The sequence below is a fragment of the Sciurus vulgaris genome (assembly GCF_902686455.1).
Source record: "Sciurus vulgaris genome assembly, chromosome: 7".
Classification (NCBI taxonomy): domain Eukaryota; kingdom Metazoa; phylum Chordata; class Mammalia; order Rodentia; family Sciuridae; genus Sciurus; species Sciurus vulgaris.
The window spans coordinates 147,794,398-148,371,113 of NC_136467.1; the positions used below are offsets into that span (position 1 = coordinate 147,794,398).

The following is a 576,716-nucleotide window of genomic DNA, read 5'->3' on the forward strand; positions in this document are numbered from 1 at the left end:
CATTATATATCATCCTCTACTTATCAGGGGAAACATTCGGTCTTTGTTTTTTTGGGATTGGCTTATTTCGCTTAGCATGATATTCTCCAATTCCATCCATGTGGAGATATTTTTAGGAAATTGCAAAAGCCATGTTAAAGACACATAAATACATATAATCCCAGCTTTAAAATGGGTGGGTATGACTTTAGGAAGTAGCACAGGGAGATCTCTGTGGCAATGGAACAGTCCTGTATCTTGTTGGTGGTAGTGGCTACACACAGCCAAGTATGTGACAAAGTGACCCAGAATTATCACAGTGTTAAATTCCAGGTTTGATATTTTTCTATAGATATAACCATTGGGAGGAATTCAGTAAAAGGTACACTGGATCTCTCTGTGCTATTTTTGTAAGTTCACATGAATCTGTAATTATTATAAAATCAAAACTTAAACACACATACACACAATAAATGAGACGTTTAACATGACTACTAATGAGGAGATCCGGATGTGCCTCCTGACATGGTGTGACGTGGTAGAAGATGAAGCCTGTGCAGTACCGTTGGGAAAATGCTTAACCTAAACCTAGAGAAGAAGAAATAGATCTTGAACATGAGACATTCTGTAAGAACCAGTTTAGATGCTTCAAAAAAAATTAATGCCATGAAAGACATCAAGGAAAAAGAGAAACTTCTAGATGAATAGGGACTCAAGAGTCATGCTAAATAACTACAACTCATAAACCTAGATTAGGCTCTGAGACAAAAAGTTAAAAACAAAACAAAACAAAAGCTCTCAAAGACATGTTGAGATAATTGAGAAGATTTAAACCAGGTGGCAGGTTAGATGGCATTATTGAATTAATGTTAATTTTCTTAAGTGTGGTAAGGGTAATTTGGCTACATGGAAGAATGTTCTGGTTCTTGGGAGTTGTACATTGAAATACTTAGGAATGAGCTACCATGTCTGCAGTTCATTTTTAAATGGATGTAGTGCACACATGTGCTAGTGTGTGTGTGTGAGTGTGTGTGTTTGCTAGGGCCAGCTGCAATAACCCAGTACCACAGGCCTGGAGGCTAGAATTCTAGGACCATAGTGTTTATTTCTTCCGAGGCCTCCTGTTGGCTTATAGATGGCTGTCTTCTCCCTGTGTCCCCACGTGGTCCTCCCTGTCTATGTGCTGGTGTCTTAATGGTCTCTTCTTAGAAAAACACCACTCATATTGAATTAGACCATCTCCAAATATACATATTTTGAGGTACTGGGAGTTAGAATTTCAGCAAATAAATTTTCGGAAAGGTGATTCATCAATATATGTGTAATATAATTACATATCATAGTATATTATCAATATGTAATTATATATGAATATATGACATGTTATATTGTTAATAATGTATATTAATATTTTATTACCTAAATGAAATAAAATAGCGGACATTAACAGATGATGAAGTATAAAAGTTCTTCCCTGCACAATTCTTCAGCTTTTCTATAGATTTAAAACTTTTCTAAGTAAGGCTGGGCATGGTGGTGCGTGCCTGTGGTCCCAGTGGCTTGGGAGGCTGAGGCAACTTAGTGAGGCCCTAAGCAACTCAGTGAGACCCTGTCTCTAAGTAAAAAATGAAAAGGGTTGGGAATGTGGCTCAGTGGTTAAGCATCCCTGGGTTCAATCCCCAATACCACCAACACCACCCCCAAAATTATAAGAAGAAGATGCATTTTGAAGAAAGCTAAGCTTGTCAAAGGCACTATCATGCAAAAGTAGTCCTTGCTCTCAGCTGAGGGAGAATGGCCCTTTCCTGCCCCACTGGTGGCAAGCTGGGAGTCAGGGTCCTGTTGATGCAGGTAGCTTGACATAAGTCTTGTTGAATAAGCAAAAGGCAAGAAGCAAACTTTGGTTGGATGGTGCTATGTAGCATATGGTGCTTTCTGTCTGTGGATGTTTGTACACAACAAATACAAACCCCCAAACCGCAGCCAGCGGGGACCTCTGAGGAGGAAAAAGAGCAATGAGTAATTACACAATGAAGAGTTGAGTTCACCTTAAGTCCAATGATAGTGTTGCACTTTTTTTTTTAACTGCCACAAAGCCTTGGCATTAGGAAGACAGGGGAGCTGAGACAGAGTCCAGCCCTGGAGCAGAAGGGTGGAGAAAGTCCAAACACCGTGGAATGGTGTTTCCCGACTTCCTCTTGCAGATGGGAACTTCTCTAACCAAGGATTGGTGACTGGGGGAGAAAGAAAGTCCAACAGCTGGAACAATAATTGCCAGGCATCTGGCTGCAGGAGCTGGCTTGGAAAATTTCCTGGTGGGCCCAAGCAAACAGGTAGGGCCCCAAAGTCAAGTACACTATTGTGGCTTCTGTATTTGAAAATCTGGGTGTTTGTTAAAATTTATTTATGACCACAAATCAACATGCACTGTGCTCTCCCTGTCATTTGGAGACAGGCACCAAACAGTGGAAACTTTGAATTGCCTCAAAAATTTGCAGGCTGCTGGGAGAACACGCAGATGTTCTGCCTCCTCTTCTGGCTCTCCCGCCACACGCGAGTGTCCTCTCCTGGTCTGCTTAGTACCACGTGTCGCCACTGTTTTGTTTTGTTTTTGTGCTTTTTTGTTGCTTTTGCAGCTGGTTGAAATGGCCCCAAACAGCGCTGGCCTTCCTCACGGAGTTCCTAGTGGTGAGAAAGCTCCTTAGAGGAGGAAATCCACCTCTTAGACGATCTTGGTTCAGGCAGGAGTTACTATTGTGCTGTTGGCCATGAATTCGGTGTAAAGGAACCAACACTGGATCGCTGTGTTAATCTGTTTTTAAACATGAAAAAATGTGTGGATAGAACCGTGAACCTACCTGGGAACCTCACCAGGCTTCCCTGGGGTGGTGGTTCCCTATTTGCTAGTTCATGTTCACAGTCATTTTATAGAACAGAACTCCATCCCATAATATGAACAGCTGTGGTTGGAAAGAAGTGATTTGAGTGACAGACCAGATGCAACCCCAGGATTCTAAATGCCAAGACCTCCTAATTTGGGAGTGGTGATGGACGGTGTCCACGCGGTTCCTGTGCCAAGTCCCCACAGGCAGGAAGCAGGGCAGGGTGGCAATGTGCTTGGTTCCGACACAGGCAGGACCTACATCTGGGGCGGTAGAAGAGGGAGAAGGCTGTGCAGTTACCAGTGGGGCTTCAAGGACAGCAGGCCATTTGGAGCCGACGCTGAGGAGTAGAGGTAACCTGTGTAATAGCATCCTAACTGACCCTTTTGAAAAATCTTTTGCTTACAAGGAAAGGAAAGATGTAAAGAAATAGATGAGGGTTGGGGTGCAGCTCCGTGGTGAAGTGCCTGCTTAGCCTGTGCAGGGTCCTGGGTTTGATCCCCAGCAATGGGCGTGCGCGCACACACACACACACACACACACAAAGACTCTATGTTACTGTGTCATACAGAGCAAGCATCTCTCATCCACAGGGACCTGAGATTAGTGATGAGTCCAAACTGGAGACCCATGAAATGGATCTGCTATTTCTTAAAATTCTCGTGTAAATATTCCTGTAGGGAGCACAGGTGCTAGGCTGGGTGTGAGCTCAGGGCCAGAGTGTGTCTTAAGCATGTTAGAGGCCCTCAGCTCAGACCCCAGCAAAGACGATGAGGCGGCTGGCCCACTGTCAGTGCCTAGTAAATGCTGGTAACGTGAAAGTACCTCTGTCCAGACCTTTGTCCTTGACCTTGGTCTCATCTTAATAAAACACTCTGTAGCCAGGAGGGAGGATGGCACACAGGTCCCGGAAGCAGAGACATCTTTGCTATTCAACTTCAGCAAATTATATATAATTACATATTACATATTTATTTCTCATATTCTTTTTTTCGAGTGCAACAATAATATGTGACGTATAAGATGGCTGGAGGACTAAGCATTTAAGAGTGCCTAAAATATAATAATTGTTCAATACACAGTAGCTACCATTATCCAAGGTCTTTGTACCTCATTAACCTTCACATTTAAGAATCTGATATCACAGGTGCAGTGGCTCATGCCTGCAATGCTAGTGGCTTGGGAGGCTGAGACAGGATGATTGCAAGTTCAAAGCCAGCCTCAGCAACTTAGCAAGGTCTAAGCAACTCAGCAAGACCCTGTCTGTCAATAAAATACAAAAAAGAGCTGGGGATGTGGCTCAGTGGTTAAGTGCCCCTGGGTTCAATCCCCAGTACCAAAAAAATAATAATAAATAAAAATAAAATAGCCTGATATCTTCCTAATTAAAGTAATTAGGAAGTATGTATAATGTCAAAGTACACTCTACTCTCATGTATATGTAAAAAGACAAAAAAATCATGTGTTTAGCAGCCTTTCACATTTAAACAATAATGTTAAAAAATTATCATTATTAAAAAATTGTGTTATCTTAAAAAATTGTGTTCATTTGCTGTAATTTGTTCGAATAGACTGAATAAAGCAACCAGCAGCCCCAATATGGTAAGAGCTTCTTCAAGGAATAGAATAAGTGACTTTTATTTTTTTTTAATTTTTATGGGTGGTAATCTTTCGTGTGTTTTTAAATTTATTTATTTTTTTATTTTTTACAGACTGCATTTTGATTCATTGTACACAAATGGGGTATATTGTTTCATTCTATGGTTGTATTTGCCTACACATAATGAGATATCTTGGGGATGGGACCCAAGTCTAAAATCAAAATTCATGTGTGCTTCCTGTATACCTTTTACGTGTAGCCTGGAGATAATTTTACACAATATTTTTGGTGTGTCTGGAATTTGACTGTGACCTGTCACATGAGGTCAGGTGTGGAATTTTCCACTTGTGTAGCACTATGTCTGTGGCCACAGAATTTCAGGTGTTGGAGAATTTCAGATTTTCAAATTAGAGATCCTCAACATGCAACATTATTGACAAAATGGAATGTTCGAATGTGCTTTAGATGGTGTGTGTGAGTGTGTGTGAGTGTGTGTGTGTGAGCTTGTGTCAGGAGGGAGGTCATAGGGTGTGTAAGGGTGAGGAAAGAGACAATCAGACACCAATGATTCTGCTCTCATTATACCTTAAGCCTTTCAGGATCTATATTCACCCCTTCTCTATTTACTCTTGGCCATAAATCCAAGCCCGCTGAGAGACCACACACGTCAATTTTATTTGGAAAGGTAGGGTTGGATGGACCTGATGCCCGGACCCTGTAGATGTGGGTCAGCAACCTTCTCGTTCTGTCTGCTGTGTCCCCCCACACCATCCCCAGGGGGTTGTGATACCAGTTTCCAAAGTTCTTCAGAAAGGCCACGTCCTCACTCCCAGAGTCTTAGCTCAAGAAACTCGGTGAGGTTGCCACAGAGTAGAGTCTCCCTTTCGGTAGGATTCTCCTTCCTTGGATAAGGAGGAAAGGCTTTCCTGAGTGCTTGGTCACCTAAGCTGCATGGTGGAAAGCAAGCTGGCATCTGTGTGCTGAACTGAAGAAGATTCCAGTATTGTCATTCAGCCGGGAATAGGAACAGGTGCCTATTCCCAGTGCCACATAGGTGAGCTTCGAAAACATTACACCAAGTGAAAGAAGTCAGTCACAAAAGACCACAGACTGTGATCCCGCTCACCTGAAATGGCCAGAACAGGTGAGTCCACGAGATAGAAGGTGGAATGTAGAATGTAGACGTAAGGGGGGCTGAGGCTGGGGCTTAGGGGTAGAGTGCTTGCCTGGCATGTGTGAGGCCCTGGGTTTGATCCTCTGTACCACATAAAAATCAATCAATAAAATAAAGGTACTGTGTCCATCTACAACTAAAAAAATATTTTTAAAATAACAAGACTTAAGTGGGGGCTAAGAAAAGGCAGCACCTGGAGAATGTCTTTCTTTCTGATGAAAAAGTTCCAGAATTGTGATGGTAGTTGGGAACAGATTAAAAATCACCCAACTGTACCCTTAGATGGGTGAATCTTAATACATAGTGCAGATGTATACAGACCTCTCAACTGAGAGGAGCCATTCCGGAAACAGAAATAATATTAAGGAGGCCTTACTTTAGAGGGGTTCTGAATTTGCTTTATTCTGAAAACGAGGCCTCCTTACTGCCTGGTGTGCTCTGGCTTAGTCTGGGCAGTAAATAGTGACCTTGATCCTTGGTTCTGCTGGAATTGAACCAGTGGCCACCAGCCGCCCACCATTGCCCCTCCTGGTTTCCGTGTCCTTTCTCTTTATCCCACGCATCTGCCTTCGCTGACTCATTCCACAGGAGCATCCCCTGCATGCCAGAACTTGGTGACACTGACAGAAAGAAAACCCTTGACCTCAGGACACTTAACAGGCTGGTACAGGTGTGGGCAGGTCTTGGCCTCTTTTTGTGTCATGGACTTCTTTGAACCATTGTTCAGATTCCTTTTATCATCGTGCATAGAAAAATGCACTGAGAAAAAATACTTTTAAAAAACAGAAAATTTCCTAAAAATTTTGGCAAAAATGACAGATTTTTTTTTTTTTTTTTTTTTTCTTCTCACGGTGCTAGGGACTGAACCCATGGCCTTGTGCTTGTGAGGCAAGCATTCCACCAACTGAGCCATCTCCCCAGCCCTATGACTGATGTTTTTAAATGAAAATAGAAGCTAGGAGACTAATTATATTGAAATACAGGTATTAGAATATGAAAAAATTGCAATATAATAATTTATGGACCCCCTTCTGAATGTGCCAGGTAATAAGATCTAAGAGGACATTCAAGGACTAATATGCTTTTGAATTTGAAATGAGGGCTCTCAACAATGGCACTGAGGGTGAAGAGATCCATGATTTCCCCAATGACAAAGTCACAGGAGTTGTGGTCTGTTGTCCACTTTGGAGATAGGGATTTAGGATAAAGAGAGAGAAATCCTGACTCTTAAAGGAAATGCCCACAAGCCACTGAGATGCAGAAGGCACGGTGGTCCATCTCCAGCTAAATGCCCTTGGCCCAGGCCCTTGTAAAATGAGGGAAACACGCAGGGAAAACTGGTACAGAATTGTGCAGCTCCACTTGGCTCTGCCTCTAGTCCAGCCCCAACACAGCTGCTCTATAACTACTGGGTCCCAGCCCAGGGCGGGGCTGCTGGCTCTCCCTTGAATATGGGTCCTCTTTAGGCCTCTGTCTGGCTCATGCTGAAATCCTGCTGGTCCCCAGTTGAGTTCCCTCTCTGTCTCTGTGAACTCCTCGGACCCTTCTCTGGAGACATCGCTTCTCCGTGACACCTCCAATGTTCTATTTCAACAAGAAGTTAATGAAAACGTCTCACTCAGGAACCTGGGGCCCTCCAGAGGTCTGTGAAGTGCAGCGGCCTCTGGGATCGGGGGTACTGTGTGACAGGGTTGTGGGTCTGGAAGGTTGCCCAAAGTCTCTGTGTTGAAGGCTTGGTCCCCAGTGCAGCAGGGTGCAGAGATGGGGTTATTGGGAAGTGACAGGAATGGAGGTTTCTGACCTCAGCAGGGGGCGGATCCACAGAGGGATTCATATTTTATGGCAGGGTCAGGATGTGGTTGAAAACACAGGCCCGGCGGGCGCCGTTGGAGGAAGACAGTTGCTAAGGGACTGTCCTTGGGAACTGCACCTGGTCCCCTCTCTCTTTCTCTCTCTGCTTCCGTGGCTGTGAATGGAGTAGTCTTTTTCCACCACACCCTGCTGCCATGATGTTCTATGCCACCCCAGACCCAGAGCAATGGAGCCAGCCGACCAGGGACTGAGACCTCTGGAACCACGAGCCCAAACAAACCTTTCCTCCAGGAGTTGTTCATGACGGGTGTCACGGCCACGGAAACCTGGCCAACACTCGGGCTGTGGCAGTACCTGGTGGGAAGCGTGTCTGGGGGAGGTGAAGTCAGAGAGCTGTTCCACCCCAGTTAATCGTATGACCTGGGAAATTTTTATGAGCCCCAGTTTCCTCACCTGTACTGATGACGTAGTGATAGTCACCATGTCATCTCGTCTTTGTGAGGTTGAGGCAAGAAAACACACATAAAACACAGCACAGCCTGGCACAGAAGAGTCAGTGGTAAACAGGAGATTCCAGTGTCTCTGGGGGAAGTACGCATCTGGGCATCCCAAGTGCTTCTGCTTTTGTTTTTGAATTACTATTCAATTTTAGGCAATGTTCACTTTTTAAAAAGGTGTTTCTTCATGTAGATATCTTATTTACTTAAAAATCTGATTTAGCAAATTGTAGCATTTGCCTTGAAAAGGCTTTTGAGTAACACAAGGTCACATTTACAAACTTAAATGCTTTCAAGTATTTTAAGCTGCATTAAAAAAATACAAGGAACTAGATTCCCTTTGGCAATCCGTTAATGGTCTAACTCCCTGCTACTCAGTGCTGGTCCCCACTTGCCAGAAATGCAGACCTTGGCCCCTCCCAGACCTCCTGAAGCAGTGTGTGCCTTTCCCTCAGATTCCCAGCAATCATTGCCCCTGGTAAAACAGACTCACCAGCAAGTGGAACTTTCCAGCGTGATTTATTTGCTTTTATAAATACCATAAGTGAAATCTATGTTCTCTTAAATGTTCCTGAATATATTTCACCTTATCCTCATGTTCAAGTCACTTACTCAAATATTCTTTATTTTATTTTTTGTCACTGGGGATTGAACCCAGGGGCACTTTGCCACTGAGCCATATCCCCCGCCCTTTTTAAAAATTTTTTATTTTGAGACCGGTCCTTGCTAAATTGCTGAGGTTGACCTTGGCCTTGTGATCCTCCTGCCTCAGCCTCCAGAGCTGTGGGATTATAGGCATGTGCCCCTGCACTCAGTTCAGACATTCATTTTGAATTGGTGTTTTAATGATTGCTTTATTAATCTAATGGGATGAATTTTCTCAAGTACCCAAATACCACAAAACATCAAATATGAGCAAAATCTTTCTTTTTCCCATAATAGTAAATCCTGTAATTTTCAATTATTTTAAAGATTTTAATTATTATTTGATTATAATTATTTTGGGGTTTCGAGAGAGATTTATCTACTAAAAAATGATTTTCTCATCCCTCACTGATTAATTCTATCAAATATTTAAATAACTAACCCCAATCCTATACACATTCTTTCAGAAAATAAAGCAAGAAACATTTCCCAATTCTTTTATTTTTTTATCTTTGGTACCAGGGTTTGAAGCCAAGGGCTCTTAACCACTGAGCCACCTCCCCCGTCCTTTTTATTTTTTACTTTTTGAGACAGGATCTCACTAAGTCTTTGGGCCTTACCAAGTTGCTGAGGCTGTTCTCAAACTTGGGATCCTCCTGACTCAGCCTCCCAAGTCTCTGGCATTACAGGTGTGTGTGATCATGCCCCACTTGGAATTCATTTTATAAGGCCATTATAACCCTGATAAAGACATCAAAAGAAAACTACAGACTCATGTCCCCCATGTGTTTAGATGCAAAAATCCTTAACACAATATTTGCAAACCAAATCCATGAATATATAAAAGGACTATGTACTGTCACCATGTGAAATTTATCTCACGTAATTTTAGAGGTTATCGTCTCATGTAACTTTTTTGGAATCACTCTACCTTACTTAATATAATGTTATCAGGTTGGATTCTGACTTTTCCTTATGCCTGTCTAGTCAGTTAAAATTGCCATGTAGAATCATTGTATAGACAGAAAACAATAACTTATTATTAGTGAAATGAGAAGAAGAAATACGTACATGGCGTAAAGGCTATCTATATGATTCTGTTAATTGACCTCCCATTGCTGTAACAAAATACCTGAGATGACCAACTTATAAGGAGGAAAGGTTTGTTTCAGCTCACAGACTCAAAGGTTTTGGTCTACGGTTGTTTGGACCCTTTCCCTTGGGCTTCTGGTGAGGTTGTACACCACAGAGGGAAGCACCTGGAAGAAGAAGATGCCCACTTCATGGCAGTTAGGAAGCAAGGAGGAAGGAGGGGCAAGGTCCCAATATTTCCTCCAAGGCACGCCCCCAGTGATGTAACTTTTTCCCACTAGGCCCCTCCTCCTTCAGGTTCCACCTGCTCCCATCAGTGCCAAGCCTTCCCCACGTGGGCTTTGGGGGATATTTAAGATCCACACTACAGCAGATTCCATGTTGGTGTGGAGAATCAGGGGCACACACTGACTCTATAAGGAGCACGACTTTGTGACTGAAGAGGTATTTATGGTAGAATATTCCAGAAGGAGAGGGAATGGAATGTGTAAAGTGAGCTTCTTTCTCTTCCAAAAGAGAAGGGATGGGCAGTAAACCAAGAGCAGAGATACTACTCCAGAGTCTAAGGCACTGGCAGCCTAGGAGGCCATCCCTGTAAGAGTGTGTGACCGTGAGTATAAAGCCCTGGACCACCTCTGACCTTCACTCTGAGCAGATGCTTAACAAGGTTAGTTTCTTTTCCCTTTTTGGAGATAATAACCATATCGTATAGTAATTATATTTTACTTTTATTTTGTCTCTAATTAAGGAACTGAGATCACTTTTCATGTCACATCTGGCCAGCTTTCAACAATATGATGAGGGTCGTAAATAATTTGTTGACTGGACTAATTGTGGTTACCTTCTCACTCTCTGATAACTTTCACTTCCTTCCATGAAATTTTCCAGAATTCCTGTGAGGCAAAGATAATGCTGCCACCAATTGTAATGGCTTAAGACCTCTATCTTGGCAGACATTTGTGTTAAAATGAATATTGATCAGCCACCAGAGTTCATTGAGAACAGTTGGAGGCTTCTGAGAACTGAAAGAAAATGAAGGTGATTCCTGTCTTTGTGCGGTTAGCCATGTAGTCTGAGATTATAAAACACAATGCGCATAATGTAACATGTAACCCCAAATAACTACCATTTATTGACCAACTATTAGAACATACATTCTACACACACACACACACACACACACACACACACACACACACACACACAATTTAATTCTCACAAAAAAACCTGGGAGAGGTTAGCTTTAAGTTCTTCCTTTAACCTAGGAGACAATGAGTCAGAGAAATTAACTCCCACAAGGTCACCCAGGTAGAAAGTGGTGGAACCGGGTTTTCCATCCAGGCAGTAAAGAGGTCCCCAGGATAAAGACGCAGTGACAAAAGGTTGACCGTAAGTTTCCAGGACAGACAGGCTTACATTTAACTTTTCTGGGGCTTTTGGGCAAGTTATTTCATTTCTATGAACTTCATTTTCCTTATCTGCAAAATAGCTCCCTTCAGTGGGCTGTTTTTAAGTGGAGAGCCGGTGCAGGCAGGCCTGAAGCGCATTCCAAGCCACAGCAGGGGTTCAGCAAGCTCAACAAGTGCACAGACATGAACTCACATCACTGGTAACCCCCAGAGAGGACTCAGGTCCCTCAAGTCGCAGGATCTGCGCTGACTGTGGACCTCGCCATTGTTGTTTTAAATAAAAATGACCAAACAAAACACTGAAATGTAAAGGGTATCCAAAGATGCCCTAACCGGCCCAGTGCTGGTAAGCGGATATCTGTCCCCCCCGGCCCCCGCCACGCTGCACAGGGATGGAACCCAGGGCCTCAGGCATGCTGGGCAATCGCTCTATTGCTGCACAGCCCCAGCCCCGCTTCGTGTAATTCCGTCCAGCCTCCCAAGGGTCTCTCCCTCTTTGGCAAGTGAGAGTCCAGCACCTGGTGCACGCAGGACTTGAAATCAAGGAGTGGCTTTTTCCCTTGGATCAGCCAGGTCCCCTCCCCAAGGGGGATCATTGGTAATGACCTAGATGGGGCACGATTTGGTCATCGCAGCGAGCCGGAAGGTACGCTCGGGGCGCGGCCGCGGGGGCGTGGCCAGCGGGCGCGGGGCGGGGCGAGCCAGCGCGGCTGGGGCGCGGGGCGGGCGCGCGGGCTTAAGAGCCGGCTTGCGCGCGGGCCCGCGGAAGCCCTGGCCGCGGCACAGCAGCCCCGGCGACCGTGCCACGCACGCGCCCCGCGCCGCCCCTGCCCCTCGCAGGCCGCGGCACGGTCGCCACCTCCGCCGCAGGAAGGAGCCACCCGCCCGGCCGCGCCAGCACCATGCCCCGCATAGATGCGGACCTCAAGCTGGACTTCAAGGATGTCCTGCTCCGACCGAAGCGGAGCAGCCTCAAGAGCCGAGCCGAGGTGGGGTCCGTTCGAGAGCTGCCGGGGGCTGGGGATTGTTTTCCAGGTGCCGCGGGGGAGGTCTGGAAGGGGTGGCGCGGGGCACCCTGCTTTTCTGTGTCGGAGGCTGGGTGCCACCTTTCCCCCTCCTCTCCGCTGAGCAAGGGGAGGGCCAGGAGGCGCCCGGCCAGGACTTGGGCTGTCTGCGAGGACCGGGAGAAAGGGGCCCGGCGCCGGCCTAAAATTCCAAATCCGTCGGGGTGGATGGGCAAGGGGAAGTTTACACTGAAACGACCACGGAGGACCTAAGATCAAGTGGCCAATAGACTCAGAATGGGGGTAGGGAGGCGCACTCGGGAGAAAAGGAAACGGTGGAGCTGGGAGGAAAGCCAGAGAAAAACAACTGCAGATCTTGCGACTTGGAGTAGCGTCTCCCGGTGCTGGCAACTGCTGCTTGGTGGACTTCAACAGATCTGAAAACCCGGGAGTCCCCGGACGCAAGTTCCAGGTTTACTTTCCGAGTTTAGGTGGCCTTGCCTGGAGCGAAGCTTGGGGACCCGTTTCTGTTAGCGCCGCGCGGTCCTGGACAGCCGGTGATCCCAGCCCAGCCCTAGCGAGAAGCAGAGAGCGCTTGGGTGCGGTGGTAGGGCGAATCGGAAGCCTTGAGCGTTTTGCTTGTTTTGCCCTAATGAGATCAAAGCTTTACGGGAGCAGGTGGAGTCAGGCCTGGAAATAGCCTGAGGGTGGGAGAAGGGAGGTCAGACCCTGAAGGAGAAACAATTTCGAGGGGAAGGCAGAACCCGCAGGAGTAGTTATGTGCCAGGGACCTTGACTTTGCCTGGTCTTCTGGAAGCTGGAGAGAAACGGGAAAACGACGGGGTCTGGAAGGCTGGACCCGAAAGGGTCAACAGGAGGACGCTGAGCCAGCGTGCCCAGCTTCATTTCTCCAGCTCCGCAAACAAGACCATAAATAAATCCCCTCGGAGAAGAACTCCACTCCAGTGCCCAGGCCTGACTGCAGTGCCGGGTGCTGCCAGCTGAGGGCTTGTTGGGATCTGGACAGCCCCTTGCAGTTAATCGAGTCACTTTGCCAAGGCAGCATTGGCTGGCTGGAGCCAGGACAGGACAGGAAGAGGTGGGGGAGGACTGATGAACCCTTATCACCCCAGATTAGATGCCCCTGTGCCTGTCCTTCATCGTGTTCTTTCAGGCACTAAAGAACAGGGCAAACTCTTGGAACAAAAATAAAGTTTGGACGACAGCCCTGGGCCTCCGGAAGTATGAGCTGTAGGCGGTACCTGAGGCCAGACCAGGACAAATGTGGGGATCCTGGGCAGACGCATGGTTTAGGGACCTCCATATTCTTTAAATATTTATCCCAAATTAATTTAAAGAAGAAATTGTTTCTAAGAATATTAAGTTCAAAACAAGGATATATGTGTTCTCTGAACTAGAAAAACAACTTCAGAAGGTAAAACATTGCAGATTTACAGAATAGAATGAATTCTTCCTATCCAGGGGAAAGTGCTATATGGCATGCAACACTTGGTTTTGTGATTTGGGCTGATTGCCACTATTAATGTTGTCCCAGATTGCAGTGGCACCTACAGTGAGCAGTCGGAGTCCTTGGGGACTTGTTTATCATGTTTCCAACTTTGTGGGAGTTTGCCAGCTTCCGCCTGGAAGTTGCAGTTAACTCGTATTGCTTTTCTGATTGGTTCTTCTAGTGGTTTAGCTGCCTGGGGCAGAAGGCTGCTGCCTGGCTGGCCATTCCCCATCATCTGACTTTACTTGCCTGAGTGGTGTTGAGCGATTTAATTAGGCCTTTTTAATATCCTCTTAGAGGTTCTCAATTTGCTTGTGGATGCCTGAAGTTTCTTGTGGGCAGATACTAACTTTTTTTTTTTTTAATTTTTAAGCCAGTTTAATTTGGGATTTATTACTGTCAAAATTATCTCTATGCTTTTTAAAAAAAATTTAATGAAATAATTTATTTTTTATTTAGCTTTTAATTTTTTACAGTTTAATTTCACAATTAGAAGCTTACAATGTGTGCACCCTGGTGGAAGTAATACTGGATACAAATTCGAAACTAAATAGCAGATGACTGTTGTTGAGCAGAGAGCAGGTTTGAGGGGAACCTGGAGAGAGAACCTACCTGGGAGCAAAATCTGGCTGGGAAAAAGAGACTTTTGGCAGTTAACAAGTTTTACCACTGTGGCTTGCTCAGAACCAGGCCCTGGTGATGGATCATCTGGGAATGAGCAGGGAGCAGACAGGGAGCATGATCTGCCACTCAGAAGTTTAGTACTTTTGCACAAGACTCAAAAAGGGAAGAAAAAAAAAATTGAGGTCAGCTCTTAGAAACAAGAGGACAGGTAGAGGTGGCACAGGTGGCCTTAGTGCAGGTGCTACAGCCAGGCAGTTCATCTGTCAACTGTCCAGCTTCTGGTTGGAAGTGCCACAGGTTTATGTGGGGTCATTTTGGACAATCATTTTAGAGAGAAGACTTTGTTAAGTCAGGATCCACTGAGGGGTTCCTATCATCCCTTGACTACAGACTATTTTCTTCTGTGGGACCCATTCCTGGCTTTGACATCCGCCCTAGTCTTCCAATTCAGTAAGAAAAAGGTTTTAGTAATCAAATGCAACCCTAAGTTTGAAAGTTGGGCATTGAACAGAGTTTGCACAGAAAATCACCCCTTGGCCCTCGGGCAGGGAAGATGCGCTGACCTTGTCAGCTTACAACTCAGGGGTAAGTTTCACCAGCAGGCCGGTGAGAAGAGTTCTGGCTTAGCCGTTACCACCTGTCACGGCTGGTCCAGGGGAATGAGAGCGGGCAGAGTGGCAAGGCTCTGGGGTGGGGTAAAGGAACTCTGGGTTCTGGTCTAAGCTCCGTCACGGTAACTTTGGGCTGGTTTCCTGGACCTTTTGCACCAGAATACCACACACTGGGTGGTTGAATAAACAAAAATTTATTGTCTCCTGGTTCTGGAGGCCGGAGGTCCCAGATCAAGGTGATTCAGGTCTGACTTCCCACCTGGCTGGAAGGAAAGTGCGTTCCATCCTTTCCCTACCTTCTTGTGTTTGATTGACATCCTTGGGCATTCCTTGGCATGCAGATGCATCCTGCCAATCTTTGCCCGCATCTCTACAGTAAGTGTTGTGTGCCTGTATCCACATTTCCCTGTTAATAAGAACAACAGTCATACTGGACTAGAGTCCCCCTAAATCACCTCATCTTAATCACCTGCAAAGACCCTTTTTCAAGTCAGGTCACATTCACAGGTACTGGAGGTCAGGACATCAACATCTTTTTGGAAGAGACACAATTCAGCCATAACACCCTCCATACAATTAGAGGGCTAGGTAATTTGCTGTTAGTCACAAGTGCATCAAAGTCACCTAGGGAGACACTCCAAAATATACACACTGTCTCCAACACAAAGGTTTTGGTTTATGACATTTGGGGTGGTATGGGCATATTCTCGGAAAGCATTCTGAAAGGATTCTGCTGTGCACACAGTCGCCTCTGACCCCTTTCCATCCATGGACCCTGTGCTGGCTGGTGATGTGGCAGCTGTGTGAGGGTTCTGAAGCCTGAGGGTCCACATGCAGAGGGCTGGGCTGGGGCCACCAAGCCCTGTCTAGCCAAAGGCTGGGGCCAGACCCCAGGGTGACTCTTAGCTCCAAATTGTTCTCTAGCTTATTCCACGTCTGTCAAGCCACTAGGCCTGCAAAGGTGAAAGTCAAGGTCGCTGTACTCAGACAGTGAGACAGATAATGAACAGTCTAGATAGTGAAGGAACAGCTTAGCTCACTACCATCCTTGGGTGTAGGAAAAGCGTCACCTGTCCTAGAATCCACTTCTCCCTGATGACTCCTCACTGGGCAGGGCCTGTGGGCTCTGCTGCTCTTCCGGGGGTGGGCTCCAGCTTCTCGGACTCCTGGGTATCCCTCCCAGATGACTTTGAGCTGTTCCCACGCCTGCGTGTCCATCCCCCCATGTGCTTTCCCAAGGACCAACCATGCTGCAGGTGTGTGTCCCTCCCACACCAAGTGGCTGAGTGGGAATGGGGGGTGTGTACACAGAAGGACTTGAGAAGAGACTGTGGTTGTGGCTTGGGGTGAGGGCTGAACCCCACTCTGCCATGACCTTCCTGGTCCTTGGATGTCACTGTGTCAGGGTAAGAGGATAGAACATATTTTATTCAGCAGATTGTTAGCTTGACCTGCAACATTGAATTATTTGAAATGTGACTTGTGGGCCTCTATTTGTACTTTTTTTTGTTTTTGTTTTTTGTTTTTGGTACTGAGGAATGCACTCAGGGACACTTGGCCACTGAGGCACATCCCAGCCCTATTTTGTATTTTATTCAGAGACAGGGTCTCACAGTGCCTTGCTCTTGCTGAGGCTGGCTTTGAACTTGCAATCCTTCTGCCTCAACCTCCTGAGCCTCTGAGATTACAGACGTGCACCACCGTGCCTGGCTCTTTTTGTACTTTTGAGCCTCCAAAGCTGACTCAAAAAAGGTATGTTTAGAGAGCAGCAGAAACACATTTTTTAGGTGAAGGGGGAGTTTGTTACTTTCTGTTCCCTTTCAGTTGGGGTTTAGCAGAGAGGGAATTTAGAGGTGCTATATTTGGTACATTGACCAGCTGTGGCAGATTAAATGCCAAGTTTTGTTCCTGGGAGGCTGGAATATATAAGAGTATTTATCTCTTAGTGAACAACTGGTCTGTTTTGGGTGTGTGTTTGTCTGGGTGAATAAGGCTGGGGAAGATAATTTTATTTCTCATTTGTAGAATTAAGTATTGCAGAGTCTGCTGTGTCATTTCAAGGAGTCAGGGATTGAACCCAGGGCCTGTGCATGCTAAGCACTCCTGACCAGTGAGCTATACCCCCAGCTCCAAACATCTGTCTTACCAAGAAGACTAGAGATGAAGGAAGAGATTCATTGTCACGGCCAGTGAACCTTTTCTGTGAAGTGCTGTTGTTTGTTTTTTGTTTTTTTGTTTTTTTGTTTTTTTTTTTTTTTTGTACTGCTGATAGGTTTTGGAGTGCCAAGAAAAAGTCATTGTGGTCTCAGCCGGATGCAGAGTGTAGCTGCTCTCCCCATGCACCTTGGAGGAGTAGAAGAATAAGTTGAGGACAAGGAATTCTGGTTGTTTTAAGCCTATGAGCCAAAGTGTTCTAGGGCCATTAGCAGCGCAGAAGTTTGCAGCTAATAGACTCGCTCAGTTATTTTGCAGGATGTCAGTATAACTTGCTTCCCTGGTGTGGAGCCGAGGATCCCCATGGAGGAAGTGGATAAAGGACACCATGCCGCATATGTTCATGCAATGACAGCATCTCATTTCCTTTGTTGACTGCAGTGTAAAGTCAGCCTAGTCATATTTATGACATCATTCGCCCAGGAAGCCTTCTGGACACAGCCCCCCCGGGGTGGGGCGGGGGGAGCGAGAGGAATGAAAAGCTGAAGCGTCTGAGATGTCCCACGGTGTTTTGTGACTTGATTCTGCTTGTGTAAAGTGAAAGTTAAATCGGATCAAAAAGAATAAAAGACTCTAGATTAACATTGGTAGAAAATGATATTGCTGGTGTACCCAGGAAGCCAGGAGCCATGTGGGTCTGAATTATTTCAGAAGCTAAGATTCACAGCTGGGTTTCTCCTGCCAGTTTACTCAGACAAGCACCTGCCGCCAGTGTGATTTGGATCTGTCAGGGTCCAGCCACGAAACCAGAAATGTGGAATATTTCAAGCAGGTATCCTAATGTGGCTGCGATGCTGAATGGGATATACAGGCACCCAGAGATTGACCATAATAAGAAGCTGCTTCCACCCTAGGGTGAGGGTTGGCAGGGGAGACCAGGCTCATTCTGAGAAAGTTGGAACCTGGAATATATAAGCCCGAAGGATGCACAGCCATTCTGGAAAAGTTGCCTAAAAGGGATCTGGGAGAGCCACCCTGTCGTCCCCCATCTCCTCCACTGTCCTTTGGTTTTTCTTCAGCATCCCCCACTGGCCAAACTTGACAAGAAATAAACTCAAAATGGAGCCCTTCATGGGTGACCTTCCTGTGATAAGAGCCAGGACCTGCTTTGGGTCACAGAAGTCATTGAATCCAGTAGCTCTGTGTGAGTCCCTGGATTTGCATACTGCTGCTGCTACCCACCATCCTGGCTGGCTGTCCTGGATTCCTGACAGCTGATAGTCATAAAAGCCCTCCAGTTGGAGTTACAATGGATCTGGAGGGCCTCCCTCCAGCTGTTTGCAAGTCACAGGAACAAGTGTTTATATGCATGAACACATGGTGGCAGTGAACTTCCTCCAGCTGAAAGATGCTCATGATTACAAAACAGCTGCAGGGGGCAGAGGCTAAGGGATTAGTGGTTTGGAGTTCACCACAGAGTAGATTTTGAGCGTGGTTTCAGGTAGAAAGTCAGCGTTGCAGGGATTCTCATGGGAGGAAGGTTGCTGTTGGCAGGGGAGAGTGGAATGGATTTTCTCAGAAGGGGGTGGTCCCTCCAATGCCTGAAAGTAGAGAAAAGATCACGTATGTGGATGTGTAGGGCCAACATGAGGCAGGTGGGGAATAGAAGGCAGCAGTGGGAGAGAAGAGGCTCATGGAAGAGAGCGAGCTGATTTGGAGCTTGGGCCTTGCGGCAGGCAGAATACCCAGGGCCTTGTGCTGGCGCTTGAGGGTGGCCAGGCTCCATCTGAGCTTTTGCAGTTGGATACAACCTGTTACTTGGACTCCTCAGGGATTCTCCTTTCTCCAGAACGTCTGTCTGGTCAGATCCTGAGGAGAATCCAGGGACTGAGGGTCAGACGCTTCCTTAGTGTTCTTCTCACTTGCTCTGAACTCAGGAATTCTGCACCTGTCCTGTAAGAGCGAACACTCACTCATTCCCCTCTTGGCCAACAGGTGGATCTTGAGCGTACCTTTACGTTTCGAAACTCAAAGCAGACCTACTCAGGGATTCCCATCATTGTGGCCAACATGGACACCGTGGGGACGTTTGAGATGGCAGCTGTGATGTCACAGGTGAGATATGGGGTCCCCCTCCCTCTGTGGCTCACAGTATGGTCAGGCTGGCAGGAACCCACCCTGGACTTACGTTCTTTAGACTCTAATTGTTGCTGGAAAGTCTTCCTCCTGTTTCATCAGAAGATGGGCGGTGTCTAGACTCTGCAGCCAATAAGATGGTCTAGATTTGCATCCACTTCTGTGACAAGGCCTGGGATGAATTTGGAAAGTAGAGATTCAAAAAGAAGTTAGAGAACATGATGAGTGTCATAAAAAAGTGACATTGCCTTTAAAGTTAAGACTGCGATGTTGCCTGCAGTCTGTGCCACATAATGATTAAGCACTACTGGATATAATGTAGCTTAATTATTCTTCTCAACTCACAACTCCAAGGGCTAGGTTTACAAATGAGGAAGCTGAGGCAGAGAGAGAGAGAGGAAGCACACCTTGTTTTAGGGCCGTTAGCCAGATGGAAAGAGGCAGGACTTAAACCCAAACTGACTCTAGAATCTAAGGGGTTTACCTCTCTCTCAAATGACAGCTCTCAGTAGAATCTCAGGGTTCCTTTTAGCCAGCTACTCATCTAATTGCCTGTGAGGGGAATTGGTAGTTTCTTGTCCTTGGGAAAAATAAAGCAAATGCGGTTTGTAGGCAAGACTGTCTCCCACGGCTGGGTCTGAAGTGCACAGCGTCACACACAGCCTCCGTGAGAGAGGTTTGCTCGTGAGTCTGGGGCTGTGTATCTGTCTGTCGACCATGCCTGCCAAGTGCAAAGATAAATCCAATTAGTCGACAGAGCGTCTCACTGTGGGCAGCAGTCTGACAGCAGGAGGTGCTGGGACTCATGATTAGGCAGTGATTAGAGTGAAAGAATTCTCAAACAAATTAGGAGCTTGAAAAACAGAGCAGGGGGTAGTCCATCTGACTGTGTGGTCTGCTGTGTCCTGTCAGTTCAGTCCCCATGAAGCTTTGGGCCAGAGACTAATAAATTAATGGCTACAGGGATGTGGTATTTTTTCCCTCCATCTTTACCTTGCTCTGCTCTGTCATCAGCCACTGCTATTAGTGGATAACCTATTAGTGTATGCTATGGTTTGGCTAAGTGACCCCCAAAGACTTGGTCCGCTGATGGTTCTGGAGCCTTTAAGAGCGGGCATCTAGCTGGAGGTCTTTAGGTCCTTGGGAGCTTCCCTTTAAAGGGGACTGTAGGATCCAGTGTCTTCCTTGCTCCCTGGCTTGTGATAAGGTAAGTGGTTTTGCTCCTGCCATAATGTGCTGCCTTTCCACAGTCCCAAAACAATGGAGTCAATTGATCATGACCTGGAACCTCCAATACCGTGAGCCCAAATAAACCTTTTCTCCTTATAAGTTAATTGTCTCAAGTGTTTTGTTATAGTGACAGAAAGCTAACTAACATAGTATAAATATGAGGGGAATCAGAATAACAAATTGCTTGGTTAATTCACATGTCAAATTATTAGTCCATGAAAAACCTAGAACTTGCTACTATGCCCTTCCCATCTCACCATGAAAGTTTCCCTGTGGATGAGATCATGAAACTAATAATACTGTGCAAACTTATTTTGAGAATGAAATAATACCTGCAAAGCATTGGCATGATGATAGTAAAGGCTGGGCCAAGAGGCATAGATTTAGGAGTATAATTTGTGTGATTCCCTCCCTCGAGAATGTCAGCTGTCTGATGGGTTTAGCTTTTAAGAAGAGTATTTAGCAAGGAGTGAACATAAGAAAAAGCTTTCACATATTGTCACTGGAGACCCAGGTCAGAGGACCTACTCTGAGGACCCCCTAAAATCAGGTCTGGCCACTCACCCCCAAAAAACAAGCAGAAAAAGTAACGGTGAAAAGCAGGAAAGGAACTTTTAATCAGTATGTCCATACTGGGGAGCAAAGTGAGGCTACGTGTCCCCGCTTATCGAGGGTGTCGACAGGAACTTCAGATTTAAGTGAAAGAGGACTAGGACAAGAGGTCTGTGTAGTGAGGCAGTCTTGGTCGGCCTGTGGTCTGATGGTCTTTCTCAGTTCTGGTGTTGGGAGGCCCTTATTTCTTGAGGGGGCAATCTCCTTTGACTCCATGGGATGTTCATCCATCAGACCTGCTGTCCTGGAAGAAGGCACTTTGGTTCTCATGAGACCATTGCTCTTGCTTGGGGTGGGCAGGCAGACTCGCCTGGCTGATTTCCTGCAGAGACTCTGCTATTCCAGGAAGGTGTAGGGCGATGCCTGGAGACTTCTAGGCGCTGCTCCAGGGGGTCCAGGACACAAAACTATAAAAGCTGCAGGTGAACAAGCCTGCAAATCTTGAAAACACCCGAATTACTCTTGATGTCTTCCTTGAAGTGGGAGGATTTCCAACTGTGCATGAACATCTTAAACCATCAACATGCCTATGTGCAGAGTTCGGCAGGAATTTGACCCAAAGGTTAAGGTAATAAAGGAGATAGATGCAAAACGAAGGTGGAGATGCCAAGCTTTATCCTGCTTTAGTGTCCCATGCGCAGGCCCAAGTGAAGAGCTGGTGCTTTTTAGCAAGAGCAGCCCAGTCCCTGTCACAGTAGAAGGTAAAGTCCTCCAGGGTTGGTGATATGAGTTTGTCTCAGGATGGTCCTTCTCTTGGGTGGTGGGCCTGCTGTGGGATGTTCTCTTGGACTATCTGGGCTGCACTTGGCCTACCTTGGCCAGGTGTGGGCGTGTTCCAGGATGGATGGGGCTGGGCCTGAGAACTCCTTCATCCCTCTCCATGGGGAATGCAGTATTATCTGATCAGATTAGAGTGGGAAACAGCTTAGCGATTTCAGTGGTTAAACTTTGGTCTGCATGAGTGGCAGGAGAACCAGATGCCTTTGTCTTGTTGAATCCCCTCCTGCAGATGGGGGAGGGAAGAGGGCTCCCTGGGCTGCTCATGCTAACGTCATTGTCACTGTCTTGTTTCCCAGCACTCCATGTTTACAGCAGTTCATAAGCATTACACCCTGGAAGAGTGGAAGGTCTTTGCCTCAAAGCACCCGGAATGTCTGCAGGTATGCAAATCCCTCCTGGGTTTGGCTCAGAGTACCCGGGGGAAGAGAGGCTTCAGAGTTGTCACAAGTATGCGAGTCACAGAGGGAGTGGTTCCCTGGCCCTGTGTCACTCCAGGGGTTTCCTGAGGAAACCTGCTCTGCAGCATCTTATGTAAATACTAGGATTTACCTGTGGAGGCATCTGCTTTCCCTTGAAAGGTGAAGTGCTATCTCATCAGCGCTCAGGGAGACACATGCTTCCTGCCAGGTGTTTCAGGGTAGATCCAGCCTGTGTCTACTGACTGTAAAAAAAAAACCAAAAAACAAACAAACAAAAAAAAACCCCTCTATTATAGCAAGTTGTTTGGGGCTCGGTAAGCAATATGCCAGCTGGAATGGCTGTCAGCAGATGAGAAGAGCCGTTGAGGTCAGGGAAAAGTTGGAACCCCTGTACGGTGCTGGTGGGAATGTGAGATGCTTTGGAAAATAGTCCGGCAGATTCTCAAAGGGGGAAACCTAAGCGTTCCCGCAGTGCCAGGCAGTTCCGTTTCTAGGTGTGGACCCAGCATGGGTGATGGCACACCCACACAAAAACTTGTCATTGTGTTTTCATGGGGGCATCATTTCTAGTAGCCCCAAAGCAGAAACAGCCCAATGCCCATCAGTGGTTGGAGGGGTGAACAAACTAGGATGTAGCCGCGTGATGGCGGATGGTGATGCTCAGCCATAAGAAGGAAGAGCGTGTCGGTTCATGCGGCCGCTTGGATGGATCTTGATCATCTTGCAGAGTCAAAAAGCCAGATGCAAAGGGATTCTGTTGGCATGGATTGTCTAAAACGCGCAAATCTGTAAACGTAAAATGGATTAGAGGAAGGGGGAGGCAGAAGAGGGTGATGGTTAAGAAGTGTGGGAATCATGAAAATGTTTTAATATTGGTCGTGGTGAGGCTGTGGATGTGGCTCAGTGGTGGGCACTTGCCTAGCACGTGTGAGGCACTGGATTTGATTCTCAGCACCACATAAAAATAAATAAAATAAAGGTATTATGTCCATCTACAACTAAAAAAACAAAATTGGTTGCAGTGAGCACGTGCTCTGAGTGTGCCAAAAGTCACGGAGTTGAGCTCTCCGGGTGAGATGCCAGGTGTCACATCTCAGTAAGACTGCGCAAAGAGAAAAGAATCTCAAACAACAGAAAGCCCTAGGGTGGCGCTCCTGTTCTTCCAGGACCTTCTTGCGGTTTGACCCGGATGGGGCAGGGAGGTCTCCATGGGTTTCCTTTCCCTGGCCAGATCGTTTGCGATTTGAGGATTTGGGACCTTAACTGCCCAGGGGCGGTGGGGGGGGTCTCCCTTTCTGCTCCTGCTCCTGCCCCCCTTTAGTTAGGTGTGGGTTGCATTAGTGAGAAGGTCGTTTTTGGAGAGGAAATCATGTTGGTCAATAGCAAGTCCTTCATTTTTGCCAAATTTGTATTCAAATGAATTAGACAGCTGTTGCTGTCTGGCTGTGGGGAACTGGTTCTGGGACCACCCTGCAGACACCAGACTCCTCAAGTGTTCAGGTGCTTCTGTATATTTGCATATAAATTAGCACATCCTCCTGGACAATTGAGATGAGACCATCCGGTGCGTTTGGGGCGTGTGGCCGCAGACCAGCCTGCATGCTGCAAGCCGTGTGTAGAAGACGTGCCCATGCAGTGCGAATGCTCTGCAGACAGTAGTTACACTGTCGTTTTCAGAGACTCGCGGTAAAAATAATTTTTGCAGTACAGACATAATTTTTTAAAAATGTGTTTTAAGTTGTTGATGGACCTTTATTTTATTCATTTATTTGTATGTGGAGCTGAGAATCGAACCCGGTGCCTCACACATGCTGGGTAAGTGCTCTGCCACTGAGCCACAACCCCAGCCCCCGGACATAATGTTATTTCTGGGTATTTTCATTGTGTTGTTGGTATTACTGGAGTCCTAGGCCAGAGTCCCAAAAAACCAGACTTGGTCACTTGCCCCAAAAACTAGACAGAGAAGTGATAGGGAAAGCAGGGAAAGCACTTCAGTCAGTCAGCTTGCCACTTTGGGGAGACATGGCGAGACCAGCGTCTCAGCCTGGCTCTGGGTGCTTCCACAGCCTGGGTTTCAGTAGAGGAGGCGTGAGGTCTGCGTACGGAGGCAGCCTCCGTCTAGGTCTCTGCTTGATCATGCTGGTTCCGCAAGGTGGCTCCCAGGAGCTCCCTGCTGCTTGAGGGGCAATTTCCACTTGTCATTTGGAGTGATTAATCTGTCACACCTGTGGTTCGAAAGGGGGTAAGTTAGTTCCCGCGAGGCGACTATCCTTGCTTTCAGGGGAATGGTCTCATCAGGGGATGATTTCTTGGAAGTCGTAGGACAATGAGAAGTTCTAGGTGCCTCTCCAAGAGTCTGGTGCTGTAAAAGCTGACAGTCAAAGGTCATGAAAACCACTCTTGATGGGGGATGAGACAGGCAGTAAGTCCTGGTTTTTAGGTGAATACGCCCTCAGTGATTAACAGGCCTGTGTGCAGAGCTGACCAGGGAACCGACCCCAGGTTGAAGTTAATAAAGGAGACGGATAACAACATGGAGGCAGAGACGCCAAGCTTTATTCTACTTGGGGTTTCCCTGAGGACACCTGCAGGCCTGAGCAAAGTCACTGCTGTTAGCAGAGGCAGCTTCTCTAAGTCCCTCTCACAGATGGCCTGGCCCCTTCCTTCTCGCTGGAAGCTTCCCCACCCTTAGCTGTCCCTCCCTTGAGATTCTGTGCTGTGATATGTGTGCACTGGCGGCTCCCCTGTTTGCAGGTCCACACAGAAATCTTGAGAAAATGAAATGAAAGTCAAGGGCAATATCGCCTCAATATTTAAGGATCTGTTTGCTGAGAAGTTTTAGTGGCTGAGGCCCACGTTTGAGGATACAGGCAATGCCAAGGTAGAAAAGACGGTAATCAAAGTTTAGCTCTTTTAGGGACACGGCTCTCCTCTGTCTTCTGAGCAGATCGGCTGTGATTTGATCAGGGTGACCATCTTGTCCCCAGAGTGGCTGCCTGGGTGAGGCAGGGTCTGCCAGGAACGCTCCTGCTCACTTCTATCCTTCTTGCTGCATTTTGGTATAGCACGTGGCCGTGAGTTCGGGCAGTGGACAGAATGATCTGGAAAAGATGAGCAGCATCCTGGAAGCTGTGCCGCAGGTGAAGTTCATCTGCCTGGATGTGGCCAACGGCTATTCTGAACACTTTGTGGAGTTCGTGAAACTGGTCCGTGCTAGATTTCCCGAGCACACCATCATGGTAGGTATGAGGGAGTGTTTTCAGGATGAGGAGGCAGAGAGATTCAGTGTGGGGGGATCTGCATTCTTGTCATAGGGTCCTTATTAAAAGGCTAGTTAAGAATCAGTAGGAAAAGGAGAGGCAGCCAGGTGTGGTGGCATGCACCTATAATCCCAGTGACCTGGGAGGCTGGGGCAGGAGGATCACAAGTTCAAGGCTAGCCTCAGCAACTTAGCGAGGCCCTGTCTCAAAATAAATACAAAGGGCTGGGACTGTGACCCAGTAGTAATGCCGCCACCCCTCTGCCCCACCTCCCCAGAAAGGAAAGGCATCCACCTTGGAAGATCTGGAAATTCACTATAAAAATAAAGTCCCAAAACATCAGGAGGTTGGCTTCTTATTTTCGCTGTGTCCTCGGCACCGCACCCTACTTGCTGTGGAAAATTCTGCCGCGAGTGTCGGAATCCACCACGGGAACCTCGCGCACCCGCGGTTGATGGCAGGTGGTGTGGTGTTGCATCTAGGACCATTTCCCGACTTTTCCTTTTTCTGTATTTTCCCGATCACGAGCACCTCCACTAGTTAGAGTGTCTATTTGTGACTTCTGGGAAAGGTGGGTTTGCAGAAAAAGGCAGTCGACATCCCTCGAGCTGGGCTGTTGGAAAAACAGGTGTGGTCGTCACTCCCTATTGCTCTCAGTTTCCACGGTGATTACAGGCTGACCGTGGGGGGTCTCGCTGCCTCAGCTCTGTTGGGCTCCGAGCCCAGTATCACCACGCACTTCATCAGGGCCGGGCGTGGGGGCACAGGTGACTGTGGTGGAGTTCAGCCTCCCATGGAAGGACTCCTGAGGATGGTTTTACGCTCCCCAGCACACAGGACAAAGGAGTGAGCGCTGTGCTGAGGCCAACCAGCTGGGCCAGTGAGGAGCGGGCAGGAAGCAGCAAAATTCTTCTCACCCCGCGTGACAGCGCAGCTCACTTCTGAAACAGAGAGGTGTGTTCAATTCCACACCATAATAAGGCGCCTGCCCTGAGAGAACACCTAGAAAGTTCTCTCGGGAAGGCCTGGAGAATCTTTTGTTCTGAGGTTTGCTCTTTGACCCGAGTTCCCAGGACCTCCCTAGGGGTGTCTCCATCTGCCTCCTTGATGGTACCGTCACCGATATCCTAAATCAGCGAGTGGGAGCTTCCTTGTCCTAAGTTTTTCCTTTTTTTTTTTTTTTTTTTTTATTATTTTGCGGCACTGGGGATTGAACCCAACCCAGGGCCTTGGACATGGGAGGCAAGCGCTCTATCAACTGAGCTGTATCCCCAGCCCCACTGTCCTGAGATGTCATGAGTCTGAGCAGCTCCCCCAGATTACTTGCAAAGGGGTCACAGGAACTGCCGGTGTGAACAGGAGTTGTGGGTAACCCGCTTGTGACTGGCACCCGAGCTGGACAGGTCAGAACTGAGTTGAAGGTAGGTCCCTGGTGGGAGAATTGCTTGGTGTGGGGGGTTCCTCCTACACATTTTGGTCACAGAAGCATCCTCTGCTGTGTCAAATGTGAGGAGTAAGAAAAAGGTATGTGTGTATTGTGTTTTTTTCCCCCCTTGTGACTTCCTGCTGCATTTCAGGAGGTTTTATGTCAGTCCCCTGTCTTCTTTGTAAGATCTCTGCAAAGATAGAGATGTTCTGCAGATTGGAACTCTCAAACTCTGACTTGTTCTTGGGTTTTGGAATTTTCATAAAACCCATCAACAAAGTGGCAGAACTAGGGCGTGAAGCCAGGTCAGTCTGAAGCTCATGCCTGTCCCTTGAGACTTGTGGGACACGCCCCCCCCACCCTCAGCCTTCCACAGGGCTGGCACTGGAGGGCGCTGCAGTGTCCCCGTGCTGGGACCAGGGATGCTCTTGCTTTTTCTTGGGACATACTTCTGGAAGAGCAGGAGCCCCAGCCTCTCCTGGCCCTGGTGGCCCATAAACAGCGTTCCTAACTGAACGTAAGGCCTCTAACTGTCTGGCGGCAGACTCCGGGCATCTGTGGAGGAGGCCTCCTTCCTGAGAGGAGGAGAGGAGGACAGTCTGAGGTGCTGGGTCCATATGCTCCCTTTGCCCCCTGGCTTAGCTGCTCTGGAGACATGCGGGATTGATAAGCACATGGGAAGCTGCTCAATCCGTTTCCTGACATCATGGCAACAGGATTCATCAGAAATTACACAGGTCATCTAATAGCTCCACTTTATGTTTTCCGTAATATTGAAATGCGACCTTCAGAAAAGCACATGAACCATGGCAGTTTAATAAATAATCATGACATACGCTCCTTCTAGCTTACCTGTGCTAGCAGCCCTTGACTTCCCACCTCAAATGAAACATCCATCCCGACCATTCCCTCTTCTTCCTTTGCGGTTCTTTGGTTTGGCCACTTACTTATGCAGTCCTAAATGACACTTAGATTTGGCCCAGTTTTGAAATTTAATACGCGTTCATCTGCTTATCTCTCAAATCTGCTTTTGCTAGGTGGTGCAAGTTGAGATTCTCCAGGGTGTTTTCTCAGCTGTATAGTAGTCCATGTTCTGGGACTGAGCTTTAATCGTCTTCCCCAGGTGCCTCACTTACTCTTTCCCTTTGTGCCCTCCTGACCTGGTCACCTCCCAAAGAAAGGTGCCACTTCCCAATATGAGGACGAGGTGTCAAGATATGAAGTTGAGGAGGACACAGACATTCAGATGGCTGCACTTCTTAAGTTGGGGTGGGCCCAGGAGCTGAGCAACATCAGTGCGCTGTGTACTGTCTGAATCTCACCACCTCTCCTGTGAAAGGGAGGGTGAGGCACCCGTGGCTGGAGGATTCTTCGGGCCTCGCAGGGCTGCTGTCTGTAGGCAGAGCGGCGTGTTCCGGCAGGTGCTCATGGGGAGTGAGTCCATCCAGGGTGTGTGCTCCAGGATAGCCGGGGGGGTGGGCAGTTTCCAGAAGTGTGAGGAAGTGAGCATCGCTTCTTCAGATGGCTGCTCGGGAGCTCTCTTGCTGCGCCCAAGGGCTGGCTCTGCCGAGGAGGGAGGCAGGCTGCCTGTTGCGTAGACCAGAGGGCCCATGTGTCACCCTTCAGGGACAGGGACCAGGGGAGACGCGGCCTGCAGGAAGGAGTGAGGCCAGGCAGGGCAGGGAAAGGTGCCCTGGCCAGTGCAGGGTCTGGGGTTGCTAAGAGGACAGTGCAGGGTGGGCGCAGCGTTCCCACAGCCTCTGGGTGGCTCCTACCCTGGGGCCTCTCCTCCGGCACCTACTGGTGGCCCTGTGGTGCTTTCCTTGCCCCCTTGGCTTCCCCAACAGTGGACAGGAGACCTGGCCGCCGAGGGTGTCTGTTGCTAAGCCTTTCTCCACCCGCGCTGAGCCCTGAAAGCCCTGATTCTTCAGAGACCTCCCGCCCTCTTGCCCCTGGCCCCGGATCGGAGGCATCCTGAGGACTGTGGAGACGCGTCACCTCCCCCTGGGGGTTGGAGCCGAAAGGCACTCGGGGATGCTGTGCCGTGTCCTGAGCGTTTACAGAACGCCCGCAGAAGGCGACCCAGAAACGTCCCGGCCAGAGCGGGCAGCTCCTCTGCATCAGGAGCCAGGGCTGGTCTCCGTGGCCAGGCTTTCCCGGCCGTGCCCCTCAGGCCAGCCTTGCCACACGAGGAAAGGGGAGGGACGGGTTTTTCAGAGGCGTCTTTGGCAGGAAAGAGTCCTGTGGGCGGGGGGGGGGGGGGACTCGAGCCGGCCCTGAGGCACTGGCCAGCGGCTTTCAGCAAGGACGTCTGGGTCCTGTGGGAAAGGCCTAACGTGGACCAGCACTTCTTTTGTATTTTATGACTTGGGTTTGGGTTTGGGTTTTGGTGGTGCTGCTGGGGATTGAACCTAGGGCCTCCCTCATGCTAAGCTTGTGCCCTCCTGCCGAGCTGCACCCCAGTCCGGCCTTTCTGTTTTAATACCGAATTTTAGAGGAGGCAGGGTACCACCCACTTCCACTGAGGTGCAGCCTCGTCTTATGGAGGCCAGGGGACTCTGAGAGGCACACAACAGTCAGTGAGGGGCCAGGTGACCTGCCACGGGGCCTGGGATCTTGCCATCATGCCAGGCTGCAGCCAGCCGTGAAGGTCCTGCTGTGGGCCCTGGCGAGGCTGCAGTGCAGGTGGCTTCTCTGGCCTGGTGGTGAGGAGGTGGGCCTGGGAGGTAGACCAGAGGCTGGCCTAACCTCGCCATTCCTACGCAGGAGCCCGGTTCACTCCGCCGCATCCTCTCTCCACCTGGCATCATGAGGCGGGGCTCAAGCCACATGCTCCATACCTCTACCCAGAGAAGGGGACACTTCCTTGCAGGGAGCTGGGTGGCTTTGCCAGTCAGCATGCCCCCCTGAAATATGAGGATTGTGTTACAGCTGACGGCACCTCGCAGGCTGTGCTCCCTGGGTTCTGTTTTCATTCTCTTTCTGGAACTGACTGAAAGCTGCCAAGGGCCCAGGGGATGCCTATCTCTGGGAGCCACATAATCGCTGCAGCTCTGTTTCCTGAAGGGCGGTCCTCACCTGGACTGCACAGGCAGCAAGAGAGTGCTGTCCACGGACTTGGGAGAGGGCCTGAGGCCAGTCCTCCCTCCCTTCACCTTGGGGGAGCCGCGCTGCTGCCTGTGGCCCAGGCCCCTTCCTACCCCTGCTATTTGTCATTCAGTGGAAAGGTTTTCCCTTGGCACGGCACCCAGAAGAGACCGTCCAAAGGGGCGATCATAAATTTTGGTGGTGGAAACTTCTGGACATGAGCCATCATGACGGTCAAGCTACCATGTGTGAATGTATTTAATGCTGCTGACTGTATATTTAAGAATAGTGGAAATAGTAAATTCTATGCTATGCGAATTTGACCAGATGTCAATCAGTCAAAGCTCAAAAAAGTTCAGAAGAAGAACTTCCGGAACTCACCGTTACCCGGAGGGACTGACGTTCACGGGGTGCTGCTGGGCGCCGTGCTGAGAATTTGACAGGTTTCTTTGTACACCTTGAATAACTGCAGTGGGTAAGCCTGGCCCCATTTCACAGCAGGATGAACCGAGGCTCAGAGTTGAAGTGACTCACTCAGAACTACCCAGGGAAAGGAGATCCAGTGTTGGACTCGGGGTCTTCCTGGATTTTGTTTGCCATAGGTGGGATCTAAAGAAAGCTGGAAAAACGGGGCCAGTTTTGGGTTTTGTTTTTGCCCTGAGGACTTGGCCTCTTTGGATGACTAGAGCAAGACACCACAAAGCGTAGCCTGTGAATATCCTGAGTGCAGTCCTCACAGATTGGAGGCAGATTCTGTGCCTGGCATGAGCCTGGCTAATAGATGCGATCTCGTCACTGTCCTCAGGTAGTGGGAGGGGTGGGGACTCTTAGGCTTTCTTGTTTGTCTTGGTCTGACCGGCACTGGCCTCATTCATAACCTGACAGCCCCCCAAAGCCCTCGGCTCCTAGATCCTCGCCTTGGAGCATGGATTTCAACACACGAATCAAAATTCACTCTCAGACGCACACACTCAGACCCTGTACAACTCCTGTCACCTCAGTCTTTCCCCTGGTCCTCCCACATCATCCAGACTGTGAGGGCGCCTGGATGCTGCCTGGCCTCCCTGGGCAAGGGGGAGACCTGAGCAGGAGCCCCTGGCGTGGAGCTGCTGCGTAGCTCACAGGCCTGCCCCACAGCTGCGTGCGGGCACTGGGCACGTTCCGTCCCGCCGGTCCTGTATCCGCCGTGCCAGGAGATGCCTCCTGCCAAGATAAGGCCAGCTCCTCACTTAATCTCCCCCGGCCAGCACCTCCCTGCGACACCATGCCCAGACCGCTGTACGCCCCCAGAGCCCAGGACGTCACTAGAGCCCAACTGCTGTGTCACTGTTCTCATTTCTGCTTTGGTCTTGTCCCATGCCCTGGTTTTGCTCCTCTTGGTTTCAGGTTTGAATAGACAGCTTTGCCTCTGTCAGTAGAACCTCCTGGCCGCCTCCTCGTCCTCAGGGCTGGACTGTCCTGTTGTCACTCACGCTTGACTCACTTCATGATCACTCTGGGTTTTTCCACTTGGCATCAGTGACTGTATCCTGACCACAGAGCCACGTGGTGGCTGAGCGGAGGGGAGGACACCGTGGTAGCTCCTGGGTCACGGAAACGGGGCTGGCCTTCTTCATGTGCGTAAACTTACCTTTCCCCGCTAAATTACTGGGACCTGGTCCATCTACTGTGAGCCGAGTTATTTTGTCTAAAGAAGACCCTTGAAAATAAAATGGTCTGCAGGTGGTACCGGCGTGGGGGGAAAAGATCCACATTGGGAGTGAACTCGCGAAGGTTAGAGTTGCTTCTTTGAGGTGTTGTTTTAGGGAGTCATCCAGCAGCAAGAACCCCCATCTTCTCGGGTTCCTGATGAACTGTTCTCAGGTATAGACTTCATGCTTTTCCTGTGCTACAGAAAACAGTTCTTTCTACCAAAAGCCCCCCACCCCATTTAAGAAAGTATGCACTTCTATAAAATCCAGCAAAGTTTAAAAGAAAAGAATCCATAGAATTCAGGAGATCTTTTCACCAGGTAGTTTGTTAGCACCGTGGTGCATTTTTTTCATACACACACTCACATCTATAACAATATAAACAAAATTGAGATCTTGCTTTCCCCCAACACTATGCTGAACGCATTTAAGCATTTCTCATGTTTTTAAACCATGAAAAGCATCGCATGGGACTGAGGTGTGACTCGGTGATAGAGGGCCTGCCTAGCATGAACAAGAGGCCCCGGATTTGATTCCCAGCTCTGTGCCAAAAAATAAATAAATCTAAAACATCACGTAAATGGGCCACTGATTGTTGAACCGTTCCCATTTGGGGGACTGTATTTGCAGTTTTGCACTGTTACATGTTAGTCTTTGCAGTTAAATCTTTGTCCTCATTTATGATGATTTCCTTGGGAGAGGATCTTAAAAGTAGAATTACTGGATCAAAAGCTGTGCGTATTTTTGCATTTCATCTCTGTGGACAAATGGCTTTCCAAGGAAACTCAGACTGAAATCGACATTCCTCCAGCAGAGAGTCCACGACGTGTTCCTTCTCCTTAGGGTTCATGTTTACAACTCCTGAGGACCTAAGTGGGAAGCGGCCCACGCTGGCGTTTTAATTTTGATTATTAGTGAAGTTGGACATTTTCCCAGTTTTCGTTAGTCACTTAAAAATATATGTATTATTAGCTCATGTCCTTCTATAGTTTGTGAGGTGTTAGCCTTTTTCTTCTATGTTCTTGTTAGGTCGAGGTTGGTGGCCCTTGGTCGTGACCGTGTATTTGTCTCTGCCTGGTCCTTGTTGATCGGGGGCTGTGGGTATGTGTGCATTTCCTTTCTAGGTGGCCAGCTCTGTCTTTGCTTTTCCCTCTGATCTTATGACAGGTATTCAAGGGTTCTTCTCAGCTGTCCTTCTCCTCTCTACCCTTGCTCTAGGTCCATCTTCCATTGTCAGTGGCGGTTTGTAGTTCAGTAGCTTTGTGCCCGTCTCACCACCGTCTTCTAGCAACCTTTTCTATGAAGTCCAAGTCACTTTGTCTACGTTAAAAAAGAAAATTTCCCCTAGGGAATCAATTCAGTGCAAAGACCCTCGGGCTTCCGTGCAAGTTGATGGAGCAGGGAGGCACTTTGCAAGCTAGGACTTTGCACAGTCGTGAGAACTCAGCCAGGCACCTTGCCAGGTATCTTGTGTACCAGCTGAAGAATCCACAGGGCAAGGAGTTGTAATAAAAAGGGCTATTTTTGTGCTTCCAGACTCCTGCAGCGAAAGAACTTGTACTATTTCCAAACCAGATGCATCCTTCTGGTTGATAGATTCTGCTCCTTCCTGGCTTATGTGTTTATTCTTGGGGCCAAAGCTTCATGCTCTGTAAACAGAGCACATGCCAGTGGTATGTGATCCTTAAGGACTGATCTGTCCCTCCCTATCTAGAGGGGAACCCCAGCCCTAGGGCAAGGACACTCAGGGAATTTCTCAACTAGGAGAAGATGGGGGGTTTTCCAGTTCTGGCTTTCTGGAGTTCATGGAGATTCTTCAGAGATTTGGCAAACTGAATCATTGTTATCTTCCCCCTAAACTTCCCACCCCCACGACTGGGGCTGGAACCCATGACCTCATACAAGTCAAGCTACTGAGCTCCAGCCTCACTCTTTTTAAATTTTATTTTGAGACAGGGTCTCACTAAGCTCAGACAGGTCCCAAACTTGTGATACTCCTGCCTCAGCCTCCAGAATCACTGGGATCATGGCGTGTACCTGTACACATGGCTTCTCTGAAGTACTTTATGCCTGACAATAAGAATTTTAGTCAGTTGAGTGTGTTTTGTTGCTGATTTTATGCATTTGGAAGATTTTCCTTTGTCCATTGCTGATGTGTCCAGAAAACTCCTGACCCGACACTCTCCAGTCTCCTCTGGCTCTGACTGATCTGGTTCGGCCCTTCTCTCACATCAGCTCTCCCAGGCAGCTTCCAGGTGATGGTTTCCAGGTGATGAATACTGGCATCCCTTTCCGGAGGGAAGGAAGCCAAGGGAAGACCTGGGCCCGCTAATTTGAGACAGAGTCAGGGATTGGGTCCAGTGTTTTCTTTTCCCTTTTGTCTGTTCTGTGCTCGGGTGGAGGGTTTCTCCTTCACCTTCCCCCAGGAATCCTCAGCATCATGAGCTGTGTTCTTTCTGTCTCAGGCAGGGAACGTGGTGACGGGAGAGATGGTGGAGGAACTCATTCTCTCAGGAGCAGATATCATTAAAGTGGGAGTTGGGCCAGGTAAGACCTCAGAGCCACTGGAGGGTCTCTGTGGGGAGGAACAGGCCTGGAGGTTGGGGGTCCTGGGGAGGGCAGAGGGGAACACATGAACAACTCATCCATGAGTTCAAAGCACATTTCTTCTGGAAGCATCATTGGGCTTCCAGACAGAGCTCCTGAGAAGAGATGCCATTGAGCTCTTTCTGATGCCCCGGACATCTTTGAGACGAGCTTGGCTGTGGTTGGAATGTGAGGTCCTGGTTCAGAGCATCCGTGTGGGAGGAAAGAACGCAGACTTCACCAGTGGTCCCTGTGCCTTGAAGAGGAAGGTGCGGACCGCTCTCACGGATGTGAATGTTGGAGGAACCCAGACACTATGAGTGGGCCTGTGGCTGCGAGTCCACTTTTGAACTTGACCTGTGGCCAGGCCCTTACCACCGCTGGCTCCTCACCTGACACCTGGCAGTCAAGGTTTTGCCCATATCCTCCTCTCAGGCATTCTCTGCTACGACCACCCCTTGGCCTCCTGAACGGAGGAGTGAGGTGGAGCCCTGCTATCCTTATGTTGCCTGGCGCCATTTTCTCCTGGGGCCACTGGCGTTGGCTCCCTCCCCTGGTGCCATACTCGAGGAAGAATTCACTGCCGTGTTTATAACTTCTTCCTAGTATGTCCATTATTAACCAGACACTGACGTTAGTGAGAAGGAAAGAAGACATGCCTTCAATGGGGACTGAAAAATGGCCACGATATTTAAAAGCACCTCCCACCCGAAAGACACCATGATAAAAGGAAGTGGACCAAAAGCCAACAAGAGGAGTCTGGGGGCTGGTGATGGCTGGAGGCGAGGACCCTGTTGGGTTGTGACTTAGCACGGTTATCAGCCTTCAGGGAGCAGGATGCCTAGGAAGAGAGGAGGAGGAACAGGCCTGTGGGCCCATACACAGGCAGCCTTTACACGACAGGGGGTTCAGTCGGCTGTTCCAGGGTGTTTTCATGTTGACATCACAGAAGGCGGGGAGCACTGAGCAGGAGGAACGATAACTCTGGTCTGCCATTACACTGGCCCCAGAGCACCCCATGACGGACACCACAAGATATCCGGGAGCAGCTAAGGGGAAGGCTGAGCAGTGGAGACCGGAGTGGGTAACACTCATTCCTGGTTCATGCCTGCTTTCAGTGGCTATTTATAGTGCCCTTATTATGCACGAGGCTCTTTTCTCAGCATGGGATAGACAGCAGTGTGAATATCCACAGAGTTTACCACCCGGCAGAGAAGACAGATCCTTGCACAAATAATTATTTAAATGCTGCTGCTTGGAAGAAATCCTGTGGTGAACAACTTCCCTGGGGCACTGACATTTAAGATGAAGCCTGAAAGATGAGAAAGGGTTGCCTGGACTAGGGGGGTTGGTACAGAGGGGAGCGTTCAGTGAGAGAACAGCGTGTACAGAGAGTCCCTGAGGTGGGCAGAGACTTGCCCTGTCAGAGGAGCTGAAGTCAGTGGTAAGCAGCAGGCAGAGATCAGGTGAGAGAGGAGGGTTGCAGGTGGAGCTTGATCTAGCTGATTGGGGTAAATCACCAGGGGGTGCTCACTTGTGGGGAGGCACGTCGATAAGGACACCTGTTCCCCAGACCTGACTGGGAGAACACAGCCAGGGCTGGGCTTGATGGTAGGAAAGGTGGGAAGGGAAGGCTGAAGGTGTCCAAGAGCTGACGAAGGCACGGAACGAAAGCTGACCTCAGGGTCTAGGCTGGATGGGGACTTGGGGCACTGCAGCTCAGGTGGGAGGTGGAGGGTGAGATCGCAAAGGGCCGCATGGAGGACAGAGCTGAGGAGGAGTGAGGCGGGGTCCCACTGTGCCGGCCCCCTTCCCTCAAGGGCCCACTGCAGGCCAGGCCGGGGCTCAGCCATTTTTCTCCCCTGTGCCGTTTGATGGGGTCACAACACTGCAGGGTGTGTGTTTGTCTGCCACAGGCAAGGCAGGGACGTTCTGAGGCTTGGGGAGGTTAGTCTCTTGACGGAGGCTTAGGATCAGGGGTACACAGAGGCTGTGGGAGAATTCTGGGAGGCCCTTTGAGAGGGAGTGGGCAGTGAGGAGGTCAGTGCTCGACCACACAGAGGGGAGTGAAGGCAGGGCGACGTCCTGGATATGGGATGACAGTGACGAGGGCCACAGGGCACACGTGGCAGGTGGGGTGGAGCGTGGCGACCGCTATTGCACCGGTCAGTCGGCCCCTGCCTCCCTCCCAGCCCGTGTCCTGCAGAGGGCCGTCCAGGTCCCCAGGGCAGGGCCGTGGGAAGGCACGGGGCGTTTGCTCCTGTTCTCCTCACGTGTAACCTCTCTCCTGGGGTCTGCTCTGCCCGCAGGTTCCGTGTGCACCACCCGTACCAAGACGGGGGTGGGCTACCCGCAGCTGAGCGCAGTGATCGAGTGCGCGGACTCGGCCCACGGCCTCAAGGGGCACATCATCTCCGTGAGTCTCTGCCGGGCTGGGCGGGGTTGGGGCCGGAGATCTTGGGACTGCAGGGAGGCCCCCCGACCCGAGGGAGGCCTGTCTCCTGGCTGACCTTCGGCCACTGTGGTTATGGCAATGACATTCAGCAGAGATGGGCCCTGCTGCAGGGGCAGGGCAGCCCCGTGGTCAGTAGCAGGTGTGGGGTGTGATGGGGAGCTGCAGGCAGCCTCAGAACCCGGAGGGCATGTCCTAGGGATGTTTTGTCACAGAGTACCACAGACTCAGACAAAGCACATTCCGCGCCCCTCAGTTCTGGAGGCCACCGGTCCAGAATCAGGGTGTGGGCAGGGCCCTGCTCCATCCCAGGGCACCAGGGAAGGGGCCGTGCCAGGCCTCCTAGCTCCTGCCGGTGATACCAAAAGCTCGGGCCTCATCCCTGATGCCAATCCAGTAACAACACAGTTTGAGAAAAAGGAAAAAGAAGATTTACTGCTTTGCTAGCAAAGGAGAAGCACAGGGAACTCCTGTCCCAGAGGCTGCGATTCTGCCATCAGGGAGAACGGAGGGTTTTTGAGGATGCGATTTGTTCCAGGTGTCCCCTGGTTGTGGCTCACTTGTCCGTTTGGGAGGTAGCCTTTCCTTAGATCTTCGGTGGCCTCCCTGCAGTCTGCTCCTGGGCTCCTATGGTGGCCTGTGCTCCGAGGTAGATAACTCTGCCTAGGATGGGAATAATGTAACCCTGTTCCCCACCTCAAGTTAGGGAGGGGAGAGCAAGCACCTCCATTTTAAAATAGGCCTCTATGCCTGGGGGCAGAGCCGCAAGGGCTGCATTCAAAGCCCAAGGGAACCACTGTTAGAGTGTCCGTGGCTTCTGGCAGCTCAGTGTCCACGTGGCCTTTTCCCTGTGTGCCGCTGTCTACATTCCCCCTTTTTATCAGAATACCAATCCTATTGGACTAGGGACCACCCTCCTCCAAGATGACCTTGACTTCACTAAACACCTCTTCAGTGGCCCTGTTTCCAAATAAGGTCACCTTCTATGGTCGAGGGGTTAGGATGGCAATGTGAATTTTGAGAGGGACGCAGCTGGGCTCATACCAGGCTACAGAATGCACCGTGTGGGGTCGCGCTTCCTAGAGTAAGTGAAGGGAAGTCCCGAGGGCAGGTGTTAGATGAAGGGGAGGTGGAAAGTATTAGGGAGGCGAGAGAGAATGACTGAAAAATCACACTGTCAGAGGAATGGGCTGGAAGGAGGCAGGAGAGAGGTTGGCTGGAGATGGGCTTCAGGGCAGGTGTGGTGCGGTGGCCTGTGTTAAGGACTGGAACATCTCCCCAGAGCACTGGGGAGCCATTGAAGAGGTCTGAGCAGGACAGTGGCCACTGGATCGATTTGTCTTGTGGAAACATCAAACAGGTTGCCTGGAGAAGGACTGGAAAGGGACAAGTTGAGAAGAAGGGAGCCCAGCAGGGAAGGTGTAATTCAGGCAGGATTTGACATGCCTCCACTACAGCGGCAGTGGGGCTTCGGAGCCCTCTACGGAACCAACAAGGAGCGTTTGAGTGGAATTAAATAAGCCTTGGCAATGGAGCAGCCGCTTGGGCAGCTGGGAGAGGAGGAGCCAGCTGCTCCTCTAGGAGAAGTACTGGCTACAAGGGAAAAGATTTGGGGTTGGCATAGGGTTCACTTTGGGACTCTCAGTTTCCAAGCCCTTGAGGGGTATCAAAGAGGAGATCATTCAGGGTCAGGTTCATGGTTGGAGACCTGATCTGAGCTGATCAGAGCTAATCGCTGCTAGATCCTGGGAGCCCAGGGAGTAGAGAGATGAAGCCCAAGGTTGTGCTCAGGAGTCTGTGCAGGAACCGAGGGGCAGACACGGGAGGCTGAGACAGAGCGTGCCTCGGCAAGAGGGAGCGGCCCACTGTGACAGGGAGCAGACTCGTATTCTAACAGAAGCTTCTGGAAGGATGGTGCACTCACTCAGGCACCAGGTCCAGCTTTACCCCGTGACTACCATTCAGACGGTTGCAGGTAGTGTTTGTGAGATGAGCTGCCAGAATGTCAGTCTGGTGGGTGGTGCTGGAGAGAGCTGTGGCTGTCACTTCTGCGGGTGTTTGATGTGCAGAGAGGTGTGTGTAATTGTCCTTTGCTCTCATGGGGATTGGAAGTCACAGCCCGTGGATGCCTGAGTCCCTGTATGAAATGGCGTGGTATTTGCATACCACCTACACACACCCTCCCATATACTGCACCCCATCTCTGGATGACTAGAAATACAGTGTGAATAGTTGTATTGTTTAGGAACTGATGACAGAAAGGTCTGCACATTCAGTACAGATGCCATTTAAAAATTTTTTTCCTCTGTGGTTGGTTGAATCCACAGATATGGAAGGCAGGCTACATACTTTATATGCATGTGCATATACATACATATCTCATAGATGGGAAGCGTGGCACGTTTTTAGTGGTTCCATGACAGTGCCAACTTAGGTGGAACAAATTAAGCCTTCAGACCTTGTCGCCTCTGCAGTTGCTAGTCTAAGCTCCCACATTAAATCATTGATAGGTGATTTAAAAAAAAAACAAACTCAAAAATGAGGAATTATGTGATCATCCCTGCAGATTGCTACCTTGTTGGTTTTGGCTTACCCTCAGAGCTTGCAAGGTCTGAGATTTTTTCATCCTGGTCTTAGGGTGTTGTTATACCCTTTATGCCCAGGGTCTCAGGTGAGGCTTACCACAGCCCATGAGCCCTGCGGGCTCTGCCTCATACCGTGTGACTCTCAGCTAAGACCCCCACTAGGATCCAGACCCTGGACCCACAATGCATTGCGGATTGCCTGTGCTCCTTTCTACTTCCTCCTCCAGTGTTTCCATCTCCCCACCCTCTCATCCATTGAGTATTTATTGAGCATGTACTGGGTGCTAGAAGCTAGAATAAATGACCAGCATTTTATTGGCTGATAAAGAGCTCTCAGGTCTCCACTTGTCTTTTTGCCAAGTGAAGAGATTCACACTCCTTTACTGAACACCTGATGTGGGAAAGACTGACAGAATGTGTCTGCATTTGCTAAGTGAGGGCACTTGTCTCTTGGAAGCCACCGAGCACTCTCTGCCAGTGGTTTTCAGATGCTCGCCCCAGCCTCGTCTTGGGCTGGCTGCATGAGACCCACCAGAGACCCTGATGCAGATGTTGCCCGACTCCATCCTAGAGAAAAGCCTCCTGCGCTGTGAGTCAGAAGTCTCCGTTAGTGATCATGCTCACCTTCAAGAGTCTTCACCAAAATCTGGACCCCAGGTCACATGTTCCTTGAGTGACTGACCACCATTTCCAAAGGACTCGAAGACCTGTGGGTGAAGTCTTACTCTGAGCTGCTTCTGAGACACCACATTGACGTCCTTCTGGAAACTTCAGACTTGCTCGGTTCACAGGACGCTTGAGCAGATTGAGGTGGGGAGTTGCGGAGGTTCTGGAGGTGCCCCGGCCAACTCCGTGGAAATCACCAAAGGATCTGCGTAGCACAGCCCAGTGGGTCCTTTACCTCAGATCTCTCCCTGAGCATGGTGCTCGGATCAGCGGCGTCGGCATCGACTGACGATGTGTCGGATTTCTTGGGCTCCACTCCAGAACTGACCTACTGAGTCAGAAACTGGCGGTGAGGTCCAGGGATCAATTAGAACAAGCCATCTGGGCCATTCCGATGTGTCCTGAGGTTTGGCCTCACTGCTGGGCTCCAGGGCCAGCTCTCATGTGCTGCAAGAGTCAGTGAGGGGCGCTGATGCCAGGCCTGCCAGACCTCTGCGGTAGGAAGGTGGCCCTGACAAGTCCACCTGAGTGCTTCCAAGGTTCTTATTTTTCCATAATTGGTAGGAGAGCTGCCGGACGGGGTTAGGAGTTCAGTCTGTGGACAGAAGACCAGATGCATTTCACAGACTGCTACCTGAGTGGACCCTGCACTTCAGCCCCGCCTCGCCACCAGATGCACAGGCCCAGGTCCACAGCAGCCACACTCCTGCCTGCCTGGGTGCCTGTAGCCTTGGGGGCACCTTCTCCCACTTGCCAAGAGGCCAGAACCTGCAGGAGGCCCATCAGATGTTTTTGAGCCTGGGACTTTGCCCAGTTTCTTTCTAGCTTCTCTTGTACACATTCCTTACTGGATTAGCACACCCATGCTTGAGGTCCTACAGGAAGTCCCGGGGGCAGTGTGCAGCAGGTGTCCAGGGCAGCAGGAGGGGCTAGTGCTGGTTCCTATCTGTTATGACCCACGGAGGCTTCAGAGGGGCACAGTGTGGAAAATTCCAAGATGCCCCCACATATGCAAAGATTAAGGTGTGAGCAGCTCATTTCTTCTTGTCACACTGCTCTTTAGAAAGACCTAATCAAGCTCATTAAATCTTTTCAGTTCCCTAAGAAAACATGCTTAATCTAGGAAAAGCTAGAAATGTGAATAAACATTTAAAAATAAGTCTCAGACATGCTATGGTAAGGCAACCGTTGGTTCTAATCTTGTTCCATTTGTATAGCTGTGTGGCCTTAGGAAAGTCACTCAGTCTTTCTGAGTCTCATTTTCGCCCTCACTTAGAAAATGCCGCCTTCAGTTTCTTGTGGGACTTGAATGGAAAAGTGGCTATAAAGTTCATGATGGTTTCTGGTTTATAGTAGGCAGTAGACTGAAACTCCTTTTCCCTAGGCATACTGAAAATTCACAAATATTGCCCATGTCACATGATATCTTTTGTACTTGAATATAATGATAACTGTCTTGAAAAACAAAACAAATAACCCTTGTAAATCACTGCCTTGCATATTTGCGCAGGACAAGATACCAAACTGCTCCCCTGCTGTCCTTTTGGTACTGGGGATCGAACACAGGGGGCTTAACCACTGAGCCACATCCCCAGCCCTTGTTATGTTTTATTTTGAGAAAGGGTCTCACTAAGTTGCTGAGGACCTTGCTCAGTTGCTGAGGCTGATCTTGAACTTGAGATCCTCCTACCTCAGCTGCCCCAGTCCCTAGGACTACAGGTGTGCACCACCACACCCAGCTTGCTCCCCTCTTTTTAAAACCACCCAGGAGCTGCAACTCCTGGTGAAGGGAAATGTGTGTCTTAGGTTATCAAGGGCACCCTGTTGCCCCATCTCCTGAGAACACGCAAGGATGCTTTGGACCATGCTTGGAAGTTACCTGTGAATAGCAGACGGGCACAGACTGCTTTGTCTTAAGACTTCCTGTCAAGTTGGATTGCGCGTGGTTAACTGCAGACTGGCTCGTTTGGGGCATCGTCCATCTTACAGATGCACATGCAGGTCACACGGGCAGGCGAGGCCATAATCAGTTTCCCCTCTGCGGCACATCATGTAGCCATGTTGACACCGTGGCCTTCTTGGCTCATCCCAGGATGAGGGGCTGGTTTTCATGTGGTCCCAGTAACGCGGGGCATCTGCATCAGGCCTCTTCACTGACCACAGCTGGGGATTTTCAGGAGCCACCACGAGATACTCGGTTTCTGAGTCAGATTTTTTGAGACCTGTTCTAACAAGAGCATGAGTTTATTTACTCTGTTTGAGGTTGTGTTTGAAACCCTGTTGTGCAGAACTGGTTTTGACAAAGCACTAGAAAATGAACCGACAGGTAAGTAGCAGGCATGTCGAGGTTGTACCTGTGGGGTTGGAAGTGGTGACAGGTGTGTAGAGCCACAGCCCCCGCTTCACAGAGGTGGGGCCCGACACCTTGTGTGTAAAGATGACTCTGAACTAGCCATGCCTCCCTGCCCTGTGGCCCTCAGAGTTGGGGAAACCAAACAGGGAAGACACACTCGATTGAGGGAATAGTTGATGGAGACCTCACCCCCGCTCCCATCGGATCAGAACTGCAGGGAAGCCATGCTGTGGGACGTCACCTCCAGCTCCGCGAGCAGCAGACCTAACGTGCTGAGAGCAGAGCCCCGAGGCCCAGATCCAGAAGCAAAGTGGTCCATCTCAGCTCTTCATCGACCCTTCTGACTCCTGGTGTGGCATCTGCCTGCAGATTGTCACCCAGGGTAGCACCTAGTAGCCTGTGTTCCCCGTTCCTGGGGACAGGTGGCCTCTCAGGCCTCGGTGTTCCTCCTAGGCCCAGGCCGGCCTTTTGCAGTGTTCCGTTGGGGCTGTCTCTCCCCTCCTGCCTTAGCTTCCTGGCAGTCCTGCCTGTCCGGCCGCCACTCCTTGCTACTCCTCCCCAGACTCACCCAGGCCACGCTGGAAGGAGCAGGCAGCAGCTGGGCCTTTTGCTGGGTCTTCTGTGTTTAAAAGGAAACACGGTGAGCCCGGCATGCTGGGGACTTTGTACCGTGTGGCTGGGGTGGAGACAACTCCCAGAGCCCAAGATAATGGTGTCCTGCTCTGACTAAACCAGCCCTAAGCCTGTGCTCTGGGCGGGCAGAGTGGGTGTTGGGAATGGATGTTGAATTTTAAGGTAACTGGAATTAGTGTGTGAAGGAGAGCAGGGGCAGGGGCGGCTGCAAAGATAACAGAGTCAGCTCCCTGTCCTTCCAGAGCTTTTAAGTAATTCAGCTCTTACACGAAATAAATCTCCCCTCCCACCAGGCACAGAGGGGAAGGTGGCTCCTGACAGAGAGTGGTCCTGACTGGTGGGGTGACTGGGCCTGTTACCTAAGGGGCTCGACAGGGCACCCGAGTCTGGGGGGTGTGTGGGTATTTGGGGGTATGTGGTTGCTTGGGGAGGAGGAGATGTGATTTTCAGGGGAGTCAGACTAGAAAGCAGCAGTGGGATTCGCAGTGGGGCCAGCTGGGCCAGGGTGGCATGAACTCCGGATCATGGAGTCATGGGGGCAGGGCCGGCTCCCACTGGTACTCATGTCCTCTCCTTGCTGTTTCCTCTGAAGGACGGAGGCTGCACCTGTCCCGGAGATGTCGCCAAAGCCTTTGGTAAGGATGGCCTGGCGGGGGGAGGGAAGGCGCTTCCTGAAGCAGGGGGGACTGGAACGAGGAGAACCGAGGAGGGGGCTTCTCTCCCCGAGTTACATTCCCAGTGGGCCTGAATCCTGGCCCCAGGTTGGTACTGACCTGTGGCAGGTGGGCCAGGTGCTCAGGAGGTGGATCTGGAGGCAACATCCTGCAAGCTGGGAGTGTGTGAAGCCTTGGGCTCTTAATTAAGATCATTCAGGACACCTGGGCGTGTGTGTGTGTGTGTGTGTGTGTAGGTGTGTGTTGTTTGTGGGTGTGTGTTGCTGAGGATAAAACCCAAATCAGGCAAGCGCTCGACCACTGACCTTACACTCCAAGCCCCAGGGGCCTCTCTTCACTCCACCTGAATTCCCTGGGCGGGAAGAGTCCCAGCCGCAGCTTCTCCGTGGAGGCAGAAGTGCCTGCTCCCCGCTAGGGGGCAGCAGTGGCCATTGTAATTGACGGGCTGACGCTGCAGGGCCGCAGGGGTGTCCTGGGATTTTCCTGGGAAAGCTCTAGGAGGCTGAGCATCCCAACGGGCAGTGAAACAGGACTGCCGAGCCCTGTGCTGACTCTGACCACTTAATATTTGCAGAATGCATTCGGCAATCAGAGCCGACTGCATGAAGGGGGGGGCCCCAACCTCAAGTGCAGCTGCGGGTAGCAGCAGGAGGCAGAAGCAGGGCTCCCCCACTGCCACTCTTTCTGATGGCAGCCCCCCAAATATATACCTATGTGTGCATACGTGTGCATGTATGTGCGTGTGCATATATGTATAAAACAGGAAACGTCTTAGGAGTTTTTTTATGGGGGTACCTGGGATTGAACCCAGGGGCGCTTAACTGCTAAGCCACACCCCAACCCTTTTTTTATTTAGAGACAGGGTCTGCATCGTTTAGGGCCTCGCTAAGTTGCTGAGGCTGGTTTTGAACTTGCAGTCCTCCTCCCTCAGCCTCCTGAGCTGCTGGGATTACAGGTGTGTGCCATGGCACCAGGCTCTGTTTTGTTTTTAAAACAAAAACTCTGCTAGTGACAACAAAGCTTGGGTTTTGTGCATCACAGCAGAGTTTTGTAACAACCCAGAGAATGTCACGGAAGAACTTAATCCCATTCTCCTCACAGCTCTTGGCTGTGGAAGGCTACCTAGAGTCTCAACCTCTTCAGCCGGTGTACCTGATGGTTCCGAGGCCAAGGAGGTGACCGACGGGCAGCCTTGGGGCTTTGGCTAACTAGTGCCCCCACGCCTTGTTATAGGATCGCCGGCCAAGGACATCCTTACTATTTACTTTGGAGCAGAATCTCCTTAATCCAGATGGGTGTTGCATCTCAGGCTCCATTTGAATTCAGCAGGGGCTGGGCATACCTTGAAGTGACTGTTTGTCACAAAGGTCCCTTGTAGAGCCCAGCCCAGCCCTCGGCCTTGCCTTCTGCTCAGTTTCCTTCCAGGAAGTGTGTGATGCAGGGCAGACTCTGTGGACTGTGTCCTCAAGGGCCTCGCCAGGAACACTCTGAGGGGAAAAAGCTACGAGGGTGCAGGAAATAACCGAGACCTGCTTCCGCGTGGCTTGAAGTGGGTCTGCTTAGCTCCTGGGGTGTTGTCAGCAAGTCTGTCCTATTAGAATCCTGGCAGGATGGGGAGCTAGCCTTGGTGGTGGGACCCTGGGAAGGTCTGCAGAACCTCCTGCTGTGTGGAACGTGTGTGTGTGTGTGTGTGTCTCGCTTGCCGAGTGCCAGGCCTAGGGGCCCACCCTCAGAGCAGGCCCTTCTGTAATGTCACATGGAAGGCACTGAAATAGCACACGCCCCCGGGGCCTCTTGTTCGTATTTAAATGACTGGATGGAAGATGTCAGGGCCACTTTTCAGGCCTTCTGTGTTTTCTTCAGCTGAGGGTTTTGCTTCCTCAGCTTCTTGAATACACCTGTGCCCTGTTATTGTCTTGTCCTGTTCTCAATGTGAACCCTCAGTAGGACTTGATCCCAGGAGAAGTTGTAGCAGTTTCTTAATATCCTAGTCTGTTTTCTGTAACTATAACAAAATACCCAAGGCCAGGTAGTTTATAAGGATAGGAGTTTATTTGGCTTATGGTTCAGGAGGCCCGTATGTCCAAGAATGCCCTTCTTAGTTTATGATGAGGCCTTCTTGGTAATAGCACGGGGCATCACATGGTGGGACAGCAAGCTGCTAGCCTAGGCCTCTCTTCTTATAAAGTCATGATATCATGAAGGGTGCCCACCCTCATGACCTCATCTAGTCCTGATACCCTCCCTAAAGGCCCCACCTCCGAATACCATCCACAGATGGAATTGGAGATTGTTGCCAACACGTGAACTTTTGGGGGACGCGTTCAAGCTGTAGCACAACATTTAAAAAATTTTTTTTAGTTGTCAGTGGACCTTTATTTATTAATATGTGGTGCTGTGAATTGAACCCAGTTCTAGGCAAGTGCTGTACCCCTGAGCCACAACCCCAGCCCCTGTCACACTGAACATTTAACAAAGGGCCCTCTGCTCAGTTACCCAGGAACAGGATAAGAAATGGGACCCTTTTTATTTCTTCCATGTATTTTATTCTACTTCATATTTTCTGGATATTCATTCCCTACCTACCCTGTGCCACCCACTGGGGCAAACAGCCAACCGTGGGCCTGTCCCAACATAGCCTGCAGAGGCAATCTCTGTCTGCTGTGGCTGTCCTGGACATTTCATGTCATTTGGTGACTCCTATGGCATATTATCAACTCGAAGGTGACTTATGTGGGATTCTTTCCTCTGAGCCCAGTCTCCAGTGGGGATGTGTTGTCTGCTCTGGGGCCCCTTCCTCTCTAAGCACGGAGAGCACACCAGGTGCCTACTGGGGATATGGCAGAGGAGTTACCCTATGGGATTAGGCGACATGCTTCCCAAGGTTTTGCACACTTCTTAATGTTTACTTGAATCCAAGAGAGACCTGTTTGGAAGTGCCCGTCTTTAATGACCATTAGGCACGCTGATCTGTTTGGAAGTATCTGTCTTTAATGACCATTAGACACGGTCCAGTACATTGGCTACAAATCTCTGCAGGTTGGTTAGTTGTTCCATTTGCTTCTCCCAGTGTCTGTGCCCTTGTCTCCCTGCATGGCAACAGGGGCAAGAGAGGTGAAGAGAGGGAGGTTGCGTTGGGGAAGGACTTGGATCTTTCTGGAGTCCGGGGACTGGGTCTGTAGCTCAGGGGCAGAGCGCTCAGCGAGTGTGTGGTCCGTGCTGGGGGAGTGGGCCCTCTTGGAGCCCACCTGCCCAGGCCTCTTCCCCTGCTGCTTCCCTTCATCTCCACCTCTGTGTGCAGGAGCCGGAGCGGACTTTGTCATGCTGGGAGGGATGTTTTCTGGCCACACGGAGTGTGCAGGGGAGGTGATCGAGAGGAATGGGCAGAAGCTCAAGCTGTTCTATGGGATGAGCTCAGAAACGGCCATGAAGAAGCACGCGGGCGGCGTCGCCGAGTACAGGTGGGTGCAGCCCTGGCCTCCCCGGCGGGGCCTTCTGCCTCACCTGCAGCCACGGCCTGACCTACAGGACTGCGCGTTGAGGAACTCTGGGGCTGGGCTGGAGCCACCGGAGGCACTGGTGGGCAGGGAGCAGGCCTTGTCCTTCCTGCCCACCTTGCTGTGCTCCTCGCAGCCATTGCTGTCCCGAGACAGGTCAAGGCTGCAAGAACGGGCTGAGCAGGTCTCTCCTACACAGAGACAGAGGAGGCCAGGCCCCACCTGAAGAAGGCCACCTCCCACACGGCTCTCAGGCAGACGCAGGCTCTTGAGCGGGGTCACCAGGCGGCCATGTTGCCCTTGTCTGCTGATATTTTTAAACCCATGATCCCTGGGGCCCCTTTTTATTTGTGTGTGTGCTAACCTGACCACCCCACGGACCACCTCCCCTGCTCCTTCCTGTCAGCTGGCACCAGTGACAAGTGACAGGGAAATTGGACCCAAGTCCTCGGGAGGCGGTTGGCCGTGAACAGGATGATGGCCTTTCTCCAGGAAGCCCAAGCTTTGTTCCCCAAGCGCGTTTGGAGGACAGGAGATCCAGATGCACTCCATAAGGTGTGCGGCTCCACCCAGCAAGAGGTGAAATCTCGGAGCCCCATCAGGTGGCGGGATGTTCCCCCAGAGTCCTGTCCTTCTGTCGGGCTCTGGTGGCCTGACTCCAGTCTCGTCCTCCCAAGCATCTTCCTCCTTTGGGGTTGGGGACTCATTAAAGATGGTATTGTAGTAGGGAAAGGCAGGGTGGGCCAGGAGGGAGAATGGGGCCCCCTCCTGGGTGGCCTTCAGGCCCTGGGTTCTCACGGTAGCCGGTAGAGGAAGGCTGCAGTTGGGCCTCTGTGAACCTGGCCCTATGGCCAAGCAGCTTACTGCTCGGCCAGCAGCTATGGTCACCAGCTGCATGTCTGCCCTGTGCCTGAGTGAAGTGCAGCTGTGTGGCTGAGTGGTTGCAGCTGTTTTGGGGCCTCAGACATGGCGTGGATAGGGAAGGCCAGGGTCAGCTATGCACCAGCCCAGGAGCCAGAAGGAGAACCATTGCTTGGAATTTCAGCAGGGCACAAACTGCACAGAAATACCAAGATCACTTCTGGAAGTGGAGTCAAACCTCGTGCTGAGGGAATTAAACCTGACCCCACAGGTAGCCCGAGCCCTGTGGCTGACCAGCCCGGCCTCTGTCTGAGCCTGGTGAGCAGGAGCTCGTCAGGACAGTGACTCCTGACCTTGACATTGTGTTCGAGTGCTTTGCTGCTCCCTCCTAGTTAATCATTTCATCCCCACGTTGTCCCCAGGAGGCAGGGTTCGTCTTCCACAGATGAGCAGACTTCAGCATCAGTGGCGAATGACTTGCAGAATGTGATGTTACCAGTGAGCACAGAGGAGGGATGAGAATCTGGATAGTTTCCAACAAGCCCTGGAAGGCCAGGAAGTGTCTGAAGAAAGGGGCAGGCATTGCAGGGACCTGTGTGCACCTGTCTGTGGTCACAGAGTGCCAAGACCTGAACATCCTGGGGCCGTCAGTGACTCTGGCTTCCTGAGCTTGGTGACCTAACCGGGTCACGAGGCCAGCCCTTCATCCAACTGATGGTTTCAGTAGCTAGCTGTCACCCTAGGGGCGTCTGGCATGCCACTAAAGAAAACACCCTTTGGAAATTTCGCATCATGCATTTCTGATCAAGAGATGCTGTTTCCCCAGTGAGACTATTTCTCCCATGATTATTGCCATGGGAAGTTCTAGAATGCAGCTTAGAATTTGCCTGGCCTCAAAGGAAGGCCAGAGCAGATGTGAGACTTCCTTCTTCACGATGACCCTGCAAGTGTAGACTGTGTCACTGTTCTGCAGTGTGCAGACCTGACTTGTGAACTTAAGCTGAGTTAGGTGGTGGCCTTGTGAAGCAGGGACAAGGGTTCTGGGACAGTTAGGTGCTGCTCACTGTTGGCACCACATGCCAGATTGCTTCTGAACACTCCTCTGAAAACATCAGCTGTGGGGGCCAAAGCTCTGAAGCCACCCCACTGAGCTGGTTCTTGGCTGGGACCCCAGCAAGCCTGGTGGTTGGTGTGCTGACTTGTGAGCACAGGGAGCTGAGTGGGTGGGTGGGTGCCCTGGAGACTGTCAGACTAGGAGCTTTGATGTGGGCAGAGCTTTCCATGTGACCCTCCGAGGGCCTGCCATGTCCACTTCTGTCTCCTCTTCCTGGTTGTCCAGTGTAGAGCTGGTGTTTGGGAGGGCAAAGCCCTGGGCCTTTCCTGTTGTTGGTGCAGAAGGCAGTTCCAAGAGGTCCCGCCAGGTCTTCTCCCCAGGGCGCATTTGGGGGCTTGGTCATTTGGAGGTTGGTGCCTCTGGAAAGGTGGCCTTGGTTTCTGTTGGGCAGAGTGGCGGGTCGCTGAGAGCACCGCCCAGTGGAGCCGTGCCAGGCAGCAGTGCCGTCAGGGGCTGCCAACAAGGCTTCTTTCGGGTGCCCTTGGGGTGGGGGGGGTGCAGCCACCTGCAGTGCTGTCCCAGTCTGTGTGGCAGCAGTGGGGGAGGGGCGGGGGTGCTGCTGAGCCCCCTGAGAGGCTCACCTGGGGGCGCTGCTCAGAGTGCTACAGCTGGGAGTAGTTCTGGATGGGCTCTTGCGGAAAAAGACACCAGACACAGAGAAACCCTTCCTTTCTCTTCCAGAGCCTCTGAAGGCAAGACGGTGGAGGTGCCTTACAAAGGGGACGTGGAAAACACTATTCTGGACATTCTTGGGGGACTGAGGTCAACCTGCACCTACGTGGGGGCCGCCAAACTCAAGGAGCTCAGCAGGAGGGCGACGTTCATCCGGGTGACCCAGCAGCACAACACTGTGTTCAGTTAACGTGGGACTGAGTGACGTACGGCGGGGGTGGAAGCCCCATGCCCCCTGCTTCTCCCGCCTCCTGGCTTCTGGCTGCTCCGAGGGTGGCGTGCTGCTTCCTTCCTCCCGCTCCTGCTGGCTGGAGGCTCTGGGACTCTCCAGTGTGTCTGGGGGCCCAGAAGCAGCCGCGGCCTGCTGCCCAGAGCGCACAGCCTCCTTGTTCCATCCAACAACTGCACCTTTTTTAAAAAAGTTCACTTTAATACATGCTGTTGAGACCTGATTGAGTGCTGGAGTTTGCATTTGCAGGAGCCGCATGGCACAGGGTCCCTAAAGAGTTGGAGGCCACCTACCCGCCCAGTGAGTGGCACACTCAGCTGTGCCCACACCAGGCACCTTGGGAGGGGCGGGCGGAGTAGCCGGCACCCCAGTCTCCAGCTCTTGGCTGCTGGAGGACTGAAGGACCGTCTCTCTGCCGATGCTCACAGGCTGTGGCAGTGTCTTGACACCTTCCGCGTCCAGGCCTTCTGTGGGCCATCTCGGCCTCCTGTCGGGGATCCAGGCCTTCTGTGGGCCATCTCGGCCACCTGTCGGGGCTGCTTCCAGGCAGCTGGCTGAACAGAGGTTTCCGTTCCTTTCTTCTATCCTTTTTCCTTCCCTTCTCAGTCCCAACTGGTCAGGCAGGACCCTCTTAAAGAGCTTATAAGTGGCTTCGCCGTTACCCATGGAGAGATGAGCAGGTAAAGTCCTGTTGGGGGACAGCAGCTGGTTGGCTCAGTAGCGTCCTAAGGGGTGTTTTCAAATGTGGGTCTGAGCCCTTCCCTTGCTGTGCCAGTTGATGTCCGTCAAGGGAGGACCCTGTGGTTCTGCCATAGGTTTGACTGGCTGGTAACAGTGGTCTCGTCCAGACAAAAGGGCCCAGGGTCGTGGAGGCTATCCTAGGGCTCCGAGGACAGGTGAGTTTTTTACACTTCCCTTGTTACGGAGGCGGGAGCAGAGTTTCTTTGAAAAGGCAGCACCACCCAGGGGTGTAGAGGAAGCACACTGTGCTGCTGCGGAGGGATGAGTCAAGTGTCTGGTGACCGGCGCCATCACACGGGGAAATACGGGCCCCATCTCAGTTCTTAAAGGCAGTATCAGTTTTCAATACCAGTGTGATTCACCACCCTCTCCTCACCCGAAACCCACAGTTTCTCTGTACCTGTGGAAACACGAGGGGCTCGATTTTGGAGAATCTCAGAGGTCAAGAGGATGTTTCATGTAGAACAAAAGGTGGGGCTTGGCTGGAGGGCCCCCCTCTCTCTGTCTGGATGAAGCATCAGCCTCTTGCTGTCCCTCTGGGAAGGGTATTTTGCACTCAAGTGCTGAACTTGGTTTTAATGGGACTTGTAAGATCAGGGAGGGAAGCGAGGAAGAGGAAATCTCAAATCCACTAAAATGGACCCACCTTAGCACAGGATCTTCCTCTAGGACTGTGCCCCCTCCCCAGATTCCTGCTATCGTGCCCCAGTATCTCCTTTCCCAGGTTAGGCTCCTGGGATGTGCTGAGGTTCCCTGAGCGGGAGGGCCCTGACGCACGCGGCTTTACCCATCTCATGGAAGGTCCTGCAGACGCGTTCTTCGTTTCCACTGTCAAAGGCAGGGTCCTTGCAACCCAGCTTCTAGGGGAGTGAAAAGTTATTGCCCAGGATCATATTGAAAGAGAGGCACCATAAAGAGAGAACTGATATCCCATCCTCTTAGCAAATCCATCTCTGTCCCCGTAGGAAGAGTCCCCTCCCCCCACCAGAGTGGCCCAGAGACCAGGCATCAGTCAGGATGTGGATGGAAGCAGAGAGTGCGGCCCTGCTGCCACCCCTGGGGCACAGCCAGTGAACCTAGTGCCATTCACCTTGGGCTGGCACCATGATTTGAATAGTCTCAGGGCCTCCTCCAGACCTGTCAGGACCCTCAGCATCTAAGGAAAGCGAAGCAGGCAAAGCAGAGGTCAGCTGGCTTCACGGCATAGCTGCCCCGCTGAACGGCCGCCCAGTCTGGGCTGGGGTTCACCAGTTCTTCCACACACAGTGTCGGCCTGTGTCGGCCTCGACTCAAGGGACAGCCAGATGTCTCTAGCAAACCCAGCCGAGATGACAGTAGAAGGAGGGTCCTATTCCTCCCAGGCCGAGAGTGGACTCTTGGGTTTCTCTCCAGTTCTCTTCCACCAACGTGCAACCTTGAGGCTGGAGACCTGACAGAGCTGTGTACACGGATGGGGTGGGGTCCCCACTAGAAAATCTGAGGTCCTGGACCAAATCTTCAGGCCAAATCTTCCCCAGACTGCACTGAGCAAACCTGTGGTGCTGTACTCCAGACAGACGTGGGGGCAACTCCTTGTGCCAGGAGAGCCCTCCTCACTGGGCTCCTTGACAGGTGTTTTGGAGCTGCAGGGATCACGGTCTTTCCACCTTCAGTCCACTAACCAGGCTACAGCAAAACTGTCGAGAATGTACCGATTGTGCCATGTAAGCCCAGGAAGTTGGCAGATGTTTACCCACCAAACCTCTGAACAATAGAATCCAGACACAAGTACAATCTGAACAAACCAGGCCATTAGAAGTGGACACCAACCTTTTATATTTGAACCTCATCTCAAGACCACCCAAATGAATAGGGAAACCAAGTCTCAGGCCACTCAGCAACACCTCCCTGGCTCCCTGGGGGAAGTCATGGGACACTTGGAGGCAGAAAGGAGGACCATCAGTCGTTGAGGATCTGACAGAAGGCAAAGACTCTTTTGCAATTGGCACTGTTATTTTATTAGTACGAGTATACTGAAACAATAAACTTGTACTGGTATACAGACAATTTATTTAAAACAATTTTGTTCAAATTTTGAATCAAACATTGTTTTATTATAATAATGAAATAATTTCTACCTAGAAAACCTGCAAGCACCATCAAAGAAAGGGACCATAAAATTCAATAAACAGACTCGAGTGTATCCTACAAATAGACACACCACGATTAGAAAATAGAATATGAATTCTTCCATTTTTTTTAATATTTGTTTTAAAAAAGCTAGTGCAAGTACAATATTTTACACTGGAATTACAGAGAGTATGCACGCATATGGAAAAAGTTCTCCTGTCACAATAAAAGCTCTTAACTATGTATGCACTTAAAATTTTCTTTTCAATAAGGTGCAAAACATCATTCCTTCCCTAGTTCTCCTCCATACTGGCCGGCTCTTTCTGGTCATGCCCTTGACCCAAGTTTTGATGTCTATTTTCCCTTGGCCTGTGAGAGGCATGCGATTGAAGTTTGGTGGGTACTAATCCAATGTCTGAATATCCAATGGTACTAATCTCAGAGATGGCTCTGGGGCCAGCACCCCCCTGGCTAGAAATGAGGACTCTGTCTTATCCGAAGGCCACCGTAAACACAGGACTCTATGGAAACCTTTCTGTTGACACTAATTGGGTTTACAGTTGAGCAGTGCACGCTGAGGAGGAAGAATCCTGACCATGAGAGCAATATTCCCAGAACCAGATGCACAGGTATCAAGTTTAAGATTCACTGACTAAAGAATTTACCCCACTCCTGGACCAGAGAATAACTCAGAGTAGGGGGTTCATGGGAGAACCAGAGAAAACCTATGCACCCACCCTCTCAGTTCGTGATCTTTAAAGACAACAGCTCTAAGCCAGTGTCACTTGGTGTTCCGGAGGACACTGTTTGTCATCTTGCTAAAGATTACTGTAAACAATGCTTCCCATACAGGCCTTCAGATTGGCCATAGTAAAGGAGACAGGCTCACCGACCATCCAAACAGCACACAGACAGACAGACTACAGGGAAAGAAAACGTGGGTTGGTGAAGTCTCCAATGTATCTGCAGTGGAAGACTGGAGTCCTTTCAGATAAGAAAAGTCATGGAAATTCTTAGAGACTGTTATTGTGGAGATACCACCTATTGGCCAAATGCACTTGATTTTCATACAGCTGAACCGTTTGTATGCAAGTCATGGGGACTTGAGAAAGGGAAGCTGTGGGTCCCTCCCACCCTTGTCCAGGTGAATGTCAGCTACCAGGACCATTGCACTTAACAATCAGAGGTGCTGAGATTCTGATTTAAGAACTACAATTGGGTACATTTAATAGCCCCACAGCTGTCCAGCTTGATTTTTTTGGACAGGAGTATGACTTCTGAGAAATCGCTCCACATTGCTTTTGGCCTCTAATAAAGAAATATCAAAATGAAACTAAAGTAATATGAGGCATGTCAATTAAAATTCATATTTTACCCTCCATTTAAATGTGTGTGTGAGTGTGTGTGTGTGTGTGCAGGGGGCAAGAAGGCTAAACTTTTTTTAAAAAAGCATGTCTAATTTTTGTCCTCGGAATGAGTCCTGTTTTATCGGTAGCTAGGATCCCTTTTAGAAACACTTCATGTTCAGGAATATATTCTTTGGGTTCACAGGAACAGGAAGTGCTGAACATGTCAAAAACATCATCTCTGAAGAAAAAAGAAGTTGCAAGTGGCTTGAAAGAGTTTAGACTAAGAAGGGAGCTCAGAGAAGTTCTTTCAGCCAGGAATGAACAGTATTCTCAAACAGCAGTATGCAGTTCCTCTCCCTCGGCCGAGGGCCATGTGTAACAAAAACATCCCAGGATGTCTAAGAGCCTATGACATAGTCATTCTTTCAGGCCATAACCATACAAATCTGATCATTTAGACATGACAAATTTCTATATACAAAAAAAAAAAAAAAAAAAAAAAAAAACCCAAACATGTAACTTTCAATCTTTCTCCGCTTTTTCTTCTCTGTTTTTACAAACAAGTATGAAACTCACTGTTTCAACAGATCCACATCTTTCAAACACTGAATGAATCATTTCGACATTCATTTTTCTTTTGTGCAATTTTATTAAAAACATTACCTGTACTCCTCAAAGTGAGTGCTTAAATTTTTTATTTTTCTTCAGCTTCTCAAATTAGGTGTACATTAAAGGAAAAAAAAATTCCCACAAGGTAATAGTGCTACAAGAAAAGATCCTATCAGTAAGGTAACATATTTGAAGCGAGGTCATTTATGTAAAAGAAATCTCAGCTCCGGAGTAGAGGTGTGCAAGTTGTTTGGAGTTTCCTTATGAACAGAAACACAACACTGTCCGTGGAAAAGAGAGGAAACCAACCCATCACAATACGCCACACGCGTGTGCTTTGTAAAAAGTATGTTCTCTGTATTTTTATTACTTGATGTGTTCTTAAATTCTCTATTTCAGAAATTCTGGGTTAAAAACACAAAACGTAGAAGCAACGGCCTCCACTCCACTTTAAAAACAACCAAAAAGTATAATTCTCTTTCATTTCACCACCGAAGAAACTGGATCGGGCCAGGGAGACCACCGGCCCTGTTTTCACCTGGGTGACTAGGAAATCGGAAGTGCCAAGGGTTTCAGGAGAGACCGGGCCAGTTTGTTGAGCGGCTTGTGATTCAGGAAACAGTATCCATGACAACCAGCGCAGCTCAAGAAGCCCGGTTTTCTGTCCCAAGAGCTCTGCTTCCTCACCCATGTCTGAAATAGCATAGCATTAGTGTCTTCAAAAGCATCTCAGATTTATTTTTTTCTATGAAAGAAATAGGTTTCCTTAGTAGTCACAGATGTTAAAAGGGTATTGTCAATTGTTTCCTTATAAAACAAAACAGAATCCAAAGCTACAACAACAAAAATAAATTTTGGCAACGTATTTCAGTAAAGTTTCAAACTATGTGCAAAGAGTGGGTTTTATGATTACCAGGAGCTACTGTTCATCTCGAACATGCAGCATTATATTGCAGTCTATGCAGGATCTAAGGAGTGATCACACGATGCAGGAAACCCAAACGTTCCTGGAGGTTGCACATCCCTACCCCAGAGCAGCAAAGTGCCGCTGCTGGACCTCAGTGTTCCACACACACCAGCCCCGTCCCTGAGTAAGAGGTGTGAAAGTTCCGCAGAGTTCCTTTAGGGGAGAGGGAGGGGGGACCCGACACACTCACCTAACAGAAAACACACAGGGTCACAGTTCACTTCATGGGATCAGCCACCATCACTGCCACGAAATCAGATCATCCCAGACCAGACCGGGTGAACCGGGACAACAAAAACTTGACCGACGACGTCAGAAACCATCCCCAAAGTCCCAGTGAAATGCAATTTGTATTTCCACTTCTTAGAGGTTTGAGGTAAGTGGCGGCCGTCTCTGTTTCCCTCCCTCCCCCTCTGCCCCCAACGTGGCCCAGACAAACTGAAATAATTCCTAAGTTAAACATTCTAAGGAACAGTCATCTGATATATTGAGAAATCCCTAGAAAGAGAGGTTCTGGTTTGTTGGTTTCTTATTATTATTATTTTTTTTCTTTTCGCCCTGACTAATTTCTTGGTGATTGTGTTCAGTTGTAAACACAAAAGGCCTGCTGTTATTTAGTTTAAAAATGGAAAACTGGAAAGAAAGAGGAACGAAAGACGGCTGTGGGTAAATATTGCCAAGAGGACAGTCCAGAGGCACGTGGCTGATCCTCGTACGCTGACGGCACCGAAGATTTCTACCCCTGTCATTTACGTTTGCTACACGGAAGCGGCGACAGGCTGCTCCGGACTCGCCTGTCTGCAAACACGAGGCGGCTCCTGCCTTCTCTGTGGTCTTCCTAGTTGAAGAGAAAGCTGCCACAAGGGAGCAGTGGCCAGGTGGTCAGGCAGGTGGTCCCCTCCACAGCCACTGGCCGGCACGCTCTCAGAGGGTGCACGTGCGCCAAGGGCCGTGCTCACCGCCCACGCTCGGAGCCAGGGCTCCAGGTCTCAAGGACACAGACCCCAAGGAGGGGCCTGCCCCTTTGCAGAGATGGCTGTGGAAAGTGGGTCAAGGCCTGCCCGCGTGGCTCCAGGGTGCATCTTGGACATGATCTGCCTCCTTCCTTCTTCCATTCGCTATTTCACGGGGGTGATGGGGGACTGAAGCTCTTTCCCCAGATCTCCTTTGCTGGCTCTTTCTGCGACATGGCGACAGACATGCTGTGGGGCTCCCGCAGGCTCCCCACCCGGGCACTCAGCATCCATAGCAGGGGAAGGTGGGAGGGCTCCCCATCCTGCCTCCTTCCCTCCGGCCCTTCTCTGGCCAGAATGGGGAAGATCCACCAACCAAACAAGGAAAAAGCCAAAAAGGAATGTGCTTTAACTAGAAAGCACACTGGTCAGACTCTGTTGGCACAGGAAGTATTGCACATGCTCAGAAAGCAAGAGAACGCAATGGGAACCCAGGAGAGGACCACAGAATCGTGATGATGCTCCTATTGCTTCGAACCAAACGTGTTTTCCCATCAGTGTTGGCTGAGTGGATGCGGTCAGTTCGATAGGCAAAGCGAGCCGGAAGGTGGGGTGTGTTTTTCTGAGCCCACGTGAGCGGTTGTAAATAGTGGTACGAATGAGAACAGAGTCTGTGGGGCAGCCCCATATTCCTCTTACCATTCAAGGTTAAAAAAAAAAAAAAAAAAAAAAGAAAAAAGAAAACCAAAACCTAATAATTGCAAGTGCCCTGAGCAGAATATATGGAAGATTAAGCAAGTTCTCTGAACAGAAACGTTTAAGATATATAGCACTAACTAAGCAGGATGACAGCAGAGTGGGCCCACCCAGCCTTGCTAGTGTGCTGAGAGGGTAATGAAATTCAAGACAAGTCAAGGAAGGAGTCTAGCTATTCTAAACCTATTTCAATGTTTTTGGTACACCCCAGAAAATGGTTTACAAAAATCATTAGTCCTGCTGAGAGCTAAATGTAGATGAACACTAGATAGCTAACCTGTGGGTTGTTCTTAGAATTTTTTTTTTTTTTAAATTTGTGAAATGGAAGAAGTACTATTTTCAATGGTAAAAGAAAAACCTATTAAGTATTTCTTCAGGTTAGTTGCAGCCATCCAAGTAAGAATATTTAAAAACTTCTCCCTACTTATAAAACTTTTTTGTTGTTGTTTTGTAAAGCACGTTAGGATGCACTTGAAACCCACAAATGATGAATCAGATCTCTGGGAATGAAAGGTTTACCCTTTACGAAATACCCTTTCTGGGTTTGTACCAAACATTAAATCTTGATTTGATTTCAAATAGAAAAAAAAAAAGTCATTCTGAAAATAACATTAATAACAATAATAATTTTTTTTTCTTAAAAACTTGCTCACATATATAAATGTCTTTATGGAAAACTCTCTCAATGAATCTGAAGAAAATTCTTAGAGTTGTCCTGCTAAGACCTGGCTTTTTGTGACAGATGTGGTAGAAAGACCAAAATGAATTTTGAAAGGAACATAATCTTATAAAATGGCCTAGAGTTTAGGCAGGTTAGAAAGTAATTTTGCTACATTTATTTATGCTCGTTCTGTCCCCCAAACCTTTCCCACAATGTTATTGGATAAAAACTGCAGGAATATCACACAAATTATAAACTCAAGATGTGCAAATCGCAAGGTTCTTTAAAAGTTCATCTTAAAAACACTGGACAAAAATGAGTATTCTTTTCTCCATCCCTTTTCTCTCAGTTTCTCTGCCAACTCTGCATATGCCTTGAACTCCTTCTCCAACATCAAAGTGGCAAGTGCCTCCTGTCAGGTAGTACTTGGTGGTCATTTATTGTCACATACTAGTTCATAATTCACATTCATCCCTTTAAACCACATTGAAACTTTCATTATCTTGCTTGTGAGCAACTCTGCAGAGTTGAAATGCAGTTACAGTGTTGGAAAAAAAAAAAGAAAGCAACTTAGTTTTTTCCTTTTGTTTTTTTTTTTCTCTTCCCAAAGAGTTTCAAGTGAGATACAGTACTCATTAAATGACAGACCAAGATGCTTGGTAGTAGAGTGTGAACAGCGTTTTTTTAAGTGCTTAGAGATAGTAATATACGCTCATCTTCAAAATCTAATTCCTTGCATCACACTGGAATCTGAAAAAAGTGGCACCCAGGTTGTCCATAGTGATGAACTATAAACAGTACTAGAGTTAAAAGACAAAAGATTTTGCAAACTCAACTCAGAGAGTGTTTGAGGGCAGTTTGCATCTACCTCTTGGGAGCTAAGTCAATGCAATAACCTGATTGGTTGTCCTAACACTGCACAGAAACCAGCTCCCGCCCACCCCGATGGAGTGACATGAGCAGAGGTCTCCCTGCCCACTGTGACACCCTGGCGATATCACTGCACTTGTAAAGCAGAAATGAAATCCCACGTGTGGCAGTTGCTCTTTTAAAAACAAAATATATATATATGTATATATATATATCAGTGCAGTCAGGCCCCATAGGGGGAAATAGATACCTATATGATTAAAAGTTGCTTTTATTGTAAAATATGTTGGAGAGAAAAATGTTCTTTGAAACTGTTGGCTTTCCATCTGCCATCTGATGTCTCCCTCTGATACCCTGAAGCTGGGTTCCTGATGGTGAGTTTGCACATGGGAACCCCAGGAGGACACTGCTCTGCACCCCCAATCCCATGCTGAGAGCGAGAAGCAGAGGGAGGCAGAGAAAAAGAGATGCTCACTCGCCACCACTGCACCCGTGCACCCCACAGGCACACACCCTGCACCCGGCAGCTCCCTTCCCGTGGAACCTTCTCTTGAAAGGAGAGGGAGCCAGTGCCCACCGGATGCCTCGGTGCTGCTGGAGAAGGCAGGCACTGATGAAGCCACATTCATGTCCACCCAGGAGGCCTGGAGCCTGGATTGTCGCTGCTCTGATGCCCCTCCACCCGCCTGCTCCCCGGCAGACACAAAGCAAATGCACCAGTCTCCCGCGACACACCTGCTGTAACTCTAATGACAAGGTTAGAACAGAAACCTAAAGTAAGAGGATAACATGTAAATACTGTGTTCTTAGCCTACAGTACAGTAATCTGGATACGAATGGTTAGGGAGAGACACGTTTCCTTCCCCTGCTGGGCCTCTACTTGCCCAGGTTAGACCGGCCCTCGATGCAGATCTTAACCTCCTGAGGGATTAGCGAGGGCTTAGGAAGAGTCAAAGGTGGTTCCTCTTCTGGCCTCTCCAGTTTGCGGGTCTCCGGCGCTGACCACCTCCTCTTCCTCGTGGCCGTGGGCTTGCTGGGTTCGATTTTGGTGAGGAAGGGCGCTGCAGGCAATCCTATTTTTTCTGGAAACTTCAGTTCGCCGTTCTCAGAGAGCATCTGGACACTTCCCTGATTGATTCCATTTTCCTGCTCGGCATACCTGTGTCTGCTGCCCGCCAGGCTGTCCGTCTTTGAGTGCTTCAGCAGGACACTGGCGGGATCCACGGGCTGGCCCTTTTTAACAGAGCCGTTCTTCAGGTTCTTGAGCGTCAGTGAGATGCACACATCCCCAACAGAGAGTTTGGAACACGGCAAATCAAAGAGCTGGCTGGTTCTCTCTGGGCAGCAGGATGACCAGCCCTGTCCAAACACAAAAAAAGGGTACTCTACCAAAACTTCAACGCTGACCTGCAGAGACAGTGAGAGACAGAGAGGGGGAAAAGGAAGGAAACCGATGAAAACAATTTACTTGTTTTAATTAACACACGTGCACACGCAGGCTGAATGGGAAGTAAACAAGACAATTTATAAAACATCCCCTTCCCAGCAATACACTACAAATGAGCCTGACTTTCCTTTTAACTGTACTTACCATGTATAGATGCTGGGCAGAAGCCAGTGAGAAAACTGTCCAGTGTAAAAAGTCCATTCAGCATTTGAAATATTTTACTATTGGCTCTGTTCAAACAGGGCCCTGACCCCGAGCAACAGGACACATCCACTGTGTGCTCAGAGGTGAGTTGGGCTTGTGGGTAACTCAGGAGCCCAAGCTATAGGGCCTGGCACTTTATTAGCTCACTGGACAAAACATACCAACATGTGCAACGGGGCTGAATATGGCTCTGAGTGACTGCAAGCTCTGTGAAGAAGGCCCTCGTGTTCATCACCGTACCCCAGCCCATAGAAAGAAGGGCATTTTGCACGTGGCTGGGACCTAATATTTACTGGGTAAATAAGTATGCACTCTAGAAATTTCAGAATCACCAGTAAGGGCTTGAAATGACTAGGGAAGGGTTTCCCAGGACCTGAAGGTTGGACAGAGTTTGAAAAGGTTTGGGAGGACACTCAAGGGCATGGTCTATCCATAAGGTCAAGCCCTAGGCACCCAGACCAGTCTGTGTTGGTTTGAAAAGCAAATAGCAAAAGCATGTGAATCCCAGTATCCCGTCAACTGCCACTGCTTCTCCATGCCACAGTGTCAGGCGCCATGCGAAGGAGACCACGTGAAGACAGTTCCAGTCCCAAAGGAGATGGCAACCAAGTGGGCCAAAGAAACATGTGATCAATAACTGCCGATCAACGTGGTAGGCGGGGCGATGGAGCCTGTGGAGTATGGAGTCACTGGAAGGCAGAGGAGTAGCGAGAAAGGAAGTTTCACTGCATGAGAATACACTGGCAGTGAGGAAGAGAGATCCCCAAAGTAGGGGTATGTGAACAAAGCTCAGAGGGAGTTCAGGGGACAGTGAACTGGCCAGAGTCTCACTATTGTCACCACATTAGGCCGAGAGGCACTTGAGATTTTTAACAATTTAATTCTCCTGGATGTTTTATTTCTTTAACTTTACTTTAAAAGAAAAAGATAAAATGAAACCTCTTAAAAAGCAAAATTTTAATGGTCCTTATAGATGTAGAAGACTAGATGGTTCGGATCAACCTTCCTGCTAACGACAACTACAAGGTTTGAAAAAAAAATGCACACACACACACAACCAGGCAAAATGCCATTTTTTTTTTTTCTTCATACGGCACTGGGCAGAAAATGAGAGTAAATAATTACTGAGTCAGATCAAGAAATGGTGATGGCCCAAAACCTGTTTGTTTGGGGGCCTCTTTTGAACATTGCAAGGCATAGTGGTTGTGAAACCAGTGGGCTTCTGATAATCTCAAAAGTGGCAGGGAAAGGCATTCAGGGTACATCAAGGGAGAGGGCTCTTGAGTGAACCCCACTATTTTGGGCTGTGGCCATAGAGCATTGTACCTCACAAGTAAGGATGAGCCAGAAGCAGACAAGCCTTTCAAGTCCTGAAGCTCAGATCTGAACCATTTCAGTTCCTAAAATTAGATCAAGGTCTTGAATTATTTCTGAAAACCATTTTGCAAATTTTGTAAAGAGGGGAGGTGTGAAGAGATCAGATATGAAAACTAGTACAGACAGTCAATAATCGAAACGGAACCATAGGAGCTTCTGAAATAGAGTCATCAGATATAGACTTTAAAAATGATTATGCTTACAATATTTAAGAAGATTAAATATGAGCTTGAGGATGATGATGGAGAACTAGAATCTAATTTTAAAAGATCCATGAAAATTCTAGAATTCAAAAAATACATCCCCCTTAAGAATGCAATGCATTTTTCAACTGAATAGACACGGTTGAAGAGAAGATTAGTGAACTGGATTCCAGTAAGAGCTTTAGAAGAAATTAGAGACTAAAACACAGAGACACGAAGATGACCAATATGGAGAAGAGATATTCGAGAAGGTCTAATAATAATTTGAATCCTAAGAAAGCAGGTGAGAGAAAGAATGAGACAGATGTAATACCTGAGATAATGATTAAGAATTTCCACAAGAAAATGAGAGACAATAGGTCGTGGATTCAAGGATTGATCCCAAATCAAGAAGAATAAAAAGAAAGCCTCACCTAGGTAGGTTGTTGTTAAACCAAAGATGGGATCTCCCAAGCCTCCAGAACAAAATAAACATTACCTCCGAATAAGCAACAATTAAACTCAGAGTATATGTATCAACAAAAAAATGTTAGCCACAAGACAACACAAAATATCTTTAAAATACTAAATAAAAACTGCCAATCAGGAATTCTATAAGGAGCAAATAAATTCTTCAAGAATAAAAGCAAAAATACATACTTTTTTTTTTTTTGGACAAACTAAGAGAATTTACTACCAACAAGCCTATACTATAGAAAATACTAAAGAATAGTCTTTAGGTAGGAAAAAACCTTGAATCTGGACAAGTTTGTAGATTTGGGGAAGAATAAAGAATGATGAAAATGGTAGATGTGTGAATGAATACAAACTTTTTTTTTTTGGCTGCAGTGCTGGGGATTGAACCTTGTGCACATGAGGTAAACACTCTACCAACTGAGCTATATCCCCAGCCCTTGAATACAAACTTCCTATTGAATTTTACACACATGCATACACACAGAAACAAATAATTAAAATATAAAAATAAAACTCCTAAAAGTAGTAAATTTCCATGTAATGCATATGGACTGTACATTGTAAGAGTAGAACTTAATCTTCTTCATCTTCCTTGATAACTCTGATTAAGGTAGTTCTAGATACATACACTATCTTTTTTTTTTTTTTTTTTTTTGTGTATGTGTGGTTCTGGGATGGAACCCAGGGCCTTGTGCACTCTAAGCACATGCTCTACCACTGAGCTACATCCTCCTAGACACACTAGACACACTCTTTGAATGCCAGACTATTAGATCCATAGATGTATTTCTAGAAGAGACAACCTTGATGAATTTCCATGGAAGTCCTTCTACTGTGTGTTTGAGCAGGAGCCCATACACATATACTATTATTTGGGGGGAAATGCATTATTCTGGGCTATTTTAATCTTGTAGAGATAGTTAAATCATTTTTAATGCCTACTCTCTGCCAAACACTCAGGGATAAACTCTTTTTAAAAAGTATTTTGTTTAATGCTCATAATTTATTAGTGAGACAAGTACCATGATTCCAATTTTATAAATAGTCTCAGAGATTAAATCACTTGCCTAATGTCATAGCTATTAGTTGATGGAATGGGATTTATTCCCAGTCTTTGGCCCCCAAACCAATCTTCTTTTTCTTATGACTCCTGTCTTCTATACCTTGTGAATGAAGACATTTCAGCACACCAAAACATTCCCACTACCCCCAAGAGCAGTGCATCTGACTTGAAAGAAGTAGGATTCAATGGTGTAAGCTCACAGCCTTGTTTCATGGCATCTAAAATTGTGATGTAGTGTCTCGTAGCCACAATTCCAGTCACCCTATGCGTGTGTCTGACAAGGTTGATGTTCAGTTGCAAAACCATATTCATATTGCATATGTATACATACTGGTTGAGTAGCTCTCATCTAAAACGTCTGGAGTTTTAAAAATTTTGGAACATGTGCATAAACTTTACAAGTTGAGCAGCCCTAATTCACAAATTTGAAAACCTCCAAAATTGAAAACTTTTTTGAGCATCTGTTTCAGTCAGCTTTTTCGCTGCTATGACTAAAAGACCCAACCAGCACAACTGTAGAGGAGGAAAAGTTTATTTGAGGGCTCAGTTTCAGAGGTCTTAATCCATAGAAGAAGCCTGGCTCCATTCCTCAGGGTGAGGCAGAACATCATGGCGGAGGAGTGTGGCAGAGGGAAGACACTCAAATGGTGATTAGGAAGCAGAGAGAGAGAGAGAGACTTCACTGGCCATATTCAAATACATACCCCATAGCTAAGCCCCCAATGAACCACTTCCTCCAGCTACACCCCACCAGCCTCCAGGTAACACTCAGTTATTCCCATCAAGGATTAATTCACTGATTAGGTTAATGCTAGAACCCAATCATTTCTCCTCTAAACCTTCTTGTGTTGTCTTACATGTGAGCTTTTGGGGGACACTTCACATCCAAACCATAACAGCATCCTATCAGTGCTCAAAAACTTTCAAATTTCAGATGAGAGATGCTCATCCTGCATTTGCATATGCAAATGTGAAATGCAGTTACTAGTTATAGTATCAGATGGGGATATCCACTGAATTCTAAGTGGGAAGACCAAGCCGGAGAGGACCCTCTGAAGACCCTCTCCCAAACCTCTTAGAGCCACTAACACAGGATGTGCAGAAGGAACAAAATCCTATTTCAAGTAGGGATTATTTAGCTGCATTTCCAAAACAAAGTTCTCAGGTGTCAATATTTCATAAGAATCTACCAGACTCACAGTTTGCTCATTCCTATCTAACACCAGTTGGAGGCGATGTGATGTTTTAATACCAGATGGCCCATTTCGTGGGGCCTTGCACCTCTCACAATTGAGTCCTGGTCCTTGAGCACACTGCCTCTTTGCTGGCAGAGAGCCTGACACCTACTGATGGGCAGGTTCGTGTTGTGTACACACACCACAGATGCCTCTCAGAACAGCTGATCCTCTATTTCTAACAACAACCTCGACTGTAGACACACAGATAAATCTACGTGAGATGGTTCACTTGTTACGGAAGTATCTACAGACTAAGAAGAAATGTATCCAAGGCCTTTGGCTCTGTAATTGACCAGTTTAAAAGTTATGATATCAATGTGTACTTTTACCATGAAAGATATCCATATTTGGGGGTATTTGAGAAGTCTTTCATTATTCCCTTATCTTAAAATTCCAAGATAGGCCTTAAAATTAAACTCTGCAGTGTGTCCCACAGCTAGTGTGGTCTACTGAAAAATTCATAAAAGAAAAATAATGGGTGGGGAGAGGGAGCAACATTTTAAATGAATTCTAAAAGGAGTCAATATTAATGGAATTTATTTTAACCTTCATCACTTTGAGTTTGTCTCTGGTCCCTTCTGCCTAAATTCTGGCTTTGTCTCCTATGCCAACCTGGGAAAGATGTCAGAGGTTACCAGCAGATGAGCTCAGCTGGGTGTGTGCAAGCCAAGTTAGAGCAAGAGATGATTCCAATAACTCCATTACTGTAGGCAGTTGATTAGATGGTTCAGGAAAACACTGTTTTTTTCCTACCTAGTCTGAACTAGATAATGTGACTTTTTTGTTTGAATGTTTGTGAATTGTAAAAAGTTTTACCCCTATCTTTGGTGAAAGTTTTAAAAATCTGGTGGCATCTATCTCAAATAAGTACACCAAATCTGATTTTGTAATTAGGTGTGTCATATAGACATAAGCATTCTTAAAGCTTAACTGATCATTAACAATTAATTGAGAAATCCTATTACTATTTAGGACATAGTTTCTCACCTTCCACGAGGAGACAGAACTATACATGCAAAACAAGTAATTTCATAGGGCTGGGGGTGTAGCTCAGTGGTAGAGCATTTGCCTAGCACATGTGAGGGTCTGGGTTCAATTTCTACTACAAAAACACCAAGCAACTTCACAAGGGTGTACTTGGGTACAGTACTGGCTGTCATCTTGTGATGTCCGCTTGGATGTCTACTCAGCAATTCTACCTTGCCCTGATGGAAGCAGACCTCCCAGTTTGCCCCTGCAGGTTCTTCCCCATCTCTGCTGATGTCGCTTCTATTTTTCAAGTTGTTCAGTATCTTCTACTCTTTTTTACCCTATGTATCCAAATCATAAACCAAATCCTATCAGTTTTCTCTTCCAAATACACCATTTCTCACCACCTACCACCTCTGTCCTGGCTCAGACCTGCATCTTACTTGGCAAAAAGCTTCCAGAACAAGACTGTCCTCCCCTGTTGTAGTCACACTGGTCTTCTTGCTGGTCCTTTGACTCCCAAGACAGGTGCACCTCCAAGTCTGTGCTCCTGCCCTTCCATCCACCAGGGATCCTTTTTCCTCCTGCATTGTTGCCTCCCCTTTTCCCTAGAGAGAGCTTCTTCCCTGGCCGCCCACATCAGGGAACAACCTTGCATCTTCCCTAGTTTCCATATATATATATATATATATATATATATATATATATTTTTTTTTTTTTTTTTTTGCGGTGCTGGGGATTGAACCCAGGGCCTTGTGCTTGCAAGACAAGCACTCTACCAGCTGAGCCATATCCCCAGCCCCTCCTTATAATTTTTATGCTGCTTTAATGTCCTTATATTTTTTATGTTGCTTTATTTTTCCAACAGAACTTTTGATGCATTATTTTCGTACTTACATGTCTGTTTCTCTCTTCTCCTAGAATCACTGTTCTATCCCGAGTCCAAGATACTAGTAAGAATGAATGCTTTGCATATGGAAAAACACTGCAATGGCACAACTGGCCAGCAGAGGTCAATATTGAGACGAGAGACTTTGCCTTTTTTTTTTTTTAAAAAAAAAAAACAGCCAACACCCAGGCTTAAGGCCCTCCCTAGGGAAAGAGGCCGGACCCTCCTGCAGGCCCTGGCTCATCCCTGACTGGCAGCTGTCCAGGCTGAGCCACAGCTGCCTGGCTTAGTGCTCTTCTACTGGACGCTGCTTTCCTCGTGATTTCACAAAATCTAACTTTAGTTACTTCCTATCCACTCTAGCCCCTTCAGCTGATAATCATTAATTCATTCTATGATCTCATCAGGGTTGCAAACATTTTCCAGGATGGCCTCTGATTAAACGCCAAGGAGAACAAATTCATGGGCGCAGGACCACGGACAAGCAGAGCACTTTAGGGGACTCCGGCGGCCGCATAGACCATCTTTTCATTCCATAAATACAGACAAACTCTTCATCCATAGGGTGAAATGTGAATATGTATGGATTCTACCCTCCGTCAGCTTGAAACCCTCCGCCTTTCATCTCTGGGGCCTTGTAGCTATTACCTCTCCCATTTCCCAGGCCAGATCTCCTGCAGTCTAGCTCCACCGCTTCCCACCCTCCTGACCCTGCTGGGACCCCTTACCATGGTTCTGAGGAGAAACCTGTTGCCCCTCTCGCGCCTCATCTGCCCCACTAAAATGACCACCTCCAGACAGAGGCAACACAGCCTCACTTCTGGGCTGATAACGATGGAGTCGACACCTCCTTCCTCGCCTGGCTAATGACCGGCTTTTAAGATTGTTTTTACTTCTTCTATGTGAAAGCTCAATAAAATTCCTTTAACTACTTAGTCAATTACTGCATCTAAGCACGATATGTGTATGCACATATTTATGCTGTTTGGGTGTATATTTCGCTTAGATTGGTGCTCTGTCTATATACACATATGTACATTTCACCAAAAACAGGATAAAAGAAAACAAAACGTCTGTTGTTTAGATAAGTCTCTTCTTCCTTAGCAAGAATCTCTGTTTTCGCAACTGAGAAGGGCATCTGCTTTAAAACTTTTTTTTTTTTTTTTTTTTTTTGCATGACACCATCCCAAACATGCACACTCTGCCTGTAGCTGGGAACAATAAACTCTCTTAGATGCTGGGTTTTAATGAATATGTCTCGCTTTTTGTGAAATTACTAGATTAGAAATTCTTAACTTCGTCTACAAGTGACATTCTGGATCCTGTTCTACCTGTACAGAGAAGTCAAAGTGCTTCTTTTATTTTTATTTTTTTCTTGAACAGTTTGCATGACTCTGTTCTCAACATGAGGGAAAACAGAAAACCCTCTCAGTAATGACTAGGAAAGCAAGAGACCATTTATTTCAATGTTTAAAAATCGTTAATAAAATAGTCAAAACTCTTGAGTTCCATGTAAAAACATCTGTGAGTATCCTATTTAGAACATTCCATCATGTTAGCGCTAAGCCTGACTCAGCCTGCAGTAGAGCATTTCAGGGTTGCTCAGGAAACCTGCAACCCTAGCACAGTGATGCCTCTGAACGCAAGGTCCAGATTGCAAACTGGGTTCTTCTCACACACTGTTGCATGGCTCACAGAACTTTCCAGTGGGAAGATGCCATTAAGAAGCTCAGTTCAGGGCAGGCCAGGAAGGACAGTGTCTACCAGCAATCATGGTAGCTCTGGCACGGCAGCCCCAGGCACCACATGGATCGCACATTCCTCCCCACATGCATGACTCTCTTGGGGTCTTAAAATGTGTGCCTTAAAGAACAGCAGCAGGCCAGGCACGGTTGTGCACGTCTGTAAGCCCAGCAGCTCGGGAGGCTGAGCAGGAGGATCTCAAGTTCAAAGCCAACCTCAGCAAAATCGAGGTGCTAAGCAACTCAGTGAGACCCTGTCTCTAAATGAAATACAGAACAGGACTAGGGATGTGGCTCAGTGGGTGAGTGCACCTGAGTTCAATCCTACGCACTCAAAAAAAAAAAAAAAAAAAAAAAAATTACTGGCAGCAGGATATTCAGTGTTAAAAAGATACACACTATCAAAGCCACAAAAAGAAACCAAAGAACCAGAAACACATATTATTAATTGCAAAAAGCCAGTCTGAATGAAAAGGCTATATCTGTATGATTCCAGCCATGTGACATTCCGGAGAAAGGCAAAAAGATTGGTGGCCGCCAGGGGTTTGAGGCAAAGAGTTGGAAAGAGGCAAATAGTTAAAGCTTCTAGGGTTTTTAGGGTGGTGAAACTACTCTGAGTGATGCTATTAGGCTACAAAATCACAGAACGCGCCTCAGCTCGAACCCTAGTGGAAACCCTGGCATTCAGTTAATAATAATGTATAATGTATACAATAATAATAATGCATCAATTGTTACATCAATTGTAACAAATGTATTCTACCAATGCAGGATTTTAATAAGAGGAGAAACTGCATCTGAGGGAACTCCATTTTCTGTTCAAGGTTTCATATGCCTAAAACAGTTTAAAACAATAAAGTCTATCAATTTTTTTTTGAAAGCTATAAACAGCAATGGTCTGTGGACACCTGCTTCAATAATACATAAAAGATCACCCATGTGGGGGCACTTACGTCACACAAAGATTAAAGGAGAGTGTTTGTTTTCTTCTTCTTTTTGTTTATTTCTTTTTCCGAGATTGGATCCTGCTACACTGATTGCCCAGGCTGATCTCAAACCCCTGGGGCGCAAGGGATTCTCCTGCCTCAGCCTCTGGAGTAGCTGGGACTAGGTGCCTGCCTGGCCCTGTGAGTGTGTGTGTGTGTGTGTGTGTGTGTGTGTGTGTGTGTGTGTGTGTTTGATAGAGTTTCTTTTTACAGTATTAGAAGAGATAGGGCTTTTATGACCTTTTATGACCAAGAATTGGGGCATAGGCCAAGCAAAAGGCTTTGCATTCAGGGCAGTGACCAAATATCTATTTTTTGATACATTAGGATTTACTTCTGCCAAGCCCGGCATGGTAAATGTTGGCAAGTAAGTTGCCTTGGCTGCTAAGGACTGACTCTCTGGGCTTACTTGCTGCTTGCATGAGTGCCTTGGCTATTTTTAGGCTACATCTAATCCATTCAATGCATATCGCTGCCACCGATGACTCACAGTCCCCAGCAGTCAAACTAAAAAATAGTGGCATGAAAGCAAAGCCACCGGTAGACGTGCGGTAAGCACATCATTATAACACGCCACAGGAGCAGGCACACACGCCCACACCAGGACGGTCGGGGCAAGAGAATGGCACTGAATATTAAGCAGCCACCAAGGAGGCAAGGGAAGCAGTCACCTCGGCAGGATCCAGGAAGCGAGAGACAGCTCTAATGACATATGGAGCTAGGCGTTTTGGAAATCAGTGGCCAAAGAAAAGTGTCAGCCGGAGCTTTTTACAAATCAATTCTACTACGACTCTGCGGAGCAAATCCTGGGTACTCTTCAGAAAAGCTGAACCCAGCAAGCGTGAGGCAGAGCGGGCAGGGTCTTCATCAGATCACACTTTGCTCGCCAGCTGGGGCCGTCCTGGGCAGGGGCTACCCCTCTGGGCCCATAGCTAACGATCTCTGTGAAAGTGGAACTCTCAAGCTCTTATATCTGCACAGCTGCTCTTACCGATCCATCCCGTATGTCCAAATCATGCTCAGGAAAGCACACCCCATATGCTCGCGTAGGACAGCAGGCAGTCCTTTAGCAGGCTCGGCAGAAATGGGAATTACAGGGCACCTCGGCCATGCATGGGAAGCACCATGAGGATTCAGGCAGGGTAAACGTAGCTTACTGTGTTTGCTGGCAAAGTTCAGACCTCTTACTAGCTTTGAGAGACTCTCCTTCTGTGAACTCTTTCAGAGCATGAGATCTTTTATTTATTTCTCACCAGCAAAACTCTCTCTACTCAGGGCCAATAGCACCCCAGTCGAAGCAGGTAAGGGAAACTAATGCTGCCCTAGGTCCCAGTGGAGGACAGATTCAAGTTCAGCTCATTCTGGCTCCAAGTCCTCCATTTCCCCAGCAGCTAACCTGCTTCCTACCCAAGGACATGGTGTAGTGCCCCTCATTGATGCCATTGCCTGGGAGTCCCATCTTGGACTTGCCACAGACATGTCCTCACATTTGGAGAATACTGAGCAGGTTATATTTGGGTGTGATACCCAAGGGAAGCAATCTGTTGTCCCTTGGGGCTCTCCTGCAGAACCAAGGCATGGCAGGCATAGCAAATCTGTCCCACCTGTGGTGACATGTGCTGCCTGTCCTGGAGCTGATGAAGGTTGCTGGGTGCACACAGTGACAGCAAACAACACCTGCAGCTCCTTTACTTCTTCCACAGCACCAGGAGGGAGGGATAGGGGACAGAAAGATGCTTTGCCTGTGCATAGCAATGCTGTGCTAGGTACAGCAAAGCCACAGGGACCAGAGACAAGGATGTGAAAACATTGTTCTCTTACGCTGCCTTGTTAGAGCATCAGCCAGAGACAACACTAGAGATATCTTTCCACAACAGCAATTAGGAATTCAGTTCCTTAAAAGTAATAGCCAAGCTGGGTACGGTGGTGCACACCTGTAACCCAGCAGCTCAGGAGGCTGAGGCAGGAGGATTGTGAGTTCAAACCCAGCCTTAGCAACTTGGAGAGGTCCTAAGCAACTCAGCGACATCCTGTTTCTAAGTAAAATATAGAAAGGGCTGTGGATGTGGCTCAGTGGTTAAGCACCCTTGGGTTCAATCCCTAGTACCAAAAAAAAAAAAAAAAAAAAACAATAGCCAAAATACCCCCCACCCCAGCTTTACACAGGATGGCTTATAACTTCTACCGTGTCTGTGTACCAATGTGCCCGAGGTCAGTAAGCTTCCCTGAATGCCCTTTAAATTTTGGTTCACAGTTGCCAATAAATATTACCAAGTCTATTCTGGAAGGAAGAGAAGCAAAAGATTAGGAAACCAAAGAGGCCCAAGAGATGATGATTTTGTGCCACGGGGGGCTGAACCCGGGCTCTCTATCAATGAGCTCATCCATCCCCAGTCCTCTGCTGCTCTTTGAGGGAGGGTCTAAAGTGCTGAAGCTGGCCTCACACTTGTGACTCTCCTAAATCAGTTCCTGGCTTGCTGGGATTATAGGCGTGTGTCACCAGTCCTGGCCCCGAGAGATGATCTTGGTAAGGAATCACTTTCCTCTTGCAGAGATGAGAGTAGCTGCAGCTGGGAGAGGTGAAGCAGCAGGCCCACTCAAAGCCCAAGCCCTGCTCCCGGCTCTCCACCTGCTGGGCCACGCCCTAGTGCACTCTGGGAAGGAGCATGGTTTTCAGAGGCCAGGCACCCTTTGAGCTTTCTATTAATGCTTGTGGCTTGGCTCACAAAGTCATCTGTCCTGTAGAAAACAGTGTCTTCTTCCACAGCTTTCCCACGTTCATGATTCTGCTACTCATGTTCAGCCATGTGCACCCTATGCTTTCCTGTGGGCGAGATAGCCATGCCAAGATGACTTGGACATCCCTCAGGCTAGGCAGGAAACCCTTCAGGGAGACACTGATGAGTGAAAGCAGCCTGTAGCCCTGGGAACCTCCAGGAAGTGGCACATCAGCTCTGTCTCCCTCCCCTTCTCCCCTTCCCCGGTCTCTCCCTCTGATGCTGAACCTGCGCCTCATGGCAAACACAGCTGGTGGAGTATTTTAGCTGTGATGATGTCAGCCAATCTCTGATAGGCTGCTGGATAAGATCACACTGGCAGTGCCCGGGCCTTGTACTTTTTTTCTAAGGCATGAAATCAAGCCTCCTCTTTAGCAGACCAGAGTCCACTTGCCTAGCTTTCCAGAATCCCTGTGCAGCAGGTAGCACAGCACGCAGGGGCTGGCTGCCCAACAGACTGGGAATGTCCCTGACAAACCTATCGCTGATTTGTACCTAGGCTGTTAGCAGAGACTCAGTGATCAGGTTATGGGAAAGCAAACAGGCCTCTGACCTTACATGCAAAGTAGTTTTTTGTTTGTTTGTTTTAATCATATAAGCATTAATTTTGCAAAGTTTTGAGCAGCAACTACAGACAGGCAGTGAGTTCTGAATAATGATGACATTTTAAAACAATCTTGACATTTGGCTTTCTTTCTTTCTTTTTTTTTTTTAATCAGAACTTTTGAGAACTCTTTCTTGGGCTTTACCAAAGATTGTAAACCTACAGCGACATCTCTGCATAAAACAGTATTTGGGGCTAAAAGCTCTCGGTGATGCAGGGCCTCTGATGTTATGCAAGACACCACCCCTGGTCATTCATAGCAGTTCTCAAAAAACTTTGGGAAATGATCTTTACCTGATATTTTAAAAGTGCTCTAAGCAATTCAAACTGTTAGATTGATTTGTTTGCTTTTATTTTCTTTGAATATTCCAGCTATCAGTTATTCTATGTCTATTTTCATCTCACACTTGGAGTGGGCTCTGCTGCGTTTGAGTGTTTTTAAGTCTTTAGACAGCATATCCATAGAGAAAGTGAGCCCCTCAGCGAGGGAAGCACCTAGCTAGGGACAAACCTGTGAACTTGGGCTTAAGCCTGCTATTTGTATAAACAGGCTGAACAAATGCACCCTGGAAAGGGCACAGAGAAGGAGCTCTTGGAAGTTCAGAGTTAATTACACCCCAGTGTTTGACATGCCTCTGTTCAGCTGCACCCTACTTTTGCACAAGCCCAAATGGTCACTGAGGACAGTCCTGACTTCTCAGACTATATTAACCATCCCTTTCACTTTCTGATACTTTGACATCTTAGGCTCTTGCTGGCCTGGGAGGATTCATTTCTCCTAGGACTAGCTAATTCCTAGAGAATTAGCCCTCTAGAACTAGTCCCGTTCTAGAGGCGTGAAGGTTAATTTAGTACAAACAGGAGCCCTCGTGGGGACTTAGGGCCTAATTTTCTTAGCATCGGAGGGAGAGGCCAAGTCTAGGTACTAATGGGATCCCTTAATCCTGTGGTACAGAAGCAGTTTGGCTTGCAGGATGGCGGTGGCAGTGTGGCAGGGGTCCCTCTACCCGTGGAACCCTGGCGACCCCTACCTGTGCTCGGTGCTCCCCGACGGCGAACTGTATCACTGCGACGCCTGGGCTGTGGCTGTCCTCGATCCGCTCCACCGTGCTCGAGTCGATCTTGAGGTCGTTGCTTATCTCTGCGCTCTGGATGAAGTCTTCCGTTTTTAAGTCCTCCACCTTCTTGAGCTCTCCGTTGGCCAGCTGGATGATGGAGCCTTTCATGAAGTAGGGCGGCAGCGTGGGGGGCGCCGCAGCGGGGGACGCCACCGACTGCACCACGGGCAGGTGGATCTGGGCCTGCACCATGGCTGGGTAGGCGGCCTGAGTGGCCAGCGCCTCGGGGTTGAAGTTCTCATTCTTGGCCAGGGCGGTGGTGACGAACGTGTGAGGCACTGCAGCGAACTGGGGCGACGACGTGACTATGGCAGAGGCTGCCCCCGACGCCTCCATGTCAGTGCTGCCCACCGGGATAAGCAGGGGCTGGGTGCCGGGGATCACCAGGTGCTGGGGCAGGCTGCCGGCGTAGGTGATTGCTTGCTGCTGGCCGCTCAGGTAGCCGATGACAGGGGGCTGGGTCCCCGCGTAGAAGGCGGTGGCTGGCAGTCCAACGGGGAGAGGCTCTGAAGCACTGTGCGTGGTCTGGATGACCGTGTGGGGTGACAGCGCGTAGGACCGGTGGCCCGGCTTCCCTAAGTGCAGGCCGCTTTTGTCGTTGAGGGTGGACGGGGAGGCCTCCCGGTGCGTGGCCTGCTGCACCTCCAGGTCGGCGGCGGGCGTGCTGCTGTTGGGCAGGACCATCACAGAGGCCCGCACCCCCGAGGGATCCCGGCCGCCGTAGTCCCCGGCGCCGGGGTGGACCACCACGTGCCTGGACTCGTACGGGTGGGGCACCGCCTTGCCGCCCGCCTTGCCCAGGCCCAGGTCTGCTGAGGACGGAGCCCCGTAGCGCCGGCTCTTCTCCATCTCCCCGTTCAGGACCTCCTTGGCCTGCATGGCCTGCTGCAGCCGGCTGCCCTCGGCTTTCTTGGTGGGCTCCCGAGGAGCGAAGTGGCCCCCGGAGTCGGTGTACTGCACCACCACCTGCGAGGAGGGCCCCAGCGTGAGCGTGTGCGGGATCATCGTCTGGTGCGGGTGGAGGTGGACCGGGATGGCCGAGGGCGAGGCCGCGCGCCCGCTGCTCTGCGGAGAGCTGGAAATGTGGACGTACTGGTTCTGTTGGGTGGGTGGCGGGGACCCGGGGGTGACGAGCCCTGGAGCCCTGCCGAGGTGCTGCGGCTGCGGCGGCTCAACCTTGTGTCCTGGCGCCTGGCTCAGACTGCCCATGTTGGCCAGCAGCGTGGAATAGGCCTCCAGCTGGGAGCGCTGGGATGGAGTGGTGGCCCCCGCGGCGGAGGCCACCGCACTGGTGACAGGGTTGGCCGATGGGGAGATCAGCTGCGAAGGGATGAAGCCGGCGTAGGGCCCGCTGTACTGGGAGGACCCGATGAACTGGAAGGTGTGCGGCAGGTGGGCGTACTGCACGGGAGACACGGGGGTCCCTGACTGCGGGGGAGGGTAGGCCGTGGGCAGCGTGGTGGCGGCGGGGACCGACCTGGGAGCGCTGGGCGGGGAGTAGTCCAGCCCGGTGGACAATGCTTTGTGTAAACCTATTCCCTGTTGTAAACCAAGCTCCACAGACGTCCCCGTGGGCCCGTGCCTCCCGCCCCCATGGCCTCGGCCACCAGAGTTGCTGGGGAGCCATGCCACGCCCTCCGCCCGGTGGTTGTCGCTGGGCAGCGCGGTGGTGGCCTTGTCCTCGGAGGGCCGGCTGGTGGCGGGGATCTCGCGCTTCTTGGGAGGCAGGCATTCGTTGCTCCGCTCTTGGTTGGATTTCATTTTTCGCCGCGCCCCCTCCACGGTGACTGTTTCACTGTCTGGCTGGCTCTGATTTTAGTCTGATAAACGGAAAGTCACATTTGATTTCTGTAGGGGATCCACGCTCTTCATGAGGAATCATCTCCCCGTGGGTACACTCGGCCAACAGCAGCTCGGGATTCTGGGAAGAGGAAGAAAACAGCGAGGGTGGGAAGGAAAGAGAGAGAGGGAAGGAGGGAAGGAAACAAAAATATCAGCCTGGGGGGGAAACCGACCTCGGCAAGATTAAGACTAAGCCCCTGGATTCAACGTGAATTCCAAAACCCTGATCACAGCCCGAGGCTTGCAGCAGATAAGACACCAGCCACGTTGCTTAGCACGTTCTGGAGGAGGCCCGTGAACACACTGAGCTGGTAGGAACTTTAAAGCACATACTCTTCCTGTGGAGTTAACAACGCCCCTAAGACATTCTCAATACCCCCTTCTCCTTCCGTTCTTCCAGGGCAGACCATGCATTTCTATACCCCAACCCGTGCATTTCTATACCCCAACCCGTGCATTTCTTCTTTCCCTGGATGATACAGCAAACGAAGCCACAGGAAGGACCCACCAGAAGGTCAGCTGGCCCCAGGAGGAGCAGGTTAGGAGTGCTGAGTGGTCATTGCTGGTTATTTCTGAATCTTCACCTGCCAGAGCCAGTACTCCCAAGAGTTCACCTGGCTCCAGGTCCAGACTGGAGCTATGTCCCCGCAAGGCACACACCCACCGGCTCAGCAGAGACAGCCCAAAATAGTCTGTTCTCTATAACTTTCAAAAGAATTCCCTGTACGGCCACTCATATGGTAACAGAAAGCCAAAAAAATCTGTGAGCAGGCAAAAAATGCATTTGATTATAGTTTTAAAAAAACCAAATACGATAATAGGGCTGAGGCAGTGCAAGTTTTCTTAATGAGGATTACGTACTGGCCTCATCCTCTGCTTGCTCTCTCTTCCAGGCTATCTTTGAATTTTCTCCTCATCCCACCCCTCCCTTTCTCCTTGGAGAGGGCAACTCACTAGTGGCACTAGAGATGAGACCCCTTTCAGAAAAATCAGACTTGTGTGTTCAAACCTGGCCATACAAATAGTGACTCTGGAGTCTTATTGACACATGTCTCAGTTTCTTAGTAACCACTGGGCTCCAGTTGCCACTACTGTGTGTAAACCAGTGCCCACCTGGCCTGGGACATCTTTGGAACCAATATGAACACAATGAGAAGCAGAAGGGGTGAGAGACCCCATGGGGGCTGCAGAGGTGAGCAACAGCCTGTGCTGACATCCTGAGGGTTACGGGGCTGGGCCCCGAAAATCGCAGGCCCTTGGGTTCTCCAGACCCTCTCATTCTATGATCACATTTAAAACAAAGGCAATGAGATCCCAGCCTTCAGCTTTCAACTTTGGCCAGGCTGAAGCAACAGTGAGATCCCCGCTCCCATCACCTGAATCCCAAATCTCTCCAATCTGGCGTACACTCCTCCACCCTAACTTACAACTCTGGGGGGCAATGATTTAGTGACTCCTGCTGGTTTTGCTTCAACATCAATAGACACCTGGATGAAATGACAAATGACACAACAGAAAGCTCCTCTCCTTAATGACTTTGAGCAACTAGGAAGATGAGTTCTAGGAACTTGGTGTCACAACATCAAAGGACGTTTCACACGACAAGAGAGGCACTTAAAGACTACGAAACAAAAACTAAAAAGACTTGAAATATGAACGCTCAGGAAATGAAGAACCACGCTGGCATCCAAGGAGCTTGCCCTCCCCACCTGCAAGCCCTAAATAACTTCTCTCTGTACAGCCCTCTTACAAAGAGCGCAGCAGCATGTCATCCATACCCAGTGCTTACAAATCAATTACAAGGACAGAATAAAATTAAACTACGAAAGCATCAAGAAAGTTGGCCCTTGAAAAGTAATGATAATGGCCTTTTATCTTCAGACTCCAAGAGTCACTCTGAAGAAAGGGGACTGGATAAGCCCCGGCATTCTCATGTCAGTTAGCAAGGAACAGGCCTTTCTGAGATCCACTCAGAGAGGACTGTTCCAGGCGCCCCCTGCTGGTTCCACGTAGAATGGATTCAAAAAACCCCACAGGATTTCATTAGGGACGTTCATACAAGAGTGATATGTCAGAATCTGAAATGAGAACATTTGCATACAGTAGGCCCAGCCAGTAAGGGAATAGGTTAATTAGCTCAAGGCAGCTCTGGGGAAGAAAAAACAGCAGCATAAAAGTCCTTTCAGAGCCAAGTAAAATGTCAAACACATTCAGGAAGGGGCCCATTAGCAATGGAAATGTAAAATGCCTGTACAAGTGAATGCACAACACACCAAACTAGAAAACCCCTTGGAAGGTACATTTAGAGCCCAGCTTTCATAAATTCAGGAAAGAATGCTGACTTGCTTCTCAGAAGCACAGGATTTGATTTATTTTATTTGAGAGAGGCTAGTTTCATGGACCCTAGATGCTAACTGGGTTGGACTTCAGCAAATGGACCATGAAGACTTATCAGCTTTGACACACAAATTCAGATTTATTCTTCTTGAACATTATCCATTAATAAACAGCATCTTGTCTAGAGATTGCCAATGATAAATAAAGGATGCATTTAAAAAGAAGTCAGAGAGACTCAGGTCGAACTACATACATCTCAACTCATCCTCCTCCTAAATTTGTTAAACAAACCTTTTGTCTAAATTAAAAACATTTTTTTAAAAAAGATATAGGGTCTCACTATGTTGCCTGGGCTGGTCTGAGGATCACTGGACTTAAGTGATCCTCTTGCCTCAGCCTCCCAAGTAGCTAGGACTACAGAGTGTGTACCCAGCCTTTTTCCTAAATTTAGAACTGTTTTCCAGTGCAACATTGAGGAGCAAGGACTCTCTAATTCTAAGTTATGTGTCACTTCTCTGTGCACTCTGAGCTCTAGTGTATATGTACATGTTCCACTGAAGGGGAAACCTGAGGGTCAGAAGTGATCTTGCTGTATTTTCAGTCAACCACCAGAGGGCGCCATAGTACACCACCACCACCACCACCACCACCACCACCACCACATTACTGGTACATTGGGTGATTATTGAGATGAAAGAAGAGGTAATTTATGAATGTGGAAAAAATAGAGTAGGAAAATGGAGAGAGGGAGGTGATAGGAAGAGGGGGGAGAAGAAGGCAAGAAAGAAAGAAAAAAAAAGGAGAATGGGATGCCCACTTTTAGGGCCTCTTTCTAGTTGCAGACCAAAGGGCTCTGTGTCCTAACTCTCATCTCTGAGTACACCTGCCAACAACAGAAAGATTTCTCTGGAATATGGGCCATACACAACACTGTGAACGTTAAGTTACCAAACCACATATGAATCACACTGCCTTAAACGCCATCGGAAGAGGGAAAGCGGAAGGGAAGTTAATAGATGAACCAAGACCAGTTTATTCAGAGCTTACTACCTGTGGTTTGTCTGGCAATCACTGTTCTGAATACATTCGTCTGAAGCACTTGTGAATTTCTAAAATGTAGCTTCTACGCTTATATTTATTTCCTTATCAGTATCTTTAAATTTAGCTTGGTGGTAATTTGTCTCTCTCGTCACAGTCTGGTCCTCAGACCAGCAACACCAGCATCCCCAGGGCTCTTCAGAAAGGCAAACTCTGGGCCCCGCCAGAACCTGCACATTAACGAGCTCTCCAGGACATTCAGAGGCACAGTGAAAAGAAACTGAAGATCTCATTTTCTACTTCTAAACTCTTCAGCAAATTAAACACTGCTGTCCCCTTTCAAATAGAGCAGGTACAAGGAGCCACAATGGGGCTCCAGGAACACAGAGCCGTCGGAGCCTCACAGGCTGAAGCTCAGCTGTTGACCGTGGGGTCATTAAACCCAACACAAGTCTGCCTAATAACTGCCCCTTTTCTCCTGGCTCCTTTAAAAACTACAAAGGAACATGTTTTTAAAAGGCTATTATAAATGCGATGCAATCAATCAACTCCAGGAAAACAAAATTGTTTAAAGGAAGCCCACACTTATATCTTTGCTATCATTCCATTTCAAACATGTTTTCCCTACTATCACAGATCCAGACTGAGAAGGGAAAGGAAAATGAGAAAATTCTGTGTTAGAGAAGTGAGGATATAGGCCTGCTGACTCCCAGTCCTGCAAACAACAACCAACTGCTCAGAAGAGACGACACCCCTACAATTCAATGCATAAAGCCCTAACTTTGCCTTCCAAGGCAGTGGAATAGACCAAGTGGCCCTGCCTATGCACACGACCCTGGGTTTCTCAGCTGAAGTGAACTCATGGCTGCTTGGGGGTCTTTCCATGCACAAATAGCAGGAGAAGCAGATGCACTTATGCCTTCCTGAAAGGAAGGAACCTGAAATGCTACAAAGCCTGAGGTTTTTGGAGTGCTGACTGACACCACAAGCAGAAAATTCTACACCTGAGTTCATGTGACTTGCAGCCAAAATGCAGGTATGCTAAAAATATTATATAAAATGACCTTCAGGTGATGTGGGTAGGGGTGTGTGCAACAAATGAATTTGTGTTTCAACTTGGGTCCACCCCCAAGGTATTTCATTATGTGTGTTTGAACATTCCAAAAAAATTCAGAACCTGGAAATCTTTTGATCCCAAGCAGTTTGGGAAATGGATACTTAACCTGTACTGGAAAATGTGTATGACCCTTGAGGAGACACAACACCTGGATGCAATGCCAGAGGTCACCAGGACAGGGCAAGGATTCGAAGTCCTAACTCACCAGTCTCCTTCCAGTTTTATTATGTCACCAGAGGGGAAGGTGTGTGTAGTGCCCAGGCAGAAGGCACCTCAGAAGTCCAAACCTGGCGTTCATGGAGTATCCAGGGTGGAGAAGGTGGGCTGGATGACGGCCATAATTAGATACTTTACTAACTGACTGACAGAGCAGGTCCCAAAGGAAGTGGATCACACATTCGTTCATCAAACGCTGTGTTTCTTGGAGGTACAGTGGACCTTAATTGTTCAATGTCGGCGTGAAGCAAATGGCAGGCTACGACTCTATTTTTGTTCTATTCTATTCCACATTTTATTAGTGTTTTGGTTATCATATTTAGAGGTAACAGAAGGCTGGAAGGTACGCTTAATGTGTTGGTTAATATTCAAATTTATCCTCAGACGCTGGAAGCAATGGCACAGAACCAAGGAAATTAAGATTAATGAGAATAAATACAAGTGCCTACCCTTGGTGTCAAGAGTGCAATTAGCCTGGCAGTAACGAGTGGAGAGATCTGGCTTTGGGATGGTTCCCACGACAAAGCCCAGGAGTTTCCTATTTCATGAGACTCTCAGTATGCACCAGTAGTTTGGTAGGATTCTTAAATGGCCGAAGTAATTATAAGTTTCATTTAAAAAACACATTGTTCAGAAGTAAGGAATAAACACTGTGACCATAGATGGCACTGGTCACACCCCTACTAATGAGCAGCTGACCAGGTACACTGGACAACAGGGCGTGTCCAGGGCAGAGTGGCAGGTTGGCGAGGGATCTGGGGGCAAAGCAGCCGCCGGGATCTGTAACCTAGGTACAGAATGCTCGGCACCATGAGAAAGAGGCAGGCTGCCCGCTGAGGCAGGCCCCTGCCCCACGCACGCAGAGGACGACCTAGACTGTCAGGACGAACCAGGGAGCCCTGCCTTGGTTGGGTGTTTGAGCTATTTATCTATATTTCTTCCCCATTGCGAATATTTTGAGACTGATTCCATCCTATTCCAGATGGCTTGCTTGTGAGAATGGCCTACTTTCAAATTTCCTTCCGACTCTGTCCTCAATGGAGATGGTTATTGGTTTTGTCTTCTGCGTCTAACCTGGAGCTTCCCTGGGCAGGTAGAAAGGGATAAAGTCCCCATCCAGGCCCACCCAGGCCAGGAACCGGCCAGGAGTGGACAGGTGCCAGGGTGATTTGGAACAGCAGGCTGCCTGCAAGCCTCAACCCAACACGCTTGGGGTTTCCACCCTGACTGCACCCCCGTGGTCTTGCTCTTCCAAAAGCGTGGCGAGCAGAGAAAAATCAAGGGATGACATGCAACTTGTAATCCATGCTGGAGAGAGGCTACGCAAGCGCCCAGAACAGAAAGGAGAGAGAAATAGTGGATATATCTTCATTTCTATCATTAATAAAATAGTAGTGGATTGATTGAGACCCTCCTCCCCGCCCCAAGTCATGCCCACCTGGAACCCGTAAAGGTGACTTTAAAAGGGTCTTTGCAGACATAACTAAGGATCTTGAGATGACATCATTCTGGATTATCCAGATGGGTCCTACATTCAACCACAAGCATCCTTAGAAGGACAAAGATTTGAGTCACTCAGAGGAAAAGTCCTTGTGAAGGCAGAGGCAGAGATGGGGATGACATAGTCCTGTCCTAGGCCAAGGGACACCTGGAGCCATCAGGAACTGGAAGAGGCAAGGAAGGCCTCTCCCGTGAGGGAGCACAGCCTTGTCAACACCTTGATTCCGAACTTCTACTTCCATAAGGATAAGAGAAGAATAAACTTCTGTTGTTTTAACCCACTGCAGCAGCTCAAGGACACTAATACAAAGAGCTTCCATTCATTGATCAACTACTACACGGCAATAAAAGCATGCCACTTACTCCTCTAAGTAGGGACGCCAAGGCTTGTTCAGGACAGAAGCAGAGGTAGAACTAGCACTGGAAGCCGGTTCCGTGCCCTCTGCAATCCTGATGCAGGGTACACTAGTATGTGGGGGTGTGGTGCACTATGGTAAGGGCAGCTTAATGGAAAGCAGTTTTTTGTTTTTTGGAAGGTAGAAAAGAGACGGAATGCATGAGCAAGTGGGAGAAAAATGTCCAGAGAAACCGCGGTGTACACAGACTAACCGAGGACCACGGTTGGGTGGCATTCAGTCACAGGCTGGGTGACTCAGGAAGAGAGACCAGCTTCTTTCTATTTCCCATGTAAGCAGGTTGGGGATCCCAGGCCCAGTCCCCAGCTCCATGCCACCCACCGAATTTCAACCCAAGTCTCAGCTGTGCTGAGGCCTCCTGCACAGCGGGAGGCAGGGACCCGGGAGAGCCAATCCCCCTTCTGAACTGGCTCCCACCTCCACGTCACAGAAAGTTCCAGTCTGCAACCTCCCAGACTCCCCGCAGTGGCGGCTGTGGCACCTACCATCTGGCCTCGCGGTGCAGGGAGGGTCTTGCTGGGCCGGTGCTACTCACCAGAGCCGGGATTTCAGTGGGTCAGGGGAGGGCAGGGGAGACCTCAGGCCTGACATCGTCAGCACCATGAATAGACTTTTTGGCCCTGTGTATGTGTAGAATTTCTTATCAATGAAATCTAATGCAATGATCAAAAATGTTGATCCTTCCCAAATAACAAAGTCTTATTGGGGCGCACACTGGCTCAGGGTCTCTCTGCATCTGGGGCAGAGCTGTCCCTCTGATTAAGAGGCTGGAGGGGATTCCTCAGGACACGCTGCACTGGCTGCTTGTCCACTGGACCCCGCTGCTGGGGAGGCTAAACAGCTGCCTACCCCATCCCTACCTGGGGCTCTGTCATCTGCTGCTGCCTGGCGGTATCATGGAGAGACGGCCTTTATCAAGCCCGGGGCAAAGCTTTCCCGAGCTTCTGTGAATGCTGTCCCGAGTCCATGAGAGGACGGCACTGGGGGTGTTTCAGTGTGTTTCACCACCCCCAGAATGTGGGGACGGCTGTGCTGTGGGCAGGGCCCAATGCGTGGCTTCATGGCGCTCCTACGTGAGTGCAGGAGGCCCAGCCTGGACGAGTGGGGAGGAGGGCGAGGCCCAGGGGTTGTGCGATCCTAGAAGCGGCTCACATGGAGATGTCCTCTGGCGGCCTGCCCACACTGGAATTCCTGGAAAGGCTCAAGATGGAAAAATAACCATCTGGATCCAAACTGGCCCCAAGTGAACTGTCCCGCAGAGGTTGAGTTGGAGTTTGTAAGAAAAGCTGGAAATGCCTGTCTGTCAAGACCTTTCCTGGCTCAGCACATAAGCAAATGCCTTGCTGCTTTCAAGTCACCCTCCTGCCAGAACAGCTTCCTGCGGACACCCAAATTACTGCCTGCACACCACTCTGGCCGAAGACGGGGAATGGTTCCGGGCAGAGGGAGGGGCCCACAGCTCCTGCACTGCGGTTCTCAGCCTGGTCCAGAGTAAACTGTTAAGGACAGGGGAGGGGACCCCCTTCGTGGCCTGAGCCCCAGCCTACTGTGACGAGATGAGAACTGGCCAAGGGGGCATAGTTGGAATCAGGTTTGGGAGGATGAAGACCTGGCCCTTGTGATACCAAGTCCTTATCTCTATAGTGACAAATCTCACTGCAGAATTCATAAAGCCATTCCTTCGTAGCCAGTGGTACAGTTGGAATATCAATGTAAAATATAATATTGCTACCATCGACAATAAGGACCCAGATGTGGGTGTGGTGTCACACATCTGTAAATCCCTGTGGCTCTGGAGGCTGGGGCAGGAGGATTGCAAGTTCAAGGCCCTAAGCAACTTAGGGAGACCTGTCTCAAAATTAAAAAAATAATAAAAATAGAAAGGACTCAGTGGTGCAGCACCCCTGGGTTAGATCTCCAGTACCAACATTAAGTAAGAAATAAACAAACACAGTGTTCAGTGGGCAGGCTATGAACTTGACGGGGCTGGGGGGTAGCTTGGTGGGAGGTGCTTGCCTAGTACACACAATGTCCTGGCCTCACAAAAAGCACACAAAGGAGCAGAGGCTCTGGTGCTAGGCAGAGGGCAGGTTAAGGTTCAGCTTCACTGTGATCTGCATATGTTATTATTTTCTCTTTGAATGTATTTTTTATTTGACTCAACATGATACGTACCCCAGTTTCAGGGGGCAAGTATTTCAGCAATGCAGAATCTTGTCATTAATATCTCTGCTTATTAAGTGGGAAGAGTCAACACATGCAACGTCCAGAAATAACGTGCACACCCAATAAATGGCCACGGTCATTACATCCCACCAGCGCCTCCTCCTGGCTTTCTGGCCACCGCCCACACTCATTGGGTGCTCCTCTCTCCTAGTTCCATGACGACCTCGACAGGGCGCCTCCGAACCATCGATCTTCTCAAACATCTGCGACTTATGCAAAAGAGAAGAATGGATGTTCAGGAAATTTTTTCCTTTCTTGGCCTGACAGACGGGACTGTTTGTAATGGTTCCCAACACAGGTCCCCTTTCACACCAGAAAGCATGAAAACGACTCTAAGCTCCTTTCTTGGTAAGGGTTAAGAGCCGGCTCCATGTTCCCCTCTGCCTACTCTTCCATGATCCTGTTTAGCCGAGTCCTTCCCAGGTGAGGAGGTGTGGATCCCCCATATCCCCGTCCCACTGCTCACAGCCCCTCTAGGTACACACCACAAAGCCGAAGACCAGCAACAAACAGCTCAGGGATGTGGCTCTGGGTCCTACCTGCCACCAGGGGGCTGTGCTTCTGAGACCCTGGGTGGACCAAGTTTACCCACAGAGAACCTGAAAATCTCCACCTGGTCCAGAGATGACTTTCTGGACCGGAGGCACCTGGGGAGTGTTTTTTTTTTTTTTTTTTTTTTTTTTTTGCAGTGCTGGGGATCGAACCCAGGGCCTTGTGCATGCAAGGCAAGCACTCTACCAACTGAGCTATCTCCCCAGCCCCTGGGGAGTGTTTTAAAGTATTCGCTGCACTCGATGAGACTGTGGAAGGAAAGCTGAATCTCTGGGTGACTCATGAACCAATATGCCACTCTGCCAGGGCCCTTGTCCTTTGGCTTCCCATCCACAGTGGTTTCGCGGTCTCTGGCTGCTACCATCTGAATGTGTGTCCCAAAGTTCAAGGGCTGGAAACTTAATCCCAATGTGACAGAAGTGGCACCTTCAGGAGTGGCCAGGCCTGGGGGCACCCCCTTGTGAGTGGACTCCTGCTCTTTCCACAGGGGTGGACTGGCCAGAAAACACAAGCTGGCCCATTCCTCTGTCCTGCAGGAGCATGCTTTCTGGCCCTTCTGCCTCCGATCATGGGGTGGTGTGACAAGAAGGCCCTTTAGCTCCCACAGAACCTCGATCTTGAGCTTCCCGGCCTCCGGAACTGTGAACCGGATGAACTTCTACTGTTTATAATTTACCCAGTCTCTACTTTGTTATAGCAGCACAGAATGGATTAAGACACTGTGACACTAAATAGCTTAGCCATCTTCACCGCAAAGGCCCCGAGACCTGCTGTGACCAGCCTTCCCACAGCCCTGCAGGCAGGACAAGTCACCCAGGCTTACTTTAACTGTAGCAATGCGTGACTGTAGGCATCCTGTTCTAAAGGCAAGGCTGCTGAGGCTCAGAGTGTAAATCACTTGTCAAAGATTATATAGTTAATAAATGGCAGAAATAAAATGAAACTCTTGGCTTGTTTCAATCAAAACCCTGGGTTTCAATAGCTTGGCTTGTGCAGTAGGGTTGCAAGTGTATAGGGAGGGCTGGCCTTTGTCCTCTGCTACAGGGAAGTGACGGCTAGGTCTTTTGCCTCGCAGAAGCATTGTACCTTTGCCTGGGGGCTTTGGTCACTGGACCTCTAATGATGGGGGTTTGTGTCGCCATGTCACCATACTATCGATTCCAACTTCTGAGGAACTACGGATTAGTGGAATCTTCCTGACATCTGGGAGGCGCTGGGGGCTAAAGGGCAGCCATGAGGACAGGGGCCATTCGAGCTGCAATAGAAATGCTAGACATGAGGTGTGGGTGGCACCTGGTTGGCTGTGTTCTGTGCAAACTGCTACACACCATGGCGGGAGGGGCTGTGCTGTCTGAGACTCCAGCTGGACCCCTCCCAGCCTCTGCCCTATCTGCCTCTTTTCCTGGTTGGTTTTAAGGTGCACTGTGAATCCTTTCCCTGTAGTAAGCCATGCTGGGAGCACAGCAGGTGTTATTTGAGTTCCTTAGTGAAGTGTGGAGGTTGAGGGTGGTTTGGGGAACCCCCCGGACTTGTAATTTTGTCAGAAATGAAAGTGGTCTTGCTCTTACTTGGTCGTTTGCCCATACACTCCTCCTTCTGGCTGATCCTGGATCATATACTTACACCAGGCAATAAAATAAACAGAATAAACAAGGTCCATCAAGGTTCTGGGATAAGAATGCAGCATGAACCAAGGATTACACTACATCTGTGCACCTCAGAACAGTGAGCAGGTACAAGGAGCAGAAACAGGAGTTCACACCACCCAGGGCACCATGGCCGGGGCCAGGACCCAGAGAGAAGCCGCTGTGGCCAGTGCTTAGTGCATAAGAAGCTCTGGCAGCCGGGTTTTCTGGTTATAGTGCTCAAAGTGCTGGAGCAATGAGGGCAACCCAGCAGAGCACTTGCCGCTACCTGCTCAGTGGCAGCCCACCGAGCTTCAGCTCGGACCACACTAGAAATCTGCCATGGTTACTGGACACTGAACACCCCAGCAGGCCAAGTGGAGGACATGGCTCCAACACTTGGCTCGCGCGATCTTTGAGGACATTCTTCCCCCAGAACACAGAGGAAGATGAGCAGGTATGTGGGAAATTCCAGGTTTCACAGTGTGTGGTCCTGATAAGTACAGAGCACATCAGAGGCCACACTTCTGGGCTGAGACAAGAAGCCTTGGAGCCTTAGGATTAGGGCCTCACCTGCAGAATGAGGAATCTAGGATGGCGGCAGGCCAGACCCACTCAGACCAGGTGAATCGGAATCCCAGATGGTGCAGACCACTGCTAACTGTAAAAAAAATCATCAGGGGATTCTGATGTGCAGAGGCGAGCACCCCTGGTTGCTGGGATGACCTTGAACTGCCCTTTCGACTCCCTCACTCCTGAGCAGCATGCCTCAGTGATTTAAAGTCCAGCCTCCAATCCTTTCCCTCACCCCTGCCAACACAAAAATAGTGTTCTCATCACCTTTAACTGCACTTTAAAAATGAATTACATGTCTGCACCGAGACACCACTTCACACCCGTTGGGGTGGCCATTTCATTCCAAGAGCAGAAATGGAAAGTAACAAGTGTCAGTGAGGAGGGAAGAAATTGGAACCCTTGTGTATTGCTGAAGATTCTGGATGTCGCCACCGTGGAAAACAGTGTGGCATACAATTACCATGTGATCCAGCAGTTCCACTTCTAGGTAATACCCTGAAGAATTGGAAGTGGAGACTCAGACAGACACTGTATACCATTGTGCACAGCAGTACTGTTCCAGACACACAAAAGGTATAGCCACCCAACTGTCCATCAAGATAGGAGGAGATGAGCCAAGTGCAGTGCAGCAATATACTGGAATTTAGTCCTTTTCCTTAAAAAAAGAAGGATATTCTGATACAGGCTGCAACACAGATGAACATTGAAACATTATGCTAAGTCAAAGATGGCAGACATAAAATACATCACCATCTGACTACACTTGGGTGAGGCACCTGGACCTGTCAAATTCATAGAGCATAGAAGTAGCCAGGGACCAGGGGAGAAGGCAATGGAAGTTCATGGGTACACAGGATCACGTGGCATGCAGGATGAGTTCTGGAGAAGGATGGATAATGATGCTTGCACATCAATGACAAAATGTCATATGATATTACTGTCACTAAACTGTACACCTAAGAATGGTTAAAATGATAAATTTTAGCCAGGCATGGTGGCTGCAGTCCCAGCAGCTTTGGAGGCTGAGGCAGGAGGATTGTGAGTTTAAAGTCAGCCTCAGTAAAAGCAAGGCGCTAAGAAACTCAGTGAGACCCTATCTCTAGATAAAATACAAAAAAAGATAAATTTTAGGTATGTATATTTTATCAGGATTAAATTACATGTTGTAATTTAAAAAGTGTGAAAACAAATTGCATTTTAATTTTTTTTTAATTTCACAGAACCTTGTCCTACTCAGTTCCACTGGGAGTCCCCCAGATCCCTGGAAGACCTGCCAGAGTTAGTCTGCAGTCTGTGGCTGGACTTCAGGGCATCTTTAAACTCTTAAAACTGCATGATCTTCGTGAAATGCACAAAGGGGACCGGGAGACACCAGAAGTTAAGAAGTGAGCCAGGAGTGGTGGCACATTCCTGTCATTCCAGCGACTTGGGACATTGAGACTGGAGGATCAGCTGGGCAACTTAGCAGGGCTCTGAGCAACTTAGCAAGACCCTGTCTCAAGACAAAATAAAAAGGTCTGGGTAAAGTGCTTGCCTTACAAGCACAGGGCCCTGGGTTCATTCCCAGTACCAAGACAAAAAGGAAAAGAGCATGAATTTAACATAAGCGCCAAACCTGACGGGCCCGTCTCCCTCTTCTTCCTTGATTCTATCAACAGGTGATGTCATATTCACCCTCCAAGTCAGGACAGCAAATTGTGGCAAAGCCCACCTGGTGACACTTTTGCCTTTGGCTTGGGGACCAATCAGCCTTTGCCATACGACCCGACTCTGCCACCAGAGCAGATGGGTAGCCCCTGCCCAGCCCTCGGACTTGCTTCTACACGTTTGCATTCCCTCTGGCCTACGAGGGCTCTTTCCAATCTGCTGCACCTTGTCACCGGTTTTCTCAGGTGGCACTTAAACCTGTGCATACATCAGTCATCTGGAGATTCCAGAATCTGCTCCTGCTGCTGCTCTTGAGACCAAACTTTGAAGCCCTGTTCTTCTATCTATTCCACCGTCCAGGTCTCTGCTGGGATGTCACACCCCGTACTTTTCCTCTATGTGCCCCTGACATTCTTTATCTTTCTGTAACAGTGGCCTCCGTGACACTCAGTCCCCCTCTGCATGAGCACTGGCCACCTCTCCACGCCTGTGCCCAACCCAGGTCCCCCAACTGCACTTCCTCCTAAAATCACAGCAAAGCCACCTAAGCCACTCCGACCTTGTTTCCACATGTCCTCATTATACTATCAACTCCCCGACCGTGGGTCTCGACTGAATGTCAAGTTCCCTTGGCACTCCAGGGGTGCTGTCACTTCTCTGTGGGCATGCTTTCTTACTCTGCATGTATTGTATTTTGTCTTCCTCAGAAGCTGGACCCTAAAAGCAAAGCATTTCTGTATTCTTTTCTGGATCTTGAATGTAAGGATACAGTGCTGGATCAAAATCTGAACTCAACGACACAAAGACACAAAATACTATGCATTTGCAAAGAATCTGCACATGGAGATGCCATTTCTAACACACCTGCACAGGACATTATTAACCCCCAAGACTTCGCAGGGAGTTCAAGTGCACCATGTGAGGTGTCCCTAAAGACGTGTGCTACATGGGAAGGCCGCTGACAATTCACATCCAATTATCCAGCACTCTTACCATCCATCTCGAGGAAATGCTTTGCCAACCTTCAGATTTACTGGGAGGAGTATGTATTCACAAATACTAGAGTTTTATTGAAACCAGCCTAAGCCAAGTATAGACAGGACAGGGAGACCTGCTATAAAAGTCAACCAGGACAAGAATTCTCTCTGAAATAAATATTTGTTTTAAAATCAGGGGTATGACTCACGCTCCATGAATGGGTGGCTGAGTGCTGACCTTCAGAAGATGAATGGTTCATTTTGAAAAGCCCATGAACGCAGAACGCGCTTTCAACCTCCATTGATTTGAGAGCCAGACTGCACCGTGGAGCCTGCAAGACTCCCATCGTTTCCAATCATCCACAAGATGGACAGCCAGGTCCCACCCTACCTGCAGCTGTTTTCAATCGGAAAGCTGAATAAAGACAACAGCCTCTCCTGGGCTCACATGCTGCCCAGCACGCAGCTGGCAGGACAGGGACAGGAAGGGCATGGAATGAGCTGCCAGAAACCCTGTAGCACTCGCCTGCCAAACTGCTTCTCTTCACCCTGGCTCAGCCCCACAGCTTAATCAGGTATTCATTCAACAACAGCAACAACAAATCGACCCTCTCCCTGGAAGAACGGCAACAGTCTCTGAACCAGGCACACCACAGATCAACTGCATCCAGAAGGAGACGGCAGGGCAGATTTATCTTCTTTATTTTAAAATTTAGATTCTGGAGAGAAGGGAATCCCCCACTATGAAATACTTCGTGGACACACAATGAAAGGGCAGTTAGAATAAAGCTGGTTGAAGACCAGCTCTACTTCATCTTTGCATTTAAGACACACAGCACTTGATGCTCTAGATCCTGCTGCTGTGCATCAAGAACGTGATTGTCTTTGGGGTCATGTAGGATCTGGGGCAGGGCTTTGGCTTCCAGCATCTGGTGATTAATGACTTTAGGAAAAGACATTCAACTTTCAAAGCTTTGATTTCCTCTCTAAGAAAACAGAGATCACAGGAAGTCCTAGCTCCTGGGGATTGTTATGGGAATTGTGTGGGACACAGTGCCCAGCATTCAGGCAGTGGCATAGAAACAGGCTGCTTCCAGTGACAAACTGCTTCAAGCATCAAACTACTGGGCTCCCATTACTGTCCTGGTGTGGCAGAGGGCAGGGTCTAAATGGCATGAGTTGGAATCCTGGTGCCTTTACATTCCTGATGCAAGTTAATGTCTCTGTGCCTCAGTTTCCTGGTCTCTAAAGTGGGAATGATGCCAGCACTCACCCAATAGGCTGGTGGTAAGTTCACCGAAGAGAAGTTCTTACACCTGGGCTGGCACACAGCGACACTCACAAATATCAGCTGCTACTGTTGCAATTTTCTTTTGGTCCTTCTCCCTCTTCCCGGGCTTGGGTCCTATTTTTCTCTATATAACAAAGCCCACATTTCTCCCACCTGGAGCTCCTTCCTGGGTTACTTGCCACATCACACGCACAAGTCAGCTCCAGCCAAGATGCTGGATGCGACCATCTTTAATTAGAAGGTTCCCTGCCTCATCCCTTAATGAGGCATCTCAAGTCTGAGCAGTTCAGAAAGTTTACTCTCTTTCTAAAATTGTCGTCTAGAAGGGAACTTCACGTGTATTTTTTACCCTAAACTGGACCAAAGTTTTGTCTGCAGAACAAATGGTCAATGATACCTAGATTCGAAGATATAATTCAAATGTGCTTATGTTTTAAATTTGAGTTTGCATCATTTGTTGTTTATTCATGTGGTACAAATAGAAACTTTTGGACTTGTTTAACACAAGAGGACACAGTATACTGCTTAGAAACACTCATTACAAATTAAATCAATCCCTTTCCTCTTTAGAGGAAACCAAATACCCATGACCTAACTCGAATCTCTCCAACACCATAAAAATACTAAAAATGGCCAGCTATTTTATTTATGGCTCTAAGAGCAAAGGAAAGATATCAAATGTTGCTGCTGTAAACATCGAATGGCTACAACCTAAATATCAATAAAATGTTTAACAAATGGAAATGCAAACATGTAAGTTAGTGCCCTGTTCACAAGGAGGTTCATTTTATTTATTAGCACTATGGCCTTGGAAGATAGAGGCCTCAGTCTGTTTTGTGTTACTATAACAAAACACCCAATGCAGACGACTTCTGAAGAAAAGAGCTTTATTTAGCTATAGCTTTGGAGCTGAAAGTCCAAGATAATCAGTCAGCTCCTTTGGTCTGCTGCAAGCCTTATGGGAAACAGTGACACCTGGTGGGAATGCCTGTGGGAGGAAAAGATTCCATCCCAAACAGGAAGCTGGAGGGTTCAGAGGTCAGCCCAGGCTTTATAACACCTCACTCCAGGAGAGCAACAGTCCTGAGGGCAGGGCCCTCTGGAACCTGAGGCCCTCCCACTAGGCTCCACCTCTTAAAGGCCCACACCATCTCCCAATAGCACCACCCCAGCAACAAGCCTCCAATCAGGAACCCTGTGCTGTAGAACAGGGCATCCTTTCACCTCACTGGGCCTCAGGTTCCTCATGGTAGCATGTGAACGAGAACAATGTGTTTTCAAGAAATCGCTGAGATGGAACGAGGTCACGTCCACCAGAGAGGATGTCTATAACAAAAAAATCCCACACACTCTCTTTCCTGAACTTCAGTCATAAGGCCCAATTACCTGTTGGGAACTTCCAAATCGATGCTTCAATGTCCCCTAATTATCTCTCTCCGACCAGCATCCACTCTGGTTCCCTATTTATGCCAATGGTCTGCACCATTTCCCCAGGATGACAGCCAGAGCACCATTTTTAATTCCGTCCTATCACTTGATTCTTCTACCCAGTTATTCCACTAGTCTGTTGATCTTTCTTCAGAAAGTCTCAACTATTGGGAACAAGGTCTCCAATCAGTTCCTTTGCTTCATCCACAGTATAGCAAAGATTCTGGCTTTTCCATGGTAAGGTGTGGCCTTTGCTCTCACTTCTGGGAGCTGATCCATGAATATCTGATAGGAGTGCCTTTGTTTAGGAGAGTAAGGAACTCTGAGTCACAGCAGGTTACTTAGCCCAAGCCTCCTTGTCCTCATGTTAAAATGGGACAGCAGCAGGGTCCCTGCAAGGTCAGGATGCTGCTGCTCTGAGGTAATGTATATTAAGCATTTAGTATAGTATCTTAGCAGAGCTTGTATTCCATAAATGCTGTCTAAAAATGCTTCTCTCTGCCAGTAGGAATTATATGAATGTTTGTTTCCTTTTCTTTCGTAATTATGGGAAGGTGAAGGAAATGGTCAGAGTCCTTGGGCATCCTGTCAACATTTTCTGGCTTTAGGATTGGCTGCTTAGTATTTCCGTTTTGGTTTTGCTAGTATTCTTTTGCTAAGAAACCAATTACTCTTTCCCCTGATTGATTTTTTTTTAAAAGTTCTGCTTCATTCTTGAGTATGTAGGATCAATATTTTTTCCTTATAATGCAACCCAACAGCACGAACGGAAAGGGGCTCTGTGCCAGAGCTCACCTCTGCTAGCACCCCAAGTCCAGGAAGCAAGTCACAAAGCAGGGGCCCAGCACAGGCTCCTGTGTTCCTGGACTTTCACGGGGTTTCTTTTGGATTGGGAAATGGGAGGAAAGACCTTTGTTCCTATAGGGGATACTTTCTTAAAACAGGTTAGTTTGGCTTTTCCTAAAATTAAGAAAGAGGAGGTTTCTATTAGAAAAACATCTGGATATGAAGTAGATAAAAGCACCCTTTCAACATTGGGGTATTTTGTTTTGTCTGAGACCCTCTCATCTTTTCATGAAGACGTGTTTCATGTCTTTCTCCCTTTGATGCTCTGCACAGTCCATAGTTTGCCTCCATTTGGCTCTGGTTAGGTCCTGGATGGTGGGTGGGTGACAAAGAGCAGCCATAAGGTAGGAGCTGAATCAATTGATAACACTTCCAATGCAGATGACAAAACAAACCCATCCCAACCACATCCAGTAAAATATAGAGCTCCCGAGAACGTCCTGGAATGCTCTCAACTGGAGTTACTGCAGGAACTGGCCCGAGAGGCTTACACAAGTCAGGTAGGAGATGCTGAAGACAGGTGGATTTTTCTCTCTTTCTAGCTGAGCTGAAATTTTCCTCAAGGACAGCATGGAAGAAAATGTTTGAATTAAAAGCATGGGTTTACAAGTTCCCTTCCAGTGAAGACCAGAACCACGGTCATGCCACACCTCACAGGGCTATGCTTTGTGGCCAACAAATCTCAGGCTGGCTGGAGGTCTTTAAGGCATGTAAAGGAAGTGACTGCAGCCCGGCACACCCATGAGCTCACCCTGTGGCCCCACAGAAGCGTGAGAGCAGTTACAGCCAGATGTTTGTCACAGCCTAGGATGTAGGTAGGTCTAGTGTGGAAGTAATTCACACTAAAGGGGGGCATCTTCAGGCAGAGAGCAAGTTCTAGATGGAAAGTGGAAGGAAAAAATACCCTGAGGATAGGGACAGTGCTGGTTGGTTGGTGGCTTTAGAAAGCAGTGAAATTTTTATTAGAAATGACTATAAATTGAAGATCCCTTATCCAAATTGCTTGGAACCAGAAATGTTTCAGATTTTGGAATATTTGTACATACACAATGAGATATCATGAGGACTGGGGATGGGACCCAAGTCTAAATGTGATATTCGTGTATGTTTCATATGCATCTTATAAGAATTGCCTGGAGGTCATCTGATATTTTTAATGCACTTACATTTTGTCTGAGACCCATCACACGAGGGCAGATAGGGGATTTCCCACTTACGATGTCAAGTTAGCACTTGAAAGTTTTAAGAGTTTGTAGCATTTCAAATTTTGGATTTCCAGATTAAGGATGTTCAGTGTGTAATGAGCACACGTGTTCATTAAACTGAAACAGTAAAAATATCTTTGTCTAGACAAATAAAGACATTGAACCTGTGCTGATCATCATTCTTCAAGATCACCACTGTGCAACCAGAGATTAGAGTGAAGATCTCCTGGGTGGATCATTAGAAATGTATGCGACACTGAGCACACACCTTCTCTGTAGTTTTCCAAGACTGTGTAAGTGTGGGCTAGAACCCACTAATCTATATTTTTAAAAACTCCTTTGGTGATTCTGATTGGCAGCTACCTGGGAGCTGCTACACTAGACCTTGGCAGCATATTAGGGGAGATATTTTTTAAATCCTGATTTTTTAAATTGAATGAATTCACACAAATGAACTCAATCTCTGGGCAGGGAGTGGCAGTCCTGGCTCAGAATCACCATGGCAGACCTTAAGTTCCTACTTTACTTGAGGGAGGAGCCCATTTGTGTGTGCTGTCCTTCTCCCTGGAACTCAGGGCAGTGTCTGGTAGACCCCTCAGTAGGCCTTCCACAATAAAGCCAGGTGAACTTAGTTTTTAAAGCCTAAAAAAGTTCTAACTGTAGAAAACCCCAAAGAAATAGTTGTTTCCCCCTTATGCATAGGGAATACAGGAATGTTCTAAGACATTCCATGGATGTTTGAAATCATGGATAATTCCAAACCCTGTATGTACATACTATTTTGTCTTATACATACATACCTATGATAAACTATTTATAAATCAGGCACAGTAAAAGATTCACAGTTAATAACAGAACAATTATTACAAAAGTACTGCAAAAAGTTATATAAAACTTATGAATTGTTTACTTCTGGAATTTTCCATGTAATATTTTTGGACCACGGTTGACTGTGGGTAACTAAAACCACAGGAAGCAAAACCAAGGATGAAGCAGATCACTGCACTGAGTTCCAGGCCGTGCTACAAGAGCACTGTGCCCCAATTTCATTTGTCAGCCCACGTGGAATTTGTATTTATTAAACCATGCTTCCCCAGAAAAGACAAGTTCATCTTTTCTTTTTAAGTTGTTTAGAGGATATTTAATTTTCTATTTTTTTTTTTTTTTTTTTTTAAGGAGGCAGAGTTCTGTAAAGAACCCTAAGTGGCTCAGGGGCAGCATGTAAATCAAGAAAACCCAGTGGTATATGATGTCCCTTGGGCTGTTCCCTGAATTCATGACAGGAGCAAAAAAAATACTTCTCATAAATATCAGACCTTGAGTCCACTGAAAAATAGGAACCTGTACAGTGCCGAGCAGCAGCGTGCCACTCAGCAGACATAGCTGGGGACTTGGGCACAGGCTGTCAGCTACATGCCACTGGGTCCCGTAGCACATTTAAATTTAGGGGACCCAAGTCTCCAATTCTTATAGCACAGACTTCTTTCCTCTTTTGGTGGAAAGAGATTTTTATTTATGAAGATATCTAGTGGGTCTAGCAAAAATTTAACACAGGCCAGGCCCAGTGGCTCACGCCTGTAATCCCAGCAGCTCAGGAGGCTGAGGCAGGAGGGTTTTGAGATCAAAGCCAGCCTCAGCAACAGCGGGGCCGTAAGCAACTCAGGGAGACCCTGTCTCTAAATAAAATACAGAACAGGGTTGGGAATGTGGCTCAGTGTCAAGTGCCCTTGGGTTCAATCCCCAGTACCAGGGAAAAAAAAAAAAATTTAAAAAATTTCACTCAGGAGCACTTGAATGCCTTGAACTTAGAAGGAAGGTCCCCATTTCCCTTGAACCCACCCAATCTGGCCTCAGTTTGCAGAGGGCAGAATCCAGACCAGGATGCTCCTGGACTTTTCCACCATCTCCCACACAGGGTGCCTGAAATTAGGGGTGCTCAGCAATGGTGATTCAATTGTCTGGGAAACTGCAGCCATAATTGAGTGCTGCCTTTGTTTTCCTCAGTGCCGAGAACATCTACTCTTAGTGACAGGTGACTCATCTGCCACTTTTCCAGCAGGCTCTTCTATGTTAAGGCACAAAAAAGAACAGTGTTGCCCCTGATGGATAAGTTCCATCAGGGAGAAGGCTTGCTGATTCCTGTCTGCTGGAATATTCTCCCACACTGAGGGCCTGCGGCTTGAGCAGCCTCCTCTGGCTCTCTCCTGTGACCACCAAAACCCCACACTCCAACTGCCACCTCTTAAAAACAGCAGAGGAAGGGCCAACTGTGCGCATGCCGTTGATGGGGTCTCCTTGCTGGTGACCACTCTCCAGTCCTCCTCCACAGAGCTCTGAACTAGCAAATCAAGCAAAGGCCTGGAATTCCTATCTTGGGACACATAAGGCAACATTCATGAAGGGCTCTCTTCTCTGCCCAGCCCACAGTGTGCAAGACACATCCTGTGTTCCTCACACAAAAACCTCAGTGACTAAATAACTGCACACATCATAGATTTTCTACTTCTTTCCAGCTCATTCTATGACTTAAAGGCATAAAGTAAAAGTTTTCTGACCTAATTTGGCCTGAAGTGGGGGAAGATTCCATTGCTTTCTCACACTGAGTTTCAAAGCGAAGGAGAAAGGAAACAGGGCTGTACTTAATTCTGGGCATAATCTCTTTGCTGTTGGCAATGTTCTGGAAATAGTAATGTATTCTGCCCTTCCATGAATAAATTTTTCAGAATCCACAGTCAGGGCCCAAATAATTGTTCGTATTTTCCCCACAGAGTTTTTCAATTTTCCTTGGAAGAGAAGTCGATTAAATGGCAGTACCTCGGTTTCTCACGTTGCAAGTTGCCAAGGAAAATATAAACTGTCCAGAAACTAAAGAATTCTACGGACAAACGAGATGCAGGGAAAACTACTTGAATTCTTTAGGGAAAGCATATAACTTACACGGACCACCCGACATTTTCTGATTTTTTAAAATTCCAGCACACTGACCACTCACAGACTTCTTTGGGGACTATGTTATTCTCCTAATGGTAGCTCCAAGATGGCAGGCTAGGTTTCAAGTTAGGCATTTGTCCAACATTTTTGGCCAGACGAATCTTGAGCAAAGTTTGGATAATAAAAATGATTATGAAATAAAAAATTCTCAACGTCTAGATTTGAACAGGGAATGTGGAATAAACCCGTCTAGGCAAATGTGAGGGACGGTAACATGAATGCAATATGGGACATGATATCTGGTATCCCACCTTTTTTTATCCTTTCCACCGGCATTCTTTGATGCTGGCTTCATCCTAAGACCAAAAAATCCAAATCTGTATGGAATTTATGCAAATCCTACATAGATCCATCTCTATTTATAGTTATTCCATTTATAAATTGCAGCTTATTTTATAGGTGGTGAAATAGAGGCCCAGAAAAATGATGTGTATTACTCGGTATAGCTTGGAAGCATCTTAGTTGAATGCAGACTCGGGTCTAGAATTCCACCTGACTCTGAATTCACCAGGCTTCCCCCCATCCTCTGGTTCTCTGAGCAGAGGGAGATGGCAGCTGAACAACCTCAGACTCAGGCAGTCACAATGAGAATGGAGGAGGGTACAGAGGGGTAGCAATCCTTGGGGAGCAAGCTGGGTTGGGCTAGGCCATTGGGAGGAAGATGTCCACACCACCAAGAGGACTTCAGGTGGAAGAGGAGAAGGGGAAGAAAACAAAGGAGAGAAACTGAGGAAGAACTGAACTAAGAAAGGCCACCCCATTAGACCAGAGGTTCTCAATCTCCACGGGACATTATAAGCACTGCTGAGCCTGTAAAATACTCCAGCCCAGGATTGAGGTTGATGACCACTGGCTTAAACTCTCTGGTCACAGATGGTTTCAAAGAGAGCAATTCCACAGTCCTCATTTAAAGGGGAGAAACTGACACAGCACGTGACATCTTAAATGTTTTCCAGCCCATACGTCTGATGAACAGCCATTTGCACTACTGATTATCTTACATTTACATATGTCGACGGGAAATAACGTGCTTGCATTACATGTTCAGCATCTGAAAACCTCAAGCCTGGGATTATGCTGGCTGAGCTTCCTGCATCAGCAAGCATTTGAATAAACATATGAGCTTTGTGCGACATCCGTGAGAGCTAGGGTGCAAGACTGTGTCTCAATTTAAGAGAATTAAACCTCTTGGAAAACACTCTGCGTCCTGTTTGCTTGCTCTTCAACTGCTTTTTAAGCCCAGGGCTCCTTCGAGAAAGTCCTTTAGCCAATCTTGGCTTCTCTGATGGCAATGCACTTGGTGAGGAAGGAAACCCTGTAAGGTAACAGAAGCTATTATTAGCACAGGTGGCCCTCCCTATCCAGGGGTTGTGCATCCTCGGATTCAACCAACTATGGATCAGAAATATATGTATTTTAATTGCATCGCTACTGAACATGTACAGGACCTTTTCTCATTATTCCCTAAACTGTACAATATGACAACTGCTCACATAGCATTTACAAAGCCACCTAGAGATGACAGAAAGTATATGGGAAGATGCACACGGGTCATATGCAAAGACTACACCATTTTTATAAGGGACGTGAACAACTTCAGATTTTGATATCTTTATAGGGCTTTGGAATCAACTCCTCACAGATACCGTGGTGTGAATGCAATGTTACCCAGGAATTACCATTTGAAGCAATTCAGTGAAGGGCGCGCACGCGCGCGCGCGCACACACACACACACACACACACACACACACACACACACACACACACACACTTCTAGCCCTGTCTCCATCAACCCAGAGTTCTCTAAATTCAAAAATCGTATTCCGGCAGAGTCCCATCCATTTCTTAAGGAACAACAATAAGGGAAGAATTTTGAATGCAACAAGTGAGATCTTGACCTATTCTAGGTAAATTATTCCCAGGGATGAGGGAGCATGCGGCTAGCAGCTTTTCAATGATGTTGTGCTTTTAAACATGCATTTATTTTAGTTAATGAAAATGCTCAAGAGTTAACATTTCCAGGGCCCTGTGGGAAGCAAGTAGCATAAGAGTCAAGGACATGAAGCATAGGAAAGGTGTGAAGAATCTGAGTGAGGCGGATGATTTTATATAGGGATATTAAATTCATACCAAGAGGGTAATAGTGATTATCATGAAGTCAGGAGTTACAAGGGGTGAAAAAGGGAAGAACGCTAGAACTTAATGTCTCCTTCACATTCTGTTTTGAGGCAGGCTTCGGAAAGGACATTGTACCATTTGGCATTCATTATTTTGGTTCGTGCACATGGCTAATTATTTCTACAGCATTACAGATCTTTTAAAAACAAACATGCTCTGCACATATACACCCACCTTTTAAAATATGCCTTTTATCCCCTTTTCCAGGCCTTGAGGAACTATTTGATGGACTGTCTTTGGGGAAGCACTCTATGTGCTAAAAGTGTAACTTGCCCCTAAGACTTGTATACACGCAAATCAAAGCAAAGGATATTGCTGCATTTGGGCTATAAACAAAATGTCTCTCATCTTAATTTGCAGATTCTTTTAATGTCCAGTAATAAATCTTAGTTCCATAGATGAAACGGTCCTCTCGCTTCCCAAACTCCTCCTTCGACGTCCTCCCAGTTAACAAACTCATACCTCAGTGGTCTGGTTTGAATGTATTATTTGACTCATCCTATTTGATTTTTCTGCAAGGCCAGCCTGGAGTGAGGGTCTTCAGATTCTAAAGGGCCAATGTCTCTGAGTCTCAGGCAACACGGGCTCCGAGTTTTGCACCTTCTCGAGACTGTGTGCACGCAGCTGCAAGAAGATGTACTGCATCATGATTGGTTGAGTTTGGAAGACCCCCTACAGCAGCCTAGGAGAGGCCCTGGGTCCCTTTGCTGGAACTGCCTGTGGATGGCCTTAGAGTGCTTGACTAGCCAGCCATGACAGCCCGTGGTGTCTCCTCACACCGCAGATCTTCTGCACCTGGTGCCCTGTGTCACTCCTGAGGGCTACTCCACACCAGGCCTGACCACAACCACCATTTCTGCCTCCCTTAGAGCAATCAGCTCATGATGAGAAGCAGCGTAGCGGTCCTCCTCCTGAGCAGGTGGGATATGGAAGGCCCAGCTCTGAGGAGCCACTTGTAAAAATCTAGAGCTTTCCATCCCCAAACAAGAAGCTCATTTTAGGTTTGTGATTTCAAAAAAAGAGCCGTTATCCATTTCAGATTAGGGAGGGTGCAGGGAAGTCACCTGAGTGGCAGCCTGTTAGCATCTTCACAGAGTCACACAGCCCTCCTAGACCCCACACCCCCTTCTCATCCACCAGCATCCCTGCAAAGCCATCCAGTCCCTGTCCTGTATTGTCTGTCCCTCAGAAGGAAGCCAGGGAAACACAGTGTGTGGCCCATCCTGACAGGGGCAGCGTGGAGATGCTGTTTGACTTTTAAATGGAACCTTGAGTTAGGTGGGGAAGCAGTTTTGAAGTCTATAAGGTGAAGCTGAGCTTGAAGACAGTTCTCTTTTCAGAATACCATGTGGAGATCTTGCTCTTGTACTACAGAAGGTTCTCCATTCACACAGACATGAGACTTGGCACAGGCTTAAATTACAGCACTTAATGGAATTACATAAAATTTAAATTAATGTGGTTTTCTATCCACTCATTTCCAAACCTTTCTTGACTGCCTTTATTATGTATTAATTACAAATAGTAGAATAAGAGCTTATATCTCTAAAGCTCTTACTATGTGCTACTTCTTCATATGAACTGCTCATTTGTGTTAGCTTTGCATTACTGTAACAAAATACCTGAGATAATCAAAGGTTTCTTTTGGCTCATAGTTTTGGGGTTTCAGTCCATGGGTGGTTATCCTCATTGCTTTGGGGCCTGTAGGGAAGCATGTGACAGAAGCAGCCTGTTCGCCTCTTGGCTGGATGTCAAAGAGACAGGAAGGGCTGGGATCCTAATATTCAAGTTCTCAAGAACTTCCAAGAGGTTCCACCACTTTCTAACAACACCAGCAGAGGACCAAGCCCTCAGCACATGTGCATCACTTAAAGTAAGCACTCCTGTGGCTGCTACTGTATTATCTGATTAAATGAGATGATCCACAGAAACGGCTTTGTAAGAAGTGTGTAGGCAGTGCCTTTGTGACTCTCTCCCGTTCCCATCCCCTCCCCCGCCTGCTTTTTGGATCATCTCGCTCCATATTATTTCACCCTTAACAGTTTTTCTATGGACAGTTGTAGGTGTTGGCTGGCTGTTCACAAGTTCAGAAATGCAAGTGGAGAGACAGAGAAAGCAGGACCTCTGAATCTCTGGACTCTCTGCTCTCGGAGGGCAGGATAAGGTCCCTTTTCATCCCACCCTGAGGCCAGGGCACAGTGAGCACTAAGCATCTGTCACAGGAACTTCCTCCAGGACGTGCTAATAGCATCTTGTGACAGGAGCACCCTGCGCTTGGTGTTTCTGGTCACTGTTCTACTGAAGGACACCAAACAGAATCACAGATGGATCCAAGGTTCAGCGAAGAGTAAATAAAGTGTAAGGTGGGACTCGAGCCGTGGACTAAATGAACAAAGGCTGATGCTCTTTGCCGTGAATCGATCCCTTTGCTGAGGTCCAACCACAGGGGAGAGCAGGGCTTTCTTTCAAGCACTGATGAGTCCCTTGGGGAGTTGTGGAGTGGACCCGAACTGCAGGGCTGGCCCTCGCTGTCACCATTTACATCCAGCTGGCTTCTGGTGTTTTCTATCGTCATCCATTTCTCTCCTCTCATCCAGTCTCTCCCCCTCCTGGATTTGCGGTTGGAATGACTTGGGGTTAGAAGTGCATTGTAAGCATTTCACTTCACCAAGGGGTCAAGGGGACATGCCAGCCAGGTGCTGAGATGAGTACCTGACTCAGGATCTCCTCATGAACAGTGGGGCCAGGACCCTGGTGAACTCTTTTCCTCAAGTGACTCCAACATGCAGTCCTGATCAGAAACTGCCGGCCCCATGGGAATTTCCTCAGGAATCCACAGCCAGTGGCCCAAGACATGATTGTGAGGCCAACACAGTTCTTTCCAGCACCAGGGCCTGACTTTTACCTGCTGAGCTCAGAACTTACAAGTTTTGGGTTCTGTGAGTTCATGGGCGGGTGTCCTCGGAAGGATGCCTGAAGACCCACTGCACTTTAGTTACAGGAAGCACTGGCTCTTGGGCAGCTGGGCAGATGATAAAACCAGAGTCAGGACATCCCCAGGTTGAATTGCCTGAACTTGACTGAAGTGTGGGGTGTGCTACTTTTAAAATGATTTCATGCCGAAGTTCTAGGCATTTTGAAGTTGTAAAACGAAGACATGGTTTTGCCCTACCGCCAAGGATATCTATACCTCTCAAATGCCAGGGACCCAGGGCTTTGCTGTTTTTTAGCTCTATAGAAAGGTGTAGGTGTAAGCATAAGTCCACACTCGCTGTTCATTAATGTAACATAACTAATGTAAGTAGATTAAACCTTATCAAACTAAGAAATGACTCATTCATTCCTATTATTCAACAAATGTCTTACATGCCATGCACGGTAGGGTGGCTGGCATGCAGTAGGATGTGCCCAGTGCCTCAGCCCCTTCACCTGGGGACAGGCAGTCTGCAGGTCCAGCTGGACGTGGTTGTACCTGTCTTCCCAGCATGAAGGTGCAAAGCCAGAAGCCTATACTGACAGGGTGTAAAACAGGAGGGTCACTTGAATAGGTCCTGATTTTTTTAAAATATCATAGATCAAGGACCACCATGAACCTGGGGTTTTCGAAGGGCTTCTTCTTCCTTCTGCTTTAGACTACGGAACATCTCGATGACATCTGTGGATGGGATGTCTCTCTCTAGGCTTGGCCCCATTTCAGTGGAAGAAAATTAAAACATCACCATTTCTTTCTTTATCTTTCTTTTCTCTCTCTCCTCTCTCTCTCTTTCCCCCTCCCCCTCCCCCTCCCCCTCCTTCTTTCTTTCTTTCTTTCTTTCTTTCCTTCTTCTCCTTCTCCTTCTCCTTCGTCTTCTCTCTTTCTCTCTTTTTCTTTTTTCTAGCCAGGAGGAAACGGGGCATCTCTGTTGCTCAGGCCACTGGGAACTCCTGTGCTCAGGTGGACCTCCTGCCTCAGCTTCCCTAGTGGCTGGGATTCCAGGAAATTTCCGCCACTTGGGGCTGGGCTCTCATTTGCTTTACAACTGTAGTCACTTACAGCACAGACTACTAAGAAGGCAGTGGGCTGTGCCAAGTGTTTGCACACAGTGTGAGAAAACAATGGGGATCCATCTGGGCCTAGGGGACGGCGATGGCCTTGTGTTCAGCATGACCTTTTCCTTCTCTTCCCAGCTGCAGGAAGCCCCTGCTGCTCTCCGCACTTGCAGGGAACTGCTGGGTCTCCATCTGCATGCTAATCCTCTCTACTCCAGGCCTGCCTGGGCTGGGCCTACCCAGAGCCTGCCAGGTGCAGGATCCCCGCACTTACTAATGTGAAGAATTAGTCATTTTCTTTTCTGCTGCTTTGTTCTGTGTCTTCACTCAATCTGACCTATTCTCAGGGGTCATATTTATTTGGGGGCTAAATCTTGTTCAGACAATATTTAAATGAAGTCTCAGATGTCCACCTTTTCTTTCCCTGGAGCCTTGCTGATAAGTGGAGAAGAGATCTCGAAGGAACTTCTCGGGCATGCCTGCCTGTGCAAGGTGATGTCATCACCACCTTCCTGACCCTTGTCCTCCTGGAGGCTGGTCAGGTGCTGGGTGGCTTCCTAGAGATACCACCACAGCACAGAGAATGTCACGCTAATTCAGAATCCGCCTTCTGGCTAAGTCCCAGCTTTGCCAGTCCATCAGTTGACCCCTTAGCTACTACTATCCTCAGGAGCAGAAGCAAATTGAAAATGTAATAAAAGGGGCCCTTGGATTTTGTATTCTTGGATTAAGAATCTCAGAAACACTTAAAAATATATGTTCATGAAATAAACTACCCCAAAACCTTCAGTCAACCCACATGGAACGCATTCACACACATCCCTCAGAGATTCTGGCCCACAATAGAAAAGTCTGGTTTCAATTAGCTACTATAGTGGGGGATTAAGCTTTTTTCTCCCCCTCTGTCATTCAAAACAGAGCCCCATACCAAAGATTTGTGACTTTCTCCCTTAGGTATCCCAGGGAACTTGACTCCCTGCCCCACCCTGTGCTAACAGAGCCAGGAAGCACAATACAATCGCGCTGCAGCTTTCAGGAGTCTTAGTGACCTTAAGTAACCTTAACAGGTGTATAGCTGGTGCATCTATACTGGCAAGCAGCTGACCGTGGGAGGGATAGGCCAGCTGTAAATGACTGAGTTCTGTGTTTCTATTCGTTGCTCTCTGCAGCAAAAATTCTGTGTCTGACGTACACACAAAATCAATCTGAGGATTCTAACCGAGGCCTAAAAATCCAACCACAGGCCTGCACAAAAAGCAGAGCTGGTGACGGCTCTGCTTTGATTTATTCAACACTCAGCCTCCACCCAAGGTTGATCGCCCAGGCCCATTTTCCCAGAAATATGGAATCCTGGCTTTTTGACCTCAAAAATCTCTGCATAATCCCCACTTTGCTGGATACGAAGTCTCCTTTTTCTTAGGAGAAACTTTGATTCTGATCTAGTTACAATGGAAAGGCCTGATGTGTCCTCTCTTGCAGTTAGGTGGGCCCAGACTAAATTTAGGCTGACAGCAAGTAAACAAAATTGTGGTATGTTACATCTTCTAAGTATCCTTGAAAACACGGCTAGGTCCTTCTTCCCCTTTCTTCTCTGGAAAGCCGATGTAAAGGCTGGCACTTAAGCAGCCACATTAGAAAATGAGAAATAGAACAGAAAGATGGCAGACCAGGTCCGTGAGCTGCCATCTCCATCCTGATCTGCCTTTCGACCTCTGATGTTAGGGAAGAATAAATGTCTATTTTAGCATACATTCATTCAACATGGTGGTGAACCCACTCACAGACCTCAGAGGTCACCACAGACTTCTTTTTACAGAAAAGGATGCTGATGATTAAAGGTCAAATTTGATAAATGTCTCAATCGGGGGAGCAGCGTTGGCAAATTAATTACACTTCTGTTTAATCTTCTGCTTCTAAAGATAGATGGCGCAGCTTCTATTTTATACGCCTATCAGTATCTGCTAAATGAATATGGCTTTATATTTCACATGTCTGTGAATTTCTGAGCCTCGGAGGTCTTCAATTGGCACATCTAATCCCAAGTCACACATATTCAAGGAATCAGCTATTAGATAATAAAAATTGTAATGAATAGACTCAAGAAAATTTTCTTTCCTGCTCTGTTCATTAGCTTCCACATGTCTTCAACTGCATCTTAGTACATAAATCTATAAAACTATATTAATTTGCACTGATGCTTTAGAAAGTGCTAAGTGGAGATTTTCAAATTTAGGCAGTGAGTCAGTATCTGGAATGTTAAAAGATATCTTTCCTTCAGCATGTGTGCAAAATAATCAATATGCTGTCGCCATAAAACACCCCTAGGTGCTTTTACAGAATACTGAAGCACCCTCTGAGACTAATGGATATTATGAAACTGACAAAACTTACTATTAAATCTAATTAATGAGGACAAATAAATGAACTGTCTCTTTCTGGTGCCACATCTGTCCCCTCCCACGAATTCACTCTTGCCAATCACTCCTGGCTGTTGGACATGGAGGAAAAGCAGCTTCCTCTATGCACAGTACTATGGTTTGGATCTGGACTATCCACCAGAGGCCATGTGTGTCTTGGACCCCAGCCAGGGGGCTGTGCTGTTGTCAGGCAACTCATGGGCCGTGACAGGTGAGTGGGGAAGGGAGACCGAGAGCCACAGGGAGACTTGTCTGACAGTCAGGCTCCTGGAAGATGGAGAACTGGTATGTCAAGACTTCCCCCAAGGAGTGGGATAGCTGGGTCAAATGGTGGTTCCATTCCAAGCTTTCTGAGGAATCTCCATACTGCTTTCCAGAGTGGCTGCACTAATTTGCAACCCCAACATGGCCCTGTGTAAATTTATGAATACCTTTACTCCACGTACAGAGAATCAAAACGTATCCTATTTATTTACAAAAAAAAAAAAAAAAAAAAAAAAAAAAGACTTGCCCCAGCCACAGTGAATGAAGTTGCCTCAAGAAAAACTGTTGTTTCAAGATCAGGTCACACCCTACCGGGCGGTCTGGACCCTCCCTTATCAAACTATTCACACCCCCAGTCACTCTGGCAATCTAAACCTCAAGGCCCTCACAAGGCTTGCTGAAGCTGGGGCCCTGACTGCCTCCAGAACTCAACTCTGTGAGCACCGCTCATCTTCTCTCAGAGGGTCCACGCAGCTCTTGTGCTGTCAGTCAAAAGGCAAAAGGTGGACTTGGGTGGGACTCTCTGGAAACTTCTCTGGGACCCTCATTAAACAGGAGGACAGAAGGACAGGAGGGGGTACACCACCCTCCTCCCCTCTGAGAGGATCCGCTTTTTCCTTGGAGACTGTCCTCTCTTCCTGTTGCCTTCTAATACACTCACGTCTGAAACTCAGGGACATGCCTCAGAGTTTTCTGGTGTGCTCCCAAGAGTCAGGTGAGATATGACGGCCATGATCCCCTTAGTTTGGCAGTTGGCTTGAGCTTCATGACGCTGGGAGGGGGTGGAACCCTTAGAAGGGAGGGCACAGTTGGAGGAAGTTGAGTCATTGGGGGGTGTGCCCTTGAAGGGGCTATTGTGACCCCACTCCTCCCTCCCTCTCTGCTTCCTGGTCACCATGAGGTAAGAAGCTTTACTCCAACATGGGCTCCCCACCATGATGATCTGTCTCACTATAGGCCTAAAATAACATAGCCAAGCAACCATAGAAGGAAAACTTTGAAACTCTGAGACAAAATAAATCTTTCCTCCTTTAAAGTAGACTTTCTCAGGTAGTTTGTCATAGCAATGGAAAACTGACTTAACACACACAGTATCTTGAAGTCACCTACTTCATCTTCTAAAACGCTGGTTGCTTTCTAATGCTCAAAAGGAAAATGATAGAGGAGGGGTGGGCAGCATGTAGTTTCCCCTGTTCCTTTCCATTCAATAATACCTCTTTCCACCCATATGGATAAACACAGTATCCAACATACGACTCTTTCCCTCCCCTAGTTATGGCTCTGAAGTTTGGAAGGGCAATGCGCTCTCTTTCAAATACAAGAGATGAGGTACCGAGCAACAGAGCCACAGTCTTGCACTTTGTGGTCAGTTTTTAGCTATTTGGTGAATATCCACAAATAGCACTGACCTGTGGCTTTGCACACAGTTACTCCTTCACCCTTGGCTCCTGGTAAACACTTTCAGATGTTTATAGATACGCAAAATGGTCCACATCTTCAACACTCCCTGCCCCTCATAAACATCTCTGATAATATCCAACATCTGCTTAATCATCACTTACTTTAAAGAGAGACTCCCCTTCTCTGTTTTATTCCACCAGGACTGAAGCCCCAAATTGACATTTTCTGCCTTGAAAAATGAGCTTTATCAATCTCTGTAAAAGATGACTGCTGTCTGTGATGGCCTCTGAAACGCTGATGGAAGCCGAGCAGTCACCTGTCACAGGCTATGCAGATGCTCATTATGAAGAGCAGTCACGATGCTTCCCTTCTACCTCTTCATGCTAGAGGGAGATGCAGCCGGAACTGGAGGCGTCTGGTTCCTCAGACAAAGACCATCACATCTCACCTGTCCACCTTCACTGGAAGTGATGCTAGTGGGATGTAAGGTAGTGACCGTCATCGGAAACACAGTCACATATTAGGACTTGACTTGCTTCTCCCAGGAATCCTGCACAGGTGCAGTAAGAATATCAGAATGTCCAGAAGAGGGGACTGATGTGGAATGTTCGGGGTGTGCTCTGGGGACCCAGGAGGCCAGGCAGGGAAGTGCCATATTAACCACCAGACATATTTCCACTTGGGGCTACTCTTTTCTTCTCTAGTAACAACCAAGAAAGGCACAGGCTTGTTAAAGAGTAGAAACCAATGAAATTGTTTTCTAGTTGGTTTTATAAAATTTTAAGAGTAAACAGAGGAAAAACTGATTCATGTAATAAACAGAACTGGTAAATGTGATCTTGAGAAGAGTTGAGAAAACTACAAGAAATAATAACCCTCCCCCCAAGTGTCCCAAGTTATCTTTAAAATTAATATACCTAAAGTTCAATTAAAGTACTTGTTATTTTTTTCTGAAACAAAATTAAAATGTGTTTTTATTTGGAAATATGGGCAACAATATAAAACTTCTTATCATCCCAGAGAATATACCCCACAGATGTTACATTTATATTTAATTGGTTAATTTATATTAATTTTTGTTTTTATTTACACCACATCAGCCTGACGTGTCTATTTGTTTTATTTTCTGATTTTCATATATAAAATATCAATCAGATGTACATATAAATCTGATATAAAATATATGTATAAATATATTTAAAGCTCACATATTTAATTACAAAATTAGAACAATTTTGAATATGTATTTTTGAGTTCTAATTCCTTAATACTGAATTGTAATTAGATTTATAGGATAGAATCAACTATGCTTTTAGGCTGGTTAAAAGAAGGATAAAATAAAACATAAAGACGGTACACTCCAGTTTGTTACTAATTGTCAAATCCAAAAGCATTTGGCAAGTGGGAAATGATTTTGGCATAAAAATTGATGGAGCTCAATCAATCAGTTAGCAAAAGCTGATTGAATTCCAAACAGCTAAAATGGTAGCAGCCAGGGCCTGGGGTGTGACACAGGGCCGGTCAGAGTCCTTGCTGCTGGGACTACATCCTTCAGTCTCAGAAAGTTGGGATTGCAAAAGAATATCAGAGAAGCTGAGCTGAATTTGCTTTCACACCAACTAGAAAGAATGGTTTTTGTAAAGCAAATGCATGGTGTGTACCATATGCTAAGAATAGTGTTTAATTTACTTAAAGGAAGGAATATTCTAATTGCTCTAAAAATACCCAATTGCAGGCAAATATTTTGTTAATTAAAATGAGTATCTGTTCAAATACCTATATGCATTAAATATGAGCAAATCCATGAGATACAAATGATGAAGTCAACATTTCTTTTGTGTTTTCCTTAATCAAACTGAACTGCCTCCAATATGTGGAGTGAAGATTTATTATATCATACTTACAACCTTCACAGATGTTAATATTTCTAATTAATACTAGTCCCATTTCAGCTGGCCAGGTAAAAAGACACACAATAGCAAAAGATTTATAGGAGGCCGATTTGCTCTTAAAAAATAAAACCAATATTTGAACTGAATGAATATGTCTTAATTTAATCCCAAGTGTCTAAGGAAACACAGAAATTTGCATTTTTCTTTGACTTCTTTCCTTACTGGACCTTGTGATACTGTAAAATTTCTATAATATAATTACTATCTGATTAAATCCAGGGTGGACAAGAGTCAACAAGCCAGTTTTCTCTACGTAATATTGCTGATACATGTTTTTCAAATCTACTAGTTAAAATAAATAAATAAAACCGGAAGGAATACTGAAAAAACAACCAACCAACAAACCAGGAAGTTGAGCATTTCGATGAACTCCAAGGTGACCGTGGCTTGGCAGAAAGGTTGTGTGCATCTCCTCCCACACCCTGGCCTCACTGGACCCAGTGCCAGGCTGACGGGAAGGAAGGGAATGGTCTGATTAGAAGAAGCAGGAGGAGAAAAAAATTTAAAAAGTAGTAGAGAGCAGGAGAGGTGTTCACAGGTATCACAGATAACGTAGCTAAGAAGAAATCACAGACCGAGTTAAGCCCCAGACACAGAAATGCAATGTGACTCTACCTCACTCCACAATGGACTCCTGCAGAGGGCTGGCAGTTACTGTCACTCGTGAAACGCTGAGGGCCCTATATGCTATCAATCCATCTATTTATGGTAGCACTGGTAGCTCAGCTGCTTGAAAATGTGGCTATGCTAGAGAATGTAGGAACAGGAGCGTTAAGAGGCTGAAAGGGGACCCTGTGGTGGGATGGGGGAGGGTGGTCCAAGTGGAGGCACGCAGGACCACATGGTGCTCAGCAACCTCACGCTTCAGGGTTGTGTCCCAAGTCATGCTGCCGGAGCACCTCTCTGTCCAAGGCTCATTCTATTCTTGGAAGTCTGCAATTAACAAATTGTATGTTTACATCTTTCAGGGCTTGAAAAATAGTTAAAAATTTCTGGTCTGCCTTAGTTTCTCCATGTACCTAATTTTTATGTAACTTTCCATCGGCTTCCCAGAGATGATAACGTGTGTGGTCAACAGGCAATTATTAGCAGTTACCAAATGAGAGCTAAATGGCAAATAGACCTTTTGATCTGTCCCACCTCCAGTTCTTGGTAAGGGAATTGAGGCCACTCCAGGGGAAGTAAGGCTGCGTGTCTGTCAGAGGATGGCGTCACACAGGATTTGACCTGCTTATACTCTGCTGCCATGTGAACTCTGCTGGGCTTTTCCTATTGCCAATAAGGACCTGGTTACAGATCAACATGTTGTATCAATTTTTTGTTGAAAATACATATGCCAAGGTGTAAACCTTGTGATACATTGTAATGACCTTCTAAAAATGTAGCAGTCACTCAATAAACAAATTCTTAGTACCTGCAAAGTGCTTAGTTATACCAGAAGCTTACTGGAGAGGCAGCAATAATAAATAAATAAATAAATAAATAAATAAATAAATAAATAAATAAATAAATAAATAAATAAATAAAATAAAATAAAATAAAATAAAAACCATTGTCCCTGCTGAAAAACAGCTTACAGACCAGTTGGGGGAAAAAATAAGTCTCATACACAATAAAACAAGGGAACAAGACCATATTCAGTTAGTACAAAATTGCAGAGTACGCTCAATTAGCAGGCTAGATGGTTTATTAGAAATAAAAGTGGCTTAACAACTTTTCTTACCATAAAACCATAGTTCAAGCCTGCTTAAACATCAAATCTGGTTTCCCACAACCGATTAACCTGAAAATGGTTTAGCACAACACTAATCCTTTAATTTAACAATCTATAAATGCCTTACATAACAAGTTCCACAGAGTCTTTGCTTGGATTCATAATGATGAGCTGCATCTACCACACAATCCAATGTTCCTTTTAATGAGCACCTCTGGACCTTAATGAAATATCTCAGGTCCAAGTGAGCATCAATTAGAGAGCCAATGTCTCAGAAGGTATAAAGGGCAGTGTCTCATCAATGGCATGCACTCTGGGTCCACAGAGGCCACCTGCCGGGCTGGGGAGATTTACCTGGCAGGTAAACCCTCCAGATCAGTGGCTCCTACTTCTGTCCATCAGGGAGCTCAGCTGGGGCCTGGCATGAAAGGAGAAGATGCCAGCAGGTAAGTGTTATGGGAATGCTACGGAAGGAGCAGCACTCGAGGAAGAGAAATACATCTAAGACACATGATAACCGTGGTGTAACCTGTGCGCCTTGTGATGGGTCCCCAAGGACAAGAGGAGGGCATGGGCTTAATCTGAGCCCCTGCAGCAGTGCCAAAGAGAATCAGCTTGACCCGCTTTGCAGCAGCGGCTGAGCCCTGTTCACGTCCCTTCGGAAGAACTTGGCCTGCACTGGGGAAGAAAGGATGTGCACACACACACACACCCTGCCATCGTGGGCACCAGGAAAAGGAAGGCAAGGGCTGGAGAAGGCGACACAGCCGCCCTTCCCACCGTGAACAGAACCTTAGGGTACCCAGGCCCCTGCAGCACAGTAGAGGAAGAGCAGCCGGGAGGAGGAGAACCAAGGAAGCTCTGGGAGTATCAGGAAGGGGCTGGATTTGGAAGGAAGTGCAGTGCCACCCCTCTTGACTTTGCCGAGTCCCACTCTATGCCGACTTGTAAACGGAAAACTCTTCAAACGCAGAGTTGAACCGAGGGAACCACAGCATATTTGGAGTGCAAAGCAAATATCGTCAGGAAGAACATCTCTGAGAAAACAGTCGTGAACCCTGCAATGCCCCATCTCCCACGGAGGCCACCACACATCCAGAGGCCACCACATGACCCTTTATGCCAGGTTACAAAAATCAGGGAATTAAAAATACTCTCCATTCCTTGTTCTCTTCCCTGATGATCCTGGTAGTTTCTAGGGATTTGAAGAGAACATTCTGGAACCAGGAGAAGCCTGGGCAGTACCAACTCTTAGACATTTGCAAATGTGAGCTGGGCCAATCCCATCTCATGATAATGCCTATGCCTTCACTTTTCCTGTTGCCCTCCTATGAAACTGATTTAAGGGGTCTCTCTACCCCCAATTTAGCTATCTGTGCCCACCACAGTGGCTCTGAACTTGTACTGTAAGCTATTAAGTCTGGAAGAAATATCCCTCGTGGAAGAAAGGCCACTGCTCTGTATCACCATTTGCTACAACAAGAGCCAAGACTGAATGAGGAAAGGGTGGGGGAGGGGAGCATGATAGAAACTGTGTTCAATCGGCTATAGATTTTCCAACAGGGCCTTCCTGCAGAAACTCGTGTCCTTGCATGCTAGCTATAGCCCTGGCACCCGGGGTTTCCCGCCCCACAGAACAGCTGCCTGCAGGAGTCACACGGTGCACTAATAGCACACTTATTAGATTTTTTGCATGGTTACATAAGCCCACAAAAGAGAAAAATGTAAATGATTCAAGAAGATATTCTTCATGGGGTTCTCATGAAATCTTTAATATCTCAAGACCTAGGACGAACCCTCCTGGCAAGATACAATCAATTTTCATGCTTCATTAGGAAAAAAGTCCTTTCAGTAATGTTACAGAAATGGCTACAGGCCAAAGAGGAGAAAATTACACTCTGCACTGAGCCAAACCCCACAGCACTTTGGACTAAATCTTTCTTCAGGCCCAGGGCAAATCTGAAATGAGAAGAAACGCTTTTTTGGCATCTGTGGGGATGGTATCTGGACTAGTCTATGTACCTGCAGAATCACATCTAATCTGGCAGAACTTGTTATCAATCAGTTTAGTTTTTTATGAATTTCTATGGAAGGTACCTCAAAGCAACAGTCACCCCCCAAAACATAGCAATGGAATGGGGGAATCAGCTGACATAGTGTGTGGAGGTGGAAAGGTGCCAGAGGAGAGGAGGAACCTGGAGAGAGGCCACAGATGCACTCAGCTTCTTCAAAGGCAACCACATATCATGCCAGCTCTAGAGTTTCCTTTTAATTTAAGAACGATAGCTTTTTTAAGACAGTTTCCCTTCATAAGACCCAAGGACACACAAAGGAATGTCTAACACACACAATTCACACTTTTTATGACATTTGAATTGTTGACGAACAGAATTCCCTTTAAAAATAAACCGAATGTTGACTCCAAATAATACTTTTTGGTCTCAACCCGTCTTTAGAATTGTTCAATGTAAGCGCATTGTTCTACTGAGGTTATCGTTATTCAAGGAAGTTACTATATGCAGAGACCTGTTGACATTCTTGAAGGGTAAGGAGTGTCCAATACCTGTGGGGTCCCAGTAATCTAGTTTCAAAATTGTTTAATTAGTTAATCCCTTGACATGAGTGCTTCCATCAATTTCCAGGATCCTTAAGAATTATATCCCAAAACCCCCCTGCTGATTTAATGGAATTCACTCAAGATGGATGATGTTTACCATCATTACCAACAAGGGTAACACAGCATTATTTCTGCCTGCTCTGGTCTGAGGGCTTGTTATTCCCTTTTGATAATGGTCTGGATGTGACCCTTCTGTGTCTTCCCAAAGCTCCTGTGTTAATACAGGAATGTTCAGAGGTGAGATGGCTAGATCATGAGAACTATGACCTCATCAGTCCCTCCGAGTTTGCACGGACTGACTAGGTGGTGACTCTAGGAAGGTGGGGTATGGCTGGAGGAGGCGGGTCACTGGGGCCTGCCCTGGAAGGGTGCATCTATCCTGGCTGCCATGAGAGAAGCAACTCCCCTCTGCCACATCCTTTAGCCATGATGTCCTGCCTCACCTTGGGCCCTAAGCAATGGACTCAGTTGCCTTTGGACTGAGACCTCTGGACTATTGAGCTCCAAATAAAATTTACCCCTATAAGCTGTCCTTTCAGGTATTCTGGTCTCAGTGACAAAAAGGTAACTCTAAAGTTCTTGTGTTGGAATCCCGGTCCTCAAGGTGGCAGAAGTAGGAGGGGGGTCTTCTGCGAGGCGCCGTCATGAATGTGCTCAGCCCCCCCCCCTGGAGCTCCCCCACCTCTTCACCATGCAAGGTGCCCTTTATGAACCAGGAAATGAGCCCTCACCAGACACCAGATCTCCTGGCTCCTTCATCTTGACCTCCATGAGAAATAAAATTCCTGTTGTTTATGAACTACCTGGTCTGTAGTACTTTGTTTTAGCATCCTGAATGGGTTAAAACACTCTAAAGACAAAAGTATGAATAAATCAAAGGAGGGCAAGTTTAAAACCATTCCACTGGACTGACCAAGGCACATTCTCTTAACAGCTCTGGAGAATAAGTCTGCTGGGTTGGGGGCAATGTGGCCACTACAGTTCTCACCCCTCCAGTGCAGTTCTAGAAGGTACCCAGGGTGCTGCTGTTCCTACTGGCTAACAGACTTGCCTTCCTGTGTCAAGAACATAGGAAACTTGAGAAGAGGCTCCTCCTTTCTGGCTCTGTCCTGCTGATTACTGAGCAGCTACACAGGTCTGATCACATGAGGCTCTTGCAGAGGGTCAGAGCTGAGTAGGAGCTCATGATTTCCAGGGAAGGGACCCCAAAGTACTCTCACAGCACAATGGGAAACTGCTCTGGTGAGGCTGGAAGGCTTGAGGCCAGCCTGGGCAACTTAGTGAGACCAAAGATGAATGAACGAATGAATAAACAGCAGCAGCTCAGTGGAAGAGCCCTTGCCTAGCACACTTGAGTGTGGCCCTGGCTTCCATCCCAGTACAGTGAAAAAGCAACTCCAGAGGGGTGCAGAACAGAGATCCGAGGGTGCAGTGACTAAAACCCTGCCGGGTGTAGACTTGTGCACACGGGCGTGCAGAGGCGGGGCGGTCAGGAGCACTACAGCCGAGAGATCAGGTGTGAGCCGAGTCTTCAAAGAGGCGCAGCCAAGGAAGACAGGACAGCGTTCTGCTGAGCACGAGGGGTGTGCCAAACAGCAGCAGCCTAGGAGCGAGTCACAGTGCTCAGGGAACAGCGAGCGGCTACCTGTGACTCCATCAATTGCTGCCAGGTTTGAACAACAGCATCATCGGACATAACCGCCTGGACACAGGATTCCTGTGCACACCGTACATGCCCACTTCTACCTAAAACTCAGAACCCTGCTGGTGGCTCCAACCTGCTGGTCTGTGCAATTTAAGATACTGCTTTCTATCCTCACAACAACATAACTTAGGTTTGCATATCATCTTTTCATTCCCAAAGCATTGCATATCCATCATTCATTTTGACATCCCCCCTGATAATTCTTTAAGAGAACCCCCTTTTCAGATTAGTGATAGAGGCTCTTATCAGTTAAGAGAAGTTCCCAAGACCACAAAGCATGTAACTCGTGAAGACTGAACTGGGAGTCAATCTACTGAGTCAGTGAATTGGGCTCTTTCCATTATACCACAGGAGCATCTTCTTCGCTGATTATTGTGAGGCCACTTACTTTGAATAAGAAATACAAGCTATATGGGAGACTAACCTCCCATCAATTCTAGGTCTTTGTGCCCTTCATGACATTTCAGAACAATATCATGCAAGCACAGAGCAGGGACTCCTTCATTTATTCAGTCAATGACCATACACTGAATGCTGAGTAAGTGCTAGCTAGGCAGTGGACTAGGTACTGGGGAGATAGAGAGGAGTGAAGTTCAGTGGAGACTCCATGTCTTTTCGGGAAACAGGAGGTCATTACAATGCAGGGTATGAACATATGGACAAGATGCTGGAAGTAAAGAGAAGACAGCAGCAAGTCCTAGGAAGCCTCCTGATGGTTGTCTTTGAGTGTATCTTTGAGATGGGTCTTGAGAGGATAAATTCAATAAAGAGAAAGGAAGGAAAAAGAAGAAGGAAGGAACCAAGTGGGAAACAGGTGGGTCTGCATGGATAGCACCTTTCTGCGTCACGGGGCATGAAATATGTTACAGTTTGGATATGAGGCAGCCCCAACAGCTCCTGGGTCAACGTAGGAACATTTAGAGGTAAATGATTAGATTATGAGGACTGTAACCTCATCAGTCCATCCTAGCGTGAATGGATGGAGTAGCAACTGTACACAGGAGGGACGCAGCTGGAGGAGGCGGTGGGTCACTGGGTATGCACCCTGGAAGGGTTCATCTTCCTGAGGCCCTTTCCCCTTGTTCTGCTTCCTAGTTGCTATGTACAGAGGAGCACTTCTCTACCAAGCTCTTCACCATAATGATTTGCCTCACTTTGGGCCCAGAGCAATGGAGTCAGTCCACCAAGGACTGAACATCTGAAACTGTGAGCTCAAAATAAACTTTTCCTCCTCTAAGTTATTCTTGTCAGGGATTTTGGTCAAAGCAACAAAAGCTGACTTATAAGAAATGTCTCGGCCTCCCTCGGATGTGCATTGGTTTGATGGTTAGGTTTTCTTCAAAAGAGGTCCTCAAAATGCTAGGGTGGCCAGGCACATTGGTACACACCTCTAATCCCAGCAGCATGGGAGGCTGAGGCAGGAGGATTGCAAGTTCGAAGCTAGCTTCAGCAACTCAGTGAAGCCCTGAGCAACTTAGCAAGACCCTGTCTCAAAATAAAAAATAAAAAAGGGTTAGGGATGTGGCTCAGTGGTTGAGCACCCCTGCGTTCAATCCCTGCTAACAACAACAACAAAAAGGGATGGGCAAGTCTCTGTTGGTTCAGGAAGCCATGCAGGTGTCCATGGCTGCCTCAAGCACACCTGTGATCTGTCCAGATAGTACCCAGAGTGGATGATACGCCAGAAACAACATAATAGGTTCCCTCTTCTTAGAACAGAGGCCAGCAGAGGGAGTTGAACGCAGGAGCCTTTAAGATCCCTGCCCAGGGTGCAGCCGCTACTTGTCACCTGTTCACAAACACTCCAGTGTTGATTACATGCCACGTGGACTAACAATACAAATATTAAGCTTAATAGTCATTAAATATGATATCACAGACATCTGACCCACTGCAGGTCTCTCCAGAGGCTTGGTTATTTAGGATCTGATATCCCTAGGGGACCCTATGTCTGGATTTCTATTTGGGCTCATTTGGGGAGATAGTAAGGAGCTGGCATCCATGTGATGCTTTTTAAAGGCTTTTCTACCTGAAAATGCCAGACACACTTCAGATGTCAAATCTACCGTGGGGCTTGGGGTGACTGATCCATGTGAGAGCTTCTAAGTGGGTGGAGAAGCCTGTCTGGCTCATTGTCTTTCCCGCACACACACATTCGAATGTTCAGAGGCTCGTGGGCCATAAATAGCTCCTAGGGGAGTGTGAGATTACATCACATCCTCAGAGGACCCCGCCACCTAAAATCAGTACATGCTTGACACTCATCTCTCCAAAAGGGCACGCTGCTGAAAGCGCAGCTGTTAGACTCACTTTGACCCCCCAGTCCCAAATGATCCTTTCTGGGGTATCATTATTGGTTGACAGTGTTCCTCCAAATTTGTGTGTTGACATGCTAATCCCTAGGATTGGTGAATGTGACCTTATTTGGAAATAAGGTTGTTGTAGATATGATTAGTTAAGGTGAAGTCATCTTGGGCCCCTGATCCTATATGGTTGGTGTCCTTGTGCAATGGAGAAATTTGAACTCAGAAGTGTACATCATGTGAGTGGCAGTTGGGCTGCTACAAACCAAGGAACTGCCAGGAACTAGGAGAGGCGCCTGCAAGAGACACTTTCACAACACCCTCAGAGGGAGGCTGGCCCTGCAACACCTGGTCTCTCACTTCAGCCTCCAGAACTGTAAGGCACTAAGCTGCTGCTGTTTAAGTCGTTGAGTGTGTGGTATTTGATGTGGCCAACTGTGATAGGCATGGAATGCCACTTGTGTGCAAAGGAATGACTTCATCATTTAATGACTGAAATTCGGTTATGATACAACGATACTGTCATGGTTTCCATCTTAAAGACTCCCTCAGAGCTCATACATTGAAGGCTTGGTCCCCGGTGCAGACTGCAGTGTTCAGAGTTGGGTTCTCAGAAGGTGACTGAATCCTGAGGGGTCTGTCCTCATCAATGGGTCAATCCACTTATGACTTCACAGCTTAACCGGTGGGAGGCACAAGCTTTGTCATAAGAGCTGTCTCTGCTCCTGGTCACCAGGAGGTGAGCAGCTTTGCTCCCCCACACGCTCTCGGCCATGATGCTCTACCTCACCACAGGCCCAGAAACATGGCGCCAGGTGCCCATGGACCAAAGCCTCTAAAACCAGGAGCCAAAATCAATTTTTCCTCCTTGTAAGTTACAAGACACAGAGACAAAAAGCTGACTCACAGATCCCAACAACACTGTTTCTCTTGGCATATACTGTGCCCATTCAACCCAACTACAGAATTCCCATTGCAAGGTAGAGATGGGCCATCGTGTAGTGAGCCATATGGCTTTCCCTCCAGAATGGGCAGCTCGATAGTCAGGTTGCTCACGGTGAGCATGACTGCACAGTCCACTCGTGGGTATGTAACAAACCTCCTGCCCACCTGAGAGGTCCACAATGTCCATTCATGGAGTATTAAAACGTGACCTGAGGCCCGCAGCCATTTCTGTGCTGATACATGTCTGCACTTGGAGATTTAAAACATGGAGTTATTCAATGGAGGTTTATTCAAAGTAGATCAAACACATCCCAAATTCAGGTAATTAGTAATTTTATCCAGGAAGGAACCAAGAATCCCCTTGGAAGTTTTTGCATTTTTGGAAACAGGAGTAACTAAAAAAATAATAATAATGTGAAGAGGTCAGGGTCAGAGCAGGTTAGAAGACAGGGGTGTTTAAACAACGTTCACAAGTCAGGGCTGCTTGTAGGCAGGTTTCTCATCTCCACTGCTCCAGGACGGCGACCATGCTGATGGATCTCACGGTGACCTGTGCTCGAGTCGAGGCTGGTCTCCCAGGGTTCACGGGCCACGAGAAGAAACCTAACTGGGCAGAAGACGAGGAGTGTGCACTTCTTGGCAAAAGGTTTCTGGGTGGGAGCGTTGGAGGGTGGGGTGGGTGGCCCCCATGACAAGGCCACACACACCAAAAGTCACTTCACGAGGCGCCTGTGCCTCCCCCTGCTCTCTAGCACAGGCCTCCACCCCGGCTGCTCTTCTCCTATCCTCCCCCCTCGACCACTGCATTTTCTCTTGAAGGGCAATCGGGCCTCACTTCAGTTTAATAATTTACCTTTCTGACTTTCCAAAATAGCAGGCTAAACAAGCAAAGAACTACTCTCCCTGAGGGAGCGGCGAGTGTTTATTATTTGTTTTTCATGGCACATTCCATATTAATGCAAGCAGAACGGGGAGGACTTGTACTTGGGCACACTTCATCATTCCAGCCTTCTTCTACTTGAGCCCTTTATGCTATTAAATGTGTGAACAGTTATCTTTCCTTCTCTTTTTTTTTTCCCCCAACTACAATACTTAGTCTTTCACTTAATGGGAGAGGCAGTAGAACATGGTGCTCACAGCAAATGCTCCATATATTTCCTCCATTATTGATGCTAATTACTATTGGATTTATGTTCAAATAATTCACCACTTATTAAAATGTAATTCTTTTAATACAAGTTGCCCACTCGCCCTTCCCTGATTATCATCATTAGATCATTCTGCTAACAGTGTGGCCTATTTATTTACTTAATATCTAAACGCCAGGCACTGAGCTAGTAACCTGGAGGCAAAGATGAGTGCTATTCTTCCTGCCCCGGATGGATGATGGATGGAGACGGAGAGAATCCGTTTGACATGGGGCACTCCTTTGGCTGGCAAAGTGAAGGCCAGTATGCTATCATATAGAGCAAATTAACTTGCCATGGAAAAAGTTATGAATGCAGTATTAGGTGGGGCACTTCACTTCAAAATCATAAACTTTAGTCAATAAAGAAGTTATCCATTTAAAGAGAATATCTCCGACAACCTTTCTAGTCTGGGAATAGAAAAAGTAGCAATGTGAGTTCAGACCAGTAATGGCCAAACTGTCATGCTGAGGTTACACAGGGCACGTGGCTATGTTCTCTCGGTGCCCATTTTAGATCCTATTTGCACATCCGGGCAAGACAAAGGTCTCAGGCACCCACTGCAACGTACACAGTGACACTTTGATACTCTTTAAATGGCAAAGTTCAAACCCCCCTGCTTTCCGAAAGCTGCATCTGTGCTTCTTTCAATCCATCTGCCCCTTTTCTGACGGTCTCCAGTAGCCATGCTCGTCAAGGCCTTTCAAAAATATCCTCCCTTTGATTGTTCAGGACATGGACCGATGAAAAAAGAGAGATAATTGTGATTTAAAAAAGGAACATGGGATGAGTCCTCAGAATGTTCTCTAAAAATAATAACTGGCCTTCCTCGGAGGGTGTGACCATGGGATATGCCCCAGAACAAACGGCCCGGAACACGAGTGTGTGGGTCTCTTCAGAGCATACTCTTTTACTCTGTTTTTTTCATTGCTGCAACCAAAAGACCTGACCAGAACACTTTAAGAAGAGGAAAAGCTTATTTGGGGGCTCCCAGTTTCAGAGGTCTTAGTCCAAAGATAGCCAGTTCCAGTCCTTGGGGCTCAAGGTGATGCTAAATATCATGGCAGAAGAGTGTGGGGGAAGGAAGCGGCTCACATGATGATCAGGAAGCAGAGAGAGACTCCACTCACCAGATACAAAATATGTATCCCAAAGGCAGGTCCCCATGACCGCTTCCTCTAGCCACACCCCACCTGCCTAAGTGACCATCCAGTTAATCTCTATCAGTGGATTAACACGCTGATTGGGCTAAGGCTCTCACAAACCATCATGTCACCTCTTAACCCTTTTGCATTCTCTCACACGAGCTACTGGGGGACACCTCACATCCAAATCATAACACATTCTCACTTGTGGTCTGCCCAAGATTTCTCCCATTTACGGAGTAAGTTTCCACTGACGGCCTGCTCTGTACCAGAGGCACACAGTCAGATCCAAAAGACATCATTCTATCACTCCTGTCCCCAGAGAGGTCAGTTTCCAGTGAGCAGAGACAGTCAAGAGAACCGAGTAAAATCCTACATGCCACAGCTCATGAGGAGGACAGACCCTGTGGCTCAGAGGAGAAAGTCTAGGTTGGTTCCTTGGAGGTGACAGCAAAGTGGAGTCCAGAAGGACACATAGGAACTACCCTGTGAAACCAGGGAGAAAAGAGCCGTGGAGAGGGGTAGGCGCTTGTGCAAAGGCATGTGGAGTCACGTAAAGAACCCGCACGTGCCAGGAGGGGAGGGAGGCAGCGAGGAGCACCCCCTCCACCCCAGATGTTTCTTGAAGGCCATGGAGACCTCTGGAGGGTGAAGCAGGGACATCTGCATATTGAAAAGGCCAGTCTGGTCACAGCGGGGAGGAAGGACAGGAAGGGACCAAGTTCCACAAGCAGGGAGGACAGTGGTGGGGATGCCCATGGCTAACATGGGCAGAGTCAGCATGGTGGCCACAGAGTAGCCAATGGAGTCTCACGGAGGAACAGGACAGGGCTGCGTCATTTAATTGAGGAATGCAGGAGAAACATCACTAAACTTAATGCTGTCATTTCTCACTGTTCTTCTAGGACAAGGCTGAAAATCCGAGACATGGCACTGGGGGCTCTCTGCAGACTCTCTGCAGGCACCCTGCACCCAATGGTGCTGGACATGTGTCAGTTGACATGGCAACTTAGAGGCACAAAAATAACATTTTCCATCTGAGAATATACCAGCATTTTCTGGTTACAGGTTGGCTCACCACTCTGCCTCTGCGACGGAAGAGAAGTCACTTGTAACTTAGTCAAAGAATGAGTGCAAACATTTTTCTGATAATGTGCTAATCTCGCACACACATTTTCTGTCCCGATCCAGGGCTGCAGGGCATTCAAGTGATTATCTGTCCTTTTCTTCACCCTAAAAACTCTCTCCAAGAAGATAAAGAACTTCCAGGCAGAGGCCTGGACTGTAAAAGCAGAAGCCACCACCCTCTCACGCAGTGATACATTCTAGGCACCATGACGGATTTTGTGTTTTATTTGTTGCAAAGAAGCCACAACTTAAGACATTTATGCAGAAGTCATTAAGTAAAGGTTGCTCCGCCAGGTTTCCATCAACCACTCCTCCTTGCCATCATGCCCTTCCTGAGATGACACTCCACCTGTCAGGGACACCGTCTGCATCCGCTTCTCCGCACTACACTTGGGCTGCTCTAGGGTCGCTGGGAAGTTCGGGATCAGAGGGGACTGAGAACACTTTGCAATACTTGCGAAGGTGCAAGATTTTCAGCATAGTTCTAGGTTGAGATAAACTGAGTCCTCAACCGAACACTTTTAGACTAAAAGACATAAGGAGACATTTTTATGATAGAAGGACACACACTGGGGAGACCAGTTCCCTAGAGAGTGAAGAGTGAAGACTTCCTGGTCCGTTCTGACGGATGGGCCGGGATACTGGGGCTGGGCTGGCACAGAGGACAGGTCCTGGTGAGGGAGAAATGCCTTTTGGAAAAGTACAATGGAACGAAAATAAAAGAAGTAGTGCGTTTTAAGACTAAAAAAGGCACAGAAAGCAACGAGTACAACTCATTAGGTCGATGATCTAAAGGCCTCTGAATATGATTAGAAGAGTCCCCTTTACATCACTTGTGCAGATAATCTGTTGGGTTACTACTTATTGGAAGACAAGAACTATGCCTTAGTCGTCGTGTGTGATGTGTCTAATAGCAAGTGTTTAATAAATGTTTGTTAAATGCATCTGGAGCAGGGATCAGGCAGATTCCTGAATCACAGATTGATTAGGAAGATCAAGAAATCTACGGCAGCCAGGTGCTATGGCACACATCTGTAATCCCAGCGACCTGGGAGGCAGAGGTGGGAGAATTGCAAGTTCAAGGCCAGCCTTAGCAACTTAGCAAAATAAAAAATCAAAAGGGCAGGGGATGCAGCTCAGTGGAGAGTGGTTTAATCCCAAGTAAAAAAAAATAAAAATAAAAAGAGAGATCAATGGCCCCATGGTGGTCATGGGCCAGGGCTCTAAACTAACCTGGAGAATGCTGTTTGCAGCAGGCACATAAAGATGAAGTGGAAGCAAGGTTAAGCAGATCTTTGTCCTGGACTCATTAAGCTGCCACTGCTCTCTGCAGGGTCATCAGCAAGCTGGGCTGGAGAACACTCCGTCAGTACCACAGGAGTCTGAGTGCTGAGTGAAGCAGACAGGGTGGAGGGACAGGAACTTTTTCCCTGTAGGTCAGGTGTAAGACCTTCCAACTGGCCACTGAGGTGGGGACAGTGTCATGCTACTGGGGTTCAGAAGTCAAGCTCATGTTGTGCTTGCCAGTCACTCTCTAACAAGGTGGGCATTGCCCTTCCAGGGCCATCTTGAATGGAGTGGGGCCACTCTGGATTGTTATAGTAACTTGGAAATATTCCTGGAGTGAGTGGTGGGGGACAAACCAAGGGTGTCCATTGTGTCGTGCATGAAGCACAACAGAGCATGCACAGTCTGCTTCGTCAACAGAATACTGCAAGTGTCAGGTAACACCCTCTAGAACAGAAGGCACTGCCCTAGGTCCTTCTGTATTTAATCCTTTCCTGTACATAAAATAGCCAGACAGGTTATCAGACACCCTTTGTCAAGGGTCTTCTGAGGATGTCTGCAATAATTTAATAGCCAAAGTTTATCAAGCACTCACTGTACACCAGATCACATATATCCAATACACAATTAAATCCCAACCACCATCATGACAAATTTAGTAGGTACTATCTTTAAGTAATCAATGAATAAACTCAGTCACGAGAGGAGAAAGCAACTTATCCAAGCAACATGCCAGTAAGAGGAGGAGCTGAGATGTGCACCTGGGCTTCTCTGACCCCGAGTCCATAGATAGAATCTATTAATGATCTTGATTTTCATGATGGGCAATACCCAAAGCCATATATGCACAAGGGAACATGAAGATCCCAAGGAGTTGGGGCAGAGCCTGGACCACTGGTGGAACCCTCTAACCAAAGAGCCCTTGGGCAAGGAGAAGGTGTCTGCAGGTCCCCGTGCAATGCTGTCTGCTGCAGACCTGGGAAGAATTCCATGAGCAGCAACAGCGGAGGGCTCATGAAGTGTACTGACTGCTTCCTTGCCAGGATCTCTGCTACCAAAATAGAGAATGTTCCTGAGAACAACGCTTCACATAAAACACATGAAATCGTTGGAAACCACCGAGGTGTGTGCATGGTGGTTCCTTTGCGTAGCAACAACTGTCTCTCCTTCTCTAGATGTACAGATTTTCCCAACACCCAAGAGGACCAAAGGGTCCTGCTTTCAAAATATGGTTGCAGAAGAAATTCTGCTATTTCCAATTAGTTAGTTCAAGTTTTGTATACATGTTTAAAGAAAGTTGGTTGCCATCACCACTGGGAATTTCACAAGCAATTTTTTGTGAGCATATCATAGACCATACAATAAATGGCAGATTTCAGTGCGCTGAGATTCCTGGAGGTCATGAATTTAACTATGGCCTAGCTAGTGGGATGCTGCATGACCTTCGGTAATTTGCTTTAATATTCTATGCCTCTGTCTGTGGATCACTCAACTTTTCTATTTCAAGATTTGCTGTATCCCACGGGATCCATACCTACTTTAAGGGCTTAGTGCAAACCTGAGTGAAATAATTGCTGTATATTTGAGTTGGCTCTGGATACGCAATTGTAGAAAATGTATTTGCATCATGATTACTTTTTAAAAAAGTAGAACAAGTGAATATCTATCCTGCTTTGTTTGTCCTCCTGCCAGACTGATGCCACTCCATTGACTTATTTACCACCCATAATCCTTTTCTTTTCCTAAGCACTATCTGCACAGATTAAAAAGACAACTGCATCTTTTGGTAACAAATACATGCCAGCTCTCCACTGTCATGCAGTTCCAGAAGCAACTGATGGAGAACTCCAAACAGCAGGCGTCACATGCTGCATTTACTGTAGACCCATTTCCCAATTTCATTCGACTTCCTTCTGCCTCAAAAGCCCCTAATTTTCTTGTCTCCATTAGGCTGTAAAACTCCTGAAGGGATAAAGGGAGGCAGCAGTAGTCTCGGTTTCTGCACTTATTGGCAATCCTTTCACTACAAGAACAACACAGCAGATGATAAGTTAGCGTGTGACACACCTTCTGTTCGTTTTCCCTCTGGAGTGACAGAAAACAAAGAAGCCAAGAGAAGAGGGTCAATGGGAGGCATTAACCGAACATTCAGGAGTCTGATGACTCGAGTGGGCAGTGCATTCACCGTTTCAAATGAGTGCCACCAGCCCCCGGGACTCCCAAGTTGGTGTGTGTGCTGCGACTAACTGCTCAATCTGTTCCTTCCAAGAGCAGGTGTCACTTGCAATAACATAACTAACCCAGGCTCGGTGCTCAAGAGACCTGTGTGTGCTCACCTTTTGCAAACCCTCTCATCGACTCACAGTGCTAAGCCATGTTCTTGCTATTCAATTGCCAAAAATAGATTTCCTTCCTGCGAGGCGTGCATACAGATTATTAATGTGCCTGCTCCTCATTTCACAGATAAGGACAGCAAAGCTTGCTCCAGGCGATGGAGAGTATATGTGAGTCTGCTTAATGTGGGCTTCCCAGGCCTTCGATTAGCGGCTGGGCTCAGCCTGCAGGCAAGGCCACCCTTATCCAGGGCTCTCACAAGCTTTGATCCATAGCCCCAAACTCCTTTCACTTCCCAGAACTTCTGGGCAACCAGAGTACTTATCTCAGAACTATGGTATACTCATTTCTCTTTCTTCAACATCTGTCATATGGTTTGGATGTGAGGTGTCCCCCAAAAGCTCATGTGTGTGACAAAGCAAGAAGGTTTTAGAGGAAAATAATTGGGTTATAAGAACCTTAACTCAATCAGATGGTGAATTAATCCCTTGATACGATTAACTGGCTGATAAACTGCAGGCAGGTAGAGTGTGGCTGGAGGAGGTGGGACCCTGGGGGACTGACATTGATATATATTTTGTATCTTTAGAGTGGAGTCTCTGCTTTCTGATCATCAGGTGAGTTGCTTCTCTCTGCCACACTCATCCGCCATGATGTTCTGCCTCACCTCGAGCCCTGAGGAATGGAGCCGGCTGTCTATGTACTGAAACCGCTGACACTATGAGCCCTCAAATAAACCTTTCCTCCTCTACAATTGTTCTTTTCAGGTATTTTAGTCACAGCAACTAAACAGGTGACTAAAACACTGCAATCGCCATTCCCTTTCTCACCCTGGATCTTGAGACTCTGCTGGGACCTCAGCTCACAGTGCGCATCATTTTCTTCATGGACTGAGCTTTCCAGATGCCTTCGGATTTCACACCTTCTCTCTCACTGCCCATCCATGAACTAGATGCGCTCTGGCCTTTTCCGTAGGTTAGAACTTGGATTAGAGTCTTGGGATCCATCTGTTTTCATTTTGGTTTCTCTGCCTCCATTTCTACCCTCTTTATCGACAATAGCAGTGGTGGTCATCCATGCACAAAAACAAGAAGATGTCAATTCAAGGAATAAAACACACACACACACACACAAGCAAGTAAAAAAGATAAACTAGTGGGAGTTACAGTAGACAGGAAGCTGAGAGGTGCGAGTTTGGATCCTGAAAGTCCCCCAAGGTACATGTTGTGAACTTGGTCACCAGCCTGTGGTGCTATTGGGAGATGGCAAAACCTTTAGGAAGTAAGGTCACTGGGGCTTACTCTTGAAGGTCCACCTTGATGAACCCTGGTCCCATCCTCTCTCTCTCTGCCATGAGGCCATGAGGCCAACAAGCTTCCTTTGCTACATGTTCCTACCATGATGTACTCTGACACCACAGGCCCAAAGCAACAAGGCCAAGCAACCTCTTAAACCAAAGCCTGAACAAATCTTTCCTCTTTTTACATGGCCTTTTCTCAGGTATTTTTCTCACAGTAATGAAAAACTAACCAACTCAATAGTAGATTCTAATTTTGACCCTGCTCCACAGTTCTGTCCTGGATATAAAATGGTGCCAATAATACATGTCCTATCATTCACCTTCCAGGACAATTGAGAGGAAAAAAGGATAACTGTCTCTTAAAAATAAGAGAACACCATCAGAATAAAATTACAGAGTACTAACGTTAGTAAAGATGCTTCTATATGAATTACTGATAATCTATCAGTGACCACAGCACTATTGCAATTATGCAGAGTTCCTGGGAGTGACTGCCCATCAGATATATTACCATTGTGCCTTGGAGGAAACAGATTCTGACACATCCCCAATGTCCTATGGAACCTGCATTTTCTATGTCAGTGCATAGGAAATGGTATTTAAAAAAACACACACATACACACACACAAAACAAAATCCTCCCAAAGGATTCTGATCAATTAAGTTTGGGAACTGCTTTATAAAAATAATGTTTCTCTATGCCTGAAGAAATCTAAGGGTAAGTATGATTCATAAACTTGTTATTTGTTCCTTCCTGCAGAAGATATCAGTTTCACTGCCGGTTTTTAAACACTGACTCTGGAGTCTGACAACTTCACTGGCAAGAGAGGGTTTTCAGGAAGCAAGCTGGCTTTGGAAGGCACTGGAAGGTTCTGGCAAAAGAATGTGTCCTATGAAGTAGACGTAACCGTATGCATGGCAGCAGAGGGCACCTCCACACACAGCTTTCCTGTGGCCCCTCCAGAGCTTTGGCTTCTCTGCCCTTCAGGCCCAGCTGTCTAGAGAAGTCGGTGCCCTCTGAGCAGGTTGATGCTCCTCCCTCTGCCTCTGGTGGCAAGAATGTCCTCTGTCCAGCGTTCCAGGGAGAGGTTCCTCGGATGAAAGCCTAGTAGTCAGGTTACTGGGACCAGTACTACTATGCAGTGAACCCAGTGGGAGGGACTGGGAGGCCGAGAAGCAGAAAACTCAGATCCTGTAAAGGAAAAATGAAATTCTTCCCAGAGGTGATCAAGAACATACTGGAAGCTTTGTTTGCTAGGTTGGCAGCAGCAGCAGCAGCCAGAAGCTAGCAAATACCTTGCAGCATCTTTCCAGATGGCTCCTATGAGGTTGTTCAATTTGGGGGAAATTCCAGTGTCATCAGCAAAGCTGTGTCACGTGGGGAAGGATGAGAACCCCACTCTCCCCAGAGGAAGACTATGGATACAGAGCAGGGTGATCCTGAAAATCCTCTAGACCTGAATAGAGCAACAACTGCAAATCAGGTAACCCTTGGTCATAACTTGCTGCTAAATGGCCTCTTCTTCTCCCCTCTCCTCAGAATCACAAATGCCTTGTGCTGTTAGAGGTCATTTTGTGCTGATTGGTCAGGAATTTTTTCAACCCTTTCTTGATTTCTAAAATCACAAGTCAGCGGTTGTCAGAGTGTGGTCCTGGGGCCAGCAGCATTGCCCCCGCAGAAAGTGGGTTACCAAAGCAGATTCTCAGGCCCCCTTCCAGACCTACTGAGGCCCCCCATTTGGGTGTGAAGGGCAGCAGGCTGTGTAACAAGGCCTCTGGGGTGATGTCCATGTGCTTGGAATCTGAGTCCCTATGGTAAGATGTCACATGGCTCCCCTTCACATAAACATACCCAAAAGAAATAAGAACTTTTCTTCCGCCAAGAACCTTCAAAACTTTCAAAAACATTTTATCTGAGTGAATTCAGAAGCAAAACACAACATATTGACTTTTTTGCTTCATGACTATTTTCTTAGAACTAGTGATAAATCACCTACCTGTTTCCCAAAACAAAAGAGCATATTGTTTAAAAATGATCAGAGAGTAGACTCATGGGGGGTTGTTATGTTTTTAAATGGATGACTTCACTACCATATATTTACCTACAAACATGTCTGCTGAGATCACAGCCTGTGACTAGAATATAGGGCTTAAACGCCGATAGTCTACTCAGGAAAACAAAATGCACTGTTCGGCTTGCCTATGTGACAGAATTATAAAATGGGCTTTTTAAAAAACGATTAATTTACAATGAAGTGTCATGCATGTCAAGGTGGAGTTCTTACATGGAACCACCCCTTTTCCCATGCTTTGTTCCTGACCCCCTTTCAAACTGCACGTGGCCCATACATCATGGGTCTCTGCTCCTGGGCCTCCTCAGGCACTTGCAATAAGCTTGAGTCACATCTAAAAGGAAGTTGACTATTAGAACACTACCCAGTGCTTTTAGACCCTTTGATGGTTTTGATTAGAAAGGTTACTTTAAGAATTATTATTATTTTTTGTCTGTTTCTAAGTAGGCTTCTCAATTCTCTACGGTTACGATGTAGTTAACCGGACATCAGGCACCCAGATGCCTTGTGATTATGAGAAAGAGCCAGAGGTCATCTGTAAGTCTTTTTCCCAAGCACATGCATCATGAATGTGCTCAAATGTCAACCTTTGTTCCCCAACATCCATTCTCTCCTGTACCTTTCAGGACAGCAAAAAGAAAAAAAAAAAAAAAAAAGATAATCTTCTCTTCTTGGAAATATTTTCTAGAATCTTCTCTTAATGACCAACAAAGAGAATAAAAGAGTCAATGAAATTCAGGTCTGTTTAACTCCCCATTATCTTAAAAAGTTGAAATTATTTCAAATACTAACACCAATAACTAGGCCTATAAACTAGTCTTCAGTCATCACTTTGTCAGCCAGAGGGAAACACAGGGATGAAGGTGTAAACCAAGAGTATGTGGCACATCCAAAATCCACAGAAGGAAAAATTCATGGACGACCGCATTTCTCACACTGGGTCTCCGGAATGGCCATGACCTTGCTGATTCATGGAATGGGTTTTGTGCCTTTACGCAAAGAGAAACAGTGGCATTCCGGAGCCAGCTTGTACCACTCTGTGAGAACTGACTGCTAAATCTGCAAGCCAAATGGCAAGCATACCCATTATTAAACGTTAAGTTATACAAATTTAAAATTAAATAGATCATGTTTAAAAACTTGTCATTTCCTAATCGTTTTACTATTAGGCCTATGGCTGAGATGACCCAGGTCTATTTGGACAGTGGAAATAGAATACAATGTGCTACCTCCTTGTCTTTCCAGCCCCATGATTGGTGACATCACACGATTGTTTGGAACTGGTCACAGTGAGTGTATTTATATCACAGAAATCAGGAAATGCTATAAATCAGAACACCCACTGTCCCCGAGCCAGTAGCTAAACTTTCATCAGTACATTGCTGGCTCCATTCCAGCTTTTTCTCAAGAAGAACAGAACTAGGGGAGGACGCGAGGGCTCATCAAGCTCCTGTGACCACACGCGCGGGCACGTCCATACCACCAAGCCACAGGGCACCAAATCCTCACTGCCCAGGGTTCCCACTCAACCTGTTGCTGATTTGCCATTTACATTATCTGCTACTGAGATTAGTCTGACTCAGATGTAGTTGTGTGGTTGGCAAGAACTCAGGCAAAGATAACATCTTCAAGAAAAAAATACCACTTGGCATTTGAACAGTCCTTTTCCACATCCAGGGACCTGATGGGTGATGTGATTGAGCTTTTGAGGGATCACCATTATGTTACGCTTCCTTCTTCCCACCCAACAGACGCAGGCTGTAAAGGCAGGTGACCTGCCTGAGGCCACATACCCATAGACTGCATAGCCAGAACTCAAACCCAGAAATCCAAATCCAGAGTTCTTTAAGAACCCCCAGCACAGATTATTGCTTTTACTCAATCTGTTTTGAAAATGCAAATTTTTTCAAAAGACCAACACCTGGGTTCATACTCATCTTCTTCCTTCAGTTAGTACACAGGCAACTCTGACGCAGCCACATCTGCATTTAGAGAGACCAACCTGGTCAGCCCTGCCCCCTCCTGTCCAGTGCAGAAATCACCTCTACACCTGGTGCAATGTCTTAGACAAATCAGACCCTAATGTGCTTCCAGTGGCTATAGGCACGTGGGCGTATTTAGGAAGTTTTTTTTTAATACTGTGTACTTAAAAAATTTTTCAAACCTGAGAGAAAGACCTAGGTATCTAATTGAAATTGAGTTAGAAGTAACAGCGAATAAAGCAGCCAGGTTCTTGCACTTGGCAGTGAAAACACACGTACGGTAGGCCCTCCATATCTCAGGGTCCCCTGTCTGCAGATTCTGCATCTGCAGATTCCACCAACTACAGAATCAACTCCTTGGGATCAAAAATACTTGAAGAACAAAATCTGCATCTGCACTGAATATGTACAGACTTTTCTTCTTGTCTACGTTCCCTAAACAATACAGTGCAACAACAATTTATGTTGCATTTACATTATATTAGGTATTTTAAGTCATCTAGAGATGATTTAGAACACACAGGAGGGTGTGCATGGGATATATGCAAACACTATGCCACTTTATAGAAGGGACTGAGCATCCGAGGGTTTTGATATCCATGGGGGGGTAGGATCCTGGAACCAACACAACACACATGCAGAAGGATGATGGTAGGGTGTGCCTGAGTGTGTGTGTGTGTGTGTGTGTGTGTGTGTGTGTACATGCATACTTTTATACACACATAGTTCATAAGGGAGAAAACAAGCTATATACATATATACACACATGTGTGCAAACAAACATATACACATATATGTGTTGTGTGTCTGGTTTGTTTTCCCTCAAGAAGTTATTATACAGCAAGAAAAACAAAAACATTGCCCTTTATCAGATATGTACACATTTTACCCTTGCAATACGTCTCAAATGCTTTTATGACTAAATCCTGGGAAAAATGTGAAGAATGTTTGGCCAGATGCATGCTTTTCCAGTAAAAACACAACACTGCTTATGAACTGTGGCACTTGGAGACATCTTTTCAACATGAGGTACATTTTTGTTCTAGCTTGAGACTAAATCCTGTTTGGATATAAGTTTTCTTTGGCTGTAAGAGAAAGTTTAACCAATTGTAGGATGTGGGCCCCCAGGCCCTCTGGCGAGTGTCCATCAGGAGAGGACAAACGTCGGCCTATTCCGTAAAACAGGCCACAGTCTCAAGACGCCAGCCAGGCACAAACCTGGAGATGTTTTCTGAACACTTTAAGCAGAAATAACTAACAACTGGCAGAAAGTAAACTCTTCCGTCCCCTTGTCAGGAACTGCGAGACGGTCAGCTGGCTGACCTTGCAGTTGGAAAGCTTTCTGGAGGCTCTGTAACCAAAGCTAAATGTGGTACTGAAGGGATGTGAAGACATTCTTAGAGGTCACTAGTGAATTTCCAATACTGTTTCCTGAGATTAGAGTGCACAGTTTCCATTCTATCTCAGGATGGGGTGGGTGCATAGTGGCGACTTAAAACCATGCTAGATTCCTCCACCAACATGTTGTTGGAAAAGAACCCTCCCCATGATTACAACTGTACGTAACATAAATGGTGCTGGCTGTGGTCAAGGACACCTTAAGGTCATCAGGGTATCCTATCGAAAGCAAACACTCTCTCAGCATTTCTAAAGACGGAAATAGCGAAATGCATGATACATTTGAAAGGCAGTTTTGCCTCACAGTTCTAGAAGACTCGAGGTAGAGGTGGCACGGTGCAGGAGTGGGGTGGTCACTTAATCATCCTTCTAATCATTGGATTGTTCGACTGGGAGAAATGCTGTTCCCTAATGAACACTTGGCAATGTCTGGAGACATTCTGGGCTGTCACAACTGCAAGGTGTTACCAGCATCCAGCATCTAGTCAGTGGGTACAGACGAGGGTGCTGCTAAACATCCACAGTGCACAGAATGGTCCCCCTAGACTCAACCAAGAATTGTCTGCCTCCACACGTCGGGAGTACCATCGTTGACATTCCCTGATGTCAAGGGAGACGGCGATGGTCAGCGGCAGCAGAATTTCTAATTGGCTGCCAGGCTTCCTGGAGGGCATCCCCAATACCCTTCTCTTCCATGAGAATGGAAGTGGGCCAAATCCCCGCAGCGTCACATCACTGATGCAGAACCTCGGGTCCCACCTCAACCAGCAGAACCAGAAGGTGCTTTTCCCAGGAGCCCCAGGCACAGTTAGGCTTCAGAAGCACCGGTCAACTCCTTTCCTCCTGTCCTCCTCCTTGGGTCTGCCTTTCCCTGCTCATTCCGTATTAACTCTTTCCACGCTGCCCTCTCATTATGCAGATCTAGTTCAAAGACCTGTTCTCAAAACATTCTGTCTCATGAAGGTGTGGCCCTTGGCTCACAGACAGCTTGTCCCCACACCCCTGGCAGGCTCCATGGCTACTTCCTCTTTCCTCATTCATAACTCCCGCTCTTCTTACCTTATGGCCAAGCCCAGACCACATGGCCACGGGCTTCTACTGGTTGCCACAAGGTACCAGTTTTCAAGCCATTTTCCGTCTTTAGGACATCCTGGGAATCTGAACCATGGTGTTCCCACCTGCCCCCACCTCAACCGTGGGAGTCTTCAGTGGCCAGGCGGATGAATCTCTCTCACGGGGACTCCTGGTTCCTTAACCTGTTTTACATCAGCACCAAGCACCTCCCCCGCTGTAGAGCTTTCATTCACTTGTCCATCATCTATGGAGGGTCCCTTTCAACTCCTGACTCTGAGTTGAAGATATTAAGAAGAATACGGTATTATCCTTGTTCTCAAAGGGCTTAGTGTCTGGAAGAGGGAGGGGAGAGTCTTTATTTTGGCAGTAGAAAGAACCTCAGGAATTAGGAGCTAGAGAAAGGCTCAAAGAAGGTCACGGTCTATTTTTTGGCCATTTTCGTTGGCTAGCACTCTAACCCAGTAGTTCCCACATGCTGCTCTGAGAACAGGGGCCCATCCATGGAAACAAAAAATAAAGACAACATAGTACGTATACCATGACATTACACGTCTGTGATTTATTTTGAGATTCTGTCAATCTCACTTTGAGGATGGTAATTCAATGGACTTTCATTTTTCAAAGAATTGGAAAAGTTATTTTCAAGTGTCCTTACACTAAAGAGTGTACACATACATGTCAGTTCCCCAATAATTTTTTTTTTTTTTTTTTAAAGTTGTTCTGGAAATGTGGTATTGGCTCATCCCAGTATACCTAGAGGAATCTGCCTGGGCCAGATGATCTGACTGTAATGGAGGGGAGTGAGACTTTCTTTGAAGGCACTTTTGCATGGTTCTTCAAATAAGATGGGGACATCACCAATGGTTCTTAATAAATATGTGGCGCGCTGGTGAGCACTATGAGAGCCCTTAAATGCACCCAAGCCACCTCTCAGGTCCTGCTGCCAATGAAATAAAATGCGAGAAACTGTGCACACTCATACAGGGTTCACACAGAGGCCCTCAGCCTCTTTCCTGGAGAAAATAATGCTTAAGACCTTGGGGACAGTGGCTGAAGTTTCAGTGGGCCAAGTCAAGGGGGTATCAGCCCTAGGGGGAGGAAGAGTCCTTGAAATCCACGCTATTATTTTTCTCTAGCAATTTTTCTTTTGAGGTTTGTCTTCGCTTTAGATGCTTCTGCCTCTTGGTTGGTGCATATTTCAGTCTACCTTGGAAAGAGAGGGCTCCTTTTAAGCAAGGTCCCAGAGTGGTCAGTTTAGGCAAGTCCTCCTCTTGGTCTCAGGAAGAGAGCTGCCCTGGGTGAGCTCTGCCTTGGGTTTATCATTGTCCTCTTCTCCCGTTAGGGTGTCTCCATGTTAGGGAGGTGACAGGAGGGTGAGCATGGGCCAGGGTGGCAGAGGAGGCTGGGCATAGTGAAGGCTTTAGGGTGGAAGGACCAAGTAGCCCCTGTAGCTCAACTGGGGTGCCTGGTCTCCTTCTTCTTTGCAGAGACTCTGCTGGACCTTCAGCTCACTGACCACCATCTCAGCAGCTCCTGCGGTTCCCCCTGCTAACACGAAGAGCCTGGTCTACACGGCTGCTTTCTCAGCACCTTCTCAGGGTGTCTCCCTTGCAATCAGCACTTAGCTACTAATGTCTGCCCTGAAGGCTCCCACGTCACTGTCCTCCAAAGGCACATTATCCACCTCTTACATTTCACCTCTTCTGTTCCCAAAGCCCTGAAATGTCCAAACAGAATCCAGCCTCATCTCTCAGCCTGCATTGTCCCCTGTATATCTTAGATCTTTACTATGTTTCAGTACTCGAGTGGCATGCCACTCCTAGGAAAAGGAAACCAAAGAACCAGTTAAAATTTAAAGAGAAATTGCATCGACAAATAGATGATTTTAAGAAACGTCTTCCAAAGTCAAGGCGCCCAATAGCTACATTTGTCTGTCTACTTATATGCTGGGCCCACGAATGGGTTTTCCTTCTGAATGAACAATTTCATGCTAGACATCTGATTTTCTACCTAGAATTAAGATTGGAAAGATATTCCCCAAATTCTCTCATCCCAGATATCATTAGAGGCCAGGTATAGAAGAAAAAAGGTCGATTTTGTACAGAAAGAAAATTCTCAGCTGAAGCCCAAAGGTTGACCAGGATTTCTGAGGTCTTGCCATCTGCTCATAAAAGCAGTCAACCTGGGGTAAGGGGGACCTGGAAGTAATGGCTAAACCCTCAAGACAATAAATGTGTTGGTCAAACAGGAAGCTCGAGTCATTTACAGGGTGCTTCTGTGAATGGCGGTAACTTTTCTCTGTTACCAGGCATTTGAAACATGTCATCGTTCTTTGGACAATGACCTCAAGCAGCTGCTGAGGATGCTCAGGTACCCTGCCAAGAGTTTCAGACTTCTCACACTGGGACCAATGGCAAGTTTGCTTCTAGGGTGTAGCATCTATATTGTCACCAAGTCCTGAGAAGGGGAGGTGGGGAGAGCTGTGGCTGAGCTGTGTGTTACAGATGGAGCAAGTGGGATGGTCTAAAGTTTGAACCCAAAAGTCACCTGTGGATGTCGCCTGCACTGGGTTGATGCACCCCGGTGAGAATATTTTGAGTCTCCCCTTCAAGCGAAAAATATCTTAACTCAACAGTCGGGTTCCCAGCAGTCGTAGCGAATCCTCCTATTTAATGTCCTGAGTGAAACTGAGTATTTTTCCCTCTTTGGGGCCAAGAGCTGTGCCCCAGGGATCCCTCATTCTTCGCTCTCGGGCATTTCCTCAAACCTCAGCTGACCCATGTGGCTGAAGATGGTTACTCTTCCATGTTGCCAGGTTTTGCTCTCAGCTCTAACACCTGCTGGTCACTTGATCCCCTGGGCCTAGAACATAGCATGCTCGATGTCACTGGTTGCTCCTCTTCCTTCTCATCACCCTCTAGCAGAGTTTCACAAAGCAGAGACGGTGTACTCCAGCCAGCACAATTTTATGGTTTTTCTAACTTGTTTGAAAAAATTAAAGACAACTGGCTTATAGCAATTTTCCGGTTAACAAAATGCACACAGCCCACGAGCCAAGAACAACAGAGGAATGGCAAGTGCATGAGAGATTACTTATGAGCTCCTTCCCTGCTGTGGATCAGGTCCTCAGCACCCGCCCGCGAGGCTGAGCTGAGCACCCCACCCAGGCTGCTTCCTGTCAAGTGAGGATCACTTCCTTGGGGTGGACAGCCCCGGGTCTGGTTCCTTCAGCTTCCTGCTCTGAAGCAGGAGCATAGGTCATCTGATGGCAGTGCTGCTGAGCTCTGCACTGTGGTCTCAGAGGGCAAGGCTGTGTGGAAGATGTGCCCTGGAGGTGCCAACCTAGTATCAGAATCAGACATGAGCACCGATCATCTCTGTGCCCCCACACCAAATGTGCCTTACAGAAAAGTTTTGCAAACCCGCAAATGTTTCTCTGGCCACCCAAATGACGGAGGTGGTTTTAACCCAAATTCAAACCTGTATAATTAAAAAAAAAAAAAAAAAAAAAAAAAACCTGCTGAAACAACACTTTGGATTATATATAGGTATCCGGAAGGATGCTCTTAGAACCCCCCACAGAAACCAAAACTCGTAGATGCTCAAGTCCCTTATATAAAATGGTGTACTGTCTACATATAAACCATGCTTCGAATCCTCATGTGAAGGCTGTGTAAATATTTCCCAAAGTGTATTGTTCAGAGAATAACAAGGAAAAAAGTCTGCATGTGTTCAGTGCAGATGTGATGTAAAAAAAAAAATTTTTTTTCAATAGGAGGTTGGCTGAATTTATGGATGTGGGACCCATAGATACAGAACATACAGATATGAAGGGTCAACTGTACACAAGCATCTATAGGTGTGCATGTATGTAACAAATGCATATACATACAATGTACACATATGCACACACTTGTGTACACATACCCCTCAAGAAGACTGGACTCTGGCATGAACCAGAACTCTGTTAGTTCATAAAGGCAGCAGAACAAGCAGCTCTGGATGGCCATGCCCGTCACCCCAGAACCACAGACAGGCCTTCAGTGCTGCCCCAGGGCTGGCCTCCCAGCTGAAATACCAGGCTCCTTCCATTTTCCAAGCAGTGGGAGCTGTCAAGCACCTAGAGCTGAGCGACTTCCATGCCATATTTTACTATGCCATCCCCTCTCCCTCCTCTTCCACCCCCACAATGCTCTTTGTCCTGGAAGTAGCGCAGACTATGGGAATGACTGGTCTCTAGGATGGAGGGCCACACGTGACTTTTCTGGGCTTCACAGAGAGTTCTTGAAGCAAGAGTAAAGAACAAAATACTCTCCCTGCTATGGCTAAAGGCATTTATGTGATCATCTTTCAAAAAGCTTAAAATAACTATAGCAACCTAGAGACACTGGAGGGAGCTCTAAACATCCAGCACTGGGGAAAAAAAAAACGTGCTGAAATGATGTGCTCTAAAATGGAACAGAAGTTACTGTTTTGAGGGATAATGTGATGAGTTCTGGTTTTTCCTGGTCAGAGTCTCATCTTTAATACTGATGCAGAGCAGCAGATAATTAAAGATATCGATGCGAGCGTGTGCATGCGGGGTGGGGGTGGGAGCAGATAAACCATCCTTAAATCACGACTCTAACCCTCCATGGCTCCCATGTGACCTCATACAAGTACAGCCTGAGCTGGGTGCAGTGGCCCACGTTTGCAATGCCAGCAGCTCAGGAGGCTGGGGCAAGAGGATTGCAAGTTCAAAGCCAGCCTTATCAACTTAGCAAGGCCCTAAGCAATTCAGTGAGACCCTATCTGTAAATAAAATAGGGCTGGGAATGTGGCTCAGTAGGTAAGTGCCCCTGGGTTTAATCCCTAGTACAAAAAAAAAAAAAAAAAAAAAAAAAAAAAAAAAAAAAAAAAAAAAAAAAAAAAAGAAAGAAATCTCTTCTTGCAGAGTTGTTTTAAACAGAAGGATTTCAGAGGCAGGAACACATCCAAAGAAGGGCAGACCAAAGCCAGCCTTGCGCAACTGGGCACCTTTTATTTGCATTTTCCACAGAAAGGTGTTCTGCCCTTTGGGAGGAATCTGCCCTTGCATCCCACTTCTCCCCCAGTCCCCCTGTGCTGAGAGGCGACCCGGCTCAATGTGCCATTAGGTCCAGATTCTAACCAGGCACTAGCTCTGATCTGATGAACCTTGCAAGATGGACAAGGGGTCATTTTGACACTACTGGCAACTCTGCCACCCTCCACCTCCTGCTCCACTTTAAAGGACGAGGTCACTGGAGCAGCGTGGACCCCGTCAAGCACAGCCGTCCTTCAGGCTAGCATTCTTGTGTCATGTTCAGGCTGGGTCCCCAGTCCCCAACCTGCACACACAGAAGCACACTCCAAGCAGGCACTTCCTGTGGTCTGCCCGCGTTCCCTTTCCACAGACTGTCTTTCTGTCCTAGGGGTCTGCCCGAGAGTGAGGGGCTGCAGGTGCAGGCTGGGAAGAGTGTCCCTCCGGACACCTCAGCCTGAATTTGTAGTAATAATCACATCTCCGGTCACCCGCTTTTAACCTAGGAAACTTTTTTCCTTCATTCAGTCATATTTATTTAGCACCTAAAACACTAAAGCCACTGGGCAAGGCCTGGAAGATATCCTGGCACTTGGCAATGTCCCAGAAGCAAGCCTGCTTCACCTGGTGCTCTCAAAATGTCATGTGACCTGTCAACAAGTATCCATATTTCAGTTTCTCGCCTTGCCCTACAGAAGAGGCAGACACAAATGTTAAAAGTGTTTTTGCAACGACACTCCTCAGTGTACACGGAAGAATATAAATCTGCCTTGGATTAATAACTGCATCATGGGCATAAAAAAGTAGGCAACTTTTGATGAGAGATGTCTGCTCCTGTCATATTAATGAGTCCAAATTCCTAGCTGTGTGCTGGAATCCATTACAGGGTGAGGGTGAGGAAATATTCTGTATTTAAGAGTTTATCCTGGAACACCTTTACTTAAAATTTCCAGCCTGACTCCTTTCAATTCCATTCAATGGCTTCCCCAACACCTACTATGAGGTCACAGGCCTTGGTCATGGTCATGATCTCTGCTGTAATTCAAATGCTCTCAGGGAGCTGGGCACAGAAAGAAAACAGACTGGTAATGCAGGAAGTCATAAAACAATTGGCATAAAAGCATCGGTTTCCTAAAAATGCAGGCACTGAGAGGACGGAGATCTAGGAAATGAACTATTCAGGTGCTCGTGGCAGAGAAGCCACCCAAGGTGTCGGTGGCCATGGTCAATCTGGGATCTTCCGCCACATCACCTGGGCTCTATTCTTATCACAGATGACTGGCAGCACAGGGACCTCTGGTCTTGGTTGACATCTCTTGTGTGTCATGTGCAAAGACTCGCTGATGTCCTTAATGGGACACTCCTGCGATCAGTGTGCAGATGAAGAAGTTAAACTTAAAGGGAGGTGAAAAGAGCGGGGCACTGGGGAGAGAGGCTGGAAAGGGGGCGGGAGAGGGGGGCTGTGGCCGGTGCTCATGGGGTCTCACTCTCCCCCTCCCCCACTACTTCACAATGACCATAACTCTCACCTGGGAAGGAGCTTTGCCCAAGTTTGTTTTCAGAAAGAGAAAGAAACCCAATGAGTTTGGGATAGGTTTTCTTTTTTGGCTTTCCTGGCAGATTCAGTTGGTTGTTCAATGTGAGGGCATGAAACAACCTTTCTTCTCGCACTGGGTCTTCTTTCTGTTTCTTTGCTCTCCCAACAACTTTCCTTCATCAAACAAAAATGAGAGGCTGAAAAAGCATAAGATTTGAAGGAATGAGGAGGTCAACGGAATTTTCTAGATTCCTTTCTTCTTCAATCAGACCAAAGAGAACACAGATGTAAATGTTTTTTTTCCAAGAATCTGAAGGGAACTTTTAGTAACCCCTATTTTGATTGGCTCACAGTCAACCACTTTAATTTCAAGTCATCTTTAAATGACTTTAATTTTACGTCCTCTTTAATTTTAAGGTCACGCGGAGTCACTGAGCTCAGACCCCACGCACATGCCGCATTCACGGCCCGGCAAGGATTTCTCAGCTGCCTCCGCGGTGTCTGCGGCAGGGAATCAGATTTGTAGAAAGTCGCACGGAAGGAGGGGAGAGATCATCTCTGAGGAAGCCTGGCTCAGAGATGAAGATGTGCCGGTGTGCAGAGAGGCAGCAGTGGTGACTGTTGCCCAACTCCCTTTCAAGGGGGTACACGGTGGGCACCACCCTCATCCCAAAGCCTCAACTGCAGAGTAATGAAACAGGTGCATTATTAAGGTGCTTTTTAAAACCCTTCTCCCCCCAGGGCGGGCCTCCGCCACTCTGAGTAACATGGAGGAAATGCACGCAGCGGGATGCTGCCGGGGACCAGGAACGCTCCACAGCGAGGCTCTTCTCCCAGGGGCACACGGACCACTAACAGTGACCTTCTGACTGAGCCTCTGCCCTAGGGAACATCCTGGGATGCACTCCTCACCCTGGGCTATAAAGATGGTTTCACGTGCGCTGTCTCGTTTGCTCATCTCCCACTTCAATCATGCTATGGCTCGGATTAGAAGCCCCCCCAAAGGTCCACGTGCTAGAGGCTCAATTCCCAGCCTGGCACTATTGGGAGGTGGTGGAGGCTTCAAGAGGCAGGGCCTACTGGGAGGGATTCAGGTGATGGGAGTCAGGGACACTGGGCACTGGGACCTGGGCTCCTCTTATTGCTTCTCTTTTTTACCTCCTGGCAGCCAGGAGGTGAGAGTTTTGCTCCACCCATGTGCTCCATCCACATGCTCCACCATGATATTCTACTTTGCCACAGGCCCAAAGGCAATGGGGCAACCGACTATGGAATGAAACCAAGAGCCCAAAAAAAACAAAACAAAAAACCTTTCCTCTTTTTCTGTTGATTATCCCAGGTACCTTACTTACAGTAACAGAAACTGATTAACAATTAGATATTGAAAGGTGCTAGTTAAAAAGCACACTTTAGCTGAAGATACTAAAATACAAAGAGATGACTAAAAAGCCCCAGGGCACCAAGTTTTTAGTTGAGGAGTTCAGCTTGAAACTCACGGTCAGGCATCATTTCACAACAGGGACACTTCAGCAGAGCTGATCACTGTGTGAACTTCGTAGAGTGTATCCACACAAACTAAGCAGCTATGATGTCACCAGACAAGACACTCCTATGGGACTACCGTCTTAGAGGTGGCTCGTGATTAACTGAAACACTGTTACTGCTACAAGAGTGTACTCTGCGACCCCAGGCGGTGGCTTCCCATCAGCAGACTGCAGAGCTACAAGCCCAAATGGAAGGGCTGAGCTGCACACATAGGGTGAGTCCCTGCATATCGGGTCTCACCTGGGCAAGTCTGGGTGGCCTGTGAGGTACGCAGGTAGAGGTCTGGTTGGTATGGAGGCCTGTGTGATTGGCCTCACGGGAGAAAGAGAAATGGTCACTAACAGAAAACCTCCCAGGACGGCCACGCAGTATCTGAAGTTCTGGATTCTTCAGCCTTAGCAGCATGCTGACCCTGAGCAGAGGGGTCAAGAGGCAACTGCCAGGCTGCTAGATGGGGGGCAGAGTGGCATCAAGAGAAAGGAATACCACCCTGGGAATGCCTAGCAACCCAGCCCCTCGGGAAGGGAGGGCAGGGTTGCCAAGAACATGAGCCCGTGATCTGTGAGCTCTCAGAGAGCCTGTGCTGCTCAGCAGTGGAGGGAACACATTTCCCGCTTTTATCAAGAACAGGGTAAAGGAATGTCCAGTCAGAAACCCTCATGTCGTCACAGGGCGGAAATAGGGGCTGATATGACCTCCCCTTAAGTTACCGAGGGCCCTTTAAAAATCAACCAGCTTCTTTAAAACAGTGGCCTCACCGTCATAGGATGGCCACTGCTTTAGGGCATGAATTTTTGTCATTTAATTTAATTAAATCCTTATGGCTTTAATTCTTAAGGGAAATAAGAATAACCTGGTTGAATAGCTTGCTCAAATTCTCACAGCTACTAGGCAGCCAAAGCAGAACTTGAACCAAGCCGTGTCTAGTTCTGAAATCATCTACCCTGGCACCCAGCAGAGTGTTTGACACACAGTCGGTGCTTAATAAATGCGAGTGGACAAATGAATAAACTGGTTAAGAAAACACACAGGTTGTAAGTTGCAGTCAATCAAATGGTACATGCAGTTAGCTTCACCCTTCACCTAAACAGGTTAAATATAACCCAATCACTTCATGTCACAGAAACAGTCATAATCAAACAATGTCAGAGATGAATATTTGCTGCTAAGGAGAAAAATGCTCTGACTTGTTTGACATTTATTTTCCAAAACTAACTCAGCTTTGTGCCAATATTTACTAATCAGCACGTAATGGTTACCCAGAAAAGTCACCGTGCGTCACAGAATTACCTTTGCTTTTGTTCTCTTTACGCAAAGCACAGCAATACAAGAAAATTTTTAAAAAGCATGGGAATTCTACTTATGAGCACTTAGTGTTCAAATGTAAGACTCTGACTTGCAGTTCATGTGATCTGAAAAGCTGGCTTATACAGGCCTCAGGTCGTTTCAGGATGGTTTTAAAATATCTCAGAAAAAAAATTTTCACAGATGCAGAGTCCAGAATCCTCTCTGCTTCTCCACCTCGCATACGGTGGTCTCTGGTTTTCAAGCAACGATGTAGTAGTTTTTAGAGGTTTTGTGAAATTTTACGCCCCCTGCTGGCCTTCTGTGGGAGCTGTCTGGGCTGCTAACCAGGATGTTGAATGAGAAGGTAAAGACCAATTTAAGTTTGTCTAAAGCATGACTTTGGTACTCAGAATTAATCCTTCAAGACTGGGCTTGGGCTCAGTAATGCTCTCTGGAAGTGAGAGGTGGCTGTGGGCAGTGTAAGGAGACCTGGGTATTAGCATTGCCGGCCTCTTAATTTCTGTGACCCTGGGCAAGTTGTAGCTGCTAGCCACCTCTGTTTCCCTTATTATTACCTCCAATTTTAAACTACTGTGATGCTACTGTTCATTTCATTGATGTGTCTTCCCTGAAGGAATTTATAATTTGCCTGATGACATAAGGCCTGCTACCATAAGCCAATTAGAGAACAAAACAGTGCTGAAAAGTCCATTCTGGAGGAGGAGAACCGGCAGTTACCTTTGAAGATCTGACCTGATCCACAGAGTTGAGAAACGGGAAAATTCCTTTCCATTGCTTGCACTGGGATTTCTGACTAATGCCTACCTCATTCCCTACACCAGACTTTCTCTGATGATTCAACCAGTGATTTGTCCAAACATGTCCAAGGAGGTTTTCTGATCTATCATTTCTTGCTTCACATGTAGTTAATACACAAACATCCAAATAGATAAAACAGTTCAGGTAGTTGCTTTAGTAAATTACTATTTTCTAAAGTTTCCATCATGTTCTTCCTTCAAACTGCGAACCTCCAATAAACCAGACATATTACAATCATGTATATTCAGGTCATAAATAACAAGTGCATTTGAATGACGTTTATCCACACTGCTTCTTTTAAATGAGAATAGCCAATGCTAAAGATGTAAAATAATTGGAAAACAAAGGTTTAAAGGATGCTTGCTGAAGTTAGTTATTATTCTGTGCTCTTGAAGAAACTGATATATTATGCACAATCAACAATATATAACTAATTTCCATGTCTTTCTGACTCTTGGATATGACTATCACTATTACAATTACCATGTTATTTCAGTATTGATACAGAATTAAATATAGTGATAGATCTGTAATATATTAGTATGTACTATATGCAAAAATAGAAAACGTGGGCCCTATTTCCAGGTATGCCCGTGAACTGCTCTGATGCTGTGCTTGTTGCTGTAACCTAGACAGAGTTTATCTACTGACATTGTGATGTGGATGCTTCTGGTTCAGTGTACGGGGAGAGGACCTGAGTTTCCAGTTATTCAATGTCCTGTTGAGATATATCTCAGTTTTCCCAAGACTGCCTTAGGAGGAAGTAATTTTTCTACCCCCTGAAGTCCAAAATCACTTGATTCATAAGATATGACACCAGAATTCTTCCCTGTGTCTAAGCTGTCCACACCTATGTCTTATCTCCCTTAGTAAGAACACTGTTGCTTCTTGAGGTCAACATGAATGTTTTAATTCATTTTCTCATGCTATCTCTACCTTGCTATCTCTACCTGTATCTTGCTCAGGGGAGTCATTCAAGAAATATTCATTGAACACAAGACCAAATGTATGCAATATAGGTTTGCTAGGAGGTCAAGGCAGGAAAAATGCTGTTGGATCTTGTAGACAAATTCAGAGATGGTGTAAGATTAACCGGCAACGAGATGAATACAAACGCCGATTCCCTGAGTTGTGAACTGTTGTATACGAGCCCCGCCAACAGCAGAGAAACTTCTAAAAGCTTTCCCTCTGCTGTGCATGCTCCCAGGCATCCAGGCTCTAGCTTGCATCCCAAAGCTCAAATATAAGAAATTTAGTCTGAAATAAGTCGGGTCTTCACAGGGAGAGGCTGTTCAGAGGAATACACTGCTTTCGGCTGCCTCCGGTGCGTGTCCTTAGGGGTTACGACGATACTACAACCTTTCCTGCTTCATTGCAGAAGCTCAGGAAAGCATATAACTAGAAGGCTCCCTCCGCTGGGCCTTACACTAAAAATTTCCATTTCCTGAAAAATAAAACAACAAACAAAAATCCACCAAGGAGTGAAACTATGTGCAAATATCCAGACAATTCCACCCACGAGCGCAGTCTCAAGCTATCAGCAACTTGGCTTCCAGGACAATGCAAGGAAATGGGTCTCAATGTCGCAGACATCAGTGCCACCCAAGGAACCCATGAAGCCTCCGAGGACCCCCTCACCCACCTCCTAAGTAATCTGAAGGGTACACAAACTGCAAACTCAACTCAGTACCATCACAATAAAAGCCCTTTACAGACAAAGCTTGATCTGGAGTTCTTTGTCCCCCACCCCCGCCCCCTACAGAGTAGTAAATTTCCAAATTCCCCAAAGGTCATGAGTTTGGCAAGGGAACAAGGCATCCCCAGCGTGTGCCTGCGGACAGAGCGTGTCCCCTCTGGCGTATGTGCATGTGGGGTTGCGTCTCTCCAGGGAGCAGCAGGTGCCATCCAAGGGGATGGCAGCAGCAGCAGGAATCCCACCCTAGGGAGGCTGGCGGAGTGCCCTGCTGGGAAGCCCCGAGCCACACACTCTGGCATCCCAGTGCACCCCTGGGACTGCCAGGGAAGGATAGCCCCTGGTCTCTAGGACGGGTGATGAGGCTTTTGCCCACACCAAATGGGGAGTCGCCCCTGCCCCTGACCCAGCCACGGCCCAGGTGGCGGGGAGGGAAGTCGCCCTTGCTGAATACTTTTTTTTTTTTTAAAGTGCCCATCATTATGTTGCATGTTTTATAATACAATCCTCATACCACCCTACAACGCAGAAATGGTCACTTCACTTACAGGCAAACGGAAGCTCAAAGACGACTTCCTGAGATGACAGTAAGTACATTACAGGTACAGGAGTCGAAACCAGGCCTGTCTGGTTCTTACACGCAAGTTCTTACCACATGCCGTCATGCTTTCTGAAAGGGAAAACTTTGGGGGCGGGAGGTATAAATAGTTTGTCCATTCTGCAGAAGATGGGGTGTCAGAACCATCTTGTGTGTGTGTGTGGTCCTGGGCATTGAATCTACCCGGCCCTTCTAATCGTATTTTGAGACAAGGTCTTGCTAGCTTGCTCAGGGAACTTGGGCTCTTCCTGTTTCGACTTTCCCAGTAGTGGGTCAGTACCAGCACAGAACACCATGTTTGTCTCTGACCTGTCCCTTTTTTTAAAAAATAGACTTGGGCTATAACATGCATCTTCTTGTGTGAGACACTGGAGATTGAACCCAGGGCTTCATGCATGCCAGGCAGGTGCTCTACCACTGAGCTACATCCCCAGCCCTTTTTACTTTTATCGTATTTTCAGACAGAGTCTAAGTTGTTGAGGCTGGTCTCAAATTTGGTAATCCTCCAGTCTCAGCCTCCTGAGTAGCTGGAATTCTAGGCATGTGCCACCACGCCCAGTTATAACATACCTCTTACTCTTAGTTTGACCCTCTGGTATGGTGGGTTCATGTAACATGGGAGCACAATTTCCAGAAGCCTATCTGGCAGTGACACTGAAGGTAGTAAATGTTTAATGATGAGTGAATGTGAATCAATGCGTGAAAGAATAATAAATGAATGAATGAAAGTTAAAACTGATAAAACCCACACAGGCACTGAACCAGCAGGGTTGGCCTTTTTCTGTCACTGTAACAAAGTACCTGAGGCAATTAATTAACTTACCAGAGAAGGTTTACTTTGGCTTATAGTTCTCAAGGTTCTAGTCCAAGATCAAAGTGGCCTCGTTGTTTTGGGTAGCACATCATGTGGTGGAGCAAACCACTTATCATGAGCCAGGAAGCAGAGAGGAAGAGGAGACCAGGGTCTCCCAGTGCCCTTGAGGACACACCCACAATGAGCTATGGACCTTCCATGAGGTCTCACCTTCGAACAGGGCCATCCTGAGAACCAAGCCTTTAAAACGTTGTAAAGCACAGCACCCATTTTGGACTGGCAATGCCAGCCTTAAAAAAGGGAGCCTGGGGCTGGGGAGATAGCTCAGTTGGTAGAGTACCTGCCTCACAAGCACAAGGCCCTGGGTTCAATCCCCAGCACCGCAAAAAAAAAAAAGGGAGCCTGGTAATTACCCTATTTGAACTACGTGACGAGGCCGTTTGGAGTTTGGAGAAAAAGCGTTCAGGTGTGCGGGGGTCCTGCCTTCCCCCCACCAGCTGCCACCTACCAATGCCGATTTCCACCACCCAGGAGCAGCACTGGGAGACTCAATTCCCTTTGGAAGGACCCTGTTTAGGGGACCGAATGTAGAAGAGGTGCTTATTTGGGCAAATCAAAGTTACTTTACATTCCTACAACATATTTCTGAAAACGAAACACAGACACAGTCCATCGGAGAAATCATACATTGTTCCACTTGGAGTTTTGCAAATGAAACATTGATTGTTTGCAGAAGGGATGCCTAATTGGGGAGGATTTTTTTTCTCCAGCCTAAAGCAGCTAATTAAAAATCGAGGAGGCAGCGATTATATACTTGGAGGCCTCCGTCCTCTTGCGCAGAGCAGACCTCACACCCACCTCTCACTTGCATTACGTGTCAGATGCCTGGTGCTGAGATGGATTTCTGCCCTCTCCCGGGGCTGCTTCGCGCAGGGACCCTGGTCCAGTCCCCACACCCCATGCACCCACTGGGGTGACCAGACAGAATTCGTCAACTGAGTGATCCCAGAACGAGGTCGCTCTGCTCACTGTTCCCCACCAAAACCCACCCGATGCATCTTGGCACTGTCCCTGCAGCTACGACGGCCTGGCCTTCACTCTCTCCACTCAGGATTCATTTCCAGCCATTACAAGGAAGCTAAAGATAAAACAGTGTCTGCATAATGAAACTCTAATCCCCAGAGCGTGACGCCCACGACACAAATGAACGCTAGACGGAAGAAAACCAAACGTCTAGACTGACTCGAGGCCGATTCCCGTCGTGCAAACTAGCACGCCAAGCTCCATCAGCCCAGGAAGCGCCTGCCACCTGGCTCAGACACACACATGCATGACCGGAAGACAACAGCAGACCCAAGGGCACTGGAACTCTTGGCTTGGCCTGAGTTTATCTGTCCAAACATGGGAACCCCTCCACAAGCTGACACCCGTGTGCTGAAAATATACAAGGTTTGAAGTATCTGAAAGAAAAGACGGCCTTTGCCCTTCTTTCTATCAATGTATTAGTGGACTGGAGTATTTCAGTTGAGCTATCCAGCTCTTTAAAATGAATAAGGTTGTTCAATTTGAGAACCTCTGGATCTGGGTTCAGCACCATGGCCTGAAAATATTGCTGAGTGCTTCCAGAGCATGTCAGCCTTAACTAGCCAAATGTATACTGTTGGCACTCTGTACCCACAGGTTCTGCATCCATGGGTTCCACACTCATGGAGTCCACCTGTGATTTCAAAAACGCTCTGGGGAAAAAAATTCTAGATTGCTCAAAAGGAAAAGACCTGAATTTGCTGCATACCAAGTGCTTTGCTGAATCCTCACAAATAAAGTGATGTGTAGACACTGTTTCAGGTTTTGTAAATTAGAGATGATTTAAATACAAGGGAGATTGTGTGTAGGTTATGTGCAAACAGCATATCCCCGCCCCCACCTGAGTGCCCCAGAGGGTGGTCCTGAACCAATGTCCCAAGGATACTGAGGAAAGGCTGTGTGACATCACACCGGGGCCCAGAACATCACTTCCCTTCATTTCTATGACAATTCTCTGAGTATCCATTTTCCTAGCTATGATGTCATACCATTTGCCTTATACCTTGGATCCTCCAACAGATGGAATAATTTTAAAATAAAAGGGATTAAATAAAAAGATGGCTAGACCCTTAGATATTAAGCAGTGGTCTAAAGTCGGTGATTATTTGAATGTATTAGTTTACCCTGGGAAGGCGGGAAACAGTGCTTCATGGACAGTAGGAACAGAAGCAGCAGACAGGACACAAGGCCAGTCTTGCCCAGGTCTTGGATCCCACTAGGCCAGCCTTGGGAAAGAGCTGGGACTGCACCTGGGGCGTCTTTAACGTGCCCTCTGCCTGCCCCACAATAAGTGTCGGACCATTTTTATTACTGGGAAAACACCTTACATATATATATATATATATATATATATATATATATATATATATATATATTAAAAAAAGCAAATGCTCAAATCTCATCCGTTCTACTGTTCTGGGGACCCTTCCTGCTCCGAGGATGGAGCAGAATGTGGTTCTGGGAGACCCCTCCCCACACTTCTGCTGGCAGAAAAAATGATCTCAAGGCAGGAAAATGGAGGAAAAAATAATCCCTTTTTCCCTCTCTTCAAAGTGAGTGGGGAGAACTATCCAAGAGGAGCAGGAACTGGGCCAGCACCTAAGTCGACAACGTGAACAGGAGCACAACAAAACTCATTTATTTACAATAAAACCTCTCGGTTTCATTTTCCATCCATCTGGGCTCCGGGGTGCTGGTAATAAATGGTGGTTATCTAGTTTGTGTAAAGTGGTGCTTCCAAATTGAAAAAAAAAAAAAAAAAAAAAAACAGTCAATAATGTATGGCAGTCAGGACTTGAAGTTAACTTTATGTTCTTAGAAGGACCCCACAATTTCGAATTCATAAAAAGTGTCTTCATCCAAAAAAGTCCAAATGAGAGAGATTTTACTAGGTCAATAATACTGCAGTACCTTCTTCTTTTCCTTAGCCCTGCAACCTTTTATAGACAAAGCTTTTGCTATAACCATGAAGTGTACGATGGGGCAATCTATAAAATATAGGCCAATAATGTGCTTTATAGGGTTGTTGTGGAATCTAATGAGGAAATGCATGCAAAGCACTCAGTGTAGCACCTGGGGCATGTTAAGCATTCATAAATGTCAACTGGAATCACTGGTCCTCTTAGTACATCAATTCTTAAGAGGAAGATGTTTCCTGAAGAAACCTTCAACGCCTATGGCTCCTATATTCTAAATAATTTCAGTACGCAAGCTGACCCCTCTGAATCTCACCCCACCTCACGGTGTTCCCATTTCTTCTTCCTCATAATCTAGCTATGTGTGCACACATCTCAATTCCTCTGGTGGACCTTTAGTTTCGGGAAAGCAGAAACCTGTTTATTACTGTATACCCAGTACGCAACTTGCATAATGTGGGCTTTTAATAAGCATTTATTGAATGAATAAATTAATGCACAAGTGAATAAATAAACATAGGATGGGATAAATCCTGGGACCCCATAGGTGCCTATCTTCCCAAATGCATGAATCTCTCTCCGTTTTGCAGTCCTTGGGATCAAACCCAGGGCCTCCCACATGTTATGCAAATGCTCCACCACTGAGCTATACCCCCTGATCCATAAGGCTTTAATCTCTTGTCAACTTTCCCTGAAATGAACAATCAGTGTTCCTTTCACAAGTCCCAAATTAATTCTCTAAAATATGCTTCGAAGAAAAAAAAAAAAAGGTTAAATATTAAATGCTCATCTCCCCTTGATTGACTTGTTACGAATAGAAAGCCAGTGAACCATCCTGGGGTCCCAGCCACGTAACACAAAAATAGGTCACATAACGTATCAGTAGATAATCTAATAGATCCCAGAGAGAACATTTCTGGGACTTTTGGAAGATTTTTGATCACAGAGGCAAGGCAAACACCCAGAATAATTCTAAGCCACAGCTCTCAATGGAAGGCAGAAGAATTTTATTCTATGTTTACTTCAATAAGTAGAGAGAGGAAGTCACAATTTTTGTTTGTGAGTTAATGCTTGAGAGCATATGAATATTACATCTAGCTATTGAACAATTGATGCCAGTTAGGCTTAAAGAAGGAATTCAGGACTGTCCCAAAAAAGGCTGACATAAGCTACCAATGTCTCATAAAGGATATTGCTGCTTCGTATAGGGGTACTCTGTGCACCTACTAAATAGGTTAACCCTAACTAAATGAGTAAGCATGTGCTCGTTAGAACACCAGAGTTTAAGACTCTATGCCATCCTTTGGCAGAGTGTATTCTTCCAGCCCAAAGCACCCTGGCTCCAGGGACAGGAGCATGCTGGCCTGAAGTGGCAGACAAGGAACTGCTCCTGTTGCTCGCTGAGGTGCTTTGAAGGAGTAGGTCCTCGTTATTTAGCCTACTTGGCCATTATCCAAGGGAACTTTGCTCTGCTGCAGAGACGCCGGAACCAAGGACAGCTGTGGGGTGAGGAGACAGACAGTAACTTTATACCCATTTTGGTGCCTTGGAGGATTCAGCTTGCAAATATTCAGGTGCAATGTCAATGCATCCTTTAAATGCTAGAAAGTCACACCCTAATGCAAGTATGTCGATTCTCACTAAATGACCTGAGTGGAATGGGAATCGGCTCCAGCCTTGTCTGTAACATGAGACGTGACGCTCTCTGCTACCCGTTACTCCTACGGTACAAAGGCAGCTATGGTGGAATGGCTCTGTCTCTGTGGATCAAATGAACAGTCCTAGGATGACAACGTCCAAAATAAACGCTGAGATGCATTTACCACCAGTATCACTATAGAGAATACTAGGAAGGTAGTCGTAAAAGTTATGCTGGTGTTCTGAGTTTGTCTACACAGCCTACAGACACCAACATCCATAATGACTGTGTTTCCTGACCTAATGGGTAAAATTTAGACCCAAACAATCCACATTGCCTCGTATTCTAAAGCTGCCTCTCATTTACACTCACTGTGACAGGGCTTTACTCTCAGAACTGAAGTAATTATTAGAAAGTGAGAAAACAGGATTTGTGGGAAAGTGGGAGATGTGTCATAGCTCAAGTTGCCACTAGACAGAATGACTTATAAAATAACTTTGGAGAACTACTACCTTATGACCGAACATATAAAATCTGTTATCCACTCTCTATTTTGAAAATTCAAACTGCTAAGAGAAAAAACAGAATGTGCACACAATCCATCTAATTTTGTATGATTCCTGTGTTGTGCAGCTGATTTTCACCCCACATGAGTCTGATTTACATATGACACATGCACATTTACTGGTTAACGGCATACAACACACTGCGGCTGGCTATCAGTGTTCTTCTTTTTCGTATGTTCATGAATTCCCAGCTGGAATTGAGTAGAAGCACATTAGGACCAAGGGAGAGTTTTGGATTTATTAGGCTCATCTAACTCAAGTTGCCAGGGTAGCATTTAAAAGCAACTGGCCTTCCTGTTTGAGACTTTATCTAATACCGTGTGAGAAGACACAAGTTCACATGCTTCGGAGGCTGAGACCACTCAAACTGAAAGTAACCCCACATGTCAATCAGTGGCAAAGCCAGGTGCACACCTGTAATCCCAGTGACTCGGGAGGCTGGGGCAGAAGGATCACACGTTCAAAGCCAGTCTCAGCTACTTAGTGAGGCCCTACGCAACTAAGACCCTTTCTCAAAACAAAAAAATAAAGGACTGGGGATGTGACTCTGTGATAAAGCACCTCTGGGTTCAATCCCCAGGACAAAGAAACAAACCAACAAACAAACCTGAGAAAGGGCCCGGGAGAAAGCAAAGAAGCAGAATCACTGACTGCCCCAACCCTGTCATCTGTGCCCCACCTTGATAAACAATGACTGAAGTGTGACTTTTAGATAATGGATTGCCACAGCTCTGAGCTGAGAAGTGGAAAACAGTGCATCATCAGCGATCAGACTTCAGGGTTTGAGTCTTCCCTGCTGCTCTGGATGGGCATTTTTCAAAAATATCCTGAATGTAAAAGCTGCAGATCGGACCCTGGGCTGCCTCTGACTTCCCGAGGTCACACACAGGCTCAAGGGCGAGGGCAAAGATGAGCAGCCGCCACCTCACGCACGTGTGTGGGAAGGACGCAAATGTGCATGCAGACACGTGTGCAGAGGGGTGTGTGCATGCATACGCACACAGGCAGGGTGAGTGTGTACACACACACAGGGAGGAACGCACAACGTCGGGCACACGTGCACAGGTTTAGGGTGACGGTCTTACATGTGCAGGTGAGGGCTTCATGTACACTGCAGGAACACGTGTGTAAACGCATGTGCAGGCTGGGGACAGAGGCAGGCTGTGTCCTGCACACAGGCTGTGGCACTGCGTCCTCCCACGCACACGCACACAGGGTGGCTGAGCACGCACACGCACACGCCCCTGCATACCAAGAGGGGTGTAATCAAGACAGCCGCAGCTCTGACAAATGAAAATCAGCCACAGGCAAGCCCCAAACTGGTGATTTTCTGTGGAAATAAGCATGGGAAACAACGGTGTGGCCAAGCTTGTCTCTCCAGCTCCTTCACGGCCGCTGCACCCTTGCTCCCTCTCACGTGCTGTCCCAGGTGCAGCCAGCGGCCTCCCGTGAGTAGGATGTCACCCTCAGGAGTCTCTCAGGTGTGCCCTTTGCCTTTGGGAGCCTGAGAAAATGGCTAACCCACCTTCCTTCTCCTTCCAAGTGGGAGCAGAACCCCTTAGCCTGCTTTCTGCGGTACCTTCCAGGGAGGCTGCACATTTTGAGGTTCTGGAGACAGCTGGGGACGCTGCATGGGGAACTCTCAGACACCCAAGTACTTTAGCGACACTGCACAAACGTTTCTGCCAGCAGAGCATGTCACGGGCTCACGTGGGCAGGGGGAGCTGTGCGCGGGAAGCGTGGCCCGAGACACTGTTTACACCCGACGCAGGCCTGCTCTGTCTCCTCCACCTTCCGTGGTGCCACGATGGCACCCGTTTTTGCTCCTCTAATTCTAAAACTTTTGAATTTTACTTTTGAATCAGTGATCAGCCACTCCTGTGACAGCCAGCATCCCTGTGGTTACGCTCCTGCTCTTGCCCTTGGCCAGTTTGCCCTTTCTTGGAGAGAGACTTAGAGAGGGACTCTGGGTCTTCCAGCCCTGGTGACTCAGGGACAGAAATCCACTCCACGTCTGCAGTGAAATCTCGCTCATGGGCCTAGCAGCAGCGATGTGAAGAGGTCCCACCAGTCGCCAAGCAACTCGCCACAGAATGGAATCCGCCCCTAAGGCCGCTCTACCTCTCATTACACAGACTGGGTGAATCCCGCCCTCCAGGACTGCCTCCCCAGGTGGGGAGAACTTGCCAAGAGAGACACAGCACCAGGGGCTCCGCTGTTCACAGGCAGATGTGCCTTTGGGCTGCGTTCTCTCTGTCGCCTTCGTTTTCCTGACCCGGGCCAGTGTGGTCTGATTTTAGTTCTTTCCCATTTTCACAAGTCAGAAGGAAACCAGGGATGTGGAAAGGTTTACTACTGAAAAGCATTCTCAGTAAGGTGCTTTAATATACAGCATCCCCATGAGAAATCTGATCCGAGTCAGGTAAGGGATTCTGGAGAGGGAACTAAAATACTTTTTATTGTTGTTGGTCTGGGGTTTGAACCCAGGTACGTTTAACCACTCAGCCACGTCCCCAGCCCTTTTTATTTTCTGAGACAGACTCTCACTAAAGTTGCTGAGGCTTTGAACTTGTGATCCTTCTGCCTCAGCCTCCTGGGACACTGGGATTGGGCCACCACACTGGCCTAAAATTCATTTTGAACAAAGGGACAACCTGTGTGAGAGGTCTGGGTGGCAGGTGGTAGGGGATCTTTGCAATCACACGCCAATCTGAAAGCTGTATTTGACTTGTTAACAGACCAGTCTGAAAACCACAGCACTGCCTCTGTTATCGTCAAGTCTCACCTCATCAGTCCTGAAATTCTTGTCATTTTGCTTCAGGCTATTTTTCAAAGCTTTGGTTTGCTCCATCCTGTCTTTTACCAAGATCTTACTACCTGTCAGCTCATTATTCTGAGGATGCAAATGACAGGAAGGTGCATCCTCTTTCCCTTCAGTCACTTCTGTGTAGCAAAGTCTCCTTAATGACTAAGATGCTCGTCAATCAACCAACCAATCACCCTGAACTGGATCCTGTGACATACCAATGATTCAATTACAAGGAATGATAGTTTCCAACACTCTGGGTACCACAGGCTTGAAGATTCTAAAACGTGATATGTGACCAGCAACCATTTCCTCCGTCTGAGACTTGGGGTTTGCTGTGCTCCCTTAGCATGAGAGACTCTGCAGTCACCCACTGTGATGCTGGGGGTGGTGTTGCTCAGCAGTGAGGGGTGTGTGGGGGGATTTAGCATGAGCAGGGCCCAACCTAGTCCATAAGCTTGCAAGGGTTGACCTGGCAGGATGGGGCAGGAGAGGAGACAGGAAACATTTTGTGAGTGGACAGATGCTGAATAAGCAGGTTTCTGAGTAAGGAGAGTTTCTCACCTATGCAGGTCGCTGGGGTCACGCATCTCCAGGCAAGTCCATTCAAGGACCCTCAATGGCCATAACAAACAGTAGTGTTTCTAGGAGTCACTGCTGTTAGCACAGCACAAATGACATTCACCCACTGGACTTGCCTTCTGAGTGTGCCTGCTCCTGGGGTCAGGGGCTGTACCAAGAACTTTTTTTGTAAGAATCCATATAAAGTCCCTGTGACTCCTCAAGGCGCTTTTACATCCTGGGCCCCACACGATCCTGCAGGCGGCCCTATGCGGCAGGATGAGCAGAGAGAAATCGAGACCAACAGAGGTGAAGTGGTTTGTCTGAGGTCCTCTGAGGTCGAGGGAAAGCAGGGGGCAGAGTGCGGCCTGGGACTCAGGCTTTCCTTTTGCAGTTTTTTTCTGTTGTGGTTATTATACTACCACGTGTGACAAGTGGCATCACAGCCAAGGGTTCAGACGAAGGGAAGAAGCCCTCGCGCAGCGTGTGTGCTCCTGTGCAGAGAGGAGACCACACGCACAAGGGCACAGTGACTTGGAACCTGCTACACAGCTCACCTGGAGAACCGCAGGAAAGACAGGTTTTCCCAGGGAAACCTGTTGGGAGCCTAATGTGGCCTCTATTTGTCCTGGGTTGCATCGGCAAAATCTGGGCACTTTATAATAAGCATTTAATCAGTTTACTTCCAGGTTATGCCTAATATATGTACTGCCAGGCAGAAACAGACCAGCCCGGCCCACGACACAGTGACCACATTATCAGAAATAGACTAGAATCCTCCATCTTGTTCCCATCTCCCCTCCCATTCAGAATGGTGCTGACAGGAAGGCTGGAGGAGGCTTCTAGAAGATCTTGCTGGTCACAGCTTTGAAGAAGAGGATCAGCTAGGACTTCTGAATGGATGAGGAGTCAGGGTGAAGAGACGGCAGAAGGGTTTCAGGAAATGGGAGCGCTCCACGGGTCTCTGGAGTCCCTGGGGGGCTGCTCTGCGCCCTCAAGAGTCTCAGAACAGTGCTGGCCATACTGGAAGCAGCCCCCTGCTAGTCACATCTCCTGACGCCCTTCCAGCACCCTGTGCTGGCTGAGGGTCTGCGCTGGTGACTCTGCATCCTGGCATCTCATGGCTGGCTTTGGAAGCCCTAGAGACTTCCATAACACGCCCATTGCATGTAAACTCAATCAACTAAAGAGAGTGAAGTCCTGGCTATTGCCGTTTCTCCTCTAAAGTGCCACACCAAGTACTAGGTCTCCTAGTTCTTTCTTATTTTGAAGTACACTGATGCTTGATTTCAGAGTTCTGTAGAACAGAGTAAAAGCAAAACCAACAAATGCTTTCTCATTCAAGACCCCTCTGTACCCACCAAGTTCACATTCAGGGGAGAGGGTCCCGTCTCATCTCACGGCACCAGGCTGTTCACCAAACGTGGCCCACCCTGCACTTGCGCTCTTCAACCCAAATGCATCGGGTTAAAATGCCTGGTTGGGCTGCAGAATTTGAACCACATCTTGCACTGGAACAGAGGAGTAAGTTATGAGTCAAGGTTGCGAACCACAGAAAGCTGCCATCTATCCCAGCTCCTGCAGAGTCCCTGTACCTTCTTAATCCCCCTTCAGAGTTTTCTTTTTTCCTTCAAAACTGCCATTTCAGTTGTTTTCATGAAACATTTCAGTAATAATCTGGGTCCCTGAAGCTTCAGCATGGACATCTAGCTGGTAAATACCAGAGTTAGAAGTACTTTTTAGGATTAAAAACACTCTCTCGCTCCTGTTTGTGTTACTGTTCAGAATTTAGGAACAAGAGCTTATTTGGAAGGAAGGTAGTGGGACTGAGAACTCCTGCAGCACAGCTCAGTGCTTGGTCCTTACGTGCCCATCACACCGTCCCTCGATCACATGCATGGTGGTAGCACTGGTTACCATCCTACCTCCAGGAACAGATGACTTTCGATTCTGGCACAAACGAAGTGTGCACCACACAGGCACAAGGACATTAGAAACCAACTTCCAAGTGAGCCCGATATCAACCCCTGTCTGAGGCAAGCATATGGCCCAAGACAGAACAGAGCACATCACAAGGAGGGACTCCATGGCATATTTGCCCACAATACTGCTGCAGACAGAGCCTGGAGCAAGTGCCAGGCAAGGCATTCATCTGCAACTTCACTCTGGAAGGGGGATCATTTGGGGACGGGGGAAATCTGCAAATCTTTCGAGGACAGAAGGCAATGTTGCTTTCAAGTTACAAGTTGGGGAGAAGGAAGTTGATTCTGTCATTCATTTTGACAGGGCTCCTTAGCAGAAAGGAGGAGAGGGCTGAGGATAGGGGCTGGCGAGAAGGCTCAGAGAGAGGACAGAAGGTTGGAGCCAGCCAGGCACAGGAGAATGAGAAACTGCAATCAGAGACCTTATGGAAGGGCTGCTGGCGAGCTACCCTGGCCAAGGAAAATGGCGACTGGACCAGTTTTTGGAGGGAAACAGACAGTTCTTGTACAAGCAGATGGAGGACAAGCCTCTAGGAGGAGGTTGTGTTGTTCATGTGTGAAATGGTCTTAGCCAAAGAGTAAAAGCGCCAAGCCATGTATGTAAGCAGGAGCCACCTGGCCTGTGTGTGGTGGTGGGGCGTGTGCGTGGGGTGTGTGGTGTGTGTGTGCACGCGCAGGCTGAAGGCACTGGCAGCAAAACCAAGCCTGAGAACTCCAGAACTGTAGACCCAGTGGGTCTCTATTTCTCTTCCTCCTCCTGTTTTCCTTTCCTTCCCCTCAGCGCCCCTTCTTTCCCCACCTCCATATGTACCTTGTCTCCCAGACCCATAAAATTAAGAAACCAGAAAAAAATTAAGTATGAGGCAATACTGAGATGAAAGCAACTCCAAGTCACCACTGGCAGAGGACCAACCCAGAGGCAGCCATTGTACTTCGCTCCCCTAGGTCCTCTCCCTCGCACGTTCAATGTCATGCACTGGATTTTGTAGGGGAGGAATTCTTGCCTGTCCTGGAGAGGTGGCACTCCACGGGGTCACATCTCTCTCCAGCACAGGGTGGCAGTCATCCTTCCAGGAATTCTCAGGGCTCTTTACATGAGGGTGAACCACTGTTCTTGACCTTGGTGCTACTGAACACTTGTGTTGGGTAATTTTTTGATGGGGGCTAAACTAGGTAGCGTAGAATGTTGAACAGCTTCCCTGGCTCTCTGGAGGCTGGTGGAACCTCCCAGTCTAATAAGCACAATCTCCAGTAACCCCCAGACACCCACTGGGGTCAAAATCAGAAGCACTGATAAAGCCAGGTAGACTTCCCAAGGGGACAGTTGATTCCAGGTGGACAACCCTTCCAGCCTCTTGCATGAAGGTCAGTCACATGCACACGCACGCCCACGGTCTCCCTCCCACTCATGCACAGACGTTACAGAAACCCTAGGAAGGTGATTTGCATTTCTGAATTTTCACTCATGCATGAGATTTGTTGAACACACCTCTCGAGTTTTAGCAGAATGTCAAGGGCCCCTTTTCACAGTGATCTGTCCTGCCTCTGGTGTCCCAAAGGGCTGTGTGCTCTACAAGTCAGGATGGACGCATTCAGAAGGGATGTAACTCCCGTTCTTTTATTCAGTTTCTGCAAAACAATACTGTGTACAGATGCGTGCCTAGTAATTGGGCTCTGCTAACTGTCTGGACCCCAAAGAGGAAGCAGATGCAGAAAGATGATTGAAGTGTATTCCACAGGGCTCTGAGGTTGTTTCCAAATACTCTGGTTCTGAGGCACTTGGAAAATTCCTTGCAGATTTTCAATGACTAGGGGGACAAGGCTGTGGGAAGGATGCTTGCTGAATGCTACATTTTAACTCAAACAAATTTTCATATTGACAAATGCATGTGATCCTGTCTTTAATGTTTGCGGAGGGCCCTTTTCTACATGAATAATGAAGTTGCAAGGGATAAAAATATGAACAAGATATAGCTCCTCTCTGGCACACCAGGCTTATTAAATGGCTAATATTTCTTAAGTGCTTACATCATGGTAAGCGCTTTACATTAATTTAATCCTCACGACAACTTTGTGAGGTCACAATTATTCTTAAGCCAGGTGTGCAAATGAGAGAAGTAGGCACAGAGAGCTCAAGGACTTGACCCCATTTCCAGTGCTTGTCACGGCAGAGGGAGATCTGCACCCAAGCCAGCTCCTGCCAGCGAACACAGGACCATTCAGTGCCGCTTGTCCTTTCTGCTCACACATTTGCACAGTCGACTACAGCATCAGGCAAACTGTGCTGTAAGTAATGAATAAATACCAGCAATAAATTGGCTATTTGGGAGTTTAAAGGAGAAAGTGGTTAGGGGCTGTGTGATTGACGGCTCCAGAAAAGAAGAAGTATAAGCTGGCCTCTGAAAGATTTGCAGGGATGGGGACAGGGATTCTGATAGGATGGGCCAGGTGGAAAATAATGTGGGCATGAATCACAGGGACGACTAGAATTACAGCGGAATTGGGTTTGACTGGAATGAGGGCATTCAATGCAGAGAGTAGGGGGAGGAGAGGCTGGGGTGTTGGCAGAGGCCACCAGATGGGTACCCTGGTACTGTGGTTTGAATGTGTCCCCCACAGTCCATGTGTTGGAGAGTTAATCCCTGAGTTCATATGTAAATGGTATCTGGAGATGGAACCTTTAGGAAATAATTAGGATCATGTGAGGTCATGAGAGTAGGGTCCCCAAGATGGCACTAGTGGCTTTATAGGAAGAGAGACCTGAGCTAGTGTACTGCTCTGACCTCATATTGCCTCTACCAGGCTACCATACAGCATGAGGCTCTTACCAGATGCTGAGTAGATGCTAGTGTCAGGCTCCTGGACTTCAAAGCCTCTAGGACCATAAGTCAAATGAACTTCTGTTCTTTATCAATTACCTGGTCTCAGGTGTTTTACTATAGCAACAGAAGCTGGCTTAAGATACCTGGCTACCTATTGCTATACTTGTTTCTGGTGTTGAGGGCCAAAAAGACTCTGTGGAGGGACACAGGCTGAGCTATGGCTTGGTCTCTACCTGAGAACTTTGGATTTAAACTCTTTGCCCCACTCTTTCTTCCCCTGAAGGAGACATCCCTCAGTTCTTTCACATTCCCTTTTTCTTTAGTGATCGCGGTGACCCCATGCTTCTCACTGGCCCTGTAGTATATACAAAGAAAACTGACAGTACTTAACAGCAGCATGTTTAGAACTCTATCAGCAAAAGCAAATATAACATAACAAAAAATAAAAGCAAAGCTTGCACTGGAGTTTCTCTTACAACAGGACTTGGCGTTTCCACTGGTTTGAACCTTGATTGCTCCATATATGAACTGCACAGAGGCATCGGGCCAATGGGAAAATAGGCACATACAGGTGAGGTCCTTTTCTCAAGATCACCTGGGGGGAGTGTGGGACCTGGGACTACACTCAGGTCTGTGAATTCCTAGCTGGAGGCCAATTCTAGCATTTCAGTTTTGACTACTCATACCTCCCAAGTCTGCCATGCTGGCAAAATCACAACACGTCTCAGGTAAGTAAGACTAAACTCACCTGGAATGGCATTACTTTTTGTGATGGCTGTTGAGAACAGCAGTTAAACATTAGAAAGGAAAAACAAAACAGAACAAAAAAAACCACTCTTAAAGCTTCCAGGTCAGTCACATGACCCCACAGTCCATGTCCTCCTCATCAAGTGCTGGAGGGAAACAGATCAGGGGTGAGGAGGGGCACCTGGTCACTAAGACACTTCAAGACAAGTCACCAGATCTGCTATACTTCCAATTTGGTCTTTCAGATCTTGGCAACACTGGAATAAAGCTAGATGAATAAAGCTAGACGGTCTGTTCAACATCAACAAGAAAAGAATGTGAAAGATACAAAGAAAAGGAAAATCAGGAAAAAAACTGAGCTGATACTGGCTCTCCCAGCCCAGCTGGCAGTGCACAGGGCTGAGAGCGACTCTGTCATTAGCACAGAGCAAGGTTCTGTACATACACCATCTCCAGACGTGCTTTTGAAGCAAGGGCTTTGCCTTCTACCACCAATAAATTTTCTTGTTGTATGTTGTTACTTACACAGATGTTCCATAATTTCTTGCATATGGCTCAGCCAAAGAAAGCTTTTCACTTCCATTTTTGGGAAAGCTGAAGTGCCTGTGTAAGGGCCAGCACGCCTGGTCTTGACATCATTTCTATGGTGACGACCGGGCAGGATGGCCAGTGTGCAGGCGTGTGTGCAGGTGGACATGCACATGTGTAGTAACGGCATCCTCTGCCCAATCATGCTCACCACGTGTGATCTAGCTCTTTCCTGAGTCATTCCTACGCGACTGGGGAGTGGCGAGGACATCTGAGGTCACTGGTGTTTGCTGGGGTAACACATTATCAGGAGCCTCTCTAAAAAGGGTTTGAATATTTACAGAAGGAAAGAGGTGGGAGGATGTGGACTCAGTGGAGGCTTCTGGGTTTCTTACTTGCAGTCTTCATAGCTGAAAACGGCCTGACCCTCTCCTGCTTCCAGGACCTTCCCCAGGCCCGAGCAGCACGCGCAGGTATGTTGGGAGCTCAACAGGAGGGTCTGTGCGGATGGGGGAGTTTTGGGAAGAAGGGGTGGGAGGTATTGGGGGGCAGCGAGACGATCTCCTGCATGCTGGGTATTTAGAACGGACAAATCCAATTGGCTGACAGGCACGCGGAGGAAGGGCAAAGGAAAAAATATACATCTCTTTTATTGCGATTTTACCAATGGAGAGAACATTCTGCTGGGGGGGAGATGTCTGCCAAGGACTTCTAATTCAGTTTGTTCTACCCGTTTTATTTTTAAACCCAAGTGCAGATTTTATTCCTGGAATGTTATAGGATTGGTGTGGGCAGAAATGGGCAAATTTTTTTTCAGAAGTGCTTTATGTGACAACTTGTAAAAGACCCTCCAGACCTCTTCAAGGACAGGCCAGGGGTGAATCTCGTTTCTTTTTCTTTCTGAAGGCTACCTTGATTTTACAAAGGGAAGCTTGGTTGTGATTTTGAAAGCATTGTGAAATACTGATACCACCTATTAGTCCTTTACTGTAAGCCAGGCAGTATGGTAATTCCCACACCTACCTGAACATATGGTGAGAAACTAAGGTAGGGACATTATCGGAGTCGAGTTCAAATTCCCAATCTGATGATACCAAAATTCTTCTTAGCCACTATGCAACTGGGCTTTCACGTATCAACGTCTGGAACATCATACACTACCGACACAAACAATTGACCAAACAGACACATAACTTATCACAGGGCTACTATTTATGATTCTAACAGGATGGGGGCAGAGGTGAATTCCTTAGATTGCATTTCTGGTGTGAGACCTTGGGGCAGTCAAAGGTGGCTTGCAAAAGAGGCCAGCCTGTGGGCTTGAGTTTCAGTGGTGGGCATTAAGTTATTAAGAGTGGGAGGATTAGTACATATAATAATTACTATAATAGATATTATCTATGCATTATATTATAATAATCATTATGACATATAGTATACATAATATTCCTGTAATGCTAGCAGCTTGGGAGGCTGAGGCAGGAGGATCAAGAGTTCAAAGTCAGCCTTAGCAAAAGCGAGGCATTAAGCAACTCAGTGAGACCCTGTCTCTAAATAAAATACAAAATAGGGCTGAGGATGTTGCTCAGTGATGGAGTGCCACCGAGTTCAATCCCCAGTACCTATAACATTAATATGTTAAGATATATATATATATATATATATCTCATATCAGTATATATATTATAATTATTATTTTGATGCTGGGCACGCAACCCAGGACCTTGCACATGGTAGACAAGTACTCTGCCACTGAGTAACACACCTAGCCCTCTGTATTTATTTAGAAATGCCAAATGGCACTAACATCTAAACTTGCTTCACCTACTTTGGCAACATTAAACAGACCATCCCTCCCACCCTTCTCTTCCAAAAGTATTCCCTCAAAAATCGATTTCCTCTGTCACTATTTACTCGTTTTGCCCAGTGATTCTGCGAAACCACATGGAAAATCGCAATGTTACTCTTGTTAAATTGACCCCGCAGGGCTCTACCACCAGTACGTGCATCATCTCAAGAGGTAAAAAGGCGAGTCACCAGGCTCACGCTGAGAATGTCATCATGCAACCAACAAGGATATGCAAATCTGTCTGCTCCACAGCTCATTTGCATAGAGTTTCACTGGCTTTGTAGAACCTCTACACTAAATGTCAATTTCCTTCTCTTTCCTAAAGCTTATTAGCTTCATGTGATGTTTACAGCTTGGAGACCAAACAGATTTAATAGTTAAAACGTCTAAACTGTAGAATTAAAAAGCACAGGAGGAAGAGAAAGCAGCAGCTCTGGAGTGGATCAGACATGAAGATGCACTTGTACTGTTAAAATATGCTTTCCATGCTGGGAAGATGCAGAGGCATGTCTGGGCACACATAAGCAGCACCACAAGATTTGCTTAGCCTATTTCTTTTCTTTTTCTTTTTTGTGATAATCTAGGAAGAGCAGAGAGATAGTCCTATGAGCGACGAAGGGCTTGAACCTAGTTACTGGGTACACATTTTACTGACAATGAAATCGGAATGGAAGACTGCCAGCACTTGGGCTGATATTCAAACATTCTGTGATTCTTTGCACTTCACTCTCTCAAAACTCATGTTTTAAAACGCTTCTGGTATTTTCAGAGGCACTACACAGTTCCGTCCTCACCTCACAGTTCAGTGTGGAAATACAGCAATAATATTCTGCTCAAAAGAAATGCAAAGAAAGTCCTTCTTTGCATTTGTAGATAAGAAGCGCTTATCTACAGAATCTATACAATGAACATATGATGTGATTTGTACCAAATCATTTCCCTTTGGGCAGTAGATTTTGGAACTGGGTAAGGAGAGCAGGTTTAAAGAAATTAATATTTTAATTTATAAAATTTATATTTAAATAATATTTAAAATATTTAAATTATTTTAATATTTAAATACATTATTTTAACAAATTTAAAATATAAAACACTTCGGTAGTAGACAATATCTTATAGATAATGTCATGGAAGTACAGAAAGTTTTGCATTTCGTTTGGCTACTAGGTACAGTATTCATTGTTATTAAGCATTAATTAAACAGCTGTGGCAGAGGTGACGGTGATCCGCACCTATGTACTTCTCTGCTGGTAACTTCAGCACATTAGTACATACACCAAATTTCACCTGGACTGCAGGAGAAACAGCTGTTCAATTAATTAGAGTTGTTGGCTTTAGGGAAAAAAGGAAAGCTGAATGCTCTCGGGAAATTTTGGAGGTGGATAAAAAACTGCAACCTTCCCCACCAAGCAAGAACTCCCTCCAGGTGAGGCACCTCCTTGTCACATGTGCAAGGGGTGAAGCTGTGGTAAAGCATCATTGGAAGGTTTTTAATACTGCTGGGGCTGCAGGCATGGTTATGTTGTGATGGTATTTGGCTGTACGGCTCCTTCCTGTCAAACTTCATCCTTTCTGTTGAAAATTCCCCCCTCTGACTAACTGTGAGGGGATCAGGAGGGAAACAAGCTGCATTAAGTGACACAAGACAGAAGTGGGAGAAGAGTCCAAGGCAGAGATGGTGGTGCCAGAGCCAGCCTGGACTCTCCTGAGGAGCTATCACCAGAGCCCAGTGGAGTCGCTTACTGGCTCTGTGCCTCCCCAGCTGCCAATCAAGGGTCATCACATGACCTTGAACTTCGGAGAATTTTGAGGAAACCAATAAGCTTACAAAAAGCACCCAGAAAACATGGATGCCAAAATATTATCTCATAATTCAATGTGTCCACATCAGACTGAGACAAGTGAAACCCCAAATTAATTTGATACCATATGCTACGGGTTACATTTTCCAAAAGCCTTCAAAAAATTGGCATTTATAATATTTCTGGGGTTCATCCTTTTCCGTGTACAAAAACATGTGCACACATCAAAACAGACCAAGTCTTAATGATCCGAGAGTGGAAGATTATCCAAGATTCTTACTGTTTCTTTTCCTGTTGTCCATTTTTAGCTTCCCTGGCGATTCCTCCATGATCAAGGAGAGAGACCAGCATGGAAATCGATTCCTCCGCTTAGTGTCATTTCGGTCATCTGTGCTACCTCAGCCTGCACGGGCAGCGACGCGGAAGGACGCATCGTCTTTGTTCCCACAGGTGGGTACAAGTGTTTATCTGAGTTACTGAAAAATGACGTGCTTGCATAAACTAATTCCATCTCTCCCTTCTACCACTTTGCTTATTGAGTGGACATTTTTCTAAGCTCTGTTTATTTAGGGCTCCATTTATGTACCTTCCTTTTAAAATAGAGAATAGTAAATTTTAACCTTCTTTGGTGGCTCGGGGATTATTATCAATGGTCATTCATTACGGGCTGTTCCACACAACACCATTTTCTGTCTGCTTCCGAGTTGTTCTTTATTCTCCCTTGCTCTTAGCCCGTCATCTGATACATCTCACTTAGTTTTTCATTTGACACATAAAATGCTTGTGGAGTGTGTAATACATGCCAGGCCCCAAGCTGCTGGGAGCTAAGGGACTGAGTCAGGTAAACAGGCTGTCCCTGGCTCTCCCACAGCTCACACCAGACGTAGGTAAAACTTTTGGCAGGTGGTCCAGCTTTATCCACGAGGGGAGTTACAAGACCCTCCGAGGATGCCTGAAACCGTGGATAGGACCGAACCCTACACACACCTATGACAAAGTTCAAATTTATAAATTGGGCACAGTAAGAAATTACCAACATAGAATGATTGTTATATATTATAATAAAAGTTATGTGAATAACTCTTTTCAGAGTCAAGACAAATATTCATATTTTTGGACTGAGACAGCAGAAGGCAAACCATGGCTGGGAGGCCCACTGAATTCCGTTTGGTGCCAGTCCATAGGAGGGTATGATTTCTGTTCATTTTTGCCTAAATATATAAATTAGCTCTACACGGGAGAGGATTTTGCCATAACCAACAAAGCTAGGTGGCTGATGGTATAAGAGAAGCTTCCGTTTTGAAATTCGCTGTCCCTTGAGTACTGCCTGGGAAGGAGGACACCATGTAATTCTGGTCACGCTACTCAGGACACTAACTTCGTGCTAGACAAAGAGGACCAACTTCTGCCACCTGCAAAGCAAAGGAGGGAGGGAAGCAGGAGGGAGAATAAGGGGGGTGGGGGGAGAGAGAGAGAGGGAACAGAAACAAAAATTTTGTGTTCATTTGTTCCTCTTTTTATGATTACAGGTGTGACACATTAGGACACAGAGCCTGGGCATGACAGATAGTGCCTGCTGCTGAGTCAGGTTTCGTGGTCGCAGAGATGAAGTAAAGGTGATGTCCAGCTCGGTCCCTTGAAGGCAGTCCTCTGGAATTAGAAAGGAGAAGGCCTGTGGCTCCACTGAAGATAACGGGCCTACTGTCTCCCTGGGGGACACAGCCACAGGACCGGGCCACTCACTGCTGGCTTCATAGAGTTGATCCAAGAGTGGTTCACACCTAAACACCCAGCAAGGGGGATCTCAGAAAAGCACTTAGGAAACAGACTGAAATTTAATGACAGCTCTTTCTGGGTAGGTGGACCATCAAGGCACTTGTAAAATAAGAGGTTTAAAAATAAAAAAGACATGGGTGGTCTGGTACATGAGCCCCTTCCACCTGGTACATGGAGGGTGCTTGGTTAGCGTTGAATGAAGGGAGGGTCTGTAAGAGGAAGGACAAAGGAATTCAGCTGCTATTCTCTCTTGTAAGATGGCAATCAAGTCTAACATGGCCATTAATAGGATTTAATACAGAAATCATCCAGAAGAGGAGACTCCCAAGTTCTGCTTTGACAACTGAATTTCTCAGATTCTCAGGGGATCTACATTTAAACTCCACAGGAAACAGGTCCCTCTGCCTCAGGGCTCTGAAGGTAACACGGAGCTGTAAGAGGATGTCTGCTCATCCTCTCTCTGGTGGTATCAGAGTCCTGAATCCAAAAAGGATAAATAAAAAAAAAGCATAGGGTTCCTTTCGTGTGTCACTAGCCATTAAAAGCAAAGGAGAAAAATGTGATTGTCAATGAAAATCCGACAACTTATTTTAAAAGTTGCTAGAGAAGGATCTGGGGTTGGTGGGGTTAGGGACACCCATTTATCCAGACCATCAGAAAGCACGCCAGAAAGACCAAGGGACTTTTCAACCTCAGGGCTACCATTTTCTCAGAGTCCATAGTCCTAGCCCAGCCCGAGCTTGATTCACACTGTTTTGATGAATTCACAGCTGTTGGTTTCAAACTGCATTAATTTAGAAAAGATATATGTAGGGACTTCATTTCCTACATACTCACTTTTTAAACAAGCAATATAACTTTGTTGTTTACTTGCTTTTTTGAGATGGTGGCTGAGTTGCCCAGGCTGTTCTTAAAGTCCTGGGTTGAAATCGTCCTCTTGCTTTAGCTAAGCTCTGGGGCACCAGGAATGCCTGGCTCTTGCTAATGTTTAAATGAAGAAGCAATGGCTAGTGGTCCTAAGTATTTTGTTTTTAAAGGTACTACTTTTCCTGTTTCCTTTAATATAATAGTTACTAAAAATACGTGATCTGATCTATATACATATATGAATATACCACATGACACTCACCAGTGTTATATCCATAAGACTGAGGTCCTAATTAGAATATGATATAGTCCATGCTTGTATAATTATATCAACATGGATTCTACTGTCATCTATAACTAAAAAGAATTAATAAAATAAAAAATAGATATCTGTGATTGAAACCAAGTTTTTTTTTTTTTTTTTTTTTTTTTTTTTAACATCTGGGAGTATTTAGCTTGGGATTAGAGGATGTCATTACACAAAAACATTTTCCCCAACACTATGAAAAAATTGAAGTGGGGATTCAGGAACAATGATGGTGCCAGAGTCAATGGTGGCGTGGTCTGTCAATCTCACGGAATCCTTGCCCTCATCTTCCCTGTCCAGAAGAGTAACAGTGATAAGAATATGAAGAGTGAAACGAGAACCACACAACCAAAAGCCCATGGACAGCACCAGAACAAAGCTGGGACACCATGCGGTCCATGAACCTGATAATAGGAAAGGTGTGGCCAGTCCATCCACAGCTCCACGTTGGGTGGAAGCAACTTTGGTGCAGGAGAAAGTTGGAGGTACGGCAACAGGCATCTGAAGACAGGGGCCAAGGAGTCCTCAGATCTCTAGATGGGTCTCACTGGGCTGTGAGCAGGTGGACGAGCTATTTGGAGCACAGTAGCAGCAAACTGGAAAGGGGTCAGGCAGAATCCAGCTCACAGAGTGCGGACAAAGGACCACAGGGAGATGCCTAGGTGGTGTCTTAGTCTGTTTTTGTGTTGCTCTCACAGATTACCTGAGACTGGGTAATTTATTAAGAAAAGAGTTTTTTGGGGTGGGTACCAGGCATTGAACCCAGGGGTGCTTAACCACTGGGCCACATCCCCAGCCCTTGTTTTGTATTTTATTTAGATACAGGATCTCACTGAGTTGCTAAGGTTGGCTTTAAACTCACAATCCTCCTGCCTCAGCCTCCAGAGTTGCTGAGATTACAGGTGCACACCACCACACCCAGTAAGAAGAGAGATTTATTTCTTACAATTCTGGAGGCTGGGAAGACCAGGGTCAATGGCCTAATCACTTATGGTCTCTCCCTCTCAACCCTGCTGCTCTGGGGATTAGGTTTCTCACACAAGGACATTGGGGGACATGTTCAAACCACAGCAAGTGGTACTGAGCCAATAAGTGCTCAAAACCACTAAAACCATGTGGCCTTCACAGAGAGGCTGCTCCAGTGAGAGACTCCGTGGAGTCCAAGTGGAAACAGGAGTAATAATGAGACCAAGGGAAGGGAGGGTGGAGAGAGCCAGGGGAGGCGGAGAAGGCATCGCGACTTCACCACTTTGTGGAAGTGGAGGGAAGGGAGTTCCAGAGCTCGGAAGCTGGGAAGGATTTTCTGGCCCAGCCCTTGTCCCCGAAAATACAGGAAAACTCATTTCACTTCAGAATGAGTAACAAAATGGATTGTGGTCAAATTGAGGGCACAGTTATTATGAGACACAGAATCAGACCAGCATTCTCACCACAGAGACAGGCCCGCAGAGCAGAGGGGAGCTTTAGTACTTCAAAAGAGCCAAGAGAAAACAAGACAGAAAGAAAGGCCCCGAATGGGAGGCTCAGGGCTGCTGTGACTGGAGAAAAGCCACATTTCATAGGGAAAGGCAAAATGGATAGAGAGGAATTTGAAGAAAACAAAACACATTTTGGAAATGGAGGCTGAAGATGAACAAACAGGAGAGAATATGTGACCAACAGGGCCTGAGAAGCACCAGAAAATGGACAGGAGGGAAGTCTTAACCATCCAAAGAAAATGAAGAAAGAAAGAAACGTTCAAGAGAAGCGTCAGAGAAGACAGGCAGAAAATCAAACGTAACGCTACACAGGAGGCTTTGCCGGGTGTGGTGGTGCACACCTGGAATCCCAGCCACCCAAGAGGCTGAGGCAGGAGGATCGCAAGGGTGAGGCCCGCCTGGGCAAGCGAGTGAGACCCGGCTTCTAAATAAGTAAGGCAGGGGTGCAGCTCAGTAGAGAGGGCTTGCCTAGCACGCACGAGGTCCTGGGTTCCCCTAGTACCACCCCGCCCCGAACACACACCCCCTTGAGAAAGAATGCAACAAAACACAGCAACTCAAGCATGCTAGAAGTAAAAAATATCCTAGAAGCAAAAAAACATCTGAAACTACATATAGAACAGACACATCGTACACCTGAAAAAAGCCATCTAGAAAAAAGACCACAAAACAGGAAAAAATCCTTTGGGGGTCCAGTCCCTTATGAGGGACAATGACTAAGTCATTTATCAGGGACAGAAATTTGGAGCCATTAGACCTTTCGAGAGCCAGGTTTTCCATGAGAAGTCAACAGAGTGACACGACCAGGATTTTATATCCAGCCAAACTGACTTTCAAGTCAACAACAATTTGTTATGGATTTGCAAGACCCAGGGAAGGGGGTCTCCATTAGTCCAGGGAGATGGTCCCCATTAACCCAAGGAAGGTGGTCCCCATTAGCCCAGGGAAGGTGGTCCCCATTAGCCCAGAGGGGTGGTTCAGGCCACTAGCACATTAAGAAGGCCCTAAATGAAAGATGGGTGAGCAGTGAACTCATGACCCCATAGACCTATGACTCAGAGATGAGAGTTTCGGGGGACCCATACTATACATAACAGCTGCACTCTGACAACAGATGACTCAGCAATGAACGCCAAGAGGGGAGAATGTGAACAAAGAGAAGAAGCTCCTTGATATAAATATTGGGGTAAAAGGAAATTACCTTGATTCAAATGGTGGAGAGAGGAGGAAAGAGGAAGGAAAGTATTTCTAGAATTTCAATATTGCTCAGCCAATAAACAATAGCTGGACAGAAATGGGGGTACTCTGGGTATTATATTAAGGAAATAAAATACATGTATTTTGTAGAGCAAAAGATACAGCAGCCTACCTAAATAACATCATTGCTTATATTGAGAAAAGGACATGTATAAAAATGGTGATACAGGGAGAGAATGAAAGAGACAGGGGCAAACGAATTCAGTGACTTCCGCATCTTGTGGGGTTGATTTTAGGAAAATGGATCTTTACATAATTATTGAACAAGGATAATTTACCAAAGCCTCCTTTAGAAGTCTCAAACTAAAACAAACTGAAATGTAAACCCAGTGTTAGGGGGTGTAGCTCAGTGGTAAGGCCCTGGGTTTGATCACCAACACCAAAAAACAACAAAAAAAAATTATTGGAATAAACCTATAACGATATTGCACTGTATCTATCTCTAGATCAGTGAACTAAAAAACAATATAAACATTAATAATTTAAAAATTTTTTCGGTTAGTATGTGTTGGGATGTTACTGGCTTTTTCTTTTTTTTCTAATTTGGAAATTGTGAGTGTGGATAAGGTAAAAAGGTAAATTGTGTGGCGTGACCGAGAAGGGCTATTCTCAGTTTCAGAAACAGGAAATGCTGATAGACAACAAACAGAGCTGAGTAAACCAAGAGCATTAATTGATGCAAAGTCCAGAGGCATTTTATCTTAAAATCCACACACACGCGCGTGCTTGCACACGCACCCGTGCACACACACACATACGCTACACTTTCACCTGCATCTGGAGAGACTGACGCACACTCCTGAGCTTTCTGCATTCACTGTGAAAACGCTGAGAAATGACAGTGACCCAGTAGGAATGAGTCACCTCTGGCCAGCCTGTGGTCTCCAACGCCACTTCTCACTAAAAGCAACCTGGTCTCCTGGGTAAAGAGCCTGTCACAGTGCTGGGCCAGGAAATGCAAAAGACAAGGCCAGGAGCAAGCAAGGGGACTGTGGCACATGACCAGTCTCGCACTGGGGGACTTGGGAGCCTGGCTGCACGGGCTGCTGAGGGTCAGCATGGAGACCCTCTGAGCATCAGAACTGCGATCAGGGCTGGAGAGACAAGGAGATGTGCTTCCACCAGTTCACAAGCATAGTTTTAAAACCTTGACTCAAGGATTCCCTGAGCCAGAAAGCTGACAGGTTAAAGGGAAAGAGTAAAAAATGTTCTCTGCTCTTTGCACAAAACCTGATCCACTGACCAAACTGTAGAGTTCCTCCTCAAAAAAATGGTTCCGCCTAGTAAACAAAGCATAACAGACAGACTACCATTCGGCAACCTGTAATAAATTTATGAATTTAGACAGAAATCTCACTGCAAAAGGAAAGACCCCCGTTATCTCCTGAAATAAATACCCCACACAATACAACCAGGAGATGGTCAGATAAGACGGGCAAAGCCAGTGGTGATTCCAGAAGTCGCCCACCATTTCCTGGAATTGCAGGGGCCATCAGAGCAAGCTGAACAACTCTACCCGGTGCCACCACTGAAATCCAGACAGTGGGAAATTGTACCAAGGGAGTTGGTTTTGCAACAACAAAAAAAAATGGCAGTATATAAAAGACGGAGGTGATGTGAATACTGTAAGAGGTAAGAGCTGAAAATGGCCTTTACTTAGACCCCAGACCAAATAAACAATAGAAAAAAAAATCCAACATAGAAAAGCTTGTTATATCCAGCGGTGAGAGAGGTGTGTTAAAATCGCCTAGTATTGGGAATCAATCTCACAAAAGAGGTGAAAGACCTCTACAATGAGAACTACAGAACACTAAAGAAAGAAATTAAAGAAAACCTTAGATGGAAAGATCTCCCATGTTCTTGGATAGGCAGAATTAATATTGTCAAAATGGCCATACTACCAAAAGTGCTATACAGATTCAATGCAATTCCAATTAAAATCCCAATGGTGTACCTTACAGAAATAGAGCAAGCAATTATGAAATTCATCTGGAAGAATAAGAAACCCAGAATAGCTAAAGCAATCCTCAGTAGAAAGAGCGAAGCAGGGGGTATCGCAATACCAGATCTTCAACTCTATTACAAAGCAATAGTAACAAAAATGGCATGGTATTGGTACCAAAATAGACAGGTAGATCAATGGTACAGAATAGAGGACAAGGACACAAACCCAAATAAATACAATTTTCTCATACTAGACAAAGTTTCCAAAAATATGCAATGGAGAAAAGATAGCCTCTTCAACAAATGGTGCTGGGAAAACTGGAAATCCATATGCAACAGAATGAAACTGAATCCCTATCTCTCACCCTGCACAAAACTCAAATCAAAATGGATCAAGGACCTCGGAATCAGACCAGAGACCCTGCATCTTATAGAAGAAAAAGTAGGTCCAAACCTTCAACTTGTTGGCTTAGGAGCAGACTTCCTTAACAGGACTCCCATAGCACAAGAAATAAAAGCTAGAATCAACCACTGGGATAGATTCAAACTAAAAAGCTTTCTCTCAGCTAAGGAAACTATCAGTAATGTGAAGAGATAGCCTACAGAGTGGGAGAATATCTTTGCCACTCATACTTCAGATAGAGCGCTAATTTCCAGAATCTATAAAGAACTCAAAAAACTCTACACCAAGAATACAAATAATCCAATCAACAAATGGGCTAAGGATATGAACAGACACTTCACAGAAGAAGATGTACAAGCAATCAACAGATATATGAAAAAATGTTCAACATCTCTAGTAATAAGAGAAATGCAAATCAAAACTACCCCAAGATTTCATCTCACCCCAATTAGAATGGCGATTATCAAGAACACAAGCAACAATAGGTGTTGGCGAGGATGTGGGGAAAAAGGTACACTCATACATTGCTGATGGGGTTGCAAATTAGTCAGCCACTCTGGAAAGCAGTATGGAAATTCCTCAGAAAGCTTGGAATGGAACCACCATTTGACCCAGCTATCCCACTCCTTGGTCTATACCCAAAGGACTTAAAATCAGCATACTACAGAGATACAGCCACATCAATGTTCATAGCTGCTCAATTCACTATCTAGATTGTGGAACCAACCTAGATGCCCTTCAGTTGATGAATGGATAAAGAAACTGTGGCATATATATATATACAATGGAATATTCTCCACCATGAAGAATGATCAAATTATGGCATTTGCAGGCAAATGGATGAAATTGGAGGATATCATGCTAAGTGAGATAAGCCAATCTCAAAAAATTAAAGGACGAATGATCTCGCTGATAAGCGGATGAGGACATATAAGGGGGTGTAGGAGGGGTTAGTGTTAGGGTTAGGGTTAGGTTTAGGGTTAGGGATAAGGAGGGTGGTAAGAATGGAGGAAGGAAGGACTGTATAGAGGGAAAAGATGGGTGGGAGGGGTGGGGGGAAGGGGAAAAAATTAACAGAATGAATCAAACAACATTGCCCTATGTAAATTTATGATTTTTTAATTAAAATAAATAAAGAAAAAAAAAAGAGAAAAGCTTGTTATAAATCACCTAGGAAGATATGAACAGTGATGGAAGAGTTGACAATATTAAATACTTATTGTTATTTTTAGGTGCAACTATGAGATTGTGGTTTGGTACAGCACTCCCAATCACGTACATTCATTCTAAAACATTTATAGGTGGTATGCCGTTTGAAAGCTGCTTCAAAATAATCTGGCGGCAGGGGTGGGATAGAAGAACTGTGTTCATGGCTGCTGGAATTTTGGGGGCTCATTTTACCACCTACTTTCGGATGTGTTTGGTATTTTCTGTAACAAAAAGTCAAAGTTCCTTTGAGAATTCAGCAGTATTTCTCAAACCGTTTCCTACAGCTGTCATTTGAGGTACTTATTAAAATTCACATTCCCTACGTCAGTCTACTTAGGGTTCTTAAAATTAAATGTCTGCCCAACCCAGATTTCTGAATCAGAATTCCTAAAAAAACTGCACTGTAAATACACTCTGCAGGTGGGTCTGTTCTACATTCAACTTGGTTTTATTTGCATGAAATAAGTTATTCCCATTCTCATAAGGTTTGATACAATTAAAGCTAAACTTTGGTTTGCCTGCAAAAAGAACCCTACAATAACCTAAAACAGCCTGCATGTGCTGTTGCTTCATTTCGATAAAATATATCCTCCAAGCATCACATAAATAAGCGAGTAGTCTTAAACATTTATTTGGGAGTAGGGGATCAGACCCTGTGAAGTTTGCTGGACATCTGCAGTTTAAAAATGAGGGCAACCAGTTTCATGTTTCCTGGCTGAAGCTACAGAAATGTCCCTCTCAGGTGGAAATCAAGCTTGGTCACAGAGAAAATAAGCAAAATCTCAAACAAAACGTGATCCCAAGCCCTTCCATAAGAATTGCAAGCACTTTTCCAAAGGAGGTCACCTTATCCCTACCAGAAACAACACACTGTCATCTACGAGGGTTTGAAGCGCCACTGAGGAATGACTCAGTTTCTCTGGTATCAGCAAATATAATTTCCAGGATGATGAACAGCGAGCAGCAGACATCAACAGCAAAGGCGCTGATAAGGAACAGGGCAGCCGAGAAGAAGGAACCAGCGCTGAGTAATAAGCTTTACTAAGATTCTAGTTACAGTCTCAGAAGCTTTATATAGGATTTCTAATTTAATCTTTATTGAAGCATGTAGCTTTTATACTTGTTTAAAACCCCCAGAAGATTTGGAGCATCTGCATTTTATTTTTAAATTGGATTTCTCACTATTAACTGTATTTTTTAAAAAGCCCTTAATGTTCATATAGAATAGCACTTACTGTGGGAGTTAGGGTCTAAAGCTCCCATGTGATGCAGGCATAGGGTCAAAATTATCCTAGAGATTGTAAGGTATAAATCAGATCCTAGCCAGGCGTGGTGGCACACACTTAGAATCCCAGTGACTCGGGAGGCTGAGGCAGGAGGATAGCAAGTTGAGGCTGGCCTAAGCAATTTAGTAAGACCCTAAGCGACACAGTAAGATCCTGTGTCCAAATAAAAAAATAAAAAGGGCTAGGGATGTGGCTCAGTGTTAGAGTGGCCCTGGAATCAATCCCCAGTACCCCCCCCCAAAAAAAAAAAAAAAATCAGATCTTAATACTTTCCCACTCAAACCTTTCAGTAATTCCTACACTTACAGCAAGACTGCAGCCATGGTCCTTGTCAAGGTTTGGACCATAGATGTGATCTGACCCCAACCATTACTCCCACCCACCTCCTTCCTTTGCTGTCTAGCCTGCTGACCTTCACACTCTTTTCCCCTTCAAGGCATAGATGCTTCTCCTCCAGTAAATCACATAGAAACACATCCCCTTCATCCAGGTCTCTGCTCAGAGACGTCTCTCCTTGACTATCTCAAAAGGCGGTGCAGCCTCCCCCTGCACTGACTGGTCTTTAACTTAACACTGTCTTCAGAGCATCCACCAGCACCAACCACCAACACAATACCACCTGGTCCTCGTTCTTTAATGTCTGCCTTCTCCTCTAGAACGAAGCTGCCCGAAGGCAGGAACTGGGTCTGCTGCTCCAACTCCAGCACCTGCAAAGTCCTGGCATGTGGAAAATACTTGAGTATTTGTTGAAAGAATAATTGCTCCTTAAACTGCCCATCAAGGAGAACAGACAAGGTTTTAGTTTACACTAGCCCAGGCAATGACTACCACAGATGCTGAAATCTGAAAACCACTGAGCTAGACAATGCCATAAGAGGGGGGTCTGCACCAGATTTTCACCTGGCATCCAGTCGCAGTGCCTTTAATGGCTTCAGGGGACAGAAAGTAAAATGTTAGTATTTTTGCTTGCATGGAGGCTTGTGGCTTGGATAGGAGGTGTCCCCCAAAAGCTCCTGTGTCAATGCAGGAATATGTAGAGGGGCAGTGACTAGATTAGAAGTGCTTTAACCTCATCTGTCCATCCTAGTTTGAATGGACAGACTGGGCAGTGACTGAGGGCAGTGGGGCGTGGTTGGAGGAGGGGGGTCACTGGGGGTGTGCTCTGGAAGGTACATCTTCCCTGTGGCCTCATCCCCTTTCTTTCTCTCTGCTTCCTGGCCTCCATGAACGAAGCAGTTTTCTTTTACCACAAGGGGCTTCTGCTATGATGCTCTGTATCACCCTGGGCCCAAAGCCACGGAGTCCACTCACCATGGACTAAACCTCCAAAACCATGAGCCCAAATAAACTTTCCCTCCCCCAGGTTGTTCTCGTCGGGCATGTTGGTCACAGCAACAAAAAGCTAACACAAAGGGTTTCTTTAATTCCATTTCACAGTAAAATCTCATCTTGACTCTGTTCATTTTGGGTGAACAGCGAGATGCAGACATCAACAGCAACATCAACTCGACTTAAGTAGTCGAGTTCTTCAGAAATTAGATTCTTAGTAATCTGTTACCAGAATGCTACCTTCTGTGGTGACAATGCAGACTATAGGTAGGCCACATTGCTAGAGCTCCAAGTCTCCCCTGCCACCCAGTTGCACCTTCTTGATGACCTTTCGCCAGGTCATCACATAACTTTAGCTCACCACATGCCCGGCCATCCACATGTGGGTTCACAGGTAAGCAGCCTGGTGTCACATGGCTATATCAGGCCACATTCCATTACTGGCCAAGGCAAGACAGTTCCATCCTGTCATCTACATGGATTTGGATACATAATGGCACTGCCTATGATATAAAACGGTGTGACCACATTGAAGTACCTGCAAAGAACTGTCAAAGGTATGCTGCTTATGTAGACGCACATCAGGGAAGAAATTCAGAGTTCAGGATCGGAGTCTCCATGCAAAACCAAGTAAATTTGTTCCTTCTGAAATTGAATAGGTAGAGGCGGGCCCCGAGACTCGAGTTTCTATCTTTAAGGACGCTCGTGAGCATCTCATTAATGTTATAATTTGAGAAGTGTATTCCTCTAATGGAAGATTTAGACTAGAGAAAGCTATCATTGGTTCCCCAAATTATAGGCTTACCAATTTAAAAACCACAAATTCTTGCATGTTGTTAATGATTTACACTTTGAAGCAAGCCATTTCTACTCCTTTGTTTTAAGTGAGTAAGTTTTAAATGGATCAATTTAAGTGGGGGGGGGGGGCTTTGAAACTGCAAGGTAACTATTTAAAAAAATAAGATACCCTGTTATTATTTGCAACTTTTTATTTCTAGAAACCAGGATTTTCTCAACGCTGTGCAAAAGCATTACAAAAGGAAATCAATCGGAAACTGTAACTAGAAAAGATTGCAGCTGTCATTCATAACACTGATCTCAAATTTCTGTGCTCATCACAAAGCATGGTTGTTCTTGTAAGTTCTAAATATTATAAGTAAGAATTCTACACTGGCATCTAATATATTATGCTAACAAGTTTTCCTCTCTCAGTTTTGTGAGTTGGGATTTCATATGCAATTGTGTTGGAAAAAAGAGTTGATACTAAAAATATTTGTAAACCACCAAGTAGGGGCAACGAGTGACATCTATGTCCCCAGGTGGTCACTGTTGTAGCCATGTAATGCCCCAATGCAGGAAGCAATGAAAACAATCTCAGTGCCTGTGAGCTTTCCTCCACCTGACAGCAAATGTTTGGATACTACTGATGACTTCCTTAACCACCGTGCACCCAGCAGGCCAAGCCTGGACCCTTCCTTCAAGCCACACGTGCTCACACAGGCGGACGTGTTCTTGGGGCACGGAAGGATGAGGGTAGAAACAGCTTCATCCGCAGTGACAGCACGGCCCCTACCATTCCCTGCCCTTGTAGTGCTGATTCAAGGATGCGAAGGGACTGTGGCAGAGAGGCACAAGTTTATTATTCAGAGACTTAAGTCCACAGTCTTCATGTTTATTACTCTCAGGTAACTCTGAACTGACTCTTGTCCTTTCCTGAGAGCTTCTTTCTTCGGCAACATGGAGATGCCAAGTTTAATCAAGATTCCTTAGTATTTCATTAAGACCAACTAAACAAAACCCATAAAACTCACCTCGCACCATAGTAAGTGCTCAATAAATAGTTTCTTCCCTACTTAGGATTTTGCAAAAATGCTGACCAGGCTGCTGCAGCAACAGGAACCAAATTTCAATCTTAGGAATGGATTTTCCAGGTGAAGGACATAGCTAACTCCTTCCTGAGCATTCTCAGGAGGCCATTCCAGAAATCCGGTCATTTGTCCCCATCCTGACCACTTTAGGGTTCTTCTGTGAACTCATCTGACCCAGAATATAGAGGGTAAGAGAACAAGGGCCAAAAGAAAGGCAGATGCCTCCAAGGACCAGCCCAATGGATGGCAAAAACGGTCCTGGTAATTAAAAGTCACACATCCTTAGGCCTAAGAATTTTCCTTTTGTTTAAATTAAAGTCAATCTTTTCTAAGCAGTAGATGGGGGCACCTTCTCTCCACATTGAAAAGAAAGCATTTACCACTCAGCTGTACAAATTATATAGGATTGAAAATAGTATAGTTGAAAGAAACATGGAGTTTGTAATTAGAGTTCTCAAGGCAAACAGGAACAAGCTGAACTGAAACATGGTTGTTTAAAAGGTTAAAAGGTTGTCATCCCCACGTTCTATCTTTAGTTGCCTCTCTGTCTACCATGCCAGAGAGACATTTGCTCCGTGCCATCGTCCTGGGCACGGTGTCTTGCAGCTCCTCCGGACAGTGCACTTGGAGACCAGTGTCGCACCGCTCCTAGATTCCCGTGCCTTTTCTCTGTAACTCACCAGGTTATAATGCCGCTCGTGAGCTGGAGGGACACCCACTCCAGCAAGGAAAGAGAGCAGGTGCCGGTTGACCATGGCCATGGAGAGAGGTTCTGGAACTCCATGGAAGAGAAGCAAGGTGCTCGCTCGGTCGGTCAACTAAGCACCCGCGTCAACTAAGCTCTGGCTTCCTTCTCCTGGAGCAGGACATATTGTAGGCATTTAATAGACACCTGGAGATGATTTAGCAAGTGCAGGGTGAATAAATGCTGTTCAGGTTAGAAATACAGCTCAGAATCCATAACTGCCAACGACCTGCTCCTTATGAGAGTGTGAACCTTTCTGGATCTTACAGATAGCACATGATTAAATTTAGTTGGCACCCTGGGGAGATTCAGGAGTGCCCATTTCACGTCCCAAGACCATATATGTATCAGTCAGAGGAGAAATTAAACCTTAAAAAAAAAATAAACCAAAACACAAACCAGAGGTGGTGCTGGGGATGTAGCTCAGTGGCAGAGCGCTGAGCTCGCATGCATGCGGCCCTGGGTTCCATCCCCAGCACCAAGAAAAAACCAGGAGGATGTCAGTTCTTGAAAACTCATTTGGGAATCAAAACCAGAGCAGACCAAGCAATTACACATTCCAAAGGAAAGGGTTAAAAAAAAAAAAAAAAGGGATATTGCCAGTTTTCTTCTCATAAGTCTGAGATTTTGAAACTACTTCTCTCCCTCCAAAAGGATGGTGTCAAGTGTATTTAAAGGAGCTATAGAAACCTGCCTCTTCATGTCCCTCTCGTCCTCCTGCTAATCATCCGTCCTCACCGCAGCACACCAAGTGTTGCAATACTTCTGTGAATTTATCATTCAAAAATGTTACACATAATTAATTCACATCAAAACACCATTACTGATTCAGGAGTCCAAGGCTTAGAATTTAAAGATTCTGTTCAGGGTTGAGCTCAAACCTGCCTTTGGCTGGCTATATAAAAATAAAAGTTTAGGAATGGTGAGCTCACTTAAGCATCCTTAAATTTACTTATCACCATCCTTTGCAACCAAACAAGCTGCTAATTGAAGCGATCTGGTCTTTAAAGCAGATCTGACAGAACTCTATCACGTTCGGTGTGGTTGAAAGTCCTTGAGATGTCAAGCCAGAAAAATCGAAATACCTAGGTTCAAGTTCTGGTCATGGCACACAACACTTACGCAATCTTACAAGAGCTTTTGATTTTTCTCAGCATCGGTTTCATCATTCATAAAGAGAGGGAAGAAAGAAGTAATTGTCTATGAATTGCTCAGAGGATGACATCACCATAAGGCAGTGAATTGTGTAAGTGGTATGCAAACCTTTATCATCATCGTCATCTGTACTTAGAAAAGATTTGAATGAGCTGGGTGCTGTGATCCACGCCCATAACCCCAGAGGCTCAGGAGGCTGAGGCAGGAGGATCGTGAGTTCAAAGCCAGCCTCAGCAACTTAGACTGTAAGCAACCTAGTGAGACCCTGTCTCTAAATAAAAAATAAAAAGGGCTGGGGATGTGGCTCAGTGGTTAGGGACTCCTGGGTTCAATTCTTGGTACCAAAAAAAAATAGATTTGAATGAGAAAGAGTAAGAAGCGACCACATGGATCCCCACTCTGTACCTGGCACTGTCCACAGACTGCATGTTTGTCACAAGTCCATTCTCTACATATAAATTTATATCTGCTGTATAGCAATAAACTGTATTTCCAAGTCTGGAAACTGATAGGGGGGTTAAGTAACATGCTCAGTTTTATGTTTCATGAATTAAGTCAATAAATATTTATTGAACACTTATTATGTGCCAGGGACATGCACAGGGAGAGAACAGAAAGCTAAGCAGACATCTCGCTGTCAGAGAGTTGACAATGCATGGGATTCTTTTGAATTTCAGATCACTTTCCCTATTCCATATTATGCCAGTGTGTTCTCTGGGTTGCTGTGCAGTCTCTCTGAAGGCACATATGACAGAGAATAATACCTGGGCAGCACATGCCAGCCTAAGTGAATAAGTCCCCTGCAGGGGCTCCACAGCCTCAGGGGCCACTGCTGCTCCATATGGCCGAGGACATCGATACCTTGACATATCTGCAGTATAATGGTGTGGGTAACTCTGCATTACCTAGAGAGCAGCCAACGATTCAGAAATGTCTCCAGCAGAAATCGGTTTTCTTCCATGTTATCTACTATTGCGTACATAGTAACGTAAAGGTAATTTGTATAGACCTATCTCTTTTTGTCATAAACTTGGTGCTTTCCGCATGAGATGGTTAGCATGAGCAGGTTAAAAAAAACCTTGCAGTCAGCAAGCAAAACAGGCATCAAAAATAAGATGTTAAAAATATGTTATTTAATTACAACAAACAGCACAACTTAGAAGTCAATATAAAAGTACCAAGCAATTTCTTAAGTTTACAGATGTTTCTTCTTTTCCATTTCACTTTCCGAGACTGCAGTTACCAGGATTCAGTCATGGTCCAAAAATATTAAGTGGAAAATTCCAGATATAAAGAATGAGTTTTATGTAACTTAGAGTATCTTGTTATTGCGTTATTATGGTTGTGGGCCTCCTACTATACCTAATTCATGAATTAAACGTGATCATAGTATGTGTGTATAGGAAAGACACTGCTCATGGGACTGGGTACTCCCACAGCTGCTGGGGGTCATGAGACGCATCTCCCGTGGGGAAGGGGGTGCTGCTGGACCACCTGGGCAGATTCAGAGCTGTAATCACGTCATGCCAGCTGCCGCCTTCTCCAGTCTTGACACTTGCTCTCTCTGTGAGTATGGCTGGCATAACAGCTAAGCAGCGGGACACACAGAGGTGAGCTGCTGAGGACTCGGAGCAACCAGTACTTCTGTGAATGGAGAGGGGCGGGCAGAGGGAGTGGGAGAGGGTACCTGAACCCACGGCCACGGGGCACATGTGGGGCACTGGGTACGAAGACAGTGCTTACTGAGCATCTGGGGTATGGAGAGCGCTCTCAGAGGCAGGAAGTTGCCAGGAGTGGGCAAGGCCACCAGGGGCACACCATCAGACCAAGCCTAGGGACCCAAGGGTGGAGAGCAGTAGGGCAGAAGCAACAGAGCTTGGAGGAACTGCACCAGTAGAAAACAAGACCCAATTAGAAATAAAAATGAACACACGCCTCACCTCTGGGGGCACAGGATGGCCAATAAGCATCAGGAAGAGAGACCCCACTGTAAATTTAAAACAGGACAGCACTACACGCCTATTAAAATGGCCCACATCTAGAACACTGCCAACACCAAACACTGGTGAGAATGGGAACAAGCAGTAGGGACTCTCTCATCACCGGTGGGAATGCAAAAGGGACCAGTCACGCTACAGGACTTGGTCAGTTCTCAAAAAAACCAAGCATACTCTTAACACACAATCCCAAAACCATGCCCTTTGGGGAAAACTAATATCTGCATAGAACCCTGCACTTCATCCATAATTGCCAAAACCTGGTGAATGGGTATGTTCATACCCTGGACACTGCGGTACATCCATACAGTGGAATACTACTTAGCACTAAAAAGAACTGAGCCATCAAGCCATGAAAACACATGGAGGAAACTTCCATGTAGCAGGTATGCACCCTGCTACATGAAAGATGCCAGAAAATTATGTGCATTATAGATTCTAACTATGTGACATTCTGGAAAAGACAAATCTATGGAGTAGTGAAAACATCAGGGATTTAAGGATTGAGAAGGAAGGACAAATGGGCAGGGTGGTGAGACTATTCTGTGCAATACAGAAATGATAGGTCATTGCACATTTGTCAAAACCTGTAGAACACACAACAAAGTAGGAACTTCACTGTAAACTGTACTTCGGTCAACGATAACATGGCTATCGGTTCAGCAGTTGTAGTAAGTGCACTATGCATGATGTTAATGATAAGTGGGGGAGTATAGAGAATTGGGGAATTCTCTGTACTTCACAGTAAAATTTTTTGTAAATTTGAAACCACTGTTAAAAAAATAATAATAATAAAGTCCGTTAATTAAAAACAAAAACTGCAAAGTCAGCGGTTTGGGGTTCTCCCCCTCACCCAAGTGTCCTGCTGGATATTGGTTAGAGCCACGTGGACTTAATCACGGTACAGTCCATCAAGATGCCTCCCAGCCAGGGCTGAAGGACGGCAGGGGGAATCATTTATGGGCCAAACTCTGGGGGACACAGTGATTCCCACAGGGACAGGGTGCAGCTGGATTCCTGGGGAAGGTGCTCGGCTGAGTGCCGTGTTTTAAAGACCTAGGCCACAGGTGGTAAGGACTGCAGGTAAACACAGGTGTGTCGGAGAGGCCATGCTGGGGAGTTTAAGAGGGTAGCTTCAAAGTGAGTGAGGTCACTCCAGAGGACAGGGAAAGCCACAGAAGAGTCCAAATGAGCAGAAGGAAGCATCCAAACCATGCTAGGACACGGAGACAGGGAGTCCGAGGCCCCAAGACAAGTGAGGTCCCAGTCATCGGCTTTGAGGGATGGTCAACAGGAGGCTCAGAGCTCCCTAGGAAAGTCACATTCCCAGGAAAGGGCAGCGTAAACCAAGAAGGCCAGGGGGCAGAGTCACTTCTCAAAAGTCCCGAGTGGCAGGAGGGACAAAGAGGTCCCTGGATTTCCTCCCATTCAGGTTTCTTCTGTTCAGGACAGAGCAAGAGGTCAGTGCAATGGAGACCAGCAGAAGAGAGAGAAGGCGGGAGGCAATTGGATGGGTACAACCTGTAAAGCCGAAGAACTTCCACTCTCAATTCCAGCAGGGGAAAAGCCAGAAGCCAGGAACAATTTAAAGGTCTTTATTTACCAATGTGGAAGATGCTGACATATATTTTTATATGAGAACAGGGGGTTCAAAAGAGCATGTTTGTAGGTTATATGAATTTGTTTGTGCATGTGTGCACCGACATGGAGGCCGAGGCAGGAGGATCCCAAGTTCAAAGACAGCCTCAGCAATTTAGTGAGGCCCAAGCAACTCAGCGAGACTCTCTCTATATAAAATATTTTAAATAGGGTTGGGGGTGTGACTCAGTGGTTAACTGCCACTGGGTTCAATCCCTGGTATCCAAAAAAAAAAAAGAAAGAGAAAAAAAGAAATATTCTGCACTCATGTCAACGGTGGTGACACAGAGGCCTCAAGGACCTGTGAATCATTTAGACTTCTAGCTTGTATTTCCCTGTTTCCTCTCAAGCTATTACAGAAGCTTCATGGAAAAGACTAATTTTTTTTTCAATGAAAGAACTAATGCTTCTTCCATCTTGTGATTCAAGTTTCCACTTGTGTTGGGGGCGGCCTGGCCAGTGCTGCACGGAGCCCCAGCTTGCCCTGGGCAGTGTGGTGCAGGGTCTCACTGCAGAAATGGCTTCAGCAGTCACAGCCCGATTCATAACAGGGGGGAAAAAAGGCATAGAAACTCATAAAAGCTAAAGCCACAAAAGTAATGGCAAGAGCAGCACGAGACAGCAGCACAGTGCCCGGGGCAGGAGCAGCTGACCCGTCACATGGCTAGCGCGTCTCCTTCCCTGGAGGAGGTTCTTGATTAGTCTGTTCTAAAAATGGTTATTTTGTAAAATGCTAGCTAAAAATATCAGAACGACAGATATGCAGAAACACCCCATGATGCAAATTATTTATGAAGATAATGTAGCAGCGTGACCAGGAATTAGCATGAATCACAGTTACTCTACAACCGAGATGTATTTTCCCTCAACAAACCAGAGAGAGGCCCGATCCAACCCCCACTGTCAGCTTTTAGGGTTTGAATCACTATTTATCCACTGTTGCTCCCCATATAGATGAGGGTGAGGTCGTGGTCCTCAGGTGGGCAGGGGCAGTACAGTAGAGCAAATCCAGAGCAGCGTTTTTAATGACCATCTATCACCTTCCCTCAACTAACAATTTCACCTTGCAACCTGTTTCAGGAAGTACCTTTAATCAAAAGCCATCTGTTTCCGAGTCTTCCTTTCTGTTGGCATCAATTCGCTGTAGCTACTTACTGCGATTCATTGTCCAGGTGCACTGCTCAACAGCAGAGCCTACACTTTCAGTGCTACTGTACCGAGGTACAAGCACAAGACAGACACAGAGAATAACTTAGAACTGTTAGCTTTAAGTTTTATTACCAGTTAACAACCCTTTCCCAACATTTGGTAGGGAATGAAGCTGAACTTCACCCCCAAAGAATCTGTTTCTGTTCTGCTCATTCCATATGAAACACTGATACTCAGTGAAGACAGTCTGATTCCATCCAGTGACCAGCGAATGTTTTGTAATGTTTTTACCTACAGGAAATTATAGCAATAATCACAAAAATAACTGGTAACAATTAAAAAAAAAAATTGTCTCCTATGAGCTTTAGTAGTAACATCACTAAGGATTTAGGCTACAGCCTAAAGTAAAAATTCAGTTTAGGACTGGCTTTCACCTTAAAAAGAGTATTGTTGTCAAACTGTTATCAGAATAACTGCTGTTTCTAGGGGCGCTGCTGTGGGATTAGTGACTGGTCACCAAGCCCATTCAGCAAGTGACGCTGTCCTTGTGCTCCTAGTTGCTAGTACACACCAAGGTCCACAGTTCTAATCAACGCAGAGCACATTAACCTAAGGAGGCACAAGTCACTCTGTTAACAATGTGTTAAGTAAATGCATGCATCTATATAACATCTGTGCCTGATCATGGAAATGTGGAGATTTAGAGCAAGCAGAGTTTTCAATACTGGTTGAGAACGTTCACTGAATTGTCACCTATCTTTTGAAAAAGAACATAAACTGATGTAGCTTCTTCTTCTCAATGGAACTTGATGAGCCTCTCACAGATGAATGAACAGTTTGAGTTGTCTGTGTGTGAAAAACCAACATACATTACACGAGGTTCCTGCCCTTAAGGAGCTTCTGTTCTACCAGGAGAAACAGAATATAGATAAGTTCAAAACAGTGTGACATTTAGAACAATAGTTCAAGACTATATATGAGGGACGATTTTAACAGGGAGCAAGTGGTGAAGAACCGGAGGCAGAGAAAGCATCAAAGACAGGATCTGGTTCAACTAGTTCACGCCAGGTGCTAAGATCTTAGCTATCTCTATCTAGGGATCATTTGCATGTTAATAGAGAACAAGCTGGTTTTGCTTGCTATTGGAGAACTGAATGCGACCGGTAGCATTTCTCAGACCTCAGGAAGAGGGTGGTAGAAGTTACCTAGAGTTGCGACACTAGAAAGGGGTCAAGTAAGTCAGGCGTGTGTCTCCTTCCAGCACCTGCATCTAACAAAGACAAAAAAGGAAGTTGGTGAAAGAACCCAAAGAGAGATGTTCATGGTAGTATTAGTCACAATAACCAAAAGGTGGAAGCCACCCACATGTCCATTATGAACGAATGGATAAGCAAAATATGGTCTAGCCATACGATGGAATATTACTCAGCCTTAAAAAGGAAGGCTACTCGGACATGTGCTGCAACACAGATGAGCCTGGAGGTCACTGTGCTAAGTGAAAGAGGCCAGTTGCAAAAAGACAAATACTGTGTTATCCCACTCCTGAGATGGACGTGGAGTAGTCAAAATTACACAGGCGGGAAAAGTAGAACGAAGGTCTCTAGCAGTTGCCGAGGGGAGCCGGGGGAGCTGCATCATGAGTCTAGATTCAGTTTGGCAGAAAGAAAAAGGTCTGGAAACAGACGAATGAAGAGCCATCCAACAATACCAGTGCAATTAATGCTCCAAACCGTACGCTTCAAACAACGGACAGCAGAGCGCGGTGGCGCACGCCTGTAAATCCCAACAGCTCGGGAGGCTGAGGCAGGAGGATCTCGAGTTCAAAGCCAGCCTCAGCTACTTGGTGAGGCCCTAAGCATCTTAGTGAGAGCTTGTCTCAAAAAATATATATATAAAAAAGGGCTGGGGATGTGGCTCAGTGGTTAAGCACCCATGTTCAATCCCTAGAACCAAAAAACAGACAAAAGCAAAACAGTGGACAGAGGACATTCTATTACGTGTATTTTACAAGTTGGTAAAAATCTATTACGTGTATATAACAAGTTGGTAAAAATCAAGTTGGTGAACTGCGCCTGCCCTAACTTTGAACTCGTGTCAAAAGTTACTTGGTGCTATTTAGTTATTCGACATGGAAAGTGATTATACAGAAGCCAGGAATGGACAATGTGCATTGATGGGGGTACCTAGGACCCCGGTGCCCCATATGTTTGAAGGAATTTTGCCCAAAGATTTCCCCTAGGATGACTAAAATTCTGCCACTTAAAAAATACTTCAATTCTTCCATTTCCCCAGCTCTGGAGAAATGCAGCCGACCCTATTAACGTTAGGGTCTTTCTAAGAGTCCATTTTCCTCCCCGGGCCAAGCATGATGCACATCGTGGTGTGAAGCGGTTGGAAGAGAAAGATTCGACCAGACAGGGAGGAGAGGGCGACTGGCCACTGAAGGGACGGGCAGAATGGCTGACGTGGGACCGTGCTGCTGTGAAGTACTCGCCCACAGCACAGGTGACCTTGGATTCCAGCCTTGCCCTGCTCTCCTCTCTCAGCCTAAAAGGCTCCAGCCATTAAAACCAGGCACGACTCAAAGCTTGAAAGGGATTTTATCAGAAGATGAGCACATTTTCCACTAAATAATTTCCAACCATGGCGGCATCATTTCATCACAGAGACTAATTTTGAATTTTCAGTTTCATAAGCTGAAATACAGGAGTGATTTAAGACTGAGATGGAATAAACAAACACAGAGCGTGGCATGTCTGAGTTCGCTGTAGTGAGGCGTCAGGTCGGGAGAACTCTAGAGGCACCCACGACGTAACAGATATGAGGAGGGACAGGACCAGAGGGGCTTTCGTGTCCAGATAAATGAAGAGTACAGCCCACTACCATGACTTTCTGCCCCTAGCATAGAGGGGGACTGGAAAGCCAGCTGAATGCAATGGTCACTAGAGCACCTCTCTGTGGCTGGGCAGTCTTGTGGTGGAAGGCATGGGGTGTGTGCTGAATGCAGAGGTCATTCTGACATGCACCTAAAAGCCACACACGCGTGAGAAGAGACAGACCGTGGCTAGTGGGAGAGTCGGGTCATTTGCACACAAGGGAGCAATGAGTCTCGATGGGAATGGGGCAGGCTATCCTCCCTCGGAAGGTCCTCAGAGCACGTCACAGCTGTTACTCCCTCGGCCCCCATGTGGCTCCTTAGGTTACGGCTGTCCCCCTCAAGGAGGTGAGGAAATGCAGTTCCGAAAAAGTCTCACTCTTTCAGACTTAGAGGTATTACAATTTCTAAAAAGGCAAACACCAGGAGGTAGTTCTGATCAAGACACGCCCTTAATCCTGTAGCCTGTCCCTCGTGGCGTAGCGTGGGTGCAGGGCTTCAGCACCAGAGAGCACAGGTGAGTCAGAAAAGCAGCCCGCAAGACTCAGTGAAGTCATCTGCAGGTGGCAGAGACTGGGCACCTGCGTCTCTACCCTGCTTCCCCTAAAAGAAGAATCTTCTATTTTTCTCCTCTACGCTCCACATACTCTAGAACAGATTGGCTCCAAATTTATAAAGTATCATTTTTTGTTAATATTTTACATGCAACGTCACATAAGGTCATGTGTTCGTTCAGGGAAAAAAAACCAAGGAATTAGAGATTTCTCTAGTCACCAACCATGCTGAGCTCATTCCTTCTTCTGGCACTTGTTCCATACGGTTTGGAAGCCAGACCAGATTGAGCACAGCAAACTGTATCTTCCTTTCAGTATAGAATGCAATGACTCGGTGTTTATGCAAAGATCTGCTATTAAAGCAAATAAGCAGAATCAGGAATTCCAAAACGTGCCATGTTTTCATTTCCATCTCACATGCGTATGAAGCTCACCAAATTTGGGCACTTGAAATTATGAGGTCCCCTATCGCACATTTCCTTAGCAGTCCCCCACATAATTGTTTAACTAAAACTCTGATAAAAATGTCTAAAATGTTTTTCAGCATCGAACAAATGCCTGTGGGCTCTGGCCATGCCTTGGAAGTTTTCAAACCCTCTCCTGTTCTGGAGGGTGCATCCCATTCAATCAGCAGTTGCCTGGTGACAATACTATGCAGGGGGCTGAGCCACCAGCCCTGATCCTGTGGAACAGCTCCCCTGCCCGAGCTTAACAGCCCACAGACGCGCCCATCAGAGCCCACGAGATGAAGAGCTGATACGGCCAGACATCTGTCTCACAAGGAGTTTTTGAAAAGACTGTTCAAAGTCGAAGCAGAGAAGATGTGGGACTCTGAGCTACCGAAGTGGCTTGCCCACCCCCAGAAGGTTGCCTGGATTCTTAGCCTCCTTCTTTACCTTCTAGATTCTCTTTTATTCCCAACATTCAGTTAGGGAAGGTGTTTCTTCCAGGCAAAGAGCAGGAATCAGACGCCATCTCCAGCAGCCTGCTCTAGCCTATCTGCACTCTTTTTTTAAATGGGGGAAAAAATAATCAGAAAGAAAGCAAGGCAAGTTATCATGTGCTTAACGCACATTTTAATACCCTTCCTATTTTCCTCTATGAAGACAGCACTTGCCGCAGCTGGTCACAGCTTGGAGGGCTGAAAGTACCCTGCCAGTCCCACCCCGACATCATGCAGTTTCAGTGACAACAAACTGGTCCCCAACCGAACTGGTGAAAACCACAGATCTCACTCTCAGTCACACGAATTGTGTGAAATGAAACAGTCATTTCAATTTTAGTTTTTTTCTTTTAAAGAATCAGACTTAAAAGTAGAGTTGAAAGGTCAAAACTGGAAGTTAATGGGTGAGCACTGGTCAGGGCCCCAGGGCCCCAGGGCCCTTGGGGGACACTGTTTTGAGGTTGAGAGGAAAACCACACTGGGAAGAAGAGAGCCTCCAGCGGGGTGACATTGCGATATTCCCAGGGGGAGACGCATTCAGAAGGGGCCTTGAATCAGCTCTTGGCAGTGCTGGCTGGAATCCACGCGCACGGGAGTCCCGCAGGACTCACAGGAGGGTGGCGTGGGGAGCCCAGGCAGCCGTGGCCAAGCCCCCAACCTGCTCTGAGTCCTCCCTACAGACTCCAGTCAGACCGGGCTCATGGCCTCAGACTTCATCTCTTCTGCTGGCCTTGTGAGGCCTCTGACCTCCCTCTGGTCAAGCTGTTTGGAAAGCACTCAGCTCTCAGTCCACTCACCGCCCCCAGTCCTAGGATCCGTCTTCTCCTGGCTACCCCTGGGACATGGCTCTGGTAACTTCCGTGAACGGTTTAGACTCACAAGTGCTGTTCGGCTTTTGCCATCTCACCATGTTTGTGTGTATTTTATTGATCAGGACAACATCCTGCTTAAAGTCTTTCAGTGACTTTTCTCCTGTCGTCCAGATAAACTCCAAACTCCTGAGCAGAGCTTATTGAAAAGACACTTTGTGACCAGCCCCTTCTCTTGACATTTATCACAAGCTCTGTTCCAGCCATCCTGAACAACTTCCAGTTTTCCCACATGCCATGTCCTCTCTCCTCTGAGCTCTACATGTGATGTCCTCCATGTGAGGAGAGCGGGAGGTTCCCCCACCCCTGAATTAAGCCTACTAGGTTGTGGCCAAAGAGAAATCAACAACTACCTTGCAAGCAGAGGCTGAAAAAAAAAAAAAAAAAATCACTGTACACTGGGGTTTGCCCTCTCCTACTGCTCTCAGGAGCCCCGAGACAACAGGATGATGAAGCTCAGAATGGCCTACCCCACAGAAGCTCCCCTATTCCTTGGACAATCAGCCCTCCAACAGCTGTGAGGACATCCTCTACTAGCCAGGTCCAGCCAAGCTGGCCAGACCAGAGTAGCCCAGGTGACCCCAGGACTCACAAGAAATACGTTCATTGTTTTAAGTCACTAAATGTTGGAATCCCTTGTTACACAGCATATGCTAACTGATAGACCCACCTTGTTTTCTAGTTAATACCTAGACATTCTTTAGGTCTGAGGATGAAGCCTGCCCTGACCCCAGAAGATGCTTCAATGGCTTGTATCCATGGCATCCTGTGGGCACCACTGGCAAAGTACTGGCCATCATGTAAAGGGGCTGTCTATTTTCTCATCCCTCTGCCCAGGGATGGGAAGTTCCTTCAGCTATTGTGGATGCCTGGTCTGTCACACATGCTCTGTAAATATCTGCTAAAAGAAGAAGGATGCAGATTTCTATCTTCAGGCTTTCTTTTTTCAACTTCAAAGAATGAGACCAGATAATTTTTACCTATCTTACCTAGACATGGTAACGACATCAAAATATATTGTAATGCTTTGCTGAGAGTTCCTCTCATAGCAGTAGCCTCTGGGAATCTCCCTGCTCTTTTTATAGGTGAGACCATAGCTTCCAAATTCACTATGCCTTTCAGTTTGACTAATCCTGAAAAATTCACCCAAAATTCCAAGGTCCTCGTCATGCACCTGTGGATATTCTGAAAAGCATTATCGTCCTCACTGTCAGGATTATTGCACGTGCTGAAGAAGCAGAAGGTCTCCATACGTAACTGCACTCACTGCCAATGTAATGACAATGATAGTTCAGGATGACTCCTAGAGCACAGAAATGTCACCACGCTAGGCTCCCTCAAGCAGCAACTGTTCACCGAAGCGACATCTCACAGTATGTTTTGACTTGAGAAACTGATCATCACAACAGCATCCTAGCTGCCATGGCCACCAGGGAGCACTCTCGGGGATAAATCTCATTTCATTCTCTCAACAGCCTTTCAGGGCAGGTTGGTCACTGCAATTTTACAGATAAGGTAAATACGGTTCAGAGAAGTTGGATAATTTTTCCAATGACACACAGCTAATGAATAGGAGATCTAGGATTGGAATCCAGAAGTTATTCCAAAAGCTGTTTATCTGGACTAATATCTTCACATCTGATGTTGTAAAGTGGCGGGGATAATTATCTTCCTTTAGAAGACAAGGAAATAGAGCCCCAGAGGAAGAAAATAGCTTGCTGTTGGTCTCATAGGGTGGGGATGGGAAGAGAGCCTCGATTTCCATTATCAGTCCGATATCTGTGCTGCAGACAAAGCCAAAGGTGTCCCCATCTTCTGCTTAGATATTAACATTTTGATTCTCACCTTCCTTGGACATCTACAATAATTAACTCAGGAGGGAGAGGTAACAGGTTCCCTCTGTTGCAAGTGTGCTTCCAACTACTGGATATTGAGATAGGTTGTGAAAAGTCTCAAGTTCATGAGAACTAACTGGGTTATCACCCACTTTACCAAATCTCCTTTAAGAAAGGAACCATAAAGCCAGGCACAGTGGTGGAGGCCTTTAATCCCAGTGGCTTAGGAGGCTGAGACAGGAGGATCAAAAGCCTCAGCAATTTATCAAGGCCCTAAGCAACTTAGTGAGGCCATGTCTCAAAAACTAAAAAAGAGCTAGGGATGTAGCTCAGTGGTAAATTGCCCTAGTACAAAGAACTAAAAAACAAAAACAAAAAAAACCCATCACACCTAGAGAAGGATTTTCATGTGAGAAAATATGGCAACTCATGAGCTATACTTTCTATTCATGTCAACATGACAGAACGGTGTCTGTTACCTTCGTGCCACAAAGAATGATCACTATGCACCATAAAGTATTGAATTCAGAGTTACATAATGTTCTTTAAAAATTTCTGTTGAGAATATAGTTCAGTGCAAGGTCTTGGGTCTGATCCCCAGCACCACAAATTTAAAAAAAAAAAAAAAAGACTTCCCTACAACATTAAGATGCACCTCTTAGGTATTTACTACTCCAGGAACACACAGTGTCTTCTATAATTTACATCATTTCAAATAATGTAATGACCTCACTGGGCACAGCACACACACCAAACGAAACAGATTTTTCTTTATTATCTCTTAAGAGACATCCTGAAAACAAAGGGCACTCCGAAAGTGTCAACAACTATCCCTGGAATTTTCTTCTCCACCCCCAAAGGATTCCTCTCCATTCCAGGCTCAGGTCTCATGAACTGGCCCCAATCCTGCTGCCGGGTCAGGGTGAGCATTGACAGAGAATATTCAGTTGCTGCAGACACTCGGCGCATCCCACTGGTTTCCCTGGGGAGCCCTGTTGCATGCACTTAGCCAAGTGGAGTCATTCGGTGGAGAAATAATAAATACCGAGACCACAAAACTTATCAACAAAGGGAGAGGCAATGCATGCTGCACATCATTTGTGTGTCTCGGATGCTCTGGGGAGCATCCCTCTCAAAAGCTCCTTTCTCCTCACCTCCTTGCAAAGATCCACCTTTGGTCTATTTCTTTGTGAAAAATGCCTCCACATCTCCCAGCCAACACAGAAGCATCCCCATGAGGAAATGTCAGCCAGATCCATTGCCCAGGGACTTTCACAATGAAGTGGCTCTGGGATAAAACCCCAGAGACATTCAACGTCACCTGACTGCTCTGTCCCCTTTTAGACTTGATCTAGACAGGGCCACCTAGGCTGGGGACTTCAAGATGTATTCCTCAGTATTTCTATGCTCTTTTTTGGATCTACACCAAAAAGTGGCGGAATCAGTCACTCAGTGCCAATTCACTGTGGCACCAAGGCAGAAGGAGAGCTTTTAAAAAGCAGCACAAGGTGAGCAGTGTTCTCTTCCGCGCTGGGCGCAGGGATCGATTACCAGAGCTCTCGTTACACTGGATGCTTTCAGGTCAGACCCGGCAACAGGCAAGGGAGCCAAGATCGGCTGCCAGGGTGTTTCCCTTCGTCTGACTTCTCCTGACCTCCAGTCCTGCCCTGCATCTCCTCTCGTCACCAACTCTGAATGCCAGTGCCGATAAACCAGAACATTAACCCAACTCACAGGAAAAACTGATAGCATCGAATGCACTGAGATCACCCAACAGCCTGGCCTGTCCCTACATTCTGCCTGGACTGTCCCCTGGTTAGTCTGCTATTCTCTGTGGGATGTTATCTGGCCCAGACCATGTGGCCCGTGATCCTCAGTGACAGCCTCTTTCTGGAGGCCCGCCGAGATGAGGAAACTCCTCTTTGAGTAGGGAGACTGCCCACGCCCCCTGACCCTCTTGAGGCCACCCACTGCCACTCCCTTATTCACCTTTCACAAAGTGCCAGCCATCAGGTTGCCAGGACAACTGGCATCACGGCTGAGGCCCAGAAATAGATCATCAGCGGTGCAAACTCCAATGACAGCAACGGGATACCAACTGGCAGTGAATATGCCCCCGAAAGGCAGCGACAGAGTAACATTACCCAGTGGGCGGCTGACATACTAGCCTGGCACTTGATGTGCTGGTGGCGACAGAGAAGGGGCCACAAACTAGCTGGAGACAGGCTGAACGGCTCTACTCTGAATCACGTGAGCACTCAGATACGCAGCGACCCACGGACACAGTCGGTTCATCAGTCTGAGCGGGGAGGGGGAGGATGTCCATAAACAAAAGTGAGACCACCAGAACAGGTGGAGCAACGCAGGTTGCTAAAGAGAAGGACAGAAATGGTAGCTGTCCCCTTTCTCCTGTCCCCCCATTTCTTGGGGAACAAAGGAAAGGCAAAGGAGTCTGGGAAATGCGGGCTTGCCATGGTAGGAGAAGAACGATCCAGGCGCCCGGTTCCCTTTGTGCTGCGGGGTAAGTTCACCATACTTATAACCGGCAGCAACACATAGGAACCCCAGGCATTCAGACAACCCAACCAAGGGCTGGACCTGCGCCCTGGAGAAATTAGTTTTTCCGCTCTATGCAAGTTACAGAGGCTTAAAAAGAAAAGCAGCAAAATGAAATGAGATGCAACCTTGCGGAAATTTTAGAAACTCTTTCAGCAAGGACATCTTTATTTCTAGATGAGCAAAGTAAGGGCTCCCGAGGTTGGAGAGGATGGCGGAGGCCCGGATAGAAACGGGCAACGCCCACAGCCTTGTACTGGGGCTGTGGTTCCAGGAGCAAATCCTGCCAGCACCGCCAGCAAATCCCATCCCAGTGCCGGGAACTCGAGGCTAGAAAAAAGATGGTCGTGAGAACTTGTGGATAATTGAGAAAGAAGTGGAATTTAGAGGTAGGAAAGAGTTAAGGGTCCAAAGAACAGAAGCATAAAAATTTGCCCAAGTTTCTGAAATAAAAGATTCTGCAGTGGCATTGGTGTCCCATTTACATTTCTGTTCTGGGCAGAGCTATTGAAGAAAATTGTTTCAGGTAGAAAAAAAAAAATGGCTTAAAAAAACTAGCTTTCTCCAAAATAGGTTTCGAACAGCTGATTTTGCTACCTCACCATAAAGTGTTTTGTACTTGTTGAAAATTGCTTTTGCTGAATTATGTAACATACTCATTCAGGTGTCTGCAAAAGGTCAACAAAATCCTCAGGACTGATGGAAGACACATTATTTCTTTTAAGCCAAGACTCCACTGTGTAGTAATGTGTCACATGGCTACCACTGGAAATTTTAGAAACATAGGTTGGGGGGCTGGGTGAGTGGTATTTGGTATAAAAATTGATCATTTAAAAAAACAAAAAAAACCCAAAAATCTGGATAGTTTTTAAAAGATGAAATTTTCTGTCTCTCTATACTAGTCCTAAGAACTTACTTCCTCTGAGAACCAACAGGTTTTGCCTCCATGACTTAATGCTTAGTTCCCATTGTGCCACATCGTTCTTGTGAAGACAGCGAAGGAGGAACACCAACTTTTAGAGGAACAGTGAACCTAAGTGAAGTTCTCTGGTATGCCAGACGCAAACGTCTGCACTAGTGATCCGACGACCCCTGGCAGAGGCACCTGCGAGGTGTCCACGGTGCAGGAATTAGCTGCCTCTCCCTGGAAGAGCATTCGGTGGCTTGATGCTTCCATTCCAGGAAGAACCACCACCACGTGTGGGCTGCCCGATATCCTACTCAAGAAACGCGGATGTAGCTCTGGGCGCAGTTCCTGTCCAAAGTTCAGTCAGAAACGTGACCCTCACTACCTGGGAGGCATCCCTTTCATTAAAGGGTCCCAGATTGGGCTTCAACTTTTACACATGAAAAAATAAGACAACTGTAAATTAGGCACAGTGGCGCATCCCTGTGCTCCCAGCTACTCGGGAGGCCGAGGCAGGAGGGTCACACGTTCCAGGCCAGCCTGGGCAACTTCATGAGACTGTCTCAAAATAAAAAATAAAAAGGCCGGTGTAGCTCAGGGGTAGAGGACCCCTCTTGGTTCAATTCCTAGTGCTGCAAAAAAATTTTTTTTAAAAATCTTGGTTCAATTCCCAGTACTACAAAAATAAAAGGAAAAGGAAAGAAAATGAAAAATAAAGAGCTGAGGATATAATTCAATGGCAGAGAATCACTGGGTCCAATCCCCAGTACCACACACACAGGCAAAAAAGGATATAAAATAATCCTAAAGAAAACAGGGCCCATGTCCTACAAATCCCCATGTGTGTCTCTGTCACTGGTAAAACCACATCACTTCTGAAGGAAAGAAATTTCTGGATCTGAGGCCTCATGTACCCGGACACAGTGGCAGTTAAACCAAAGGCTGTTTTCCTCCTCTGGAAGCACCCTGGCCTTCTCAGATGCCCGTGTGGTGGGCTGAAATCCCGTCTCTCCGAGGCCCTATTCCGGGCTCGGCAGGCCTTGAAGTCATCCCTGAAAATCTGCCTCCGAGGAATCTCAGTGACCAGACCCCGCCACTGGGCACAGCCCCCTGGTGCTCTCCAAGGCTCCAACCTCAGGAAAGGACACGCAGATGACCCGACACTGTATCCCCAGTGGCCTGGAGCATGCCAGGCACACGGTCTTTTAAATGTTATTGTGTGGCGAGTTCTAAACTTCACACAGGGGACACAGGGACCACGAACCCAAGGGCTATCCAGTTAGAAGAGCCGAACCACAGAACACAGAAGGGGCAGAAGAGCCACGATGAGCTCTCCTTCCACAACTCTTGGCCATTCTGTGCATTATCCTTCCACTCCTGGGATGCGAGGTCGCCTGGGGAAGGGGAGGCAGAAGGGAAGGGCCGGCGGGCTGTTCAACAGGCCCCTCCCTGGGTCTCCCCAGGGGTCACCCAGCTCCTGCATCAGGAACATCACTCTAAAGTGTGGGTGGGGGATCCACAGACACGTGAGAGTCCAGACGCCCTAGTGCTCACTGTCCTGAAAGGGCCGTGGGTCGCTGCCTGGCTGAGAGGGCTTCGCAGACTTCCCCTGGCCTGCCGCAGAGACAGGGGCTTCCTCCGCACCGGAGGGGGCGCTGCCCGGTCCCCTTCTAGGGAGTCGGTTTCTGGGTACACACAGCACCTCGGGCCCGGCCCCACTTTGGGAATAAATGTGACTATAAACCGTGATGCACTGAGGTGACCCTCAGGGACAGACAAAAGTGCCACTGTCCGCAGAGTGCCGGGGCAGGCTGCTTGCAAACACAAGACCACAGCCACTCAGAAGGAAAACAGGCAGGAAACACACACAGCAGAGGGTTGGCGAGAGGATCAGAAAATCCCCAGACTCTATTGATAGGTTGATGGGACTTTTTTTTTCTTTTTAAACAAATGATTTCCACCCCCACATTTCCTTACAAATGACAGAAATCTAGCATCTACTTCTAGAAGGTAGACTGCCTCTCCCTGCCTGCCTTGACCCTCAAGCTGCCACCAGATTCAACCAGTCCTGCCTGGAGAGGGGTTTGTGATTCTTCTCCTCAGGCTGGGGCCACCCAGGAGCCTAGGGACACAATAACTCTATGCCTTGACAATCACTCAACCACCCTTTACTGAGGGTCCACTATGACCACTCAGGGTTCAATGGGGAATAATAATAAAAGTCACCTGCTTTCACAGAGCCTGCAGTCAGGTTGAGGGGACTGATGACTCACCTAGATAAAATATGCAAAGTGCTCAGGAGGAAGAAAGCTGGGGCCAGAGGACGGGCAGGACCGGGTGAAGGCCACTTTGCATAGGCCAGGGAAGGTGACCCGAGAAACCCTACTTTGGGAACTGGAGACTCTCAGGCAATAAACACAGACCACAGTCTCCTTGGTCCAATGCTAACCAATACTAGAGGTAGAGGCAGATTTAGAAAGGTCACGTTCCAAAGTACCTCCTGGGCTGGGGAAGACACGCAGCGGGAGAACACATGGTTAGCACACGCGAGGCCGCGATTCCACACACGTGAGACTACGACACACACACAAAGTGGCTCGATTTTCAAAACATCTAATGAGCTCAGACCCTGAATTTCAACAGTTAAATGTATATTCTTAAGAAGCTCTCCAGTGAATACTTTTTAATTGTCAGATGGTACTGAGGGTCTTATAAACAGAGTTTGGTGGAGACAAAAATTAGTTTTTTTGTTTTTTGTTTTTTGTTTTATTAACCATAAGGCTGGCTATACTCAATATATTTTTTAAATGTTTTTTAGTTGTAGATGAACACAATGCCTTTATTTAATTTTATGTGGTGCTGAGGCTCGAACCCAGTGCCTCACACATGCTAGGCGGGTGCATTACCACTGAGTCACAACCCTAGCCCCACAATATATTAACAGCAGTTATAAATGAGGTTATTTTTAGGAGTCAAAGATGTTACCGTGAGGGTCCAAGGTGCTTCAGAGGCCGGCATCGGCCTTCGGAACCCCCAGAAGTCACAGGCCTCAGTTTACCCATGTTGCCCAGCATAGAACAGGCGCCTGGGGGGCCCAGAGCTCTGCCATGGACTACAGCATCACCCGGGAATCCCAGGCCTCCTGACTCCAGTTCTCCCTGCCACTCTTACACGAGACACAGCCTCTTAGAGGTGGCGTGAGACCAGTCCGGGGCGAAGGTCATCATCTCTACAAAGATGGGGGCGGATGTGAGAGAGCAGGGAGACGTGCAGAGGAGCTAGGGTAACGCACAGGTTGGGACCGAGATTGCGAGAGGTGACGGAGGTCAAGGTTTACCAAGACTGGGAGCCTCCCTCCCATCCCGAGCAATGCAGTTCTGAAGAGAAAGTCATGTGCAGGGACTTAGAATGTGGAATTTCCTTCCTCTCAACACTCCATTTGCAGAAGGATTTTAAAATGACTTTAAGTCTGTCTTGTGGCATCCTAAAGTTTACACTGAGAGCTTTAGAAACCTCGGTGTCTGAGGTCTGACGTGAGGACTTCAACACAAGGGTTAAAACACACATGCGCACACGCCCAATATTTGAAACACACTATCTTGATTATAGTAACTGCACTGCTCATTTAAATACAGCCTGGGGTGGCTCATGCTTGTAATCCCACTATTCAGGAGGCTGAGGCAGGAGGATCACAAGTTTGAGGCTAGCATGGGCAATTTATCAAGAATCTGTCTCAAAATAAAAACTAAGAACAGGGGATATAGCTCAGTGATAGAGCACCCCTGGGTTCAATCCTCAGTATGTATGGATGAAATAAGTAGATCAATAAATGAAATAGAACCTGAAACCTAGCCCACTCTTCTACAAGATATTTGTTTCCCAGGATAAGGACACCTTTAAAAAAAAAAAAAAATCACCATTCTAACAACAACCTAATTGGAAAAAGAATTTCTGGTAAAACATCCTAACACCCCAATCCAACAGGCTCCAAATTACTTTTTGATAGTGATAGAGAGCAATTTCTAATAAGTGTAGACGTGCCTACTCAATGTTCTGCCGCTGACCAGGGTTGCAGGCCAAGATGGTGATTGCTAATGAACAGCAAGTACCCAGCAACCTATAAACCCACCAAACACCACTTTTGAGGGGTTACCAACTTCTTGCCCAAGGTAATGAATATGCTTAACCTTGATGGTAGGACCAGGCAAATTCAGGACAACTGGGCACTGCCCACCGGAACCAAGGTGGTCATCATGTGACACAGACACACGCTGAAATTTTCAAGTTTCTCACTGTTGACTATGAAGCACTGGAAAAATTTAAATTTAATAAGCTCATTTTAGTACTGCTATTTAACCCTGAGGAAACATGGATCCACATACATATCTTACTAATATTTAGAAACCCATGAAATAAAAAAAATCTAGTGGGAACTTATCAATGACCGTATTTTCACTTCCTGATACATGCTACATCTAGCTGTTTTAAAATTTTTAGGCAGCAGGACAAATAGGTGATATACTGAAAAAAGGTATTCTGGCTAAATTAAGAAATTAAAAACATACACATAATATATAAATACACATATTACAAAAATAGGCACACAAACACAAAAAGTGAGTTGAAATCAGCCCTTTATCTTCTAAAATTTGAAGGCCATGTCATTTCCTCTTTGTAGGGGGTGTTCACTGACCACCCTGGGTTTCCTATACTGGTATTCTTTCCTGTTAACACTCTTCTAAACATTTTTGGCAACACAGTCTCGAAATGAGGCAAAATCTCCAGAAAGTAGCATCAAGTTTCACAGCAGGTGAGCTCCTTGGAACTCCTCCTGGGTCATCTCAGTAATTGCTTGATACTAGAACTTGTCACAAGCCATCAGCTGACACACAGTACTATTTATTTACTAATCTCAAAATCCTAAACCCAGCAACCCGATGAAATCCAGTAAGTCAACTAAATATGCATAAACACCCAGTAGGACTGCTCCTCCTTCTACATTAAGATGTTCTAACCAGAAAACAACAACAAAAGAATCTCTCGTCCAAAACTTCACGTGAATGCTTAGAATTAGGGTTGGGTGGAAATCCTGGTTGCCGCTAATCCTCGGCCTATTCGTCAACCTAAAAGAACCGCGTTAACTCCATCCAACGAGGCGACGCTAACTTGGATGCAATCTGGCTATACCAGTAGGCAAGGCGTTCTCCTGTGAAAGAATCATTGTATTCCACTTATTCTAGAAGGAAATAATGAGCAGGGCTGCACAGAAACCAAGAGAAAGGCAAGTTCACAGCAAATACAAACAGAACCTCTTTAAAAAAAATAAATAAATAAGCAAGGGCATTAATTGGATGATCACCCAGCCTCCTGCTAATACCCTGTCATCAGCCTGGCTCAGTGACTCACAAGTCCTCCGCAGGCAGGCCGCTGCAGGTACAGCACTCCTTGTTAACTTACAACATTCACTGCGCACCGTTCCCAGAGAGCCTTGGCCTATTCTTCACCATGGAGCCTTCCCAGGGAAGCTGGAGGTCTTCCGGCTCCAACAGAGTCTTTCTTCCGGTCACAAAGGGGTGAGAGACACCTGGCATGAGAAACAGGTAAAGGCATCAGCAATCACTCTCTCAACAAATGAAGTCACTGATCAATTAGACTAAGTGACCATCACCAACCACCCCTTTACAGTATTTTTTTTTTATTTAAAAGAACAAAAAAAACCCAATAAGTCACTTGATTTTACTCTCTGCAAACAGGAGTGAGGACTACCACCTTTTAGCGCGTCCATACCCCGCTGGGTTTGGGGAAAGATCAATAAGATCACTTTGGCAAAGCACTCCCAGTTCCTGAGGAGACAGGCGCTGAGGGAGGGCCAAGTATTATTACTGGGCCCAAGCCTGCTGGGGACTCTGAGCCAGACTGTAACAGCCAGCTTTGGCCAGGCACCAACAGTGGGCTCTCCCTGGAGCACCCAACTGTGCTGGGTGCCGGGTGGAAGAGACAGGAACGGAGCAGGAAGCTCAGGGGATGAGAGCGTAAGCGGGCAGGGGCACGGGCACTGGTACAGACCACAGGCTCCTGCAGATATGCATGTTTTCGGGGCTGTGAGACTTTCCAGTTGGCAGTCTGCCTTTTCCACCCACCCAGGACCACAGTCACACACAGGAGCACACAAGGCCCCGCTGGAGGAGGGCTGTGCAGGTTTGTTGCTTTTAATGAAAAGACCTAGTCCTGGGCTAATCACGAGTATTTTCCACACCTGGATTCCTTTTTTTTTTTTTCCCCCTCTCTAAGGCAGACTCAGAACAGCTGCTCCCAGGCCAGAATGATCAAGCTATTTTGACTTATGTACCCTTGAGACGCATACTTGAGGGACAGGAATTTCCATTAGTGGCTTCAGGGAGTGATGAAAAACAGAATTTAAGTGTCGTACGAGGATCTCGTCTGCTTCCATATAAATCACCCATGAGCACCAGATTTTCCCTAAGTCCTGAGTGTGTACTGAACACAGGTGGGAGATGCTGGTGTGCACTGTGGGTGTAATAAGCAGTATTTCCAGGAGGGAAAAACAATAGATCCCTTTAATTAAAAAAAAAAAAAAGTGAATAATAATATTTGATCTTAGATTTGGAATTGATAAAACACTGACAAGTATATCTCAAAAAAAAAAATTAGGACAGAAGGGGGAAGGAGAGTTCTGCTGCCTGTATTAATTGTCACTTTTCTAGTGAATCTAGCTACCAAGTGCTTGCTTATGAATTAACTCATTTGCTGGGCAAACTTTTACTTAGTGCTACTACATCTACCAGATTCTCTGTCTAGGGGGGCAGTAATAATGAACAAAACAGATAAAGACCCTGGTCTCATGGGACTCCTCAAGACAAGAGGCACAGACATTCAAGAGTTCGAGCATACGGTTCTGAGTGTATGCACGGAATATGACGAGCAGGGCGGAGCACGGTGGTGCTCACCTGGGATCCCAGCAACCTGGGAGGCTGAGGCAGGATCTCAAGTTTGAAGCCAGCCTTAGCAACGGAGACCCTGTTCCACAGTGGTAGAGAGCCCCTGGGTTCAATTCCCAGTAACAGAAAAGCAGACGATGAAGGAAAAATGATCATGATTGACAATCTTAACAGGGCACTTCATTTCGGAAGAGGTGCTAAGGAAACCTCTTAGAAAAGAGAGTGAAGCCAGGTATTGATTGGGTCTCCAGGTTGAGGAAACAGCCTGTGCACACTGGGTCAGATCTGCAGATGGCGATTCGTTTGTTGTTCCACTTTTGGGGGAGTCATTTCAACTGGGTCTCTGTCAAGAAGCAAGGCTGTTTTCAGTACCCTGAAGCAAGAGACAATCCTTCCTTCTGACTATTGGGCCCTCAGAGCAACAAACACAAGCAGCCTCGTTGGGGGAAAACCCCATTCAAGACCTGTACTTGATATGATGGGAAAGAAAAAATCCCATTCCCTAATACACCCCAAGACACCCCATCAAAGTCAGAGGAAAGGGAGCGAGCGGTCTCGACACTGCACACCACAGCTTGCTGCAGAGGAGTCACTCAAACGATGACTGAAAACATCCCACGTGACCTTAGTACCTTGCTTGAGGTTCCAAAGTCCTGGCTTCTCCTTGGTTATTAGGATATTTTTATTAAATGGCATTTATGTCCATCGGTAACAGTGTCTCTTGATTTAATACCCTGATTTTGTACCCAAAGAAGCATCATGATGCAAAGAGAAAAAGCAATGGAAAACCCGTGTTCGTCTGCAGGGTTTTCTTGTTCCTGCTCATTCCCGATCTGGCCCAACCTCAGTTTTCCACAAAAGAAAAATCAGCAATTTGCATTCTTCATCCTGCAAAACCCAGGCATCCCCAGGCAGGCTCATTCATGTCCTCCCCAGGCATGGAGCAAATCCAAAACGAATACTCCAAACTTTGAGTCTTTTTCCATTTATGATGCCCAGGGTAAGATGTAATTTCTCCTCTGAGTTTTTCACACAAACAAAAATATTAATAATACTCCAAGCGCAAAGCCTTAGAATGCAAACCTTTAGTTTGACTAGCTAGTCTTGACAGACCTTAGCAAACTCAGGAGAGAGCAAGAAAAGCAGTTCTTGCAGCCAAGTTGTCTGATACCTTGCCATCAGACCTGGGAAATTATGTCAGGCTGACAGTTTCATCCCCCCGTGCAGAGGAGGAAATGACACAAAGCCAGCTTCTCCTTCCTTGACTGCCCACAGAACTTACAGTCTCCACCACATACTCTGACCCAAGGTCCTTTTAATTCAGCACTCTGTCCTACTGTCTCTTTATACTCCACTGGATTTATTTAAGTCTTGGAGGCTCAAAAAGTCTATAAGCTCCCTGATGACAGAAACCTTGGCATGCCCTTCTTTTGCAAGCTAAGTGTCTTGTGGAAGAGCCTGAATTTCAATAAAACGAACCACATGCAAAGCCTGTTCCAGGACTTAACCCTCCCTGCAAAGGATTCCCTCCTGGTTTGCCGTAACCAAGGAACTTCTCGCCTTCCTCCATCGCCAAGGACCCGGACCCCCCAAGACACCCCTGGTCCAAACGAAAGCTCTCCGCCAACTTGAAAACAACCAAATTACAAGCCGGCCTTCCCTTTTCGGTTCTTCCATCCCATTCCATTTTGTCGCCAGTGGTCTCTGAACGGCTGCCACCATCTTTCAAGGGTGACATGCTCCCTGCGCCTCCTGTCACCAAGCATCTGTACGCTTGATCGCATAGCTTTTTCAAAGCTCGCTGATAGGGCAACCCCACCCCACGTGGAGGAGGGATGGGGCCTCAGAGGCAACCTTCTCAAACCTCAAGCAGCATCAGAAACAGCTGGAAGTCCTGTTAAACCACAGGTTGTTGGGAACTTTCCCTAGAATTTCTGATTCAAAAAGCCTGGGGTGGGGCCAGAGACTCTGTGCTTCTTCCCAGGTGAGGCTGGGGCTACTGATCTGGGACCAGCCTTTGGGAAATGCCATTCTAAGGTTCTTTATGTCCACTGTCCAGCCAGATAGAGCCCGTGGCTATTTCATAGGTCGATGATGACTGTAAGAGGGTGGTATTGGCAGGAATGATATCTGTTTATTCCAAAGAGGTGACAAATGGCCAACCCCCCCTCCCCCACAACACACACACTATAAATAAATACATAAAACCTGGAAAACGTCCTGTGATCCTTCCTTCCAACTGAACTTCTTATTCACTCTGCCCCTGCTGGATCCAGGTCCTTTTGGGGGTCAATTCTGCCCTGTCTCCCCTCCTTTTTCCTTTGTACTAGTGACGTCTCAGCCCACGTACATACACACACTGAGTCACTGCTGTCCCTGAAAGACCTTCTCCATTTCCTGCTAGGTTCCCAAAGAGCTGTCACCGTCTGCCATTCACCAGCAGGTGAAAGTGCAGTATAAATCCAACGTTGGTTCTATCACTATTTTTTTATTTATTTTTTATTTTTTTAGCAAGCTACCTTCTCTTTCAAAGGTCAACATCACAGTTTCCTGCCTTCTAAATGCAGGGACTTTTCCCAGGTCCTCATCCTAGGCAACTTCTCGTAATGTTCAATACAGTTCACTCACAGATCCTTTCATTTTCTTGTTTTCTACGGTTTCATAAACTAGCATTTTCCCTTGAAAAGCATCTTCCTAAAATGACGGCTCCCCCATTTTCCTTGGTACTTGCGCTAGGATGACCTCACCCTTGGCTCCAAACAATGAGCCTGGAATGGGTCTGGCCAATCAACGTACGGCATCCTTCCACTCAGAGCATCTGGCTTTGGGGACAGGCATGTACCCAAGACAGGCCAATCAGAGGCTCCTCTCAGAGGCTGGCCTTCAGAGAATGGTTAGGCAGGCAAGCAGGACACCTCTAAGCTCCTTTTCCACCTTGTAAAGAAAACCAACTTGAGAATAAAGCTCCACAGAGAAAGTCAGAGTCCCAAAGACAGCGAGGTCGCTTGCATCCAGTCAGACCAAAAGTTAGATTTATTCCTGGAGATTTTAGTTATGGTGGAACAGACAAGTTCTCAGGCCATCCCCAAGACCATCCTGCCTCCTAATGTACGCTCTCAGTTATTCAACAGAACACTAATCTAGGTGCTGTTGCTGAGATGGGATCTTGAAGACAATAATTATGGTTCCTCATCGATTGATCTTAAAATAGAGGAATGAGGCTTGGTGGGCCTGGTCTAATCAGGTGAGCCTTTAAAAGGGACAGAGCACTTCCAGGGATGAGACTGAAGGTGAGAGGCCATGCTGGGAATGGGGTTAGTCACATGGCAAGGGACCAAGGTGGACTCCAGAAGCTGAGGACAACCCCTAGCTCACAGGCAGCAACAAAACCAGGCCTCGATTCAGCAACCACAGAGAATTAAAGTCTGCAAAGAACCACGTGAGCTCACCAGAGATCCATGAGTTCCAGACGAGTGCGCAACCTGGACAACACTAGTTTCCGGCCTATGAAACCCAGAAGACAGAAGCCAACTAAGCTGAAGCCATGAGATAATAAATGGGTGTCCTTTTAAGTCACTATATTTGTGGTAAATTGTGTAGCAACAGAAACTTAATATACACGTATTACATTACATTCCCATCTTTTTGCTTTGTTTGAATCACTTTAAGTTTTATCTGTCAATTGCAACCCAAATACACTAATGCTTTTGATCTGTCTTGGCTGGTAGCAATCTGGAGCTCTCTACATCTGACTGCTGCTCCTTTTCCTCAGGTTTTTGCCCTAAGGTTGTATTCCCTTGGCTACAGGCTCGGCTCCCTTTTCTTTCTATACTGATTTCCTTCTGCACATAGTTCTTAAATCTGTATCCTGCACTCTGACATCTCCCTCAAAAGGCTGCTGGATTTACACAGTGTAAATACATTATGCGTGTTTCAAAACTTCCCATCTTTTTCCCATCAAAAACCAGTTCCTTGCTAATTTCCAACTCGTGCTAATCGCATGGTTGTCTCCTCTTTCTCCCACAGTCCGTCAGCTGTCAAGTGCTATTAATTCTGCTCCCACTCTGTTCCCACGACCGCCATGCTAGTTCCGACTCCGTTCCCCTCACTACAAATGGGTCTTCTTGCCTTCAGTGTTCTCGCTCCAAGCCATGTGAGTCATCCCTGTTGGTTTCAAACTTCCTGAAGTAGAGATTACATAATACAACTGCTCTGTGTCCTCCTTCCTTGCTTCCTGGAAATCTTCCAAACGGTATCTGATGTTCAAGGCCTTTGGATCTGGCCCCGACAGGCTGGTCCAGCTTCATCTCCTCCTCCTCCTCCCCTCATGCAGACTGAGCCCACCACACTGCCCTTCTCACTTCGTCTGAGAGTCCACATTTCTAAAATGTCGCAATTCAAGCCATCCCTCCCGGAAAGCTCCACTCCCACTTTCCCACGACTCTTTCCTCATCCTCCTATGCCACCACTTCCTCGACCCCCATGAGATGCTTCCTTGCATGTGAATTCCCCTAGTTTTCATTCCTTTTCCAAAGGGAGTTCATCACTCTACGTCCTTCTCCTGGAGGTAGGGCATCTCCCCATGCAGACTCTAGTACATTCCATGAAGGCAGAGTATGTGGCTGTCTTGCGTAGGTGGGGATGTGTCTCCAATGCGTGTGCCACCGGGAACCCCCAGATCAATTCCTGTTGACTAGCTGGTTGTGGAATTTCACTTTTGCTTTGACATGTCCTTAGTCCTCCTTCCCCCGTGGTTTTCAAATGCATGAATTCCCTTTTTGGTGACTTGAAGGAAAGTCATTACATAAGCCAATAAGGAAATTGCTCAGTCAATCAAGGAAATGTTCTGGAGGAGCCTCTTTTTCTAACTCAGGATGAAAGCTGACTCTGGGTATTTTCTTTCTGGGGAAGAAAGGGAAGCAGCCTGGGCTGGTAGCAACTGCACAGTTCTGAAAGGCTTCCTGGGGTGAGCACTCAGCCCAGCAGGGTGCAGGCTAGGAGCCCCACCTGCTCACAGAGGAACAGCAGGGGCAGTCCCATAGGGCCAGAAGCACTGCTGTCCTCAGGAAAGGCATCTGCAGGGTAGTGTTCCCAGAAGCAAGTCAGATATCAGGAAGAAATGGAAGGAGGCAAAGGGCGGGATAAAGGCCAGCACCGAGTGTATTCTGAACAATCAGATTTATTCACCAAATCTGGTGCTCCCCATTCAATCAGCGTCCGAAGCTCCATGTGAATTATCCATGATCAAACTTCTTCCAAACTGGCAATCTTGGATATAGAGGATATAATTGGGACACATTAACTGGTTTGTGTTCAGGAAATAAAAAAATAAAATTAGCATCTGCCCAAAGAACACACAATTAGAGAAATAGATAGGCTGAGAAAATTCCTGTGATCAAACATTTTTTAAAAAATTTTAATCCATGTTGATCCATGCCACAGCTTCCTATTATTAGCCCTGCTTATCACATAAAGGTGAGGTTTTATCCACCCAGACAGACTCTGCAGGTGCGAGTATCTGTATGCAGATTATGTCTCCTTATTGGTATAGTGCAAGGTTGCTATGAAATTGATTATACACCCAGAGGGAAGCGTAGCTGCATATCAAGAACAAAACGCAAGGTGAGCAGACAGGGTGGAATAGGTAACCTGCACGGAATCCCTGAGGATGGACGTCTCTGGGGAATTATCTTAAAGACAAGATGGACGTGCTCCCCTACTGAGAATCTATTCTTGTCTTATTGGTTCAACTCTCTCTGGCCCCGCAGGGATTGCTGAAGCCCAACAGGAAATGAGAAATCCTGATCCAGAAGCCTGGGGACACACTGTAGCCTCTCATCCCCTTTCTGGCTGCCACAATCACACACTTCTGCCTGAAAAGATCAGTATCAAGTGTGGCAGAGCAGACATGCTTGGTAAACATGGGGAAGGTGGGACGGAGCCTATGTTTCAAGCTGTGGTGATTTCTCAAGTGTTTCGAAGGCATCAGTGGTTTCAGGTCTGTGAGGAGCTGTGGAGTCCTGACCAGTAAGTTTTTTTTTTTAATATTCTGCTTTATCTCCAAATTTTTTTTTTTTTTTTTTTACATAGCAAACTTAGTAAAAATCTAAGAAAAAATAGGGAAATATTTCCCTTCATTCTCTTTTGAAGCTAGTGTTAGGAGTTAGTATTTTATTTGGCCCTAATATTAGGAGTTACTATCCGGCCTGACTTCACAAAGTCCCAAAAAGGGAATTAAGATGCAATGACGAGAGAATCCACGCCTGCCCCTCTCTCTGTGCTTTTGAACAGACACAGTAACAATGTACCAATGGCATGAAAAACACCACATGGAAGTACCCTGTCAAAGCCACAACTTCCTTCTCTGTACATAATATTACTGTGCAAGAGCCTGGCGGCAGTAGGATCTCAAATCATGCTTCAGGGTTACAGCTCTGTCACTGACGAAAGTCATTCAAAGATTTGAAACTAACAAAAATTCTTCTCTAAACTAGAAATCACCGGCATCTTGTAACTACCCAACTTTGTGCATAATTGTTCGGGCCTTGTAGAACTTTCCAGAAGAATACTGTCAACCTTGTTTGTCTTCTTTTTCTGTCTCCTGTTTTCTTAAAAGCCAACCAACACACCATTCCACATGTCAACCTCTCCTTTAGATCCTGCCATTGCGGGTCGGGTAGCTGCCTCCTGGCTAAAATATTACAACTCTCTGATGCAATTCATAGAAGACAAAGGCGCTATCAAAACTTCTCTCCTTCTGGAGAAGGTTGATAGAAAATGATTCTAGCTGAAAACCAAGATTTCCATGGTCCTCTGCTGAGAACACCAAATAACAGGAATGCCATTTGGCATGAAATCTGGGGATTACCTGTTGCAAGACCAAAGGCAGGTATTCTTTGATGTGGGTTACCTGGTGCCAGGTAAACGTTAAGAAATGCAATATCCTTTCTTTCTATCTAATGAATGTGAAATGGGAAGATTTGATACCATATTTGGGAGCAAAGATCTACTGTGTGGAGGGCTGGGGGGACCGTAGAGGAGGGGACCTGGTCGTGCATGGGTTGGGTTGCAAGCCACTGGAGTGAAATACCTATATCTCACTCGCTACAATGTTTTAAGCTCAAATAAAGAGAGAGATCAACTAGAAGTTTCTGAGTAAAACAACCCTGGCAAGATGCAGCTGCAGTTTGTCATCAAAGTCCTGAAACTCAGTTAAAACACCTGATGATCATGTTTTGTTAAAAGCCCAAGGGTTTCTTTTCTTTTTTTTTTTTTTAATCCACTGAGCATTCTACAGGTTTTCTACATCTCTTTGAAAAAATGTGCATCAAACTTCTTAAAATCAGCAACATCGGTCTGCCACCCCGCTCTAGAGCACACATTCTCAAGTTACAGCACACCCCGTCTGTATTAGGAAAAGGAATGATGGGGGTCCCCTCCTCCACCTTCCGGATTTAGGGGCTTATCCTAAATCACGGCTCAGGGGATTCTCACATTTACAACTCCTAACGTATCAAAAAGGGAGAAAATCTTTTGCTACTTAATTGTTTTGTCGAATAAGCTCTCAAAAGTTCATTTTTGTTACCTTTTTCAGGCAAAATAAGAGGCCTTTTACAAAAATTCTATTGCTAAAACAATGGATTCTCCCGGGAATGACTTCGTTATGGAAATTAAGTGACAGCTTCTTTTATCCAGCCAGGCACGAAAGTGGTGCATTATTAAAAGGCATTCAGAGCACTCAAGTGTTGTGTGTGGGAGGACAGAAAATGCTATTTTTAATCAGATTGCAGCATTCCTCTCATGCAGGTCTTTCAAGTATAATCATAACATAATAAGACGGATCTAAAAAGAAAGGGGAAAAAAAAAAAAAAAAAGAGATTCCCATTCCTGCTGACCCCAGCAGAAAGAGAGAGAAGAGAAAAAAAAAAAAAAAAGAAAGAAAGAAAAGCAGAAGAAAGAAAAAGGGAAAGTGCAAATCAGGAGCATGAAGAATATCGCTGCCTGCTGCCCTTGAGCCACTCTGTTGGCTCAACGGGGTCCACCTTCACGGGGACCAGGGCTGCCTACCTGTACCCAGAGTGCAAGGTGCTCATAACAGCATCTCTCACACCCACTTACGTTTTCTGTACCTGTGACTTTTGCTCAGTGTGCCCGAGCTCCTGATGCCTGCCCGGACGTGGGTGTGCAAGTCCTCCATCTGTTTCAAAGGCTCGAAACTAATACCTCCGTGTGACTGTGCTGTGGGGGATCCCAGTGGGTGGAAGGGCCCCGCTGGAAACCCAACCTCTAGTTTCAACAACTGGAAAGCCCCCTGGTGAGCCCGAGGCTCCTGAGCTGGTGTTTGAGCAGATGCAGAGCTTTCCAGATTCAGGTGTGGAAACTGGGGGTGATAATGGAAGGGCTGGTAAGGAAGCAAGGGCAGCGCAGATGACTCTGTGCAAAGGTTTGACATGTGAAGGAAAACGGTTCAAGAGAGAGGGGGCACTGCCAAGGGCAACTATGCAGCAAGACTCTCGCGCTATGGCTACATGACTGGCCTAAGGCCACCACCTGTGTGGCATCAGAGAAGAGATGGAGGACAAGAGGTATTTTTCAAGTGGAGATAAAATTCATGTAACATGAAATTCATTGCTTCAGCCAGTTTTCAAGTGTACGATTCAGGGGAGTACTGTGCAGTCCCACCTCTGTCTCATTCCCAAAGTCTGCAGCGTGCCCACAGCAGCCCCAAACCCATTAAGTATCACTCTGTAGGCTGCCTCCTCTCAGACCCTGGTGACGCCGGGCCTGCTCTCTGTTGCAATAGGTTGGCTCTCCTGGATGCTTCACACACAGATCCGTGCATCTGGGTTTTGTCACTGCCTTATTTCTCTTGGCTTCATGGTTTCAAAGTTCATCCTGTTGTCACATGTAATGGTATTTCATTCCTCTTTTGGCTAAATAATACTCCATCGTATGTGTATGCTGCCTGCTGCTCCCCGTTCATTAGCTGACAGACAAATGGGTTGGTTCTACTTTTGGGTCATTATGAATAATGCTCTATGAAGATTCATATAGAGGTCTGTGTTTGGAACCTGTGTTCAGTTCTCTTGGATACATACCTAATGTAGATGGACTTAATACCTTTATTTATTTTTACATGGTGCTGAGGATCGATCCCACCTACCACACGTGCTAGGTGAGCCACAACCCCAGCCCCAGTAATTCTACATTTAACCATTTCCATGGTGGCTATATAAGGTTACATTCCCACCTTTGAGGTCTGAAGATTCCAATTTCTCCAAATCCTTGCCAACACTTGCTACTTTCCTTCGTTTCTCTTATTACGGTCATTCTAATGAGTACAAAGTCTCTCCCTGTGGTTCTTGATTGCCTTTCTCTGAAAACTAATCATGTTGAGCATCTTTTCGTGAACCTCTTGACCCTCTCTGTATCTTCTTTGTAGGAATGTCTATTCAAGGCCTTTGCCCCTTTTTCAATTGATTTATTTATGTTTTTGTTCTGAGTAGAAGTTCTTCATATTCTGGAAACTAGACCCTTTTCAGACACGTGATTTGTAAATATTTTCTCCCATTTGGGTGTTATCTTTTGACTTCCTTGATACTGTTCATTCATTCATGGTTTTTTTTTTTTCAAGTTCAATTTATCTATTTTTTTTCTTTTGCTGCTTGTACTTCTGGTGTCCATATGTAAGAATTCATTGTCAAATCCAAGGTCTTGAAGATTTGCTCCCAAGTTTTCTTCTAAGAGCTTTTATAATTTTAGCTCTTTCAGTTAGGTAATTGATATGTTTTAATTTTTTTGTATGTGGTATTAAGTAAGGGTCTTTCTTTTTGGGGGAGGGTATGGGGATTGAACTCAGGGCCTCATGAAAGCTAGGTACGCATTTTGCCACTGAGCTACACCCCCAGCCTGGGTCTAACTTTCTTTTTGCATGTATACCACATGTCTTTTCCAGTTGCCCCAACATCATTTGTTGAGATAATTTTTGAGTATGGAGTGATTTTAATCCTTTCTCTTTAATGAATTAATCCTTAATTCTTTAAAATATTAAAGAATACTTTAAATATAAATATATGTGTGTATATATATGTATGTGTGTATGTGTATATAACAAATTAACTTCATTTTATATAAATATTTGTTTATATATATATTTGTTATATATACAACAAAGTAACTTCAACTAGCTGGCTTCTAGCTGTGGTGTGACTGACTCTATTCAACAGAGAGTGACTATCTAAAGGCTTTTTCCTTATCCCATGTTTTGAAGATGTAGCAGGTTTTCAAACCCCAGGACCCATCAGCGTCATAAACCTGAGCTGTCAGAGAATCCAACCAGCAGCTGGATAGTGCTTCTGTAAGGACTAACTGCCATACACAAGTAGCTTGATATTGTTGGATTTTCTATTCTTTTTTTTTTAATTTTTAAATTTTATTTGTTCTGATTAGTTGCACATGACAGTAGAATGCATTTATACATTTTGACAGATCATACATGAATAGAGTGTAATCTCTCATTTTTCTGATTATACACATTGCAGGATCACTTCGCTCACACAGCATACATGTACATGAAAGGATTTTCTAGTCTTAAAGTTCCCTTTGCTTCTGTTTGTTCCCCTCTAATGAACTGCCCCATCCTCAGACAGCCTTCTGTTCTCTTGGCTAGTCACACACTCACCCACTAATATTTTCTCTACCAAGAGGACTTAATTATCTCATGTATGATCAATAGAAATAATATGCTTTTAGCATGATGGCCAAGTCTCTGTTTAAGCAAAAAAGAATAAAGTATTGGCTGTAGAACCCCAAGTTTTGTCTGTTTAGCCATTGCAAAAACTAGAGATGTTCAAATTCCCCTAAAGCATCAGTTCTCAAACTTGGCTGCACGCTGTGATTCCCTGTGGAGCTTTATAAAGTCCTGGTGCCTGGACTCCAACCACAGAGACCCTCACTTAATTGGTCTGGGGTGCAGCCCAGGCAATGACATTTTGGAAGCTCCCCGGAGGAGCCTAATGTACCTCCACAGCATGGAGTCACTGTCCTAATGTCAGTCATCAGAGGCTGTGGCTTCCCCTTTCAAGAAAGCAGCCAGGCCCCTTTCTTGTCACCTAACACCCCTAGCAAGCAGCTAGAGATGTACATTCTTTGGTTTTTAAAAGTCTTGTAATTTCAGATTAAAACCAACAAAACTTGAATTTCCTGTATCGGTTCTCATTTAACTTGCCCAACAGCCCTGTGAAAGTAGGTTTATTATTCCCCCATGACAGATGAGGTAACAAACTCTGAGAGACTGATTAAGCAAGAGCCCCAGATCACAAAACTGGAAACTGGCAGAAAATGGGTTGAATAAAACTCTTCCAACCCCAAAGTTGGTATCAGTTCTGCTGCCTCCCTCCACAATTTCACAAAGGCCAGCCCTTATCGGCAAGGTCACACAACTTGGTGCCAAGACCCACAAAGGGGGCTGCCACTTCCCATCTTCCATGGGGCATCTTGTGGAATGCGGCCTCAGGGCGAACAGATGCTCCTCGGCTTACAGCGGTGTTCCGCCCAACACCACCACCGTAAAAAATGCGTCCAAGAGCATCTAACGTCCCAGCCTGTCCCAGCTCAGCCACCAGGGACGCTGTGCAGTGGGGCTGACGGGCCTGTGCTCCCAGCAATGCCCCGCATGGAGACGGAGGACGAAGTGCCACTGCCAGCCTGGGGGAAGATCTCAATTCATAGGCTAGGTATGTTTTCTAGGGAATGTACCTCAGCTTGGCACCACCGAAACGTCGAGAAATCCTGAGTGGAACCATCAGGTTGGAGAATGACTGTAGAGTCCTTGAAAGAACAGTGGGCACCACCCTCTACATTTCCTTTTCTTTCTCTCTGGGGTGTGTGTGTGTGTGTGTGTGTGTGTGAGAGAGAGAGAGAGAGAGAGAGAGAGAGAGAGAGAGAGAGAGAGAGAGAGAGAGAGAGAGAGAAAGAAACACAAGGCAAGTGGACTTTTAAGCATTTATCTGAATTCTGGAAAACAGAACAAGACTTCCAGAATGTACCTGGGTAAAGTTTTCAGAGACGGGGAGGAAGCAGTAACTCTTTCCAGTATGTGGTAAGTCTGGCAGTAAGTCATAAGGTATCTTTATTGTGGTATAAAAACAACAAACACTGAGGACCCATCACTTCATTTATTTATGAATCACTCTGGTGATAGGATTACAAAGCTCAAACTGCAGAAAACGGTATAAGACCTAAGAAAAGGAAGCAAAAATCCCCAACACTTGACTATTCAGTTAGGTCTTGTAATAGAGAAGGCATAACTTCCACCAATACCATCCTGTCTGCCAAAACGGGGTACATTGAGCCTTTAACAACAGTAGAACAAAGTAAATTGACAAAATAAATCAGTAATGGTGGACACGTCGAGAAGTGGGGTCAAAGTTGTTTTCTTCTTTCAAATTGGTGAACTCAAATGTGTAATTTTGCACACATGTATGTGCATACATGAATAGTGTGTGTGCACGCGCGCACACACACACACACACACACACACACACACACACACACACCCCACCAGGCTCAGTCCTGCCATTTTTCCTGAGTCAAACTTCTTTTTCCTGAGACCAGGAGAGGAAGGTGGTGATGTCATCGCTCGGTACAGTACTACAGAGGGAAACTGGAGAACACACAGTAGACTCAGGAGCTGGGCTGGCAAGGGGTAAGGATTTGCTGGAGGCTTCCCTAGGCCAGTGTCAGAAGTTGGTTAGATAAGAAAAGTTTTTGCAAGTGGGAGTTGTACCTGCTTGTCTCCTGACTGTAGTGAATCTGTCAACCTTTTTTTCTAGTGTATCAAGACTTTACTCTTCAAAATCATTCTTGGTGTGCTCTCAATTGCTATACTTTTAAGTTAACTGCTTCTCAAAGAGCTGTTTAAAAACTGACATCTTCAACCACATTTCAGACTCAGAATATATCTAAATTTGCAAAGTCTCATTGGTTCTTACGAAAGTGCTACTTAAAAAAATACACTTGACAGCCAATCTCTTGAAAATGATTTGTACAGAAATTGTGTTCAAATTACTTCATATCAAGACATTTAAGAGAAAATGTGGTTTTCTTTGTAATAGGCTAAAAATAATGATACCCTTTATCTTCAACTGAACATGTACATATGTTGTCTAAGCTGTTGCATTTAAACAAATTGAAAAACAGTAGGGTTCTGGCTATAGTCCATACGGAAACAAAACTTGCCCAGAATATCATTTCAAACATTAAAAAAGTACAATTAACTATTATTTTCTACAAAGTTTTGATCTGACATATAGAATTGGAGTTGTCAACCAGGTCCAAGACATCAAATTATAAAACTTAGAGTCTCAAAAATAGGAAACTCAGGAAAAAAAGTAATAATTGTGATCCAGTTCTACATAAGGAAAAGAAAGAATAAGAGGAAAGTTATATGATTTATATTTATACAGATTTCTTTCGAGTTACTGGGCAATATGCTATTGAATTGACCCCTCTGACAACAATTTGCCTAAAATATCCCTAAGTCACATATGTACAATAATTCCAACTGAACCTGTCATTGAATGCGTATCATGTACAAAGCACCCCTAGGTAAGGTCCACGAGTGGACAGAATGTGCTTATCTCTTTGAAGGCAGATACTGATATTTAAAACATACACTGACACTAACTCTCATATTTTCCAATGGTTCCTCATCACCAATAGCAGTGATTTTCAAATGTAGTTTTTTTTAGAGCTAGAACCCAGACTTCAAATAAAACCTGATGCGGAAATCAAATACATAAGACAAGTAAACAGAAGCTATTCACACTAGCTAACCTGTGGGTTCCTCTGCCTCCCCTCCCCCCCAATCACATCTAGTACTTCTGAGGGCAGCCCCATGGTGCCGGGGTGGGAGGCACTGAGGAACCCTAAGGCCAGTACTAAAGGCTGCCTGACCCCCACGGATCCGAGGAGTCTGCATTCCACAACTTGGTGTATGGGACTCTTTGGCTCCGGTACTTCACAAGCCTACAAGCTCACCTCCCTGGTAGAATCGGGATGCAGCCGCAATAGAACAGTGCTGACAACCGCTGCGCTGGCTGCTGCTCCCCTGGGCTGGTCCACGCTGCCCCTCTGCAGCGATCCCGTTATGCCACCTTCTTGTAGAGTGCCAAGACACGGCCCCCTGCACAGATGGGCACTGTCTTTGTTCCACATTTGGCCCATCACATGGGGTGATCATCCTTGTTCCCAAGACTTTCACCTACACTACCCTGGAGCAACACCAGGACAGGGGTACATTGTATTTATGGCTGGATTCTAGGTTTCGTACTTACAACACTATCTGCAGCACAAAACAGGGCTTCATCAATGTTTTCTGAATGGATTGACAGGTGATGTGATTTACAAATTTTCATCTAACCAGTGGAAACTCTTTATATAAGTAGACATTACCTAATTCTTAAAAATTGTAGTAAAACACATGTAACAAAATTTACCATCTTATTTCTTTAAAATTTATTGTTGGGTCTAGGTTATTGAACCCAAGAGTGCTTTTCCACTGTTGATAATTTTTTATTTTGAGACAAGGCCTCATCAAGGTGCTGAGGCTGTCCTTGAACTTGCAATCTTCCAGCCTCTGCCTCCTGAGTTGCTGGGATGACAGTGGTGCGCACTGGGCCCACTCATCCAAATCACTTTTAGTATACGTTCAGGGGCACAAAATACATCCACCACTGTGTGCCACCACCACCACCACCAGCCATCTCCAGGATCTCCATTTTTCCAAGCAAAAGCTCTTGTGCATATGCACTTATGACATTAAAAAAAAAAAAAAAAAAAAAAAAAAAAAAAAAACAGATTCTTAATGATGTAGTTTAAGATCTGGGGTGTGGATTCCCAGGTTCCTCACTCCCCCTTCTCCCTACCTTCGGCACATCCCCTGCTTTTCATCCACACTTAAGGATGTTCTTCAGCCAGCAATGTGGTCAGTGTGGTCCGTGGAACGCCTGCCTACTGCTCAGCTTCTGGTTAGTAGTTCTGGCTCATAATGAATTTCCTGGATTATTTTCCTAAACCCTATTATTCCTATTCCCATGGATCATCAGGGGTCAGCTTTCATTCCTGGGACTGCTTGGACTTCCAGGAAAGCATGCCTTTCAAAGAGCAGAGGCTGTTTGGAAAACGGTTCATCTATAACACAGAGAGAGCCTGTATATAATAACCACAGTGTTTGATATTTTAACATTTCAGCCCCTGAAATTAGTTTTATATATGATGAGTCCACAAAAGAGTGGTGACGGTCCTTTTTTCTCCTGAGGAAATGGACTATAAAATCTATGACATCATCAGTGGCCCCAGAAACATCAAAAAAAGTTGGGACATAGTTCACATATGTACTGAAGAGTTTTTAACTTAAAATGTTTTCCTATAATATCACATTTTCAATCTTTGAAGAATACAAAGTGAAGGAGGAATGGGACTCGAAAAAGTGGCAAGTGACCCTGGTGAAGGGAAAGAGTCAGGCAGCAGGCAGGCTGAACCCTGGGCTCCCCCAAACCTCTCTCCACTGTTCTGGGTCTCAGGTTCCCACGTGTAAAACTGTATGTGACAAATGAAAGTAAAGCCAAGTTGGGCTACGCCCATCCTTCCTGCACCAACATTCAACAGATCTCTGATTTGCTTCTGAGGCCCAAAAATGCTCCCCTAGGAAGAGTCCGGACGCCTGCTATTCTGCTTCACTTGGCTGGTTCCGGCTCTCCGTAGCAAGAGCCACCTCACCCTGAGTTCAGGCCTCCTGCTTCCACTCTGCAGCTGTAGCTCTCGGTCCACTTTCTAACTGGATCTTCACTACTGCTTTCTGCTTCGCAGCAGCTAATTACACCCTCTGAGGAACCTGGGCCACTGAGCCAGGGACCAAAGGCAGAACTCAATCTAAAGTTCAGGCTCCTAGAACTTTATGGTGGCCACATCCCCAGGCATGCATGAAGAAGACCCTCGGGCCTTGCCTGCAAGAAAGTAATGTGTCAGAAGCCCAAATGCCAACCTTCTTGACGGATCAGGCCTCCTGTCACCTGTCAGATCTAACCACCCAGCACCATACCACCAGTCTCAAATTCCCCAAGAAATAAGTAAACAAACTGAAAGGTCCCTATTGAATCAGGGTGGAGTCCTGCTCTTGGTACTGTTTTTGCATATTCTATCTTTAGGTCAGGTTGACTGGCCAAACCTTAAAGAGTTAAGACAGGAAAGAAAGCACATAGGCTGTCTTTGGGAAGTTCAATGCACTGGCAGCCGACTGAGACAGAAAGTCACATACGGTATTCCCCTTGCAATTTGAAGAGGGGGGGGATATGATACCAACACAAGCCAGACTTGCCAAAAAAACAGACTCTGTCTTTTACAAAACTGTAATTTTGACTATTTACAGAGTACTTAAATTTCCTGAAATACTGTACTAGACCTGACCCGTGAACATTGTTAGGTGACTCCTATTCCAAAAGCATGCTTGCAAGAACCAAGTTTAAAGAAAGCAAATTAGCGTCTCAGTGATATGATGATTGAGAACATGAGCTGCGTTTATGAGGCTTCTAACTTTTAAACCTGTAAGTAATTATCGCGCTGCTGCACGTGCCAGACTCAATGAGTTAAAAAACCCTCTACTTTCTCCTAAAAACCCCTGTTAACTCAAGGAATGGCAAACCAGGGTATGATGAACAGCACATGGTCCCATGGCCCCCAGAAGGAATAATCCTTGTTTTGAAATAATTCCTTTCCCTTCACCTGCAGAACAGCACCTCTCGGACAGGTTGAAACCCACAGTAACCTGGCATCAGGGTTTACTCTCCACTGAGTTACACAGCACTGGAAGGTCACAGAAGTCCTGGAGAATGAGAACTAGTTCTAGGGTGGCACAGAAGTTGGGCCTGCTTGCTGGTACTTTGCTTCTATTTGTTCACATGCTGTGACGGATCATTTGGGGGACACACAGCAGGCACATCATTTTAAGTTCATCATTTCATTAAGCACTGAAACAAATGAAGAGAGGATTTTAAAGGAAAATGGTCATCTGGGGGTCCTAATGATTTCTCCCTAGCAGGATTTCATTACATACTTTTACATAAGCAAAGCTGATGACCCCTCTGACAGGCCCCTTCAAAAATTTCCTCCAAATAAGACATCCTTGTATAGATCAGGTCACCAAACAGTAGTTCAAAAATAGGTGACTGGACTTTAATTCTCCTTACTCTATATTTGATGGTAGCTAAGACATTTAAATTCTCTAGAAAACATTTAGATGATGAGTTAAAAAATATTAATGTCTTGTCCAGAAGTGTTAGGAACACTGATGAATTAATGTTGGTAAACCACTTTGCAATTCCCAGGTCCAAGATGTGAAATGAACATGATCACTATTTCAGCAGAGGCTCAGTGAAGAACCATGTCCAGTGGGCCTAATTAGAACTCAAAAGCTCATAACTTTGGACTAAGAGGAAACTTTTTTTTTGGCCGTAGCAGTATTCCTTTTCCCTAATGTTCTTCTATGCTAAGTAAAGAGCATGTCCGTGATTATGGATAACATCATTCACACATACAGTAAACTGATACAGGTAAAAATATACCAAAAGGTGGATGGACAGATGGATGGATACATGTATGGATGGATGGACAAATGGCCAGCCAGAAACCAAATATACACACTCCTCCATGCAGACCATACAAGGCTATCAAGTCTGCTTTTGAGAACCCTGTCCTTCTTACCCAAATGATCACAGCAGAAACAGATCGTCCTGCTTTGAGTCCTAGAATATAATGGATTTCAATTACTGAATCAAATCTGGTTAGGTACCTTCAACATGGACTTGTCTCATTTTTGAAGTAATAGTTTAGTATTTGTTGCTCTTCTTACTCTTGTTGCCCAAACGGATGAACATATCTTCTGTTATACAGTATTAAGAAATTCTCCACAATATAGAAAGTGCTTGAAACTAATTAATTAATTAGCAGATAAACAGATGGAGGCATCACTCAATCACAGCATTATAAGGTCAGAAGGAACCTTGAAAGGTTCCTCACACCCAGGACAGCCTGTCAGACAAGTATCTTTCTCACCAAAGATACATGAGCTAAGGGCTTGGCCACTGCTTTAGTGCTTAAGGATTTTCACTGCATAGCTTTTCCTTATACTTAAAGTCTCTTATGCCCAGTTCATAATTGGCACCAATGCATGCCTGAATAAAAGGCAAGGTAATAGCAAGTACTTTCCCCACCCCAATGCAAGTTTCAGAAAAGACCGAGTCTCCTCAATTCCTGAGTGTTTATAGAGTTTATCATATTATTTGTTGGTATCCTAAGTATTTTATTTTGATCACCAAAGTACTCCTTACAGAAGGTATACTATCTTGAGACTATCTTGATCAATACTTTTTTTTTTTTTTTATAAAAGTCACCTCATGACACTTTTTCTTAAAGGAAGAAAACAAATTTACGTAGTAATTATTCTTGAGAATATGACTTTCACAGTTGCAAGCACTGGGTGTCACTATAAATAAAAATGCACTTTAACGATGACTCTCAAAAGCAGCACAGTGTTTATGCTGTATTGTGCATTAAAATGCTTTCCCTGGAGGAAGGCAGAAAAAGGACTCCTGGTACTATGACTTAGGATACGGTGACAGTAATGGTCCCTCGCATAACGCGCCTGCTGTATCTGTGCTCACACCAACTGTGGGCTTGGCAATAACTTATTTTAGCCAATGAGGTTATTAACAAATGGAACTAACAAGTATAGAACTGGGTACTTGTGGCTTGGGATGAAAGTTCCGGTAATAGCATCAAAAGCAGATTCAAAATACATTATACCTCACACGACTCAGAGGGACAACAAGATGATATGCTCTGGAAAACAATTTGGATGGCTCCCAAGGTGGTTCAAAAGGTGAGGCAGATGAAGGCTGTAGATAAAATTCCTAATATAATATAAAGTGGAAATAAGGAATATTTCTAAATTGATAAAGGAATATTTCAAACATGTATGTGAGATTGTTTTAAGTAGCAAACTGTTTAAGTCTGTCAATATGTAAGTGCTTAGAAGTCAATTTGACACAAACACACAAACTCAAAAATCGAGCCCCCCAGTGGACTCATTGAAAGGATGGAAGATGGCTTAAACTTGAACCTGTGTGTCCCAGATCTAGTCTTCTTCCTGCACTGTAGACCTGAAGACTCAACTGTGTAAAATACCCACTAAAAAAAAGTTCTCACCATTTTGTACCCATCAGGCTGGCTACTACCCTAAAAACAGAAAATACCAAGCATTGAAGGGGATGTGGAGAGGCAGGAACCCTGTGTATTCTTAGTGGAAATGTTAAAGGTGCAGCCACCATGGAAAAACAACATGGTAGCCTCTCAAGAAATTAAAAATGAAATTACCATATTATCCAGCAATTCCACTGCTATGTGTACACTCCAAAGAACTGAAAGCAGGATCTGGAAGAGAGATCTCCACACCAGGTTCGTAAGAGTTTTATTCACAAAGTGCAGAAGGTGGAAGCATCCAAAGTAAACCGGGCAGATGATGGATTAAAAAGGTGGTGATAGAGATTTGTGATATAATAGTGGTCAGCCTTAATAGGTAGGTACTTTTGACCCATGCTACAGCATGGGTGAAATTGGAGGACATTCCTCTTGCATGAGGTGCCCAGAATTAGTCAAATTTATCCAGATAGAATGTAGAGTGGTGGTTGCCAGGGGCTGGGGGAAGAAAGAATGGTCAGTTACTGTTTAATGTGTGTGGAGTTTTAGTTTCGCAAACACTTGAGACAGGATGCACAACAATCTGAATGAACTTAATACCACTAAACTCTACACCTAAAAGGGGTTAAGATGGCAAAATTTTGGGTGCATATTTTACCACTATTCAAAAAATTTCTGGTGCACATCTTAAACGGAACAACCCCCAAACCTGTGACCGGCTGTCTTCCCCACCTCTGTATATGGAGCGATGGACTTGATTGCTCAAGCCAGGCGCATGGGAATTACCCTGGTTATCACTTCCTCTTCTTCCTCCACATCAAAGTCTGACAGTAGAATAAGCCCATCTTGAACCATCTACTTCTCTCCAATGTCATGCTGCCATTCAAGTCCAAACCACTGTTCAGACACGTCTCCCTGCTGGCCTCCCTGCTTCTCTTGCCATCCTCCAGTCATCCCTGGGTGTCATGTTTAGACACTTCTGTGATTGCCAAGGCACTTGGAAAAACATGGAACCTCTCTGTCAAATCCACAGTTCGCCACTCTCTGTTGGTTCTCTGACTTCCATCTCTTGCCTCCCGCCACACGGGTTCCAGGGCTTGGAGTGCACCAGGTGGTCCCTGGCCTCTGCACAGGCTGCTCCTCTGCCTGGCTGGTCTCCACCCCACCCTGCTGTGCCCCTCCTCACACTCAGGGCCATCTGCCAAGAGAGGCCCTCCCTTCCGGCCCCTTCCAAAGCTAAGCCATCTCAGCTCTTACCCTTCATTTCTCACCACATTATCTGTTGACACGTCTATTCACTGTCGCTTCCATTAGACTTGCTGAGCTCCATGAGGGCCATGGCTTCAATGTTTGGGGCAAATAAATGAGAAATCCTAATGTCAGACAGTATAAAGTATCATGAAAATGGTAAGGTGGCTGGGAGGCTATGGTCCATCCAACCTAGAGCAGAAAACGACCTGGATGAATATGCAAATATCATTCCTCTTCTGACTCAAAAATGTTCCACAGCTCATTCTAACTTCCCTAGGTGTGGCAATCGTGCCAGCATGCCATTAGGCATCGAGGAATGAAACCCTGATGGCCCCCTGGATGCCTTCTTACCCTTCTCTCTTCCTATCATTTTATTTGCTAATTTCCCCATGGCTAATATGAATCACGTCATCTGTCCTATTACTTCTCCACTTGGAATACGACGTTACCCCCACTCCAGTCTCTCATGTAAACACCTGCCAGATTAATCTTCTTGAACTGCAGTTTCAATCAACCTATTTTCTCTTCTCAAACACTTGTTGCTGGTGCCTCATTGCTTCCTGAATTAGCCCAGAGTTTCCATCCTGGACCATCTGAGGCCACAGTGTGCTCCCAAGGTTCGCTCCCAATTTTCTCCACCACGGGCAAAGGGGCAGCTCCTTGTTCCCTGAATGTAGTCCCTGCTTTCCAGCATCTGTGCTATTGATCTTTTTGGCCCTCAGTGCACCTCCCCATCCCAAAGAGATGCAAACAAAAGACCAATTTCAAAATCACCTTTTCCGTGGAAATAGTTCCCATTTTTGCATTCGGAAGTGACAACTCCTTTCTTTAAGCCCTAAAACATGTTTTTACTATTATGGTATATCTTAACGCCTTCTGTCTTATGCCATAATTATTTATATACCATTTCAGGCCCCTTTTTGGATCATCTTGAGGACACAGAATGTGGCTTCTCTCCTTGGCACCACCGAGCATCTAGTTACTCAAAGTGTGGTCCATGGACCAGCAACATCTCAGGCATTACTACATTCCTGCAGGGACAGAACCTGCATTTTAAAAAAGATCCCCAGGGGATCTTATGTACTTGACCAAATTCCTGGTAGCCTCTCATTTAACACTTGACTAGCTGAGTGATTGGAAAACAAGAGTATCAATGCTTTAACCATGTAAAACTATATTAATGCTGTCTAAATAGCAGAAGGTTAACTTCATCAACCTTTTAGATAAGGGAGACAAATGTTACCTTGACCAACCAAGGATCTGAGGAGGTATTAATCTCTTTCTAAGGTTTATTTATGGGTGGGAATCAGTAGAAGACCTGCTGGCTATTGCCAAGGTACAAGTCTATCACATTAATGAATCAGTTGGCTGTGCTAATACATTTAAGTCTCCTGTTGGGGTTGGGATCCAGCTTAGTGATAGAACACTTGCCTAGCATGCGTGAGGCCCTGGGTTCCAACCCAGCACCAATAGAAACATACTTAAAATAGAGGACTGATTCTCATCTGATGTGGCACTAGCACTTCTTTCTTTGTAATAGACTTCAGATTCTCTCCCACGTGGTAGATAACACTTGGTAAGTAAATGTGGACTTCAGACTGACACACTCTACTGTAAAGAAGGTGTTTAACCAAGTTAGGGAAAGGGAGTGGAAGTCATGAGAAGTGCTTCTCAAGGGCACCATGCTGGCCACTAGAGGGCACTGAACTTGTGAATAGCATGATCCAGACTTGACAATGCAAACAGGAGACACTGCGTGTGAATGAACACAGCAGCTAGCTCCGTCTCCCCGTGTCTTTACACATGGGCAGAGAGTGGTATGGAATTCCACCTGAACTCCTTTAGGACCTAACACAGTGGGCATTCTGGGGAACAGACCTGAGTTGCAGCATGTGGGGGATGGACACAGGACATCTCCTCGGGTGCTCCATGTCCACTATTTGGATGTGTACAGCTTTCCCCTGCCCTTCCTCCCTAAGCACCAATCCACCACCCACAGAAGTCTGAAACTTCTGAGACTTCCTCTCGGACGTATGCTAATGTTCATGGAAATTCAAATTGATAAGGCGTGTGCTGCAAAAAGCATATTTCCTTAGGAAGCAGGATAAACAGAAGTCAGCTCAGGGAGGACTAAGGATAATGGCATCTGGATTCTGAGCAGAGTCAGTGGAAAGTGACTGATGGTCAATCTCTGGACACCTCACCACCTCAGTAGTTGCCTTGGCAACCAGGTGACTTTCCAGGTAGCCTGGTTTCCTTCTGCACCTAAGTTGATAATGATGAGACTCTGACCTCACTCCTTACCTGGTCCCCAAATCTTTGCATATACTCCTGGGTTTAATTACAGGCAGGATGCCCTGAGGAAGCCAGGTGCAAGTTGGTGGCAGAATACACAGGGCCTCCCCTCCACTCAGCCTCCCTGCGAGGAGGATGTCATTAGCCTGGAAACAAGCTCCTCAGAAGTTCTGCCAGCAGGGCCGATGGGAAAGGCCTTACACATGGTTTTCATGCACAGTGCTCCTTCCTTAGAAAGTGTCATTGGTTTGAGTGTCTGTAAAGAATTCTGGAAGAAGACGCAATCTTCTCTCATGTTACGGAGCAATGGACTCTATGATGATCGCAGAAACAGGTAAATGTGAAAACAGGCCCGCTGAGATCGCCTCTCAACTTGGAAAAAAAATAATACATTCACATTACAAGCAAAGTCACTACATCCCTTACTGTTTTTCCAATTAGGAACCCAGACTTCAAGGACGATGTCAGCGTGCTACTTTTTCAAATACAAAATGAAAAAAACCTGGCAGTTGCAAGTTCCAAACATTTAAAAGGCACTCTCTTTTAAGATACAGACAATTTTAGAAGGGAAGCCTTTTATTTTATTTTTTTTCCTTCCAATATGTCAAAAAGCAAAAAGAAATAGAAAGGGCTGAGCAAAGTCGATAGCTGGCCCCATGGTCCGATGGTCCGCTTTCTCAAAGAGCTCTACCCACCGATGTCTTCAAACACCAACAGCAATAAACAGTCATTCCTTCCCTCCTGTGAGTCAGGGTAGGAGCCACAGCCAGAAGCAAGAACAGAGCAGAGTACACAGGAAAAGGAAGACAAGAACGGGTTGAGACCCTCTGTCGGTCACCCCCACTGACTCACCAGAAACGAACAAGTGGCGCTTTCTAGGAATCGGCAAGTGGCCGTGATCACATGTGTGTGTCTCGCAGTTGGGGTTTCTTTCCACCAAATACTATGTAGCAAGATGTGGTTGAGAGGCCCCTGGGACTCACCATTCAAGCAGATGGCTTTGTAAGCAAAATATCTGCATGTGTGTGCTTTTGTGATGCGACCACATCTCGATGGCTAGGGGGTGCCTGGGGCATGCAGAAGCCCCTCTACCACACCAGAACTAATCTCACCTATGAATTTTTCAGCTCCTGAGTTGAGAACACATATTAAATACCGGGGAACATATTTATCATCGTTAAACGGCAAACATCCTTTCAAACAAAATCTGACAGGACATAGAGACTGTTCACACTAATGGAAAATGATCAAAAGCCCCAAGATTCTTTGGTGAGCTCACTCTGAAGCCTGTTCCTGCTTTAGTTACTACACAAAGTACATCAAACGATACTGATGTACCTGGAGATTCGAAATGTTTAGCATCTCTAGTACTAGGGAGAAACTACACTTGAATATAGAAAAGGGGGTGCAGAGCATTAAAGTCGACTTCCCCCTGCCCCACCGCAACACAATTCATCATGATCTAAAAACAGCCTCGCCTGCCTGTTTAAACGCACACTTCCTCCGGGAAGGAGAGGGCCCCCCTCATGGCTGTTGGAAAAGCATCGTTGGCACAAATCAATCTCATGAATGATGGTGGCTTTATGGGTATGTGACAGGGACTGAAATGATCAAGAATGTCATGTCTTCCACTCCAAGAAGGGTGCTCACCTTGCTGGTTTTGAGGAAGGGACTGGGCCTTCATGGAGAGCTGTAGCTCAGAATATCAATGAGGGTAGGAATGTGGGTCTGGCCAACAAGGGCAGCCAGGCACAAAAGGGTGACAGCTGGGTCTTCGAGACCCTCCTGTTCTGCTTCCTGCACCTCTGCCCAGAGGTTTCCGCTTCACAAATCCACACAGAAAGCAAAGACAGGTGGCGTGTTAGCAGTTCACTTCTCCCCCTAGCATCTCCCAGCACCATCCTACATGCAGGGCACAGAGACTGGGGGCTGAGGCCTCTCTGAATTCCAGGGAAGCCAGAACTCAGCTGATCCCTTCCAGTTAAGGAGCCACCCTGTTGTGAGCAGCAGCCAGCTCCAGCTTCTCTCATTAGATTGTCTTCTGCCACTAGAGACAGGCAGCTATGAAGGGACGTGACCAGCCAGCCCCAGAAAGCAAACCAGGCAGCCAGCCTGAGCTTCTTCTCTCATCAGACCGCATCCTTTCTTCCTCTCAAATCAAAACTGGTTCCCTCTTGTGGAACCAAAAAGACTGTGTAGGGTGTGCAGTGGCCTTGTCGAACTTAAAAAAAAAAAATAAAAAAGTCAGCTTGCAAGAATGTTACCAACCAGCAAGACAAGGCCATGGGGTGCTGCCTCTGCTGGGCACCCGGGGACGGCGGTGAGCCCCCTTAGCAGCAGCTGAACCCAGCAACCACACCATGGCTCTACTTTCACACCTATATTTAAACCATTTTATCTCCACTAGAGGGCCAGGATGGAGAGGAAATTTCAGTCTGACAGTTTTGCTGCTATTTGAAGAATTGATCTTGAATGTTGGGGAGGGAGAGAGCTTGAAGGAAAGCTGGAGGAAGAGGTTGGGGTGAGGCACAGCTGTTCCTCAGAGGGGCTTTCCTCCATCCAAGGGTGTCCCTGGAATCTGCCAGAGAAGCCTCAGCTCAGAATGACAATGATAATAATCTCACAAAATGCCACACAGCACCCCTTCAACAGCCACACGGGCTCCAAGATCCAGTTATGTCCCACTCCTTCCCTTCCTGCGTCTCTTCTGTGTGAACACTCACTCCCTGTTGGGCGACTCCTGCTCTGAGGTGTCCGCCACACCTGTCCCTTCAGGTAGTTCCAGTGCCTTATGGATCTCCTGATTCACACAGCAACCTCCTGAGCAGGGACCCTGCCTTGACTTCTCCAGCACCAGTTGTAAAACATGTCCTGTGACAGCTGGTCACGTCACCACTGTGCTGAAGAAGCTCCAGGGACTGCCAACCTCCATCCAGGGCCCTCCTGACAGCACGGCCCCACCCTCTTCAGATGCTGATGGCCAAGCAGTTCATGGTGCTCTCTGTACCGCCAGGAATCAGCTCCGCTTCCTAATCTGAAGGTGTGGGGGACCTGCCCCAATTCCTCCTGCAAGCTTAGGAAGTTTCTGTAAGTGGGTGGGGAGGTCTCTCCACACAAGCAAGCTATCGATTCTGCAGCCACATGACTGGGCGCCCTCTAACGTAGCTCAGTTCCAACAGGGTCAGCCTGGAGAGAGTCTTGCCAGGTGGTGGTTAGCAGCGGAATGCGTAGCAAAGTCCAGGGTTACTTTAATTACTCTTAAAGCTGTCTTTAAGTTACTTTTAGAGTCTTCTTTAAACTACTTCCAAGACAGACGAGTAAAGAACTGGCAGCACATACCTGTGGGAAAACACTGGTATGGACTGAGGGTAAACAACGGAAACAAAGGAGCTAATTACAGGACTCATTGGTGAAATGCGTCAAGAAAGAAGGATTGATGGGACTAACGCTTGACAGGGCCTACGAGGGCCAAGATGAAATTAGGAATTGTGTTCCCAAGTGTCTCCTTCTATCTCAGAAGGGGAGATTCTTTAGGGGCACAGGTACAGTAAGGTCACCTCTGACCTAGTGCTGACCCCAGCACCCACATTAACATAGGACTGACTTGTAGATGAAGCTCCCTTAATAGCGTGGCCACCATGACAGTTCCAGAGAGGACCAACTAGGGTCAAAAACTCCACCACCTGTCCCGAAGGAGGAGTTGAACACCTGACTGGTAAAGAGTACAGAGCAGGTCCCAGTCCTCAAGGCAAACATCCAACAGTAATAAAAGTGCAGACATATTGTCTCCTCTGTTCTCTGCTGGGAAATGGCCCCTCTCTCCCTCAAGACTGCTGTCTGCTTTCACCCTACTCTCACTTGGCTGCTGCTGCTTCACCTTCACTTATAATAAAATTCTCGTGCATGACTTTCGGTGGCTGACTTTGAATTTTCTTTCATCCGAACACAAGAACAACGTTTGGAGTTTCAGCTCCCTACTCTCCTACGATAGCATCAGATCCGACAGGTTAAGTCCCCAAGACTGTCCCCAGCCCCAATTTACACACCAATCCCAAGTCCCAATTCTCCTACCTGTGTTTCTGGCCGAGAGTCCATAAATGGAGGTTCCCACAACCCCCTCCTTGAGTTTCATTAATTCGCTACAATGGCTCACAGACCTTTAGAAAGGATACTACCAAGGACAGAGATGAAGAGATGGCATAGGGTGAGGTCCCCAGAGGGGCAGGTCTTCTCCAGGAGCACCAGCATTGGGTACCTCCATGTGTTCACCTCTCTGGAAGCTGATCTGAAGTCTGTCCTTTCGGGTTCTGATAGATGCTAATCATGTAGGCATGAGCGATGCAGTAATTGACCACTGGTGGTCAACACAAGCTTCAGCCCTATCCCAACCCTGGAGGCTGGGGAGCGGGGTCAAAATTCCTTACCTACTCATCCTGCCTGGTGACCAGCCCTCATCCTACAACTACTAGGAGCTGCCAGTCACCGCTCAGGTCATTAGCATACAACAGACACGTCACTTTGGAGGTCCAAAGGTTGCACTCTGGGAACGGAAGACCCAATCTGTATTCACACTCATAAACGTGCTAGTGGGTGAGACCACGGGGCCTCCTTGCACTCATGTTTTCTTCACTAAGTAACACACAGCGAGAGGTGGTTGAGAGCTCCTCATAAACACATGTGGCAGGACCCCCACCTCCCTATCCAAAGCAGGGCCCCGCTTTCTCCCTCCCATGTTGATTCCCACATGGAGCTTCAACACCTTCAGCTGCGGTGCCTCGCTCAGCGTACCTGTGGTCCCCTCCAGAATGCCCTCTCTGCTGATCTGGTGGTGGATGCAGCCCACCCACCAGGTCCCCAGAGGGGGAGGCAGCAGGTGTACCTGTGAGATGGTCTGAGTGGGAGGAAGAGGCTGCAGTGTGGGGTGGATGGGAGCATCCTGGACAGGTCACCTCACCTTAGTTAGGTTTCTTTATTTTTAAACGAGGGCAATGATTTCTCCCTCATTCAGGAGGAACCAGGCTCGATAGACAGGCTGGCACCAGAAAAAACAAGGACCATGAAGCTGAGCCAACGACTGTTCAGAAGTAAGGTGGCTGAGACTGGGCAGAAGTCCGGAAGGCCAGGCCTTCAGTGAGGGCTCAGCACCCAACTCAGTTGCACTTAATGACCCCACATCCTCACGATTTTCCTTCTACCGTGGCTAACTCTGGCTAATACGCGGTTATTTTTATTAATGCTCTTTTCATTTTAGTGGCTATCTTTGAGCTGGGCCTCATTTTTCCAATCCAGGCCTTAGGAGCAGTCATGTGCAAAATGCCATGACACTCCTGGGGTGAGTGGCAGGCCAATGGTGGGCTCGCTCATTCTTTCACCCTACACCTATTCACTGTGCGCCTACTGTGTGCTAGGACACAGCACAAGATGAGCCCTACGGAAGGCTAGATGTGAGGCTTCGAACACAGTAGGTGGCAAGCGTCCCTTCCGGGTCAAAGCTTTGAAGCATTTGATTGCTGGTGCAATCTCCAGTTTTCTTTTCTTCCCCTGTGATCATGAAGGAGGCCTCCACACGGCTGGATAAAAAGATCAAAGCCGCCTGCATCATGGAGTTATGCACCGAGGACAAAAGTCCCGGAGAGATGGGGCCTTCGCAGGGACAATGTATGAGAGAGAAATACACTTCTATTTTGCTAAGCCACAGAGAGTTTAGGGTTTATTATTTCTGCCACAAAAAAAACCTTATCCTATCCTGACTAACACAATAGTTTTCATTTTCTCTATTATCACTATTTGACAATGAATTGGTATATAATAATGCCTTGATAGCTCTTATATTTCCTGCCCTTTATTTTTTTGATTTCTTTTTTTTTTATTTAAATTTTTTTTATTTTTGGTGCTGGGGATTGAACTCAGGGGTACTTAACCACTCAGCCACATCCCCAGCCCTTCTTATTTTTTATTTAGAGACAGGGTCTCACTAAGTTGCTGAGTCTGGACTTGAACTTGCGATCCTCCTGCTTCAGCCTCCCAAGTCACTGGGATTATAGGTATGCACCACTGCCCTTGGCCTATTTCTTTTAATTTCTTAATGTGACCTGCTACTCCAAGACAGTAAACTTGGTTTTGACTTCACTCCTCAATCCTCCATCTCATTTCCTCCTCTTCTGTAAATTCTTCCCAAATTTAGGAGTGAGCCTTGTATGTAGCCACTGCTTAACTCATAGACAATGAATTGATATTTTCCCCCTAGAGAATCATTTCCAACATAGAGTGATGATAGGCATGGGCTTAAGGAATTCAGTGCAACGGCTCCAATGCTTCACCTATGACCTCTGGGTTCCATGTCAGTCAGGACTTAATCACAGGCCAGCTTTGGGATCATGTCTTACTTATTTGTGTTGACCCCAACGTCTCTGGGCCTATTTAACGTTTCGGTCTGCACTTCCTGCAGTCATTCATCTGCTCATTCCTACAGTCTCTCCAGGAATAAAAGCTATGGCATCAAACCAGCTGTGAGGCCACGGGCCACTTCATGTCTTCATTCACCCGGTTTCTCTGCTTGTAAAAGGAGAACTCCAAATGCATCTTTCACAGTTGTCATGAGAAAGTCATACACAAGTTAATATATGTAAGACATTTGAAAGTTATTTTAGATACGGAGATACAGCAGGACCTGGCATACTGTAAGTGATTGGAAGGCCAGCATTATTTATTGAGCATCTACCATATGGCAGATATTAGCAAAAGAAGAATGAAGAACAGGTTGCTCAGGTCCCAAGGAGTTGACAGCTTAGGAAGGGCCATGTGTGTGTAAACCAATGAGTGAAATGAAATGTACAGAGCCACATAAGTAGAAAGACTATATAATTGCAGGCTGGAGCTGTAGTGCAGTGGCCCAGCACTTGCCTAGCATGTGTGAGCACTGAGTTCAATCCTTAGCATCACACTAAAATAAACAAATAAAATGAAGGCATTCTGTCCATCTGCAACTGCAAAAAAGAATATGTAATTGCATATATGCACAAATCCACATCCACATACACACACTCACAAGAGCACACTGGTGAGTATAAGCAACTACTAGCAACTTGTGAGTGATACCAAGAAGGTACTCCTTGTACCAGGAAGAAAGGAAGCCAGAAAGGCTCCTGAAGACTGTGAGGGCTGGACCCAGTCTCATAATAGGAAGAGGAGCTTGCCAGGTGAGTCAGGGCACAAGAGAGGTCCAGGCAGTTAAGGAGCAGAGGCATCAAACAGCACTTATCCCTTTATTCATTCAACAAATATGTATCCAGCGCCTCCTCTGTGCTTGGCATGGCTTTAAATACTTGGCTGCAGTGGTAAATGAGACTGACGTGGTTTCCACTCTCACTGAGCTATCCTTGCGATGAGGGAGATGAACACTTAGCCAATAAGTGGATACATAAACCCAAGAACTATGAAAAGCACATGGTGGGCAAGATGGCGGGAGGGAGCTGGGAGGTCTGACCAGGGTGCAGAGGGCAGAGGCGTGAACACAGCAGGAAACACCACCACTCTGCACCCTTGTCTTTTTTTTTTTTTTTTTAATTCATTAACAGCTTTATTAAGATATAATTCACATCTGGGGGCTAAAGCCCACATGGCCCACGCCTCCCCCTGGGCGGCGTTAATCTACCAAAGAAGTGGCCACTTCCTCCTCCCTTCTTCACACAGTCAGAGGCCCACAGACTCAGAGTTTCCCTGGTCAGCAGGATTAACTGGGGATCTGGGGTTGGGAGGTGTCTCTCAACTTCACTTTTACCAGTCACATAGGGGCACCTGGACTTCTATCTACCCAGTGACTTTTGTTCGCTCAGAACTTGGGAAGGGAAGAGAACTCTTTTAAAAGTTTTTATGAGATAAAAACCTTTCCTCCTCCAATAGACCTCAAAACTAAATTAGGAATCACTATCCTAATCTATCAAACCTGTCACCTTAATGAAAACTCCTTCAAATCTCTTACTTAATAGCTCCAAAGACATTGCGAGACTGAGAGTCTGGCTCACAAGGCAAATTCACTAACTGCGAATACTAGGGTGGGGTAGGAAGAAGGACTATCTTAGTCCAGCACAAAATACGAGTACATGGTTCCTAGTCAGCGGCCACAAAGAGGAAGATGAGGAAATGTGAAGCTGAGATAGTCTTACCTTGTGACTTTATATCTACACGAGCAAAACATGCTAGAGAAAGAATTTCTTGCAGCTATCTTTTGCACTTGCACCAGGTCCTCCTTGGGAGATGGAGCGAGAATATGACATTATCGTGGGCAGATGTTAACAACGTGGTTACTACCCAAGGAGCTCAGTTCTGAGCGTTAGAGAAATTACAACAAGATGAAAAAGTAGATAACAGGGTTCCTGATGCCGAAGGGCTTCCCCCCTCTACTTGGAAAGGCTTCTCAGAAAGCAATGCCCATCAGAAGAGGAAATACAGAACGGGTGTCAAATGGGTGGCAAAGATTTTTCCAGATGCTTCCGGAGTTCAGAGGAAAGCACACGCACTGAAATAAGACCTACAACGGTTTCACGGAGGATTGGGTGGATGGAAAGCACAGACGCAGGTTAAAGCTCCAAGCGCACATCAGTGGGCAAACTGCTGTTAGCAACTCTACCTCTCGTGGAAACTCCTGGAAGAAAAGAAACAGGCCCTGCATTTCTTTGTGAGCCCTTCTGTGCCTGGCAGAACGGCTTGGGCTGGTCTGGGTCCGGGGGTCCCTTCAGTCTGCAGCCTATGTGATGAGCACTCCGCTTCCTGGGTCTCACCCCGCTCCAGGTCGCGGCCCACCTTCCAGCCAGGAGCTGCGGACCCGACCGCAAAGCACAGGAAATGCTCTCCCCACACTGTGACAGAGCTGCCCTGCTACCAGGATGGGGACGGGCAAAGCAGAGCCTCCACCTACTCGGATTGCGAAGGCAGGGAGGTGCTCAGCTCCTCTGGCACATCCAGAGCCTGCGGCACGTCACACAGACACTGCCTTCTCCTCCTCAAGTTCCAAGCTGGCTGGAGACAGAGGCGAGTGTTAATGGCAGGGATAGATAGCAACAAGGACAAAGTGCACATTCCCTGAACTATCACAGGCCCTGGGAGGGGAAAGGCGGAGGAAGGATGAGCTGGAAAACGAAAGGTCTCAGGGCTGTGCTTGTCCTGCTCGGGATACACTGGTTGCCACTGGCATTATATTTCCTCTCGCTGCACAGACATGTTGCTATGGAACCAATACATGCCATTGCCACTTGGCCTCTAGCAAATAAAACCGCAGTGCTGGCAAGAGCCTTCCACTAGCTTTCCCTTAAAGGGATACCATTGATGGTGAGCGCTGCTGGAGCTTAGAAACAAGAGCAGCATTGTTCCCGGGACACGGCCCCACTGCACGCTAGGCAACGGAACCCAGTGACTCACGTTTTACAAGGTATAGATGCATGTGGGGACCAGCCTCTGAGCTCCTTTTGAGGGGAAAACAACTCAGGGCTTCAGTTCAGGGTTAGTTTCCCCTCGTTTGGTAAAAAGCAAATGCCCTGTAATATTTTCAGTTAGAATTTAATGCTGCTTGAGTATCAACAGCCAACTGCTCCTGACCCCAGTAAGAAATCACAGCAGTCCCAAGTGGCCCCTGGGAATGCCGGTGGCCCTTCTCTTATCCTCTCACCATTTCCTGCTTCATTCTTTACTAAGGCAATGGGGGATGTGGGCAAGGAGTTTGGCGTTCCTCCTCTGCCTTAGGCCTTCGCCCACCCCTCACTTTTAGTCTCATTGGTCTCTATTGATTCTAGAGGGCTCTCTAGGTCCTCCAGAGAGCAGCAGATCTCAGTGCCTCCCCGTGCTGTGCTGCACTCTAGGGATACATCTTCTGGGCTTCTCTGGACAAATGGAGAAATAGAAGCCCTCAAGTTTGCACTTCTAATAAATGCACAATCTTGTGGCCCCAGCAGCTGCGGACAGAAGAGATCACTATCAGGGTAATAAGCAGATGGGCTCTCAGTGAATCACCACGTTCTCAATTCCATTGGGCACATCGGTACATTGGTGGAAACCAGGCTATCTCTGTGTGTGGACAAGGAGACACAGGAAGGTCCATAGTTGTGACTTCAGTTAGTGCAGAAGAATGGCCCAAGATTGTAAAGAAAGTGATTAAGTCAGCAGATATGATAAAATCATGGACATGGGCTCCTAATACCACATTTGGACCCATCCTTCAGTGAGATGAAATGGTTTGCAAATGGGTGCACACCGCTCACCAACCTAACTAGCCAGATTCAGAGCTAGATCTAGCACAGGACACCTCGAAAACACCTTTCCCAGATCCAAATGGAGAATCACATTCTGACACTTCTCTCCATTTTACTGCATGATTGTGCTCTTCTGTAAAAACCAACATAACTTTCTTAAGGACGAAATGCTTCTCAGAAAGGCTCACTGGCTGCAGGCCAAGTTTGTGCCACACTACAGCAACGCCAGGACCCGTTCTTCTGCAGCTGCAGACAACCCCGAGTGGGGGGCGCTCAGGTCTGCAGCTGGCCGACACACACCTGGAGCTATACCCTGGATTCCGGCTGTGCAACAAATGTACCACCAAGTCTCAGTTTAAGACGACGTAGGGTCGCAAATGCAGTCCTGTGGAAAGGATGCAAAGGAACGTACTCCCGCTCAGATGAGGTCCATAGCAGACATGCCCTGGGTGCGCTGGCTTTGCCAGGCTCTCCTGGTAGTAGCAAGGCAGGATTACGAGGAAGTCAAACAGTTAAATAGCACCAACTCCTCTTATGGTTTAGCTATTAGGTGTCCCCCAGAAGCTCATGTGCCAGACAATGCAAGAAAGTATGGTGGTGAGATGATTGGATTATAGGAGCCTTAACCTAATCCATTTGTTAATCACTGATATGGACAAACTGGGTGGTAACTGTGGGCATGTAGGGTGTGGCTGGAGGAGGTGGGTCACTGGGAACATGACTGTGGGGTTTATATTTTCTTCTGGTGAGCGGGGCTCTCTTTGCTTCCTGACTGCCATGTCCTGAGCTACTTTCCTCAGCCCACCCTTCCTCCATGATGTGCTGCCTCCCTTGGGCCCAGAGCCATGGAATCAGCCCTCTATAGACTGAGACCTCTGAAACTCTGAGCCCAAAATAAACTTTTCCTCCTCTACATTGTTCTTCTCAGGTCTTTATGTTTTTTGGTCACAATGGGTAAAAAAGTTGGCTAAAACAAATTCTGACATTTGCCTTAGAGTAACATGGTGTCATTGTTAGTTTATTAGTACTACATTAAGTAGAACTACCTATGCAAATCTACGCCCTCAGAAAGAAGTCATGGATTCAACAACTGGCCAAAGACCAGGCAGGCTGGAGTCCAATGCCTCTCTCACAGTCTCTGCTACTGTCCATGAAGCCATGAACAGTGACTGGAGGCCCGTCGGGCCCATAGTGGCCTCTTCTGTGCACAGGGCCTCTATCAGACGACCCTGAGATCCCAACTACTGCTCACGTGCTATTTTTCTCTGTTACGGTATTTATGAGACAGTTCAGTCATGTGAACAAAATGGGCAGTTTCCCCTCGCTCATGGCCGTAACTCTATGCACCATCACTGAAGGAAAGAAACTTCCTCCCTGTGAGCCAGACAAGGTAACAGCAACCACAACTCATAAGGGGCAAAACAAAGTTGCAGAAAAATTTACAAGGGAAACCACCCTCTCCAAGGGCCCCAGTGCTAAGAAGAGGTGCATACAGAGTCCATCTTTGTTCCAAGCTGGAGAAAACTTCTGGAGAAGGAACACTATCAAATACCTCTCCTTGGGGCCTGATAGCATTGGATAAAAATTTGATGTGAATAAAAAAGACCATGGTAGATTTAAAGGATCACTCACCCTATGGAAACAGCAAGTTGGTTTCTTTTCACCAAGAATATTTTGGTCTAGTTTCTTTGGAAAACTGGAAGAGAAAAAAAGGATTTAAGAAAATCATATTTAGTCCATTTGCTAAATCGGTACATCTATAGACTGAGAGATTGCAAGAAGCTCTGGCACCCAGTGCTGTGGCACTTGCTAGGTGTGTAGTGAATATCTGATGTATGTTTGCTTGGCTAACTGTGTCAATCTTTAAAGAGAGCTTTCAATCAATGAATGTGCAGAAAATAATCATGTGCCTGATTCATTTATCACAGGGTGTGTGACCTTTATCACCAGAAGTGCATTTTGTGGTGCCCGGGAAATAATCTCTTAGGGGTCTCTTTTCAAATGTCCAGTCATGCATGCTCACCATGGGGTTGATTGAAGAGGTCTTAATAAAGAACCAGAGGACCCCATTTACTAGACTTTGTTCTTTATCCAAATGGCATGCCCACGAGTCCATTCCCCATGGGGATCCATAATTAGGATCCTCTGGGAACCTGGAGTTGGCAGACAGACACTGAGGTCACACGTCAAGCCCAAGGAGGAAGCCCCGAGAGGCAGCTACCGTGTCTGAGAGACTGACCAGCCAAACCAAGCGTGGGAAAGAACCAGGATGATGTATGTGTCCGACAGAGGAGGCTGAAAGACAGGGGGACAAGGAGCTGACCCCAGAAGGCTGTCCCAGCGACACCTCACGAGGGACTCAGCTCAAGATTTAAGGTCTAAAAGGTTTCCAAAGACTGTTGAAAGATGCCTTTGCAGGTCTGGAGGGGATCTGGGTGAGATAAAGCCACTGCGGCTCCTGCGTCCCCTGGCAGGACTCTCAGAATCCCACAGCCTCTGCGCCCGCTGCCCCCGCCTTCCTTTTTCCTAAGAGGAAGAAGATGGCGCAGCCATGACGGTAACGTGGGGCGGGTCTTCCTTAGCGTGTCCCAGCGGCCTGGAGGCAGAGTCTCAGGCTCAGATCCTCAGAACGCGAAAGGCACGCCTCAAAGTCCCAGGGAGAAGTCCCAGTGTTCAGGCAACCCCCACGGCCCTGTCCCCCACTGGCCTGGGACAGGCCAGGCCCACGAGGAAGATGTGGCTCTGGCTCCTGAGAAGATGGGGGCTTAATAGAAGAGACAACGCAGCCACGCAAGAGGGCGCTTCACTGTCCACAGAGCAAGGCCTCGCGATCCGCTCAGGCACGAGAGCCTTTTCATCCTAGTGACAGACACGGTGTCCACCGAAGAATGACCAAGGACCACAAAAGCTGAGTGCAGACAGCCCAAAGCGCTGGTTCCCTGGACACAGTGCTTTCCTGGGTTTGCACAGTGGCCATAATAACCCCAGCCTTGCAGGTCGTCTAGGTTCTTACGTCAGTGCCTGGCGAGTAGGCAGAGGCTTTCTCAGCACCCAGCACAAGACAGGCCCCTCTGCAAGGGAGGGGGAGACCCCGGAGGGAGCCTCAGCATCCTATGATCTATCCCGCTCTGGGCACCTGCTTTGCTCTCTCCTCCCTTCCCACCCCAACTCCTCAACTAAATGAGACAAAGGAGAGCAAAAGAAAACCACTCCCTGTGGAAGAGTCAGGAAACAGAGTTAGGAAAAAACCCCAATAACCAAAATCAGCCAAAGTACTACTAACAAACCATGAGAGACATTTCCGTTTATATGGTTCCAGGCTCTTCCCTCTGACCAAGGGCCCAGAAGGATACGGAAACAAATTCACACATATACAGAACATATATGGAAATAAATGCACACACCCGGACACAATTCATTTATAGCACACTATGAAGAGTATTTATATTATTTTGCTGGCTAATAACTTTGTTACCTGATGTGTTGAAACCATCTTTTAATGTAAGAAATCCATCCACCTCATAATTTTTAAGGACTCCAAGAGTATTACTATGAAAGAATGAACCAACAAATATTTATTGGTTGAGTTCACAGAATCCATAAAATACTCATATTTATGGGAAATGACTACAGACTCCAGTAGCATGTGGTTCTCTCTCTTTTTTTTCCCTACGTTTTCTTCAAGATTAAAAAAGGCAGATTGCCTATATATAATAAGTCTTAACAGCCAAAAAGTGTTTTGGTTTGAGTGGGAGTACCTTAAAAGAATACAAACCAACACATATAGCACAGGGAGTAAAATTAAAAACACGGCCTTCAGTGGGTATCCAAGATACTGAAAAGGGACAGAATTTAAAGATTAGAGATAACGGCAACTAGGGACGCCCTTGTCAAGTGTGAAATCCGAGGTCTGAAGTTAATCACACGTTCCTGCTTCCGTCCAGTCATGAAGGAGTTACTGGATGATACACAGAAGGGCAAATTGAACATTCTAGAGTTTTCAGTGGCCCTGGACATTAAATCACATTATTATTTAAAGTTCAAAACCTAAAAAAATAATAATAATACTGATGTGATCCTACTATATGTACAATCAGAAAAGTGAGAAACTATACTCCATTTAGGTATGACTTATCAAAATGCATAAATGCATTCAACTGTATGTATAATGAATCAGAACAAATAAAAAATTAAAAAAAAATACTAACACCACATGCAGAAGGTATCAAAAGTTGGAATGCTTCTGCACTAGCAATATTTGTAGGTGAATCTCCTTCTCCAAGAGAATAGGAGGTTTCATACAGACACAGGTGATGGGGTTTGAGTGAGTCACAAGGAAAATCCTTGCCCTCGGTTAAGAAAATGGGGCTGTGCCTCTAATGGAGATCAGCGCTGTTTCGGGAAAGCATGGCGTTTGAGGGAGGCTGTGGGAGGGTGTGGACACAATTCCTCCTCCATCTATGGAAGCAGCTAACCTTTCCTGGGGATCCCCACACTGTTCCTGCCACAGGCAGGGGGTGGAGGGCTGGCAGGGTACAGCAGCTGGACAAAGCCAGGACACACGGAGGCTGCAGGAAATGCCAAGTCAGATACCGATGGGAAATCCCAGAGGCTACAAGTGAGTAAGTCTGATTGGTAAAGACAGAATTCATAGGAAATGACAAGTGACATGCTCCCTTTCAACAAATGTTCCCTAGGTAATGGCACTCGGTGTTTCATCCCTGACCCAGCTTATGCAACTTTTAGGGGCAGCAGCAATTTGTGGGGGGCTCCTTCTCTTAGAAAGGACTTCTACTGTTTTGTTTTAACCATGTGAAAAAGAATCAACTTTAGGAGAAAGGACAAGAGAGCCTACATTCTAGCACTGTACAGAGTCAGAAAGAGCTTCTTTCTGACAACTCACACCAGGGACTGAGGGTATCAGGGAACGTGATCTAAGCTATCTTAAACAAACCTCTTTGGATCACACAGTCCAGGAGCCAGAGAGATGTCTCTAGATCTAACAACAAACATATAGGGAAGAAGTTTTTGCTTCACCAATTCTGTGGTCACTTTCTCAAGGAATAAGTAGCCAACAGGCTATGTTGCATGCTACATCATCCCTTTATGCAATCGCAGCTAAAGGGTGTGCATCCTTATATTTGCTGTCAAAGGTGCAGGTAGGCGCTCAGGGTTGGCAAGGGATGATGGCTCATGACACTCCTGCAGAGCAGGCCTAGCCACGAAGAGGTGGGGTTTAGATTCTAACAGCTCCATCCAATCATGTGTCTCTGGTAAATATAGCTTGTCCAGGAAAACGGTGCTGATACTACCTGTTTCATAGTTATACTACATTTTCAGATTACTGGCTTCTGACAATTTTCTCTTGACATCTGCCAAAGTATGGATCTGGAATGCCCCCAAAAGCCCAAGTGTTAGAGGCTCGGTCCTTAGAGGTGCTTTTGGGAAGTGGTGGAAACTTCAAGAGGTGGACCTTAGGTTTTTGGCATGTGCCCTCGGAGGGGCCTGTGGGACCCCAGCCCTTTCCTCTTTTGTTCCCTGGCCACAAGATGGGTTGTTCTGCTCCTCCATGCACTCCTGCTATGAAGGGCTGCCTCGCCACAGGCCCAAAACTCAAAGGGTAAACAGATCATGAACTGGAAACGCCAACACTGTGAGCCAGAATAAACCTTTTCTCTTTACAAGTCAGTCATTTCAGGTATTTCTTACAGTGACTGAAACCGGGCTGACACACGTTGTGTTAAATCCTCTTGAGTAGGCAACAGATTTCTTAATCACGACCTCTTACTGAGTGCTGATGTCTGCCGACAAAATTTTATCCACTATCTCTAATTCTAACAAAACCTCTGTCAAATAGGTTCTGTTGGCCCTATTGTACAGATGAAGAAGACGGTTCAAGGAAAGTACCCCATCCAAGTCACACGAGCAGTGAGTGATGGAAGCTGTCAGGGTTTCATGGCCAAAGAGATGAGCTCCCCAGCAACACACTCACGGGTTTTTGCTTCCGAGTGCCAAGGCAAAGGCATTCTGGAAAACACACAAAAAGATAAGCACCTGCTGTCACTCAGTGGGCAGGTATTCCTTTCTCAGGTAATGTGGGGGGCAGGGCGGAGCCAGTGAGGATTCTGGAACAAAAGTTGCCCACAGCACTTGGGGGAGAGTAGTGGTGAGCTACCCAGTGGGTGCCAGGCAAGCACTCTTCAGGCAGAACTGCAGCCCCAAAGTGCTGACGGTGGCAGCAACGGAGATGTAGCCTTGGCACGCGGGGCTAACAATTACTTTGCAACATTCTGATTATGAGCCACAAGCATGCAATCAGCAGCAGAGACGATGGCAAACCATCCCCATCAGCATTTTACTTCAGTTATCAAAGCGCGGCAGATTGAACACAATCTCATCTGACCTAAACGCAACGTTAATAACCCAACCACAGAGAACGGGCAGGAATAAAAAAGGCGCCCAGCCACCAGCCTCACTGGGGGCCATGGGTTGTGACAGATGAATTCTATGTCGCTGAACTTTTTCGTTTATTACCTCAGAGTAAATAAATATTATTTATGTGTTTCCCATCTGATAGATTTATCCACGGTCACCCATTTACATTCAGTTAAGATTTAAGTGAGAATACACGCTCTCCAGACTGCTGGACCCAGGTCTAAAGGGAACCCTTTCCACACTCCATGGCAAATCCTTGTCTCCTCCACTCACTGGAGCCCCAGCATTGATAGCATAGGTTTCTATGGTTTATCTCTACATTCAAAATATGCACCAGCAGGTGGATTTTCAGGGAATTGTGAGCCAAGCTCACTAAGGCTCCCTAAGTCCATGAGCAGCCTCAAGCTGGGGAAGTCACCTGCAAGTCACAGGGTAATCTCTGAATTCCCAGAGGTGTCTAAAATTGAAGAGATGACTATAATTATATACCATGAAACTGAGCAGAGAATCTGATCTGAGGGGATGCAAAAAACAAATATAAAAATATATGTTTTGTTTTGTTTTTTCAGGAAAGTAATTAAAACCACTCTAGGTTGTAAAACCAGCTCTGGAAGAGAAATGCCAATTACTATATTGCAGAAAAATGAAAAAAAAAATAAGTTCAACTTTCCTTCTCAAAAAGCAAGGGGGGAAAGGCTACAAAGTTAACATGCTCCATTGGGATAGGAAGTTGGAGTTCAGCAGATATTTAAAAACAGTGTATCTTATAAATATCTGGGCGTTTCAGCTTTCTAAGTGATCAAGTACAGCCAGTGGTCAAGGCCAATCTTCAGCATGGCTCTCAGGTGTCCAACAGCCGTGGCCTGGCAAACCTTTTCTGTGAAGAGCCAGACAGCAAATGTTTTAGGTTTTGTGAGCCAGAGTCTCTGCCTCAGCGACTCAATCTGCCAGTTAGAACAAAAGCAGCCACAGACAAAACCTGCTCAAATGGTCATGGCGGCGTTCCAATAAAACTTTATTTACAAAAACAGGCGGGGAGGGGCTGGGGTTGTGGCTCAGTGGTAGAGCACTTGCCTCACATTTTGAGGCATAGGGTTTGATCCTCAGCACCACATAAAAATAAAAGTTAAAAAAATAATACAGGCAGGGATGTGATGTGGTCTGCCATTTATTTTTTATTTTTTTAAATTTATTTTTATTGTAAACAAATGGGATACATGTTGTTTCTGTTTGTACATGGAGTAACAGCATACCATTTGCATAATCATACATTTACATAGGGTAATGATGTTTGATTCATTCCGTTATTTTTTCCTTCCCCCCACCCCTCCCACCTCTCTTTTCCCTCTATACAGTCCCTCCTTCCTCCATTCTTGCCCCCTTCTCACCCCCCATTATGGGTCATCATCCGCTTATCAGTGAGATCATTCGTCTTTTGGATTTTTGAGGTTGGCTTATCTCACTTAACATGATATTCTCTAATTTCATCCATTTGCCTGCAAATACCATAATTTTATTATTCTTTATAGCTGAGTAATATTCCATTGTATATATATACCACAGTTTCTTTAACCATTCATCAATTGAAGGGCATCTAGTCTGGCTATTGTGAATTGAGCAGCTATGAACATTGATGTGGCTGTATCTCTGTAGTATGCTGATTTTAAGTCCTTTGGGTATAGGCCAAGGAGTGGGATAGCTGGGTCAAATGGTAGGTCCATTTCAAGTTCTCTAAGGAATCTCCACACTGCTTTCCAGAGTGGCTGCACTAATTTGCAGCCCCACCAGCAATGTATGAGTGTACCTTTTTCCTCACATCCTCTCCAAAACACCTATTGTTCTTGTATTCTTGATAATCGCCATTCTAATTGGGGTGAGATGGAATCTTAGTGTAGTTTTGATTTGTATTTCTCTTATTACTAGAGATGTTGAACATTTGTCAGAGTTGGTCAACCCCTGATCTAGAAGATCATCATGCTGGGAGAATAAAAGATGGACTCTCAGCTTGCTCCCTTCCCCCAGGGGAGGTCACAGTTTTACTTAGTGAAAAGTTAGATGACAACATCCCACAGTGTCCAACAGCTGCCAGCGGCTCAGCCCTGTGGCATCCACCATGAATTTCTCCCACAACCAGCAGACAACAGCAAATCCCAGAATGCAGGTGGGGCTTCCTGAGCAGGGAGCCGCTGCGTGTCCATCTCTGCATTACACCACACACATGCAGAGGCAGAGGCAGGGCAGGCTGCCCCACAGAGCCCCAAGTAAGAGTCCAGTAGCATCCTGAAGGAGGGTGTCATCTAGGCGTCTATGACCATGTGCAACAGCAAAACACAGACAACCCAACTGACTAACCAGGCAGTGGGTCTGAATTGCAGTTTCTCCACAGAAGATGTATAAATGGCCAATGAGCACACAGAAAGGTGCTTGATGCACTAGCCATCAGGCAAATGTAAACTGATACTACCACAAGATACCCCCTCTGTGAGGTGGACTCATAAAAAACAGACAAAAAAACAAAACCAAGTATTGCTGGTGAGGATGTGGAGAAATTGGAACTTGTGTGCACTGCAGGCGGAAATGCAGAATGGTGCAGATGCTGTGGAAAACACCATGACAGTCCTTCAAAAAAACCATACAATTACCAAATGATTCAGTGATTCCACTTCTGGATATATCCTCAAAATCACTGAAAGTAGGGACTTGAGTTATTTTAATGGCACATTCACAGTAGCATTATTCACAGTAACCAAACCATGGAAGCAAGTGACCCTCAAGAGAGGGATAAAAGAAACATGATACATACATACAACGGACACAGGCTACAACACAGATGAACCCGGAGGACATTTCGCTAAGTGAAACAAGCCAGTCACAAAAAGACAAATAGTGGATGATCCCTCTGGCATGAGGTACTTAGAATAGTCAAATTCAAGGAAACAGAATGTGGAATGGGGTTGCCCAAGGCCAAGGAAAGCCGAGAATGGGAGCTATTGCTTCATGGGCATGGAATCTCAGTTTGGAAAGCTGCAGAGAATCCTGGAGATGTTGGTGCTGATGGTTCTGTTCTAATGTCAATGTATTTTGCTGAACTTTACTCTTAAAAGTGGTAAAAACAGTAACTTTCATATTATGGGCATTTGACCAAAAGGAGCAGAAGAAATAGGACCCGGTGATCACAGCCCTGGAGGGGAGGTTCCAGCTACCCGAGAACTTTCACGTCCATTGTTCCTGAGAGGATAGTTATGGGGGTGCAGCTGGGGAACTGCGAATTAGCTCCAATGCTCCAGAATCAGCTGAAATCTGAGCGATTCCACATGTAGGAATTATTTGGAAAAAAACAAAGATATGAAGGCTCCCGCGATTCAGGGTGAGGGCCGCCCACAGGGTTTGAGATCCGGCCGTAGCAGAACGCCCGGACTGTTCTTTTCTGAGCCTTACAATCTTAGAGTTTCAATTTGACAGTGGCTCAGGAGGAAAGTCAATGACAGGAACACAGGTTAGGAAAGGAACAGCACTGTCTCTATCGGAGGAACACAGGGAAAAGCAAGCCGGGGAGAAGAGACCACCATGTTAAAGTGATCAATTCTGTTTTTAGGAGCAAAGTGAAAACTCACCATTTCCAGTCAGGGGTGGGCAGGACTCTCCATAACTGTCCTCTTTGGTCACGTGTGTGTCAACACTTTTGGTCGGCTCCCTGGAAACCTAGGCTTCTCCCAGTCTAGTTCTGTATAACACTTAACTCCACACACCATCCCCAGAGGTGACCCCAGTGTCCCCCTCTGCAAAGCCCTAGTGCATGGATTACTCTGGATCACCTCGCTGATACGGGCTGCCTCACCTACTGGGAGCAGAAGGCTGCTGAAGCGTGGTTCCTCAGCTGGAGGAAACTGATACCACTTCCTCCCGTATTCTTGGTAAGGACAGGAAGTTCCTTCCAAGCCAGCCAACCTTAAGGAAGAGGGAAGTCCTGCAGCCACGTACATGTGACACGGACAGTTACCCCAGGTGACGATAGGTTTTCTCATGTTGACAAAACAAGGTGGAAGGTTGGGTTGTCATCTAGTGATCAGGGTGTTAAGTCTCTGACTCAGTTATCCAGTTTGACCACCAGGGAGTCCCAAATAGCCCAGTGGTCTAAAAATGCTGTAGCTATCAGTTTTAATGAATAGGCAGTAAAATGTACTTTTAATGGGGGGGGGGGCACACATCTTTATTGTAATTATTCTTTAACAGTTGGTGACACAGAATTCAAAGCACTGAAGAAAAATGTGTATTGAAAGGACTTCTGGAAGAAAAAAAATATTCAGGCATTAGTTCTATAGTTTGGATCTTAAATGTCCACCAAAGACCTTGTTAAAAGCCTGGTCACCAGGGGGCACTACTGGGAAGCAGCAGAACTTCTAAGAGGTGGGGTCTCTTGGATCTCTTTAGGTCGCTGGGGGCATGCCCTTGAAGAGGACCGTGGGATCCATGACCCTTCCCTGCTCTCTTTGCTTCCTGGTCATAAGATGAGTGGGTTTTGCTCTACCATGTATTCCCACCATGCCATAGGCCCAAAGCAACAGGGTCACTCAATCAGAACCAGAACCTCCAAAACTGTAGCCAAAATAAACCTTTTCTCTTTATAAGTTGATTATCTCTGGTGTTTTGTTACAGTAATGGATAGCTGACTCACCCCTGGTGTGTAGGGAAATGTTTTGTAACAGCTAGAGGTGAGAGAAGAGCGCTGATTTGTAGTGTTTGCAGATTTTCATAGCATAAACACTCCCACTATGGCCAATTTTTAGCTAGCAACATGATGCCAACCTGCTCCTAAAATCTCTGAAAATTTAATAAACGGCTCTGAGAGCAAGTGTAAGCCAGTCTCATCACAACACAGGTTATAGAGTCCATTTTCTGCTACCCATTCAAAATCATAAATCTCTATATTTCATATCTAAAATAAACTGGATAAGCTAAAGTTCTTCATTATTCTGGCCCCTTCCTGTCTACAGATAGCTAAAGCTACTTCCACATCTTTCCTTCTAGATTCCTCATCTGGCATGAACTCTGCTAAGGCCGATCTCATGATGAAGCCTTTCTCACCTGCCTGGAGGTTACACCAGCCTCTGTGCGCCCCAGGTATCCACAGCCCGTACATTACTGTCATCTCGTTTGATTGCAGAGGACCAGGCACGTCCCCACAGCACTGAGCACAGCAGTGAGTCTGAGCTGGACTGAGATGGATGAAATCCATCCTCTCGGCTGGTGGGGTTGAGTCCAGTCCAGGCTTCTGAGGGAGCTCACCCAGATCTTGGAAGAAAGCATTCCCAAATAAAGGAATGAGAGGTCCTTGGAGAAGTGGCCGATTCCAGGATGAGAGTTGAGAATATTCAAGATCAGCAAGGAGCACCTTGTAGTGCCAGAAGGTAAGGGTATGCTTAGTAAATAAATGCCCCACAGCCATGGGACCCTATAAAAGGGCACAGAAGACAATGTTCCTAATATTCCTGAGAGAGCTGCCAATGGCCAAGAGAAGATCTGGGGCAACTCAGTAAGTAACAGCGTTGAGTAAGGAATAAAGACTCATGAGTCAAGTCTGATGTAAATAAATGACTGAATACATTTTACAAAGGGAAAGAACCTTCCAACCTTTGTAGAAGAATTCTAGCACTCCATGCGGACACCCTGCTTTCCCCACTCCCAGTCCCTAAGGGTGGGCTGTGCCCAGTGACTGGCTTCCCAGCAACAATACAGTATGGGAAAAGTGTGTGTGTGCACAGGTGTGTGTGTGTGTGTGTGTGTGTGTGTGTGTGTGTGTGTGTGTGTGTGCATGTGTGTGAAAAGCCTCACTCTAAATCTGATGAATCTGACAGACACTCTTCAGTGGGTGGTCAGCTCATCATCAAGTCACGTGGGCAGCCTGGACCCTTGACACGTGTGACGTGATAAAACTGGCAACGTAACAAGTTCAGGAGAACAGATACATCGCTCTGTGGAATGGCTCTCGGTTTGTGTTTTTCTCAGCATCAGAAAAACAGCGGGGAAACCAAGTGGTAGGACATTCCCCCAAACAACTGATCTATCCTCAAAACTGTCAACATCACCGCAAACATGTGTGAGAGACTGTTACATTCTAGAGACGCCACAGAAGACGTGACAGCTTAGTGTAATGCGGTCCCCTGGAAGGGATCCCAGAATAAAAAAAGGGCATCAAGTAAAACCTAAGAAAATCTGAGCAAATGTGGACTTTAGTTAATAAGAGTAAAATTTTCTGCCTGATACTCAGGGAAGCAATTTGCATATATTATTTTTGCTTAATCCCCACAATACTTTTAAATGGTTTCATTCCTGTTTTACAGACGAGTACAATGAGGCAAGAAAATATATAACTACTTTGCCCGAGATAATGGAGTTTGTAATTGGTGAATCAAGTTGAAACTCATGTTGAATTGTTCTCAAGGCTTTAGAGCTTTATTTAACTCATTCATCCTCAAAAATCCCACCAAGTGAGCACTATCATTCCCCCCTTGCAGGGGAGGAAACTGAGGCACAGATAAGCTGAGTGATTTACCCAAGGGCTGCACAGCTAGGGGCGGAGCCACAATTTGAGTTTGGAGCACCCAGCTGTAGAGGTCACAGATGTCCCCTAAATTGTACTTTTCCTCCAACTCATCAGTAACAACTAGTATTTTTCTTTCCTCCTTAGCTAGTTAAGTCATTTTCATTTACTTTGAGGATTACAAAAAGCCCCTCATTTTAGTGGCTTCTGAGGATTGAGTTAGGGACAGGAAGTAGCTGGAAGGGGCAGGAGGGAATTTTGTGAGTGATCTATCATAATAGATTTAAACCTGTATAGTTTGTTGCACATAAATTTTACCTAAGAACATAAACTAAAAACAAACACACGTTGAGTATCCCCTATCCAAAAGTGCTTGGGATCACCAGTGTTTCAGATTTCAGATTTTTTCAGCATTGGGAATATTTGTGTATACTTCATGAGCTCTCTCAGGGATGAAATCCAACTCTAAACCCCAATTTCAGTTACGCTTCACATACACCTTGTGCACATAGGCTGGAGGTCATCTTATGCAATATTTTTTATGGACCTGCATTTTGACTGTGACCCATCCACACAGGAGCAGGTGTGGAATTTTCCACTCAGGGGGTGCTCAAAACGTTTCTGATTTGGGAGCATTTCAAATTTTGGATTAGAGACATTCAAGCTGTATGGATTAATGATGCACATTAACTTGCCTTGAAATGCATCAACTAAAATAAGATGGATGAGAGGCAGACAGAGGGCTAGACACAGGGTACTTATCCCCCAAATCAAGTAAAACATTAATTTTACAGTCTAGGTGGTGAGTCTGTGAGTGTTCACCATACAACTCTTTCAACTTCTTAGTATGTTTGAGATTTTTCATATTAAAAAGGTCAGGGAAAAGTTGTCTTGTGATTAAGTTTGTAAGGTCATCACTGAAGGGTTTCAAGATTTATTTATTTGACCTGAATATATATGTAATTTATGTTTTGTTTGTGTTTTTGCATTTCATTTAATAATTTTTTTAAAAAAAACCAGGTACCGGATTCCTTCTTTTATCCTCTCACAACCCCCACCCCCACCCCAGGCAATGGAAAGAAAAAGAAAACAGAAGCACTTTGCCAATGTGTTGGAATCCAGCTACAAAGTTCAGACAGGAGGACGGTGCTAATTAATTAGCAGAAAGCCGTGTCAGATGTGAGCTCTAGACTCTGCAGAGCTTTATATTCCACACGGACCCGCCAATCATTTCTGTGGCTTGGATAGATTTCAACACTTGTACTTACCAAGATCAAAAACACATCACCTATCGCTGCAGCCAATAAACATCTAGTTATTCAGAACCTTTATGATACATCTATTTCTTGTATACTTCCCATGATGGACTCTACCATCAGTTCTTACTTGGGCTGAGCTATTTTAGGATTTGTTTATTTCAAACATGCAGGTTTTTTGTTTTTTTTTTTTTTTTTTGAAATAGGAGTTAACTAAATGATTTAGGAAAAACATGCCTCTTCCGATTCAAATATCAGATTTTGTTATCCTCTTTTGTAAGAGTTAAAAATCTGTCCTAGAGCATTTTAAGTGTGCCCTGTCCCTGGATTTAGATGCTTGACAAATTCATTAGCACCAGCGAAATGTTCAACCTGTCTCTAGTGATTTCCTGCTCTTCTCCCGGGCAAATCAACAGCCACACCAAGTGCCACAGGATAGAAGTGTGTGTTATGCCAATGGGATGCCACCAAGGACGAGAGCCACCCAGGCTTACCCTCAGGGACAGGCCCTCATGCACGAGAAGCTGCACACTGGACATGATTTTCTAATCAGTACAACCATGACACAAGCCAAAAGCAGAATTCTGACTTTGGGGAAGAGCCCCACATCTCGGGAGTGAGGTATGGGTGTGTGGACCACTTACCAGACCTTGGCCCCACCATGGACAGCTTGACGGCAGCTTGTCGCGTGACTCCATTTGGTGAAACCCTTTGAAATAATTACACTCCTTCTACCTACCTACTGGGGACAGAATTCCCTTTGCCCTTAAGACCTTCAATCGCCACAACAGTGAGAGGCTATCATTGGAAAAGGCACCAACTGGAGCCAATGCCTGGGTTCCAATGACCCTGGGCACATGAATTGACCTCATTGTTAAAGTGTGCATAATGATGGTTAAAGGGTCAATATATCAGAAAGCACACATTTGCTATTGATTGATTTTATGGTACTGGGGATTGACCGAGGGGTGTGTTCCCCCCTCTTTTGTTTGTTTGTTGGTATTGGGGATTTAACCCAGTAGTGCTTAACTACTAAGCCACATTCCTAGTCCTTTTTATTTTATTTTAATTTTTCATTTTGAGACAGGGTCTTGCTAAGGTGCTTAGATCCTCACTGAATTGCTGAGGCTGGCCGCAAACTTTCAATGCTCCTGACCCAGCTTCGCAAGTCGCTGGGATTACAGGTGTGTGCCACCAATCCTGACTTTCTGTCTCTTCAAGACAGGGTCTTGCTAAATTGTATAGGTTAAGCCTCAAACTTGGTATCCTCCTGCCTCTGCCTCCTGAGTAGCTGAGATTATACACACGTGAGTATTCGTTGTTATTGACAAGTACCCAAACAGCTGATTGCTACCCAATGATTCCAATATAACCATCCTAACCCTTTCCCACACTGCCCTTCACCTGCCACCCACACAAGTTCCTTCACTGGACTCCTACCTCTACCACTGTGGATGAGGCCAGGCCGGACCAGCAATAGCTGGTATGCTGATAGCTGTGAACTCATATTCTCTAGGCTAAGGTGTCTGTCTGTGCAGATCAAATGCACAGCCAACTGTACATTGCACTTCTCCTTTCTTTGCTTTTAGTGGTGCTGGGGATTGAACGCAGGGCCTTGGGCATGCGAGGCAAGCACTCTACCAACTGAGCTATATCCCCAGCCCTCCTCTTCTCTTTTCTAACAAGGAATTTTGCGTGCGGATTTTATCACCATGCTTATTTCCTCTCTTTTCTTGCATTAAAAACCTTTTTCCTCTTCAATCTTTCCCACCTCACCATTAAATTAATTAAAAAAAAAAAAAAAAAAAAAAAAAAGGAGAAAAAGAAAGCAAAATAGAAAGACAGACCCCAAACCAGAAGGAAACCAGCTCAGCAGCTCTGAGGCCCAGGTATGTTGCTCAGGCTTCACCCCAACAATATTATACACAGTCATGGCAGTTTCACAGAGAATTGGAATTTAATGAGAAAAGATAACAGAGGAGCACAGGTGAAGGAACTCCTAAAAATCAGCCCCCAAGTCTCACCAAGACGTGGGGGAGCCTCCAAGCTTATTAACATAGCCCACCTGTCACCCAGAGGATGCAACTTGTCTGCAGACATTTCTTTAAAACCTTAGTCACCCTCACGTTGATTTACCTTTAACCAAGGACATCCCGAGCCAGGGATTCACCTATGTGGCTTTGTCATCTGATCGGCCTCAAGGTCACCAGCTCAGTAACCTTATGAGAATTATCTCATTCACCCGCTATAGCACAGTCTATCACCGATCAATACAGGCCTCTGCACGACATCAACAAAGCCTCCCCCAGGGAGCTCCCGACACACATCAGAAACAAATTACACCTTTAAAGGCAGATGACACGCGGAAGACAGAAGGATCCTTTCTGCAAAGCAAAGCCTTTGTTCAGTTCCAGAGGAGTGACAGGCCAACCTGGAAAAGGGGGTTAGGAAAGAGGGAGACGGAGAACCCAGGTGATGGAAACGCTGGGCTCTGCATCCCTGGCCTCTCTGCTGGAACATGCGATGCATGTTCTGGGGACTCACCTGGAGGTACATTTGCAAGGGACTGCCACCCTGAGGCCAAGAAGCAGAACCCCGGTTTGAGAACTTGCCTGTAGCACTGACGTCATCAGGCACTGGGGAAGGGATCAGTAACAGAGTGCTCTCTGCCAGTCACGGCACTGATGAGTCTTCCCAACACTCCTGTGGCATAGGTGCCGTTTTTATGCCCACTGTACAAATGGGGACACTGAGGTTAAGCAAGGTGCCTGGAGTCACATGGAGGAGTAGCTGGAATTTGGGATTCAAACCCAAGAGCTGGGCTCTAGGGTCATGATCTGACCCTGTCCAACTGCCAACAGCAACTACAACACCACCACGCTACATGCATGTCGTGCTGTGCAGTTGATCCAACATGTGCACAGGCTTTATCCATCCGTCTTCTTGGAATAACCATTCCACATATTTACACATGAATTCCTGTCCCCACAGAGCCTTCCACGGAGAGGTGTTCAACACATGTGCACAGAACGCCGGTATCAACAGCCAACTCCAGTTCACCCTGAAGTTACTCTGTGAGACAGGCTGGGAACCTAAGACTACCCTTATTTGCAAATAGGAAAGATGAGGATCCAGGAAGACACATGACTTGTTTGAGGCCATACTGCTTTGAATATGAGCTCTTCCACTTACCAGTGGTTTTCGAAATTATAAATTTTAAGGAAACAAAATCTTTTACCTAACTTTGAAATGTAATAGAGCTAAAGGAGGACCTGCTTTGACGAGAGAGCCCGAGGAGAGCACATGGCCCTGGGGTTTGTGGGGAGTCTCTGGGGCTCCTCAGAGGTCAACTGGGTACCTGCAACAGCATCCACAATACCTCCAGGAAACAGCCAAGGAGCAGGAGCAGAGTGAGGGGGCCTCACCCCAAGTCCCCTGGAAGTCCACGAAGAGTAAGCCGCCCTTGTGACTATGGGGGAGGTGGATCACAGCGTCCCTCCTTCCCCACTGGAAGCACCTCTTCCCAGCCTCCCTGTCCATTCCTCTCTGTCTGTCTTCTTTCTTCGGAGCTTTTCTGTGACCTCTCCTTTTTCAGCCCGAAGGATTTTCCCTACCGATCCCTGGAAACGAGTCAACCTCTTGTGACCTAGTTTTTCATCACCAGCTAGGGCAGAAGTCAGAGTGTGCTCAGGGGCTTTCCATAAAGTTCCCTAGATCTGGGCAGCTTTGGTTAACTGCGGTGCTCTTCCAAGGAACATGCGTCTGCAACAGTAGAGATGCAGACAAGAAAGCCCTGGTGTCACAGAACAGCAGAGCTGGGGGGTCTCCCAGAGCCCTGGGAGCAGCCTCCTTGTTGAAATCAGGAAACTGCAGTCCATTCACATGAAACGCCTGGGTGAAGCTACACAGCGGCATGGCTGAAACTAAGGGTTTCTGACATCTTGCCTCTGAGCATCTGACACTTTGAGGAGGGAAACGAGGATGTGAACTTCAAGAAAGAACCGAAGGACATTCTGGGGATGTCAGAGGATGCAAGACAGCAAAGTGCTCAGATTGTGACTGAATTCATATGTGCCTCTATGTAAAGCCACCTCTTAAGACCCTCTGGGGGGAAAATCCGTCACCTGGAATTACTTAAAGGCTGTCAAGGGCTGTAAGGCGAGGCGCAGGAGAGAGAGGTATTAAAAGAAGGGTGACCTTTTCCCCACTGCCAAGCAGCTCTCCAATCACCAGGGGGTGAACAGGGGAGACCCGAGAAGCGCCCCTACTTCCAGGGGGCCGTGCTGCTGCACACAGTCATTAGCATACACAGTCTGCATGCACTCAGGAGGAGATTCATCCCACAGCCTATTTATTCACTCCTTAATATAAATCTAAATTGCTCTCCTCAAATAGCAGAGAGCACCGCGCTTCAGCAAGAGGAAGGGAAATGATCACGTTCAGAGACGTGCCGCACTCCCATCTCGTCTCCGCCCTGTCACTCGGTCCTGACAGTCTTAACTGGCGTGCCTCACTGAGCTTCGCAGGCTGGTCCCAGGACTCAGAATTCGCATCGCACAGCTGTCTGCAGCTTCTCACGTCGGGCTCTCTCTAGAGGGACCCCAGGGGAACTGTTAACACTCGCCACATCTGCGGGAGCTCCTCCTAAGACCTGGTCCAGGTGAGCCCGAGTGCAATGGCAGCTGCTGAATATAACTCTCAGGTGGCAGAAAGCCACTAACATGCCACAGTGTGCATCTGACACGTTCGAACTGTGAACCTGGGAAAGCACGTTGGGAACCGGACACGTTCCTTACAGAAAGTGAGGCTGTAAATACAGGGTGTCCACCAGTAGTCTTGGGGCATGACGGGAGTGGGGACCAGTGTGCTCACCCTCCCGCCTCTCACCCACCATCCTGTTCTGTGGGGGAGGCAGCCAGGGGCCCAGGACCAATTTCCTGATGAAAAGTAACTCATGGTACCTCTTCCCACTGAAGGAAAACTGATTCCATCACCTAGAAGCTTATATACAGAGCACTCTTTTGAATTCTTTTCATTTTGGCATGACAAGGTTTTTTTTCCTCCTCTTGCTATGTATTTTTAAAATAGTAAAGATTTAACGAAAGTCCTGTATCAAGAAGTTAAAGGAAGTTCCCCTGAGACTTCAGAAGAAAACATATGAAGAGAAAAAGAATGAATTACCTGTATACTCATCTCCTAAAAGTGCCTCGCGTCAGGGTCCACCTAACAAGCTCTATCTAGTAGCTCTAACCAATACCGTTTCAGCTGTTTTCTTTCAAAATATTAAAAAGTTCAGACATGGTCAGGACTTGGAGGAATGCAGATGTCTTCAAGCGTGACTCTCTAATGCCTGTAGAGCTCTGAGCTCAGTTAAAGATTGGTCCTGAAACATTCACCTCCGAGTGAAGGGCTAGAAGTCAGTGACACTAAAGGACACTAAAGATGCTGTCTGCAGCGGGGCTTCTGGAAGTGCTGAAAGGCCTTGTCCCTTCTGTTGTCCCTAACCCTAAGGACCCAGTGGTGGAATGTGGAGTCATAATGACATGTAATGACTTTACCAAGGGTTCCTTTTCACTACCAGTCTGAGATATTCACGATGATTAGGGCTGCATTAGTCCTGTGTGTGCCATTCTGAGCGAGTCACAGAACTGATCTGGCCTCAGTTTCTAAGACAGCAAAAGGACGGAGTTAACCGGTGGCTCAGGCCCTGGCCCTCTCCCCGCTCCTTCCACGTTTGTCCTGCCTGCTGCCAGCAGGGCCTGAAGGAGCAAGCGTGTGAGGAAGCCTGTGCCTTTGACCCCTGAGGAATCTGACCACGGCTTTCCTTGCATTGTTCCCACAGTGACCAGGACCAGCTGTCCAGGCCAGCTGGCCAAGTCATGGCACAGGATCACACACAAGTGGCCTCTGCCCGGAAGACCCCACCTCCAGGCCTGCCCCTTCCTGAACCTTCATCTGCAGGTCGGGGCATGAGGATGAGCCCAGGATCCTTCCTAACTTACTTCTGGGGGCTTAGGAGCTGGAGGGACAGCCACAGGCATCCAAGATGCCCCTTCGTGAGCTAGAAGGTTCGGGTATGCTCCAGTTCTCTGACTCTGTGAACGGAGCCCTGGGGGTCCTAGGGGTCCGTGTGAGATCCTCCCAGGCACGCTGGCTGTGAGGACAGCATGGAGAGGGGAATGGGGTGCAGCGAGGCAGGGATCCCAGAGAGTTGGTGAGCCAGGCCTGAGTCCTGAGCAGCCAGCACAGTGGAGGGCTTCCTTTCTGCCTGCAGCGCCTCAGAGATCCTAATAAGGGAGGAGCACTGGAAAGCATTCCCATTATTTTTAGCTTTTCTAAGGGAGGGAGGAGTTTCTGAAAGGACAAAATGGAAAGGAATGTAGGGCAAGGGTGTGTGGTTGGGGGTGGGGGGCGTGGAAGGAGGAGAGAAGATTCGGAAAAATAAAGACTGTGGGACCCATGAGCAGCTTCCCGCTCGCTCCTTTCCCGAGAGCTGACCATAGCTGGACTTCCTCACTTATAAAACCATGCCCAGGTTTCAGGTCCAGATACCTGGGGACAAAGGCGTCCTCATCAGAAGGAAATGATTTTTCTACAAGCTTGGTCAATGCGCACTTCACACTGTGAGATTTTCCAACGTCCATCCTTGGAATGCAGCAGACAGGGCCACACGCAAAAGCCCTGTTGCAAAAGAGTGTGATAATTCCTGTTTGATTTGAACGCAGTTTTAATTTTCATAGTCCTTAAAGAAACACCCTCTCTGGACTCAGAGCTCATGAACATTCCAGATGAATGGGAAATGAATGAATTCCTCCTCAATGACCTTACTACATTAACACAGAGAGTAGAGATTTGCATCCAGCAGTTTCTGGGGAGAATGTCCTGTGGACTCAGAACATAATGTTTTGAGGGAGGATTTCTTTTTTGTTTTCCTTTTGGCAATAGATAGTAAAAAAAAAAAAAAAAAAAAAAAAAAAAGTTTCCTTAATGATCTGAAGAAGCCAAGCAAGGCATGTATCCTTCAACTCAGGGGCCTGGTAATTGCTGGAACCGTGAGTTCAAATGCCATCTAGTCCACAAAGACCCTTATAAAACACAAACCACTTCTCCACCAACCTATCTGCCTGCTGGTTTTTAAAGCAAGATTGCAAAATATTCAAGTCAACAGCCTTGTGGTGTGGTCGACACTGGCCCAGAGCTTACAGGAACGGTAGCATCACTTTCCCGATTCCAAAATAGGACTGCGAGGAGTTTGTGTGGCAGAAGAGTCGTCGTGTTTTGTTTAATGGAACTAAATTCGTGCCCATTTAAATTGTGAGCAGGTGGCACTGGGAAGCAAAGAAAGCCCTGAAAATATTCACATTTAGTGAATGCAGTTGTATGTATAATTAGCCGAGATTTATTTTAAAGTACTCTAATCTTTTGTACTCTTTTCTGCAACTCAAACTGGTAAGGAACAGAGAGCAGCTTTTGAATTTATTATGAAAGCACATCCATCATATTATCTGTGAAGAAATAAAAAATGAGAAGGCGTTGGAAAGTCTCTAATAGTACATGTATATATACTAGGATTAGGCTGAGGGAAAGGGCAGGCTCTCTTTCAGAGGAACAAGCTTGCTACTGCCGGTAAGAAGTGCATGAGCTGAACAATAGCGTCTGGGAAGGGAAGAGATGGGAGGAATCAAACTGCACATCTAGAAACATCCATGTTTTTTTTGTTTGTTTGTTTTTTTTCACGGAGAATTTCAAACATGGGCTAACGAGTCACCAGAGAACACCTTGTAGTCATTGCCCAGCATTAACCATTATCAACTCAACTCATGGCTAGTCACGGGTCTTCGAGCGACCCCAGGACTACTGCTCAATCCCTGCATATTTTCGTATAAGCCTAGGATTTTTAAAAGAAAACTTTAATTTGTTCTAATTGGTTATACATGACAGTAGAATGCATTCTGACACACTGTACACAAAGGGAGCACAACTTCTTATTCCTCCTGCTGTGCATGGTGCTGAGTGAAGCCTAGGATTTTTAAGCTGCCTCGCTGTTCTGAGGTCTAAGAAGGCAAACTGACAGTGCTGCCAGACAGTGACAGAAATGGGGCTTTGACCCCTGGTCCTCTTACTTGGGGGCCAGTGCGTTCTCTTCCCAGCCCCGTCGCTCTTGCCCTGACTGCCCACTTTGTGTTTTGAGCTGAACCCTGAGCTGCAATATTAGAACAGAAAAGAAACATTACATTGGTTGGAAATCAGGAAACTCTGACTTTCAATCTCTGTTTTGTCTTTTTTTGTGTGAACTTTTATTGTTCCAACTGCGAAGTAGGGATATGAAATCGCCACTACGAGATACAACTACTTACGTCACGGCTATAAAAATCTCTGACTCTCAACTTCTAACAGTCACTTTGGATGTGTTTTCATGGAGTTTTGGAAAAGTTGTTAAAAGCCATAAAGCTTAGAAAATTAGAGGCGTTCTGTGGGGTGAGGTCTCCTATGTTAGCTGGTGGGGGCCACATGCAATTATTACGTAACGATTCCCTGAGAACATTTTCCAGGACAAGTTTATTTTTCACATATAAATTAGGATCGACTATTTCAACAGGTTGAAATGGAAGTTTCTATGAAAAAAAAAATGTTTCATATAATATAATATGAAATAATTTCATATAATATAAACTAACATTTCTCAAAGAGGAGGGAGACAGACCCTTCCCCGGAGGGAAGCTCTGGCCTCTTCCAGAGACGTCCAAGAAAGCTGAGTAGAAAGAACGTTCCCGTCAGTATGGGGTGGGGGGGCGGGGAGTGAGGGCATCATCACATTTAGGAAATCTCGTCAAACCCAACCCTGATGCGAGTCTCTAGGTGCACTTGCTTTCAAAAGTCAAACCACAGGAAATCCTGTCATTTTTAGTACACGCTGCCAACAACTGCATACCATGTGTAACCTCACCATAAACCCAAACCGTAAGCCAAGTGGCAGCACTGTGCTGGGTCTGGGGACACGGCCTGCCTGCTGGGGTTGGTTTCCTGGGGCTGCCTAACAAAGCACCACAGACGGGGTGGCTTCACCAACAGCAGCTCATCATCCTGCTGTTCTGGAGACTGGAAGTCCACACGAGGTGTTGGCAGGGCCGCCTCCCTCTGAGGCCCGGGAGGCAGAATCTGTTGCAGGCCTCTCCCTGGCTTCCGCTGGCTCCCTCTGGCAGTCTTGGTCCTCCTTCACCCATGGCAGCTGATTCTGGTCCTCACATAGCATCCTGCCTGCACCTCTAACTGGGTCTACACTGCTTCTCTTATGAGGATGTCAGTCACACTGGCTTAGGCTCCACTCCAATGACCTCTTCTTAACTCAACCCTCTGCAAAAACTCTATTTCCCAAGAAGGTCACATGCACAGGTACTAGGGGTTGGGGCTCCACTCTAGTTTTAGGGGACACAATCTGACGCAGGACACCACCTCGTCCTCACTTAATTTCAGAAATGGTAACCGAGGAGAGCCACACTAGCTCCCACGGAGGTGTCTGCCGTCCCAGAAAACATGCCGCCACCGCCTTCGGTTGTCTACCACTGCTCAGAGGGAGACTCAAGAAGAGGCACGGCACACTTATGGACACGCCCTCGCCGACAGTCACTGGCTTCAGCATGGTACCCAGGCCCACTCACACCGACCCTCCTGTACCACGCTCCGCTCTGGCCACGGGGCCGCCACACACACGTCGGGGGCTCCTTCCCTCACGTGCTGCAGCCGATCTGACTCCCTCCTCCACTGATTCAGCACATCTTTGTTCTTCTTTCCTTCATCCCTCATAAATTTGGGGCAAGTGAAGAGATAGCTTAGAAAAGGGAATCGAAATGCATTTTGACCTATTTCTACGGCTGGCATAATTATTAGTACATGAGAGAAACCACGATGGTTATTGTGGAATAGGCTTGTTGGAAGTTTTGAAAGTGCTTTCCAAGCATTAAAGTTGTGGAATACTCATCAGCCCTAACAGACACTGCCATCAGTCCACATTCAGAGGAGAGGACTCCAGAGCTCAGGAAGATAAGCAAACCAGCCGTGGACAAACGGCTAGTCAGACCCAAGATATGGACCATCTCTCCAGATGTCAAGGTCTACATTTTTTGCAACACACGCTATGTCACAATCTATGTTAGATCATCAAGAATAATTGAGGCCAGGTGCAGTGGCACACGCCTGTCAAACCAGCGGCTCGGGAGGCTGAGGCAGGAGGATTGCAAGTTCAGAGCCAGGCTCAGCAAAAGCAAGGCATTAAGCAACTCAGTGAGACCCTATCTCTAAATAAAATATAAAAAAAAAGGGGGGCTGGGGATGTGGCTCAGTGGTTGAATGCCCCTGAGTTCAATCCCTGGTACCAAAAAAAAAAAAAAAGAAGAAGAATTGAAACTTTTTTCCTGATTATAACCTATATGATAGTAATAAAACCTTATATTTTGGTTCCACATTTAAAAATATTTAAATCTCAAGATTAGGTTTACTTATCCATATAAAAACCAGTTAAGTTACTCTTAGCCTCATTTTACAGATGATCAATCACGGTGAAGGTCATGCAACTCGTCTAAATAAAAGAGCAAGTTGACAGTGGATTAGTGTAAGAATCACGGCACCCTAATTCAAAAATCTGCACTTTTCAGGGACAATGATTCAACATCATGGAGAAATGTAAAACCAGAAAGAAAGTCATATAATAGGCATTTGCCTAGGCTGGTGCAGAATGGATTCCTCACTGAGGGATGCCGGTCCAGTGGCCTCGAGCCTTCTAGAACACAGAGGGCTATTCCAAGCAAGGCCCACAGACTTGTGACTGGCGGAGACAGAAAATCTGTTCATTCCAGATCGCAATCTTCCTTATGGGCTTTCACAACCCACGTTCATGAAAGAAGGCTTCCCAAAGGAAGTGGAAGCCAAGCTGATGCTAGACGAACACAGAGCTTGAGAACAGAGAGGTGACAAACATGTGCACCCCAAAGGGGTCAGGAGCCCACCATGACTAGAGGGGCACGTGAAGGGGGTGGCGGTGGGAGATGCAGTGGGAAAGCACTGGCCCAGTTATAGAGGGCGTTGAAGGCCTGGCTGAGTCACTTAACTTGATTCTCTAAAATCTGTGGTGCTCAAGGTTTGAGCAGGGAATGACCCCGTCACACACGTTCTTTGTCCACTGACTCTTAGATCCCCAAGTCCAGCCCTGGCCTCCCTCTCCAAGATCCTTCTGTGTTTTCCAGATCCTGCTGGGCATCTCCACATGGTGGTCCTGCTGCAGCTCTTCCAACAGGGCATGTTAGACCTCTCCAGTCCCTTCCAGGTCCAATGGTCTGTGACTCCAGCAATGGTTAGCAGTCTGAGAATCTGACATTTTTCTTGGGGAGACTAAAAATAAACAAGGAACAGAGAAGGCATATCAAAGAGGCAGAGCGAAAAGAGCCATGGCTTTGGGAAGAGACCAATCGATGCGAGTCATTTCTCTCTGGGTATGCCCAGGGTCGTGAGCCAACCAAGGCGTCTGTGCGTGTGTGAGAAACTGCACGTGCATGCGGTGGTGGTGGAGGCCCGAGGGCCCTGCTGAGGCCCGCTCAGGGACACACGGTCTCAATGACGAGCCAGAGTGGCTTTCTTGCCATCAGAGCCGCTACTCTACACCTGGAAAGACTGGCTCTGAAGCAATTCCAGTGCAGAATAAGAATCCTAAGTGGCTAAACCCTCTACCCTTCCACGCCACCAGGCCCAAAGAGCTCAAGATCATCCCATAACCCACTCCCTTGAAGTCTAACACGCACGACCTGCTTCATCTCACAGGCTACACAGTGGGGTTATATATCTCATCCCAAAGACAGGAGAAGTCCCTCCAAGATACCCCTGTGACAGCGGTACATGTGCTTTGCTACTAAACTGGTCCTCAGTTGCTTCAAAAGGAAGCATAGGGTGAAAATCCTTATGTTAGCAAAGGCAACGAAGCAGCACCCTGAGTGTGCCGAGTACCTAACAGGTAGGGAGACCGCTCTCGCCTGGACATAGCTGCTGCTACGGTTTGTTTGTGGTTTGTCCCTTCTGGGTTCATGTCCCCAGCCAAGGGGATGGACCCTTAAGAGGAAGGGCCTAGTGAGAGGTGGCAAGACGGGCCTCTTCCCACCCTCAGGCTTCCTGTCTTCCACGGAATCTGTCCCTCTTGCACTGGCTCCTGCCCTCGTGATGCCATCTGCAATTGGTGACATATTAAAGGAGCCCTCGCCAGAAACAGCTATTTGAACTTTCACCTCTGAAACTGTGGGCAAAATAAACTTCTTTTCTTTTTAAGTCCCTAGCTGCAGGTGTTTCCTTATAGTAACAACCACCAAAGGACCAATGTAGCTTCCACAGCAAAAGTCAAGTGCACAGGTGTCACCTTCCACTCCTGAATTTTAAATAAATACACTTCTCACAGAACTACCACACGCGCCCACTTCCAACATCCACCTTGGCTGTGACCACACGGATGCCTGGCTTCCCTGGAGGAGCTGGTCTTGATGTTCATGGGGGGTGATGTCACCTTTCATGAGCTCTGGCGACCTGTTGCTCCATGCCAACGTGGGTCAACTGGACTCTAAGCTTCCACACCCATCCAACTTCCACTCAGGCACATACTGAATTCTAATCAAGAGCATGGCCTGGCTCCTCTGTCTACAGATGTGGCCATTCTGTGTATTCCAGATGACAGGATATTAAATCATTAATGTGACAGAGAGCCAAACGGCCTGGCCGCCAGAGTACCGCCTGTAGATGATAACACGGATGTCATGACTTCCAGACCCCCTCGGAGACACTGTTCAAGTTCCACTTTCTTTCAGCCCATCGACCTCTAGGATGAGTAATTCTTGGCCATTCGTAGCACCAAGATACACAGTAAAGAAAAACGATGGTTTGGATCTTAAAAGAGCGTTGACAGCCAAGCATACGTGCGTAATGTTACGTGACTCAAAGGCTATTCTGACAACTTACTACAATTTTATAATACTTCGGTTTTTTCCTCTCATGGCATTATTTCACCCACAAGGTACATCTTGTTGCTGTTCTTGTTCAGGAAACTTTGGATCCTTACGGCAGCCCTGCCCTGTTTCCCAGGTGAGAGCATAATTGTCCCTTAGGATTCTCCCACCACAAACTTCATGTCCCTCCCTCCCTGTTGGTCCCAACGCATCAAACTGGCCAGTCAAGTCCTAACTATTGCACAACTGTAACTGTGATGGAGCCACTCTTGCGTAGGGACATTTCCGTCTCATCCACCCAGTATCTTCAGTACATAAGCACACTCCTTTGCACACAGCAGACTCTCAAAAGTATTAGTCCAAAATAGAATGTCTGGTTCTGAATAACTGCTGCCCATTCATCTGGCTCCCCAGAGGCACGACTGTCTCTTACCCCACTTGGCGCTCTCTCACACTGACCACCCCACCTGACCTTTGGTGGCGTGGCCTCAGTTGCTGCCGGTGGCCATCTTAACCAGGAATGAATTGCCATTCTTATGCAAGGCAGTAAGCTCTCTCTGCTCAATCAGAAGCCAAAAGCTCTTACAGTCTTTCTCCTTCCAGAGATCCAGGAGGCTTAAAGAACCTTTAGTAGGGAAAACTTTGAAGGGGAGTGTGGGCAAAGCCACAGCAGGGATTCAGGCCTGGGAAGAGTCGTCCCTCTGCTCACAGGCCACATTTGGGGGCAGGGCATTCTTGTGAGCCTGATGTGTGGGGTTAGCACATTTTAAGTGAGGAGATTATTTTATAACACAGATTTTTGAGGGAAATGATCAGCTCCACATAAGGAGATTCTACTAATGGTAAAAAGAGTGAATCATGAAGATGGTCCTGGAATGACAGCTTTTGTTCCAGTCCATCAGCATTCTCCCTGAAAAGCTACTATGTGCTCGGCACTGTGCTGGGATTTATGGGGAATGTGGAAGAAATCATCGCCCTGCTTCAGGGCTCATTTCCTCCACTGGTGTCTAAGCCCATCCTGTAGACAACACTGCCACATTTCCAAAGTGTGCATGCCATCAGGCTCCTGCGTTTGAGCCCTAAGGGCTGTCCACCACAGTGACCACAGTCTAAACACGGTGCCCCAGGCCCCCTCAATCCCATACTGGCCGAGGCTGACCTCTCCCGGCTCTGTGACTGAAGTTCCTCCTGGCCAGGGACACAGCCGCATGTTATCAGTCACAGTCCCCAGGTTTTGACAGGCTCTTCCAAGCCTGCCCCTTTGAAAATGCTGCCTGTCTGCTTAGAAGCATGTTCAAGAACATGCTCACCGTCCCTAACCCGTCTCGTGCACCATACTCTGAAGGCCCCGTCAGTACTGCTTGGTCCTTGGGGCTGAGGTGATGCTCTTTCCACAGCATTGTGGCACTTGTCCCTTGTCACTCTTCTTCCTTCCCTCTGCCCTGGTTTCCTCTGGTCCCTCTGATCACTTACTTGCTCTCCAAGAGGCCCATGCTTGCACTAGGTGCTTTATGCCTAACATCTTTCATAAATGTGCATGAACATCATGAATTACAGGTATTACTTCCAGAGGAGAAACTCAAGTTCAGAAAAGTCCATTCACTTGGTCAAGTTCACACATCCAGAGGCAGAGCCAGAAGCTGGCTTCAGGGCTCCTGCTGGTTCCTCCTCACACACCACCTAATGTGGCTGCCACACAGGGAACTCAACCGGAAGGAAAATGTGCCTGAGATACCACCCAGAGTCCAGGGGCTCCTGAAATCTGGAAGTAACATTCAAGAAGGTTTAGAGACCAGCTGCAGAGACCAGAGGTGTGAGCGTCCAAGATCAGCAGGGTGGCCATACCCATGCAGTCTCTTTGCTTCTAGAGCTTTCTTCTCATTCTTGCCTGCCATTCAGATGACTGTTAGTGTGTCCCAAACCCGATCCATTAGTTTCCGTGATTTATAGAGTCAGCCGAAACTCCTTTTGTTCTCAACTACAACACACCAACTCTGTATGGTAGATGTTTCCAACAAGCATCAAAGCCTCAATTGTTACTGTCTTTTGTTTTGTTTTCTAGTTCTGCTAATGCAAGGGACAGCCTGTCCTAGTAATTATTATTAGAGTAATGTCAGGTTGTGGGTTAGCACATAAAATACCTCTCCAGTTTAGCTTTCTTTGCAAGAGATCAAAACATTTTTTTTAATGGCAACATCAAAAAGAATCAACATGTAAACATGTTTCAATAGGCATTCTTTCTCCCTCCAGTGATTTCTCAATATTTGGAACTCTTTAATAGTCTCTTTTGCTTCCAACTGGTAAAATATTTTCACTATTTTTTTCTTAGCCTTTTCTGAGACTCTTTATCATATTTACTGACAATTAGTGTTTTGTGCTATTTTTGATAACAATATTCTAAAGGAAAAGAGCTACAAGCATTTGTTCTATCACATGGCTTGATGTGGGGGGACGATGGGGAAAGTGATGTATAGTTTTTATCTCTTTTTTTCAATCTCATTCTCCTTCTTCCTTTTTTCCCTTTACTTAATCTCTTGGTGCCCACATATTCCTACAGTTACTTAGTCTTTTCACTTGATTGGCAAAAGAAAAATAGCACGAGATTAAAATGCAGTTGCTGCCTGCTTCTTTTATAGCATGGACTTCCCACTCATAATGCGGGAAGAAAAATCAGACTACTATTTTATCACTACAGGAGAACAGCATAGCAAGTCTTACCTCTCTGCAAATGATGCTGTCATATCCAGCATTTCCCAAATGTTCTCCGTGCATCATAAAGCACTCTCAAAGCCACGTGGACATTCAGCATGCCCAACCCCAAGACAGCCTCAGTGTTAATGGGGGAACACGAGAAGATTCCTTTATAGTTGGGACCCACACGAGGATGTCTAGCATGAACATTCTTACTTAACACTGTTCTGGTGGAGTCAGCCAATTTAATTACATAAGAGAAAGAAATAGGGATATAAAAATTGGGAAAGAGGCAATAAAATCATTGTTCATTGGTACAATGTCAGTTAGCATCTTAAATGACAGCCACTAAGAAGACATCTTCCTTTTTTTTTTAATAGCAGCAACAACAACAACAACAAAAATGAAATAAAATGCCTAGTGATAAACTTAAGAAATACACAAGATCTATATTAAGAAAACTTTTAAAACACTATTGATAGAGAAGAAGACATAAACTATTATTCTATCAAAGGTCTCTCTTGTCCTTGAGAAGGAAGTCAAAATCAAAAAGAATAATTCTTCCTAAATTAATCTGTAAACTTGATCCAGGGTCAGAAAAAATACCATTAGGAAGCTAATTCTGAAGATCATATGAAAAAATAAAAAGGAAAGAACAGCCATAACAATGATATAAAAAGAAATAAGGAAAGAACAGCACAGTAGACATCTAAAAATATTATAAAGTTCCAGAAAGTAAAACAGAATACATGCACACAGGAGTAGCTGGCAAGATCCACAGAGCAGAAGTGGATTCAAATACATACTGCTCTGCAGTATATGAGTAAGTTGGCTGCTGGGGTCCAGCCCTAGCAGGGGTTGTGTCCGTGGGAGAAAGGGGACCCTCCAAACCAGGAGAGCCATCCAGGAGAAATACAGTCATAATGCAAGTTCATATCCTACGCTAAAATAAATTCCAGAGTGACCAAAGAAAAAACAAAAAGTAAGACGAGGAGGGGCTGGGGACATAGGTGAGTAGGAACGTGTGCTGCACATGCACAAGGCCCTGGGTTCAATCCCCAGCATCACAAAAAATAAACAAATAAACAAAAGCTAAAAACAGGAAGAGGAGCCTTAAAAACATGATGTCCAGTGGAACAGTCACATAAGGCCACATACTGCAGGGTTCCATTTATATGAAATGTCTGAAACAGGTGAGCCCTTAGAGATGAGAAGCAGAGAAACGGAGAGGAAGGGTCAAAGATGGAGGAAACGGGATTGCTGAGTGGGTGCTGGGTTCCCATTTGGAGTGATAAAGATGTTCTGCAGTTAGACTGTAGTAATGCTCACAAGACTTTGAATATACTTTAAAAACCACTACACTGTACACATTTCAAGGATGAATTCTATGGTGTGTGAATTATATCTCAGCAAAGCTATTACTTAAATAGTATTAATAAAATATAAGACAATTTAAAAATATAATTATGGAGCAGAGAAGGCCTTCAGACGTCAAAAATTAAAAAGATAAAGAAAAGTCTGACAATATAATTTTTTTAAAACCCTGCATGAAAGAAACAAAAATTCCAATGAAACAAAAGTTTAAAACCTAAGATAATTAGCTCAAGACTAATTTTCTTGAGCTACCAAGTGTTCCTAAAAGTCAATTGGCAGTAAAAACCAAAACCCACTAGAAAAATGGGTGACGAATATGAATATACATTTCTCAGAAAAGAAAATGGGAACAGCTCTCTGACATATGAAAATATATCCAACTATCACTACAATCAAAGAAACCCACATTAAAACTACCAGAAGACAGTAGTTTTCATCTTGCAAACTGGGGAAGATGGCAAGATTTGATAACGTCATCTGCAGAGCAGAGGCACAAGCTGCACTAGCTGTTAGGTAGTACCAGAGCCAAACTGGAGGGTAACTTGGCAAAGCTTATCAAAATTAAAACCGCACACTCCTTTGGATCCCACAATTCCCCTTAGTGACTTCGCCTCCAGAGGTCCTTGCTGACACACAAAGTGCTATTTATAGGAAGTTATTCACTGAAACCTTATTCACAGCAGCAAATGATCAGAAACAACCAAAAAAAAAAAATTAATGTGACAGTGAATACATATGGCAAGACCATACTTTGAAATACTATTCAGACACTAAAAAGAACAAAGGCGTTCTCTACTTTCTGACAAGAAAGATTTTTAAAGATACACTGTTAGGTAAAAGATACATCGTTAGTGCGTGGGGTATAAACATTAATGCTTCTAAAAGCCCATGATTATTTTTTGCTTATATAACTATAAGATATCCCTAAACATACCCGCAAGAAAATGATAAAGGTGCTTGCCTCTATGTGAGAATTCGGGTGACTTTGGAACAGAAATAAGAGAATTTATTTTTCCTTGTAAGTCTCTTGTACTTTTGTATTTCAAGTGATTAAAAACAATATTCATGTTTTAAAAAGATAGAAAGCAAAAAAACAAAATAAACAGCCAGGAACCTGAAATATGAATTAAGCATAGTACATGTTCTAATTCGGATAGCTTTGTTACTTTTAATACATTTTTTTAAAAAATTAAGTTTTTTTTTTTTTTTTTTTTTTTAAGCCCTCAAAATTGACCAGCCCAGAGACTGACTTCAACTTTTGCTAAGTGGATACACAAGCACCTTATGCTGGGGGCTTTGATAAGAGCATCCCACCACAATGCACATACCCCACCAATGTGGCCGGACTACTTTTCATGGCCAAGTGGATGATTCTAGCTCCAACACCCATTCACTATGGCTGGAGATGTGCCAAGCAGACAGTGTCATTTAGACTTCTCCTCAGGACACAAAGGAAAAGACTGATTTTTGCCTTCGACTTGCTGCTGGTTTTCAGACACAACAAAACAGTTGAGAAAAGGTCCTGGCAAACACTGCAGGTAGCTCATGGGACATTTCCTTAATATGCCTGCTCTAAAGAGAGCACGGGGGAACCGCGTCTGTGCGGCCCAGCTCCCCTGACTCCCCTTTTAGAGGCTGGTGAGACACGTCACTCGAGCTGCTGCATCAGGAAAGTTAACAGAGTCTAACAAACCAGCTCATTTGAACTTTTCCACAAAGGTTCTTCCAGAAATCTGCTTCTTACTCCATGGATTATCTTAAAGACATGTATCATCACAGAAGAGGTAGCGAGGCTTATGTCCCCCTCCTGTGACCGTCCTATTATAGCTAATTTCCCACTGTCCACCTGAGGGTTGCAGGGCTGATATTCACAGGTAGACCTCAAAGTCATCTTAGTCAAAACAAACAAAAAAAAAAGTCAACCTTCCTTCTTACAGCTAAGAAAACAGCTCCTTTCATGTTTGCTTCTCTGTTCACAAAGGAGAGACAGGTGGTGAGCAGTTAGTGGCTTCTGCAACACTTTAGAGAAGCTACTGACCAAAATTAAATCAAAGAACTTTAAGAAACATTCTGCCAAACTCAGGCTTCCTACCAGGCTGGCCTGCAGAAAAATCCTTCTGATGTCCTCCTGCTGTGGGCATCTGGCGTGCATTGCTTCTGACACAGAGATCGGAGGATCCAGCTTTGGTCTGGGCTGTGCACTGTGGCTGGCCTGCTTATCCCGACTGTCAGAGCAGGAGAACCATCTAATGTTTCTTCAAAATGAACTAACTTATGACAACAGGGTGCACTAAGCAACAACGACATTTTCACAATTATGGGAGCTACTTATTTGGGTTCAGACAATGCATCAAAAATCATTTCACTCGTTTTGATTCTCAGCATGCTAAATAAAAATAGGACATCACAACAAATTCACTTCTTTTGAATACAGCTCTACTTTTGACTTCTTCTTTCATTTAGCAAACACTACCCACAGACTCACTGTATTCAAAGGCATCGGTACAATGCTAAACACACGGGTACGTAGTTTAGAAGAAATAATGTGTTTTAACAAATAATTAGAAAATTGAGTGAACAGCAGAGAGGTCTTGTTACATCTTATGTGGCCAAAGCCTCCTTTAGGGGTGCTACAGTTTTGATCTCAAAGGTCCCCTAAAAGCCCATGTATTAAAGGATTACTCCCCACCCCGTGCTACTGAGGTAGTAAAAACTTTAAGAGTTGGGGCCTGGTGGAAGGTCTTCTGATCATGCCCATGAAAGGGTGAGTGGAACACCAGCCTTTTTTCTTTCTGCATCCTGGTCATGAGATGAGTGGTTTTGCTCTACCACTTGCTTCTGCCATGATGTGCTGCCTCATCACAAGCCCAAAAGAAACAGGGTCAACTGACTGGGGACTGAAACCTCTAAAACTGTAAGCCAGCATAACCTTTTTTCTTTATGAGTTGATCATCTCAGGTACTTGTTACAGTTATGGAAAGCTGACTAACATATGGAGTAATAAGAAAGGGTCTCAGATGGGGAACATGAAATTTGTTATGGTTCTAGAAAAGTATAGCTATATTTGAAGTGCAGACGTGGGAGATAAGAAGAAGCTCATCTGAGGCAAAAGAAACCAGAGAAACAATAGAAAAAGAGAGCCAGATGAGCAGAACTAGCATAGAGTTCCATCTTGCTGAAGCACGGGCAGTAATGAGCAAAATCAGGATGGTAGGTTATAACCAAATCACGACATTCCCTCAGCATCCAGAAACTTCAAGTGAATAAGAGAAGCAGGCATGAACACGTAGGCTGAACCTGTTGGCTGTTTTTCTGATTTTTTTGTTTGTTTCTCTACATAAACTATTCTTGTAATGTCATTTGAAAAAAAAAAAAAAGTTGCAAATAGACTATATAATATACATGAGCACAAATGCAATTAAGCGAATCTCTTGAAACACTAAGTGTATAATAAACAGCATATTATCAACATTTACACAACTCACATCAAAATGATGACATTTGCTGGGCCAGGTGGTATACAACTGTAATTCCAGCAGCTGGGGAGGCTGAGGCAGGAGGATCGTGAGTTTAAAGCCAGCCTCAGCAAAAGCAAGGCACTGAGCAACTCAGTAAGCCCTTCTCTGCAAATTAAATTCAGTGGTCAAGTGCCCCTGAGTTCAATACCTGACTCCTCCCCTCCAAAAAATGATGACATCCTAAAACATATTCCTTTTAGAGGACAAATTTATCAATGAAATACTCCATATCTTTCAATACTCTTGTACAAACTTCTTCATATCCTGCAGGAAAATTAAATGTGGGTCTAGTCATCAGCTTAATGAAGGATTCTTTTCCATTAGCTTTTATTAATAAAGAATCACAATTAGGTCACAAGTAAATAGACAAATGATTAATTACATGATTTGAGGTTTAGAACAAAAACTTGTAAAAATTAGTTGGCTATACAGCATAGTTATTTAACACACTACAACAAAGTACTGACTTTTGCCTTGTGCGAACTAGGCAGATCCTGTTTTTAAGGGTAAGTAGGAAAAGTGCAATAAAAGACATGGAGGAGTGATTAGAGAGAGGAGGAGGGAAAGAGGAGACAGTCAGGTGAAGAGATTGCAGAGATGGATGATCAGCCGCAGAGCAGGACGGGAAGCAGCTCAGAGTTCAGGAGGCTACTGGTCTGGCCCATTCAAAGGCCAATGGAGACATTAGCGGGGGAAAGTTTCCAGAGCTTGGTAACATTGAAGATTTAGCGATCAAGACTTCAGCGGTAGGAATTATCTGGAGGGAGAGAAGCTAGACTACATTTGTAAAACATTTTGAGGTTAAAGAAAGAATTGAGAAGTGGTAATTGTTTGAGGGTAACGAGATCAAAAGAAGGCATCCATTCTTTTTTAAAAGAGAGGAGATGAGCACATCTATAGACTGAAGAAAAAGTCGGGGTTGAGAGGAAGAAAATGAAGAGTCAAGAGGGAGAGGGAAAGGTAACCATGGCAACGGAGCTGCAGAGGAGGCAGGGCAGGGAAGGTCAAGAGCACCAGGCACTTGGCCCGGTGGAGGGGAGGCTTCCTGGCTCCTCGCAGATCAGCCATCATGGTGTGGGACAGCGTGGCATCCAAGACACTGAGACAAGGACAGTGGACCAAGTTCTGAGAAAAGAAGAGAGTGGAAGGATTCCTACCTGGCTCCTCCAGGTCTGCAGGAAGGGACGACGCCCCTTACAGACAGTCAGGTGAAGGTAAGTTTTCATTTTTATTATTCTTGCCTGCCTGCCTGCCTCGTTGCTCAGCTCTGGGGACTGAGCCCAGATCCTTGCAGAGGGCAGGCAGGTATTCCACCTCTGAGCTCCACTCCCAGTCTGGGAAGTCTTGGAGAGGTTGGAAAAGTCTGAAATAGATCCCACGGGAAATGTGATCATGAGTCTTCTTGAGAAGAAGTAGAGGAGCGTTGGGAAGCAGTGAGGACCTGTCTCTAACCGAATGGCAGGAATCCCGCAGCAGGACCTCTGAGTGCCTGTGCAGGGGGTCATGGCTGGAAGGACCGCAGTGTTGGGGTCTTAAGCCCCCTTGCTCTTCTCGACCAGCGGCAAGGGAAGGGGACACTCCCCAACAAGGTCAGACTGGGATAGGTAAGGCTGACTGACCGCCCGCTCTCAGCCCTCCAGGCGGAGGACAATCAGGCGTCAGGGAGACCCATCACAGCAGGAACTCATTTATTGAGGAAATCGCACAGCTTTTATGTAGGGTGGGGGCTAGGCGGGAACCAATCAGCTTAAAGGTCAGCAAGGCATGGGGTGTTCACGCAGGCGAGAGTCCCATAGGACTATATGGCAAGCACAAGCTGATCACGTTCATGGAACTATTGTTAACCAATCCCTGACGATGGTCCAATTCGTCATTAACTATTGAAACCGCCTTTGAGGCCTTGATCTTGCTCACTCGCCAGGGAGTAAGGAGTCAGCCTGAGTTAGTTAACGTGCCATTAGTCCCAACACCGCAGGACACTGAACTGTTGGGAGAGCACAGTGAGACCTAACAGCCATGAGGCAAGCTGGTCAGGAGACGATGTGCCTGCAGGAGGCCAACATCACGACCTAGGAGCAGGGCTCATGGAGAGGGTGACAAGCGGGTTCCGGAGAAGGTGGGGAGCCTACTTTATATTTTATGACTGACTAGAGGACAGCAGCTTGAAGGCTCCAAACACAAAGTCATGAGGAGATGGAAATATTAATCATCCATAGTTGACCAGCACGGCTTATATCCATGTGTTGAAATATCAGAGAGTACCCCGTAAATAGGTACAGTTACTATGTACTAATCAACTATTTCAGAAGTGTCTAAGGAGTCAGAAAAGTTCACTACATTGATCTGAACACTACACCCTGCGTATGTGTATTGAGTTATCACACTATACTCCAAAAAATTTATACGATTATTAATTAATAGAGGAAAAGAGAGTGGAAATCTAGAACCAAAGAGTCGAACTGCAGATTTTGAGATCTGGAAAAGTCCAAAGGATGTTGGCTCCAGTTGACACACAGGTCCAGGGTGTGGCTGTAATTTGGTGGCTGAGGTGAAGGAGAGGTGAAGCCCTCAGGTGAGGAGACTGAGCAATGGCAGGGCAGAGAGAGGCCAGGTTAAACGGAGTGCCAGTCGGCACGGGCTTCCGTGATACACCTCACTCAGAGCAAGACATTTCAGCATCGCTTTGTCCAGGGACACACAGATGCCTGCCCCAAGACCAAGGGCGTGGTGGAGATGGAGAGTGTCCACCAGGATGGAGTCTCCAGCTCTGAGGATGGAGCGACTCTGCGCTGTGTTCCTGAGTTTTCACGAGCAAATCAGGGGCTCTCATGAGCAGGAAGAGAATATTCTGAGAGGTCAACAGTGCGTGGCTTGAGCTAACGCAGGGGAGGCAAGGGAGGCAAGAGGGAGCCCCTGCCTGGCGGAGTGGAAGGAGTGTGGTCAGAGCCCAGCCGGTGACCTCAGGCTGCACCAGCCTCCTGAGTTTCAGCCCCAGCATCTGTGGAGAGCTTGCTGAGATGCTGCAGCGCACGCAAAGGCCTACGGGAGTATCTGGGGTTAGGAAACGTCAGGTGACAGTGTCACTCTTCCACAGTCACGTTTTCAAAGAAAATTATTTTAAGGAGCATGAGAAAGTCAAGAGAAAAAAAAAAAAAAAAAACAGTCTCAAAGCAAACAAACGTGTAAAACGGGGAGAAAGCACTTATGATCTTAATTTATAGCTGCTTAAAAGTAGGCTATGCAGAGAAATAAACGCATGTCTAAAATAACAGGATGTTTCCTAGCTGGATAGTCAAAAAGTGGAGACAAGTCAAATGTCCATCAACTGATGAAGGGGTAGAGAAAGACTGTGGTGTATCCGTGCAATGGAATCCAATTGATCATAAAAAGAATGGAATCCTGATCCGACATAATGTGGAAGGATCTGAAAACACTATGCTACCGAAATAGGATGTCAGTCACAAAAGCCCACCTAGTGCTTGGTTCCATTTATTGGCAACGTCTAGAATAAGCACATCTATAGAGAGAGAATGCAGATTCCTGGTTGCTGGGAGTTGAAAGCAGAGGATCTGGAGAAAATGAGAAGGGACTGCTAATGGATATAGGACTGCCTTAAGGGATGATGAAAATGTTCTAAAATTCACGGTGACAGTTCAGAACTCTGCAAAGCATTGCATTCAAAGCTTCTCAATGCTCCCTGCTTCCCATATCCTGAGCCAGAACATTCCTCTCCCTGGGTGAGAGGTCTTGATGGTAAGTCTAAGAACGTGGGATTCCAGCAGTTCCTTGGGTCCCGAATAGCAAGAGACGTAGTCCTTGTCCTTTTCAGACATTCCAGGCCATATCCCTTCTTTCCAGACGCTTCTTTGACACTTAGCTACTGCAATCTGTTTCTTCACGAGCCCAGCAGGTAAAATCCAATCTGTACTTGACCTGCACAGGCAAAAGCTCTAAAGTGGACGGGTCTCTCCTTCTTGGTTTAAAGTTTGGGAAAGCCACGGAGGGCAGCTCTCAGGGGCACGGGGAGGGCAGGATCCCTGGAAGCAATGCTCTTCTAAGCTGTCCCGCCTAATGGGCAATGTCATTGACTTTGGGGAACAAGCTGGAAGGAGAGAGTATTGAAAAGTTATTCCCCACGCTCCACCGGATGTTTGATTTATCTGATAAACATGCCAATAACTGCTTAAAAAACAACCTCTAACATCATTACTGGTTCCAGGAAGTTAACCTTCTTCATAAAAATCAGCAGTGTTTTTAAGGGAACATTGACATTAAAAATATCAAAATGCCAATCCAGTCAATGCAAAAATAATCATAAACACAAGGATAGTAATAATAATTGTGAGCCTCATCCTAATAATATGATTTCCACATGAACCAGAACATCTCTGTTAGCTGACCACAGAAAATGAAACAAAAACAAAAACCTGCCTTTGCTACTGAACATTCCAGGAATTAAGTATGAAAACATTTCCCCAAGAATTTCCAATAAAGCAAATGCTTTAATACCTAGGGTTAACAAAGTCTCTTAAATGTTAAGGTTTATGTTCAGCACTGAAGACACAGAACAAATGATAAAGCATCATCTTTTATGACTGGCAACTGTGGACCATGGAGTGTCGGTTATAAAACATAAACTGAGGCCAAGCACACTCCGGGGCTGTCAAGGAACCACGGTGTAGTTTTGAAGATGTGTCAACGTCAGCTGGGGTATAGAATCTGCAATCACATCCGGGCACTACTGGACCTGAGATGGGCGTGACCCTGGGCACTGGAGGAGGGGAGGGCCTCTAAAATGAGAGGGGGGTTTCCGTGACATTGGCAGTTAAGAGGCACACATCAGGAATAAAGCTTTTATGTATCTTCATGTGAAAAAACACAGCCTAGAAATTTATAAGCCCGAGTGGGCCATAAAACGTGAACCCATTAAGTTTAGTGATTTATATTCTACTCTTAACATTCATGATTTTGCATCCAGATACAGGGAATACAATGCTCTGTTCTGTGCTTTGGTGGGGTTAAAAAATTCAGACAGCAGCATGTTTTCTCGTAGGGTCTTCAAAGGGTGGCTAATTAACGATTTTTGCTGGCATTTACAATTCCAGATTTCCCCAAACACACCCTCGTGGCATCAGAGAAACTTCTAGCTACTCTCAAAACATGATAAGCAGGGTAGTTATGGGAAAACACAAGTTGTCTTTTATATTTTTGGCAGTTAGTGCTCAGTAATAACCTAAGAGAATTTCATTATTGTGCCTCACTTTTAAATAGTACTCTACAGTTCATAAAGTGCTTCCCCCCCACCCCAGTGGTAGAGGCTTGGTGGTTCAATTTCTGCAAACCCCTTCCAAAGGCTTTTGTTAACCAATGAACATTAAACATATAAGTGATTTGGAATCTATAACGGCAATCAGGAAAGATGATGGCTGACGAGAAAGATCATGACATTGAAATTATTCTTAATAGTTCTGACAGTAAAAAAAAAAAAACAAAAACATCAAAACATATACCAAAATACATAAACTTAGAAGGAAACACTTCTTGCATGGACCGCGGTACTGTTCGAAACAGAAGGGAAAGACCATTAAACCTGACTGTTCTTCACTAGATTTTAACTATGCTGGCATGGGAGTCTGAATCTGCAGCCACAATTCAGAATAGCAGCTGACATAAATTTTCTCACCATTGCAGGGAGATTTGTGTGAGGGGGGGACAAAGTATTCTTCTTAATATGGAGGCACATCGTTCTGACAATCTCGCGCTGACAAGCTTGCACGGTCCCTGGCATGCGATTTCTACCTCCCCACAGAACCAGCATCAGCAACATTTGTGATCAGATTCTGTCAGCTTCTCTGCCAACAAAAGGGAATTTTTACTTGTACGTGGAGAGTGAGTTCTAGGAGTGGGAACATCTCCACAATCAGGTTTCCCCCTTTACATGTTATGATCTCATGTGGGCAAGAGTATGTCTGCACACATATGACACACAGAGAGAGGTTGCAAATAAACAAGGTTTGCAATGCACAAGCTGGCTTCACAGACCAAACAACTGATTCATCAGATATGTATAAAAGCAAACGGAAAATCCATGAAGGATGTCTGTGTCGAAAAACCATAACTTTTATGTTAACAAGCTATTTTGCTTTGACGTGTTAGTTTTTTTTTTTCCCCTTCTATGTGTGGAAAACACACACACACACATACACACTCACATGCAATTAAAAACTTCAGACTTCTTTAACCTTTACAAACGAACAGTAATTATACTGCAAGATATCTGACAACAATACTAGAAAAGAAGTCCCTCCCCCACTTCCTTTAAATAGTTCTGTTTTCCTACATTTTTTTTTCTGTTGCCTGTGCAAAAGATGTTCTTAGCCATGCATCCTACTAAAGATAAATTGGGAGATAAAATAAAATCACTATTCCGATTCATGAGAGTATTTGAAGCAGCTCCAAGGAATGTTTCGCCAAACAGAAAGAGAGTATTAAATTTTAAGAGCAAGGCTATCGTCAAAAACGAAGGCAGAGAAAAGTACACATAAGTCAACTTGACAAGCCCATATTGATAAAGCACAGATAAATGTTATCTCTGGGTTACATGCCCAGGACAAGCCGTCCTCGAGTTATGAATGAGTTGTGCACAGAAAGTTCATTTGTAAATCAGTTATTTGGAACTCCAAACTCATTTTCCCAGAGGAACCACATTATACACGGTGTTTAGTTTTGCAGGAAAGCAAACAAGATCTATCGAGCCCATGATGTAGACAGACCCTACTACCAATAGCTCTCAAACATGTTGTCGCAATGCTGAGCAGGTAAGAATATGAGGAGCCTCAGGGTGAGAAGCTTTTTCCCTCTTACCTGGAACTTCCAGAGTTTTCTCTGACATCTGCCTGCTTCTCTTCCTATGCTTCTTCCACTGTCTACATGTTTCATCCCAGCCCATAAAAAGGGTACAAAAGTCACGGTACACAGTTAAGCCTCAATCCCTCTCCCAAACCCTGCCTCCGGTGTGCGGTCATCTGGCAATCAAATACCCATCAAGGGCTCGACAGAGTGAGGGCTTGTTTCAGAGTTTTCACAGCAGGTATGATCTTGGGAGAGTGGAGTGAGGATACAACCAAGCGCTGAGTGTAGAACGCAGGTGAAGAGATGTCACACATAATGAAGACTGGGACAAGGTTCCCTGGGAACCGAGCCATGGTCAATAGGATCAGGACCCAGTTCTTAGAAGTACAGTCAGAAGAAGTAGAAGCAGGTTCCTGATCACAGGGCACAGATGAAGGGCAAGGTTTCCATCCCAGCCCAGGATGATGGTGGGGTGTCTTCTGTCAGTGGCACTATTTGGAAGGTCCCTTGTCCTGGCATGTGAAGCCACTCATGACTGCTTGCTCTTCTTCCACTGCAGATAATCGCAGGGAAAGGGAGCTCAGATCCAGATGGTGTGACAGATGAAGGGTTTTGACACATCAACCCAGTGGGCTCGGGCTGTGCCTAGGACAGAGGTGTGATATCCAGCCCATAATGGGGTCCTCAAGGCCAACAGTGAAGGATGATATCAGGTCAGGAAGGAGCCAGTCCTGGCAGAGGCTGGCAAGTTTCTGACAAACCAGCTTCCCTGTGTGTCCTCCTTGACAGAGGGTGGACATGTCCCAGATCCAATGCAGTCAGCTAGGTCCACGAGATCCAGTTCTGTCAATTCCATTAACAAACCTCCACGGAGACCACTGGCTCTCTCTTCCCCTAACAGCTGGCCAGGGGCAGAGGATCTTTCAAATCTCCCAACATCCTAGGGAATGTTTGAGCTGAATTCACCATTATATAGATGCACCCACTGCCTGGTGGTAGAATACCCCTACTTAACTGTCAGAGGATCCAAAGGAAGCTTCTTTTCCCATTCGGCCCTGAGTGTTACTGTGTCCATCTTTACTGCAGCTCAGGAATTGGTCCTTCATGTTCACCTACTCTGAACAGCCCACTAGGCCTACTGTTTTCAAACTACACGGCCCCACACGGCTAGATTTTACAATGTCACTGCTTCTAGTTTTTATGGATTTTCTCCTTCCTTCACAGAGGCTGGTATATTTAAGGCTAGAAACCCTTCTTATTCTTTTTGATCTACGTGGCAACTAGAGAATTAAACTGAACTCATCAACCTTACTTTGAATGTTGTTCTAAATCACTGGGCTCTGGGGACCTCAGAGTCACACCGAAGGAATAAAACATAGAATTTCTTCATTGGTCATTTTTTCCCTTCCTGAGAAGGCTTTCTTCCCCCGCCCCCATTTCCAGGTGTCATAAGTAAATCAGAGTGACAGAAATATGTGTTCTGGAGAAGAAATAGGATCATATGATTTTGACGACCAAATCCACAGGTGTGAGAACACTTGCAATCTTGTTGAAATTGAAAGTAGCTTGCTTTTTCATTCGTTCACAGTTCATTCCTTCCACTTACTTTAAAAAAAAAAAAAATCTCAACATAGTTTATTCAAGAGTATCTCCTAGTTATCTAGCAAATAGGAACTATCAGTAAAATACAGATCAAAAAGAACTGAAATTTCCAAAAGACCTTTTTCAATCTAATGGGAAAGAGTTAAAATGAACACAAAACAATCAGTATGCACATTTATCATAAAATATATCTCAAATTACTAATATTTTGGCTAGCCAAATTTTTTCCCCTAGGGAGAATGTTGTATAAGAATAAACAATAAGTTCAAAGGAACCATAATTAATTTATGATCCCCTATTGTATAGTCCATACAAGATAGGTCAGGTTAAGCTATAATGTTTTTTAAGCTAGATCTGTTAAACGAATTTTGATTCGTGATATTTTCAATTTACTATGGGTTTATTAGGACAGAACCCCACTCTAAGTCAATTGGCCTGTATGTGAGGTGGAATGAGTTCTCAGTTTTATCCACTGATAGGAGACTAGTAAATAATTTGCCTCAGTATTTTGAAGCACTGTAATGCACATTGTGTGTGTGTGTGTGTGTGTGTGTGTGTGTGTGTGTGTGTGCATGTTCTGAACCAAGGATTGAACTCAGGGATATTTGACCGCTGAGCCACATCTCCAATCCTAACTTGTGTATTATTTAGAGACAGGTCTCACTGAGTCGCTTAGTGCCTTGCCATTGCTGAGGCTGGGTTTGAACCTGTGATCCTCCTGCCTCAGCCTCCGAGGCCTCTGGGATTACAGGTGTGTGCCACTGCACCTGGCTATTTTTTCTTAGGTCAAAAATATGTTCATACTTAACAGTTAAAATGTATAACTGTCTAATAGCTGGAGATGACAGAAATATGGTAGATGATGGGGAAAAGAAAACCTTCCACTTACTTTTCTTTTCACTTTGCATTTATTATTTTTAAATTGACTAATAAGTATTGTATATATTTACCCTGTACAACAGGAATTTAAGATACATATTCATTGTGGAATGGCTAAATTGAGCTAATTAAGATCTATGTTAACACAAATACTTATTTTTGTGATGAAAACACTTAAAATCTACTCAGGAGATTGACTAGATTTTCAAAAATACAATGGAGAGGGAAGGAGAGACTAAAGAAGGGAAGAAGAGAGTGACAAAGAGGAAGAAGTAACACCTGTCACAACCTTCATTGAGTTATTGACTTTGAGTGGGTTCGATGGAAACTCTGAGTTCAGACCTGAGTCTAATTTAAAGTTTAGGTGTGGTGGCTCTTCACCTGTGTCCTGCACCCGGAGCTCAGTTACAGCCTCACTGCGTTCTCCCAATGTCATGCCTGCCGTCAAAACTCTTCACTCTCCTCCCTGGTCGCATGCCTGCATCTCCAGAAAAGTCCACTAGGTAAAATGATGGGTATTTCCCATGTGGCATCCTATGAGAAAAAAGAACTGACCTCTCTGATCCCACGTGCCATCTCTTGGACGAAAGGAGGATGGCCGGAGAAGCTTCTCAGTTCTTCTGATGGGGCGAGATGGGTGGGTACCCTGTAAGGAATCTGCCTGTCTCTTCCTGCCAATGTCTGTGAGAGCAAGTTCAAAATGGTTCCCTGAGCTCAGGTGTGACTTCACTTCTGCCACCAAATTAACAGTAAGAATAATAACAACCACCCCAAAGCAAGACCAGACGCTGTGGTGAGTGCGCACACTCATCTGGTGCTCTGAATCAGGGGGGGAACGAATGGTTAAGGATGGGACTGTGGGAAGAACACCTGGACAGAGTATTTTTATAGAGAGCTTTTACACAGGACCACTGACTCCCATTACGATTTTGAAATATGTTCCCTATGAAAAAATACCAAAGTCAATACATTAGTTTTTAAAAAGTACATAAAAGAATCTTCACCCTGCCAGCGTCAATCGCGGTGCTTCCACGGGAGGCCCATAAAGGCAGCCTTGAGGCCGTTCCATAGGGTTTGCTGCCACTGCCAATGTCCACTCCACAAAAGGCGCGATTCCTTTTTACATTCCACACAAAACATCAATTCATGTCGTATTGCACAATGCCATTTAAGCCGCGTTTTAAATACACCACAGCCAATTCACTGCTCACGGAAACTTCTCATCATTAAAAAGGTATTTGAAGTTTCAGTTTACATGTAGCCAAGGTTATGGTCAATGCACAACTCCTGGGCAGAATCTGAACTTCTACAATTGCATATTTTTAAAATAATTATCAGGCAACTTCCACTTAAACTATCAAAGAGGTTAACTTTCTGTCCAGTTGTCTGTCAATAAAATGTTTATTTAAATTGATGACTGATAGGTAACAAAGAAGACATAAGAACTCCCTTGTCAAGAAACAACAGTTTTAATGTTGGCCAAGAGAGGAATGGAGATCTTCACAGACCTTCAAAACCTAACTCTGATTACTGTCACCTATCCAAATGTGTGCCTCTAAGACTTTTAAGACAAAGACACCCACAGTTCTGTCCCTGCCTAGATAGCCGGGCTACAAAACCATCTGTCCCAAGGCTAACTGCAACTGATGGCATAACAGGTTAGAACTGCTGAAGGGGACGCTTTCAACCTGTCTCAGAGATTGAAAAAAAGAAATTGCTGGCTTTGTACTCGAGGTAGAAATTTGTAAAATAACTAATGAAAACAAGGGAATAAAAGCTGGGGAAACCCTTTCCTAAATAGCGGAGAGTAATGGACAAGCCCAGGGGCACAGGAGAATAACACAGCCCAATCTACCCAGAAGAGCAGTATTGAAGAGTTTGCTCGATGGGAAATATTACACAAAACAAGCAGAAAAGACATGGCGCCTGTGGATCAGGAGCTTGGTGCTTAAGCACGTGTACTGTTTTCTGTATTTCTTCTTCTATGCAGTTCTGTTTGTGGCATTTTAACTTTCCTGTCTGGTACTTTTGGGACCCTGGGATGGCTATCTAGGCAAAGGTAAGGGAGGACGTGTGGGTTTTTCCAGTGTAGAATGGTGACTCCATAGGGTTTTTGTCTTTTTGCTTTATGTGTGTGAGGACCTTCATCAAGAGAAAGGAAGCTTAAACTTGTAAGACAATCTACCACTTCAAGACTACTGCTAGGAGAGAGCAGAGAAATGCCCTCCATGTTTTAATGTGGACGGCAGAGAGCTTCTGCAGGTGGGCTTCACCCGGCTACCCATCCATCCATTCAGTCCAGCACACGCCATGGGCTTCCTGATCTACGCTGTAATATGGTAGAAACTGCAGGTACCCACAATCCACCATTAATACTCCAGTAATACTCCAATAATATAGTATTCTTCCATGTAGGCACTCAAATACCTGCTGAAGAAATTATTTCAACTGCAACACCAATATCGCCTGTCTCATAAGCATGACTCAGAAATGATCTCCAACTCCTCCCTCTTCATCCTCCAAACCCATCCATCACTACATTCTATGAGTCTTCCACTTGGAACGCTTTGGAACATGTCCTCTCCGCCAGTGAACAAGCTCTAGTGATCACTAACTCCCAACTCAGCTGCCCCAACTCTCCCGACTTCAGCCACCAGTCGCAGCCCCGCCAGGACCCAGGGGAGCCTGTGACTGTGGCGTGCTGTGCTGCTGAGAGAGGATGTTCCACAGGCGAGCTGTAGCTTTCAGTATCTTCAACAGAATGACGGGTTTGTTGGGATGTGAGGCACCCTAAGTGCATCTGCATATACCACCTCACCAAGTCCTTTCCTGAACGAGAATTTGTAGCACTGGGTCGCCGGCTGTTAACTTCAGACTCCTTGGCCAGGTCCCAGTGATCCCCGGCACTGCCTTCCCTGGAGTTGAGGAATCTGTTTTCCTCCTGACCCCCAGCAAAACACTTGCCTCACCCCGCTGGCCCCTTGGGTATATCCCACACAGGCCGTCTGCCCCCTTCCTGTGCCTTGGTCCCTGCTGCCCCTGCATCTGGAAAGAGCCCTCAGTTTGCCTCACCTCCCCTCGGGGCCAGATCAAGGTTTGCTTCTCGGGGAACCTTGTCCTGACCGCCTCTCAATCTCCATGTCTCCTACTGCTCCTGGAGTGGTCACCCCACCACCAACTCTCAGTCATACGCCGTGACGATCGCCCCTTGGGCACTGGTGTTGTGCCCTCCCTGTTTTAAAGATAACTTAAATTGACTCAGTTTGGCTGAGCTGCCAAACTGATAGCTCTCCCTTCCCCCCTTTCCCCAGCCTCCCCTTTGGTAGCATCTGACTTCTCCCCAGAACAAAGAGCAGAACAAGAAAATCAGGCTGAGTTAACACTGCTGAGTGAACTACAGAATTCATTAGGATTTCCTCAGTGTTTCCACTCAGCAGGGTTTTCTGCCTGTTGCAGGGTCCAACCATGGAGGATTCATGTGGTATCACGTGTGTCTTTTGTCTCCCCCAAATAGGGGACCACTTTCCAGTCCTTTCCTGTCTTTAAAGACCTTGGCACTCTGGAAGAAGAATGGTCAGTTATTTTCTGAAATGTCCTCCCAGGAGGGATTGTCTAGAGGAATTTTCTCTTGGTTTGAATGAGGATCTGCATTATGAGATGCCCTTGGTGCCAAGGGGACAGACAATGTCAGTGTGTGTCCCTTAACCTGGCTCATCAGTGAAGCTGGAGTCCACCAGGATTCTTCCCTGCAGCATCACCGTTTTCTCTTTCTAGCTACTACATGATTTGGGGAGAGATGCTTTGAAAATCTGCAAATATCCCATATTCAGTCCTCACCCACTGAATCCACCTGTGCCCACGGAATTCCTCCCCGTGGCAATCCCTTTCCTCTGGCAATTATTACTGTGGAGTCTAGTGATGCGTTTCTAGTTCCATTAATGGGAAATTTTTCTGTAAAAAGAGTTGTCCCTTTGCCCCATTTAACTATTTACATGGTTTTAAAAAATTCACAGCCGTATGAATGTTATGGATATTTCCTTTATTCTTTGGGGTATCATCCAATATTTATATCATTCCTCCAGTTGTTCTAAGCCTTAGCGAGATTTTATACCACTTCCCAGGAGAGGAAACCGCGTCTCATTTTTCTTGTATGTTGCTCCTCACATCTAAGACAACAGCTGGCACACAATAGGTGCTAGAGCCAGTCCCCTATTTATTCAATAAAGAAATTACCTTTAGGGCCTTGGCTTACACACTAGAATTATTCCAACCAATAAAACAGTGCCTCCCCTTGGGGGTTGAGCCTAGGTAGTAGATGCTCACATGTCGTCTACACGTCTCTCTCTGCTCCAAGTATTCAGATAGTACAGTGGTAGCCCAAATGGGAATGTAAAGGTCACTCAGAGAAAAAGGGGTGGGGTGGTAAGGTAAGGAAGACTTTCTTGAGCCCAAACAGTATTCTGTGCCCTTCTTTACTGTATAAAATAAGTGGGCATATAAAATCTCCTAGGAACAAAAATTCATTAATAAAATCATTAAAATATTTAGAGACAAATAACTACCTAGGCACACTCAGTCTCTGCATCCTAAAAGCTAATTCCTACCATCAAACCAGAAGGGCACGCGTTTCAGGAAGATTTAAAGTCACACACACAGACCCTTTAGGTGACGGCTATGTGCTTTACTAAGAAAACAGGAAACAGCTAAGATTTAAAAAAGTCTGAGAAGTCACTTGTCTTAACCCAGTTTTCAAATCCAATTTCATGTTTTTTATTTCTTCACAGGGAATAATGAAGAGAAATAAGAAGCATCATCAATCAAAGATGGCTCTCTCCATTTCTTCACTTAATTCAATTTTCTGGTACTGTTCCTACTATATTTTCCAAACAAAGCTGTTCTTTTCTGTGTGATAGTTCAGCCCTGCTAAAGACCTCAGGAGAAAGAAACAGACAACAGGGGTCCACTTTCTGCCACAAATTACATTCTGCAACCTTCTTGGTCCAAAGCAAGCAAGGACAGCGAAAACACACTGTCTCATGGCAAGAACTTCGCACAATAGAGAATCTGTATTCAGGGACTTATTGACACTTCAACCTGTTAATATTTAACTCCTGCTATTGTTTCAAACGATGAATAAGCAAACCCTCCCCTGCACATGTTACATCACACACTTTAATTATCATAGCAAATGCCAAAAGGAATTTTCCTCTCGCTGTTTTATATCACCCTTTCTAATTAATGTCAATGTGTCTTTTCCATGTTCGAGAGTACACAACACATGCACATATGTGTTGTGTCTGTGGGCGCCCGCGCGCACACACACATACACACACTCACATGAATGCACTCACAAATACGCTCAGATGCATACAGATTCATCTGCATGCTTTTATAGATGCTGCTCCTCCCCACCACCCCCGGCATGTAGCGAGCACACACAAACAGCACATAATCCAGTTGATTTCCTTCCGTTAACTTTTCTAGGAGATTAAGAAGATAAAAAAAGATGAGGAGACACTTTATGGAGTCTGTGATTAAGAGACAGAAGCTAATGAGACAGATGGGCAAATGCATAAAGGGAACTTCGGGGCAGCAGCACACACTTGGTAGAGACTCACCGGCTTCCCCTCCTCCATTCCAAGTCTCCATCCTTCAGCATCCAGCTTGGGTTACTCTTGTTCCAGCCCCCAGAGCCTTCCTCTCTGCCCCAACCTCCCTACACGAGGGCTATGAGATGAAACAAGACAGCCTTCCGTTTCTTTAATCTGTTATTGAAGATTTACTCACAAACAATATTTACTATAAAATCACGTAGTTAGTGTACCACTGAGACTGAACAACTCACAGAGCTTGCCAGAAAATTTTCAGAAAAATTCTACAAACATAGAAGAACTTCTGGGCCAGAAAAATGAGGAGCAAAAAAAAAAAAAAAAAAGATAACTCCTTGTATTTTTAAATTTTTACACAATAGATTTTTCCAAGACATGAATCATCCCTGAAATTATTCCCATAGGTGATCACTGTCCCTAAAAGTTTACTCCATGCTATGAAAAATGTCAGCTACACATATAGAATAATACTGGAGTCTTCAATTCTCAAAACATATCCAATGCATTATCTCACTTGATCGTTGAAACATCCCTGTGAGATACATGTTGTAATTATTGCTATTTTATAGATCAGGGGGGAAAAAAGCACTCAGATTTGAAATGATTTCTCTAAGGTCACACTGCTAATAAACTGCAGATCTGAAACTCAAAACCAAAATCTCTGATACCAAATCTCTTTTTTTCTTACTCCATGAGTTTTATTTAATTTTTCTTCAATTCATTTTTGGTTCCATTTTATAATAGTTAGCCTATATGAACTCTGCTTGTTACCTAAAGATTTTATGTGCTTCTAAATGAAACCAACTCTTTAATTCCTAAATTTCTTTCTAAAGTTCTCTTTTCTGGTTAAACTAAAAATGCTCATGCTGTTTTATCATCTGCTGCCTTTATTCCCAGGAATCTCCCTTTCGAGAGATCTTTTGTCCTCTTCTGGGATGATCTGACCATTTCTAACCATGTTCACAAATCTTCCCTTTGCTTTTTTTTATTATTTTTTTTTATTGTTGTTACACCCCTGGCTTGGTTCTTTTCCATTATCCAACACGACCTCCACGTACTTATTCTAATGTGTATCACAATGGTTGCACCCATTACAGAATATCTAAAGAGCTCTCAGTTTTATTCCACTGTAGTTACCTGCAAGGTACATTTCTGTTGTTTTTTTTTTTTTTTTTCCTCTCTCCCTCTTTTCTTTTTTTCTTTTCTGTGCTGGAGATCAAGCCCACAAGTTAGGAAAGCAACAGAGTTACACCCCCCGCTCTGAGGTACATTCTTGACTCTTCCTTCCCTAGCACTATGATTACCCAGATCCCTGAACTCAACAGAAGGGTTTCCCTCTGGTCCGTCAGCTCCTCTTGCAAAGTCTGTCATAAGGTGCTTTGCTCTGACTCCTTTCAGTTTAGTGCAGTCTGATGTCAAAAATACCTAGCTAGGATATTGTTCTGTGCAGGGGCAAAAAAAAGGGGTGACAACGAATCCACTAGTGCACCAAACAGGTTGATAATCAGACCACTGGGAGAAGAGAGAGCTGAATGGGACATGGGGCAAGTCCCGTCCTCAGGATGTGTGCAGGAGATTCTGGACAAGGGTGACTCTGTGCAAGCAGCCACATGGCCTGGTGCTCGGGGGGCTGAAGTCCACTCTGTCTGAACAGTGGAGAGAGTCAGACGCCGGGGCAGATCGTCTTCCCTTCGTGTTGCCCAACTCTGCTTTCCTTGCTGTTTTAATTGGATTATTTTGAAATCTGCTATTTCTGTCTCACTCCTTTTCCCCAAACTGTCGTACAAGTACTGCAGCTTGACTATTTCACAGCTGCCAGATTTCACTCCAGAGATGGCTGCTTCTCAGTGCCAAGTGGAGAGATGATCCCTCTGCGCCACCCGGAGACTAGTTTAAGGGGTTAAGCATCTGGAAGGGGGTTGCCTCTGTGCCTGAAAGAAGTCTTTTGTTTTGTTTTATGATTTTTTTCAAAGATCATTATCATTGGGGGAGCAGGGCCCTAGCTCCACGTGAGCACAAAGGTGAACACAACCCAAACGCCACTTAATGCCTGTGCACCTAAAGGCACAGGGAGAAGAGAAACAGAGATTGTGGCTTTTCACGGATTCTTCTCTGCTGGGACTTCCAAGTCTTAAAACATCAAGGATGGAGGATATAATTTTTAGAGGTGGCAGAAGCCTGGGAGAGCAGCTTGCTCATGTTCCACATGGGGAATTTGGAGGCACAGCATCACTGAACCCCTCACTCAAAGCCCTCATGGATCTCAAGCCCAAGGACATTCCACTTGAACTTGGGCTTCTCTGCAGACACACTCAGAGGAACACGTCTCTGCCAGGGAGGGTGAACGCAGCCCGGCTTCTAAGGCACAGGATACCAGCACTGCGTTTCTCATTCGGTTGTATTTATTTGCTTTGGATACATAAAAGAATCACCACACACAAATACACACACACACACACACACACACACACACACACACCCCAGAGCCCTGAGCAGGAGAAAAGGACGTGGTAGAAGTAATAACAGTCAGTGTTTATGGAGTATTAACTACCTGCCAGGCCACACAACGATCTAAGGGTTCCTAAGTACACAATTCCCACAGTGGACTGACTGCCCCTATTTTAAAGGAAAGAAAAAATGAGGGAGGAAACAAAGAGGACAGAATATAACTACCAAGTCATAGAAATCATCTTCCCAAATTTGACAAATCATCTAGTGAACACCTAACTCAGTATCAGTGATGTGCTTCTCATTTAAACTAAGGAGATGAGCCTTCTCAACGTGGCTAGGCAGAGTCATTTCTTTTCTCTTTCTTTTTTATGGAACTGGGGATTGAACTCAGGAGCACTCAACCACTAAGCCACATCCCCAGCACTGTTTTGTATTTTATTTAGAGACAGGGTCTCTCTGAGTTGCTTAGCACTTCGCTTTTGCTGAGGCTGAGCTTTGAACTCAGGATCCTCCTGCCTCAGCCTCCCTAGCCACTGGGATTACAGGTGTGTGCCACAGTGCCCAGCCACTTCTTACTAAATCAAAAGAAAGAAAGAAAAGACTCCCAAGATGTTTGGTATATTATATCCAAATCTTACAACACGATGGTTGCTTCAATAATCCATGAATGGTTCCCTCTTTGAACAATGATTCAATGAAATCCATGTAATTGGGGTGGCGGGTCTTGAGTTAGGAGGAAAAGGGGTCATGGGATCTTCGTGTCCACCTTGCAATACTATAACAGCAAAAGCTTTTACGATCCCAGAACTTGGAAAATGTATTTAATGTTTCACTTCATTTTGTGAATGTTAAGGGGAAAAAAGACAGTAATTTGAAAAGAACGCTCTCATTTTGATGCAGTTGATTCAGAGTTATCTTTCGCCTTTCGTCACTGCCCACGCTTTGAACAGTACTGTCTCCCAAGGGTGAGAGCAGGAGATCTCCACAGCACTCTGCTTCAGAGTCCCAGATGGAAAGACAAAATGATAGGCTTCCATAGGACCATTTTCTAACATGCTTTCCTCGATCAGATAACAAAATATTCTACTTTATCTCAGGAAAGTTATTACAACTATGTGAATGTTTCCATACTGATACCATAAATCATATTATTTATCGAACTTTTAAAGAATAAAATACCTGATAAGGAATGCTGGTGTTTTATTTTAGAAACTAGGCTAATGTTCTCCAAGATAGTTTTGAAGAGGTGTGCCTACATTTAAAACACTATGTATGCTTTGGTCTTGGGCCCTACAAGTCTCCTTTCATGATGAAAAATATCATTAGGTGTCTTAAAATGCCTTCCCCCAAGCTAGCTATGAGGATGGATGCTACCTCCAGATTGAAGCAATTGCAGAGGGAAAGGAAAGAACATAGTTATGCTGAAAAACAGATTTATGGGAGATCTCTTTTAAATACTTAAAGGACCTCTAGATAGTTTACTTAACTGTCTTGAAAGAAAAGCGCATTCCAAATCCCTCACTGGGAAAAGGCCCTGTGTTCCAGAATGCATTGTGTGTGTGTGTTGTTGTTGGGTGGCAGGTGGGTACAGGACTGGTATGCACAATTAAAATGAGCTTGTCAAAGAAAGGAAGAAATGTGTTTTCCCTATGGTAGACGGTTTAGCCCCAGAAGAGAGCTGTTGACAGAGAGAATAATAAGAGCCCATCAGAGATAGCAAACCCAAACCAGAAATGTAGCATTCACCAAAGACACGTAGAACACAAAGCAGAGAAAAGAAATCTCTGAGCTGACACTATTATTAACTTATTAGGTCCCATTGTCCCATTTATAGGACAACTAAAACACACTGAGTGACAGATAGACCACTTACAGTTAACTTTGACATAAATATTTGTTTTTAGAGTTCTAGTCCTTTAAGAAAAGTAATAGGTAAATGGTTAGTGATCATACTCATTAGTGTCATTAGTGATAATAAATTATATAAAAAGCTCTAGATTATGATTTTCAACTGATTTTAATGCACCTGTACCAATTACATTGAGATATTTGCAGAATTAAAAACTTGGGACTTAATGGGTTCAAAGACCACTGCAAGCACCCAGGAATGGAGGGAAGAAGGGAAGAACCCCAATCCCACAAATGATGCTGAGATGAAGGTTACCAATTACTAAAGCACTGAGAGACCATCTCCATCTGGAACCCAGAATCTCTTTAAAGTTGACTGAAATTAATTATCTTTGGGTACAAATGGTAGAACTAATGATAGAATTAATCTCACTCTACCGTAAATTATAGTAGATAACGTAAGAAGAGATATCGTAAGAGAATAATGTAAATGCATTCTGGTGAAACAGAGTTCTTCCAATTTATTTGGGAGGTAGTTAAAGAAGGAAAGCACAGCAGTCCCCCCTTATCTCTGGTTTTGCTTCCTGTGGTTTCAGCTACACACAGTTAAGTGAAGTCTGAAACTATTAAATGGAAAATTCTAGAAATAATCCATAAGTTTTAAATTCATAACTTTAAATGCTTAAACAATTTATAAGCTTAAATATTCCAGAACTAAACAATTTGTAAGTTTGGAGGAATATGATGCAATCTCTTGCCATCTCACTCTTTCCCATCCAAGACATGAGTCATGCCTTCATCTAGTGTATCCGCACTGTATATGCTACCCGCCCATTAGTCACTTAGTTGCCATCTTGATTACCAGGCCCATCATCATAGTATCACAGTGTTTGTGTTCAAACCTTATTTTACTCATAATAATACCAACGCATATGTGTTATCATAATATATTGTTATAATTTTTAATTTTTATTATTGCTTTTAATATTTTATCATGCCTAATTGATAAATTAAATTTTACCATAGGCATACATGGATAGAAAGACCATAGTATACATAAGGTACAGAACAATCATGTTTTTAGGCATCCACCTTGTAACACAGACCCCACGGATTGGGGAGACTACTTTATTACCATTTGCCATGATAGAGGCAGAGTGACATCTGCTCCTCTGGCATGTTTATAGTCACAGAAAGTCAAACAGGTCCACGTCCCATGTTCTTAATGATACGACCTGTCAATTCAATGCATTGTTCAGGTTACCTAAACTGAGCGATCAATGGCTGCCCAGCATTACTGGCCCTGCAGTTGTGCACCTAAGGGAATTTTCCAGTGGTTCCTTTCCCTGTTTTCTTCACGTGCCAATATGGTGCTGCTGTCCACAGTTGCAACCTGGCTGTCAGGCCCTGACTCTCCTCTGCACCTTTTGCTTCCTGCCTTCCACATCCACGGGTCTTTCTCCACTGGTTTCCAGTTTCTCATTTTAGATTAACTCCATGTTTCCTTCCAGAATGTGAGAATGGGGAGCTCAGCTCCCCTGTTCACCCAAACCAGTTTTGATTAGGGCAGATGCGTGTCTACCTTATTCCCCTCTGTATCTCTGAAGTCTAGCTCTGTAGGAGAACATGGTAAACCCTAAAGAAGTATTTGCCAGGTGAATAAATGAGTGAAGAATGCCTGATTAAAATGCAAAGACACTGTCTCCATTTCTCACAACTCAAAAGTTATGCTTTAACTCTCTCTCAGCAATATCCCAGGACACCCCAAAGTCCCTAGGAATCCCTGGAAGTAGGTTCTCAGTAATGATGGTTCCTGGCCTTGGTCTTGCACAGGGCTCTTCTACATGGCTGCAATGATGGTTTACCCAACAGGATGACGGGATGGAGACAAGCAAAGACTTCGGGACCCCAGATCTGATGCCGCAGCATGGTGGGACAGGGTTAAATATTGCCCACCCACAGCCTCCTTAGAGAAATGGATTCTGGTAAGGCTTGGATAATCAACGCGTCTGCGTTTCTGCACAGCAGCCAGCAATCCACAGCTCCAGAATCGTTTCTTCCTCTCTGTTTGAGCCTCTATTGATTCTGCAGTTGAAGAGGAAGCTAAGTGCTATCCAAATACCAAATGCTCCATATGGCCGCGCGATTCTGTCTCACCAGGCAGCACGCTGCCTTCTACCTGCACTCGCGAGGTGCCTCATCCGAGTCTGGCAGAACATGAGGAACTCTTCTCCTGACCTATATTCGCCAGCAAATTTGTTGTCCTCCCGCCCCCTGTGCACTTACTAATTTTGTTGAATTAATACACATGTGTGGACAAATACAAGTCTTATTCTCTTATCATTTCCATAATCACTTAAAGGAGAACAATTTCTGCCCAACTAGAGAGGAATCTCTAAGCTAAAATGTCTCAATTCGTAATTCAGATGTTCCTCTTCTACTGAGAAATACAGAGCTTTTCAAGTTAGAAAAGAAATGAAGGCCCAGATCAATGCAGCGTCTACATCTAGCTGCAGTGAGACCAGCAAAAGGCAGTGCCTGAGGTCATCCAAGCCACCCTGTATTCATCCCCTTAATGTCACCTAAGTCTTTGGCCTTTTTTCCTTCAACCTTTTACCTGAAAATTCAAAGGGTGGAGGGACTCAGAAGCCCTCGGTTTCCCTTTTGTGTCTGTGTAAGACAAAGCACACATTGCCTGAGAGCTGGAGGCTCAGAATCTACCTTCTCTTTAATTTATTAGTGAAATGCAGCTTATTTAGTAGTGAGGGAAAGGATGAGCCGCGTAGGTCACATATGGTGCATGACAGCCAGACTCTTGCCAAGAGGCTCACAGGAGGCCAGGAACTCCTGGCCCCAGGCACTTGCTGAACCACCAGGGCTGAGGCAGCCCCCAGGGGAGGGAGGCGTTGCTCTCTCATGATCCTAGGGTGTCCCTGGCCAGGCGACAGAGGAACCAGTGATTTCAGAACCCTGTGGAAAATTATTCTCAAACGTGGAAGACTTTGGTCAGGCAGTCTCTCCAGGACTGGGATTATTCTATTGATGTAAATCAAAGTCATTCGGAAGTACATTAAACATTTTTCTAGACACCAGAAGAGAATGAAAAGAAGGAGGAAGAAAGGAAGGATTATTTTACAAGCCCAGAATCATACTTCAGCTAGTGTCATATTTTGCATTTGGTGCCAACCATCATGATCACTATCTCATCTCATTAAAAGTTCTTTTAAGATCTTTAATGATCTTAAACACATCACACGTATTTACTTGAAACAACACCCCATGAGATGGGGACTATTTTTATCTAAATTTTACAAATGTAGACTTGCCTAATGTCACACACTGAGAAAGAAACCTCGAGTCTGAGTCCAGGCAGTCTGGACCTGCAGCCCTGGGCCTACCGGGATCTCCAGCCTCTGTATCCAACAGGGTTGCCATAGTAACATGTGGTCCCATCCTCAACACTGGACGTGCACATACGTACATACAAAACATGCACCTACTTCTAAATAATAGCACTATAATTTTGGATACACACTTATGAAGGCTTTTCAGTAAATCTCTTTTGATTCCTTTTAAAAATCGAAAAAACTTTGTTTTCCACCAGAAAATTATCACTATCCAGCGATTTCACAATTGTCTAAAAATACTTGGCCAAAAAGAAAGAACTTAAAATTCCCTAGGGCTCTTCCACTCCTTCTTGATTTAGTATTATTTCTCGAATGTCAAAATCTGGTAAGTTTCAGGCATGCTACTGTCCACAAGAGAAAGGTTCTTCAAAACAGTACAATTTACAAATAAATGCCCTTCTGCACATGTGTGTGTGTCTACACACATGTACACACACATGCCCACACACAAGGACACATAAGCACACCACTCCTCGTGACTGGCAAAGACCATTTTCATTTTTGGAATTCACAGCATTTGGAAAATTCTGTGGATACAGATATTCTCATACATTTCCTCTGGAAATAGAAACTGGTGTGATTTTATTGGAAAGTAACTTGGCAACAAGTACCAAGAGTCTTAAAACCTGAAAACTCTTCAATTCAGCAGTTTACTGATCGGCAGTTATCCTAAGGAAGCCTTTAATAATAGAAACCAATACACAGCCATAAGAACATTTTCAGTAGTCGAAAAGCAAGCAAAAATATATCTGTATATGTATGTATATGCATATGTATGTTTCTTTATGTATACATACGTATTTCTTTTTTATAAAAAAAAGATGATATTCAACTAGAAGGAAACAATTGAATGAATTTCAGGATATTTGTTCAGTATATATATGACAAAATTATAGTACTCTAAAATGTTTGATATTTTATACTACTATAAAATATTTTATAATATTAAATATATTGCTATGAAAAGATGCTGGTTGTTAGCAGGAACAAAAGGTTGGTTGATGCTCTACATTGCATGTTCCTTTCCACCATCTGATGGTGCATCTCAGGCTGCATTTGTGAACACCACCTTCAGAATCATCCCTTTCTTACCAGTACCTTGCCATCTAGCCTAATCAGCCATCTAAAAAATACGTAGAAACTGTTTTCTTTCCCACTAAGAAAGCAACACTTCTATTTGACAAAAGAGGCAGGAAGAACACATGGAGGGAGAGGATGTGACTGTGCAGAGGTCCTTGCTACATGAGCCACGGCCATACCCACCACTGTCCGGGAGACTGCCGCCCAGCGCTGACAGCTCGGGCCACTTACCTGTACTAGGTGCGTTCATCACAATGCAGAACCATAGGCCCTCCGCTCCTTCCAGCAGATCTCTTCACACAGATTTTGCTTGAGTAGAAAGGGTGGCAGTGGAGACTCAGTGTAAGAGGCCTGGACCTGGAATTACACAAACAGCATTCGGGTTGAGTTGGAAGTTCCCAGCCTCAATCAGCATCTTAGCCGAAGTCACAAAAAGCGACATTGTGCTGTGGCATCTTCCCGTCACACACGCAAGCACAAGAGCACACGTGCATTCGTGCACACACGCACATAGTTCCAAGAATATCAAGAACTCAGCAAGCAGAGACAGACCCAGCAGCTCCCCTTCTTTGGGGTGAGCAGGTTCTGGCCCAGGGTGGCTTCCTACCCCATCCCCTGACTTTAGGGACATCATCAGCAAAACGATCCTTTCCTCTCCTCTTCCCCTATCTCACGATTCCAAGAGTTCAGAGAAATAAAGAGTGCTTAGTTCTTCACACGATGTCATTGTTATGGTTTGGATGTGGTGTCCCCCAAAAGCTCATGTGTGAGACAATGCAAGAAGGTTCAGAGGAGAAATGATTGGGTTGTGAGAGTCTTAACCCAATCAGTGAATTAATCCTCTGATAGGGATTAACTGAGTGGTAACTGAAGTGGTGGGTGTGGCTGGAGAAGGTGGGAATTGGGGCGTGGCTATGGGCTATATGTATCTGACCCTGGAGTTTCTCTTTGCTTTCTGATCACAATGTGAGCTGCTCCCCTCTGCCACACTCTTCTGCCATGATGTTCAGCTTCACCTGGAGCCCCAAGGAATGGTGCTGGACTTCTAAGGACTGTGAAACTGTGAGCCCCCAAATAAACTTTCTTCCTTTAAAATTGTTCTGGTCGGGTCTCTTAGTCCCAGCAGCAAAAAGCTGACTGACGTCAGGAACACGCTGAATGTGATGCTAAGTTTCTTTCTAGTCACAAAGCAAGGCCAGTTCGGAACAGGTGTTCCCCACACGGCCTCTCACTTTGGAAGCCCTGGTGCCCCTGCAGACGGCTCAGGTAAGGAGCACCATCAGTGACAGCCGGAGATGTCACCAACACCAACTGGACACTTCTAAGTTCCTGCACTGTGCTAAGGGCCTACACAGGTCACTCCACTGCACCCTGCAAGCGGCCAGTCATGTTCCTACCTCTGTGGTCAACGAGAAAGCTGAGCATGAACAGCTAAGAGGTCAAAGCCAGTGTGGAGGTCGATGTGGTTCACAGAGTCCACACTCACCATTCCAGCCCCATCCCAAACCTACAAAATTGATCTCACTGTCCACATTTCTGTCCTTATTATAACAAAGTTAAATATCATATTATATCACTGCATTTACCCCCCAAAATTGATAAGTCACCCAAGTCCTAATGTCACTTTTTGAATTTGACTGTCCTTTGGTTTTAATTATCAGGCTCAACTGAACTCAACGTATTTATATTGCAATTGAGAGTGAATTGATATATTGTAGTAAATTTTTTAAAAATGTCAAGCAATCCCAAATCTAGATGCCATAATACTAAGTAAAATCCTAAAATCCAAGTCTTACCTAAGTGGTTAAGTTTCATTAGAAAGAAGACAGGTGATAAAAAGCCATCTGTGAATCTCTAAATAAAGATAAAAACAAAGATAGGAATTTCTAAACATAATAGATCCCTGAGTTTAAAAATACTCCAACATGTTTACCTATTTACAAATTTTTCATACCACAGGTCTTAGATTCATCACAACTCAAAACACATGGGCCTGTCAAGGAATCAAGAGAATTATTTATGCGTCCTGCCATGGTTGGGATGCAGCTTGGCTCCCAGGGTGGCGGCATTAAGAGGTGGTGGGACCTTTAAGAGGTGGGGCCTACTAGCAAGCAATCATCTCACTGAAGTCACTTGACCTGAGAGGGGATTAAGATACTTCTGGGTCCAGAGTTGGTTCCTGAGAGAGGGCTGTCATTAAAAACAAGCAAGACGAGCCCCTCCCTCTCGCTGGCTTTCTGTCTGGCCATGTGATTCCTCCCTCTCATCTGAGCTCCCACCGTGGCACCATCCGCCATAATGTGACACGGTCAGGTGGGCCCTCACCAAGGCCAGGTCCCTGCTGTCTGTGCTCCCACATTTCAAAGATGTGAGCTACATAAGCCTTTTTCCTCATTAAGAACCCAGCCCATATATTTCATGGTAGTAGTTGAAAATGGACTGGTGTGGGTCCCGCAGTGAGGCCCCTGTTGCATGGTGTGCTCGGGCAGGACTTCCTGGCTCTGTTCTGGGGAGGCCTCTGGGCCTTGTATACGACCCTCCCTTCCAGCACCACTCCTTCCCCCTCCCTCCTTCTTACTCTTCAAGGTCAACTTCCAGCTTCCATTCCCAAGTGGCCTTGCCTCCTCTACCTTAACATTTTCTGAAAATCCGAACGGGGTGGATGCCTCCCTCCCCCGTGTTCCCCAGCCTGGCAATGGCTCCAACATGATCCTCTCCCAGATGAGGCTCCACGTTCAACTGCTGGCACACACCTCACCCCACGCCTCCCCTGGCTGGTCTCCCTTCTTCCAGCCCTGCCACCCACAGCCACCCTTGGCTCCTGCCTGACACCAGCACTTGGATTCCTACGGTGGCCCCCAAGGCCCATATGGTCCAGCCCCTTCTCTTCCCTCCTGATCGCCCTCCAGCTTTTCTGCCTTATTGCAATTCTTTAAAAGCGTCCTGCTCTTCTAGGCCGCTGGGTCTTCTCAGGTGACGTCCTCCTTCCATCAGCCACCCTGTGTTTCTTTCTCCAAGCACCCTGAGCTCGGTCCTCCCACCCTGACCTCCCTCCTCCCTCACATCTCTGGAGTCACTCTCCCGTGTTATACATGTCACCTTCATGATTTTATTTCTTATTCGATTCCTCGGTTGATGCCTGTCCCCCATGAATGAGGGGCTCCGGGAGGACAGCACCTGCCCGCCCCCGCTCACACTGTCTTCAACCCCCAACACGAGGCTTTGCACGGTACGACTCTGCTCAGAAGTCCACTGAATGAACAAGTAGGAGGAGGAAGGAGCGAAGGAAGAGGCCAGGGAGGAGGGAAGGGCGTTCCTGCTCAGGGTGATTTCATTAGAGTTCCCTGGATGAATGTGCACCACACTGTGACGGGTGCAGGACCTCCTCCTGTCTTTGAGCAGCAGGCGGGGCTCTCGGGATCCACCCCTGGCCGGCTGGGTCTCCAGCAGAGGCCTGGATGCATCCCTGCAGCTCCGACCAAGCCCTCCCTCTGCCCGGCTCCACTCCTGTCTCTTCCATGCCCTCCACACACCTTCTTTAGAAACGCTTTCACTCATTTGCCAAGTCTCAGAGCTGGGGCTGCTTTCCTGGAAAGAGCCTGGGACTCCTTCTGGGAAGCTGAGGCCCTCTTCGGGTTTCTGTAGGACTCTGTACCTGTCCCTGTTAAAGCAACTGCCAGATTTTCCCTGTGCTCGTCTTTTAAGCAACTCCATCCCTCACACTACCTGGGAAGTTCCTTAAAGGACAGGGAGGCACCCATATCATAGTATCCCCAGAGGTGACAACAGCGACCTAGCATGTAAATTGTCCCTAAGTCAGTGTTTGTTGAGTGAACAAAAACTAAATGGATCAATAGTGTCATATATCACTTAACCACAGGGAGAGGTTCAGGGAAATCATCACGAGATGATTTTACCGTGTGGACACCATTGAGTGTGCTTACCCAAACCTGGATGGTCCAGCCTGGTGTACGCCTGGGCTGCTCTGTGGTCTAGCCCATTGCTCCCTGCTACAAACCTGTACAGCACACTACTGTGCTGAATGCTGTAGGCAACTGTGACATAAGGGCCTTTGTGCATCTGAACATGTCTAAATATAGAAAAGGTACAGTAAGAACATTGGACAATGGGAATTTTCCAACTCCCTTATAATTTTACAGGACTCTGTGTATATGTGGCCCAGTGCTGATCTAAATGCCCCTGTGCTGTGCATACACACACACACACACACACACACAACGTACTCACATTTACCTCACATACATGCACGTTCACATATATTTCACATGTGCAAAGTTCCAGAGTTGAGCATTTAAAAATACATTGCTAATGTAGTATTTACTGTTGCAAAGCATAATGGTTATAAATTCATCTGGAAAACGGGCATATTAATACCTACCTCACAGGGTAGAAGGGAGACTCAAATAAGACACATTAAGTAAAGTCTGTAGCACAGAGCTCAGCATGCTAAAGCACTTTGTAAACATTATCTGTACAATCATTATCATTATAGCCAGGGCAATCATGCTGAAATTATAATTCATGCTTCAAATTTATCAGTTTTATTTGCCAACTTTTTCCTATTAAAACATTAATTAGCATTAACTCTCTGTAAGGCCATGAAAATGGTTAGAGAGGCACTCAGCAAACCAAGGATAAAAGATGGTCTAATTCATTACAGCCGAAGGACAAATTACTGTGCCCATAATTGGCAATGTGTGTACAGAGGGACAAAACCGTTGGCAGAAAAGAAGTATTTCTGCACAAAAGTCATGTATAAAATCAAAGCGACAGACATAATAAATATTCCCATTCAAGAGCTGTAAACATTTGACTGTAATAATTACAAATATTTACTGTCAATTATTTATTTTGCTAAAAAAAAACAAGAGAGGCATAGTCATACATTTCTTTCAATTATTAGACAGCATAATGTGACTTTCTAATAAATATTAAGGATATGTCTAATGAATATCCCATAAAATGTTTGAATTGATAGCAACCACATTCATTTGTGGTCTATTAGACACTATTCTGATTTAGAATTGCTGAAATTTAATGAAAGAGACCGTGCAAAGAAGAAAAAATTAAAAAACAGCCAAGAGCAGTTCACAATAGTATTTTGGGAAAAAGAATAATGTAAGAATGGATTGTTTACAAATGCTTCCAGTAGAACAAAGGGTCATCATTTATTCCATGAAGCAAAGTTATAATTCTGCCCTGAATTACTCTTTCTCTTGCAAACTGACCAAAATTCAAGGGTGTATATTAAAGGACTTTATGAACCACGTGCTATTTGACATATAAGGGACTGTCATTATTATACTTCGAGATGTCCGTGATACATGATGACACCCAAAGCAAATCAGGTGGTGTATTTTTTTTTTTTTTTTTTTTGTACCAGGGATTGAACCCAGGGGTGCTTAGCCACTGGGCCACATCCTCAGCTCTTTTTATATTTTATTTAGAGACAGGGTCTCACCAAGTTGCTTAGGGCCTCGCTAAGTTGCCAAGGCTGGCCTTGAACTTCCAATCCTCCTACCTCAGCCTCCCGAGTCACTGGGATTACAGGTGTGTGTGAGCCCAGTGCAAGTCAGGTTTCTGATTGGGCCCAATTCTTTCTTCAGAGGCACTGGAGCTATACCAGAAAATGCTGTAAAAATACTAAATGTCTAACTTATATGCTAAACTACTTTTAAACTACATTATTCTATTTACCGGTCGTAAGTGTGGAAGAGTTTAACGGAATGTAAACATATTGTCTCTGGGCAACATAATTATAATAAGGTAGGTAGAAGAGACAAAGTCTGCCCCTAACAGTCCTGCCTGAGGCAGTTTTATTTGAACTCACTGATTTCATTGTGTGATGCTTGTATGTGTGTCATGAAATCTGGTGGCGCTGGTAAGATAAGGTGCAATTCTTTACACTGGTCCCTCCATCCTTCCCGCTCATGGGAGGGACTCTTCCTTTGGGATTCCAGTCAGGAGTCTCTTCCTCTCTGACAGGTTCACACAATACTGTCCCCGCCTGGGACGATCTCTCACCCTCTCTGGAACGTGAGACCCACAGGGCCCTGGCCAGGCCTCTGATCTTGCCCCTGCCCACACACTGTTCCCAGTCACCATGTTCTAGCCTCCAGCGAACAACAAGCACCTTGATGCTCTCAGGACTGTGGCGTAAAGGCCACTGACAGCGATTTTAAAGCTAAAGGTTGAAGTAGAAAAAATATTTTTCCAGTTTGTTAGTGCAATGAGACTCTTAGCATTTTCAACTTCCAGATGCATCAGCATTACATAAAAGATGTTGAAACTATTTTAAAAAACAGACATGCAGCACATTTTCCTGTCTGAGAATTTGTCTGAAAATACCCAGTTAGGCAGGGGCCTCTGAGCACTCTCAAGACAAAGGTTCAGTTGGGTGTTGATTCCATACAGCATGGAATGGAACTCTGGAGTAAGGCTCCGCCTGCTTCCAGGCGACTGCTCCTGCACGAGGCCCGCCCTCCCCGCCAACACTGGCCCTTGAGCCACAGATGAGCGACTAACTGCAGCCGCAGAGAAGGACCCAGTGCGACCCCCGTCCCGGCTCCTGTTCTCCACTTGCACTGTAGCTCTCCCTCCCACGTGGACCCAGTTCCCACGTGGACCCAGTTCCCACATAGCTGCCTTGGATTCTTCAAGATGGGACTTTGCACCTGTGACAATCTGCCTGGCCGCATACATATGACATCACCACACACATGCCAACTCGACCTCTCGCCAAAGGCCACAGTTTACTCAGAAAACAACAGCAGGCAGCAGAAAGAACGAGGTGCTCATAATAGCCAACCCAGCTGATGGGCCACATGCGGACATGTTAGTCACTGTTGGGGCAATAAATACAGACTTTCCAGGTCACCAAGCCTCATTTGATGGATTTCTTTTCATCCAGGCTCCAAGATTTTCTAGGCTTCGGTAGGAAGAGCTGTACGTCCCATCCTGCCTATCTGAGGTCCCTTGGCGGCCTCAGTCTATAACCTCGGTCACCCAGCTATCTGAGGGATTTTACTGCGTGATGATAAGACATTACAGACCATGAAAGGGGAATATGATACATAATAGGTAGAGAATTGGAGGAAGAAGGGGGAATTCTGATCTACGCTATCATTTTAAAAATACATGCACAACACCAAATTGGATACCTCTGAAAGAATGCATGCAGCATACATATAATCCTTGAAGCACAAGACTGAAACGAATACCTTTAAACTTATTTAAGAACTATTTATTACTAAAGTATCTACCAGCTTCCTCTCCCAAAGTAACTGATCTCTTGAATTTTGTATTTATCATTTCCTAAAATAAATTAGTTAATTTTGCTTGATTTAAAACTTTATAAATAGTTCTATCATATCATATGTAGTCTCTTATAACTAGTCCCCCCCCAACACACACACTATAGTTCCTAAGATTGAACAATGTTATTTTAGTTTGTTCATTTTCTCTAGTACATAATATTTCATTGTGTTTGGGATATTTTATCCTAAATCTGTCTCTGTACTGCAATGGTAAATTTTGGCCCAAAGCAGCCTCTGTACATAGCGAACTGTACCCTAAATTGATGTGTAAATAAATTATAATCTAATCTAAGAGATACATATTCTTGTAACCAAGCAAGTGAGTCTCGGTCAATCACAGAAATTGAGCTTTGGCCAATCAAAGGGTGCGAACTGATCAGACCACTCCACAGGAGGCCAGTGTTGCCTGCGGCCAATCTGGTTGTTTCTCTAAGTCATTTCCTTTTCTCTGGCTAAAAATGTAATCTGTCTATGTGTTGGAGTTGAGCATTCTAAACCATCCTTGTTCTGGAATGCTGCCCAGTTCTAGAACCTTCTTTCTTCCTCAAGTACACTTTGTTAAATTTAACTCATCTCAGTTTTTCTTTTCACAGTTTCACAGTGTGAATACATATATTTCCCTCTATTGATGGACTTCAAAAATTCTTCAGCTTACAGGGGTTTTTCTTCTTTTTTGTTAGAAACATGCTGTGTCCATTAGAAATAATACACAGAAGCACAAGTTTCCCTGGGGTTCTGCTAGGAATGGGCATATGAATATTCACTGTTATACAATAGTGCTAAGCCATTTTCCAGAATGACTGCATCCATCCACGCTTCTACTGGCAGTGAACCCCATAATTTTTAAAACTGATCAATCATTTTAGAATGGAGAAGACCTATTTGAGCTAAATCTGGTGTTTTTATTTTACAGGCTCAAGTCATGATTTCCCATAAAGAACGAAACACTCTGTACCTCTCCCTCACAGTGAGTTTATACTTTGGTAATGTAACAAATGAATTCGTCCCAAAGACAGGGTTACTTTACCACCTTCAAATGGGACATTCCCTAATGACTTGGGTTGACCGAGGATAAATAATCTGAAGCCTCCATGTGGTTTTATTTGTCAATCATTCAACTCTTAAGGTGGCTACTATAGGTGACAAAGAATGCCTTAGGACACAGGAGGTCCCAAGAGCCCAAACTGCCCACTTAGAACAAGAAATCATGCATGATTTTAAAGTAACCCTGAACTATGGAAAATCGAGACATTTCTTTGTTTCCTTTAATAGTAGTGAGAAACAGAAGAACAGAGAGCCGAAACAGATGAGGGAAAGTCGCAGCTTTTATTTTAGAACAGCAAAATTGAGAACCTTTGTTAACCAGCCTGTCCCCTCTCCGCAAGACCAAGCTCAGAGCTTAAGGCTCTTGGACCTCTGGCCCTGGCTTCAAGGGTAAAGCTCCAGATCAGCCACTGTGCCTCCAGAGGGACCTGCAGACCTGGCTGGCCCTGAGTGCAGAGTTGGCGAATGAAGGGCGAGGGAGAAGCAGAAAGGAAAACCCAGAGCCACAAGTGCTCCTCGCTGGCACGCAGGCTACCCTGGGATGGGCTGTTCTACCCTCTTTAACCAGCTCGCTCAGAGACCAGGCCTGTGAAACACAGCGGGAGTCGGCCAGTCAGTGCCACAGAGTGTGCCATGCTCTGCGCTGGGTTTTCCGTTCCTTCTGCGTCCTGGTCTCTTCCTCACTCCTTGGCCTCCCTGGTGGCGGCATGGCTGGAGGGCGGAGAGGGGAGAAGGACCCTGCCAGGCGTTTGCATGCACAGTGGACTTCGCGGGCAAACTGAACGTTGACAGGAAGTAAAACAGGCAAGGGAAGCCTGCCATCAGTGCCCGTTAAGTTGCCCATTTGAGATCTTTGGTGACTTTCAGTGAAGTCACCTCTGATTACATTCTCACACTATTTTAATTAAGCAGGACCTTATTTTAATCACACTTCTTAGGCTAGTGAGCTGGAACCCAGCCAGGCAGCGTTAAGGGAGGGAGCCTTTCCTCTCGGTCAGGAAGGCTTTAAGACCCTCATTTATTTTCTATTAAAAGTGTGGCTTTACAGGGCCACCCTCTTTGGAGGCCTAGCGTCTGGTGCGGGGTGTCTGCAAATACGACGGCGAAGAAGGGGCCTCTAACCTCAGGTGAAACCGGATTACCAGGCAGCTTTCAAGACAGGCAGAATTATTAAAATCATCACATCTTAAAGGAGTCTTTGTAACGCTGATATGTAAAGATCCGATTAAAATACAGTCATTTTCCCACAACTCCAGAAATCTTTTATTTAAAAATGACTTTGTATTCTGATGTGATGTGATGTTAAAAATGTGTCTGGCTTTTTATGCAGCGACTAGACTCTCTTTTCAGGAGAATTATGGTATTTCATTCTAAGTGCTTAATGAGGGACTAATTAGCCTCCTCCCTCCCCCCTCAGACTCCTGTGGGAAATGAGGTCAGAACACACTTCCTCCCCGGAGCACCTCAGGGGAGGCCGCATCCAACACTGCAGCCCAGTTGGTCGAAGGGGAGCCCTTTGAAAAGGCAAGACGGGTCCTTGAACAAATCCTCAAGGGCCGTGCCGTCAACGGGCCAGCTCGGTACACAAACAAGCTGGACGTTTATTGCAAGATCTCGTAAAAGAGCCGCTGGCACAAGCTGGACCACCCACCACACACTCATCTCTGCGTCTTTCTTCCCTGACCGGCTGTCCCTGGGTAACTGCACTCACCTGCAGGGTGCAGAGCAGGAAGCTCCCTGCACCCACATGCATCCCACTGTGTCCTGGCACCCAGAGAACAGCACCACCCCTCAGGGACACCAGCCCGAAGCAGCTGGGTGGCAGCCTCTCCTGGTGGCCTGAGCTCCTGCTCTTTCCTACTGGATGCAAAGGTGCGCAAATGAGAGGCTATAAACACCTCCGGGGAGGGAGGGAAATTCCTCTGGGCTTTGTAACTCCAAGGCATGAGACCGACTTGCATGCTCGCCCTGGCCCCTCAGTCCTGCCAAGCGTGTGTAGACCGCGCCTTTCTCTGGTCACAATTATGGCAGTGATGCCCGTCCAGGAAAATGTTGCCTCACATGTTCAAAGAATGCCTCACATGTTTGAGAGCACCACGGGTCCCTGACGGGCTGCATGATGCTTTTCAACGTCAGGGGAAGCACATTCCTAAACGCTAAAGGCAGCGTGGAGAAAAGGTTGGGAGGCTCCCAGCACGGAGCACTCTCTCTCTGGCCAGGGATGCTGACCAGGAGTGGCTACTTTCTAAACTGTGCTGGGAGCAGAAGTCAGCAGTCCTAGATTAAATAAGAGAAGCTGAGTTAACCATTAAGAACGATGGCTTACCCGCAGCTCTGGAGGCTGAGGCAGGAGGATTGCAAGTTCAAAGCCGGCCTCAGTAACTTGGCCAGGTTGTAAGTAACTCAGCAAGAGTTACTCAAAATAAAAAATAAAAAGGGCTGGGGCTGTGGCTCAGTGGTTAAGTGCCCCTGGGTTCAATCCCTAGTGCCAAAAAATAAAAAATAAAATAAAATAAAAAGTACAAAGACAGTTTAATACATGACAGGGAGCTTGTCACAGGTTTTAGGTGCTGGTTATTAGCATAGCGTGGCTTTAACATCAGTCTCACAACTTGCTGCTACCTAACACTCCTAATTAGATGCTTTGATCTTGTTTAAAGATATTCTCTCTCTCTCTCTCAGAACAATATGCTACCTTGGAAATGGGACATCCAGGTATCCAACATCAGTATACGTTTTTTGAGAGGGGGTTTACTTATTGGCTTGCTCCTCAAGTTCACCAGCTATAAAGTGAGACACTGCCACCTGCCTCAGAAGGCTGGTACAAAGCTGAGTTCAATGACATATGAAGGCAGGTGGCCCAGGCCACACCTACAGCAGTCCTGTGGACAGTGGTCTACCCTCCCTCTCTGCAGAGCAGACTGATCTGGCAGCAGGTGTCTGACCTGGCAGAGGCAGCAGGAAGAAGAGCACCTGAGCCTGCCGCTGAGCTGGTCTCGCGCCTGTAGTGAAAGCAGCTCTGTCGCAGCACAGGCGGAGGCTGCGGGATGACATTTATGTGCAGTGTCGACCTGTAAGGCTGAAAATGTAGAACTGCCTCCACCAGAGAGCCACGCGGTACTCCTCCCAGGCTCTCCCTTGCGTGGTGTCCAGCTGGGGAGCTGAGGGGTCCAGGTGCATCCACACAGCTATACCACAAAGGCACCTGCGAGGCAGGGGAAGCAGGCAAAGGTCTCCCAGCCTGGTGACAGGTGGGCAGCCGGTAGAAGCCATCAGTACTTCTTGCAACTTGCTGGTGCCCCGTCAGATCTCAGTGATGGAAAGACCTTCATACCAAGTTACCGAGAACAGCTCCACAGGCAACAGTGTAGCTAAAGACACCAGTGCTTTCCTGATACACTAGCTCCACCCCACTCATCTCACTCTGAAAAACGGACCTTCACTGCCTCCTGAGGCTTGAACCAATCGATTTCACCCTTCAGGCAAATGAGCCACAGACAGGACCAAATATGGTGGGAGGGGAGGGGCCTACAGCAGAGTGATGCTGAAATACACTTTCACACGGAGAAGACTCTAGAAATCCAGCAGCCCCCTGCTGAAAAAATAAAACGCTGCACAAATTCCATCATTGCTGCCCATTAAAAACCAACCTGAATGAAAGTTTACAACTTCTAGAAGAAAATATAGACGCTGGCACCGACTTCCTTAACAAGACCCCCAACGTGCAAGAAATAAAACCGAGAATCAATAAGTGGGATGCCATCAAACTAAAAAGCTTCTTTCTGCACAGCAAAGGAAACGATTAAGAGCATGGGAGAGAGAGCCTGCAGAATGGAACATCTTGGTCAGCTACTCCCTCAATCCAGAATGTACAGAGAACTCAAAAAACTTAACACAAACACACACACACAACAAATAACCCAATCAATAAGTGGGCCAAAGAACTTAAGGAGAAACTTCTCAAAAGAAGAAACACAAAAGGCTAATAAATATATGAAAACATGTTCAACATCTCTAGCAATCAGGGAAATGCAAATCAGAACTACACTAAGGTCTCATTTCACCCCAGTCAGGATGGCAGTTTTCTAGAGTATGAACAACAATAAATGTTGGCGAGGTTTTGGGGAGAAAAGGAACACTTATCCATTGTTGGTGGGACTGCAGACTAGTTAACCACTCTGGGAAGAAGCATGGAGATTCCTCAAAAAACTAGGGGTGGAAACACCATATGACCTAGCTATCCCACTCATGGGTAGTTTCCTAAAAGATTTAAAATCTGCATACTATAGTGACACAGCCACATCAATGTTTATGGCAGTACAATTCATAATAGCTAATTTATGGCATCAATCCAGATGCCCATTAATAAATGAATGGATTAAGAAATTGTGATACACACACACACACACACACACACACACACACACGCACACACAATGGAGGTCTATTCAGCCATAAAGAAAAAAAAATAAAATTAGCTGATAAATGGATGGAACTGGAGACCATCATGCAAAGTGAAATTAGCCAAACTCAGAAATGCAAAGGTCGAATATTCTCTCTCATATGCGGAAGCTATAGTAAAATAAATGAAAGGGGGAGGGAAGGAGAGGAAAACATAAAGAACCAATTAAGTATAAATTAATAGATGAGCAAAAGGAAATTAAATAGAGTAGAGGAAGGAGAAGGGGGAGGGGAGGAGGACTGAAATCGATTTGCACGCATGTATGAGTTTGTCAGAATGAACCCAACTACTATGTAGACTGAAAAACCTCTAATAAAAAATAGATAAATAAAAGCTTTTACTGTTTAAAAAAAATAAAAACAAGCTGAATGCATGCAAAGAGGGCTATTTTATTTTATTTATACATTGTTTCAGTTGTAGATGGACACAGTACCTTTATTTTATTTATTTATGTGGTGTTAAGGATCCAACCCAGTGCCTCACACAAGGTAGGTAAGCAACTAACCAGAGTACATCCAGATATCAGATACCTAGAGCACCAGCAATGGGCGGTACACGTTTTGGGCATAACTATCCTGACAGCTTTCATTTCTGTCCTGTTAAGAAGCATGACTTAAAACAGATTCACTTTTAGGAAACTTCAAAATGCAGATCTGGAAAACAGAAATGTATATCCTGTGTGGAAATCTCAAATGTGATATTCTCCCTTTTTTTTTTTTTTCTTATACAGCTGTAGTGCATAATCTACTTAAATAATGAAGATTATTTTCTGTTTAAATAATCAAGACTAATAGTCTTGGGATCATTCGTATTGGTTATGTGTAATAAGTTTTAAAATTCCAGTTGACCTTCCCCAACCATCTCTCTAGTATATTTTTAGGGTATCCCTTCCTTTCTGGCTTATGATGAGCTGTGAACCCAAAGAACGCAGCACCATTTTAATACTATCTAAGTAAAACTACAAGTAAATAAGAGCATCATGCAATGCTCCCCGATGCCAAAGGAAATGATTTTGGAGTATACACATCACTGATTACACTCCATTAAGAGAGATAATTAAAAGTCGACTGTACAATAACATTAAACAGCAGGCCCAACTTTCTGGAAATTTCTCCCTGGTATTAGCTATGCAGAAACACTGGATGTTGAACGCTAATCAAATTCATCTCTTCTTAAGAGCAGTGTATAATAAATGGGTAGCCTAAAAGGGATGCTTTGAACAGATTGCTCTACTATTGTCTGATTATTCTAAATTTAAAACTCCAACAAAGAAAAGGATTATTCTTCCTGAGGTTCAAGATTCACGAGGATTTGGTAATGAAATTCCTTTAGGAGAGCAAATTTAAAAATGCTATCTACAAGCTGCCAGTGTTTTATGCCTGTATAGTGTTTTTAAATCAAAGTCACCATTCATTCAACAACAAATGTTTGTTTGGAATAAATGAATGAAAGCAACAGCCTCAAAATACTTTACAAGTTTAATCACCTATAAGTTATGAATCAGGCAGCGACTTCAATCATCCCCAAGTGCACAGGCCGCGGCGAGCTAAATGTCAGCCCTCACTGAGTGAGCCACAGCCTGTGGCTGCAGGCATGTCCTGTGGTTCTTAGAAAATGACCCAGCTGTTATAGCCTGTTGCCACTGGCAGTGGCCTCCCTGTGCACTCTCAAGACAATCTGAAATGCCTGCAATCCAGGCCAGGTGAGGTAAGATGCAGGAAGAATAACAAAGCCAGGCTTGTTCCTGAAATCACCCAGGTAGTCCAAAGGAGAAAAAAGAAAAACCCCTCCCATCAAAATGCAATTCTGGAAAATGAAATCCCCGATATATTTAAGGATATTAACAGCTTTACTCTAAGGAGGCACAGGAGCAAATTACTCATGCTGGAATTGCTACTGCACCAATAACAAGAAAAAGGTGGCTGCGGGACACTGGGGTGGGCGGGGCGGGGGCAAGATCCCCAGGGGGCTTTGAGTTTTATTCTTCCAATAACATGCTAACACCATCTGTTTTTCCATTCTGACCTTTGAACAGGATGCAAAATGAGAGCCAGGCAGACACTTAAAATCTACTTGTTTCAACCCAGAGGAGAAACACAAGTAGAAGATTTTTTACAAGTGGAATCTACTTGGCAAGTAGAAAATTCTCATGCATTTCAGGGTTCTCAAATCGTAAATCATACAGTCTTCAAAATCCACGCCAAGGTGCTCCAGGCATTTAGCATTCCCAAGTACTAAGCTACGCCTGTGGGCTAAGTATCAGCAAAGCCTCTGCCCCTCCCACGTCTATTTTCCTGGTCCCTGTGGAGAGTTCAGGGGGCTGTCATTAGCAGAGTTGGTGAAGTTTATCCATAGGACCCTTCTGCTGTCTTCCCTAAGGTGCCTCTCCCCTGGGCCCAGGGGTTTCTGTTCCTCTCTTCTTTCCCACCCCTCCCCTGCTGACATTAATACTAGTGAAACATCATGTCATTTCAATATGAATACACTTCACTCATTGTTTTGCACCCCCCCTTCCCCCCAGCCAAATCTGCATTTTAAACCTTTGAATTTTTAAAACAAAGAATCAAAAGCTTTACTTTCCTTTAATTCCAGCATCAGCCAGCAGCCAACATTCTGAATGGGGAAAGAGGATAAGGAACTAACTCTCCCTACTCTTAAAAGCTTATTTTGCTTCATGTCAAGGCCTGCCACGGAAGTGCTTTGAAATCACAGACTGGGTTCATATTCCACAATGACCACGGGCAGACTACGTAACTGAGCCTCAGCTATGCATTTAAAAAACAGAAATGAGCCTAATGTAGTATGCTGTAAGCATTATAAGATGATGATTACAGTGGCCGGCACGCTGCAGTCTCTCAGAATATGGTGGTTTACAAGTGGTGGTCGACAGGGTGGCCTCAGGGTTCACCAGGCCACCTCTGCTAAGGGCTGGTGACCTGGAAGAGCCTGATCCACAGAGGTTGCTGAGATCTTGCAGTCTTGGGTCCTGGAGCTAGGCGCCCCCTACAGGCAGATGGGAGGGTAGCCCTTTCCCAGGTACCATGCTTTCCCCAGGATCCACTCCTGCCAGACAGTATAGCCCGTCTCAATCCTCAACTCTCTTCTCCTGCCCAACTCCTGCTACAGGATGCCCCACTACTGGGGATACAGCACCCTGTCCCTGGACCATTTCCCCTTCCCATACCCTCCATGCTATCCAGAATCCTCATGCAGGAACATCCAACAGCCCCATGCTGAGTTTACACAGCCCTACGCTGAGTTTACACAGCCCTGACCCCCAGCAGCCAGAACCTCATGGAAGAGAAATTCCCCTAAGGCAAGACATGTTTTACAAGGAGCAGGTGACCACGCTGGGGGTGGGGAGACGCCACTCCCTCCAGTCCCATAAACGAAATCAGCTCCCCCAAAGTCAGTCTTGACTCAGGCTTCATCCGAAGGTCTGAGATGAATTTTAAAAATCAAACATATTGGCCAAGGTGTAGAGGCAGGAGAGGCTCACGGAGGTAAATACAGGAATCACCACAGAACAGAACCAGAAGGCTTCCCGGGAATAGGTGGAAGGAAGGGGACAAGGCCCCGCAGGTAGAGAAGGGAGCAGGCAGGACTACCAGGCAAAGGGAAAGAAGCAACCAGCTGGGGAAGGACAGGGGACACCCAGGGGCCAGCTCACTGAAGGTAGCATGAGGTCTCTAGGTGCCCAGGGGTGGCAAGGATCAGGGGTTGAGTCCCATCAGTCCCTGGGTCACGGGCAGGAATTTCCACATTGTCCTCAGGGGACATGATCTCCTCTGTAGGATTGTGGACCTGGTGGGATGAGCATGGAGCTGATTTTCTCATGGGCTATCACCTTGTAAGGGAACTTGAGAATGGTCCTTTCCCCGGGTGTGAACGTGGAGAGGAGACACCAGCAGTAGATGCCAGCACTTCTTAAGAACCCCAGATTAGGGCTGGGGTGGCCTGGCCTCTGAGCTTGTGCTTAGCATGTGGAAGGCCCTGAGTTCCATTTTCAGAACCACAAGTACAAAACAAAACAAAACCACTCTGGATAAAAAAGAGCTAACAGAGGAATAAAGAAAAGTATGTGCACCTGGTAATCGGAAAGGGGCCAACAGGGAAGCCCAGCTGTCAGAGGTGGAACCTGGGACATTTGCATGCTACAGGTGTGGATTACATTACCGATGTGTATGATACCTTGCATATAACATCAGGAGAAAGTGTTAAAAAACACACAAGCTACAAGCCTCAGGGGGGAAAAAAAATCAAGGAGCAAGAAACATAACATGTGTTATTTGTGTAAACAAAAGTCATACAAATTATAGTCAATTTACATGAAATGCTTCCACTAATGTTCAATTGCCAGACAGCATAATATCAATTAAGTGTATCATGACCTATGTGTCAAATTAAACTCACGTAAGTTACATTTTATAACAACACTAAATTCTGTTCTATATGTTCAGGATTCCCATTTTGTGATACATATCACTGAGGAACTTGGGAGCTAGACTGGACCTTGGGAGATTGCACACTATAACCATTTCATTTCACAGGTGCAGAATCCAAGAGGGATGGGTTTTCATAGCCACAGAAGAACTAGTTTATAGAAGGGCTGGGCATCTAACAGGGCTGCCCAGGATTCCTGCGCTGCTCCAGAGCTATTTTTAAGATACTGTGTGCTCACACAATCCCATCTCACTCATTTTCCAAGAACACTGGCTCACAATTCAGAATTATTCAAAGAGAATGGGGAATAGACAAGCTGCAGGGGGTAGGGGTAGACTCAGGGATAGAGATGCTAGGGCTCTAGGTTAGGCACCTTCTAGAAAGGAAGGAAAGAAAGAAGGAAGGATGGAAGAAATAAAATCAGTAGGAATTAATATAAGGCAGTTGAAAAAAAAAGTAGGTTAATCAAAGACCCCAAGATGAGTCCCAGGAATGACTAGCTACATGGCCTGTGACAAGTTGTAGAAGTTTTCCAATTCTATGTTCCTTTAACTATAAAATGGTCAGGATAATGATACTCATTCAAAGAGTCGTGGGATTAGACGATGTTATATATGAAGAACATCTAGCAGAGCACAGAGGTTGAATTGTTATCCAATATTCACACAAGACTGCCATTCCTTTACTAGTCCCAATCCCCAGTGCCTCTGAGGAAGCTGCCCCTTTGAGCACATACAATGGGTTCCCAGATAGTGAAAGGTGCTTCCGGTTGTTCCATGGGTAACCTTAGGAAACACATCCCAGAGTGGCACAGTCGTATTCATGTCCTATTTGGTTGAAAAATCTAAGTGAGACTTGTCGTAGCCAGTCCGGTTTCTACCTGACATGTCGAAACATGAAAACGTGCCCATCTGCCACAGGCAACCAGGCCCGTTGTCAGAAACTACCTCCTGCTTCACACTAAAGTAAGCTGGTAGGAGACAAAGACACCTTAGGTCCAGGGTATTCCCAAACCACTCCTTCTTGGCTCTTTGCTTATTTTTTGGCAAAGATGGCTCTTTGCTTATTTTTTACATCTAAAAGCTCTAAGAAGTTGATCACAGATGCTAATACAGTCATCGGCAAGACGGCAGCTCTCAGCATGTCCTTCCGGATACCCACGAGAGGATCTGACATGCCCAAGGCCTCAGAGGAGAAAGAAATGACCAGTGTGCAGACCACGGCCCCTTGACCCATGAGGAGCCAACAAGTTCTACATCTGTGTTCTTATCGCACTTCCTCCTTATGTATATTTCTGTCAGTAAAAGTCCTAAGAGGAAGAAAAGACAAGTTTCCATATTATGCCACAAACAGACCTACTGCTGAAACCACTCTGTGCAGAATGACCTTCCAGTAGGAGCCACTGACTTTACCTGAAAGCCCAATATTAGTCTGGTCCATCCCACACGGCCTTAGCAATAGTGCCTCTGTTCTACAACCATCTGTGCCCTGGATGTTCCAGCAAGAAGCAAATCAGCTCTACCTCTGTCTACACACCTCTCTCTCTCTCTCTCTCTCTCTCTCTCTCTCTCTCTCTCTCTCTCCTTAATTGCCTTTGTTGACAGTAACTGCAGCTGAACCGGTGAAAAAGGAGCAAATATAAGTCAATAAATAAAGCTCCTTTGGGTTCATTAAGCCCATGACCTACTCTCTGCCTGTGCACACTTGACTTCTATTTTGTTGTTTCTGACCACGCTGTGTTTGGATGTGCAGAGAACTGGTTTCTGTTGTTTTTTTTTTTTTTTTTTTTTTTTCACTTTTATTCAAAGACATGTGATACTATTGTTCTTTGTTTCCTTAAAATATGTTGGCATTCTTGCTCTCCCTAGTAAGAGAGGGCCTGCAAAGATCACTGAGGCTTCTAGGGTGAAGCAATTATCTGCTGAATAACCAGAAACCAGCTGCAAATGCCACCAGGAAAAGTGCAAAGGGTGAATCGGGCATCACTTTGAATCATAAACATTATTGCAGGCACAGTGACTGGCTGCTGGCCGGGTGTTCTGTACCTAATTGGACTCTGCAACACAACACTCCTGGGGACCATTACAGGGACACAGGTGTAGCTTACAGTATACAAAAGCTGTGTGTCTGACAATCTATGTGTAGGCCAAACTTTTATAAGCAACTTTATGTGCGCAGTGTCCTGGGGGAGTTCTTTATTTAAGAGAACTCCATCAAAGTTCCCGTAAAAGTCACAATCCTCTCCATTTGTGTGTGTGTGTTTTTAAATTTGTCTCTCTTCTTTAGGGAAAATCATCAAGGTGCACATCAGTATCAAAATAATAAAAGATAGGGGGATGTCCACCCCAATGCTAGAAAATAGAGGAAGGCATCAGGCACCTTTAACGTTAAGACATTTTCTAGAGGGGCCACAGGTGCATTCCATAAAGGGATGAGCCAGAAATGCAACCTGTGATTCTCCTGGGAAAAGCGCTACTGCAACATGAGGGGGAAATTCTGACAGCGCACTGGGTGGTCACAGCTTCAACCGGGAGCTGTGGGTGCTGCGGGTGAGGACAGGCCAGGGAGCAGGACAGTGCCTGGGCTCTAGATCACTGGTGTCCAGCAGGCACTGAGCAGGAGGACCAAGTACAACAACCGCCACGCTGCGGCTGCTGGTGGAATGTGGAAAGTCCTCTCTGTGTAGCAGGGCTTTGACAGCAGGAGTCATCGGTGGCTACACCAGGGCTTGCAGAGAAGCTAGGGTCAGGGAGAAATGCAGGATTAGAACATCTTCTCTTGAAAAATGGCTTCACCCATTGCTAAGCAGAAGCCAACCACAGACGAGCCCCCGCAGAGTGTGCCCAAGGCACCAGGTCCCACTGGTTTGTGCAACAGTGGGTACATATATCTGGCTTTTGATTTAAGAGCCAAGCCTACGACTTAAAACTGAGAGAAGGAGTGAAGGAATCCAGTCTTTGCCTGGGCACACAGAGAGTATCAGAAAACTAATTTCAGGCCAGGTGAACCCTCTTGTCACTCAATGATGAGTGAACCCCAAACAGCAAAGGATACAATCAATAATGTGAAAAGAGAGCCTGGAGTGGGAGAAAAATCTTTTCCACACGCACTTCAGAGCACTAATCTCCAAAATTTATAAAGAACTTACAAAACTTTATACCAAAAATACAAAAAACCCAATCAATAAATGGGTCAAGGAACTGGACACTTTACAGAAGAAGACATACAGGCAATTAATAAATGTATGAAAAAGTGTTCAAAATCTCTAGTAATTAAAAAAATGCAGATTAAAACAACTCTGAGATTTCATCTTACTCCAATTAGAATGGCTATTATCAAGAACACAAACAACAATAGGTGTTGGCGTGGATGAGGGGAAAAGGCACACTTTTACATTGCTGGTGGAGTTGTAATTTTGTAAACCCACTCTGGAAAGCAGTGTGGAGAATCCACAGAAAACTTGGAATGAACCCACCTTTTGACCCAGTTATCCTATCCCTCGGTTTATACCCAAAGAACTTAAAATTAGCATACTACAGTACAGCAGCCACATCAATGTTTACAGCAGCTCAATTCACAATAGCTAGATTGTGGAACCAACCTCGATGCCCTTCAACAGATGAATGGATAAAGAAACTGTGGTATATATACACAATGGAATATTATTCAGCCATTAAGAAGAAGAATATCATGGCATTTGCAGATACATGGGATGAAATTGAAGAATATCATGTTAAGTGAAATAAGCCAATCCCAAGAAACCAAAGGTCAAATGTTTTCCCTGATAAGTGGATGATGATATATAACAGGGGCAGTGGGGTGGGGTTGGTAAGAGAAGAATAGAGGAACTTTAGATTACGTAGAGGGAAATGAGAGGGAGCAGGGTATGAAAATGGTAGAATGAGACAGACATCATGACCTTATGTACATATATGATTACACAAATGGTATGAATATGGATTTACATTGTGCACAACCATAGAAACAAAATGATGTACCCCATTTGTGTACAATGAATCAAAATGCAGTCTGTCAAAAAAAAAAAAAAAAAAAAAAAACTAATTCCAGGCCAGGCAAACCCTCTCATTACTCAATGATGAATGAACCCCAAACAGGCAGTGCTGGGACAGTAAGGATCTGGTGACAGAACAACATGGAGCAGCTCAGAAATAAAGGAGGGAGATTGTCTCAAAAAGAGCTACTCCTGAAAACAGAAATGAGCTTCAGACAAGATGTGATCAGTGCTTTCCAAATGAAAAGGAGAAGAAAGTTGGTACTCAGAGAGGAATGACAAGGAGTGGAAATAAAAACAAACTCCAACAGAAAAATGTGGATGTTTTTCAATGATTAATTACCAAAAGTATAATTTGAAATTACATTAGGACCAATGAAAAAGAAAGGCAAACACTCTAGAAAATCAAATCAGCAATGTAAAGAACAGGAAGATGAGGAGGAAGCCCACAGACAGACATATGTGGTTCAAGAAGTAATCTGAACACACACAAAGAAGCAATTAGTAAAGATATAATGCAAGAAAACTTTCTGAGCTGAATAACTGGTTACCATACTCAAAAGAAAAACCAAGAAAGCTCAATCTATACAATATAAAAGTTAATAAAAACTCACATACACATATACATACATATAAAAGGTAATCAATTAACGAAGGTTGCCATCTACTCATCTCTTGGGGAAACTTTTGAATTTTGAGGTCAAAGAAAGAAAATTATAAGTATACACTGAGGAAGAGGAAGATGCAGGTAACCAATAAACTAAGATGCAGAAAAAGACTCCCATCTGAAAACAGAAGAAATCAAACTGTGTATTTTAGAAGGCAAAGGGTTTTGCTACAAGACTTCTAAACCAATCAAGTTTTCCACTGAGGTATGAAAGCTAAAAAATAAAAAACACATTCTTGGAGCTAAAAGAGCAATAAGAAAATAGTTTACAAATGTACAATCAAACCATATAAACAAGAAGTAATTAATATGGTTATAACTCAGGTTATCTAGATAATTCTTGTTAGAAAAGTTAAGTAATATTTAAAAAGAATCTTTAACTGGATCACAATACCTGTAGGTCTATATTTGCCCTTATAAAGAAAAGAATTCCAAGGCAGAATGAAAACCTGTGATTCTCATCTCACACAGGGAGGAGGTATGGACCATACACTTCCTGAGATTGCTTATTCAGAAACAGAGGTCATATTTCATCAAAGTGAAGATTAAATATACGTATCATGTGACTACTATAAAAGAACAAATCACGTGACATAAAATGGAAAATGATGGAAATATCAAGGAATCATAAAAGCAAAAAGAATAGAAAGATGACAAAACCTACAACAAGTACATCCACATTGAAGACAGGCATTAATTCTCTTTTAAGAAGTAAAATAATCTCAGATGGAACCATGAATTAAGAATGACCTCATGCTACCTGCATGAAACCCATAAAAGTAAAAAAAAAAAAAAAAAAAAAAAAAAAATTAGGGCAAAGGAATATCAGGAAACTCATTGCACATTTCAAAGTGACAAATACAAAGTTAATATAAAATCAAAATTAAATATCTAAAGCATTAAATGGTTGAATTTTTTAATGACAAGGGAAACATTCCAAAGAAAGTCAACAGTTCCAGGAAGGTGTAGCATGGAAATATATAAAGGAAAATAAGCAGATTTATAGATATGAAATAGTGTTGTTATAATCTACCCTACTGCTTTTAATCCTTGAAAAGTAATCAAATGAAAATTTAATAAGGACCCAGAGAAGTAAGATAAAATAATAACTGTCACCCTCTGATGTCTAGAAAAAGCAGATAACTAGAACATGCATTTTTTATACAGGGCTCATTGAACATTAACAATAACCAATCATGTATTGGAACATAAAGGAAATTTTACTCTCTCAGCATCCTGTGATCACAATGCAATAAAGCTTATTAATAAACAGATGCATAAACAATTCAAATCAACTTGTGCATTTTAAAAATGTTCTCCTAAATTGGCATAAGGTCTTAAGAGATAATAAATTACACAATTGCAGACTGACACGATCAAGATAATGAGAACATTATCAAATGTAGGTAACCCATATTCAGGGGCAAATATCTTAAATATTTTCATCAAGAAAATATTAAAATAAAAGAAAGTACCAATCAATTCAAGAAATCAGAAAAGGGGTAGCTGCTTGTGATCCCAGCTACTCAGCAGACTGAGGCAGGAGAACCACAAGTTCAGGGCCAGGCAGGGCAACTTGGGGAGACAGAGAGCCTGTCTCTAAATAACGTGGCTCAGTGGTAAAGCACCTGCCTCGCATAAACCAGGCCCCAGGTTCCACCCCAGCACTTCAGGAAACACGCACACAAGACAGGAAATCACAAAAGGCAAGTCAACACAGAAATAATTACAGAAATAAATAGAAATTTAAATTTAAGATTTCCCAATACATACAAAATCAAATATATTTACTGTTAGCTCTTCGAATGTTCCAAAAATGAAATAAACCAAATTAAAAATGAAAAATAGAATAAAACTAGAAATGCTAAAATTATTTTTAATTTCAAGGAATATAAGATCTGATGGTATATTAATAAAATTTAAAATGTAAAAATGGCAGATTTTCTAGCAAAAGACAAATGTTTTAATATTAATTTAAGAAGTAAAAACTCGGATCAGAAAAATAAATATAGAAAAACATTTCAGATGGAGGGGCTTCATAATGAAACAATCAAAGAAAAAAAGAACCAAAGTCCAATAATTTGGGGCCAAGTAATTTCAAAGCTTCCAGAAATGCATTGTTTTCATGACAATAAATTATATAATTCATAGCATTAGTGATTTAACAGAAAAAAATAATCATTAGTAAAGATGCTGAAAAGACATTTTCTAAAAGATTCTGTGGGAATGGGTACTGAAAATTAGGATAGAATGCTCCTATTTGCCACAATAAAGGACATTTACCATAAATCAATAGCCAATTTCTTACTAAAAGTTAAAAGAGTCGAAAGGAGTCGAAAATTAAATTGGGGGGTGGGTGAGGCTCAGCACTAGAGCACTTGCTTGGCATATGCAAGGCCCTGGCTTTGATCCCCAGCACTGCAAAAATAAATAAGTAAAAAATAAATTCAGAAATTAAGTCAAGTGCACCTGCTCTGCCATTATTGTTTGACACATCATTGGGGTATAGAAGAAATGAAAGTAGAAACTATTAAAATGTAGGAGAAAATACTACCAGTATTAAAAATGCTATTTGGGGGAATTGGGTTAAAGACTCTAGAATTTAGTGAGGTTAATAAAATGCTAGTTATTAGAAGATATGCGTGTAATACACACATACACAAAATATGCATATTAGTAGTTTCCCTAAAACTCAGCAATCATTGACTAAATATATAAGGGAAATAAAGATTAAGTTCACAATTATAACCAACAGTTTAAAATCTCTAAGGAAAAGTTAATAAGAACTGCTCAAATCCTGTAAGCACGAACCCTGCTTTCCTGAGGGACAATAAAAGTAAGACTGTGCATGAATCAAAAGTTGCAATTGTGTAATTAAAAGTTTCGATTCTCTCCAAATTAATATGTGATCAATTACAATTAAAAATTATTTTGGCTGGGTATGGCGGTGCACGCATGTAATCCCAGCAGCTCAGGTGGCTGAGGCAGGAGGATCGTGAGTTCAAAGCAAGTCTCAGCAAAAGCAACGCCCTAAGCAACTCAGTGAGACCCTGTCTCTAGCGAAAAAAACACAAAATAGGGCTAGGATGTGGCTCAGTGGTGTGTGCCTCTGAGTTTAAGCCCCAGTACCCAAAACAAACAAAAAAAAATATTTTGAAGAGACGCTTTAAAATCTGAGCAAATTAGTCTTCCATTTTGTGCACATGAAAGAATAAATAAATAGCTAAGAAATTTTGGACAAAGTAAATTACATGGGAAAAACCAACTGTGTTAAAAACTATTAACACTGTAGAATCAAAACTAAAGTAGAATATAAAGAATATACAACTTAGAAATATAAGCAACTTTATAAAAACATTTGGGACATGATAAGGGTAATATCTCCAATCATGGGGGGAAAGAGTATTTTAAAAATGTGAGAATAACTGATTAAACTTTTGGCAAAAGTGCACTGAATCCTCATGTCTGAGATCATACATCAAAATAAACTCCAAATATAAACTATGAAATAGTAAAAGAGATACAAAAAATTACAGTTGAATATTTATTTGTAGTAAACAGAAGGCTTTTCTAGGTATAAAAGCAAAAAAAATTACTAATGTGTTTGTCTACGCAAACATTTTGAATATTTGTATGTCAAAGTCATCATGAATAAAATTCAAAGGAAAATATCAAAGCGGGACAAACATTTGTAACACCATTGACAGAGTTAATGTCCTTAATACAAAATAAATACATATAATTATGCATAAAAATACACCTAGCAAAATAACCGAAGAACATGAATAGCCAATTTTTTTTAAAATGTAAAAAATAAACATAAGGGAAATTTCCAACCTCACTCAAAACCATACCAAAAAGATTAAATTAAAATAAGAGATAATTTGTAACTTATCAAATTGGTCAGGCTGGTGTGTGCTTGTGTTTTGTAAGTACAGTGCTTGGGGCTGTCCAGCGGGCAGACACGCGAACGTTCTTCTCAGGGCCGGTGAGTGCTCAAGTCGAGTAATTTAATAACGTGCATCAAGAACTCTATGGAGGCCCCTCACCGTTCGAGCCAGTGGTCCCCATTCTAGAAATTCATCCAAAGGAAACCACCAGAGATACTCCAAGGAGAGAGATGTTCCAGGAAGTCAGCGGGGCACTGCTGACATCACCCAAACATCCGGGGAATTCAACTGCTGGACGAATCGATGAACCGTGTAAATTATGTAAATTGTAAAATAAGATCTTTATGCACGAAAATGATAAGCATTAATATCCACAAGAGATGTAACACTTTAGGAGCCCCAAGATCACGCTGTGTGGGCCTGGAAACAGCAGGCAACACGTTGGAGCGTTTGGGCCACTGAGAGAGGCGCTCACAGACAATGCCTTCAGCCGCGTCCTGAAGATCCCCTGTCGCATGGGGAAATCAAGGCACACAGATGAGGGGACAGGAACAAGAAGCAGTTACCAAGAGGGTCAAAGGGTCTGCGGTGGGAGGATCAAGTCTCCATGTCCCAGAGGACTTAACTGATCAACTGGATTGATGCTGTGCACACGTGCACATGCGTAGTAGGATTATTTTGATTTAAAATAGTAACCCCTTCCACCAAACCTTTATAGTAGAAGACACTCAGCGCTTATTTGCCAGAGGAAACCTAGAAGCTCCAGAGGCTGCAGGTGGGAAGGAGTTAAGTGCCAGGTCAGTCTGGCCCCTGCCCTGCATCCATTCCCCAGCCCTCACGCACACCCCTGCAAGAGGGAGATCCTCAGGTCCTAGAGGCCTGGGAAATGTGGGTGACAGAGAGCGGGCAGACTTGACGAGATCGCTGAGCTCCGTCAGCGGTCGATCCAGGTCCAGAAGAGGTGGCTTTGATGGAGATGCCAACCACCTAAGAGAACAGGGGCTGCTGGTCATGGCCCAAGGAGAGGCTGCGTCCTCGGTGCTTTAGATGGCTGAACACGGGGGAAGACGCAGCCGGGCTGTAAAAGGAGCCCACAAAGAGGGCTGGGACAGCCAGGACCAGGACATGCACGCAGCCCACCGACCACCCCCAGTGTGCCCGACGAGGTCTCCCAGGGCCCTGCCCAGACTTGAGGTTTTATTTTGAAGGGGTGACGACCTCAGCCTCTGCCACGAGTCGTTTTATTTTTAACTTCCAAGCTGGCTCCCGTATTCCAAAACAAACGAAAGAGAATGACAAGAATAACTGCTTTATAAACGGACAAACGCTTCCCAGGCATCCAGGAGAGGTAGCTCTGCCTCCCCTTCGTGTTGTTTCAGCATACCTGGTAATGCACAAAGTGACAAATGAGCCAGGCGGCCAGGCGGCCCCTGTCAGGACCCAAGGTCATCAGACGCCATCAGAAGCGGCATGAGGCCACCGCACTGAGCAGACAGCATGCTCAGCAGGTCACCTGTGAATGCTTCCCACGACGGGCACTTCTACTGCCCTCCCAGACGCGCCTCGGCCTCCCAGCCCAGACAATGGCCCTCGAGGGGTATGGGCGTGAGCTGCGCAAAGGCTGGAATTAGCTGGATCTGAAACACGGGCAAGGCCTCGCCTTGCCAGGCAGAAACATAGTGACCTGGGAGGAAGGTGCATCCCAGGAATGCAACGAAGGGTGTATGACGGACGGGGAAGAAGGAAACATGCTCTGCGCAAAAAATCAAAACCAAACAAACCTGGCACGTCGGATCACCAGCAGACGGGAGGCAGCAAAGGGACAGTGAGGACACTGGGCTCCGGGCGGGCACGCGAGCGTAGATGCCAGCCCTACCCTACAACCTGGGTGAATGTGGGCAACTACGTAACTGCCGAACCTCCACTTTTAAAAATCCGTAGAGTTGGAATAGCAACATGTATCTCAAAGACTTATTGGGCTGATTTGGTCTTTCAATCACTCGATGGGTAACTGTTGAGTTCCTGGATGTAACAGCCCAGTTTCAAACACGGGATACCCCAGGGAGAGAAGCAGGCACGGCCGCCACTCATGTGGCATGCAAATGCCTCTCAAATTAGTGGCAGAAGACAGACCCTGCCACTAAGAGAACTAAGAGCAAGTGGAAAAACTAAAGAGGAAAAAGGAACAGAGATTGATGGGGGTGATATTTTAGAGTCATGCAAAGGCCCTGAGGTTCCCAAGGCAGGAACATGCCTGCATTAAATGGGCTACTCATAAAGACCTGATCTCAGAGCCCGGACAAGCATGTGCTCCAGGTGACGACTACGATGGCCGTGGTGGTGGCATCCAGATAACTCGACAAGCAGAGAGTGTAGCAGGTATGAGACAGGTACAGCCCACATCAGCCAAAGCAACGAAGTGACAAAATGAGTAGTGAACCCAGGAAGGACTGACTAGGATCTTGACTAATTTTCATTTATTAAAACTCGCAACCCTATTTTTAGTTATAGCTTTCAATCTACCATCATTCAAGAAAAGCTTCTCTCCAAAAAAAATTCTATTTCAGGCATGTAAACTTTTTAAGATCAAAATGTTCTGCATGCATGATTTCTTTTTTACCCAGCCACCTCTTGGTTGGCTTTTAGTCTACCAGGAGTGCACATGGTATTTCAAAGGCCTGGAAATCTCACATGAGCACTAAATGGCAGAAATAGCCAGTAGCTTTCATTGCCACGTAGACTCTTGGAACAGAGGGATAAGAGTTTTAATCAATATCTTTCTAGGCCGGCAGACTTTTCTTAATTATTTCAAGGTGGTATTCCACTTTACTTGTTTAGAATGTACACATTGATGTACAGAACCATTCCTAGTATATGAATTCTGCAACCTACCCATTTTTTTAGTTTAATATCAGGTTGTTGAGATTTATCTGTATTGCGCTACATAGTTTTATAGCATTCACTTTCATTTCTGTATAGTATTCTAGTATTTGGTTGTGTCATGACTTATCAATTCCACTTGCATGAACATTCGGGTGGTGTGGGTTTAATTGCTTAAACCATTATTAATATAAGTAAAGTGGTGGTGGACAGCCTACAAGATTTCTGGTATACACCAACACAATTTTTTCCATGGAAAATGCCAAGTTATAGTGTCTGCACATTCCTTGTTACTGGATAATGCCTGTTTTCCTAAATGGTTGTACCAATGAACACTCTTGCCAGCAGTATATAAACATAAAAGGCCATTTTTCTAACTGAGACCTAAATGTTCTCTTTGCCATTGGGAATTCCAGATCCCAAGTAAGTCAAGCAACCATTTCTAGCTACGATCCATTAAAAAATGGTCTTTGAACAAATCCCAGCTATAAAACATTTCAGTTCTGTTGAACTTCTGTCTCAAACATCTTATCACTAATTTGGAAGCAAACAAGGCCATTATGAGAGCAGCAACAAATAATGACATATTGCTGGCTCCAGGAAGCAAAATGAAGGTACTTCCATTTAAACAAACAATAATGAAAACATCTTGGCTATTTGAATTAATCTGAATCAAACCAAGAACTATCTAGACACCCCTCTCACTTCTTGTTCTCATTGATTTCATGGCATTTTTATAACTGGACGTGCCAGACACAGAGCATGTGTACATTTTTGAGAATGAAGCGAAAGGTATCAAATTTACTCTTTATTCAAAAATGCATCAGTTGGAAATATAATGAAAAACCATTGGATTTTAGAGTTTTTAAGTTATATCCCAATAAGGCAAGTACTAAAAATAGAGCAGCTAAGTGAACTAAGTCAGTCACAAAATGACAAATACCATTTGATTCACCTGATGTGAGGAGTTAATGGCACAGAGACAGGAAGTGGATGGGCGGGGGGAGGAAGGGGTGGATGGAATGGAGAGTTGTCATTTAATTTTATGTTTTTGGTACCAGGGATGAAACTCAGAGGCACTCCACCACTGAGCCCCATCCCCAGCACTATTTTTGTATTTTATTTAGAGACAGGGTCTCACTGGGTTGCTTAGTACCTCACTTATGCTAAAGCTGGCTTTGAACTCGTGATCCTCCTGCCTCAGCCTCCAGAGCAGCTGGGATTACAGGCATGCACCACCATGCCTGGCTGCCAGAGTTGCTATTTAATGGGTAGAGTTTCAATTTTGCAAAACAAAAAGATTTCTGGAGAAGGAGGTGGGGATGGTAGCACATCCATGTGAATGTACTTAATCCGCCTGAACTGTATATTTAATAATGGATAGGATGGTAACATGTACCCGAAAGTATAAGTAGCTGTATTTTGTTTCAGCATTAAATCATGTTCAAGCAAAAAGCCCTTTCTTCATAAGGTCACATAGATTTTTGCAGCAGAGACCAAGCAGGGTACCACTTATTTTATTTTTATAAGCAATACTGAATTCCAGGGCACACATGCTGTAATAGCAGACTGTGGGTGAGAAGATAAAAAGTCGTGAAAGTCTAAAGTTACTGCTCACACTGCAACCTTGACACAACGACTCTGCAAAAACAAGGGCTTAAATTTAACAGAATATGCCACGATTCAGAAAATGCTACTACCATCTGCCCGAGGGGACTGAGTCACATTTGCCATTTCACTTCAACGCCCCAATTTTTTTACTTCTGTAGGTTTAAATTCTCGTCACACTGGAGCTTCCACCTCTGAGTCTGCCAGGGATCACATAAGGCATCTCTTACTGTTCGACATCATCTCTACCATGAAGGGCTTGTTTCTGAACAAGCCTCGGGTTCAGACGACACTTTTAAAAATGGGAAACAATCAAAACTCTCGATGAGTACTGGAAACGGAGAACCAGCCTCGCCTCTCCGGTGCCATCTTTAAACCCAGAACGACAAGCCCGCTCCCAGGTCCATGGACGGCACAGCTCCCTCCTTTCGGAGCTCACCTTGATTCACTTCCCTGTGACCCTGTGACAAAGGCAGCTCAGACTGCGGCGGAAGCGAGACAGAGTACTCCCGGCCCTGCCGCGGGACGGTGTCCCCCGACATGCAGACATCGGGGAGGTCAGCGCTGACTGCATTTGCCACGGGGGTCTCTGTGCAAGCCTGGGCGTGCTCTTCCTTTCTGCACCTGAGGTCATCAGTGGTCATGACGTGGGGACATCAGGCCACTCTGCAGGGACAGGGGCCTTCCGGATGGCATGCCTCCCACTCACCAGGCACGGGGTCCATCAGACCACGTGTGGCCCACGATGTCCCTGTCCAGAGGCTTACGGTTCTTTGACAGGCAAGGCGTCTACCACACACAGAGAGCTAGTCACAGTGGGCGATTCTCCATCAGCACACATAATTCAGCAAATATTTACTGAAGACCTACTAAACGTCAGGCACGAAGCCAGACACTAGGGACAAAAATATGACTCAGATAAGGTCTCCCAGGAGGGAAACAGACGGGGCTCTGTGCAGTAACCACGCTATCAGAGAGTCATCAGAACACTACTAGATGGTAAAAATAGCAGCTTTCCCCACTCCAAGAAAAAAGAAAAAAGAACCCACATAAGTAATCCAGTTATGGAGCAAGCATTCTGGCAACGAAAGAGCGTATCTGGAGTGAGCATAGCGTTATCTTCTGATACTTTCCTCTTCAGAACTCCAGTGACCGAGCATCCCAGATATGTCAACACTGCAATACCCACCAAGAGGCAAAGACCAGCTGTCCGTAACTCAAAGGAGCCCTCGTGAACATCTGGATACAGGCTGAGCGACTTACCAAGATGGTGCTGCGGCTCCCCTTCCACAGGGTTCTCATGAACCCCTTTTACAACTCCTGCCCTCCCTAAGAGCCTGCAACCCACAACTGGTGGGAACTGAAAACTTCTTGTTTGCCGAGGCTTCCACAGTGCCTAGCACAGAGCCTGGCAGACAGTAAGCAATTCAAAATACTTATGGCATTAGAGGTGTGAATTTGCTGGCTGTATTTCTAGCAAAATGAACAGCTTAAAACCTTACTGAGAGAAATGGTCAGCCAGGCACAGTGGTGCACACCTGTAATCCCAGCGGTTCTGGAGGCTGAGGCAGGAAGATCGAGAGTTCAAGCCCCGCCTTAGCAAAAGCAAAGTGCTAATAAGCAACTCAGTAAGACCCTCTCTCTAAATAAAATACAAAATAAGGCTGGGGATGTGGCTCAGTGGCCAAGTGCCCCTGAGTTCCATCCCTGGTACCAAAAAATAAAAGAAAGGGTCACTTATAAAGGGTCACCAATATTATCCATAATCAATGAATGAATCAGATCAGTTTATGGATACTATTATCAGTTGAATTGTGCCCTACCCCCAAATTCCTATGTGGAAATTCTAATTCTCAGTCCCTCAGAATGTAACTGTACAGTGGTCCCCTTTGTGTCTGCGGGGGGACTAGTTCTAGCCCTGCCCCCATAGATACGAAAATCTACATATGTGCACGTTTGCTGTAAAAGGACAGAATTTGCATTTGACCTATGTGCACCCTCCCATATGCTTTGGATTGTCTCTAGACTGCTCAGAATACCTAACACAATGTAAATGCTATGTAAATTGTTGTGCATATTGTTTGGAGAATAATGACAAGAAAATAAGAGGCCTGTATATATTGAGTGCAGATGCATTCTTTCCAAATATTTTTGATCCTTAGATGGTTGAATGCACGTACACAGACCCTGAGATCCAGAGGGCTGACTGTAGCTGGCGACAGACCTCTCCAGAGGTAGCTAGGACTGAGGGAGGTCATTTGGGTAGCCCCGAATCCGACAGGACTAGCGTCCTTATACGAAGGGGAGATCAGAACAGACACCCAGGAAAGAACATGTGAGGACACAAGGAGAAGATGGCCTTCAAGTCAAGGAGAAGAAACCACTTCTGCGGAACCTCCATCTCCAGAATCCTAGCAAAACAATTTTCTCCCATGGAAGCCCCTAAGTCTGTGGTACCTTGTTAGGGCAGCCCTAGAAAACTAACGCTGATCCCAAGGCCTCACTAAGGACTGAGCCGCAGCCCCGTAAAGGATCCTTGTGGAGGGACAAGGCTGAGAGCAGAAGGGAGCCGAGTGGTAGTGAGGAGCCTTCTGCCCCCTGGTTCCAGCCTGACTCCAGGTCCAGCCATTTTGACTTCTCTGGTTCTCTTTCTTCCTTTAAATATAAAAACTTGGATCACAGCGGCTCCAAGTTTCAGGTGACCTGGAACTGTATAATTTTATGCAGTGACCTCAGTGTGGCCTTGTAGTACATGACAGAGGTGGCACGTGTCAGGGGAACAGTCTGCCTTTCCTTAACGACAGTCACTGCGGGAGGCTCCCGAGCACCTCCTCCGCCTCTATGACCATCTCCTGCCATCCTCTGCCACCACATCGAGGACGGGTCCTCCCTAACACGACCCACTGCCCCCCAGTCCCGCTGGGCCACCCGGCACCGGGAGAGGCCACCTCCAAGGCTGCACATGGAAACCAGAACAAACAAGAACTAGTTGAGGAACGAATGGCTCCACCCTCTGTGTGATTTTAGCATCTTCCAAGAGACGAGCAGCTCCTTCTGAGCAAAGACCTTAACGAGCCCTGCAAGTAGAAATCACCGCAGCACAGCAATAGACACCTTAATGGATTTTTTTCTTCCAGCAATATCAGTGCTAATGATTACAAGTTCTTCAGCAGCAGCACAAGCAACCATAAGGAAACAACGGCACGCCCTTGGTGCAGGCTCCACAAGCTATGCACCGGACGTCTGTTTAGCATGGTGTGTCTGGGAACTGGCTCTTCCCAAGGGGGGAAGCAACTTGCTATAGTTTGGATATGAAATGTCCCCCAAGGGCCCAAGTGTTAGAGGCTTGTTCCCCGATGGCACTTTTGAGAGGTTGTAAAATCTTTAAGAGGTATAGCCTTAGAGGGAGGTTTCCTGGTCACTGGGGATGTATCCTAGAAAGGACCTGGGGACCCCAGCCCCATCGTCTTCTCTCTTCCATTCCCTGGCTATGAGGTGAGCAGTTTTGTTCTGCCACAGTTCTGCCATGACATGCTGCTTTACCAGAGACCCAGAAGCAGTGGAGCCAAACAATCATGGACTGGAACCTCCAAAACCGTGTGCCAAAATAAATTTTCTCTCTTTATAACTTGATAATCTCAGGTTATTTGTTATAGTGATGGAAAGCTAACTAAAATATGACCCAAAGCCCTGAAGTACTGTGGGCTTTTGTCATTGATTTTGGGTTATTTGTTTCTTCTCATTTGTTTTCCATAACCTAAAGTCCAACTGTACCCTTCTCTAAAACCCATGGATATCTTTTTTGCCCTTATCAAAAACCCTATTTCTTAGAAGTTGCCTCTAGTAGGTTTCCCTTACAGGCAATAAAAAGAGTACTAATAAATAAAACCATATTTCAAAAACAGAAATGCAGTAAGATTTAAAAAAAATAAGAACCTACATTTAAAAGCTTTTCTTCACTTCTTGTTTTGTTCCATTGTTATTATTATTATTTTATATTTGTCAACATTGCCCACTTAGAGTCCATAGAGCCTTCTCAAGGAAGGGCAGTTCAAAGACACTCTGAGCACTTAATAGATATTACAAAGAAAAAGATGCATATGCTTTCCGAAATGTGTCTGTCAGGTCCTGCCTGTCACCTAAGCCATGTCTGTGTGGACAGAAGGGTTCTTAGAACCCTTCTCCCAGGGAGAGTCACCTCCACCTGTGGGCACCTCCTCAGGTGCCCTCTCATGCTCATTCATCAAGCATTTGGGCACCTCTGTGCTTGGTGGTGCTTCTGCTTGGGGTCCCAGGGAGGGACCCTGCTGTTATGCTGTTGTGAGCTCCACCACAGAACCAGCCCTGCCACGTGATACTGTATCTCACATCCCCACAGAGGCTCAAGGGCCCGAGCAAGGGGATGCCACATGGTCCAAATGTGTCTGCAGACAGGTGCTGAGGCACCTGGTGGGTTCATCGACAAGGGGGTCCTTTGTGGAGAAGCCACGAGAAGAAACCACCCCCATGCAAATGGAGAGAGTAGGGCACACCAGTCAGGGAGGCTGGTCCTCAAGCACCAGGCTGACCAGAGTCTCATCCGCTCAAGGGTGAATCTGCAACCCAGGAAACAAGCCACAGCCTCTCCCCCAGCGCTGTGCTGAAGTGATGCATTATTTAAAAAAGAGGTTCTTAGGTAGTAAACGCACATGTTAAGAACTCATAAAATCATAAACACTGGGATACGAAGTGAAGAGACGATGACACTTGTCAGGAGGTATTAAGAAGACATGACAATAAAAGGAATCTGCTCACAGAGAGAATGATTCTAAATACAAAATGGTCAGATTCATACTTAGACGGGTTGCTATTAATAGAAATAATCTTAGAGAGGTTTCATTATGTAAATGGCTCATATGTCTGCCAGAAATGTACCCAGTAATAATTTGCATTTCTGCTGCAGCAGAAATTTCGAGGATGTCTCTCGCTGGATCATGAGGGACTCTGTCATGGGTGTGTCACGGCTTTTACAGTCCTGACAACCAGGGCACCGAGGCTCCTGGTGGAATGATGGGAATAGCTAATCAGGCACTTGTGTGTGCCGGGCACTGTGGTGTCACTGTCCGTGCACCAGGGCTCGGAAGCGTGACACTGAGACAACAGAGGCTTAGATCTACATGCTCAGGTCTCACCAACCACAGGTGACGTGAGCTGGACTTGAACTCATGTCTCTCTGACTCCAGGCCCATGCTCCTTCCCACTACAGCAGAAACATGGGGGCCAAACCCTGTGGTGTCCTACGTACAATGCTTCAGAAGGCGGATCTCACAAATAGAAATGGTCTAGAAAAATGGACACTTCCGGTCACCCCGTTTATAAACCTCCCTAGCTGCTTGCATTCAATAACTCTCACATTTGCCCCCAAGTTCCCTGGACATGAGTGCCACAGTCTGGTCAGCACTTGATACGGCTCAAGGTACTAAAATCACACAGGCATCACAAGTTCAAATCCTATGACCTTCAAAAGTTAAACCATCCTGGTCCCAACTCCAACTGGAAGTCACAGTGAATGCTCCCCCTGGCTCTCAGTCAATTGGGGACCTACTTTGCCACCCGTCCTCCAGGTTCTTTGTATCATGACCCTCACTTCTAAAGGACTCCCCCTTCTTCAGTTCCTCATGATTAAAATCAGTGTTCTGGAATCTCCAGGTGATGGCAAGACTCTCCCCCTCGCCACAGAGCATCGCTAGAATGTCCTACCCATAATTATTTTGTCCCAGGTCCCTTTACTTTACTCCCCCGTGGGGAAGGCACTGAGTCAGCCTGGCCACCCTCAGGGTGACCTTGCACAGTCTGTTCACTGGTGGATCATCCCACTCAGAACCACCGGGGGGATCATGACGGCAACGTGTGAAGAGCCAGGTAAGACAGGAGGTGTGCACTGTAACTAGAACGTCCGCGGGGCTGGTTGGCAAAAGACGAATAGTGGCTCTTTGCTTTTGGGTGTTGTGAATTCAATGACCCAGAATCACTCATGCCCCTTGGAAGTCATGCACGCCAGCACAGTGGGACCGGAGAGTAAAGAACCTCGGTGGGGGTAAGGGGTTGCATACTGGAGCAGTCCCTGCCGCTGACAGGGCTCCAAAAGGCAGGAGGAGCTCTAAGAAGGCAAAGGCTGAAAAACAAGCCACCCGCCAGCAGCAGAGTTTCACAAACACCAACCTCTGCAGAAACCAGAAAACGAGAAATTGCTAGACAACGGGAAGTTTAAAGGAAAAGCCCATTTTTTAAATTTACCATTTAAATGTGTAAACACAATTTGGTACTTGCTTTTAGAATATGTTATTGATAGGCATGTTGTTATTAAAAATATTAAAAATTAATATGATTTATATATAATTTAATATAACAATTATTAAAAATAAATATTAAAAAATATTTCAAAAGGGACAGGCTCGCTTGTTTACTTCCTAAGGTTCTCCTGGTGGGTACGTTTACAGATTGAAGGCACTGCCATGAAATTTTTCCAAACAAAGAGGGTTAGAGACAAAGTGATTCATTAGTTAATTAATTAATTAGACAAACAATCCAGCCATTGACAGGCCTGGAGAAATCACTCCCAACGCTTTTTGTTGTTGTTTTGCTTTTCTTTTCCAGATGGGGAAGGAAAAGCCCTTGAAAGGAACGGATCCTGCTACCCGCTCGACTCCTCAACTGACTCTTTTCCACCACGCACCCACAAACTCTGGTCTCCCCAGTTTGCTTCTAGTTCTAGCCCAAGTTCAAGCCTCCAGCAAGGCCTGCCATCTGCAGCCCAGGGCTCCCACACTGTCTGCCAATAGACCCGCTGCCACTCTTCCCGGAGGCACCTGCCTCGCCAGAGCGCCTGGTGTGGAGGTGGACCAGGCGAGACCCCCGAGCTGTCTGAGGGGTTGGAGCAAAATACGTCCTGAGTAGCTGCAAGTGACGACAGACCCAATGCTCAGAGCTAATTAGCAGGAAGTAAAGCCAAGACGGTGGCAGCTGCAGCGAGGGTGTGACACTCATGTCACTTGGTGAGGCAGCCCAGGAGCAGGCTCCCCGGAGGGCGGGACACTGATGCCTGCACCTGATTTGCTTTGCAGACTAACACTTTTCTGTTAGAAATGTGACTTTACACTCGGGGGAGACTTTATGAGCTGCTGACCTGCTGCTAATTACAGCAAGGCCGCTCTGCAGCCAACAGAGCCCCCATCCCTCGTCCCCCGCTGTTACCTGGCTGCAGCAGAAGGGGAAGCACCGAGCTCGGCAGGACACACCCAGGAGCTGCAGGGCAGCAATTTGCTCCTGCCTGAAATGCCCTGTTGTCTTCTTCACACAGTTACGATTCCTTCTCATTACCAGTTTAAACCACTTTCTCCCTTAATCCCATCCAAACCTGGCATGGAACAGATTTAGCACTCACCTGGCGCTCATGTGAATTCCTCTAACACGGAAAAGTTAATCCTCGTGTGTAACCTTGGACAGATCGCATCCTTCCGGGTCTCAGTTTCCTCACTTGTACCAGGGGGTTAAGGATAAGCCCTGTCTCACGGAGTTGGGCATGAGAACTAAATTGTGTGTGTGTGTGTATGTGTGACATTCATAGCATAGGAAGGGCTCAGCATGGGACTTGGGTACACAGCAAGCACTCAGGAAATGCCTACTGCTTTCACTGCCATTGGTATTAACATTATTTTCTTGTCACTGGTGTTTACATTTGCACTAGTCTCCACCACTGGATTATTGAGCTCTTGAGACTCGGGGCTCTCCTGACGCACTGCCCAGAGACTAAGGGTTTGACGGAGGTTCAATGGCGCTGACTAAACAACTAAGTAGCAACTTGGCAAGGGCTCAGGTGATTCCCGCGGAAACTCTGCTGCTGACTGCTGATCACAAAAGCTCCCAAAAAAAAGCTAGACACAACTAGATCTGATTCTTCAGACAGAACTGCGACAAGATAAACAAATACATCTGAAGCTGCAGAGAAATCACTTCAACAGGGCTTGGGAAGAAGGAATATCTACTGTGCCGTAGGCCTCCAGAAACATCTTGAAGAGATGGGTGAGCAGGGTGAAGGAAGGGTGAGCAGGTAGGGTGGCAGGGCAGGAAAGCCAACAAAGCACAGAGCCCAGCAAGAGCCAAGCTCACCGTGCTGGGGAAAGACGAGGAGCGCGGTCCATGCAAAGGAAATAGGGCTCCTTGCCTGATGTTTTCAGTGGGTGGTGGGTCATCTCAGGGCTCTGTGCAACCCCTCCCGTAAGTCACTTGCCTGCCACCTGAATGTACCCTGGGGGCATCTCCACCTTGTGCTCCTGACCACCATCTGCTTTCCTGCCTGCGCATGCTCTGTATCCCTCTTCCTGTTTTCCTGTCCCATGTTAGTCTGGTGTCCCTTGCTCCTCAGACACACAGAACGTCGTCACTTGCAGAGAACCTCCGAGGATTATCTAGGGTCTGCCTTCCTCTTACAAGGAAGGAAACTGAGATTCCTGAGATCAGTAACCTTCCCAAGGTCACAAAATCAGTGGCCCAGCAGGAACTGAAACCTAGACCTCCTTCTTCCCAAAGCAATCAGGCCTCCAATTCTGCACCACCCTGCCTGCCCGCCTCCCTCCCTTCCCAGCTCTTCATGTGGCTGCTAAGTCAGTAAGTCAGTAAGCACAGGACCACCCGGTGGGACAGAACACACAGCCACTCTGTGCTCTGCAGTCACCTGCTCCACATCATGCATGGGGACCTGCTGCCCACATAAGCTCATGCTTCTGTCTGTGACATCGTGCACACCTCCTTAGATTACTGACCAACATGAAATTTAAATGCCTCATCAATGGTATCATGGATTAATTCAGAACCTTGTTTTATAGACAAATAACTTGATTCCTTTTTGAAATGGGTTATATTTTCCTGGGGTCTTTTCTTCCCAGGTTGTAACAGTGCTGTTTGTGTAGGAAACACCATGGCTTTAACACCAGGTGCGTTTTTAAAAAATAACCTCAACTAAATGAGCTTTTACACCAAACAACAGACAAGGAACAATCTCTAAACAAGAAAGAAACCCATTTGACACACTAGAAATCAAGAGCTGTTCTCAAACCAGTTACTGGTGATAAGTGGGTTCTTAGCAGGGAAATTACCTGAAAATAACCTTGTTGAGCTAGAAAAAAAGTCTCACAAAATAGCCATTAAGCTAATTTTTCTTGAGGTGGCATGAGACAAGACAAGCTAATGTAGTTCATTCATTTTTACGCAACTCCTAAGTGAGTCCAATATACTCCAGGCAAATGGCAAGTCAGGTGGCGGGTGGTGGGGGTTCCCAGGAACATGTGAATCATTACTGTGAGTCATCAGTTTGGAAGATTTAGGACACAGTCACTATCAGTTACACATGATATTATTATTTGCTAAACGTCCAAGATATACATTTCCTTGTAAGCAACTTGCAGAGGTAGACTCCACCCAACCCTTTCCCATTCTGTAAGCTGGCAGATTTGTTGAAGTTTCACGTACTAGTATGAGAGAAATTATGTATTTAGTGAACATGGGCACAGGCACAGCTTAGACATATACATCGCTAGTAGTGGGTTCAGCCGATGGGGGTCTCGAGCTTAAGCTGGGTAGGGGAATGATTTGGGGGAAGTTAAAAAAAAAAAAAAGAATTCACAAAATTAGCAATATAAAATTAGGCCCAGGGCCTGAAGCTCTTCAGGCATCACTAGCTTCAAGATGAAACTGCCTGGTCCATAATGTGTGCATAGTTCTGCTTTGATGCCTGTAAATGGCCAGGACCTGGACATATCATCACTGTTTTCTTCACCGACGACATATTGAAAGCACATCAGTGCACACGTTAGCCGAGCTCAAACAGCTAAATAGAAATGTTTACATGTTATGTTTCAGATGAGCTGTGACAGGAATTCCAGTACGTGGCTTTATTACCTTGCCAGCAAAACCTGTGGGCCACTGTCATCTACTCCACAGCCATGTGCAGTTTGTGGAAACCCACCTGCAGGTTCCTGAGTGAGGACCCCAGGTTAGCACCAAGTGCAACTGAAGTCACAGGATGCAACGAAATGCAGAAGCGGTGGGGAGGAGCACCGCGCCCTGAAACCTGTCAAGGTGGAGAAGCAGGCCCTTCCCAATAGGGTGTCCTGTGTCTGCACCCCACACAGCGAAACCAGTGCGGGGAGAATGCCCCAGAACACCTTGATTGTGACTCCGGAAAGGAGAAGAAAGGAAAAACTCTGTGCACCTCAAGTTCAAATCAATCCATACTATTCTTTTACCAAAAGAAAATGACATGTGTTCAAGAGGATTCGAGAGGCTTCTGGGATCTGAGGCCAGTCTCCACCTTAGTACGCACAAAGCCACGACTGTCCCATTAGCTCTCGGGAAGCAGCTTAGACTCTCTGGGCTTGCTTTCTTGGGGCTTCTGGAGCTTCAGGGTGCCCATGAAAGGCAGAACCAACCACAGCAACTGCTATCATAGAAATCTGAAAATAACACATTCACTCTGACACGCCAACTCACTACTTTTAATTGTGACTCATTAAAGATGTAAATAGAAGAGGAATTATGTTCACCTCTACTACAGTTCTTTTACTGTGGTAAAATTACAATGCTTCAGCTTCTGTGCAGAAAGGAAGATTCGCCTTTGAGTAATATCCCAGCGCAGGGCTACGATTCTCCAATTTTCCAACAATAGACATCGCATCTCACCTGCCTGTCGTTGGACAGAAGCAGGGAGACAGAAGGATCAATTTTAAAATGAACAGGAAGAAGAGTAAATTTACATCATTCCAAAGATGGTATCTACAAAATTCCAAAGTCTTCCTGGCAGGTGGTACACAAATGTGAGCCTGCCAGAGGAAATTCTGCAAGGAATTCAGACCACACGGGAACTAAAACCTAAACAAGGGGCCATCACTCCCAGAGGGGAACGTGAAGGGTGGCAGAAGGTGTTTGATCTTTACCTATATTCTAACAGAGTACAGTTTCTTAGAATGAGAATTAATACAATAAAGTATTGATGACAAATGATTACACATTTGAAATGCTGTATTAAACATTAAGAACCCAACACGAAAGGACAAATATTATATGATTCCAAGTGATATCTAAAATAGGCAAATTCAGAGAGAAAACAGAGGTCACTAGGGCTGGGAGGGAGGAGTGGGGAGTTAATATTCAATGGGTACTGAGCTTCTCTTTGGGATGATGAGAAAGTTCTAGAAGTAGACAGTAGATGCACAACCCTGGGAATGTACATAATGCCACTGAATTGCACATGTATCTATCATAAGATGTATACACACACATGCGTACAGTTGGCCCTCCTGATCCATAGGTTCTGCATCTACACAGTCAACCAACAGCACACAGAACATGTGCTAAAAAAATGTGCACCTGCACAGAGTTTTTTCTTTATCATCATTCCATAAACAATATGGGATACCAGTTATTTATGTAGGGTCGGCATTGTAGCAGGCTTCAGTACCGAGCTAGAGGTGACTTAAAGCATTTGAGATGCCGTGCATAGTTCCACACAGACAGCACATCATTTTATGTAAGGGACTTGAGCATGAAGGAATTATGGTTTCCTTGGAGGGGTCCTGGAACCAATCTCCCACAGATACCAAGGGACAACTATATATTTACCCCTTGGAAATATGAATATATACATGTGTATTTTAAAGATCTACATTAAGAACATTTTCCAAGTGGGGTGTTTGATTGACAGCTGGGTCCGTGAGACTGAGTGCTGTTGGCTCAATGACCCTCCCAAAAGGATAAAAGCAGTACCAGGCAAGGTCAGGGATAACCCTAATGTCATTCACCAGGGAAGCAGAGGTCCCCATGACCATTGCTGCAGGTGAGCTAAGCCTCTGAAAACTGGCACCAGCAAGGGGGCCAAATATTTACCACTCCTGACTTATATGCATTAAGTGGATTTGATATTTTAGAGAATTTTACAGTAGACCAATGTCACAGGGCACTTCAAAATTTGTCAAGTTAACAAATACCGATTTGGGAAGAATTTACATAACGCATCCAGTGAATTCACTGGCCATGACCCTTGGTAGCTGGAATTGAACTTCCCCTTTCATGAAATGTCATTCCAAATTCCAGGCAGCCCTTGGAAGCAAACACTGCTCCGCCTGTTGCTAGGTGTCTTGCAGTATTATAATAAACTTGGGCTCGATCAGAAGCAAGGTGCTTGCCTTAAATATCTAGGGTTCCTGCTATGGACTCACTCTCAAATTCTATTTACTGTGAAGGGCAAGTTCGCTTTGGAGGCCTCTCAAATTCTATTTACTGTGAAGGGCAAGTTCGCTTTGGAGGCCGCCTACCTCAGGATGCTGGGCTCCTATGAGTGGCTAATTTGATGGGTTTCTACAAAGGGCCACCTGCCAGCAGAGTCATTTAGAAGAATGCCGGTCCTGAGGACAGCTGCAAATGACTTCTTTCCCATCAGCCTCTGTAAAGTAGATTAGGTCCTTGTGGGGCTTTCGTTTCCTTGAAAGCAACAGGGTGCTTGCTAAGCAAAGTGGACTTGAGTCAGTGGAAGAAGTAGCCCGTGGAGACTGGGAAACAGCAGTGCTTCAGTAGAAGTATGGGGATGGCAGAATACAGACTGGGGGGCAGATTTTTTTTTTCAGTGTTGGGGATGGGACCAACAGCCTCGTGCATGCTAGACAAGCACTCTTCCACCAAGCCATGCCTCCAGCCCAGAGGTTGGGGATGGAATCCTTGTTTTACCCACTTTGAGCTGGGTCATATTCATCAATTCCAGTAAAAGCTCAGGAAACTGAGGCAAGAACATTGCAAGTTCAAAGACAGTCTCAGCAACTTAGCAAGGCCCTAAGCAACTTAAAGAGACCCTGTCTCAAAATAAAAAATAAAAAGGGCTGAGGATGTGGCTCAGTGGTTAAGTACCTCTGGTTCAATTCCTGGTACAAAGACAGATAGATAGATAGATAGATAGATAGATAGATAGATAGATAGATAGATAGATAGATAGATAGATAGATAGATAGATATAAATGATAGAGAAACCTGCATCTGTTCTGAACAAGTACACCATATTTTCTTGTCACTATTTCCTTAAAAAAATACAGTATACCAACTATTTGCATTGTGTTAGATATTATAAGTAATCTAGAGACAATGAAGGTATACACAAGGATGAGCGGATTAAATGCAAACAGGATGCACCTGCAGATTATGGGGTCCAGGGGGAACTCATGTTCAGGAACCAAGTCACCCAGGATACCAAGGGAGAACTGCAGTACTGAATTGACCTATCTTTCCTCCAAATTTCTCATTATTTCACCTCTGCATTTTGCACAGACCCCAAATTGGGCCGCAGCTTTCCTCAAACACGTCCTACCCTCTCCCTTCTCTGCATGTCACAGCCTGTATCCTCTTAGTTAGAAGGCCTTGCTCCTCTCTCCGGGTGGACCCCTGATCATTCTTCAGAGTCCAGCAGTGCTCCCTCGCCAGACCACAGAGCCCCCTCCTTTGTGTTTCCGCGGCAGGTTGGCCTTCCTAACTGACACCGACACGTCTCACCTTCCCTGACTGAGTAGAAATTCCTCAGCCAAGTTTGAAGAAAGGGCCTGGAATAAAACGCATGCTGGAAAATGGACTGATGATAACGACTCTCCTTGCTGGAAAGTCTTAGTGAACTAACTCAGGTAGTTTCTAAAACCCTGGCAGGTGCTATCTCACTTTTTCCTGTTTCCAGGGTAGATAAACTAAGACCCACAGAGGTCAAACAATTTGGTCAGCATTACACAGCTATTTGGTGGTGGTAGATTTGTATTCAAACTCAGCAAGCGTGCCTCAAGAACTTATGCTCTTCAACGTGACATTATATTGTTGCCCAACAGCCTGACGGCAATCTTTCATGTGCTACTTTTAAAAAAAGTCTGCAATGGTTGTAATTAGGGCTATTTTAAAACTTTGGGGACTAAACACATAGCACGGTAACTATAGTTAATAACAATGTATTATACACTTGACTTACTACCAGATGGATCTTAATTGTTCTCACCACCAACAACACAAAAAGCTAACTGTGAGGTGACGAATGTGTTAACTTGATGGCAGTAAACATTTCACAACACAGACATGCATGTGTGTCACATTGTACACTTTAAATATACACAATTTTATTTGTCAATTATACCTCAATAAGGCTGGAAAATTAAACTCTGGGATCCACTCAGGTACCTCGTTCTGAATACAGGTGATTTACAATTGGAAAAATCGCCTGCTTGTCTTCCCAACAGAAGCTCCTGTTGCTCGTGGATCCTTTTATTTTATTGTTGTTATTATTATTTGGGAGCTGGGATGGAACCCAGGGCCTTGCACAGGCTGGACATGTGCCACATCCCCGCTCACAGACACTTCTGCCTGTTCTGACAACACTATCCCCAGACAGGCTCCAGTCACAGCGTCACCACGCTGACTGTGCAGACAGTCTGCAGAGGGCACTTCAAGATAAGCACCCACTGTGCTGGGGAACACTGAGGCCCGGATGAAAACTGCAGTATCTATTTCCTTCCCGAGGTTTTGTCACTAGGCATTTAAGATGCTTGCAAGTATCATCTGTCACAGGGCGACAGTTAAGAGACTCCTGGCAATGATCAGCAGGGGTACCTGGACCAGCCTGCAGCCCATGCACCAGGCACCAGAGAACTGCAGGTAAACCCGAGTCTGCGCCCTTTCACCTCCACCACGGTGAGTCTCCTGACTCATCTAGCGGCTGGAGGGGCGGGCGTCTGATGGAACCCAAGGCTCCGGACAGGAAAGCAGGAAATCCTGTTATGGCTCTTCACTGTGCAAAACGGGCAAGGGTCAACGTATAGGAAACACTGTAGCGTGATGTGCTAATTTTTCTAAGTCACCATCAATAAATGTTGTTGACTAATTTCTTAATTATCCAATGACTGTTCAACTTTTGTCATGATCTTATATGCAAAAAACCTCAGGGTTGGGTAGGGTGTCATGCAAAAAAAAAAAAAAGTGGCAAATCTCAAACTAAAATTCTCTATTTCAAGATATTGATGCAAATTGAAGCATTAATAGGAAAAAGCATATTATATATGTATTCATATATAATATACATGTTTACACTACGTACTATAAAATAATATACAGCATTAAACAACCTTCCTCTAATATAAAAATATTATCCTTGCCTTGTTTGCAAGTGTGAGGATGATTTTTTAAAGGCATTTTTGACATGTGATATTAGAAAACTTGCTACTCTTCCTTCTGAAAAGGAACTTTTGAAGAACCAAAATTAATTTTGGAGAAGACTTTTCATTTATTTAAGCCAAGTTTTTTTTTTTTTTTTTCTTTTTTGGTATTTTAGCCAAATAGAATTCTTAGAAATGAAAAAAATAGTAACAAGCATATTCCTAGAGCAGAATAGCCTTTCAGAATTGAAAATGTTACATCAATCCTTTAATGTTATCCAGTCTTGACTTTTTAAATTTCCTTAGGGAAAAAAAAAAAAAAAACACATATTCACATAAAGTTGCCAGCACTGCATGTGCCATTAATTTGGATTTCTGATTTGACCTATGTGATTCTGCATGACACAAAACAGCTAAAAAAGCAATTTCTAGTGACTTCACAAATAGGGCTTCAGAGAAGCAGAAGGACCTCTGTTGATGTTAAAATTTTCTACTGCCCAAGATTTACCTGGACAGTTTAGTTTAAATGAGATGATGCTGCATGCAACGACTTTCATAAAAAATGTTTCTCTGAAACAGTAGTTAGTGCTGAAGTTTTCTGGAAAAACAAATTTACCTAATACCTAACCTTGAAAGGTATTAAGAAATGTGTAGGTTTCTTGTTACTTTCTATAAATATTTATTAAGCCAGAGTAGCAGGAATGGACTTGATCTTGAAATACAAGGTCTACAATCAACCCAATCTCTGTCCTGGTAAACAATCCACAGAGATAGCTACGTAAACAAAGCACGGCACTACCATGCTGGTAACACTGAAAGGGGGAGACTTCAGTGAGTCTCCACGGAGGAGCAGGATTCCTGGGGTATGGAAATAAAATTACTCACAGAAGGATCCACATGGAGAAATTCATGGTACTGAAATGACACAGGAGGTTTATAAAGGACAGAAATGCTTTATGGAGGCAGGGGGAGGGAAAGGAGTCCAGAGGAGGTGAGATTCAAAGGGGACACTCATGGTGGGTTCCTAGGGATCTTCAAGCCATCTCACGAAGCGCAGGTGTTCCCTTACACAGACGGGAAAGCTAACAGCATCCTGCTAACATTTCCCTTCACTCCACCATGTGCTTTCATCACTACGGAAAATACACAGAAGTATCTTTCTTAAAATCACAAGCCACCTTAAGACTAAAAATATCTTCTGTTTTTTTGTATTTACGTCCAGCCTTTGGTAGACGAACAGTTTCTCATGACTCTGTAAACAACGTATATACACCATTTCAAAGTACAAATTTCACATTTAACAATCTATTACAAACACTTTTCCTTGCTTCCACGTGCTACCCAGGGATTTTCATTTTCAAAGTATTCATTTATTCATTTATTATTCATTTATTTATTTATTTATTTTAATCCTGGGGATTTAACCCCCGGGGGCAATTTAACCACTGAAGCCACCAAGGTTTTTCGGTGTGAGAGTGACTGAATCAGACCCTTTCTTTCAGAAGATAATTCTCAAAATAGAATAAGTGGACTGCTGGGAGAGGAGACCGAGGTCAAGAACATCCTTTTAGAAGCTGTGGCTGTGGTCCAGGCTGGTGAGGCTGAGGCCCTGACCAGCACGTGAACAAGAGCGTGGAAGAGCAGTCGCCTAAAGTGCTCAAGGGATGAAGCATGGGAAGAGGAGTGTCCAGTATCAAGAAACCATGGAGGCTGGGAACCCTCACTCTGCAATCAAGGAGCCCAGGAAAGGAAACAAGATACTTTCAAGTTTAGGTCTGGATTTCCATTCCCCATCAGAGCCATCCGGGAGGAAGTTGGAAGTAACTGGGTTTGGACTCTGTGGAGGGAGGTTAGTTGGGAGGACAGGAACCATGGAGAGTCCGACCATGACCTCTCACGGTCAGAGGCCTGCAGGGGGAGCATGTGCGGTAACAGCTCGGGGACACCACCTTGCCTTTGAGCTTCCCTTGTGCAGCTGTGGCAGTTTAATTCTCCTTTCTTTTGATGCACAGCAAAGACCTCCCTTCAAAGCACTCAGATGGTCACCGAGGAAGGGGACCTACCAAGTAAATCACCCTCTGTTTCCACGATGCCTGCTGTAAGAAATCCAGTGCATTTCCTGAACGGGCGTGGTTTTACTCACAGCTAGACCAAACGGCACTGCTTCTCTGAAGGACTCCTGCAATTATTAGCCTGTGATAGCATCAGCTAGAAGAGCGAGTTCTAACACACTGAACAGAAGGCATTTGCGGTGCTGCTGTACAGAACATTGGCTTAGGTACAGGGAGAACCAAACTAAGCCGCAGCACGCAGGAGCTTTCTAGAGATGGTCTGCTGTGCAGCGAATGGTCGGGCTCCCTTCACCCTCGCATCAGCTCTCTCAAAGCAGTGTCTGGACTTGGGTGGCAATTTGGAAATCCTGCAGATCTCAAGGTTACCTCCTAGTAAACAATGCATAGTTTCTAACTATACTAATGTTCTTATAGGACCAATTTTTCTCTTTTCCCACTCACAAGAAAACATGGCTTCTTACAAAGAAATATTCCTAGCATGGTTAGAGACCCCCAAATCAGAAATGCTGATTTGGCTAAAATCTTGCACATTAAATATCTTTAATTTTGTCCTTGGTTATTCCTGCAACTGAGGTTTTAACAAAGTCTCAAAGGCACTTCTGCAAACAACTGTACCTTTGTCTTCTGTAGTTGACAATCAGTGTGCTTCTCTCCTGCATCACAAAAACAGGCCCTATCCTCACACTGGAAAAAGAAGCTACACAGAAGAACATCTCGTGAGGGCTCTGGGAAGCTGATATTAGAAGGCATTGTTTTGGGAACACACGTTCTTTTTTTCCCTTCACTTAACTAAAGAATATGAGAAGAATTCACCAGTTGTACTTTTCCTCTTCCCAAACTCCTCAAGTCAAAACTGAATGGGGACCTGGGAGCTGTAGCTCAGTGGCAGGACACTTTTGTAAAATGTGCTAGGCCCTGGGTTCCATCCCCACCACCAAAAGAAAAATCAAATTGCACAGCGACCTGGGACAAGAAACTTGTCTGACATTGTGCTTGAACGTGCCTTTTCACACAAACTAAATTCAGGATCAACACAATTTCTCCAAGTAAAACTGTGACTATGTAATACTCAAAGAAAAATAAATGTTGTAAAAAATTTTAATGCATTTGTCATTCGTGGTACTACGAAATGTGAATTTGGTCTCTATCACCATTTCCTGGCACACCACTCTTAAAACCCTGGGGATCTCCAAAGTGAGTCTTGAATGTTGGTTGACTGTTGGCTTCCTGCTTAGTGTTCCCTCCATAACTTCTAGATAGGGGATGGTCACTGGAGAGATAAAGGCAGCAGGATTAAAGGGTTGGGCTTTTCATTCCCTCCCCCAACCTCCTGGGAGGGGGAGGGGTTGAAGACTGAGCTGGTCAACAATGACAAAAGAGTCCACCATTTGTGTCTACCTACTGAAGCCTCCATAAATACCCATAAGAGCAATGTGGAGAACTTTTGGATAGCTGAACACAAGAAGGGTCCCATAGGGTGGCCCTCCTGGCAAAGGTGCAGAAGCTCCATGCTGTCCCCTTCCACCTCACCCTACACACCTCTTCATCTGATTGTTCATCTGTGTCCATAGTGACATACCAGCAAACATGTGCAGCATTCCCCTGAATCCAGTATGCCATTTTCCGAATTGATTCAAAGCCAGAGAGGAGGTTACAGGAACGCCAACGTACAGGTAGTCAGTCAGAATCAAAAGCAAACAAGCTTGGGCCTGCCACTGGCATCTAAGTGCTGGGGTGCCTGACATGACCCCCAGGTAGACAGTGTCAGAACTGGTGTCACAGCTGGTGTCCAGAGGAGAATGGTTTGCTCTGCCTGGTGTGTGTGTGTGTGTGTGTGCGCGTTTGTTGGTAGGGGAGACTCCCCAGAATGTGCTTCAGAAGGGTTCTATGTTGTGAGATAGTAAAAGCAACAGTTTGTTTTTTTCCTATGTCACTCAATATCGGTTATCTTAGAGGGTATCACGATGATGGCACTTGCTCCTCTGAAGGCTGGAGAGCCCGCTGCAAATCCTTGTTTCGTTTCCCACTTGAACTTATGGTCAGAAGCCCCTGGGATGCACCACCGGCAAGGGCCTCCAGGAGTTGCACCAGAAGCAGCCCATCCTGCAAATCTCTTCTGGGTCATCCAAGGCCAGACTTGCCCTCACAAAAGCAAAGGAGGAGGGCTGAGGGGCCTAGTCACCAGTGCAGTCTATTAACATCGAATGCAAATCCTGAATCTACCACGCCTCTGTGGGCGCTTTGATGTGCGTCCACTGCAGCTTGGTTTTATCCCTTTCAGCTACAGCGTTGCTCTCCTGACACCAAAACTAACAACCTGCGAGTCCTAACAGCTGAAAGAAATACCATTCAGAATAAGCTGCCAAGGGCGGCAGGTGTGGCTTTGGAGCCAAGCAAGAAGCTTCTCGTCTGCTGCAGGACTGTTCCCTTCCTCAGATCTTTCTGCCATCCTGTGGCTCCAGGCCAGCTCCCTTGAGCTGCTTTTCTGTCTGCACCAGACCTTGTCACGTGCTGCTGTGATGGCAAGGGATGGAGGCAGTGGTTGAGGAGAAAGAGACACAAATGCAAGGTTTCTCGAACAGCCTCTGCCCTAGTGGGGAATACGTTTCACATTTAGACAAAACCAGGTTTCTGAAAGTTCAAACACTATGCTGACCTCCCATCCCTAAAAGGTCAGGGAACCAAAGAGTCAATGCCACCCTCCTGGTTTACGCTACTTGGGTCAACAGGCAGTTATATCCTGTATGCATCTACCATGTGCTTAGCCCTGGACCCTTTGCTGTGGGTGAGGAGGCAAAGAAGAAGATGCAAAATGAGTCTCAGACAGTCACCTCAAACCTCAGCTTCCATGGGGTGAGTTTCTGGGTTCTCCATCCCCCAAAAGTGTGATTCACCAAACCTGGTGTAGCCGAGTCCGCAGTTTTCACAACCACATCCAGGTGCTTCAGCCACAGGAGGTGCTGACCCTAGACCACCCTTGAGAAACGCTGGTGTGACTGGGTTCCCGTCCTGAGGCAGTGTGCAACCCAGACAAGGAGATGGCAAACACCCACGAAGCCAACGAGTGGCAAAACTTTTTGTATGATTCGGCTTCTGAATGTTATAGATGTTCCCCAAGAGGAACCAGTCAGTGAAGTCCTGAGGACTCGGGGAAGACCTGGGAATGAGAGCAGGCTTTGTGGTAGCAGGATGTGGATACAGACAGTCTGAGCAATCAATCCTGCTAACCAAACTCTTACGCACCACGAGAAGGTGGCCATACCATGCAGTGTAAGTGGGGTTGAAGACCTGGCAAGAAGACCACCAGTAAACAGGTCCAACAGGGGCTTCCTGTGACGATGACAGGGAGGTGCTCTCGCCAGGAGAATCTTAAAACTGGCATTTCCAGAAAACAGCACGTTTGCATTTTCACCCTGCTGCATTCATGTGGTTTCTTGCACTTCATAATTTAACATTTGTAAGAGAGAAACACTGTTACGAAACCCAAATAATGCAGCACTCTGAGGCAGACAGCCAGCTGCCAACAAGAGTGACAGCTGAGCATCGCTGAAAGTGGTATTCACAGCTCTGCTTCAAGAAGGAGATGTTTGGTAAGAAAGAAAAATACTAAATTCTGTTCCATGTGAAAAATGTTTGGGGCTCCCCAGGGTGAAAGCACTGACAGATATCAGTGACCCATGAGAGCAAGCACAGAAGGAAGAAGTCAGGTCCTCTGGGGAAAAAGAAAAGACGTTAATTCAAAAGACACCTCTCTTGCATATTTGCATGTAGTATTCATGAAAGATGGTGTCACGTTTTCTTCAATGCTGCAAGGGAATCAATTATTAACCACAGACTCTGAAAAGTCCTGCTTCACCAAAAGAATGGCTCTCAAAATAGGTGCCAGTAGGGAGAAAGGACACCCCAGGGGTTGGCCCCTGGCCACCACACTGGCTGGTACAGTGTGCCCCTCTGCAAATGCTGACTTGCCACGGGCACTCAGGAAATTTGGTTGGGCAAGAATCAAAGGGTATAATTATTTAAGTGATTTCACTGCAGGGCACTGAATTATAAATTTGCAAGAGAATTTGGAGATCAATGAGACAGAAACTAGCACTTTTACAGGTGAGTCATTCCAAGGCCAAGACTGAGCTCTCCCAGGTCACCAGATTAGGTAGAGATGAACTGGACTTCCATTTGAGGACTCAGTTACCAAGAAACAAGGTGGATGAGGCTGATACAAGGTCCTTGGAAGTCCACATCATTTTGATGGATATTTAAGTGTAAATATAAATAAATCCATATTTTGGTAGATTTTTAAATCACTTACTTATAGTTTGGAGTATTTGAGCTTCAAACCCAGACCAATACTATCATTCAGGGGATCACATTTAGCTAAGAGTTCCTCAATAAACAGGCTCTGGTGTTCTACAGCACAGTAGCAAGTCTACAGATTGCAAGAATTTATTATATATTTTATAAAGAACTAGAAAAGAGGAGTTAGAAAATTCTCAACACAAAGAAATGATAAATGTTTAAGCAGATAGAAATGCTAATTACCTGATTTGATCATTACACACGTATACAGGTATTGGATTATCACACTGTAGACCATTAAAAAAACATTACTCAATAAGCACTTGTTGAACAAGACCAGGAAACTCCCAATGACGCCCACCTTGCCTATCCCAAAACTCAATTACAGGCTAACTTGTTTCCATCATAGGAGGGATGGAATCGATTTCCTCTTCTGTGATTGATCAGTCAATCCCTTATGCTTTTCAGTTACAAGCTGTAGTTCCTTTGTTGTTGTTTGGGTGGTTTTTGGTTTTTTTTTTTTTTTTTTTTTCTAATTTTTTATTTCTTTTTGCCTTTTTTTTTTTAAACCACAAGTGCATTTCTCCTCAGTTCAATATCATGCAAATTTCAGAAATAAGCACACCAAGTGAATTCAGTCTTACTCTCAGTCACTAGACCAACATCATCTTGAATGACTCGTTGCTGGGACCGTACAGAGACAGCTATGCACTTGAATAAGATGTCCTGGTAGACCAAAACTACATGGCCAGATGAAATTTAAGGCTAAGCAACTTCAAGCCCTTCTGACAACTTACCGAAAACCATCGGTGCTTCAGGCTTCCTGGTGCAGACTGAGGTCCCCTCTGACTGGCTCGTGGTGGTCTGCAGCAGCTCTACTTTGGAGGCGTGCAGATAGGTTCTTGTCTTATGCCCCAGTATGCTGCAGCCGAACAAAACAAAACATCAAGTCAGAACGAAAATGCCACTTCAAGCAGTTAGTGGAGAGCCAGGGGAAATCCCTGGCCTTTCTCAAATGTATATCTCCTGACCTCAAACAGCATGCTAATGACCAGAACGAAGCTTTCGCACATCTTATCTACATAGGGTGCCCTAAAATACTGGCGGGGTGGGGGTCAGGAAGGAAGAAGGAAAGAAAGCACAGAGCCAGGCTTGGGGAGATAGTGCATCTTCAAATGAGGATCCACACCAGCGAGAAAGCACTTGCAGACTGCAAGTTTACAAACTGAAGGAAGGAAATAAAGGATTCATTACGTTCAAATGATTCAAGACTCTGATGGGTAGGTTTCAAGAGCAGAGAGTGGAGAAAGTTTTGTTTGAAACGAAAATGCATCTGATTCTGCCCATCGAAGGCTGAGACTGAGTATTTTTAAAAGAAAAGGCTGCCAGAATTCAACCATAAAAGAGTGCCAGAGAGAGGAAATTTTCATTTGCACTACAAACAGGTCACTGGTGGGCTTCTCTTGTCTGCCTCTTGATAAACTTGGTGAAGACCTTCCCCAGGCAGGAAGCTGTTATTCCTTCATAGACTGAACGTGAAATGAAGGGTAAGATATGCATGCCTCCCGCCCCACTCATGCAGCTGAGAAAGCCTACACATCAGACCCGCATGCGACAGGGTCACTCTGAAAAGGTCCTTTCTGCTTTGGCAGCTTTCAAGGCTCACTGGTCACAGTCTGTGGTTCCAGTGTCTTCCGATGCCTGGTCAAATCCATCCTGTTTGTTTTTTGACAATGGCCATTTGAGAGGTTGAAACAGTCTTCCAAAGATGCCTGCAACCTTTTGAAGCCTTTTATAAGCTTTTCCCCATCTTACTTTAAATGCCCAGTGGAAGAGTGTCACCCAGCTCTCAGGATCCGGTGGCCACCTTATACTTGTAACCCTGAACTCTCTAAAATGCTCTGAAGGTCCTGGGGCGATTACCATGGATCACATCAAGTGACCCACTCTACGAGGGAGGATATGCTGGCCTGTCTCACCAGGCTGCTGTGTATATAACTGACTTTTCCAGAGTCTTCTGAAGTTCTTACTTTAGGGAATAGTCAACATTTCTTAAAAGGACTTTTGGGTAGTTGTGTACCTCTGGTTAAGCTGACATGAACACTTAAATCTTCAGAAAAGAATGGGTCTATCTCTTGGTTAATGTTTAAACAAGGGAATTAAGTTCAGTGTCACTTAATTTTCCATCAAGCTGGAAAAGCAACTGCCTGGAAATGGCAAAGCCTTTTTTAAATTTTCTCGATACTATCAATACTCACAGAAAGTGGGGTGGTGAGGATTTTATTAGTTTTCTGAGCAGTTTTCATAAAGTGTAGCTCAGCTCCCACTCAAATGTGTAACAGTAACACACTGATTCAGATCAACATAAGCCAGGAAGTTCAAAGTATGACAAACTGTCTTTAGCTTACGGCTTGGTAAAAACAGAAGTTGGAAAGAGGAGGAGGATTTTAGTAAAAAGCTCACGCCAAGTCATCGGCTGGTATCAATCTTTTTTCTTTTCTTTTGAACTAAAAATAGCTTGTTGCGTTTCTCTTATGTGTCACCAACTTTCTATCTTGGGAGGGGTCTTTGCCATCTAATTAAACCTCTACAAACGAACCGGCTGGCCCAGGGAGAGCTGGCTACCTCTTAAAGCCACAGAGCAAGGTAACAGGTACTTTGACTAAGCTCTGGGTTTGATCGCTCAGGTTCACTGACTTGATAGACACAAAAACCATCCAATGCGATATAATACAGCTTTAAATCAGAAGGTTCACCAGTAGCCAAATGCTTCTTTATGGTAGTCCCTTTTTCTGTTTTGTTTCTGCCCTAAAGAAAGAGATTCAATTTTGGATTATATTCCCATCATCTGTCTTGGAGCAAAATCTATCTAAGAGTGACAAAAGTGTTCCATTGTTACCTCCATGCCATTTGTTGACTGCTAAAACCAGGTGTCTGGAGAAGCAGGGTTTATACTGTCCAAGCAGAAGAAAAAGAAGGATTCTTCCAAGTGACAATAATTTAGATTTTTACTTGTCTCTCTAGATACAGAATTGGAAGTGATTCATTTTGTGACTTACAGCAGACCCTCAATTTCCCATAGTACAACAAGTAGGAGATGTCTTTTATCCAATGAAAACCACTGAAAATTCTGCACAGCTCCTTTTAGGCAAGAATTTCAACATGACAGCATGGGAGTATAGCCCAGGGGTAGAGCGAGTGTGAGTTTTAGCAACCCCCACCCCAAGAAAAAGATGCTTTCCTTCAGTGCTGGGAATTGAACCCAGGGCCTTGCACCTGCTAGGCAAGTGCTTCACTACTGACTGCACCCCAGCCCCACGAGAACAGAACTTCTGCAGGCACCTTTCCTGCAGCAAACTCCACCAGCGCTGCTGCTGACCAACCCAACTGGTTGAATGGAGGGCAGGCCCATCGCCTGCCCACTCCTACTTGCCAATCGATGACAGAGAGATAAGCAGAAATCCAGGAAAGAGAAAAAGCAAGCCCAGGGTCTGGAACACCCAAAGAGAGGCGAGCACATGCGAAAGTGTCTATACAAACAAGGATTTCTTCCACAGGGGATCCGAACAGTGCTTTCTAATTTGATAAGCATTGTGGTGCTAATTTTCTAGACACTTTTAAGTATCAAAGCATAATATGCCAAAATAAGCCAAGAACAATAGCCCAGGAGGTGAGAGATGTGTTTTTCACTTTTACTTTGGCTGATAACTGAATTTTTCAACTTAAGCCACAGCCTCCTAAGTAGAATTATTTGCTAATTAATCAAATAAATGGACTTAAAGAAAATTCTTTATAATTAATTCCCAACTATACTTTAAGTTGTTTTTACATATATTGAATATTTAAACCCAAATTAGATCTCTACAAACACAAACATTTTTTATATGATCTATTTGCTCTTTATGCTACATTCAACAGTTAGATACAGATTGCACAGGAAGAGACCAATCAGTTCATGGTAAAATATCCCTTCATTGGGAAAGGGCATTCTGTCCAATAAATGCTGCTGGAAAAGTCACCTCTTCATTTGGAAATAGATCCCTACCTTACACCATTTAGAAAATTAATTCTAGATCTATAACTAGACATAAAAATATATATTTATACAGCATAATACATTTATATATTTATTTATTATGCATACATATAATTCACATTTATTTATTGTACATATATATTTTATACCATAGAATACAGAGAAATAATTTTATAAGCATAAAATGCCTTGTAGGCAGGATTTTGTACAGATGTTGATGGTTACTTTAAAGCAGGAAGACACAGAATTACTTCAAATGGCGAGGTATCATGATCTGCTTTATATTTTAAGGATCATTTGGTCTGTGGTGTGAAGAATAGGCTGTTAGGGGACAAAGTGAAAAGCAGAGCCAGTTGGGCTACTGTAAAAATCCAAGCGAGAGACCTTGCCCCTGGGCAAAGAGGGTGACCCTGGGGGTCAAGTCAAAATGGTAGGAACGGGTGAGACTAAAGAATTCTGAAGATCAAGTTGACAAGCTGCACAGGAGGAAGAAAGGAGTCAAGGAGTCCTCCAGGTTCTGACCCCATGATGTCTAAGAAAGGAGCTGCCACTCAGAAAGTCTGAAAGGGCTCTGCAGAAGCAGGTGTCAGAGAGACAGATGGATGTATAAATTTGGAGCTCGTGGCCACAGGTAGGTAGAAGATATAATTACAGCCCAAGTTTCTGTGGCAGGGAGCTTCCTGAGGGTCCCCAACCATTTGCCTCTTGGTGTTATGTCTTTGTGAAGCCCTCTCCCACTGACAGTGGACTGGACTCAGACATGCTCCCAGGAAACAGAGCGTGGCCAAGACGGGGTGGCAGGAGGCCCGCAGCTTCCACCTGGTCCTTCTCTCCCAAATGGCTCCCCTGGAGAAGCCGACAGCTAGGACATGCGGCAGACTATGGAGGGGCCCGTGTGACCTGCAACTGGTGTGGCCTCCTGGTGTCTGTGTGGGTGAGCCCAGAAGCAGAGCCTGCCACCCCAGACTTCAGGTTCACAGCTGACTACAAGCTCAAGGAAGGCCAGGAGCCAGAGACAAAACCAGCTAAGGTATGTGGCCAAACCCACTCTCAGGCGCTGAGAGACAATAAACATGTGCTGTTTATAAGGCATTTAGTTTTGGAGTGCTTGGTTACATATCAGTAGATAAATAGTATCTATCTAGATGGGCAAGCCACTCTCACGCCACATTTTGTGGTTGAAGAAACTGAGACACAAGCGAGTTAAAACATCTGCCCAGCACCACACACATGCAGTGCAAGTGGGCATCAGACTCAGACCACCTGACTTCGGAGCCTTGGCTCTGAGCCACTATGGGACACCACTCCCCGGGAGAATCTTCTTGAACCTAGGGGTATTCAGCAGAGCCTGGCCCTCCTCTGCAAGTTGACGTCACACAGTTTACACAAGCAGTGGACCATCTGCACCTTCATCAGCCTCCCACCTACCAAGACAGTCCTTCTACCTCTGACATCCCAAACCCACTATATTCATACTTAATTGCCCAAGAAGACAGAAAGGCAGCCTCTTGCTTTTGGGAGGGTAACCTTACTCTGGTTCTTCAATCTATTAGAGAATTTCCAGCACCATATGAACACGATCTATAGGCAAAATGTCCTTCTTTGCATGTAAAAGTTCTCCATTGAACCACCTTATTAGAGCTGGGCATGGTGGTACACACCTACAATCCCAGTGATTCCTGAGGCAGGAGGATTGCTAGTTCAAGGTCAGCCTCAGCAACTTAGCAAGCCACTGTCTCAAAACAAACTTCACTTATCTGCAGGGGATACATTTCAAGAACTGTAGTGTTTGCCCCAAACTGTGCATGGTTTGGAGCTATATGTATACTGCACTTTTTCCTATACATACATATAAGTTTAATTTATATGTACATATATATATATACATATACATGTAACTTATTATGTATATATACATAATAATAAATTAGGACAATTATAATAATATTCTAGAATAAAAGTTATAAAATTTGTGAATTATTTATTTCTGGAACTTTTGGACCACTGTTGACAGAGTAGCTAAAACTGTGGAAGGCAGTCATGGAGAAGGGTGGAACTACTGTACTCAGCGGTGACAAAAAGAACAAGATCCATAAGATGATCACAATAATTTGCATGTGGATTTTTCAAAATAATGAGGAAAATAAACATAGGGTTAATACCAGAAAGTGGCTAAGAATTCACATACTATTTAGTGTCTCAGTAGGTACTGGTAAGACCAAAAAAACAAAAACACAAACAAACAAAAACCAAAGCCTTTGAATTATGTAAAACACAATAACCATTGTTCATTTAATTACTGTAACAAATTAAGATGTTTCCATTCTTTCTGACAGACATGAAATACAGAGAGTGAAAGACATTATCTCTGCACTTCTGCCTCAGTACAAATTTAGAATGGCATTTGTCACAAGGAAACCGCACCAGTTAATGAGAGTATTATTCTTCTTTCTTAGCAGGGTCATGTCCATGTGCAGCAGCCAGGAACTTGCTTTTGATCCACACTGGTGGAATTCAGTTGGGCATCCGTGAGTCCTACATCCGTGGATTCAACCAATCAAGGATCAAAACTATTCACAGGAAAAACTGCACCTGTACTGAACATGTACAGACTTTTCCTCTTGTCATTACTCCCCAAACAACACAGTGACAACTAAGTACGAAGCTTTTACACTGTCTCAGGTATCTGTGTAGCACCATTTTGTATGCATGGCTTAAGCACCTAGGATTTGGGGGTTTTAACTGTTAGCACTGTATCCACAATCAGTGGAAACTGGGAAAAAAAAAAAAAAAAAAAGAATCATGGAAAAAAAGACAACAAAACCTACAGCCATTTATAACCTTAGTTGCCAAAAGCAACTGCCTTGTATAAAAGCACGTGATGCATCACCAAATGTACTTTTTCTCATTTTAAAATACCAAACAGTAGTAGCAGCTCAACAGGCGAGACTGCTACCACTTAACCTACAATTTGGACAATTCGTGTAAGGATGAAATTACTTTGTCTTATGACATAAGGAGCAGATGCTACTAATTAACACACAAAAATGTCTAAAACAGAGTTTTAAAAACATATGAGTTTGAAAACATAAGTAGAAACAGCTTCAAAGAGTATAAGCAAAACAGTATAATACCATGGCGCCCGAGTGTCTTTTTTTTTAAAGAAAGGCAATCAAATAAACCAACTGGCAAACTTTCAATGGGTCATCCTCTAAAGAAAGTATGGATTTATAGGAAAGTACCTGACAAGTCTTGCTTTATTATTCTTTTAAAAATGGGAAAGAAAGCATATGTCTATAAACTAGCCGGAGCACTCAGTGGGATATTATATTTCACTGTGAAACATTATGCTACGCAGAAAATAAAAGGAGGATTTAAGGATGGGAATAAATTGAGGGAACATTCTTCAAGGGACTTTGATACATTCATTTGTACTATGAATCTCTAAAAGGAGAGAAAACAGGCATCTTGGCCCAAAATATATTTGACCACAGGTCACTTTCCAGAAGAAATAAGTAGGCCATGGACAGTTGTTGACCAGAAAACACCTTAGTAGGCAACACCCTAACCATGGGTCATCAAACTTTGTCCCAAGTCCTCCTTAAGCTCCTAAAACTTACTAGGCAACCCAAAGAGCGTTTTGTTTTGTTTTGTTTTGTTTTTTTAATAGAGCTGACACACACAGTTTGGCCAGCTCAATCTCTCTCTCTCTCTCTCTCTCTCTCATAGTTGTAGATGAACAACATGCCTTTATTTATTTGCTTATTTTTGCATGCAGTGCTAAGGATCGAACTCAGTGCCTCACGTGTGCTAGGCTACTGAGCCCCAGTCCCAGTCCCCAAAGAGCTTTTAATTGGGTAAATTACATGTAAGAATATTTATTGCCTTAGTCATTAAAACTGAGAATTTAAAAGCATTTGTAAATTTTTCATATGTGGGTATGTGGGTGTGTGGGGGTGTGTGCTGGGTCTCAAGTCCAAGTCTCATGCACGCTAAGCCTACACTCTGACACTCTCAGCCCCTGATTTAATACAAAAATTAACATGTCCATTGCATGTTACATGAAATGATGTCTTTATGAAAAAATAACTATTTTCAGAGCAAAGAAATCAGTGAGAACAGTGACACTGGTTTAAATTTTGGCAAATCTCTTTAACATCTGCCTTGATAGAAAATGGTTAAATTCTCATTGTGCCTCTGAATTCAATTTGCTGTGATGTGGTGTTTGGTTAAAGTATGTGACAAAAACCTGGCCTCCATCTTCACAGCCTGTGGACATTCTTTTTGTGTATCAGACTCAAGTTTGACAGGTGGAGGTGACAACCTAGAAACTGAAACACACCAACAAACTCTTTGAAGTGCTTTATATTAAAATGCCTTGGTCTATGTTGTACTTCGAATGGATCTATGATCATGCATGATTCCGCAGTAGAATTCTCTGGTCATTTGGAAAACATTAGTTCATTGAATTGTGTGGGTCTTTCAAAAGTTGAAACATTTCATTATACGATATCATAGCACCTCATAGAGCCTCTGAAAAACTCTGCTACCCTTGGGAGAAAATGGCAACGAAGCAGGTAAATAATGTCTTAATATTATTATAAAAATAGTCTGGGTCTTGCAGGATCCTCCCCCTCCAAAAGCCCTGAGGGGTTCTCAAGGTGAGTGCTGTGGACTAGTATGCCTTCTAATCTCTGCAAATCCCCTCCAGCAGTAAAAGCACAGAGCCCTGCCTTTGCTTCCGGCCAATGGCTCCTGTAATCTGCTAATCCTGCCAGAGACCACGATGTTTAACCTAACAAAGACCATTTTCTCATAAACCAAGAGGGGGCCGGAGGAGAAGTTCAGCCATGAAGAAAACATTGGTTGAGTAGGATCCCGCCAGGTGCTGATCTGTGAGATGTGCTCAGGGTACACTTTGCTCCAGCCAACACTTTATCCCAACCTAGGCTTTAACAGGCTAGCAAGGACCTGTTGTAATTGAAAAGTGTCAACTTTTTCAGTACTCTGCAAGAGACTCAAAAAGATCTTTTCCAAGAGATCAATTCGCGATGTAACCATGCAATTACAAGCCACTGTCTATTTAGTAACATGTCACCCAGAGAACTACTAAACAAAACTCAGTATCTTTGGGTGTCACGTACATGTGTGATAATTGTAAGGGAATTTCCACGAAACCACACCAGACACAGGAAATCACATAAGGGAATTTATTAAGCAAACAGTGTCTCCCTGCAGGGTAAGAGAGAAAATGAGAGGAAAAGAGAAAGGAAAAGAAAGGGCATGTGCTAGGGAGAGTGGAAAGCCAGGAGGATAGAGAAAAGTGTGTGGGACAGACAGAAGAATGGGAAAAGATGGCGGGGAAGCTATAGTAAAACAGTTGAATTCCGCAGGGCTAAGGGGACCAATACCAGAGAAGAATACTTGCAAGCTGACTGATGAACCAATAGCTAGCCAGGATGTTCACAGATTGACAAGTGGTTGGGAGGTGGGGAAAATGACTGCACCTGATGGGAGGGGGAGCAGCTTTATACATTACAATAATAGTCATAGCCAGGCCTTGATTGTGACATCCTCAAAGTCCATTACATCCTTTAAGACTTACAACCATCCTAGGTAGCAGGCATTTTATTGCCACTTTTTAATAAATTAAGAAACGGAGGCACTAAACAATGCAAACTCAACAAGCTAGATAAGAAAGTGACAGATCAAGGATGCCCATGAGCATCTATGTGGCACCAATTATTCTCTAAGACGTCACTGCTCCCTCCTTCTCAATGAATAGTTACTGCACTTGAGTCATCTGGAGCTTCTGCTGGCAGTTATTCCAAGATCCTGAACTATCCTCTTCATTTTCTTGTTTCAAAGCGAGGAGGCACTTCATGAACTGGCTCAGAGCCCACCCTCGTGTATGCAGATAACAGAAGATTCCCTTGACTCCCCTGAGCAGACTGGTTATTCCATGGAAAGAGCAGTCTCGCTCAAAAGCCACCCTTGCTGGATGCTGTGAAGTTCAACCTTTTGATTCTTAAAGGGTCTAGATGCTAGAACACTGATAATGATGCTCTGTAAACAGGACTCAAGCACCCTCAGCCCATTTCCCCTATCACTCCCTGGGAAAGCCATTTATGAAACAAGGCCAACGAAAATGCCAGTCACCTACAAGGCACCATGGGAAGGCAAGAGGCAACGTTACCCTTTCCAAGTGCTTTCTAAACCTTTTGCTCTGCTGTCCCTTGACCATTACTCCTCTCACCCCAGACAGCTTTCCTTCTGCTAGCCCAGAGCAAATAAGATATATCAAGTACTTTCTAGATTTTTTTTTTTTTTTTTTTTTTTTTTGTGGTGCTGGGGATTTGAACCCAGGGCCTTGTTCTTGCAAAGGCAAGCACCCTACCACCTGAGCTATATCCCGAACCCCTTAGATTATTCTTAATCATTCTTAGATGTCAGGCTTGAGACATTTGCCCTTCCAGGACTACTCCATCTCTCCCCTTCCTCCCTCACCCTATCCCCCTGGGCTGACTGTGCAACCTCTGTCTGGGTGTGGTGTTGCTTCCTTTGTGAGAGTCTTGTGTCTCACAACTGTTGGACAGCAACTGTTCTTAAGACATTCCAGAGAATCCCTCACAGCACCTCACACAGTGATGAGCACAAAATGTGCTGCCCTTTCCCTCCAATTGGTTGAGGACAAAGAACACAGGCGGGGGGGTGGGGAGTGCTTGGTGATAGAGCTTAGCCTGCCCAAGGCCCTGGGATCCACCCCAGGGAAGGAGGAGGAGGAGGAGAGGAACATATGCATGTTTTTATGTTGACTTTATTTTTATACATCTTTCCCTTCAGCCCTAATTAAGCACGATTAGCAGTGTAACTCATCCAGAAGCTTAGATATTACTAAAGAGAACTGCAGGCTATATAGTACAGCCAAAGCGTCCCCTGAGAAGTTCCACCATGGTCTGTTTCTGACATTCTCAAGGAGGGAACTTAGTTCTGTCCTAATATGCACAGATGTGAGAAGAAAGTGGGACAGTTTATGAACTCTGGGCAACAAAGGATGGATGGGGGTAGACCCATGAATCTGCTTTTATCACACTTCTGTCTGTTACTTAAGGAGACCACTCTAAAGTCTCATATCCAAGGACCTTGATAAATGCTAACTGGAATGGTGGATTCCATTTGGAATTTCCTTCACTGACTGGATTTATACAATCATGCAAAATATCTGCCTTCTTTTAAAACCTAACACCCTGACCTTACCTTTTTTTTTTTTTTTTTTTTGCATACATCATTCTTGGTGGAAATTTTCAACCACCACAAAGGTGGGGGAAAGGGCGGGGCATACTTCTGACTTCTTAGTCATATTTCCTGAGGTTGCCATTTTAGTGTATTTAAAATATTTACTTATGGCAACATTCGAGTAATTATAGTTTGTGAAACACTGTTCTCTTTTTCCATCTTGGTAGACCCCTCCATGTGCTGCACCACAGAGAGAGTTTTCTGAATCACCGTCACTGGTCAGCAGAGGACTGTTGTACTTATTTGGTGAGCATCACACTCTTCCCACTGCTCTGGAAATCCAAAGTGAGCCATCTTAGGTCAGCAAAATGTACTACAGTGCCTTCCACATTATACACTTGTGACAGCTCGAGACTAACACTGTTTCAGTCAGCCTTGTATCTCTGTGACCAAAATACCCAACAAGAACAACTTAGACGAAGAAAAGTTTAAATTTGAGGCTCATGGTTTCTGAGGTCTCAGTCCACAGAGGGCTGACTCCGTTGCTTTGGGCCCAGGGTGAGGCAGAATATCATGGGAAAGGACCAGAGGAGGAGAGTTGCTGTGTTCAAGGCAGTGTCAGGAAGCAGAGAGAGGGAGAGACAGAGAGAGAATGAAAGGGGCCATAGGGAAGATGTCCCCAGTAACCTACCTCCTCCAGCTACACCCGACCTGCCTATAGGTACCAACCAGTCCATTCAAACTAAGATGGCCTGGTTACCTTGTGACTCTCACAATCCAGTCATCTCACTTCTGAACATTTCTGCATTGACACAGGAACCTCGGGGGACACTTTGTGCCTGAACCATACACTGTTCTCTCGCCTCCCTCCACGTCCACATCTGTGGTATATGCACCTGCCCCACACTCACTTCTGAGCATCTGACACCCCAGACCAGATCAGCCAAACCGAGGGTGCCGATGGCTATGACCCTCAACCAAGTAGGAGTAGGCTGACAGACCAAGGAAATTAGTGAAGCCACGGCAGGTGGTGAGAGAGACTCCTGGGTCCCATGGCCTCTGAGTCACTCTGTCTGTTCCTGGTATCCCGACATCACTAGCTATTCAACTTGGCAACACCAGAATCAACCTTCCCCTTATTCTCCCAGGAGAGCTAGCACCTAAATCCATCAAATCTACTTCCCAGTTTACCACGTAGACCTTGCCTCCCTCTGCCTCCTTGGCTTGCCCTACCCCACGCCTCCCACCGAGAAGCCCAGCTGCTCACATGGTCTGCCAATCAACTCTCCAGAATGCCCCAGAGCGGGCTCCGGAAAACACTGATCCAATCACTCATGAATTGCTTCCCCTCATCTCTGGTGTCCTTCACATGCTTTCAGTTACTCACACTCATCCGGGATCCTAAAATATTATGTGGAAAATTCCAGAAACAAACAACTCCTAAGGTCTGAACGGTATGCTGCTCTGAGTAATGCAATGAGATCTTGTGCTGCCCACTTCGTGAAAAGAGCAAGACCAGAGATGCTGGTGACCTGGAAATGCCAAAGAGGAACCAGGAAGTGGCAAAAGCAAGCAAGTGCTCAACTCTAGCAAGGAAAGAGAAGAAATCCTGCGCCGAGCTTGCTACATTCTATGGTGCAGTATCTCCAGAGCCCATGCCTGCATAACTTTGATCACAGTATATTAGTATAACTCTTCTATCTCACTGGAAGTTATTGTTGGCAATACCGTATGGTGCCTGATTTATAAAATAAACTTTATCATAGGCATTGACGCAGACGGTAAAAAGCGTAGGCTAGATGGGATTTAGTATCACCCACAGCTTCAGGCATCCCCTGGAGATCCTGGACGGCCTCGCCTGCAGGTAAGAGGGCACGCTACATTCCCCAAAGTGGAAACCACAGATCACAATGGAAGGCTATTTAAACTGTCACTGACAAGGAAAGGGTAATGTGAAAAGCCTGTTCATCAACTAGTTTTTGATCCCACTATCCTCTCCCTTCCTGCAGCCAGTGGACAAGGAAGAAGAGCTCTGGATAAAACAGGTGAGAATACAGAAAGGACCAAGAACCAACATTCCCTTCAGATTTCTTTCTGAGTTTACTTGGCTCATCTGTATTTTGGGGCAGTTTTCTAAAATTATTTATTTATTTATTTGTTTAGGTACTGGGGATCGAACCACATCCCCAGACCTTTTTACTTTTCATTTTGAGACAGGGTCTCACTAAGTTGCTTGGGGTCTCGCTAAGTTGCTCAGGTTGGCTTTGAACTCGTGATCCTCCTGCCTCAGCCTCCCAAGTCACTGGGATTACAGGCGTGCACCACCATGCCCAGCTTGGGTCAGTTTAAAAAAAAAAAAAACTCAATTTGACTTTTAATCATTATAAATGATCCTAGAAGCATGTCCTGTTAGGTGCTGCCAAGTGGCACTGATGCTTTTCATTACTGCTTGAAAGGCCACATATTTAAAACACCACTAAAAGTCAAGCTAAAGAAAATAAAATGATTTGGGATATCTTTGAGGCAGTTACGAAAACAGAAACAAATGTTATTTTTAATCTCTGGCTCACTGTAAACTGACAAGATATGAATATGAATTTCATGGAGTAATGTGTAATAACTGCTTCTGCTCCTCACAACCACATGCCAACAACTTGATTTTGTATTCCATTTTGAAGTTACATGTGGAACATGGAATCTAGATTACAAACCATCCTCATTAAAGCAAATTTACTCTGGCTAATTTTTGGTAGTATGACATCATTAAGATGAAGAAAAGGAACTTAGCAAATAACTATTCTCAACTTGGCTTTGATAAAATTCACTGCTAAGTTATATCTTTCTGAACAAGAAACAAAATCTGAAAATCTGTTAAGGTGATGACACGGTTGTCTGTCTGGCCACCAACACACTTAGGAATACATGCTTTGTAAATTTAGGTACTTGCCAGCAAGAAGAAGTATCCAGCATGGATCGTGCCCTCAAAATATTTACACTGCATCCAGGAAGAGTATGGGCACAGATGGGCCAATTTCCTGGTAATGGAGTATAAGAGAAGTACTTCCAAAGCTGTGGAACTTCAAAAGAGGAAACCATGTTCTGCAGGAGGAAGTAACTGGAAAGTTCTATATAGAAAGTAGTCCCTAGGGACTAGGTAGATAGGAGTTCTGAACTCCCGAGTTTTTATTCCTAAAAATGAAACTAATCAATTTGTTTCTAGAATTAATATTTACTGAGCAACTACTCTGCTATGAAATTCATAAATGGTATCTCTAAGTTTCCAAACAAACCTATAATGATCGCTTGGTTATAACTGATTAAAAAGGAACCCAGAGCATCTATTAACATTCCCTGGAGTCTTTAGTTCCTGCTGAACATTAGTAAGCCCAAATCCTGTTTATATCAACATAAGAGTTAATCACACAGAGAAGACAACACTCTTAATAAGAATGATCGAGGGTCAACTTCATGATATATCTATGGAATATGAATATGGCTGAATATAATAGGGATGGAATATACCAAAACACAATGCAACTAAAACAAGAAGGTCAAGGACTTCAGTATGTGTTCACCTGACCTCTAACATCAGTATTGTACAATGATTCCATTTTGAAACCAAACTACTAAAATGTAGCTTTGTGGTAAAATAGTTATTTTCCTTTCTACAGCAACATTTCTCAAAATGTGCCCCAGGACCTTCGGTGTTAGGTGCACAGCAGGAGGATGCCCAGGAAGCACACAGCTCCCCGAGGCTGGGCTGGGACTCAGCGGTGGAGAGGCGCGTAGCATGGGCAGAGCCTGGATCAGTCCCCAGCCCCACCCCCACCTACTGACTCAGGCTCTTAGGACTCAGAAATCTGGATTTTCAACCAGCAGCCTCTGCACCTGCCAAGGAGAACTCAGCTGCACCTTCAAGTTCTAAGGTCCCTGGTCTAGTGTTCCCCTCTACTACTCCCCTCTGTATTCTCTCCTTCCGAAAAGTGTCTTTGCCAACTCAAACAATTACATTTCAACATCCTCCAACTGTCCTCTGCGTCACACTATGTTAACGAAGGGGGAAAAAATGCAGCTTCTCAAATGCTGAAATGATTCCACTGAAAGAAAGCTGCGTTTCAACCCATCTTTACAGCTCTCCCTTTCCTACCTCCAGCTCAAGGCAGCAAAATGTAGCTCCAATGACACCTTGGGGTCTGTGGTGGGTAGAAGGTGCCCCCCAAGATGTCCACGTCTGAATTTCCAGAACCTGTGAATGACTTCCCTGGCAGGAGGGATTTCACAGATGTGACGGCACTGAGGCTCTTGCAATAGAGAGATTATTCTGGAATATTCTGTAGTCACTAGGGTGCTGCAACGTGGAAGGAGGCAGAGGGAGACTGACAATGGAAGACAGGCACAGAGAAATGTGACCTTGCTGGCTTCAAAGCTAGAGGAAGGCACCAGGAGCTAAAAAGTACAAGTAACCTCCAGCAACTGACGAAGACAAGGACAGGGACTCTCTTCCAGGGCCCTAGAACCCTGCTGGCACCTGGACTTCAGGCGCTGAGATCTCTGCTGGCTTCCTGACTTGCAGAACTATGAGACAATACGTTGTACTATTTTAAGCCGCCAAGTTTGTGATAAGTTGATGCAGGTGCTTTGAAGAAAATAAGCACCCAGGTCACCTGTAACACAAAGGCCATGACCCAGCAACCCACACGCTACAAACAGGATATGGCCCAAACAGTTCATTTTCAAGCAACTCCGCCACGTCTTCTGCCTCTCTTCTTTATCCTGCTCTCCCCACTCGGTCCTACAGCTTATCTTCCCACCTTCCATAAGGCAACTTGTTTATCATCTTGGAAAAGAGGCACAGGAGCTGGCTGAAGGCAGGGTTTCTCAACTCCATCACTACCAACCTTTGGAGAAAGATCATTCTTGGTTTTGGAGGACTGTCCTGTGCATCGAGGGGGATTTAGCAGCATCTCTGGCCTCTACTCACTAGTGGCCTGTATCAATATCCCCATTTCCCAGCTATCTCCATCACAAATGCCTCTGGGTTTTGCAAAATGTCCTGGGGGTGGAGGGCCCAGGGAGCACGGCCTAAACTGACTGACTGACGGATATAAGGCATTCGCCAGTTCTCTGGATGGTCTCTCCACCAGTCCCCTCCCCCTGAAGGCCGAGTACCCCTTACCTGGTATGCTTAGGACCACAAGAGTTTCAGATTTTAGAGTTTTACAGATTTAGGAATATTCGTACATAAATAAGAAGATATTTGGGGGATGAACCGAAGTCTAAAGACAAAACTCAAGTATGTTTCATTCATACCTTATGCACATGGCCTGAAGGTCATTATAGTGTTAATATTTTTTTTTCATGAAACAGTTTCATGGTGTGAAGTGTTATGCTGGCACTCCAGACGTGTCGAATTTGGGAGCATTACAGATATTTGGATGAGGGACGCTCAAATATATATATCTAATACACACGCACACTTTGAAGTTGCAGCTGGCCTACAAATGAGTTTCCCAGGAATTCTGTCTGGCATTTCAAAACAGCTCTAAGTCAGATGCAGCCACAGTCTTTTTTTTTTTTTTTTTTTTTTTTTTAATGGCCCACTACAGTTATTCCCAGCCACAGGCAACCAGGACTGTTCCACAGTGGCCCTCGGGCCCACCCTGCCAAGGAGTCCAGAGGCCAATGCCTGCTATGTGACTCGGACACAAAACTCTCCACCACTCACTGCAACTCCATTACCTGGATGTCATTAATAAAACTCCTTTCAATCAGAAGGTCCAGCACGGGGTCGACCGAGCAGCCAGACAAATGACTGAAAGCCTGGCTCTGATGTCAGAACAGATGTTTTGGAATCAGATCCTGAGAAATGGCCACTGTCCTGGAAATCAGCACTGCTCAAGAAACAGATGATTTCCTCCATGAGTTCTCTCCAAGAAAATGACTTAAAGATGTTAAAAGATCCCGTTTTGTGTAGTTCTGAATTCTGCTCAGACTTTCAATTTCGAAATGACAAAGCAGGAAAGCAGTCGGATGGAAACATTATCTCTTGTTTTTACTGAAGTCTTCAACCAAACTGCAGTTTCCAAGGTTGGAGATCAAGCTCATAGGTGCACAGTTGGTCCTGCAGAAGGATCCAGCCCAATGGCGCTCTGCTCTGTCTAGATGGAGGTGCTGTGTGAGTTACAGAGACTGGCTGGCAACTTTGCGGAATGTTCTTCCAAGAATGTTAGCGTTGGCAACTCTTAGGAACCAATGGCTTTCTAACAGAACTTCACTGCTACCTTTGGCGATAAACCCTCAGGTAACCACAGCCATATTAATCAGAGCTGAGACTCTAAGTGAATTTTCTCTCAGAGGCCTTTCTTTAATTGCACCATAATCTGATCAAAATCTGAAAAGAAAACCACGTGACTCTGAGGCACTAAGGGCCAAGGTCCCCAACCAAACAGGCTCATCAGGACTTCTCCTCTTTCCTTCCTTCAGACATTCTACAATGAAAATGAAAGAAGACGGAGCTTTTGTGACAAGTCTGAGGTCAGTCTCAGCAATTTAGTGAGGCTCTAAGCGAAAGAAAGAAAGAAAGAAAGAAAGAAAGAAAGAAAGAAAGAAAGAAAGAAAGAAAGAAAGAAAGAAAGAAAGAAAGAAAAGAAAAGAAAAGAAAAAGAGAGAGAAGGAAAAAAACTTTTTCAGGAAGGATGGGGATGAATCTTGCATGTATTTAAAATTGGAACACAAGGCACTGTCAGGAGAAGATGGTAAGGGAGAGGGCCGAGAGAAACAGGAGCCATCATTACACATGTCTCCTACATGCAAAAACACAGGTTCCCAAGTGTTGCATTCTGAATGACAATGTCAAAGCAGGTGACACCTTGAAGCCTATGTCTCCAATCTGGCCTCCTTCCTCAGGCTACCAAAACTCCTCACCAGAGTGATGTACTGGCATACCACAGGTAAGTGTGGGTGAGTCTGCAATCTGGTGAAGATTTCTCAAAGATGTTTTGCTAACTTCCTTTGCCCCTTTTATACACCTGGTTGCAAAGAGTAATGGAATGTCCTTAAATGGACTGATAAAAGTTTAAGTCCCTGCCACTCCGAATATCTTCTATCTATAATTTTTATCAGACAGTTACTCTGGTATACAACATACCTATAAAATGCATATAAAAACATGTACAAAAATAATGTACAAAGTACCTTCTTATTTCAAAACCCACAATTGCCAGCATTTGAAAACCAACTCTTGCTGCTCTTCACACTAATTCTGTAAGCTCTTTTAGCTGATAGAGAAATGGAAACAATTTATTTCTTCATTTGCCATTTGCCAGGTGCCTATTTTGTGCTGGGCCCAGAGGATGCATGTGAATAAAATATGGTCCCTCCACTCTCCATCTAGTGGTAGGTTTAATAAATAGATAAGCATGTGCCAGGGCCATAAAAGAGGAAAACCATATGAGAAGCAGAAAGGATACTTTTTTTCTATAAAAAGAACATAAAATTGGGTTTCAAATCTCGTTTCCTAACTCAAAAAGTATATTTGTGGTTGTGGTGAGTCAATCTCAGTATGATTGTTTCTGGTTGGAAACGTCTCTCTACCAACTACAAAACTGATCTCTACTCTGGAATGTTCAGCTCAGAGAGGAAGTTCAACCCCAGCACCAATCACGGATTTCCTCCTATCCCACGGATTTGAAATACGGTGTTCATTTTCTGCACATTCTCTGCAATATTTTGTATCCTTTTAGATCTGAGTGTTGATCTCAATTTGCTATGTCATTTTCACTTCTAGTTAACATTAAAAAAAAAAAAAAAAAAAAAAAACAATGAATAATGTCCGAGTGGCCACAGTAAGCAAAGTACCCATGGGAGATATAAAAAAAAAGGAGCAAGTGGTTGTCCTTGCCCTTCAAGGAGCGTTCCGACCTTATCAGGGAGAGCAACGTGTAAACAGCACAGTGTGAATCCAGGGGAATGTGGGTGAGGGCTGAGGCTGACAGGCCAGGAGTCCCAGCAGGCGAAGCGCTCCACACTGAACACAGGCCTCAATTATGTGTGCTGCGGGAGGGGCACCTTCTATTTTTACATTCTCCCCAGAATGAGAGCTACTGAAAATCCCACCTCGATAAGCAGACTGGGAGGCACCTAAAGCTTAGCCACTTTATTCTTTAAAGTAAAAAATGCCACATGTTTGATTTTTTCAAATACCTAAGAAAGTTGATTTTTTCCACCCTGATTGTTTTCTGAGTTCATCCTTAAGTCTGCGTTGGTTTCTAGTAGTTTCTCCCCAAAGAATAGGGATGCAAAACCTGCGTACAAAGATTTGTTTGCAAATCCTGTATATTTTCCCCATTCCAGTGTGCCTTGCTTCTGTTTGATCCATTTGTTTGAAGGCCTGCTGAAGCTGCTCTTCTTGTGAATTTCATATGAATATTCGTCCTTTCAAGCAGCTAGCTCCTTCCAAGGTGACTAAACATTCACCTGCATTTGTTTTTCACTAGGTGACTAATTCTGAATGTAAGCAAAAGACAGTCGATCAGATTCAGATACAGTGGTTTACAACTTTCTGTGACTGCTCTTAATTCATTCTGCTTTCTTCAATCACCACACCCTATTTTCTGCACGGATGGTGCACTTTAAATTGCCTGTGCAATTTTTTAAAATGATGCAGTTGTCAAAAAAGTGCAAGGTGCACTTGAATGAGATCATTCCCTTGCAACTCTCTCAGATGCAACTGTCTTCTATCACTTAATCTTAACAGAAAAAAAAATTATACTGAAATGAATTATTATAATGTTGCCAATCAGAAGAGGTAGAAGTCAAGTTGATGGATACATGCCAAGGGGCAAAAAGCCTGTTGGTTTACAGTCCCGTGGCAGAGACACAAATGAAATGGGCCCAACGCCAGTATTTAAATTACTTTCAGGACTTTTGCTGACATTTCTCACTTGTTCATAATCTCTTGGGCATCTAGTATAATTTCTTTGGATTTCAAGAAAACGTACGTCTCTATCGATATTGAAGTCTTAACCAAATACTGAATATCTCCAGTTATTTAGGTGAATCTTATTCTGAATTCTTACTACAATGCCATACACTCTATGATGCCAATCATTTTCATTTTCATTTTAATTCTCTCTTTTATTGGCTTTTAAGCCAAAATGCTGCTTTCTTCTTTACAGATGGCTGGATGGATGTGCTGTGCTTACAGGGAACCTGTCTGTCTTGGCTGGTGTACTTTCCCAGCTAAAAATGGGAAACCAGAGACAGAAAGTTGAATGGAAGCCGGGGGTGGGAAATTCAGATAGCTCCTTAAGGAACACTTCGAACACTTTTTATTAATCACTTTTTCTAAGAGATCCGAATATTTAACACACTAGTAATTTTTTGATTTGAATGTAGGTAGGCGCCATGACTTTAATTTCACACACGCACCAAAAAAAAAATGAGAAAGTTATTCTACCAAAAGGAAGGGAGAGGAGAAAAGAAAAGAAAAGAAAAGAAAAGGAAGGAAGGAAGGAAGGGAGGGAGGGAGGGAGGGAGGGAGGGAAAGAAGGAGGGAGAGAGGAAGAGAGAAAAACACTGAAGAGTCAGTTATTATGTGGGAGTTCAAGTTCAAAAGCTTGACAGAAGTCAAACGCTGTCCAAGTTAACTTTAAAAAACTCTTTGGCTTGCTCATAAAATGCTGTGACATGAGGGTTGAGAGCAACCCTGAGGTACAGTGACTGGGAAGGCCCGGCCCGGGTGGGAGCCACATGTAATGCACCATTTCTCCACTAGGTGAAGCACTGGAACCCTGGAGAGAAAGGGGAGGGTTAAGTGAAGAATGGCCCAGCGTCTGCGCAGCTGGCAAGGTTTATTTTGTTCTGCGGTAACACTGGACTTCTCTTCCTTCCTTCCTTTTTTGTTGTCAGGTGCCAGGGCTTGAACCCAAGGCCTCACGCATGACACACAAGTGCTCTACCCCAAGCTGCACCCCAATCCAACATTCTCAGCTTCTTTAAAACATTCATTAATTTACCATCATTACAATTCAAGGAATCATAGCATCCATCCTGGATTATAAAGTCTTAGCAACTAAGAGTAACTTTTAAAATAATTTCTTTGAAAAAGTAACATTTAATCTAGCTGCCATATTATCTGCCTGTTTAAAAAGAATTATAGCAAATAAGCATCAAAAAATTTCCAAGGGCCGCGGATATAGCTCAGTTGGTAGAGTGCTTGCCTCGAAAGCACAAGGCCCTGGGATCAATCCCCAGCACCACAAAAAAAAAAAAAAAAATTCCAAGGCCCAATGTGTCCCCTGGCCTCTTCTTAGTTACCCATAGATCTGGAGTACTTTCCCCCTTGTGTCTCATGTACAATACAGACAATAAATCTCTATCCAAATCTGTAAAATTTAAGGAAATATCAGAGGTCACTGCCCTGCTCCTGGCTCTGGACCCTGGCTTTTCTAGTGAGCACAACCCAGAATCAGACCAGGTGAGGGTCCGTGGCAGACCTGCAGGCAGCTGTGGGACCAGCTAACTGATTATCTGGGCACCTACTGCTTCCAGGGGTCCCCTGAACGTGTCCTTCTGCTCCTTCCTTTTCTTTGGAATCCACAATGTTCTGGGTTCCCAAATAAATCATTCATTGTTCTTTTCAGCTTCTTCTGCTGAAACCCACAAGCCCCTTGGAGGACTAAGAAACAAGCTGCACACACATGACCATGAGCAGTTCATTCATCGGATCCTTCGAGGAAAGGACCCAGGGCAGCTCTGAGGTTGGGTAGGGGTGAGGTGTCACCAGAGAGAGGATGAGGGACTTGTTCCAGAGCAGTTGGAAAGCCGATGACTATCCTGCACTCCAGTGGTTTAAAACTTAAAGTGAACAAGCTGAAAAGGCTGGAGGTTATTCACCATTATTCCTAAGGCAGCCTGTTGGCCATGTAATTCTTAAACAGCCAGAGAGAAGCCTAAGTATCACCATGAATGTGGGACATGGAATGTGCCCAAGGACTTTTGCTCCCCCCTTTACAACTGAACCAGCGTGTGCCTAAAGAAACAATCCATGCCGTTATTTTAGAAAGCACAATAGTCCACCATTCATCTTATTTTTAGGAATAGTTGGCGTTATTACATGAACGAGAAGCTATCTTCTAGAGATTGAGCGGTTTCATCAAAATTTTTTTTAAATTAAATTATGGTCGAGCTGAGAGGACAATTGTGTCAACGCCAAGGCTGTGTGGGCAGGCTGGCGAATTCAGGGGCGAGCTAACAAATTCCAAAGGAAAGGAGATAGGACCACATCTCCTCACTGGATGGTGTGCAACAGACACACGGATCCTTTTCTGTTACGCTTCATCTCCTGTCGCACTCTGTCTCCGTGCCTCTCAGCTGGACACTGTGGAAGGACAGGGGCCACTGAGGACAAAACAAGAATCTGTGTCAATCAACAATACCTCTGAAGCCGGGCAGTCTGCCTCGGCCTCCACTGTCATTCTATGCCCAAGAAACCAGGACGCAGGACCCAGCCTTAATGAAGCCTGCAGTATAGGGTGACACCACAAGGTCACATGAGAGGCCACCTCTCCAAAACGGTCACAGTCAGTATTTAGAGGAAAGGAAAGAAGTGGTAGCAAGTGTAACACGCACATTCAGGAATCCTGGGAGGAGCCAATTAGGAGGATGACTTGGCACTCCTGCCTCATGCATATGAAAACGGGTTTGCCATCAATGAGCAGGAGCGCACGGGACTTGTGGGAACACTCCAGCATCCACACATCAAAGACGCTGCTGCACACCTCCGTCTTTTTGATTCCCATTAGCTCACCCTCGTCTGGATGAAAAGAGCTCAGTGAATCAATCGCTTCTGTTGAACTGTTTATGTATTTTTCAAGTCCTGATTAGGCCATTAGTCACCCAGCATAGTGCACAGTAAACTAGAGTAACTGCAATGACGCAACGTCCTGAGAACATACAGAGAGCGTTTACGGCGAGGCCATGATGCCAGCAAAATGTGCAATGGAGATTATTTGTCAGCAATTTTAAGGACCCGTGCATTTAAATGTCAAGGGAAATGTATGCATGGCAGACGCAGACACTGGTGGGGGAAGATGCACGAGGAAAGTACCAGCATCTACTCTTCCAAATAGAGGACAGCTCTGTAAATGAAAGTTACCCTGAGCAACAAGTAAGTCCCCATGCACCAGCTGTCCGTGTCACCTCTTCCCTTCACTGTAATTTCTGCAGGAGCCTCGACAGGAGGCAGCAATCAAAGGTAAAGAGCCAGAACTGAATCTCACACTCAGTCTTGGTCAGCAGCTGTTCTTTCAGAACGCCCCCGGTCCCATCTGCATCTGCATGCAAGCAGGGTCCCCATTGGGTCTGACATGAATAATTTCCCTTCTCCTTTCTGTTATTCTCATTTTTCATGCCCCAGGACCAGAAAAATCATACAATTATGTATTTGAGGATTTCCCATTCAAAGTAATAAAAAAAACATCAATAGAGAGCAGAAGGTGCGAGTGAACGCCGCATAATTTCCTTCTTTAGGACCCTGAGACATTCATGCACACTGCACGCAATAAACCAGTGCAAGGAATCAGCTTCTCAAAACCTCCCGGCAGGGAAATGAGAAATGATGGACCAAGAGGAGGGGATCAAAGTCCCACATTTACTGTTCAAGCAATAACATAAGCAAGAATCTCCTTACAAGCGTTTTATAGTATTTTTCATGGCAAGAGTGTTGCGTTTCGGTCTGTTAATCCTCACTTCCTTACTTCTATTCATATTCTTGATATGTATTTATTTGTGGAGTTATATATTTTAGCTGAACTTGAAATGACAGTTATTTCTAAGAGGCTGCCAACATGGGTCAGGAGGAACCTCAGAAACCTGGCTCGCAGTTGCTCTGGCACAAGAAACCTTGACAGCCAAAACCAACCAGAAAGTTGATGAGATCCAGGTTTCCAAACACTCAGGAAAACGGAGCCTTTGCTTTCTTCCATCTGGCCATTTCAAAAGAAGAAGAAAAAAAATGAGGATCCTTGCCGAAAAGGACTTCTTTTGTAACACAACCAGACACTTCTTTCGTGTATTAAGAGGGTACATGGAGTGGTCCCCAGGTCAGGCCAGCTTTGCTCCCTGGGGCTGAGACAAGGCGTGAAAGGGAGAGATGGTACCCTATGAGCTGGCACACGGAGCCATCCCACACATCTGCTTTCTAAATCAACAGTCCTGAGCTTCTCCACGGACAGTCTTCCAAAACCATTGTGGCTATGAGGATAAAGAGGGAGGCTTCTCAGATCTGGGGCCTGTCAGGTTATGTCAACTTTCCACCTCTGTTAACTACCCTGCAGGAGACTTTGGCTAGAGTCCTCCTTAATAATCCTAAGGTGGAGGTGTTCAGAAGAAAAGTTTCTTGTTTCTCATCACAGAGCTGGAGACCCCCATCCTTTTTCTTCCATATTGCGCAGATTATATTCAAGGGGTTTGAAGGTACCTGAGGGTGTTTTTGACAGACAGATGCTTGGATTTAAGCTGGGGACAAACAAACCTTTCACAAGAGTCCTTAAAAACAGACAGTGTTCTGTCTGAATTTTTGAAACCCATTCTAGTACAAACATGCTTGGCAATCAGAGCCAGAGGGCTAACCAGAGTTTTCTTCTTGGCAAACAGATCCCTTCAGGATCCCTGTGACTTTCCTTTCCTCTTCTGCTCCTGTCTCCTTTCCCCTGAGATATTATCTGTGCCCGAGCTTCAGGGGCCGAGGCTGTGCATGTGAGTGCCAAAGAGCTGTCAGCACCTCCACGGTGGCATGGCTCATGGCTCAGGGTTCTTCTCCTAGCCCCTCCTCTGGTCTGGCATGATGACAGAAAATGGTCACTTTTTCATCATTTGCCTGGTGTTCAGAGACAGGCCGAGGGACTGACGAGCCCAGCCAAGGATCAGACCTTGAAGGTGCAGGAAACTATCATCCCCCAAGCTTCAGCGACTGTCAGGCTCACCTCCTGGACTTGACGGGAATGACATTTGGTGACTCTCATCCCTGTTCCTTGGGAAAGATCTTAGACTGTCTGACCGAGAGCAAGCAGCAGCCCTAGGAGATGATCAAACCCATAAGTCCGCTCTCGTTTTAAAGTTTTCCTTTTTGGGTTTCTTATGGGATAACCCATTCCTCACTGGGTTGCTTCCCGCTGACCAAGGACTATCTTTTCTAGGGATTTATTGAAATTTAAGAGCCAGAAGTGATCTTCAAGACTGTCTGATTCAGTGGCCCCATGAAATGAAATTGCCCAACAGCTGTCATAATACAGGTTGAGCATCCTTTATCCAAAATGCTTGACACCAGAAATGGTTTTGATTTTAGACTTTTCTCAGACTTCGGAATATTTGCAGATACATAAGGAGATGCCTTGTGTGGAGGACCCAAGTCTAAACACATACTTCCTTTATGTTTCATAAACACCGTATGCACAGAGCGCAAAGGTCACTTTACACGATATTTTTAGTGCATCTGTGTCTGTGACCCTGTCACGGTCGTGTGCTGAATTTTCCACAGGTGGTATCATGTCAGTGCTTCTTAAGTCTCAGATTTTGGTGCCTTCTGATTTCTGATTTTTGCGGGACGCTTGAGCTGTGCAGATGCCCAGGTCTCCGCCCCACGTCAGCTAACACAGGAGAGGCCTCCAGAGGTTTCTGAAGCCACATTCAAAAGCCACCAAGAGAACCCGACTTCCTCATTCTTGCGGCTCAGAGAAGTTAGGCTATTTTATTGACCATTGCTTACTCAACAGTTAATGGCAAGCCTGGAACTTGGACAGTACTCAGTGTGTCAGACCAGGGACACTATACCAGTTAGCATTTGGTAAAACCCCAATCATTTAGCCTCTATGAATAGAGATACTATATTCTTAATGAATATATAATTTAATTTCCTTGAATTTATTACATAACCTGTAAATTTTTAGGATCTTATTAGCAAGTTAAGTGCCTCCTTTCTTAAATTAGGAGTGCTTTTTAAAAGAATGAATGATTCTTTATTAATTCACCTTCAGAGTCTAAAAGTGAAAGAGACATAATGGGACTCAAATTAGAAGCTCATTAAATAACATTTTCCTTCAAAAACCCAGGGAAATGGTCAATGAAATAACATATTTGTTAATTTCTACAATCAGTGGACTTGCACACACACACACACACACACACACACACACACACACACACACACAAATATCCTCAGACTTCTGGCTCCCGGAATTACTTATTATTCATTATGTTGAAAGAATTTAATTGCTTTCACTGTTAGGCCAGGCAAATCTGTACTCTGAAGCTTTTCCATGAATTGGACCCCATTTTTATCATTGGTGCCCCATATATACTAGCTTGTAACGCATACCGATAGTCAAGTAATGAAACTGCAGCTTGCTAAACATCTAACTTGATGGCTTTTGCCACATTACCCTGACATCTCCACCCACTCCCGCCCCCGCCCTCGCCCCCGCTGTTCAGAATGAGTGGGGCGTGGGACATTGGGTTTTCCCTTTCTGGCAAGGAACAAGGGAATGACTAACTAGTGAGGGCACCTTAGGGGGTTCCCCCGCCCACAGAACAGGAGGCACCTTGCACATTCTGAAAGAACACACGATATTGCTATAGCACCCCCCCACACACACACACACATACAGAGTGTACTTCTTATATAAAATCCAGCAAGACTCCCTGTTGGAAGCTGAACAGAATCCTATCTTCTGTTTGTTATAACCAACATGGCTTACCAGGTAGCTCTAGTAGATTAAATCTAATTTATACAGATAACATAAAATGTTTACAGGAAATAGAAGTAAGGTAAAAATCTAAACTGAAATAAATCAGGCAATAGAGGAACCAGTTCTTATACAATCTTTAAACTGTAAAAGCTGAAACATTCTCTGGAATATTTTCAAGATCTTAAAATATAATTTCACAAAGTAAAGGTATTTTATGTTTTGATAAATTGCTTTAAAAAGTAGGAAGTATTGCCAAGCACAGTGGGTACACGCCTATCATCTCAGCAGCTCAGGAAGCTGAGGCAGGAGGATTGAGTTCAAAGCCAGCCTCAGCAAAAGTGAAGTGCTAAGCAACTCAGTGAGACCCCGTCTCTAAATAAAATACAAAATAGGGCTGGGGATGGGGCTCAGTGATCAAATGCTCCTGAGTTCAATTGACTTTAGCTCTATCAGAATATTTATTTTTTATCTCTGTTGTACAGACCAACTCGTAAAACTAGAATATTTCCAGGGACAAAATATTCTAATATATGATTAATATGATTGTATACATTTTTTAAAACATATTTCTGACAATTAAAAGAATATCTTAATTTAGAATTTGCTCCATTGAAATTTCTGTACTTTTGAAAACACTCCTCCATACATGGATATAAATTCACAAATATGCAAATTCAAAAACAACTACTCAATTGACATTAATTTTTAGTTTTTGATACTGTATTTTACAGGGCATGATGGCATAGGCAATACCATTTTCAGCGATACTTTATCACACAGATTATATATAATCATCCTAAAGCACACAAGAGTCCAAAACAGAAACCATCAGATTCTGAAACATACACTGTATCCCTCTGAGCTTCCAACCCCACTAGAGAAAGATACTGAGGTCACACCGACAGGGTATGAAAAACCGGCCATTTCAAGTCTGGTCATGCACTGTGAATTAGTGAATTCTCCTAGCAATAGATCTCCTATTTAAGGCCAATAAGAAAGGCATCCAACTCACAACCAGAATTTCTGGTTGTGCAATTATTTACCTTGTGGGGTTCACCTCAAAGACAAGCAATATAGACTTCATGAGGATTATGTCGAAGAGATATTGATGGACTAATTGATACTAGGGATTGAAACCAGGAGTTCTCTACCACTGAGCTACATCCCCAGCTCAGTGGTAGAGAATAATAATATGATTATTATTAATTATAATTAAATAATAATAATTATTATTAATATATTATTATTATTATTTCTTTGGAGACATAGTCTGGCTAAGTTGCTGAAGCTGGTCTCGAACTTGTGATCCTCCTACCTCATCCTCCCGAGTTGCTGGGATTACAGGTGAAAAAGATATATATACAGAAAGAATTATTTAGAACATGTGGACTTTCCTGAAATAAAAATCTGTGGCTGCTATAGCCACTCAATATTACAGTCTAGGCTAAAAACAGAAAATACTAAATGATATATACATACGAGAAGCCAATTTTTCCACCATAGTAAACAGGAAATTCTGAGAGCATTTCATGACAAGATGTTTGTTGTTGTTTTCTTAAGTCCTCCAAAACTTAATTATAACCTCAACAAATCTTTTCTAAAAACATGATATTTAAAGATATAAATGAGGTCAATCTAGTAAACAAGAAACCTTCTATGTGATCAGGATTATGTTTCTAAGTCCCATGAACTTTCGGCATATTTACAAAACTATTTAATTTTATAAAGTATTTCAATAAATAATGTCATCTTTCAAAATGGACCTGGGGCTCTAATTCCATCCAGTTTCTACAATGACACCACACACCTTGGGTGAATCACAGTCTTAATATGAACAATCAGGGCTCACTACTCCCCATGCTGGGAGACTCCAAGATGAATTTAACCTCTAGAATAATAAGCACCAAGCCACTGGCATATAATTACAACCAGGAAGTCCAGCTGTCTGCCAGCTAGCAGATGAAAAATGTGCAGTCAAATGTCCTATCTCAAACTTATGGTGGCAAACTTATTTAATATACCTGAAAAATCTCCTGCTGTCCAAAATCTCTCTCCTTTTGTGATTGAGAAAATTTCCATAGGGATCTACCTCTCAGATATGATCTAGATCAGGTGATTATCTGTATGCTGACAGTAAAGCCTTGGAATCTTCCAATACCACCTACATGCATCTAAAACTTAACTCTGAGAAGTCCCATGTATTCAGAAACAGGAAAAAAAAAAAAAAAAAAATCACGCTCAAGAGCCCTGTGAAATTACTGGCATTTCTTCTAATTCTTTAGGGCTTATCTGACATTTATAGCATGAAACAAAGCAAACTGTCTTCTATGTATAAGAGGAAAAAAAATAAAGATTTATCTAGACAGATTAAATTCAAGGTTGTTATAGAAAAATGAACTCTGAAACAGACTCAGAATTTCCCTGGGAAAACAAAAGACAACGACACTATGAATCAGCATTTCCCTACAAGCAGCCTGAAATAAAAGAAGCAAAACACACACACACACACACACACACACACACACACACACACACACACACACCCACAAGCACCACAAGGATTCAAGGCAAAGATGCAATACAAATTGAATCGGTATCTTTGTCTGTAGACCACACTCGGCTTCCAAAATCTTTTCATGCCTGTATCATATCTAACTTCATTTGGTACTTACAGAGGTCCCCAGAGCTCTGTAAGAGCATAACTGTTACCCTAGCAACCAAGATCAAACACACACACACACACACACACACACACACAGTCCACCAGAAATCCTCACCAAATGAAATATCGGGCCTGTAGGAACTATGCTTCCACAGGGCCACTCAAAGCCATCAAGCAAAGGTCTGGGGCACTCCCAGGAAAACTGAGTTCTTCAAGGGACCTCGCGAGGACTACGGCACCAAGCTCCTCTGTAGCCCCAAGTTGAGAACTGACTGCTAACGTGAGCTCTTTAGTTGGTTTTCAAGCCACAGGGGTTGGGGTATGCTGTGTCACATGATCACCTAAAGTAAAAACTAGAGAGGGAGCAGGCAGAAACGGAAACACGTTGGTGACTCTCCACAATGACCAGCGCTGGCCTCTGGCGGCTTTCCTCGAAACCTTCCGGCTAATCACACAGAAAAGGATGAATGCGACGTCTGTCTCGGGGTCCACTCCTCCCTCTGATTTGAGAAAACACACAAACAAAGTAAAGAAAGAATTCTTGAAATAGCTCTGAGGCCATGGAAAGAAAAAACGGAGAGAGTCTAAAGCTCAACTCCAGAACGGAGCTGGTACCAGAACCCCAGCTGGATTAAAGAGTGCAAGGCTGCCTGGCTGAGGGTCTCCATCCCGATGGCACCTGACTCCTCACCTCGGTCCTCTCCACAGAGCAGCCACTACATTCAGAAATGGCTGAGCAAGCACTTCTGCAGGCTGGAGAATCTTGCCTGAGTTGTAACATCCTGTGGGCGGACCAGAGGCAGCCTGGCCCGGCGGAGCACCCAAATCCAGAGCACAAGGGTAACAGTGGGCAGAGGGGACTCTTCACGTGTCCACTCGCCACAAAACAGACTGGTGGGTCTGTTTTTTTAAAACAGTGGGTCTACCTAAAAAGCAATGCCATTCAAAAACCACCAATAAACTCTTTTGCAAAATCAAGTTTTAATATCTAGAGATTCCGACGTCTGATATCCCTGACAACCACTGAAAGCTGGCTAGACATCCCTATGCTTTGTCTAGGTGCTTCCAAGGAAAGGAAGAAGGAAGATGGATATGCTCAGAGAGAAGGTGTGTCTATATGTGTATGTGTGTGTACTGCATATTTTGTGTATGCATGTGCATTTTATGTATATGTATGTGCATTGTATGTGTCATGTGTGCGCTATGCCTGTGCTTATGTGTACACTGAATGTATCTGTGTGTGAACTGTGTGTGTGCTGTATGCAAGTGTGTACTGTGCATGCATGTATGTTGTGTGTGTGTGTGTGTGTATGTGTGTATACTTCAACACACCACCTTTCCTATGTGCAGCTGGAATTTCCTGTCTGGCATATCCCAGAGCAAGACAATACTTACTCTTTAGGACAGAGCTGGTGATTCAGCTGTGTGTATTTATGGGGTACCATGTGACATCTTGATATATGTATACACTATGAAATGATTATACCAGCTAATTAACTTATCCATCACCTACATACTTATTTTTTTATAGTGAGAACATTTAAAGGCTATTTTCTTAGCAATTTTGCAACGTACAGTGCATTATTATAATCCATGGTTAATAATAAATGATGCTAATCACACTATGCAATAGATCCTGAAAACTTACTCCTCCTGGGTGTAACCATGTTCCCTTTGAACAGGGCTGAAGATGGCTTTTGTGGGCCATGAATATTTTTTGATAAATTCCTCATTTGTTTCTTTATTGGGAGTTTTTATCCACCATAGGAGATGGAGATGAAATAAAGAAACAAACAAAAATGGAATTTTTCAGGATTCCTTAGGGAACGTTGAGGAACCGAGTGTTTCCATCTTCAGGGGCTGCCTGTGCTCTGACCAGGTGACCCCAGCAGGAAGGAGAGGTGACGGGAGCCGGCAGGGCCTCAGCACTAACTACCAGCAACCCGACTTTCTCTGTCTCCACGGCCCAATGTTACTCTTCCTCACCTGGAAGCTAAAGGCACGTGAGCTACGGATTCCCATTACCAAAGGGGTTAACGTCAAGGTTCTCCCGAAGGCTTTACTGCTCCCCTCCCGTGGGTCCTCCCTCCTTCCTAGCAGGTGACTGGCCTCTTGGGGGGCTTAGGGCCAGAGCAGACCCCGACCCATTAAGGTAAGTAACAAACCAAGGGAAAAGATAAGTGGAAAATCTATTCCCAGACTCCCTGGAAAACATATTTCCATTTATTGAGAAAAGTACACCCAAGTTTTCAGGAACATATGAATCACAGAGCTGTCGTGTTGGCAGGGACCTTAGAAAATCATACGATTTCAACTTCTACTAATAAAGAGAAAACACAGGTAGGAAGGCGAGCCGTGGCCAAGTCCTGGCTCCTCACCAACACAAACCTGGCCAGTGCTGCCGGAGCATGCCCTGACCACCCAGGCGGGGCAGCGCTCTCCTGTGGCCCCTTCAGAAAGATCCTGGTGCACTTCAGACCCAACTGCACCCCGTCCCTGACCACCTGAGCACATTTCAGGAAAGGACTGGGACATCATGGCTAAGTTCCGAAAACTGAGAATGAGTCAAGGGAAAGGGAGAGAAGAAGTGAGGCCAGAACAGCGTCCACGGCAACCTCTTGCAGTGCCTGTGATCACGCGTGTGACTTTCATCATACTGACTTGTGTGTGTATTCTGCAGGGCTGGGGCAGGAACACAGAGCCCCACGGCTCCAGGAAAGCGCTCCACCATTGAGCTCCGCCCCAGGCCTCTACACGACATTTAAATGTGAAAAGAAATAACACAATAGCACCTGCATGCAGTCTGTCCAGACAAGGTAGTTTTCTGTTCAGATTTCACGGTGGTGTCACGGAAATGTCCCTTTGGGACAAGATCCCAGGACACTGCCTCTTCCTGTATCCCTGTCACCCTCAGCAGCCAGTGGCAAAGCTGCCTGAGGGCAGGAACTCTGTTTCACTACTACATTTCCAAGTCTGAAAGAACACCATGGAACAAACTAAGTAGATTTTACTGAAAGAATAAATGAAAATCTCTACAAGGAATTAAGAAGAAGTATACAGAGTTTACAAATAAATTTTCAGTATTAGGAGTTTCTATAAGGCAAAAAGGGGGAAAAAAGACCTATTTAAAATTTAAAGGAATATTAAAACACAGTTTTTTATATTTATAAAAAGGCAAGGTATGTTGAAAATGCAAAGTGCTTATTAAGGAGTTCCTATCAACCTCATCTATTAAGCAGGTGCCATTTAGTTAAGCCAACAGAGTTCCTGAATTATGAAGAGTTTACAGCCTGAAGTACAAAGTCAAGATGTGTTAAAGGGTGGTAAATAAACAGTCTCTGAAAAGATACCCTGAAAAAATAAATTTTTCAAAATGTAGCTGGAAGCCAGGTTTGGTGGCACACACCTATAATCCCGGCAACTAGGGAGGCCGAGGTAGGAGAATCACGAAGTCAAGGCCAGCCTCAGCAATTTATCAAGGCCCTAACAAACAATCTAGTGAGACCCTGTCTCAAAATAAAAATAAAAAATACAAAGAGCTGGGGGTGGAACTCAGTGATAAAGTACCACTGGGTTAAATCCCCAGTATCCACCCCCCACATACAGACACACAGATACACACACACACACACACACACACACACACACACACACACACACAGCTGGAGTAGAGTATGAATGCAACCTCTAGGCATATGTGTGCAGACAGAATAAAAGAGGTCATTGTGTATGCTGTGGCCTGACTCTTGTGCCCTCCAAAATCCTAACTCAAAAGGTGGGGTTTGGGGAAGGTGATTAGATCACAAGGGTGGAACCCTCACAAATGGGATCAGTGCCCATTTAAGTGTCCCCAGAACATGGCTTTGCCACCTTCACCATGTAAGGCACAGTGAGAAGGTGCTATCGATGAAACCCAGAGTGAGTCCTTACCAGACACAAAATCAGCCAGTGCCTTGATCTTAGACTGCCAGCCTTCAGAACTGGGAGAAGTCACTTTCTGTTTAAAAACTACCCAGCAGCCTAACAGACTGAGCCTGTATATCCTCCAGTGAGCTCTATGTAGTTTATGACTGTGGTTTATGACTGGTCTGTTTGTCACCACTGGAATTAGCATTTCTCCTTGCACTTTTCCATTCAAACCTCTATTTTAACACCTATATAACAGTCACAAATTAATTTTATGGCTAATAATTTGGACGACTGCTTCAGGTTCTTAGATAATTTGCTAGCTGCCTAATGAAATCAACTCATAAGTCGAATAGAGGTAGGGATAATAATATTAACAAATGTAATTAGGAGATTTGCCTATTTTAAAGATTTAAGAAAGATAATTACATCTAATTATTACGGGTACATTCATACAACAGGTACAAATGCCTAACTGCTGAAAATTTATGATTATGGTTTAGGTTATTGTAAATGCACATAACAATAGCAATAATAATAATAATAGCAGGTACTTTAAAGGATAAAGGTTATGGAAAAGCAGTGTTAGGTACTTCACATGTGGTTCATCTTATGAGAACATTAGATGCTCTATCTTTTCTTTTTAGAGATGAGGAAACTGAAGCTCAGGGGATAAGAAACCACCCTGACAACTCCACATGGCAGACATGGGTCGGAAACTCAGTCAGCATGACTGCGGGCCTCTCAGACAGGCAGAGGGCCTCATAGGAAGCAGCTGTCTATCAGCACAGCTTCCACGGTGTGTACGCTGAGTGGCCCTGTAGCCCTGGGGCCACGTGGGGAAGAGCACAGCTCTGGATCCTGAGCCCCTGGGCTCAAAGTCACACCTCATCACTCACCTCTGCAATCTAGTGTCCTCGGGGCTAAAGATAAAATCGTGATAGTACCATAAGAATGGATGGCTGTCCACCCACAGGGCCACTGTGAGGAATAAACACGAGGCACAGAGCACACAGAATACCGTCACTGAATGCACATCGCAGCGGCCTTGTCATTTATTCACAGCATGACCTCAGGACATACGACCCAAACTGCCTGAGCTCTGTTTTCTTCATTTGCATAAACGGAGGCTCGCTGCTTCCTCCTCCCTAGGACCATCACAAGAAACAAGCAGAGACCAGGTGTGCGGGGGTACTTCCCAGACTCAAGGGTGCCAGGCACCACCACCACCATGTGAGTTATCGTTGTCCACCCTCAGCTTCTCCACACCAAAGGGCTGGCCGTGGCTCCCTCTCTCCCACCTGAGGTTTCAACATTGGGCATCAGTCCAGAGCCCTCGCACTGAACTCACCGCAATAACAGAACAAATGTCCGGTCACCCAGGACTCAACCAAATGGAACTCCATTAACCACCTCCTCCTGCACACCCACTGTGAGCAGGTAATTGATGCTCACCGTGACCCTACGGCACTCCAAGACTCTCCAGCACCTTCAGAGGAAAAGTAAATTATGTTCAGTCTAGTTTATGGTGGAGAGTATTTAATTATACTCAAAGTCTTTGAAAATGTGTGACCTCAGGAAACAGGGACTGAGTGACAGGCTTTCTGGTAGCCAGAAGTCTCTCCTTACTGTTCCATCCTTGGTGACCTTTGTTAGTTAATGGTAAAAAATACAGCCCACCCTAAGATAGGAGACCCAGGAATCCAACTCACTATTTATACAAGTCAAATATAATTAATTTATTTATGTAATCCTTACAGACCAGTAATACGCAGAAATATTAAAACTGAAAGTCAGCCACAATGAAAAATTTAAACTGTGTAAGATCCTACATGGTTCAAGGATACTTTTAATGATAAAGAATTTAAACATTTGAATAACATAAACATACTTTCTTCTTATCAACACTTTAAAGTATAAAAAGGAACATATTATGTTCCTCAGAGTGAGAAAGTAACCCTTTGTTTATTAGGTAAGTTCTGTTCCTTGTTTTAAAGAAAGTGTGTATATGCTAGAGAGGAACACAATATATAAAATAAAAGGCTACACTCTGTTAAGGTTGCAAAGTACGGCTATTTATCCTTGTTCGAATTATTTCAATGTTCTTGAATCATCTTATCTTTTCCAATTAAAAATTGGGAAACAAATCTGAGTCCTAGATTTAGGAGAAAAAGAATCCATCATCAAATTAGAATCTTCTCTTCAATTCCCAGTTCCCCTCTGGAGAATTCCCAGCAAGAGGTCCTCGGCCCCTGCTTGACCGTCTTGAGTGACAGAGGTTCCATCAGCAAATCAATCAGTTTTTCTGATTTTAGAGAGTCCTGATTGCTACAACATTCTTCCTCAAGTGAAGACTTCCTCTCCTTACAACGAACCTCCCATCTGCTCTTGGCTCCCAGTTGGGACCTCTAGAACCACATCAGTGAGGGATTTCATATCCCATTAAGCTCCGGAGGAGTCACACTCCTTTTATCAAATAACGACCTGTTTCTGCTCACATTTTTCACTGTTCTTCTAGAAACCATGACTGTCCTTCATAACCACCTACCACCTGCGGAAGGCACTGCAGGCTTGGTGGCTGTATGGAGACCACAGTAGACAGGGTCCCAGGGCCACGATAAAGACTAGACTTTCTTGGGACCTACTATAACATATATTCTTTCTGTGAGAAATATATTCTGAATTTCAAAAGTCAGATCTATCATCTTTCTGAACAGGATCCATTTATAAATCACTGTCTGTACTTTGGGGGAAAGTATTTTTCATAAAAATCAAGGTATAATTTGTCACTGTCTTTTTCTCAGTCTTACGAGCCAAGTAAGTGTTTGGGTGTGTGCATAAAAATTCCACAGCTCCTCCTCCCTCAGCGGAAGGAAGCAAAAGTGGCAGAGTGAGCAAACCCATGCTGTCCAGGTTACCACTTCTCTCTCCCATTACTCTAGGACCCACCGATCTCTGTAGGCGGCAGGACTCTGTCTCCCAGGCACCACCTCAGTACCACACAAGCCAGCACGTGGATCAACTGCAGAGTCCTGGGCCCATCCTGGGTCTGAGATGGCTTCTACCTGGCTGCTACCTAACCAACCAACCTTGCTCTGGTACACACCGAAGTCCCCCAAAACGTCTGATTCATTGTGCCCAGTTTAATCAGAAACTGACCACACTTACTTTTATTATGTTTACAATGCTCCATTTGGGCTACTACTAAATTTAAACACATCATGCACAGTGATGGCCCTCTCCTTCTTCAGTCACATCCTATTTAAGCTTGGACAGTCCTCCCGGACTCCCTCGGCCCCCATCACCCACAACGGGGCCGTGATGCCTCAGCCAAATGGGCAGGTGAGGAGAGCGAGGAATTGGAATTAATGCACTGAACTCAGCCTTCCATTGCATCCCCGTGATCACGGAGCATCCCTCAAGTTTGCAGATACGGGCAAATATAAAAAGGGCTTTAGGATGTGCAGCCAAGAACAGTGGGTACGAGGCCAAGAACCACGGGCTTCTGAAGGGTGGTGACTCTGCCATATCAGAGTCGTCACTTCCGGGTGATGACAGAGGTCTCCATGCAGCAGCGGTCACTCCACTGGCTCCATTTAGCAAGGGTGGAGCCGTTACATCTCCGTGTACAACGATTTCTACCCCGAAAATGTTCAGCTTGAGCCACGTCAGCACTCGCTGCACTTAAATGTGTGAAAATATGCTACCTGAAAGCACTTGATCCCAAGAGTGTTCAAAATGAAGGCCTGAAATCTTTACTAGAGGAATATGGACGCGAGAACGACACGAAGCGGCGATGAGGAGCTCTTAAGCGCCACGTGTTTGCATTCCCTTTTGTGGAGAGGAACAGATGAGAGAAACACGCACTGACTTTCTGACCCACTGGGCAGCGATCCTGCTGTCAGAGAGACCCAGACTCCAGGGGGCTGAGAGGAGGCCCTTCTGGGAACGGGGAACGAGGAGTCTCCTTGCTTTCTCAGGAGAAAGGCGCTTCCGAAGCTAGAAGCTGAGAGAAGAGAAGGCTGGGTGCATTTCATGAGGTGTCCTCACCCCTTCTCTCTCAATGTCCCTGCCACAGGCACACGAAGTTCCCACGGTAAGAAAGTTCGAGAAGTTCTGGGAAGACCTGCCGACCCTCTAAAACACCACTCTGTCCCTGAAGTGGAGGTGACCCAGGGAGCAGGCAGCGAGGTCTGAGTGGACCAGGACACTCCCGTGCGTGCCCAGTCTGTCCCTGGACTGAAGTGGAGGTGACCCAGGGAGCAGGCAGCGAGGTCTGAGTGGACCAGGACACCCCCGTGTGTGCTCAGTCTGTCCCTGAAGTGGAGGTGACCCAGGGAGCAGGCAGCGAGGTCTGAGTGGACCAGGACACCCCCGTGCGTGGGTCACCTCTGCTTTGGGCTGTGAATGGGTAACATTCCTGAGCACATTGTTAACATTCTTATACAGCATTCTATCCAGTATTAAGGACCCAAAATTCTAAGTACAAGGAAGTCCTTTCTCGCTCACCTGCACTCCTTTAAACATCTATTCACTTTTTCACCCTTGGACGTGTAAGAGCCCTGGGGCCTTCTCTCCCTCCAGACCCTGGTCGGGGCTGCCACTCAGAAAGCAGCTGTTGACATCTCTTCACAGCCCCTTCTCCCATTCCTTTTTTTTGGGGGGTGCGGGGGGTACTAAAAAGTTCTTCAATTTTTCTTAGCTTCTTTCTACTTTTTATTTCTAATGTTCTCTCAAGAGCTAAGGCTAACTTTTTCCTTCACTAAAATTCCTTTTTTCTGTTTATCTTCCCCCTGCTTTACTCCCCGCCCTAAATTCACATAGCAGAGAAAACACTCTCTGGGCTCCGTCTTTAAACATCTTTATTTTGTCACTTGACGCTGTCCTCTTTAGCCAAAGGGCCAACCTAGCTTCCCAAAAGGACCAAGCATTTTCTTCCTCCCCAAAGCATAAACACTTCTAAGAAAACCAAACACAAACTAAGCAACATTAAATAAGTCTCTTTGCAACAGCTAAATACAAATAAATAATCGGGTCTGGGTAATCAAAGTATATGGATATCGTTCTCACCAATGAACAGCCACACCACCCCTCTGCCCCATCCTAGGACCCCCACCCCAAGCACAGGAAGCCTTACCCCAAGGAGCAGAGTGAGGTCCCTTCCTGAGACTGCACTGAAATGCCTTCTGCTCAGTCGCTCACAACGCTTTCCTAGGGCTGGGAATACGGGAGCTAACACGTGCCCATTCCACTTGCCCTTTCCAGAGGCCCAGCAAGAGTTCATGCCACAGAGAAAACAGCACAGGGAAAAAAAAAGTCAAGAGTAGCCACCAGTTCCACTCCTGCGTGGCTGACTTTTCACCTGCATTGCAAATGAGCAATGCTGCTTATGGATTCGAGCAGTGCCTAAAGATCCTTCAAGTTTAAACACATCGCTGTCACTAGGGACTGCTGCTGCTGGACTCCACCGGCATGAGCTTGTCAGCAGGAGGGGAGGCTGGAGGGAATCTTCTCTGAGCTGCCCGTACCAGCCACCTCCAACCCTATGCTCTTACTTCCACTACCTACCAGGTGCTTCTTCATGGTTCCATGAGGACAGTGGGCTTTTCGCCAACAAATAACCCTTTTAGTAAAGTGGATTAAAACACCCAAATAGCTGGGTGTGGTCGTGCACACCTGAAATCCCAGTAGCTCAGGAGGCAGACACAGGAGGATTCCAAGTGCAAAGCCAGCCTCAGCAATTTAGCAAGGCTCTAAGCAACTTAGTGAGACCCTGTCTCAAAATTTAAAAAAATACAAAGGGCTGGGGATGTGGTTTGGTGGTAAAATGCCCCTGGGTTCAATCCCTGATACAAAAACCAAAAACAAACAAAACCAAAAAGCACCCAAATAGCTACGGAACCCCCACAATCATTAAACACTGGTCAGCACAGGTATGTATTTATGTATGTGTGTGGATACATCCATACAGCTAAAGAGACACTTTCCACATTCTGTGGTAATATTTAGTTTAGGAAGTGTTTTGTTCTTCTCGAGGCATGAGAATTAAGTTGAAATACTAAAATTGTCAAGGTAAACATTTTAAAAATAATCTCAATAGTGAAAAGGATCCTAAATGAAACTAAAAAATTGTGTCCAATAAGGAAAAAGCATTAAATGAGGACTCTTGAAAGCTGGCTCTTAGCCACAGCCGTCAAACAAGCTGTGTGTTGTAGGGTTGGTCACTAGGACTCCCTGTGCCCCAGATTTCTCATCTGTAAAATTAGAACATGAGGCTAGATTAAGATCCTCTAAGCTCTAAAATTCTGATTCTGTCCTTCCAAGTAAAAAAATAAATAAATAAACTGTGTGCAATACTGTCTACTTTTTGAGCAAAGCTAATGTTTTAAAGTCTTTGATGTGTCAAGAAAATATATTTTTTAATTTTATATTCAGAAAAGAATTTTTAAAATTTAACATGTGTATTGCAAACTTTGCCCCAAAGTTCACGGCTGCTCTTTCCTTCCAGAAAAAGTCCTACTTTTGTTTTTTGTTGTTCGATGTTCCATTTGCCACCAGACAAGAGACCTTCTGTGCTCCTAGAAGTTCATCTGTATTTGCTGATGTGTCCTGCTCAAGGCTTCAGCCGCTCACAGCAGAAATGAACTTCTCGGTTACTATTAAGCCACACTTTAAAAAACAACAGAAACAGCTCAGGAATGAGCCGGCAGAACCTTGCTGTCATCCATCTGAAACAGTCGCAAACTCCGGGCGCGTCTCAGCGTCGGTGACCGTATCCACTCCGCGTTTTACGCACTGAGTAACTCTTTCCCTGTCATTTACTATCGAAATGACCAAAATAAAAACAGAAGAGGAACAGGACGCAGAGGGAGCGCTGGTGCGGGGAAGGAGGAACTACACAGTCAGAGGCAGATCCCAAGCGGGTTTCAGGGACGGCTGAAGTCAGAGAAGGGAGCTGCTGTCCCCCGAGTGTGCTCGCTCCTGGTTTTACCTTTGACTCATCAGAGTGAGGCCTGAACACTGTTTGTGGGTCACAGCAGAAGAGCTCAGAAGCACAATGAGGCACCCAGAGAGAACTAAGCCAGACCACAGGGCAAGAGCCAGCAGAGCAGATACCAAAGGGTGATAAGAAGAAAAAGAGGTGCTTGTTTTTATTAAGACAAGACCTCCCGACTTCCTCAGACTTCCCCAAATGAAATGTCAGACTCGTGATCTGGAAGAAGAGTCACTTCGCCCCTTAAAAGAAAAACAGTCAAAATTCAGTGCAAGTGACGGGCCACTGTTCTGAATCAAAGAGATTTCACCCACCGACCTGCCCAAAAAAATATACATTTCCCTGTAGGAAACAACACAGTGCAGAGTTTAAAAAATAAAATTCTTAATCCGCTCAGGATGAAACATGCTACTTAAAATAAACGGAATGACACCTCAAATGATCTGCTGAATGAAAAGAAAAGCTATTCCGAGTCACAAAATAAACTATTATTAAGCCACGGAAACTTCCTCTGTATTCTCGCTCTCCTTTTCAATGACATTTTTATGAAACACATGTGGTAGGCAGTTCATGCTTTTCAAAAGCAGAAAGCAAAAAGAAAAAAAAAAAAAAAAAAAAACTCAAATAATGCTTCCCTCACACCAGACAAATTCTGGGGTCTTCCAGGATTTGCCCCTCCTCTGGCTCCTTGCTAGTCATGCTGGCACTTTGGGGGCTCTTTGGGCATGACGCTCAAACCCCTAAAGAAGCTGCTGGCAGGGACTGGGGTGATTTTCTGGTTCCAGGGTGCAGGCGAGACAAGAACACATCTCTTGTCCTGCATGGTTGTTCTGTTCCCTCCGAGGGCACCTCTTGCTGGGCTCTGACCCCTTCCCCTTGTTCATTCCAACTTGTGGGTGACAGCAGGACTGAGGGAGGTGGGAGAGGAGAATTGAGTTTAATAGCCTTACCAGGAGATCACAGAAGTCCTGAGATAACAGCTGAATTCTGGCCTTTTCCAGAGCAGCCCCAAACTAGTCCTGTTCCTCTGACTGCTGCGGTTGCCATGGCCGACACAAACAATATACCCCAGCCTCCAGCAGTCCCTGGCTCCCGAGCCACCCACAGACCTCGAATGGGCAGGAGGAGTGGAAACCGCTCTCTGATGGGAACTCAGGAGCTGGCAGGGGACGGGAGGGGAGCTAAGATGCAGATCAGCCCGAGGGGGCAGAGCAGCAAGCAGACAAGCTGTTTTTAGCTGCAAGGTTTGGGAGTCTTCACCTCATTTCTAAGTGGAAAACCATCTCAAGAAAGAAAAGAAACTGGCTAGAACCTCAACGTGGGAAAATGACTACCACCTTTCAACTCTGGTTTGACTGCCATCAGCAAAGCTAAGGTGGGGTGGGGGGCTGGCAAAATCAGCGACACCCTGGCTACAGGGATGGCTGGAGAGAGGCAAGGCTTGGAGGGAACACCAGCGATGCACTCCAGGAAGGGCACACAGGTTGTGATTTTTTGGTTGAAAACAAATTCCTGTTTCAAGAGGCCACCAAAAACTAAAAATTAAAATTAAAAAATTTAAAAAAATCCAGACACAGAAACCACAGGAAGAAAAAGAGAAAGAAAAAAGATTATCCTAAAATTAAACCACTGATGAATTTTTTTATAATGCATTTTGAAACTACTACAGAGGGGCCCAGGAAGTGGGATTCAGGGGATGGAGCAGCTGGACACAGGCCACTGTCCAGCTAAGCAGGTCCCGGTCCCTTTGGCCACTCTCTCCTTCATCTAAAAGGAGAGGAGGGTGAGGGTGAAATGATCCATCTATCAATTCCCGGCAACTCTAAAATTCTCCTTACAACTCTGTGAATAGTATTCACTATGAAAAAAAATCATACAAACAGGAGAAAAGATCTTAATTGTAACAGTGGCCATGCTGGGCTGTGGAGGTCAAAGGTAATACTTCCCTTCCTTATTCAATTTGGGAAATGGTACCTATAATGCCCATTCCACCTGGGGGGGGGGGGGGGGATGACAGCTGTTCAACATTGTAAATGTATTCAATGTCACTGAAATGCTCTCAAAAATGGTTACAAATGGCAACTTACCACCATAAAAATGAATCTATATTAAAGAGGGGGAACAAACCCGTCACAGGGAACACGCTGTACGAATGCTCTGGAGGTGGGCACTGAGTTAAAAATAAAAAACACAGAATTGACTTTTCGTTTCCGATCTACTTTAATTTGGTCTCTGGGGTCCGCTGAGTACAGTTTCCATGTCGCCCAGGCACAGGAGGAGTGGCTGATCTGCTGTTTCACAGCACAGTTCCTGAACCAGCCTTTCCTCTCTCTGCCCTTCCCCACAAAAACTGGCTGTCATTCTCCAGAATCAGAAAAGTGCTACAAATCTCTCCTAAGAGCTGCTATGCGGTGCTCCCTCTACGAATCTTTACAGATCAAAATCACAAATGCTTACCTACCTAGGGACTGCAGTAATTTGAGGTGTTGCTTCTTTTTAAAGAATAAAAAAGAGATGCTCTAAGCTGATGAAAGGAAATGTCCTTTCAACACATCTCCTCTCCAGCACTTGAAGCTCTTACCCACAAGAGGTACTTCCCACACTCTGTGCGGCAATTTCTGCACTTTTTACTTTTCCTTTGAAGTCGCAGTGTAATGCGATTCCACACCTGGGGTGAAATGATTCCTTACAGCAGGGCTTCAGAGGACGCCCCAGTCAAGGAGCTGCCTGAGTGCAAGGGAGCACCCAAGGGTACCGTTTCTCCGCACCACGGCCAAGGTAATCAAATTTTTCTTGACAACCTTTACAAGAAATCTCAAAGCTACACATACACAGGCTGAGTCATATCCAAACTGCTGCACAAATAAATACCTAAGAACTTCTCCACCCTGCAATCGAAGCACTCCAGTGAACTGGGTGAGGGGGAGGGAGACAGGGCAGAACATCAAGAGTTCATCTCAGCTCTACTGGGACTTTGCAAGCAAAGGGACCTCCCCGGCCTCGCCTCTGTCATCTGGAAATATAGAGACCGGGCAGAGCAGTCCTAAAATCCCTACTAGCTGGAGCATCCTGGGTTCTGTGATAGACCTCGGAACCTGTTTACAACAAGCCCTGGAGCAGCCCAGACAGAGGCGGGGAGCCAAGCTGGCACTAGGGAGTACAGGGGAGGCAGGTCCCAGAGGGGGAGTGTTGAAATCAGTGGTGCTGGGTTCAGATCTACCTGAGGCAATGAATAATAACCCTCCTGTTTTCCCAGCCCCTCGCTAGCCGCTGAAGAAAGATATTTAAGGAAGCTGGGTCCTCAGTGAGGGAACTCAATAGGCATAGACCAAAATTGAACCACAGAGCAAATTAAAATCAAGTCACCTAAACATCTGGCCTAATTATTCCACTGGACAAGAAAGCTGTGGAGGCCTCTCCTGAGATTCAGGCTATGTGGAGGTGCCCGCTGGCTCCCCAGAGCTCTCTGGGATCCCCATCATAGTGGATGGAGTCAGCTGGCCAGGTCGGAAACCCTACCCCCGACTTCACTTCTGATGTCTTCACTCCTGGAGCCCTCTAGATCCTTCCGCACTAACACCTCTCCAGTCTGCCCAGTCTTTAGATTTTGTCACTCCCAGTGCCCCTGCAAACTCTGAGGGCAAGGGTCCTGCCAGCACTGAACCACGAGACTGGCACGCAGCAGGTGTTCCCAAGCTGTTGAATAAACACTCCTCCATCACCTGGATTTCTAGAGATGTTTCCTCTCTGGTCTCCCTGCCCAACACCTGGTCCCTTGTCCCACCAAATGCAAAGCACTAGAAAAATGAGATTTCAGAAACACACACCTCACTTTTCACATGTCAGTTTAGAATCCTTCCATGGGTCCGCATTGAATGTTAGATAAAATTCAGTCCCTTCTTTGGCACGGGAGGCTCCCTGGGATCAGACTCACTGCAGGGGTACCTGACTAGCCTTTGTCCCTCAACCCATTCATGTGCCACCCTGCACTTTGTAATTTGTCATTTTTGCACACAGTCCAGATGACTTTGCACATGCTTGTCTGAACTACTCTTCTTTCTGCAGAGCTTAGTTTGAAGGCCATGTATTCTGAAAGCTTTTCTGGTGCCCCTTCCCCATGGTCAGTCTGGGGCGAGATGCCCTGTCGATGTGGCTTTGCAATGTGCCTGTGTCCTAAGAGAGAAACCAGCTGAACCAGCTGCTGTTCCTACTGCTAGACATGACCAGACCCCAATTAGCAGTTTACCCTCAGTATCGAGAGCAGAATTTGGTATACACTAGACATTCAAGAGATATCTGAGGGATTAATGAAGAATGAAGAAAGACAGCTAAAGAAAGCTAAAGAAAGAGGGGCCCCTGAAAGCATTATGAGTTTTAATCAAGATTAGATAAACCTGTTAGTGTCAGAACTGAGGTGGGACCTGAGACCTCCTAAGTTCCTCCCCTGACGGATCCTCTTCCTCCAGTCCAGGTTGTAAATGCCTCTCCTCCTTCTCACCTACTGCTTCTGCTGGAAGAGCCTACAGGCTCACTAACCTCCAGTCTCCCTCTCCTTCCAGCCCTAGACTCAGACATTCAATTATCTGTCATCCAGATGTTCTACTTGTGACTCAGATTCAAGATGACAAGAAGTAAAATAATTGCCTTTCTACTCCCCCCTCGCCCTCGCCAACAGTCCAGTCACACACATGGAAGTTCTTCCTCCCAGGTCACCTGCAGCAGCCCCAACAGCACTCAGTCACCTGAAACAGAAATGTGGAAGTTAGCATCCAACTTCTCAAAATTCCTGGTTCTATGCTACGTGTTTTATGCATTTTATTTAGTCCTGCCAACAAAACCCTACAGAGGATTTGGAAAGAAAGAGAATGGGTTTAAAAAGAAAAAGGAAATCTATATATTTTGTATTTGCTGTTGATGCTTAGTGCCATCACGTCTTTCTCTCAGGGTCCTCGAACACCAAAGCTGGCTTATCATCCCACCCGTCCTTCTGCTCCCACTGACACTGTTCTGACTTTAGGTTGACTCCTAAAGTCACCTGCACTCTTGCTTTAGATCCCAAGATGGTCTCTCTGTCTCCAGTGTAACCCCCACCCCACCAAGCCTTGCTGCCACTTTGCCTGAAGAATGAGCTTGCTAAAACTACAAGCTGCATCCGGTTCCCAAAAAAGGTGGAGAAAACACACTGGCTGGAGGAGGGTGCATCACAGGGATGCTCATGAACAAGCAAAAGGTCCTGGGAAAGTCCTGAGGTGAGAGCGGATAAGCTTCTGCAGGAGGAGAAGAGACTGCTGCAGGAGAGTCCTCTGGTGGGGGTAGGGCTGGAGAACCACAGACTTAAGGATGAGTCTGTCCTAGACACAGAAGAAGAAACCAGGTTCATATCTAAGTTTATGCTACAATGATGGCAAAACCACAGAGTAAAATTAAGAGTGTTTTTTTTTAAGGTCAGCAAAGGAAAATTTAGTCTACTGAAAGGAAAGAAGGAAAGGAACAAATAAAGGAAACAAAAAGAAGTGGCAAATAGAAAATATTAATAAGGCTGAAATGTTTTAATAAAAATAGTTTTAATAAGCATAATTGGGTATAAAGTCACTGATCAAATAAGAGATTGGTACTAAATTAAAACTATGTGCAATAGGTAGAAGGGAAAGCATACAATGAATTTGAAGAGATTAAAAAAGGAAGACATACATGAAAATAAAAACAAGAGACAGGATAGCACAGAGAAAATTAAGGAAAAAAAGAAAAATGTGAGATAAAAAGTAGTATAAATGACCATGCAGTACTTTCCACACTGGCAAAAGCAGCAATCAGTAAAGAAGATTTTATCATCATGAATATATGTATCATGAATACATGCATCTAACAAAATGGCCTAAAAACATTTAAAGCAACAATTGCAGAGAAAAATCAGATAAATCAAAAATGTAATTAGCAATCAAGAAAAAAAGGAAAGCTTAAAAAATTCTCCATATGTCTGGGAATTAAAACATTGACTACTAAACAACTACTCAAGGAAATGAAATGAGAATTATAAAATGCTGAGTTAAGAAACAATACAAGTGTTACATATCAAAATTCATGCCATGCTTCTAAAGCATGAGGGTTTGCTGCAAGACCGTGGCTAAAGTTTGAACCAGGTAGGGCTGGTGTGGCCATGTCAAAATCAGGGGATTTTAGACAGAGAGAGGTTAAGGATCATTTTACAAGCATTCATCAGAAGATACTTCAATCTTAAGTGTGCATATACCTAATAACAGAAAATACGAAAATTTTCAAATGAATAATCTAGAAAAAAAGAGAACAAACTAAGGTTCAAGTAAGGGCAAGAAAGGAAATAATAAAGATAAGAATAGAAATCAATGAAACAGAAACCAACAGTCAATCTACTGAAAATCTCAAGAAAATTGGTTCACACCTAGTGAGACCAATTACAGCAACATGGACATGGGATAAATTGCCAATATTAGAGATGCCAAAGGTATCACTACAGACCCTACAGACGCTTGACAGATACTAAGGAAATACTACACACCCTAATATCAACAAACTTGACAATGTGGATGAAATGAAAAAATTTCTTGAAAAATAGAAAATAATAACTTACCAACACACAACCAATAATGAACAGAAAGTATAAATAGTCTGCTGTTAACTAATTTAATTTAATTGGTCCAGGGGTGATACAAGGGTTTATATCTTGATTATAGTGGTAGTTAAGCAATTCTGCATATATTAAACCCAGACTTGTACACCAGCAGGATATTTTACCATGTGATGTTTTAAAAAATTAAACTTGAAATACTCTTAGAACTTTCACACAAAGAAAACTCTTGGCCCAAATGGTTTCACTGTTGGATTTCTTCCCTTTCCCTCCTTCCACCCCTCCCTCCCTCCCTTCCTTCCTTCCTTCCTTCCTTTCCTTCCTTCTTCCCTTCCTTCTTTCCTTCCTCCCTCCCTTTCTTTCTAGGTAGTGCTGGGAATCACACTCTTTTCCTGAGGCATGGTATGCATGCACTCTACCACTGAACTACATTTCCAGCCCTAATTATTTTTAAAAGAAATGGAGACCAATTTTATACAAATTGATTCAGGACATAGTTAAAACAGAAACACTCCATCCACACATTTTATAAAACCAGCATAACACCAACACCAAAACCTAGGAGATATAAGAAAACTTCATCAGATATTCTCAGTGGACACAGTTGTGAAAATATTTATCAAAATGTTAGCAAATCGGGGGCTGGGGTTGTGGCTCAGTGGTAGAGCACTTGCCTAGCACGTGTGAAGCACTGGGTTCGATTCTCAGCACCACATAAAGATAAATAAAGAAATAAAGATTAAAAAAGAAAAAGAATGCTTTAAATAAAAAAAGTTAGCAAATCGATTTCATCATCAATAGGTAAAACAAAAAAAAGATTGATAATCTGTTCCTCTTTTACTTCATGATTTCTACTATGGTAAAATACACATAACAAAATTTATCATCAAATCCATTTTCAATGTGCAGTTCAGTGGGATGAAATATGTTCATAATGTTCTGCAGCCTTCACCATGTCCATCTCCAGAGCTCTTTTCCTTTTGCAAAATTGAAACTCTGTACCCCCATTAAATCACAACTCCCCACTCCCCACTCAACCCAACCGAGGGCAAATGCCCATTCCACTTTCTGTATCTGGGATTTTCACTACCTTGTAGAAGTGAAATCACAAATCATTTGTCTTTTTGTGACTGACCTGTTTGACTTAGCATAACATCTCACGGTCCATCCAATGTTGCAGCTTATTAGAATATCATTCCATTTGAAAGCCCACTAATATTCCATTGTGTGTACATATCACATTTGCTTGTTTTTGCATCTGGTGATGGATACTTGTGTTATTGCACATTTTAGCTTTTATGAACAACACTGATGGAACACAAGCATAGAAATATTTCTTTAAGACCTGCTTTCACTTCTTTAGGAATATTCTCAGAAGCAGAATTGCTGCATCACATGGTCCTGTTGTTTTTAAGTTTTGGGGAACTACTGTACTGATTTCCACAGTGGCTGTACCACTTACATTCCTACCAAGAATGCTTGAGTGTTCCAGTTTCTCCACATCTTTCTGACACTCATTCTGTTCTGTTCTGTTCTGTTCTTTTCTGGTTTTTAATAGTGACCATCCTAATCAGTGTGAGGTTTCCCTAGGAACTCAAGGTTAGTTTAATATTTAAAATCAATCACAGCAACTCACCATATAAAGGAGAAAAACCATATGACATCTCAGTTAAAAGGACTGCACAAAATTCTACGCACACATCTGATGAAACCAAATCAAAAACCTCTCTTCAACATTTTGAAAACAAAACAGTAAGGAAAGAAAAGAAAATAGCCTAAAGTTTGAACTGGAATAGGTAAAAGTGTCGCAGACAACATGACTGTTTATTTAAAAACCTAAAAGGAATTAATCAAAAAATACCCATGCTGATAAGTGAAGGTATCAGCCCACAAGATACCAGGTCAATACATGATAAGCCATTGTATTTCTTTACACAAATATTAAATAAGCTAATATGAGGTTTTAAAAATATTTATTACAGTATAAAAGACATAAAGCACCACAAAATCTTACTAAAGACATGTAATGCCTCTGCATTAAAACAGGAAAACACTACCGAGAGAAACTAAAAAAGAGAGCATATTTTTGGATTGGAAATCTCAATATCATTAGTATACCAACTTTTCTTATAATGCACAAATCCCAACAAACTTCTAACAGGCTTTTTTAAAAAATTACAAACCAATTCTAAAGTTTATATGGAACTAGAACAGACAAACAATCTTCAAGAAAAAAAGAAGTTAGACAACTCAACCTATCTGACATCAAGATGTACCATAAAAATATTTAAAGCCAGGTATGGTGATGCGTGCCTGGAATCCCAGTGACTGGGGAGGCTGAGGCAGGAGGATCAAGTGTTCAAAGCCAGCCTCAACAACTTAGTGAGACTGTAAGCAACTTAATGAGCGCTACCTCAAAATATATATATAAATAAATATATAAATATAAAGGGCTGGGGATGTGGCTCAGTGATTAAGCACCCCTGAGTTCAATCCCTGGTACCAAAAAAAAAAAAAAAAAAAAAAAGACAACATCAAACCGTGGTGAGGACATGGAGTAGCTGAAACTTGCATACATGAATGGAGAGAGCAGAAAATGCTACACTTTAGAAATTGGCAATCCCTTCCCAAGATACACACTTACCCTGTGTCCTAAGAGTTCCATTCTGAAGAAAAATGAAAACAAATGTCCACCCAAAACACAAGAACATAAATCTTCTCTCTTCACAACAGTCAAAACATGGCAACCACTTAGGGGTCTGTGAACACCTGTGGTATACACACACCATGGAATGCTGGCTAGCATATTTTTTGAAAAGCAATGAACTATGGCTACGTGCAACAATGGGGATGAATCTCAAAAACATGTTAAACTAAGGAAGCAGGTACAAACAGGTACATAACATGCTGAGTGCAGTGGCCCACACTGTAATTCCAGGATCACAAAGCTTGAGGCCAGCCTCAGCAACTTATGGAGACCCTGTCTCAACCTAGAAAAATAAAATAGAAAGGGCTGGTGATGTAACTTAGTGATAAAGCACCCTGGTACCAAAAAAAAAGTACATAATGAATAATTCCATTTGCATGAAATTCAAGAATTCTTCTATGAAGACAAAGCTCATCTATGGTGGAAGAAATCAAGGCTGTGGTTGATTATGGGAAGGTAGGAACTAACAGGAATAGGGCACAAAGATTCGCTTTGGGGTGATGGACATGCCCTACATCTGGATTAGCTGCTGGCTGTACAGAAGGTTTGCACTTATCAAAACTCACTGAACTGAACCCTCGAGATGTGTACATTCACTGTATGTAATTTCTCCCTGAAGAGAAACGAATGTATCCACTGACAGAAAGATGTACTTTCCATCTATCTGTAGGTTCTGCCTGGAAATAAATTCTACTCTGTGCAAAGCAACAGTGAACATGCTTGAATGAATAAAAGCTGTGAGGGAGAAGGCGAGAGAGAAAAGCCCAAGGCAGAGGAAGAACAGTGGCCTGGAACAGCGAGAAGAGAAACACAGAAGACTGAGTCAGAAGAGGAAGGTACAAGCCACACAGGAAGACACGAGCGACCCGAACATTAAGAAGTAGAAAACAAGAGACCCAAATCGTGTCTGCAAATAATCTAGCTACCACGTTACACCCCCAAAAGAATCAAAGGCATTTTTATTTGGAAAACGACACTTTTCCTCAGCATTTCTGTTAATCAAACTGGAAACCAGGAGAGGAGAATTCAGGGAAGGTCTGATGCTGATCATATCCCTCAGATTTTGTGCTTTTAATCAACCACCTTCAATTCAGCACCCTCCTGGACCTAACGTCCTGCTGGTGTCACCAATAAACATCAGAAAGAAATTGCAATTTGCCATTTATATATTTATATGTCCATGCCAGGATAATGAGATGCACAGTTATTCATTCCCTCAGTAAGTGAAGGAAACTCTCTGATCACAAGTCACTGTAAGGGAGCATCCTAGTCACTGAAACCCAATCTGGCCTCAGGATCCAGAGAAAGCTTCTCCTCCCTCCAGCTGAATTACTGAGACAGGCAGGAGATGACTCACACGTACAGTGATAAAGCAATTAATGCCAACCCTCCCTCCCTTAATCATCCCCTCCAGTGAAAAAAAAATCACGCAGCAGCATTAACCCCAGCTAAAAGGAACACTTGATTCCATGTGAGCAAATTAAACTTGACCACACCATGGAGTGTCCAGGGACGGGGAGGGTTCCGGTCCAAAATGAGTCTGGAGAGGGACCGCTCAGTGAGTTTCAGAAGGATTGCGCCCATCAGTGCTGCTTCCTCTATTTTAATTTACAAACGCCGGGTTTACAGGAATAGCTCTCAGAGACATTCCTATAAAATTAGCTTACTCGCTGAATTTGTAACAAGGAGAACAGAGGCAAGGAGCACCACTGGTCTCTGGGGCAGGGACGCGTGTGCACACGCAGGCTGCTTCTGTGAGAGCTGCTCAATCTGAGAGTCACGGCGTGTTGCTCCTGGCCAAGGGACCCAGAGAGAACAAAACAGGCAGGAGAGGGCAAGGACATCGGGATGGTCCAGTTCAGTGGTTTCCGCGTGTGAATATAAAGTTCAACTGCATGCTTGTCCACCCTACAGAGTTCTTCCACCGGCCCTTCCAGGGTGGTCCCCCGCCAGCAGCATCAGTGTCCTGGAGGAATCTGCTAGAAATGCATATTCTCAGGCCCCACCCAGTCCTATTAAGTCAGAAATGCTGGGACAGTTCCTCCAGGTGACGCTGCCACATGCTCAAGCTTGGGAGCCAACGCCCAGGGCTACCTGCCTCTCGCCTACAGTTTCAGAACACCGGATGCCTCTGGTGTACGGGGTGAACAAAGAATGATGATGCATTTGCCTCAGTGTCCCAGTCCTGGGGTCCAGAGAGCTTGTGTCACTTGATCATAAGCACAGGAGTGGAGGCGGCATTAAAAACAACTGAGGCAGGGCAATGCTTTATAATTCTTCCAGAACAGATTTCCAAAGGAGCCCTGTCACACCAACTACAAACTAAGTAGCAGGCCTCAGAGCAGACCCCTGTGTTGTCCTGATTTCTGGAAGGATGTTCTTGGGCCTCCAGGTGAGAACCTGGCACCTCTGCAGCACCTGCCCAGGCACACACCACCGCGGGTGAGACCCTGCAGGTGGATATGTCACAGCCTTATCCCAGATTCTAATTTAACATTCAAAAATTCAGTAAAATGTAATGGCTCTAACAGGCCCCCGACAGTATGGGCCAGGGCTACTACCATTTGTCACTCCACCCACCGGGGTGAGCCAGCCCCCAAGTCACCAGATCCAGAAGGGCACCTGCTGACCTAAAGGAAACAGGGCTGGGAAGCAACACAGTCACCAAAGTTTGCTCGGCAGCTCCCCTAACAGGTGAGGAGGGTAAATCCCCTGAAGCTTTTCCAATTCACTCCCTGTGTTTTCCTTAATGTTAACACTTTAAAAAATTAGATAGGGGCTGGGGTGTAGCTCAGGGGTAGACTGCTTGCCTAGCTGGTTCAAGGTCCTGGGTTTGAACCTCAGCACTGCAAAATAAACAAAACACACACACACACACACACACACACACACACACATATCCATTTTGAAAAATACAAAAATAATAAAGAAGGAAATGAAAATGTCCCAGCTTATACTTAACATTCATTCTTATTCAAAGCACAGATACGTGACTAATAACATGCACATATTACATAATTTTTTAAAATTTGGGCTATGTCACATTGTCTCGTATATAATTCTCTGAAAGCTCTATTACGGGTGCAAGCTAGACTGTAGAGCTTTGCTATACTATAATGAAAGAATTATATCATATTTAGGTTGTAACTCATTTTCACACATTTCAGAGGGGTTATTAATTCATTAAATTAATTTTTTTAAAAATGTACCCTGAGTGCATTTTATCTAGATTAATTTGAGGAATTACAAACCATGGAATTTGCTAGATAATTCATGTATTCTGTGCCAGAAAGTCACAGAAGCAGGTTCCGCTAAAATCTCCACGCTGCCTCATCTGTTACTTTGAGAAGGAACAGAAGGTGGATTCTGTCATTTACCAGTTCATTACCTAAAATTCCCTCTCTTTCTCCTCACCCTCATCCGGACCCCATTACTCTTATCTAGGCAACAGGCTGTATGACTCTCCCTTTGGAATTCACGTTCCTCACTGGACCAGCTCAAAGATGCATCTGCATATGCCACTCCCACAAAATGTAGTCAAATTGGCTTGTGTTACTGAGTAGGACCCCAGGCACCCCTGCTACATGTGTGTCATAAATTGTCTTTTTACTACAATCTTAAAAGGAAAATACAATTATTTTCCTTTTAGAGATAAAGACTCTTAAGCTTAGAGACCTTAAATAACTTGCTCGAATTCACACAGCTAGTAGAATTTGGAAGCAGCTTGACTCTGGGACCTATACCATTTGTTAACTCAGGAAAAAAAAAAAAAAATGTCATGACTACTGCCATCAACAGCAACAGTTCCTAACATTTTTATCTGAAATGAAAAATGTTGCAGACTTCAGGCAATCAATGTTTTATCTTTCCTATCTGTTGATCAGGAAGATAGACAATGATATAAAAGATAGTTAATTTTGTAACTCTCTAAATGGATCTGGGGTTGATGGATGACATCATCATCCAGATACATTGTATGAAAAAGCTCCTGATACTGTTATTGGTATTGATTACTACATCCGCAGACAAAGCTCAGTGTGCACATGGACATGTGGGTCCTTTCTCCTAAGAACCACCTTCTGGAATCTACAGAATGTAAGCTAAGGTCTTCACAGGAAATAGCACGCACTTCACAATCTGGCTCCAAACCACTTCTCCAACTGTAGTTCCTGACATCCCCTCACCACATACCCTATGCCCTACTGCTAGTTGTGGTAGACAAATATTCCCAAATGACAGGGCACCATCCTGCTCACAGCTAGAGGGCCCCAGCCACTTCTGCTGCCTGCTCTGTCTGAAGAACTCTACTCCCAAGTCACAGGTCAACATCCCCAACTCTGTGGGGCCATTCTCGACCACACCCTCTTCCTCCAAGGGATCACAGCCCTTTGTGTGTGCCTGTGAGAACTTCTAACACACTGCCAGTAAGATACTGTGCAGATATGTGCAGACCTCTCTCATCCTCAATTCCTGAGGCAAGGGCAGAGCTTATTCATCCACGTCCCTGTCCTTCAACCCCATTCCCAATATATAGTACGTGCCATCTATAAGATTAATAATTGTGTATCAATGCCAAGCTGGTTAGTGATCTGACCTGGGGAAGTCAGTGTGGAAAACAGATCCTGCCACTAAAAAAAGCTTTATTTCAATATGGTATCATGGCTGCTCATCTGTAATCCAAAGAACTCACACATCCCTCAGCCCAAAGTAGGAGACAGATACTATAGGAAGGGGAAGATTTGAGCTTAGGTCCTGGCTTTGCCATTCACCAGCCTGTGACCTTGGGCAAGTCACATTCCTTTCTTGATTATCAATTTGTTTACTCCGTCGGGGGCTTCTGATTGCTCCTTGCTGCAATCCCATGGCTTGCAAAGGTTAAGACCAGGCTGACAAGGACCACACAGTAAATAACCTAGGTTTTGTTAGCCTACAGACTGTTTGGCAATACTCAAATCAACTCTGCCATTATGGTGTGAAAGCAGCTATAGACATTAGACTCACAAATGTGGCTGTGTTGCAATAAAACTTTATTTATAAAAACAGGCAGTAGCCTGGATTGGCCCACAGTTTGCCTACTTCTGGTGTGAATGAATGCCACCCTGCTGTTATGCAGTGCACAGAGGCTGATTTGAAGGTATAATCATGAGGTGTCTATCTGAAAGCCTCCAAGACACCGTTAAGGAGTGCAATGAGGATTATCGCTCCCCCACCAGGAAAATTGGAAATCGGACAAAGAGATCACCTATTCAGAGGTTTACAGTAAAAACAAAATTTAGTGGATGAGAATAGGGAAGATAATTACCACCAGCACTATCGCTCCTGCCCCAGCCAGCAGCAGGTGGAATATAGTCCTACAACCTCAAAAGGAGGCCTGGCCTGGCTCAGCCAGGGAGGTTCAGAAGAGAGTCACTAAAACCATCAAGGCTGCTGAGGGGAAGAAGGTGGCTTCCCTGGAAAGATCACTCCAGTGAGATGATTGCAGGGGGTTACAACCAATGACTGAAACAGGCGTTCCTGTTCCTGCTAGAAAAAACATCCCTCTCCTGGGATGAGCGGAGCTGCAGCCCACATCGCATGGTGCAACTGAGCAGGCGATTCTTCCCTCAACCTGGGTTTGAGTCCTCACTCACCAAGAACCACCTGACTCCACACAGGTATATCTCCCAGAACAAGTGCAGTGTGCCTATTATGAAAACCTGCAGCCAAAGAGCCACAATTTCTCAGAGCAAATCAATAAAGTTGCTTCCAATTATGATTGCCATTCCCATGGAGCTTAGCACAGAGGGGGAATGTGCTGACCACGTGGACCTGAGAAGAGGTTAGTGATGTTTTCCACTGTGAATGAACACACAGGCATGATGGGGTCAACTCAGTCTCACACAGCTCTGAGTCAGCACGGCCAGCCCTTGCTCAGACCTGAAGCCATCTCTGGGCTCCAGGGCAGGGGCCTAGGGTGCTGGACGTGCGTGAATCCCCCCAGCCCTCTCTGACATCATGACCTCCCTCTTCCAGCTGTATGCACTTTCAACTGATTTCCACATTGCATTAGGACAATGAAGCAGGAGCCCGAGGCTTCAGGACAATGTTTATGTTTGCCTCCCTGTGCCTGTATAGGAGGGAAACTGGCACCAGATTTAATTAAGTAATCCCCAAACCAGAGCAAAGTAAATAAGAGCCAATACCCATAGTACCAATTAGGGACTGGCAGAGTTGCCACCACAAAGTGCAATAAACGGTTTTGATATTTTAAAAAAACTGAATCATAGTGAGGGGTCAGTGGTGTTCCCCCCCCCACCTCCAAAAAAATGCTAGCTCTTTGCCCTATTGAACTGAAACACAAAGGCTCAGTATAGGAGTCAGAAAACTTTAGCCACAAAAACACAGTGATGAATGGTGCCTATTAATAATACACTTGGGGTAAAATGGGAGTGCATCTGAAGGTCAGTGCCTGCTTCTCTAAGTCATGCCAGGACGTGCAAGGCCAAATACCCCCAGACCAAGAAAGGAAAACAAAACTGACCACAAAGGAGCAGGAATCCGAATAACCTTTTTTCCCGTTAACAGTGACCTGATGTGTTTCTCTCCCTGGGTTCCAGAACTTCTAACCTACAGGTCATGCTCAGATCCACAGAAGAGCTGGGGCAGCAACGAGCACTGGTTCCCAGGGAGAAGGCCTGCTTTCGTGACAGCCACACATTTCACGGGAAAGGCTGTGTTCAGCTGCGCGATCCAGCTAGAACTTAAATATTATATGCTCTTGGGTAAACTATCAAAACGTAAACCAACAACTATGGCGGAGACCACCCAAACTGCCAAGAATGTGGACACTGTGATTTTAGTGAGAAAGAACATCTCTCCCTGCTGTGAAGTCTTCCACTAGATTCATCCTTGACAGTGAGACGCTCACAGGTGTGAGCAAAGAGGGCTGCATACTTTCCTACAGGTATTTCACTTAGAATTTCCACATTATCACTAAATACAAATATACAACAAGATAAAATTGTCATTTTCCAAGAGTTTTTCACCCATCATAATTTTGGGGTGGCTTTGTTTCTCTACTAGACTTTGGTGGGGACGCTCGTTTCTCGTAACATTAGCACAACACTGTGCACACAATGAAGATTCAATAACCATTTGTAAAATAACCAATTTGCACAATATCGATCCCAATTAAGAGAAATCAGGCCTTGCAAGTGAATTTATAACATAAGCAAATACTACATAACACAAAAAGTGTAATACTCTGTAGGCCTCTATCTTCTTATATAGAAAACTATATAAGTATTGCTACTTCAAAAATTCCCCAAAGCAGAGTATATGCACATTTGTTGTTGTTGTTGTTGTTGTTTGAATCCAGGGGTGCTCTGTCACTGAGCTATATCCCCAGCCTTTTTTTAATCTTATTTTGAAACAGGGTCTAACTTGCCCAGGTTAGCCTCAAATTTGCAATCCTCCTGCCTCAGTTTTCCAACTAGCTAGGATTACAGGCATATACTACCATGCCTGGAAACACACATGTTTTTTCTATATTCTCAAAGCACAGAAAAAAAAGAGCAACTTCAGTTGTACAAATTGATAGATCACCTTTGAAATTCATGCTAAACAGCTAAATGTAGCAGCAGACTGTCAAAAACTGTCAAGTGAAATAATTATTGATTGGTGCATTAAAATTAAAAATGAATGTAGGTTAATAAATGAAAATGGCTTGGAAAAAAAAAGCATATAATCTAAAACTAGAAAAATCAGACAGTGAATCTGCCAATCAGGCCTGTCGGGTTTAGAATGAAAGATTAAAAAGAAGCCAATGATAATAATGAAATAAAAATGAACCACACAATGGCCCTGATGACAGCCCATGACTGCTGGGATAGGTACTCCTGATGGCATCGTCCTCTCTTTTCTCAGCACCTGATGTCAATGTCACGACACAGGAGTGACATTCAAACTCGTGGACATCGGTTCCGCATGCTTCATCCTAATGGAGGTGGGATCACAGCCTTCACTCATGGAAGCCCCAGAACTGCCCTCTGGCTCACCCACTCTCCCTGGAAGAGGGTGTTCAGTCCTGTGACTTTGTAACCATCATAGGGTGACAAGGCTCAAGTTCATACATCCATTGATCCAAAGCTCCATACATGCAAATGGTGGTAACTTATCCAACAAAGTAGTTCTTCAGATAGAGACACAGAAAACACAGTGACAGAGTAGAACCAACAAGATGTCCTTATCAAACTCGTTCTGAAAACTGTCCAGTGTTGTGCAGAGGTATGAGGACAGCAGATTTGAGGAGGACCACCTCCTCACTTCTGCATGACCCCCGCTCTGCGTGACTTTGTTCAAAGGCAAACCAGAACCCATCTCTCTGAAGGAGGCCATCAACCTTCACTCAATCATTCACATGTTCCCAAATGTTCCTCACTAGTCTCATGCTCAGCAATTTCTAATACAGATCAAACTCAGGAGCCGCTACCAGCAAGGAAACAGCATCTACTCATCCCCAAACATGGAGGCTACAAGCCCTCGGACATTATTTTATCATTATTCCAAAATAAATGAAGTGTTTTGGGGGTTTTTTTGTTTTGTTTTGTTTTTGTACTGGGGATTGAAGCCAGGGGTGCTAACACTGAGCCACAGCCACAGCCCTTTTTTATATTTTATTTAGAGACAAGGTCTCTCTGAGTTGCTCGGGGCATCTCTAGGTTGCTGAAGCTGACTTGAAACTCTCCATCTTCCCGCCTCAGTCTCCAGAGTAGCTGGGATTACAGGCATGCGCCACGGCACCAAACACAAAATGTGTTTTCTTAAACATGGACCAGGTATGTCTATAATGTCCACTTAACGTCATTTATAACGTGGCCACACTTGTGGTCATTTTTAATTGATTAAAAGAGGGAGTCAAAGGCTCATTTTCTATAACTCAGCCTTCATTTATATCCTCTCTCATTGGTTTTTCTCAGATGCCCCTATCTCTCGAGTCTAAGTTAGTGGTTCTTAGACTGTTTGAGGGACAGAGAATTCTTTGTGGCTCTGATGGAAGTCAATAGCCTCCTTCCCAGAAGAAATGTCTACATGTGGAATATAATGCTGGGGAGACTTGGGACATTCTGGAAAAGTCCAGTGACCTGAAATGAATTCCCAACCACCTTCTAAGAGCATTCACCAAAGGGCACACTCCACACAGACTCCTCCCCGAGCCTACAGGGAGAGGAGGGACCCCGGCTTCCCTCACCAGCTCTGTGGCACCCCAAAGCAGTTCTCCCTCCCACGTTACTGCCGCAGGGGGTGACTGGGCATCAGCAACACGGGGAGCATTTATTAGCCCTGACTCTCGACTCTATGAGAGTTCAAATTTCAGCAAATGGGAATGATTCCAAATTGTACAAGAAAATGAAATGTTGAATTTATAGTTTTACTAAAATGTCCTATTGTCTGAAATTCAACATGTATTGGTATGCTTGGTGTGTGTGGAGTTACAAAGAAAAAATTAGATTTAAATAGATGAAAGCCAATGAAAGGGCTTACTGGTAATAATCTAATTACAAAGGAGGAATTTTTCTCTTTTTGTTCAAGAAAATGGATTCTGTACATGAAACCATCTAACTATTGCTTTTGTTGGCTACATGGACGTGAGTGCTGAACCCATAGTAAATAATGAGAAAACTCCAAAATTGTGGGGAAAATCTGAAAGCATTGAAGGAAAACACATCAATCCATAAAGCCTGAGTCACGGCAGTAACCAAACCTGAGTCCATATCAGCTTTACCGAACTATTCATATTTCCTGGAATAAAAATTAAGGTTTTATCACTCGGATTCTTTAGTAAGTTCAGGCATCTAACTTGGTAGAGGTGAAAAATGAGCGGCTGCCTTCTCCCTGGATGCGTAGCGTGTAAGTAACAACGCAAGTTCCTACCATGATCCAAAATATGTTATTTTAAGACATGCAGGCAGGCAGGTGCACACATGCACACAAACACACACACACACACACACACACACACACACACACACACATGAATTTTATCCCCAAAAAGGTACAGGGCATTTTAACCTAACAACTTTGTCTTTACTGTTGGTATGCTACACTGAAAATACTTAAGGCTATGTTCTTATAAACATTTATGCAGACTTCTTAGAAAGAAGAGACGATTCTGCTAAGGATTAAAAGCCACTGTCATGATTTACAAATTATTTCAACCAAATATTCTAAAGTTTGAATTCTTTCATTTTTCAATGGGAGAAGCCGTTCCTTCCGAGACAGAGGGGCATATTATGTTAACTTTAAAAGGTGGGGTATACCATTTCTGGAGACATTTATATCTTACTTAAAAAATAATTTTTGTGATCTTTAGAGAACAACCTATCCTGTGCAGTTGAAATAAATCCAATTGCCCATCATCAGTTTGCATGGAACTTACTATAAATCAACTAGAAAAAGTAAGCTATAATTAGAACTTAATCCTAAAAAGAGGACAAAGAGATAAAACTCAGACACAATCTTCCATAGATAAAATACAACCGTGTTAAGCATCGCCCCTTTAGTTAAACCTTTTATTTATAAAGCTAGCAAATCACCCTGCGTAGGCTAAATTTCTTTAAGCTTTTCTGGACAATTTCCCCACATTCAACAGAATAAGTTCCAATGTTTAGTCACAGAAGAGGCTCTGGAGCATTAAGATAATTACACAATTTGAACTTCTAAGTATATATATTTTTAAAATTAATAACACAGTGTACTTCCTTGCTTAGAAGGAAATTTACATTACAAAGAATTTGACTTTTGAAAATTCCTGAACCCAAAAGCCATTAAAAAATAGCCCATGAGCCAAGTAGTTTCACTAAATATTTATCACAGTATAACATTTCTGCCTTCTGAAAGTTTCTGGCTATCGTACAGTTTCAAGTTCAGGTCCATTTTTACCCCACTATGTTTTAGCAGAAAGCTTAAAGCATGTTGACTCTGGTACAAATCATAAAAGAGACTGGGAGGGAAGTTCAAAGTAACCTCAAGCATGATGACTTCATGTTCAAAAGATTTTTCTCATGTTAATAACATTAAAATCTTTGCCTCTGTCTGACTCACAAGCCTCAGACTGAAGTTTTGTGCCATCAGCTCTTCCAGCCAGGTGAGGAGAGGCCTGCATTGTCTTGGGCAGAGCGCCTGGGCCTTCCCCTTCAGCGGGGTGGCCTGTCTGAACATGGACCAATCTCACGAGAACCTAACACACGCGAGGAAGAGAAAGAAATTCCCAGGCCCAACTCCTCGATATGAACCAAGAGAAAATTAATGAAATCTCTGAGAGAGTACTTTGGATGTCTTTTTGATTAGCAGGAATTCCAAAGCCAAGGCTTTCAGATCCTGTGGACATAGGTTCTTTTCCAGCATGTTCACCAAGGAAGGAATTCTTCCCAGTGTCAGTCCCTGGGAGATGAACGACACCATTCACCCCAGGCAGCTAAACAAACGACCAGAGCCAAGCAACCCACGAAGAGGGTGCTGTCTGTATACAACCTTGCTCTCACCTAAAAATTCTGACTGGACAACCATTTCATGGCCTGGGCCCAGTCCTGTTCTCAGTTTCACCAGAGAAAGACAGGAAGCAGGAAAGTCCAGACCAATGTGAGTTTTCCAAAGAAATACTACAACTTATTTTCAAGTCAGACCTGTTAACTAGAGTAGGGTCCATTTAAGGGCAGGCAGGTCAGATGACTACCAAGAACTGTTAATTAGGTCTTGAAGAATGAAAGTGACTGAACAATTTTACAACGAGATCCCTTGGGAAATTACATTGGGAAAAAAAAAAAAAAAAAAACATTCATTTCTTTGTGCTTTAAATGGCACCTCTTGCTTGAATCTGCCGGACACTGGACTCCTCTAGAGCTTTCTGAAGTATGAGAGCTGAGTTTTCTGTTTATTCAGGCTGCCAGCCTGCTATTTACGACCCCACTACTGCATGTTTTCATTCCAGGGAGTGTGATTGTTAATTTGTTATTGCGAGTTTCTTAAGGAGTCAAAACATCCAGAGAAAAGCTTGAACTACACACAGCAATAAAGGCTAGAAAATGCCTCAACAACATGGAAATGACTCACTGTTAAAGAGATGGAGGCTTAAGGAACACTCTCCCATTCAAGTTAGGGTCAATGTGTTCAGAAGAAAGAAAAAAAAAACCAGTCAATTCAATTTTCACATCAGAAACTAAATTTTAAAAGTCATCTTCCTAGAAACAGCTTTTAACTCTCCCTTTCTGGAACCTGCAAGGTCAAGCATCACCGGCACCCATGTGCTTATTTGGCCAGTACCTACTTCTCCATTCTCTCCTCAGAGGATATTTATGTCCAGATAAGGGAATCATCCTCACACAGTTTCACTGCATTTATTCCAATGTTTCTTGCACCATTTTAAAAGGGGGGAGGCACTGAGTAAGCCTAACCATTTATAAAAGAAGATGCTAAGTACAGATCCTTTCAACTGGTTCAAATTCAAGGACACAAGAAGCACATGATGGGCAAGAATGATAGGTCAATGTTTGCTAAATAGAAGCAGCTGAAGTTCCCCTCCCTGTAGTACCCACATATATTTTCCTTCCCGTCATAATACAGAATTCAATCACCATAATAAGATGAAGCCCTGGGTTGGAGCTTCCTTCACTCGGGGAATGTTAAAAGGTTAGGGGGTCCCCAATTCTGTCCACTAATCTTAGGCGATTTTAATACATATCTTGGTGGCACTGCTAAACTGGAAATACTTAGGTCCAAGCCCTCCTTGACGATGATACCAATTATCATCTTTAAATGCAAATTACTGAGACCTCCTGAACCTGATTATGTATGACACAAAATAACTTCTTAACAGGGTCCTACCGCAGGTGGGTCTCCCATGAGTTCAAGCCACATACAGCGAAATTAGACACTGAACATGCTCCTCCTTGAACTAGACAAGTATTGTAAGAGCAATTTTTTTTTCTAGAAAGTAATAACTGTTTGAAAAAAAACTAGTAACTTATTACCCAAAATCCTTCTCAATTATGAAGTCTCTACTCTGAGGGTATTGTATGTACAAAGATAGTGTAAACATAAGTGTCCAGATATTTCCTGACTCCCCCAGGAAATTAAGGTAATTGAGTAAATTAAGATCAGTAAATTCAAAATCTTTCATAATTAAATTTTTTTTCAAATATCAGTAAATACAATACAAAGTGAGAGATGTATTAAATGTGATACAAGAGCAATTATTTGGGGGTTCAGATGTAGTTATTAGGGAAAAGGAACTAAAACACACAAAATAATTCCAAAGTGGCATTTTGAGCTGAAAATTCCATCCACCATCTCTTTCAATTCTCTTAATATTATACACACACACACACACACACACATACATACACAGACACACATACACAGTAAGCAGGGTTCAAACAAGAAATCTTATATGAATAAGAGGAAATTACAGATCATAAAGTTTTAAGAAATTGAGTTTTAAATCTCTTAATTACAGAACATTTTGAAAATGATCAATAAATTACTTAATGAACAGACTAGGAGCTTATATAATTATATATCAGATAATTCTATATCAATATGCTATACATAATATAATGCACGCAGGGTGTTGACCTAGGCACTGTACACGCTAAGCACACACACTCCTACTGAGCCACACCCAGTCCCACAAACAGAGACTTCTTCAATCCTAGATCTCCCTCTGATCCACCTGCAACCGCCAGCATCCATATGCCTGGAATCTTGTCCTAAATACGACACAAATACATTGGAAAATGCCAATGGAGATTAATACCACAACAATCGTAGATAGAGTATCAATAGCACCTACTGCACCCTTCTGAGAGTCTTACAGATGTGGACCTATATAGTCCGCACGATGATCACCATCCCCTCTTGGGATGCACAGGTAGAGTGGCTTGGCACAGCAGCAGGCAGTGGGGCTGGTCCTTGAACCACAGCAGGCTCACGGCCCGGGTACACTCAGCCACAGCAGACACAGCACCTTCAGAACAGTGTGGCACCCTCTTCCCCACCACCCAGTTTTGACAATTTTCAGTTCATCCTAAAGGCTGTTAAGGATTCTCTTTAATTTTTTTTTTTTTTAATTTCTAACTGACACCGTGATTTCATACATTTCTGGAATAAGAGCATCCTTGCTCATCATATAACTGCTAAGGATTCTTAAGGTGCTGTCACACCCCCAGGGTAGCTTCCAAGAGCCTACCAGAGCTGATCCACAGGGAGGGTTCTTTAAGAACCTGGGCAATCCCAACACGAGGGACCGCTGAGAAACCCTGGGACAAGCCTGGCCACAGAGCGATAACAGCCTCTCCAGCAGCTGAGAATGGATTTAAAATACATCCTCCTTTGCTGTACAAAGTGTCTGGTCACATAGTTTGTTATCAGCAGCACCAGGATTCAAAATTGTGACCTCTGTCTTTTCTCTCTCTCGCCCTATTCTCCCAAGGTGTATATTTATATGTCTTGCAAAGCAGCCAAATGGAAACTTCCAAAGGAGCGTCCTGTGGGGCTAGCAGTGAATGAATAACGGCTGGATTGAGAAAGCAAAGAGAAAGTGAGTCATAGATATTGCGTTAAATATATAAGCTTGCTCTGGCTTTCTTTGAAATGTTTTCTAATCTAAACTCGGAGCTGTTGGCTTTGTATTTACTGCAGCTGGGACTCTGGAGCCAAGCTCCAAATACCATTCAAAGCCTGTATTCTTTTGCTCAAATTTTAGGCACTGCAATCAATGTGCAGTCCCTGTGCAAGTCCTTTTCACAACAATGTAACTGAAATGAGGCAATAAGTGAAATGACTTAAACAGAGAGAAGTGGTTTAGCCCCATGTTGCAACCAAGCTAACCCTTGGGGAGATCTCAGAGTTGGGGGACCTACCAGCAACTGGTTTATCAAGACCTCACAGCCCCAAGGCGTGGAGCTTTGGGTACCACTAACCAAAAAGCTTCTCCTTTTAACTATCAGTAGCAATGGGCATATTTCATCTTCTCTATGGATCCTGGCCCTCGCAATTGAGCCCTGACATGCTAAAGGAAATAGACCCATAAATCACACAGGGTATGTATCTGGCACACAGTAGCAATGTATCTGGCATAAACAGGGGCTTCATAAATGTTGGTGACCTTCCTCCTTTTCTCTCCAGTGAATGAAAATCCACTCGGATCATTTCAAAGGCAGAAAAAGGCGAAAAAGAAACTTTTTCAATGAGTAACTTGGAATTCCTTTTGCAAAATAAAATTCAATGTCTGCATATAGAATGCAGTTTGTTACTGCTTGATTATAATTTAAATTGTGAAATTATAAGTAAAAATTCACAAAAAGGTAGAATTTACAAAAGGTAGAATTTGTAGAAGCTATATGAACACAAAATTCTCTAAAGAGCAAATCAATGACTACATAATATAGTTATATTGTAAATATAATATAAACACTCCATAGTATACTTATAAATATAATATTAAATATTTGTGTGCATATGCTTACATATATTTAAATTCTATGAACTATAGTAAGATTATGCCTGCCTTAGGAGCCACGGGTGCCAAGACCTGTCACACTCAGCTCCTCACATGAGCACGTGAGAAAGGCATTCACAGCCACAGCTCCTTCCTAATAAAATGTCCCTTCAAGTTCTCCCTTTGTTGTGAACTTCAGTTACTGCCTTCCCACTGGCTCTACACAACCAACATACCTTTCAAAAGCTAATTGAAGCATAGAGAAGTTGGACATGATTTATTCAAGGTCAAATCTCAAGTCATTGGAAAAGCCATAAATACAACCATTCCTCTGCTCAGTGTTCTGGATGCTGGGCCAACCTGCAGGGCCAAGTTTTGACTTTCGATTGTTTTCAAAATTTCCTGGGGTATTTAAACACAACTCATGTTGACAAGATAGAAGGAAGAAGTTTTTAGCGAATTTCATTAACATTGCACAATTTCACATTCCTGGACCTATCACAGGTGCCAATTTGTTTTTAACATGTGCTTTAAAATTCCCTCCAAGGCACGGAATGATTGACTCAGGCAACTACCAATGGAAGAGGGTTCGGTCGCCTTTACTAGACCCTACTTTTTCCCATTAAATGCAACTGAATCACATGCATTGTAAGCAGCTTGTGCCACAAGACAAGCTCTGCATTTCTGAGCTGTGCGGAACTGCCCTAGACCCCATTCTAAGATGAGACCCACATTAACCGTGTCAGGGGAGGGTGGAAAGAGGACCAGGGCCAGATGTATTCAGGGTACAGAATATCAGAAATACTGAGCTGCGCTGAGAAATGAGGGCGCCGGAGTTGTCATTAAAAAAAAAAAAAAAAAAAAAAAAAAAAAAAAAGTTCACAAGCATGTGCAGATTAAACTGATAACAAGAGGGATTTTTTTTCTTTCTTTCTTATAAAAAGGGAGGTCATTCCTCTTGCTTTTAGGACCTTGAAAAATAACCCAGAACAGCCCAGAGTTGCAGAGCCTCAAAAGTCTGGTAAAGACAGCAGGAGAAACCTAAGCCCAGCGCTGTCTGCACTTTGCTTTCGGACACACGCTCAAAGCTACCTGGTCAAACCAATGGACGCTTATTTTTCTGGTATCTCCTATCACGAAAACAGTCATCTGCCATTTAGTTTTTATATAATTGTGTTGGTTGTTTTTTTCTCTGCCTCTGTCTCCCATCTACCCTCCACCCCACCTACACTGGCATTCTCTGTGGTCAAAGAATCTGTTTCGGTATTAGTGTTCGATATACCAAATGTCAAGTAAACACTCTACACATTTCCTGGGCTATTTAAAGCATCCTAAGCAATTATTTGCTCTAAAGTATTAAACTGTAAATTTTCTTAGCTGGCGCCAATTCCTATAGCAATAGCTGTCACAGAACAGCACTCAGAATTCTCAAATGCAGGTTTTAAATCAGCAACACTCTTGAGGCTACATTTGCCAAGGTTTTTCTAGTTTCCATATTTTTATGGCATGTTTTTGAGACAACGGACAAACCGCAACAAAGTGTCATATGCAGCTCTTTTTATTCCCTTCTGGAAGCTGAACAGGCACATTGCTTCAACATCGATTCCTCTCCAAGCAGAAAGACAAGAGAAAGAAGATAAAAATAGCCACACACTCACACTTCAACCTCCCTGTGATGCTGCTTACTATTACAGGACCCTATCATGAAAACATCACTCAGTTTGATAAACTCCAGATCACACCACCAGCTCACCAAGGGTCCCCCACCATTGGTTCCATGAAGGACACAAGCTATATTTACACACAGGAATGCACGCAGCACTAGGAAATACTAGCAACCAAGGCACACGTGTGAACGTGGACATGAAAGTTACTCCACACATATTTACACAGAGAAGGCTTTAAGTACTTTTATGTTTCAGTAGATGTGGTTCTTCTCCATCTTTTAAAATTCATATATAGTTTCATAATTACGTGGAAGTAACATAAAATAGTTCTAACTTCCAAACAGCTAAGACTATTAAATTGTCTCCTCCTATTAAATTGCCTCCAACATGGTCCTTGGAAAAACTTTCATACAACAGAGTGCGATTTGCTACCAAAACACAAAAAGCTCTTTACTTAGAAAATGTTTAAAAGCAGTGAATTATCTGAATACATTTCCCAACCAATGAAAGAATTTTATTTTCCTGCCAGGCCAGAATGCACTTTGGTTTTTATACACACTGCCAGGTATTACTACTTGTTGAAAGACTGCATTAAAAGAGGAAGGGACAACAGGGTTCTAGCATCTTTAACACGTTCCATGCAACGGCCTTCGATTGTGTCACCAAATGCCCTCACATTGGTTATGAGAATACACTGCTTCTCAAGCCACACTATCGAAAACCACGTCTGTAGAACTAATTCTGGTGGATCATAACCTGACAAGCTAATAAGAGATCTGTCAGCACCATTACAGAAAATCACCCTTTCACAGGTGGTCCCAAGGGCACACCTCACTTGAAACAGGATGTGTGCCTTGAGTGAGGTAAAACCCCTGTGGCCTCACCAAGACCTCCCCACACCCCAGTCTCACAGCAAGGGGGTGCTTAACCACTGAGCCACATCCCCAGCCCTTTTATTTTTGATTTAGGGGCAGGGTCTCACTAAGTTGCTTAGGGCCTCACTAAGTTGCTGAAGCTGGCTTTGAACTTGTGATCCTTCTGCCTCAGCTCCAGAGTTGCTGGGATTACAAGCATGTGCCACCACGCCCTGCTTCTTCCCTTTTTAAAGCAGGTCTGACTCATTTCTTCTTTGTGCCCCCCAATGGTGAGAGAAACCAGGGAAGAGGTCAGAAAGATGACCGAGCAGGGAGAAGGGAGGAGAAAAAGTGGGAAAAAATTAAAAACTTAAAAAAATTAAAAAAAAATTAAAAAAAAATATATATATATATAAAATGATTCGGTTAGCAGGCACTTTTGTTAAAAATGTTTTGAAATATCATTTTTCTAGTGGTTATGTGAGCACACACATGCATGCATGGTGTTGGGGAATTGAACCTAGGGGTGCTCCACCATTGAGCTACACCCCAGCCCTTTTATTTAATTTTATTTTGGGACAGGGTCACTGAGCTTCCCAGGCTGGCCAAGAACTTGTGATCCTCCTGCCTCAGCCTCCTGAGTCGCTGGGATTCTAAGGTGAAAAGTAAAGTGACAAGATCAGAGAGGGCCACACAGGGACATTAAGTTGGTGATTATTCAAATCTCTGGGTAGAAAATGAAGGGAATGTTCACTGAATCTTTATTTTTCATAACTCACATTTATTTTGTGAGGATGCTTTTGTACATACTCAGTATATTTACTCAACATTTAGTAAAAACAGTTTTTGAAAACAATATGGTAAGTTCTACAATGACCCCAGGCAGTCAATTCATTAGGCACCTAGGGGCTGAGGTTAAAATGTCATGAGTTGAGTCAGAGGCCCACCCCTTACTGGGCTCTGTGACCTTGGGCAAACTGCTAACCCAGTTACCTTATCTGTGAAGTGGAGATAATGACCAGCGATCTCGGCTTACTGTGAGGATTAAGTGATTAGTACAGTGACCCACCATCTTAACTCCTCAGCAGGCCCGCCATCATCGTTACAAAAAGAATAGTTCTCTGCCCTGCGACCTTTCTTAAGCTTGTACACTGTTCCTTGTGTTTTCAATCACGAATCAGCTAAGTAAATATGTATTAGCAACGATCTATTTCACAAAAATATGTATAAATTCTGGGTCGTTGTGTTTTTTTTTTTTTGTTTTTTTTGTTTTTTTTTTAAGGGAAACTCCAGATGTCAATGTCTAGAAGATGCTCGAATTGAGAGGAGAAACAAATCTAACAGTTCCATAGGAAATGTGAAGACAAAGAGCACTCAAGTGCTCTTTCTGGGGAGACACGTTAATACTGGCAATGTTAGCTGTCTTGGATATGACAGAATTTGTATAAGACCAGAATTCTGTCTTGGGATGGACAGCAAGCACAATCCAGCAGTAACCTAAAGACATTTATCATTTGCCCTTATGTGTCCCACAGTTCAGAAAATATACTTAACTCCTAATATCTTACACTGACAGAGAGTAACTATGAGCACTTATCTCTTGTTAAAATGTGTCCTTCAAATAACACAGGAAAGGAAGTCACAGATAAATTTGTTTGAAGCCATGAGCCACAACTTACTCAACTTTCTGGTTCCCTCTAGCACACGGGCCTCCTCCCACGTGGCAGGCTTACAAGAAATGAATAGGGCTGCATGTAAGAGCAGGAAGTTGGACAGAGCGATGTTCGGGGGCCCTTCTGATTTCAAATTTCATGAATGACAAACCACCTAACTAATCAAGCTAATGTGATAGCTACACTTAGAAATCCACTGCTACATTAACAATGGAATTGATTGAAGCTATTCCTCCTTCCTTAATTTCAATGAATGTGAGCATGGTCAATCTACAGCTCTTGATTTCAGTGCTTAATTCTATTATTAGAGCATTAAGAATAGGTCTACCCTCTAAGTCTCTGGAAACATAAAGAAACTGACAACCCGGAGAAACAGATATATTTCAGGGTCAGAGGAATGAAAGTAAGACATTTCTTTTGATTTTTTCCCCCTGCTAATAATTCCTAATCTCCCTTCGGTGTATTTATTGGGCATTAGTTGTTACTTAATAGAACAGTTCTCCTGGGAGTGAGAAACCAACCTCACATAAGCATTTTCCAGGGATAAGAGATCACTGCAACAGAGAAAATACCAGAAGTACTGACCTTTCTATCACCTAACAATTTAAAACTTATAAACAAAAACATATTTTAAAGTCATATCCCAACTATAAAACTGGACAAAGTGGAATATATTTTATGAGATACTGATCAGTGCTAAGAAAGAAAACTCCAAGTTGCAGAATAGAATTCCTCTCCAAATCAGTCACTCACAATCTGAGTCTGATGTCTATTCCAGGCATAAATCCCCTCCCCAGGGAGCAGAAACTCCTCATATGCCACATTCCAAATTGGATAGATTCATCGACATCTCATGTCTACTAAGAACAGCTCCTGAAAGTCATTAGCAAAGGTAAGTTGTACATGAAGAATCAAAAGACATAAAGAGGGGACTAGGGAGATAGCTCAGTTGGTAGAGTGCTTGCCTCAAAAGCACAAGGCCCTGGGTTCAATCCCCAGCACCGCAAAAAAAAAAAAAAAAAAAGGGAAAAAAAGAAAATTCAGAGTCAAAACGTGTCTCTTTCATTTTCTAAGGCAGGCTAACAGGAAAACTTTCAGTGCGCGAGCAAGATTGTTGCTTCTTACAGAAACCGGCAAATAAAGAATATACAAAACACCTGGAGTTGCTTTCCTGCTTCCTGGCCAGTGACTATTTAAAAATAAGAGTAGCTAACAGTCAAATCTTCAGAGCAATGAATTACCCGCAGACACACAGACACCCTCACACAAGAGAGCAAGCCTGATGCTATTTAAACATCGTGAGATATTTTCCTAACCAGGCACAGATGGAAGTACGGACTTCTCTGCCAACCTCCTGGTTCAGAAACTTCCCTCTATTTTTAATTATTTGGTTCAGAGGACCCGTTTGTGATTAACTTCTGTGTTGGATGGCAAAGCAAGTAAGGTTCCTGACCCGTAGCGAAGAACATAGAGAGAAGCTTAATTATTTTTAAACAGCGAGTGTAATATTATAAAGCATGTGTAGGGACAACTCATTTGTCAAAGACCCGTTGATGATTGTTACAGTTGGAAGCTGTACAGTGGAGCAGGAGAACAGATCTTTAGGATGAAATGACGAAATGAAGTTAATGACAACTAGATTTTCCTCCTTGGGAAATAACAATGGGATGAGAGAGAGAGAGAGGAGGAAATCAATAGTGTGGTGGAGGCTGGTCCCAGCACAAGGAGGTTCGGTCTTGAGAAGGTGAACGGTGCCAGCAGCTTGAAGACCGGAAATGGACTCGGATGCAAGGAGAAGTTGGTCAGGAAACGCAAACCATCTCTTCAGGGTCACACACTGGAACTGCTGAGCGAGATGAAATCCCAGAAGAGGGACAGAGAAGCAAGGGTCCGGCAAGGAGAGGTAAGAGCAATGAGCAGGATGAAACTGTGCTATGTTTTCATGAGCTGCAAATTCTTTTTGAAGTAGCTTCCAAGTAAGAAAACAATAAACTCAAGTTGTGAATTAGTATAAACACAGAAAGGAAATAAAACACAGGCATACAGGGGAGAACCTTGAAGGAGAAACAGGGCTGAAACCTAACAGGTCTTTATTCCCAGAGAAGCTTTCTCTGGATTGGCAACCATAAAAGTTTAAGATATTCTGCACTGAAGTCCTTAATGGCATTTAGGGAAACTCAAGTCTACAGAACCATAGGCCACAGAAAGCCAGAATATTTCAGGAGTAATAGTTACTGCTAAAAATGACGCTCTGGGTCCAGGATCAGTGCCCGGATGATATGGGGATTTAAAACACAAAACAGAAAGCACCTACTTTTTCCTCCAGAGGTAAAGAATGGAGAACGGAATCAGAACACCCTTTCCAGGAAGCCCTTAATTTTAAAGTCCAGCTCCTTAAATCGCTAACAGGCTCTTGGCTGGTTGGTTGGTATGGCCAAGACCCTTAGAAGGACATTCATATTTGTGGATAATGAAGAAATTTCAGTAATTGGAAGCAATTCTGGAAGCCACTGTGAGAAGAAAAAAGATATTCTGTTCCAGAGAGACCAAAATAAAGTTGAATATATATATTATATATATGGGTATACATATATATATATATATAAAATTTTCCTCCTCTATTATGCAAATAGGTGAAGTATGTGTATGGGTGTGTGTTGGCAAAAGACTAGAATTTTTTTAAAAGAATTCATTTTTTAAAAAGCACATCTACAACTCAAGTATTTATAGCTGCAAATGGCTTCATATTCCCAACCTAGTATTACTTCAGGCTCTGGCCATGGCTTAGATGTTTATATTTCATTTAGAAATGTTTCTATTTGCTGTAACACTTGCCACTGTAATGGGATTTGACCTGTGTCTTTGTCCATAAAACAATCCTAGAAGATATGTAAACAGGAATTCAATTTTCTTTAAGTCAAAAAATTCAAAAATATGGTTGTCAGAACAAGGGCTGCTTTCTGTAGGCTACTCTAGTTAAATGAAAGCCATTCAACTTGAATCAATTGCTGTCTCCTTTCTCCAATACACAGCAGATTTATATTTCAGAAGGTTTTTGACAGAGAACAAAATGTTACTGAAATATCTCCTCCATTCCTTTTGGTCCTACATAACATTCCGCGGCTGCACTCCCAACAAGAGGCATAGATTTGTCAGCTTCTGTTTCCACTTGTTCTATTCTAGTTTGTCTCTGTTGCAAAATTTCTGTTTTGACCCTTTCCGGACAAAACATGAATATACACCTTTTGGTGGCCTTACAACTTGCAATAAAGAAAAACAAAACTTTGCATTTTTATTCTGTACCACCTTTAAGCACCCATAACTCTTTTATTTTTTGGTAGTTGGAGATGGACGGCATGTCTTGATTTTATTTGTTTCATTTTTATGGTGCCAAGGAGCGAATCCAGCGCCGCGCACAGGCTAGGCGAGCTACAGCCCCAGCTCTAAGCATCCATAACTTTTTAAAATAAGCCCTGCTATTTAAATCAGCAATAGAACATTTTTTTAAAAAATGTCTCCTTATGTAAACACGAGAAATCCAGGGAGAGAATTCTTCCAATCCAACAATCCACACATTCCTACACAAAACCAATCACTGGTGTATTTAAAAGCTCGATCTGTGGCGAGAGACAGGCTGGAACTAGCAGGAACAAGCCTGTGCAAGGTGAATTTATCCTCCACTCCCTCTACAGCAGGTCACCCCAGGATATGCCCGTGGGCAAATGCCAAGATGGAAAGGATGGACTGGTGCCTTGTTTCTAGCATACTGGTGCAAAGACTCCCCAAGAGCTCAAGAAGGAAGCGTGCTCTGCCAGTGACAAATGGAGGGTGGCTGTCAGCTGATCAAGCAGCACATTCAACAGCAGTGTCCTGGCCATCAATGACATTAAGCCTGCACCAGCTCAAAACCAGTCCAAAACAGGCCCCCAACCAGCAGACAGCTAGAGCGCTGGCTCTCAGGGACGATGTCCAAGAGGAGGTCTCTGGAACTGGGTGTCATCCTTTAGGGTGGCCCAGAATAAATGGTAACACCGTTTGCCTCCTGGAAAGTTCATTAAAACTTTGAACAGCAAAGACACCAAATCTGGAGCACTTCCAATGAAGATCTTGGGGCAACAAGAGATGTTCACCAGCACTTTCGGTCTGTGACCTTTTAGAGAGAAACATACTTAGCTACTCCATTGCCAAACAAACTCCCTGCTGGGCTGACTGTCCTGGATGGCTGCGGGGAAAGCTGGAGAAAAATTGAGCGGGGATGTCTAAGAGACAGAGAGAGACGGGGAGAAGGAGATTGCCTTGGTCTCGCTCGGAGCATCGCTAATGAGGGTCTCAGGTAAGCCTGGCTTCAGTCAAGACTAAAAGTGAAGCAGATGCCAAGAATTTCTGCAACTACGTGGTAACCGGCACCCAATGACTTCTGCAAAGAAGCAAGAGGCTTCTCAACAATCATGTCGGCTCTAGCACCAAGGGCTGGACAGTGTTTTACTAAAATTAACCACTCAGGGTCGTTGGGCTCTGGATACTTCATTACGGCAGCCACTGTGTTCTCTGCAGATGTGAAGTTTTTGCATTGCCTTGGTCCTGCCCAGCAGTTGGAAGGCTGGCTCCCAAGATGAGCTTCCCCCACCCACCTCTTCTACGGCATCCAGCAGGAAGGCAGTAAAGATGGACAGATGGGGAATTGACCAGACTCTATCTTCCCATCCTCACTGGAAAGGACTTCTCAGAGAAGATGGCATCCGATTTCAAGATTCCGTTTTCAAGATCAATTTGGTTTCCTGATGTCTCTGAACTTGCTGACATGGGTGCATTAAAGGAAATATAGCTCTAAGAAGCACAACTTCAAGGCACAGTGGCTTTAAAAGGAGACCCACTCTCCACCCACCCATCACATTTGGGTGTAAGCACTCCAAACACACCTAACATCTAAACCTAGAATGAACTGTGTTCAGGGGTAACTATGGAGTGCTTATGCCCAAGGGGCTGGACCCTTGTATTTCCTCATCTTTCCAGCTCCAGCTGAAAATTGCCCTCTTGAACCAAATTAAAAAAACAAAGCCAAGGTGTTTGTTGGGTCTTGTCCTTATGAATCCAGAGACACTGCTGCATGATTTCTGGAGTAGTGGACTGTCCCGAAGATGGAAAAGAGATAAATGACAAGTCAGAAAGCCAGGGTGACAGCCCCAAAGATCGAGTCATTGAAACCTAGTAACTCAGTCTCAGAACCCCTAGGTTCTATTTTCTCTCAGAAAACGAGGAGGCTACGCCCTACGCACGGAGTCTCCATGACTATCCACTGAAGCAATTTGGCAGGCACTTGGATTCTGAGAGGTGCTATTATCAGTCAAGGCGGACCCATGACACACTAGTCGTTGCACATGGTCTAGATGACTGTGGTTTTTAAGGCTGTAGTTACTAAATCAGAGGCTCAGACTGCAAAACACAATCCTGAGACAAGGGCAGTTTTGACTAGTCCCTTAAGAGAAACAGGAAACAGAGGACTTTCATCCCAGTGAAGTCTTTGAAGACCCTGGACACTTAAAATGGGAGAGTTAAAATTTTTTTTTTCCTTTTTTTTTTAAGGAAATCATTTCCTGAGATTTCAGGGCCAAGAGTTGACTTCAGTGCACCACTTGGAGAAAGAAACTTTGAGATTAGTCAGGTCACCAAATGTTCTCTGCACAGCAGGACAGCAAACAGCCAGTGTTTGTTCATTTCCATAGATTAATGGCCCTCCCTCCAGGGCTCAAAGACAACGTGAACTGTGAATTCCAGAGTCTTGTCTGGGGAAGGCTCTGAAACTACTGGCCAGACCCCTATTCAAGGTCAGGTGTAGAAACATATTTTTCTTCATTTCAGTGTTGTTTGTTGCTCATGTGTGCCTATGCTAATCTCTAGGATGATTGAAATAGATCTACAGTTTTCTGGGAGGGAAAAAAGAAATCCATGTCTTCCTCCTTTTATCTGTTTATTCAGACTGTTAAAATAGTTCGTGGATGATGCTGAGATGGAAAAAAAATACAACTTGTTTTTTCTGAAGAGTAGAGAAAGGTACAAAGGGTTGAGGCTTAAATAGAACAGGGAAGACAAAATAAAGCACCAAAATTTGAGCTTAGAGGCTATCACCATATGTCCTTTAAATGCAACAGAAAGCCAAGTTTTAGAGAAGGAGGGTTTTAAATAAACTAACACACCATCTTTGCTCATGGCAATATAATCATTGATAAACTTGTCTCGTGGACCTACGACCACTCAGAAAAGAAAAAAAGAAGCCAACCCAAACTGCTACCTTCAAGCAGCATTCAAGGGAACACCCTTTCCCATGTTCCAGGTAAAGGATGTCCCAGGGTAGAGTTGAGGGGCCCAGGAGGCTGCAGGGGTGAAGCACAGATGGAGCCTGGGAAAGGGGAAGCAAAATCAAAGCAAGATTCACGCGGTGTTCTTTCTTCCTGCCACTTGGAACCTTCCAGAGCACAAGGTAGAGAGGACATTTCCCCATGGGCTGCTACAGCCAGGGAGGAAAGAGGGCCTTGGTTTCTTCGTGTCCTCGTTTCCATACCTGCTGGAACCTAAAACAGGGTCTGACATATGGAGACTCACGCCAGCCACCTCAACTGGACAACTTCACCTGCCCCAGGTGTCCTCCAATGGAGCAACTCCTAGACAAACCAATGCCAGACAGAGAGGTGGTTGACCCCCTGGCCCACCAACTCAAAGGGAATCAGACGTCACCTTCCGATTACCCTCCCATCTCATCAGTCCCATTTGTTTTGGGCAATGTTATGCAGAGCAGGTTTTGGGGGCCTCCCACCCCTGTCATAGGGTTCCCTATTCCACATGGTACTTCACCGACCCCTCAGCAGCCTGGTTCAGAAATGTCCTTTCTTTCAGAGAAAATTACCTCCTGGTATAATGATGTCACAGGAACTTTCACCCAGTGGAAGGCTGGGGTCTCAGGAGCTCTTACAGGAGACAGCTCAAGGTCAGAGGTCAGTGTTAGAAACGAGAACCTCAGGTTCATTCAATCATCCAGCACAGTAAGCTGTGCTTCTAAGAATCATCACACAACCAAAATTCAACGGGATTTTTTCCAATACGAAGAGAGTTTTAGACAATCAAAAACAAAGCCATTTTTTTTTTTCCTGCATTGAACTTCAACAAGAATAGTGTCTCTGTGGTTATGCGTGTAGTATTATAAAGCTCTGAACCGAACAAATCCAGCGTTTATTGCATAGAGCTTTCATTCCAGAAAATTCATCACTGGGCCTCTCTTTCCCTGAGCACAGCTTCTTAACATTCTTACCGCTTTTTCCACACGTTGTCAGGGTGCACAAAGCCACGCCAACAGCATGTCATCTCTTGTTCCTCCATAGTGGCCCACTAGACCCCTAGTGGTCCCAGGCGACAATTATCACTAGAAGGGCTCCCATCAAACCCCTAACCCGAGACTTCAGATGGCACGGAAATGCCTGTGTTTACTGAAGGCTGACTGTAAGCCAGAGGCTGAGAAGGTGGCGGCAGGGGACAGACCCTCCCATCACTGAGCTGGGAAAAGACTTCATCAAGAGTTAGGAAGGGGTGGACGGACCCCCAGAGTCTGGAGCTGGCTGCAAATAACGGAGTCCAAGGGCTCCCCGAGGAGGAGACTCTAAGCTGAGATCTTAAAAACCAGGGAGAGGAAGTGGGCACAGCACATCTAAAACCTGGGACACGAGAGAATGTGACACTTTACAGAGGAAATAGCGACAGAGGTGGAGCGGACACAGGGCAACCCAAGTGACAGGGCTGGAGCCATAAGCAAAGGCCCCCAGACCAGGGAGCCAGGTTAAGGACTGGTCCATAAAAAACCTGGGGCGGGGTTAGGGAGGACAGAGATGGACACAGATTTCTGATATTCAGAAGTGTCCATTCTAGCTCTGGAGGGGAAGGGTCGGACCAGGACAGGAGTCCCTACAGAGAGGCCGTGGAAGAGGTACCTCACATGCCAAGCCACCCCAGCCTGGCTGAGCCACTAGCCCCAGTCAAGACCTTGGAACCAGACTGTCCCAAACTCGAGGACCAGGAAAGGGCTCCCAACCTCCTGCCCGACAGCCCTCTCCAGGGGGGAGCGGCCCTAGCAGGGCGCAGGGAAGTCTCACCCTCTTTGATCCAGCATGGAGAGAAATCAAAGCCAAGCAGCTCACCCTCGGCAGGGCAGCCCTGTGGGGAGCGGGACTGTGTGAGGAAGTGAAATCTCCCCACCGGGGTCCTTGGACATCTTTGAAATTCCTGCCCAATCATTGCAGACTTCCCCCAGGTACAGGAGGCAGCCAAACACTGTTCCCCAAGCCAGACTCTCTGGGAAACAGGGACCCACAAGGGAGGACAGAGAAGCTGGCACTGCAGGGGTGGGGGTGGGTAAGGGCCAGAGTGAAGACCTGGTGGAGGAGAGAGAAAAGGAGGCCCCTGGAAACTGAGGACCAGGCTTCCCAGGAGAACTATTCTCAGCAGAGCCAACTTGTGGGTTACCCGGTAAAGAACCTGGGTGGTGGTCCTCCTGCTCCTCCCAGAGTGGCCCAGAGTACAAGCACAAGAAAAGAGAGATCCGCCCAGTCAACACCCGAACTTTTATCCAACAAAAAGTGTTATCAGTGAGATGAAAAAAAAAAAAAAATGGACCACAAAAAATAGCTACTGCAAATATGACTTACAAAAAGATTAATATCTAGAACACATAAGAGCTCGATGTACACAGATTAGGAAACATCAAGACTCTCATTTGCTAATTGTGAAGAGGACAATTAGGAAATAAACAGAGATGCAAGCATTCCATCTCTGAGAGGGATCAAAGGAATGCAAATCTCAAAACCAAGGAGCCTATTAAATTAGCCACACAAAAAAATGGTAAATCCTGCAATTAATCAGGTTGAAGCCAGACACGTTTCTATATCATTAGTAACAATGTAAATGGAGAGGCCTTTTAGAAAGCAATTCAGAGTAAACTCCTCTAACTTAGGGAGAGGGCGTGCTGCAGTCAGCTGCCCTGGGTGACACACGCTTCAGGAGATACTCACGCAGCCTGATAACGCTGAGCAGCCGGAAGCAAGCAAATGCAACGCCAAAACAATGTGGGACTCAAAAGAGAACAACTTGACAGAATGTTACATCATCCTTGAATGTCATCGTTTTAGTCTAGATGGCCAATGAAAATGTTTATGCTACATGGAAAAAAGCAAAACAAACAAAAAAAAAAAAGATTTCAAATTGTCGAGAACTATAAGACAACCAGGTAAAGTGAACATGACGTAGGGACTGGGATGGAGAAATCAAAGGGAACTTTTGTTTTGGTTGGCTTCCCTTTGTAGTTATAAGATTTAGGGACTAAATGTTGGAAATATAGTATTTCTATCAATCCCAGGGTGAAAACACCCTCTTCTGTGGAGCCTGCAGAGATCATCATATCCTGATCATTTCCAAGGTTCAAAAGTGCATTTGGGATCCAAGCCCTGCCCGCCACAACCAGCTACTCTAAAAAGCTCCTGCTACCAACATTGCTCAGTTCTTTGTTCTTGTTGGATCTCCTCCCAGCTGTCAAATACTATGGTTTCTCCTTCCTTCCTGTAAATGCATCGGTTTTTATTGATACGGAGGTCCCACCCTAGGCAACCCCTAGAGTGAGCACATATACCTCCATTTCAACAATCCTGCGAGTCAGGTGTCGTCACCCTCACTGAACAGATGAGGAAACTGAGGACCGCAGATGTAAGACGTGGCCAAGGCCGCACAGCTAAGGAGTCAGAGCTGGATTCTAAGCCCCAGTCTCCCTGATTTCAAAGCCCTCACTTTTCCTCACCATTAGATACTGCCTCTGCCCTTTCCTCTCCTTAGGAAACAAAGTAAGACAACCAAACAACAGGAGACAAAAGAACTCGCCAACGTCACCTCTTCTATTTGCACTAGCTGCCTGAAGAGACTATTAATAATTACAATGAATCAAGAGGCTTCAGTAAAGCTGCTTATAAATTAACCAAAAAGACAGGTAACACTGCACACACTAATTGGAGAAGTTGATGCAGAAGAGAAAAGGTATTACCTGGAGACAGAACCTGCACCTGCAGGTAAAACCAAATGACATCAAAAGGATTTCTACTTGCAAATTAAAAGCAGAATAAGGCCCGTGATACCACTGCCTGGAAGAGCTGAGCTTCTGCACTCCTCTTGCAAAAAAAAAAAAAAAAACTCCACAATTAGCTGAAAGATTCTTTCCAGTTACAAGGCATTCCACCTCCAGAAATAGCTGTTGTTTGGGGTACAGCAGCAAGAAGAGTAAGAGGCCCAGGAAGTATTTAGGTATAGAACTAATAGAGATGCGCTGATAAATGATGTTAGGCACCACTTACGACTTACTCTCTAAATAATGACACAATAAGAGCTCAAATATAAATGCTAATTAACTCTAAAACCTCACAAAGTCAAACAAGAGCAAATGATGTTTGACAGAAGCCAAGGTCTTGCGGGGAGCAGAGAGGAAGAATCACAATAAAAATCTATTCAGGGAACCGTAAAATGCCACAGATAGAAGGAGCCGGAGAGGTCCTTTCTTACAACCTCCTTATTTTCTGCAGATGGGAAACTGAGGCCCAGCCAGGTCAGAGTAGGCAGCCCGAGTCACCTGGGCTCCAAACTGTCAGTCCAATTGCTTTCTTCCAAACCACACTCCCTCCGTAGTGTATGTGAAAGCTTCTCCGCTTTAAGTCATATTTTAAAATGAGCATTAAACATTCTGTAAAGATTAAATTCCCTCTTAATAATTTTCTAATGCACAGGGGTACATTTCTGAAGAGGCCTGCTTCTGATTTCTCTTGGAGAACTGCACGCTGCTCCGTGTGGAACCCAGTACTGAGTGAAATATTAACCGGCCATATAATGGTTTCAGTGTTTCTTTGGGAAAGCTCTACAGAATTCCAGAAGCACGCCCCCCAGGCCTACGGCGGCGCTTCTGGAGCCCACGGTAAACTCCACGCTCTGCTCAACAAGCCCATCACTGTTAAGTAACTCATCAGAAAATAAAGAGGGAATTACCAAAGGGGAATTGCCAAGCAATTAGTTCTCTGAAGCAGATGACACACAACTGTTGTAGGGAGGAGCTTCCCGGCTAGTCATATGTCAGAGTCAGAGTCTACTAATCTGTAAATAAAAATTCATCACATACGATTACAGCTGTGGTGTGATGGAGCTGCCAGGCACCCGCTCCGCACTGAATCTCAAGGCCGGCCTATTCCGAGTGTCTATGGAGGGAGAGGCGCTGCAGCTGAAGACCAAAAACACCCCCAAAACCAAAGAGCCAAAACGCAAAGCCAACAAGAGCAAAACCCACATCAGAAAGTCAATCTGGCTCTCCCCGAGCAGGCGGTGGGAAGCGATCGTTCTTCCTCCTGACTGGACCTGCGCTGGCTAAGGTCCAGGCACTGGGCCGGGGAAGGGGAGAAAACGAGGCACTCGGAGAGGCAGACCAGAGCGCAAGGGCGATCGGGGCTCCCAGGGCCACCCCGCACGTCTTGGTCTCAGAGCCCGCAGTGAGCGCCACACCACCACCCAGCACACTGGAGAGAGAAAGGCGCCTGTCTGCCAACTCTTGGGAGCTGAGCAGTGACCCAGTGAAGCTCCTTTAAAAGTCAAAAGTTCATCTTCTCCCTGGGACTCTGGATGCCAAGCAACATCTGGAGCCAACTTAAGCCAGTCCCCTGAAACAGATAAGCATATTGCCTCTGTCATCATTTTCTCCAATTAATAATTACTGAAAGTGCGTAGGAATCTCAGGGAGGAAGGAGGAAGAGGGAAAGAAATGGAGGAATCTCCGAAAGACAGCCTATATCACAAAGCCGGTGTGTGACTGAATGGACAGGCAGGCATGGGAGCAGGAGGCTCCCGGCCCGGGGTCCTGCCCTGATCCTGACCCCTGAGAGCACGCTGGGTTATGGTTCTTAAAATCTTACTCCTGGCATGCCCTGCCTTGGGTATTGCCTGTAAGCTTCTCAAAGACAGGTTCTCAAGGAGCTTGGGAGATAATCTACAGCCAAAGTGAAGAGGGAAGCTGGGATCGGAGCCTGCCCACAATCACTTAACTCCCGGGCCAACGTGGGCAGGTCACTTACCCTCTCTGTGCTAGTTTTCTCCTCTGTGAAATGAGGGTAACAAGAGTACCCATAAGAAAGGGCAACCGTGAAAATTCAGTGCGTAACTGTGGGCAACTGGTCATCTCTGTTCTCTGGAGTGGCTCACTGGCATATGCAGTCTCACACAGTAGATGCTCACTCAACAACCACAGACAGAATGCCTTGGAACTGATTCCCCATCCCTCCGGCTCCTGTCCTAATCCTCCCTCTCTGAAGAAAGTTAGGTAGATCACTGCCTTCACTCTAAGCCATCGGCAGGTAGTACAGAAACCCACCTAAATAACTCAGGCCAAAATAAATAAATAAATAAAAATCTTCAATAACCCTCAAGTGTGCCCTAATTACATGAACACAGATTGCTCACTAGCTCCCCACAGAACCAGATCATTCCAGTCTTCCCCTTCCCTATGAGCCCTGAAATCTTAGACTAACCTTCTCCCCAGAACTAAGTGTCACAGATTCTGTATTTTTTTTTTTTTTTTTTACCTTCTACAAAGTATAAATAAAAAGCCAAATTGTTCAAAGAGCCATGTCTAGAGGCTTGGCATCTCTATCTCCCCACCTCTTTACATACATCTGCATATATATATATATATATATATATATTTTTTTTTTTTTTTTTTAAAGTCTGCAGAAAGCCTCTGGTGAGTCCTCTAATGTTACAAAACACACCCATATTAATGTGATTTATCAAAGTACCGTAAACGAATTGCCACAAACGAACAATTGCTACAGAGTCAAGTAGGCAGCACAATGTCATTTACAAGTTATCACAGGAGATGAATGAATCCACGGTGGAGAAGATCAAAGGAAACCCTGGAATTGTCACTATGTACAGGGCACCACTGAAAATCGTCTTCTTCATAAGACTGTTTAGGGGGACATAGAAGAATCATTTGTTGAAATGGAAAATCCCGCGTGTGCTGAATTTCAAGAGTAGCACGCGTGTTCATACACTCTCATATTAGACGCAGCTAAAATTACCTCAAGTTCCTATTTTTCAAAGGTCTTACAGGAATAAAGGTTTCGCAGAGATTTCATTGAGTGGCAGCTGAGCTCTCGGTTTCCAAGGTGCCTCAGCTGTGGGGGGGGCCCCGTAATGTACCTGCACAGCATAATGCACCGATTCCTCCCCCCCACCTGTTCACCCCAGGTCTCAAAGAGGAGGCTCAGGAAGGAGGCTCAGGAAGGTGGTGCCACAACAATCCAGCCACCCTATCCTCCACACATTCTAGGCCACCGCCTGTCCGTCCTGAAATTTAGTCCCCTCCCGCCATGTGTCCAATGCTCTGTCAGACACAGGAACCCAAAGCCCAATTTTTGAGATCACTTTTAGTCCAATGGCTCCTCCAAAGTGACTGCAGCCATTTTATCCCACCCTCCCTCCTGTCTGCCTGACTCCAGAAACTTAGATGTTGGCCAGTACCTGTGCTTCTGCCATAGTGGCCTGGTCAGTTATATACTGAGCACTGGCTGGTTCCATCCCAGCCACTTAGATGGCCATCCTTGGTCTCTGTCACTACCCGCCCCAGTGCAATCCAGCTCCCCGAGATCAGCTCAGTGGTCCTCTGCCCCAGTCCTCCCAGGTCCCTCTCTGAACCTCTTGGCATCACTCTCCTGAACTCCTCCCCTGTGAAGTTCCCCCAGAAAGGACGACCCACCCGCTTCTGCCTTATGTTCACTATTTCAGGCTATTTCTTCTTTCCCTTGCCTGACCATGAAGATTATAACCTCCTTCCGGCAGCTCTTACTCATTTCCATTTCCACAGCACCATGAAATAGTTTAAACACACACACACACACACACACACACACACACACACACACACACACTATGAATAAATGCATGAATCATTTCTTCACATAGATAGAAACTGTGAACTAGTTAGGTCATAACTTGCTATAGCTATATCATATTTATAAAATGACTAGAACCAGAAATAATTGTAATCCAGGATTTCATTTTTAAAAAAAATACTTAATGAACATAACTGAGTACAACATGAATGATATCGTCTCCTGCCCACATTTAGTCATCCGTCATGAGGGCTGTAATGAGGCCATTATTTATGCAAAATGTTTAGATAAGGCGTATAAGCTTCCTTTAAATGCAATCACAGAAAATGTCAGCTGCTGAAAATTCAAGGTGACTTTGCACTATTTTGTCAGTAATACAATATGAGTATTCATAAGATAGACTTGCTTATTAGACTAGAAACACCTGAGTCTCTTCTCCATGAGCTGCATGTGACCAAAAGATAGGAATTCTTGCTGGTTTTTTTCCACAATAAAATTCTTGAGATATTTTTGTTATGACCAGTGACTCTTTTTATAAATACCACAGGTTAAAAAAATAATTGCATATGAATTCACCCTATATGCAACTGAGCCAGACTCTCCAAAACTGCAGTGTGAAGATTTTCTGCCTGGCATCTAACTGCTAAATTGGGACCCCACTGAGCAAGAAGAAATCAACAGGAAGCTGCCACACCCTTCCCATTAGGGGCACCTGTAGCCCTTAAGAGGCTTATCCCTGCAGTTACTCTGTTATTCTCTTTCCATTTAAAGAGCGCCTCTCTAATCCACAGCCCATAAAACGTAATGAACCCAGTTGGACCATTCACAAGAATACATACGGTTTGCGATAGCTCCCTCTCTCCTCCACCTTGTCAGGGGGAGGACTTTTCCAGCTCCCCTTTTTGAGGTTTACTGCTTAGGTCACTCAGGTCTTTGTTTTCACTCAAACCACAAATAACCATTTATGCACACGATTCATCGGAACAGTATTTTAAAACTCTGCATATACATCCTACCGTGATAAGAGAGCTGTGATAAATTCAGAATGTACAATTCAGAAAAATAAATAGAAGGCACACTGACTTTGCAGAGCTGCAAATGTCTACAGGGTTGGTCCAAAGACCAAGGTCTAGGTGTATTTACCTGTTCCTAGCCACTTATGGTCCAGGAACAGACACTGGAAAACAAGCCCAGTGCAAGCACCCTGGCCAGAGACAAGTTACCTGCTAGCAGTAGAAGCTGATGCTAACAGGTCTCCAGCCACTGGCCAAGCACGACCCCCACCACAGTGCACCCATCATTTCCTCCATCCTCTCCGCAGCCCTGTGTGCTGTTCTCCATCTTACTCATGAGGAAACTGAGGCACAGGAAGGATGCAGAATTGTTCGAAGTCAGAGTAGCACCTCCAGATTTGAGGTCCAAACAGGTTACTTCCAGAGCTCTGGACTCTGAGGTATCATGGAATTTATGTCACGTAACCAATTTTCAGTAGACCGAGGGAGAAATCAGGTGAGTGGTTTTCAAAATGAACATTCTGGAAAAGCAAATATCCACCTCTTGGCAAATGTGAGGTTTGGTAAAAGTAGACAGTGCTTCTCACCAAGTAAGGAAACAGAGCCATGCCCAAAAGCACGCAGCAGCAACACCTGAGCAGCCAGGGCTTCAGAGACCAGCAGCGAGCATTTTGATTCAAGAGGTCCAGGGTGGAGCCCCAACTTCTCCCAGGTGATTCTGCTGCCCACTCAGGCTTGGGAACCTCTGATATAGCCTGTTTCCACAGATTCCAGCAGGACTGCTCCCAAGGCAAACAGAAATCGATCTCCTATTTTCTATTTCACAATCTCTCGGGTTGCGTACACCTCTGTTGGCCACCTCTTGTTACCCTGTGTCCCAGCTAACTCCAGATTTCATTCATGGCCGAATCCTCTCATCTTCTCCTGAACAGAGAACCATGAGTCATCAGCCCTCACTGCGCCCTGTGCTGCATGACCCTCCAGGCCAAAAGAATTTACTGTATGTGAGGAAATCAGGAAGTTGTAAAATCCAAACAGACACAAAGAAATTCAAGATGCAACAAATACTAGTTGCCAATGATGGAGCAAACAGTTCTGGTTTCCCTACACGTGAATTCTAGTACAATCGAGACCTAAAATGTGAAAACTGATATGGAACATATCTGACAGCCTAACGTTCTTAATTGTCTCAAGGAAAAGTGACGATTAAAATGGTTAGGCTCAGGCCCCAAACAGCAGCTATCTATTGTCACAAAGTCAAATACAGACTTCCTCATGAACCAAATAATTTAAAGCAAACAGAAGCTTTTGTGCAAATTTATTTTTTAAAAATTTGGAGCAATTTCTCAATTTCCCACACAATACAGGTTGCAAAGAACATTACATTCAACAGTCACCAAAGTGCTGAAACATGGCTGGTAGGCAATTGTCTCAGGTCAACTTTACTCTTAGAAAGAAAACAAGGAGCACCCAAAAACGCTCACCTGACATGTGATGTTCTTCCCCTCAGTGGCAGTGGAGGACGAGTTTGCTGTGCAAGGAGGACAGACAGACCTGCAGTTTGGACGGACCACCCTGGGGACTTGTTGCACGATGCTTCTGTGATTGGTCCAGGAAGCGCAGGAGAGGAGATCCAAAATGAAAAATAGAATAAACTGCTTTTAAAAAGAAGTCATCTTAGGGGTCTACACACTGCAATATGAATTTTAGAACATCGGATTTTGCATCTTGTTTTATGACGATCACACAGACACCAGCCAGCTTAAAAAGCAGATCTGGTTTCACTGCCCAAGGCTCAGAGGGAAGCCAACACACAAAAGGTCATCCCTTCAGTCGAATTAACAGCATGGTCTCCCCAGATGAGCCAGCCACTATTACCGTTTTCTTCAACGATTCTAGCCAAACATCTGATAAATACATGCTGGTACTCACAAGGACTATCAGGTGGAAATGGACATGGACCTAACAGTAATCAAGCCAAAGCCTAATTTTAATGTGGCACATATTATCTGTCAATATGCAACCTGAGAGATGATCATGAAAGAACTTAGCTGCTAGCATATGAGTCCAGTGGGTTACAGAAAAGTAGAAGATGCAGAAGAGCATCTTAATACGAACATCCTCACCAGACTTCCCATCCCAAATCATTTAATGATTGAATGTATGTCTATGTCATTTTCATTTTGCTACAGTGCCTTGCGCATGGTCAGGTAAAAATTATCTACCGTAAGATACATGAGTGAAGGTGGGAACAGATGGAGGAGAGAAGGAATGGACGTTCCATATACCTTTCCAACAGGGAGCTTGGTGCCTGCAGTAGTTTTTGTGAGGTAAAGACCTATGCATAAAAACAGAAGAAACTGAGGACTTGATCTACTAACATATGATTTATCTCTACCCATTCAACTGATATTTTTAAATACTGGTGATACCCAATTATCCACCTTAAAAACAAAGAACCAGCAGCACGGTTTGATAAAATAATCCCCAAACTAGGAAAAGCTGAACTGATTTACAGTCTTTGATTGCTGAGCTGATCTGCACATTTGTTTAGGCTGATTTTAAATTTAGTTTGGGTTTCCTAAGCTCACGCCAGGTAACAGTAGGAAGGAGAAGGCCCAGAATTACACTGGGTGTCAGAAAGAAACTATTCTGGAGCTATGAATCTGATCTCTAATGTGAATAATCTGTAAACAGGTAAGTGAGCCAATTATCCTTGGGTACATGGTAACACATCTCAGTAGTCATGATTATTTTCATCCATACACACTCGCTATTTTTAAGAGCACAGCCCAGCTGGAAAGGAAAATAACTTCCATTTCTTTCCAGCACTTTTCAAAGTGATGAATAGTAGCCAAAGTATTCTTCCTTCTAACTAACCCATTCAGCAAGCATTTATTTTAGCATCTATTCCATGCCTGGGACTGCTATGCAGAAGAACTGTGTGGTAGTCCGTTGCTTCCCCTTATGCAAACTGAAAAATAAGTTGATGTCAGTTCTAGTGTCCTTTAAATGCTGAAAGCCACTGTCCCTCCACCAAGAAATCTGTGGAGTTACCAACGGTGGCCAAGTCAAGCAGAATTTCACAAAACTCACTTGAAAGGGGAGTCTTGATTTTACCTGGTAACATCTCACATGTGCTTCAAAAGACTTTGGTGATCATTTTGCAACAAGCTGCAGGTACCGTGGATTTGCAGGGAGTGCTGGGTGAGCTCACGGTTGGGAGTGTTTGCTCATCTATCGACGTGTGTGCACACAATTCTATTTACCTATCACCTGGCAGATAAGGTTTTATAGAGTCCAAATTACAGTCCCCCTCCCAATCGGCTGAAGTGCAGAGAACAGTCAAATGTGATGCAAATGCTGTAAAATATTAATTTACTCTCACATTGGTCTGCCTGCTTATTGCTATGGCTCAGGAGTTGGGGTAATAGAGCTGATGTAACTCGTTATATTCCATCAGAGGGAAGAGGCAGGAATAAGGGCAGTGGGAATTCGTTGCAAAATCACACAAACAGTGTACAAGGAAGTAACCTAGATGAGATTTTATATGATGATATGCAATCAAAGTGGAATATTTAATATTTCAAAAGCACAGTGGGACACAAAAAAACAACACTACTCATAGTGGAGATGACCAAGGAAGGTGGCCCAAATAATACAGACGTGGTGGGCTACACAGACCAGGAGATACTGTTGGAGACAGGGCCCAAGCTAAGGGCACAATAAAGGAAAAGCTGTTTTACACAGTCACAGAAGCACACATTCTCTTTGAGCCTTAGAAGCACAGGAGCTTAGGGGTTTAGCAGCTGTGGCAGTTATCACTATAAACTTCTGCTTCCTAACTCCGTCCATTAAGAGCACACTTGACAAATGAATTCATGCAGCCTTCACCAAAATAACATAATCAGGGCACCCCTGCCCTGTCCAGTCAATGCACTGATTACACTGCCATGAGTTTTCTGAACAGCAGTTTTCAGGTAGGGTACAATTTTCGCTTACATTATGGCAATTAGCATTGTCTTTATTACTCCACAAATGGGATGCATTAAAAGTGATAGAAAAATCAATGAAAGAGTTCTGCTAACATCAAATATATCCAACAAAATATAAAGCTTGTTGCTTCTTTGTCTGCAATAGTTTGAAACATGTTTTAGTACATGTGGGGTGGTGGTAATTTGCAGTACAAATATTTATGGAACATTAGTCTGAAAGATTCAGATTTATGAGGATTCTAAAATATATCACTACACTGATGAAGACAAAATAGAATTACATAATATAATTATGAAAGAAGGAAAAAATTAAGTTTCTACAAATACACATGATTTGCCTACACAATATTCTTCTTTTCTATAAATTTTGAGCATTTATATTTTTTAAAACCTCAATCCAATTACCAGTTTCAGCCAACATTTTAAAAAACTATAAAGCTAGCACCCTATATAACTAGCACCCTATATATTCACTATATAACTTCTTAAAGAACATTTAAGAGTAAATTTATTCTATTAAACTAAATTAAATGAAGCTAAAATGTGAATAGGGTCATCGATGACTCAAAAAGTCATATCTTAAAAGAAGCATTACATGTAAGTCCTGGAACAAAAATCACTACCTCTCTTGGCATTTCTACAATTTATTGTTTTCAAATGAATTTTTGAAAATAAGGAGGGCCTGCTTCTGACAACCTTGGAAGACCAGAATGAAATTGTACTCTGAAGTGTTTTAGCTACACTGATCTCAGTGTTTCACAGAAGCCAAACTATTGCATTATTACTCTGAAAATGTAAAGCAATGCTCGTCAAATAATCTCTCTCTCCCTAAAAAAGACAGTCTGTCTTGCTGCGCTGTGTCACTTTACCTAAGCAGAGTTAAGCTTTTCAGAGTCTAAGCGACGTTTTCTTTCAGATAACTATGGCTTAAAGAATTAACATTCACTCCCAAATTCACCTACTTACATGAGTTTCAGGGTTTTAGTAAAACATGGTTATTGACTAACTTCTAATGGGAAACAAAGTGAGCCGAGTGTTAACAATGTGTTAGTCATCAGAAACTGTCATTCAAGGTATGTGCAGAAGCAAAATCCACTTGACATTTCAGAATGGAAAAAAAAAAAAAATAAGAGAGGCACCACATTACTCAGAAAAAAATGTGAGTCCTTGAACTCTATAATGACAACAGAAACAGGAGCCATTGAAATGTTTACTAATATTTTAATAATCTCTTAAAGCTGGCCTTTCCCAGGACTCCCAGACAACTAAGTAAGATATGTTGAAACTTATGGCCATCTTCAGACATTTACATATAACCTACCGGCTAAAGAATTTTTTTTTGATCTTTCTCTAAAAGGCAATTTAGAGGCCTGAAGCCTGGTCATAACATTTCTAACAAGATGCCACCTTCTGTTTACCAAACCCTCTTAAAACGAAATCTAGAGAGAAAAATATGGTCTTTCACAGGTTCTCAATCAAAAACAAACATTTCTCATATTCTTTAGCATGAATTTATTTGTTTACTAAAAACTACAAGTACACGTTTTATGGCAAGTAAAGCAATTTTCCACATGCTGTGCAACATAATCTAGGACCTCTGAGGCATTGTGTAACACTTAAACTCCTGTGCCTTATTTTATATCCTTGCTTCTCCTGTATTTACCTCCCAGAAATAACAGCTCATTTCAACTACAGCAGAGCTTCAGCTGACCAGGCCACAGTGAATTTACCAACCACGTAAACTTACTAACCGGTAGAAACTCATAAACCCCCTATAAGGAGAGTTGAGTAGCTCTCAGTCCTGGGAGAAGGGAGGGGGAATGATTTACCATGCTAGCTAGGCAGCCGTAAAACTGTAAACGGACCAGCAGGGTCAACACTAAATCATCACACTATTATTCTCAATTATTCTTTCTTTCAAATATCAGTGTTATTAAAATACCCCCCCTTATTTGGGCTGCCTAAGCAACACAGCTTCAGTAACTCATGCCACTTTTCTTCCTTTTTTTCCCAAAAGATTATTTTTCTTGGTTTAGCAGTCTTCAAAAGGGGGTGTCGTAATGCAAAGACTAGAATGCTACTCATTCAATTACATCCTAAAATAGAGTGCAAGTTGTTGATTGTGTAAAAGCACCGCACATTATCAGTCAACCGGCTGTAGGCTTTTATCATCTTTCTCTCAAATGAGAAAATAAGTATTTTAAATTACTATTAAGGATCACAGCCAACAGATCCAAATGAAGAATGAATACATTCATCATGCCTGCTGACTGTCAGTACCAGCATTTTTAATCTTGGCTATAAAATTTTAAGATGTAACAAGAGGGATATACTTATTCCAATAAGTTACTTCCCCCAAATAAATCCTTTGGAAAGCCAGCCATCACTACAGGCAATTTGGGATCCAAAGGACGGTTGCTCTTCACACCTGAAAGGGTTAAGTGCATGGAAGGCCCAAGGCACCAGACTGCAAAAGAAATGTTGCTTTAGTAAGCTCTGAAAGGTTTCTAACAAGTACCAAATACTTGTTGATCTGTTCACAATAAACACCAGCAGGATTGTCAGGCGCCTTTCACTGTCTGGGGAGATGCATTTACATACTGTACCCAGTAAGAACAGCTTGTTGATCTCCTTTATAAAAGTTGAGTAGCTAGAAGCCTCATTCAGTGTCTGCCATCCAAATGACTGAAAGAAGATGCAATTGAAATAGTGAAGTCTCTCATCTGGCTTGGGCAGCACAAATTCTGTGCATAAAACACTTGGAGTAGTTCAGGCAAACCCACCTGAATGGACGAGGAACACTGTCTGTTGCCATGGCAGCCTGATCTAATTACATGAGTGATCAGAGCTGGAGTAAGTGCAGGGAAAACCTACACCACTGACACCTACCTGCATGATGAGAAAGGCAGGCAGGAGGTTCAGGGGAGCCCTTCAACCTCTGCTTTATGTGGAAGGTGGCATTCAAGCCCATTTATCTGCAGAGCTGCTAAAATATTGACGGATGCATGCACAGTTAGAGGACAATCAGAGGAGATTAAATGCCACTGCATTAGCAGTAATGGTGCAATCCCTTTCCAAGAGTTTATGTGCTGGATTTTCTCTTCCTCCTCTCCCTTGGCTTCCCCAGGCATAAGCTTCATTCCAAAAAAAAAGAACCGAGCTCGAGTTTGAAACTACCTTTACCCCAAATAAACCAGAGGGTGGGCTTAACAGGGGCTTTGAAGAACTGCAAGTCCTTCCAGAAATCCAAACAGAAGTGGCTCCGCTAACATCGTTGAAAAAGTAACCCTCTATGCCTAAAAATAACCATCAAGTAACTACCCACTGCTGTGTGCAATATATAACGATGATGCTTAAATATTAAGAACAGCCTGCATTATAAAACACAAATGTCATTGAGATGTGACTACTAGATTGCCAAGGGAGAACTTATTTGCATACACACATTCCCATGCATGCACGACAGGATGTGCACGGAGAATGCCACTCTAAGGCATTAGTTTTTATTCTGTGGGTGTAATAGGGTCTTCTAATTTTGCTAATTGTATCCTGTGGATCTCATAGGGAAGCTATGAATCTCTTCGGGGACAGAACCAGTTTGGAGGAGTCCCTACTGCACAACATACGGTAAACAAAATAAAAATAGCTTGCCGTTCTTGTTAGCCACATCGCGCATTATATAACCGGCTTCCGACTGGCTTTTTTTTTTTTTTTTTTCCTCCGCCCTTACTACTCTTCAGTAATTTCCCAATCTTCCCAAGTATTTATATTACCCTCTTATCTGTAGGATTATATACCAAGAAAGCAAAACAAAACAGAGCAGCCACGGGATCGAACCGAACCCCCCCCCCCCGGTCTTAGAAACTGATTTTTGGTTTTGTTTTGTTGTTTTCGGCCAGTCTTGATCCCCACCCTACTTCCACCCCCCACTAAGGTTCTTGCTCAACCACCCTAGAAAACCTGAATCGTCTCATCGCTTCCAGTCAGCCCCCTACGTGGTCTGCAATAAAATGAAAGCACAAGCCACGGAGTTTAAGAAGGCGGCCTGAAGGCGGGGGGCGAAAGAGGAGGTCGGGGCGCTGCACCGTCCTAGTGGCACCGAGGGACCCCTCCTCGTCGCGATGGCCCTCGCCCCCCGCCCCGGCGCGCGCGCGCACACACACACGCGCGCACACACGCGCACTCACTCGCACACACTCACGCCGCGCTCAGACACCGCCTCACCTCTCGCTCCGCCCGTCCGGCCCGGGTCCCTGCCCCCTGCGGGACCGGCCTGCGCGCTCGGCTGGAACCACGTAGGAGGAGGCGGCGGCGGCGGCCGCCGCGGGAGTGGCGGAGTCTCCGGCCGGCCCGGAGTGAAGGAGCAGCGGGGCTCCGGGGCGCATCCCAGTCCCTGCAGCGCCTCCTCCTCCGCCGCCGCCTCCTCCTTCCCCTCCTCCTGGCTTCATTCACCCTTCCAGTCGCCGCGCAGCCGTTCACTCCCGGTGAGGGCAGCGCCTGCCGCGGCTCCTCTGCTCCTGCCTCGGGCGCTGGCGGAGGCGCCGGCCCGGGCTGGGGCGCTCGCGGGCTCCCAGCTCCGGGCGGCGGCGGCGGCTGCACATGATCAGGAAGCGGCCGCACCAACAGGGCGGCGGTGGCGGCGGCAGCCAGGGCCGCCACTGCCCCTCCTGCCGCTCTCGGGCACCCGCACACCCCTTCCCCCGCGCGGCCGCCCCACTGTGCCCCAAGCCTGGCACCGCTGAGCGCGAAGTCCCGGTCGGGTTGCCGGCTCAGTCCCCTCCCGGCCCGCAGCCGAAATCCCGGGGAGGCCGGCCTCGGCGCAGAGACCCCCGGCCCCGGGCGCCGAGGCCAGGTGACCCCCCGCGGGGAAGTCCGGCCCTCCCGGAGTCCCAGTGGCTCTCACCGCCCCCACCGGGGAGGGAGAACGCGCAAGGGGCAGCGCGACCCCCAGCCGCCGCCGCCTCCCCCTGCGCCACCGGGAGGGAGGAGGACATGGCTCTCCGCGCTCGCGGCCGGACCAGCAGCCGCCGGAGCGGGGCGCCGCCGCCGCTCTCCTGTCCGCGCCCCCCGCCCGGGCGCGCCCCCTCGCCCGACGGGCGCCCACCCGGGCCCTGGCAGTCCCCCTGCCGGCCGTCCCTGCTCCAGAGTGGGGCATCGGCCCGGGAGGCTGGAGCCGGGGACTGTTGTATGTACGTACACACACACACACACACACACACACACACACACACCACGACGGCTGCCTTCGCTCCTCTTCCAGCTGTTTTCCGTGCAGCCGATTGGGATTTGGGGTTTGTTTGCTGGTTGTTGCTTTTGCCCCTCTCGGGAGAGCGGGGTGGGGGTGATTTTAATCTAAATAAGGGGAGAGGGGGAGGGGTAGAGAAAGAATCAGAGGAGGAAAAAAAATAGGCACTTACTGTAAAGTGTAAATAGATCTGGGGTTGCGTGGGGAAGGGGGGACAGAGGGAGAGAAACAATGTCTTGCGGCTGCTGTGGCGCTGGCGGCTGCTCCGCGGGGCTTGTTTTGGATCCCCCTGCAGTGAAACAGGTCCTGCACGGCTCCGCCACTGTAGTAGAAATGATGTCTGCGGTATACTCCGCTCTCTCCTCCCCTCCCCCTCCCCGCCCGCCCTCCTCCCTCCGCCCGCCCGCCTCCCTCGCGCTCTCTCGCGCTCGCTCGCTCGCTCGCTCCAGTATGTAAATGTGTAATAGAAGCCAAATATGGAGCAGTTGGCTGCCGCCGCCGCAGCTCAAGGATCCGACTTCATGGGGGGGTGGGGGCACCCTCTGGCAGGCGGCCCGGCGAGCCGCACAGAGCACGGCGAGCGCACGGCGCGGCGGCCGGCCCGCGCCCTTAACCCTTCGCTGCGCGCGGCCCCGGGAGGCGGCCCCCGGGGAGGCCGGCGCCTCTTCCAGAGCCGCTGGGGAGCGGGGAGCGGGAGGGGAGACTCGGCCGGAGGAGACGCTCCTTCCAGGTTTGAGAAAGGGGCGGGGAGCTGGGGAGATGAGGTAATTGGAGCGGTGACCGGTCGGTGCTCAAGCGCCTCCCGGGTCCTTGCACCTAGTTGGAGGGGACCGAGCGATAGCGGGTGCGACTCGGGCAAGCTGGGGGACTCCCCCAGTGGGTGTCAGACTTCAGCTCCGAGCCAGCGAAATACCCCAGGGGGAGGGGCAGCCGGCTAATTCTAATCCCAACGCGCCCTTACTCCCCGGGCTCCCAGAAGCGTCTAAGCGGGCTTACTCTGATCATCAGCTGCAAGTTAACCCTCAAACCCGCGTGGCTTCGGCTTTTGGGAACCCAGACCTCGGGGCCGCGGCGATTGCGTTTGCATGCATGCAACTCGGGAAAGTTTTAAGGGTCCCCCCGATTGCACAGGCACCCTCACCTTTCCTGCCTGTGGAAGCTGGTGACCTCCCGGCCCTCCCTCCTTTCTTTCTGCAGGTCCGAAAGTCTGCTTTGGGCATTCAACTACTGGGCTCCAGCCGTGACGACCCGCGCACTCCTCTCGCAGCTAATTCGGGATCATTAATTTAATCGGAAGTGAGGTAACCGGTGTAGGAGATAGAGAAAGTAAACCGAGCATTAAATGGCAGTTCTCGAGAATCCACGCAGAAGAACTTCCTCTGGTCTCAGTTGCTAAATGAGGTTCTCAACTCCCCCACACCCACCCCCTATGTCAGTCCACCCGCCAGGTGTGAGCGGCAATCTTCTTTGGAATGCACCTTGCCAACAGGTGTGGCACCTGGAGAAAAAGAGGACACATCCCTACTAGGGTCGCTCAGTGTGGCGTTCTCTTTGCTGCAGAGAGTTCTGGAAGACCAGTAGGTGTCGGGGCAGCATTTGACCTCCTTCAGGTGCTTAGAACTAAGTGTCTAGAAACCTGATCCCTCCATTTCTCTCTGGAAGCCGCCACTATTGACTGTAAGCTGTATTTGAGAGACCTTTTGGCTGAGTCTGCTTATGACCTAACTGTTAGTCACCAACTGAAGCAGGATACAGAATCACTAAGAGAAATGTGTCAGCTTTTAAACAACTCTGTAGTGTTAGAGCCAAGGCACTAACAGAAATAAAAATAAGCATTCTAGCGAGGAAGGTGTAGAACCCCGGAAATATTACTTCTCACATTTTGGAACGCCATGCATATATACATGGCTACTTAAATAGAACTACTACTGTTTGCCTTCCCTCGTTTCTACAACTTTTTTTGTTGTTGTTTAAAAAAAAAAAAAAAATCAGTGATTGTTAGGTTTAAACCTCGGGTTGTGCTAAAATGACATTGTTGGTCTCATTACAGCCTCTAGTGGACGGTTAACATCAGTTTCCTGTAAAGGCTCTGCCTGGTTTTGTTTTCGTTGACTCGCCTTATCGAGGTGAAGGTTAATAGTTCAGAACAAAACCGGGTACTATACCCCGCCCCGCGTTGGGCTTTGCCACTTCTGAAAGGAACAGAAGCTTGCTGACTCAGCATGGAAGAGGTATATGGGTTGTGCTGCAGGTATTATTGCTGGCCTGAGAATAAACAGAGAGCTTCTGCTATTCATTTCAGTTTCAGACAGCTTTCATAAAAAAACTAAATTCATCTAAAATATTTTTATAACAGAAAATATTGGTTGCCATGTTTTTGGCTTCCCTGAGATGTTTTTATTCCAACTCATAATCTGCAAACTGTCCAATCCACCTCCACTCTATTTTTAGACATCTTACATTTAGAGAATTTTCAGGGGAATAAAAGCTAATATTGTAATTATTACATTGGCACATGCAGTTAATTTATGTTATTTTAACAACCTTAAACATATTAAAATGCATAATTCAGATTAGAGTTAGTCAATTAATTTAAATGTTCCCTCAAGGAAGCTAAATATGTATATTACCCAAACAGTAAAAAACAATTAATAAGAAATATGACATTTGCTTTCTTAGCCATTAAGATTAAAGCCATAAACTGTCACTAAAATCTATAACTATTTATTGCTGTGAGAAGAAAGATTATCTTACTATGTAGTAAGATTGTCCTTCTCAGAAACCTGACCTTAAGTACATATTAGGATAAGTCAGTCTTTGAAAGGAAAGGAAATTGGGGATGAGGCCTTCCTCCTAACCTGTGTCTGGATGGCTTAAACAACATGGGAAATAATTTTAATCCCTTTTCTATTTTGCTAGTATCTACTTTTGAAGGTTTAAAAGGGGCTGACAGGTATGTATTAGATCATATTATTTCATGTTCCATACTTAATTTCTGACAGGCTGTGCTCAGATTAGCAGCACTAGCACCAATTATCCGGGATTTTTTTTAAGACTTTGAGAATTGAGAGTCCAGGCCTATGGATTCAGAATCTACCTTTCAGCCTCCTGAGTGACTCCTAAATACATGATCATGTAGAAGAACGTTGGTCTATACTATAGGGCTCTGCCTAGATTATTTGGCCATAGATGCAGAACTTCTATTTTTTTTTTCCTTTTTTATTAATTAATTTTTTTAAATTAAGTTTTCCAGTAAAAAAAAAAAAAAAAAAAAAAAAAATCACATTAGCCAGACTTTTGCAGGCTCAGACTCAACCAACTGGAGATGAAAGATATTTGGGAAAAATAAAATTGTACCAAACAGATTAGGACTTTTTTTTTCCCTTGTCATTAATCTGTGAACAAGACAGTATAACAATTATTACACTGCATTTACATTGTATCCAGTATTATAAATAATCCAGAGAAGATCTGGAGTCTGCAGAAGGCATGCAAAGGTTGCATAAAAATACTATGTGGCTTTATATAAGGACTTGAATGTCTCAGAAATTCAATATCCCAGAGGGTCCTGGAACCCATCCTCCCAGTCAAGGGATAACTGTGTATGCTTTGGAGAAGTAGTACAGTATCTCAAAAGAGTCCTGATTCACGCACACATCCGCATCGTCATTGCCAAAAGAAACTCTGCTGAGTAGCATGCTGGGGTCTTGAACAGGAACATTTTTTTACAGCAGCAGAGGGAGCACAAGAGTTCTCAATGAAACCAGGGCCTTCCACATTGCTACAGATTTTAAATTGAAGTGTATGTTTTCATGGAAGGTAACCTGTTATGTAGTTCAAAACAAAGCAAAATAAAACAAACAAGCAAATACAAATAGCTTACCAGTTTATAACAACTAAATAATTGAACAGATTGTAATTAAATAAAGATATTAAGAGTTTTAGACTTGAATTCTTAAAAGGATCTCAAAAGTCATGTTTAGAAAAGATGCCTTAACTTTTCCCTAGTAAAATTAAAAAATAAGGCAACTCTAAGAAGAGTTTGAAAATGGAGTCAATCCGCGCAAGACTGCCTTAGGTAAATTAAAGAGGCATAAACATGGGGGTGAAAATTCGTGCACTTTCACAAACTTTAAGGCATTTGTTCTTAATGCTTGCAGTGGTAAGAATGTACATTTCAGTTGTACTTATTTAGCATTTTACACTTTTTACAACTCGTCCTTATTGCATCCTTAAAACTTGGTGAAGGTGCAAAAGACAAATGTTAAAATTCAGGCCTCAAAAAAATTATGGGCCCAGCTTCTTATTTTCTAACATGGAGTCACTGAATTGTTCTATAATAATTCCAAGGTATTTGCAAGTGAAAGAAATCACAGAGGCTAAAGATCCCCTAGCATGCTTTGTCTTCTTACGGTGACGGTGACGGCTGACGGCTGACAAAGCATGTTAGAGGATCTTTAGCCTCTAACATGCTTTCAAAGTCCCCATGTAGTGGATGTTTAATAAGTATTTCAAAGAGATTAAGAGTAGAAGCCCAGGCATGGTGGCACATGCCTGATATCCCAGCGGCTCAGGAGACTGAGGCAGGAGGATCACCAGTTCAAAGCCAGCCTCAGCAAAAGCAAGGTGCTAAAGCAACTCAGTGAGACCCTGTCTCTAAATAAAATACAAAATGGGGCTGGGGCTGGGGCTCAGTGGTTGAGTGCCCTTGAGTTCAATTCCTGGTACCAAAAAAAAAAAAAAAAGACTAGAAATGATGTCTTGAATTGCTTTTATTGAATTTGTCATTCCTTTATTATCAGCTACATATTGTGAATCAACAGTAGACCTGAGAGCACAACATTGAATAAGATGTCTTAATTTGCAAGAGGTACAAAGAAGAGAAAAAAAAAATCTCACCTTTTAAAAAAAAGGTCAATTTTTACCATGATGAAACACAAAAAGTCACAGTGGATTAATCTATTGCCTCTCAGGATCATATCAATCAGAATTCCAAATATGAGAATCGAACACTGGAGTCATCAAAAATTTGGGAGGCAAGAGGGCAATGGTATAACTCTTGAGCAAGCTATGACTTACAAGCTAATGCTAACTTTTCAAATTTGTAAGACAAAATGTGAATGTGAAGAAAAAATGTGCATGTTATCTGAATGCCTCCTCTATAAAAAAAAAAAATGTCAATTGAAGTGGTAAACATTTATTTATTTTTATCTTTTTAAAATTGTTAAAAAGAATTTCCTCCCACACTTAGGGAAGCCTTTGCCAAGTTTCTGCCTGGAGCAGTTTTGTTATGGCTGTATAATAAATCCCGGAAAGTTTGAATTTTTAGTGGAAAGACTGGCAGACCTTTCATGGTCCTATTAGGTATGTGTTGTTTAAAAACCTGAGCAAACCATAGTGTGCTTGCAAACATATACACTTTCCTTAGATTGCACTTCCAAATAGGCCTGAGGAGACCAGAAAAGTAAAACAAACTGAAAACAAAAGTGAAAACCACTCACACAATAGACTGAGCTCAGCGGCCACACCCAAGCTCAAGTCCCTGGCTCCGCACAATCCAGGCCCAATACTGTCCCAGGCATGTTTCTGAATCATCTTTCTTGATCCTTGACCAAACTGTAGAAGAAGGGCTTCCTGGTCACAAAAATGACATCACCAATAGTCAAGAGGGGAAAGAAAATCATTGCATTCCCACATCTGCCAACAGCTTATGATTTAACAGTACACACATACGACTATTTCAAATAACATTGTCTGCAATGTAGAACAGAAAAAAGTATTTCAATCTAGGTCTGCACTGTCCAATACAGCCCTTGAACACCAAATTGAGATGCACTATTTATATGAAATACACCTCAAATTTTAAAGACTTGGGGATACACACAGACACATACATATACATACACATCTCAATTTTTCTATTAAAATGAAAATATTCAGCATGTTAGGATTAGTAAAACATATTGCTAAAATTCATCTTACCTGTTTCTTTGTACTTTTATGAATGTGGCTTCTATAAAATTTAACACCATGCATATGGAATAATTGTGTGTTTTTTTTCTTTTTGCAGTGCTGGGGATCAAACCCAGACCCTCTCAGATTCTAGGCAAATAGTGTACCACTGAGCTACACTATGAGTCCCGATATGTATTTCTTATGTTTTTGTTGGTGCATTTTAATTATACATAATCACGAGATTCATTGTGGCATATTCATACATATACATAATTTGATCAATCTCATTACATAAGTACCTCCCTCTTCCTTCTCCCTCTCCTGAATCCCATTCTTCTACTCTACAGATCTCCCTTCTGTTATTATTTTTAATTAGTGCCTTATAATTAGATATAAAAGTGGGATTCATTGTGGTATATTCTTATGTAATTCTAATGAACAGCACTGGTATAGATAATGGGTTTGGGGAGACACAGGAATTAGTTCTAAATACACACAGTTGAAGACCTTAGAATCCTAGCATGGCTCTCTGCAATAATGCATAGATAACTTAGTTATTTTTCTACTTTCCTCTGCACCACTGCCCTGTGTAACAAGGGGCTTATCTCCCCTTCTAACAATCACTGAAAGTTCACTGTGAGTAAATGCACAGTCCATTGGTAGATCGGTATGGGCCTATAGAACAAAAATTTGTCAGGCTCATCTGTGGTTCAGTCTTTATGAGAGGGCTCAGGTACCTTGAACCCCTGGGAGGCAGATGGAAAATCTGTTTTAGGAAGCCCAAGCATTCTAGCATTATAGCTGGTTTGCCTGCTTGTGGCTAAATGGTTTGGGGCTGATACCTCCTAGTGACAGATGGCTTTGGACATTGATAATGAAAATTATATAATTTGCTGCTTAACTAGAAAATGCATACAGGCCATTAAAAGGAAATCTGTGTTTTTTTAAAATGTGTAATTTATTTAGTACAGTGGAATGCTTTGAAAGGAAATGAGTTGATTTTTCACCATTATTTATTTTGCAAGCAAAATCTAGATAAATTTTCATCAATGCATCTCTAACCAAGATTGAATATCAGGCAGTGGCCTATAAAATATCATAATTTATTACCTTAATCATCTAAATAATACAGTTTTTCATACATGAAAACAGACCACACTATAAGCTTCATAATGGGTGAATTGAACTTTGGTATTGGCCAGGAACATTTGGAATTCTATATAAAACATTTCATTAACAACTTTGGCATTTTGTTTCCTCAAAAGAAATACATTTCTTAAATTAAAATCAAAGCCAAAGCCACCATTGTTATGAACTTAAGGTAGTGGTGGTTGATGGACTGAAGAACCTCCGAGGGAGTCATGGGCAACAACCTACTACAGAAATAAACACTGAATCTTCATGCGAGGCGCAAAGCAACGTTCTTTGTGTTCTAACTTCATGACATGGAAATACAATGCTGTAAGCTCTCTTTGCTACTTTATTTTTCTTAAGCAAATATTAGCCAGGAGAAGCTGATCCAAATGAAGGTCAGAGTTTAAGAACATCATTTTATGAGGAATTTACTAAGTTTGCCCCAAAGAGGAAGAGTTGGAGAAAAATGCATGGGTAAACTTTGCTTTTGGACATGAATAACTACAGTTCACAAGGAAAGGGCCCATGGCAGGATTTCAGGGAGGAGCGACAGTCAGTCTGGTATTTGCAGAACCTTCCCATCAGGCCTCTACAAAGTTTAACTGCAGGGAGGCCTGGGAAGCTCTCACGGCTGAGGACCAATGATACTGATTTTGCTTTGCGTTTGCAGCACAGACATGAAACAATAGCTACTGGCACAGACGCCTTCTGCCAGAGCAGAATAATAGCACTCACACTTGAACTGTAAGTGACAAACGACCCCTTTTTAAGTACAAAATGAATGCACAGAATGGAAGACCCTGTCAGCTAGAATACCAGTAAATCAAGTAGAAGAAGACAAATCACTCACTCACACCACTCCAGCCAAATTTTTATTCTCCTAACTGTACTGTCACGGGACAGCTTTCCTTCTTGGTCAGATATTAAGAGAAATCAGTACGTTGTAATTGTAGCAAATACGCATGGCATTGATGTGTCTACTCTGACAGGCAATCAGATCAAGGGATCTGTTTCCCACCCCCACCCCTACTCTGGCTTAAAAGCTGGAGCTTAAATACCAATAGTAGGAACATGTGACCCCTTCACTCCCAGGGCTAGCTTTTCCTGCAGTCAATTTCATAACTGCATGGCTCCGCCTCCTGCTCAACACTTCCTTTCTCCTCCGCTACCCCCTCTCCCACCCCAGCAATGAATCACCATGCCTTTAAAGAGACTGAGATGACCCAGCCTGAACTCTGCTGGCATCCTGTAGGTTCTTATGCCAAAAAAAGGGAGCTGCTCTGTGACAGAAGCCTAGCCAGACCCTGGTGCAGGCTCAGAGGCCCCAGGCTTGCGTGCTTCTCTGGGCAGATGAGCAAGGAGTTAATTTTCCTAGATCATGGTGATGATTCAGAATTGCATATCTCAGTTCATGATCAGGTTTTTAAGAACCCAGTTTGGCCCTTTGTGCAGAAAGGAATATATCAGAGAAAAAAATGTTGGCAGATCTCCTTATGCAATCAGGGCAGAGGAATTTATACCACATTCAGCCCTTTGATTTCTCCAGAAGTGGCCGAGGGTGGGGTTTCCATATTTGTGCTTTGGCAAATGTGTCCAATAATTAACTCCTCCAGATATCCAGTCCTAGTTTGATTGTGTGCTTATTTGTGTACTTATTAAACCCAGACATTTTTGCCGCTTCATTTTCTAATACAGCATCTGAGCAGTGCAGATTCAGTAGACAGTGTGGGCCTTAAAGACTTGATGCCCTCCTTAAAGAGGTAAAGGGTATCCCACCCGGTAGTTTGCACGACCTTCTTTCTCTATATATGGAAAGCCCTGTCTTTCTTCTCCCCCTCACCCGGTCTTCACATGGAGATTTTATCCTCAGACTTTAGATCCGGCTCAAGCACCAACACTTCTGTAAAGTCTTTCTTGATGATCACAAGAGTCTGCGGTTCTGCCCAACGTGTGAGTCAGAGAAGTGCTATTTTCTTATTCTTTTTATTTATACAATATTTTTTTAAAACCTCTAACAGAAAAAACTCAGGGCCATAAGCACAGATGGAGAGAGTATCCTGAGTGAGTGTCTCTTATCTGAATACTTCCCGTTACTCCCAAACCCCTTCGACCTTGGCTTACAATGCCAGCGTGCGAGTTGAATGGAGTCTGCCAAGTAGGTACATTGAAGTCCTATCCCCGGTATTTGAGAGCGCGACATTATGTGGGAGTGAGGTTTTCTTTTTATTAAGAGAGGTCTTCTGTTTCCAGGTAGACCCTAAATCCTAAGAAGAGAAGACACCAAAACACAGGAGGCACCAGGCAGGTGGCCATGTGAAGTTCCTGGAGTCACGCTGCCAGCAGACACCCGAAGCTGAAGAGGCCGGAAGCCTTCTTCAGAACCTGGGCCCTTCAGAGAGAGAGTCTAACCCTGATGACACCTCCCTTTCAGACTTCTGACCTCCAGAACAGCCAGAAAGTCATTTCTTTTGCTTTAAGTCACCCTTTTGGTGGTCATTTGTAATAGCAGCCCTAGAAATTGAAAATGTTCTCCTAATAAGATCCATGATTAGAGATTTGCTGCAATTTTTCTTTCTTCTCTAATTACGTTTGTAGCCCTATCTCTTTGCCCTTTGGGTCCACCTAGGTGATCTGTTCTGAGTGTGTATCTGACCTCGCACCCAAGGCAATATCAAGAAACAAAAGGCCCATTGGAATAGGAGGGCTATCTGGAGAGTTCCAGAAACACCGTCTGGTTCTGGCCCCAGACACAAAGGCTACTGGAAGAGGTCTGAGAGAGCTCCAGTGTGTTTCTGCGCAGGCCGCAGACCAGGCCTCAGTGCAAAGGTCTTCCACGGGGCCTCTGCAGCTCCCTCTGCTGGGCGACGGGACACACAGCAGCTCTGCCCCTCAGAAACCCTGTGGCAGTGTGTGAGGTCAAGGTGAAGGGGCTAAAAAAAAAATGTATTAGCTGTTTGGCATCCAGCAAGTGCAACCAAGAAACTGGCTGCCTCTTAAAAAAAAAAGAAAAGAAAAAATATTGCTTTGAGCAGATCTCATGCAATCAGGGCACAGGAATTTAAACCACATTCAGCCCTTTGATTTCCCCAGATCTGGCTAAGGGAGGGTTTCCATATTTGCCCTCAAGAAAACACTGGTTTTGTCTGATTCCCATATTTCAAAAAACATCTGCAAGCTTGCTCGTCTCAGGAGGTCTCCCCAACAGGCAGAAGGAGGTCTTCCACTCAAGCCCAGAATCCCGACGGATCCCTTCTATCGAAGTCTCCATGAGATGCTCCTAACGGCTTTCATTTACGCATCTCAGTCAATGGCAACTCTGTCCTTCCAGTTGTTCAGGCCAAAACCCCTTGGAGACAGCACGACTCCTGCCTCTCAGACCCCACATCCAATCTGCCCAGCAATCCAGTTGGCTCTGTCTTTAAAGGACATCTGGGATCTGGCCATTTCTTACCACTGTCCTCTGCAGGGACAGTGAACTGAACTCTTAAACTGAACTCTTAAACTGTCTGCCGCCATCACCAGCCTACACCACATTCTAGTGTATGCATCAGGTGATGGACAGCCCTGCTTAGAACCTTCCCACTGTCTCCACGCCCAGTGGAACCAAAGCCCTTCCGTGGTCCTCAGGACCTTATGCAGGCAGCACACCCTAGAGCCTTGGGATCTCAAGGTGCCCCCGTACCTCCAGCTCTCTGTCCCCTTTGCTGGTGTTTACATAAGCCAGTTGCTCTCTCGCTTCAGGACCTGTCTCCTGACTGCTTCCTCTTCTAGGAATGCTTTTCCTGTAGATATTCACATGGTTCACTCCTCCACCATTTCCAGTCTTTCTTCTAAGCAATAAACCCCCAGTGAGGCCTGCTGTGACCACCTTACTTAAAATTGTATCCTCTGACTTTGCTGATCCACCTTGCCCGGCTCATTTATTCCAGAAATGTATTTCCTTGTAAAATTCTATGCCATTTACTGTTTTGTTGTTGTTTGTTTGGAAGTCAGGGATTTTTGTCAGTGTTAATCATCTAGAACAGTTCTTGGCACATGATAGACACTCACTAAATAGCCATTGACTATTAAATGAATCAACAAATGAATCAGTAATACTTTTCCAGGGCCTACTACATGCAAAGCCTGATCAGCCCACGGCACAACAATCATCTCACTAGAAGCTGATTCAAAGCAAACCCACCTTGTCTAAGCCTTGACACATATTCGATTCACTTGTTCTTTGACCTAATCATGTCGGATGTGACTCTTAAAGCTAAGAATGAGCTCAGTCTCACGCCAAGGCTCAAATTTATAAAAAGACCTTTTAAAAAGCAAAATTCAAAACCAGAATCCAAGACAATATATGAAGTTTACAGTAAGTTTTGAGAAAAAACAAAGTAGCACAACCTTTGTTTCTAATAAATTATAGTCTTTAAAAGCCACTACTCACCAAGCCCCGATTCTTGCCCTACACTGTGATATGAGGTTTGCAGCTGTGATTTTGCCACACTGCAGTGATATAACCCGGTGGTACAGGGTGGAAGCGGTCATGGTTCACGTCTCTTAGTGGATGACACTGAGGCTTGTGGTTTCAGGGAACTGCTCAGGATTCAGTCACCCAGGAGTAGTTTCAAGGCGAACTTTTCTACCTACACAGCCTAGAGGTTTTAACAAGCCATTACCTGAATGAACTAGGACGCGAACACCAAGGAACCATTTTTAGATTCTATCTCTGTATTTTAGGTTCCATCTTCAAGTGAATAATACATATATCTCAGAAATTAAAGAAGTTCTCACTGAGGATTAAATATTCCTCCAGATCGACCTAAGTGGTTTCCCAAATAACCAAACTCTGTTTCAGGTTGTGATCTTTAGCTATGCTAACTACATCCCAGACCTTTTTGTTTTCATTTTGAGACAGGGTCTAGATAAATTACTGAGGGTCTCCTTAAGATGCCAAGGTTGACCTTGAACTTGTGAGCCTCCTATTCTAGCCTCCTGAGCCCTTGGGAGTACAGGTTTATCACCTTACCTGGCTTCCTAAGACTCTTCCCTAGCAGAAATGTTGCCTCTTGTCTGGAACATCCCACTGTAGTAAGGACTAGCAGGTTATAAAGGGCCAGTGTGAATTCCCAAGCCTAATTTAAGGACTTAATTTCTTTTCATTAGCCTTGCTTTTCTCTCTTCATTCTTCTTGTCTCACCCCCAAGCTTCCCAAGTCATCTGGGACCAGAACCCAAATGTAAGGTCTGAAAGTCATCTGGTCACATCAAAGTCCAAAATGCTAGAAGCTTTTCACAAACTCCTCCATATATTTAAGGGAAATGATCCCAGGGCTGAAATAGCTCCAGAGTTCAACAGTTTGGGAAATTTGTAGGTGGGGGAGAAAAAAAAAAAAAAAAAAAAAAAAAGCAAGCCCTACATTCCCAGAGATGTGAAGAGAACCCAGCTCTCTGAAGTTGGAAGGAAGTGAGAAGACCCTATTTGTGGCTGCAGGAGAGGAAAAGAAAAGAGCCCCGCAAGGAAACTACCAACAGATGGTAAATACATTTTTAATTCTTCTGTCATACTGTGTGGACTTGGGCACATTTGTCCTGCTGTGTGAGGCTCCCGAAATAGCTAGCAATGGAATTGCAGAACAGCTCTGCTGCAATTTGAGATTGAGGAAACCATGCTAGCTGACAAAACAGGAAGGGTTCATAGTAGGATGGAGTGGATCTGCTCCCGGGCTGCAGCAGCTCCGTGTGGCAGCTGCTGGCATGCTCCGTGCAGGAAAATTCTTGCGTGTCAGGTGTCACTGGTGATGTTTTGAAACATACTAGTTGAACTTGCCCTCCAAGCTCCAGTTACAATTATTAAATGTTGACACTATCTCTATGATAACTCTAAAGGTCAAAGGGACTGAGGGCCATTTATTTAGGAGTCCCCAGCCCTCTGGGGATCATCACAAACGCAGGTGGCAGCCCAGAACCCTTCCCCGAGTCTTCCTCAGACTTTAAGTTTTGGTAGAATGCTCCTAGAGAACATTGTAGCAATTCCAGTGGCAGAAAAAGAAGCAAATATCATCATAGATTGCTCAGCAAGGAACTTACAGAAGTAGGGTGCACACATAACTAGTTAACTCTCCGTCTGATGGGTAGGTGACCAGAGACAGTTACCAGGAATAAGTTAGTGTCCTTATACCAGTGCCATCTCTCAGTGCATCAGCAAAAGGGGGAAAGCATTGATGATTTTCATCGGATGCAGAATATCCAAGTGACCGAGGCTACTTCATCACAGTTTAGAAGTGTGACTTTTTACAATCCTTTATTGTTAGAGCCAGAAGCATCCTTAGAAAATCTAGTTCAATTTATCTTTTTAGACAGGAATCTGGGCCAAAGAGTTGCAAGAAATTGGCAAAGATCAGCCAATTAGTTAGTGGCAAATTCAGTCCTGGAACCCAAGATGTCTCTCTGTCCTGTCTTTGCTCTTCTCCAGCACTCAGGGACAGTGAGCACTCCCTGTGGCCCAGACTCATGTGGAAGGCCACCCTGGTCATGGCAGCCCTCGTACCTGGGCTCACTCAACACGAGACGATGGAGTCTCTGGCTGGCCTGGGGCTGTCTGGGAAACTGACTGGTGTTCTTTACAGGTAAGGTAGCAAGTTAAACTGTATTTGTTAATGTTGGTCCTAAACGCCTATGAATTGTGTCTGGAATTTGCATAGGTACTACACTATTTGGCACAGTTGGGTCCTCTTTTCATGAAACAGCTGAAGATTGGTAGTTTGGAATTGAAAGGCACTGGCAGGAGAGAACCAAGATCTTGACACCATTTCTTCCCATCCAGAGCCTCCTGGTCTAAAAACGTCTTCTGGCCTCTTTTGGAAACAGGGGTAAGTGGGAGGAAAAGGCATTGGTGACTTCTTAGTAAAAGAAAGGATAACAAAAAATACTTCAACTCTGCTCCTTTGGATGGAAACTTGATTTCACACAAAGTTTCTACAAGATGAAATGTATTCTTGTTCAAAATGACTTTTACACATTGATAGCCCATTTTCCCAGTGGGTCCCCATGTATCTCATTAATAAAACTATTACTATTTTAAAACCGTTCTTCTCTCCTATTTTCTAGAAAGTTCATCAATAAGCTCCTTGATAGCTAGCTTAGCAATATGGTCTGCTAAATTTTGCAATTCTAGTCAGCATTGTGTCTTGTCATTTTTGTAAATGATGTCAGCAATATTTTCTTCTGTTTCTATAGTGGAAAAGAAAAGTTTACCTTTGTATTTATGCATGACATTCTTGGTTTTGAGAGTTGATTTGATCATTTTGAATGCTCTTGGTTAATGTATTGGCTATTGTCATGGTCTCATTGCAGATTTGGGGGAGGGGAAAGGGAGAATGTTCTTAAGTGAGTTATTTTCAGTCAAGCAGTAATGAAGGCACACTTTAGGTTATTTCATTCCTGTGATCCAAATTTGATTATCTAGCTAATATCACTGGGGACAATTGAAGCTTTAATAATTACAGCTCAAGTCCTTGAAAAAAAGAAAAAAGGAAGGAATTACGTTTGCCTCATATTCACACACAGTCCTTCAGAGTTACCATCTGAGAGCCTGCTTGGCTGCTTTAAAAAATCTAGCTTGCTATCAAGATTCCATTTTAAGGGTTCAAGTTCAGTTGACAGTTTGTTTGAAATGGAAACAAACATGAGATATAAACAGTTGTTTTGTGTAGAAGGGCTGAACATTGCTTATCTGGAAGAGCAAAAAGCCTAAGACTGAGTTTATCTTTCTTTTCAGAGGACAGTTCTAGGATTTTCTCTCCCACGAGGACCTGCCATGATTCTTGCTCATGGTGCCCGGTTTCATTCTGGGTCAACACAGCTGAAGTTGTCCCGGCTTCTAGCCAGGGACTCTCTCTGTGGCCAGATGCCAGTTGTACCCTTGGATTCCCCTGAGCTCAGAAACAGAAAAGCTTCCCAGTGAAGTGCTGCGATGGCTCTGCTTTACACACACGTGTGCCACCTGAGGGTGGGATATTGATTGGCACTTTAGGCAGACAAGGGGAGAGAGAGAGTGAATGCATTATCCCTGAGAGACAGGTCCACATGAAGCCTCCATAAGGCACGTCTGGGGCGGCCTGCGGATGCTGAGCACATGCACTCTTCACAGCCGCGCCACCTCTGCGCGGTGTCCATAAACCAGGTGGGAAGAGCTACGAGTGGTTGCACAGTTGGCTTCGTGCGCAGCACTGAACCGGGCGTTCCAGGGCTAAAAGGAGTGTTGAGTGGATCTGTTCCCTAGCGTCAATGTTTCCTCCTTGTGACAAGAAGGGAAACGGATAAATTATTGAACCCACAGCAGTGTGGACGAATCCCTCCCTGTTGGATCGCACAAAGGAGGCGGTGACACCATGCCGCTTTGTTGCATTTGCACGAAGTTCAAAACCATACCAAATGATCACGCTGCAAATGAGCCTAACGGTTTTCCATTGATGAGGAGAGAGAGAATTGTGATTGGAAGGTTTCTAGGGTGCTAGAAAGTTCTATCTTGACCTGGGTGGTGGCCGCAGAGTTGTTCACTGTGTGATAACACGTGATGCCTTCTACCTGTGGCGGGCACACTTTTCTGCAGGAATGATTCACTTCAATTAAAAAGTTTAAAAGTAATGTCCCTAAGGCAAGATAATTTATAAATATATATACATATATTTTATGAAATATATTATAAAAATAGTATTTTGCCTAATTAAAACCAATAGACATTTATTGTACAGAAAAATGGAAAAGTCAGAGAAGCGCAAGGGAAAAAAAAAATGATCTGAAATCCCCTAGCAGGGCCACGGACACTCACGCATTACGACTTGAGAGTATACTCCCATTGCTGGTGGTGATCAACAGCTTTACCTACTCAAGTTAAACATACATATGCACATCCAGTGGCCCAGATTTCCACCCCTGGGGATATCATCAATAGAAATATGTGCTGTGAGCACCCAAAGAACAGCACTCTGTTCATAATAGCTCCGATCAGAAAATAACAAAACATCCATCTAAAGTAGAATAAAGTGTCACACGTCCAAACCTTGGAATATCATACAGCAGTGCGCACGAATGAGCCACGGTATTCACAGTCGCGTGGAGACTCTTAGAAGCCTTATGGTCACAGATGGAAGGCAGGACAAAAAATCATGTGCTCCCACTAAAGTTTAAAAAGCAGGAAAAATAAAGCACTGATCCATACCTCCTCGAGTGGAAAAACTCCACAGGAAAGGTTGGCATTAAAGGGCAGAGTGATCTCCTGAGAGTAGTGTAGCTGTGCGTGGGAAGTAGTGCCTGGGTGCTTCTGGGAAGGCTCTCTCTCCTCTCTTGGTTATGTGAATGTTCACTTTATAAGACTGTGTTAAGTTGTGCTCTCTATGTCGCGCACCTCCCCCAAAATATATTTCACAACAAAAAGAATGTAAAAAAATCACTTGAAACCCATTAATCAGTGATTTATTTATATATATAATATATATATTTATATATGTATATGTTTATACATATATATATGTTTAGATGTTGAAAGACCTTTGTTTTATTCATTTTTTTATATGTGGTGCTGAGAATTGAACTCAGTGCCTCATGCATGCTAGGCAAGCGCTCCACCACTGAGCCACAACCCCAGCCCAGAGACAGTGATTTTAACACATCTGTGTATATATAACTGCCAAACCTCTCATGCCATGGACTTATTCTATGCTTTGTAGTCCTCTTTAATTTTTTAATTTTTTTGTTAATGATAAGAAGACTTCCTCTGTGGTTTTTTTTCCCTCCATTTCCATTTAATTTTAACTAAGAATAAATATCAAGCAAGCTTTATGCCTCTCTGGAAGCCTAAGCCACAGAGTGACTTTCAGGAAATTAGGTTGCTTTAGCCTAAGCTACATTGATTCATAAACCAATCTACAGGATTTTGCCATAGCTCATGGGAGACTTTTTCTTCTCTGTTAATAATGCTGCTGCTTCAAAAGAAAAAAAGAGAGAAAGAAAGAAAGAAAACTCTTTTCATCTCTTCAGAGTGCCCTCTTTCCACAAGGAAAGGCCAGACAGAGGGGGGAAAAGGTCCACAGGGAGTGGCCAAGGGGCTTGAGGCCAGGGAGAAGATCAGCCTAAAACTGATTGCCACCGTACCATGCAAAGCTCATGCCACGCCTGTCCCCACCGACACCAGGTAGCTGATTTTCACAATGATCCAAGGATTATTTTTTAAACCCCAAAGTAGTTCCATTCCTTTTTCTTGCCCCTTTGTTAGCAGCAGGGTGCTTCCCTTCAATCCCATGAGCAACCGAGGCTGCCTGGTGACCCCACAAGAGCTCCACGGCTTCCCCCAGCGCAGGACTGTCACCCTGTTCTGAGCCCGCCTGGCGTCCTTTCCACAAACGGGTGAGCCGTAAGCTCTGTGCAGGGAGGCCGGGTCTGTTTCCCGGTTGTCTTTCCGGCCCTGGTGCATGGGGGCACTCGACAGGCTTGGTGCAGGGGCCTGGAACTATTTGCCCGGCCCCTTGACCTGGAGGGCACAGTGGCTGAAGGTAGTCCTGTTGTTCCCCTGTGGCTTGGCACAAAATTAAATAATGCACAATGGCACTGTTTCAAATACTGGCTCATAACAGCACGTTGAATTGATATACTATCTGACATTTCATTAAGCAGTTTCACATATCTCATGTAATTCCAACAATACATCATCCGATATAATGGGAAGATGTTACTGTCACCATGACATGGCTTGAATATATCCCCCAAAGTTCATGTGCTGGCAACTTAGTCCCTAAATTCTTCTGTTGATGATATCTGGAGGCAATGCTTAGGAATATTTGATCAATAATTAGGACCAGGTGAGGTCATTGTGATAGGGTCTCCATCATTGTATTGGTGGCTTTATAAGAAAAGGAAGAGAAACCTGAGCTGCCAGGATTCCCCTGTCTCCCCATGTGACCCCCTCCACCATGTTATGATGCAGGTTTGTGAAGGTTTCCACCAGATGCTGTGCCTTGACCTTGGACATCTCAACCTTCAGAACCGCAAGAGGTACATTTCCTTAAAAATCACCCCATTTCAGTATTCTGTTGTGGTATTACAAAATGGACCACGACAGGTCATTTTGTAGATTGGACAACTGTTCAAGAAGGATTAAGTAACTGTTCCTACATGAGTTTTCAGTTAACACTGAAACCAGGAGCTGGTGACCTCTTAGATTCTGGAAAGGGAAATGAATAGAGTAAGCACTATATATGGACCTAATTTCAGGTACAAGGGACATTAAATAAATATGTGTCACCACACACACCTGTAATCCCAGGAGGCGGAGGCAGGAGGACCACAAATTCAAGGCCAGCCTCAGCGACTTAGTCAGGGTCTAAGCAATTTAGCAAGACGCTGTCTCAAAAAATAAAAAATGAAATAAAAAGAGCTGGGTTTGTAGCTCAGTAGTTAAGTGCCTCTGGGTTCAATCTCTGGTACAAATATGTGTGTGTGTGTGAGTCCATTATGATTTATCTTCGGATATTTCTTAACCACTGGAGTCTATCAGGAAGGATAGATAAAAAAAGTCACATGTTCTTTATATCCTTTATGAGGTAGTAATATAAATACCTTACTCTGAAGAAACTCTATCAAACAGAAAGCATTTTATTATGCACTGATGATATGGTTTGAAGCTATTCCCCCAAAATTCATGTCTTGAAGACTTCATTCCCAAACTCGTTTGTTCATGGTATTTGGAGATGGGATCTTTGGAAAGTGATTAGGGATAGATGAAGTCAGGAGGGGACGGTTTCTATGTTAGAACCAGTGGCTTCAAAAGAAGGGGGAGCTCACCCAGTACACTTGTTCTGTTTCTTCTGTCATGCTCTGATGCAGTGTGAGTCTCTCCCTAGATGCAGCACCATGCTTTTGGACTTCCCAGCCTCCAGAACCATGAGCTAAACAAACCTTTTTTCTTTGTCAGTTACTCAGTCTGTGGTATTCAGTGATAGCAACAGAAAACAGGCAAAGACAGCTGACAGTGGGGGAATGTTTTTGGCTTTTTCTCTCTTGCCCCTTCTATTCTCTGAATATGAGCTCTTCTCTTGGTGGTATTCCTGGCAGAAGAAATGCAGGAGGACAAAGGGGTTGGAGAAGGAGGAAGAAAAAGAAAAGAAGATGGTCAAATGTGACAATGATGAGTTTGGACGGATGGGATGGGGCAGAGAGCAATGGGGTGGGCCAAGCCAACCCAGCAAGTGGTGATTCTCTGAGTCAGCCCCTCCAGAAACCAGAAGCATCTGCTCCACTGGAGCTCCTGTTAGGAAATCAGCATCCTGACCTCAGCTCAGACCTCCCTCCCAGAATCTGCATTTCAACTAGACCTCAGGCACTTCCTAGGCCTGTTGCAGCAGGCCAGGCTCTTAGTGACCCCCCACCAGTCGGAGCCAGACTTGCTCAGTGTCATCAGCCTTGGCCCTATTAATAGAGGGAACTGGTTTGGTTGCCTAGAGACCCGGAAATCTGATTGCTCCAGATTGACTCCGAGTTTCAGGATTCTCTTAATGCTTTAACCAAAGCCTTGTGATTCCCAGGCTGCCTCAGTTTCTCTGCAGGGATTGGATCCTTGCCCTAGAGCCCAGCTCCCTTGGCTTGGATCCTGATTCTCTACCAAACTCTTGAGCTCCCCACTTTCCTTGGAAGGCAGGATGTGATTTCCTCCTCCTTCCTAGCTCCTGGCGAGGGACCTGCTGTGACTGGACTGACTGCTTGGAACCAGGCCTGATTTTGAGCGCCTTCCTGGACTTCTGCCAGAACTGTGCTCTGCTGGCGGACTGGACACATGCAGATATCCCAGCAGCCTGGATGGATTCGAGCAGGTCCTGCCCTTCTACCGCTGCTCACTGGTCTACCCCACTGCCTCAGGCCAGCTTCTGCAGACAGGTTTGTCCCTTTGTTCCCTTGCATACTGACTTCCTCCCCTGTTCCGCTAGCCTTAGTTGCTCTGGTCCCAGTTTCTTTGTACCCAAATGTCTCCTGCACGAGAGGCAGAGGCCAGCATAGACCAGGGGAAGCAGGCCACTCTCCCTTTGCTTTCTCAACTTAGTGATTCCAGGGCCTCTTTCTGTGTGACCTTGAAACAAAGACTGCTTGGAGCTCTTCAGGAAGAAGATATTCTAAAATCCTAGATGGCACAAACAGGCTGAATGGTTCTGCACAACTGCTGGTTGGATTCCTTTTTCCAAAGAAGAGAAAAAAATCTTTGTTGCCTGATTTATTTCACAATAATAGACCATTCCATGTAGAAGCTCAATAATTCCTCTGGTTACCACACAACAACTTCACTTAGACTGTTGGTATTTTACCTCCTGCCATGCTCAATTTTTGATACTTCATAAATTACTTGAAGCATGGCGCATCTGCTACTATATTTTGAGCCACACCAAATGTCATGAAGTTCAACCAGGTTGGCTTCCATGATGGAGGCCGATTTTTAAATGACTATTACTCCCCATAAATTAGTAATAAAGCACTCTTTAAGACAGATGTGTCATTTCTATTCCTAAGAACTATTCTTGTGATGATTCTGAAAAAGAAAAAACAGAGAGAAGGAAAACAGAAGCACGGCAGCACCCCCAGCAGCAAAGTACCAGTGTGGGTGTCGTTTCCATTATTTACATACATCACACTTTCTGCAAGAACCCAAATGTCTCACAAAAGAAAATACAACGACATTGCAATAAAGATGCGGTAACACGGTATGATATAAAGAAAACAATCACCCAAAGGAAAATTCAAATCTGGCATAAGTAGTTTAGAAAGAATGGCTCAATGTCCATTGACTCAATTTGCACGTACGGAGGTTTGCACAGGGTGGCGTGTGCCACATTCAGAAGAGAAGTACAGTCAGCCTCTGCATATGCCAGATCCTCATTCGTGGAAGCAACCAACTGCAGATAGAAAATATTCACAAAAAAAACAATTGCGTCTGTCCTGAACAGCACAGGCAGTGTTCGGTGTCATTATTCCTTAAATGACACAGTACAACAGCTATGTGCAGAGCATTTATGTTACATGAAGTATCACAAGTAACCGGAGATGATTTCAGGTGTTTGGGAGGATGTGCAGGGGTTACCTGCAAATATTACACCATTTCATTCAAGAGACTTGAGCATCTTTGGATCTGGGTATCAGAAGGGATCTTGGCATCAATTGCCTGCAGACACTGAGGAAGGACTGTAATATGCAAGATGAAGGTAAAAGATGGTAACGAAAATAAGTCTAAAATCTCTTGAATGGGAAACACATGCTATTTAATGAAGTCACTCTAATTTTTCAAGTTACATGATAATCTCATTGGATTAGTAGAGATGAATATGTATTATTCATATATATGTACATATAGGTATGTGCATGTGTGTATATGTGTTTATGTATATTTATATATTTCCAAATATACTGCTGAGTAAAATCAAAGATTCCCAGGAAGAAGTTACTCAAGACTAGAAGGAATAACGGGGAGGAAATATAGCATGTATTATTAACTATTCATGGCTCACTTTCACAGTGCATCTTTCTTCAGATCCAAATTTTCTCAAGATTGACTTCAGTTGATAAATTATGAAGGTGCTGCATTAGAAGTGTGTGTAAAGGACCCAGTTTTGAGAGATATCATGAAGGTTCTCCTTAAGTTGCTTTCAGTTTTATGTCTGCTTTTATGCCATCATTTAAGTAGGCTTCCAACCAGCCATTCAAACTTCTGTAAGAAAAAGGAAAAAAAAAAAAAAAAAAAAAGAATCCAATGCAGGGGGTCAGGGGAGTCTCCCCGGAAAATTTGCAAAACCTTTACAGATGCTTAAAAAAGCATAATTATATAGGATATCACGTCATATGGATACTAGTACTTTAGTGTGTGCAGTGGTTACAATCAAACCACTCAAAATTATGTCGTTTATCTTTTTTGTGTCTCTTTGTTTCATAAGCCATGTGGCAAGATCAAATACGAGACAATCCCTCTGAGGATTCAGCTCTGAAAAAGCACTGACTCGCTCGTCTCTAGGGTCGCTGTTATGAGCTGGCTCCGATTCTCCCATACAATCCATTCCAGTGCTTATTTAGCCATCTGCATCCTTCCTTTGCCATTTCTTCTTGAGTGACTATTGCTATCAGGGCTCCCAACAAAACCCAAACGCAACCATTGCCATAGGCCTTCCCAAAATTAAAGTAAGCCCTCTCTCTTTTAAAACATGATATTTTAAAAGGGCATGCAACATCATATTTGCAATGACGTTGAACCTTTCTACCAAAATTATGATAATACCTATAAAGGATTGAATACTATCCTAGTTTCCCTGCCACCAAAAAATCATGCCTACTTGAAGCCTGTGAATATGACCTTATTTGGAAATAAGGACTTTGTAGATAATGCACTAAGTCAAGACGAGGTCATATTGGAGTAGGGTGAGACCTCACTCCAATGTCCCGTATCCTTCCAAGGCCATGTGGAGACCAAGGCACATGGAGAAAATGGCTGAGAGAAAAGAGGGTCAGAAATCAGAGTGATACAGCATCAAGTCAAGGAATTCCAAGGATGGACAGCAGCTGCTAGAAGCTTCAAAAGAGCCTCATGTCATGGACTGAAGGTTTGTGCCCATGGCACCCCCAAGTTGATATGCTGAAATCCTAACACCCTGTCCCCATTGTGATGGTATTGGGATGGGGGGAACTTTGGAGATGATTTGATCATGAGAGTGGAGCTCTCGTGAATAGGAGTTGTGCCCTTCTAAGGAGAGACTCAGGTGAGATGGTCACATGAGGATTCAAAAAGATAGCCATCTGAAAAACAGAAGGAGGACCTTCATCAGACACTGAATCTTCCAGAGCTTTGATCTTGGACTTCCCAACCTTCAAACTATAATAAATAAGTATCTGTGGCTTGAGCCATCCAGTCTATAGTATTGTTACAGCAGCCCTGCCTTCCTGAGGCAGCTGGGAACAGATTCTACCTCAGAGCTCTGGAGTGGGTGTAGCTCTGCCAACTCCTTGATTTCAGACCCCTGATCTTCAAAATCTGAGATAATATGAATCTGTTGTCTTAAACCTTCATTTGTGGTATTTTGTTATAGCGGTCTTAGGGAACTAATACATTGCCCAACATACAGATTTTGAAAATAAGTAAATTGCACAGAGACTTCATGTTAGTTTTCCCTGAGATCATGAGACTTGAGAAGTTATGACATAATTGTCACAGTGACATGGCAAGTGTATGCTGAAGCTGCAATGACGAGTGGGTCATCTTAGCACCACCAGGCAGGAACACCGTAAGAGTGAACATTTCATGGATAGGCAGAATTAATATTGCTAAAATGGCCAGACTACCCAGCCGTCTACAGATTCAATGCAATCTCCATCAAAATACCAATGTCATTCTTCACAAAATCAGAGACAACAGTGCTGAAATTCATTTGGAAGAAGAAAAGACACAGGAGAGCAAAAGCAATCCTAAGCCAAAAAAGCCAGGCTGGAGGCATTACATACCTGACTTCAGATTATGCCACGATGCTGGAGTCACCCAAACTGCATGACACTGGTATAGAATCAGACACACAGACCAATGGTGCAGAATAGAAGACACACATATCTATAGTCCTTGATCCTTGACAAAGGTGACAAAAACATAAATAGGAGAAAAAAAACAGCCTTTTAACAAATGTGCTGGAACAACTGGTTATCTATATATTGAAGAATGAAACTAGCCCCTCATCCTGCACAAAAATCAGCCCAAAGTGAATCAAAGACCTTGGAATTAGACCAGAAGCTGTGCAGATCCTAGAAGAAAACCAGGGTCAACACTCCAACTTTTAGTCGCAACAATGACTTTCTCAATAGGACCTAATGCTCAGGAAACTATGCTAAGAGTTCATGCATGGGACGCATCAAATTAAAAAGCTGCTGCACAGCAACAGAAGCAATTAAGAAGGTGAAGAGAGACCCCACAGAATGAGAGCTACTCTTCTGACAGAGGATTAAGATCTAATATACAAAGAACCCAAGAAACTTAACACCCCCCAAAAGTGAATAGCCCAGTTAATAAGTGGGCAAATGAACTAACATACATTTAGCGAAAGAAAAAATACAAACGGCCAACAGATACACTAAAAAATGTTCAACATCGTGACCGATTAGGGAAATGCAAATCAAAACTACACTGAGATTTCTTCTCACACCAGTCAGAACGGCAGTCATCAGAATACAAACATTAATAAATGCTGGAGAGGATGTGGAGAAAAAGAGACACTTTTACACTGTTGGTGGGACTGTAAATTAGTACAACCACTATGGAAGTCAATATGGAAGTTCCTCAAAAGGCTAGGCATGGAACCACCATGTGACCCAGCTGTACCACTCCTCAGTATTTATCCTAAAGAATTAAAGTCAGCCTACTACAGTGACACATGTATGTCCCTGTTTATAGCAGCACAATTCACCAAAGCCAAACTATGGAGCCAACCTAGGTATCCATCAATAGATGGATGGATAAAGAAAAATGTGGAATATATACACAATGGAGTTTCAGTCAGTCATAAAGAAAAATGAAATTATGGCATTTGCAGGAAAATGGATGGTTCTAGAAACCATTATGTGAAGTGAAATAAACTAAACTCAGAATTCAAAGGACATATGTTTTCTCTCATATGTGGAAGCTAGAGAGGAGAAAGGAAAAGAAAGGGGGAGGGGATCTAATGAAAACTGAAGGGACATCAGTGGAGGAAAGGGATTAGAGGGCAAAGAGTGGTCAGGGAGTGGGGAAGCTCTCATTTAAACCCCTGACATAAATCAAAAATACATTTAAACATGGAAACTGGGGGTGAGAGGAAAGGGTTGCTTTATTTGGAGTGCTTAAGTGTTGGGTATTTCTCCAGCCCTTCTGCAGGCAATGGGAGCACAGAGGATGAGGTCCCTTTGGATCAGACGTGGGCCATCTGAGGGGAGTGAGCAGAGCCAACAGAGAGAAGCTGCAGGTGGTGCCTGATTCCTGGAGGCTGGGGCAGGAGCATCAGCCATATGAAGATGTATTTGTCCCTCCAAAGGGAAATGCAGGTGAACAATGACCTGTCCCCACGGGTCTCCAGAGAACTCATCAACATAACAAGAGGCCAGTGGGAATACTGGTTAAGCCAGACTTTACCAGGCGTGCCAGGCATGAGAGCTGTCCCTTTCCCTATCCTCATTTTCGGTGCCCCAGGGAAGGGTGAAATGACCTTCAGAGATTCGAGGGAAAGAGCCGGGGAGAGAGAAGACCCACAAACTGCTCCTTCTACCCAAAGCAGGAGGCTGAGTTTCAAAACCAAACTGATGCTTTACTGTTACAGAAATCTAAGCCTTTGGTTTCTGACATTTTTGTTTGGACATCTTATTAGCTGGAAGTGACCGGAAGGATGAAATTTGTTCTAAATTTTGCTTAATAGCAGAGTGAGAGTTAAGTCCATAGAATAAATCTGAAGTGTTGCTCTTTGGTTGATTGCGTCCTCTGAGTCACTCTTGTTCAATGAAGAGTTACATAATCATTCGTAAACGCAGTTGAATAGACACATTCTTAGTGCCTTCTATATATTTTTCCTCTATGAAGTCACTGAACTTTGGGAAATTGTGTGTCAAATTGTCCCTCCAGAGAATTGCTTAAACTTACTGTTCAGCAGCACTTATGAAATAGCTAAAATGAAAAGAATTATATGCTTGGTACACATTAGGTACTCAATAAGTGTTGAATAAATAAATACATGAGTGGGCAGTAAAGAGAAATATTTATTTCCTAGGCTGTTATAAACCTGGGCTATACTCAATTCTTTTTCTGTTAAACTAAGAACTAAATATTGTGACTTCTGAGAAATTCCAATCAGACATTTATGCTCTCCTTACATGGAATTATAAAACGCTAGCATTAGAAGAAAACTTTGAATTGATGCAGTCCAATCCCTTAACTTTATAGATGATGACCTGGAGCAGCTAAATAATTTGATTAGGATCACCATTTTTTTTTTTATAGTAAAGCCAGTAGTAGACCTGGAAACTAAGGCACATCCCATTGGTGGTGACCCTCTCTGGTTTCTAGGCTTGTTGGTGGCTTGGCTTTGAGTGATAGCTCATGTTCTCATTGTAAGTTTTCTCGTTGATGAAGAGAAGCTGCACCAGATGGCCTTCCCCTATTACACAAACAGGAGGTGCCTACCAGTGCTCAGCACTGCACCGTGTATGTGGAATAGAGTGAGGAGGGAGGCCCAGCTGCTGCCTTTGAGGGGTCGATGGCTAAGTGCAGGAGAAGGGAAAAAACAGTGACAACTGTGTGGACTAAGTGATGTGGTAGACATGAACGTGGTCCGTGTGGAGACATTGAGAAAAGATACCTGATCCAGTCTTAAAGCCCAGAAGACATGGAGGAGGAAATGTCTTAGTCGAACCCTGAGAATGAGGAACAAGTAGCAAGCATTTCCTGTTCTTCAAGCTCTAAGTGCTAAACTATAGAAGTACCACTGGATTCCAGGGGCAGTGAAGAGAGACTGGGCCAGAGGGACAAGCAGAGGCACACATGGGGAGGGATTTTGATGTTGTCTTGGGACTTGTAGACATTAGTCAATCAAAATATGCAATATTTAACTGACTTGAAGTCAATCAGGAACTGAAGAAGCATCTTTGGAAGAGAACAACAAGACCTGATTCATACCTCATTTATATCCATCTAGCTGTAGTGTGGAGAATGGTTTTGATAGGGATAATAGGCAAAAAGGCCATCTGCAAAGTATTAAAATAATCTAGGTTAGAAAAATGGCAGTAGAGGTGAAAAAGACAGAAGAAAAGCAATGTGTTAGGGACTACATTGTTTCTTGCCCTGAATTTACATGGTGAAGCCTTAATATTGAATGTATTTGGTGTGGGATCTTGGGAAAGAATTAGATTTTGAGCAGGTCACAAGGATATGGCCCTCTTGAGGGTGTATTTGTCCTTATAAGAAGAAACACTAGAGAACTCTTTCTTTCCTCTTGCCATATGAGGACATGGTAAGAAGGTGGCCATCTACAATCCAGGAAGAGAACCTTTACCCAAAACCAACCCTGCCAGCCCTTTGATCTTGTGCTTCTATCCTCCAGACTCTGAGAAAATAAATTCCCAGTACACAGTACTTTGTTATGGTAGCCCACACTGACCAAGACACAATAGAAGCAGAATAAAGGATGTGGTGATTTTTTTGATATTGGGAGTAAGGTGAGTGAGGAGCTAAGATTTTCATGAGTGTCAAGGTAAATTATTCAGTGACATTGTTCAACCCGTCTGTGATCATATCAAAATCTAAGTATATCTCCAACTGAATGGAGGAAGACAATCAAGAAATGACAGAATTACTTGGCAAAGATTTTCAAGCATGCTTCAAAGTATGATTATAAAAATACTTGAAAAATAGAAAATCTCAGCAAAGAATAGGAAGATAGAGAATAAAATGGTAATTCTAGATAAAAGATATAATAACCAAAATTAAAAGCTCAATGAATGAGCTAAACAGTTGAGTAGAGAATACAGAGCAAAGAATCTGTAAACTGGAAAATAGCCTATACATTTAAACAACAAACAGAAAATGTACTGGAAAACAAGGCAAGACCGAGCCTTAGGGCCCTGTGGGGCTCTAACATTTATGCTGTCAGAATGTCTCTGGAGGGAGAGGACAGGAGGAAGGGGGCAGGGCTAAAAAAATTCTTAAAGAAACAATGACCGAAAACTTCCCAAATTTGGCAAAAGATCTAAGCCCTTAGCCTAAGGAAGCTGAGCAAAGCCCAAGCAGATAAACTCAAAGAGATTCACTCAAAGACATGTGACATTCAAAAGTCCAACAACTAAAGATAGAAAAGATTCTTGAAAGCAATGAAGGAGAAATGACACCTGACCTACAAGGGAAAGGCAATTTGAATGGCAGTAGATTTCCAATCAGAAATGCTGTAGCACAACATTGTTTTAAGTGTTGAAAAAAATGAGAACTTTATATCTAAGGGAAATATCTTTCAGGCATGAAGATAAAATCAAGATGTTCTCAAATGAAAAGAACATCTCACCAGCAGACCTACCCTAAAACTTGGCTAAAGGGAGCTCTCTAAACATAAGAATAAGAAAGAGCCTGGTAAGCAAACATTATGGGCCAGTATAATAGAGTGTCCTTCTCCTCTTGTGTTTTCTAAATTACCTTTGACCACAAAAGCAAAAATGAACACTGTCTGATATGGTTCTAAATATACACAGAGGAAATCACTAGGAAATTATATATATATAATTGTCCTAGTGATTATATATATATATATATATATACACACACACACATATATATGATTATATAAATAAAATATATATTATATATATTTAATTTTAAAATTTTATTTGTTCTAATTAGTCATACATGACAGTAGAATGGATTTATACATTTTGATAGATCATACATAGAGTGTAATCTCTCATTTTTCTGATTATACATATCGCAGGATCACATTGGTCATGCAGTCATACATGTAATAATGTCTGTTTCACTCTACTAGCATTCCTTTCCCCATACCCCTTCCCCTTCCTTCACTCCCTTCTACCTAATATAAAGTAACTCTATTCTTCCCTATCCCCACCCCCTTATTATGAATTAGCTTCCATGTATCAGAGAAAACATTTGACCTTTGGTTTTTGGCGTTGAGCTTATTTCACTTAGCATGATAATCTCTAACTCCATCTACTTATCAGGAAATACCAGAATTTCATAATTCTTTAAAGCTGACTATTATTCCATCCGGCATGTATATATATCACATTTTCTTTATCCATTCATCTGTTGAAGGGCATCTAGGTTGGTTCCATAGTTTAGTTATTGTGAATTGAGCTGCTACAAACATTGATGTGGCTGAGTCACTGTGGGTATAAACCAAGGAGTGGAATAACTCGGTCAAATGGTGGTTCCATTCCAAGTTTTCTGAGGAATCTCCATAATGCTTTCTAGAGTGGTTGGACCAATTTGCATTCCCACCAGCAATGTATGAGTGTAACATCTTCCCCACATTCTCGCCAACATTTATTGTTGCTTGTCTTCTTGATAATTGCCTTTCTGACTAGAGTGAGATGAAATCTTAGCGTAGTTTTGATTTGCATTTCTCTAATTGCTAGAGATGTTGAACATTTTTTTCATATATTTGTTGATTGATTGTATATCTTCTGTGAAGTGTCTGTTCAGTTCCTTAGCCCATTTCTTGATTGGATTATTTGTTTTTTTGCTGGTAAATTTTTGAGTTCTTTATATATTCTAGAGATTAATGCCTCATCTGAGGCACATGTGGTAAAGATGTTCTCCCAATCTGTAGGCTCTCTCTTCACATTACTGATTGTTTCTTCAGCTGAAAAGAAGCTTTTTAGTTTGAGTTCATCCCATTTATTGATTGTTGACTTAACTTCTTGTGCTTTAGGGGTTTTGTTAATAAAGTCAGGTTCTAGGCCAACATGGTAAAGAGTTGGGCCTACTTTTTCTTCTAGTAGTTGCAGGGTCTCTGTTCTAGTGCCTAAGTCTTTGATCCACAGTGAGTTGAGTTTCATGCAGGGTGAGAGATAAGGGTTTAATTTCATTTTGTTACATGTGGCTTTCCATTTTTCCCAGAACCATTTGTTGAATAAGTATCTTTTCTCCAGTGAATGTTTTTTGGCACCTTTTTCTATTATGAGATACTTGTGTTTATGTGGGTTTGTCTCTGTGTCTTTTATTCTGTACCATTGGTCTACATGTCTGTTTTGGTGCTGATACCATGTTGTTTTTATTACTATAGCTCTGTAGTACAGTTTGAGGTCTGGCATTGTGATGCCTCCTGCTTCACTTTTCTTGCTAAGAATTGCTTTGGCTATTCTGGGTCTCTTTATTTTTCCAAATGAATACCACAATGGCTTTTTCTAGTTCTATGAACAATGTCATTGGGATTTTAATAGGAATTGTATTAAATTTGTATAATGCTTTTGGTCATTTCGACAATATTAATTCTGCTTATCCAGGAGCATGGGAGGTCTTTTCATCTTCTAAGGTCCTCTCCAAAGTCTTTTTTTAGCCTTCTGTAGTTTTCATTGTAGAGATCTTTCATCTCTTTTGTTAGACTGATTCCTAAGTTTCTTTTGTTTTTTGAGGTGATTGTGAATGGGGTAGTGTTCTTTATTTCTCTTTCAATGGATTCATTACTGATGTACAGGAATGCATTTAATTTATGGGTATCGATTTTCTATCCTGCTACTTTGCTGAATTCATTTATTAGTTTTAGAAACTTTTTGGTGGAATTTTTTGCTCTTCCAAATATAGAAGCATATCTTTGGCAAATAGTGATAGTTTGAGTTCTTCTATACCTATTTGAATACCTTTAATTTCTTTCTTCTGTCTTCTTGCTCTGGCTAGAGTTTCAAGGACAATGTTGAATAAAAGTGATGAAAGAGGGCATCCTTATCTTGTTCCAGTTTTTAGAGGGAATGTTTTCAATTTTTCTCTATTTAGAATGATGTTGGCCTTGGATTTAGCATATATGACTTTTATGATGTTGAGGTATGTTCCTACTATCCGTAGTTTTTCTAGTGTTTTGAACATAAAAGGGTGCTGTATTTTGTCAAATGCTTTTTTTTCTGCATCTATTGAGATGATCATATGATTCTTGTTTTTAAGTCTGTTGATATGATGAATTACATTTATTGATTTCCATATGTTGAGCCAACACTGTATCCCTGGGATGAACACCACTTGATTGTGGTACACTATCTTTTTAATACGTTTTTGTATGCGTGTTGCCAGAATTTTATTGAGAAGTTTTGCATCTATGTTCATCAGGAATATTGGTCTGAAGTTTTCTTTCTGAGACATGTCCTTGTCTGGTTCTGGTATCAGGGTGATATTAGCCTCATAGAATGAGTTTGGAAGGGTTCCATTCTTTTCTATTTCATGGAATAATTTGAGGAGAATTGGTGCTAATTCATCTTTGAAGGTCTTGTAGAACTCAGCTGAGAATCCGTCTGATCCTGGGCTTTTCTTAATTGGTAGGCTTTTAATGGCATTTTCTATTTCATTACTTGAAATTGTTTTATTTGTATGATTTCTTGATTCAGTTTAGGTAGGTCATATGTCTCTAGAAATTTTTTGATGTCTTCAATATTTTCTATTTTATTGAAGTATGCATTTTCATAATAGTTCTTAATTATCTTCTGTATTTCAGTTGTGATATTTCCTTGTTCATCGCATATTTTAGTAATTTGGGTTTTCTCTCTGCTTCTCTTTGTTAGTGTGGCTAGGGGTTTATCAATTTTATTGACTTTTTTTTCAAATAACTTTTTGTTTTGTCAATTTTTTCGATTGCTTCCTTTGTTTCCATTTTATTAATTTCAGCTCTGATTTTCATTATTTCCTATCTTCTACTGTTTTGGGTGTTGATTTGTTCTTCTTTTTCTAGGGCTTTGAGATGTACCACTAGGTCATTTATTTGTTTACTTTTAATTCTTTTGATAAATGAGCTCAATGCAATAAACTTTCCTCTTAGTACTGCCTTCATAGTGTCCCAGATAATTTGATATGTTGTATCAGTATTCTCATTTACCTCTAGGTATTTTTTCATTTTATTCCTGATTTCTTCTACTATCCATTCGTCATTCAATGGATTCAGTGTATTATTTAGTGTCCACGTGGTAGAATAGCTTCTATTTTTTATTTTATTGTTGATTTCTAAAATTTCAGTCCATTATGATCTGATAGAATGCAGGGTATTTTCTTCATTTTTTGTATTTACTAAGAGTTGTTTTGTGGCATAAGATATGGTCTATTTTAGAGAAGGATCCACGTGCTGCAGAGAAAAAAATACATTCGCTCATTGATGGATGAAGTATTCTATATATGTCTATTAAGTCTAAATTATTGATTGTATTATTTAGTTCTACAGTTTCTTTATTTAGTTTTTGTTTAGAAGATCTGTCCAGTAGTGAGATAGGTGTGTTAAAGTCATCCAGTATTATTGTGTTGTGGTCTATTTGATTCTTGAAATTGAGAAGGGTATGTTTGATGTACATAGATGCTGCATTGCTTGGAGCATAAATATTTATGATCGTTATGTCTTGCTGCTATATAAGTCCCTTCAGTAGAATGAGATTACCTTATTTGTCCCTTCTGATTAACTTTGGCTTGAAGTTCACTTTATCTGATATATGAGGATGGAAACCCCTGCTTGTTTAGATGGTCCATATGAGTGAGATGTTTTTTCCCATCCTTTCACCTTCAGTCTGTGGGTGTCTTTGCCTATGAGATGAGTCTCTTGGAGACAGCATATTGTTGGGTCTTGTTTTTAAATCCAGTCTGCAAGGCTGTGTCTTTTGATTGGTGAGTTTAGTCTGTTAATATTCAAGGTTATTACTGAGATATGACTTGTATTCCCAGTCATTTTGATTTATTTCTGTTTTTTTATTTGACTTAGTTTCTTCTTTGATTCACTATTCCTTTAGTGTAGTTCCTCTTTGCTGGCTTTCACTTTTTTTTTTTTTTTCCCACTTCACCCTTATGAAATATTTTGTTGAGAATGTTCTATAGTGCAGGCTTTCTAATTGTGAATTATTTTTTAACTTTTGGTTATCATGGAAGGTTTTCATTTCATCTTCAAATCTGAAACTTAATTTTGCTGGATATAAAATTCTTGGTTGTCCTCTATTTTCTTTCAGAGCTTGAAATATGTTGTCCATGACCTCCTAGCTTTGAGGGTCTGGGTTGAGAAATCAGTTGAGATCTGAATTGCTTTTCCCCTATATGTAATTTGCTTCTTTTCCTCTCACGGCCTTTAGGATTTTATCCTTATTCTGTTTTTCAGTCATTTTCATTATAATGTGCTTGGTGTGGGCCTGCTGTAATTTTGTACATTTGGGGACATATTTGATTTACCATTTCATTCTTTAGGTTTGGGAACTTTTCTGATAGTATATCATTGAAAAGATTGTACATTCCTTTGGTTTGCATCTCTGCTCCTTCTTCTATCCTGATTACTCTTAAGTTTGGTCTTTTCATGTTATCCCATTATTCTTGGAAATTCTTTTCATGAATTCTTACCATCTTGTCTGCATGATCAACTTTATTTTCAGTATTAAATATTTTATCTTCATTGTCTGAGGTTTTGTCTTCCATATGGTCTAGTCTGTTGGTGATGCTTTCCATTGAATTTATAATTTTATTTATTGATTCCTTCATTTTGAAGATCTGCTTGTTTTTTTTTGTTTGTTTGTTTGTTTCACAATCTCTAACTCTTTATTGAAGTAGTCTTTCACTTCCTGTATTTCTCTCTTTTTACCAGCCTTTACTTTGCAGATCAGATTAACTATGTACATTCTAAGCTCCTTCTTGGACATTTTTTTTATTGTGTTGCCAGTGACTTCTCTTATTGGGGCATCTTGGTTTGTTTCTGGTATTTTTTTCCCTTGTTTTTTTCATGTTGCTTATTTGTTTCCCCATCTAGTTGTATGGATCTGAGGCAATACAGATTCTACCCTGTAGACCTATATTGTCACTGAAGATTTCCAGAATCCCACCTTTAAGAGGGAGACCAATATCAACAACACCCAGTGCAAACAATATACAGCCTCAAATCTAATAGCTCCCAGCAATGTGTCCACTGACCTTTTTAGAAACAGCAATGATGAGTTCAATCACTGTCCACAATAAAAACAGAAAATTTGCCAAACAGATTTACAATCTCAAATAGTGGACAACAAAAGAATAGAAACAACACAGGACATGGCTATTATGAGGGAGAGAGAAGCCAGAAGCAAAAATCCACAGGAATTTCTTAAGTAGGAAAATAAGGAGTTGCAAAGGGAGATTTGCAGTTGGTTGTACCTGAACTGGTAAAACCAGTGCACCAATAGATTGCAATAAGTTATGTTAATATAGTAGAATACTTAGAGCAGACACTTTAAAAGCTATGCATAGTGATGTTCTCAAAACCACTATAAATGAATAAAAATGCAATTCTAAAAGAGTGTTAAGTGACCATTATAAAGATGGGAAATATAAAACAAGAAATAAAGAAAACAGGGAAAAAAGGCAAAATTAAAAGATGGACTGACTTAAACCAAGGTTCTTAAAACCACAAATCTATGTAATTCTGGAATCAAAGAGGAGATCTCAAGAAATTAATACATTGAACTGAATGAAAGTGAAAATAGAGCACAGCAAAATTGTGGGATGAAGATAAAGCAGTACTCAGAGGTACATTTATAGTACTAAATGCATGCCTTAGAACAGGTGGTGCTGTGGTTGCTGTGTATACCTCCAGAATGCCTGTGTTGGAAACTTTTTTACCAACTTTGGATGATGATGTATTTGGAAGTGAGGAGTGATTAGGATTTTAGAGGTGATCAGGAGTAAATGAGGTTATGAGGGTAGGATCCTCATGGCATGAATGTCTGTATGAGAAGAGAAGACAGAGCCGAGCTCATAGCTGGCTCTGACTTGCCGTGGGATATGGCACGGTATGGTGCAGCAAGAACTTCTTGCCAGATCTTAGCAGATGCTGAAGCCAAGCTCTTGGACTTTTGAACCTCCAGAACCATAAGCCAAAGAAGTTTCTATTCTTCATAAATTACTCCTCTGAAGTATTTCATTATAGCAACATAAAATGGATCAAGATAAGAAGAAAGTTCCGAATCAATGATCTAAGAGCCCATCTCAATTTAACAGAAAAGGAAGATCAAAATGAATCCAGAGCAAAATGAAAATAATGGAAATAAGAATAAAAATCAGTTAAATTGAAAACTGAAACAGACTAGAGAAAAGCAATGATATGCAAAGGTAGTTCTTCAAAAGGATCAGTAAAATAAATAAATTAACAAACTTTTAGCAATACTAAAAAAAGAAAAAAGGAGAGAAGACACAGATGACCAATATCAGAAATGAAATAGGAGACATCTCTATATAGCCAGCTGACATCAAAAGATAATAGGGCAACACTATGGAAAATTTTACCCACATAAATTAGACAATGGAGATGAAATGGATCAATTCTTCAAAAACAAGCTACTACAACTGACTCAATTCAAATCAGATAATATGATTTATCCCTATTACCTTTAAGGAAATTAAGTTTCTAATTTAAAAATCCCACAGAGAAATCTCCTGGTCCAAATGGTTTCACTGGAATATTCTACCAAAATTTAAAGAAGAATCAGAACAAATTTGATACAATTTGTTAAAGAACACAGAAGAGGAAAAGTCACTTCCCAATTCATTGTTGAAGCTAGCATTATCCTCCTACCAGTACAAAGGCAATATCAAATAAGAAAATTGTAGACTGCTATTCCCTATGAATGTAGATGCAAAATCTTTAACAGAATACTAGCAAGTGAATTCAGCACTGTATAAAATGAATTGTACACCTTGACTAAGTGAGTTTTGGGTCAGAATTACAAGCCTACTTCAGGATTTGAAAATCAATTAATGTGACCCACCATGTTAACAGATCAGAGAAACTAGAGAACCCACCTAAATTTGCTTGACTGATTTTTGACAATGGTGCAAAAGTGATTTGATGGAGGCAAGACAGCTTTTCAACAAACAGTGCTGGAGAATAGGACATTTACAGACAAAAAAACTTGATCCTTAACTGTATACAGCAATGAACTCAAAATGGATCACAGACTTAAATATAAAATATATGTCTTTTAGGAAAAAAATAGATTTTTGATACTAAGGCTAGGCAAAGAACACTTGGACTTGATACCAAATGCATAATTCATTAGAAGAAGAATCGATAAATCAGACTTTGTCAAAATTTAAAAATTTTGCCTGTGAAAGAGCCTATTAGGAATGTATAAGAACAAGCTACAGAGCATGACAAAATATTTGCAAACTGCAAATTCATCAAAGGATCTGGAACATAAAAAGAATTCTGAAAACTTAACACTAAAAACCTTAACACTCCTATTAGAAAGTGGATAAAAGACATGAGGAGACATTTTACCGTAGAGGATATACAGATGGCCAAGAGACACAGAAAAATGTGTTCAGCATTATTAGCCATTAGGGGGATGCAAACTGAAATCATGAAGCATCACAACACCTACACCAGAATAGCTAGACTGAAATAAAAATAGTGGTAGCACCAAATGCTGGCGAGGATGTAGAGAAATTGGATCACATACAATGCTGGTAAGAACTTAAGTCTAAATGGCATAGCTACTCTAGAAAAGGGTTTGTAGCTGCTTTAAAAAAAAATACACAGTTACCAAGATGGTGCACTTTTTTTTGTCTTTTTTTAAGAATTTACCTTTATTTTATTTGTTTTTATGTGGTGCTGAGAATCAAACCCAGGGCCTCACCCTTGCTAGGCAAGCGCTGTGCCACTGAGCTACAACCCTAGCCCCAATGCAGCACTCTTGAACATTTAATTCAGAAAAATTGAAATTCATGTTCACACAAAAATTGGCACCTGAATGTTTATAGTTACTTTCTTTGTAATATCCCCAAACTGAAAAGAGCCTGGTTGTCTTTTAACAAGTGAAGTTTTAAAAATGGTGGCACATGCATACTATGGAATACTACTCAACAATAAAAATAACTGTAGGTTGAACATTCCTGCTCCAAAAAACTAAGATCTAAAATGCTTCAAAACCCAAAACTTATTGAGTGTTGACATGACACCACATGGGGAAAATTCCACACCATGAAACTTTGTTTCTTGACGAAAATTATTTAAAATAGTGTATAACATTTATATATTTTATAAATAGTGTATAACATTTATACATTTAATCTACATGTATAAGTTTTGCATAAAACACAAGTGAATTTCTTGTTTAGAGTTAGGTACCATCCCCAAGATATCTCATTATGTCTATGCAAATATCCTCAAATCCAAAATCTGAAACACTTCTGGTCCTGAGCATTTCAGATAGGGATGCTGGACCGGTAGAGGCAACCCTTTAGACAGATGTTTGGAGAGCTATGCTGAATTTTAATAGCAGCCCTCAGAGGGTTACATACTATAAGATTTCATTTATAAAGCATATTTAAAATTATAGAAATGAGAACAAATCAGTGGTTGTGAAGGAAAGAGAGGTGGGAGGTGGGAGAGAAGACAGTGTGGCCAGCAAGGCCACCGTGAGGGACCCTTGCAGTGATGAAGGCATTGTCTCTCTTCAGGGTAACAATGTTAATGTCCTGGTCGTGACGTTCATGTCCTATTGCTTGGAAAGATGTTCCATCGAGGGAAACAGACCCACCGGGCTCTCTGTGGTGTTCCTTACAGTTGCACGTGAACCTGCAATCGCCTCAAAGTCAAAAGAGTGCAACTCAAAAGCAAAACTCGGGTGCTGGAAAGATGAGCCCAGCATACACTAAGGGGCCCCGGGACTCGGGGTTTATCTCCCCGACTTCCAAGCCAACACTGATTTCCAAGGACTGATGGCCACTGAGCTCAAGGAGCTCAAGTCTTTGAAAGACTCATCACCTTGACACTCTGTCTAGAAAATATGCTCCTGACCCTGAGGTCCTCTGTATACCCTGTGCTATCTGACGTCTTAAAGGCCCCAGTGTCCCAGATTTGGGATGAAGGAGCCCTTCAGGCTACAGCTTTCAAGCCTGAGGACAAATGGCCAGGGTCATATACTCTAAGCACAGCACTCCCAAATGGCCAGACGGGACCCACTGCATCCTCACAACATGACTATACAGAGCAGCTTAATGATTTCTATTCGAGCATTATAGTCACACATAGGAGTTGAGTTCAATTTGACAAAATCATACATGCATGGGATTTGATTTCCTCCATTTTGGTCCCTGGTGTCCCCCTTGCCCTCCTCTCCTCCCTCCCCCACTTCTCCTTCCTCCACTCCACTGATCTTCCTTTCACTCGTTATTTATTTTTGATTGATGCGCGTGCACACACACACATGCAGAATCCATTGCACATAGCATGATTGCGTTAAGTTCATCCGAATTTCCTCCCCTTTCCTGTCCTTCCTCCCTTTCTCCATCTCCTTCTACTTCACCCATCTTCCCTGTATCTTTAGGATATCTGACCCCCCACCTTTCCCCCCCTTATCCTGTTCTACCTTCCACATGGGAGAAAATATTTCAACCTTTGATTTTCTGAGTTTTATTTCACTTAGCATGATGTTCTCCAGTTCCATCCATTTGCCAGCAAATGCCATAACATCATTCTTCCTTGTGGCTGAGTAAAATTCCATCGTGTATGTTCACCACATTTTCTCCATCCATTCATCGGGTGCCGGGGCCTGGGCTGGTTCCATGGCATGGCTATTGTGGATAGTAGAGCAGCCCTGTGTTACCAGTCCAGTTCCAGAAAAGGTCTGTCCACTACCTGAGAACCTTTCCTCTCTGCCATGAGACTGCTAGGCCTTCCAGGTGACCAGCTGCTTACCCACAGGCTGAGTCAGTCCACACCGACAGGGAAGTGAAGCTTGAACAGACAGTGTTCAGACACCAAGGTAACTGCACCAGAGGAGACGGAGTGAGCTGAGAAGTCTAGGTTGTCCCTATCACCCAGTGGATGGCAAAGGGGACTCAGGTCACTCACAAGGCAATAGAGGAGCTCCCTTTACTTTGCACGCCTTAGTGAGGGGCGTGGACAGTGGCTGCCACTCCTAACTGCACCTGCGGCCATGGCTGTCTCTGCATCCAGTCGCCCTTCCTGGCAGCGCCATCATCAGAATGAAGACCTGCTCAGCTGGTGTCTTCCACCGTCTCAGTTACGAATGCGCGAGTCGGTCTGAGCCTCGGTTTTGTTACTTGCAAAATAATAGAAGAATCTAGATTTCCTGCAGGTCTTGTACCTTGAGACTTTATGGAAAGTCCTTATCTTCCCGTGTGGCCTTGCGAAATTGTGATTGCAGCAAGTTAAAATAAGTTTATTGACCATATTTCATCTTGGAGGGGGTGGAAAGTCTTTACTTAAGAAAATAATATTTGCATCGTTTTGGTGGGAAAAGTAGGCTCTAATCCACAGAATAAAGGAAGAATACAGAATAAAAAATTAGATGTATATATGTGTTTAAGAAAATGAAGAGGATTAGATAACCCCCTTCTTTTCTGTCCCCTCCCCACAAAGAGAAGCAGAAAGACACAGCACTAGAAAGGGGGAATCTTAGCTGCGCATGGTGGAGCACATCTGTAATCTCAGCAGCTCAGGAGGTTGAGGCAGAAGGACTGTGAGTTCAAAGCCAGCCTCAGCAACTTAGCAAGGTCCTAAGCAACTTAACAGAACCCTGTCTATAAATAAGATATTAGGAAGCATTTGGGATGTGGTTCAGTGGTTAAGTAACCCTGGGCTCAATTCCCAAGGTATCGACTGAGTAACAAGGTGGGCTCAGAGGATTTCTTAAAACAGCAATGGCTCAAGTTCAATTTTAGGATGTGCACATCACTAGGCTGTCACCTCTCTCTCCACCACCTTCACTAATAACTGCTTCTCAGTCCGTGTGTAAGTGGTTTTCAGTGGAAACTAAGAAAAGAGGTAGGGTTTCAGTGAAAGGAATAAATAAAAAGTGAAAGATGCAGGGTGAAGAAGAGGAGGTGAGGAGAGCACGGGAGGAGGTGTATTAGTCAACTTCCCATTACTATAGCAAAGAATCAGAACCAGGTTAACTTTATTAAAAAAAAGAAAAGAGGTTTACTGAGCTCATAGGTGTTTAGTCTGAAAGTCTTAAGATTGGGTGGCCCCATTGATTTGGCCTCTGGTAAAGGTCTAATGGCAGGTGGCATCACGGTGGGACTGCATATGATCACATCTGCAAACAGGAAGTCAAAGGATAATTCAGGGATCAGGAATGTCAATGAGCTCAGGCAACCCACAGGAGCCGCTTGAATCTCTTCCAAGGGCAGTTCCTCCAATGACCTATTTACCTTCCATTAGGCCCTGCCTCTTAAAGGGCCACTACTCTCAGCACGGCCATGCTAGGGACTGAGTACCCAACACACCAACTCTGGGGACCCTCACAACATATCCAGACCTTAGTAGGAGAGCATTGGCTTTTCTAGGAGTAGGGATTAGGCCTGGGTCTCAGTGGTGGGGATGGCCCAGCCACCATCTGTCTCACTCACCCTTGATCCCTTTACCATCTTCTCTATGAGACTTCTGTGGAGTCTTTTCAAATGATGATCCACCCACCATACCACATTTTACCCACTTTTGTAAGACACTCACCCTACTTGGCCCTGACTTACAGTTATTTGCGTAGCTGCCTTACATAGCGCACTGGATTGCACACTCTTTAGAGAATCTGGCCTTTCATGCCAAACGTAGTAAATGTACAATCATAATTTATTAACTGACGTTTAATAAATTCTCCTCTATTCTCCTTGTAGCTGGGATGAGTCACACTGTTGATACACAGCAAATAATAATGACAATGAATGTGAATATAAGGCACAATTCTTATTTCCAAAGAAATTTCTGGAGTGCTTGCAAGGAGGAAATCATAAATACATGACTGGGGTGGGATGGGGGAGTGAGACCCAGGCACTCATTCTTTCAGCACATTTCAATTGACAAAGATCCACATGGAATCTACTTTCATCCCCCATATAAAATTGTACAGCTGTTCCAGAGAAAACTGTATGAGCAAACTTTAACCTCATGCCTTCTATTATTTTGGAATAAAAGGCTTAAAGCATAATGTGGGCTTTTTTTAGATACAAAGCTTCATGCAAGTAGCGTGTTGTTAATTTCATATTAATGCAGGGTGCCAGCGGAACCCAGAACAGAATCTAAAGGAGAAAATCACCGTATGCAGCTCTGCTATCTGGTGACCAAGCTCCAGCTTCTTTGAATTCCCTCCAGATGAAATGAGCCCTGCCCACGAGGACGCTGTGTAGATCTTTGTATTTAGCAATCACGAAAGGAAAAAAAGATCATTCTCTGCAAAATCATACTCTATTCCCAGCAAACACGAAGTTTAGACTGAACATTAGTTGATATTTGTGCCCCACTCCCAGCTTCTCTTTGTGAATGAGACTTAAAAAGGTTGACATGTTTTTCATTAGATGCATATTTCCGGGAGTGAGGTATTCTGAGATGTTATTCTTGTTGGCATCTGTGAACAGTTGATAAAACTATATTATCTGCCCCCTCACAAACTCCCTGTGTGGGAGACCAGAGAGCCAACTCCAAGCACAACCCTGTCCCTAAACATATTTCAAATGTCTTCTATTTCTTTGGAAGGTTTCATGAAATTTGCATGCCAGATATTAGATTGGGGCCATTTTCTTCCTGATCATAGACTTTAATCTGAACGGAAGTCTTCTGATAGAGTAGATGTCATGTTCCTTTCTGGGTCCTGTTCTTGTCTGATCACTGTAGTCTCTGATGACAATTATATTTTGTTCCACGTCTGTCTTTATTGTATTGCTCTTGCTACCACCTCGTTCAGTGTGGTTCTTTAAAGAGGGAACGTGGAGGACAGAGAGGGAGTGGGGTGGGGAGCTGGGGTAATGGAACAGGTCCCCTTCCCTGGGCACCACAGGGGCTGCCACAGGCCCTTGCACACCTCTTGTTCCACATTTTGAAACACTTCGAGACGGAGGGAAGGTAGAAATTTGAGCAGCAGCAGCGGGTGGTCTCTTCATCAGGGAGAGGACGGGGCATGATGTGACATGCGCTCTGGCTCGGGCAGGGGTCCAGACTCTCAAGCCTCCCTGCCCCTCTTCCTCCTCTTGGCCTCTGGTGGGTAATCGAGGGAAAGCGCAGCCCAGCTTCTCGAGACAGAAATGCAGAACCTCGGTGTGGAAAGGAGAGGGAAGACAGAACATCCCCACGAATGGCAGAGAGAGGCTTTCTCCTCTTGGCTTTGACAGCCTCCTTTCGGGCTGCCAGCTCTTTTCTTTTTTAATTTTTAATTTGGTCTTTGTAGTTGTACATGATGGTAGAATGTGTTTTGACATATTGTACATACATGGAGTTTAACTCCGCATTCTTGTGGTTGTCCATGATGTGGAGTTCCACTGGTCACGTACTCATATGAACACAGGAAAGTGATGTCCCATTCATTCCACTGTCTTTCCCATTCCCATCCCCCTGCTTCCCTTCATTCCCCTTTGTCTAATTCAATGGACTTCTATTCTTCCCTCCACCCTGCTTATTGTGTGTTAGCCTCTGTGTATCAGAGAGAACATTCGGCCTTTGGTTCTTTGGGTTTGGCTTATTTCACTTAGCATGATATTCTCCAGTTCCATCCATTTACCAGCAAATGCCATGATTTCATTCTTCTTTATGGCTGAGCAATATTTTCTTTATCCATTCATCTGTTGAAGGGCATGCTCCACTCTTGAGTGATACTCTGCACAGCATCACATGCATCCAGATGTTCATTGAGTTCATGAACATTAGTTAACAATGAGAGACGACTTCACAAAGCCATCAAATTTCTCTCGGCTTATAAAATTAAAATAGATGACACCTTGATTCTTAAGGGGGAAGAAACATGAAGGCTTCTACTCAACCACACTACCTTCTCTGTTCCCTCTGGGAGAGCCCTATCTGTCGTGATGACTGCTCTCCAGGTAGGGACACAAGCAGACATGTGGACCCTTACCATCCTCCAGGATGGGCTCCTGTCTCTGGAATAAGCTGGTTTCTCAGCACTGAACTTTACTCCTTCATCCAAAAGGCCCTTCTCAGAGCAGGGTTTGGTCTTCTCCCTCCTCTCCTGACCCACCAGAGGAGGCTGGGTCTTTTTTGCCCGGTGGCCCTCAGCCTTGGACACAAAAGCCTTCATTCAGCTTTTTAAACTAAAACCCGCTGCCAGGGGGAGACATGTGAATGATCCTGCTGATGCAAATGGTTGGCTTCTCTGCTGCCTCTGTTCTTACATCTGTGAGCCAGAAACCCGCAAGGAGCTGGACTGAAGAAAGAGGATGGTCTGCCAGAGATGATGTAAGGACCCGGGCTGGCCCGCGTCCTGTGTCCAGCCAAGCCCTGTGTGTTCACTCACGTTCTGATTCTGCCACGTCCCGGCTCTGCTCACTGCCCCTGGCAATTCTTCACGGACCAAGTGGGAGAAGGTTAGTAGCCAACAATGCTGCGCATGGCGTGGAAGGGACTCCCTACCCTTCACAAAGGGTGGAAAACTTTGCTGGTATTCCGGGATCTTAGAGCCTGATAGTGCATTTCTGCCAACGTTTACCAATGTGCTACCAACTGTGAATTTGTGTGAAAAATCCTGCACAGCATTTCAGGAAGATGGTTCCATATTTAACATTTGGCTAGGTCTTTCTTTCAGAAAAGTGTCTCTAGCCCTCAGGGGATGATACTCTGCAGACCAGGGCCCGAGGGAGACCAGAGTACTGGGGTACAGTTACCAGGGGTGAACTGCACAGGAATCTTGGGCAACTGAGAGAACTTTAGGTTGGAAAAAGCAGAGAAACAAAATGTCTTTACAGCTTGGAAAAATCCAAATAAACAAGAAGACAGGCACTTTGAGCAGTAGCTCAGATGTTACATGTCTATCATTTTAAAAGGATCTTCCCAATAAGTATTGAATATTCCATTTTACATTCAAATATGAGTTCAAATCTCTCCTTTCCTACTTGATAATAGTCAAATCAACCAACAAATCACCGCAAATATCCTGAGGTAAAAGATCATAAATCATCTATTCTTTACATGCCTGGACAAACAAATCCTTCCCCTTAGGAAGAGTCTTACCAAGATGGGTAAATGTTGGGAATTTGCTTATTCTAGATTCAGAGCTGTTGGTTTGGGAAGACTCACTTTTAAGTTCAGAGAGTATCCTAAGTTGGAAGCGGGCGCCATTTTTAAAGGACAGTCCTGAAGGAAGGAGGAAGAAGGGATTATCTAGGTTCGTGGCTCTCAGAGCGGGGTCATGCAGTTCTGGTCATTTCTGCTCACCCCACCCCCACCCCCTCTTCCCTTTTTGACTTTCCAAGCCAAGGCATGGTGGAGGCCAGGCTTTGCTGAGGTGACCCTGGGTGTGGGGGATAGGCCTTGGGCGGAGATCCTCGGGTCATCTCAGAGCCTTCCTGCTCCTCCTGCTTTGCCCAGCAAAGAGCACTGTTGGACTGCAGCTGAGACTCAGCCTGCAACCTCTGCTCCCGTTCATTACTACCTCAGCTGGATGCAGCAGGAGCCGGCCGAGTCCTGCTCGGATTGGCTGCCTTTCTCTGACTTAACAGCCGCCCAGCAAATCAATAGCCTGTACTCCAAGAGCATCGAGATGAATTGTAACAGCCAGGGCCCTGGGGAAGAAAAAGAGCAACCAGCACCCAAACAAAACCATACACACAGCCTCTGCTGCGACCCCTGTGAGAGTCTGCTCCCTTCTGCCGGAAGCCCTCCGGGAGGGCCTGTTTGCACCCCAACTCCTTGGCGCTCAGCCACGTTCATGCCATTTTCAAAGTAGGTCATTCTAAGTCATCTCAGCAGAGTACAGAGAGGCTGTCAGCACCAGTCATCTGAGCCTGGAGGCGGCCCAGACCTTGCAGGGGAAGAACCCTGGGGCAGGGGCTGCCTGGCTCCCTCCTCCTGCCTCCTCAGACCCACCTGAGCAGATCCACTTCCTCTGCCATTTCCAGTTGGTCAGGGGATGCGCTGCCCTGGACAAGCCTGCAGCAGGACTCAAATGATAACCTGAATGAAAATTCGCCTCTCAGAAGGATGATGTCATCTTTATTCAGCTTTTTGGTCTATGTGTTCAGAAAATTCATTGTGATTTATGAGGCGTGTGGTGTTTCTCTTAGAAGCCACGCTGGTAGCCTGTCCCCAGGAGAATGCAAGTAAAAACACAGAGACGCAAGCAGATTTGTCCCGAATAAAATACTAAGGAATATGCACGTAAAAAAAATGCAGGTGTCTCTAAAAACACCTCTCCTAAACTCACACGATTCACACACACGCCGATAAAAAAGGAAACTCCACACTTTCTTGATCAAGGACATGCAAAGACACAGGTGGGTGAATGCTTTCAAAGTGCAGGTTGTCTTTCCACATGACTGCCTTCAGGTATCATTTGGAAGTTACCTTCGCCATACAGTTCCTCAGCCTCTGAGGCCCCCTCTCTCCTCTCCTGGCAAAACCTACTCACCTTGGCTGACTCCTCTTAAATTCTTCCTCTTTAGGAAACCTCTGCCTCCTGAATCTCAGCGATGATCTCTCTCCAGCCAGAACGCCTGCAGCAATAAAAGTAACCGATACCACACACCTAGGAATAGCTTATGTCGGATGTGGCCGGTCTCTAATTGTTTATTGCACCCTAACTCCTGGAAAGCAGAGGCTGGTACTTGCAGCCCGCGCATCACAATTACTTAGCCTGACCTATTGCTTAAAGGACCATGGGAGAAACGAAGGGGAGGAGGAAGGAAGAAAAACGAACATTTATTGAGTGCCTAGCAGGTATGAGCTACTGCGCCCAGCCTTCTATTGATTTTTCTTTTTTCATTTAAAACTCATAACAGCTCTACAGAGGAAGATTTGCTTTCCACCATTTTAAAGATAAGGAACAGAGGCTTAGAACAGTTACATAATTCACCCCAAACCAAACAGCCAATAAGCAGAGGAGCCAAGATTGAAGCCTGGCAGTCTGATCCCCGCTCTTCCTACTAACCCCTGATTCCCAATCTCAGCTGTTCGGATTTTTACATTTTCAAATGCCTGGCTGGGTCTCGCTCCTGAAGATTTAGGTTCAGATTTCTAAGCTTCGGAGAACAGGAAGTGTTCATGACATCTAATGCTTTCACGTAGCAGTAAATATTTTGCTAAACGAATAAGTGAATCCAGTTTATCTGGAGCAGCCGCCGTTCTGTGTGTTGGAATCACCTTTCCAGGCGATTAAGCTTGGCCTCTGCCTAGGCCCTGCCTCCAGCCATTCTGATGCAACCGGATCAGGGTGGGGCGGCTTCCAGTTTTCAAAAACTCCCCAGGCAATTCACACGTGCAGCCCAGGCTCAAGACCATTGGTCCAGAGTGAGGTCATGGCATCTGCAGATTGTTAAAAGCTCCACAGGTGATTTTGATCAGCAGCCAGGGCTGGGAACTACCGCCCACACACCCCGCTGCCTCTCTCTGGGTTTTATAAATGGGAAAGCATCACTTTCTAAAAATAATTCTGTCAACAAGCAGGGGAGTGCTGCTTTGCAGAGCAGTCTGCCTGCTTGGGGGACACTTTACAGGAAGAAACAATGGACCTGCTGGTGCTGATCTCCAGTCTGTAGCAGGTTCCGTGCTAACCTGTTCTTTGATTTTTGTCTGTCATGGCTGGTTGGGGAATGATTTATGAAACAGCAGATCAGGATCTTGTTTTGCTGCTGGGAAAAAACGGATTAGATATTTTGTCTAAGGAGCTAAAGCATAACTTTGAACTTCCGTGAGTTTCAGTGATAAATTTGCGTGAATGCTCATGAGCTAATGTGCATTTTTCGTTTATGGACACACGAGGGAGGGTGGGGGAGTAAAATAAGAAAAGACAAAGCTCTTTGTAAGTTCTGAGAAATGGGCAAGTGGAGAAAAAGAAAACCAAGCCTGCGTATGAGCTGCACACACTTCATAACCGCTCTAATGACCTGAAAATCAAGGAAAATTACATGCCGTGGGCTCATGTGTTGCCAGCTTTAAACATTTTCCAAAGTGCATTTTCCAGAATGTATCAGAAAACAATTTAATATTAGGCAGACAGATTCTGATTGCTTTGTGTAATAAGCCCAACCAAAAACTGATGCATTAAACATTTCTTTAAAAGTCATGTTGCCATTACATAATTATTACAAGCGCATAAACAGCAGCCCCTGTTAGGAATCAGGAATGGGAATGCTTTAAAGAGCAAATTATTTTAAACTTAGGGAAAATTTTCTATATGCACCATGAAATTTGTATGCAATTAAATAATAGGTGACATTTACCAAGCATTTAACTCTGTGCCAGGCAGCCTTTGACATGCTTTTCGTGTATTCATATTTAATCTTCACAACAAAGAGATGAATTAGGTGTTATTATCATACTTTACTTTTACAGATAAGAAAGAGGGAGGCACAGAAGGGCTAAGTAACTTGCCTCAGGACACACAGCTAGGAAGCAGTAGTAGGTACAAATTTAGGCAGTCCGAATTCATAGTTCAAGGTTTTAACCAATATACACAAGAAATAATGGGTTCTCTATGCTGATGATGTTTGAAGCAATTGCACCTTTTTAAATTTCATATGACCCTGACATATGGTAATTAGAGAACAGACTTCCAGCGGGAAAACAACCTTTGCTCCATCTCAAGTTTAATTCCACGCCCCTCCCTCAGTTTTCACTACTAAACACAACTTCCCAAATACTTCTCTGAGCCCAGAGCAACAAATATGTCAGTCATGAAGTCTGTGTAAAGTACCGCAGGATTAGAAAATGAGCAAAAACAGCCTTTGTCTAAGAACTTTTTCCTTGAAGCGCAGACAGATCTTGGCATCCCCAGGAAACCTGCTGGGAGTTCCGACCCTGGCAAAGCGGCACGGCCGGGCCCCTCCCAGCCCCAGAGCCCCCTCTCTCTCCTGCAGGCGCTGAGCGTCGTCTCGCTGAGGCTGGGCCGCTCTGGGAGCCCTAAGGTCGGGGTAGGGCTGGGGTGGGGTCTCCTCGCGCGTGCGCGGTTCCCACCTGTCACTTGCGTCTCCTGCCTTCCGGCCCCGCCCTGGGAACTCCTCCTAACTCAGGGACCACAGGCCAAACGCCTTTTTCGCAGGAAATTCTTCTTTGATGGGCGGGACCAGGTCGTGCTCTTCCGCCAGAATCTCTCACTGCCTCCCCGACTTGACGTTCATGGGATTTTGGCCGCTCTCTGTGATGTCCCTGTCGTCTCCAACCCTGTGTCTTTAGCCTCCCACCTGCTGGCAAAGGTCCAAGGGGAGGGAGGAGAGTGCGACCCGGCCCTAGTCCCTCACCTCACGCCCTGTGTTCTGACACGGGACAGAGTCCGAGGATTTACCGCGTGCTCTTCCGTTTAAATGCCCTCTGTCCCTTGGTCGTTTGCGGGGCCCTCACAGATCCATGTAAGAATTAGGTGGGTCAAAAGGGGGGAAAATTTTTTTTTTTCATTCGAAGGCAAAGAAAATTAAATAATCTCAAGATCCACTTGAATATTTTCATCCAAATTTCTAGGCATTTACTTGGAAGTTAAAAGCATATTTGAAGAACCGTTGATACCAAGTCATGTTCTATCATATTAGGTGAGGAAAAGCACAATTCCCTTTTTGTGAAATAGGATTCAGACCAGGGGAGGGAGCCCGGTGGTCCAATAGAATCTTGGCTCCTATAGCAACCCTGACCCTACAGCATCCTAGCCCTACAGCATCTAGACACTACAGCATCCTGGCTCCTATAGCATCCTGGCTCCTACAGCATCCTGGCCCTACAGTGTACTGACCCTACAGCATCCTGGCTCCTACAGCATCCTGGCCCTACAGCATCCCTGGCCCTACAACAACCCTGGTTCCTACGGCATCCTGGCCCTACAGCATCCTGACCCTACAGCATCCTGGCCCTACAGCATCCTGGCTCCTACGGTATCCTAGCCCTACAGCATCCTGGCTCCTATGGTATCCTGGCCCTACAGCATCCCTGGCCCTACAGCATCCTGACCCTACAGCATCCTGGCCCTACAGCATTCTGGCTCCTACAGCATCCTGGCTCCTACAGTATCCCTGGCCCTACAGCATCCCTAGCCCTACAACAACCCTGGTTCCTACAGCATCCTTGGTCCTACAGCATCCTAGCCCTACAGCATCCTGGTTCCTATGGCATCCTGGCCCTACAGCATCCTGGCTCCTACAGTATCCCTGGCCCTACAGCATCCTGGCCCTACAGCATCCTGGCTCCTACAGCATCCTGGCTCCTACAGTATCCCTGGTCCTACAGCATTCTAGCCCTACAACATCCTGGTCCTATAGCACCCTGGCTCCTTCAGCATCCTGGCTCTACAACATCCTGGCCCTACAGCAACCCTGATCCTATAGCATCCTGGCTCCTACAGCATCCCTGACCCTACCACATCCTGGATCCTACAGCATCCTGGCCCTACAGCATCCCTGACCCTACCACATCCTGGGTCCTACAGCATCCTGGCCCTACAGCAATCCCTGACCCTACCACATCCTGGATCCTACAGCATCCTGGCCCTACAGCATCCCTGACCCTCTAGCATCCTGGCTCCTACTGTGAGGTCAGATGGGGATGTTCATTTGCCCAGCTGAGATGCTGCTGCAGATGCTGGTGGAAATGATCAACTGTGCACAACCTCTTCTGATTTTTAGCACCATTTTCTGCTTTTTTGTAGACAGAAACCCAGCCCCTCCCACCAGGTACTGTGCCTGCTCCTCTGCCTCTGTCCCAAGGTGGCTCCTGGCTCCCTGGTTTATGAACAGGTTCACAGTAGGAGCCCAATGAGGCTGAAGTCACTTTCCCTTCATCCCCCACACATACTTAAAAGAGCAAAGCAGATGACATTTCTTTTGGCCTCAAACACCAGAAATCTATTCTTCTATAGTTCTGGAAGTGAGGAATCAGAAACCAAGGCCTTGGCAGGGCCATGCCACCTCTGAAGTTCCAGGAAAGAGTGATTCCTTGGGGCACTTAACCACTGAACCCCATGCCCTGCCCTGTTTTTATTTTTTGAGACAGGGCCTTGCTCAGTTGTTGTGGCTTTGAACTCATGATCCTCCTACCTCAGCCTCCTGAACCTCTGGGATTACAGGTGTGTGACACCTTGCCCATCTCAAGTGCCTCTGTGTGTCTCCAATTCCTCTGCTTGCATGAGGACACGGTCACTGGATTTAGGGCCCACTCCCGTCCATCCTCACCTCCTCTTAGCTACATCCGCAAAGACCCTATTAGCAGACAAGGTCATCGTCACAGGTAAGAGGTTAAGACCTAAACAACTTTCTAGGGGAAAAAATTTAACCCGCCACACTTGTGTGTGCAAAACCACCTATTCTCCTTTCCCTTTCTGCTCCTCCACATAAAGAATCAGGTGGCAGGTTAAGGCGTCTCTGTTTTATGGTCGGTCTAACTACAGGTACGGCAACTTTGATGGTTGTCTCCGTAAGGTAGTCTTCGGGCTGGGGATTATCAGGTGGGGTTGTGTCTGAGTGTGAAGCAGAATGATCCCCCTGAGGTGTGATACAGTGGCAGGTGGAATTTTGTACTGCCTCTTTGAGGAAGAAGGTCAGGGACATCTGCCTCAGCTCGGCTGGACTAGCTGTGTGCTGAGGGGCAGATGCACGCGGTCGCCACGTCTGCTTCATGGAGACCAGTCTTGGAGGATGGGGCTGGGTAGCTGAGAGAGCTGACTCTTCTGGCTGTGTGGGGGAGACCGATGAGGGATTGAAGGCAGAAGCATGTTTGGTCCTACTTCTGATGCACTTCCAGAAGCTTCTGGGTTCTTCCTCAGCCAGGAAGATCTAGCAACTGTGGGTGCTCAGCGTGCCCTCCCTCTGCTGAGCTCTGTCTGTGGCGGTGGCAAGGGTGGCGACGTGGGGCTCCTGGTCTCCTGCATCTTCGTAGTGAGTGGGTGCTCTGCTTACTTTATTTATTCCTTCTCTAATACTTCTTTTTCTAAATGTAGATCTGAGTTCTCATCTCTATCATTTTGCTTCTTTCTGAAAATTTTCTTTAAACATTTCTTCAAGGCAGGTCTACTTAGGACAAATTTCCTCAATTTTGTTCATCTGCGAAAGTCTTACTTCTGCCTCATTTTGAAGGATTGCTTTGCTGCATACAGCACTCTGGGTTGGTGGGCCATTCACTAGGCAGGTAATGTCACTCTGCTCGCTTCTTGAGTCCCTGGCTTCTGAAGAAAAGAATAATGTCATTCTTGTCCTTGTTCCTCTGTAGATAAGATAGTTTTTCCTTTGACTTCTTTCAGAGTTTTCTTTTTGTCTTTGGTGGTCTGAGATTTGAATGGTGCCCACGTGTAGATTTTTCAGTTTGCATCCTGCTCAGTTTTGTCTGAACCGCTTGGACCTGTGGTTTGGGGTCTGTTATGAATTTTGGAAAATTCTCAGCCGTTTTTGCTGACTGCTGATACTTCTGTGCCTTTCTTCTCCTCAGCATTTCCTTCACGTGTGTATCACACCTTCTGTGTTTGTTCCACGGTTCTTAGATATTCTGTTCTTCCTTATTTTTTCCCCATTGCATTTCAGCTTTGGAAGTTTTTACTGTTGTGTCTTCAAGCTGACTGATTCCACAGCTGTGTCCGGTTTGCCAGTGGGTCCCTCAAAGCCTTCTTCATTTCCTTTAGGGTGTTTTCGATTTCTAGCATTTCCTCTTGCTTCTCTCTTCCAGTTTCCATTTCTCTGTTCGCATGATCTGTGTATTCCTCCCTTGTCTACCTTTTTCACATGAGCCTGTAGCATATTAATCAGTTATTTTTCAACTCCTGATCTGATAATTTTAAAATCTCTGTTGTATCCAAGTCTAGTTCAAATGCCTGCCTCGTCTCTTCGTGTATTCTGCTTTTTACCAGGCCTTGTAATTTTTTGCAGAAAGAGATGAATAAAAAGGAATCAAGACAGTGAGGCCTTTGGTACAGGGTTCTGCGTTCTGGCTGGGATTAAGCTGTGCTTGCTCTTTGCTGCACCTGTGGCATGAGAGGTCACAAGGTCTTCCAATTTCCTTGTTTTGCTCCTCTGTTGTCTTCAGTTCTTCTAAAAACTACTTAAATAGCGTTTAAGACCTTTTTTTTTTTTTTTTTAACCATGTTTAGATTTTCTCTTGTGAGGACAGAAATGAAGACTTTCAAATTATCTTATTTGCCCACAAAAAAGTGTCATATATTTCTCCATGCTGGCAAAAGTTCTTATATTAATCATTCATTAATTGAAAGCATAGTAAAATATTGGTCCTGTGCGCATGTAGTTATTGATTTTGCTCATTTAATTGCAGGTAGCAATTAAAGCAGGGAGTCTGGAAGTGGATCCTGTCTCAATCCCACTACTTCACTTACCAGCTATCTGAACTTGGCCTTCTCCTTTAGCTTCTCTATGGCTCAGTTTTCTTTTCTGTTAAACAAGGACACTAAGAACACTCATTGTTTCATTGTTTTGAGGATTAAGAGGAAATTAAAAATTAAAAAAGCACAGAGGGCAAATACTTATTCAAGCATTTATTACATTAAATTAGCAAAATTAATTTTAAAATAATGTTATTTTGCATTGTACTTGGGTATAAAATTACAAACCCTTAAAATCTACAGCTATGCTTCTGTTCTGTGGTGATTTTCTTGGGGACAAGAGGATAGAATTTGTGTACAAACTGGCTTGCCATCATTGGTCACTTCTTCTCATTTTATAATATAAGGATAATAGCAACACTGATTGCGATAGTAATCGGGCCATGTCTTCTGCCTTTGGAAAACTCAGTTCTGCAGGTTTGCTAAGCAAAAGATGTCAGTGGCGCGAGGGTTCCTGCTTTCTCCCTGGACACATGAATAGTGTGGTGGGAAAAGCTTACCAGCCTTTTGTAGCTGAAACGCTAACCCCGAGGTCAAACTCGCTGTGTTGTGTTACTACTGAATCTCTTCCTTTCTCATGTGACAAATAAACATGCAAAAAATATTAAGCTAGATTCAAAAAAGTACAAAACTTCAGACAGAAAGGCGCATACAAATCAAACAAAAGTCTGCATAAATAATAACTTCAAATTCTTAAAGCCACCTCTTCTCAACAGTTCATGGTTTCTTTGGTGACTTCATGAATATCTCACTGCCTTATAAAGTCTATAGAGTCTAAAATTCCTATTGTTCGTGTTTTTTATTTATTGGGCCTTTGAATTCCATGAGACTGGGTTGAAGTCCGCTCATTCATAAGCACTGCTTTTTGGTCATCTGTGGTTAGAAGCATGAAGGAGACTACTGTGCACTGGGTTCTACTGGTTCTCACTGAAACTTCCCAGTCTTTTTTTTTCATGGATCCCACATTTAGTTAGTTGTGGACTTTTCTGCCTCTGGAAAGTTTCCCCAACCCACCCCTCCTGCTGCCTGGCACAGGCCTTGGTCTTTTGCCGCTGGTCTATTGTAATCTCCACTGGCCTCCAGGATTTCCCTCATCAGAACTCTCCCCACAACACTTTGGCCTCATGGAAATATGAACCTGATCACAGAAGTCACAGGACTAAAGATGAAACCCAAACGCTTTACACTATCATTCAAGACCCCTTCCCTTTCCCGTATCACCTGGGGGCATCTCCTTCCCAGACCACCATCTCTGCTTCCTCCTTCCAGGCCTGTCCTGACGTCACTTCCTCTGGGAAGCCTTCTTCCCCTCCTCCCCTCTGGGCACCATCGTTTTGGCTTTCTTGGTGGCTTCGCATAAGATAACCCACTCAGCATCGGGATCCAGGGCAGAAGTTTGTGTCTGTTTCTACTGCGGGGTCTGAGCCTTGAGGGCAGGAACCCCTCATCCTCCAAACCCAACTGAAGAGCATGAACTCGACAAGTGCTTTTTAAGTAAGAGCCTGTTGCGAGAGGCTGTATCTTCTTGAAGGTAATCACAGAACTAATTTTGGAATTTGATGTCTGTTGTTATTGTTGTTTTCATATTATACTTCTGGCAGTTTGGGGGATTGAAAATTGTGTTTTGTCAGGGCAAAGCCACAAGGTACTCTTACTGCCTATAAATGGCAGTGTTTTCCATGAAGGCTATAGATAGACCCATTAAAGAAAGTAGATCCTGTGGCTTGAAGGGCCCCTAGGGACAGGCTGGCTCAGTTCTCTCATTTTACAGATGAGGAAACTGAGACCTATGGAGGTTAATGGTCTTGGCCATAAGAATGGAGGAGGAAAATAGAATAGAGATCTTCTTCCAATTAAGAACACTTTTCATTAAATCAGAGCTTTAGGAAATAAAAGCTGTGATTAAAACGTCTGCCCATGCTGTCTTTTTCCCAGGTAACTGCCTTCAGGAGCTCTAGTCATCGCTGAATTTGTTGCTTTTGTGGTTAACTTCTGCAACTTCTGCTAGATTACGCCTGGCCCATAAATATTAAGACGGAAATGGATCTCATGTCTTTTCTTACCACGTGTCATCCAGAGGATTCTGGTGACACGAAGTTGAAGGAAAGTGTCCCCTGAGCTTGGAAAGATCAGCTCAGTCCCAATGAGAAGCCATACAGAATTGATGAGGCCAACTGCAGACAGGAAATCTGGAAAATCATGGAGATCATTTGAAGTAATGTGGCTATCATGTCACGGAAGTGTGGCCAGATCACGATTTCACTAAGCTGATGGATTGTATTGGACCAAAGGGGATGTCATTAAAAGTGGAAATTAGAGAGTGTTTGTGTCTATCCAGTATTATCCAAGGGAAGGGACACTAAGTCTGAGATCCATGCACAGCAGAGTCACTGGAACATTTCACTCTGTGACAGTGCAGATTGATTCCTTCCCTGCACTGTTCCTTGGCCTAGATAAGATATCAAAAGGCCATCCAGTCACCCCTTCCTGTTCTGATTCTTTGCTCCCCAAACAACCTTTTGGTTCCAGATGGGCTTTTCTGATATTGAAAGGGGGTGTGTAGATGATAAGATTTAAGTTTTCCACTACAAGAAAGAAATGGCTCCAGTTACAAACTATTAACTTGGCTTTACCGTCCGAGCTTCAGTTTCTTCTGAAGTGGGTTAATGTCAACCAGACCTTCTCATTCTGGGTAACACTGGAAGAAAGCAAATGTCCAGATCTGCAAAGTCGCAGACCAGGCTTTGTAGAGTCTTGATTGCTACAGGACACTGCCACTGATTGAGTAGGCGGTGGTCACTATGCATCTCTTTTCTCAAACTTCAACTCGGGATCAATAAGTACTCCAAGTTAAAAGGAATTCTTCAAAATGATAATAAAGGGAGTTGTTCTCAATTAATGAATTTTAATGAGAAGTTGATATATGCTTCTCCTTCTTTTCCCTTCCTGGGACCCAGTTTTGAAGTGGCTTTCTAGCGTATTATGAATGGGTTGCAGGTGTCCTGAGAACATGCGTCTCCTGAGCTACGGCACGGGAGGAACTGAGCTATGGAGCAGGAGGAACTGAGTGCCCCGAACTCTCCTCTCAACTCTGCATCTGTACTTCCCAGGGTCCTTATCTGAGTGTCCCCTGTACTGTGCTGTGACGGGGGAAAGACAGAGAAGCAGTGGTCACCAATTTTAACTCTCATGTGGGGGAAGCAGGACAATCCCACAGTGAGTCACCTGGCCATGGTGTTCCCAGAGGGAACTGGGCAAATGACACTGCTTTTCTCCAGAATTCCCATTGGCCCAGGACCTGAAACCCCAGGCCGGGCCCTTCTGCTTCCTCCGTTACAGTAGTATCTGTGTTAAGCTTAGTTTTCCAGCATCATTAATTAAACCACCCCTCCCAGGGAAGGAAAAGCTCTAGGAGCCAAATCATATTTTCCCTACCAGGAAACACAGATCTTGGAGTCTCGCAACTTTGCAGAAGAGCCTGTGGTATGTCTCATGCCAAGAGAGACTGGGCAGGTTTGAATCTTAGCACATGGACTAAAGACCACTAGACAAAAATGATTTAACACTCGATTCTCTGGTGCCATTTTTTGTCTTTTTATGTTGTTTTTTTCAAAAATAGAGTCAATGAATGAATAAATGAGTGAATGAATGAATAAATAAATAAACGGACTCCTCCTGGATATTAAAATGTTATGCAAATTCCAGTGTTTGGATTAGTCGGAATAAATATCTGGGAATGAAGTATGCAGGTTTGTTCCAATAGTGAACTTCCACTGGAAGACAGCCATCTTTCAGACAAAATCAGACTATGACCAACTGCAGAAAATTCTCCCCTAAACAGGGTTCACTTTAAAATATGAAAGCGAGTTTCCAGAAGGCTGTGGTGAAAGGTTACAAGCACAGATTAGAACCATGTAACCTAATGTCGGTCGTTGTAAAATGAAGAGGTCCTCTTGCTCTTAGGGAATTTTCTTTGTACTTTCTCATTTGCATTATGCCACCATTATCTATCTACACTAAATACTATAAATATTTTTATTTTATATGCAATTTTACAAATGTGTGGTATACTAATGTTATGTGTAACACAGAATCACAGCAATGAATATGAATATGAATAACATCAGGGTTAAATGTCTCTTCTTCCATCAAAATTTTAGCTCAGTAGAAACTTCCTGTTTGCACACGGATAACCTTACCTTCATATAACCCAAAGGGCATACTCAATAATTATATGTTATATATATATATATATATACACATATGATATATAATCAATTTATATATAACTCATAATCAATCAATAATTATATGTACACATAAAAATATGTTATATTCGTAAGTGAGGCATCCTTGAAAGACTATCAATTTTTTTTTCCTCAATAATTTTACCACTGTTCTAGGTGCAAAGATACGGGATTACAGAAAATTAAAAAAAAAAAAAAGAAGAAGGGGAGACTCTGAAGTTGTAAAAAGGATGATGCAGTTGGCAAAGGAGGGACCCCAGGAAGCAGAAAGGAGTCGTGTTGCAGTGCATGGTGGTGCACGCCTTTAATCCCAGCAGCTTGGGAGGCTGAGGCAGGAGGATCTCAAGTTGAAAGCCTACCTCAGCAACTTAGTGAGACCCTATCTCAAAATAAAAAAAATACAAAGGGCTGCAGATGAGACTCAGTGGTTAAGCACCCCTGAGTTCAATCCCCAGTACCTAAAAAAAAAAAAGGAAGGAGTTGTGTTACTTTCAAGTCCATGAGGATGCACATTACGAGGGTGCTCTGTTCGCCATGACAGGAATGTACTTCTAAAACTAAAATAAAGAAGACTCACTTTTTTGAACACCTATTAACTACCAGGCACTGTACTAGGTGCTTGGTGACTCTTTCCTCCTCATGGTTCTTGTTAGTACACTCGGCTGTCCGCGTCTGTGGGAGCAGATTCCACTGACCACAGATGAAAAATTCTCGGAAACACTGCATCTGCAGTGAACAGGTATGGATGCTTTTTCTCGTCCTTAATCTCCAAACCGTACAGGACTGTGTAACAGCTACTTCCACAGCCTCTGCATAGTATTAGGTGTTATCATCCAAAACAATTTAAGGAACCCAGGAGGATGATGCATAGATCCCATGAAATACTACCCCATTTTGTGTAAGGGACTTGGGCATCTGTGGATCTGGAGATCTATGGGGCCAACACCCCCCAGATTTTATTTGGTTATTCACATGTAAAGATGATGCTCAGGCTCACACGTTCCAAGCCTTCCTCTGCCTTCCTGAAGCCTGGTGATCCCAGCCCAGCCCTCGGATCTCAGCTTCTGGGCTGCGGAGGTTGCTATGAAGAAGCATCAGACACCTTTGCACCCCGCTTAGTCCCCTCTGCCCTGTGGCACTGTGCACCTGGCACTTGGCACAGTCGAGTGAAAAGTCGAGCTAATCTTTAACTTTTTTCTCCTACTCTTCTTGAACGTGCCAGACAATAAAAGCAGACTGCGACCTTCTCCGTTAAAACAAAGTAAAAGCTGAAATGATGACAGGGTCGTCCCAGGTGGGAACCTGCTGGGTTGTGCCCACGTGGGGTGTCCTCCTTCTCTGTCGCTCCTGCTCTGTGGGTTTTTCTCTTCCTTGTGGTCTGCTCCTTCTGGAAAAGCCTGCTCCTAACCTGTTCGTGCAACGCTTGGTTGGAGCCTGAGTTCTGAAATATCCCTGTTCTAGCAGCCAATTTGGAATCTGGGATAGAGTTTGTTCTTGGTGTTCTCCTGTCCATATCGGTTGGACCAAAGGGAGATCCATCTGGAACCCAGTTAAAGTCCTTCCAGATGGTAAGTTTGCTTCCAGATGGCACGCTTAATAGAAGGGAAGAAACCAGAGATGGCAGGCATCCTGTGCTAGGGGAGGCCCTGTGACCTTATTCTTCCAGGACTCTCCAGGATGCAGGATGCACTTGTGTGCTGTTGATTTTCACAGGAAACTGTCCTCTTCTTGAAGAGGACAATCTCACTCCTCTCAGACTGCAGTCGGGACCTTGGGAGATAGGGTGTTATTTATAGCCAAATTCTGATCATCCACAAACGCTCGCCTGCCTGAGCTGGCTGGCTGCTGCTTCTTTAGAAGTTCGGATGAACTTAAAAGCCACCATCAAGCTCCACAAGGAATCCAGGAGCCTCTCCTCTCTAAGTGCCACTTACGGATACAAGCTCGTATTTGGCTGGTCCTATGAAGTGGATGGCTTTCAGCAGACCTCAACTGTTCCTCTTTTAACTTAAAAAAAAAATGGTTATTTCCACTTACAAGATGAGCGACCTAATCAACATCACAGGCTGTGCCTCCTAAGGGACAACGTGGTGGGCTTTCCTTCGAACAGAAGGTGGACCCTGGACGTTTGGCACTTGGGCTCCTAAACAAGCCGTGTCAGGCAGAACACTTTCTAGTTGCGATATCCTTGTAAATGTCCTTGGCCCCAGACTTTTCAAAACGTGCCTTCATATGGCCTGGAAACTTCCATTCATTAAACAAATAAACAAATGGTCATTCAGTCATTCACTCATTTTATTGAGGGTCTGCTACGTGCCCAGTCCTGAGCTTGGTGCTGGGGACAGAGAATGAAGATGAGAGTGAACTGTTGGTGGGGCCTGAGTCATTCAGCTCTGTGTCCTTTCTTCTCCGCCACACACACCCTGGGCCAGTGGGGCTTCCGTGGTGGAATTTGTACCTCTGCCCTGAGCTTGCCCTTGCACCCTACAATCTCCAGTGCTGTCCGCACACAGGTCATCTCTGGGCAACTCCCAACGACTCCACAGGCTACGTGCACACGCTCACAGCCACTGGCTGTCAACCCAGGAACCCCAGAACAAAAGGTCTGGTCCTCGACTGAAGTTCTCAGAGGTCTGGATCCGCAGACAGGCCCAGTAGGTCATTCAACTTTGTTTTTTCCCTCCTGGCCAATTCCATCATGGGTCTTCCTTCACAGCTCAGTTGCCAATTGCACCATGGACAGGGCAGAGGAGAGATCATGAGAGGTCACTGAGTGCTCACCACCCTGGCGCCTTCAAAGGTCACAGCCGGGAGCTTGCTTGGGGACTTTGCAGTTCAGGGACCTGCAGATTTTAGGAGTGCGGGTTGCATAAGCTGAAGTAAAAACTGTGGTGATTTAGATAGGACTGAAGTTTATATTTGTGATATCTATGAAGATAGGGCTTGCAGAGCAAATGAAAGGAATTTCTGTCTTTTTCATATATGCAGTTCAAAACACAACAACAACACCCCAAGATTGGAAACTGGACATTGCAGATGAATGTGTGCGTTAAGACAATACAGCGTTCTCACGAGGGCCCTGGGGGCTCTGTCCACGTGACTCAGGTGGATGCAACTGCAAATCACTTTTATCTGTTTCTAAGCAAACATCTCACAGAAGCATTGGGCCATCGAAGGTCCACTCTGCATCTAAAAGGACTGGCTTTGGTGAACTGATGTCAGAAAGCCTGGCTCTTCACTAATTCAGACAGGTTCTGCCCCTGACGCAGGTGAAAGGATGAGACCGAGCTGTCATGGTGGAGAATGGGAGAGGTAGAAGGTGTTCTGAGGTCATTCAGCTCCTGAGCAGAGCTGTTCCTAAAGCTATTTTAGACCTGTGGCGGTGGATACAGTCATTCTGCTGTCCGTGAAATCATACCTCCTAAACGATGCCACCCACCTCAATTACACCGCATTTCTGCCAAGTACTTTAGCCTTCATTGAATGACACCCTCCACGGCCCTAATGTGATTACTTCCTGCTCTCAAATGAGCAGAGTGAGGCACAGTGAGGACTCGATTGGCTTCCTGCCTCCGCAGCCACTGGAGGTCAGCTGGGAAGGGAGTTCTGACAGGGCTGTTCTTCTCCCCGTGGTGACCCCCACTCCCAGGTGCCCAGAGGGTTTATTCTCCAGTTTCCGGAAGATGCCCTGCTTCCAAGGTATTCAGAACCCTGCCACCTGTTACAGGTAGGAGAGGAGCTAGAATAGGAGGTGAAAGGAAGGTGGGAGGCAGCAGGAAGCACCGCCTTCTGGAACTTTCCATCCCCACAGCAGGGTGGCGGCCCCTGTCCTCCAGACGTCCTGCTTCACTGTCAGAATGGAAACATGCCAAGGCCGCCCAGAGCCACCATTTCAGTGGGAGCTGCCACTGGCCCAGAAAGAGCACAGCCAAGTCTTGCTGAGGGCCTTTGAAATGGGCGACGTGCTGAGCTCTCTCCCAGTTCATCCTCACATCAACCAAGGAGGTCCCTGATGTCACTCTGCACAGCTGGTGGAGAAGGGACACAAAGCAGAAAGGGGGGAAGCCCCTCGCTCCAGCTCACATGGCCACGTCCCCGTCCCAGCTCCCGAATGGCCTCTCCTGAGAGCGAAAGATGCAGGTGTCTCGGCTCCTCAGTCAGGTACCACGGACCCGACTCGTCTCCCTCCTTCCATCTTCTCTCTCTCTTCTCCTTTTTGTGCACTGGGGATGGAAGCCAGCGGTGCTCTGCTACTGAGCTACATCCCCAGCCTTTTAAATTTAATTTTATTTTAATTTTGAGAGAGGGTCTTGCTCAGCTGCCCAGGCTGGCCTCCAATTAGCAATCCTCCTGCCTCAGTTTCCCAAGTCGCTGGGATCACAAGTGGGCACCACCAACCCAGCTGCCCTCTCGCTTTGTTACACAACTGAGTCCATGACAGACAGTCAGATAAAGCTGTACAAATGTCATCTCTGTGGACGCTTGGAGTCTCTGCCACTGTTTCTGGTTTTTAATCTTTATTTTGTTAGGGACGTGACACTTACTTGCCCAGGGTGCCTGGAGTCTTTCGTGGGCATGGTACATCATTCCCAGCACCTCTGTTGGCAGAGCTTGGGATTGTGTCTGAATAGGGGTGCCAAAGTCCAATGTTGAGGGCATAAAAGACCTGTCCCTCTTGAGTTTTTACTCATTTGTTCCACAAGTAATTTTAATGTGAGGACCAACTTGGTGCTTTGCATAATACTGACCAGCAGATACAGAGGTGAGCATTATGGGCTTGGTCCCTCTTCCATGGAGCTTATGGCCTAGGACAGGAGTTGGAAATCTGTAGCCAAGGACCAAATCTAGCTGCTGCCAAATCTAGCTACTCCCTGTTTTTGTCAATAAAGTTTTATTGGAACACAGCCATGCTCATCCATTTGCATATTACCTCTGGCAGCAGAGTTTAGTAATTGCTACAGAAATCATATTGTCTCCAAAGTCTAAAATATCTGGTCCTTCACAGAAAAAGTTGGACAACCCCTGTCCTAGGATCCAGCTGATTTTTTTAAGCTTGGAAATCTTTCTTTTAGATAGAACACCTGTTCATTCCCAAACCAGTCAACCACGATGGCTCTTTGGTAGAGTAAATACTAGCATTTACCCAGTGTTAGCTACCTGCCAGGCAGAGTCCCAAGCACTGCCCGTGTATTATTCTGTTACTTCTCACAATCGCATGTGCACCAAGCATTATTGTTTTCCCTATTTTATCGCATTATTTAATTAATTAATTTACTTTGGGTGCTGGGGATTGAACCCAGGGCCGTGCTCATGCTAAGCACATGCTGTACCGCTGAGCTCCAACCCCAGCTCCAGTTGCCCCCACTTTGGGGCTGAGGCCTGGTGAAGTCTTTGGGCCAGGGTGCCCAGCTAGAAGTAGCAGCCCTGGCAACCTGGCACATCCTCTTCTCCACACCTCTAGATTGGAATAGGTGGCAGGGTGGGGGCTGTGCCCCAGCAGATGAGAAAAGAGGAGGAAAGTCCGTGTCAGGCAGCGCTGGCCTCGTGGCGGCTGGGTCTGTGTGTAACCCTAAGAAAACCCTGGAGGACACATCTCCCTCTTGCTTTCTCTACTCAGGCTGCTGCCTGGAGAGGGGGCCAGCAGCACCTCGCCCCCAGCCTCCCTGCAACGAAGGTGCTTCTCAGCTGTGGACGTGTCAATCACTGGAAGCTGTTGTGAAACTCAATGGAGAAGTCAAAATTGTCAACTGATTTCATTAGAAAGAGGATAAAAACAAGGAAGAAGAGCCCCTCTGTATAGTTGACTCCTGTGTGACTTCACTGAGGATTCCCAAGACCCTAACAGGACCCTCTTCCTCTTCTTCTGACACCCCAAGTTCCTCCTTCCCACCCCAGAATATCCACCCCCACCCACCCCAATGAGTTCTTTCTTGAACATGAAGGCCTCCCTTGGGGCTCTTGACCTAATACTAGGATCACAAAAAATTATACCAGGGTGGCTCCTGTGTTCCAGAGGGAGGGCCAGTTTCCTGAGTTGAGGAAGCAGGTCAGGAAGGGTACGAGCCCTTCCCAGTCACTGCGGAGGCACAACCCATGTCTCTCAATCCTTCCCGTGAACAGAACCATAGCTGAGCAGTCTGGGAAGATTTGCTCCTGCCCTGAGGGTCTTCTCTGTGCCTCCCGCTCCTGGGAGGAAATCAGACCTGCCCAGAGGGCCTTCCCCTGTCCCGGGGGCTCACACTCCCAAGCTCCTCCTGCCATCTCTAAATGTGGGTGTCTGCCCCACCGACCCTTGACCCGAAGGCCCTGGATTACAGGTGCACCCTACAGGACCAGTTTCCGGGTGGCTCTTTCTCCTTTCAGACATCAGCCTGAGTTCTTGGTGACCCTTGGACAGAAGCTTCAGGAGAGCAAGCACATGCACTGAGCCGCGCCCCGGGGGACAGAAGGCCCCAGGAGCCCACTTCAGACCTGACCAGGTCTTCACTCTGGACTGTCCTGCAGAGCAGCGCCCGGGCTCTGTGCAAGCTCTGGGAGGCCTGTGTCTTCATGTGTGAGCGCTCCCCGTGTGGATTCCAGAGCCCCAAAATAGCCGTCTCTGTAGAATTAGCTAGACAGCCCGCGCTGGAGAAGTTAGGAGATAATTATGTCTCCCGTAAAATGAAGTTCTGCTCTTGGAGGGCCTGTGCCAGGTATATTTTTTCTTTTTCTTCCTATCTTGGCCATCCCATGCCAAGACACGTTCCAAACCACCCTTTGTTCCTGTTTCTCTCCTTCATCACATGAATTTATTCTCTCAGAGCTTAGGAACAGTCACATTAGAAGTACAGGTCTCGATTTCCACAAGAATTTACTTGGGACCTGCTTCCGGGCCCATGTATAACCTCTTGGCACAACATAATATTCTTGTCATCTGTTTTCTTTTTTTCTCTTTTTTTAAAGGCTCAAAGTAATAAAATTAACAGGTAGAAAAGTTTCAAGTTTTCTAGTTTAAATTGGTGCCAAATTGATTCAAAGTTAACATAGTTTTGAAAGGGTTATCTAATTTAAATCTCAAATGGCTCTTTGCAAATGTTTAGCCCTATTTCTGATCCCAGGTATCCTGTCAGTCTTTGAGAAGCAAAGATACCAAGGAAAAATAGGAAGATAAAAAAGAAGAAAATAAAATAGGAAGAAAAAAAGAAGAGGAGGAAAAAGGAATTAGAAAGTAGATTTAATCTATGTCCTATGTTTACTGTTTTTTATTTATCAGGCTTTTTTTAGGGGGGGAGTACTAGGAATTGAACTCAGGGACACTCGACCACTGAGCCACATCCCTAGCCCTATTTTGTATTTTTTTTAGAGATAGGGTCTCACTGAGTTGCTTAGCACCTTGCTTTGAACTCATGATCCTCCTGCCTCAGTCTCCTAAGCCATTGCGATTATAGGCATGCGCCATTGTACCCAGCTCTTTAGGCATTTTTATCAGTCCCAGAACAAAACAAACAAACAAACAAACAAAAAAACAACAGTATAGAAGAAATATTTGGACCCCTCCACTATCATGTCTTCTGACAGCATAACTGTTATAAGTGTCACCATGCACCATGGTTCAGTTGGAGCACTGCACAATTCTAAGGGGCACCATTCTTATTATAATGTATGCGTAGGAACCTAACAGCTGACATTCCTTCCCTGGCATTGAACCCTCTCCCTGTGTCTTCCCTCTCTGGCTTGACTGTACTCCGTCTGCCCACTGGACCTTTTTGTAGTCAATCTAGATCCAACCATGTGGCAGTCCAGGGCCTGGACTTCCGCCCACCTATGCCACTCTTCCGCTAGGCTTGCCTGGTTCTAAAGACGGAAACACGGAAACCTGCTCTGCTCCTGGTCGTGTCCAGTGACTTCTCAGCGCAGCCCTGGTTCCTAGCCGAGACTCCGCTCCCTGGGCCACTCAGGGACTGATTGCTTCTGCTTTTGTTTCCAATTCCACCGTGCCTGCAGAAGCCAGGTTTTCCTGTCCACCCAGTCCACTGTTGTCCCAGGTCTGTCTGGAGATGGGGAGGAAGCTCCTGGAATTCTGCCCCACTTCGAAGGCAGAGAAGGAGGAAGGAAGAAGGGCAAACGAGGTTTACTCCCCAAAGACTTGAACCTGGTCCATCCCTGTCCACCTTGTCCAGCGCGCAGGTCCTGACTCCTCACGCACTTCATCATGGAACTGGCGAATAGCTGAGTCTTCTTTGAAACCAAAGTGTTTTGAAGTGGTCCTTTTGTGCAAGTCCTCTTCCTCTGCGAGGTCACTAAGGGGGAGACCCTAAGTGCTTCTCGTCGCATGTACTTGCTTTTGCTAAAAATGCTGCCCGGCCACCTCTAGAAGCCACACCACCATGCAGAGCATTCGCGGGCTGCCTCTTGGTTGCCAGCCTCCCTGGCTCTTCTCTCTTTTCCCATTAGACTCCTTCTCTTTTCTTTTTCAAGCAACCAAGGGACGCTTTCTGCTAGAGCGGAAATGCACTGGAGAAAACATCTAACTCGGTTCTTTGCAGGGAGTAAAGGAGATGGTTGCATCTCCATGGTGCAAAAGAGGGAACGAGTTCAGACAGGAAGAAACTGGCTTCAGGTCCCACAAACTGGAAGAAGTCCTGAGCCAGTGGCCTCCACAGATGGTGTCTGCAAGGTAGACCCGCCCACCATTCAGAGCACTGAGATCAGCACCTTTCCGAGGACTCTCTCCAGCCTCCGCACGTGGCATCACCAGTGGGGGTGACCGTGGGGCTCCCCAGAGTGTCCCCTGCAGCAGGCTTGGATGGGGCCAGAGAGTCTGCGCAGCGGAGACGGGGATGCAGCCGGACCACACCGTGAGAACCACCAGTGGAGGACGACGCCTTTCTGGAGACCCTGGCCCACTTCAAAGTGCTGCCCCCAGGCCCTGGTTGGTTTCCCAGGAACTCTGGCCAGTGTTCAGAACCCCATGAGTTGAGAAAGCAGGCGAGCTGCACACGAGCATTCTCAGTCTTTCTTGGCATCTTCCTCCTGGCCTGGGGTCTCAGCACCCCCCTTCACCCTTCCCGCTCGACCTGGGGCTCTGCCTCCCCTGGGGTCCTATGACTTCATCTGCCGGGTGCAGGGAGGCTGGCCCCGTCTCTGCACGTGTTCGTGGCTGCTTCTCTCCCCGTGCCGACTGTTGAAAGTGTCGGCTGGCCAGCTGCCAGGCGTTCTTGCTCCTCTCCCACTTCCCCAGGGTGCCCAGCCTAAGAAGCTTATTTCTCTTCAAATAACCACAGTCCTGCTGGTTCACTGGCCAGATTTCTGATCTGGCCTGAGAGGCATTTGCGGGGCAGGGCTGACTCATACTTCATTCATTCAGCAGACTTCGTTGAGCACCTAATATGTAACTACCGCCCTGCTAGGTTAAGAGGTAAGGAGACAAATATGGCCCAGGCCCCTCCCTCCAGGGGTAGCAGGGCTCGTAACAAAAATCTCAGTTCAGTGCGACAGATGTGGGGAAATGGTATCCAGTGGGAGAGAGTCAACTCTGAGCTCCAGACTGAGCTGGCCAAGCCCCCGTTTCCCTGGGGCTCGGACCAACAGGATTCGCTTCATCACCGTCTGGCAGTACGACACTGATGGATATGTACAGGGGTGACAAAAACAGGAGAACAAAGGCTATTCTCCCAGCAGGCACTGGACAGGGCCAGGGGAGTCCACTTGCTGGAGAGAGTCCAAGCAGGACATGAGGTTCAAGCAGGTGTGGGGGTTTCAGAGGCTTGGATGGGTGGAGGGGCCCTGAGGTCAAGTGGCTCATCCTCAGAGCTGGAGAGGGGACAGCCAGCGGAGGTGGGGGCTGCTCTAGCCGGGGAGGCCGGCAGAGCTGGGCTGTGACTCTGCGTGGCCCCCTCCAAACCGTACGGCTCGTCCTTGGCCCAGCCTGAGTGCTGCCCATTTTCTGAGGCCTCTTGGGTTGAGCCCCCAGGAACCGTGAGGTTGGCCAAGCTGAGATGACCCTCAGCCCGGCCATGGGCATCTCGGAAGAGGACACTGGCATTAAAGGTGGCGTGGTCGGGTAGAGGGGATGTTAGAAACAAAACCCAGCCCGCTATGGGACCACCTGGAGGCAATTCCAAGCACCCCGGACCCAGGGCAGAACCAGTGCAAACACTCCTGGGAGTCAAGGCCACCGAGGGCCAGGGGTCACTGAGTGGCCCGAGTTCCCAGCGGCCTGCGCAGAGTGCAGAGGCAGGAGCGGCTCACACAGCACGCCTCTCGTGCGCCCGAGAGTGCGGTCCCCTTCTGGGGACCTTTGCTGTGTACTGTTGAGGTGATTAAGCATCACATTAACCACTTTGGTGGTTTCAACCTCTCAGCAGTGTTGTTCAGTGAACAAAATCCAAAATCTTTCTTGAACGTCTTGGTTTTCTCTTACTTTCCCAAAGAACTCTAGATCCTCCTGAGCTCCTGGATGAACACCTATCCGCGGGTTCTCCAGCCACTCGCTTCCCTTCCTCCAGCCTCTCCTCACAATAGACCTTTTGTGATCTGTACAACTCACACAGCCCCAAAAAAAAGTGTTCCCTGTTCTGCACCCCCTGTCTCAGCAGGCTGCTCTTTGCACATGTGGTGTCAATGACCAAGAATTCACGGGAACATAAGTCAAGGCTTTGCGGGGCACATACCTTATTACAAGAGATTGTTTCTAAGGGTCCTGGAAAGTAGCTGGAATGGCAATTCTGGGCTTAGGAGGTTCTCTAGTATTTCCAACATCCCACCTAGTAGGCCCCACACTGGACACAAGATGTGTTAGTCAGCTTTCTGTGACTATAACAACTACCTGAGATAATCAACTTATGAAGTGAAAGGGTTTGTTTTACCTCACAGTTTTGGAAGTCCATGATTGGTTGACCACCCTACTCTGGGCCTGAGACCAGGCAGAGGGAATACACTGTGGAACAAAACCACTTACCTTACAGCTAGAAGGCAAAGAAGAGGGGACCAGAATTCTCCATCTCTTTCCAGGGCACGCCCCCAATAACCTAAAGACCTCCTACTTTGCCCCACTGCCTCCCAAAATCACCCACCCTGAGCCTGAACATGTAGCGTGTGAACCTTCAGGAGAGACTCAGGATCCAAACGACAGCACCAGGTTAGTAAATTCTAAGTTTACATGCCTTCTATCTGCTCTAAGCAGCACCAGGAAAGAGCAACACTAGACCTCAGTCTTGGAGAAATAATTGAGGAGAAAAAGTTAAACCAAATGGAACTCCTCAGGGTGGAGAAACAGTGTCGGAGAAGATTAATAATAGCTTAAAGAATGTCTGGTGCAGCAGCTGTCTAAAGACATAGAATGTGAACTGCACGCACTTTAAGTTTTCTAGAAGCCACGGTGAGCAAAGCAGAAACAGGTAAAATCAATTTTAATAATAGATCTTATTTAACATGATATCTCTAAAATTTTATTTCAATATATAACCAATTAAAATTATTTTAATGAGACATTTGACCTTTTCTTTTTTTATTTAGATCTGTATCAACTCTTAGGCACCCCAAGTGCATATTCTACCTTCTCTGCATTTCCATCTGGACATACACGTGTCCAGGCCTCCGTGGTCACATGCAGCTGGGAGCCAGCGCTGTGGGCAGGGAGCCAGAGCCCTGGAATGTAGAAAGCGGCTGAGCCGGCCTAAGTGACTGATCTGAGGGTCACTGAGGAGGAAACAAGAGGGAATTTAGGCTGGTGAAGACAGCTAGAGAAGAAGCGTGGAGGCTCAGCTCTGACCCCTCAGACAGTCTGACTTGGTCTGAGCTCGGGCTGGGGCATCAGGGGATTCTGATGTGCAGCCAGGGCTGAGAGCCACCACAAGAGTAAGAGAAGAATCTCCACCAAGCGAGAGTGCTCGCACAGGGTAATGGAAGCTTTAGGAAGGTCTTATCTGATCCCTCGTGTCCAAGTTTAAAAACTAGAAGGCCGGGTTCACAGGCGGGGGACGGGCAGCCTTGGGCGCCGCTCTTGGGACTGATGGGTGATATGGCCGCCTCTGTGTCTACCTTCCTCAATGCGTCCCTCTCCCTTTTCTTTTTCACCCTGTAAGAGATTTGCAAACTCCTCTCAGTCTGGGCTGAACCTGGGGACATGCTGCTGACCCCAGGGCCCCAGCCAGGTGCCTTCACACTGGGAAGTGGCTCTGTGTGCACAGGCCCCCATCCTGATTGCTACCTCCTGGGGCAGGGGGGTCTCTTGGATTCCGCGTTTGCCATCGTCCTTTGGGTGTGATTTGTGACCCACATTTGCAGAGCTCTTGCCCAGTCACGAATTCTTGGCGACATGGCAGAGAGTTAAGATTTGGAGATAGGTAGACCTCCTGAAGTCAACAGAGCCGCTGAGGGAAGGTCGAGTCCCGGGTCTGCCGTGTTTGACCGAACCGCGTGTGTGGTTGGGGTGTCAACGCCATTGCCTGCTGAGATGTGAGGACAGGGAATGTGAGCCCCCCAGGCCCCAGGAGGACAGGCTGTGCCGAAGCTCACTTTGGCAGGAGAGGGGTGACAGCTTTCTCGCTTACACACCTAGACTCCTTCAGTGTCTCTGCACACAACAGTGAATCATGCTCTTTCACTCGCTCTTGTTTCTAAAAGTGGGTCACACTTCTGTGCTTGCCTTTCTGTTCCTGGGGAATGTCGTCTTCCATCTTCTATAGTCTTGCTTAGCGGTTCAGATGAAAGAGAATAAAAGAGACCTTGGCTAGCCACACAGGTCACAGAAAGAGCAAGCTGGAGTTTTGTCCTGAGCTCCTTCAGGTTCCCCAGCTGCTCTGTCGGGACCAGGCTGGTTCCAGAAAGGCTTGTTATTTAGCGTATTATTTCCTGATTCTAATAGGTCTGTTAACTAAGATCCTTCTCTAAACTCCTAAAAAAAAAAAAAAAAAAAATCACCCCAAACCCACAGTAATTACTGTTTGGGGTCCCTTCCTGAGGCTCCCAGAGGAGGTTTACTGCTGATGAACACTGGAACCCCGGAACAGAACAAATTGGTCTCCCAGGCAGCGGGTGACAGTCTTTCTGAATACAGCTGCTTTCTTCATTAGAAACCTAAAAATAGCTCTGATCACTGCAGGCTGGTTTCACTTTAAGCCTTCTGCCACTTCCATTCGTCTGTTTCATTCAGGGTTTCTGCATGTCTAGGGCACTGCGATACTATTTCAGACGAACAGTGCGTTGAGGAACTATTTCTCTCCCCCACTGCACCCCCCCCATGCTGGCTCCAGATACCCACAAATGTCCAACACCGTTGCACATTGGGGGAACTCTCGGGAATCTTCCAGCATTCTTGCTGTCCCCATCTGCTTTGCCCATTTTTGGAGAAAAAAAAAAAAAATAGACACCATCCACATTGCTAGCAAGAATCCAGTTATTAGCACCGCCCCCCCCGACCCATGAACTGTTGATTGTGGATCTACCCCACTTCTACCCTTTCCAGCTGATGCAGGATTTTTACTAGATTCCCCACTGAGACTTAATCAAGCAGATATGTAGATAGATAGACAGACAGATAGATAGATAGACAGATCTCCTATAGCTGCATCTGTCTGTAGTTACTGTCAAAGCCAGTAGTTTCCTTCCCAGTTCTAAAAGTGATGGGATGGGGTGGGGGCACCAGGTAAGTATGTCGGTCTATGGAGACTCTGGGAGAAAGTCTGCTTCGTCCCTACCCTGCCCTCCGGAGATTGCCTCCCAGGTGAGTCTGGTTTTGTGTTGTACTTGGGGGTGGTGCCCTGATTCCAGCAAGGTGGGTTCCTTGTGTAGTTCATGTAGCCGGACATCACGGTCCTGGCCACCTTCAGCACCCAGGGTGTTGAGGAAATGGAACATAAATGAGGCCAAACTGAGGGAAGAACAAAAGAAACCAACCTGCTGCTTAATACTATCCATTTAACAAAGGTGCTCTCGTGAAACACACTCACTGAGCCATAATAGGAACCATTTATAATCAAAATATGAAAAGTAAGCCTCAACCCAGAATTCAACCACACGGCCTATACGCTGGTATATATAAAAAAGTACGATTTTAATGGCTTTAATAGGACTGAAAATCCTAAAGATGAGAGCTAATGTTGCTATGGAAACTTTTGCATGTCTGACTGTAGAACTCTTAGTTTAAATTTGCAAACTTAGTATCACATTAGCTTTTTTCACATTGGATTCCTGGTTGGTCTTTTCAGAAGATAAAAGGAGAAAAAACAGCATATCATACTATGCTCCTTGTTGCACTCGTAGCTGCAGGAGAGGGAGCTTTGTGATCATTTGACACACGCACATGCACAGACCTTTATGTGCACACGCACATAAATATGTATCCATTTTTTTCGGAACAAGGAAACCTCCTTGAAGGATCTTACATAAGGGGCTATGCAGGGTGAGGATTTTGTAGCCAAGGATAATTAATTCAGTTCCCAGATTTTTCAAAATGTGAATGATTTCTTTTCCTCATAGAATTAGAAGTCCAAAGCAGGAATGATAGCCAGGGGGGTGGCAGGGGCCGCGGATTCAGGTCCTCAAGCACTTTAAGAGCCAGAGGACACAGCACTCCAAGGCAGGGTGAGGCCACTACCCTGAACTCACTCTCTGCCACCACGGTCGTGCTACCTTTGAAACTGGGTCCCAGGTAGAAGCAAGGTGAGAATGTCACGGAAGCGATTGCTGCTGTCACCCTGAGGGAGGCTGAGCGTCCCTGCCCCGCCCCTTCTCCATCCTTCCTCACTCCCAGCCCAGCTCAGGCAGGGCTCCGCAGCAGCAGGTCTGGCATGCTAGCAGCTTCCTGGACTTGGGACTCGGTGGTCTTGGGTGTCAAGATAATTCCAGCACGAGCGCTTTATTGAACTCTTTGAGCTTCTGTCTTCTCACTAAAGGAGGCATCGCTCCTGCCGCCTGGATGCTGTAAGGTACACGTGCCAACTCCAGGGTGCTGTGCCTGAAACCTAGCAGTTTTGCCCCCATTTGGAAAACGTGCATTGCCAGAGCCCTTGGGGGCACAAAGGGGCAAGCTGGACTCTGTCCTGTCTTCTGAGGCCTTGTGAAATGACACAAATCCTCTCCTCTCTCCCCCACTCCCATATGTTTGGATGGTTTTTGCCTAAATTCTGCAGTCTGCTTACTCCGACTCTCGTTTACCTGTGCTGGGATGCCCTTCTCTCTGCTGTCTACTCAGTGACAGGCATACCCACTGGAGGCAGGGCTGAGAGGTGGGGCTGCCAGGCACAGGGAATTCTGCAGGACCTCTTTTTGAAATGTTTTCTGCAAATCGAGTGCAAAGTTAGGTGCAGGGCTTAGCAAGGGGCCCTGCATGAGTAGTTCTCTGAAGCCTAAGCTTCTTAAGCTTTGGAGTAAATCTACCTTTGTTGGAGGAAATGAATTTGATCCTGAGTGAATTCTAATGAATGACAATCTGCCTATCACTGTGACCTTGAACTGTGCTGTCACCTGGTTTCAGTCCTATGACAATTCAGCTTAAATCTGCAGCTGGAAATGCCGGCTGACAGGTGTAAAAAAACCATTAGACCCATAAGCTGAGTCCAGACAGTGTGGTTTGAATGGCCACCAGGTTGTGCCGGCCATAGGGAAGACCCGATCTGGCTTTTATCACTGGCCTCTGTATTGGTCTGCTAGACCTGCTGTCACTCAGTATCACAGTCTGGATAGCTTAAAGAACATCCATTTATTTCTCAGGATTTCTGAAGCAGGCAAGCCCAAGACCAAGGTGCTGGCCCTGCAGTGTCTGGTGAGGCCCCACTGGCTGTGGAAGGTCGCCATCTTTCTTCCATGTGCACAAAGGGGCATGATCTCTCTCCCTCTTCTTGCAAGGCAACCAGGCCTATTGGATTAGGGTCCTACCTACCCTTATAACCTCACTTAACCTTTACTACCTCCTAAAGACCCTGTCTCCAAATGCAGTTTCACTGGGCTTAGGGTTTTGGTGTATGAATCACACTGCAGTTCAGAAACTGGAAGACCAGGGAGTGGCTTCTCCACTGGCGTTCATCCAGGCCTTGCCACCTCAGGCACTCATGGAGGATATGGGGTGCTGGGGTCCAAATGTTTCCCCCAAATTTCATGTCCTGGAAATGTAATCTGCAAACTCTCGTGTTGATGGTATTTGGAGGTGGAGCGTGTGGGAGGTGGTTACAGATGAGGTCTCCGTGGGTGGGGCCCCAGGATGGCCTTCCTGGCTTTGTAAGAAGAGAAAGTGAGACCCAGCAAGCACACTTGCTCTGTCTCAGCAGATGACACCCTCCCTTTTGTTAAGCCGCAGCCAGAAGGCCCTCACCAGATGCTGAGCAGATGCTGACGCCACCCTCTTGAGCTTACCAGCCTCCAGGCCTGTGAATGAATAAACTTCTATTCTTTATAAATTACCCAGTCTCAGGTATTTTATTATAACCACAGAAAATGGACTAACACAGGGGGATAATTTTAGAGTCAGATAAGGCACAGTAATTACCTCCAGGAAGTAGAACCAGAGGGAAGCCCAGATGGTGCCCTGTGCTGAATGGCAAGTACATCCCAGGGAAATGTTTCCCTCTGCCCCAGACAGCTTCACTTCCTCCAGCTTCTTGCCCTTTCTCGCTCATGTTTTGCTCCCATTTTCTTTCTTCTTTCCTTTTTCTCTTTTCTCCCTCCAGTTACAATGGTACAGTCGGACCTGGTGGGTCCTGGTCTTTTAATGATGCTTACCTGCTTCAGATCTACTCAAAATGAAAGGGTCACGTTATAGAGAAGGAACCAGAAAGCAGAGAGGGCAGAATAGACCAGGGAGTGGTGTTAGTGGGAGGGAGAGGTTATTTCGGTGGAGGGTTAGACTCTGTTGCACCCCGTCTGGAGGAAAGTGCTAGTAGCAGAGCAAGAAATAGCCCACCAGATAGCCCTGGTCTCAATTTTCTTATCAGTTAAAAAAAAATGCTAGCGTGGAAACTCCCCAGAGGGCCCTCAGTCTCTCCCTACCTACCTTATTCTACCTTACCTTACAGGGAAATGGCACTGATAAATAAAGCTCTTTGTGTGCCTTGTAAGAAAATCATTATGTAAATTCAAAGTATTGCTCAAATTAATTCTAATGAGGTTCAGGGGGAAAAACAAGTAACAACCCAAACTCTTTAATAAAGTGTTCTAAAAAGAAAAAAAGAATTATCGCCCACTTCTGCACTTCCTGCTTTTGGCAGGGACTACAAGTGGAAATCTGAAAACACTGTGAGACAGTCTGTTCTCATGGTATTTCTAGCTGAGAACAGGAAGGAGGGGAATCTCGTAAGAGTGAGAGAGCCTGTTTTGCAGTGATTAGCAGGCCAAAGAAGTTTCACTGGGCAATCAAGCTCCACGGCACCTCTGAAAGTTTTACCTTGATTTGGTCAGCATGGCAGATTTTGCTAGAAGCACCGAAACAACCATCAAGAAAACAATAATACCACCCATCTTCACTCCCCACTGGCTAACTCTCTACCCTTGGGAGTCAGGTGCTGGAGACCCACGCCAAAGCAACAAGGTCCCTGCCCTTCTGCAGTTTGTGACAAAGTTGGAAGGATAAGTCATCTATTCAGGAAAAATAATTGCAATTTAAAGCAACATTTGCCGAATGCTAAATCAGCCAGGCAGACGATGCTAGAAAGGCTCCGTCCACCCGTGGCTTGCAAGGTGGCGGTGCTGTGTTCTCATTGCCCGTTGCTGGAATGTTCTGCACCTTGGGGCAAAGCTGGTTTCTTGACTCCTTTAACTCTTTTTGCCCATCTCCAGTCACAACAGACTTCCCCGTGTGCGATGCCAATGAGTCACGAGGCTGAATCATGTTAATAATAAGCATGGAATGATTAATGCGTATCGATTGGCTGGGCATGAAGGAACCAGAAAAATCCCAAGTCTAGACTAAGTCGCATCATCCCTAATTACGTGCCAGAGGGTTATGTGCAGACGTTCCCGGGAAGGTCTGGGTTGCCAAGACTCCAGTTAGATCACACGAATCTCCAAGGTGTGTGTCGATGGTATCTTCACACCCCAGCCCCGTGAAGTGCTCACGTGGAGGTGAGCATCCCCCTCCCCCTGTTTCCCAGTAAGGAAAATGGGAATTCCTGTGATGAGGGCAGTTCCTTCATGAATCAAGAGAAAAGCTTTCCAGGAGGAAGATAGAAAAGGGTTGATTTTTCTCTTTGAGATGATGTAATGATCCAGAATATGTTCTGAACAATGGATCCATGTTCAGTGCTTTATTGAAACAATTACCGTTACCATGTTTAATGAATTATTTGCTTAAATTTGGGCAGTATGCTTGCAGGGCAGATAGTAGAATACTAAACAGGCTGTCAGTTAGACAGCTGCAGTTGGATCCATCACGTTGAGTAAGCTATGATGTTTGAACCTGGGTGACTACTTTGTGCACCAGACCAAATGAGAGAAAGAAGGGATGTGTTCCATGTAGGCATAGAATTCAGGATTTGTCTGGGTTAATGTTTTCTAGATCTTTGAGAAAGCCTAGGATTGCTTCATGATTTTTTATGTACTTCATGTGGAAGCTATGAAATGAGCAAAACCCAGACAGCCATTGGAGGAGCGTGTGTGTGCCTTGTGTGTGCAAACGGATATCACATAGTCCAGCATGGGTCAGAGGTGGTCTCTGCAGAGGGGGAGCTGAGTGTGCACCTTGGCCATCTGTAGTGTTCCAGATCAGAGCACTGATACCAGGTAACTACTTTTAGAATAGCAGACTTTTAAAAAAAATTCCATGTTCATTGTAGGAAATGTATAAAATAGAGAAGGGCTCAAAGATGAAAGTCACCCCCTAATGTCACAAGTGATATCCACTGTTAAAAATGTTGCTCTGTATCATTCCAGAAATGCTTGTATGCATCCCCAGGTGTTTTAAATCAAGAGCAGAATCCCAATTCACAGGCAGCCCACTGTACCTTTGGCTTAGGCATTCACAGATTCAAGTAACTGCAGATCAACAATCGGGAGGAAAAATTGTGTTGGTACTGAACGTGCACAGATTTTGTTTCTTGTCATTATTCCCTAAACAATATAGCATAACAAGTATTTACATAGCATTTACACTCCGTTAGGCAGAGTACTCTAGAGATGGTTTAAAGCATAGGAGAGGATGTGCATGGCCTCTGTGCAAACACTATACCATTTCTAAAAAGGACTTGAGCATCCATGGATTTTGTATCTTTGGGGTCTTGGAATCAGTCTCTCACGGATACCAGGAATGACTGTGTAGTGTTTTACAAACTGTCCTTTTCATTTAACAATATGCTGTGATTATTTCCCCACACAATTAGATGTCCTTCTCTGCCGTGATTTTCAATGGCTTCGTAATGTATTGTCCTGTGGCTACACCACACTTTATTTATTCAGTCTCCTACAGTAGGACATTAGGATTGTTTCCAGTGTTTCACTAATATGAAAAAAGCATGATGAGCTTCTTCATAGATAAATATTTGTGAATCTTGCTGATTATTTCCCTAGGATGAATTTTTAAGAAATGAAATTGCCAGGCAAGAGGTATGGAGATCCAAGCCCGGCAGCACGGCGGATATTGCAGCTACAAAGTAGACAAGATGAGAAATTCACCCATCTATGTCAGTGATGCTTCTTGTGTTGCCATTTTAGGGAAACTTTATATTGTGTCAGCATTGATCCTAGAGATAAAAATGTTGATTGCTCTAGGCCTGGCAGCAGAAAGTCTTCCTAGATTTTGGTCACCATCTTTTCAACACTGGTAAACTCACTCTGAATGTAGCTGCTACAACTAGATCTACCTGTCTTTAACACACACAAGCAGAACCTTACTTGACTTGAATTTACTGCCTTCCAACTCCTTACTGTATTATTACTTCAGGGTCAACATTACAATTTGGGGCTGATCTATGATCAAACTTAAGAGTGAGTTTGCAATAGTCCCCTTATTTTATGGTATTGCTTTCTGTAGTTTCAGTTACTCCTGGTCATCTGTAGTCCTAAAATATTAAATGGAAAATTCCAGAAATAAAGAGTTTGTAAATTTTAATTGTACATTGTTCTGAGTAGCCTGATGAATCATGTATCATCCTGCTTCATCCTGCATGGTGCATGAAACAACTCTTTATCCAGTGTATCTACCCTGCATATACCACCTGCTTGCTAGGAAATCAGTAGTCTTCTTAATTATCAAGATAATCTGTCACAGTATCACAGTTTTTGTATTCAAGTAACCCTTATTTTACTTAATGATGGCCCCCAAACACACAGTAGTGACATTAGCAATTTGAATATGCCAAAGAGAAGCTCTAAAGTGCTTTTGTTAAGTGAAAAGGTGAAAGTTCTTCACTTAATAAGGAAAGAAAAAGATCATATGTGAGTACAGTACAATAAGATATTTTGAGACCAAAGAGAGAGCATATACAAATAGTTCTTATTGTAGTAAATTATTGTATTTGTTCTATTTTATTTTTAATTATCGTTAATTTCTTACTGGGCTTAATGTAGAAATTACCCCTTATCATGGGTTTGTATATATAGGGATTGTACTATTTGTGTATTTCACACATCCATTCGGGGCTTAGAAAGCATCTTGCATGGCTAAGAGAGGACTACTGTGTGTCCACAGTCTCAAAAATATTTTTTATCTATATGCAAGGTGAATTTTTTTTAAATGGGTCACAGCATTCACTAGAGCATTCCATGTTAGCGACCATATTTAGGGTGAAAATGTTCCTTGACTGTCTGCTGAGAACATTGGTATTTTCCTAAATACACTGGAAGATCTGTATCTGAAATAAGGTGGCCATGTCACCTCTCTCATAATGGACAATGTAAGATCTGCTTTCAAAATGGTCAGTTTAGGAGACTCTTTTTAAAATTTTTTATTAAAAATTTTTTTTTAAAATTTTTTACCCACTGCATTTCGATTCATTGTACACAAATGGGGTACATCTTTTCATTTCTATGGTTGTGCACCATGTAGATTCATATCATTTGTGTCATCATACATGTACATAGGGTCATGAGTTTAGGAGATTCTAGAGCATTCCTCTATTCCCACTAGAGGGCCATGGTACACTCTTCTGACTGTCACTTGCTTGTTTGGTCTCCACGTCCCTTCAACAGTTGCCTATCCAGTGCCTATTCTGGACCTGGACCATGACCCAGGGAATGACTTTGAAAGTGCCTGGTCTGGGGTGCAGGAGCAGATGAGCAGAAGAGTTTTGGTGACCAGGGTAATAATGATGAGGACAAGGGTAAGATGTTCTATTGGATCTGTTTCTCTCCCGCTTCTCTTGAGTCTTCCACCCTGTCCCTATCGCCCCAGTATCTCCAGGAAGGGCCTGGGGTGGGCCACAAGATTTTGTCTGAGGGATTCTGGGGCTGCACACGCTGGAGCAGACTCCCTGACCCTGATGTGAGCGGAGCCAAGTCCAGAGTACAAATGCAGGCCACCCACCATCTGTTGAAATGTATGGCAGTTGTAAGTCGAGTTAATAAGTTGTTGACTAAAATATAGCTTTGGAAGGACAAAATAGAAAAAAAAAATGTGTGTAAAGCTATGGTTTTTATATGATTGAAAGTTGGAAGACTATCAAGCAATTGGATTTAATTATTGTTCTTACACGGGTGTTCTGCTGACAAGCTGGCAGAGTTTGGATAAGTAAGAAAGGATCCATACATGTTCCCAGGAAAACAGTGATGGCCTCTGGGAATTAGGACCAGTGGCATGAAGAAGGGTCTTTTACTCCTTGATTTAATTTTTTAAAAAAGAATGAGATTATGAGTCATTTTTTTTTTGTTCTTTTTCTCTACTTTCCTCTATTTTTCCAATTTCTAAAAGAATCACATGCTGCTTAAGTAATTTGAAAGGAAAGGGAAAAAAATTTAAAAAGAAAAAGATGAGAAACCCATTCTAGGATTGGAAAGTGTACCATGAAGTTGAAAGAGGGTGTGTTTAAATTTGTAACACTATATGATTATCTCTCCCGAAAGTTTAGGAATTGGCTAATGTTAATCCCAGACACACTAATCACTGTTCTTCAAGAGGTCATGAAGGGACTGGAGAGATACCCAACATGAAAAAATGGCAAGGGGGAAATCTGTATTTTAAAAAGAGAGCATACACAGCCATAGAACTTATTACCTGACCTTTTCAGGTATACTAGTTTTATAAATATTCAAATATTTATTTTTCAGGGACCTCACACACTTCAGAATCTGGATTATTTCTGTAGCATTTACTTAGCGATTTCAGCTTTTCCAAGTGCTTCATGTAAACCCCCACCCCGCAGGGATCCAGTGAGGAAGGAAGATGTTATTCTCCAGGTAAAGAAAATGAGGCTTAAAAAACCTGAGATGGGACCCAATGGAATCACAATGGGTTCCTGGTGGAACAGAACCAGAGCAAAGGTCTCTGACTATTTATAAGTTTACAAAAGGAATTTTCCAGAATGTCCACTTATGTCTCAGAAATTTTTGTAAATATCTCCACTGTTTTTGTTTTAATTTTTTTTTTTTTTTTTTTGTGAAACATATCTGAAAAAGGCAGCTGAAGTTTCTTTGTGAGCCACTGAAGGATACGCAACACCCTTTTCAGAGATGCCCAGCTGTCCTATAACTAATTCCACAGATGAAGATCTTTATAGAAAGTGCTAATTAGTGCTAAGTACCTTTTCAGATGCCTTCCAGGCTAATGTCCAAGGATGCACCAAGTGGGGAGGGAAATTATAAGAACTTTCCCCTCAGGGACTCCGCTATTCTCTGAAGATCACAGACTCTGCAATTATTTTACTCAGCACTTAAAGTATGCATAAGTACTATGTTAGTCTTATTATAAGATAAGCAGCATCCCATTTACTTAATCAATTTCTTCAGTGGGTATTATCTTGTAGTAGTCAACAGTTTACCTAGAAAAAACATACTTTTTAAAGGTAACTTGATTTTTGTACCATTTATTTTTACTTATTTATTTATTTTTCAGTTGCAGATGGACAAAATAGCTTTATTTTATGTTTTTATATGGTCAGAGGATCAAACCCAGTGCCTCACATATGCCGGGCAAGCGTTCTACCACTAAGCCACAACCCCAGTCCTGTACCATTTATTTTTATAAATGATTTTTTAAGTTTCAGAGTATTACAGGTTAAAATGTTGATAACTCAACTTACAGTTTATTCATCGTGATTTTAGTGAGATCCATACAGAGTAAAAGTCAAAAAAACCTCCTACCCATTGCACTACACATGCAGAAGCCAAAAGCCAAAAATAACTGAGGACATTGACCGTGGCAATTTAAAAAAAATATCACTGGAAAAAAAAGAATGACAAAGCAAAAATCTTTATGCTTAATTTGATTTAAACATGACACGTTTCCATGTATTGAAACATCACATGATACCCCATTAATATATACAATTTGTAAGGTTTTCATATATAAGTTAAAAAGTCAATTTAAATTTTTTAGGAACACCAAAACCTTATGTGGATTTATTTTATTTAATGCCAAAATCTGCATGAAAATCTGGAACTTCATGTAAAAGACGATTGCTCAATTAAAACAAAGCAAAACAAACAAACAAAAATATGTCCTCCCCACCTCCCCAGAATATGCAAATAAATAATGGCATTCCCAAGTAATAGAACCGGAATTTCTGTTCCGCCCAGAGCAGCGAATGTCCGCCACAGCCCTCCGTTCCGGCGCTGAGTTAACACAGCACAGCAGCTTAGGGAACCAGGGGGCATTTCAGCCTCCTGCGGGCATCTGGGGGTTTTGACCATTCCATGGGCAACCTCGTGGCTTTGGTTTTGGTTGTTGTTTGGGTTGGATTTTTTGTTTGTTTGTTTGTTTTTGCACTAGGGTTTGAACCTAAGAGCAAAAGACCTATCAGTCATGGTATAACCAGGGACCAGGGAGAACCTGTGTGCTTGCAGGTGTCCTGTCCCCTGCTGTCATCTCAGGTTTCTCTGGCACTGCTGAGCCCACATGTTTGCCGCCCTCTCTCTTGGTCTGTGGTTTTAAGATTGCTGTTGAGTCATAAGGAAGACAAAGGCCCAACAAATAACCAGCGGGTCAGAACGAGGAGAAATAAGCCAAAAGGAAGCACCTGTTGGTGAAGGTATGGAAGGAGGTCCACGTGCAAGCTCTGGGGCTTTTCCTGAACTCTGGTGTCTCCTGTCAGAGCCAAAGTCACCTGACACAAATCCCCGAGGTGAGTGGCATATTCCTCCAGTGCACAGATGTTCACCTGACTGTGTCTGCACTGCTTGGCAAGAGGAGGGGCATCCTGTGTAACTCCCTGCAAAGAGCCAGCATTCCATCTGTCCATGCTCTTAAAGTCTTGCGTGGTCACCCCAGGCCAGGGCATGGATTGGGCCATTGAAGGAAGAGTTAGAGGATAGGGAGGATCCAGAGAAGCTCGGGGCTCGTCACTCTGCTCATTTACCTTAACGCTGTCGCCTTGACCTTCCTCACCAGCCTGGGTGCTACCGAACGGAGGCTTTCTGGGATATGCAAGCCTCCTCTGCTTGTCTAGGTCTGAAGACTAACAGCAGCTTCACCACAACGTGACCATGGCCATGGACGGATTGGAGATGAAAAATTCTGAAGCATAGACGTCAACCCTCCTTCTCCTCCGGGCACAGGTCTACGGTTCCATAGGCAAATACATTTTCTCCCTTTACATTCATATTATTCTTATTTTCAGTATGTTGACAGATTAATATAATTAACCTGTCCCATTGGAGAAATGAGTAGACTCCTCACAGCCCTAGCCCAGGTAGTCCTGCCCCTTCTACCCTCTGATTTCATGCCAGCTTCGACCACAGCAGCAAAATAATTATAGTAAAAAGCTACCAGCGGATCTTAGCATTTGCCGTGTAGGGTCATGATTGAACTAAAACCGTTCAGGAGCACGAGAAGGTCAGTTTCCTACTGCCTTAACATTTGTGTGACACCAGGGAGATATTAATGCATCTGTTATTTTAACTGGGCACCGGCCATTCAGAAAGCTAAAAGCAGCTGTATCTAAGCCTTTTAAAGTTTCCTTAGCCACTGATTCCTATTTTACCCTCTCCGCTGATGGCAACCTGACTTTCAGCCAAGCAAACAATACACTAAGAGCATAAACAAAATTGGTCCCTCTCATTTTTATAGTTGAGGAATATACTTAACAAAATCTATAAATTTCTTTGGACATAAATCCCTAAGCACTGCATTTCAACTGTTTAAAAATCTAATAGTGTCAGAAGCGGGCTATAAACCTAAGCAGAATTATTTGGGCATAACAGATACAGTTTGCCCGGAGATTTAAACTTGATTACAGCTCAGAACTGTCAACAAATACCACAAAGCCTTATTCCCTTAATCAGAAAAATCTGAATTTCAGGTGTTGAAGTTTATTAGGGAACTGCTCCATCTGCCAGGATTGCCTTGCGAAATAAGTACAGATGTCTCATTTTTTTGTCCCCATGTTCTGGAATTTCCAGGAAGCCGATTTCCCACATTTAACTGGGAGGCTAAGAGCGCCCTGGCAGCAGCACAGGCTGCTGGGGGCATGGCAGTGGCTTTGTGGGTGGAGCCTCACTCTCAATCCCAAATGAGTAAATAAGCAGTGTGCTTGCTGTGCACCAGCAGCAGTAGGAGAAATCGCCCCCAGATCGCTTCTCCTCAGCTCTACCCACAAAGACACGGTGTGCTGAATAGTGAAGACGGATTGTATAAGTAATTGGCAGATGCCCCAGAACTTGACCTCCACCTAGAATTTCCTAATGATATATTGTAGTAGGATAAGCCAGACTGAGAAATATCCCATGTATTAGTATGAGTCCGAATCTAATTTTAAATTCCGAATCCTTTAGAGCTGTGCAGTTTACATCAGGAAGGATAGAGGACGCGCATTGCCTGTGCAAAGACTCAATATAATTTGTTGTGTAAATGAATCATGCATTCACATAAGTAGTGTGCAGCCGGGAGGCACCGAGACTCCCGGCCCTGTCCTCAAGGAGCTCTCAGATCAGTGAGGAAGAAGAGGTAATTCTGAAGCATTCTTTGACAGTAAAATGCAAACCATGATGCTGTAGTATCAGGCCAGAAGGATGCCCAAGTCCCGTGTGCAGACACTGGGAAGACTTCCAGGGGGAAATCTATGGAAGTCAGATCCTGAAGGAGGTGTAAGAGTTGGCTATGGGCGAAGTTGGTAGAGAGGAGAATATTCCAGGCAGAGCGAAGCCCACGCTCAGAGATCACTGTTGGTGCAACATAGGGAAGCAAGACACAGTCGTGTTGTGAGATGTGGGCACTGTCCGAAGAGCGGTGGCTACCACTGAGGGTGTTCAGCAGAGCGACGATTGGTCCCATCTGATTTTCATCTTTCAAATCATTCTCAATTTGGAAGTTATTTCCTATTGATGCTACCTATCCTTTTGCCAGTGATGATGTAACTGTAACTGGATGTGTCTTTTTACAACATGAAAGTATAACATTAACATTTTGCAAAAGTGCATGTCATCGTCTTGATGCATATAAAACAATGCTACAATTATTAACAATAATCTATAAAATTGCCATTCATTGAGAGTTTACTGGGTGTCAGGAATCATTTTAAGCTTTTCATAAATTATCTAATTAAACCCTTAATTAAAGGTAACCCCTAGTTAAATAATTATTTTTGTAAATCGTCTAATTAAACCCCTACTCCTGTCCCCACTTGTAAGTTATTGCTTAGGCCACATAGGGAGGAAAGGGTAGGGTCAAAATTACAGGGCTGGTGACCACATTCTAGACTCCCCTTCTGCTGCATACCCTCCATTACTTCCAAAAGGAAAAAGTGAATGATCATATCAAAACTTCTATCAAATTAGTTGGAAAGTAATTTTTACCAGGATGATTTCTAGGACTTCATACTCATCACACAGGCTGTTAGAGACCACACATGTCGGGCGCACAGGGGGACTCAGTTTGTATGTATGTGGAAACTGGGTGTTGGTTTAGTTCCTTGCCAAATAAGTATGTGCCATTTTGAAGTACAGTAGCTTAGGGAACTTCACATTCAACGAAGAAATAATGACAATAAAAGACTTCATGATTTTGGAGTAGCTTCACCTTAATGAAAAGAAATTGGGGAAAAGGTGAACTCAAACTTTTAAGAAGACCCACAGATGAGCTTCCATCATGGGCGGGAGACTGTTGGACTGGGGTCAGGGTCTGGATCATTTGGCTAGAGATGCGGGTGTGACTTAGATAAAATGCCACAGGTATATGGCACTTTACCCAAGCTGAACAACTGCAATTGCTTCTCCAGTGTGCTTCCTGCCTTAATTATATTTTACTAGTGCCTGCCCCCATTTGGAAAATTGCATCCTCCTCCTGATCTCAGGTGTGGGGGTGGGTTAGAGGAAGCCAATATTGCATAATCATTAATTACCTGCTTTCCTGGACTGACATTTCCAAACCCATACAGAGAACTCATAGCTTTCTGTTCAAGAATAGTTCCGTCCAACTAAATGAATATAACTGTCGACATACTAAATAAAAGGGTTGACTCACTCCTTACCCTGGAACCAATGCTGTATTCTTAGATGGTGTCACCTTACAGTGCCCGGGTGTCCTTAAAAAGAATTTGCCCCTTCTTGAATGCCTGTAAACTTCTACATCCTGTCCCTCTGAAATCTAGAAGCCTGCTAAAAGGTAAGGACCAAAACTGAACTGCTGCTGTCTGGGGATGCGAGGCAGGATGTAACTGGACTGAGCAGGAGGGGACGGTGAAGTCAGCACTTAGCTGATGCTGTGCCCACGGAGCCTGCCCACTGCAGCCCTGGCAGTGGATGGTCCCGCTGAGTGGGTAGCTCAGTCCCTCTCTGTAGCACAGCCCTGTCTCTCCCCTCTTCAGCTCTGGTTGGAGCACAGGCCACAAATACATTGCTAACATTTAAGTGCATCTGTTGCAAAGAGAAGCACAGAGGAGGACACTGGGGGAATTTCAAACCAAATTTCAGGACTGAGCTCATAAAAGCATGCACCATCTGTGGAATTTTGCTCAGATGCATCACTATAAGGCAGGGTGGGGGGGGGGCATCGAGGAAGGGAGAAAGGAGGGAAAGGGTTGCATAGTAACTGGATTTCAAACCAAGGTCACTCCCAGATCAGTTTGCCGGTGACATTGGGTCCAGGCGGGAACCCAAATATCCTCACGCTGAAGGGTCTGTCCTGTGGGGATTGATCAGCAACTGCGAATTCCTGTGCTCTGTGTCCAAATGCAGTCTACTCCCGCCTCCTATCTTCACTGGCTCGCTGCAAAGCTTCCAGACTTTCCATCTTCCTTCATGCTGGTTTGCCACCGCCTGGAGGCTGAGCTCAGACTAGCTCTCTTGCTCTCCTCATCCGTGTGCAAAAAAAAAAAAAAAAAACCAAAAAACCAAAACAAAACCCCAGATCATTTTCTGAGAGGCACTTTACATTTCTATAGCTCAGGAAAAGGGAAGTTCCTTCAGAATCCCTTTATAGATGATCGCTCTCATTGTCTAGCAAGCTCTTCATTGTTTGTGATTTTCATTTTCCTCCATGGTTCAGGGCACTTTGGAAAAAAAATCTATTCAGCACTTTTCCACTCATAATTCAAGAAAAAAGAGTCACGCACTATAATAAGGATAATTAGCTCCGACTGAAAATAATATGCTTGGCATCACAGAGGCCCTCCGTGCACACAGTATCCATTTATCGTTTTGTGTACTCTCTGTCAGGGCTAATTACTACTCCTGTAATTACTAACCTGTTGAAAGAACAAAGGGAAATGCAATGCTGTCCTTAAATAAATAATGCTGTTTCTTCCCATATCATCTCAATAAAACTCTTCTAGAACAGAATCTGTCCTCAAAATCGTACAGTGAACAACTGCCCCTGTTTGTCTTCCAAAATATGATGAGCTATTGTAAGAATGATTTTCGGCGTGTACCCAAGGGAGGGGGTTTGAAAGTCTTTCATTTAGACTCTTGTAAAATAAAGATAGCTGCGGGCGATGATCTCATGTTTAATAAGGCTCAACATTTATGCGGCACGTTTCCTTTTCATTAATCTGCTACCCTTGGCTCAGTGTGGGAGCAGGCGCTGTGTAAATGACCATATGCTTCCCTGTTAATGTGTCTTAATCCAGACCAGCAGACACTAGTCGTCCCCCTCAGAGGAGAGACTGCTGATTATGCCAAGCCGACATGGAGGAAGTAAATAGAGTTCTCTCTCTTTCCGAGGGTTAATGCACCCTGTGGAGGATTAAACCAGGTTCTAATTGTCATTCGTTTCTTTCCTCATTCGTCTGTCTGTCCCTCCTGGTGTAGATTCAGAGTTTTCTCTTCTGCACATGTTCTGGAGATCTGGTCTCTACCAGGGAACAAGACTTCTTCTTTTGGACCCCAAGACAATTGGGGATTCTGACTTTCCAAGATAATACAGGCTGTTGTCTCAACTGCCAGCATCCTTCTAAATAGCATCCTGGGACCTCAGCGATAGCAGGTTCACACAGAGAAGAGTGTTCACACCAGACACAGTGAGGTGCATTTATTCTTTAACCCAAGTGGTTCATCTCTTATCAAACGATAAAAATGAGACATGCTGTTAAAGAGATTGCTGAATCATTGTTATGAATGTGTAGAGTTATAGAGAACAAGGAAGTTTCAAAACCAGGTGTGGTTCTGATTTTCAGAAAGGGAATAAAAGTGAATTCTGGCCACGATGCTAGAAGGGATTATTTAAAAGAAGAGGCAAATGTTTTGAGGAAGCTCCATTCTGATTTCCATAGTGGCTGTACCAATTTACATTCCCAAAAAACAGTGCACCTCCCCACCCCCATTCTTGCCAGCATTTATTGTTATTTGTATTCTTGATAATTGCCATTCAAAATGGGGAGAAATCGAATCTCAGTGTAGTTTTGATTTGCATTTCCCTGATGGCTAAAGGTGTTGAACATTTTATAACCTTTTATACAACCCAGCTATACCACTTCTCTGTATTTATTTGAAAAAATAAAAGTCAGCATACTTTAGAGAGACATGAATTTCCATGTTTATCACAGCACAATTCACCATAGCCAAGTTAAGGAACCTACCTGGGTATCCATCAACAGAAGAATGGATAAAGATATGTGTGTGTACACAATGGAGCTTTAGTCAGCCATAAACAAGCATGAAATTATGTCATTTTCTGGAAGATGGATGGAATTAGAAAATATCACGTTAAGTGAAATAAGTTATATTCAGAGATATATGCATCATAATATGCATGTATGAAATGCCACAATGATAACCCACAATTCTGTGTAACTAATATGCACCAATAAAAAATAAGAGGCAGTGATCAGCAGGTTCAGCACTGGTTTACAAAGCACAAGTCATGTTAGGCGCCATTGGGATCTTTTATTGACAATGAAACCAAGCTTGTAGACAAGAAAATAAGCCAGACTGCTGGACCTCTGATCTTAGTCTGTATTTTGGCCTCCATTAATAATATCACAAAACCACTCATAATATTCTTATAGAGAAGGTGTCAACTTATTAGGCATTATTATGCCTAATAATGGCTGTCTGTCCCAAAGTAAGATGGTGAGTTTGTTATGGTTTGGATATGAGGTGTCTTCCAAAACCTCCTGCGTCAATGAAGGAATATCCAAAGTCACAATGATTAGGGATGTTTGGCGAGAAAAAAAACTGGGAAATGAAGAATTAATTAGATACTATATCTATGAGAAACATAATAAAAATAAATTCTTCTCCAGAAAAGAAAAGTTTTCTTTAAATATGTGTGTCATCATATGTGAAAGGTTGATTACACTTCTGAATGGAAGCAATGAGTAGCCCTTGAACCAAACTGGGAAGAAGACCTGGAGTGCAGGACCGACAGGGTCCTGGGTTCCAGCTCACGCATTACAGCTCTCAGAGAAGGAATGGGCTGCCTCAGGATGTTCAGAGAATGGCCCATTATTGCACAAGTCATAAAGAGTAAGGACCAGATGGATAATTGACTAAGATGACCTTTGCAGTGGGCACTTAATAACAGAACAGAATTTTATAGTTTACAGAACCTTCACATCCTTGTCCTAAATTCCTTCCAGGCAAGCTGAAACCTGAGGTTCTGTCTCAGTTTCAGAAACAGTTCTAGAAGGGGTTGGGCACACCCTGAACTAGTGCAGTATAGGGCTTCTGGGTATGAATCACAAAAGGAACTGAACGTTGTTTTCTGGATGAAAGCCATGTTGGGAGGTTCCAGAGTCATCTGGAAAAGATCGTGTTGAATGAGGAGGTGGAGGAACTGCAAGGAACTCATCAGAGGCAAAGTCTGAGGCTGATTCTGGTTGACGCACAGCTAGTGGAATGGGGGAGTGGGCAAAAGACCACTTTTTGATTGGACAGGAAAAGCACTCACATCCTTGTTTTTCAAAAGAGGAATCTGGGACCCAAAGAGATGATGCACGGTTTTCCAAGTCTCACAGCGGGCAGAAGGTGGAGCCATGTGTACAATTACACAGGTCTTCTGTCTCCTAGTGACTCCATCAAGCCTAGGGACATATGAAAACACTTACAGCAGATTGGTATCTGTGATACCTACTCCACCACCCGGCATACTCTGTGGTCCCTTCTTCTTGTCCTTATTTCTATAATTTAGATAATTGCTAGACTTCATGGATCTCCCCATTGATTCACTTGTATACCCCCTTGTTTTAGTCAGCTTTCTACTGCTGTGACCAAAAGACCTGACAAGAACAATTTTAAGGAGGAAAGTTTATTTTGGGTCTAATGGTTTCAGAGATTCCAGTCCATAGATGGCTGGCTCCATTTCTTAGGGTCTGAGGTGAGGCAGAACATCATAGTGGAAGAGCATGGTAGAGGAATGTGGCTCAGGACAAAACACCAGGAAGCAGAGAGAGACTCCACTCTCCAGAGACAAAACTTGTATTCAATGACCCTCCTCCAGCCACATCTACCTGCCTGCAGTTACCACCCAATTGATCCCCAGCAGTGGGTTATTGTACTGAGCAGGTTTAGGCTCTCAACTTCACTTCTAAAGTTCCTTGCATTGTCTCACATGAAGTAGACCTCATGTGGAAACCATAACACTATCTATCTGCTATGTTTTTGGGGAAGAGTGCATCATCATATTATTATTATTTTTTTTTAACTCAGTTGCAAAATCATACTAAATGGACATTCATTTACTCCTGTTTCAAATTATACACTAAACAATATTGTCCAGGGCCCTGAGGAGTTGGACATTTGCCACTACTCATTAGATAACTCATGGCTGTCTGTCCCAAAGTAAGATGGTGAGTTTGTTATGGTTTGGATATGAGGTGTCTTCCAAAACCTCCTGCGTCAATGAAGGAATATCCAAAGTCACAATGATTAGATTGGGAGAGCTGTAACCTCATCAATCAGCCCTCCCTAGTTTGAATGGACTAACTATGGCAACTGTAGGCAGATGGGATGTGGCTGGAGAAGGTGGGTACTGGGGTCTGCCCTGGAAGAGTTCAACTTCCCTACATCCTTTCCCCTTTCACTCTCTGCTTCCTCTCCCAAGAGCTGAGCCGCTTTCCTCCACCATACCTTTCTGCCATGATGTTCTGTCTCACCTTGGGCTCAGAGCAATGGAGTCAATGGACTAAATGGAGTCCTCCATGGACTAAACCATTGAAACCATGATCCAAAATAAACTTTTCCTCCTCTAAGCTGTTCTTTTCAAGTATTTAAGTCTCAGTGACAAAAAGCTGACAGAGTTCTTTATTGTCTGGAGTCAAGGCCCAAAGCGGAGGGTGGGTCCAAATGGTTAGGAATCCTCTGGTTTACCAAGGAACCTGGGCACTATTACTTTGGAAAGAAAACTCCCCCTCACTATGTTTCTATCTTTAAAACAAACAATTTGTTGAATCATTTACTGAGGTCAATCAAGTATTATCATTAGGAAACCATTACTTACCCCTTTAAAGTTGTTTTTTTTTAACTGGTAAAGACATAGCCACATATAATAGATTAAATAAAAAGCTTGCGAATATGTAAAGGAGGATAGCTCTTTACATATTCACATAAACAACTTCAAGGATAAACCAAAATCCTCTTGGTGGTAGCTCAAACCATGTCTCTGAATTTAAAACCATTGTACATAGGGCACTGTGCTTTCTGTAATATGAGTCTCAGTTTCACAAAGGCTGTTGATGTTAATGTTGATTTAGGAGAAAGGACAGAATTTTTTTGCAGAGCTTCTTCTCACCTTAGTTGAACATTATCATGAACTGCCAGAGGGCAAAGAGACACATAAGGAGAGGGTCCACATCTTCATTTCTGGGACCTTGGTTGAGATTGTTTTCCAGCAATTTGGGAATTCTTGGAAGACTCCTGTCCAATTCGTCACCTATATAATAGTGTAGCTAATTATTCAGTGAGGGTGGCAATTCTATGTTCTATGGAAAAAAGTAAGGGTGGTGTTTAATTTAAACCAGACTCTCCGGGCAGTGAGCGGAATGCCCTTGTTCGTCGTGTTCATTCTGCCTATGACCCTTTCTCCTTCTCCCATTGATCCTTGTTCAACAGTTATGTCCCATCTCAATTTCCAGGTCACTCAAATAGATGTTCCCAATTGTTCCAAATCACACTGAGTCGATCTGATCTATGAAAGCATCTCCTTGTTATCTTACACTATGCATTGTAGGAGATTTAAAAATATATTAGATGTGGTTGTCATCTAGTTAAGAAGATGATGGCCGTGTCAAAATAGAGCCAACAGAATAATCAAACGATGCAATACCAGACAGTAGTAGGTGTCAGGCACTTGGAGAAGAACATAGGAGCTACATAGATCCAGAAAAAGAGACTTTAAGGCTTAGTGAGGGAAGCCGGCTCAAACACAAGAAGTGAGTTAAGCGATTCATGGTGGCTAGAGAATACAGAAGGTGTTTCTTTTTGGAACAGAAAAAGGATGAGTTGAAGGATTGGTCTTCAGTGCAGCAGTGTTCAGAGGTGGGATTTGGGGAGCTGATTGGATCCTAAAGGTTCTGGCCCCATGAATGGGTTAATCCATTTATGGATTCATAGCATAATGGATTATTGGAAGGTAGTGGAAACTTTCAGAAGTGGGACCTATTTTCTCCTCCCAATAGAAAATAGGTTATTGGGAGTTATAATTTGTTCCTGGCCTCTTCCAATCTCTTTCTGTCTCCTTGCTTCCTACCTGCCATGAGGTGAGCATCTTGGTCCACCATGAACTCCCTTCCATGATGTTCTGCCTTGCCACAGACCCACAGCAGTGTAACCAAGTAACCATGAACTGAAACCTTTGAAACTGTGAACCAAAATAAATATTTCCTTCTTTTAAGTTGTTTATGTGAGGTATTTTGTTACAGCAATGCAAAACTAACGCAGAAGACAAGCCCATGAAACTATGCCTGAGGGGCATGTATAGAAGTTGTACTCAAATGTGGCCATGCAGTTGCACAGTGACTCAGACACACGCTTAATTGACTTGTATGCACTCAGCATTTTTGCTGCTCATCTGTGCTCAGTGGACCTAAATGGACACATTTGTAGAGTATTGTACTAGAATTGTAATTGGATTCAAATGATAAGAAAGAGCTAGTTGAGGCAAGGCAAGGTAGAACCCTTGATGGGAATGAGAATAAGGAGGTTTACTGGGAATAGATGAGCCATCAGGAGCCCAGAAAAGTCAGAAATCTGAACAAAGGTGAGAGAATACAATGTGGCAAATAAGCTGAAGGTAGTTTGCTCAGGATATTAGCAATCATATAGACACAACATACCGGGCATGTGGACCCTTCAAAACAGGCTCTGCCTCCCATACATCATTTATGGACTTCATGCTGGACTAGAACCAAGGAAGAACTGTATGGGCAAGACTGAGAGTAAGTTAACCACCATGGAGAGGAAGTAACAGTGGGCCCTCTGTGCCTATGGATTCTGCATCCATGGATTCCACCAACCACTGACCCAAAATACTTGGGAAAGAAATAATGTGTCCATACTGAACTTGCGCAGATTTTTTCCCTTACCATTATTCTCTAAACAATATAGTATAGTGACTATTTATAATGCATTACCTTGTGTTGGTTATTATAAGTAATCTATAGATGGTTTAAAGTATGCAGAAAGGTAGGCATAGGTCACCTGCAAACACCATGCCATTGTTAGGGCTGGAGCATCTGCAGATTTTGACAGGGTTCTGCAATCAATTTCCCATAGATATCAGGGACAACTGTGACTAGATCATGGTATAGTGAAGTGCATAAGTCAAAAAATCAAGGTTAATCTTTATGCTCAACATGCTTTTAGGGTCTCACATAGTGCATAGTTTGCTTGGCTCAACTTCAGGTAGTATAGCAAGAAAATCAATGATAGACTATGTTTGGGAAATTGGTTTTGGGGAGAGGTGGTCATCTTGATCTTGAGATGTGGTACCTGGAGCTCTCCTAGAGCACCGAGGCTTGACCTAGCCCACTCCTAGGAACGCAGGGCCTGCTGGCACTTCCGGGTCAACATTTCACATGTGTCTACTCGTACTTCTCAGCACAGACAAGCCTATGACTTTCAATGAAAGTGCTCATGTAAGACCTTTAAAAACCAAGACCTGCGTGTTCTTCATGAAAATGTAAGAGTCCCTGACATTTCGGGTAACAGAAGGAGTTGCTCTGATATTCTTTGCTAAATTTACAAGATTTGGCTGAAACCCCAAGCGTCTGTCCTATCACAGCGAGTTTTAGTCACTCTAAAAGCTTTAGCTTACTGTACTCTGGTGTGTGAGTGTGTTAAATGCCATGAACTCTGTGCCCCGTGAGCAGATAAATCACCCAGATTCAAGGAGGGTTTTTGTTTGTTACTTTAACCATTGACTACATGGAATAATTTAACTGATCTGAGACCTCGATGTTCAAATGCTTGGTTAGAGGAGACTAACAGGAGGGAATCAGTGTCCATTAGAGTGAGAGAAGGTCTTTTAAAGATGATCTATTGTAGAGTTCTCAAAACATTTCCCCACTAGTTCTAAAGGAGAAAAAGTTCTATTACCAGGAGAAAAGTTCCGAGATCAAACCATTTGGGGGACAGCAAGTTAAGCAAGAACGTCTTAGGACTTTAATACACTATGATGCATTAAAGGATTGAGAGTTATCAACTTGTATCACCAAGACCTTTTATTTATTTTACATTGCCTGGATATATTGTGCTGATAAATACTGATTCATTTTCTTTTTAGAATACTTGTGTAAAAACAGATAGAGGATCATTTTCCTGAACGATGAACTACCATGGTTGTATGGTAGTGCTTGGGGAATAGAGGAAAAAATGGTGGGCATCCCTGAGACAATTGATGCTGCAGACATGAGTTCTGTGAAGAAGGCAGGGGGATCGCTTGAAGGAGTTGAACACAGAGCAGACTGGACTGGTATGTGTGGCCTACTGGGTCATTCAGAGCTCATGGGCAAGGCTACGGCCCACAGCCACAGAGAAGCACTATCCGCCATCTTCCTATTACTCATGCTTGTGGACTGGGTGAATTTCCAGGGGGAGTGTATGACCCACCAGTTAAACAAGGACAGTAATAATGAGCACTATCAATCTTCTGGGAAATATATTACACAGTGTATATTACTAAGACATTTTTGGTTTGTTTTAAAATTTAGAATATTTTTCTCAACATATTTGGAAAAACACCATTAGAAAGAACATTCACTTTCCATTAATAGTTTTAGGAAGAAAATTTCATAGTGGAATTTCTGACCCACAGATCCCTAAATGTTATATAAATAATCTGGGAAACTGCAAAGTGATCTTATGTAAAGTCATTTCACAAAGTGCATGTTTAATTAGCACCTACTAATCTAACAGATGCATGTGAAATTATTTAGGGTGACATGTAATGTTCTGAACAATACGATATCAGCTTAGGGTGCCAAGGGCATGCAACATAACCTGTTTTTAATTGAGCAATTTATCACCCAACAAAATAAGAGACAGCTTGTGTTTTATATGTTTCTGTAGTACATCATTATCCAACAATAAATGCAAAAATAAACTACCAAAAAACAAACTTTAAATAGGAAAAAAATTTAAAGGCACAGATTCCTTTGGATTTAGCTGTCTAAAGATTTTATTTGAAAAGTAAGAAGTATATCAATTTCATGCTGGTTATTTTAGAAGCAAAACTTTAGTACTTTCCTTTTAGCTTGATCACATTATTTTCAATCTATCATAAAAACTACCTCTGGATAGCCCAGAGCAATTGTTAAGCTATGACTCTGGAATTCAGAATTTATTTTGATTTTCTAAAAATGTGAAATGGAAGCTTTCTTTTAGTTGAAGTAAAGGTTCTTACACACACACACACACACACACACACACACACACACACACACATACACACACAAAGAGTCACAGGAATAACCGGCAAATCATACGGTAAAAAATAGCCAAGGCTTAATGTCAGGAAGGGTTCAGGTCTGAGACACCCTGTGATCTCTGAGCCAGGGGTTGATCTCTCTTAGGCAACAACCCTCACATTTATGATTCTTGAAGAGGGGAAAAAACCCATGCTGACTTTTGCAGCTTGAGAGATAAATTGGAAAGGTCAAAGGGCAGACCTCCTATTGGCTTGAGCCCATCGTGGCTGCAGGTGGCCTCACTATGCATATCTGACCTTCATGTCTTTCTTATTTTAGAGACAGCGGTGTCACCTCTTTGTTTCAGTAACTGCCTCTTCTCCTGCCCCACTTCCCCACCTCCCAGCTTGACTTCTGTCCTCTTCGGTTACGGCTGAACTGCCTAGGGCCTCAGTGGCAGCCTCAGAGCAGGCCTCTGACCTGACTGCTGGGCTGAACCGTGCGCAGGCTTCTGCATCTTGCTCCGACCTGTACGAACTCCGGATTGCGATGTCAACAAGGAACTGGTTCATTCCTTTTTCCGAGCAAAATTTGGGATAGTCTTGGGTGCCCACTGTATTCCAGGTGCTGCATGAAGGGCTGCCCCCTGAGGACTTCCATCAGGGAGGTGACGGGCGGAGGAGGGTGTTCTACAGGGTGCGGATGATGAGGAGGGCACTGGGTTGAGGACCCTCCCTGGTAAGCCAGCCTGGACCTGTGAAGGTCATCGGGCACATGGAATCCTGGGTTAATTGGAGAGGACCCTGTCACCTCCATTCTCCAGGTGGCTTCACGCCCTCTCCTTCTTGTTTTGATTGAATATTTCCAGTGGAGCCATTGGCGCTGGGCCTTGCAAGGGCTGTTGTGCACTCAACTCTTACACAATGGAAATTATTTACTTAGGCCTGTCTGATGGCATAGAGGACTTAAAGGGCCATATGTGGAGAATCTGAAGTTTTGTCACGATGGTGTGAATGCATGTTAAAAGCAAAAGCCCAACCATTTAAAGGAATATAGTGATGAGTTGTTTAGTAAACTGAAAAATACTTCTGACATGTAAATATTAGCCTCATAAGTTCTCTGACTTAAAAGACCATATTTGTGCATGTTTGATTCTCCAAAAGTTATGATACACCCATGCATATTTCATGGAAAAATCCTAGCACTGGCTTAAAATGTTGTTTTCATCTCAAGTTCCATGTAAACTTTAGATCTTGCTCTCATTTTTTAACTTCACTCTAGTTTTTTGTTGTTGTTGTTCTTCTTCCTGCAACGTAAATCTCTACATAAACTGTTTTCAATCCTCTCTGTATCTGGGTGGGGCATTAATTAACAAATTAAACTGTGCACCTTCTGTCTGCAATGCAAAATACCCTGTGTTGGCATGCTGGACCTAGTCCAGAGGCAAAGGAACCCCAATCAATTCCATGATACCATTAAAAATCTTCTCTAGCTGGGCATCTGTAAGGTTTATAATTTATTAACAACCACTTTTTGTTAAAGAACAAGGCCTTTTGTGGCCCTAAAAAACCAGGGCACACATTTTTTTGCTCTTGAAGATGCAATTAACATGTTCTGTTGGAAGGGTGTCTCCAATATAACTTTTGCATATGAATAAGAAAAGAAAAACAATCTAGGCTGCCAGCTCTTTAGCCTCCTTGAACATCAGAGGCCGAGAAAACAACATTTTCAAACCTTATATGTATCAACAGAATAAAATATTTTGAAGACACACTAGTCACATATGGTTATCCCAGAATATCACGATCCATGAATATGGGTGTTATTGTTTTTTTGTTCTGCAAGAAAGCTTCACACACTCTTTCACAGATATGCCAAGTATAGCTTGATTCATAATAGATTCATAATAGATGCTGAAAGATGAACACATGAACTGCCTGCAAAGTAGTTACCCATGTTTTCTTTGCTGTTGACAAAGCTCGTGGCATTTTCTTTGCCTGGGAGTGAGAGTCGGGAAATTTAACTGCTGGTCTGAAAAGCTTATGAGAGGAGTATGAAACTCGTGTGACCATGGATGAGGTGACTTTGCTGGTTTAGTTATTTATTTTTTATCTCAGTAATCCTTCAATAAAAAGTAGTCATCCTTCAATATCGGTGAAGGACAGATTCCAGGACCCACTGCGGATGTTCAGGTCTCCTATAAAATTATGTGGTATTTGGGTAAAACCTCAGCATATCCTCTTGTGTGCCTTAAAAATATCTCCAGATGACTTATAATATGAAATACCATGTAGCTACTATGTAAGTAGTTGCCCTACTGTATTGTTTAGGAAGTAGTAAAAAGAAAAATGTCTGTACTTTTTTAGTTCAGACACAACTTTTTCCCCCAAGTATTTTCCAACCACAGTTGGTTGAATCCATGAGTACAGAACCTGTGGATATGAAGGACCAGCTGTACCTTTTTGACACATTAACAATTTCTTCCCTTCTGAAATGTGAATGATAAAGTAGAAGTCACCTGCCAAATCCTTTAATATACTTTGAAGGATGGTAGGAGGTAAATATAACTATTTTCAAGTAAACATTATATATCTTTTTTCTTTCATAATTCAGAAAACTCAAGGAAGACCAGAATTCTAGTTCCTTCTCTCTCTTTGGACGTTCATTGGCCTTGGACTTGAGTCTATTCATTTGGTTCATTCAGCCAAGCATTTATTGATATGTTCAAGATAGTGTTCGGGATGGAGGAAGCATATCCTAGAGTCCCAGTTCTCTTTGAATTTGGAGTCACTAGATTATCAGAAGGAAAACAGAGATATACAAAAAAAGAAGACAGACTGGTAAAACTAACCACCATGAAAGTTTAGATGTCTTAACCAATCCATCTTTTAAAGTCTTTCTGAGCTCAGAAGTTCTACAAAGACCTTGTTCCAACTAAGAAGATACTTTTGCTCTCTCTGACTCTGGTATGTCTTCAGAAATAATTTGCTAATGAATAGATTGATCCTATTAGGAATGGGCATGACACTTAAAAGCAGCATGAAGAAGCTCTAGAAGGTTAAGAACTAGCACTGGTTTTCCAAGGGAGGTCAGGGAGCAGGGCTGGGAACTGCAACTCACCATCAGGGCAAGGAGCCCTTGAGAGCAAGGAGTCCAAGATACAAAGTACCCCAATGTAGGCTCACTTGGTGTGCAGGATTCAGAGCAGGAGAGGCAGACAAACAGGGCAGAGAAGACACACAGTTGATGTGGGAGAAGTTCTGTTTTAACCAGGTTTTTCATTGCTATGATCAAAATTTCTGACCAGAAATAATTTAGAAGAGGAAACATTTATGTGAGTCTCACAGGTTCAGAGATCTTGTTCATACATTGCCGACTCTACTGCTCCGGGCCCAAGATGAAGCAGAACATCATGGGTTATGAGTCCAGTGGAGGAAAGCTGCTCTACTCATGGTGGTGTCAGGAAACAGAGAGAGAGAGAGAGAGAGAGAAAGAAGGGGGGAAAGACCTACAGGACAAACAACTCTTCAAGGGCACACCCCCAGTGACCATGACCTCCAGTCACCTGTCTATAGTTACCCTCCAGTGCATTCAAACTAAGATGAACAAACTGGGTTACAGCTTTCACAATCCAATCACTTCACCTCTGAACATTTCTGCAGAAATGCAGCAGCTTTGGGGGGACGTCTCATATGCAAACCATAAGAGGGGTCATTCAAAAGGCTTGTAGACTCAGATGGGATTCATGGCCATGGCTATTGCCCTCAGAAAAGGAAGAAGCAAAGAACCATAATTCTGGGTCAAATGCAGTAGACCCTCCAAACCTACCAGTTCCACATCTGAGGATTCAACCAATCATGGGTTAAGAAACTTTGGGGGAAAAACTTTTTCTCTACTGAAGAGGAACTGACATCTTTTCCTTGTAATCATTCCTTCAATAATATGGTCTAACTACCATTTGCATAGAATTTACATTGTATTAGCTATCACACTTCATTTAGAGATGACTGAAGTGTCCTGGAGGATGCATGTAGGCTACATGCAAACAATATGTCTTTTTATATAAGAGACTTGAACATCCTTGGGTTTTGCTATGGAGTGGAGATCTGAAGTCAACCCCCTGAGAATACCATGGAATGACTTTATGTTATTAGCTCATCACAATAAGAAGTCAGGAGGTAGAATCAAGGGAGAAACCTGGCTATAAAAACAACGAAAATGCAAAGGTGATGTGATTCTAAATACCAGGCTATTTGCCTGAAGATTCAAGTCCCTCTACCCAAGCGATGATTGTTCTTGGATGGTGACCATGGTGACCATGGACAGAGCCTGGGGACAATTGGAAGCGGGTGGAACAGCAGGAGGAATTCAGAAGCAAGGGACCAGTTCAAGGCCACTGTTCATAACTAGACTTCCTCAGGTATAACAAAGCCTCTCTTCTTGATGGGTGGCCCTGGATGGATGGCGACAGGGAGCCCTGTGTTATTGGGAAGTTGGATCTCTGAAGCTCCTTCCAATTCTGACCTCCTGTGTTGGAACACACTGGATTCTTGCTCCACAAACATTCATGCCATGCTGATGGTCACTGTGCCCATAAGGTAAATATTCTCCCTGTGCACGTACAGTGGCTTTTGAGATAGTTTCTTCAATATTCATACCATCCTTCCGCCATTGTTTGGCATACCGATCCACACCTCCAGGGCTAAGCCCTGACTGATCTAAGCTAATCATGGTAAATCCATTCTACTCACCAGTGATGAGACTGTGGACCAGACTTAGGTCAATCAATACATTGCATCCACTTCATGGGGTCATTGATCGGGAATGGTTTGGTGATCCAGTTCAACCAATAAGATAAAAGGGAGCTTGTTAGGGAATTCAGGTAAGTGTCCTTGCCCTTAGCAGAGAGGCTCATTCTTCCCTTCTGTGGACTTGTGGAGTGCGGAGGTTAGGACTGGTAGCACTAGCATTTCACTGCGAGCTGGAGAATGAAGATGGGGAGGAGGGCAGAGCCCCAGGATCACAAGGAGGCAGACTAGGAGCTATGGTAAGTGATGTGTAATACCTGGCCTGCCCCTATAAACTTCTCCATTGTTTAAGCCAGTTGACTTAGATTCTCTGTCACTTAAAGCAGCTTATCAAATTTAACTCGTGGGGACCATATCGTTCCCCTTGAAGTAAACACGGACAGGCTGTTTGCCCTATTTCCCGAAAAGAAACCCTTGAAGCTCAAAATAGGAAAGTGCACAATAAACAAAAAAGGATTTAAGTTTTTTACTGCATGAGAATCTGAGGGCTAAAGAACTTTGTGTGACCTTGCAATTTGTTTCACCTTAAAATTAGGGTTTCTAGATCTTTGCTATGGGCTTTCTGGAGAGAAATGCCTAACCTCTCTGCTTTGTGACTTCTCTGTAGATGATAAACAGACAAGGAGACTGTGGTCACCGGCTTCATCTCCCCATATCACCAAAGGAAGCATTGTACTAGGAGGACTCTGAGTAGCAGAGCATCAGTCAGTTCCCAGAGGGGCTCCAGAGTCTCTAAGGACTCTGTAGAGACTCTCCCATTAGTTCTGCCTAGGATGCTGGGCAGCCTCTGGACGGAGAGCTCCTTGTGCCTTTTGCTCTTGAGCTCCTTATAGTTCCTGCCTCTCCTGGTCACATCTAAGATTGCCCATGGGACATTGTCCCATGGGAAGAATGCAAACTTTGAAATTAAACAGGTTTGTATTTGAATTCATCACCCAGTCTGTGATTTGGGGCAAGTTATTTCTCCTCTTCCAGCCTTAATTTCCATACCAATCAATTGAGAAGGATACCTCATACCATGCTGAGTACAGTTGGCCCTCCTTGGGCCATATCCTTGAATCTGCATCTGTAGATCCAACCAATCATCAATCGAAAATATTTGAAAAATGTTCTTCTGTACTGAACATGTATAGACTATTTTCACGTTATGATTTCCTAAACAATGCAGTAAAACAACTAGTTACATAGCTTTGACCTTGTATTAGTTATGATAAGGAATCCAAAGAGTATTAGGTATGATAAGGAATCTGAAGATGGTTGAAAGTCTGTTGGAGGGCATGTGTCGTTTAGCACCCTGGGATTTCGTAGCTCATCAGAGTGGTTCTGGATGCTGAGGGAAGACTGTGCTAACTTGGTGGCATATATAAAACATCCAGAAAGTGCCTGATATTAAGAAAATGCTGGAGAAGTGCAGTCTGCCTTCTTCCTTCCCATAATCCCCTTTCACTGGCTCACTGGAAATCACTGTCCACGATCTGAGTCACTGGCCATCTCCCTCAGAGCAAGGTCCCTAATGAGCGCATTTGTAGCCATGCTGACATCACCTGTGACTTTTAGGAACTGAATCCTCCGAAGAACCCAGGATGAAATTCTGAAAGCTGCCCTTGGGGAATCTGGCAGCGTCTCATGGAGTCCCATCCTTTCCCGTGTCCTCTGCCCTTTTATTCTTCCTCCTCTTCTTCTTTTCCCCTCTGATCCCAGTGCACTGAGGAACTTTTTCAAATCTTTTTCATGAAGCCTTTTTCCAAAGCAGTCACGGACCTATATAGAAATCACTCCTCAGGATCAACCGTAGCTCCCAAGAGAGAGAAACACTACCTCATTTCATGGTAAGGCTCTCAGCTTGGGTCAGAATTACATGGAATGCCAAGGTTACAGAAACAGCTTTATTCAAAGATAAAATATGGTTTTAAAATATTTAGCTTGACTCACTGAAGACAAAATTACAGTAGGTTACTAAGCGACTATAGAATATTTTAAGGACCATCCTGAGCCTTTGAGTTAAAAGTATAGAGTGATTTTTTCTCACAATTCCTTTAATTAAGAGAGAACACTGAGTATCATTTTTTGACAATATGATAAAGCTAGTGTTTTTTTTGTGTGTTCATCAAAAATACATTACATGACCACAGCGTGTTAGTCTCTCCACCTTTTTCTGCAAAGACATAAAGATAAACCAGAAGTAGATACTATTGTTAAGGAAATTCAAAGCAAAAGGTTTTAAAATAAAGCAGGCTTTCTTGGAACATTGGTGTTCTGTCAGGCATTTTGGAAACCTTTCTACTGAATGAGATATTGGACTGATCATTGTGTTATTTGGCTCACTGAAAGTCTATAACCTGTGGGAGCTTCCGCCTTTCCATATTTAAAGTGGGAACAAAGTAAAGAGTTGTTGAGTGGAGATCTCGGCATAAAATTGATGTGATTCTACCGAGAACTAAAAAGCACTTCTGCTGTGACTTAATGACACAAAAGAACCCATTTCTTTGGCAGGAGCATTGTCCCCAGCACGTGTGACAACATGGGACTGAGGAAACCCTCGTGGAACTTTCTAGAAAAGAAAAATCCTGGACTTTAGGGTTGAGAGTTGACAGGTTGGCAGACCTTAAGGTAAGAAATTCTGGAAGGAAAACCAAGTCCAAAGAGAAAAGGAAATTATAAGATTCTGAATTTATCCATGGAGAGAGATTGTGTTAGTGGATTAAAAGTGTTGTGAGAACACTCACCTGGTTGTAAAGGCCCCAGATAGAGGACGGAAATCACCCAAATCCATTAATTTACCATTAAGAGAAGAGATTCAGAGGGAATGAGGAAGGTCTCTAGAGGGTTCAAGTCAACTTCACTCTTTCACTTGGAGGTCAACCATCTTCACCCTGAAGTCTGTTAAGGATTTAATGCCCAGAAGGGCATGGACGCCAACGGATTCCAGCACCCTCCCCTCCCGGGCACAGGCACCCTGACTGCAGATTTCCCCTGCCCTCTCTTAATGTATCCTCTCTCCTTTGCTCTTATCGTCCTGACTCTCTCCCTTCCTCTGCCTCCACCAGGGCCTCTCAGTAGGTCCAAAATAGAGGGAAAAAAATAAATAAATAAAAAGATCAGCTCTGTCTGAACTGGTTCTGTGGTTTGCTCTCCTTACTACTGTGCCACAAGGTTTTCATTTGCTAAATGCACTGGGAAGACAGCAAACATCTTGCTTGAATCATACATACACACGTACATCTATACATGAGTGCAATGACAATTTGCTAGAGCAATAGCAAAACAAAACCATGTTGTAGATGGGGAAGAAATATTATCCAAAGCTACAATTACTTGTGATCTGTCACCACCAGAAATTTGAGAAGAGGTAAGGGTAACTGGTCAGCTCCTGCTCTGCAGTGCCGAGGGCAGGAGGAGGAAACCAGGAGGGCAGCGGGGAGGTGGAGGGAATGGACGGGGCCCCGCGAAACTGGAGCGCAGGGGTCCACACGCCTCTGCGGACAGCCTGGAAGCTCTGCCTTTATCTCCTACCCATCTACCAATCGTAAGAATCGTAAGGAAATAAATGACAGCATCTCTGCCAAAGTGCTTCCCCATCGACGGCCGGACATGTGGCAGTACGGTGACCCCTCCCTGACCTCTCTCCAGCGTTTCCATTAGCCTTCTCAAGACGCTCAGTCAAGAGGGCATCGAAACGTGGGAGTCTGGGAGTCTGCGCTTCCGCTGACTCATCCAGGCTCACGGCAGGCCCTTAACGCCAAACCCGCCCGACTGGAATTTTCAGAGATAGTTGCACAGGGGGGAAGAAACCTCTGAAATAGGGGTGCTCGTGCCGCAGAGAAATGGTGGTCTTTAGGAGCTACTGTTCCCAGAGGCATAGGATAAGCTTGATGTTGTTTGTCAATATTACTCAAATATTTGGTAGGCAGAATATTTTTGTCCTAATACAAACAGAAAACATTGTGTGTGTGTGTGTGTGTGTGTGTGTGTGTGTATGTGTGTGATAAAAGTTCCGCAACAATTTCAAAGAAGCTTCAGAAAGTTCCGTGCTTGCCTCTGTCTGCCTCAAGCTCTGACCTCAAGAGGCATTTTCTATAGTTTGTATCTCAAATGTTCCCCAAAGCCCTACGGGTTGAAAGGCCTATGGGTTTTGTCCCCAGCATGTGTCTCTATTGGGAGGGGGTGGAACCCTTAGAAGGTGGAGCCTAGGGAAAGGAAGATAGGTCATTGGGTCTATGCCTTTGGAGAGGAGGACATTGGGACTCTGCTCCTTCTCAGCTTTCATGAGGTGAACAGGTGCTTTGTCATGAGGTACTATGCTGCCAGAGGCCCGAAGCAATGGGGTCAGGCAACCACAGACTTAAATCTCTGAAGCCATGAGCCAAAAAACCTTTTCATTCTTTAAACTAATTATCTCAGGTATTTTGTATTAGTAACAGAAAATGAACAGAGTGCTATTTCATTCCTTTTTGCCATCATAGGATAATTCAGAAGAAATATTTTAAAGCCACTTCCCTAAAAAATATAATTTCCTCTTCCCCAATAGTTGGTCACTCCGTTAGAGCTTCTGATACCCAACTCATCCCCAGATTAACAAGTAGAGAGTCATTGCCAAGTTGTTTTAATTTTTGACCTCAGCAGACTTAGTGTGTTTTCCAAGAAGAATGGAAAAGAGGGATAAGAGGAATGAAATGATAATGGGGGTACTTTGCCTCTGAATGCTAAGAATCAGCATTCACCTCATTAACATGAATAAAATTACATGTTCTTTTCTCTGGGAAGATCCTTTGAGGTGGAGGCTGACATTTTCCAATTCTAGTTAATGGAATTAGCTTGTTTTATATATAAAACTTCATAAAAAACACAGCAGTGAGTAGAAGACAGAAGGAGGGGGTGATGGGGAGACTTGTATTCCCCTGATTTATCTGTTCTTTGTTTTGGTCCTTAACTGGGTCACTGTATTGGCAGGGGGCCTTCAGCTTCAGACTGTGTCTTTTCAGTTTCCCATCATTTTCATTGAAGGAATAACTTTCCTCCTTAATGAAGGCTCCCACAACCTGCTGTCTGGAAGATGTCTTAGTTAGAAATGGGTCATCCTTAGAAAGAATCCGAAGGTGGGTGGGGTGTGGAGGGAGGACCACTTGAAAGGAGGTCACATCCCACAGACAAAAACCAAAATCCCGGTGTTTACGGAGAGGAGTTGTCTCTTAGAATCCTTCTTTGCTACCTGACAACAATCATCCTGCCGGTCCTGGCCATTGTCACGTGGAGACCCCCAATGCCACTATTTATTTCCTTCATTTACACCAGAGACATTTACACACTGGCACGCGCACCAAAGACTCAATATGGTTTTTTCTTTTCAGAAAGCTCATTGGGTAGAGGGTAACCCACGCATAACTAGATGATTATAAGATGATGAAAAGGTAGTCACGGCTGTAGACCTGGGTTATTGTGGGAACCCCAGAAATGGCTGCAGACTGAGCTGGTAGCAATGGACTGAGAGGTGCCTTTCCGGAGGAGCTGGTGGCTGAACTGACCTGGCTCCAGTCCACTTCTTCAGCCCTATCTTCTTTCACCCTGGTCACTGTGCTCTGGCTTCTTGCTCTTTAACATGCCATGTTCTTGCCTAGCTCAGAGCCCGTCTCTTGTCTCCTCTGCCAGGAGTATCTTGCTTGAGGCTTGATTGGCTTCATCTCATTCTTCACTCTGCCCAGCCGGCCTCCTTGGGAGTCCCTCCCTGCTCAGTCTAGCTGACACACCCTGGGTCTGTTAGGGCACATTCGGCCATAGCGTACAATGGCTTAGGTACAGTGAGGTCTGCTCGTCACTCATGGGGTAGCCTGGGGTGCTGTTCCTGCTTGGCGAGTGGCTGTCTCGACACCAGGATTCAAGTCCCCGTCTATGGCTTTGCTGTCCCCTTGAGTTTCATTGTTACCTCCATCCAGCAGCAGAAAGGAGGGGCCAGAGCCACGTGTGAAGACCCCTAAGCCACCCCTCCCACTCACATTCGTTGGCGAGAGTGGTCACACAGGGATGCAAAAGGAGGCCGGGGGGAACTGCTGGTGGATTTGTGTGAGCTCTACCACGCCCCTTCCCGCTCCCTGGCATCACCTCTTCTGCTGACTTCTTCATGACCCGTGTCCTGGAACTGCCATACTTGCCTGCTGGTTGACTTTCGTGTTACGGTGGCTCTCTCCACCAGAAGGTCAGTTATGTCAAGATGAGGACCTGAGGCCACACCCCCACTCTTCACAGAGTCTTTCATGCCCTGCAGGTAGTCAGTAAAGATCACTGATTGAATCAATGGTGGGATGAGTGAGCAAAGGCTTAACCGACAGGAGAGGACAAAGGGGAATCCTGTGCTGGGGGTGCAGAAGGACCCTGGAGGCAGAGGGGAAGTTTTAGCAATGACATGGAGATGGGAGGTAGCACAAGGCCTGCAGAGAATGACCAGCCCTGGACAGAAGAGTTGAGCCTGGGTGGCCCTTGATAGTGGTAAGAGGTAGAGGAAGGAGCCAGCCTTTGCCCCCTCCCATTTCTCAAAAACCTCTCATACTCCACTTCAGTTTCATAATTTCCATATTTTATAAGGCTTGGGAAGTTCCTCCTCTCTCTTCCTTTTCTTTTTTTCTTTTTCTTTTTTTTTTTTTTTGACATAAAGAAATGTATTTGCTTCATATCAGAGGTTGAAATTTCAAGATGGAGGCACGGTTGAATTTCAAGATGGCTTCTTCTCCGAGCATCAACAGGATCCTTTCAGGAACCTCCCCTTGCCTTGCAGGTGACCTTCTGGCCCTTTCCCATGACATTGTCTGACTGTGCTACTGTTCTAGCTCACTTTTGTTCTTGTTTTTGTTTTTCAGTGCCAGGGGTGGAACCCAGGGCAAGCACTCCTGCTGGGTCAGGCGTCCAGCACTGAGCTGCAGGCCCAGCCATCTTTCAAGAGCTTCCTCCTTCCTGTAACAGACTCCAGTGACCTCCATGGCTTGATGCAACTTTGTTCCCCCAATCTTCCTCCCTCCCTCTGGTGAATTTCCATCGCCTGTCTCCATCGCTCCCTTCCTCCATTCCTCCACCTGGTTTCTGGTCCTTTTTCACCAGCTGCTTCACGGGCTGTAGTTAAGTTTCATACCATCTACACTACTCTCTCCAGTCACTGTAGCCCACAGTGATCACTCCCTCTTCCAAATTTCTTTTATATAGTTTAATGTTTAATTAACGACAAGGTACATAATTATACTCTCCTTTGTCATTGTTTCATCCTTTGGGTGGCAATCCTGTCTCTCTGACAGTATGGTGCACAGGGGCTATGTCTTAGACTTCCCATCTGACATTATTCATTCATCCATTTAGCAAAATGTGCTGTGCACCTGCCGGCACAGGACCAGGGGTGCAGGCTGCTCTGCCCAGCAGCCCTGCCAGCAGTGACAGAGACTGCAGATGCCAAGTGCAGAAGAGAGTCATTCTTGAGACACACAGCACTGTGGCAGAGACAGGTGACCGTGGAAGTAACAGTCCCAGAAGTAGAGAGCATTTCAAAAGTCGGGAGCATTTCCTTCTAATTGAGACTCAGGAAGGTATGCATCAGTTATAATAAGCGACCAGTGGGCCAGACATCCACTTACCACTCCTGATGGTGTCTCATCTTGTCCCCAGGGTAGCAGGGGAACTATTGTGAATTCTAGCTCATGACCTCACATGGCAGAAGCATTGTTTTAAAGCTTTAACAGCAACCAAAAAATAACCCTAAAATTCCAGTCAAGTTGGTGGAAAAGAGCATTGCCACCAAATGTGGTATCACTTGGTTTCCGGCCAGGAAGGTAAACTCAGTTCACATGTGTCTGAAGTCACAGGAAAAGGGTTGTTGGCTCTTAGGAGGCATTAGCTGCTGGTGGGCAGAGGGGCTGGCCTGAGGATCCTTCTGGTCCTGCTGAATTAACACAGGACCTGGGCTCTAAAAAGAGGCAGAGTTGGCAATGGCAGCTTTTCATTTTTCCTTTTCCCAGCCTGGCTCGCCAACACCGTCATCATTGCCAGTTTTGATGTATTGTGTTTTCTGAAGGAGAGAGGAGGAAGCTCAGATGGGAAGAGGCGCCTGGGGATCCCAGCAGCAGGCGGGGAAGGTCTGGCTTCCTCAATAAAGTCGTCTTGAACCTGCACTCAATGTCACTGGGGGTGTCCCACCCTTCTTTGATGCTATGTCTGTACAGAGGCTGCTCTCTTCTGACTTACAATCTCTCCTGGAAGGACAAGCAGCTGGACAACCCCAGTGGGTGATGGGGTCAAAGGGAGGCACGAGTAGCCGAATATAGGATGTGTGTTTCTTCAGTTTCTTTGCAAGAGCAAGACCCAGGAGGCATCTGGGTAAGTGGATTTCACCTTCATTTCCTAAGATATTTCATCTCCTCTGTGGGGCCTTCGCAATCTGGAAACATATCCACCCCTTCATTATTTTTACCTCTTTATCTTATCAAACCCACTCACCAGTACAATCAAAGAGGTGACTAGAGGTGAGAAGGGAGAAAGTCAAGGGCTTATGTAATTCCTGAGTTGAGGATTTAGAGCTGACATCGTCAGCCACCTGTCTTGGTATTTATTTATGTATTTAGCTTCTCCTCCTCCTTTTATCAGCCCTGGGTCTTCTATCTTGGCTTAGTCTCGCTAACTCGATATGTGGCTGATACTCATGGCCTTCGTTGTACACACGTAGAGAGACAGTGAATATTCCATGTGTTCCTCCTGTGTCATCCCAGACTCCTGTGGGCCAGATTGGGGCCATACAGCCTATTCTGAGCAAAGGCCTGGAAACAACTGGGGGGTGGACTTCTGGACAAAGGCTGCTGAGGGCTCAGTGAGTCTTCTACCCTGCCCTTTCATTGGCGAATATGTGCTCCGGATGATGTAACTTCAGGAGGAAATTACCTCATATTTTCTGTAAGCAAGAAATGAGCCTTTATTACACTCAATCTCTGAGACAGGGGGATTTGTGTGTTGCTGCAGTTAACATTCATTACCCTAATAAACCCCATAAATAGAAGCAGTATTCTCAGCCTTTGTGTCTTTCAAGGCTTATTTTAAAATACAACTTTTTGGAAGCACATTTAAAGAGCTTTAAAAACTAAAAACCAGTCATCAATCATTGCTACGCAGCCAGAGCAGCAGAAAAATGATGTCTTGTAATATCTAAGCATTTATTCGGTTGTTCCACTTCTCTTCGAATGTGCTTCACTATAGTTCTTATTTGAAAAGGATTGTTTTCTGTCTGGTAATGTCCTTCTGTAGGCTTCCGTAAAAGTTTTGCATTATCTAGTAAGCATGTAATTTAAAAAAAAAAAAATTATAGCCAGTTTTATAAAGGTTCTATGCTAGTTGTGTGACCCGACCAGTTCTGTTTTCTACCTGCATCCCTACAAAGGTGTATCTTTTAGTTAACATGCACTTCAATGTTAAATAAGGATCCATCACACGACAGTGTTTGTGACATTCTCAAGTTCGTCAGCTTTGCATCACTGTGACCAGCAGATGAGACAAGAACAACTAAGGGGAGGAAAGGTTTATTTTGGCTCATGGTTTGAGAGGTTCAGTCCATAGTTGACCAACTCCATTGCTCTGGACCCAAGGTGAGGCAGCTCACCATGGCAGAAGGGCATGGTGGAAGAACGCTCTCAGCTCATGGCAGCCAGGAAGCAGAGACAGATAAAGATAGAAATAGATATGGAGAGAGAGGAGCCACGGACAAATTGTAAACCCCAAAGGCATGTCCCTAGTGACTTACTTCCTGCAGTCACACCATCTCTGCCCACGATTACCACCCGGTTAATCCATTCAAGGAGATGAGTCTGCTGATCAGGTCAGAGCGCTCACAACGGAATCACTTCACCTCTGAGCATTCTGGCACTGTTTCACACATGAGCTTTTGGGGGACCCCACATCTCTAAACCAAGCCCCTAGTATGCTGCTGATCTATAATGTGAAGACTGCATGCACATCAGGTCCTGATCGCAGTCTTGGCCACCTCTCAAACCTCACCACTCTCGGGTTCAATCTGTACCTTACTGAGAAGCACAGACGTCCATTGCTCTACTTCCCCCTAATCTTTCCCTGTGTTGTTCTCTCTGGTGCTAACACCCTTCTTCCCTGGTCCTTTTATCTTCCTATCTTTTCTCTTCCTCTGCAACATGCCTATTTCTACCTATATTTTAAGATCTAGCTCAAGCATCACCTCCTCCACAAAGTTTTCCCCAACCCCCCATCAACTCCCAGAGCTTTCTGTGCCCTTTTCTAGCATAGTAAGTGTCCAAGTACAATTTAGTGATTCTTAGTGTATTTATGGATATGAACAACCACCACCAGTTTTAGGTCATTTTCATTACTTCACAAAGAAACTATCTGCCCCATAGCTATCATTCTGCCTCTACTCCCATTTCATCTCTCCAGCTCTAAGAACTACTAATCTACTTCCTATCTCTATAACATTTGCCTACTCTGAACATTTTACATAAACTATAATATATATTGTGAGCAATCTTTCACCTAACATAATATTTTCCAAGATTTCATCCATCTTGTAATATCTCTCAGTATTTCATTCTTTTTTATTGTTCAGTAATATTCCCTTGTATAGATATACCATGTTCTGTTTATCCATTCATAGGTTTTAACTTTTTGTATATTATGTATAATGTTGCCATATATATTCTTGTATAGGTTTTTGTGTTGACATATACTTTCAGTTCTGTTGGGTATATACTAAGGAGTGGAGTTGCTGGGTCTTATAGTAAGTCTATGTGTGACTATTGAAGAACTAACTACCATACTCTTTTCCAAAGTGGCTGGACCATCAAGAGTGGTAGAAGTTTCCAGTTTCTTCACATTCTCCTTACCACTTGTTGCTATCCAATATTTGGATTCTAGCCATCTTAAAGGAGGGGCATCTCTTTCTGATCTTCATTTGCATTTCTCTGATAAATAATGATATTGAGCATCTTTTCATAAACTGTTTGTATAACTTTTTTGGGAAACTATTTATCCAGATAAGTTGCCCACTTTTAATTGAATCGTCTTTTATTATTGAGTTGTAAGAGTTCTTTTAAAAATTCTACATTAACAGTTTATGAGATACATGATTTACAAATATTTTCTCCCACTGTGTGTTGTCTTTTCACTTTCCTGATACTGTCTCATGAAGTGCAAAAGTTCTGAATTTTCATGAAATACAATTTATCTATTTTTCTTTTATTCCTTTGCTGTTGGTATCATGTCTAAGAATCCAATGCCAAATCCAATACCATCATGTATTCTTCTAAGAATTTTACAGTTTCAGTTCTTACATTAAGTATCTTTTCTATTTTGAGCTAATTTTTATATATGGTGTGAATTAGGGAGTCTGACTTTATTTTACTTTTGTATGTGAATATTCAATTGTTCCACCACCCTTTACTGAAAAACGTTTTTTTTTCCTTCTTGAATTGTCCTGATATCTTGGTTGAAGACCAATTGACCACAAGCATGAGAGCATAACTCTATTCTCAATTCTGTGCCATCAGTCATCTATCTTTCACCAACACCATACTCTCTTGATTACTATTGCTTTGCAGTAAGTTTTGAAAACCAGGAACTATGAGTTTTCCAACTTAGTTATTATTTTTCTAGACTGTTTTGGTTATTCTGTGTCACTTGCAATGGCAAATTTTATAATGAATTTTTCAATTTTTATAAAGATATCAGTTGGGATTCTGATAAAGATTGCATTGAACACATCAATTTTGGGAGCGTTATTATCTTACCAACATAACATTCCTGTCCATGAACATGGGCTATTGTTTCCATTTATTTAGATCTTCTTTAATATCTTTCAACAATGCTTTGAAACTTTCATAGTATAAGTTTTATACTTCTTTTACTAAATTTTTTCTAAGCAATTTTTTGCACTCTTCTTCAATAGAATAATTTTCTTAATTTCATTTTCAGATTGTTCTTTGCAAATGTATAGAAGTACAATTGATTTTTGTATAATGATCTTGTGTTCTGAAAGATTTTTGGTCTAGTTTATTAGTTCTGATAGTTTTTTAGTGGATTCTAGAGTATGATTACACAAAAGGTATTTCATGTACAATCAGAAAAACAATAGTTGTACCCCATTTGTGTACAAATGAATCAAAATAAATAAATTTAAAAAAATACAGTATGTTATATATACAAGATCTTGTCATCTTGTGCACAGAGATGATTTTACTTCTTCCTTTCCAGTATAGATGCTTTTTATTCCTTTTTCTTGCCTAATTGCCCTAACAAGAACCTCTAAGACCATGTCAGGCAGAGTGGACATATTGTGGCAAGAATGGACATATTTGAATGGTTGAATGATCTTGAGGTAAAAGTACCCAGTATTTCACCATTGAATATGATTTCAGCTATGGGTTTTTCATGACCTTTAATAAGTTGAGGACGTTCCTTTCTATTTCTACCTGTTAAGAGTTTTTCCAGATATCTTTTCTAGTTTAATCCTGGCGTGGTCTGAAAGCATACATTGTATGATTTCTTTTAAATTTGTTAAGGAGTGTTTTATGACTCAGAATTTGGTCTAGCTTGATGATAGACCAAGATCTTCAGATCCACGTGAGCTTAATAAGAATGTGCATTCTGCTCTTGTTGGATGAAGTAATCTATACATGTCTACATTATAACCTGTTGATTGTTCATGCTGTTGTGGTCTACTTGGTGGATCTATCCATTTTTGATAGATGGGTATTAAAGTCTTCTACTCTAATAGTGGATTCACTTACTCTCCCGTCGTCCTATCAGGACCAACAGGGAATAAGGCAAAAGCCTTATGTATTTTGACTCTCTGTTGTTACATACAAACTAAATCAAGAAATTTTATATCTTTTTGAAAAATTGACTTCTTTATTATTACAAATTCCTCTCCTTTATTCCTGCTAATTTTCTTTCCTTTGAAGTCTTCTCTGTCTGAAATTAATATAGCTACTCCAACTTTCTTATGATTAGTGTTAGTATTATGTATCTTTTGCAATCTCTTTACTTTTAATTGAAATGTATCATATTTCATGTGTCATATGAAATGTATCATAACCATATTTATGGTTCTATTTTGTCTTACTTTTTGCATATCAATTATACTTTTTAAAAATTTGAAATGGTTAACCTAGAATTCACAATGTATATTTACAACTAATCTAAGTCCACTGTCAAAAAATAGTATGCTTGCTCATAAAGTACCTCATCATAGCAAAATATTTCCTCTCTCTTATCCCTTGCCCTTCATTTCACTTATGCATAAACCATTTTCTTTAAATGCATTCCTGCTATTATTATTTTGAACCAATTGTCATCTCTTAGATCAACTGAGAAAAAACAAAGTTTTGATTTAATTTCTCTTACTCCTTTTCTAATGTTGTTCCTTCTTTATGTAGATCTGAGTTTCTGACTTTTATAATTTCCCTTCTCCCTAGAGGACTTCTTTGAACATTGCTCTCAAGGCAGGTCTCCCTCAAATCTGTTTGTCAAAGTATTTCTTCTTCACTTTTGAAGAATCATTTGTAGGATGCATATTTCTCGGTTCGTGGGTGTTTTCTCTCAATACTTTATTTCACTCTACTTTCTTCTTGCTTGCATGGTTTCTTGGGCCATGTCAGATTTAATTCTCATGTTTGCTACATGATAGATATTTTTTTCTCTTCTGATTTCATTTAAGATTCTTTTTCTTTGATTCTCTGAAGTTTGACTGTGATATTTCTAGGTATAGTATTTTTGGCATTTGTCCTGACTTTTCTGGATCTGCAGTTTGGTGTCTGACATTAATTTGGAAGAAATTCTCAGTTATGATTGCTTCAAGTATTTTTCCCATCCACCCCTCTCTGCCTTTTCTTTCTAATATTCCTATTATGTATTTGTTGCACATTTTGAAGTTGTACCACAGTTCCTGGATGTTCCATTTTGTTCTTTCGTCAGTGTTTTTTTTCTCTTTGCTTTCCAGTTTTGGAAGTTTCTATTGACATATCCTCGTGCTCAGAGAATTTTATGCACTGTCTAATAATGAATCCATCTTCAGTTCTGTTAGAATGTCTTTGATCTCTAGTGTTTTGGATCCTTTCTTAGAATATCCATCTCTTCCCCACTTAGCTATTACATGTTGTTTAGTTTTTCCATTGAAGCCTTTGGCATACTAACCAAAGATGTTTTGAATTCCCAGACTGATCATTCCAGCATCCCTGCCACACTAGGATCTGGATCTGATGCTTGCTCTGTTTCTTAAACTATTTTTTCCCCTTTCATAGGGCCTTGTAGCTTTTTATTGAAAGTCAGAATGCTCTGCTAGGTGAAAGGAACTCCGAAATAGGCCTTTAGTTGTGTGGTGAGATGCTGAGAGGATAAGAAGCACATTATAGTCCTGTGATCAGGTCTCAGACTTTTGACTAGTCTGTGCCCTGAGCCTGTAACTTCAGAAGTGCTGCTCAGACATCCTCATCCCCTCGGATGGGACAAGGTGATAGAATTGGGTATTTCGGTTTTCTCTCCCTGCAGGTAAGTTAGGTTCTGATAAAATCGCAACAAGTTAGGCTCTGGTAAAATAGACTGTCTTGGTGGTCGACTTTGTTAAGAAGAACAGAATTCTCATGCTTCAAAATGATTATTTTCACCTCTGTCTGCTGGAAGCATAGAGGATTTTCTCCAATATTCACTGAGCTCTTGAAGATAAAATTCACAACACTTATGTGGGGCCTTCATTATGATTGGGCTCCCTGCAGGAAAAAAAAAAATTTTAAACTGAGCCTCTAGAAGTTTGTTTAGGTTTTTCTATTTCATTATTGGTTCCCATGGAATTTTTACTTGTGGGTTTCTGTCCCAGTATGTTTTGATTCTTTGAATTCACCTGTCTTTGTCTCCAGTACCTCTCCCTGTGACCTCACTGCTGACAGGTCTGGAGAGGATTGCTGATTTTTCAGTTTGTTGAACATTTTGTTAGTTTTTAGGACACAGAGATGACTTCAAAGCTCCTTACATGCTGGACCAGAAACCAGTTCTTTTGAGCTTTTTTTTCATGAACAGATTGATGTTGGATTTGTGAAATGCTTTTTTTCCTCCTGAATCTACTGAGATAATCATGTGTTTTTTGTTTCTTAATGAGGCACAGTACCTTAATTGGTTTTTGGATATAAAAACCAACCTTGCATTCCTGGGGTAAATCTTGCTTAGCTGTGGTGTGTAGCTCTTTGTATATGTTGTTGGATTTGGCTTTCACTAGAAAAAGCCAAATCTATACTCATAAGATACAGTGGTCTGAGGTTTACTTTCCTTGTGATGTCTTTGTCTGGTTTGGGTAATGCTATTCTCATAGAATGAGTTGGGACCTATTCCCTCTTCTACTATTTGTAAGTGTTCATGCTGAACTGGTATTAATTCTTCTTTAATTATTTGTGAAAATATCTTTAATTATCAGTGAAAATATCTAGGTCTGGGCTTTTTTTTTGTGGGTAGTTTTCTTATTGTTACTAATTTGGATTACTAATTATAGGCCTCTTCAGATTATTTTTTTTTCTTGATTCAGTTTAGATAATCTTTCTAGGAATTTGTCCATTTGGTTTAAGTTGTATAATTTATCATCATATGATTGTTCATATTAATTCTTTATGATTTTTTTGATTCTGTAGTGTTGGTAGTATATATATATATATATATATATATATATATATATATTTTACTTCTGATTCTGGCAATCTGTCTTCTCTCTTTCTTCTTATTCAATCTAATTGATTTTTCAATTCTATTTACCTTTCTGAGGTTGTGCTTTTGTTTTTACTGATTTTTCTCTATAGTTTTTCTATTTTCTTTTTGTCAGTTTCTGCTTTAATCTGTATTATTTCTCTCTTTCTGCTTGCTTTAGGTTTAATTTTTCTCTTTGGCATTTCTAGTGTCGTTAGGTGGGAGGTTGGAGTATTGATATGTCTCTAATTGACATAAGCATTTGTCGTTGTACGCACTGTATTATTGTAATCCTCAGTTAACACTGTGTCTCGTTTTCATTTGTCTCAAGGCATGTTCTAGTTTACCTTTAGAGTTTTTCTTTGCTCCCTTTATTATTGAAGAATGTGTTCCTTAATTTCTACATATTTGGGAATGTTTTCTTTCTATTGTTGAATTCTCATTTCATTGTGATTGAACTAGATGCTTTGTGCCCTAACATATAGTTTACATTTTACCTTGTTCAATATGCACTTGAGGAAAATATATATTGTACTGTTTTTGGTGTGGAATGTTTTGTGGGTTTATAGTGTTATCCAAATATTTTGTGCGCTTATTCATCTTTTGCTTTTAGTATATCCAGTACTGCAAGTGCATTATTGGGATTTCCTGTTACTATAGAATTGTGTAATGTTCTCACTTAAATTCTCTGAATCTTTGCTATATATGTTTGGGGCTATGTGGTGAGGTACACATATGTTTGTAAGTGTTATATCTTGTTGATGCATTGACCCTTTACCATATATATTTCCCTTCTTTGTCTCCTGCAGTAGTTTTTGACTTAAAGTCTATTTTATCTGATATTAATGTAGCCCACTCAATTCTCTTTTGGTTACTATTTATACAGAATATCTTTTTCTGTCCTTCACTTTCCATGTACTTGAACATTTTAAAGTGTGTTTTCTGTACACTGCATGAAGTCAAATCCTGTGATTTTATCCTGTCTGGCAATCTCTGCCTTTGAATTGTATTCTTTAATTCACCCACATTAATTGCCCTTTAACTTGTTGAAGGGCAATAACTTGCTTTATTTCTCATACCATTTTTCTCTACTCCTCTTTACTGCTTCCTCTTGTGTTAAGTGAATATTTTCCAAATGTGGCATTTTGACTTCACTAACGGTTTTCTCAATCCATGAGTTATTTCCTTGTGGTTGCTCTAAGGTTTACTGTATATACCTTAACTTATCAAAATAAGCTTCAGATATATGCTTACCACATTCCAGTGGGATATAGAACTATCACTCCTATTTAGTTCTATTCCTTTCCCCACCATTGTGGTATTATAATCATATGCATTACGTCTATAAAGTTTACAATCCAGGTACTGCAGGGTTATAATGATTGTTTTATATAATTTTATGCATTTCGAAGAAGAAAATAAAAGTTAATAATTATGTAGTTATGGCTTTTTAAATATTAGCCTCCTTATTTATAATTTCTGATTCTTTTCCTTTGTTCTTGTGGATTCGAGTTACCATCTGGAGCCATTTCCTTAGCCCAGTGCAGCTTTGCTCCCACTCACATCTCTTTTTTATTTTTCTCTTATTGGCAAAGATATTACACTTCTATGTGTTGTAGGCTCAACAGTGCATTATCTACATACTGTTTTATACAATTACTTTTAGGTCAGTACAGAGAAGAAAGGAGAGGAAATTTTCATTTATAATGTTTTTTAAAATTATATCATTCTTTTACTGGTGCTGCTTATTTGTGTGGATTCCAATTATCATCTGGGGTCACCTGCTTTTAGCTTGAAGAATTTCCTTTATTATTTTCTTTTGTATTAAATGCTAAAGTTCCTTGAGCATCTTGTCTTCTAGCAAACAATTTTCTCAGTGTTTGTTCATACAGCAATTTCTTCTTAAAATTTATTTATTTATTTTTTACAGACTGCATTTTGATACATTGTACACAAATGGGGTGCCTCTTTTACTTTCTATGGTTGTGCATGATGTAGATTCACACCATTCGTGTAATCATACCCGTACATAGGGTGAGGATGTCTGTCTCAGTCCACCATCTTTCATACCCCCCTCCCTCTCATTTACCTTTCAAAGGAGAACTTTTCTGGATATAGTATTCTGGGTTGACAATCTTTTCCTTTGGTTTCTTTGAAGATATTATCTCACAACTTTCTATTTTTATAGTTTCTGATGAATTCAGTCAGTCATTGATCTTACTGATGTTTTTTGTAATTGATAGATCATTTTTCTCTATAGCTTTTGAGATGTTCCCCCATCTTTAGTTTTCTGCATTTTTACTGTAATGTATCTGGCTCTCTTTGTGTTTGTCCTACTTAGAGTTCATTGAGTTTTCTGGGTGTCTATGAAAATGTTTCCCAATACATTTTTGGGAACTTTAGGTCATTATTTACTCAGATATCTTCCCATTATGCACATGTTGGTGTACTTTGTGATTTCTCTCATTTCTTTGAGATTATATTCATTTTACTTCACTTTTCCCCTCTCTGTTCTTTGAATTGCAACAATCTATAGAAATCTATTGTCTATAGATCTATCAATCTATTTTCAATTTTGATTGAACATAATTCTTCCTTCTGACCATTCAAATTTACCATGAAGCCTCTCTAGTGATTTTTTTTTTTATCTCAGTGTTATATTTTTCAACTCCATAATTGCTATGTGGCTCTTTTTTTGTAATTTCCATCTCTTCAGCATTTCATGCAACATTATCAATATAGTTTTACTGACTTCTTTTATAAAGATTACTTTAAAGTCTTTGTTAAATCCAACATTCTGCTGCTCTCAAAGGCAGTTTATGTTACTTGCTTCTTTTTCCAATCTATGGGTCATGTTTTCTTGTTCTTTGAATGTCTCATAATCTTTTGTTGGGAAACTGGACATTTTAGATAATACATTGTAGCAAGACTTAATATTGCTCTCTCATGTACCCAGACTTTTTTTTTTTTTTTTTTTTTTGGTGTCAGTTGTACCATTTTAGTGAATTCTATTCTTCTCTCCCAAAGTCAAGTCTCTGATGCTGTTTTTTCATGAAAGACAGCTTTGAGCAAGCTTTCAGTTACTTGGACATGACTGTGGTTTTGGCAGAGTGGCATTGTTATCTTTAATTATACCCAGCTATTAAACTCCTCCTTCCAGTAGACTTCAAGGGCTCTCCCAGTTATCCTGCCCCAGTCTCCTCCAGCAAATTAGCTGACCTTCAGCCTATATTTCTAAGGAGCACACCAACTTCCTCCCAAATGTCTCCCACCATGAGTCCTTGTTTTGAGGAATGCCTTTAGGCTTGAACTTCACACTTATGCTAATAAAGTCAGTTCTTTTAGGAAGATATTTGGCACTTTCTACTTTATAGCCTGCTTCTCTACTTGGCCAAAATCTTCAAAATGCAGATCTGGAGCCAGAAGTGGGGACAATGGTGCTCTTCTCTCTGAGTGATCTCTCACTTTGGGAGCTGAGTATGTCATGACGAGAGAACCAGAGACTCAGGTTTTCTCAGTTTGACTCTCCTGTCATGGATCTATCACTCTGTGAGCTGGAACAACAGTGACCAGGTCCCAGTCTAACCAACAACACTAGACCTAGCACAGAGCCTGCATCCCCTGAGTGTGCAGGGGCTGGGTGGTAGTGTGGGACTCTCAGCAGCACTCAGCCGATGTTAGCCTTAGCAACAGGTGGTGTAGACACGGTGAGGAAAGCCAGCTGGGACAGGAGGGCACCTGAGTCCCCGTCTGCACTTTTCTGGAGAATGGTTCCCATCTCACTGAGTTTGGATGGGAGAAGGGTGCTAAGTGGATGTTATTTCAGATACCACAGATTCATTGCTCTTATTTTTAGTAGCTTTTCCTAAATGTTTCTTCATTTGCTCTATTCCCTTAGAAGATGTCTGGAGACTTTATTTATTTATTTTGCAGATTTAACACACACATTTATTACCAGTAATTTTGAAACCCCATTAAAGTGGCCATAAATCAATTTTCTTTTAAGGGCATCAATTTTTTCCCCCCAAATCACATCTCTTTTTTAAAAATTTGTTTTAATTAGTTATACATGATAGTAGAATGTATTTTGACATATTACACATACATGGAGTGTAAGTTCTCATTCTTCTGGTTGCACATGATGTAGAATTACATTGGTGGTGTGATCGTACATGCACATAGTAATGCCTGATTCATTCTACTCTCTCTTCTCTTTCCATCCTCCCCTTCCCTTCATTCCCCTTGGTCTAATCCAAAGTACTTCTATTCTTCTCTAACCTCCCCCCTTATTGTGAATTAGCATGGAAACTTTCAATGGATGCTTTGTTTTTAAAATTAGTTTTAGCCAGGGTCCCAGTTCTGTAGAGCTCCCTAGGCTAACATGCCTCAGGTGGAACCCACTTGGTTCACTTTGGTGTTTGGGACACCTACCCCAGAATTTGGCACAGAGTAGCTGCTTTATAACATAGAAGAACGAATAGATGTGTGGATGAGAGGCGGTTTGTTTCACGTGTCAACCTATCTATGTTCAGAAATTTTGTCAAACATTCTGGATGTGTCTGTGAGGGTCTCAGTGGACTGACTGGAGCAGATTGCCCTCTTAACGTGAGCAGGCCTTACTCCATCCATGAAGGTCTGCTCAGAACACGAAGCCCACCCCTCCTGTGAGCAAGAGGAACTCCTCCAGCCCTGAGTTTTCAAGCTGAGACATCATTCTGGACTCAAATGGAAACATGAGCCCTTCCTGGGACTTGAGCCTTCCAGCTTTCAGACTGGAGCTCACCTTGGCTCACCCACCTCTCAGGCCTTTGGGTCAGCTCTCCAGGTGTCCAGCTGGCTGACAGTTGTCCTTGGGATTTATCAGCGTTCACAATTGTGTGCCTCAAATTCTTATAATACATTTCTTTAAATGTGTCTATCAGAAAAACAGAACCAGGATGTCCTAATGGTTCTGTTTCTCTGGAGAACTCTGAGATACATAGGAAGCAACATACAGAACCAGCAGTGTTGGCGGGTATGGAATTTCAAGACACGGCAGTACCAAAGTAGCACAGTTACCGCATGCATTGTCTTTGTGTAAGGCATTTGTCCTTTGGCTCATTAAATTAGAACATTTCAGTTTCCTATTTCTCCTTTGTAAAAAGAACCCCGTTCAAATCAATTTTTTGCTTCAATATCCAGATAAAATCAGTGACAGTCATAGTCACTGTTCTTTATTCCAAATGTTACTTTCAAGCATGCTCAGTTTAAAAAATATAAATAGTAGAGAGGAGTATTTGTGGAAAACATATACTTTGTTCTAGACCTGACTTCTTGAGAATTAAACCAGTTCTGTTTTAAAAATAATCTTCCTCAAATCTTTGGAGGAAGCACAAGAAAATGGCAGTCGAGATGGTGGCGTTTTTGTATCATGCGCCTTAGTAAATGAAAGTCTCAGCTGAATAATTTCTCATCAGCATTAACATGCTCGTCCCTCTCCCTCTTTCTATTTTGTATTACATTCACACAGACCCTATTATCTGATCCTACAGAGATCTTGTTTAGAGTACACAAAACTCCCCTGGAGGGTTTTCCATTTAAAGAAAAGGAAAAAAAAAAAAAAAAAAAAAAAAAGACAGAAAGAAAGAAAAAGCAGATCAACAGTACCCTGGTGCAATGCTCCAGAAAGATGTGAAGCCTACAATTGATTTTCTTTGTGGGAGATGTGTGGCATTCATCTGCTCGCCAGCAGTTCAAACTCAGCAGCAAGGCTAAGCCAAGAACCCAGAACTGGCTTCTGAGAACATCGGGCAAACAACAGCCTTTGCTCGACCGTCTATTTTTTGCCCAGTTTTAACACTGAAGGGCTGAGGAAGGGAACTGACAACATTTGCAACATGAAGCTGATTCAATGTTTCTGTGTTGCTACAATTAAGCATCTCAGAAGCATATGGGCTGCCGTTCAGTTCAAACCCAATCGTCCGCTCTGACAGGTCACAGACAAAAACCAGGATAATGACATTCCATCTTGATTGCAGGATCCAGACACACCAGTCTGGTGTAGATCAAAAAAGAAAACAACAACTCGAGTGCTGATTTAATTTCCTTTTCCTCGAATATTGAGTTCATATTGAAACTGAGCCTACCAAGTGTGAATTTGGTTAAGAATAGCACCTCTTTGTACTACGTGAAATCTGCCAAAGTTTTACCAGGTGATTGTAAAGTCTTAACATGTTCATTTCTTTTTCTGTAAATTCAGATTCCTGTTTGGACATTTTCTTAAGGAGGATAGATGAAGAGAAAATCTAGGTAATTTCAATTTTTTAAAATGACTTTCATGTATCCAGAAACAGGGAGAGAAGGATGTAAATTATTTTGACTAGCAGTCACAATTATTTTGACACATCTTCAATTTGCTTAAGCATCTCCTTTAGTCTTCTTTTTCTTCTTGTACTGTTATCATTAGAAGTTACCAATTATCTAGTTTTCCTACTTCCATTCAAGTTAGAGTGAGCCCAGCGAAATTTCCCCTGGAACTGTGAGTCGGAGTTATAATTTCTTCCCATTGCCCAGAGTGGGCCAACATTCAGTAAACTTCCTGAGGATTTAGAAGTTTGGAAGACATGCCAATCAAGTACCACTTTCAATTTCCAGCCAGCTCTTCCACCCTGAACTCCTATCAATTCTCTAATAATGGTGCTCCTCAAAGTTTAAACCTTGAGCACCCCATGGTAGGCTAAATAATGACTCCAAAGATTTCTGCATACTAAACCCTTGCACCTGTGAATACGTTAACTTATGTGACCAAGGAAATTCGAAAATGTGGTTCAGTTAAGGATCTTGAGATCTTGTGTTATCTAGATAGGTGAAATGTAATTCCAATGGTCCTTACGAGAGGGAAATGAGAGGGTAAGAGCTAGAGAAGAAGACATGACGAGGAAAGAAGAGATTAGAATGACTTGAAGCTGTGATTTCAGAAAATTGAGAAGCTTCTAGAAGCTAGAATAGGCAGCCAAACAATTCTCCCCTAGAGCCTCCAGTAGCAAGACAGCCCTACTGAACCATTTTAGGCTTCTGACCTTCAAAACTATAAGATGATTAGTTTATGTTGTCATAAGACACTGTATTTACCATAATTTCTTTCAGAAGCAATAGAAAACTCATACACACTCCTTCCTCATTTTGGTCCTATAGAAAGAGCAAGCATAATAAGTATTTGCTCCTTGATGTCTTTGCCTTAATTCTTGAGACAAAATTTTTTAATTTGGTTAGAGTCTTATAAAATTGTATTTACAATTTTGTATCACATGCAGTTTTTTTCTAAACAAGGATCCATAGATCTCATGAGACTAGCAAAGTGTTCTATGACCTCAAAATCGGAGCAGGTAGTTTCGACGGCATTCCCAAGTTGTGAGTGGAATAAAAGCAGTGTGAGGAGTGTTTAAAGTACTTAGAGTCCTTCGTAAGCATTTCTGTCTCCAAGCCTAAGGAGGAAGCTGGCTGGAGTTTGGCTGTAAGATGGGACCCCTGTGTCCTTTAGTGCCAATCTTGTTTCCTGTATGTGCCCAGGCTAGTCCTTAGAAGGGAGCCATGGCTACCAAGGATTTCACTGAGTCTGAGGCTGATGATTCTGCTGTACCATCACCGCAGTGCAAACCTGGTGGCACTGGTGACGGCAATGGTGTGCACAGAATCATCAGTATTGACCAAGGCTCGCAGATGTGACCTGAGTTTTGTCTTAACCACGGAAGTTTAAGGTCATCTCTATGATGCACAGTCTTTTTCTATCAGAAAATGGTCCGAAGAAAGACTGTGACCTTTCTAGCCCTCAGATGAGCTATTACGAACATCTCATGTACAAAGTCGTACTGGCCTGGAGACAAGGAATTGTATGAAGAAGATTCTCTTGGTGGTCAGTGTAAAATGAAGTGGAGATGAGGCCTCTAGTGCTGTCATTTAGTGGTTGTGATCGTGGCCATAATAAGGGCAGCTTGTTTTCTTGCGATTCTTTGGTGCCTAGAAGACTGTCTCTGCTCACTTCACAGCCTTCGCAGCTTCAAGTAGCGACGTGTGAAGAAACTACTGCCTTGCTTGTGGAAGACAGCATTTCCCTCAAACCTCTTATTGTTATTCCATATTTAATAAATGCCCACTGAGCATTGGGCAATGCCCGAGACACATTGATGATCACGGCCCACACACACGTAGGTGCCAAGGCGAGCTGGCAAGCGGTGCTGGGACACGCTTCTCCAACCGTCCCGGGTGGCATTCTTCTGAAACAAAGAGTGTCAGCAGCAACCCAGCTGTAGCTTTCTCCCAAGAAAGCTGCAAAAGAAGCTGAATGCATTCTGTTTGCTTAGCAGATTATGAAAGAGACCATAACAATGACTTGAAAGTGCATATGAAGACATTACGGTTGCCAAGGACTTCGCATCAACTCTGTGCCCGATTCCTGCCTTTGTTTTAGGTGCTCAGAGTAGATACTGCTATCCTCCCTGTGCTCCAAGAGATCAAGGGCCTTCCTCAAGGGAAATAAGTAAGTGGCAGATCCAGGAACAGAACCTGACTATTGTGACCCTCAGCTGACCACCCCAAACCCCCAAGTCACTATGCCCACTCCCAGCAAGGCAGCTTCCAAGCTTCAGCGGGGAAACCTGGCCTCTTAATCCTTTCTTTCACAGGAATGAGAGACCCCAAGGAATCATCCTTTCCGTTGTCTTTTCCATCAATAAAAAGTTTACTCGACACGATCTTTATGTGTAGCTCAATAGCTGCTGAGGCTTTGGAATGCAGAAGGCAACTAGGTAAATGCTCAGTTGAACAGAACTGAAATTCTTTTTGGCTGTGAAGATCTTGGAAAAAATGGCAACATTTTCTAAAATAGAGTTTGCCTTTAGGCATTAATTTGATTTAAACATTTAGAATCAACTTTAACTTTACATATATATATATATATATATATATATAGAGAGAGAGAGAGAGAGAGAGAGAGAGAGAGAGAGAGAGAGAGAGAGAGGAGAGTGTGTGTGTGTAAAAGCACTCAGTTCCCTAGAGCTCCATAGAATAAATGAATAAACATATGGACTGTTCTCTTACACCTACTCCACAAGTCTGAGTATTGAGGATTTATATAGTTGGAGACTATGTGGTGTAAATATGTATAAATTTATATTGTGTTAATTTATGGCATGCCGTGCAGAAGGCTGTTTGCGGGTGGCAGTGTACTTCTTCCCACGTTTCTGCTGAAATATTCATCTCCGGGTTCCTTCCCCATGTTTTCCTTTGTCTCCCCACAGATGTTTGGGCAGCTTGCTAGCAGGGGAGCGGATGTGCCCTGGAAATACGCCTGCTGAATGCAACTCAGGTGAAGGGTGACCGACTCCATGAGGAATCCACCATAGGCGAACCCCTTCTTCTCCCACCTGGCTGCTTTGGTTAGGAGTCCCTTGCTCCTGAGCCGCTGGACCCCCAGCAGCACTGTTTCCTGGCCTGGATGCCCTTACGGTCCCAAGAGCAATTCTGAAGGGATGAGCCTGAGACTATTGTTTGTTCAGCAGTCCTCCCTCTACCCACAGGCCCAGGTTCCAAGGCCCCAGTGGATGCCGGAAGCCCCAGATGGTACGGTCCTCTACATACCCTGTGTTTTCTCCTTACTATGTACACCAGGCACAGTAAGAGATTAACGACAGCGATAAGGAAATGAAGTAATTATGGCAATGTACTGTAACAAAAGGTATTCACAACTTATGAATCATTGACTTCTGGAATTTTCCACTTGATATTATCAGGCCATGGTTGACCAAGGTTAACTGAAACCATGAGAAGTAAAATCACACAAGGGAGGACTGTTGTTCAAAGGGAAAAAAGAAACCTATACATCAAAACTGCTTTGTGACTCTTCGCCAAGAAAGCCGAGTTTACCTTTGAGGGGCCCTGACGCAGTCCTCCCTCTCAGGTGGCTGTGAAAGATGGCTGTGGGTGAGTGGAGTCAGCGCTCGCCTGCCATGTTGCTCTGTCCTTCTCACCAGTCTGTGTTGTTCAAGTGCCCACATCAACCTATCCGAGTTGTCTTCTTTCCTGGTCCTCCCACAGGGTGGTGTGTTAATGGGGAGTGGGGTGATGGAGAAGGGGGTGGTGGGTAGGAAGAGGAAGAACAATGGAGCCCCAGACCAAGTCCACAGACCCTGCATGATCACAAGCAAGCTGGCGATGCTAAGGGATGTGAACCGCCCAAATGCTCTGCGTCCACAGGCAATATCCATTTCTCCAAAGTGAGGGGAAGTTAGGGAGGGAAGGATTTTTAGATTGTTGACTTCTCATTTACTCCTAGGGTGGCACTGCGGATGCTATTTGAGAAGGGACGTGTTGAGGCACTAATGGAATCATCTACCATGCTGGTCATGTAAGGATCTGTGCACAGGAGATGTACTCTGCAGGAGTCTCAGAGCAGTATAAATCCACTCGTCTCCACCAGGACTCAATAATGGCAAACTAACATTGCTACAGTCCTTTAACATTTTGAAAAAAACAAAATTAGTTTGCTACATCAATTCTTCCCAACTGCCTGGTAAGGTTCAAACATTTTGTGGGAACTACTGGGGATTGAACCCAGAGGCACTTAACCACTGAGTCACATCCCAAACACTTTTTAATTTTTTTTTTTAATTTTTTTATTTTGAGACAGGGGCTTGCTAAGTTGCTGAGACTGGCCTTGAACTTGAGCCTCTCTAGTTGCTGGGATTACAGATGTGTGCCACCACACCAGCCAGGTACAAGCTTTTTGACAGGGACATAAAGGACATTATTAGTCATCTTGTAAGGTTACGTATCTGGCAAATCAAAGCCTAGCCATTTCCCCCCAAGATATTGGTGCTGAGCAAGCACACCTGACCATTGAGTGGGGCAAAAGACCTATATGTAAAATATTTCTTGAAATCCAAATTTTTGCCAAGTCTCCCAGTGTTCCGACCCCATTCACTCTTTGTCTTGAACTTGTCCGGATTTTATTATTCCACATCAGCCACCCCCAGGGAGAACGCAGGTACACATGTTTGACTGGAGAAGGCTCCCTGCTGGGGAATAAGAAGAAAAGAAAGATAAAAGCCCGCAAAATGTCTTTGAGTGGATTTTGGTCCAAGAATCGTTTAAAGCCAGGGTAGAGTTAGAACTTTAAGTAGGGGGAGTTCATAGAATGGTTGTAAGAAATCATAAACACCTGCCAAGAGTTTATAATTTACAGACCCTTTCAGGTACCATCTTTCCGTGCATCTTCCTGACAATCCTCTAAAGAAGATACGACATTCTTCTCATTCTGCCTTTGTTACTTTTTAGGCAGTTGAGGCTCAGAGAAGGTGTGGTTTTGCTAGTCTGGGCAGCCAGTCAATGATAAAACTAGGTCTCTAACTAAGTAGCCAGAAAGTGATACTTTTAGAAGTTTGATTGAGGAATGGCTTGTTGAATATAGAATGTATTCAAAGGAGGGGAATTTTGAGGCTACTGCAGAAACCCATGCAGTGGATTTTTTTAAGTTAGAAATCTGAATGCAAATATCAACTCCGAGGGCCGCGATGTGAATCGTTGCTATTCTCATCATGATGGAAGCAAAGGGGTGGTCTCTGGATCTAAAAACAGGTTACATGCCTGCCTGTGTCTTTCTCTTCCTCTGACAGATATATGAGTAATTGACTTCATTTACCAAACAGGCGGAGCACAACGTAAAATTATGCTACTCATCTGAACTGAAAAATATTCTCTATTTTCCAGAATAGTCTCAGAGAGCCATGTGTGAGAGAACATGACAGAATAGAAACTGATTATGCAAAATGTGCGAGAGAGAACTGCAGCTCTCAGTGACATGTGGCAGCCTTGTGGGAAGGCAGCGTGGTGGAGCTCTGGATGCTGGCTCTGACAAGTCTGTGTCACCGGCTGAATGGCAGGTGAGGGTTAAACACGTGTGCAGACCTAGCCCTCAGAGGACTTCGGGGGCTGCACACACGGTCCTGTGTCCTGAGAGGCCACATGAACAGGGGCAAGGAGGGAGATGCCATGCATTTCTTCTCCTGGCTTGATGTTTAATCCCAGGGTCCTTCCTCTGGGCTTTGTAGACCCTTCTGGAAATTTGAATACTCTACATGAGAACCCCTTCCACTCAATGCAAACATTGCAAAAGTTTTTAAGAGGATGGAAATGGTTACATGGTGGGATAGAGAGGGCAGTGAGGGAATGAAGGAGAGGAAGCTTTTAGTGCTCAGAGTGGCAGACAGAGCAAGAAATCAAAATGGTGTTCTGAAGAAACCAAAGCTCAGTTTGCCTCCTGAAGCTGGCGTGCTCAGGAGCTATCCAGGGTACTGCGTCACTGCTTCCCCTCGTGCCTGATGAGCTGGAGGTCATAATCTTCTACTTGGTATCAGACATCAAGTCTCTTCCACGGGTTGGCTTCGGCATCCTTCCTTCCCAGAACCAACCACCTGCAAGCCTTAGGCTTCATCTAGTTTTGGTAGCCAGCACCCAATGCCACCTTCACTGTGGTTTTAAGAAGGCACTGTCTGCTTCCCTGGATGTTTTCCAGTGATCGCAGATACACGCACGCACACGCACACGCACACACACACACACACACACACACACACAGCATGGTGTGCAGCCATGAAGTTCAGAAATTAAGGTAGATTTTTGCATGAGTACATTTTGGTTGCTTTATGGTAACCTAATTTTTTTTAAAGTTTGTCTATAGATTCCTTTAATTTAGGCACATGCAAGTGTATACAGAAGCCTGCAGCAATATGTCATCAGGAAAGGCTTAAAGAAACTTGGAAAGAACTCTGTACCTGGATGTCTAATAATGGTTATGACCACGGACAATGTATAGTGAGATCGGAGGTCAGGCTGGTGACTGGAGTGTGGTTGTCAGATGCCCTGCATCTTCGTCAAAAGGGAAGTGAGCAGATGCGTGTCTAAAGAAGTGTGTCAGATCAGAGGGACTCCCGCTGGCCAGACTTGGGAAAATCTACACGAAAACAATGAGGCACAGCGAGAGTTGTAAACCACTAAAGAAACAGGAAACAGTGCATTCATGCTGATAGTAAATAGGTATATAAGCAATTCAAGGACAAGAGGGGGGCTCTTGCTATAGAGGAGAACCAGAAGCCAATGGACAAACATTAGAAAAGAGTCATTTTGTAAGCATCGTGTCAGCAATCAAAGCAGGCAAGACACATACAGCATGCTAAAATCTCATATTTCTACGGTTTTGAAAGGTGCCTGTGTGCGTGTGTGTGTGTGTGTGTGCACACGAGTGCGCATGTGTGTGAAGGAAAGTTTTCTGAAACACAGAAACTCTTCCCTGAAATGTTGGCTGACAGCAGTGAGAGGAGGGATGGCCATACTGGGCCTGAAGCAAACTTGGGTCGGCCCCAGACTGCTTCTTCATAATCTTAAAATATAGTAGGTATTGGAAGCAACTTCCACAAGATTTTGAGAGGACGGTGATTCATGCATTCTATATCAAGCCAAATCATTGTTCTGAGAAGGGAACAGGAAGATATTTTAAGCTAGGCAATGACTTAGAAAATATACAACTCATATATTCTTTTTGACAACTACTCTAGGTAACGGAGTGATTAACCAAAGCACAGCATTCAAGAACTTAGAAATCCTGCTATAAAATGACAAAAAGTGAATCTTAAAATCAGTTAAGTGAGAGTTATTCTAAATAATATTTGTAAGTATTTTTTTAAAGAAATGGAATGGAAAATGTCATTAACATTTCCTAAAAGAAAAAATGCGTGACAAGAAACATTCATGATAATATTAATAATAATTTAAAACTAGAAAATTACATATAATTTCCATGTAAATGCACAAAAATTTGGGTTGGAGGGCAAAAATGGGTGGGTGTGATGTGAATCAGAAAACTGACAGAAAGAGACCACTCACTTGAGTGGTTTTAACTGGTTTAATGAAGACAGTTTCTTGCAACCTTGGTACAGGGCTTTGTGAAGCATGCTGGGGTTGGTGGCAGCAGGCGGTTTTAACCACTCCTGGACCTGAAGAGGTCAGGGAAGGAAGAGGTTGCTGGAACCCACACTTGGCTGCAGTAGAAGAGGCTTCCCATCGGGGGGGTCACTCCCTGCAGGAGAAGGACACAGCACTGCCAAGCCATGGCCCTGCAGGAAGAGAGCCAGGGATGCAAACACACTGGGCTCCCTTTCCTCACACCCTCCGTCTCCTACCAGAAACCAGCTGAGACTCTGAAGATGAAAGCCAGGCTAGTGTAGGCCATCAGGCAAAGAAGAGAGAGGTAGGAAAAGGACCTCAGGAGCAACCAGAGAACATTCAGCACAGACACGATAGGTCCTTTCATGTATTAATATCTACGTAAATATAGGTGCAAAAAATTTAAATATCAAGGCAAGTTTTTTCCAATGGTTTTCTATAGGAAAGTGTTTTTCACTGAAGATTTGTCAAAAAGGAGATTGTGTGTCAAATAATTGTGGTGTGTTGTGCATTTCCTAATTTTGGAGCCTAAAATTCATTAGCACATGAAAAATTATAAGGAGAATTATAAGAAGTCCATTTAACTTTAATTTATCCAGAATTGCTCAAATGTATTTGATGGTGGGATTCCTTTCTTAGGAGTAATAACCCTTAATACTCCCGGAAATTCCTGGGAAGTACTATAACCAGCAGGTTTAGGAGTATGATCTATACTTTACAAATCATAACTGATAAAAATTCATAATAATAAAGATCCCTACAGACATAGCAAGCTTAATATTAATAATAGAAGTAAGGCAAGGAGATCAGTTATGCCAAAAGACAAAGGATAAAATTCCCTCATAGAAAGACATAGGTTCCAAAAACTTGAGAAAGAAAATCTAAAAGAGTATTGCTGTCCAAAAATACAATTAAAACTAAAAAAGGTTAAATGTTGCTTTAGAAATCACATGTAAGGGATTACTTCTCTGAAATATACAAATGTATTTTTCTTTTGAATTTATCTTTGGCTGGGAATAGAGAAAGGAAGGATGGAAATGTCATCTCTGAAATCGAAGAAAAAGTTAATATTAACTTTCTGAATTGTGATTCTAGAAAGCAGACTACACTCATAGGGAAAAGTATTGTGATTTTATTTTAAATCTCCTGCATCTAAACCTAACAGAACTAGACTCGATGGATCAATTTTACTTCACGCTTGGGGCCTGCAGTAGAAGCCTACAATATAGAGGAGGTGAAAGCCAAAATCACCTCCTCCAGGTCCCCCACAGTGATAAGGCAGCAAGGGGTAGCAGAAACAGCTGGTCAGAAATGGGGTAGGAAGGATAGTAGAGTGAAACAGACATGATCGACTCAGGTACATGTATGACTGTGTGACTGATGTGATGCTGCAATATGTATAGTCAGAAAAACGAGAGATTACCCTCCATTTATGTATGATCTATTGAAATGTATAAAGGCATTCTACTGTCATGGACAACTCATTAGAACAAATTTTAAAAATTAAAAAAAAAAAAGAAATGTGTTCTCACTTCCAGGTCCAGCCTTCAGCGTGAGATGTGATGTCAGACGTGTTAGGGAAAACACTGAAATAGGTCTCCTTGGTCCACTTACCTACTGGGACTGTGAAAGGTGACCGATCGCTGTTCCTGAAACAAACCCAGACAAAGAGTCTTGGTTTAGCTCCACAGGTGTTCCCAGGATATGGGCGGAATAAAGAATCCAGCATGGCCTATGGAGAGATGGCACAGGTAGCCGGGAACGCTCTCTGGATGGATCTTAGTGCAGTGACCTCTACTTGAGGGTTGTGGTGCGGATGGCTGAGAGTGGAGAAAGAGTGGGAGTCGTCATCAGAACACAGGGTTCCCTCGGGCCAAAAAGAACTGAGGTCAAGGGGCTGGGGTTGTGGCTCTGTGGGAGAGCACTTGCCTAGCACGTGTGAGGCGCTGGGTTCGATCCTCAGCACCACATAAAAATAAATAAATAAGTAAAGGTTGAAAAAAAAAAATAGAACTGAGGTCAAACCCAGTCAGCAGGAAGAGTACCATTTCTCCCTAGACACACTACTTCAGCTCCAGCTGAATAACCAGGAACAGGATTCTTGAGCCCGTTCACTAGCTCTGGTTAGTAACCAGTAAGAATCCATAGGTCACTTGATTCACACTCAATCTTTCCTTTGCAACTGCAAGGACAGGAAAGATACATCACTGCCTTCAAAGGCAGAGACCATCTTGCAGAGGAATTGCAGGGACATAGTGACCAACTCTCCCAGTCAGTCTGGAATTGAGTGGTTTCTCGGGATGCAGAACTTTTAGTGTAAAAATTGGGACATTTTATGACAAATTATTGTCAGTTGGTCATCCCTAAGGGAATGGCAGAACTCTGAAAGATTAGATACTATTTATTCATTCAGACAGAGACTGGGATACTTAAAGAAACCATTTAAACTAATGCATTGGAATGATTCATCCAAATTGGGCTAAAATGTGATCTCTGATCTTCCCCTTGTTCCATGGCTCTTTAGCACTATGTGATCAGAGCAATTACAGACCACTTTCATCACACATATGAATGTGGTGCGATGTACCAAGCAAATGAAAAACCATCATCACAAAATTAAATAAATAGGACAACACAAAATGTAGTAGACTTCTGCTACCTCTTATGAAGGAGTAACTGGTGCAGAATTTGTCCTCCCACTGTGACAAATAGAAACCTACATAGACTAGAGTCATCCACTGGGATCCACAAGGCATTGATTCCAGGACCCCCTTCAGATACCCAGACGTAAGGATACTAAAGTCCTTTATATAAAATAGCACTATACACATCTTCCCATATACTTAAATCTCTACTATATATAATGCCTACTACAATGTAAATGTTTCTTGAGTAGTTGTCCTTCTATATGGCTTAAGAAATAATGATGAGAAGAGTCTAAACGCTTTCAATATGGATGTAACTCTTTTGAACATTTTTGAACTGTGGTTGGTTGAATTGGTGGTTGCTGAACCCACAGTCATGGAGAGCTGACTACACATGAAAGGATAATTTTCAGACATTGGACAACAGGGAGTTCAGGACTGTGATCTCTAGAACAGGTGAAAAATGAGTCCTGTGATTCCAAAAGCTTATTACCTGGAGGCAGTTTCCTAGCAATAGCACAGGCCAGTGAAACCTAAACACAACCCAGTAATCTTGTTGAGCCAAGAAAGCCAGAGACTAGAGCTCTGAGAGGCAAGGCAGCTAAAATTTATGGAATAGATGCTGGAAAGAGCGAAAGATGAGCTGAGAGTTTCCCTCAACATTTTGGCAGAGAAAGTTTGGGAAAGAATCACTGGAAAGGACAAAAAACTCCCAAGTTCACCTAAGACTAGAAGTAGATCACATTCTCACCTGTCAAAGGGAAGAGAGATAATAAATAGGCATCGCGTACGGAGCTCAGAAAGGGCTCTCCTAGTAGTGAGCTCAATTAGTCCTAGACTAGTGGCTTCCCTGGCCTTGTCCTGACATGGGTTAAAAGCAAAGCTTCAGAAGGGTCAAACCAAACTGAACTTACTTAACTACATGCCAGAACAAAGCCCCACAGTGAGTGAATGTGCTATAATGTAAAGGTCACAATGTCCAGCATCCAATAAAAATATCAAGAAACAGGAAATGTAGCAGGGAAACATGCCCCATGAAATGAACAAAAAATGTACAATAGAAAGAAATCCAGGAGTAACAGAGATGTTGAAATCTTAAAGGAGGTACTCTAAATCTTACAAATATGGTCAAGGATCTTAAGGACTTTATGGGGAGAAAAATGAAGGATTAAGAATAACTAAATGGAACTTATCGAAATGGGAAAAAACACATTTGAAAAATACAATAAATAGGATTCACAGCACATTGGACATTGCAATGAATTTGGAAACCCAACAGTAAAGGAAATGACTTAAAGTTTTGTTGTTTTTAAATATAAACCTGAAAAAGTGAACAGAGCATCAATATCCTATAGGAAATTTTCAAAAAGTTTGACATACATGTAATTAAGTCTCAAAAGAGAGGAAACAAAGACGGAATAGGAGAATATAGGTGGTCCTTGATTTATAATGAGGTTACATCACAATAAACACCATTGTAAGCTGAAAATATCATAAGTCAAAAATGCATTTAATACACCCAACTACCTGAACACCATAGCTTATCAACACAACACACCTAAAATATCAGTGACTTCCCTTGGGATCTCATGACTTACTGGGATCTCTGGTCCTGCTGCCCAGTGCCACAATAGGGGATCATACTGCATATCACTGGCCTGAAAGAAAGTCTAAATTCAAAATTTGACATGTAGTTTCTACCAAATGCCTATTGCTTTTGCACCATGGTAAGCTGAAAATCATAAGTCAAACCACCATAAATTGGGGACTGTCTTTATTTTAAGAAATATTAGCTGAATCTTTTCCAAATTAGATGAAAAGTTAAACTCACAGATCAGAAAAGTTCAAGTAGAGGAAAGATAAAGAAAACAACATCAAGGTACAATATAAGCAAAGCTTAAAACCAGTCATAAAGAGAAAACCCTAAAAGTGTCCAGAAGAAGAAAAGACACAATATGCAGAGAAGAATAAAGATGACAGCAGATTTTCTACTGGAAATAATGCAAGGTAGATGACAGTGGGGCACCATCTTTACAGTAATAAAGAAAAACTGCCAACTCAGAATTCTGTACTCTGTGAAATATCTTTCAAAAATGAAGGCAAGGAAAACATTTTTGAAGAAAAACAAAAGGTAAGAGACTTCATTGCCAGAAGAACTTCACTGTAAGATTTTTAAAGAAAGTAATTTAGGCAAAGTGAAAATAAGATGGAAATTTGGAACTTATACAAAAAAAAAAAAAAAGAAAGAATGAATAATGCCAGAAATGATAAATGTGTGGGTAAGTGTAAATGACAACATTTTATCATGTTAAAGTCTCTCAAGAAGATAATTTTTAAAGCAAAATTAATGCTTGTATACAAGTCCAATGTATGACTATTTCAGTATGATGGACAGGAGGGTAGAAATGAAGTACACTATTGTGGGACTTTGAAATTATATATGAAGGGATATGTTATTTGAAAATAGACTGTGATAAGTTTAAAACATTTATACTTTGGAGTAGGCACTAAACAGAGGATAGAAATGGTAGAGATAAAATGGAATCCTGAAAAATATTTAATTCAAAAGAAGGCAGGAAAAAGAAAAACAGTAACCAAAACATATAGGGCAGAGAGAAAATGCATAGCAAGATAACAGATTTAAATGCAATAAAACAAACATTTCATTAAATATAAGTGGTTTAACTGCTCTAATTAAAAGGCAGAGATTGTCAAACTAGAGCATAATGTGAGACCCAACTACATGTTATATCCAAGAAATTCATTTTAAATAAAAAAGAAATTGTCCTATTTCTTTAGTAATAAGTGTCATGAGTGAGTTTTCTTTTGCATGTGGATTCCATCATTGCCATTACTGTCCTCAGAGAGGTAGTGCTCCACAACCAAGTAGAAACTAATTTTAGGGACTAGTTGGTTCCAAATAACTAACTCACCCAAACTAACTCCAACTCAGAAAGATATCTCCCAGAAAGATATGAAGTATCTCATGAAACTGCTGAGCCACTTGGAAGATAGGAGTTAGACTATTAAGACACAGATTGTCTCTGAGTCTGATTCTTTGTGCTCAGTTAGTTACCACCCTCACACCAAGATCAATTTTCTGAGCATCTAAACACAGGTTGAAGCACAGATGGCCAGCTCCAGCTTTGTCTCACCTAGGAGGTTAAGCATTCAATATAGACCAGCTAAGTGCCTTTGAATTCCAGTTCCTAATTCCTGTGAGAGAGTATCTGATTGGTCAACACTGCTCCATTCAACTGTGACCAGGAGCAGAAGGAGCAAGGCGTGGGGTCTGTTACTACTTGGCAGGCTCTGTATCCTCAGGTTATCCCAGATGGAGGAATCAAGAGCTCTCTAGGAAGGAAGTATGGGTGTAAAATCCCAATAGTGTACAATGCAGGTACACCTTGATTTATGACGGGTTACATCCCAATAAATACATTATAAATTTAAAGCATTTTAAGTTAAAAAATGCACCCAATGCACCCAGCTTACTGAACATCATGACTTAACAAGGCAGCACACTGTAGGGATTCAGTCGTTTGCCCTTTATGATCTTGTGGCTGATTGGGAGCTATAGCTTCCTGCTACAGTCTAGCATCAAGAGAGAGGATTAGATTATGTATGACTAATTCAGGAAAAGATCTCAATTCAAATTTTGAAGTATAGATTCTACTGACTATATATGACTTCTGCACCACTGTAAAGCAAAAAATTCATTAAAATGAACCCTTGTAAGTTGGTGACCATCAGTAAAGGCCTTCCATATGTTGGGAGGAGGAAAATGTGGACTTCCCCTTCAAATGAGAGTTAACACCACCCAGACCTGGTGCACACTGAAGGGACAAGGTGCTGAAGATACCCCCTATTTCTAGTCTTGGATTTAATTCCTGCCTCTTCTCTCACTCTGTGTCACCGAAAAGTTTTTTTGGGATGATATCCTCCATCTCATACTTCCTGTGGCCGAGTCAGCTAACTGCTCACAGAAACACCTTGGTTCTTTTCCAGTGTATAATCGTGACTGGGTAGTAACTGCTCAACCAAAGCCTGTGTTTTCCAGTCTCTTGGATTTAGATGCAGCTGTATGGTTATGCTCTCCATAATGAAATCTGAGCAGGTCAGAACCTCTCATGTGACACTCTGCATGCTCTTCTCTAGTCAGTTGCTGGCTTCTGAGGACTCTTGACACCCCACTAGGTGGAAGAGGCACAATATGAAAGGAGTCTGTGTCCCTGAATCACCCCTGGAGAAAGTCTTCCCACTGCCAGGAAAAAACCCTTATTGAACTGATAAGTGAGTAGAAAATAAGCTCCTGTTGAGTTAAGGTCCTGCCGCCATATAATTTGCCTATAGCTATAAATACTTGAAAGTATTTCAACAAGGAAAAGCTCCAGAGAATTGTTAGAACTCTCTTTCTCCACCTAATGCTGCATATGAAATCTACTTCTGCTGAACTCCATAAGCCACAGGAGTAGCAAATGTTGTATATATTGTTCAGCCCACTGAGGGTTAATGGCTCTGATACTTCTGCTCAGAGAAAACACAAAAACCAAGAAAGAAGTTGTCTCCATTTTTCCCCTTCATAAGAAAAATTATCACCAAGGTAAGCCTACATTGAAAGGCTAGAGGAGGACCTTTGTGGAAATTTCCTTGGGAGCTTAAAATTCCTAAATTTGTCACCAAGTCATTAATCTGCTACATAATAATCTGAGTGAGGCAAAATACGAACAAAAATAATTTCTTCTTGATAGAGAAACTTAATTCCCCTGTGATATGCAAGTTTGAAGCATAAAGAAGGTCTACTCTGATTCATGTGTTCATAGGTAAGGATTTAAAAAC

The 576,716-nt window shown here is 44.7% G+C and overlaps 2 protein-coding genes and 3 long non-coding RNA genes across 13 annotated transcripts; 4 read left to right on the forward strand and 1 right to left on the reverse strand.

Moving 5' to 3' along the window:
- The first annotated feature begins 11,814 nt into the window (after positions 1 to 11,814).
- Positions 11,815 to 50,179, forward strand: GMPR (guanosine monophosphate reductase). The gene is made up of 9 exons (XM_079147079.1): positions 11,815 to 12,079; positions 18,989 to 19,108; positions 22,048 to 22,131; positions 25,236 to 25,409; positions 34,100 to 34,181; positions 36,530 to 36,636; positions 43,502 to 43,544; positions 46,885 to 47,044; positions 49,737 to 50,179. The coding sequence occupies exons 1-9, from the start codon at positions 11,993 to 11,995 to the stop codon at positions 49,915 to 49,917; spliced, it is 1,038 nt and encodes a 345-aa protein (XP_079003205.1). The 5' UTR covers positions 11,815 to 11,992; the 3' UTR covers positions 49,918 to 50,179.
- Positions 50,180 to 50,491: 312 nt separating this feature from the next.
- Positions 50,492 to 58,666, forward strand: LOC306665498. The gene is made up of 2 exons (XR_013765053.1): positions 50,492 to 50,636; positions 50,772 to 58,666. It is a non-coding gene; the product is annotated as an uncharacterized lncRNA (long non-coding RNA).
- Positions 57,724 to 441,451, reverse strand: ATXN1 (ataxin 1). Of its 6 annotated transcripts, none has more exons than XM_079147067.1 (8): positions 441,264 to 441,451; positions 433,336 to 433,450; positions 348,124 to 348,248; positions 295,644 to 295,769; positions 238,525 to 238,588; positions 202,347 to 202,473; positions 73,958 to 75,965; positions 57,724 to 60,378 (listed from the first exon to the last, which is right to left on the reverse strand). In XM_079147067.1, exons 7-8 carry the CDS (start codon positions 75,803 to 75,805, stop codon positions 59,848 to 59,850), a joined length of 2,379 nt encoding a protein of 792 aa, XP_079003193.1. In that variant the 5' UTR covers positions 75,806 to 75,965; positions 202,347 to 202,473; positions 238,525 to 238,588; positions 295,644 to 295,769; positions 348,124 to 348,248; positions 433,336 to 433,450; positions 441,264 to 441,451; the 3' UTR covers positions 57,724 to 59,847. The 6 variants fall into 6 exon arrangements, with proteins under 6 accessions (XP_079003193.1, XP_079003195.1, XP_079003196.1 ...); XM_079147069.1 differs by lacking the exon at positions 441,264 to 441,451 and adding an exon at positions 440,071 to 440,218; XM_079147070.1 differs by lacking the exon at positions 441,264 to 441,451 and adding an exon at positions 438,736 to 439,659.
- Positions 440,210 to 450,947, forward strand: LOC306665489. 4 transcript variants are annotated; one of them, XR_013765037.1, is made up of 5 exons: positions 440,210 to 440,330; positions 442,289 to 442,392; positions 443,142 to 443,322; positions 450,199 to 450,339; positions 450,431 to 450,947. It is a non-coding gene; the product is annotated as an uncharacterized lncRNA (long non-coding RNA). The 4 variants fall into 4 exon arrangements; XR_013765039.1 differs by lacking the exon at positions 440,210 to 440,330 and adding an exon at positions 441,536 to 441,821; XR_013765038.1 differs by lacking the exon at positions 443,142 to 443,322.
- A 114,081-nt stretch (positions 450,948 to 565,028) lies between these two features.
- LOC306665496 lies at positions 565,029 to 567,149 on the forward strand. Its single transcript, XR_013765051.1, has 4 exons — positions 565,029 to 565,215; positions 565,568 to 565,804; positions 565,918 to 566,006; positions 567,001 to 567,149. It is a non-coding gene; the product is annotated as an uncharacterized lncRNA (long non-coding RNA).
- The last annotated feature ends 9,567 nt before the right edge of the window (positions 567,150 to 576,716 follow it).

What these genes read in the sequence shown, in the direction of transcription:
- ATXN1 (XM_079147068.1), bottom strand. Translation starts at nt 75,805, where the DNA reads ATGAAATCCAACCAAGAGCGGAGCAACGAATGCCTGCCTCCCAAGAAG. An exon ending in TCGGGGAGCACCGAGCACAG is followed by an intron (nt 60,379 to 73,957) that starts GTAGGGGTCGCC and finishes CTGTCTCTGCAG; the next exon opens with GTCAGCGTTGAAGTTTTGGT.
- GMPR (XM_079147079.1), top strand. Translation starts at nt 11,993, where the DNA reads ATGCCCCGCATAGATGCGGACCTCAAGCTGGACTTCAAGGATGTCCTG. An exon ending in GCCTCAAGAGCCGAGCCGAG is followed by an intron (nt 12,080 to 18,988) that starts GTGGGGTCCGTT and finishes CTTGGCCAACAG; the next exon opens with GTGGATCTTGAGCGTACCTT. An exon ending in TCAAGGGGCACATCATCTCC is followed by an intron (nt 36,637 to 43,501) that starts GTGAGTCTCTGC and finishes TTTCCTCTGAAG; the next exon opens with GACGGAGGCTGCACCTGTCC.